Source organism: Pongo abelii, chromosome 5 (assembly GCF_028885655.2).
Source record: "Pongo abelii isolate AG06213 chromosome 5, NHGRI_mPonAbe1-v2.0_pri, whole genome shotgun sequence".
Classification (NCBI taxonomy): domain Eukaryota; kingdom Metazoa; phylum Chordata; class Mammalia; order Primates; family Hominidae; genus Pongo; species Pongo abelii.
In genome coordinates, this window is record NC_071990.2 from 122239254 (window position 1) to 122815969 (window position 576716).

A 576716-nucleotide genomic window follows, 5' to 3' on the forward strand; every position below is an offset into this window, starting at 1 on the left:
ATAAGTACTGAAATACACACACAAAAAGAGATTTAATAAGTAGAAACATTCACCATGTCATAAAGAATAAGCAACATTAGAAATATGTCAGTTCATTCCAAGATCGTCTATAAATTTAATTCAATTCCAATGACATTACCATCAGTTGGCTTTTTCCTGGAGCTAGAAAGGTAGATTATAAACTTCATATGGAATAACACATTGAGAATTATTGCCAAAATAACCCTGAAAACAAGAGTTAATGCTATCACAGACACACACACACACACACACACACACACACACACACACACAGAGAGAGAGAGAGAGATTGGCTTAAAAGAGTACATGGTGTATGATTCACTTACATTAAATTCAAGAACAGTCATAACTAATTCGGTGAGTCATAACTAATAAGTCAAAAGAGTGAAAAGAGTAGCTACCTTTAAAAGAGGGAAGGCAAACAGGAATCTATTAGAGTGATGAGAAATTTTTAAATCTTGTTTTGTATGGTGGTTATTCGGGTATAAGCGTATGTACAATTTTTAAGGTTTGTGCAAGGGTATATTTTATTTAATAGATTTCATTTTTGAACAAATACTACAGAGAGTTCTTGTACACCCCTTAACCCACACACAATTCCTCTTTTATTTTGCATTAGTGAGTATACTTGTTCAATGAATGAACTGTTATTAATATATGATTAACCAAAGTCTATAATTTACATTGTTTCACCTTAATATAATACCCCTATGTTGTACAACTTTATGGGTTTTGACAAATGCATAATGTCATATATACGCACCATTCCAGTATCATACAGAATATCATATCTATCTTCTGTATATCAGTATAATACAGTATCATACAGAATAATTTCACTGTTTCAAAAATCCCCTCTGCTTCACCTATTCACCCCTTTCCTCTACACCCTGGAATCCCTGGCAACCAATGATCTTTTTAGTGTCTCTATAAATTTTGCCTTTTCCAGAATGTCATATACTTGGACTTATATAGTATTTAGCCTTTCAGACTGGCCTCTTTCATTTAGCAATATGCATGTAAGTTACCTCCATTTTTTTTCATGGCTGGATAGCTCTTTTGTAAAATTACTGAATAGTATTCTATTATATAGATATACTATAGATTGTTTATGCATTCACCTACTAAAGGAGATCTTGGTTACTTTTAGTCTTTGATGATTATGAATAAAACTGCTAAAAACATTTTTGTGGACATAAGTTTTCAACTCAATTGAGTAAATACCTAAGAGCATGATCGCTGGATCATATGGTAAGACTATGTTTAGTTTTCTAAAACCTTTCCAAACCATTTTCCAAAATGGCTGTATTAGTTTGCATTCTTACCAGCAATAAATGAGAGTTACTGTTGTTCTTCATTCTCACCAGGATTTGGTATTGTCCGTTTTTGTTTTATCCATTCTCCTAGGTGTGTAGTGTCATGTCACACGTCATTGTTGTTTTAATTTGCAATTCCCTAATGACCTATAATGTAGAGCATCTTTTCATATGTTTATTTGACATCTGTATATCTTCTTTAGTAATGCGTGTATTCAGAGACTTTGCCCAGTTTTTAGTTGTTTTCTTATTTTTGAGTTTCAAGAGTTCTTTGTACATTTGGAATACAAGTCCATTATCAGATATGTTTTGCAAATATTTGCTCCCAGTCTGTGGCCCGAATTTTCATTGCCTTAACCATGTCTTTTTCAGGGCAGAAGTTTTTAATTTTAATAAAGTCCAAATTATCAATTTTTTTCTTTCATGGATCATGCTTTTGATACTGTATCTAAAAACTTATTACCAAACTGAAGGTCACTTAGATTTTTTTCCTTTGTTATTTTCTAGAAGTTTTATACTTTTACATTTTACATTTAGTTCTATGATCCATTTTTAGTTAACTTTTGTGAAAGGTACAAAGTCTCTGTCTACATTCATTTTTTGCATATGAATGCTCAATGGGTCTAGCACTGTCTGTTCAAAAACACATTTTTTTCTTAATTTAATTGCCTTGGCTCCTTCATGAAAAATCAGTTGGTTATATTTGCATAGGTCTATTTCTGGGCTCCCTGCTCTGTTTCACTGATATATTTCTCTATTATTTAGCCAATCTCACATTGTCTTGATTACTGTAGCTTTATAGAAAGCCTTGGAGTCAAGAATTGTCAGTCTCTCACCTTGATCTTCTTTAGTGTTGGCTATTCTGGGGATTTCTGCCTTTACACCTAAATTTTACAATAGGTTTGTCAATATCCACAAAATAACTTGCTGAGATTTGGATTAAGATGATATTGAACCTACAGACCAAGCTGGGAAGCTGAACATGGAGTATATCTCCATTTATACAGAGAATCTTTGATTTCTTTCATTAGAATTTTATCTGTATGAGTGTTCCTTCTATAGACCTTGTGCATATTTTGCTAAATTTATGACTAAATTTTCCTTTTTTTGGTGCTAATAGAAATGATACTGTGTTTTTATTTCAAATTCCAATTTTCATCACTGCTGTACAGGAAATTAATTGATTTTGCTATTATTAACCTTTTCTTTTCCAACTTTGCTATAATCACTCATTAGTTCCAAGAGTTTTTTGTTGCTGATTCTTCTGGATTTTCTACATATAAAGTCTTGTCATCTATGAATGAAGACGGTTTTACTTGTTTTTTCCCTGTTGTATCTTTTCTCTTACTTTCTTGCCTTATTGCTCTAGCTAGGACTTCTAATACAATTTTGAATAGGAATAATTAGAGGGAGCATCCTTGTGCTTTTCCCCATCTTTGGGGGACAGTATCTTGTTTCTCACCACTGATTATGTTAACTACAGAATTCTGTAGTTTGTTTTCTTTTTTATTTATCAAGTTGAGGAAGTTTCCCTCTATTCCTAGTTTGCTAAGTTTTTATTATGATTGTATGCCGGATTTTGTCAAATGCTTTTTCTGCATTTATTGATATGATCATATGATTTTTCTTCTTTAGCCTATTTATATAAATGATGACATTAATTGATTTTGGAATATTGAACCAATTTTGTATACCTGAAATAAATATTGTTTGGTCATGGTATTATGTCTTTTTATACAACATTGGATTAAAATTACTCATATTTTGTTGAAGATTTTTGCATTTACATCCATGAGAGATGTTGACTTCTGTAGTTTTTCTTTCTTGTAATACCTTTATCTGGTTTTGATATTAGTGTACTACTCACCTTAAATTGAGTTAGGAATTATTCCCTTTGCTTCTGTTTTTTGTAAGACATTGGAAAATTATCATTTCTTCCATAAATGTTTGGTAGAATTCACCAGTGAAACCATCTCTGATGCTTTCTTTTTTGGAAATGTAATTGTTATGTGTCAACTTGACTGGTCCACAGGAAGCCCAGGCTTTAGCCAAGTATTTTGAGTTTGCCAGTAGTGGTGTTTTGGATTTTATTAACATTTGAATTAGTAGAATGAGTAAAGATTGCCTTTCATAATGTGGATGGCTCTCATACAATAAATGGAAGCCTGGGTAGAACAAAATGGTGACCTTCCCAACAAAAAGAAAGAATTCCTTCTGCCTGACTGTGTTGAGAAGGGACATCTGTCTTTTCCTGACTTCAGATTGAATTAAAACATCAGCTCCTCTTGAGTCCCGAGCCTGCAGGATTCTGGACTGAAATTTACACCACTAGCTCTCCTGAGTTTTCAGCTTGCTGACTGCAGATGTTGGCACTTCTCAGCTTCTCTCTCTCTCTCTCTCTATATATATATAATATATATTATATATATATATCTTTATATGTAGAGAGTGTACACACACACACACACACACACGTGCGCGTATTAGTTCTGTTTCTCTGGAGAACCCTAATACAGAAGGTTATTAAATATTAAATCGATTGCTTTAATTGACATTAGCTTATTTTTATTATGTATTTCTCCTTCTATGAGATGGTAGTTTGTGTCTTTCAAGGAACTGGTCCATTTCCTCTAAGCTCTCAATGTGTGGACACACAGCTGTTCACAATATTCCTCAATTATCTTTTTAATGTCTATGAGATCAGCAGTGATGACTTCTTTCATTTCTGATATTAATTTGTGACTTTCTCTTTTTTCTTGATTAGCCTGACTAGAGGTTTATCAATTGCACTGATCTTTTTAAAGAACAACCTTTTTCATTTTGGACACATTAATTTTCCCTGAATATTTGTCAGTATATTTCACAATTTTGAAATTTTGTTTGCGCTATCCTTTGTCCTATTTTATTTCAAAGTGCTTAATGTGTACATCGTCAAAAATACAAACCTTTATGATTTCTGGGTTTCTTAAATGGCTCAGAAGAGGCTCTCTACCTTCCCTTCTCAAGGCTATTCAAATATTCTTAAAACTTTCTGCAGCTTTTTCGTTTACACTGAATATTTACATTTTAAATATAACTGAACTTTATTTTTATATGTTATCAGATGTATCTCAATTATCTTTCAGATAAAAAGATTGCACCACTTATTAAATTAACCACGGTGCTAGTTCAGGGATAAGCTAAGCTATACAAACAAAGATACAAACATTCAGTTTAATTCAGCTATGAGGGAGCAGGTCTGCTATCTTCATCAAATAGCTTCCATTTCTGATTCATCAGTTCCCAGAAAACAAGAAACAAAAAGGAAACATGAAAACACACACCCACTCACGATGAGGACAGAATTCAGAAATGATACATGCCAGCATCACCTCCATTTTCTTTCCTTTTCCCTTTTGGCCAGTACTACTTAGTTACATAGCCATACCTAAATACAAAGGAGTCTGCAAAATGTAATCTTTACCTGGTGGATCATGTATCCTGCTTAGGTAAATCTCTATTAATATGGAAAAGAGAAAAAGAGTGTTAAATTATTACTAGCTATTTATCACAATTGTCCTTTTCCTTCTAAATTAAAATGCCCATTAAGTCTTATGAGACTAAGAGTGTTTGTTTCCTAGACTTTATTCTCTTCCACTAATCTTCATTGTGTTGCTATGACAACACCATTCTCTGCTTACAGAGGTTTTATAGCAAACGTTAACCTTTGATGATGTTAGTTTCTCTGCCCCTTACATTAATTTTTCTTAATTCTTCCAGATATACTTTTAAGTTCTTCTAAATCTAAACCATCAATATTCAAATTAAAATTGAATTAGTCATATTTACTAATTTTAGTGTAGCTTCTTGCAATCGAGAAATCAATTTGTTCTCTAATTCTTCTAGTTTAAATGATTATAATAAGCTTCTTTAATGAAAGTACTTCTGAAATATTCTAAATGTAAATATAATGTGGAGACTGTTTATTTACAGTAATTATACATGACTTATATCTTCCTCATGTTTGTCCATTTTATATTGGTTAATATACCACTCTGCCTTATTTTCATGTCTTTCTCCTCAAAGTTACAAATATTAATATCATTCCTACTTTCCGTGGTTTACATTTGCCTTGTCTAGCCTTCCTTGACATTCAGAACTTTTACCAAGAAACATTTCAGTGTGTTGGGAGGCATTCTGTTTTTTTATCATTGCATTTTGACATTAATTCTTCATGAAAATAAACGAGCCTTTTTAATCTATGAACTTCAGATTTTTTCTTTTGACCAAGAAACTAGCTCCCATTACCATATAATTATAAATTTTGTGTCTGTTTCTGTTTCTATTTATGAAACTCTTACTTATAAATAACTGTCTTGGATCTGTTCTCCAAGTGCCTCATATTTTCACTGTTTCTAATTCTATGAAGCAAAATATTTCTCTTACTGTGTTTTTCTCACTACTAAATCAGTTCGGTTGTAAACACAATTTTTCAATTCACTTTTTGAATTTTTAAGTTCAAAAATCATATTACTTATTAAGTCCTTTTGGGTTCTATAGAAATAATTAGGACTGTTCATAAGTATCCCAGTGTTTTTCTCCTAAACACGTGGTAAGGATTACACCTTTCTCCCTTGTAGTGTACCAAGTGACTTTCTCTGGCAAACAGTATGTAAGTAGTAGTAATGTGTGTAACAACCATGCAGAACTTTAAGAGCTAGTGTGCAAGTTCCCATGCTCCTTTCCCCCAGCCTTAATGAGCATAGAACATCTTGCCCTTCCTGACTTCTGGTACTCAGGTAGAAATGAGGCTAGGAATGAGATGGAGCTAGGAATGTTCACTGGAGCTGCCACTTTCCAGACGTCCCCAACATTGGTATGCAGCTATGAGACTTGGAGATTCTACAGTCATCATTACCATCAAAAAAGGATGAAGGCAACACATAGAAGAAGATCTAAGAGATAAGTCCTTTTGATATCATTTAGGGGAGTAACAAGGTAGAAGGAACCTACTTCTGTGGTGCCTTCATGAAGCATTGTGCCACACAAGCCTAGGTAATTTCGTAGGAAAGAAAAAAAAGCTCTGTCTCCTCCAAAACACTCTTATATTAGGCCAATGGTACCTGCAACCAAATTTGTATTCAAGCTAATACATATCTGAAAATATAAGTATGAAATAATCAGTTAACTATGTTTAACATTGAAATGTTACCCATTTTTTAAACTAAACAGTAGACCCAAAAATCTTGTGAGAAAAATGTGAGTATATCTTATTAGTGTCATATATTGTTTTCATTTATTTTAGAATTATGAAACCACTTAGTATTGCATATTTAAAGACATAAGGCATGAGGTGGGTTTTGACAGAATACTCTAAATAGCTGTAGTGTTCTTACTGTTGCTTTAATGAATGTTGAAACTTCATGTGGAACATAATCAAATTTAATGACTCTTAATAACTTTATTCCTCTATAATTAGCAAAATAATGCTTTGTCCTACAAATATAGTATTAAAGTCACTAATTACACATAAAAGCTATTTTTCAGTAGAGGTTTTAAAACTGATTGGTAGCTTAATGAAATTCACTGAGCTTAGCAATATAAGGAAAAAGGTGTTGATGCAGTAAAAAATGTCATTTTCTTGATTTTTGCCTGACAGTAGAATAAACATAGGCCATGTGTTAGAAATTCAATACTTTGAATATGCTGAAAAATAAAATGAAGAGTCCCACTCAATTCATAATTGGTTCTGGCATATATACCAACAGAGGGGCCCAAGACTAAGGTCTGAACTTTGTTAACGGGGCTGTGTATGAAACTTCTCCTGAGTCTTCATTGCTCTGTGTTAGTAAAGAATAGGTTCTTCCTTCTTTCTCTTCCAAATTTTCCCATTCCACAGATTCACACTGTCATTTCTCTAGGAAGCCGCACCAGCTCCTACCACTGCATAGCAGGCCGTCTCACCTCAGAATTCACATACATACAGTCTGTACAACTTACCTCAGAAAAACACACGAAAACAGGAGCCAAGCTTCATATAATTTTGCAGAATTACTTTTTTATGCAATTATAGATTTTTCTAATTACATTTTAAGCATTTGGGCTGCAATGGACATAGTTCTTGAGTATAAAATATATTTTAAAATATGTCTTTAATGTTTTGATATCTTGTACATTTCTGAGCACACAGACACTCTGTAAATATTTTGTTGAACTTAGTCTATAGTCATTTCTATTCTCTTCACTGAATAATTAATGGATTACTGACTCACAGTATAAAACTGAACTACACATGAAAACGAGCAATTTGATTACCTAATCCATTTTAAAACTGTTCTCATTTCCTTTTGAAACAAGTAAATAGAAACAGGTTCTTTATAGTTTTTATGTATGTATATGTAAAAGGATATATACAAAAGCTAATCAACTTCCATAAAATTGTAAGGCAAGAGTTAAGATAGTAATTTGCTTTTGAGTAATGATTTTAAAGTAAAATGAAGTAAGAGTTTGAGGCACAAAGTTTCAGTGCAGAGTGAGCATATTCCACCCTGTCTCTTTTACTGAATGCAGCTATAAAACCTGGATGGAATGCATGGAGCAACTATCTGATGTCTCTGAAAAGGAAGTAGTAGCACATAGATCAGTAAAAGAGACCAGAATTTGAAGTATCACCAACTCAGTGGTAAGTCTTCCATTTTTCCACTCCCATATCCCTCACCCTCATCTCAATGTAGCCTGAAGCAGAAGTGGGCACTAAGTTGCAGAGAGAGCTCAGGAAAAAACACTCGAGTTCTAGCTCAAGAAGTGGAAAAGAGAATTTCTAAAGCACAGAGAATGTGGAAACACCTTTTGTCCTTTCTCTAGTTTCTCAAACCTCATCCCACTAGCAATCCTGTGATGAGGTAGCAGCAGCAGTAGGAAAAAGAAGCCCATTGAAACCCAGATTCTGAAGAGAGGAATCTTCTCTCCTCATTGGTGGAGCTGTGATCCCAAGAGGGCAGGGCACATTACCCACTGCTTTTATCCCTTGTTTCCCAGTCACTTGGCTTGAAACGCAGGTACAGTCATGGAAGCCCAACTTCCTAGGTCAGAAAAGTATCACCTTTCGGGTTGGAATACTGAAAAAGGAGCCCCAGGAAACTGGACGTACTGGAGAGATGGGGGCAGGGGGAAGAGAAGCTCAGGAAAAAGTCCCTGAAAGTTGCTTATAACTCCATGGGCTCACCCTCAAGTTTCATAGTTATATTTTATCTTAATCAGCCTTTTAAAGAATTTGAGAAGTGAAATAACTTACAGACTGCCACCTTAGACTTTTGCCTGGCCACTGTGGGGGACAGACATGTAGTATAAATGTTAATAGTACTGAACAGGCTTTAAAAATGGAACTGATTTTAGGACCAAAGCCCATAGAAGGTATATTGAAATATATATGTCCTGAACCTAACCAGGTTGATTGCTAAAACAAAAATATCAACATGCTTTATAGGATTTATAAGATGCAGAGTTTTATAATATCATGTTCAAAAAGTCCAGACAATAATCCAAAATTACTTGGTATATGAAGAACCAGGAAAACGTCAACTCACACAGCAAAAGACAATCAGCTGAGGCCAAGGCAAAGATGACAAGATGTTGGATTATTTGACAAAGATTTTAAAGTGTCTATTACAAAGATTCTTTAACAGGCAATTTTGAACATTCTTGAATGAGTGGGAAAATATAGATACGCAAAAAAAAAAAGGTGATAAGAATATATACAAATTTTGTAACTGAAAAATACATAACTGAAATTTTAAAAATTCACTGAATAGGATTAATATTAGAATGGAAATGGCAAAGGAAAGAATCAGTGAGCCTGAAAATAAAACGATAGAAAATATCAAATCTGAATGCAAGAAAGAAAGTAGATTTAAAAAATAAAGAAAAACATAGCCTCAGGGACATGTGAGATAATAAGAAAAGGTCTAACATTCGTGTCTTTAGAGAAGTGGAGAAGGTGGTGCTGAAAAATTTTTTGAAGAGATAATAGTTGAAAATGTCCCAAATTATGTGAAAGTCATAAGGCTACAGATTTAAGGATCTAATCAAATCCTAAGTAAGATAAATTCAAATCCACCCACAAACACATCATAATGAAATGTCTGAAAACCAAAAACAGAGGGAAAAATGTCTTTATAGCAGCCAGAGGAAAATGAGGCATTATCTACAGGGGAAGAACAATTCAAAAGATTGCAGATTTCTCGTCAGTAAACATGGAAACCAGAAGGAAGTAGAATGTTCTTAAAGTGCTTGAAGAAAAGAACTGTTAACTCATTATTCTATATTCAGTGAAAATGTCTGTCAGAAATGAAACTGAAAGAAACTCATTCTCAGATGAAAGAAAACTAAGAGAATTTATAATCAGCATATCTGCTCTGGAAGAATTGCTAAGTGAAATTCTTTCATTAGAGAGAAAAGTTACCAGAAGTAAACTTGGAAAATCAGAAATAAAGATAACAGAAATAATAAATATCTGAGTAAATATATTAGATTATTATTTTACTGTTGAGTTCTTTAAAATATGTTTGACAGTTGAAAGCAAAAATTCTAACACTGTCTGCTGAGAGTCTCAATGTATGTATATGTATGAGACGACTAAAACATAAAAGTAGGGGAGTTAACGAGACCTACACGGCAATGAAATTTGCATTTTACTTGATGTGGTTAATAACTGATTCTAAGTAGATTATCAAAGTGTACAAAGATATACAGTCTAAAGCAATGGAAAAATTCAAAACAACACTAAATAGTGTTCAAATAACCCACAGGAAGGCATGAAGAGGAACCAACCAACCAACCAAACAAATAAAAACACAAGAATAAAATCAAAGAAGATAATAAAATGGTGGGCCTAAAACCAAACATATCAATAATTACATTAAATAAAAATGCCCAGGCCGGGGCATGGTGCCTCACACCTGTAACCCCAGCACTTTGGGAGGCAGCGGCGCATCCCTGTAATCCAGCTACTTGGCAGGTTGAGGCAGGAGAATCACTTGAACCCAGACGAAGGAGGTTGCAGTGAGCCAAGATGGCGCCACCGTACTCCAGCCTGCGCGATGGAGTGAGACTCTTTCTTAAAAACAAAAAAATGCCCAAAGACCCCAATTTAAAAGACAGGTATTATCCACGTGTGTGTGTATTTGTGTTTGCATACCTGGATTCAATTTAATAATATTTACATATATTAAAATATATATATTATTTCTTTTTCTAGTATTTATATATACTTTTAAAATATATATTAAAAAACAAAAGTTGAGATGTTAAATCTCTTCAAATGAATCTATATATTTTATGCAATTTCAACCAAAATCTCATGGAACTTTTTTCTAGATACAAGCTGATCTTAAATATGTTTGGGGAAGAAAAGAAACGAGAATAACTAAAACCATTTTTAAGAAAACTAAAGTTGAAAAAAAAATACAATCTAATTTTAAAACTTTCTATAAGGTTATTGCAAGCAATACAGCACGGTACTGGCAAACAGATCATATTTCTAAATATAAAAGGTAAAATGTAAAATTTTTAGAAGAAAACAAAATCTTCATGACTTAGGGTTAGGCAATGAGTTCTTAGACATAATACTTTAAAAATACATTAATAAATTAGACTACATTGAAATTAAAAGATATTGTTAAAATGAAAAAGATAAGCTATGAACTGGAAAAAAATGTTAGCAAATCACATAACAGAGAACTTATATCTAAATAAAAGAACTCTCAAACCCAAAAGTAAGAAACCAATTTAAAAGTGGATAAAAGACTTGAACAGAGACTTTACCAAAGAGGATATAAGGATCGTAAACAAGCATATGAAAAGATTTTCATATCATTAGCCGTTAGGAAAATGAAAAAACCGCAATGAGGTACCACTACACACTATTAAAATGGATAAAAAATTTTTAAAAAGTCAATACCAACCACTGGCAAGGATACAGAGAAACTGGATTTATTTTACTTTGCTGGAGGGAATGCAAAGTGATATAACCATTCTGAAAAACAGTCTGACAGTTTCTTACAAAGACAAACATACACTTACCAGATAATGCAGCAATGCCACTAAAGGGTAGAGAAATGTTTGAAGCACCCATATTCATTATTGTCAAAACCTTTCATTGCAAAACAACCCAAAGTTTCTTGAACACTTGAATGGAGAAAATATGGTATATTCACACAGTGAAAAGCTACTTAGCAATAAAAAAGAGCGAACTATTGACACACACAACAACATGGATGGATCTCAAAGTCATTATGCCGAGTAAAACAAGCCAGTCTCAAAAGGTTACATACTTTACAATTTCATTTATATGACATTCTGGAAAAGACACAACTATAATGATAGAAAGCAGATCAGTGGTTATCAGAGGTTTGGGGTGGTAGAAGCTTTATTCTAAAAGGATACATGAGGGAGTTTTGTGGGGGTGATAACATTGTCCCCTATCCTGATAGTGGTGCTGGTGATTGCACAAATCTATACATGTGTTAAAATTCATAGAACCAAAACTAGTTAAATTTACTGTTTAATAAATTAAAAAATAAAATTAAAATGAATAATTGCAAAACAAATGACAATGTTAAAATGAAAGAAGTGAAAAAGAGAAAAGCATAATGATTACTATGCTTGCCACAACTATTATATATTTATAGTATCTACTTCTTTAATAGTGAAATAATAATACCATATATTCTGTTTCCCATGAATCCTGCATATAATATCTTTTTGTTCCCAGTGGATGTCCCAACACAGGATGCCTGACTGATAGCTATTGGTTCACATATTGTACACCACTTAAATATGCTGGGACGAGGAGAAATTTCTGTTTGGGGATTTTGGCCAGCTTCTATGGCTTTTGAATTGTGAGCTACAAACTACCTACATGTCTTTTTCTATAAATTTGGTAATAAATTTCTCTCCCACCTGAGTTGTACAGGGCAACAAGAACATAAATGAAATACATTCTGAGATGGAAGTGGGGCTGGGACTAGACTGGAGAATTCCTCATTTTCCATTTTCTGTCTTTATATGGGTAAGAGCATTAACTGTTGTCCTGGCTAAGTTCCCGCTCAGGTGGTTACCTTCTCCCAAAAAATTTTCACTGTAGTTTTAATTGAACGATGTATTTTTTACTTCCTGTCTTAAATCGTATGCCTATGCCTGTTTTCACCAGCTGCAGAAATACATCTCCTCTGACCTAAAATTCAAGAGGCTGTGGATGTAATCATTTTCAAAGAAGGAGCAGTACAGTTTTTATAAAAGAGCATTTTATTCTTTTTCTCAATGAAAAAGAGCTAAGTAGCTTTACAGTAAGAAGCTCTCCTCTTCAATGGAAAGATAAATGATTGAACAGTCTCTATATAAATATTTGATATCCTTGAGTCTTCCTGATACACAAAAAGCAGCAAGGCAGCAGACTTGTTAACATCTGATATTTAATGCAATACCTGAAAAAACATTAGATCTCCATTTTTCATTCCCAGTGTCAAGGAGATGTCCACACTAGCAGAAATACTGACCAGTACCCATTCATATGTTTTCAGAAATGTTTTATCAGAAACTTTCTGGGCATCAGAAGCTAATGGCAAAGCCTAAATGTCAAGCCTAAGTGCTTATAAGGTGTTTTAATAAAACATAAGGCATTATGTGTCAGTCTGTTTTGCATTGCTTTAAAGGAACACCTGAGGCCGGGTAATTTATAAAGAAAAGATGTTTATTTTGGCTTATGGTTCTGCAGACTGTACAAAAGCAGAGTGCAAGCATTTGCTTCTGGTAAGGGCCTCAGGAAGCTTCCAATTGTGGCAGAAGGCAAAGAGGGAGCGGGCATGTCACATGGTAAGTGTGGGAGCAAGAGAGAGAGAGAGAGAGATGCCATTCTCTAACAACCAGATCTTGTAACTAATAGAGTGAGACTCACTAATTACCACGAGGAGAGTATCAAGCCATTCACGAGGGATCCACCCACATGATCCTAACACCTTCCACCAGGTCCCACCTCCAACACTGGGGATTACATTTCAACATGAGATCTGGAGGAGACAAATATCCAAATCATATCACGTTATTATGATAATTAGATATGACAGGCCTATTTTGAAACTGGATTAGGCCAGCAGTTCCCAAACTTGCTTGATTAGAATTACTGGGGGCACTTGCTTAAAAAACAGATTAACAGACCTCTCTTGGAAATTAGAGGAGAAGAGAAATTGTTATGTAAGAAAATTTGACCTTATAAACCCTCCATCGTTCTTTCCAGTCCAAACTCCTCAGGCTAACTCCCCATCTGCCAGTGGCCTTCTGTGCTTGCTATCTCAAGCATAGCTACACATTGGAATTACCGGACAAGATTTCTAAATACTGATGCCAATCCCACCACAACACATTCTGATTTGATGGGTTTGAGAAGTGTAGCCATTGGCATTTTCAAAGTACTCAGCTAACTCTAATGTGCACCAAAAGTTGAGAACCACTGAATAAAAGTGGTCCTAAAATAATTTAGACTAAGGGTGATGATAATTCTACACTGGTTTTCTAAGAACACCAGAGTAGTACATTTGGCTCTGAAGAGATGTAATGACCAAGTGGAATGCACACGCTAACTGCAGAATGACAAAGATCTCAGTTGGAATCTCAAGTCTACCAGGTAAAATGAGATCTATTGCCACTTAGAAGACAATCTACCCTCAGTTTTCCAGTTATGTAATGGGAAATATAGTAGCTGTTAATCAAACAGGTAAACCAACTAGTCTACCAGATTGAACTTTCTCTTCTGGCTTATGCAACCCTTTTACTATACCCAAGAAGTGATTGTCTTACAAATGAGGTGACCCTGTCTCCCTGTTTGTCTAGAAGCATCCTGTTTATCCTTATTGTTTTGGCATAATTAGTAATCATGCCAGCTTTTCTTCTCAAAAGTGTCCCAGTTTAGAATATAAACTAAGTAGTTACCTTACCTGTATGCCACATAGTTCATTCATCACTTATAATTGACTGGACCAATGCGGGCAGCTGATCCATATATTGAACAGAGCCAATAGATTGTCTATGTAACTTTATCTAAAATATGGAGTACAGAGTTGTATAAGTTATCTAAGCTGCATAACAAATTACCTAAAAGCATAGTGGCTTAAAACAACAAGATTTATTATTTCACATTTCTGCAGGCCAGGAATCCAGGTATGATCCCTTCAGAGTCTGTCACTACAATAAGCTGTTCAGCAGTGGCTACAGTCACCCTAAGGCTCAACTGAAGAAGCATCAACATGCAGGTCACTTATGTGGTTGTTGGCAGGATTCAGTTCCTCACAGGCTGTTAGATTAAGTACCTCAGTTTCTTACTGGCTGCTGGCAGGAGGCTGCCCTTGGTTTCTTGCTACATGGGTCTCTTCCACAAAACAGATCCCAACACGGTAGCTTGCCCTCATCAAAGTGAACAAATGAGAAGAGCCAAAGAGAGAGTGAGAGAGAGCAAACAAGACAATATCCACAACCTTTTTAAAAACCCGATCTTGGATTTTATATCCCACCTCTTTTGCCATATTCTGTATGTTTGAAGTAAATCACTATGACCAGTCCACACTCAAAGGGAGGGGACTACACAGGGCATGAATACCAGGAGACAGGAATCATTGAGAACTATTTTAAAAGCTGCCTACCACACAAAGAGACTATAATCAAATAGTGGAGTTGAAAAGTCCAACAAAATTAGAGATAGATATGAAATGTAGCAAACCAATGTCATGAGTAAACTGAAGTTATGGAGTAGAAATAATTAAAAAGTAAAAAAATGAGAGTTGAAAAAAATAATGAAACAGATGCAAATAGTCATTCCAGACACTTAAAAATTTCTTATGCAAATTATTTACATTTGAAGGAGTCAGGTGGTAGACTACTGTATTAATCAGGGTTTTCCTAAGACACAGCACCAGTGGGTCACATATAGATATTTAAAAGATTATGGGAATTAGCACATGCAATTATGAAGACCAAGAAGTCCCATAATGTGCCATCTACATGCTGGAGAACCAGGAAAGCTGGTGGAATAAATCAGTTCAAGTCCAAAGCCATGAGAACTAGAAGCTCTAACATTCTAGGTGAGGAAAAAATAGCTGTCCCAGCTCAAGAAGAAAGAATAAAATTGTCCTTTCTCCTCTGTTTTCTTTTTGTTCTATTCAGGCCCTCACTGGATTGTATGATCCCCATCCAATTGAGGGTGGATATTCTTTATGCAATCTACTGATTCAAAAGGTAATCTTTTCTAGAAACACTCATAGACACACCCAGAAATAATGCTTTACCAGCTATCTGGGCATCATGTAGCCCAGTCAAGTCGACATGCAAAATTAAGGATCACAACTGCCTCAGGAAGTGAAAGCAAAACAGGATTCAAAGAGTGAAAAGGGGGATGAAAAAAACCGCAGACAGTATGGGAAAACAAAAATCTCACTTGTACATTTCTAGGGTAAACTGATTAGCTGCCAGCTGGCAAAGAGGTCAGTCAAGGCATTAGGTACTTGATCGGGCTGACTAGGTAGATCAAGGAAAGCAATTTCACTTCTCTAGAAAACCTTGAGAGTTTATCTTTAAAACAAATGTGATAGTTGCCAGTGTATCAATTCTGCCAGGTCCATTTAAGCCTCCTTAAACTATTTATACTTTTATTCTTTTGTCAGAGCTTTTCACCATGTAACTCCAAACTTACTGTCAGACCTCTGAGCCCAAGCTAAGCCATCATATCCCCTGTGACCTGCATGTACACATCCAAATGGCCAATTCCTGCCTTAACTGATGACATTCCACCACAAAAGAAGTGAAAATGGCCTGTTCCTGCCTTAACTGATGACATTGTCTTGTGAAATTCCTTCTGGCTCATCCTGGTTCAAAAGCTCCCCCACTGAGTACCTTGTGACCCTCACTCTGCCCACCAGAGAACAACTCCCCTTTGACTGTAATTTTCCTTTATTTACCCAAATCCTATAAAACGGCCCCACCCCATCTCCCTTTGTTGACTCTCTTTTCAGACTCAGCCCACCTGCACCCAGGTGAAATAAACAGCCATGTTGCTCACACAAAGCCTGTTTGGTGGTCTCTTCACACGGACACACATGAAATTTGGTGCCGTGACTCAGATCGGGGGACCTCCCTTGGGAGATCAATCCCCTGTCCTCCTGCTCTTTGCTCCATGAGAAAGATCCACCTACGACCTCAGGTCCTTAGACCAACCAGCCCAAGAAACATCTTACCAATTTCAAATCTGGTAAGCAGCTTCTTTTTACTCTCTTCCCCAACCTCCCTCACTATCCCTCAACCTCTTTCTCCTTTCAATCTTGGCACCACACTTCAATCTCTCCCTTCTCTTAATTTCAATTCCTTTTATTTTCTGGTAGAGACAAAGGACACACGTTTTATCCGTGGACCCAAAACTCCAGCACCAGTCACAGACTAGGGAAGGCAGCCTTCCCTTGGTGTTTAATCATTGCAGGGATGCCTGCCTTGGTCCTTCACCCTTAGCGGCAAGTCCCGCTTTTCTGGGGAAGGGGCAAGTACCCCAACCCCTTCTCTCCATGTCTCTACCCCTTCTTTGCCTTTCTGGAGGGCAAGAAACCCCCAACCCCTTCTCCTTCACCCTTAGTGGCAAGTCCCGCTTTTCTAGGGGAGGGGCAAGTACCCCAACCCCTTATATCTCTGTGCCCCAATCCCTTATTTCTGCACCCCAACCCCTTATATCTCTGCGCCCCGATCACTTACTTCCATGCCCCATCCCCTTATATCTCTGCACCCTGATCCCTTATTTCCGTGCCCCAACCCCTTATATCTCTGCACCCCGATCCCTTATTTCCACACCCCAACCTTGTATCTCTATGCCCCGACCCCTTTCCCACTTTCCTGGAGGGTAAGAACCCCTGAACCCCTTCCCTCCGTATCTCTACTCTCTCTTTTCTCTAGGCTTACCTCCTTCACTATAGGCAAACTTCCACCCTCCATTCCTCCTTCTTCTCCCTTAGCCTGTGTTCTTAAGAACTTAAAACCTCTTCAACTCTCACCTGACCTAAAATCTAAGTGCCTTATTTTCTTCTGCAACACTGCTTGGCCCCAGTACAAACTTGATAATGGCTCTAAATGGCCAGAAAACGGCACGTCGATTTCTCCATCCTACAAGACCTAAATAATTTTTGTCGAAAAATGGGCAAATAGTCTGAGGTACCTTACGTCCAGGCATTTTTCACACTTTGTTCCCTCCCTAGTCTCTGTTCCCAATGCGATTCCTCCCAGATCCTCCTTCTTTCCCTCCCACCTGTCCCCTCAGTCCCAACCCCAAGCATCACTGAGTCTTTCCAGTCTTTTTTTTCTACAGACCCATCTGACCTTTCCCCTCCTCCCCAGGCTGCTCGTCGCCAGGCCGAGCTGAGTCCCAATTCCTCCTCAGCCTCCGCTCCTCCACCCTATAATCCTTCTACTACCTCCCCTCCTCACACCTGGTCCGGCTTACAGTTTAGTTCCGTCACTAGTTCTTCCCCACCTGCCCAACAATTTCCTCTTAGGTGGCTGGAGCTGAAGGCATAGTCAGGGTACATGTACCTTTTTCTCTATCAGACCTCTCTCAGATCAGTCAGTGTTTAGGCTCTTTCTCATCAGACCCCACTAAATATATACAGGAATTCCAATATCTAACTCTGTCCTACAATTTAACCTGGAGTGACTTAAATATCATCCTGACTTCTACCCTCTCCCCAGATGAACAGGAAAGAGTTTTTTCTCTAGTCCAATCTTACATTGATAACCACCGGCTTCACGAGCCAGACCTCCAGCAAGGCATTAGAGCAGTTCCCCGAGAGGATCCCCAATGGAACTACCAGGCAAATTCCCCAGGCATAGCTAGGCAAGATTACATGATTTCCTGCCTAGTTGAAAGGCTTAAAAAGGCAGCTTACAAAGTTATTAATTATGACAAGCTTAAAGAAACTACCCAAGGTAAAGATGAAAACCCAGCTCAGTTCATGGCCCGCTTAGCAGCAACCCTTAGACGCTATACCGCCCTAGACCCGGAAGGGCCAAAAGGCCGCCTTATTCTTAATATACATTTTATTACCCAATCTGCTCCTGACATGAAATAAAACTCCAAAAATTAAATTCCGGCCCTCAAACCCCACAACAGGATTTAATTAACCTCACCTTCAACGTGTACAATAATAGAAAAAAGTTGCAATTCCTTGCCTCCACTGTGAGACAAACCCCAGCCACATCTCCAGCACACAAGAACTTCCAAACGCCTGAGCCACAGCGGCCAGGCGTTCCTCCAGAACCTCCTCCCCCAGGAGCTTGCTACAAGTGCCAGATATCTGACCACCAGGCCAAGGAATGCCTGCAGCCCAGGATTCCTCCTAAGCCATGTCCCATCTGTGCAGGACCCCACTGAAAATCAGACTGTTCAACTCACCTGGCAGCCACTCCCAGAGTCCCTGGAACTCTGGCCCAAGGCTCTCTGACTGACTCCTCAGCTTAGCGGCTGAAGACTGACGCTGCCCGATTGCCTTGGAAGCCCCACAGACCATCACGGACGCCGAGCTTCAGGTAACTCTCACAGTGGAAGGTAAGTCCATCCCCTTAGTCAATACGGAGGCTACCCACTCCACATTACCCTCTTTTCAAGGGCCTGTTTCCCTTGCCTCCATAGCTGTTGTGGGTATTGATGGCCAGGCTTCTAAACCCCTGAAAACTCCCCCACTCTGGTGCCAATTTGGGCAACACTCTTTTATGCACTCTATTTTAATTATCCCCACCTGCCCAGTTCCCTTATTAGGCCGAGATATTTTAACTAAATTAGCTGCTTCCCTGACTATTCCTAGGCTACAGCCCCACCTCCCTTGCCACCTTTTCCTCAGTTCAAAGCCTCCTTCGCATCCTCCTCTCATATCCCCCCACCTTAACCCACAAGTATAAGATACCTCTATTCCCTCCTTGGTGACTGATCATGCACCCCTTACAATCTCATTAAAACCTAATCACCCTTACCCCCCTCAATGCCAATATCCCATCCCACAGCACGTTTTAAAAAGATTAAAGCCTGTTATCACTCGCCTGCTACAGCATGGCCTTTTAAATCCTATAAATGCTCCTTACCATTCCTCCATTTTACCTGTGCTAAAACCAGACAAGGCTTACAGGTTTGTTCGGAATCTGCGCCTTATCAACCAAATGTTTTGCCTATCCACCCCATGGTGCCAAACCCGTATACTCTCCTATCCTCAATACCTCCCTCTACAACCCATTATTCTATTCTGGATCTCAAACATGCTTTCTTTACTATTCCTTTGCAGCCTCCATCCCAGCCTCTCTTTGCTTTCACTTAGACTGACCCTGACACCCATTAGGCTCAGCAAATTACCTGGGCTGTACTGCCGCAAGCCTTCGCAGACAGCCCCCATTACTTCAGTCAAGCCCAAATTTCATCCTCATCTGTTACCTATCTCAGCATAATTCTCATAAAAACACATGTGCTCTCCCTGCTGATCTCCCAAACCTCAATCCCTTACAAAACAACAACTCCTTTCCTTCCTAGGCATGGTTAGTGCGGTCAGAATTCTTACACAAGAGCCAGAACCGCACCCTGTAGCCTTTCTGTCCAAATAACTTAACCTTACTGTTTTAGCCTTGCCTTTATGTCTGCATGCAGTGGCTGCCACTGCTTTAATACTTTTAGAGGCCCTAAAAATCACAAACTATGCTCAACTCACTCTCTACATTTTTCATAACTTCCAAAATCTATTTTCTTCCTCATACCTGATGCATATACTTTCTGCTCCCCGGCTCCTTCAGCTGTACTCACTCTTTGTTAAGTCCCACAATTACCGTTGTTCCTGGCCCGGACTTCAATCCAGCCTCCCACATTATTCCTGATACCACACCTGACCCCCATGAGTGTATCTCTCTGATCCACCTGATATTCACCCCATTTCCTCATATTTCCTTCTTTCCTGTTCCTCACCCTGATCACACTTGATTTATTGATGGCAGTTCCACCCGGCTAATCACCACACACCAGCAAAGGCAGGCTATGCTATAGTACAAGCCACTAGCCCACCTCTTAGTACCTCTCAATTCCTTTCCATCATGGAAATCTATCCTCAAGGGAATAACTTCTCAGTGTTCCATCTGCTATTCTACTACTCCTCAGGGATTATTCAGGCCCCCTCCCTTCCCTACACATCAAGCTCGAGGATTTGCCCCCACCCAGGACTGGCAAATTATCTTTACTCAATATGCCCCGAGTCAGATAACTAAAATACCTCTTAGTCTAGGTAGACACTTTCACTGGATAGGTAGAGACCTTTCCTACAGGGTCTGAGAAGGCCACCGCAGTCATTTCTTCCCTTCTGTCAGACATAATTCCTCAGTTTAGGCCTGTCCACCTCTATACAGTCTGATAACAGACCAGCCTTTATTAGTCAAATCAGCCAAGCAGTTTTTCAGGCTCTTGTATTCAGTGAAACCTTTATATCCCTTACAGTCCTCAGTCTTCAGGGGTCTTTTAAAAACACACCTCACCAAGCTCAGCCACCAACTTAAAAAGGACTGGACAATACTTTTACCACTTTCGCTTCTCAGAATTCAGGCCTGTCCTCAGAATGCTACAAGGTACAGCCCATTTGAGCTCCTGTATAGACGCTCCTTTTTATTAGGCCCCAGTCTCATTCCAGACACCAGACCAACTTAGATTGTGCCCCCAAAAAAACTTGTCATCCCTACTATCTTCTGTCTAGTCATACTCCTATTCACCGTTCTCAACTATTCATACATGCCCTGCTCTTGTTTACACTGCCGGTTTACACTGTTTCTCCAAGCCATCACAGCTGATATCTCCTGGTTCTATCCCCAGACTGCCACTCCTAACTCTTGAAGTAAATAAATAATCTTTGCTGGCAGGACTATGCTGAATCTCCTTAGGCACTCTCTAATCAGATGTCCTGAGTCGTCCCTGTTCTTAGACCTTTTATACCTGTTTTTCTCCTTCTCTTATTCCATTTAGTTTTTCAATTCGTAGAAAACTGTATCCAGGCCATCACCAATAATTCTAAATGACAAATGTTCCTTCTAACAACCCCACAATATCACCCCTTACCACAAAATCTTCCTTCAGCTTAATCTCTCCCACTCTAGGTTCCCACGCCGCCCCTAATCCCACTCGAAGCAGCCCTGAGAAACATCACCCATTATCTCTCCATACCACCCCCAAAAATTTTCACCATCCCAACACTTTACCACTATTTCATTTTATTTTTCTTATTAATATAAGAAGACAGGAATGTCAGGCCTCTGAGCCCAAGCTAAGCCATCATATCCCCTGTGACCTGCATGTACACATCCAGATGGCCAATTCCTGCCTTAACTGATGACATTCCACCACAAAAGAAGTGAAAATGGCCTGTTCCTGCCTTAACTGATGACATTGTCTTGTGAAATTCCTTCTTCTGGCTCATCCTGGCTCAAAAGCTCCCCCACTGAGTACCTTGTGACCCCCACTCCTGCCTGCCAGAGAACAACTCCCCTTTGACTGTAATTTTCCTTTATCTACCCAAATCCTATAAAACGGCCCCACGCTTATCTCCCTTCGCTAACTCTCTTTTCGGACTCAGCCCACCTGCACCCAGGTGAAATAAACAGCCATGTTGCTCACACAAAGCCTGTTTGGTGGTCTCTTCACACGGACGCACATGAAACTTACCACATTCAGTCAGATGACTTACCACGTTTCCAAAGTTCCCACTGTATTTTAGAATCCATGCCATGATATCCCTCTGGGTTTATTGTGTTTAAGCTAATTCTGATGGATTTTTGTTCCTCCAACCAAAGAGTCTTCACTGAAGCAATTTGACTGAGTTATTGAAAAGATTAAATAACATAGTGTGGATAAATTATGTGGAACTTAATTGGAACCCATAAGTAGAAGTTGTTTTCAAGCCATGAGTACAATTATTGAAGAGACTAGACAAATGGAAACATGTGCATGAGAAAGTGAAGAAGTGATTAAACAATCTCAAAATCATATCTCATGAAGAATGACTGAAGGAGCCAGAGAGTTTAGCCAGGACAAGAGAATCTCAGATGGTGTATGGCTTTTTTTCTAAATGCTGACAGTCAATCATATAAATGATGATTTCATAGACAGACATAAAAGCATAAACCTATGAGGAAGCTGTGAGAGGGTAATTGAAGTGTTTTAGGGGGTAGGGCTTTCTTCAGCATGGAAAGAATTCAAGCATAAGCAGCTTGTTGGAAATGCTATATATTAAAACCAGATTGTGGGGAAAAGAAAGAGAGATCAGATTGTTACTGTGTCTGTGTAGAAAGAAGTAGACATAAAAGACTCCATTTTGTTCTGTACTAAAAAAATTCTTCTGCCTTGAGATGCTGTTAATCTGTAACCCTACCCCCAATCCTGTGCTCCCTGAATCATGTGCTGTGTCAACTCAGGGTTAAATGGATTAAGGGATGTGCAGATGTGCCTTGTTAAACAAATGCTTGAGGGCAGCATGCTTGTTAAGAGTCATCACCACTCCCTAATCTCAAACCAGTCCCTAATCTCAAGTACCCAGAGACACAAAACACTGTGGAAGGCCGCAGGGACCTCTGCCTAGGAAAGCCAGGTATTGTCCAAGGTTTCTCACCATGTGATAGTCTGAAATATGGCCTCGAGGGAAGGGAAAGACCTGACCGTCCCCCAGCCCGACACCCGTAAAGGGTCTGTACTGAGGAGGATTAGTAAAAGAGGAAGGAACGCCTCTTTGCAGTTGATAAAAGGAAGCCTTCTGTCTCCTGCTCATCCCTGGGCAATGGAATGCCTCGGTGTAAAGCCAATTGTAAATTCCATCTACTGAGATAGGGGAAAACTGCCTTAGGGCTGGAGGTGGGACATGCTAGCAGCAATAATTCTCTTTTTAAGGCATTGAGATGTTTATGTATATGCACATCAAAAGCACAGCACTTTTTTCTTTACCTTGTTTATGATGCAGAGACATTTGTTCACGTGTTTACCTGCTGACCTTCTCTCCACTATTATCCTATGATCCTGCCACATCCCCCTCTCCGAGAAACACCCAATAATGATTAATAAATACTAAGGGAACTCAGAGGCTGGTGTGGATCCTCTGTGTGCTGAACACCGGTCCCCTGGGCCCCCTTTTTCTTTCTCCATACTTTGTGTGTGTCTCTTTCTTTTCCAAGTCTCTCATTCCACCTAATGAGAAATACCCACAGGTGTGGATGGGGAGCCCACCCCTTCACCAGATGATATGTAAGGTCTTTCCAATCCTAAACTTATATGATTTTGTAAAATAAGGGGAGAATTCTTTTCTCTCTGTGTTTTGGTTTTCTATTCTGTAAAATAGCTAGGATAGTGACTGCCTTTTCCAGCTGCAGTTGTTGAAAGAATGCACTGAAGCTTTAACAGAATATACAATGTTCCACAAAATATAAATTGAAGAATAAACCTCTGAATTAAAATCTCCATAAATACGTGAAATGTTTATTTTTACTCTTTAAATGAAATATTTCTTGAGTCTGACTATGCGCCAAACACTCCTATAAGTACTTAAAATGCATTAGTAAATGAAGCAGATAAAATAGTGACAACTTATTTTTACATATAATGTCATAACAGGGAAGAATGGTGAAAACCAAACCAGTTTTTAATCATCTGGGAAGCTGTAACCATGATAAAGCTACAACATGAACCTAGGATTCAACCACAAAACTAAGGAAAAAGAAAAAAATTGTTGATCAGCACCAATTAGCAGGACCTGGAAGGCCATAGGCAAGACTCGCTTTAAAAAGAGAGAGACAGAGAGAGACTAATAGAGGCTTAATCTCAACCTTCCCAGTCTCCACCATTAATAAGACTAGCTTTACCATTTGGCCTTCTCAGTACCTCCCTGCTTGTATTCCCAAGGCTTGCGGTCTCTCAACACTATCTACAAAGAAAGTGTTTAGGCCCTATTTCTCTAATCATGGATAATATGATAACTGGGCCACTGATTCCCATTACTCCCACTACTGCTCTTTGAGAATTTCTGTTCATTTGAAAAATATATACTGAGAGGCTCTTTAAGAATCAGGCATATAGTATGATATGGTGTGTGTGTGTGTGTGTGTGTAATATAATATGTGTGTGTGTATTTGCATATTTGTGTGCAAGGAAATTAACAATTTCCTTCTTAGATCAAAACATTGGTCTTTATATCACAGGTAGGTATCAGAATTAACTACAGGCTCTCCCAAAGTACACCCACATATATTCTGATTCAGTAGATCTGAACAAGTGAAATTTGGAAAATTAATTCTGGTAGATATACTGGATTCCAAATCATTGTACTAAAAACACAACTAGATTAAAAAATAAAATAACAAATCTTTCTCTTCCACCATGCTATCCCATCTCTGGCAAAATCTTCAGTGTATTTGACTAAAGTAAATGGTGTGCATAATTTATATTTCATGCTCATTCATAACATAGGCCTTCATTTAAAGCACTGTGATATTTTACTTTTATTATTACAATTCTATAAATGAAAGAGACTTATTCAATAAATGGTGCTAGGAAAATTAGATAGCCATATGGAGAAGAATGAATCTCTCATTATATATAAAAGTCAACTCAAGATGGATTAAAGACTTAAATGTAAGACCTGAAACTATAAAGACTCTAGAAGAAAGCCTAGGAAAAACTCCTCTGGACATTGGCCTAGGCAAAGAATTTATGACTAGGTCTTCAGTGCAAATGCAACACAAACAAAAGTGGACAAATGGGACTTAATTAAACTAAAAATCTTCTTCATAGCAAAAGAAATAATCAACAGACAAGATACAGAATGGGAGAAAATATTTTCAAACTGTGCATATGACAAAGGGCTAATATCCAGAACATACAAGAAACTCAAACAACTCAACAAGAAAAAAAAAATCCCATTAAAAAGTGTGCAAACATGTTTCAATAGAAGACATCCAAGTGGCCAAAAACATATGAAAAAATGCTCAACATCATGAATCGTTAGAAAAATGCAAATTAAAACCACAACAAGACATCATCTTATATTAAAAGTCAAATAACAGATGTTGGCAAGGATGCAGAGAAAAGGGAATGCTTATATGCTGTTGGTGGAAATGTAAATTAGTAAAAACTCTATGGAAAACAGTATGGAAATTTCTTAAGGAATTATAAATAGAACTACCATTCAACCCAGCAATCCCATTACTGGGTATCTACCCAAAGGAAAAGAAATCATATTAAAAAGACACCTGCACTTGTATGTTTATCGAAGCACTATTCGCAACAGTCATTAAATCAACCTAAGTGTCTGTCTGCAGATGACTGAATAATGAAAATGTAGCATATATATACCATGGATACGCCTCAGCCATAGAAAATAATAAAATCATGTCTTTTGCAGCAACATGGATGAAACTGGAGACCATTCTCCTGAGTGAAATAATCCAAAACAAAGTCAAAATACCACATATTCTCACTTAAAAGCGGGAGCTAAACAATAGGTACATATGGACATGCAGAGTGGACAAATAGATGTTGGAGACTCCAAAAGGTGGGAGGAGAGTAAGGATTGAAAAATGATATATTGGGTACAATGTTCACTATTTAGGTGATGGGTACATTAAAAGCCCAACTTTACCACTATACAATATAGTCACATAATAAATCTGCCTGTGTACTCTCGAAACCTATTTTTAAAATTTTAAGAATTTTATTTTTTAAATCTCTAATTGTTTATAGCCTCATTTTTCCTAAGTCATTCTAATGTAAAAGTGTAGAATCAGAGAGCTATAACAATTGTAACTCAAATCAACTTGAATAACTATAATGGTAGGTGACAAAGTCATGCATAGCTTTGCTGAATAGAATGTTTTTAAGTAGGAAAGGGATGTAGCGCTTATAATACATTCCCTTTTCTATTCACAATTTCCATTCACATTGGTATGTGGCTCTGTTTATCTCTCCTGAACTGTCTAAGGCCTCTATGCACTGCTGCATTATTGTTACTGCTTCACTAAAAGAAGCTGACAGGTCTCTCAGTATACCCTTCCATTAACATGCACAGGTTATTTTCATTCTGATGAAAACTACATCACACTTGATCTGAGCTGTTCTCCCTATAGAATAACAAAGCCAAAATACAGACACCCTTCCCCCAACCCCTCAATCCCTACCGCTTCTACTGTTCTTTTGGGTTATACTGAATCACCATCAGGTTTATTAATTTATTTTAAGGCAAAAGTAAGTAAGCTATACAGCATATTACAGCAGACACAAACATCGTAATATATTTTCTATGGAAAATCCTGAATTTTAAAAGATATTTAGTGGGTTTCTAAGAAAGTGATAAAACAGCTGGTTTTTCTGAACACTAGGAACTAGGATTTTATAGTAGAGAAAAATGGGCTGTGGAGACAGAACAATCTGGGTTTGAATCCTGGATCTGTCACTTTCACTGCAGTCTGAGGCTAGAGTAACTTCATATTTGCCTCCGTTTCCTTAAATATAAAATAAGATTTAAATACCAGCCATTCAAGGTTGTTGAAACAATCAGTAATGACATAGAATAAGCTCCTAATATAGTCTGTATATAATAACTACAAATATGTCTACTAAATAAGTAAACGTCTGCATGAGAAAATATTTGTCCTCCAAAATATACATATTTCAGTGGGTAGATGGGTGAATTTTTTTTAAAAACTGCACATATTATGAAAGCCCACTATATAGAATATGTTGTAAAGCATTACAAAACCATTCAGAGGGACAATACAAAGTCTTTCAGTTACTCCTCTAGTACTTTGTCTATGTACTATCAAAACCTAGAATGAATGATGGAGTAATTAAATGTATAGGTTATCTTCTTCCTATCTTCATTGAGGTTACAGGTATGTAATGAGTCATACTTTCTGAGGATAACCTTCAGGCTACTCATTAATTTTTCTTTCCCTTTTTGTTTTTGCTGGTAATTTACCAGAACAATAGATCTTGAAGAAAAAAAGAAAGAGACAGAAAGGAGGAAAAAGATAAAGGAAGGAGAGAAAAAGGAGGATGAAGGAAGAGAGCACAAAAGAGGAAGAAGGAAAAAAAAGAAAAGAAAAAAAGAAGTCATGAATTTTTTTAAACTCTAGGATTTGGTTTAATCTGATTTAAGAACAAGCTGTGTTATAACTTTCCTTTATGAATTAGTTTTGTTGTTGTTGTTTTTATCTTAACCAAATCATTGGTGAATGACTTTAATAAATTTATAAAGAAATTCATAACCTTGACTTGCTTTCTTTTTGAATTCACTGTCTTTTCTTAATTATATGAGAAATACATGAATCCACCCTATTTGTAAAATATTCAAGTAATACACACACATGGCAAAACATGACATTATTCTGCTACCTCCATCTAATTCTTTCTCACTATTACCCGTACTCTCCCCATGCTCTAATATAAATATAAAAAATACATTCCCATTAATACATTTCTTTTACAAAAATGAGATCTGGTCATGTGTATTGTTCTGGAGCCTTGATTTTTACACTTTGCTAATCTTCCTAACATTTATGGGCAAGGGCTACAATACACAACACTACAATTCACTGACAATGTGTGTGATCTAAAAGTCCAAAAAGCTGGACTAATAAATACATAAGAGTTATCACAGCTTAAACTTCCAAATGTTCTCTCCTCACTCTGTTATGCCATTAATGTTCTCTGGCTTCCTTCACATTTTTATGTTGATCTTTTCTATTCTTCCATCATATTCTTATTCTCTGGTTTGATACAATCTATTTCTCTGAGACCTCAGGGACATTTGGGAAATTTCTCTCTATTGTTGCAAAGTAAACGGGTTTCCTAGAATTCCTATGCTAAATAAATCGCTACTATGTCCATGGCAAGACAGGTGCTGCAGTGGCACTTTGTGTGTATGTTACACGGACCTTGCCCCAGCAATGGGGTTGCATATCAGAATCTGGAGTAGTGCAGAAAAGGCCTGTAACGTTAGAAACCAATGGGTATCTTATTTCATTGCTAGGGTCTATATTTATATTATATTAATTTTATTCTAAAATGTCAAACAATGTTAAATGTAGTTGTTGGATTTCTGTGTTAATCAAAAAGTGGAAAAAGGATGAGTTCACGTCCTTTGTAGGGACATGGGTGAAGCTGAAAACCATCATTCTCAGCAAACTATCACAAGCACAAAAAACCAAACACTGCGTGTTCTCACTCACAGGCGGGAATTGAACAATGAGAACACCTGGACACAGGAAGGGGAACATCACACACCGGGGCCTGTTGTGGGGTCGGCGGAGGAGGGAGGGATAGCGTTAGGAGATATACCTAATGTAAATGACGAGTTAATGGGTGCAGCACACCAACATGGCACATGTATACACATGTAACAAACCTGCACATTGTGCACATGTACCCTAGAACTTAAAGTATAATAATAAAAAAAAAGAAGTGGAATTACCTAAATCACTGATAAAAACTATGTGAGAAAGATTACCAAACAGAGTATTTATAACAAATGCAGGTTTTTGAGGCTTTAGATGTTGTCAGGTGTATTCTGCCAATATTCCTTGGATTTACACATTTTCTATTAGCCATACTCTGAATTAGCTGAAAGGAAAAAAGTGGACTTTAATTGTGACTTTCGGTGTTCACTTGCTAAGAAAACTTTTAGTCTATTAGAGACCAATGGTGCTTCTGATCTTGATTTTGACATGCTTTCTAAATGGAGTTCATGTAGAGCCATGGCTTAGTGCATGCATAATTAGACACTGCAAGTCAAGAAGTCTTGGGTTTAAATCCTGGCCCTTCTTACTCCCAGCTGGGTAACCTTGTTTGTATTACCAAATATCTTTAAGCTCAGTTTCCTCATTTGTGAAAGGGAATAACAATGACACCTTCTTACAGGGTCGCTGAGTGAAATTTCACTAGATAAATAAAGTTCCATAGCATCATGTCTGGCAAAAAAAAAAATGAACATGTAATAAATAGAGATATTGTTATGTTCATTTTCTTCATATATTCTATTTTTAGTTTCCTTGTTATCTTACAATGAAGTAGTACAATTCATTAATATATGCTATTTTCAAAATTGTACTGTTACTGAGAATCTGAAAATGTCATTTATTTAATATGAATATTCTAGTTCCTTTAATGCTAGCATCAGAGTTTTGGAAAGTTTCCTCTTTCTTTGTGTATTTTGCCAACACAGACCACATCTCCTAGATACAAAGTGATGGTCACTTTGTTGTAGTTTTCAAGCATTTATATAGATGTATTACACTCTTCCCATAGAAAAAAAAGCAAGGGAGAAATTTCAGCAGTGACAAATTTTAATTTTTGGAAAAAATCAATAAACAGAAATAAATGTCAACAAAATGTGTTCAATGTATACATCAAAAAGAAGCATGGTAAATAGAAAGGAAGTATAATATGGCAGGGCGAGAAAAGTAACAGGAATATCTGTGACACTATAATATCCTTCTCTTGAGAAATAAACTGCATCAAGTCAGCCTTGAAGATTTATGCAACCTCTGATCTGGTGTACTATGGGGACAAGAAGAAGCTCATGACCAAAACTATGCCTTCAGTTGCCTGTCACATTGCCGGAAATGTCACTATTAGAATTTTTATATTTATGTTCTTTATTAAAAAGCAATGTCCAGGGAAGACAACACATCATAAGTTATTCTCAGTCTTTGCATAAGAGAAAATGATTAAAGCAAATTTAGAGTAACGCACTCTGGGTACAGCAAACAGGCTAGGTGTCTAAAAAAGAGGAACAAAGATTTCTGGCATGGCAAGTTAATGTGTGTATGTGTGAGAAGTGAAACTAAAAAGATAGATGAGGGAAATGATTATTTCTAAGACAAAAGTTAAAATAGCCAGAAAAGGCAGCATTTTTTTTTCTCTTTCACTTAAGAAAATGACCTACAAGCCATTGTTACACCTGAGCCCTCCAGAACAGAATTGTAACCGCATCTATCTTCACTGATAAGAGAAAATTTATCAGAAACTCAGGAGTTGGGTAACCTTGCAAGTACTGCTACAGCTATAGGCTCCCTGATTTATGGCAATGTGAGGAAACTGGGCCTTCTCCTTTCTGAAGTACTGCAACATGCTATAAAAGGGCATTCTGAATCACAAGGCATGGAACAGCATGTCAAGGGAGGGATATTCCAAGTCAGAAATAATGGCGATAAATCAGGAACAGTGAATGTGGCTATATGGTTTTATTTTGTTAAATAAAGTCTTTGCTACACTTTTTAGTATACTCTGTTACTCTGTTGGAAACTAAGCCCATGACAGTTACATACAACTGGAGGGATTGGCCTTTTTAATAAGTATTATCTCAAAAATGACACACTATGCTGCACTCCAATATTGGAGAAGCAAGTGAATATTTTGAAGGGATATGTATTTTCAAAGAAACATGTAGAGATATATGTGTATAGGTATATATATATATGTATATACATAGAAATATAGATATCCCTTGAAATGTAGATATATGTGTCTATACATATATATATACCTATACACATATATATACCTATACACATATATCTCTACACGTTTCTTTGATAATTTAACTGAAGTTTGCTCTTATTTTAAAAATAAACTATAGTTTACCTGTAAATATATAGATATAAATAATCCTGATTCAGTTGTTAATTCTCAGTGGGACTTGTGTGTGTGTGTATGTGCTCATGTTTTAATTTTTAAATTCTCAAAATGTAAAACACAAATTTAGTACAGGAAGTTCAAAGTATAATCAATCATTGAATCAATCAGACATGAATACTAATACTTTCTTAAAGAATATTCTTAATATCTTGATTAGAACTGAATCAATGTTAAAACTGTTTCCTTATTTATCAGACTTCAGAGCAGTTCAATACTTGAGTAGTTACTTGTAAATATTTGTAAAATTTTGAAACTCAAATAATCATGGGGTACAAATGGCCATATGTGTTGCCATTTATTTCATACTAGGGTAGACCTTTGGGTGTCAGAGCTTTAAAATTTATTATATTGAGTGCTTATAAGTGACCTGAAAGTCCATGATGTCAAATAATTTTCAGTTTGTGCATGTCATAAGTTGCCACGTCTCAGCTTTCAGTGTCCTAAACCAAATACTGCTGTGGCTTCATGTGCTCTTAGCTGTAACTCACATGTTTGATGTTTATATGTGGAAAAGAACCCTCTCCCACAAAGTAAATAATTCAACAAGCAGAAGCCAACTGCTAGCAGTTGTGAGGGTAATAAAGAGAATGAGGAAGAGGGCTAATTAATTCTTAGACTTAAATCAGAGGTTTGAGATAAATAAAAAACTGGAATTTTCAATGACACTGAATTTGTTATGTTTATTATTTTACTATATACTCTGCACAAACACACAAAAGTAAAAGTGGTTTGCAAAACTTGTCCAGTCTTCCAACTAGTGCACAACTGTCCATCAATTTATTTATTCTCAATTCAGACAGAAAACTGGAATCAAAATGGAAAAGATGAAATTTCATGCTGTAAAAATGTGCAGTTATCAGTGACTCTCAATGGAAGAGTAATACACCTGAAAAGCTTTTACAATTTCTTCATGTTTGTGATTTTGAGGTATCATGGAGGAATCTGATCGGTGTATCTTTCACAAACGTCAATGTGAAAATAGCCTTTTCCTTTCTTTTGAAGAGGGAAGGTCGCATAAGAAAAGTTTATGCCCTAAAGAATCAAATAAACCTAAATTCTAATCCAAGCATCACTTTTGTATTAGTCATGGACACTTCAATAGCTACTTAACCTCTTTAAGTTCTAGTTCCCCATCTGAGAATGTGACTAAAAATTGGTCTGAGTATTAAATGAGGTAGTGCATCCAAATTGCCCGAACATGAAAGCATTAAATACAGTTTTTTTTTGTTTTTTAAGGCAAGTGGCATCCTCTCTAAATCTAAGTTGTTTTTCTAGTGAAAAACAACTAGTGATTCTGTATTACTATCCATCAGTAGACAGTTGTGGCATATCCAAAATTGAAGGTACAGTTTATGGCCATGAGTCAAGCATAAAGTCTTATCTTCCAAGGTAACTAATTCATCAATTAATTATCGATAACACTTTTAAGTAATAACTAGCCAGGTCAACCAATATTCACATGAATTTTTAAAAAGCAGTTACAGTTAATTCATAAAATAAATTATTTCATTTATTATTCAAATTCCAAAGCCTGTTTATTTATTCACTGAAATGTAGTAAGCCACTTAATTAGAATGTTGCTCAAGATCTATAAAAATGAATTTTTGTGACTGTTTTACATATAAATAAAATTATAAATAAAATGAAGCTCCCATGAATGTTCTAATACATTCTAATAAAATAAAAATATTTTATCTATTAGTACATTTTAAAATAAATTACTGTAATTATTTATTTATGAACTACAACTTAGGGAATTAATTAGTAAGAGAAAAAGAGGAAATTCAATTAATCGATCAGTTTTTTGTTCTGCCATCACTTTTGATATTAGCTAGCATTTCATCTTCAATCATTACATAAAATATATACTGCTTTTACTGAACTATAGTTCAGCATAAGGGATATTTTAAATTATGATTTTACTCTACAGCTTTCTATAAATAAGAAATCTTAGCTTCATACCTTACTTTTTCAAGATGTTTTTAAAACTACCTGTTAAACAAAACTTTCTATTTTAATGTACTGATTAAAATAACTTTTTCCCCGTTCTTAGTAAATCACTTGCTTTTCTTTTTAGTCCATCTTCAAAACTTGACATTTATCATCTTTTTAAGAAGATAGATTTTTAAAAAAGATACAGATCACATTTGCTTGAACTCTCCATGATATGGTTTATCAACGTGAATCAATCAGGGAATCAATAGGAGGTGATAGAGAAGCTGAGAGAGACTGGCACTCTGTTAAGTACTAGAATAGGAAGCCATTAAAGGAATTAAATCCAGAGATAAGTTAAAACTATGTATTGCACATTCTAATCTATATTCAGAATAACCTTTTAGTACTAAATCAAAAGGAAGCTCTGAACAGAATATATATCAACTAAATAAGCTTTTGCTGTTTATACTATAACAGAATATTAAAAACACCTCTGCTGGTCAGGTCAAAAACAAAGGTTGCTAAAATAAGCAAGGTTTCAATGTCCTCCCTCCCTATGATTCAAGGTGACATAAATTATTGCACAAGCACGAAGGTATTTTTGAATACATTACTGCACACAGATTATTTTGAAACTATTATGAACAATTTACTGGTTTTCCAAAATATGCCTTATTACTTTGAAGTTGTATTTTAAACAAACCCCTATTTATAAAATTTGCTAATATGGCCTTACTCTTCAGTACGTGTTACTGATAATATTCAATTTTAACCTAATACCTTATGCCAGTAATATTAAGACAATAGTTTAATGAAATAGATTTATAAGCTAATCATTGGCTACCATTTAAAATTAATGAGTTTATTGATAACCTACCTCTTTCCTAAAAGCATTTGTGAAGGTCTAGGAACAATAACATGGAAACAACTAAAAGCAATAGAAAACTAAAAATTAAAACTCAAAGGAATGACTGGCTTAGGAAAACTGTAGAGATTGAGTTCAAAGCTAAATTCTGAAACTCTTATTAGGATGAGTGAAATGAGCAAATGCTGAGTTACTTTTCCGCAGCCATTGGGGGAAGAAAGTCTTAATTCCTGTATGGAAGCAATTAAATAGTTTGCATATGTTCAATGAATTTGTGAAAATAGAAAAGAAAGAAATGTTGTGTGTACCTAAGTTTTACTAAATAAGGCAATGCTATGAGGTAGGGCTGAAATCAGTAGGGAGAAAGAGGATCTAGAGATAAAGCATCTCAAGTCCTTAATTTAAGAACAATTAAAAGTTGACATATGGTTTAATCAAAAATTTGACAAGGGATAAATAGTAAACAAATCTGCACAAGGAACCAACCAAGAAACTCAAGAGAAGGTATTCTATGTTTTGTTTGAAAGAAAATTTGTTAGATGCCAAGTATGTGGGCACTCCTGGTTATGTTTTATGGTAAAAGATATGTTTTAATTATCTGAAGAGCCCACTTGAATTCTTGTCTAAGTGTATGGAGATAGCCTATAGGAATTTATATAAAAGCTATATTTTTTGCCTGCAAAGTAATTAGATAGTTCATATTATCAATTAAAATATCAAAGATCAATATTGTTAATATGAACAAAATAACCTTGAATAATCATTTTTAATGAAGGAAGTTATCAAATGTCAGCTTTACCTCTGAGAAAACAGAATTGAGTTCTGTAACATCTGGACACATATTATCTTTCTTCCTCTGACACAAAGGAGATAATAACCCTTCCTATAGCCAAGACCAAATTTTCACATGTGCCAATGGATCCCATCCTCTCCCGCATTCTCCAAGACTATACACTATCAATTATTTCTTTCTCTCATGCATCATCCTCTCTCATCCTCTCTCTCTCTTTTTTTTTTTTTTTTACTGATTCTAGTGGTTTTGAACAATAATATTCAATATCCTTTAGTTTCTCTATTATTGTTTTTAACTTTCTTTTGTTTTCCCGCATCTTACATCAGAGATCTCTCTCTTTTCTTTTTGTAGGCAGGTTTGAGTTTTGTGTTGGGAAAATATGAAGCAAATTGATCTTAAGACTCCTATTTTTATATCTGAGTTCAAGAAAAGATGGGTCAAGATTTTGAAAACAGTTGGTAAGTTTGGAACAATATAGAGACTGAAAATGAGCTTACTAGAGATGTATATTAAGGTTGTTGAGCTATCAAAGTGATTGTACCTGGCATCAGCCTTTTCATTCTAATGAGTATATCTGCTGAGAACTAAATGTGTCTGGTAAGGAATGAAACAAGTGAAAATATTCTATTTAATGAAAATGTAATTTTCCTTGTGAAAACTAATTTTAAACTTGTGGTTTCAATAAATAACTTTGTATTAATCTGCTCCGGCTCCCATAACAAAATACCATGGATTTTTGGCTTAAACAATAGACATTTATTTTCTCACAGTTCTGGAGGCCAGAAGTTCATGATCAAGCTGCTGGCAAATTCAGTTTCTGGTGCAGGCTCTCTTCCAGGCTTCTCGCTGTGGCTTCACCTCGCCTTTCCTCTGAGCTCATGTGGAGAGCTCTCTGGTATCTATTCTTCTTTTAAGGACACCAACCCTATGGCATTAGGGCTCAACCTTATGACCTTGTTTAATCCTAATTACCTCCCTACATGTCCCTTCTCTAAATTCAGTAATTTTGGGGGTTGGGGCTCCACTGTATACATTTTGGAGGAGCACAATTTTGTCTACAAAAATCTTGAATCTGTTTTAATTTATACTTCTACATTTGAACATATTTAAATATCAACCAAATAGTTATTACTGATAATCAATTGTTTTCTAAATTTTACATGACTGAGTTGAATATATGCTCCTTCACTATTTTACTTCCATATGAACATTTCAAATGTAAATTATAGGCAGTGTAATTACGCCATTTTAAAAAATGTGACTTTGTATTCAAAATGCAACAACACGTTTTCTGGATTGAGATATTGTATTAGGTTGTTCTTGCGTTTATATAAAGCAATACCTGTGACTGGGTAATTTATAAAGAAAAGAGGTTTGATTGGCTCATCGTTCTGCAGGCTGTACAGGAAGCATGGTGCCCACCTCTGCTCAGCTTCTGGGGAGGCCTCAAGGAGTCTGCAATCATTGCAGAAGGTAAAGGGGGAGCAGGTGCATCACATGGTGAAAGCAGGAACAAGACAGAAGGAGTGAGGGGCAGGTGCCACACCCTTTTAAATGACCAAATTTCTCAAGATCTCATTACCACAACGACAGCACCAAGTGATGAAGGATCTGCCGCATGATCAAAACACCTCCCACCAGGACCCACCTCCAGCACTGGGGATTACAATTCAGCCTAAGATTTGCATAGGGACAAATGTCCAAACTATATCAGATGTAATCTCACTCATACAGTGCTCACTAAGAGAAGGAAAACACAGCAGAGGTAGACTTAGGACGAAATACAGAGGTGCAAGAGGCAGGGCACAGTGGCTCATGCCTGTAATCCCAGCACTTGGGGAGGCAGAAGGATCACTTGAGGCCAGGACTTCAAGACCAGCCTGGCCAACATGATGAAACCCTATCTCTACTAAAAAAAATTACCAAAAAAATTAGCCAGGTGTCATGGTGCATTCCTGGAATCCCAGCTACTCGGGAGGCTGAGGTATGAGAATCAATTGAACATGGGAGGTGGAGGCTGCAGTGAGCCAAGATTGTACCACTGAATTCCAGTCTGAGTGACAAAGTGTGACTGTGTCACAAAAATAAGAATCTATATTTCTATATATAGGTATTTAAATATATATAAATATATAGATCTATATATAATATATTTAAATATATATTTATAGATATAGTTCGTATTTTTATATATTATATAAAGAGAGAGAGAGAAAGAGAGAGGGGCAAGAAAGACAAAGTTATTTGTGGGATACATACAAGTTCCAATTGCCAATTCCAATCTATTCCTAATATGAATCCCAGCCCTGGGAGCCCACAAAACCCTTCTACAAATCCTCCTTTACAATTAAGCTTACTAAAATTCTTGCTACTTATACTGCAGATTTCTAGCTAAATCATTTTTATGGACAAGATTTTCAAAAGAGTTGTTTCTACAAGCTGTCTCCACAAGCTGTCTCCACTTGCTCACCTTACAGCATTCAAAGAACTGCAGTTTCTCTTCCTCTTACATTACTTAAGCAACAAAAAGGTCAAATGGAGCATCATTTATTATACTCCATTAATAATTCAAAATCATGTCACATTTTAGTTTGCTTCATAAGTAGATCATTAACATTCTTTCACAGGCTTTTATTTTACTTGGAGTTTCTACTCACACTGACCTCTCTTCTGTTCCTAAAACATGCCAATCATGTTTCTTTCTGAGGCTCTGAGAAAGAATGCTCTCTTCATTTAAACCCATGAACCCCAACCACACACGCAAGCACACTGTCATCTTGCCATGGTTATTACCCATTCACCCTAAATTCTCAGTTTTAATATCACTTGAGACCTTCTACATTGAGACCTTCTCGGACTCTACCCACATGAAGCTCCCCTCTTTTACTCTCATGACAGGCTACATTTCTTCATGGAAATGTTCACAGTTCATAACTGCAATTTAATTTCTTAATGTTTGTCCAAACTTCTACCTACCCATCATCCATTAGAATGTTGTGTATCCCCTGAGGAAAGACGCTGTCTATTTTGTTAACATTATATATTCTATACATTTCTCCCAGCTCATGCCTAATAAATGGCAATAATTACTATCTAATTTAAGCATAGATCTATGTATATTCAGCCAAAATTTTTTAGTGCCCGTACTATTCTTTGGTTATAAGGGCAACATTTGGTAATGTTACTTTAATTCTTTCAAATATGTGATTCTCAGAGCCTGAAGGGAAACTAGGTGGGGTTTTTTTTTTCTTGTATGCCAATTGTTATCTACTTGTACTGGCTGTCTAGAATGCTGTCTGGAAGCAGAATCTGAGGCTGAGGCTAGGTTCAGCAAAAAAGAATAGTAAGACAGATAAATCCTCTCTGCTGAAGACAAAAAGAATTGGTAAAGTATAACTCTTGAATTTTATGTTTGACATCTTTAACTTGGTAAAATTATACCACTCAGGGTGCTAACTACATACCTAGTTGAGTAATTATTTTATTTGAATTATTATTGAGATTGGGTTCCAAGATCATCTTATTTTACTGAGTTGAAGGAAATACAGACATGAAATTTAATTTCCAGGTTAGTCCAATTGCTTCAAAGTCTGAATAAATTCATAAATGTCTCTGAGGAAATCAGTGTGTAGACAATAGTTTGAACATAATATTACTAAACCAAAGCTCTGGAGAACTGAATGGAATTTCTAACCCTGGCTAGTTCTCAAACATCCTAACTTCATCCATGTTTGTTTACCAATCTGAAAAATAAAGATTATACAACTTTAATCACTAACTATGAAATGAAACTACAAAATATTTTAGAAGTTTTACTTCATTACCTTTGTGTGAAAACAAATATTTATTTTCTTATTATTGTTATTAATCTTGATGTGACGGAATAGTAAGTAGCAAAACATCAAAACCTGATAATTTAGATACAATTTCTAAAAATAAATGACTGCTTCAATTTAAAGCAGTAACACATGACAGTAAAGAAAGGACCCAGCCTTAGATATAGTTACAGAATAGAATTTAATGGTCTCATTTGGAATTAATATTACTTAACTCTTGGGAAGTGGAATTCAGTAATTCAGGTTTCATTATATAAACATTTTTGGCATTTCATTTACTTTCTGAGTACAAACAGCTGGCAAAACAATAGAAGTACACGATTATTTGCAAATTAGTTTTTGGGTTAATTCTCCAAATGGCTCTAGGACAGAAACAAATGTTTAAATCTGTTGTGTATTATTTGGAATTTGTACTTACCTTCTTGGTTAAAAATATAATAACAACTTTTAAAGGTAAAACCTGTTTGGAGCTCAGTATTATAATTTGTGACACAAATAAACAATATTAAGAAAGTTAGCAAACACAAATAATACAGTCAGCCTTACTCCCAGGTTGTACTCTAGACATTGTCATTAACAATACCTGCATCCCTTCCTTAATCAGATTCACAAACTCCATTTCTGTCCATAGTTCTTATGTTTCCAGCCTTTATTAGTACTCCAACTATACAAACCCATAACTGTCATTTTCTCATTTCACTTATTTTCCAGATTAGATTCTATGTTTCTTCATTAATATCACTTGCATATATTCTAAAGCCTTTTATTGTGCCAAGCTAAAGCTCAATTCTGGTCAAATCAGTTTATCCCATGCATGCTTGTGCCATGTAGCTAAAGTATATCACATCACTCTGGCAATTTTCTTCTACTTTTCCCACAAACATAATTATTTCCTTTTAGCTACATTTTTAAATCCACAAACAGATGATACTTTCACCATCTGAAACCACACACACACAAACACAAAGAAATACTTATCCTACATCCTCATTTAATTACAGCCCTTAATATCTGCTCACTTTTATAGCAAAACTCCTTGAAATACTTATCAGTATTTGCCCCCTCCTCCTACTCCACCTTGAATTTGTCTCAATCAGGCTTTCACCTTCATAATGTTACCAAAGATCTCCATGTTGTTGAATTCAATGGTCAATTATTGGTCTTCTTATTAATTTATTAGCAATAAATCATTTAATATTATTTTATATATGTTATTTTAATAGTACATCCTATTCAATGTTACATCTGATATTTGATTCAGTTGATGTCAGTGGTCATGCTTTTGGTCTCCTTTCCTGGTCCGTCCTTACCTCTCTAACATCTAAACATTGGAGCAGCCATGATCTCTGACCTTTTGCTTTGTTCCTCTTTATACTGTCTAGGTAATCTCAGCTAACCTTGTATTTTTAAATTCTATCTATAAACTATTTCCAAATTTATAGCTCCATTAGATACCTCTACCTTGAACCCTAGACTTGTAATTCCAGTTATCTACTTGACATATCTACTTGCATATCTCATAGGCATCCCAAATTCTATAAATCTCCCAAACTGAACTTCCAATGTTTCCCCCAAAATCTACTTCTCCTAACATAATGTTACGAGAATGTCTATACCTCAGTGAGAGCCACTGGGACCATCTAATTGATCAGGACAAAAAACCAGAATCATATTTGATGCATATTTTTCTCTCATAGCCCAAGTCAATGTCAGCTAACTCTACTAGGTTTATATCTACAACATTCCCTTAATCTATACACTTCTCACTACCTCCATTTAGGCCATGGTCAAAGGCGTAACCATCTCTGGTCTAAACTAGCGCAAAGTCCTTCCATCTGGTTTCTCTGTCCTCTGCTACTATTGCCCTTGCTCACTCTACCCCAGCCACATTAGCTTATTTGATGACTTTGGAACAGGATGGACATGCTCATGCTCAGCACCTTTGCCCTTTCTGTTCCCTCTGCCCAGATTATTCCTCCCCCAGACATCCACATGCCTCATTGCATCTACTTCTTCAGATATTTCTTCAAATAATCCTTCTTAGTAAGTCTTTCCTTACTTAATATTACATTTAACCCTACTATATATATTTAGTAGACATCACAAACACACACACACACACACACACACATATATATGTGATATATGAATGACTATTCCACATGGCATGTCAGAAGCAAGCAATGTTTTTCCAAGCATGATACATTAATCACCCAAAGCAGCAGCCAATAATATGTTCAATCACATTGCTTTGGAATCTTTTAACTTTCTTACTGACCTGACCACCTAACCATAGAAACAAAATTTTCTATTTTGTAAATAACAATTAATGAATTAATAGAGATATTGCATTAGGTTTAGAAGAATAACATAATAGGCCTGAAATGATCATAAAATCTAAATTTTGTTAATTTCCTTAAGGTTTTAATCACAGTCTAATTCACACTGCTAATCTTAAAATGAATATAAACTTCAAGATAAAAACAATATCATATATGGTTTTCTTCTAAAATTTCTTATAGTAGTGCATGATTTGGAGAAAATTAAATGAAAATTGCACCAAATCCAGAACTTCAGTAGCAGCAGCACTACTTTTCAAAATGTTACCAATGATTTATAAAAAACAAACAAAATCATTAAATGTAAGAAAAAATGCAAGAATTGACATCATTAAAGGTGTTAAGTCCATATTAGCCAAGCAACTCAGTGGTCTAAATGAGTGCTCTCAAACTTTATCATTCATTACAATTACCTGGACAGCTGGCTAAAGTGCATATGGCTGGACCTCATCTCCACATTTCTGATTTAGTAAATCAGGGGTAAAGCTTGACAATTTGCATTCCAGGCGATGTTAGTTCAGAAACCACAATATGAAAAATATAAGTTTAGGCTGGGCGTGGTGGCTCATGCCTGTAATCCCAGCACTTTGAGAGGCCGAGGCGGACGGATCATGAGGTCTAGAGATTGAGACCATCCTGGCCAACGTGGTGAAACCCCACCTCTACCAAAAATTCAAAAATTAGCTGGGTGTGGTGGTGCACGCCTATAGTCCCAACTACTTGGGAGGCTGAGGCAGAAGAATCGCTTGAACCCGGGAGGCAGAAGTTGCAGTGAGCCGAGATCGTGCCGTTGCACTCCAGCCTAGCGACAAAGCGAGAATCCATCAAAAAAAAAAAAAATTACGGAATCACTGAGCATAGGATATGCTAGAAGAACATATATAGATTTACATGCATATATGTGTGTGTGTGTGTGTGTGTATGTGTGTGTGTGTGTGTATATAATTTAAACTATCATGCAGATTTAATGAAAGGTAACTTTTTTTTCCAGAAATAACTCCCCCTGGTTTCTCATACTTAAGAGAAAGAAGATGGCATTCTTTCTTTGTTGATTGGTTGATGTCAGAATTTCCTTTCGGCCTGTGTGGAATTCAGGCCACCCTTCACACCAACACCACCAAACAAAGCAATTTCACATGCCTTTAATAACATTGTAACTTTTTTGGATTATGCAGCTACAGGTATAATTTGCAGCCTTTTATATATGACTCCCTATTGTGTTACTTCTAAAAATGGAAATCTGGAATAAAAGAAACTGAAGCGTTACAGTATCATAGAGAATTATATAAAAATCAAAGCAAGAATACTTCAGAGAGTCTGATTCTGTGGAGTTATTCTTGCTTTACTAACTAGATGTGCAGCTGGATCTCTTAAAATCCAATCGCCAACATAAAACGAAAATCCTTCGTTTCTCCCTCATAGCCTGCACTTTCTATTGACTTTTTGGTATTAAAATATGTCTTCTGCCTTAATCTAGGCCATTTTACAACCACCATCTTTTCTCTTCATACTCTTTTCAAGATTAAAGGGACAATGGACAGAGATAGAAAAATGAGACGATGGTGTGTACTTCTGACTGGAAAGTAGTGTGATTCACTGTAAAGAATAGCTTGATTGAGAAAAATGAGACTCTGGCACATACAAGGTTTATCTCTTCCTTTTATTTACAAGTCTTGATAAGCAGGCAACTGAAAAGACAATTCCTAAAATGAGCACAGTACATCACAGATAGCTATCATGACTGAGTATACTCACAAAGTAACATTTGTTTCCCCTGTTGCCCTTAAAATCCTCTTTAATCTACCTCCTTCTCAGCGCTTTCATTCTCACTGTAAAGGATTCTTATTCAAAATACTGATATCACTCTCATCCATAAATTTCACACCCTAACGCTCCATACACAAACATACAATTATTAAGATTTTCCAAAGCATGTAGTGCCTTTTCATTGAAAATTTTGACCCCAAATAGGAGTGCTAAAGTGACTGCTCTCACAGCCCTTGAAATATAATGGCACACCGTTGTGAAGATGAAAGCCTCCTTCATCTGGGCTCACAAAATTGTAATGGATATCTGTCTCCTGTAGGGGTTTAATTTCTGAATTTAACTCTTCATCTATTATTTAATATTGATGTCTTACAGCATTGTTATATAAATTAGTGATTGAAGTAGAATTGGAGAAAATAAAAGATCAAAAACAGAATTTGTCTGTGTATAAATAAAGGATTGAATGAGTTTACAGATTATTCTGATCATACAGAATCACTGAGCGTAGGATACGCTAGAAGAACATCTATAGATTTAAAAAACTTAACCACCTCTATGACTTTTATTCATAGAAGAAAGGGTATCCTACATGACAAAAATTAGTTATTGATTTAACAACCCTGCCAATATAATGATCATTTTGGCACACTTTACATTTCTCTATGGCATGACATTGAAAATAAAATCTAAGGACCTAATTGGAGCATATTAATGTGTGGAAGTTAATGAAAACTTGATACTAAAATTGAGAATAAAATTTTTTCTTTGATTTATATGGAAAGAAAGAAGTGCTTAATCATTGTTTAGTATCTAATGGGCTTCTCCATTCCTCAAGAATAGTCAAAAATCAATCAATGAACCTTGCGATAAATATGAATGACAAAATACCAGATGGTTTAAAATAAGTGAAAGTAGACTAAGATTTTAATAACTCTTGAATATATCTTAAAATAGAATTCCAGAACATGAAAAACTCCCTTTTCAAAGAAAATAAAATGAAGGATAGTTTACTTCCACTGATTTTCCATTAATACTAGAAACTAAAATCTCTGCTGTGATTCCACAAAGAGCACTATTTGTACTTGTCAGATCCAAACTTGGCTGGTTATGTCCAAAGCAGTGGACAATAATTAGGAAAATGATTCCAGGGTACCAATTTATCCCTTTGTATTTATGTATCTATTTGATATTCTACCTAATTTTTAAGTGATTGAGGATGCTTATATAAACAATTACATTGTAACAATATAAAAAATGAACAAGGAAATAAGAGCAAGGAAAAACAAAAATTGTATGACGACATGCAGTAGGGTTAGATACATATGAAACGGGAGAGTTCCCTTATCCACCTCACAGGACAGGAGGTACAACAGGGCTGTGGCTCACTTGTTTGGTCGCCCCACTGCTCAAACCCCAAGGGGAAGCATGCAGACGAAAAGGTGCAGAGGCCAGGGCAAGTGCTTTGGGCTCTGGCCTCACGGTAATGTCTAGGGGTAGGTGCCTGCAACCCTAGTGTTACAAAACTCTTTCAGATCTTTCAACACTCACGGCATGAGTGTTAATCAGCTCAGTGGGACCCTCTGCCTTATCATAAGGGCAGAGGGCCAGTGTGACAGCTTTCTGTATCCCAAGCTCTTGCCCGGTGTATGTGAAGAATCGGATCATACATGGGCTCGAAGGATGAAGCAAGGTTTTACTGAGTGGTGGAGGTGGCTCTCAGCGAGATGGATGGGGAGTTGGAAGGAGGAAATGGAGTAGGAAGGTGATCTTCCCCTGGAGTCCGACTGTTCTCGGCAGACATTCAGAGGCCTCTTCCCTCCTTCTCTGCCATCTGTTCCTCTGCTCCTCCGGATGTAGAGTTGCTTGTATGTTTGCCCGCTAAAGTCTAGGGTTTATATGGGGGCAGTATGGGGCACGTGGTGTGTCAAAACGCACCTTTTTGGGCACGAAAACAGAAATGCCTGTCCTCAATTAGGGCAGCTGGTCTTCAGGCTTGAGTAGGGCCTTTGCCGGGGCAGTGCCCTCTTCTACCCAGTATTTCCTTGCCCCCTCCTCCCGTATCGCATAGATACAGATGATAATATAGATGATAATATAGATGATGGTAGATATATATAGTTACAGATATTGATTATAAATATCAAACTCTTGCAGTTGCTAAAGATGGCCTACAAATTTGCCTCTAGGCTTAAATTTCTTCACAAAGGAAAATTACATTTTCTGAAATCTTCAATTTTACAAAAACAATAATGATTAAACGTAAAAGTATTTGAACCATAATAATTTCTCATTTGTTTCTAGTATTTCTCAGATTTCTCTGTAGTTATCCCCTGAAAGTTCCTAGATTTTACATCTTTAGCTGAAAGATTGCAGTGGAAATTTAACTCCTCTTATCTGCCATCAACATTGATTTCCACGGTGAGTATTATTTATGTTTCACATATATGTCAACTTTAATACATTCTTTTCTGTATTTTTCTCATATGCTCATAATTCATCTTCATTTCAGGTCGTTATTTTTGCTTCTGAGAGGAAATCAAAAATTATACTAAATATATTTTTCATAGGAAAAAAACCTACCCATTTTGCATTATTAATAAGAATAGTAAGAGTAAGATTAAGCATTACTGCTAATGGGGTCAGGAGCCACTGACTAAGCAGAATAGCACTACTACTTTTCCAGCTTTTATCTAAAGTACATGCTGAATGCCTTTATCCACCCATTTAATCTCTTAAACTTTGAAATCTAATTCCTTCTTTTAAATCCTCTTTTCTTGTTTTGTTTGGTCTCCTAACCCTTGAAGTTCTCTTAGATAAGCCCTAAATTCAGTTGAAATAATTCCTATTGATTCCTGTGTTTCTCAGAAAGCTTGTGAGCAGGAAAACAAACTCAGATCAAAAGCTGAAATAAATGTCACTGAGCTAACAAAAACAATAAATGCATTTAATATTTAAGCTAACCGTAGATATTTGTAGCAGAAAGCATATCTTCAATAACAAATACTCTGTAGCACTTAATAAATGCTCAGCTAACCCTTACACACCCCTGCCTGGCACATGTTGTTATTATCCCTGTCTTATAGATGAGGGAATTGAATAGATGCAGATTAAATACTTGGTCCAAAGTCACACGGCTAATGAGGGATGGAGCTGCAATTTAAACTGTATCTAGCGGTCTGCTCTAGTCTATACTCCGAACCTCTAAACTGCCTCTTCTGAGAGGGAACCGATCATAGGCAGTCCTCCCTGTTCTATAAGCAGCTTCTCATATAATTCTGATTATCCACTCTCCCACAGCTCACACCTCTCTGTAGCAATTTAACATCACCAGACAAAGCATCGTGCAAATTAATTTATTCTACCAATGTGTAAAATATTTAAAATATATATTTCTATTCTTCATATGTGTAAAGAAAAACTAATAAAGGGAAATAGAACATGGGGTAGTTAACACAGCTATTTAGCTACCAAATAGACATTTGTAAATTCCCAGCTTAGTATTCTAATCACCAGGTTTGTATAATTTTTCCATGTCCCCAAATCTTAGCAACTATCTGATAATTGTGGACATTTTGAAAATCAAAATGTTGAATTTACCATAAGGTCTAATGAAATATTGACTAAGTATTCTAATACATCAAAATGTCAAATCACACACTGTAGTGTACTTGAGGAGAATACTATCTATTGTCTGGTGCCTGTATGATTAAGAGTCAAAAGATAAACAATTTGTATAACTAATACTTTAAAACTGTAACAATATAAAAAAATTCAAATAAATAACAAATATAAAGTTGTTTCTGTTCTTTTGATTTTGCCTCTGAAGAGGCAAAGATCTTGAGTTTGCATTTCTAGATTCAGTACAGTACAATAAACCTTTACTAGCCATCTAATATTTTCAAAACTTTGAGCCAGATCTTGAAGAGGGGTAGAGCTGTGTGAACAGAACCCAATGTGTACGCTCATAAAATTTAAGATGTACTAGAAGGAGTAAAATATACTGTATGTACAAAATAACTATAACACAATGCAAACTGCTAAGAAAATATAAGAAAATGAAATGTTATTAAACCTTATATAAAAGAAAAATTTGAGGTTTGATATTATTCAAGGCTGAGTCCTGATAAATAGATTTTTACAAAAATTATAGAAATGGAAAGAAAGGGACTACTAATGGGAAGAGTATCATGAGCAAGGACAAAACGTCAGGAAAGATCAGTGAAGGTTCTCTGGATGGCAACTGCTTAGTTTGGCTTCAGTGTGCAGTGGAAAAAGGAGTGTAGTAGGACTGACATAGACACTTGGATCAAATGATGAGGAGCCTTGAATGTCAAGAAAGAACACAAGTAAAAGTCATAGAAGATTACAGAAACAGTGTGTGATATAGGACATCTGATTTAAGAAATGTTCTCTCAGAGTAACGAGCAGAATTAACTGGGAAGGTTGAAGGCCAGAGGTGGGAAGACTAATTAGGAAGCTATTACAGTTGTCCAAACTATTGGAAATAGGAATCTAGACTGGGTCAGTGACAATGTTAAAAAAAAAAAAAAAAAAAAAGAGGAAATGAATGAGAGAGAAACTGCAGAAGAAATTGAACTTTCTAGGTAATTTCTTATACTTGGTTTCTGAGGAAGAGAAGGGAAAATTAAAAATTAATTCTAAAATTTTATGTCCAATTGATTGTAAGAAATAGGAAGCTATTAACCCAGCAAAAGATTATGGAGGGAAATGTTTGTGGGAAAAACAGGCTGGCTTGTGGACATGATTAATGTGAGGTGGTAGAGCAAAATCTGTGTAAAGGTACTCATCACACACTTATTGAGTATGAAACTCAAGGGAGAGATTAGGGGATTAATGTGTATTTGGGATTTCTCTGAATACAGATAGTGGAAATTGCAGCAATAAGTGACTCAGCAAAAAAAGAGAGAAAAAAATGCAGAAAAGGAAACCAGAGAAGAGATTCTTAGACATGTATTAAGAAATAAAAGTAGAGTTAGGAAGAAAATATCAAAAGCTTAACACAGAGCAATGACACAGAAGACAAAAGAATAAATTTTCATAAAGAAGATAATGAAGTAGAAAAAGGGTGAGAAATGGGAATCAGTTGGATTTTGTAACTAGGTGACTTTTATAGAGAAATGTCAGAAGAGTTATAAGGATAAAAGCTATGTTACCAGGCAGTCAACAGTGAGGAAAGGTAGATATGGAGTATAGATTTGTATGAGAAAAAGTAAAAAGTGAGTTACTGTGAGTTATTAAATGGCAAAATATACTGTTGTTAACATTTGTTATATGTTACTTTATTTTAATAATAAAAGTTTTAGCATTCCAGCATGTGAACCCTCTCCTATGTTTGTAATATACCCCACAGTAGAAATCTTGGTGGACAACATTAAAAGCTGGAAAGACAATGTTATCCCTCTGGCCCACCCGTGGGGCAAGAGCGCATGATTGGAGCTTCTCCATGTACATATTTTGCCCAAAATATTGATTGTGGAGTAAGTCACACAGACAAGTAGGGAGAATGAACAATTTCTTTCAATAGCAGCACCAGCAACGTCTTATTTCTAGAAGCAACAGGACCCAATGCCAGCAACAGCAACCATTGTACAGCGTTGGTGATAATGGCATTTCTTGGGCCATTTCTAAAACATCATTTTGGTTGTATTATTGGCTGTTCTGTCCACCTTGATTCTTTTCCACTTTTTGAGTCTGGTTTTCTAGCCTTCCAGAGAGTTTGGAGAGCTAGTCAATATCCTTTCAATACATGACTTACCTGAGTAAATCAACTAGAATTGATTTTTTGTTTGTTTGTTTCTTATGACTAAGAATAAGGCATACCCGTGTGATTGACCCCTGTGTGATTGCCACAAGGATATGACAAAAGATGAAGGTAACTAGGAATTTTAGGTTTCTGACTTGAGAATAATTGAAATGTCTTACTTTCTTACCCAGCTATGCAGGCTGGGCAAGAAAGCAAGTCAAATGAGTGAAGAATTAATTTTATGTAATAATTAAAGGCCAATAGGAATTTGAGAAATTAATGAGAATAAATAATAGATTCAGAAGAACAACGAGTAAGAGGGATTACAGGAAAATTTAATAGTTCAATATAACTGAACTCAAAAGATAAAAGGGTTCCCAAGCTTTCTAGGCAACTATTTGGAATCAAGATGACTTTATTTGATCTTGTCTCTAACTGTATACCCTTAAGGAGGGGTTTTTATGCTCACAGGAAATAGAGTCCACATTTGAGTGTTATTTGGTGCCTCCCATCAAATTCTTCAGAGTTCCCTCCGCCTCTTGATTCTAGTATTAATACATCTTATGCTTCTCCCTGGCTGACTATCACTTGATTTCTGTATATTCCTCTTAACTGTTTATACCCAAGTAATACTTACATATGGTTTAAAAATGAAAAATAAAAGCATACAATGAAAAACAATATTCAATTATCTCCAGTCTAGTCCTGTTCCCCAGAACCAAACCTCTCTATTTATGTTTTTCTTCTGAAATAGCAGGGTTAATTTAAAAAATTGAAAATCCCGACCATGCACATTCGGTACAAAATGAATCATCATTGTTAATATTCTGGGAGTGGAAATCTCCAAAAATATGTACAAGATAGAATCGCCATAGGGTTACATGACATTAGAAACTTCAAACTTTAAGTCACTCCTAAAGCAGGATTCTTGGCTTGGGTTTGTTTCATTTTGTGTGTGTGTGTGTGCGCGCGTGCGCACGTGTGTGTGTGTGTGCATGTCTTGTCTTCATTTGTTTTTGTTTGGTTTAGGAGTTTGTTGCCTAGACATGGAACTGAACCTCTGAGCTTAGAGAGTGGAGAGTGGAGAGGGCTGTGTCTGTGTACTCTTTTTCCGTAACCAAGGAGAAGCAAAAATAAAAGTCTACAGTTATTCATATTTTATTTTCCCAGATACCTATATGTTTTTAATTATAAATGACTAGTCAGTTTTTAAAAAGCAGTTATTCCTTCTCAACAAAAACCTTATGAAAATTGTTTTGTTGCAATTTATGCAAATTAAGAGTTCATCTAAATATTCACTCAGAATTTTAAAATCACAAACCCAGCTGACTTCAACTACCTTATAGATTATATAGAAATTTATTATCAAATATTTTTAAATGGAAAAATATATCTTAGGTTTAGGGTTAAAAATTTTATCTAGTTTATCCTCCCAACCAATGGAGAACAATGGAATATTTCTAATTCAGTGCATCTATCTGCAGTGCCTCTTTTTAATTATTAGAGCGTTCTACATTATTTTTAGTCAATTTACTTTCTATTAATGTTTTCTTTCTTGTCAAAGTTTTGCTGTCTGAAACAACATAGCTTAGGTATCCTTCACTCTGCAGAACCTTAAAATATTGAATAAAACAATTATTTCTCCTAGCTAAATATTCACAGAAGCTTTAATTGCTTTTCAGTTGGAGCCCAAACCTGTTTGCCAGTGTCTCTTAAAATGCGTGACCTGAATTGAACACAGCATTCCACGTAGAAGCATCATCAGTGCAAGCCTTTCACAAAATCAGAGTGTTCCATTTCTAATAACACAGAATAAGAATTAGCTTTCTTTGACAAATTGCTAACATATTGACCTTGTGGTCTTCCAGTCCTAGGTGTTTTTCAAACATACTGTTCTCAAACTAGGTCTCCCTTTGTCCATATCATTTCTTATGCATAAACTCTTTACATAAAATTTAATGGAGAAAATAGTGTGTGTACTACATAGTTTTATTTAACAATGTTTTTAGCCATCATTCATCAACTCATACACAGAAAAATCCAACAAATAATTTCGAAGACCACAGAGTAAGTTATCAGCTTGCTATAGGCCTGACATAATGAATCTGTCAACAATTTTTTACTCAAGTGAAATAAATAGTCCTAAATAATAATTATGTATTTATTTAGTGTTATTGTTCCTCAAGGCACTTTTCAATCATTGATTTACAGCTCATCATGTAATACAGGTAAAAAAAAAAAAAAGTTTTATTATGATACGGCTTACCACATGTGAAAATATATTAGACTCGATTAAAAAAAAATCTTGAAAATTCTTCTAGAAGAGATAGCTCCCCACTTGGCAGTAGGCATAGATAACTTTGCTTTTGTAACAGCTCCCCAATCTGAGCTTTATGTGCTTCCCATTTATGTCTTTTCATTCTAAATGCCTTACCAGTGACTTTCTGCCAGTATCATTCTTTGAATGGCCCTAATTTCTCTTCATGCTGTCATGATATTCTTTGAGGAAATATCTAAGGACAGTTACAGTGAATGCGAGTTGGGTATAGGGAAATGTGGGCTTCTTTGACTTATCTTCAAAAGAAGACAGGGGAAACAAACCATTATTAAACATCCTCCGTGGGGCAGGCAGTAGACTTAGATATTTCATAGATATTATTTCACTTCAGTCTTATAAAATCTTGTAAGGGACATATTACTTCTGCTTTATTAAAAAAAACTGGCAGAACTTAGAATCAAAAAGATTAAGTATTTGGCCCACTCCGAATGTGATTTAGCTGAGATTCAAACACGGGTTTTTCTGATTCTGTATCCATTCTCTTTCCTCTGAAAGAGCTAAGGTAAAAATCATTATGTTTGGTGCAGAAGCAGGAATTTCTTTAAGCATCAAAAAAGTGTGGCATATTCTTTTTGGGTCTCCAGCATAGTGGGGTTCTGCAGAGATTTAAGAACTCCAGTTTCCACATGCATTAGGTGTGAAGAATTTTAAATATGGATGTTGTTTTAAGGAGCTTTCAGACAAAAAAAAAACAGATTTAATTATTACATTAAATGTTCTTGGCTAAAGAGAAGTTGAAAAAACATTCACAAATTCAGTTACATGACCTACTAGTGAGAGTTTACAAATAATTAAAAGACTCCAGAGGACTTCAGAGAATCCAGGTACACTGGAATAGCTGAGGGTTACTTGCATCTGCTTCATAACCACAACTAGCTTGAAAATGTCATGATCTCACTCCACCTGTTCCCATCTACCTGTACTTGCTCCAGTTTCAAATGAACCTCCTACCCATGCAATGTGTCTTTTCATCTTTTAACTGTTTGATTTTCTTTGCAAAGATGAAGTAATAATGACATTTTGTGTCGTCTTTTGCTTTTCATGGGTTCAAAAATAGCTCAGGTTGTTCTAATTGTCCATATCTTAAAGAAATGTCTAGCATACTTTTGCTGTCGATGGATTCCCTTTTCACAGATGGCTGGCTTGCTTACAATATGTAGTTTGATAGTCATTACAGTTCATTTACTTAGGAAATGAAGGCCTCACTCTGCAGCATAAGCGTATTTTATACTTAGCTGACAAGTCCAATGCCCTTCTAATAGCGCAGGCATACTCAGACTGCCATGCCTGACCTTGCTCATACATCTCTGACTCAAAAGTGTAAGCAGTAGCCTCTGTGTAGGAACCCCTTCTCAACACACTATGATCAGCAGTCAAATTAACAGTTCTACTTATTCATAACTATAGTTGGAAACTTACCAGATGAGGAATGGAGATGACCAATTTAATCTTTGAAATGAAAATCAGAACATCAAATTCTGAGTCATTACCAAGAAAAGATGATCATTTAATACGTGTTATTGTATATTTAACAATCCCAAAATCATACAGTTTGCATTCAAGGAGCACAAGAATATCCAACAGTTAGTAAGTACATGGTGAGAGTCAACTCAGTTGTTCTTTTACACTGCTCAATTTATAGTCCAATGTATTTTGTTTCTGGCATTACGCAATATGTACAGTGTGTTGTGAGGACTGTTGATAGTAGATAAAGAAATTGCCTAAACTTTATATTTGGAGGAATACCAAGGAAACCTCATGGCTGAAAACAATGTTTCCACACACATGCTGCAACACCTTTAGAATGTCATTAATTTGTGTGTTTTTTTTCTTTGAAGTGTATTTATATTCCCTGGATGGACCATGTGGTTCAAATATTCATGTGATATTAATATATTTTCAGATTGCCTTTCTTATAACAGGAGCAACACAGAGTTAAGAATATTTTATAATATTAATACGAAAATAACTGCGTAAAATTATTAAGTAAAAGATAAATAGAAAATTTGTGTATATGTAAATGTGTGTATCTATATATATACATATGACACAACTATTCAGGACAAAAATATACAGAAAAAGATAGGAAGGAAATACAATACAGTGAAATCATTGTCACTAGGAGTGTGAATTCTTCTATTTATTTTTTGTTTTATGTATATTTTTAAACTAAAATTTACTAACAGGAGGCTCTTGAAAAAAAATCGTTAGCATGCATTTAACATTGTTCAAAAAGTTAAAGAGCTGGCTCCTACTGCACTCTGTTCTTTCCTCCTCTTATAAAGTGCCTGGCTGGCTCCCCTGCAGTTGTTAGCATTCAGGATGTCCTGCTACCTCATTGCAATTTTCTCAAGACATGTTCCTCTGACCTTGGTTAGTTCTCAGTCTCCACAGAGTTATGTGAAAACTGCTCTACAACTTTCCCATGTCTATAGTACTTAGTTTCTATATATCATTATCCTTTCCCTAAGGGAGAATCAATTTTTCGTTGCATTTCTCCAGCTTTTTTTTTTTAATAGTGCCCTTCCCAAGGAAATGCATTTAAAATATCTTTCCACAAACACTAATCCACTTCTCTGGAAGATACATTTTCAATGGGATTTTATATCCCTTATTTGGAAATTGTCCCTTAACACATTATGGCACTGCTCTTTTTCATAGGATGATGAGATATTAAAATTTCACATGAGCTTCTTTTCCACTTTGTTCCTTCAGCTTTTTATTTTTATTTTTCAAAAGGACATAGGTGTAGGTGCCTCTTATTAAAGGTATCACAGTGTAGACCAAATACAGTGTCATAGCGTCATACACTCGGTTGTTTCTCAAACCCAAACCAGTAAGCTACTTTGTTTCGTCTATCTGCCTATGAATTGGAAAAAATTGTAATAAATTAAAAACAGAAAGTGAGGTCATATGACAGGATAGTAAGGCAAATCTCTACAAACCTCAGTGAACAAATCAAAAAAGTCTGTTGAAGACTGAATGCCAGTAAATCTCAGGATACCATGCCTTTGTTAAAAAGTCATTGCTAGCCAGTGTATTCACATTAAATCAGGTGTTTCATTCAAGGAACTACTAGAGTTAGATTTAAAAGAAGAGTAAGAAAAATCAATGATTGGCTATGATTTAAAAGAAGTCATACTGGGCATGGTTTAAGACTTGTCACATCTCTCCTGAAGGCTCATAAAGCAACTGATGAGTAATGTATTTAGCAATTTTCAGAAACCTTGAGGGTGTAAAAAGCCAAATGTAACTAGAAATCTTATTTTCAGGGAAAATATATATTTCATTCAAGATTTCATTAAAACTAGGGGAGCAAGGGTGAATTGTATTAAAGGAAGACTATGTGAATTTGAAAGCAGGCATTGTCATTGGGAGTTTAGGGTCAGCATCTCAATTTCTCATCTGATTTGTATTAGTCTTCTCAGATGTAGAAAGATTGTGAGGTTAGCTGGGGTTATGTCACACAGCTGCTCTGTTTTATTGAGAAGGCTGGTCCAGGGAAGCTGAGAGCTGCTTCAGGTCCTCCAGGCAATGTTGATCCACTAGTTTCACAACACATTATTGCCTTTCAAAGGTGAATGATGAATTTGCAAGTGGATTTAAGAAAGTTAAGAAAAAATAGAACAATTTCTCATTATGCTTTATTCTTATGTCTTTATCTGTTCATTAACCTGTCTCTGTAAATATTAGGCATTATTCTTTTTTTCACTGACAGCTGGAACTATTTGCTGACTTTTAGAAATAAAACTACTTCCATTTCCATTTTAGTATAGTTTCTACATATAATTTCTTGTGATTAAAAATATTTCGATGAAATGACTTTAAACATTAACAATTTTTTTTTTTTTTTTTTTTGACAGAGTCTTACTTTGTCACCCAGGCTGCAGTGCAGTGGCATGGTCTCGGTTCACTGCAACCTCCACCTCACAGGTTCAAGTGATTCTTCTGCCTCAGCCTCCCAAGTAGCTGGGACTACAGGCATGCACCAGGCTTGGCTAATTTTTGTATTTTTAAAGTAGAGATGGGGTTTCATCATGTTGGCCAGGCTGGTCTCGAACTCCTGACCTCAAGTGATCCACCTGCCTCAGCCTCCCAAAGTGCTGGAGTTATAGGCGTGAGCCACCACACCTGGCCAGTATTTTTAATGAAAGATAAAAAGTAATCTATATAAATGAGAAGCCAAAATAATCATGTTGGACTATGAAACAGGCTCTTGTTTTAAATGTAGATTCTGTATTACTCCCTCTTGATACAGGAAGCCTAACAAATGGCTAACAGAAAACAAATATGTTTTCAGAGTAGCTGAAAAGTTTGATATTTGTTTTTTCTTTTCCATTTTAAAGGGGATATAGGCAGAATATTTATAAGGTTTTCCCTTTTGTCAGATACAACTTTTCTAACCAATTCCAGCCAAGCTAGCTGAAAAGTGAAAGATGCAACAAATCACTCACTCATTTGGTTTTTGTTTCACTTAACAATGACTTTGAGATTTTTTTGTTTGTTTGTTTGTTTTTTTTTTTTTTTTTTTTTTTTGAGACAGAGTCTTGCACTGTTGCCCACGCTGGAGTGCAATGCCGTGATCTCAGCTCACCACAACCTCCGCCTCCCAGGTTCAAGCGATTCTCCTGCATCAGCCTCCCTAGTAGCTGGGATTACAGGTGCCCACCACCATGCCTGGCTAATTTTTTTGTATTTTTAGTAGAGACAGGGTTTCACTATGTTGGCCAGGCTGGTCTTGAACTCCTGACCTCATGATCCGCCTGCCTTGGCCTCCCAAAGTGCTGGGATTACAGGTGTGAGCCACCTTCACAGTTATTCTCTAGTTTGATGAGTTAGGAATCATGTAAATACTGCCTGAATCGATATGGTGTCTAGCTCATTTTCCTTTCTGTACTTCCAAATAAAATTAATTTTAAAACAATGAGTACACATGGACACAGGGCAAGGAACATCACACACAGGGGCCTGTTTGGGGATGGGGGGCTGGGGGAGGGATAACATTAGGAGAAATACCTAATGTAAATGGTGAGTTGATGGGTGCAGCAAACCAACATGGCACACGTGTACCTATGCAACAAACCTGCATGTTGTGCCCATGTACCCTAGAACTTAAAGTATAATTAAAAATAAATAAATAAATAAATAATTTAAAATGGATCACAGACATTCATATGCTGACACAGTCATATGCTGCATAACATTTCAGTCAATGGACCACAAAAATGACCACAAAATTTTTGACCACAAAATTTTTGACCACAAAAATGACCACAAAAATTTTATGGTGGCCCCATAAAATTACAATGAAGCTGAAAAAATCCTATAGCCTAATGACATCATAACTGTCAAACACCACGTGTTCATGGTGATGCTGGTGTAAACACACCATGCTGCCAGTCATCTAAAAGTATACCACATACAATTATATTCACTACATAATACTTGATAATAAATTTTGTTACTAATATAAAAAAATTAATGTTAAAAAGCAGGTGGTGTCTATTTTATATACCCTCCCACTTCACTGAAATTGCCTCCTTGCAGAGGAGTAACATAAATTACTGAATAGTTCCTGGGTTACATAAGACCAAAAGGACCATTGGCCAGAAGGAACTTAAGAGATTTCATAGGCCTCATGGTCAAGACTGACCCAAAAAATGAGAAGCTTTCATGAACATTTTGTATGCTTCCAAATTACAGAAAAGAATCAAGTTTTCTCCCACCAGTTGCATCTTCCACCAATCATAAAATCACACCATAAACACCCATATCCATGGAAAGTAGGGAAAGATGAAGAGGGCACTGTAAGGTGGGAAGGAAATTATTGTAATCAAGCTTGCACTCTATTCTTTCCTTATATAGGGACTGGGGAGCAGACCCAGAAAGGAAAAAGAGAGGTGAATTGTCAAATTTCTTTCTGGACATGCTAATGACAGGCCACAAGGCCAATACACTAGTGATATTTCTTAGAAAGACTCTATGGATAGATATTTCCTGCAGGATGTACCTGTCTAGGGTTGCTTGAGGAAAAGTAGATAAATAACAATAACAAAAATACCCAGAATCTATAGATGAAGATAAATAATATGTAAGGTATAATAATGCACAAAAGAGAAATGTGTCATGACTGAAAGAGTCCACTTATAACTGTCAGACAGGTTCATCTTGACCACTGCCCAAAAAAGCCAATGCATTGAGAATTGCAGAATTTTGCAGCCAAGAAAGAGTTTAATAACGGCAGGGCAAGTCAGGAGGGAGGATCAAAGTTAATTCTCAAATCCCGTTGCCAAAAACCTCAGAGGTTAGGGTTTTTCACAGATAGTTTGGTCGGCAGGGGGCTAGGAAATGGGGAATGCTGATTGGTTGGGCTGGGGATGAAATCATAAGAGGCCAAAGCTATCTTCTTGCACTGAGTCAGTACTTGGATGGGGATCATAGAACCAGTTGAATTAGTTTCTTGGTATGAGTCACGGGTCTAGGTGGAGTCAGTCACTAGAACACAAAAATCTAAAAAATATCTCAAAGACCAACCTTAGGTTTCAACAATAGTTATGTTATCTATTGGAGCAACTGAGGAAGTTACAAAATCTTGTGACCTTTGGAGCAGTAAACAACTACAGAAAGGCAAGGTACAGAACAATGACTGGTTATTGTTTGCACCTACACCTTAGCAGAAGTCAGACCCTTCTCATAATCCTAATCTTGTGGCCTTTCATGAGTCTTACAAAGGTGGTTTCAATATCCCTGAGAGGGTCAGTTTTGGGAAAAGACTATGATCATCTTTGTTTTAAAGTTAACAGAGGTGGTTAGCTTGTGAGGTTAGAAGCAAGATGGAGTCAATTAGACTAGATTCTCTCACTGTCATAATTTTTACAAAAGTGGTTTCACTCTTTGTATGTGTGATATAGTCACACTTAGAGAGGTCATATGTTAAATCTTGGCCTGAGCATGCAGCAAAAAGGGACCTGAAAAGTGACATTGGCTGTGTCAAACCTCTCCATGCTTCACCTATTCCTCACATTACTTGTACTTTTGCAATTGTTACTACTACTGATACAAGGTAAGATCTCTGACTCTCATAGGTCTCATTTAACAATAAGATATTTTGTATTATCTCATCAAGAGAAATAGTTCATGGCTGCCCTCTTTTGTCCTGAGAGGTCTCTGATCCTATATTGTCCAGGTGAGTTGTTGACATTTTATGATCCTCAACATTTATCCTCAAACACTGAAAATTCTGAAGTTCAGTAGACATTTTGGCAATCTGTTTCAAAACTCAAAATTCCCAGGTTCTGTATTGTTATGTAATACAGCATGGAAAATCCTTGCATTTTGCCACTAAGCCTGCATTTGTTGAGGGTCCTGGTTAAGTCAAGGTCTTAAATTATGTTTTTCTTACACAGATATTCTAATTCAATTAGGTCACCGTAATGGTTAATTTTGAATGTCAACTTGATGGGGCTAATGGATATCAGATATCTGGTAAAATATCATTTCTGAGTGTGTTTGTGAGGGTGTTGCTGGAAGAGATTAGCATTTGATTTGGTAAACTGAGTAAGATATTCCTCACCAATGTAGGTGCACATCAACTAGTCCTTTGAGAACCTGAATAGAACAAAAAGGTGGAGGAAGGGCAAATGTGCTCTCTCGTATGGATTCAGACATCTATATTCTGCCCTCAGACATCAGTGCCTCTGGTTCTCAGGCCTTAAGGCTTGGACTAAAACTATACCACAAGCTTTCCTCATTCTCCAGTTTGCAGATGGCAGCTGGTGGTACTCACCTCTATAATCACATGAGCCAATCCTTCATAATAAATCTCTTTCCATATATCTATGTATATCCTGCTAGTTCTGTTTCTCTGGAACACCCTGATTAATACACCATTTAAAAAATGTCCTGCCCTTGACAGTATCCTCCCAATAGAAGGACAAAATGTTCTGCCTTTACTATTTCTAATTGTACTTTAATATTAAATTTCTGTGCAATAAATCACATTGTAACTGATAATTTTATATCAAATTAAAATTTATTAAGTCACTATTAGACATTTTGAAAGTTAATAGTATGTGGACACCTGAAAATTTAGATACTCAGTTATTCATAAAGCATTTATTGTATCCCTACTATTTCCCAGACAAGGTACTACTCTAAAAATTATGGAAAATATAAAGTACGATCTTGATTCTTTCCTGGAAGATTATTTAATATGTAGAGAGAGTAAATCAAGTAACCAAATGTTGGATTAAGTGTTAAGTGATACGAAAACACAGGGAAAGAATTTATGAACAGAAAGGAGTCCACTAAGAATTCCAGGAGGAGTCTAATAACATTCCCCTGAATGGATGACTGTTGGTCTGAACCTTGAAGATTGAATAGAAGGTCAGGTCATTATGCACAGAAAAATGGAAATGGCATTTTTCTGAGAAAAAAAAAAAACAAGCATGCAAGCAAAGCATGGAAGATGGTGATTGTTCAGAAACAGACATAAGAGTGACTAGAAGACACTCTTATGAAGTGACTGGAAGGCAAAGGATGTGCTAGAATAAAATTCAATGGTCTCTGGTATGATACCATCTTACAAGTTATTGCAGTAGCTCTGGCTTGACATGGGCCCAATTAAGGCGAAGGCAAAGAATTTTTTTTTAAGGAGGAGAAAAATTAGAAGGATTTAATAGGTGTACTAAGTATGGAATGAGTTAAAAAGTAATGAAAAGGGAGGATTTACACTGCAAGAAAAGAAAATTACAGGCCAATATCCCTGATGAACATATATGGAAAAATCCTCAACAAATTACTAGCAAGCCAAATTCAATAACACATTAAAATAATTCACCACAATTGGCCGGGTGCAGTGGCGCCACAATCAAGTGAGATTAATCCCTGGGATGCAAAGATAGTTCAACATATGTAAATCATTAAGTGTGACACATTACATCAATAGAATGAAAGCCGAAAACCATATGACTATCCCAATAAGAAAAGAAAAAAAAAGCATTTGACAAAATTCAAGTCTTTCATGATTAAGAAAAAAAAACTCTCAATAGATTAGCTGTAGAAGGAATGTACCTCGACATAGTAAAGCTTATATATGACAAGCCCACAGCGACATCATACTCACTAGTGAAAATTTGAAAGTTTTACCTCTAAGATCAAGAATGAGACAAGGATTCTCACTCTCCACACTTCTTTTCAACATAGTACTGGAAGTCCTAGTCAGAGAATTGAGCAAGATAAAAATAAATAAAGGGGATCCTAATAAGAAAGGAAGAAGTGAAGTTGCCATTGCTTGCTAACATAAACTTACATATATATAAAATCCTAAAGACTCTACCCCAAAACTGTTAGAAGTAATAAACAAACTCAGTAAAGTTACAGGATACAAAATCAACATACAAAAATCAGTTGCATATCTATACAATAACAATGAACTATCTGAGAAAGAAATCAAGAAAACAATTTCATTTACAACAGCAACAACAACAACAAAAAAAACTTAGGTGCAAATTTAACCAAGAAGGTAAAGAGCTGTGTACTAGAGACAATAAAACGTTTATGAAAGAAAGTGAAGAAAATACCAATAAGTGGGAAAATATCATGTGTTCATGAATTAAGGAATTAATATTATTAAAATGTCCATATTACCCGAAGCAATGAACAGATTCAATGCAATCCTTATTAAAATGTAATTATTTTCATGGAAATAGAAAAAAAATTATAATATCCATATAGAGCCACAAAAGACCCTGAATATCCAAAGCAGTCTTGAGCAAAAAACAAATCAAAACAAAGCTTGAGGCATCATATTTACCTGACATCAAAATATTATACAAAGTTGCAGTAATTAAAACAGCATGGTACTGGATAAAAATAGACACATCAACCAATGGAACAGGATAGACAGTACAAAAATAAACCCATGCATTTATGACAACTGATTTTTTTATAAAAGTTCCAAGAACACATAATAGGGAAAGGACAGACTCCAATAAATGAGAAAACCGGATCCAGTTGAGAAAACTGGGTATCTATATGCAAAAGAGTGAAATTAGGTTCATATTTCATACAATACATAAAAATCAACTGAAAATGGGTTTAATCCCAGGGATTAACCTCATTTGATTGTGGTGAATATATGTAAAACCTTGAACATATTTAAAAACTTAAATATAAGGCCTGAAACTGTAAAACTGCTAGAAGAAATCATAGGGGAAAATTTCTACAACATTGATCTGGGCAATTATATTTTGGATATGATGTTAAAAGCACAGGTAACAAAAGCAAAAATAGATTAATGGGAATATATGGAACTAAAAGTCTTCTGCACAGCAAAAGAAGCAATTTAAAAAGTGAACAATCAGAGAGTGAGAGAAGATATTTGCAAACCATATATATCTGATAAGGGGTTAATATCCAAAATATATAAGGAACTCAAACAATTGAATAGCAAATAAGGCAAATAATAAAATCTTTAAAAGGGCAAAGGACTTGAATAGACATTGCTCAAAAGAATATATACAAATGGCCAACAGGTCCATGAAAAAATGCTCCATGTTACTACTCATCAGGGAAATGCAAATTAAAACCACAATGAGATATCACCTCACACCTATTAGAATGCCTATTATCAAAATACAAATGATAGCAAGTGTTAGTGAGTATATGGAGAAAAGAGAACCCTGGTACTATTGGTGGGAATGTAAATTAGTACATTACAGAAAGCAATATGGAGGTTCATCGAAAAACTAAAAATAAATTACCATATGATCCAACAATCCCAGTTCTGGATATGTATCAAAAAATTAAAATTAATATGTCAAAGCGACATCTGTACCTCCATGTTCATTGGGATATTATTTGCAATAGCCAAGATCAACCTAAGTGTGTATCAATAGGTGAATGGATAAAGAAAATATGGCATATATTAACAGTATATACAAAATGAAATACTATTCAGCCTGAAAGGAAATCCTGCCATTTGCAACAACGTGGAAGAACCTAAAGAACATTATGCTAAGTGAAATAAACCAGGCACAGAAAGACAAACATCTAAAAATGTCAAACTCATAGAAGTAGGTAATAGAATGGTGGCTACCAGAGGGTTGGGGAGAGAGTAAATGGAAGACTGGGGAGATGGTGGTCAAAGGATACAAAGTTTCAGTTAGACAGGAGGAATAAGTCTTTCATATCTATTATACAGCATGGTGAGTATAGTTTATAATGTATTGTATATTTCAAAATTGCTAAGAGTAAATTTTAAATGTGCCACCACGTAAATAAATTAGGTAATGGATATGTGAATTCACTTGATTTAGTCATTCCACATTGTATATTTCTATGAAAATATCACATTGTACCCCATAAATATACTAATATTCATCAGTTAAAATAATTTTTAAAGGAGGATTTGTAGGAGTAGCAGGTCTCTAGACCTCTGGGGTTGAACAATTTGGCTGATGAGATTAGCTTGCATGAGAATTTCAGGAAGGAAAAAGCAGGTGTGTTGACCAGCAAGCACAGACTATGACTTTGGCCCACTAAATTCCTTCCAGTTCTTCCAACAAACTAAAAGTCTAATGACTTGGAGTCTTTGTCCATGCTATCCCCTCTGTCTGGGATGCACTACCACCTTTTACACCATTTTTGGTGACACACAGCCACAGGGTTTTCAGACAAAAACCAAATATAATCTTCTGAATATTTCACAGGAATAGAGGCACGTTAGTGTTTACATGGCTTCCTCTATTATATGCCTTCCTCACATGCCACTATCATTACTTTTTAGCTTTTCTTCCTCCATTGAAACTCTAAGATCTTCTAGAGTAGAAACCACGGTCATTCATTTAAATTCAGTACCTATCACAAAATAAGCACATGAGCATTAATATTCTGTTTTTAGTCTTTGTTATGCCTTTTCTAAATTAATTTTAATAGTGCCAAAACTGATTCGCTTCAAATCATGTTTTCTGTCAGTAGAAAAACGTGCATACATCTTAAGAATCAGCTATAGGCAGGTTATTGACCTTTGCCTATAAATCTTGCCACTTTTCTTGTGTGCATGTAAGCATACATTTTAGTAAGCATATATGTACATTGAATAGTCATGATGAGAAATCAAAATAATATCCTTTGATTTTTCTCCCAGCGCCCAATTCATCTGAATAGCCAATAGGTTGTTGCAGTTGTTGGCAAATGATGTCTGAATTTGTATGTTTCCAGTCAGCCCAGAGAAACAGGAATCGATGCATTTGTCACTTTCTATCTCTTCTAGCTTCGTTGTTTTCGTGATCCTTTATTCCACTGCAGTAAAGTGTTAATACAATTGACTGGTAGTGCCTACAAAATAAACTCACTCCTCTGTTTGATAGGCCATGCTTTGAAGAGCTAAATGGCAAATCTTTTTGATCTAAACAGTTTAATTATCTTGCTAAAAAAAAAAAAGAATGTGTATCCCTTGCGTTGATTACCTTCCTTAGTCATCTCTCTAGGAGCATGCGATTTTTTCCTTACTAGGCTCTCTGTTTCTTTAAACTATTCTCCAGATTTTCCAAAAAAGTATAAAAACCCCATAGTGTGTGAAAACTTTGCAATTTTCACTGGTTACAATTCCAACTAACTCAAATATAAGGATCAGTCCTAAGGGCTGCATGATATGTCTATGTTAGAACAAACTAATAAGTGAAACAAAAACATCAACAGCTCACAGCCTAGAGAACAGAAAGGAGCACTTTTCCTGAAATGCTTATAATCTGAATATGAGCTCTAATGACCATGTTTTGATTAATTTCCAACAGAGATGCCTATCCAGGCATGAGTATTTTTCCACTACAGCCTGCTCAAAAAAGACTTCTGTGTTCTGAAACAATACAACACTCATGACTGCTGCTATTTGTTGCTTTATTTTTCTAGAGAAGCACTTCTTAGCTTAACAGGTGTTCAGCCATTCTGTCAAAAGAATTTCTTCAGAAAAGTTAGGGGATACTGTGTAGGCCATGTCTTCCCATACTCTCATTGGAAAACTAACAGGGAGTCTTAGCAGGCTTTCATTCACTCTCAAGCACCATTACTGCTGAATACATTAAATGGTACTTCCCTTTTTAGTACATTTCAATGTGAAAAAGAAACCCTGGATTTTGATGTGTGATGTGAACTTGAACTGGATATGTTTTTTTAAAAAATCATTCAAAACTTCAGAATTATACATTGCTGCTACTGCGTTATCAATACTGTTCTGAAGCAACCAAGGATTATGGGGCATAAAATTCTGGAAATTTCTGTTCGGCCTGGTTTGGTGTCAAGTAGATTTCTCTTTAACCATGCTTGGAATACTTACATTAGCTCACAACAGGGCAAAATAATCTAACACAAAGCCTATTTAAAAAGAAAGTGTTGGATATCTCATGTAATTTATTGAATACTGTACTGAAAGTGAAAAACAAAATGGTTGTAAGGATAAAGTACGGTTTCCATGGAATGTTTATCACTTTTGTACCATTACAAAGTTGAAAATTTTAAGTCAAACTATTATAAGTTTGAGACCATCTTTATTAAACTTGGCATTTTATTTCTGAAATACCACCTTATCCCTATCCTAGTTCTGAATGGTTACCAATAACCTCCCTCATAAATGTAGAAATTCAGGAAGATATGCTCCTCCTCCTTCCAATGGAGATACAGATTTTTTGTTAATTTATGACATAATTGTTCCTGTCTGAGCCTTTCTTTCAGGAATTAATTTCCTAGGGAACATGAATGTTTTCTGCTGTTGTTAATAACATTATGGTCTTGTCAATAAACATGATGATCACAGAGTTCTAAGCATCTTTAATTCCTATCCAAAACTTGCTGTAAGTGTGCTCTATGTTGGTTTGTTTGTCTAAAATTGGTCACAACTGACACATTTCTGCTTTTGTAGTTGATATTATTTGCATAGAGAAAAAGTTGTTGCTAGTTAATGCTTAATAATTTCCTATAAAATAGTGATAGTATCTCACTTTGGGGAAGAGAAACCTGAGAGTCATGTGGAATACGTTTTGTTTTGGAATTCATTTCTCTTGGAAAACTAATTAGAGTTCATTTCATTCTGGTACATGGGACAGGGACACAAAAATGCTAAGGTTCCCAGTATTAATTAAGTTGTGTATGTTTAAGCAAAACAATCTGTTGATCCAAAAGTAATTAAGCCCACACTTCTTTAAGAAGTATTAAGAAAAAATAAGAAAATGAGAAGTAAGCCTTAGCTTCTGATGTGGCAGCCTTGGGGAGATGGACCAGTGGGAAGCTAATCTTGCCATAATGGACAGGAATGTGAGAATATTATAGAAGGACTGAGATATGAAGCAAAATTACTACTACTGGTTAATACCATCTATCTTGTTTGGGTGCTTCTACAGCTCAAACATCCTCCTCTGTAGTTAGTCTTTTTTTGCAGCTAGCCTAATCTACTTCTAGGGGACTAATTCCTGGAACATTTTAAATATCCTGCTCTGGGAAAATAGGATGGGCAAATGGTTACCACTTCCTTCTTTGTCCATTGTGCTAATAAATTTGCCTCTTTTCCACTTTTTAAAGCCCCAATGTACGGTGTGCTCCATCTATCCAAAACAGATAGGATAGGACTATATGAATCAGAGAGGACTAAGACAACCAGTCCTTAACATGTACCTCAATATTATTCAGAAGTCTCTGCAGCCATGAAGACAACGGTGATGGTGAAATCCAGGATGTTGCTGCTATCTAGACTGCAATCTCAATCTAGGATGTTGCTGTTGTACCACACAGACAGGTGGAAAATCCCACGATAATTTTCAAATGAAGGAATCTCCAGGAATTCCCATGACCTTTTCACCATCTTTCAAGCTTCCGAATGTGGTCTATTCATTTATTTTGATTAACCCAATAAATTAGCTTTGAATCTCTACCTTTCTATAAAAGAAATTTAGTTAGCTCTATTATTGTTTTATTTAAAAGAAAGTATAAAAACCTAAGATATATAGAAAAAGGTACCAAATAATAAATAAAGTAAGCTCTATTATTTTAAAGAAATAACTGGATTGCAAAGGAAAATTGCTGTTAATGGAATTGTAACATAGTCCCCAAACCTAAGATGTAGTAATCCAAACAAGTATATTGTAGACTAGAGATCAGGGCACAGTTTCTATAACATATAAAACTAAGTTTTATTCTCTACATCTGTGCTTAATATATTTTACCAAAATATAAAGTCAAATTATTCTAATATAAATTTATAGCATTGAAAAGTTATAAAGGGGAGTTGTTATGCATTTAGAAAGGATCTAAGTTGAGTAAAAATTTGATAAATTTTGCAACTTTAAATTACCTGAGTTTATTACTGAAACACTTGAAATCTTCTTTGTAATTCTCTCATTTCTCTAGAGCCCATAAGAGCTGTCAGGTGCATCCTTGGAAGTATCATTGCTTTTGTTTTCATCAGTTCACATATTCATGGCATTTCCCTGCTGCTTGTCAAAATAATTAATATCTGGAGTGGAAGAAATAGGTATACTGCATTTTAATAAAAAAAATTTTATACAAACATGGTTAGAGAAATAGTCTATTAAAAGTGTGAGCTTTCAGTCTTTGACCTTTTGTTACATTGCAAAAACATTTCTGATCTGCTTAAAGAATTATGGACACAGCTGTCATCTCTGTAGCATTAATGAAGGGTTTATTTTCAAAAGAATTATCTTGCTAAAGTTTTGAAAAAGTTTGGATATTCATCAATTTAGGATCTACCTCACAGTCAATAAGAATAAATAAGAAAAAAAGAATCCACTCTGTGGAACTATACTGAAAGCTTATGAGAACTTAAAGTTCCTATCACCTTGAATATACAATTTTTGCTCATTTACCAATAAATGTATTTAATCCCATCATAAATTCTTGCTAGCTACAAGTAGGTTATCAGCCACTTCCCTGGGTGACCTATGGAATCAAAATAACTGTGATATATCAGATCAAGTTCTTTTCACAATCCATTATAAAACACAATGATTCACTTTTCCAAGATATGACACCACCCAACATCTTGTATTCTTCCTACAGATGCTGGGAACATTTCGAATTATATCATCCTCCATATAACACACCTGGAGTTTTTAGGTCCCATTGCCTCTGCTTTTAGTCTATGGTTAGGAACCTTTTGTTCTTTTGTATGAAATCACTCTCTCTCAAGAGTTACTTAAATCAACACAGAATACACAGTCCCATAAAATGGGCAAGTGAAATATATTAGTCCAGCAAACAAGCATCAAAAGTACTAATACAATGACAAATTATTGGAAAAGAAGGGAATATGGTCTTCCTCCTGGTATATTACATTTAAAAAAACAAGTCTTTTAGGAAAAATTGAAAATAATTGAGTCTAAATAATAAAAAGGATTGCGAATATCATACAAATTCTTAGCACACTTCATAACACATACTTTTCTCTACAGATACCCAATGACATAGGAAAAAAAAAGGTGTCTGATGCTTTTAAAAGGCTCCTAATTTTATATAGTCCATAACTTTAGCTTCTGAATTTCAGATAACCAAAAACAATGTATTTTTTAAAATCTCGATTTCCTGAATCCTTAAAAATAATGCACATACTATTTTTAAAGAAAGAATTATTAAAGTAAAATAATAATAATATATGTAGAAGCATCTAGGAGATATCTGGCACAAAACAGACACAGGAAAATCAACATTCTCATTCTTTATCCTTTTCTTAACCAAAAGAATGTAGATACAATTTTGCAATATACAAGCATACTGACTTTACATAGATGCTAAAATCTCTTCAAGCAGCACACCATGGAATTATATTTTAATTTTACCTATTACTGATCTGTAAAATCCTGAATTGGCATAATAGATGACAATTAAGTCAAATCAGAAAATAATTTTATATGCTTTCATTAAAGTTTAAAGTAAATTGATGTAGAATTTGATCTAGTTTTTTTTTGAAGAAGACAGCCATCTGTATCTGTGTGGGTTCTAAATCCACAGATTCAATCAACTGCGGATTGAAAATATTCAGTTGAAGGCTAAGGCAGGAGGGTCACGTGAGGCCGGGAGTTCAAGACCACCCTGAGCAACATAATAAAATCCCATGTCTAAAAAAGAAAATAATTAGTCAAGTGTAGTGGCACATAGCTGTAGTCCCAACTGCTCAGGAGGCTGAGGTAGGATTCCTTGTGCTCAGGAGTTTGACACAGCAATGAGCTGTGGTAGCACCACTGCACTCCAGCCTAGGCAACAGAATAGTGTCTCGTCTCTTAAAAAAAAAATTCACAGAAAATACAATTAAAAAATACAGTATAAAGACTATTTGCCTAACATTTATATTGTATTAGCTATTATAAGTAATCTAGAAATGATTTAAAGCATATTGGAGGAGATGCATAGATAATATGCAAATATTATGCCATTTTATACCAGAGACAAGCATCTGTGGGTTTTGGTTCCCTAGGGGTCCTGCAACCAACCCACTGCAGATTCCAAGGGACAGTGGGATACAATTTCATTTAACTACATAGCCTCCCAAATAATAAACCTTCCTCCAGTTGCCTGTTGATGCTTAAAAATGCTTTGACAGAAGACAAATCTTACTCCATGATGATAGACTACACTTAAAATATGTAAATATAATGTTTTAAAACCAGCAATTTAACTGCAACTCACCACATAGTTATAGGGACTGATGTGTGAGTCCCTCTGGAAGTGAGTTTTGGTAGGAGTCAGACAAGAACACTGAACAGAGGTGAAGAAAGTAGGAAGGTGAGGAGAAGAAAGGTACATAAGTTAAGGGTAAACATTGCCTTCTATTTGCAAAGCCTCCTCTTCTGCCTTTCCATTTTCCTGTCTCCCTTTCCCTTTGTCTTAGCTCTAAACACTTCTTTCCTCATAAGGGTGACAGCTATGTGCACATTTTAAAGGTCAAGAGGTGCTAAGCTAGACATTTCCTCAAGCATTCTTTTATAGGTGTTCCAGATAAAAGAGTTGGTGTAAGGCCGGGATTTAAAAGACTGAGAGAAAGAAAACCATGATAATTTCCCTTATGGCTTTTTTTCTAGCCCTGGAATTATAAAAGTTATAAAAGTGTTTCCCTTACCCCCTGGTTTAAAAAGAAAAAAAAAAAAAACCTGACTACTATGGTAACATGTTTACATCTAGTCTTAATGTACAGAAGTCAAGAAAAGCTGAGTTCATGAATATTTTCCAGAGCTATGATATAAATTTTTCCAATTTAAAGCCAACTTCTTTTTATAATTCATTCACTTCCTGTCTCAGTTAAAATAAAAACAAAAAAATTAAATATATTCCTGGAATTTACAAGACATGGTCACTATTTTATTACACTCTGAATTATTTTGCCCTTCTATCCTTCTTGAAATTTGTGGAAGGTCAGGCTATGTGAATATTTGCTTCCAATGATTAGAATTGAATAACCAGCATGTGGTAAAGTTGAGTAAAGTTCAGAAGACTGCACAGCAGACAACAAGACAGAGATGCCAAGGAACAATGGATTTCCAGAACAGCATGGGCCTGTGTAATTTAGCATGACCTTTCTGGTTTTCTATGTACAAGTGTACTATTCATTGGCAATTAGGAGAATTTAGTATGAACTGTGTGAAGTTTATCAAGTCTCAAGTTTTATATTGAATTTCTGGGTCTGACTGCATAGCAGCTACAAAGCTTGCTATTGAGAGATACTTAGATTTTTGTTTGTCGAAAAGTGATCTAGATCCTAATCTCTCTTCTGCTCTTTTTCTTTTTTTCTGCTCTTTTCCCTACTTCAAACACTACCACCTCAGGAAGAGCTCACTTAAGAAATAATTTACTGAAGATCAAAACTACTTAAAGAGCATCTTAATATTTAACATGTATAATGAGAGCTCTTCCCTTTGGGTCCAAGAAAGATTGTAGCCAAAAATAACTAAATATCAAACGCTAAAAAAAAAAAAGAGAGAGAGAAAAAGATGTACACATTCAGATTGTTTTTCTCTTCTAGAAAGGTGAATTCATATACCTTGTTAACTTGTGCTTATGGTATAAAATTATTTATTATGGATCAATATGTACCTTATCAACTATAAGTAGAAGCTGATTTCTTTAATTGGAGTTCTCTTTGATTGCCTACATTGCATTTGTGTAATGGCATTGATCTTATTTTAGTTATTCTTTCCTGTATATATTCTCAAGCTCTTTGGTATAATTAACCCTTTGACTTATAAATTCATAGAGATTTAACCATTTGTGCCTTGCAGACGCCCCAGCTTTAATTACAGTGCATATTTTCTATATGTTTTAATTTTGAAAACAAATCAGAATATCTAGAATAATTATTCCTTCTCAAAAAGTACAAAAGTAGGTGGACAGCAGTAACTTAAGAAGAAAACTAAGTTTACCATAAATGTCTCTCTTTTCTATTACGCAGTTGGAAAAAGTATAAGGCAACAGTGCTGAGCCATTCAGAGAAATATTGTGTTTAATGTCTGAGAAGCTTTGAAAAGAGGGAAATTTTTTTTTCCTTTCATTGATGCTTTGGGAGTTTAGCCCAATAGCACTATAGTTGTGACTTGAATTGCGTTGGAAATTGGATTCTGTACACTAAATTAATCTTTAAAAGTGTTCAAATAGTATTATAATTTATTGACAGTGTGACGGTATAATATACTAAAGAACTAGACAATATTCTCCAGCAATACATTAAATAAAAACTTGATTATAGTTCAGATTATATTGGTGCTAATTGATCTTTATTTAGATAGTTGAAAATTTTCTATTTCTGTTTCTAATAAAGAAAAAGTAGCAGCATCTACCTTCTTAGAATTCCAGGTTGGTTTTTTTTTTTTTTTTTTTGTATTGTTTGTACTTAATCTTGCTATTTAAAAAATGAGAAACTAGCTAGAATTTTAGAGCCAGGAAAGGTATTTTTGATTTGGTCTACTTTAATGTTTCTGGGCTGATTTGATTGACCCTGTGGATCAAATAATTGGCCTTGTTTGTTAAAGAAGTAAACAGCACAGAGCTTCAGGCTAATACAGTCACAAATATTTTAAAATGGGAGTCTGATATGGAAAGGATAACTCTTCATTTGCCTTCCCAGACAGGCCTTCTTAAAATAGTTATACCCACTATCACAAAACACCTTATGCTTATAAACATTCTTCCCTTTGCTTGACATGTACTTGGAATAAATTTTGAAGTACTGGTGATATAAATAATTGAATTCAGTAAAAGAACACTGGGATTAGAATTGTGTGTGCAGTCTCACCACTAAATAGCTCAGCACTCTTAGATAAATGACAACATCTCTCAACCACGTTTTCTCTCTCAGCTCTAAAATGAGGCATTAGACTTAATCATCTATAGACTGGCAGCTCAAATTCCTGTAACCTGTTCCAATTATACTCTCTTGCCCAATTTATCTTCTGTCAGTGGCCCCATTTAAAAGATTGTTGGCCAGTCAATATTTGCAATGAAAATAAGAGAGAAATATATTCAATTTTTATAGAAAAAAATCAGTTCTTATTCTTATTTTATTAATTTATTATATAATCAAGGCTGAGACAGAGAGATAAACAGAAAGAGAAACAGAGAGAAAGAAGTAGAAGGAAAAGCACTGTAACAGTATTCCATAGTATTTCTTTTATAAAATTATCATCAAGGTTCTAGTATATGAGGAAGTTTAAGAGAAAAATCATATATAAAAAAATTTGCAACTGGGTAACATTTTATAAGGAAATTTATAAAAATATAGACTATTCAAATATAATTAATTTTTATTATCGATGATGGCTTACAGTGCAATTTAGTGTTTTATCTTAATTTTCCTAAAAAAAGGAAACTAAAATATTGACAATCATAACTTCTTTTATTAGGTGCAATGTGTTTTTCATGATGTATTCCTGCCAGAGAACCAGCTTTCTAGTAGTATTTGGTTATATGGTTTGGAAATTAAAAGAACTCCATTAACCTCCTGGGTCCATGAGCTGATGAGTAGCATTCTTATACCATCATTTCAAAATGACTTCTTATTACTAATACTAGTTGTTCCATTACAGTTAAAATTAAAGACTATGGAAGCTTATTTAAAAGAAGCTTAATGTGGACTTTTACACCCAAAGAGTGCTAACTCGCCACAGCAAATATATGACTACATAGAGCAGTTATTCATCATTTTGACTTTAGAGCAAAATGAGGATTTGTGGCCATGCTATTGAAAGACTTAAAGGGCATCGTTAGTATCTTTTTCATCTCCCAGACCTCTAGATACATTAAAATACTAAAGAGACACAGTCATGCAATCTCCTGTGATTTGAATGTGTCTCCCAAAGTTTATGTATTGGAAACTTAATCCCTAATGCAACAGGGTTAAAAGAGATGGTTAAGAGGTGATTAGGGCATGAAGACTCTGCCCTCACCAATGGATTAATGCTATTATCATGAGAGTAGGTTAGTTATTGCTATAGAAAGATGCAGCAAGAAGGCCCTTGCCAGATGTGGGCTTCTCCACCTTAGACTTCCCAGACTCTAAAACTGTAAGAAATAAGTCTCTGTTCTTTATAAATTATGCAATCCCAGGTATTCTGTTATAGCATCACAAAACAGGCTAAGACAAAATCTTAAGAGTATTTGGTTGTCTGTAGAAAACAATTTGGGGCTGAGTTATGAGGTATGAAAAACAATCTATTCATTAAGTTAATTATCAGTATGAAAGGAAATTAGGAGTTGGTTATCCATAAATAAATAAGCATATGAACTTTGAATCTTAATTGAAGATTACTAAACAATGAAACTATATAAACATTTAATTTCTCTATTTCCTGAAGTAGCAGGAATCTCTCTCCTCTTAAAAAGCTTAAAATAATCAATAGATAAAAGATTGAGGTGGGTAGATGGATTACTTGAGGTCAGGAAGTCAAGACCAGCCTGGCCAACACAGTGAAACCCCCTCCCTACTAAAAATACAAAAATCAGCCAGGCATGGTCGTGTGTGCCTGTAGTCCCAGCCTTTTGGGAGGCTGAGGCAGGGGAATCACTTGAACCCAGGAGGCAGAGGTTGCAGTGAGCTGAGATCACGCCACTGCACTCCAGCCTGGGCAACAGAGTGAGTCTCTGCCTCAAAAAAAAAAAAATAAATAAATAAATAATTCAAGAAAATATATTTTTGTTGTTATTTTTCAGAATATCGGTCTTTTAGAGAGTGAAGTCAAAAGACTAATCATCTCTTGGATGCCAGACATTTGTGTGGTTTTGGTTGATGTTAAAAAATAAACTAGGCTTAAAAACATAAAGCAACAGGCCTTTACTGACCATCTAGTGTGAGCCTGGTCCTATGCTAAATATTCCAAAATCATCCTATTTCATTTGATTTCATCAAGAGACTGAAGAAAGATTTTGCTCTTTAGATCCACAGGTCAGATCTCTTACACAGTCATGAGAAACTAAAATGGATTTGACTCGTTATACATACTAACAGCAGCAATAATTTAAATGTATTTAGGTTTTTTTAAAGATTTGATTTTTTAAATAATTTTTTATCAATCTACATAAAACATATGGCCAAGTTGACTACATTGTTAACAGTTGTATCTAACCTGCAGGCACAGAATCAATGTATAGGAAATATTAAAGAGTTAACTAGTAAAACTATTGCAGCAGGTAGTAGATGTGTATTAGTCTGTTCACACGGCTAATAAAGACATACCCAACCAGACGTGGTGGCTCACGCCTGTAACCCCAGCACTTTGGGAGGCCGAGGCAGGTGGATTACGAGGTCAGGAGTTCGAGACGAGCCTGGCCAAGATGGTGAAACCCCATCTCTACTAAAAATACAAAAATTAGTCAGGTGTGGTGGTACACGCCTGTAGTCCCAGGTGCTTGGAAGGCTGAGGCAGGAGAATCGTTTGAACCCAGGAGGTGGAGGTTGCGGTGAGCTGAGATCGTGCCATTGCACTCCAGCCTGGGTGACAAGAGCGAAACTCTGTCTGAAAAAAAAAAAAGCCATAACCAAGACTGGGTAATTTATCAAGAAAAAAGGTTTAATGGACTCACAGTTCCACATAGCTGGGGAGGCCTCACAATCATGGTGGAAGGCAAATGAGGAGCAAAGTCACATCTTACATGGCATCAGGCAAGATAACTTATATAGGGGAACTCCCCTTTGTAAAACCATCAGAACTTGTGAGACTTATTCACTATCACGAAAACAGCATGGGAAAGAACCTACCTCCATGATTCAATTACCTTCCGCCAGATCCCTCCTACAACATATGGGAATTATGGGAGCCACAATTCAAGATGAGATTTGGGTGGGGACACAGCCAAACCATATCGGGGTGTGTGACAAGAAGTGTGTAATCAAATATTCCATCCAACAAAGGAATAGCTCCCAATTACTTTGGTGTAGTGAAGATATATTCATTAACTATGTTTTCTTCTTTTCTGTATTCTCCATGCTTTGGCATCCGGGCCTTGAAGACTAGGGGAGACTGCCCCCCTGAGGGCTAGCCAATTCTTAGAGATACCAAATGACTTACCCAGGAGCATGCCTTTGATTTGCAAACCAACCAATCCAGACCCCATACCTCAATCATCTATTTTATCTAATTCTCACACACCAAGCCAATGTTCCCTGTTTCATAATCACCCCAAGGTCAGGTACTATACAACTAGGGGCCACTCATATAGCCCAGAGTCTACCGAAATTATTCAAACTATCCAATCCTAAACCTGTACAGCTGCTTACCCTGCCTCTCTCACTGCATCCCACAACAATCACAATAAAGGTTCTGATCCATGCATTCCCCCTGCTCCCTCTGTCTCCTGATCAACTTCGGTGCTTCTCCATGTGGCCTTGAATGGCTTGTTGTGCCCCTACTCTTGGAAGCTATAAGTAACAAACTACCTTTTCAATGGCAATTTTCTCCTGATCTGTTGGCCTCACCATATCTGAAAGAAAACAAAATTTCAGGTGCATTTTAAAACAGAGTAATTTTTAAGTAACAGTCAGTTCTGAAGATGTTCTCTTCTACCCAAAATGTCAAGCAGCATAGGTTTAGATATAAGTCAGGGTCCTCCAGAGAAACAGAATGAATAGGATATGGCTCTATCTATCTATCTATCTATCTATCTATCTATCTATCTATCTGATATATATTACATATTTATATATATACACACATATATTTATGGAGAGAGAGATATATTGATTATTAGGAATTAGCTCATGAAATTCTGGAAGGTGGAAAGTCCACCATCTGCTTCATGCCACCTGGAGACCCAAGAAAGCCAGTGGTGTGATTCAGTCCCAATCAGAAGGCCTGAGAACAACGGGAGCCAGTGATTAAGTAAATCTCATTCTGAAAGCAGGAAGAGATGAGATGAGCTATTCCAGCTCAAACAGTGAGGGAGGAAAAAGGTGAATTTCTCCTTACTCCACCTTTTATTCTATTCGGGCCCTCCACAGATTGGATGATGCCCACCTACATTGGGGAGGGCAGGCTACTTTATTAAATCCACCAATTCAAATGCCAGTCTCATCCAGAAACACCCTTACAGACACACACAAAAACAATGTTTATCCTGAGCACCCCATAACTCACTCAAGTTGACACATAAAATAACCCATCACAAGGGGTAAAAATATCTTCCCATTCCACCACTGCAGCTCTTTGCAACAGAGAACTACTGAAGAAAGGCTAAAAGGTCACAGCAAAGTTCAGAAAAGCCATTCCTGGAGTAAATGTGTAACCAGTTGTAAGGATCTTTTTCAAAGAATATTGGCAACTTCCCTACATTTTTTTGTAGTTGCAACCAGTGGTATCTAAAATTATATAAATATACTCAATAAAAACTATGTACTAAGGATTTAATGTGTGTAATTCGAGCATTTACAAAAGAAGACAGAATTTGCTGTAATTTGTACAAAAGCCTTGGTGCAGTTAGGCAATAGATAATGCAGAACTCAGAAGCATATCATTGGAGAATACTTAAGTAAAATCATGAAAGAAAAAGGGGCATTTTCTGAGAATTGAAGAAGGAAATGTCCCATGATTCTAATAGGAAGGGCTTGGAAGAAAACATCAGAACCATAATCAATATGAATTATATATAGTTCTCCTTCCACAGCATGGGTTTAGATGCTTCATTGCCTTTAGTTATAATCAGCTTTTCAGGTCTTTTAAAAAACAGCTGCAAAAGCAGTGGACCCAATTGACAACTATGGTCATGATACTATACTAGTACTCCGTCTAAACATACCAGGTAGGCATTTCATTCATCTATGCTGCCTTAAAAATATAATTCCATCTATGTACCAGTAATTTTGTTCAATTCCGTCATTTTTATCCATTAAATTGCCAGAGAATAAGGAAGAGGAAGAGAAGAAGGCTATCTGGGAATAGTCAGATTTATTGATTAGATACACTGTATTTACAATTAATTTGATTTACTGACTTGACTAGTTCATGTATTTATTTGTTTATTCACTAGCAAATATAGATGGAGCACCACTTTGTGCTAAGCACTCTGCCAACTTCTAGGTAGCAATAATAGACAAACTAAGCATGTTCTTTTTAATTTAGGGTCTATTCGGAGAAGCAGACGTTAAAAAAGCAAACTCACAGAAACAATCTAGAATCGTGGTAATTGCTATAAAGAAAAGGAAAAGTCCTATGAAAGAGAAGAGTCAGGAGGCTGTGTAGACATATTCTGCATCAGAAATTAATCAGTCACATAAATGAGCTGATGTTACAGAATATTTTTTAAATAATTAAATTTTTGTATTTCATAAGTCATGTTTTGCTTTTTGGAGATTTTGCTGGTAAAATCCACTCAATTTGACAGCTCCTTTTCTCTTTCTGTTTTTTCTTCCTACCAAATAGGGGTTTTCTGATTATTTTAAAATTTTTTGTCTCAGAACAGCTTGACTTAAGATTTCCCCAAGCATTTTATCGGGCAAGAGATGACATAAATTATTCATTTTATAAATGTCTTGCTAAGGTATTCTACCAATACCCATAGGAATATATGTTTTAGAGCTTATTTTCTAGTCCAATAAAAATTAATCTCTACATGGGCATTACAGGCTATGTCATTCAGAACTTGTTTATATGATATGTTAGTATTTCTGTGGTGTATTGAGCTTATATTTCTGTTTAGGTAACCAATAATTTAAAAAACAAAGATTTTTATTTTATTTTAGTTAATTAGACATGGGGTCTTGCTATATTGCCCAGGCTGAAACACAATGGCTAGTCACAGGCATGATCATAGCATATTACAACCTCAAACTCTGGCCTCAAGTGATCCTCCCACTTCAGCCTCCCAAGTAGCTGGGACCACAGTTGCATGCCACCACACCTGAACAAGAATCTTAATAACAATAATAATAATGATAAAGTGTCCCATAATTTAATACTTATTTAGAAGATCTATATAATTACAAGCTTTTAACCAGAAGAGAATACACAGTATAACATTTATTAAGCCTTTACACTATGGTATGCCCTGTGAATCTTCTGATCAAATACAGTTTGATTAGGCAAGCTTAAAAATATTTTCATATTACCAATATTTTACCTGTGCATGTGTGCATATCTTTAACAGGAGAATTATTTATAATCATATTTAGTATAATGACTAATATACTTAATTTCATTACTTCAATATTAATTCATATATGCTTATTAGCTATTTTCAGCATTTTTTCCCCCTCGTGGCAGCACTGAAATGTAGTATTATATCCACAGTCAAAAGAGAGTTGAGGTTCTGATTTTGATGGGAATGCTTCATGCATGTTTTCATCTTTGAGTGTGATTTGGTTTTATCATGTTAGGAAAACATCTTTCTAGTTTACAGAACCTTTATATCAGGACTTGATGTCAAATTTTATCAAATCTATTTGGCACTGTTAAAATAATTACATTTAATTTTTCTTTGATTTACTGATAAACTGAGCTGTGAGTTTCTAATATTGACCATTTGCCTATGCCTGAAATAAAAGCTTCTTGATCATAACATGGTGTTCTTTTAGCATGTGGTGAGTTTTCAATTGTATTATTTTATTTGTGCTTTTACATCTATAATCATGAGAGAAATTGGTTTGCTTTTCATGCTTTCTCAGGTTTGGGTAACAAAAAAGTAGCACTTGTGGCATCTTTATATAAATTCCCACTGTCTGGGGTAGACTGTGCAGGGCTCACAGCTGGTAAGCAGGATATAATAGACTATATTCAACACCTACTGCTGCTCACACCCTTGGCCAGGGTCTCCTGGGCAGTAAACTTTGATATGTTGTGACCCCAGTATCGAGGTTACATTCACTTCCTTAAGTTTGGCAACTTCTCTTCTTTTTGTGTTTATTCTTTGTCTTTCATGACATGAATAATCTTGAAGAATATGGCCAGCTACGTTACAGAATATCCCTCAGTGTGTGTTTTCTGATTTTTCTTTTTGATTTTATTTAGATTATGCATTTCAGCTGAAATAGTACAGTGATGCTATGTACATATGTCATTCAGAGGCACATGATATTCACTGCTTACTGAGGATGTTAATTTTGATCAGTTGTTGACTGTTTTCTGCACAGCATTAAGTTTTTTTAAATTTTTTATTAGTAAATAATTTGTGGAAAGATACAGTCATGCTTAGCTTAACAACAGGAATATGTTCTGAGTAATATGTTGTTAGGCAATTGTGTCATTGTGTGAATATCACAGAGTGTACTTACACAAACCTAGCCTCTATAGCCTGCTACACACCTAGGCTACATAGTATAGGCTATTGCTCCTGAACTACAAACCTGTATAGCACGTTACCATACTGAATACTGTAGGTGACTATAACACAATGGTATTTATGTATCTAAACATCTAAGAACAAAAAGATACAGTAAAAATACAGTATCATAATTTTATGGAATCACTGGTGCATGTGTGGTGGGTCCATTGTTGGTCCAATGGTCCAAAACATTGTTAAGCAGTGCATGACTGTATTTTGGGACTATGTAAATACATGTTCCTCATTAAATTTCCCCACTCTCAGAATCTATTAATTATTCTTTTTGTTGGAAACCTGAATTCATTTTTATCATTATGGTTGTAAAGTGGTGATGTTTTAATTCCCATCATTTCTTTTTTGGTTGTCATTCTGCTATTGTTATTCTCAAGACAAAAAAAAAAAAAAAAAAAAAGAACTTTCATTTGAGCAAGTTCTCAACCTGTCTGTACCTCAGCTTCCTTATCTCCAGGATGGTCAAGAACTATATCTCTTAGGGTTTCTGTGAAATTGAAAGAAGATAATGTATATAAGTAAATTAACATAATGGCTATTATAAAGTAGCATGCAATAAACGTTAGTTTCCCGATCTACTCTTTCCAACATAAGTTTTTAATTTATTTACTTTAAAAGTTCTTGCCTCTTTAATGTATAATAGATATTCTAATAAATAATAACATTCTAATAAAATGATTTCTAGATAAAAATACTTCAGCAAATCATGTGATTTCATCCTCCTTGATTTAAGCAAATTGTTAATATGACCATTTGTTGAAACAATTGCAGATTCATTTGACACTAATCTTTGGAGTTTCCTGATGAGTAAATGTGGGGTTTCCACAATTCTGTAATGCAGCTGTTATTGGAAAAGTCAGTACAAAGTTCAGCTGCAGTCTTGGAAATAGATTTCATTGTGTTTTATTTTTAGATGGTTCTTTAATTTCTGTTCCCTTTCTAAAGAAAGACTCAATTTCACTGTCCCTGGTATGTATTATTTCCATTCTCTTGGCTCAATATTTTCTATTATTTATTTTTCCAAGTATAAAATTTCATTTGTGGTAGCCCCTGGGGTCATGGTTATCAGAAACAAACAACTGAAATAGATATGTGGATGAGATTGGACTCACATACCATATTGGTTGGCAAACTACAGCAAGCCAATAAGGGGTTTTAGGACATATATTTTAAAGGTCCCAGAATCATTGTAGATATCAAGGATCTCTGAATCCCCTTTCAATTTGCCTTGGGTCCTTTGCTAACATGCCACACAAATCAGTCAACACAGTCTTTAAACTTTCACTACCCCTCTAGTTTTATGAATGTGAGCCTGGGGAAAATATGTTCCTGCCTCACCTGTCTCTTTTCCTAAAAGTCATACCCATGGGGTAATGAGTGAATACACTGGGTATTCTTTTTAATAAAGAAATATTTTGTGCCAAAGTGACCATTTCAGTTGTTCCTATGCTATCTCATTATTAAAAGAAATATATAAAAGGGGCTACTTCCCACTTAGACATTCTAAAATGTTACCTCAAAAGATAGCCCACTACCAATCATATTATCAATTTCCTGCCAATCCCACTATAATCAAACTTTTTTCTTTCAACTAATTTATCCCCCTGTTAAATTCCAATTCTTTCCCAACTTTACCACTAAATGCTCCCTCTATAAAATTAGCAGTCCCATTCATACCAAGTTGTAGTAACTGGAGTTGATGTGGCATAAAGAGAGCCTTAGTCTCCTTCCGTACCTGATTTAACTTGATCAATGAATCCCCCTTTGTCTTATTCATGTCGGGTTTACACTTGCTTGGGTCTTACTTCTACTCAGTCATCCTCACTTGAGCCAGGGTACTGATCGCTGACCTCCTAAGAGAACTATCGTTATCTAAAGAGTTCTTCCACACTGCCTCCTTCCCATATTCATTGGAACCTTGTGGTCTCCTTTCAAGCCCAGACCAAATGGTCATCTTCCATTCCCACTGTAAAATAGGAGTTGAAAGCTTTACTCCTCTCCCAGGAGCCAGCTCTAGACCTGATAGTCTAACTTTTACTCCGTCATTCCTGCTGGCCATAAAAAGGAAAGTGGGACCCACAGGGTATCATCAATTTATATTTCAAAATAATATAATTCTTCGCTATCCCACAACAAGACAAAGTTCAAGTCCTTTCCACAAGTGAAAATTAACGGAGAAACCAAAAACAAAAACATTTAACAGTTCAGCTAAATGTGTACACACACGAAATCTCTTCATTTTTTTTAGCTGTTGTTGGGAAACTCTTAAGCAGATACCAGCTAAGCATGTGGTACTTTGTATTTCAATCAATTTGATTAAAAGGATGGAGGGACACTCATCAACATACGCCAAGATACATGAGCCTACAATAATAGAGCACCCTGGTCCTTGAGGATTCTACAGTCAGCTTCCTTTATAGCTCCAGATTCCCATGGTACAAATGTAAGCGACCTGGCAGCATTCTGTTAAAAGTGTTTTATGCCCTTTGCCCTCAGAAGACAAACACATTCACTTTAGCCTTTGCACCAGAATATAGCAAGCTGGACACCAATGTCTCCCCAGGCATAAGGAATTATTACTCCGTCTCCATTCTCTGGAGGAATAATACAGTGCCCACAGAATCCATGGGAGTTAAATAAATATTTGCTAAAAATAACACTGGTATTTGGAATTCATTATTAGGGACTTGTTGTAATGTATTTTTCAGACTGTTGCTCGGATAAATCGTCTGACTACCCCCTGATGAGCAGAAGAAGTGCAGCAACTCTTAAATTGACATGATTAACCTAAATTGTAGGTTGTCACCATGTTCCATGCTATATATCTTTTTCGGCTTTGAGGCTAACAAGCCTTTCGTAGAAAAATACAAAAATGCCATGCATTTTATCACTTTAACACATGATTATTTATTGCATCACTTCACTTGAATCCCAGGAGTTAGATCTGCATACATAACTCTGGAATCATCGACATAAACTGTAAACCACTATACAAATATAAGCATCCTCATTGCCTTCATCACCACCATCATCCTCATCATCATTATTCATAAAATCTGTTCTTTTTCCCTCCAGTATCTCCCTATGAATCACCATTTCCTCTCCGGTACACAATCACTGTCCTTCTGGACCCTCATTGCCTCATGCCTGAATATCACAATGCATTTGTAACAACTTTTCTAACTCCGTGATCTCCCAGCCCCCAATTCATCTCATACAAGACTATCAGATGCAGCTCTCTAAAAATCTGCATTTACTATGTTTGAAATGCTCTAATTCATTCAATATTCACTTATTGAGAACATACCATGTAGAAACATTCAGTATGAGGGAAGCAAAGATGAACAAGACAAGAGAGCAAAATATGTATACACAAATTACTATAGTCCTAGGCAGAACTGAGAGCTGATAGAACAGAATTAAAACACAGTTCTATGCAAACTCAGAGAAGGTAGGATTTAATTCTCATTGAGTACATTTGGAAAGGTGTAATTGAGGTGGTGGGATCTGGAGGCAGCTTCAAAGAAAATAATAAATTTTTTGAACGGTAGAGATAGGAAAACCTATAGGAGGAGAAAAATGTGAGCTAAGATACAAAAGCAGATCATAGGTTATATATTTTATACATATATATAAAATATATATTATATATATATTTACAGCAATGCCATGATTACACTGAAAATGTAGTGTGTGTGTTTCCTACACCAATTTCTACTGTAGATTTATAGATCACATATCCTCCTCGACCCGCCCACCCTTCATCAGCCAGTACCCACATTATAAATAACAAGGGGAGAGCTGAAAAAATGGAAGAAAATTAAGATTTCCTTACCTTTTTATCACCTGTTAGTTTTTTGTTTTTTGTTTCTTTTTAATTTTGCCAGACCAAACATTTTAACTTACCTTAAGGTGGGACAAAGCTGTTTCCAACAGACCCTTAGTTCTTCCAGAAAAAAGCAAAAAGTAATTCTGCTGACTAGTTAGGAAAAAGCTGAGGACAGTTGTTTTCCTTATAAGTTGATTTTCTTGCTACTCTGCCAATTTAATCTAATAACCTACCTCTGCTTCTAAAAGTCACAAGCAGCCATAGCCACCTCCAAACAAGAAACAGGTCATGTTTTCTTTTTGATACTGTCATTTGCCTTGCAGTTTACTGCCCCAACTCTGACGCTAGTTGCTCCCACTGCCTAGTCTCTAGTTGCTATGTATTTGTGTTTATAAAAGTATAGTATAGGAAATACCCAATAATTTGTTTTATTTTGTTTGATGAGTCTTGTTTTATGTGTTTCCCTGATTATGAATCACTATGATTTTAGTGATTTGGGGGAATAATACCAAAACCTATGTTTTTATCAGGCATCCCAGAAGAATTCAAGCAAGAGCAATTCATTGTTTGAATTGAATTTCTGGCTGCTGAATGAAGACAAAACTTATGTAAAAAGGCTAAAGTTAAGTACAGAAAAGATAAGAAATCCTGCTCTTGGAGCTCCATATTAGCCAAATGACAGAAATCTGACTTCTGACTAAGTTTTAAAAAAAAATGTTTAAGTCCTTAACTGTGAATTCTTCAGTGTTATGCGAAACCCTGTCTCTACCAAAAATACAAAAAAATTAGCTGGACGTAATGGTGCACACCTGTGGTCCCGGCTACACAGGAGACTGAGGTGGGAGGATCACCTGAGCCTGGGAGGCGGAGGTTGTGGTGCACTGAGATCACACCACTGCACTCCAGCCTGGGCAACACAGTGAAGCACCATCTCAAAACCTCCCCCTGCCAAAAACAAAACAAAACAAACAAACAAAAAAGAAATCTAAAAAAACTAACCCCTTCTTTGCTCAGGAACTGAAAACCACCTTTGTAAAGCTAATGAAAGGCCACAAGAAAAAGGTTATGGGAGGCGTCTGAACTTTGTCACCTAGGCTGGAGTACAGAGGCATGATCTTGGCTCACTGTAGCCTCTGCCTCCTGGACTCAGGAGATCCTTTCACCTCAGCCTCCTGAGTAGTGGGAACTACAGGTGTGCACCACAACCACAACCCCTGCCCAGGTATTTTTTTGTGTTTTTGGTAGAGAGGGGGTTCTGCCATGTTGCTCAGGCTGGTCTTGAACTCCTGGCCTCAAATGATCCGCCCACTTCAGCCTGCAAAATGCTGGGACTATAGGTCTGAGCCAACATGCTGGCCCAGCGTTGTATATTAAACAAGATCAACAAAAAGTCCAATTCATTCTCACAAAAGTGGCTAAAAGAATATTCCTCTGTTACCATCTTGCTGACTCTTCTTCGGCTTTCTGATTTTTCTCTTTGTATCTCATGTTATTTTTATTCATCAGCATCTGCACCTCATACCCGCTACTGCTTCAGGGCTCTTCCTGGAGCTGCTTCTTGGCCTTTCCTCATATCAATGCTTTAAAAAACTGTATTTAATGCTGGGTGCGATGGCTCACGCCTGTAATCCCAGCATTGTAAAAGGGTAAAACCCTTTTATTGTAAAAGGGTAAAACCATTTACAATAGCTTCAAATAAAATAAAACACAAGAGGTAAACTTAGCCAAAAAAGTAAAATATCTCTACAATGAAATCTGTAAAACATTAATAAGAGAAATTGAAGAGGACACAAAAAATGGAAACATAGTCCCTATTTATGGATTGGAAGAATCAATATTGTTAAAAACATCAATACTATGCAAAGCAATCTACAGATTCATAGCAATCCCTATCAGAATACCAATGACGTTCTTCAGAGAAATAAAAACAGTAATATTAAAATTTATATGGAAACACACGCACACAAAATAATAGCTAAACCAATCCTGCGCAAACAGAACAAAGCTGGAGGCATTGCACTACCTGACTTTGAAATAAACTACAAAGACATAATAACAAAAACAGTATGGTACTGGCATAAAAACAAACAAATAGACCAAGAGAACAGGACAAAGAACCCAGAAATAAATCCATGCATTTACAGTCAACACACTTTTGATAAAGGGACCAAGATCATACATCGTAGAAAGAACAGTCTCCTCAATAAGTGGTGCTAGAAAAACTAGATATCCATATGCCGAAGAATAAAATTAGACCTCTATCTCTTGCCATATACAAAAATCAAATTAAAGTGGATTAAATAGTTAAATGTAAGACCTGAAACTGAAAATACTAGAAGAAAATATTGGAAGATGGCCAAATAGGAACAGCTCCGGTCTACAGCTCCCAGCGCGAGCGATGCGGAAGACAGGTGATTTCTGCATTTCCATCTGAGCTTTGAGGAGAGCAGTGGTTCTCCCAGCACACAACTGGAGATCTGAGAACTGGCTGACTGCCTCCTCAGGTGGGTCCCTGACCCGTGACCCCCGAGCAGCCTAACTGGGAGGCACCTCCCAGCAGGGGCAGACTGACACCTCACACGGCCGGCCAGGTACTCCAACAGACCTGCAGCTGAGGGTCCTGTCTGTTAGAAGGAAAACTAACAGAAAGGACATCCACACCAAAAACCCATCTGTACATCACCATCATCAAAGATCAAAAGTAGATAAAACCACAAAGATGGGGAAAAAACAGAGCAGAAAAACTGGAAACTCTAAAAAGCAGAGTACCTCTCCTCCTCCAAAGGAACGAAGTTCCTCACCAGCAACGGAACAAACCTGGACGGAGAATGACTTTGACGAGCTGAGAGAAGAAGTCTTCAGACGATCAAATTACTCTGAGCTACGGGAGGATATTCAAACCAAAGGCAAAGAAGTTGAAAACTTTGAAAAAAATTTAGAAGAATGTATAACTAGAATAACCAATACAGAGAAGTGCTTAAAGGAGCTGATGGAGCTGAAAACCAAGGCTCGAGAACTACGTGAAGAATGCAGAAGCCTCAGGAGCCGATGCGATCAAATGGAAGAAAGGGTATCAGCCCTGGAAGATGAAATGAATGAAAAGAAGCGAGAAGGGAAGTTTAGAGAAAAAAGAATAAAAAGAAACGAGCAAAGCCTCCAAGAAATGTGGGACTACGTGAAAAGACCAAATCTACGTCTGATTGGTGGACCTGAAAGTGACGGGGAGAATGGAAACAAGTTGGAAAACACTCTGCAGGATATTATCCAGGAGAACTTCCCCAATCTAGCAAGGCAGGCCAACATTCAGATTCAGGAAATACAGAGAACGCCACAAAGATACTCCTCCAGAAGAGCAACTCCAAGACACATAATTGTCAGATTCACCAAAGTTGAAATGAAGGAAAAAATGTTAAGGGCAGCCAGAGAGAAAGGTCGGGTTACCATCAAAGGGAAGCCCATCAGACTAACAGCGGATCTCTCGGCAGAAACTCTACAAGCCAGAAGAGAGTGGGGGCCAATATTCAACATTCTTAAAGAAAAGAATTTTCAACCCAGAATTTCATATCCTGCCAAACTAAGCTTCATAAGTGAAGGAGAAATAAAATACTTTACAGACAAGCAAATGCTGAGAGATTTTGTCACCACCAGGCCTGCCCTAAAAGAGCTCCTGAAGGAAGCGCTAAACATGGAAAGGCACAACCGGTACCAGCCACTGCAAAATCATACCGAAATGTAAAGACCATCGAGACTAGGAAGAGACTGCATCAACTAATGAGCAAAATAACCAGCTAACATCATAATGACAGGATCAGATTCACACATAACAATATTAACTTTAAATGTAAATGGACTAAATGCTCCAATTAAAAGACACAGACTGGCAAATTGGATAAAGACTCAAGACCCATCAGTGTGCTGTATTCAGGAAACCCATCTCACGTGCAGAGACACACATAGGCTCAAAATAAAAGGATGGAGGAAGATCTACCAAGCAAATGGAAAACAAAAAAAGGCAGGGGTTGCAATCCTAGTCTCTGATAAAACAGACTTTAAACCAACAAAGATCAAAAGAGACAAAGAAGACCATTACATAATGGTAAAGGGATTAATTCAACAAGAAGAGCTAACTATCCTAAATATATATGCACCCAATACAGGAGCACCCACATTCATAAAGCAAGTCCTGAGTGACCTACAAAGAGACTTAGACTCCCACACATTAATAATGGGAGACTTTAACACCCCACTGTCAACATTAGACAGATCAACGAAACAGAAAGTGAACAAGGATACCCAGGAATTGAACTCAGCTCTGCACCAAGCAGACCTAATAGACATCTACAGAACTCTCCACCCCAAATCAACAGAATATACATTTTTTTCAGCACCACACCACACCTATTCCAAAATTGACCATATACTTGGAAGTAAAGCTCTCCTCAATAAATGTAAAAGAACAGAAATTATAACAAACTATCTCTCAGATCACAGTGCAATCAAGCTAGAACTCAGGATTAAGAATCTCACTCAAAACCGCTCAACTACGTGGAAACTGAACAACCTGCTCCTGAATGACTACTGGGTACATAACGAAATGAAGGCAGAAATAAAGATGTTCTTTGAAACCAACGAGAACCAAGACACAACATACCAGAATCTCTGGGATGCATTCAAAGCAGTGTGTAGAGGGAAATTTATGGCACTAAATGCCCACAAGAGAAAGCAGGAAAGATCCAAAACTGACACCCTAACATCACAATTAAAAGAACTAGAAAAGCAAGAGCAAACACATTCAAAAGCTAGCAGAAGGCAAGAAATAACTAAAATCAGAGCAGAACTGAAGGAAATAGAGACACAAAAAACCCTTCAAAAAATAAATGAATCCAGGAGCTGGTTTTTTGAAAGGATCAACAAAATTGATAGACAACTAGCAAGATTAATAAAGAAAAAAAGAGAGAAGAATCAAATAGATGCAATAAAAAAATGGTAAAGGGGATATCACCACCGATCCCACAGAAATACAAACTACCATCAGAGAATATTACAAACACCTCTACGCAAATAAACTAGAAAATCTAGAAGAAATGGATAAGTTCCTCAACACATACACCCTCCCAAGACTAAACCAGGAAGAAGTTGAATCTCTGAATAGACCAATAACAGGAGCTGAAATTGTGGTAATAATCAATAGCTTACCAACCAAAAAAAGTCCAGGACCAGATGGGTTCACAGCCGAATTCTACCAGAAGTGCAAGGAGGAGCTGGTACCATTCCTTCTGAAACTATTCCAATCAATAGAAAAAGAGGGAATCCTCCCTAACTCATTTTATGAGGCCAGCATCATCCTGATACCAAAGCCTGGCAGAGACACAACAAAAAAAGAGAATTTTAGACCAATATCTTTGATGAACATTGATGCAAAAATCCTCAATAAAATACTGGCAAACAGAATCCAGCAGCACATCAAAAAGCTCATCCACCATGATCAAGTGGGCTTCATCCCTGGGATGCAAGGCTGGTTCAATATACGCAAATCAATAAACGTAATCCAGCATATAAACAGAACCAAAGTCAAAAACCACATGATTATCTCAATAGATGCAGAAAAGGCCTTTGACAAAATTCAACAACCCTTCATTCTAAAAACTCTCAATAAATTAGGTATTGATGGGACGTATCTCAAAATAATAAGAGCTATTTATGACAAACCCACAGCCAATATCATACTGAATGGGCAAAAACTGGAAGCATTCCCTTTGAAAACTGGCACAAGACAGGGATGCCCTCTCTCATCACTTCTATTCAACATAGTGTTGGAAGTTCTGGCCAGGGCAATTAGGCAAGAGAAGGAAATCAAGGATATTCAATTAGGAAAAGAGGAAGTCAAATTGTCCTTGTTTGCAGATGACATGATAGTGTATCTAGAAAACCCTATTGTCTCAGCCCAAAATTTCCTTAAGCTGATAAGCAACTTCAGCAAAGTCTCAGGATACAAAATCAATGTACGAAAATCACAAGCATTCTTATACATCAATAATAGAGAAACAGAGAGCCAAATCATGAGTGAACTCCCATTCACAATTGCTTCAAAGAGAATAAAATACCTAGGAATCCAACTTACAAGGGATGTGAAGGACCTCTTCAAGGAGAACTACAAACCACTGCTCAGGTAAATAAAAGAGGATACAAACAAATGGAAGAACATTCCATGCTCATGGGTAGGAAGAATCAATATCATGAAAATGGCCATCCTTCCCAAGGTAATTTACAGATTCAATGCCATCTCCATCAAGTTACCAATGACTTTCTTCACAGAATTGGAAAAAACTACTTTAAAGTTCATATGGAACCAAAAAAGAGCCCGCATCACCAAGTCAATCCTAAGCCAAAAGAACAAAGCTGGAGGCATCACGCTACCTGACTTCAAACTATACTACAAGGCTACAGTAACCAAAACAGCAGGGTACTGGTACCAAAACAGAGATATAGATCAATGGAACAGAACAGAGCCGTCAGAAATAATGCCACATATCTACAACTATCTGATCTTTGACAAACCTGAGAAAAACAAGAAATGGGGAAAGGATTCCCTATTTAATAAATGGTGCTGGGAAAACTGGCTAGCCATATGTGGAAAGCTGAAACTGGATCCCTTCCTTACACCTTATACAAAAATCAATTCAAGATGGATTAAAGACTTAAATGTTAGACCTAAAACCATAAAAACCCTAGAAGAAAACCTAGGCAATACCATTCAGGACATAGGCATGGGCAAGGACTTCATGTCTAAAACACCAAAAGCAATGGCAACAAAAGCCAAAATTGACAAATGGGATCTAATTAAACTAAAGAGCTTCTGCACAGCAAAGGAAACTACCATCAGAGTGAACAGGCAACCTACAAAATGGGAGAAAATTTTTGCAACCTACTCATCTCACAAAGGGCTAATATCCAGAATCTACAATGAACTCCAACAAATTTACAAGAAAAAAACAAACAACCCCATCAAAAAGTGGGCGAAGGACATGAACAGACACTTCTCAAAAGAAGACATTTATGCAGCCAAAAAACACATGAAAAAATGCTCACCATCACTGGCCATCAGAGAAATGCAAATCAAAACCACAATGAGATACCATCTCACACCAGTTAGAATGGCAATCATTAAAAAGTCAGGAAACAACAGGTGCTGGAGAGGATGTGGAGAAATAGGAACACTTTTACACTGTTGGTGGGACTGTAAACTAGTTCAACCCTTGTGGAAGTCAGTGTGGCGATTCCTCAGAGATCTAGAACTAGAAATTCCATTTGACCCAGCCATCCCATTACTGGGTATATACCCAAAGGACTATAAATCATGCTGCTATAAAGACACATGCACACGTATGTTTATTGCGGCACTATTCACAATAGCAAAGACTTGGAACCAACCCAAATGTCCAACAATGATAGACTGGATTAAGAAAATGTGGCACATATACACCATGGAATACTATGCAGCCATAAAAAATGATGAGTTCGCATCCTTTGTAGGGACATGGATGAAATTGGAAATCATCATTCTCAGTAAACTATCGCAAGAACAAAAAACCAAACACCGCATATTCTCACTCATAGGTGGGAATTGAACAATGAGAACACATGGACACAGGAAGGGGAACATCACACTTCGGGGACTGTTGTGGGGTGGGGGGAGGGGGGAGGGATAGCATTGGGAGATATACCTAATGCTAGATGACGAGTTGGTGGGTGCAGCGCACCAGCATGGCACATGTATACATATGTAACTTACCTGCACGTTGCACACATGTACCATAGAGCCTAAAGTATAATAATAATAATAATAATAATAATAAAAAGAAAAATAAATAAAATAAATAAATTTAATAAATAAATAAATAAGAAAATATTGGGGAAACAATCTAGGACATTGGTCTGAGCAAAGATTTCTTGTGTAAGAACTCAAAAGCATAGGCAATGAAAGCAAACATGGACAAATGGGACCACAGCAAGCTAAAAAGGTTCTCCACAGCAAAGGAAACAATCAACAAAGTGAAGATACCACCTACAAATGGGAGAAAATATTTGCAAACTACCTATCTGACAAGAGATTAATAATCAGAATATACAAGGAACTCAAATAACTCAATAGTAAAAAAAAACCAAATAATCCAATTTAAAAATGAGCCAAAAATATGAATATGCATTTCTCAAAAGAAGACATACAAATGGCCAAGAGCCATATCAAGAAAATGCTCAATATCACTGCTCATCAGAGAAAGGCAAAACTACAATGAGATACCATATCACCCCAGTGAAAATGGCTTTTATCAAAAAGATAGTCAATAATAGATACTGGTGAGAATGTGGAGAAAAGGGAATGCTTGTACATTGTTGGTGGGAATACAAATGAGTACAGTCACTATGGAAAACAGTATGGCAGTTTCTCAGAAAACTAAAAATAGAACCATCATATGATCCCATATGATCCAGCAATCCCATTGGTGGGTATATATCCAAAAGAAAAGAAATCAGTATATGGAAGAGATATCTGCACTCCCATGTTTATTGCAGCACTATTCACAATAGCCAATATATGGAATTAACCTACATGTCCATCAACGGACGAATAAACAAAATGTGGTGCATATTCACAAGACAATATTATTCTGCTATAGAAAAGAATAAAATTCTGTTATTTGCAGAAACTTAGATGAAACTGAAGGACATTATGTTAAACGAAATAAGCCAGGCACAGAAACAGAAATATCACATGTTCTCATTTATCTCTGGAAGCTGAAAATTTTGATCTCATAGAGATAGAGAGTAGAGTGATGGTTATCAGAGGCTGCAAAGGGTAGTGGGGAGGGGGGAACAAAGATGGCTTGGTTAATAGGTACAAAAATACAGTTAGATATAAGGAATATGATCTAGTGTTTGGTAGCACAATAGAGTGACTATAGTTAATGATTTATTGTGTATTTCAAAATAGCTAGGAGAATAGAATTGGAGTGTTGATAACACAAAGAAATGATAAATGTTTAAGGTGATGGATATTTTAATTACAATTTGATCATTATACATTGTATGCTTGTATCAAAATATCACATGTACCCCATAATTATGTGCAACTACCATGTATCCATAAAAATTTTAAAATTTTAAAAATTATGAGACACAAAATATCAGCAAGAAAAATAGATCCATTGTCAAAAAATTAAGCAGTCAACAGAACTAGATCCAGAGATGGTCCAGATAATGGTACAACCAGATAAAGACTTTAAAATGAATATGGGCTGGGCACAGTGGCTCACACCTATAATCCCAAAGCTTTAGGAGGCCAAGGCAAGAGGATCACTTGAGGCTAAGAGTTCCAGAGCAGCACTGGGCAACATAGCAAGACCCCATATCTTCAAAACATTTAAACTTTAGCCAGATGTAGTGGCGTATGCCTATAGTCCTAGCTACTTGGGAGGCAGAGGCAGGAGGATTGCTGGAACCCAGGAGTTCGAGGATACAGTGAGCTATGATCGCACCACTGCACTCTGGCCTGGGTGACAGAGAAAAACCCTGCCTCAAATAAATAAATTAATTTAATTTAATGAATATAATTAGTATGTTAAAAGCTAGATGAAATGGGCAAACTCTTGGAAAGAACTGATAATAGATAATCATAATAGCTCTATATCTACTAAAGAAATTAAAGACTCCTCCAAAGAAAACTCTAGACCAAAATGGCTTTACAGAATGAAATCAACCAAAAATTTAGGAAAGAATTAATATAAATTTTAGATCACCTCTTTAAGAAAGTCGACAAGGCTTAACACTTGACAACTCATTTTATTAGGCCAGGATAAACCTATCACCAATACCAGAAAAACACTGCAAAAAAACACACAAAGATATACTTTATAAATATAGATGTAAAAAAATATAAATAATCAAATCTAAACACAGTTTTTAAAATTACTAGCAGTCCAATCCAGCAACATACAAAAAGGATAACACAACACAATTCAGTTAGCTTATCCTAGGAAAGCAAAGTTGGTTCAACATTAAAACTTCAATTAATTTAGTTCATCATATTAACATACTAAGAAAGCAAAAGTAATATATGACTATCTTGATTGATGCAGAAAAAAACATTTGACAAAATTCAACATCCATTCACACAACAATTCCCAACTTGAAACATAAGGGAATTCTTCAGTCTTAAAAAGAACATGTGAGAAATACTACAGAACACATACAATGGTGAAAGACTGAATACTATGCAGCCATAAGAAATGATGAGTTCATGTCCTTTGTAGGGACATGGATGAAATTGGAAATCATCATTCTCAGTAAACTATCACAAGAACAAAAAACCAAACACCGCATATTCTCACTCATAGGTGGGAATTGAACAATGAGAACACATGGACACAGGAAGGGGAACATCACACTTCAGGGACTGTTGTGGGTTGGGGGGAGGGAGGAGGGATAACATTGGGAGATATACCTAATGCTAGATGACGAGTTGGTGGGTGCAGTGCACCAGCATGGCACATGTATACATATGTAACTTACTGCACATTGGGCACATGTACCATAAAACCTAAAGTATAATAATAATAATAATAATAATAATAATTACAATAAAAGAAAAAAAAAAAAAAAAAAAAAAGACTGAATATTTTCTCCCTAAGATCATAAAAAAGACAAGTTGATCCACCCTCACCACTCCTAATCAACACTGAATTGGAGTAAATTTGCACATTCATGCATGTGGGAACACACATACATACACACACACACACACGCACACCATACAGGTTGGAAAGAAGGAAGTATAACTCTCTCTCTCTTCACAGACTGCATGATTGTTTACATAGAGAATCCCAGGAAATCCACAGTAATGCTACTATAGCAAATTTGTTTATAATATCAAAAAGCTGGAAATAGTTAAATGTCCATTAATTGGTGAATGAATAAACAAATTGTGGTGCATAAACGCAAAAGAATATTCCTTATCAACATCAAGTAAAAATAATTGATACATGCAACATGGATAAACCTCAAAATCATTATGACCAGGAAAAGAAGTCAGACATGAAAAGCTGCATATTGTAAAATTCTTTTTATAAGACATTCTAAAATTTTTACAAAAAGCAAAACAAGTTTAGAAAATGGATCAATGCTTGCCAGCAGCTGTGGCTAGAAAGAAGAGATTGACTGCAAAGAAGCATGAGTGAACTTTTTGGGGTAATGGATATATGCTATATCTTGATTGTGGTGGTGGTTATGGTAACTGTGTAAATCTGTCAAAATTCATTGTTTACTCTAAGAGGTATATTTTAGGGTCTTTAAATTGTACCTTAATAAATATAGCTTTTAAATGAAAGATGACTAGGACAGTCTCTGTATCATGGAGTTTGCAATTTAGTGTTGGAGACAGATAAATGAACTAATGATAATATAATGTGTTAAAGGTAGCATTTCAACAAATATTTCATTCAACATGCATTTGTGGAGGTCATACTAAGTGCTAAGCACTGTTTTAGTCCTTAAGATACATCAGCAAAAAAAACCAAAATGTTTAAATGAAGTTTACATTGTATTGAGGGCACATGTATAATAAGTTTAAAAAAATAAATTATAATATATTAAGTAATAAGTGCTATCAAAAAAGGAAAATTACTACAGGGTAAGGGAGATAGGAATATGAAGGTGGAGGAGGTAAAGGTCTTGTTGCAATGTAAAATCAGGTGGTAAGCGTAAATTGCATTGAGAAAGTGATATTGGAGCAAAGAAATGTGAGCCATGTAAACCACGGGAAAGCATGTTCGAGGCAGAGGTAAAATCCCATGAACTGGCCAATGAATTTGGTGAGAGAATGTGTGATGTGTTCCAGGAATAGCGAGTAGGTCTGGAACAGAGTGAGCAAGGCAGAGAATAGTAGAAAATGAGGTTAGAAAGGTCATAGGAAGGTGAATTGTGTGGGACCTTTATAGACCGTTGTAAGTGATACAGTTTGGCTGTGCCCCACCCAAATCTCATCTTAAATTGTACTTTCCATGATCTCCACGTGTCATGGGAGGAACCAGGTGGAGATAATTTTGAATCATGGGAGCTGTTTCCACCATCCTGTTCTCATGTAGTGACTTAGTTCTCATGAGATCTGATGGTTTTATAAGGGGCTTCCTCCTTCACTCATTCTCCCTTTCCTGCTGCCCTGTGAAGAGGTGACTTCCTCAATGATTGTAAGTTTCCTGAGGCCTCACCAGCCTCAGGAACTGTGAGTCAGTTAAACCTATTTTTTTTTTTTGTATAAATTACCCGATCTCAGCTATGTCCTTATAGCAACCCGAGAATGGACTAATACAGTAAGGATTGGGGTTTCTATCCTGTCAAATGGGAGACATTGAAATCAACCTAAATGCCTATCAATGACAGATTAGATACAGTGTGGTACATACACACCATAGAATACTTTGCAGCCATAAAAAAGGATGAGATCACGTCTTTTGTGGGAACATGCATGGAGCTGGAGGCTATTATCCTTAGCAAATTAATGCAGGAACAGAAAACCAAATACCACATGTTCTCACTTGTAAGTGGGAGCTAAATGATGACAACTCATGGATACAAAGAAGGGAACAAGAGACACTGGGGCCTACTTGAGGGTGGAAGGTGGGAGGAGGGACAGGAGCAGAAAAAATAACTATTGGGTACTTGGTTTAGTACCTGCGTAATAAAATAATCTGTACAACAAACCCCCATGACACGAGTTTACCTATATAACAAACTTGCACTGTACCCCCAAATCTAAAATAAAAGTTAAAAAAAGAAAATTTGTTTTATTTTGTAAATTTCTATATTTAATAATTTTATAATTTTAACTTACAAAATAAAATATAATTCCAACTGTACAGCAACACAAACAATGCAAAATTACAAAACTGGTAACAAATAACTTCTGTCCATTGCAGGATCTTGAGAGGAATATATCATGATCTGACTTTCATTTTGAAAGGATCACTCTGGTCTTCATGTTGAGAACGGAAGGTTGGGACAAGGGTAGAAATCACTTAGGAAACTATTATAGTAATCCTAGGGAAAAGATAATGATGACTTAAAGATGGTGATAAAGGATATAGAGAGAAAGGTTCCAATTCTGAATGTATTTCAGATGTTGAGCCAACAAGATTTCTTGATGGATTGAATATAGATATAAAGCAGAGGCAAGAATGCATGATTTTGGACCTGATCAATGACAATTATGAAGTTGTAAATAACTAATGGAAAACCTTGTTACAGAAGTTGGGAGTAATGCAGGGGTTTGGTCCAAGATATTTGGGGGTAAAATATGTACCACACATTGAAGTGAAAGTGTAGAGTATATAGATATATGCCTCTGGGGTTTGGGAGAGAGGTATAGGGTGGAGATATACATTTAAGAGTTGATGGCTACATATTATTTAAAACTTTATGAATGGATAAAAATCACTAAGGGAATAAATATAAAAATAAAAGAGTATCAATCACTGAGCCTTGAGTTTCTGAAGTTAAGGAGACTGAGAAGATGAACCTGAGAGGAAAAGGGAAGGAAGAAAATCAGAAGAGTGTGGTGAAGGAAGTATATCAAGAATTATGTCAAATTCTGCTGATGGAATAGTAACTAAGGATAGTCCACTGGGTTCAGTAACATGGTAACATGAATGAGCTTTAAAAAGTATAAATTCAAAGGAGTGGAGGGGCAAACATCTAAATGGAGTAGGTTAAAAGAGAATTAAGGAACACAATTAAAGACAAGGAGTATAGATGACTCTTTCAAGGAATTCAATAACAAAAGTGAGCAAAGAAATAGTATGGTAGCTGGTAGGGAAAGTAAGCTCAATAGGTTTTCTTATTGTTTGTTTTACTTTTTATTATCAAGAATTTTATATATACACGTAAGTACAGAGAATAGTATAGTACTCATCACCAAGCTTTGATCATTATCAATATTTTTGCTAATCTAATTTCATCTATATCCCACCTCACTCTTAAAGCATATCTTATGTTTCATATTATTTCACCTAAAAATACTTTAGAATGTACTTTCAACTGATGAGAGCATTTTGGCATAACCACAATACCACTGTCACAGCAAACAAAATTTATGACAAGTCCTTAATATCGTCTAGGACCTAATAAGTTTTGTTTTGCTTTGTTTTTTTGAGATAGGGGAAACAATAGAATGTATTTATGATAATTACAATAATCTAGTAGAAAAAAAAATTGACTGATATAAAAGAGACAAAAAATATGGTTGGAACTGTGTCCTTGAGTAGGCAAGACAGGCATGTGATCTAGTGCACAAGCAAAGGAATAGCTTTAGATAAGGGTATGGATAGTTTATGATAATATATGAGAAAGCATAGTATTTGGTGTGGTTACAGGTGCTGGCTGGGCACTTTGGCAAATAGGGTAGTGGGATAATGTGTAATATCTCTTCCATCTGCTTTTATTTTTAGTGAATAAGATGAAAGGTCACTAGGTAAAATAGAGGATGGGCTTGGAGATGCTGGAAATTTGCAGAGAGAAAATAAGATGTTAAATAATAATCCAAGATTAATTTAGAGAGTAAATAGCTAGGGACATCCACTATGCTTTTATGAGCTTACTTGAAAGTTGTGGTCATATATTTAAGGTGAGAGTAATCAATGTGGTTGAGAATTTATCTCTAGCTAGAATCAGTTCCAGAATGGTGGAGCTACCCACAGAATATTATACATTTATGTGGGTCTGGCTAGCCCCAATGACCAGGGGAAATGTATTTTGAATGATGCAATAACCAATATGAGCCTAAAATAATAAATAAAGATGAATCAGAAAAAGAAATGTGGTGAATGGCAGGGTGAGAACACAAAAAGAGGCACTGAAAACACACAAGGCAAAGAAGTGAGGGAAAAATGTTTGAGTTTAAGAAAATACATCAGTTTGATTTTGCTGAAATTTAAAATGTAAAGAATGGAGTAGTAACACATCAAGCTAGAAAAGGATGTAGACCACGCAGAGCTTTATAACAGACCTGGGTTTTATCCAGCAGACAATGAAAGGTTAACAAATGGTTTTAAAAGGGAAGTGTAAAGATTCCGTTGTACAGTTTGAATAAAAATAAATAAAATAAGACATATGTGAGGATTTGGAAAAGACACACGCAAAGTCAGGAACCACCGTGAAGTGAGGCATTTGGAACAGGAATCTCCCAGTCAAGAAACAACAAGTTTCTGAACCAGAGCAGGGGAAAGGAAAAAGGCAGGAAATGAAAGAAGGAAATCAATTAAACAAATATTTAGATGTGGAATTAGCAGGATTTAATAACTATTTCAGGGTTCTCCAAAATGGAGTAGAATGACTATATAGTAGTTATAGGAAATAAATATTAGAACTTCTTTTATCTTGATAGAGTTTTCTTACATTTAATACATCAATTGATAATGCATGTAAATAATAACTAAATGAACTCATTTCGAAGTGCCTGATTAACAATTTTTACTATTAAGGTGCAAGATCACAATAGTTTGGAGACCACTGTTTAGATGTGGATAGAGTGTAGGAAGAAAAAGGAATAGAGAAGACTGGTTTCTACTCAAGTGACAGGTATATATTTTTGCCACCAAATAAGATAGAAAATAACAGATTAGAAGCCAGTTTTAGGGAAGAGTGACAATAGATTTAATTTTGGATGTATGTTTAGGTATCTGAGGACATCTTGGTAGAGCTTTCCAGCTGACAATTGAATAAATTGGTTTGAAACTCAGGAATTAAACATACAGGTTTGGAAACTAATAAGGTACAATGCTGATTAAAACTCTGGAAGTGGGTAAGTGGAAGAACACTAGGTGGCAGGTCCAGGCGGAGGTGAAAGGGATAATGATATTTGCTGGCAGGAATGGTAGTGTCAGTGTTGATAGGGTTGAGGTGTATGGAAAAGATAGTCATGAGAAATTCAAAAAGAAATAAAGATGAGCAGAACCAGGAAAGCTGAATACTGAAAACAACAGTGCAGAATATTTTAAGAAGTAGCATGTATCAATAGTGTCAATGTAGGAAAGGTACAATGAAAATAAAGAAGGGAAGAATAAATTTTGCCAGCTGGAACATTTGTATCCTTCATGTAAGCAATATTTTAGAAAAAGTAATTGGTAGCAGAAAGATAAGTGCATGGAGGAGTAAATAGACAAAGAAGGAGAGGCAGTGAATATAAACTACCTTTTGAGAACTCTGGATAAGTAGGAGGAAAAGATATTTATTTTGCTCATATCCACTTCAATTCTTCTTTGTCTCCATGTCTGTAAGTCTTCATCATCTTTAACAGTACTATTATAGTAATTACTGCTCTCTAGGGATGAAAGAGACAAAGAAAAAAAAAGAAGAGACAATATTAGCAGTTACAATAACAACAATTGCAATGATAATATTTAATATTTAAATACCACAGCAACCCACTTAGGTAGGCCCTTAATTTTTATTCAATTTTTGTAGGTGAACTAAGACTGAAAGTGACAAGTGATTAGATCAAAGTATCACAGCTTGTAATGTAGAAATGATTGCTATGCACCTTGGGATCAAACTTTGTATAATCCAGAATCAGTCTGGTTCATTCTGCCTTACAGGAATAAGACTGGCCTGAAGGCCCAGGAATTTTCCTCTTCTAGAACCACCTCTGGCTATCCTTTTCTATATACACTGAATTTTTAGTCTTTTTTCTGTGTTATGAAGTTGTTCCTTTCTGTCTGCTCTGTACTAGGACTTCAATCCCTCTTCTTTAGCTTTCACCAGAAAGAAATCCCATTCCATGTGTGTTGAAAGGCCACACTTCACAGAGAGTTTGGCTAGATGGAGAGCAGGAAGTAACATCAGAGCAAAGAAAACAACTTCATACTTGATATCTTTGTTTTTTTAAGTCTTTTAAACAATTCTGGCCATTCTGGTTCTGGGTTCTTCCCATGTTATTTGACTTCATCTCTCTATTTCCACTTTCACTGCTACTTTCAAGATTCAAAATGCTGGCTTATCATCCTTTATATATATAGAGAGAGAGACAGAGAGAGACAGAGAGTAATGTCACTCTAATATTTTTGTTAAATCTTCTTCAATTCCTGGTGTTTTTCTTTCCAACTCCAAGTGACCTAAAAGTTGCATATCTTTATCTTCCTAAGTAAGGACTGTTTCTTCCCTAAAAGGAATTTTATTTTCAGTGAATAAAAATATGCTTTTCTCATTCAGTCACACATGTAAAAGCTTTGGTCATGCATCTTTTGATCTATAATCACAATTGATTAAATCAGCTGTTTTTGCTGACCATAGTTGGAAAACTGCCAAAATTCATGGTTAACAATTTAATTATTTCTCTAATTGAATATATGTTTAATGACATTTGCAATTTATGATTTACTACAAACATGAACTTTGCAAGAACCCACAGATCTAGAATTTAAATAAAGGTACACTTAATATAACCCCCCCGCAGATCTAATTAAACTAAAGAGCTTCTGCACAGCAAAAGAAACTACCATCAGAGTGAACAGGCAACCTACAGAATGGGAGAAAAGTTTTGCAATCTAGCCATCTGACAAAGGGCTAATATCCAGAATCTACAAAGAAATTAAACAAATTTACAAGAAAAAAATCAAACAACCCCATCAAAAAGTGGGCAAAGGATATGAACAGACACTTCCCAAAAGACAACATTTATGCAGCCAAAAGACACATGAAAAAATGCTCATCATCACTGGTCATCAAAGAAATGCAAATCAAAACCACAATGAGATACCATCTCACACCAGTTAGAATGGCAATCATTAAAAAGTCAGGAAACAACAGGTGCTGGAGAGGATGTGGAGAAATAGGAACACTTTTATACTGTTGGTAGGACTGTAAACTAGTTCAACCATTGTGGAAGATGGTATGGCGATTCCTCAAGGATCTAGAACTAGAAATAACATTTGACCCAGCCATCCCATTACTGGGTATATACCCAAAGGATTATAAATCATGCTGCTACAAAGACACATGCACACGTATGTTTACTGCAGCATTATTCACAATAGCAAAGACTTGGAACCAACCCAAATGTCCAACAATGATAGACTGGATTAAGAAAATGTGGCACTTATACACCATGGAATACTATGCAGCCACAAAAAAGGATGAGTTCATGTCCTTCATAGGGACGTGGATGAAGCTGGAAACCATCATTCTCAGCAAACTATCGCAAGGACAGAAAACCAAACACTGCATGTTCTCACTCATAGGCAGGAATTGAACCATGAGAACACTTGGACACAGGAAGGGGAATATCACACACTGGGGCCTGTCATGGGGTGGGGGGAGAGGGGAGGCATAGCATTAGGATATATACCTAATGTAAATGACCAGTTAATGGGTGCAGCACACCAACATGGCACATGTGTACATATGTAACAAACCTTCACGTTGTGCATATGTACCCTAGAACTTAAAGTATAATAATAAAAAATATATATATAAGCCCCCTACAAGAAAACAACAATTAAAACAATACTAAAAGAAAAATGTACTCCTTAAGCAAATAATGCTATTCTTTGCACATAAAGAATAGGCATAAGAAAAATGACAATTTATTTTCAAGACCAAATTCAGTTGAAACCCACATGAATGCTCAGCTGATTTATTTGCTACTGAACCCCCAGTGCCCAGAAGAGTGCCTGGCTCATACTAGCCACTACATAAATATCTGTTGGATGGACAAGGTTCAGTTCTAACTTAAAAACTACATGTTTGAATGTGAGCTTATTTTGACCCAATTCACATACTTTTTCAATAATTTTAAGTTAGGTTCAGATAGCTAGGGAAATTAAGAAAACTATTTAACAGTTTTAATAAATGAGTCTAAAGTAACATCTACCAAGTCACTATATTTAATTTGGATAGTGTAACCATTGGAACATGTCAAAGGAGATAAAAGGAATTAAATATGAGATTGAACTCCAAAGAGAAAAAAACTCTGTTAATATTTACTGCATTATGCTGTATATTTATATTTCATCAATTATATTAATATAATCCTTGCAAGGTGAGTGGTTGTGATAAGCAAAATAAGGCAACCTCCCCACAACCACCAAAAGATATCCATATCCTGATCTCCTGAACTTGTGAATATATTGCCCTACATCGCAAAAATGTATTTTGAAGCTGTAATTAAGTTAAGAATCTCGAGATGAGGGGGTGGGTCTAATTTAATCACATGAATACTTAAAAGTAGATAAACTTTCCTGGCTGTAGTTTGTCAGGGAAAGATGCAGTGTTGCTGAATTTGGATAGGAAGGAATGCATCCAGCATCTAAGAATGCATGTAATCTTTATAAGCTGAAAAAGGCAAGGAAACAGATTTTCCCTAGTGCTTCCAGAAAGAAATGCAGCCCTGTTGACACATTGATTTTCACACAAGACCCATATCAAATTTATCAAATTTGATAATAAATTATCCTATAGTTCTGGATGTCAGAACTCTGAAATAGATTTCACTGGGCTAAAATCAAGATGTCAGTACTGGTCAGCAATTTCATCACTCCAATCTCTGCTTCCATCATCACATCTCTTTCTTTCTGGACTTGTTGGCCTCCCTCTGATAAAGTCTCACATAGGCCAGGCACAGTGGCTCATTCCAGTAATCTCAGCATTTTGGGAGGCCAAGGTGGAAGGATTGCTTGAGCCCAAGAGCTTGAGACTAGCCTGGGCAATACAGTGAGAGTCCATATCTGCAAAAAAAATTTTTTTTAATTAGTTAGGCCTAGTGGCATGCAGCTGTAGTCCCAGCTATCCAGGAGGCTGAGGTGGGAGGATCACTTGAGCCCAGGAGTCTGAGACTACAGAGAGCCATGTTTTCACAACTGCACTCCAGCTTGGACAGTGACAGGGAAAGACCGTGTCTCTGGGTTGGGGGGCAGGGAATCATGATTGCATTGGGTCTACCCAAATAATCAGAATAATCTTTCCATTTCAAAATCCTTAGCTTTATCACATTTTTAAAATCCCTTTTACCATGTAAAGTAACATATTCACAGGTTCTGGCAATAAGTTTGTGGACATATTTGGAGAGCCATTATTCTGTGCACCACACCTACAGAACTGTAAAATAATAAATTTGCATTGTAAATTCACTAAATTTGTAGTAATTTATTAGTAGTAATTATAAACTACTACAGTTGCATTATCCTTCATATGCTTTCAAAGAAACAAAGTTTCATAGAAATTAAGCATTTTACCCTAGTCACACAACTAAAGAAGGCTGAATTTTCTGAGAATCATCTTTGTCCTAAATACCATACTAACTTGGATATTAGTAGCAGTACGAAAATTAGAATATACTACTAAACATTTCATTCATGCATGGATTCAACAAACAATTATAGCGTGTCCACTATACACCTGCACCTGTTCTGGATAATGAGTTGTCTTGGTTATTAAGCATCTCTCTTCCTAACTTTCCTGTTAATAATCCCTAATCGATAAAGTCCAATTTCTGTATAAAATAAATCTATTTTAATATGATTTTCTTTACATACTACAATATACTCTGATATTTTATGAAACCTTTCAGAAGAAGTTTTACTGAAAATTATATTTAGAAGTTGGAAAGTAAATTGGCAAGTTTAAGATAAAGAAGGCCACTCCTGAACTACTCAAGTAGCTTCCTAAGAGCATGTGTACTCACCTTCTCCAATCCACTGTCTTAGTGTATTAGTCAGTTTTCACACTGCTATAAAGATACTATCTGAGACTGGGTAATTTAGAAAGGAAAGAGGTTTAATTGACTTGCAGTTCCACATGGCTGGGGAGGCCTCAGGAAACACAATCATGGCAGAAGGGGAAGGAGAAGCAAGCACCTTCTTCACAAGGCATCAGGAGAAAGAGAGAGCAGGGAAGCTGCCACGTTTATTTCTTTTAATTTTTATGTATTTTTGTTGTTGTTGTTGTTGTTGTTGAGACAGAGTCTTGCTTTGTCACCCAGGCTGGAGTGCAGTGGCGCAGTCTTGACTCACTGCAGCCTCAACCACCCAGCTTCAAGTAATCTTCCCACCTCAGTCTCCCAAGTAGCTGGGACCACAGGTACACACCACCATGCTCAGCTAACTTTTTGTATTTTTGGTAGAGGCAGAGTCTTGCCATGTTGCCCAGGATGGTCTCGAACTCCTGAGCTCCAGCAATCCACCTGTCTCGCCCTCCCAAAGTGGTGGGATTACAGGTGTTAGCCACCATGCCCAGCAGGAACTACCACCTTTAAACCAATCAGATCTTGTGAAACCTTCCTCACTATCACAAGAACAGCATGGGGAAACTGCCCCCATGATCAAATCACCTCCCACCGGACGCCTCCTTTGACACATGGCGATTAAAATTCAAGATGAGATTTGGGGGGGTACACAGAGCCAAACCATATTACTTAGTTTGAGTACTCAGAGAAGAGACTCTGTGACAGAAATTTACATGTAGTAGTTTTCTCAAAGGTTGCTCCTAGGAACAAGATTTGTAAGGAAGTGAAAGAAGCAGAATTAGGCGGAAATGGAAACTGAACTGTTACAGACAACAGGGGACTGAGAAAATCACACAGGAAGTCCAAGAGCTGAGATTACCCCTCATATGTGCCTGGAATTGAGGCAAAAGGGCTGAGTCCCTGAAACCCCATATTGACTAGTCATTGGATAGCAGGGTTGTTCCCAAAGAAAGGGCATGACCTTTTTAAGGCAGGTTCCTTTGGATAAAAACAATCGGTAGAGAGGTATTCAACTCTAAGCTAAGAGCAGCCAATACTCCTGGCAGCCAAAGTGACCATACAGCACATACAGCAGCCATACCTTCAATTTTAATATGACTCATACTGTGTCTCTTGGTAGACCCATCCCCACTCTGTGGAACAAGAATTCTAGTTGCTCAGAACCTAAAATTTGAGGACAGGAAGCACAAATTATCCCAGTAGACCACTGGGAATGATAAGCGAGGCCACTCCTGCCTCATACTCTGTCAGTTCACATGTACTGATGTTGGCTGAGGCTTAGTCTCAGGAAATGCAAAAAACCCCAGACTATTATGTCAATTCCATCCTGGACCTGCTCTGAGCCCTAGTGAAAACTAAAATCTTTCAGTCACTTGTAAATGGGTCTGAGCACTATTACTAAGTAATGAGAATTATAAGATGAAACAATTTGTACTATACATTTGAGGGGATGCCCCACCAGTTTGCAGACCATTCTATAGGTGATGAAATAGACCAATTACGTTTTGTAGGGTTTAAATCACACCACTAGGTATGTCGTGTTCTATTAAACATTTCCATAGCTTTCTGTGAGTCAGCACACACATACACAGAAACACACACACATACTCATGCACAAACATACACATACACATGCCTCTCTGACACTGCCACTCATTTATATTGCTTCAAATGGTTTAAATACTGTAAGCTGGCTTTGATTATTCCAAAATCCTAACATTTCCATTGCAATTAGGGACTCCAGTTATGTAACACCAATTCTATCATCAGCCATAACCCACAGAGGACGGCCACCACTGAGCTTCTCAGTGAAGCTGGTTCCTTTCACGAGAACATTACTTACTGCTGTGGAAAATGGAGTATCCTCTGTGCTTACCTAATACATCCCTTCAGCATGTTCTCCGAGTCCCTTGGTTTCTTCTTCCATTGTCTGCTATAGCAACTCTAGCATTTCTGCTTCATTAAATGTGTGCCATTGCTTTCTCCAAACTTCTAAGAACCAACTTAGTTGCATTTTAATAGTATTTCTTGGGGTCTTTGATGCAGTGTTTAATCCTATATCAGAAGAAAGCATTTCCATATCAATAAACTATCTTATCCAACTAAGTTCTGTTCTCCCTCAATTCAGTTATCTCCAGAATCCAGCCCCACACATATTCTCCAGGCTCTTCCTGAAACATGTTAACTAGGTCCTTTCTTTTCTATAGAAAGTTCAGCATTATCCCAGTTGGGTTATGTTAATACAAGAGGAGAGATGGAGATCAGCATGTGTTGTCTATATCATCTTCCAGAAGATGGTAAAACATTTGTCTTCAACAAGGAAAAGTCGGCCATATCTGCACGCTGAGATTTCAGAGGAATGTGAGGATTCAGGTTTTCAAGTGTTTTGACTCAAATGTCCCCATCCCAAATCTCAGGATTCTATACCTTCTCAATAAGAGTTTTGACCCTGACACAGTAGACTTACAAGGCAAGGAGTAAATATTCTCTGGATCTCTGCTGCCCTCATAAATAAATTTTAGGCCTAATTGTCAGCATGCTCCCTGCTGCATTTACAGAATATGAAACTATTCTAAATTTACCTTTACTCAACTTGACCAATAAACATGGAGATCACTACGGCACTCAACATCTACACATCTACACCCATGAAATTTTGAACTACTGATATTCCCTTCTCTGATTCAACTTCCTCCTCCTACAGCTGGATTTACTGATCCTGTTTTACAACCTCAACATAATTTACCATTAAATTATCCCTTCCTAGCCTCATTTCTTTCTCAGTCCAGTCTAAACCCTACTTCAACTCCTTTCTTACCAGCTTTCACAAATCTCCTGGCCATCCAAACTTTTACCATAACAAGTTCTCCTATCCTCAACTTTGAAGAACAAAAATACCTGTTTTTCTATTTCTTTCTGCTGGACTATTGCAAACTACTGGAGAAAAATCACATAACAGTAAAGATTACCTACAATAAAATTTATGATTTTCAACTTTAGTAGTCTTCAATGTTTTCCACCCATTATTTTACTTATCATTATTGCATAATTCTCTTTGTCAATGGAACAAAGTTGTTTCAAACCAAATCTAGTATGATTAAGTATTTGTTCCCAATTGATAATCTAACTCCCTTCTTTGCAAAAAAAAAAAACAAAACAAAAAACTTGACTCCATCTGATATTTTCTCCTTCATTTTACCTCCTACATGTAAACTATAACATCATCAGTACTATCTTCCTCAGTAAGAAAAGGTGATGCTTCTGTACTTTTGTGCACCAATACCTTCATCTATGATTTCTGTTTAGGAGCTTTCTAACAACAACAATAATAATAGCTGTTGTGTATCTAATGTTTACCACATGCCATTGGACTAAGCACTTTAAAGTACTGTAACACCTAATCTTCACAACAACCCTAAATTATCCCTCTTAAGTAAATGACAAAACTGAAGTTTGTCCAGGTCCACAGAACTAATAAAATATCTTTTTATAAATATCTATTATAAATTCAAGTTTCAAACTCTAGTGGTCTGGTACCAGATCACACATGATTAGCATTGACTGATAATGTCTCCTCTATTGCTTATCCCCAATCTATTCCTAACCTCTTATTCCTTCTGTTTCATCTCTAAACATGCTCAAGTATTTTATCTAAAAACTACCTGTCCTTGGTTTTAATTTCCCTTCAATTCACCACTCCAACTTTTTCCACTCCTTTATCATCAAGCTTCTAGAAAAATAAGATAATATACACTTTTTGCCTCCATATTCTTATCTCCAGTTCATTCATCAACACTCTATAGTCTGCTTTAATTTCTCATCTGTCTAGTAAAATTGTCAATGATCACTTTCTTAAAAACAAGTAGACTTTTGTCAATGCCATGCTTCTCAACCTCTCTGCAGTATTTGGTTCTCCTCTCATTCTAGATCTCTTTCTTTTGACTCATGATATCATTCTCTTTGGCTTTCCTCTTACTTCTTATATTCACTACCTCTCAGTCTTATATGTTGCTCTACATATTTTACTAAAATATTGGCCTCCTTGCCCTTCTCTCCCATTATGCCTCTCCCTGATGCACCCCAGTAAAACATTTAAAGAGCTGATTACTGCCCTGAAAAAGCTTATTAACCAGTTCACTGAATAGTATATGTAATACTCCAAACACATTTACAGAACCTGGGTGACCAGGCATAAATCACTATGCAAAGTATTATGGTACATTAAGTGTTTGAGGAAGCACAGGAGAAAAGATTCAATTGTTAGGATAATTCATAAAGGTATACTTACTTGTTGAAGAAACTATGAAAAATATATTCTCTCTCATCTACTTAACTTGGAAAAGATGGTAATTTATGTTCCCCCATTCTCAAAGAGAGCCAAAGAAAATCATTCAGCAAGATGCTTTAGTTATCAATCCTGTGTGTTTAATGACCCTTCAGTTATTTTAATTTAGTCGTCTATGAAATCATGAATGTCTCGTTAAGTTCAAATTCAGTCTTTACCATCACTTTGAACATATCCACATCACAACTAATTGAATTATACTTGCTCAGCTTTCATCAAACACTAAAATGGATAGATTTGAAGATAGCTAAATGTTCTTTCAATGAATGGCACATTAATGTGCTCAAAGCCATTCTACGGATGCCACATGCTTCTTTTTCTTCTCATGCCCCACCACATAGTGTCATAGTCATCCAGAGTTGATGTCACATTGAGTTAATTCAAATCCCTTTGTGGCTTCTTGTTAGCAATTCAACCTTTGGTTTATTACTTGAACTGAGTCTTCATTTCCTCATACATATGGTGGGAAAAATTATACACACACAGGAATCAGAACATTGCTGTGAGAATCAATGAGGCAATTTATGTGAAATCTTGACCCAAAGAGGTTGCTCACAAAATGTTGATTCTCTCCTTTCCTTCCATCTCCACTGCAAATTGAGACTATTTTTTTTTTGCCTATTCCTCCCATACCTTGTGTAGAAAATAGAGGGGATAGAGCAAAGAAAGCATTAGTTTTGAAAAAAGAAATTTTAAATTAGGTTGTTTCCAATTTGTTGGCATTATGAATGTGCGGCAATATGCCTTGCACCTCTCTCTAGCATATTGTGTTTGACATTCCCAAGGAAACTTAAATACGTATATCTTCTATTGAAGTCATTGTGTGTTATCACTGTAAGAGTTATGATAGAAATAATTACAAAGATATTGCCAATCTATCACTATGATGGCTCTGCACACTTTCCTGCTGCTTCTTATCTCTTTTCTATTCTATTTAAAGAAATATTACTTGGTTCTTTTTACCATAGAGAAGATAGTGATACTTAAAAATCTGAGTGGAAAAATACACAAGGAAAATTATGCATATGTCAATTCAGCAAACATTAAAATATGGAAGAAAATATAAGCATTATGGGAGTCCACATAAAATATGGAAAACACCTTTGCAGATAAAATAGTTAAGTTACCAATATATCCCGAAATCCAGTAACAATAAGATGGTGTTATGGAAAGGGGTTAAAATTAAGAGTCACCAAAAAGCTCTAAGATAGGCCAGGGTTAATATAATGGCAGAATATAGTGCTTCTTGGGGGGAAAATGAATGTATTTTCTTTTATTGTCCACTGAAAACAGCCATATAGGACATGCTGCAGAAACAGAGATGTCCGTTTTTCTAGAAGACAAAGAAATGGATTTGAAGGAGATCAATATTGCTCGAAGAGCAGAGAAAACATGTAACTTATAATACCTATTCCAATTGGGATTCATTCCAAAGCTGAAGGAAGTGGCAAATGTTAAGAAAAATCTCTATCAGCTATATGTCATGTTTTCCTATAAATTGGGGTGGGACCTACAAGCTACAGAAGAATGAATGTAGCTCTATATATAAAAGAACCATTAAAAACCATAATGAAGGTATTTTATTTTCAGAGAGCAGTAGTCTTTCAGAATGTGCTAGAATTTTTTTTCCTCTGACCCATTTTATCTCACAGGTTTCAGTTTTTGGCTCTAAACAGTATATCTCCTCAGCAATTTCTAAATTTTTAAAGCTAAGATTGCTTTGCATTAAGATTCTTTGGCAAAGCCCATAATGAGAATTTTAAATCTGAGCAAAATTTCTTGAAGTTCTAAATGATGCCATCAAAGAGAACATTCACCATATGGAACCAGTGATTGATCTAAAGACTGGAGTCTTGTTTTTAATCTCTTGTTTTCTAGCAAAGAGAAATTTTGTAGAATCTTCTCTATTCATAAAGACTTAAACTAAAATAGGTAGTTAAAATTGAAGGAATATACCTCATGTATATTTACAGAATGGAAAGTAGTACATTGTTAGCCATATCCCAATAAAGAGGCAAGGCTCTCTAAAGAGAATGTGAATTCCTCCTAATTGGAGTTCCTGTTCTGTTATGACTCCTATGTTCACTGCTGGATAGAGGGCAGTCCCAACAAATGCCATGTCCCTAAATGATGGCCTGTGTCTGAGCCTAAGATTGTTCATTAGTGTTTATGATTTCCTCTGATTCTTGGAGACACTGGTAAATGTATTTCACACCTCCGTTCCATCTCAGCAAAGCTTCTTCTTTACTCTCTCCCTTTCCCTATATACCAGCTGAGTAGAAAGGATGCTGAAAATAGAGAAGGCAGAGGCATAACTAAAAAGAGCCTACATGTCTGATTTATCTCAGGGACATTAGGCTTTTGTGTGAGCAATAAATTTGCATTGTGTTAAGCCACTACAATGTTGGGTTTCTTTATTATTGTAGTTAGCCTGACACTGTAACACCATGTCTCATTCAGGATCTTGTACATACAGAGTCAATTCAGCAAAGAGGAAATTGTGGAATGCAGACAGTAGTTATTTCAGATAACTTCATGAATAAAGTCTCTGTCTGATGTGGGTTTAAAGCTTTTAAATGTTCCTAGTGAAAGCACTGACCAACCCTGTCATTAGTGTCTGTGATGATTAAGTTTATGTGTCAACTTGGCTAGGTCATGATACCAAGATATATGGTCAAACACATTTAGATGTTGCTGTGAAAGCATTTTTCAGTTGAGACTAACATTCAAATCATAGACTTTGAGTAAAGTGGACTAACCTCCATAATGTAGATGGGCCTCATCTCATCAGTTAAAGGCCTTAAGCAAATGACTGACCTATCCCGAAGAAGAGAAAATTCTGACAGAAGACTGCTTTTGGATTTGAGCTGCAGCATCAACTCATCCTTGGGTTCCCAGGATGTCTAAAGACTAATAATTTTTTAAAAATCTCTGTGTGTGTGTGTGTGTGTGTGTGTGTGGGTGTGGGTGTGTGTGCGCGCGCGCGCGCACGCGCACATCTATTGCTTTTGTTCATCTGGAGAACCCTTACTTCTAAAGTGTCTATTTTAAAATAAAGAGGTAGACCATAAAAGAGATCCAGTATGTAAACAATAACCATTGTCAATTAGCCAATGTCAAGTAAAATGGCATCCTAGGTTGATTCTGGATTTAGTACACTTGACATGGAAATATGCTTAGGTATTCTTCATGAGTCCTGCTACTGCCTTTGTATCCTAAATATCTCTTATCTTTTCAATTATAACTATAAACAACAAGTGAAACAAAAAAGACTTTCCATAGAAGGTTCCACTGGAAAAACATATGCACATGAGCTAACAGTAATTAACCAATTTGAAAATTATTTATAGGACATATTCCCTTATTGGGCCTGTGTTAGACATGGAGGTAAGAAAACTGATGGAAACCTGGGTCCTTCCTATGACAAATCATATTTTCCAAAAATAGCAGCAATAATGCCACCAAACCAATATGCTCTTCTTACTATATGACTTTGATATTTCTCCAATCCAAGGTAGAGTCTATGCCTCCCAAACCTCTGTGGGGTTTTGCCTCAAGAAATACAGTATGTTAGAAGTGATGCAATCTCAAAACAAGGCCATAATAATGCCATGTTCTTCTGCCTTGCTGTCTTGAGACACTTGGTCTGGGGGGAGTCAGATGCCATATAAGCAGTCCAATAAGCCCAAACAGGTCAACCTGGAGGCAGCGCAGAGCGATCCTATAAATATGTGGAGAGAGAAAAAGTAGGGGGAGAGGGAATAACACAAGAGCAAGAACAAGGGAATCAGCTCCCAGCTTCTCTAACCCCCTATATTTCAGCTCCATCCACTATCTGACTAAACCACATAAGAGACTATTCAATTGTGTCCCTTCTCATTCTTATGTAGAAGCCCAAACCCCCAAAGCAACTATATTTGGAGATAGGGTCTTTAAGGGAGTAATTAGGATTAAATGAGGAAATAAGAGTGGGGCTCTAATCCAATAGATTTGGTGTCCATACAAGAAGAGAAAGAGATATCAGAGACCTTTCTCTCTCCACACATGTACAGAAGAAAGGCCAAAGAAGAAAGTAAGAAGTTAGTGTCTGCAAGCCAGAAAAAGAGGCCTCACAAGAAACCAATCCTGCTGGCACCTTAATGTTAGACTTCTTGTTATGGCAGCCCAAGAAGACTATTACAAAGACTTTAAGCAAGAACCATCCAGCCAAGCCCTCCCCTAATTCCTGACTCACAAAACTATGCAAAGTAATCAAATAGTGATTCTCATTTTAGGTCACTAAGTTTTTGTGTGATTTGTAACACAGCAATGGATCATTGGAACACTACCCTTGAGGTGCTTATTGTTTATCAGGGGAGATAAAACACATAACTAATTATATATCAAAGTGCTATGGCACTTATGTATCAAATTCTATGAGTGAGGAGATTAAAAAAAACAGAAGACAGAAGGTTTTTGACCTGGAAATTATTTAATATTAAATAATTGACCAGAGTGGTTAGACTAGAATGATGGAACCTTAGATGGGTTCAAAGTGGGAGAAGAGAAACATCACCGAAGAGTCACTTGGGTGATGCCATGGTCCAAACTGTTTTCCTAAAATTCATATGTTGAAGTCTTAACCCTTCATGTGATTGTATTGGAGATAGAGTCATGAAAGTGGTAAGTTACATGAGGTCATAAACGTAGAACCCTGAACAAATAGAACTGGCGTCCTTATAATTGAGGAAGAGACACCAGAAGTCGCTCTCCACCATGTGAAGACACAGCAAGAAGGCAGCCATCTACAAGCCAGAAAGAGATCCCTCACCAGACTCTACTCATGCTGCCACCTTGATGTTGGAATTCTAGCCTCCAGAACTGTGAAGAAATAAATTTCTGTTGCTTAAGCCACGCTATCTACGGAATTTTGTTACGACAGCCCAAGCTGACTAATATAGGTGACTTCACAATTTTTTCAGTGTTTAATTAGATTGGGTACCAAATCCTTAGTGGATGTGAAGAAAAATAAAAATATACGTATAATTTGTTTTATTCACACAACAGTTTATGAGAAACCCCAAGGCAAGAATTATGTTCACTAAAGTATCTCCAGCACCTAGATTATGGCCTGTATCTGAGCTATATTAATTGCTAAAGGAAGGGAGAAAGGGAGGAAAAGGAGGTAGAAAACTGAATCTTGCAGTGATACAGAACTTAACTACCACCTAGTAGAATCTCTAAGAAAGGAGTCATCTGGAAAAAAGTAGGCCGGGTGCAGTGGCTCATTGGAAGGCCGAGGCAGGTAGATCACCTGAGGTCAGGAGTTCAAGACCAGTCTGACCAACATGGAGAAACCCTGACTCTACTAAAAATACAAAATTAGCCGGGTGTGGTGACACATGCCTGTAATCCCAGCTACTCAGGAGGCTGAGGCAGGAGAATCACTTGAACCCAGGAGGTGGAGATTGCAGGGAGCTGAGATCATGCCATTGCACTCCAGCCTGGGCAACAAGAGTGAGACTCTGTCTCAAAAAAAAAAAAAAAAGAAAAGAAAAAAGAAAGAAAGAGGAAGTAGAACAGATCAAGTGATAGAATGGAACATGCCAAACTTATACACCATGGAATACTATGCAGCCATAAAAAAGGATGAGTTCATGTCCTTTGTAGGGACATGGATGAAGCTAGAAACCATCATTCTCAGCAAACTATCGCAAGGACAGAAAACCAAACACCACATGTTTTCACTCATAGGTGGGAATTGAACAATGAGAACACTTGGACACAGGATGGGGAGCATCACACACCAGGGACTGTTGTGGGGTGGGGGGATGGGGGAGGGATAGCATTAGGAGATATACCTAATGTAAATGACGAGTTAACGGGTGCAGCACACCAACATGGCACATGTATACATATGTAACAAACCTGCACGTTGTGCACATGTACCCTAGAACTTAAAGTATAATAATAAAAATATATATAAAAAGATATTGAATAAGAAAAAAATAAAAATTACATTCATAATGGCAAAAAAAAAAAAAAAAAAAGAATGGAACATGCCAAAATGGAGAAAGCCTCTACGAATCATTGGCTTAACCAGTGTAGGCATATGCAAAAGGTTGGTTTTATTTGTGCCTATGCTTTAGCGTACTCATTTTCAAAAATCTCTTCCTACTCATTATTCCCTAAAAATTATTCACTGCTGATAGAACTATTTGTTGTGACCAACCTGGGCTGCATGGCCTCCCACTAGTTCCTACCTCATTTTTCATCCTCCAACAGCTCTTTCTCTGTTGGCTTCAGTGTTTCTCCATAGGCTTCCCTGTACTTACTGTTCAGTTCTTAAATGTTAATCCACATCTAATTTTCGACACTTTTAAATGTAAAGAGTGTAAAGAAATGCACCACACTCAAGTGTTGTTAAAAGAGTTTAAAACTTGTTAAAGACTAACTACATGCAAAATAATCACTAAAAGAGAAAGGCCATTAATTAAGAACTTAAGAATTCAAAGGCTGGTGTAAAGCAGGAAATGAAAGATAAGCAGAAGGGTATAGAACCAAAGGAATATAAATCATGCTGCTATAAAGACACATGCACACATATGTTTATTGCGGCACTACTCACAATAGCAAAGACTTGGAACCAACCCAAATGTCCAACAATGATAGACTGGATTAAGAAAATGTGGCACATATACACCATGGAATACTATGCAGCCATAAAAAAGGATGAGTTCATGTCCTTTGTAGGGACATTGATGAAGCTGGAAACCATCATTCTCAGCAAACTATCGCAAGGACAAAAAAACCAAACACCACATATTCTCACTCATAGGTGGGAATTGAACAATGAGAATACATGGACACAGGAAGGGGAACATCACACACCGGGGACTGTTGTGGGCTGGGGGAAGAGGGGAGGGATAGCATTAGGAGATATACCTAATGTAAATGATGAGTTAATGGGTACAGCACACCAACATGGCACATGTATACATATGTAACAAACCTGTATGTTGTGCACATGTACCCTAGAACTTAAAGTATAATAAAAAAAAATTTTTTTAAAGAAAGAAAAGCAGAAATAGAAAATCAAGTCCAAGATCTCACAGTACAACATTTTTCTTTGTCTTTGTGATTGTAAGCACTTATTTATAAGAAATAGGTTCTTTAGTGAACTTACTCAAGGCCCAATTTTCACGTAGTCTTTTGATTATAATCTAGTGCAAAGATAGGAAGATAGACCAGGCCAACTCTTAATGACCCTGTTCTGGTCCTTTGATTCCACAACTCTAGGACAGATTTGGCCTGACTAGTTTGATTGCATATAGAATTTCATAGGAAGACAAATTGAACTGAAACTTCAGTTCCCTTTAGTCTGAATATTACTTTGTAGTGGTTTGCTATTTAATCTCATGTGTAACTTGAGCAGTCATACTCCACGGTTTCTCCAAAAGGGAGTTACTGTTTAATGAAATGGGACTAGGTTTCCAAATTTGCTTTTTACATAGACATGTATTTCCTTATGGGTCTTTTATTGGATCATAGCAGCAGTGGAGCCTACTGAAATGTGAATTATATATGAGGGATACATCCTTATTTCTGAATGCAATTCAATACTAAATGTGTGCTAAGAGGTGAGTCCTAGTAGGACGAGAAACATCAGCAAGATTATTGACTAGAGGTAACTGGTGCTCATTCTCCCACAAAAACAAAATAACAAGTAAACAACTAAAATTCAACTAGAGTCTCCGAAAGAGAGTACTGCTGTACAGCAATGAACTGGTGAAATCACTGTGGTGCACATAAACCCATGACAGCAGTAAGGAGAGGGAAACAAAGCATCCCATCTCTGCTCCCTCATATCCCCCATAAGGATTATTTAAGAGCCAGGAGAGACTTCCTCATGCAGGGAAGAAGTAAACAGAGGACCCCCAAAAGCCTCCACTGTGACTTCAGATACCTGCGCTCATTGCTTCAGAAGACTCCAGCGGTCATCACAGACACTGAGCATAATTTAGGGAGCTGCCTTGAAATCATGTAGCTGCTTTGCTCCAGAGTAGGGGTCCAAGTTGAGCACCTCCCTCACCCTCAGTGACTATAAGTGCCACTGCATGGTGCAATCTTGAAATCAGAGCCACTGCTAGACTCTGGCCTTTGGATTCTGGGCTCAGCAAAACAGCCATGACTATGTTGCCCAAATCCACAGAATGCCCTACCTGTAAGGAATAGGCAGTCCTGCACAGTGTGGAAACCAAACACAGGCCAGCTGAACACATGAAAGTATAAAAGTAAAAGTATAAAACTCACTAGTAAAGGTAATTTCATAATCAAACTCAGAATAAAACAATACTGTAATGGTGCTATGTAAATCCTTCAAACCTCTAGTATAAATATTAAGAGTCAAAATTCTCAAATATAACTAAGCTACAATTACTTGTTAAAGAACACACAATATATACAAAGGTATAAATTAAGGCAATAAAAATATAAATTGAGGGGGAGAGTAGAAGTCTAGAGTATTTTTAGATGACCAAAGTTTAAGTTGTCATCAGCTTAAAATAGTATATTATAACAAGATTCTTTATGTTAATCCTGTTGTAACCACAAAGACATTGGAGCAGACACATAAATGAGAAAGATAAAAGAGTCAAATAACTAACATCAATTATTCTCAAACTATTCCAGACAATTGAAGAAGAAAGTGCTCCTAAAATTATTCTACAAGGGCACTGTTACCCTGATGCCAAAACCAGAGAAGGACACACACACAAAAAGAAAGCTATAGGCCAATATTACTAATGAACGTAGACGCAAAAATCTTCAACAAGTTGCTAGCAAGCCAAGTTCAACAGCACATTTAAAGGATCATCCACCATGATAGGATGGAATTCATCCCAAGGATGCAAGGATAGTTTAGAACATGCAAATCAAAAAATGTGATACACCACATTTACAGAAAGGAGGACAAAAATCATATAATCATTTCAATAGATGCAGAAAAACGCATGTGATAAAATCCAACATCTCTTCATAATAGAAACTCAGCAAATTAGGTATAGAAGGCACATACCTCAACACCGTAAAGGCTATATACGAAAAATCCACAGCTAAATCACAGTAATCAGGGAAAAATCGAAAGCTTTTTCTCTAAGATCTGGAACAAGGCAAGTATGTCCACTTTCACCACTTCTATTCTACACGGTACTGGAAGTCTTAGAGCAATTAGACGAGAGAAAAAGAATAAAGAGGCATTTGAATGGGAAAGTAGGAAATCAAACTGTCTCTGTTTACAGATATGATTTAATAAATAGAAAACCTTAAAGACTCCACTAAAAGAACTGTTAGAACTAATACACAAATTCAGTAAAGTTGTAGGATATAAAATCAACATACAAAAATCAGTAGTATTTCTATACCTGAGTAATGAACTATCTGAAAAAGAAATCAAGAAAACAATTCCATTTACAAAAGATAAAAAAAAAAAAAAAACAAGATACCTAGGAACAAGTTCAACTATGGAGGGGAAAGATCTCTACAATGAAATCTATAAAACATTGATGAAAAAATTGAAGAGGACACAAATAAATGGAAATATATCCAGTGTTCATTGATTGGAAGAATTAATATTGTTAAAGCATCCATGCTACCCAAAACAATCTACAGAGTCAATGCAATTCCCACCAAAATACTAGTAACTTTTTACAGAATATACAAAACAATCCTAAAATTCACATGGTACCACAAAAGACTACTAATAGGCAAATCGAATCTTAAGAAAAAAAAAAAGCTGAAGCCATGAAACTACCTGACTTCACAATATACTACCAAGCTATCATAACCAAAACAATATGGTATTGGCATTTAAAAAGAAACACAGACCACCAGAACAGAATACAGAGTTATGAAATAAGTTCATACATGTACTGTCAATTGATTTTTGACAACCAATAACACATATTGGGGAAAGAACAGTCTTGTCAGTACATGGTGCTGGGAAAATCATATGTCCACGTGCAGAAAAATGAAAATGGACCTCTATATTTTATCATATGCCAAAAATCAACTCAAAATAAATTAAGAACTTAAATGTAAGACCAGGAACTATGAAACTACTAGAAGAAAACCATAAGAAAAAATGCTTCATGACACTGGACTAGTGAAATATCTTTTTTTGGATAAGGATTCAGAAGCACAGGCAACACAAGCAAACATAGACAAATGAGGCTACATCAAACTAAAGAAGCTTTTGCACTGCAATAAAAACATTTAACAGAGTAAAGGTACAACCTACAGAATTAGAGAAAATATCTGCAAACTATACATCTGACAAGGGGTTAATATCCAGAATATATAAGGAATCAAAACAACTCTACAGCAAATAGACCAATAATTCAATTTTAAATGGGCAAAAGATTTTAACAGACATTTCTCAAAAAAAATACAGCCAACAGGTATATTAAAAATTGCTCAACATCACAAATCATCAGGGAAATGCAAATCAAAACCACAGTGAGATATCATCTTATTCCAGTTGCAATGACTATTATCAAAAAGAAAAAAAGATAACAAGTGTTGGTGAGAATATGGAGAAAAGGGAACCCTTGTACATTGCTGATAGGAATGTAAATTAGTACAGCTATTATGGAAAATGGTAGCGAGATTTCTCAAAAATTTAAAAATAGAACTACCATATGATCCAGCAATGCCACTACTGGGTATATACATCCAAAGTAACTGAAATCAGTGTATGAAAGAGATATCTTCACTCCAAAGTTTAGTGTGGTACTATTTACAATAACCAAGATATGGAATCAAACAGTGTCTAATAGTGGATGAATGGATAAAGAAAATGTGGTGCATATATATAATATATAAATTTACATAAATATATATATTGCATATATAAATTGTATATATTATATAATCATTACATATAATATATAATAAAATACTACTAATATATACATAAAAATACCATTCTTTCATAAAAAATAATGAAATCCTGTCATCTGTAACATGAGTGAACATGGAGGACATTACGTTGAATGGAATAAACCTGATACAGAAAGACAAATACCACATGTTCTCACTCATATATAGAATCGAAAAAAAGTTGATCTCATAAATAGTGAATATAACAGTGGTTACAGAGACTTGAGAGGGTAAGGGGAAAGGGCAATGGGGAGAAGATAGTTGACGGGTATAGAGTTAGAAAGGAAGAATAAGTTCTGGTGTCCTATTGTACAGTAGATGTCTATATTCAACAACAAGGTATTGTCTATATCAAAACAGCTAGAAGAGAGGATTTTGTTCTCACCACTAAGAAACTATAAATGGTTGTATATGCTAATTACCCTGATTTGATCATTATATGATGTATACATGTATCAAAGCAACACATTGTACCCTAAAAATACATAAAATTTGTCAATTTTTAAAAATTGAACAAATGATTCAAATAGGCATCTCAAAAATAAAGTTATACAGATGGCAAATAAGCACATGAAAATATGCTTAACATCATATATCATTAGTGAATTGCAAATGAAAATGAGAAATCATTACACTCCTATTAGAATGGCTAAAATAAAAAAAAAAAAAAAACACTGAAAATACCGAATGCTGGAGAGCATGTACAGCAACAGAAACTCTCATTGATTGTTGTTGAGAAGTCATTTTGGGAGAGGTTGATGTTTCACATAAAGTTAAATGTAGTCTTAACTTATGATCTAGCAATCATGCTCCTAGGCATTTAACCCAAATAAATTGAAAATTAATGTTCACAGAAATTTTGCACAAAATGTTTATAGCACACTTTTTTTCATTAAAAATGCCAAATTGCCAAACTTGGACCCAAACAAAATACCTTTCCATAGATAAATTGCCAAATTGCCAAAACTGGATGCAAACAAAATATTTTTCCATAGATAAATGGATAAACAAACTTTGGCACATCCATTTAATGAAGTGTTTATTATCCAGAAATAAAAATAGCATTGAACATGAGTTTGTCCCAGTGAAACAGGCTAAATAAATTTTGGCACCGGCAAATTTGTTACTTTGTTTTTTTAATAGTAGGATGTACACATTTCAGTATAATAAATGTTTTCTGATTGTTTTGAAAAAAAAAAAAGAAATAAAAAGAAATGAGCTACACAGCTACAAAAGGACATGAAGTAAACTTAAATGCATATTTCTAAGTGAAAGAAGCCAATTTACAAAGATTATATGCTGTATGACTACAGGTATATGACATTCGGGAAAAGACAAAGATATGGAGACAGTAGAAATAATAATATAATAGCCAGTGTTCTCGCAGGAGGCAGGAAGAGGATGAATTGGTAGAACATAGGATTTTTAGGAAAATGAAACCTCTTTAGGATACTGTAATGGTGGGAACATGACATGTGTTTGTGAAAGCCCATTGAATAGTCAATACATACAGTGTATACTGATGTAAATGATGGACTTTTGTTAGTAATAATGTATCAATATTGGATTAATTATATTGTCAATATAATTAATCAATATAATCAATAACAACTGTAACATATGTACCTCACTAATGGAGGATATTAACAATAGCAGAAACTGTGTGGTGTGGGAGCAAAAGTGACTATTTGGGAATTATATTTTTTGCTGAATTTTTCTGTAAACCTAAAACTTAGCTGAAAAATAAAGTCTATTAATTTTTGTAAAAGTTATTTCTTAAAAAGGGTTGAATCCTGCATTGCAGAATAAACTAGTACATTGATGTGCCCCAGCTACAAGCCACATAAGAACTCTCTGGTCCACATAAACCCTGAGATAAAACAGGATTGAATTATGGATAAGCTATGAAGACATTACTTTCTAGATAGAAGACAAAACCCCTGTGTTTTTGGTTAAGATAAGTGACATCTTATCACATCCTCCATGACTGCTGCAGACATGGGAGAGCAGAACTATTCTGACTACAGCTCATCCTCAAAACCAACTTCAAATACAATTGGACAACATAGATTATAAATATTTACTGAAAATCTGAATGAGAATAAAAGGTGGCTCAAATTGGCTCAAAAGGTAAAGAATTTTTCTTACAAAATTGTACTAGACACAACTATAATTTTAATTTTTTCACAAATCCTAAAAAACAATTGGATTTTCTAATGCTTACAGAGTACAAAATAATCCATAATCTGATACATTGAATGCTAATCATTTCAAAGTTCAATCTCTGACAGAAATGTTTTAACATGCAACCTACTGGGTGCTGCTTCTAGTTTACGATTATTTTTGTTCTTGAGAAGATTTGAAACTGGAATTGCCATGAATTTGTGTTTATATCTCTAATGAAGTTAGATTTTAGCTTGTGGAAAAAATAATTTCTAGGCTCTGATGACTTCACATGGCTTTAGCCTATTTCTGTAGCACTCATATGCTAGTTTGATAGTAGTTCCATTGCAAGTCTGTGGCTCCAGATTTCATGTTTTCCCTGGCATCAATTGGACTTATTAAATAGCACTCAGCTTTTGTGCATTCCAGCATTTCTCTGCAACTTACATGGCAATGCTGCTCACTCACACCACATCTTTACTGCTCACATCCTATTCCCTGACAACCTGTGAATAACGAGTGAGTATTCACTGGGTGATTGCTTTGTGAAGAGAAATGAATAATTTACCTGATAATCATGGTCATCTATCAGACTATGCATTTTCCCCTAATAAGTGATTCTGCTATGCTTTGCTAAACTTACGCTGAATTTTTCATGAGCTGGATGAGTACATTCTGGCATCTGTTTATAATGTCAACTAACATTTTTTTATTAAATGAAACCTTGGGAGATGAGAACAGGAAAACTGGGTGTTTAAAAAGATATATTACCTTTCAGAATGGGGGCTCTCTGTGCCTGAATTATAAAAAGGTCTCCAGGGGGTTCAGAGCAATTCATTGTTTTCAAATCTTTTACTCAAATGATCACATGCTGCTCAGCATATTGTGCATCATTTGCACACTTTTTGGAAGATCAGTTTGTACTTAGTGCTTTGAAAGATGGGAGTCACAGGAGCTGAGTACTTATATTCAAGTATTCTCAATGAGTGACATCTGAAAAATTGAGCACTATAATCTCCTATTTAAAAACTGAGCTTCAAACCTTAGGAAGCAAGCTAACTTGCTAGTCTCTAAGAATATCAAAGGCATAAAAGATTATTTTATTCACTGAGTGATTACTACTGAGGAATGGAACATTAAATGGAAAAATAATCTAGAGCAGGGAATTTTAAATAATTATCTTATAAAATAATACTAGCTATTTACACATTTCTAAGAAAATTTTAACGCGTAAAAATATTTAAATAACATGATATTATTAAAATATCATTTAAATAATAATCATTTAAATAATTAATCATTTAAATAATAACTTGCAGTTTCAAAAGTACTGCTGTGATGATCAAGTTTAATATATTTTTTAATTATCTGAAATTCAAAGTTTTATTTTTTTAAAAAATTAACCTAGAATACCTTTGAACTTCCGGAAGCTTAGTAGAAGCAAACTGGAGGTAAATTAATTTTGTTTGAATATCAACTAAAGTTATTTTTTAGTTTTATTTTCAATGTATAATAATCATTTTGGCTTCTGCCATTTAAAAATTCTGGAATATAGTGCAACTGAAGTATTGTAATTGAGTTTTAGACTAAAATGTGAAGACATGAAAAGAAGAGATAATGTCTCATGTAAATCTGTGTCACCAGTACCTAGCACAATGTTTGGCATATAGTAGGCACTCAACTAACATTTGTGTGAATATTTGGCAACTGCAAATTAATAGAAATATACAATTTTCCACTATCAGTGAAAAGGGAAAAATGTTAGGAATTAGGTTATGACAAGGCTTAGTCCAAAAAAAGATTAGAGTAAAAGATGAGCCAAATTTAGTATAATACAAATAATAACAATGCTTGTCACAATGTGAAAATAAAATCTTGCTTTTTGCAAAAATTTTGAGGTTTAGCTTAGAAAATGATAATTATGAAATTTGTATAGTGTTTTATAATTTATTAAATAATTCCATATTATCATATTTGCTCTTCTTTCCTGGGATTTGAATATTAATATTTTTGTTTTATTTATTCTGTTTAATTAAAAGACAGCATGGAATACAGGAAAGTGCATAAAGCACTCTCATCTTAAGCAAAGAATGATATTTTTTACATATATATGTATATGCCTGAGTAAAAATCAAGACATAAAGGCTGGGTGCAGTGGCTCACACCTGTAATCCCAGCACTTTGGAAGGCCAAGGCAGGTGGATCACAAGGTCAAGAGATCGAGACCATCATAGCCAACATGGTGAAACCTCATCTCTACTAAAAATACAAAAATTAGCTGGGCGTGGTGGTATGCGCCTGTAATCCCAGCTACTAGGGAGGCTGAGGTAAGAGAATCGCTTGAACCTGGGAGGTGGAGGTTGCAGTGAGCCGAGCTCATGCCACTGCACACCAGCCTGGCAACAGATCAAGACTCCATCTCAAAAAAAAAAAAAATTCACAGAATAAATATGTCTTTGTGCCAGACTACTTTTCCTCAATATTACATAACATCTATGAGTTCTATCCATTTTGTTGCATATACCAGAGTTGGTCATTTTTTACTGTTGCACAGCACTCAAGAAACAAACATTTGTTTCTTTATTCACCTGTTGATAGACATCTGGTTGTTTTCAGTTTTGTGCTATTATCAGTAAAACTGCTATGAACATTTTGAACATACATTTTGTTGACATGTGCATTTATTTGCTTTATTGTATGTAACTAGGAGTGAAATTGCTTGGCCATATATTACATATATATTTAGCAAAAGATGTTATACAGTTTTCCAAAGTGGTTATACAATTTTAAATTCCTACCAGCAACATATGTTTAATTTGCTCCATTTACTTGTCAACACTTTATATTGTCAGTCTTTTTTATTTTAACCATCTAGTAGATATGTCACAGCATTTCATTTTAGATTATCCCCATTTTAAAAATAGGAAAACTAAATTCAGATCAATTACATGTCTTTCCCATAACTGCATATGTAGCAGAAGCTACAACCTCTATCTTGGTTTCTGATTCTATATTCATTTATTTGCTTTTCTTATTACTCACTGCTGTTTTTCTTTATTTCATTCCTTTCCTTCTGTCTTTACTTGTCTTTGTAATTTTCATAATGAAATATTTCAAACATACAGAAAAGTACAGAGAAGAGTATAAGAAATATCCATATATCCATAACTTAGATTCAACATGTTATCATATTTAATTTGTGTAGTTTGTTGGTTAAACATTTAAAATTAAAAGTAAATTATACAGATCATGACATTTCACACTAAATTTATTATAATATTTTATTATGTGAAGTGAAGGAAGTATCACAATTAAACAATAAACCATAAATTCTACTATTATCTAACACCCAGTCTCTAATCAAATTTTTTCAATCATTATAAGAATGTCTTTTATAGCTATTTTGTTCACAATAAGAATTAAAGACCATGAATTCATTTTACTACTACTCTGTGATACTTTTAAGAATTGAAATTTTATTATCATCAATGTTGCTATTTAGTAAAGTATTATATTAAGCATATATAAGGTTTTTCTCTTCTTAAATACTTTTTAGAGTTTAAGTATTAAAGAACATAGCACAGCTAAATATTTTGTTAAGTATTTACTTGACATTTAAACTCTCCAATGTGTTATACACTGGATAGAGTGCAAGACAGTAGATACTGCACCAAAATACTAAATATTTTTTAAAAACAAAAGAAACAAAAATAATCCAGAGATGCTTAGACAAAAGAATATGAAAATTTCAAGTGATATTGGGCAAAAGAATTAGTAAATTAAAAAACTAACTTTGGTCTTACTTCTCTAAAAGGATTACTATTAACTATCAGTCTTTTTTTCTCACATATAATTTCCATTCTCAGTAGGAATGGATTAACCTTTTATTGCTACTATTATTACTAGTGAGAGGAACACCAGATGAAAGGAGTCTGTATTCATTTTGAATAGAAAATCAAATGAACCATGAACACCTTTCTCAGTGCAAAATTGCATTAGATTTTTCTTGTTTCTCCAATTAAAATTAGAGTTTGGTAAAATGTTTATGACATATCTAGAGCAAATATATGCAATAAAAGTTTACCATATTCTTTTGTATCTATTTCCTATAAAAGCTTGGGCCACTGAGTATGCTGGGAAGAATGGCCCAGACGTTAATAAAATATCAGAGGGCTGACCAGCTAGGTTTGAGACTGTGATTTTTTTTTTTTTTTCTCAGACAGGGTCTTGCTCTGACATCCAGGCTAGAATGCCATGGCAGATCTCATCTCAGCTCTTAAGCCATCCTGCCACCTCATCCTCCCTCCTCAGCCTCTGGAATAGCTAGGACTACAGATGCCCACCATCACACTCGGCTAAACTTTTTTTTTTTTTGGCAGAGATGGGGTTCCACTATATTGCCCAGGCTGGTCTCCAACACCTAAGCTCAAGTGATCTGCCATCATTGGCCTCCCAAAGTGCTGGGATTACAGGCCTGCACCTGCGCCACTGGCCTGTCCAAGGCTGTGCTATTTTTTATTGACTACCACATATCACTGCTCAATTATTTTGGAGTTATTCAGATTTGCACAATCCTTACCTTGAAAAGAAAAAAAAAATCAAGGATTCCTACCTGCTGGAAAGGTTTCTTCTGAATATAAGACAAAAATGAAGATGGTTTCTTTTTAAGAAGGAATTACTTGTGGCCCTTTTGACATTTTAACAACACATGTGACAGCTATCTCTGTAAAGTATTGCCAATTAGTTTTCTCAACCGTTGCTCTTTTCCAGAGGATGTACCAGGAGCACAAGAGGGACCACCCTTTCTAAATAGAGGAAGTGAGAGATCTGTTGAGGGTTATTAGGCAAACAGGCGTTGACTCTCACAAGCTGATGCAGTCCTTGATATGAACACAAGAAAGGCCAGGAGACTATTCCAACAGCTGGAAATGGGTGCAGAAAGCAATTGTTTTATTTCTAAGAGTCATTGGTTCTCCCATGATGTTCAACATGTTGGTGAGAATATTTTTCAGGGGGTGCAGGGGATGTGTGTCAGGATATGAACTTTATTGAGCTTATCTACTAGAGTAAAAGTAAAGTCTTAAAGTCAGTAAAAACTAAATATGTATTGCTAAGACTTCCGCATAGCAATTAAACTCTTAACAGATTTTTTTAAAACAATCAATTCAATTAAAACCCACTACTGCAGAATCAATAGCTTGTTTGAAGCCACAGTAATACCTAACTATGTTTAAGACTCAAACATATAAATTTGTTGGCTGGAAAGCTCTCAAATTGCCGAAACGTAATTCAAAAAAAATAAAAGGGTAAAAAAATACAGTCCACTGACGTCAACATTGGACAGCTGTTAGAATAGTTAGTCTTGAATTGAATATTTATTTAGGTAACAAGGAATCCAGTCAACTGCTGACCGTCCTTTCTTCAGAATCAGTTTTGAGGATGTGAGGAATTACATGCCACTGGCAGTAGTTCACTCAGATGAGAGTCCAATTCTTCCTCTCCATGAACAGCAAGATGCCAGTGAGAATGGGTAACACTGACAAATGGTTTTCAGACGCCTTTTCCTCCACTCCCAGCTTCTCAGTGATGAGGGGTTCCAGTAGGCTTACGCCATTCCCAATAGCACCCACACTTCTGTGACTGGATGTACTGGATTTCCGGTGTCGGTGAGCATGGCCTTGCATGGACTGCACGTTGGCTCTGTCAGGGAAGCCACTGTCTGTCTTGGCTTTCACACTAGCAAGGCAGAGAAAGTGCACGTCAAACACGGCCAGAGACCCCATTGCTTCTTATGCCGCTCCACCAGTCACATGCCTGCCTCCTGCCTTCCTACTCATTTTCCACTAGAACTGAGTTTTGTTGGGAGAAACAGGAAGAGAACTCAAGGGACTATTGTGGGGTGGGGGGAGGGGGAAGGGATAGCATTAGGAGATATACCTAATGCTAAATGATGAGTTAATGGGTGCAGCACACCAACATGACACATGTATACATATGTAACAAACCTGCACGTTGTGCACATGTACCGTAAAACTTAAAGTATAATAATAAAAAAAAAAAAATTAGGAGTAGCCGAACCACAGGTTTGAGGCATTTATACATATATATATTTTCCTTTCCCCAAAGTGCTAATATTTTTACCTATGAATTTGCTATTATGCTGCCCTTAAATTATGGAATTTCTGCTAAACATAAGGATAATAAAATTCTTTAGTGCACAGTGTTTGCTTATTGAGAATGACTTTTGGAATTGAGAAGCTCTATTTACAGTGATGTGACAGTTCAGCAACAGCAATACGTAGGAAAGCAAGTTGGCACAGAATCTGTTAAGAAAAAAGGTTACTGTGTTAAAAGTGAAACTTTGGAGATGTTGAAGTTAAAGTTTAATAAAATATTATGGGACTTTTGTTAAAAATCTCTCAATTCAGTTCAAGGCAATAAGGAGAATAAGAAATATAAACAAAATACTATCTTTAAACTAGAGAGTATAACAATCCAGGACTAGGAACACCCACTTGGACAAATATTTAAGTGAGAAATAAAATTCTCTTAGGTTTGAGATATTATTTCAGTTTAGCATATGTATGTCTAATATTGTCATAAAGCTAATAGAGCCTGTATTTAAACGGTAAAACTGATTCTAAAGCTGATATGCTTTCTCCCATTCTTTCCTTTTGTAGCAACCTTTCTAATAATAATTTTTTAAAACACATGCTAAAGTTTCTTATAAAAGTAAACATTTACTGAATCTATGACTTAGTGAATCGACTCCTAGGTATTTTCCCAAAAGAAATAAATATACATTCACAAAGGTTTGTATAAGAATGTTCATAGCAGCTTTGTTCATAATAGCCCAAGACAAGAACCAACACAGGTGTCCATCAATAGGAGAATGGATAAACAAACTGTAGTATATACATGCAATGGAATACTACTCAGCAATAAAAACTAACAAACTCATACACTCCAAAACGCATCTCAAAAACATTATATTAGTATACTATATACTGAAAGAAGCCTTACACAAATCATTAAATATTGTATGACTAAATATCTATTAATTTAGATGAAATTCTAGAACAGGCAAAACTATTCTGTGGTACATAAAATCAGATTAATAGTTTCTTATGGGGATGGGGGTACAGAGACTAATTGGGAAGAGGAAAAAGGAACTTATCTGGATTGGTGATGATGTTCAATGTCGTCTCAGGGATTTAGGTTACACAGGTGTATGCATTTGTCAAAGGTCATGCAAAGGTACACTTACCGTTTGTGCATTTCTTTATTCATTAATTTTACATAAAATGTAAGCAAATATAGAACTTCAGTTCATGATATGCATGCTAAAGGGAAAAGTACTAATATATTAAATTTATTTTGAAACACAAGATGGATTCAGGATACAGAGAGGGATGTGGATTTGGAGAAATATATTGTGTCCAGAATTGGTTCCTTTTGGTGGGTTCTTGGTCTCGCTGACTTCAAGAATGAAGCCGCGGACCCTTGTGGTGAGTGTTACAGTTCTTAAAGATGGTGTGTCTGGAGTTTGTTCCTTCAGATGTGGCTGGAGTTTCTTCCTTCTGGTGGGTTCATGGTCTTCCTGACTTCAGGAGTGAAGCTGCAGACCTTCACAGTGAGTGTTACATCTCTTCAAGGTGGTGCATCCAGAGTTGTTCATTCCTCCTGGTGGGTTTGTGGTCTCAGGGACTTCAGGAGTGAAGCTGCATACCTGAGCGTTACAGCTCTTAAAGGTGGTGCATCCGGAGTTGCTCATTCCTCCCGGTAGGTTCGTGGTCTCACTGATTTCAGGAGTGAAGCTGCAGACCTTCACGGTGAGTGTTACAGCTCATAAAGGTAGTGCAGACCCAAAGAGTGAGCAGCATCAAGATTTCTTGCAAAGAGCAAAACAACACACCTTCCACAGCATGGAAGGGAAACCAAGCCAGGTTGCCGCTGCTGGCTGGGTTGGCCAGCTTTTATTCCCTTATTTGGCCCTGCCCACACCTCCTGATTGGCCCATTTTACAGAGCGTTGATTGGTCCATTCACCAGAGTGCTGATTGGTCCATTTACAGAGTGCTGATTGGTCCATTTTTACAGAGTGCTGATTGGTGCATTTACAAACCTTTAGCTAGACACAGAGTGCTGATTGGTGCATTTTTACAGAGTGCTGATTGGTGCATTTACAAACCTTTAGCTAGACAGAAAAGTTCTCGAAGTCCCCACTCGATCCAGGAAGTCCAGCTGGCTTCACCTCTCAATATGATAATGCAAATATAGTAAAATGTTAAAGGTAGAATGTTGGTGGTGGGTATTTGGGTGTTTACTGTAAAATTCTTTCAACTTTTCTGTACACTTGACAATTTTCTCAATAAAATGCTGGAGAAAAAACCGTGTGCTTACCATTTCATATCAATTATCAAATCAGCAAATAGTTGATTATTTTCAGACTTTTTAAACTACCTACTTTTATATTCATATATTCTAAAGGATCTTTTGTTTTCTTACATCTAGCCAAACGATGATATATTTCCACTTCTGTAAGATATTGCAATTAGATTGTGTGAAAATGACCCAGTAGGAAAAACTAACAAGACTTTGTTTTTTGAGTTTCATCCATTTACGCAGTTTCTTTGGCTGTTTTGTTAAATACTAAGCAGTCGTTATGAGTGTGATAATAATTAATTAAAAGACACCAGCTGACACCAGTTTATAATAACTCATCCATACAGGCAGCTTTACTTCACAAACAAGGATACATAGCAACATACTACTACTTAAAATTGCGGACTTCTCTAGACCCCAGATTCCTCCCTAGAAAGACTCAAAGCTTCCTGTGGCACAGTCTGATTGGGATGAGGATCTCAACAAGCTCTTCAAGAAGCTTAAATCTCCTGTTTAAAGGTAGTATTTATATTCTTTTGACCTCTCTTAATTATTCTAAGAACTCTGGGTAAGTATTTGTCTGTTGACTTGCACATTTCTGAATGTTTCCAGAGTCTACGTGAACGGATTGGCAATTTCCCAGGTACAGAATTTTCGAGCCAGGCATGATGTACTTCCCTGAATAGTCAGTGATATTTGAATACTTAGGATTGTTTATAAACATCTCATTCCAAAAAGGTCTTCAGATGACTTTTATTTTTTTTACTTCTACAGAAGTAAAAAAAGCAATCATTATATATAATTATACTTTTTAAAGTCCAATGCATTTGATCTTCAAGGTAACAGGCTGTCTTGATTGCGAACTTGCTTTTGTTTCTCCTTTAGATCTATTTCTAACCTAATAAACCTAGTAATCAGCTTATCAGTTTTGTGTGTTTTAAGGTATAGTTATTTATTTATTGCATTAGGAAAAAAAAAAAAAGCAGGCTTTAGTTCCTGCCAGAACAACGACAAAATGAGCGGAGGATGTGATTCCTTTCTTAAAGTCAACGAAAGAGAACCAGAGGAAAACAAAATATCCATAAATAACAAATAGGAACAAAAAAAATAAGTCCATGAAAAATCCTTAGAGAAAATTATTTTTCTTTCCTCACAGTTTGTATGTAATTATGCTTGTAAGCAATTTACAAATGTATTTTTCCTTTTCTTATACTTTTTCTTTTGACATAATGGTGAATCAGAACTGTGTTGAGATCTTCCATATAATGGCAGATTTATTCATTTATTCCTGTAATTTAATTTTTGCTTTACATATTTATGTTGAGAGTGTTTTATTTTATATTTCCCTATTTAGAATGGTTTTATATCTTCTTGATGAATTAAATATTTCAGTATTCATGCCTGTAATCCCAGCACTTTGGGAGGCCAAGGCAGGTGGATCACGAGGTCAGGAGATGGAGATCATCCTGGCTAACACAGTGAAACCCCATCTCTACTAAAAATACAAAAAATTAGCCAGATGTGGTGGTAGGCGCCTGTAGTCCCAGCAACTCAGGAGGCTGAGGCAGGAGAATGGCATGAACCTGGGAGGCAGTGCTTGCAGTGAGCCAGGATCGTGCCACTGCACTCCAGCCGGGGCAACAGAGCAAGACTCCAGCTCAAAAAATAAATCAATAAATAAAAACAAATAAATAAATTGTAGGGAGACTCCCTGAAACTATTGCTACAGAATAAAACATGAAATGCTCCTGGTTATTGTAAATACAAAATTGCATACAGGATTGTGTAAAGACAATGCCAGGTTGGACTGCCAGAAAGAGCCAACAGCATGTGATGTGCTTACCCCTGCAGACAGCCTATGAACAGAAGTGCAGTCAGGAAGGTTTCACATCACCAAAATTCCTATCGCAGAAAAGCAGATGTTCATAGCTCTGGGTATGAACTGTGACCCTTGTGGAGAGCCTATAAATGGATGAATGAGGGGCGCCTGTTCATATGGATAAAATAGGGCTATAAATGCCCTCATCTTGCCATGAGGCCTCTTTAGAGTTAAGGCATACTCCCTTCTGAGAATTTCTGGTCTAACTGGTTGTCTAGCTTCACATCCTGTTTCTATGGATTATTTGTAACCAGCTTTTGCTGCAACTGTTACTGCTGATTAATATCTTGCTAATCATAGGTTATGGAAAGACTGTGTTTCTGTCTCAAGGCTCTGTTAGAAATTACTGATGCACACACTATATTGTAAATTCTTATCTCTGTATACTGTACTTCTGCATACAGATGTTATGCTAAATAATTACTTCATCCCCATGTGACCATCTCACCTCATAATCAAATGACCCTAAATCCCTCAATAACCTACCCCCACCCTAACTAAACTTAATAATAAATGCTGGTATATACAGTGCATTGGTGGCATCATGGGACCCCCCTGGACCCAGCTTTCACTATCTTGTGTGTGTCTATTATTTCTTGACCTGCTGATCTGCCTGGGAACAAAGAAAGAGCCCTGTTGCATTGCAGGCTGCTGGCCAGATCCCACAATATCTGGTGCCTAACATGGCCTTCTTTGTTCCTCGGCTCAGTGCACTCTGAGTGGGGGTGCACTAGTCTTCAGTCTCAATGGTAAGGTCTCCGGGTATGCTTTTTCTGACTCTCCCCTCTTTTTGGTTTTGTCGACTGGTATTATTCCAGGGTTATTATGGGACGATCACAATCTAAACACCAGGCTTATCTGTATTTTATTAAACTTCTTCTTAAACAGGGTGGAATCAAGCCTGATTCCAATGACCTTATTCTCTTACTTCAGACTATTGAAAAATATTGCCCTTGGTTCCCTGACAAAGGTTCTGTGGACCTGTTAGACTGGGATAGAGTTGACACCACTCTCTGTCAACTCATGAGAGACGGTGTTTTACTTCGTATATCTGTTTGGACTGACTTGGCTCTTATTCATGTTGCTTTACTTCCTTTTCAGTCTGGTGATACTCTTCAACTGCCACAAGTTAACGTGGACGTTGAGCCACTCCCTTTACCTCAGGTAGCTGACTCCCTACTAGTCCTCCTTCTGATGATGAGGAGGAATTCGATCTCTCCTTGTTTTCTCCCCAAGGGGAGGAACCTGGTGATGATCCCCTCCCTCCGCCTCCTATCTTGGAACCTGTATATGTTAGCTCTTCTTCTACTAAGCCATTGCCCCCTCTGTCAGAGGAGGACTTATGGCATTCATCTGAATGGTCTGTTTCTTGTTCCTCTCATCCTTTTGGACCTCTCCCCTCTTCTAAGCCTACTGTTTCTTTCGACGCTCTGGGACCCCTTCTTTCAGAGGCTTGGAATCCTGCTTCCCCCTAGTCCACGTGCCAGCACCCTCACTCTCCTTCTCTCTTTTCCTCTGCCCCTGCACAATGGATGTGTGAATCACCTGTTTAGGTAGAGCAGTGGCCACTTTCCAAACACAAGTTGGAGGCTTTAATTGAAATTGTTAATGATTTACTACAAGCAAACACTATTGAGCCCTCCTTGTCTCCATGGAACTTGCCTGTGTTTATTGTACAAAAAAAGTCAGGAAAATGGAGAATGATAACAGACTTAAAAGCTGTTAACGCAATTATTAAACCTATGGGGGCGTTACAACCCAGTGTGCCCTCCTCCTCCATGATTCCTAAGGAATGGCCTTTAATTATCATTGACCTTAAAGACTGCTTTTCTCATATTCCTTTAGACAAGTCAGACTGTGAAAAATTTGCTTTCACTATACCTTCCATTAACAATTCAGCTTCTGCAGCTAGATATCAATGGAAAGTTTTACCTCAAGGAATGATTAACAGTCCTACTATTTGTCAGTTTGTCGGTACTGTGTTACAACCTATCAAACAGACTTTTAAAAATAATTACATTCTTCGTTATATGGATGATATACTGATTGCTGCTCCCACTAAAGATGAATTAACTCAATGTTTTACCTCTTTAAAATAAGCTGTTGCCAATGCAGGACTCTATATTGCTCCTGATAAAATTCAACAAGCCACTCCTTTTCTGTACTTAGGAATGCAGCTAGAAGCTTGCTCCACTAAGCCCCAAAAAGTCCAACTTCGTACTGACAATTTAAACACCTTCAATGATTTTCAAAAATTACTAGTTGACATCAATTATCTCAGACCAAACCTAGGCATCCCTACTTATGCATTATCTCATCTATTTGCTACTTTATCAGGAGATACAGATTTAAACAGTCCTCACTCTCTAACTGAACCAGCAAAACAAGAGTTGTCTTTTGTAGAATGAGTGAGAGAGGCACAAATCTCTTGTATTGACCCAAATTTGCCTTTACAACTTTTAGTTTTTCCTTCCATCCACTCTCCTACAGGACTTATAGTACTAAATGATTCTCTAGTTGAATGGGTATTTCTTCCTAATTCAGCCTCTAAAACTCTTTCAATATATCTTGATTAAATGGCCATGTCATTTGATTTAGTGATACGTCAACGTATCACTAAAATTTCCAGCTTTTATCCAAACATTATTGTGGTCCCTTTGTCAAAAAATGAAGTTAAAAATGCCTTTTCTACATCTTTATGCTGACAGACTAATCTGGCTGACTTCATTGGCACTATTGATAATCATTTGCCTAAGTCAAAATTCTTTCAATTTCTATGAAATACTTCCTGGACTCTAAAAAAACTTAACTCGTTCATCACCACTAGAGGCCATTACCATTTTTACTGATGGATCCAGTAATGCGAAGGCAAGGTATGTAGGACCAAAAGATAAAGTCATTTCTACTCCATACACTTCTGCTCAAAAAGCCGAGTTGTTTGCTGTTATCTCTGCGTTACAGGATTTTGATCAGCCTCTTAATATTGTCTCTGACTCAGCTTATGTAGTCCATGCCACTAAGGCAATAGAAACAGCTACCATCAAAAATACTACTGACTCTAATATATTTTCCTTGTTCTCTTTGTTACAGAAAACTGCCAGAAACTGAAATCACCGTTTTTTCATCACTCATATTCATTCTCTTACTAATTTACCTGGACCTTTATCCAGTAGTAATCATAAAGTTGATACTCTAGTTTCTCTAGCCATTACAGATGCAGAACAATTTCATGAACTCACTCATACTAACGCCTCAGGTCTTGAACATAAATATTCTCTCAGTTGGAAGCAAGCTAAACAAATTGTACAACACTGTTCTCAATGTCAGGTTCTTGTCTTACCCACACAATCGCTCGGAGTTAATCCCTGAGGCCTTCCTCCTAATGCTATTTGGCAAATGGATGTTACTCATGTTCCTTCTTTTGGAAAGTTAGCTTATGTGCATGTCACTGTTGACACCTTTTCCAATTTCATCTGGGCTACCTGTCAAACTGGAGAAGCCACTTCTCATGTTAAAAAACATATGTTTTCATGTTTTGCGGTTATGGAAATTCCTAGTGCGCTCAAAACAGACAATGGTCCAGCCTATTGCAGTAAAGCTTTTAAAAATTTTCTTGATCAGTGGCATATTAAACATATTACTGGTATTCCTCATAACCCACAAGACCAAGCTATTGTAGAAAAAAGTAACAGAACTTTAAAATTACAATTAGTTAAACAAAAAGAGGGGGATAAGGAGTTGTCTACCCCCCACATACAACTAAACTTGGCATTGCTCACATTAAATTTTCTTAATATTCCTAAATCTAGTTCTGTTACTGCTGCCAAAAAAACATTTCTCTGGTAACCGTCCCACAGTAAACCAAGGAAGGGAAGTATGGTAGAAAGATGTTCAATCTACTATATGTTCAAAAGGTTCTATTTTAACGTGGGGAAGAGGCTATGCTTGTGTTTCCCCAGGTGAACATCAATCTCCTGTTTGGATTCCTACTAGACACCTGAAATTGTGGCCTGAAGATGCATGCAAAAAGGAGACGGAGAAATTTGCTGAGAAAACGCCACAGCAGGAAACAACTAACACATCCAACCATCAAAAAGAAAAAAATAACCACGCTAACTCCTTTACAACAGACAATCCAGTCAGTCATCCTGAACAACTTGTCTCCAGCGATCCAGATCTGGCTCAACCTCTGCCTCCTCCTGATGACACTGATCCTTCTACCCTCTGTCACTCCACAGACTGTTAAAAACTATATATATTGGGCCTATATTCCTTTTCCTCCTCTTATTTGAGCTATGACATGGATGGACACTCCTATCGAGGTCTATGTTAATGATAGTATTTGGATGCCTGGTTCTGTAGACGATCGTTGTCCTGCCCAACCTTCAGAAGAAGGAACCCCTTTCAATATCACTTTAGGTTTTAGGTATCCACTTTTGCGCCTGGGACCCACTAATGGATGTCTCTCATTAGATGTTCAAACTTGGGCAGTCACACTACCATCTGGTCACTCTGTCCCTCCTTTGGGACACTTGCTATCAGGGCTCTCATTAAAACCTCTAAGGCAGATCAAAATAGGAATCACTAATTATATTCACACATCCCAATATAAGCCTTTAGGACCTGCGTGTCCTCTCAACTTGTCTTCAAATGCTGAAAAATTAATATGGAAGGATTGTGTTACTTCAGAAGGAACAGTGTTATTTAATTCTTCTCACTACAGCATTGTTGATTAGGCTCCCAAAGGTCATATTACTAATGATTTCTCTCAAGGTCACAGAGATTGTCAACATTTTCTCTATGATATTACTTATCAAAAAAGTAGTGACAACCCTCCCCTATTATATCATAGATTTAACTCCTTTTTTCCTTTTAAGTGGAAAGGGGCAGGGGCTGCCCCTCCAAAGCCAAGGCTGGTTGTTCCCCACTTAGGACCTGAACATTCAGAATTACGGAGATTAACCATAGCTATGACTGGTATGAGAGTTTGGGGTGGAGAAAGTGTTATAAGTAAATTCACCTTGTCACCTCAAAAACTAAGACAACAGATTAATTACACTACTATTTCCACACAGCCAAAAATATCACTATGGCAATCATCAAAAGGTCAATTCAAAGATGGGACAGTAAAGATTATGAGGCCTTATACCCCACCATTGCTAATGTCCCCCCACCACCTCTCATACAACCTATTCCCTCCACCCCACATTCATAAAAAAGAGTACCATCCTAAAATATATATACTATCTATATGGAATCCAACAAAACTATACCACTTAAAAGTTGTGTTAAACCACCATATATGTTATTAGTAGGAAAGATTCATGTTAGTTCAAAACCAACATAATTACATGTGTTAATTGTTACTTGTATGCTTGTATTGACTCATCCTTTAATCAATATCATAGTATTTTAATAGTCAGAGCCAGAGAAGGTATTTGGCTCCCTGTAGCCTTACATAGGCCTTGGGAATCTTCCCCTTCTCTCCATGTTATTAACAATATTCTACAAAAAATTCTTAGAAAGAGTAAATGATTTATTTTTACATTAATTGCAGTAATAATGGGCTTGATTGCTGTTACTGCGACTGCTGCTACTGCTGGAGTTGCATTACATCAATCTATTCAAACTGTTCATTTTGTGGATAAATGGCAAAAAAATTCTACTCAGATGTGGAATTCTCAGTCAGGTATTGATCAAAAATTGGCCTTAATGATCTAAGACAAACTGTTATATGAATGGGAGATAGAATTATGAGTTTAGAACATAGATTACAAATGCAATGTGATTGGAATACTTCTGATTTTTGTATAACTCCATTTCAATATAATGAGTCTGTTCACAATTGGGAATCAGTAAAATGCCATTTACAAGGAAGTGAAGATAATTTAAGTTTAGACATAAGCGAGCTAAAAGAACAGATTTTTGAGGCCTCTCAAGCACACTTAACTGCTTTACCTGGTGCTGAAGTTTTAGACAGTATCTCTGAGGGGTTATCTAATCTCAACCCCATTCAATGGGTAAAATCTTTGGAAGGATCCACTATCATTAATTTTGTTCTGAATATAATTTGTGCTATTGGTTTGTTGTTCATGTGTAAAATTGGAAAAAATTTTCTTCAATCCAATCATGATCAGTGCTAAGCTATGATTGCTATGGTTCATTTAAATCAGAGAAAAGGGAGAGATGTAGGGAGATCCCCTGAAACTATTGCTACAGAATAAAACATGAAATGCTCCTGGTTATTGTAAATACAAAATTGCATACAGGATTGTGTGAAGACAATGCCAGGTTGGGCTGCCAGAATGAGCCAACAGTGCATGATATGCTTCCCCCTGCAGAGAGCCTATGAACAGAAGTGCAGTCAGGAAGGTTTCACATCACCAAGATTCCTATCGCAGAAAAGCAGATGTTCATAGCTCTGGGAATGGAATGCGACCCTTGTGGAGAGCCTATAAACGGACGCATGAGGAGTGCCTGTTCATATGGATAAGATAGGGCTATAAATGCTTTCATCTTGCCACGGCTCTTCTAGGCCTCTTTAGGGTTAAGGCATACTCCCTTCTGAGAATTTCTGGTCTAACTGGTTGTCTAGCTTCACATCCTGTTTCTATGGATTATTTGTAACCAGCTTTTGCTGTAACTGTTACTGCTGATTAATATCTTGCTAATCATAGGTTATGGAAAGACTGTGTTTCCGTTTTAAGGCTCTGTTAGAAATTACTGATGCACACACTATATTGTAAATTCTTATCTCTGTATACTATACTTATGCATACGGATGTTATGTTAAAGAATTACTTCATCCCCATGTGACCATCTCACCTCATAATCAAATGACCCTAAATCCCTCACTAACCTACCCCCGCTCTCATGAAACTTAATAATAAATGCTGGTATATACAGTGCATTGGCAGCATCACGGGACCAGAAGGCGGTGACCCCCCTGGACCCAGCTTTCACTATCTTGTGTGTGTCTGTTATTTCTTGACCTGCTGATCTGCCTGGGAACAAAGAAAGAGCCCCATTGCATTGTGGGCTGCTGGCCAGATCCCACAATAATAAATAAATAATTCAGTATTATTTAGTGACTATAATGTTGTTTGGTTTAAAGTTGTGTAGTCTAATGTTAGTAAAGCAACACCATATGGTTGGTTTGTTCCTGATATATCCTTTCCCATTCTTTAATTTTCAGTCTTTGCATATTACATGTTTTAGATGTATCTTTAATAAAAAGCATGAAGCTAGATTTTTTCACAGTGTGAGAGCCTGTGCTTTTTAACTGTAATTCTAATCACTATTTATTGACAATGATTATATATTTGCACATTTTTATCTAACGCTTTTATTTTAATTTTTACCCCACTTTCTATGTTTGTTTCTTCTATTTCCTTACCTATATAAAAACTAATATCTATATATTTCTTTAGGCAAAACAAAAACTTTAACATTTTCTAAATATCTCTAGTTTTGCCTTTTCCTCTCTTAAATGTGCATGATTTTATATTAAGTAGGTATTTTCATCCTAGGCTATCATGAAAATATATATATTTTTCTTTTGTGGAAAAATGCCATATATTTTTAAATAACAATTTTACCAAGGTATCTTAAAACTCTTAATTTTTTTATGAAAAAATATGCAGCATTGTCAGTATATTTTTTAGAAGTTCCTTCAAAAGTTCTTTCAATGAAGGCTTTTATGTAGTATAACTTCAGAGGTTTAAGTAGCTGAATATATGATTGCTCGAACATTGAAATATCATCATGGAAGAATAAATGGTTCTAAATCCAAGTTATATATATGCCTTCAATATGTTAAAAATATGACTCCATTGTCCTTTTGTATACAATGTTGCTATGATGAAGACTGCTGTTCATCTTCGAAGATGTTTTGCTCCTTCAGGAGTCTTAACATTTTCCTACTAAGTACTGCACTTTATTATAACATGTCTGGATGTCAACTTTTTCTTGTCTCTCCTGTTTAACACTCTGTGCCTTGTTCATCTGAGGCCATTTATTTTTCTTTAATTCTGTCATGTTCATCTACATTATGTTTTCAATATTTGCTACTCTTTATTTAATAATTTCCCCACTACAATTTATATTAGCTGTATCATACTAGATCTACTTCTATAATATATGTGTCTTAACATTTTCCTTCTTTAAAAAAAAAAATTGTAATTGTTCTACACTTCATTCCAAGAGAGCTCCTTAGACTGTTATTTTAACTCCTTAATTTATCTTTCAGCCTCATCCATTCTATTATATGTATTGCATTATTTATTTCAACTATTATAGTTTTATATCTAATATTTTTGTTAATTCTTAAAATTACTTTTTTATATCAATAATATATTATTGATATATCTTCCCCTGGAGAGATAAACAGTGGATTAAACTACTAAGCATGACAGTAGTCTAAAGCAAATTTTGGCTTATGGTAGCAATTGTAAAATAGATAACAGATATGTCTTTTAAGGTTTTCTCTTGTTGCACTCTGCTATTAGCTTGAAATCATGCCTGTGTCCTCACTAGAGAAATTAAGGAGATTGATCCTATGTTGGTAAAGGTGACTATGAGAACAACACAAAGCCTGTGCAAAAATTCTACTTGGGTGAGGTACAGATTAAAACAACCATTGTAACTATCTGGGCAGTCATTCTTCGGCCCTTCCATCTGGAAACTCCTGGGGCTCTCAGGTAACAAACTAGAAGGACAACCTCCTTTGAGTGCTATTTCTTCCAGTGAAAAGCCCTCATCTAAGGAGATGCTTAGTGGAGAGATGAATGGCAAACATTACCCATTCTAATGTGGAACCCAGTGCCTTCTGCCTTAAGGGTTATCGCCTCCCTTTATCCTGGATCTCACTAGGGGTACATAATATTGTTAAGAGCAGAGTTTTTTTAAATCGAAATTACAGACAAGGTGATGATCAACAAAGTTGGTACTTTGAAAGAATAATATATTAGACAAATATCTGATAAAATCTCATGAAGTAAGAGAGAATAGAGGGAAGCCATGGATAAATTGCATTTTGAATGCCAAAAGGGACATAAGTACAGAAATATAAAATATTTTTTTAAATAAGAGAAAACTACTATTAATTTTATGCCAATATAGTTAAATACTTAATAGACACATTTCTAAAAACTAATGTTTATCAACTTACAGAAAAAATAATAGAAAGTCAAGTAGTTTTATAAATTTTTTATAAAGAAAACACCTGATAGTTTTATAGGCAAATTCCACCAAATTTTCATGAAAAGATCATTTTAATTCTATGACTACTTTTCAAAAAAAAATAGATAGAATAGAAGCTGTTACAGACAAGGGGAGCCTATGGAGAAACAACTAAGTGTAATATGGTATCCCAGATGGGATCCTGAAAACAATATAGAAAATCAGGTAAAAACTAAAGAAATACGAATAGAGTATAGATTTTGGCTAATGATAAAATATCAATATTGATTCATTAATTAGAACAAATGTACCATAGTAATGTAAGATGTTAAAGAAAACTAGGTGCAGGATATATGAGAATTCTTTGTACTATATTCTCAGTTTTTCTGTAAATCTAAAACTATTCTAAAAAATAAAGTGTATTTTTAAGGAACGGGTAAAAAAAAAAAAAAAAAAAAAAAGAATAAATATTTTCTTACTTATTTAATGAATCCAGGACAATCCTGATACAAAACTGAAAAAGCACATTATAAGAAAATGTTACAAGAAACTGTGATACAGAAAACTGTATCAACACTATTGAGATTAAAAACAAAAACAACACTATTGAGATTAAAAACAAAAAAAAATTGGAAGATTCAATGTTATAAAAATGTCAATTCTCCCAAAACTGATCTATGAATTCAGTACAACGCCAAACAAAGCCCTATTAAATTTTCATTTTGGGTGCTGGGGTATGAATTGATAAGCTGATCCTAAAATTTGTATGTGAATGAAAACCAACTAAAAATATCCATGAAACTCAAGAAAAACGAAGTGAGTTAAAATGACTTCCTATGTTCCATATCAAGCTTATAAAAGTATAACAATTAGGTCAGTGTGGTATTGATGCAAAAGAATGAGCAAATATAGGAAAGAAATCAAATAAGGAGCCCAAGAACAAATCTCCAACATACCTGACACTTGATAATTGAAAAAAAGTCACTTTAGAGTAAAATAATTTATATTAATTAATAAGAACATATGCAACCCAATTATAAACAAACAAAAGAAATGGCCAAGAGACTTTAACACACAATTTACAAACCAGGATAGCCAAACAGCCAGAAAGTATATTAAAGGGTTTCCCACCATAGTAGTAACCAGAGAATTAAATTAAATCAAATTAAAACCACAATGAACCATTCCAGTTTGGGTAAGATGAAGCATACTCTAGCCTGTCTCCCTCCATGAACACAGGTATAAAATTTTGTCAGAATGCATGAAGCAGCTGTTGGAAGGCACAGAAAATTAAATAGCAGTAGAAGAACTGGGGGAGAAGACCAGAATTCAAAGCGTCACTGAATTGGCAGTATTCAGCATCGTTTTCTTTCAATATACCCTGACCTGAACTCAAAGCTCCAGTGCCCCCAAAAATTAGCACTGGGATACAAATGGATAATATATCTAGCTCTAGTCTGAGGAGCTGGAAAAGGAACTTCTAATGCTCAGTAAGAGAGCAGCATTATGTTTTTTGTTTGTTTGTTTGTTTTTGGTTTTTGTTTTTTTCTCTCTCTCTCATCTCTTCATTGTCTGGCCCCATAGTTTCCAAGAAGTACCACGGTCATGGTGGTGGTGGTGATGTTGGCAATGACTGGTAGAAAGAGCCTCACAGGAACCAAAACTCTGAAAGTTTCTTTCTAGTTGGTGAAGTAGGGGTTTCCAGAAGGTGGGACCAACCCCATTGCTTTTTTTCTCTGTCCGTCCTCTCATTGCTTGACCCCAGATGTTAGCACAGTTGTGTAATTACAAAGCAGAAAGGCATAGTTAAACCCTCAACTTCTTGCCAGAAGACCAAAAAATAAAATAAAGTACTTGATGACCTATAGTAAAAGTAGTAGCAATGTAGTAAAATGTATGACAACACTGCAAAAATGATGTGAAGAATTGGGAATGTACTGTTGCATGTGAAGCAGGATGTGATATTATGATATAAGAAAGTATATTTGGTCTTTGTGCCAGTTCCTAACACAAGAACTTCTAAAACGCTTGGAAATGTGTGAGTGATAGGGGTGACAGGAATACCTTTTGTTATTCTTAATAAGCTTCCTTCAACCATACTGGATTTTATGCTAATGAAGTGACTTTTGGTGGACCCAAAGATAGCTTCATATGGAATCTGGCTGCTCAAAGACCAACCACGTAGTTAGAGGGTTGGAACTTTCAGCCCTATCTCCTGATCTCCCAGAAGTGGAGAGGATCTGGAGATTGAGTAATCACCAAAAGCCAATGATTTAATCATTTGTGCCTACATAAAGAAATCTCTGTTAAAAATCCCTAGCCAATAAAATTTGGATAGCTTCTAGTTTGGTGAACACACTGGGGTACTGAAAGAGTGACATGCCTAAAAAGGACATAAAAGCACCTCTTCCCATATACCCTGCCCTATGCATCTCTTCCATTCGACTGTTTCTGACTGATATCCTTTAATTTAAGAACTGTTAATAGTAAATTGTTAATACTAAAAGAACTGTTAATAGTAAATAAATAGTAAATGGTAAATAAATGATAAGAACTGTTAATAGGAAATAAAATAGTAAATAAAGCACTCTCCTCTGTTCTGTGAGCCATTCTAGCCAATTACAGAACCTGAAGAAGGGGTTGTACACCCCTGACTAATAGCTGGTCAGAAATATGGGTTGCCTGGACTTGTGACTGACATCTGAAGCGGGGACAGTCTTGTGGGATTGAACCCTTAACAATGTGGGATTGAACCCTTAACAATGTGGGATTTGTGCTAACTCCAGGTAGTGTCTAAATTGAATTGATTGATTTGCAGGACACTGAGTTGGGTCTAGGGAGTCGAAAAATTGCTTGGTGTGAGGAAAACCCTACACATTTCGTGTCAGAAGTATTGTGGGTACAAACAGTTTAGACAGTATATTATTTGAAAATAGATTGTGACTAATTAAAGACATAATTATATACATATATGCACTCACACTAACGAGACAGTAGTGAAGATAAAACAATCATGAAACATAAACAATCCAAAATTAGAAGAAAGTAATTAGAACAAAGAGGAGAAGGAAAAAAATCTAGCAAGATGGCATGATTTCATCGAATGATATCCATAATTACATTAAATATAAAAGACTTAAACACTAATTGAAACAAAGTTTGGATCTAAAGACCAATCAAAAGAAAGATTGGATAAAAAGTAAGACTCGCATACCTGCTACTTACAAGAAACTTATACTAAAGACAAAACAGATAGGTTAAAAGTATAGAACAAGATGCACCATGCAAACACTAATCAAAGGGGAGCAGGTGTATTTGTCTTAATAAAAGGCAAAGTAGACTTGAGAACAAAGGATATTGCCAGGGCATTAAGATAGATATTACATACTCATAACAAGGCCAATTCATTAATAATATCCTAAATGTGCATCCATCTAATAGCAGAGCTTAAAAATGAAGCAAAACTGATAAAATTTAAAGCAGAATAGATAATCTACAATTACAATTGTAGACTTTATCACTCTTATCTCAGTAATCGGTACAGCAAGTAGACAGAAAATCAGTTAGTATGCAGAAGACATGAATAAGACTATGCACCAACTTGACCTAGTTAATATTTATTGGATACTTCATCCAACAACATCAGAAAATGCAATCTTAAACTGTACATCAATTACCAAGATAGCCCATATACTAGGCCTTTAAAAAGGCCTCACAGATTTTTAAATGACTTACATCATACAAAATATGTTCTCTTATCATAATGGAATTAAACTAGAAATGAATAACAAAAAGATATATGAAAATTTTCCAAATATTGGGAAATTAAATACCATACTTCTAATTAACTCGAGTCAAAGAATCAAAAAGGAAATTAGAAAATATTAATTCTCTTTTTTTGACTGAGTTGTGATTACATGGAATTTCATGTCATGAAAATTTATCATATATACATTTTGTTTGTTGTACTTTTCTATATGTATATTATACTTCTCAACACAGTGAAATAAGAACTATAATGGACAAATGTCTAGAAAAATGTAATTTAGCGAAATAGAGTCAAGATGAAATAGAAAGAGAAGTTGGAGCAAGACTGGAGCTGCAGTAGGCAGCCTAGATGGGTAAATTCCACAAGCCCCCAACCAGTCAAAGAAAATGATATAGCAAAGAAAAAAATCCACGGACAACATTTCAACAAAACGAAATGACATGTTATCTCCATAGATTCCAAAATACAAGTGGGTGCCATCAAATTTCAACAGTAATAATAAAATGTGCGGCATCAGCAAAGTGTCCAACAATGAAAGCAAAGGAAAAGGAAAATGACTTTTGAGAATCCCATATATTGAATTGTTGGCAGGTAGTCATCTCTGCAGCAGAGTCCCTGCTCAATAAAGCTCAGCAGGCCAATCTGCGAAGAGCAGACAAATCTAGAAAGAGGTTAAGTGAGAGTGAGGGGAACACAAAATTCAGGTGGTGCTGGAGGGATATGGGTTTATGAACTTTTGAAACTAACCAACTGAAGTTCTCTCAAGCTAGAATGAGCAAAACAGGGACAACAGTGGCTAAGGGATGGTACGGATAAAAACTGGAGAAGGAGAGCAGAGGAGACACATCTCAGAAAGGTCATATTTTTAGCACTTCACAATAAGAACAGAAGAGGGAGCTCTAGAGCCATGAAACTGGGAGCGTCTCCTGACCCATACTTCCCTACTAATAATAGTTCAGGAAAATCCATCTTACTTAGTATTTGAGCAGCAGAAAATGGTGGCAGTTAAATCTCAAAGTATGTAACAAAGTTTTGTAAAAATCCACCTTTTAAAAAGGCAAAAGAAACCTTTATCAAACGAAGGCTTTTATTAAGTGTTAACAATGTATCGTTACAAGATTATGTAACACATAAGAGACTAAGATGATGTTTTATGTGGCACTTATTAGCATCTATTGTTCTTTAGTTTTGATTAAGAAATAATTTTATACCGATATAACTACCATAATATACATAAAACTCAGAGTCCTGGAATTTTTGCTTGATGGTTTCTTGTAGTTAAAATGCATCGCTGGGTCAAATAAAATATCTTAAAACACTTAAAGAAACTTTTGGTAATAGCAGAGAAGATAGAAGATGTTGCACAGTGATGGATGACAACATAAACCTAGATCTATTAAATTCAGGAGCTTGCATCATTAATGTCAGTAATTATTTCAAGCAGTGACTGCCCAGAGGAAAAGTGGTCTGTGCTGCTGCAGAAAACAGCAGAGCAATAGCTTTTGGCCATTGTACAGATTTACAACACTACAAAAACTCATTAGTTTGGGCTTTCCCATTCTTTCTTCAAACACCTATGGTGAGTATAATGAAATTGGACTAAATAGCCAAAAGAAAGAGGCACATGGTTTTACAAGTGGCAGTTATAGGTAGAGTTTAGGTTCTGAGTGAATATGAAGACTTTTGATGTTTCTAACTGGGCCCTAACTGAGTTCCCATTTTTGAAGATCCAGTTCTGAAACTTTCAGCCTACATTTCACTTTCCTTTTCAATTTCATTAGTTGGTGCCTCTTTATTAAAAAAAAAGTATTTGTTTTTGTTAACTGTACAAATATTTGTCTGTCCAGTATAATTGCAGGAATTTATGTAACTGCCAAAGTAAGTCCTTTCAAAACAGAAGTTTGAGATAATTATATAGACTCAGATATTAAAAATATGTACTTTTAGTAGTATCAGCAGTAATATTTTCAACTGAGAAGTGATTCCATTAAAACATAACAAAACATGATAAATCTATTAATAAAAACTCTGAAATAAGACTGTTACACAGTGTTTGATAATTTATTAAATTAACTCTTTTACTGTTTTACATACTTGAATCCAATTTTCCTCTTAGCTATTAAAAGAAAAATCATATTTCAAATAAAACAGAAGCAAAATCTTTTGGCTTGTACTATTACAGTAGTCTCTTCATCTAATCTCACCTCTGCTCCTTTTCTTACTCTGACCATCACCTGTTCTATTTCCAATATAAAATACCTTCCTGTCATATTTATCGTTCCTCTTTTCAAAATCCCATCAATATAACAGCAAGTGGGTTAAAAGATTTAATCCATAACAGCATTGAGGACTGAAGTTAGAAATATCAGAAGACCTAAGATCATGATGAATTTATGCAACAGGGGATAAAGGGACTGTGTTGACAGATAAGCCAGGGCTTGAGGTAGATCTTGAATAGATACAGAGAAAGATGGATCAAAGGCAAAAGCTGTTGCTGGTATGAAGGACAGGTGAGGGAACTGTGGCATAAATCAAGGTTGAGTACTTTCTGGAAACACAGAATATTATACTTAGGAAGAGCTAGTGCTCCCGGGTTGGGGCCTGGGGAGCATGGGTGAATGCATAGCTAATCTATCTGCTTGGTTTACATATACACAAAGTAAAATCTGCCATGGACAAGCTTAATATATATTTGTTGAACAAATTAATAAATGAATGCAGAGATATTATTTCTATTACACACCAGTCATGAGGAAAATCAATGGCCTAAGCTGTAATCTTGGAAGCACTGAGCTCCAGACCCACAGTTAGAAAAATTTTAACTCCTCCAACTCTTCCCAAGAGACTAGAAAGGTTAGAAGGGAAAAAATACCCAGTGGCAACTTTTCTAAGGGTTCACACTATCTCAATTCCCAATATCAACTCACTATTTCTCCCATACCTTAAATTTCCCAGCCTCAACCATTACTGCAGTTTATGACTCCTCTCCAGCTGCTCCTACTCAGCCAGGTAAGCGTTACCATCCCTGCTCCAGCTTATCCCCTAGGAGCCATAGCTCCTTCCACCCGACAGAGAAATTTCTCTCTGTGTGACAATGATTTCAATCCACCTTAGATAATTGGATTTCTAAGTGATAAAATTCTTTCATTCTACCCAAAGTAGCCATATTCTTTTAGGAGGTTAATTTGCATTTGTCAAGGAGCAGGCTAAAGAGTTCTTTGTGTGACATGCCCCTGCCTCCCATGTTTAGACTTACTCTAAAGCAATTACTTTGTCCCCTTGAGAATGTACTGAAACTTGAGCTGTGTTTTGCCTTCTTTCCCCTGCCATAGTAAGAGACTCTGCCCTGGTGTGGACCAACCATTATTACCCATGTCCCTTAATCCTGATATTTGCTCATACAATCATCAATTACAGGCTTTCCTTGACTCTTCCAAATTGCCTATGGAATCTTATGCATAAAGGAACCCAGTGGTCTGCTGAGATGACCAAGAATTCTTGAAATGAATGGTCCTGTAAGGTAAACTAAATTGTAATTATTATAATTGTATATTCAATACATTTAGAAGTTTTTCATTTGAAAAGCACACTAGCTATATTATTTTGCTAATCACTAGAATTATTTTAGCAACAATTATTTCTTACAATTTGAAAGCAATGGTGTATAATATTATGAAGTTATTAGACTGGCTTACTCACATGAAGATATCAGTTCTCTATCTTTTTGGTTATATCATGTTATTTTGACTTCACATTCCTCAGTTTCTTCATTTACTTTACATATCTAATTTTTTCACTGTGTTCATTGAGAATTCTCAAGTCAAGATGATCTTGTGATAGCTCTCAGTGGTTTGAGCATCCGTAAGTCAAAACGGGAGCTTTTACAGCTTTAAAAGTTGAAAGAATTTCTGTGATAAAGAAACTTGATCCCCCAAAATAATGAATTACAGTTGTAAATTTTGTATTTATTGACATTTTTATTCCACTGCTAAAGATTTTACTTTCTCTTTTTAATATTTTTTGTGTTTCCTTCCATGCAAATCAGAATCCCTAGTTTTATTTTTCATTTTTTCTTTTGTGTTCATGTAACAATTTACTGACACAGAAACATCTACAATGTATATGCATACAGGTTTTGTTTAACAAAAAATAGTCTTATACACATACTTTTGTGTTTTCTTGCTCTCTCTTCATGTGACATGCAGGCTGTCTTCTGCCTTCCACCATAATTGTAAGCTTCCTAAGGTCCTCACCAGAAGCACATGCTGGCAGTATGCTTCATGTATAGCCTAACTAACTATAAGACAAATAAACCTCTTTTCTTTATAATTTACCCAGCCTTAGATATTTCTTTATAACAACACGAATGGACTAACACACTTGGTTTGTGCATTCAACAATATGGGGATCCCGTGAAGTGGGATAAAACTCTTAGGTCATTTGCTTTAACGGATGTGCCATGATTTAGTCAGCTCTTTTCCCGTTGATGGGCATTCATTTTGCTTTCAATTTTTCCTGATTACAAACAATGTTGCCATAAATATTTGTTTCAAATTTTGAATTTTTCCTAATTACAAACAATGCTGCCATAAATATTCTGTACCAATACGTTCATTACAAGTGCTTTTATTTCTGTGGGAGTCAATTCCTAGGGGGAAGATTGCTGAATCTAAAGGTGTATATATTTTTTAATTTTAATACAGTTTGCCAGATTGCTTTCCAACACTTTGCTTCTCTGCCAACTATACATAAAAGTACTGCTCTAGGTTTCCCTTCTTTTAAAGTACAGATTTTTAAATTTCTATCTTAGCAAATTTCAAATGTTCAATATTTTAGAAGGATTAATTATTACTGATAATACTGCTTTCCATTAAGCACTGTTCAATATGAATTTTATGAAACCAAGCACTATAGTTTCTCTTCATATTCTACCTTTACCTGTATTGGTAATTTTGTCATCAAATAAAACAAAATAACCTAGACAGATGGCCTTTCCTACTATTTTCCTGAGAAGCTAATATCATTAAAACTCAATTTACTCCCAAAGTTACTGTAATGGTTTCAAATCTTGCCTTGCAGTGTTTGAGTAAAGAATTGCTCCCCTCCCTACCTCTATGCTAACAGTAATTTTACTGATGATTAATTTTATTTATACTGAAGCTAAAGAGAATGGGAGTAAGAAAGCAGATAATAACACTTCAGTCATAGTGGATTCTCAATATAAGGGATGCTAACGAGCAGCAGTTTTTTAATATTGTTGATATCCAAAGGCAAACTGCTTGAGGACAGTCTTAATTCCTGTGTGTCATTTTTGAAGTGTCAAATACTCATTAAGTACTGGTTAATTATGATTATAGACCAGATTCAAAAAGTTCTCTTTTATTTCACTAATATATCTGCAGAAAAAGAGGTAGCTCAGGACTATCACATTCTCACAAATTATCTTAAAATAACGTTTTCTTATTTAAATGGAATGTACACGTGTACTTATAAAATAGGTGACTTTCCCCTGATAACACAATAAAAATATTGTTCCATCAGTATTCCGCATTATCTACAACCCTCACCAAGATTTCTTTTAATGAGGAAGGCAAAGGCAGTTCATATTTTAGTACCTACTATGACCATAGCCCTTATTGTTTTATAATCTCATTTAATAAGTTTATTTTGAAAATGCCAGTGGAATCTGGGAAGATCATCTGAAACTTTTATCAGCCAACTGTGCCTCACTGTAAATTAAGCTTCAGTACCATAGCACAGAATATTAGAACCAATAGTTAGACAAGATGATCCCAATAAGTCATGTAGGTCAGTAACTCTTGTTTTACACCAGAAGAAACTGAGGCCTACAAACATTCAGGTGCTAAGATGAAAAGGTTAGTTGTTCACAGTAGCAAGACTAGAATACACATTTATTGACATTCTGTCCTAGTGTTCTTCTCTGCACTATCTAATATGATTAAACCTGAAAGGAGATTAAAGTTGAGTAAAGCTCTAGACTGCACAATGTAAGAACCGGGGTGTATAGGAAGGAGAACAGAAAGAAATCAATTGGTTCCCTAAGGAAAATTAGTGGCAAATAAAGACAAGGTAGGTGGGTGATGGAAAAGGAGTACTGATAAATTCCTTACAGAGCAGTTTTGCCAGGGCCATCACGGCAGCTACACAGCATTTTAAAACAGCATTAAACCTATTGTCAAGATCCTCTCACACAGTAAAAATAGTATGGATGGGGGCCTTTCAAGGTTATATCCTTTCATCTACTCTCTAAAGCTGTTTTATAATGGTCAAGAGGATTCTGTACAGTGCTTTATTTCAGCTTTGCTCTCATTAAGGACTCATAAACTTAATTACTAAATATTCCTTAAGAAACACAGCTTGAAATAATTACTTCATTAGAGAAATTTAGCAGTGTTCATTCTAATTGTCTTGAATAGATTCTTATTTCAGAGTTGCTGAATGTTTTACTTGTCCTTTTATTCTAAATGCAAACCTTTTCACTTTCTTTTTTTTCTTTTCTTTTTTTATTATTATTATTATTATTATTATTATTATTATTATTATACTTTAGGCTCTATGGTACATGTGCACAACGTGCAGGTAAGTTACATATGTATACATGTGCCATGCTGGTGCGCTGCACCCACCAACTCGTCATCTAGCATTAGGTATATCTCCCAATGCTATCCCTCCTCTCTCCCCCCACCCCACAACAGTCCCCAAAGTGTGATGTTCCCCTTCCTGTGTCCATGTGTTCTCATTGTTCAATTCCCACCTATGAGTGAGAATATGCGGTGTTTGGTTTTTTGTTCTTGCGATAGTTTACTGAGAATGATGATTTCCAATTTCATCCATGTCCCTACAAAGGACGTGAACTCATCATTTTTTATGGCTGCATAGTATTCCATGGTGTATATGTGCCACATTTTCTTAATCCAGTCTATCATTGTTGGACATTTGGGTTGGTTCCAAGTCTTTGCTATTGTGAATAGTGCCGCAATAAACATACGTGTGCATGTGTCTTTATAGCAGCATGATTTATAGTCCTTTGGGTATATACCCAGTAATGGGATGGCTGGGTCGAATGGAATTTCTAGTTCTAGATCCCTGAGGAATCGCCACACTGACTTCCACAAGGGTTGAACTAGTTTACAGTCCCACCAACAGTGTAAAAGTGTTCCTATTTCTCCACATCCTCTCCAGCACCTGTTGTTTCCTGACTTTTTAATGATTGCCATTCTAACTGGTGTGAGATGGTATCTCATTGTGGTTTTGATTTGCATTTCTCTGATGGCCAGTGATGGTGAGCATTTTTTCATGTGTTTTTTGGCTGCATAAATGTCTTCTTTTGAGAAGTGTCTGTTCATGTCCTTCGCCCACTTTTTGATGGGGTTGTTTTTTTCTTGTAAATTTGTTGGAGTTCATTGTAGATTCTGGATATTAGCCCTTTCTCAGACGAGTAGGTTGCGAAAATTTTCTCCCATTTTGTACGTTGCCTGTTCACTCTGATGGTAGTTTCCTTTGCTGTGCAGAAGCTCTTGAGTTTAATTAGATCCCATTTGTCAATTTTGGCTTTTGTTCCCATTGCTTTTGGTGTTTTAGACATGAAGTCCTTGCCCATGCCTATGTCCTGAATGGTATTGCCTAGCTTTTCTTCTAGGGTTTTTATGGTTTTAGGTCTAACATTTAAGTCTTTAATCCATCTTGAATTGATTTTTGTATAAGGTGTAAGGAAGGGATCCAGTTTCAGCTTTCTCCATATTGCTAGCCAGTTTTCCCAGCACCATTTATTAAATAGGGAATCCTTTCCCCGTTTCTTGTTTTTGTCAGGTTTGTCAAAGATCAGATAGTTGTAGATATGTGGCATTATTTCTGACGGCTCTGTTCTGTTCCATTGATCTATATCTCTGTTTTGGTACCAGTACCATGCTGTTTTGGTTATTGTACCCTTGTAGTATAGTTTGAAGTCAGGTAGTGTGATGCCTCCAGCTTTGTTCTTTTGGCTTAGGATTGACTTGGTGATGCGGGCTCTTTTTTGGTTCCATACGAACTTTAAAGTAGTTTTTTCCAATTCTGTGAAGAAAGTCATTGGTAACTTGATGGGGATGGCATTGAATCTGTAAATTACCTTGGGAAGGATGGCCATTTTCATGATATTGATTCTTCCTACCCATGAGCATGGAATGTTCTTCCATTTGTTTGTATCCTCTTTTATTTCCTTGAGCAGTGGTTTGTAGTTCTCCTTGAAGAGGTCCTTCACATCCCTTGTAAGTTGGATTCCTAGGTATTTTATTCTCTTTGAAGCAATTGTGAATGGGAGTTCACTCATGATTTGGCTCTCTGTTTGTCTGTTATTGATGTATAAGAATGCTTGTGATTTTTGTACATTGATTTTGTATCCTGAGACTTTGCTGAAGTTGCTTATCAGCTTAAGGAGATTTTGGGCTGAGACAATGGGGTTTTCTAGATATACTATCATGTCATCTGCAAACAGGGACAATTTGACTTCCTCTTTTCCTAATTGAATACCCTTGATTTCCTTCTCTTGCCTAATTGCCCTGGCCAGAACTTCCAACACTATGTTGAATAGAAGTGGTGAGAGAGGGCATCCCTGTCTTGTGCCAGTTTTCAAAGGGAATGCTTCCAGTTTTTGCCCATTCAGTATGATATTGGCTGTGAGTTTGTCATAAATAGCTCTTATTATTTTGAGATACATCCCATCAATACCTAATTTATTGAGAGTTTTTAGCATGAAGGGTTGTTGAATTTTGTCAAAGGCCTTTTCTGCATCTATTGAGATAATCATGTGGTTTTTGACTTTGGTTCTGTTTATATGCTGGATTACATTTATTGATTTGCATCTATTGAACCAGCCTTGCATTCCAGGGATGAAGCCCACTTGATCATGGTGGATAAGCTTTTTGATGTGCTGCTGGATTCTGTTTGCCAGTATTTTATTGAGGATTTTTGCATCAATGTTCATCAAGGATATTGGTCTAAAATTCTCTTTTTTTGTTGTGTCTCTGCCAGGCTTTGGTATCAGGATGATGCTGGCCTCATAAAATGAGTTAGGGAGGATTCCCTCTTTTTCTATTGAATGGAATAGTTTCAGAAGGAATGGTACCAGCTCCTCCTTGTACCTCTGGTAGAATTCGGCTGTGAACCCATCTGGTCCTGGACTTTTTTTGGTTGGTAAGCTATTGATTATTGCCACAATTTCAGCTCCTGTTATTGGTCTATTCAGAGATTCAACTTCTTCCTGGTTTAGTCTTGGGAGGGTGTATGTGTTGAGGAATTTATCCATTTCTTCTAGATTTTCTAGTTTATTTGCGTAGAGGTGTTTGTAATATTCTCTGATGGTAATTTGTATTTCTGTGGGATCGGTGGTGATATTCCCTTTATCATTTTTTATTGCATCTATTTGATTCTTCTCTCTTTTTTTCTTTATTAATCTTGCTAGCGGTCTATCAATTTTGTTGATCCTTTCAAAAAACCAGCTCCTGGATTCATTTATTTTTTGAAGGGTTTTTTGTGTCTCTATTTCCTTCAGTTCTGCTCTGATTTTAGTTATTTCTTGCCTTCTGCTAGCTTTTGAATGTGTTTGCTCTTGCTTTTCTAGTTCTTTTAATTGTGATGTTAGGGTGTCAATTTTGGATCTTTCCTGCTTTCTCTTGTGGGCATTTAGTGCTATAAATTTCCCTCTACACACTGCTTTGAATGCATCCCAGAGATTCTGGTATGTTGTGTCTTGGTTCTCGTTGGTTTCAAAGAACATCTTTATTTCTGCCTTCATTTCGTTATGCACCCAGTAGTCATTCAGGAGCAGGTTGTTCAGTTTCCACGTAGTTGAGCGGTTTTGAGTGAGATTCTTAATCCTGAGTTCTAGCTTGATTGCACTGTGATCTGAGAGATAGTTTGTTATAATTTCTGTTCTTTTACATTTATTGAGGAGAGCTTTACTTCCAAGTATATGGTCAATTTTGGAATAGGTGTGGTTTGGTGCTGAAAAAAATGTATATTCTGTTGATTTGGGGTGGAGAGTTCTGTAGATGTCTATTAGGTCCGCTTGGTGCAGAGCTGAGTTCAATTCCTGGGTATCCTTGTTGACTTTCTGTTTCATTGATCTGTCTAATGTTGACAGTGGGGTGTTAAAGTCTCCCATTATTAATGTGTGGGAGTCTAAGTCTCTTTGTAGGTCACTCAGGACTTGCTTTATGAATCTGGGTGCTCCTGTATTGGGTGCATATATATTTAGGATAGTTAGCTCTTCTTGTTGAATTAATCCCTTTACCATTATGTAATGGCCTTCTTTGTCTCTTTTGATCTTTGTTGGTTTAAAGTCTGTTTTATCAGAGACTAGGATTGCAACCCCTGCCTTTTTTTGTTTTCCATTGGCTTGGTAGATCTTCCTCCATCCTTTTATTTTGAGCCTATGTGTGTCTCTGCATGTGAGATGGGTTTCCTGAATACAGCACACTGATGGGTCTTGAGTCTTTATCCAATTTGCCAGTCTGTGTCTTTTAATTGGAGCATTTAGTCCATTTACATTTAAAGTTAATATTGTTATGTGTGAATCTGATCCTGTCATTATGATGTTAGCTGGTTATTTTGCTCATTAGTTGATGCAGTCTCTTCCTAGTCTCGATGGTCTTTACATTTCGGTATGATTTTGCAGTGGCTGGTACCGGTTGTGCCTTTCCATGTTTAGCGCTTCCTTCAGGAGCTCTTTTAGGGCAGGCCTGGTGGTGACAAAATCTCTCAGCATTTGCTTGTCTGTAAAGTATTTTATTTCTCCTTCACTTATGAAGCTTAGTTTGGATGGATATGAAATTCTGGGTTGAAAATTCTTTTCTTTAAGAATGTTGAATATTGGCCCCCACTCTCTTCTGGCTTGTAGGGTTTCTGCTGAGAGATCCGCTGTTAGTCTGATGGGCTTCCCTTTGATGGTAACCCGACCTTTCTCTCTGGCTGCCCTTAACATTTTTTCCTTCATTTCAACTTTGGTGAATCTGACAATTATGTGTCTTGGAGTTGCTCTTCTCGAGGAGTATCTTTGTGGCATTCTCTGTATTTCCTGAATCTGAATGTTGGCCTGCCTTGCTAGATCGGGGAAGTTCTCCTGGATAATATCCTGCAGAGTGTTTTCCAACTTGGTTCCATTCTCCCCGTCACTTTCAGGTACACCAATCAGACGTAGATTTGGTCTTTTCATATAGTCCCACATTTCTTGGAGGCTTTGCTCGTTTCTTTTTATTCTTTTTTCTCTAAACTTCCCTTCTCGCTTCTTTTCATTCATTTCATCTTCCAGGGCTGATACCCTTTCTTCCATTTGATCGCATCGGCTCCTGAGGCTTCTGCATTCTTCACGTAGTTCTTGAGCCTTGGTTTTCAGCTCCATCAGCTCCTTTAAGCACTTCTCTGTATTGGTTATTCTAGTTATACATTCTTCTAAATTTTTTTCAAAGTTTTCAACTTCTTTGCCTTTGGTTTGAATATCCTCCCGTAGCTCGGAGTAATTTGATTGTCTGAAGCCTTCTTCTCTCAGCTCGTCAAAGTCATTCTCCGTCCAGCTTTGTTCCGTTGCTGGTGAGGAACTGCGTTCCTTTGGAGGAGGAGAGGTACTCTGCTTTTTAGAGTTTCCAGTTTTTCTGCTCTGTTTTTTCCCCATCTTTGTGGTTTTATCTACTTTTGGTCTTTGATGATGGTGATGTACAGATGGGTTTTTGGTGTGGATGTCCTTTCTGTTAGTTTTCCTTCTAACAGACAGGACCCTCAGCTGCAGGTCTGTTGGAGTACCTGGCCGGCCGTGTGAGGTGTCAGTCTGCCCCTGCTGGGGGGTGCCTCCCAGTTAGGCTGCTCGGGGGTCAGGGGTCAGGGACCCACTTGAGGAGGCAATCAGCCCATTCTCAGATCTCCATTTGCGTGCTGGGAGAATCACTGCTCTCCTCAAAGTTGTCAGACAGGGACATTTAAGTCTGCAGAGGTTACTGCTGTCTTTTTGTTTGTCTGTGCCCTGTCCCCAGAGGTGGAGCCTACAGAGGCAGGCAGGCCTCCTTGAGCTGTGGTGGGCTCCACCCAGTTCAAGCTTCCAGGCTGCTTTGTTTACCTAAGCGAGCCTGGGCAATGGCGGGCGCCCCTCCCCTAGCCTTGCTGCTGACTTGCTGTTTGATCTCAGACTGCTGTGCTAGCAATCAGCGAGACTCCGTGGGCGTAGGACCCTCTGAGCCAGGTGCGGGCTATACTCTCCTGGGGCACCGTTTCCTAAGCCCGTCGGAAAAGCACAGTATTCGGGTGGGAGTGGCCCGATTTTCCAGGTGCCGTCTGTCACCCCTGGAAAGGGAACTCCCTGACCCCTTGCACTTCCCGAGTGAGGCAATGCCTCGCCCCTGCTTCAGCTGGCGCACGGTGCACTCACCCACTGACCTGTGCCCGCTGTCTGGCACTCCCTAGTGAGATGAACACGGTACCTCAGATGGAAATGCAGAAATCACCCATCTTCTGCGTCGCTCGTGCTGGGAGCTGTAGACCGGAGCTGTTCCTATTCGGCCATCTTGGCTCCTCCCCGCCTGCAGATCACCTTTTCACTTTCATGTCACTTATAGAACTGCATTTCAAATACCATGTAAGGAGAAATTTTTAAAATACTACATGATGTCATTTTGAAGGCTGTTCCAAATTAGCATGAACTGCAGCTTAAAAAGTTCTAGATATATGTATTATTGGTAAATATTATAAAATATATGGTAAAATAAGAAAAGGAAAAGTTGGTTTTAAAAGAAATTGTGTTTCACTGTGGAGATTCCTTAAAGAACTAAAAGTAGCAATCTCATTACTAGTTACCTACCCAGAGGAAAAGAAGTCATTATACAAAAAAGATACTTGCACATGCATGTTTATAGCAGCACAATTTGCAATAGCAAAAATGTGGAACCAACCCAAATGCCCATCTATGAATGAGTGGATAAGGAAAATGTAGTGTGTATATATATATACACACACACTATGGAATACTACTCAGCCATGAAAAGGAATGAAATAATGGCATTTGCAGCAACCTGTATGGGATTGGAGACTATCATTCTAAGAGAAGTAATTCAGGAATGGAAAGTCAAACATCATATGCTCTCACTCTTAAGTGGGAACTAAGCTCTAAGGAAGCAAAGGCATAAGAATGATACAATGGATTTGGGGACTCGTGGGAAAGGGTAGAAGGGGGATGAAGGACAAAAGACTACACATTGGGTACAGTGTACACTGCTTGGGTTATGGGTGCACCAAAATCTTAGAAATCACCAGTAAAGAACTTACTTATGTAACCAAACACCACCTGTTCCCCAAAGTAAAATATTTTCTTGAAATAAAAAAAAGAAAAAAAATGTTTTTGACTACGGCATTGTACTCATAATAAAAATAATTATTTAATAAGATTTGTCAAAAAAATAAAATGATTGTTAAACCTTAAATTCTCTAAAGAGAATTAAATAAATCAAGTTAGGTCTAAAATTAGCTACTGGAATATTAGAAGATAGTTGTTTTAAGTTTCAAGGTGAATTGCTACATGTTACTCCTTTGCTGAAAAATCTTCAGTATTTACTCAGCCTACAGGAGACAGTCTAAATTACTTGACCAATAAGCTTATCTTCTAGTATTTTTCCTTAAGCAAATCTCCACCCTAGTCACAGGACTTTACTCAAGCTCCTTTCATTGCTCCTCTACAGCCTCACTGTCTTCAAGCTATTCTCAATATTCCCTCTCCGCCTCCATCCTGTGTGCTCCTCACTGTTTCGCTTTATTCCTATCCATTCCAGATGAGCCAATTAAAATTCTGTTTCTCCCTTGATTACTCAGCTCAAAGTAATGTCTCCTACCTCTGAATATTCCTATCACCAAATGCCCTTGATATACAGCTCAGGATACACAAAGTATGAAATTGTACCCTTACCTTTTGTGCTGCACATGTTTTATCACTCTGAAGCATATTATAAACTTCTTGCAAGTAGAGATCATCTTATATTTGATGTCCTAACAGAGTAGACTTGGATACTGTTGATAGATTGAAATTAGAGTTTATTATCACTGGATCCTATAATATGAAAGGTATGTATGTAATTTTCATGTGGAATATGTTTTTGAGTTTAATCATTTTTGAGTTTAAATAATCACTGCATCTAATATCAAAATGAATTTAAAAATTTATCTGCATAGTGTGATCACAATTTTGTCTAAATGTAAAGATTAAATTTCAGTTCATGAGAAATATTTTTTTAAATCTGAATACAACATATCTGGGTGGTAGAGTTGTTGGAAAGACAAAATGTACATGCAGATATTTTGAAAACAATAAATCACTATACAAAGGTACAGAGTATACTGTCCTTTCAGTGTTGATGTATTAGGCACATACTGTCTACTCAGTACCTGTTACTTCTATTTCTTCCCTGTTTTTTGCATTTAGCAATCTGAAGAGAATTGGGCTTTATGAAATCCTGCTGAGCTCATGGCTGAGATATGGCTCCAGTATGGTTGAATCCTAATCAAGTTTTCTACCCCAGAGTAGGGATGGGGGCAGTTTCTCCCATATCGTTTGTGGTAGTGAATAATTCTCATGAAATCTGATGGTTTTATCTGGGATTTCTGCTTTTGCGTCTTCCTCATTTTCTCTTTGCCTGCCTGCCATCCATGTAAGATGTGACTTGCTCCTCCTTGCCTTCTGCTGTGATTGTGAGGCTTCCCCAGCCATGTGGAACTGTAAATCCAATTAAACTTCTTTTGTAAATTGCCTAGTCTTGGGTATGTCTTTATCAGCAGCATGAAACAGACTAACATGGTAAATTAGTACCAGTAGAGTGGGGCATTGCTGAAAAGATACCTGAAAATGTGGAAGTGATTTCCAAACTGGATAACAGGCAGAGGTTGGAACAGTTTGGAGAGCTCAGAAGAAAATTAAAAAAAAAAAAAAAAAAAGTGGGAAATGTTGGAACTTCCTAGAAACTTGTTCAATGGCTTTGGCCAAAATATTGATAGTGATAGGGACAATAAGTTCCAGGCTGAAGTGGTCTCAGATGGAGATGAGGAACTTGTTGGGAACTGGAGCAACTTGTTGGGAACCCAGTGGGAGATAACTGAATCATGGGGGCACTTTCTCCCATACTGTTCTCATGGTAGTGAATAAGTCTCATGAGATCTGATGGTTTTATCTGGGGTTTCTGCTTTTGCATCTTCTTCATTCTCTCTTTGCTGCCACACATGTAAGATAGGGCTTGCTCCTCCTTGCCTTCCCCCCATGATTGTGAGGCTTCCTCAGCCACGTGGAACTGTAAGTTATGTGACTCTTGTTACGTTTTAGCAAACAGACTGGTGGCATTTTGTCCCTGCCCTAGAGATTTGTGGAACTTTGCATTGACAGAGAGGATTTAGGGTATCTGGTGGAAGAAATTTCTAAGCAGCAAAACATTCAAGAGGTGACTTGGGTGCTGTTAAAAGCATTTCCATTTTAAAAGGGAAACAGAGCATAAAAGTTTAAAAAAATTGCAGCCTGACAATGAGATGGAAAAGAAAATCCCATTTTCTGAGGAGAGATTCAAGCCTGCTGCAGAAATTTCCATAAGTAATGAGGAGCCAAATGTTAATTCCCAAGACAATGGGGAACATGTCTCCAGGGCATGTCAGAAGTCTTCATGGCAGCCCCTCCCATCACAGGTGCAGAGGCCTAGGAGGAAAAAGTGGTTTTCTGGGCAGGGCCTAGGGTCCCTCAGCTGTGTGCAGCCTAGGGAATTGGTGCCCTGTGTCCCAGCTGCTCCACCTGTGGCTGAAAGGGGCCAACGTAGAACTCAGACCATGGCTTCAAACAGTGCAAGCCACAGCCTTGGCAGCTTCCATGTGGTGTTGAGCCTGCGGGTGCACAGAAATCAAGGATTGAGGTTTGGGAACATCTGCCTAGATTTCAGAAGATGTATGGAAACACCTGGATGCTGAGGCAGAGGTGTGCTTCAGGGGCAGGGCCCTCATGGAGAACCTCTGCTAGGGCAGTTCAGAAGGGAAATTTGGGGTCAGAGCCCCCACACAGAGTCCCTATTGGGGCACTACCTAGTGGAACTGTGAGAAGAGGATCACCATCCTCCAGACCCCAGAATAGTAGATCCACTGAGGGCTTGCACCCTGTGCCTGGAAAAACCACAGGCACTCAATGCCAGCCCGTGAAAGTGGCCAGGAGAGAGGCTGTACCCTGCAGAACCAAAGGAGTGGAGCTGCCCAAGACCATGGGAACCCACCTCTTGCATCAGTGTGGCCCAGATGTGAGACATGGAGTCAAAGGAGATCATTTTGACCTTTGAGATTTGAGTGCCCCGCTGGATTTTGGACATCCATGGGCCCTGTATTCCCTCTGTTTTGGCTAATGTGTCCCATTCAGAATGGTTGTATTTACCCAATGTCTATACGCCCATCGTATCTAGAAAATAACTAGCTTGCTTTTGATTTTACAGACTCATAGGCGGAAATAACTTTCCTTGTCTCAATGAGACTTTGGACTGTGGACTTTTTGAGTTAATGCTGAAATAAGACTTTGGGGGACTGTTGGGAAGACATGATTAATTTTGAAATATGAGGACATGAGATTTGAAAGGGGCCAGTGGCAGAATCATATGGTTTGGCTCTGTGTCCCCACCCAAATCTCATCTTGAATTGTACTCCCATAATTCCCACAGAGAATTATGTATTCCCATAATTCCCATAATTCTCCCATAATATACCCAGTGGGAGATAATTGAATAATGGGGGCAGTTTCTCCCATACTGTTCTTATGGCAGTGAATAAGTCTCACGAGATCTGATGGTTTTATCTGGGGTTTCTGCTTTTTCATCTTCTTCATTCTCTCTTTGCTGCCATACACGTAAGATGGGGCTTGCTCCTCCTTGTCTTCCACCATGTTTGTGAGGCTTCCTCAGCCACATGGAACTGTAAGTTAAATTAAACCTCTTTCTTTTGTAAATTGCCCAGTCTCAGGTATGTCTTTATCAACAGCGTGAAAACGGACTAATACAACTCTCTACACTAAATATGCTGCATCTGATCCTCAAACCTAAAACATTTCTATATCTGTGACTAAATAAATCAGGAACTTAATCTGACCTTATCTTACAGGTGTAGGTATGTGTAGTTTTCCTGGCAATCCTTAGCCCAACTGAAATATGTTTCTTCTATTTGCACACTAAAGTGCTTTCTAAAATTCCCATTAATTTTCCAGTAAGCAGTAAGTTAATATTCATTGTATGCAAAAGGCTTGGAAGATTTTTCAGTGTACAAATGAGCACCTAAGTTTCAAAATGAAAAAAAAAAGATGTAGAAAGAAATTCTAGGCTAAAGCTTATCATATAGAATATTCAAAATACATAACTGTCATCAAATCTGAGTTAATTGATGAGGCTGATACCCTAATGGCAATCTTTAAATGTCTCAGCCTTCACCTACAGAAACAAAGCTTCCTTGATACTGTATATAACTGCTAGTCAAATACTATCTACCATGTCCAAAACTGTTTGCTAATCGGCACAAATATCAATGAAACTTTTAAATTTAATTTGTGCTAGACAGCTTTGCCTCATTCTTGCACACTTGAACTCTCATAAGAAATCTAATAAGACACTGAATTAAGAACATGACTACTAGCTAGGCATATCAAAAACTATTCAGAAAAGGGGGCAAACGTGGGTAAACTCAAAATGGTGACAGAGTGTTAATGCTTAGATGAAATAATATGATTTCAAACATTTAATGTAAGCTTTATATTTCTTCTTCCGGTCATACTAGAGGCTTTTCTCTTCACGAATTCAGGGATTTAAGTTTCCAAAGGCACCAAGGAAAGAGAGAAGAGAGCTCATAGAGAAGCCAACCTGGTCTTTATTCTTTGGGCTGCTCACTTTACAGTGGTTAAGCTGATTAGAGGCCCTGCAATATTCTTTGCCTAGAAAAAGGAAACTGATTGTTGAAGATTAGTCAGTGTTTACCATACCCATCACTTATTTTAATCAAGAATTTTTTCAACTCAAAATTATTTCATGTCTGAGTGCAGAGGCTCATGCCTGTAATCCCAGCACTTTGGGAGGCTGAGGTGGAAGGATTCTTTGAGCCCAAGAGTTCAAGACCAGCCTGAGCAACAGAGCAAGATCCCATCTCTACAAATAATAGAAAAATAATTAGCCAGGTGTTATGGCAGGTGCCTGTGATCCCAACTACTCAGGAGGTTGAGGCAGGAGGATTGCTGGAGCCTGGGTAGTCGAGGCTGCAGTGAGCTGTGATCATGCCACTATACTCCAGCCTGGGCAACAGAGTGAGATCCCATAAAAAAAAAATCATGTTAGTAAGCACCTGGGTGACAGTGAGATCCCACAGCAAAAAAAAAAAAAAAAAAAAAAATACTCTGAGGAAAAATTAAAATAAAAATTTAGACAGTGATGAAGACAATTTGAACAAAAAAGCGTTTTCATTATCTGAGTATTTCCATTAAAACTGTAGTTGATTATGTTAGATGTTGTAAGAAAAAGGACTTAAAGATGCTTTTATAAAAAAAAGATGAACTTTGGCATTTTAGGACTGGGCTAAATATAAATGTATTATTAAATAAAGAACAGCTAACACATATTCTGATAGTACATCAATGCTTAAATCTTGCACTAGATGATCAAACTTAAATAGCCAGCATTTTAATGACTGTGTCCCCCAGTGTATCTCAAATGAACTCTATTAGCAAACATGACAGTCCAATTATTTCCACGGCACTTGGCATTTCATGGTGGACTACTGCCAGTAGTATATAGGGTGGGAAACATGCCAAAGAAGTTAACTGATTTTGAAGGCTAAAATACTGCTCGCATTGAAAATTCAGGGTTTATGTAAGGCTAATTCCCCTGACCCTGTTTAAACTCACCAGATAAGTAAATACATTGTCACCTACTTAAGTAATAACTTTTTCCTTTTATATTATGCAAAAAAGTAGGTAAGCCAATTTTGCTACAAAGAACATGTTAGTAAAATTTTATGTCATATAAAATCAAACATTTGTTTTACTTATCACTGGAGAATAGAAAATCACTCAAAAATACATTGCTAATCCATTATACATTGACTTGTTCTACATCAATAAATCTAGAGAAAAAATAGCCTTTCATTTCAATTGATGCTTGATATGATTTGGCTGTGTCCCCACCCAAATCTCATCATAAATTGTAGCTCCAACAAGCCCCAGTTATGGTGGGAGGGACCTTTTGGGAGGTAATTGAAGCATGGGGGTGGGTTTTTCCCATGCTGTTCTCATAATAGTGAATAGGTCTCATGAGATCTGATGGCTTTATAAAGGGGAGTTCTTCTGCACATACTGTCTTGCTTGCTGTCATATAAGACATGCCTTTGCTTCTCCTTCACCTTCTGCCATTATTATGATGTCTCCCCAGCCATGTGGAACTGTGAACCCATTAAACCTAATTTTCTTTATAATTTATGCAGTCTCTGGCATCACAGCAGTATGAAAACAGACTAATACAGTAAATTGGGACTGGGAGTGGGGCGCTGCTGAAAAGATACCCAAAAATGTGAAAGTGACTTTGGAAATGGGTAATCAGCAGAGGTTGGAATCATATGGAGGGCTCAGAAGAAGACAGGAAAACGTTTGGAACTTCCTTGAGACTTGGAGGGCTCAGAAGAAGACAAGAAGATGTGGGAAAGTTTGGAGCTTCCTAGAGACTTGTGGAATGGTTTTGGCCAAAAAGTCTAGGCTGAGGTGGTTTCAAATGGAGGTGAGGAACTTGGGAACTGGAGCAAAGGTGATTCTTGTTATGCTTTAGCAAAGAGATTGGCAGCATTTCGCTCCTGCTCTAGAGATCTGTGGAACTTTGAACTTGAGAGAGATGATTTAGGGTACCTGGCAGAAGAAATTTCTAAGCGGCAAAGCATTCAAGAGGAAGCAGAGTATAAAAGTGTCAAAAATTTGCAGGCTAATGATGCAGTAGAAAAGCAAAACCCATTTTCTGGGGAGAAATTCAAGCCAGCTGCAGAAATTTGCATAAGTAACAAGGAGCAGAATGTTATTCACCAAGAAAATGAGGAAAATGTCTCCAGGGCATGCCAGAGACCTTCACAGCAGCCCCTCCCCATCACAGGCCTGGAGGCCTAGGAGGGAAAAATGGTTTCCAGGGCTGGGCCCAGTACTCCCCTGCTGTGTGCAGCCTTGGGATTTGGTAACCAAAATCTCAGCCATTCCAACCATGGCTAAAAGGGGTCAAGATACATTTCAGGCCATGGCTTCAGAGGGCGCAAGCCCTAAGCCTTGGCAGCTTCCATGTGGTGTTGAGCCTATGGGTGTACAGAAGTCAAAAATTGAGGTTTGAGAATCTCTGCCTAGATTTCAGAGGCTGTATGAAAACAACTGGATGTCCAGGCAGAGGTGTGCTGCAGGGGCAAAGCCCTCATGGAAAACTTCTGCTAGGGCAGTGCAGAGGGAAATGTGGGGTGGGAGCCCCCACACAGGTTCTCCACTGGGACACTGCCTAGTGGAGCTGTGCAAAGAGGACCACTGCCCTCCAGATCCCAGAATAGTAGGATTCACTGACAGCTTGCACTGTGTACCTGGAAAAGTCATAGACAGACATTCAATGCCAGCCTGTTAAAGCAGCCAGGAGCGGGGTTGTACCCTGCAAAGCCAGAGAGGTGGAGCTGTCCAAGGCCATGAAACCCACCTCTTACATCAATGTGACCTGGATATGAGACATGGAATCAAAGATCATTTTGGAGCTTTAAGATTTGACTGCCCCAGCCGTGCGCGGCGGCTCACGCCTGTAATCCCAGCACTTTGCAAGGCCGAGGCAGGCAGATCATGAGGTCAGGAGATCGAGACCATCCTGGCTAACATGGTAAAACCCCGTCTCTACTACAAATACAAAAAGTTAGCTGGGTGTGGTGGCGGGCACCTGCAGACCCAGCTACTCAGGAGGCTGAGGCAGGAGAATGGCGTGAACCCAGGAGGCGGAGCTTGCAATGAGCCAAGATCACACCACTGCACTGCAGCCTGGGTGACAGAGTGAGACTCCATCTCTCAAAAAAAAAAAAAAAAAATTTTTGACTGCCCCACTGGATTTTGGACTTACATGGGGCCTGTTGCCCTTTCATTTTGGCCAATTTATCCAATTTGGAAAGGTGCATTTACCTAATACCTGTATCTCCATTGTATCTGGGAAGTAACTAATTTGCTTTTAATTTTACAGGCTCATAGGTGGTCGGGACTTGCCTTGTCTCGGACAAGACTTTGGACTTGGACTTTTGGGTTAATAAGACTCTGGGAATGAGTTAAGACTTTGGGAGACTGTTTGGAAGGCATGATTGTGTTTGGAAGGCATTATTGTGTTTTGAAATGTGAGTACATGAGATTTGGGAGGGGCTGGGGTAGAAAGATATGGTTTGGCTGTGTCCCCACCCATATCTCATTTTGAACTGTAGCTTCCATAATCTCACATATTGTGGGAGGCACTTGGTGGGAGGTAATTGAATCATGGGGTGGGTTTTTCCCATGCTGTTATCATAGCAGTGAATAAGTCTCATGAGATCTGATGGTTTTATAAATGGGAGTTCTCCTACACATGCTCTCTTGCCTGCTGCCATGTAAGATGTGCATTTGCTCCTCCTTCACCTTCTGGTGAAAACCTAAACACTTCATCAAAAAACTATTAGAACTTATAAACAAATTAAAGTTGCAGCATACAAAAATCAGTAGCACTTCTATATGCCAATAGAGAACAATCTGAAAATGAAATCAAGAGAGTAATCTCATTTACAATAGTTAAAAATAAAATAAAATACCTAACAGTACACTTAACAAAAGAAGTAAAAAAAATCTCTAGAATGAAAACTATAAAACCTTGATGAAAGAAGGTGAAGAAGACACAAAAATTGGTAAGATATTCCATGTGCATGGATTTGAAGAATCAAAATTGTTAAAGTGCCCATATTACCCAAGGCAATCTACAGATTAAATGCAACGTCTATCAAAATACCAATGACATTCTTCACAGAAATAGAGAAAACAATTGTAAAATTTACATGGACCCACAAAAGACCAAGAATAGCCAAAGCTATCCTGAGCAATACGAATGAAACTGGAGGAATCAAATTACCTGACGTCAAATTTTACTACAGAGCTATAGTAACCAAAACAGCACGGTACCAGCATAAAAACAGACACATATACCAATGGAACAGATAGAGAACCCATAAACAAATCCACACACCTACAGTGAACTCATTTTCAACAAAGGTGCCAAGAACATACATTGGGGAAAAGACGGTCTCTTCCATAAATGGTGCTGAGAAAACCAGATATCCATGTGCAGAAGGATGAAACTAGACCCCTATCTCTCACCATATACAAAAACCAAGTCAAAATAGATTAAAGACTTAAAGACCTCTAACTATGAAACTACTAAAATAAAACATTGGGTGAACTCTCTAGGACACTGGAGTGGGCTGCACAAGCAACCAATGGAAAAATGGACAAATCAGATCACATCAAATTAAAAAGCTTCTGCAAAGCAAAGGAAATAAATAACAAAGTGAAGAGACAATTTACATAATGGGAGAAAACATTTGCAAACTAACCATCTGACAAGGGATTAATAAACAGAATATGCAAGGAGCTCAAACAACTCAATAGGACAAAGTGTGACAATCCAATTTTAAAATGGGCAAAATATCTGAATAGACATTTCTCAAAAGAAGGCATACAAATGGCCAACAGGTATATGAAAAGGGGCTCCATCATTGATCATCAAAGAAATGCAAATCAAAACTAAATGAGATATCATCTCACCCCAGTTAAAATGGCTTTTATCCAAAAGACAGGCAATAAAAAGGCTGGTGAGGATGTGGAGAAAAGGCAACCCTTGTACTCTTGTGATGGCAGGAAAGTAAATTAGTACAACCACAATGTAGAACAGTTTGAAGGTTCCTCATAAAATCAAAACTAGATATAATTTACAATAGCTATAATAGTATATAATTATAATAGCTATAATTGATAGAGTACTTAAAGAAGTTGTCATAAACATAGGCATTCATCATAAGCCTATGAGGCAGGTATACTCTTATGCTCATTTTACCAACAAGTAAATAGAGGCACAGAGGAAATAACTTGCTGATGGCAGAGATAGGATACAAATCCAGATACCCTTGTCCCCCAAGGCTCTCTATCTACCTACTGCATATTTCCCCTCTGCATGACCTTGGGTCACCTCTTCCCCTGTACCTCTAAAAAGTTGATTCTTCCTAAAGTGGATTCAGATTTATATATATAATTAGGATTCTAAAGCAGATGTTGGCAAACTTCCTGTAAATGGCCAGATAATAAGTATTTTAGGCTTTACAAATCAAGCGGTCTCTCTCAAAACTCTGCCATTGTAGCATGAAAGCAGCCATGGAAAGCAAATTGGCATTACATTTCAAATAAAACCTTTATTTACAAAAACAGGCAGTGGGCTGGATTTGACTAGCAGGCTGTAGTTTGTCAACCCATGTGCAAACTATCATATGTAATAATGGAATGATTGGGCTAACTTTAGCAAGAACAAATATAGGAATATTCAACATCATTGTGGTAGAAGAGATCTTGACACATCAGACTTTCATGTTTTCTGCCTTCACAACTACATTATTGGGGACATATGATGTCTGACTGACTCTTGGTTTCTAGGAAGAAAGACTATATAGATTCAAACACCAAATTAATCCTTGTCAGTTTTTATAAGTTTAAGATAGGCGCACATTTGCACTCATTGCTGTATTTCAAAAAGCTACAGTCTGGTAACCAAATCATGATTAGGCTATCAAGATAGTTCACTCAACTCTATCAGATGCATGTTATGGTAAAAATAATACTCTTGTGCAATAATATAAACACACTCATACACACACATTTCCACAGAAAGAAAATCTTACACATACATATTTTAGTTACATTTGCTAAATAAAATGTAGTAAACTTTTATTATTTTTAATAAAAATATAATCTGCAGAAAACATATTTGTACCAAGAACATAGATAATTTCCTCCTTAAGGGAGCTGAGGGGAAAATCTTGTCTAATGTTTCAATCTCTGTTACAGCCGTGTCTATATGATAATTCAAAACAACTTAGACATTTCATTCAGTAAACAGTCTGATATTCTGCTTTATTTCTAGCAGAAGAACAGAATTTCTGGGGAATATGTATTAAATGATTTTGCCTCTTTCCTTAAGCTGCTTATACTTAATTTTGATATATAACATTCCCAAAGAAAAAATGTTTACTAATGGTACATATGTTGAATAATAATGCTGGGATTAAATCATAATAATAGCTAAAAAGCAATTAAAAATAAGAATACTATATATGACTATATTATATTTACCAGTTGAGGGTTAAGAAACCTTATATAACTAAAGAGGAAGAAGAGAATCCTATGGATTAGAGTACCAGCAATGATTTGGAATTTCATAGTTGTAAAGTTCCTTTACTAAACTTGAAGTGGTGTGATATTACTTGACTGTGATAACTAAAAAGAACAAAAATAGGAAAAATATAATATAAATGGAAAGAAAAATATAAATTTAAACTCCAACACATCAATAATTATGTGAAATGTAAATGGTCTAAACACTCCAATTAAAAGTCATGATATGCCAGATTGGGAAAGGATGGGATAGTTAGACCCAATTCTATGCTGCCTACAATAAAGCCACTTTAAATATAAAGATACATAGAGATTAAAAGAGTATTTTGTAAATCAATGAAAAAAGACCATGCAAATCCTAGTAACAACAAAAAAGACAAAAACAAACAACAACAATAAAAACCCCCAGCAAAAAAATCAAAAACTTGGAGTGGTTATACTAATATCAAATGAAGTAGACCTCAGAGCAAAGAATATCACTAGGAACAAAGGCAATCATTTCCTAAGGATAAAACAGTCAATTTATCAAGAAGCTGTCACAATCATAAAAGGTTATATGCCTGATTATTGAGCTTCAAATACAAGAAGAAAAAGCTGATAGAACGGAAAGGAGAAACAGACAAATCCATAAATTTAATTTCAATATTACTCTCATGATAATTGATAAAACAAGTAGCCAGAAATATCAGGAAAGATACAACTTAAACAATAGTATAAACCAATTTAATCTAATTGAGATTTATGAAACACCTAATGAAAAAATATACTATACAATCAGGTTAAGTGCACATGAAACTTTACCAAGATAGATAATATTCTGAAACATAAAACATAAAACAAGTTTAAACAAATTTAAAAGGATTAAAATAATATAAAAAATGTTCCAACCACAATGATATCATACTAGAAATAAATAACAGAAGATTACCTGGAAAATTCCAAATTATTTGGAAACTAAATCACAGAATTCTAAATAACCCATGGTTCAAAGAAAATAACAAAGGTAAATTAGAAAGTGTTTTTAACTAAATGAAAAAATACCATTAAAATTTGTAAATGTAACTAAAGCAGTAGTTACAGAGAAATTTTAGTACTAAACACCTATACTAGGAAAAAAGAAGGTTCTCAAATGAATAACCTTAAGAAACTAGAAAAAGAGTAAATGAAACTGAAAGTAGAATAAAGGAAATACTAAGGATCGGAATGAAAATCAATAAAACAGAGATCAAAATACAAGATAAAATTGATGCAACTAAAAGTAGGTTCTTTGAAAACATTAATATGTAATCCCAGCACTTTGGGAGGTGGATCACGAGGTCAGGAGATCAAGATCATCCTGGCTAACACGGTGAAACCCCGTCTGTACTAAAAATACAAAAAAAATTACCCGGGCATGGTGGTGGGAGCCTGAGGCAGGAGAATGGTGTGAATCCGGGAGGCCAAGCTTGCAGTGAGCCGAGATCGTGCCACTGCCCTCCAGCCTCGGTGACAGAGCAAGGCTCCATCTCAAAAAAAAAAAAAAAAAAAAAAAAAATTTAATAAAATTCATAAACTTCTAGCTAAACTGATCAAGAAAAAAAGAACATACAAATGACAAATATCAAGAATGTGAGCAGTGACATCAACACAAATTATAGATTTAAAAAGGGTAAGGAACCATCATGAATAACTTGATGTCAATAATTTGACAATTTAGAAGAAATGGAGAAATCCCTTAAATGAAACTACCAAAACTCTCTTAAGAAGAAATCATTTGAATAGATAGATAGCTATGAAATAAATTGAATTCTAAGTTTTGCTTATCATAAAGGTTTCATTGGGGAATTCCATCACACATTTAGAAAAACATACCATTTTATACACAAACTCTTCCACGAAATAGATGAAACAGCACTTCAAAACTCATTTTATAAAGCCAGCATTACCCTGCTACCAAAACCAAAAAAAGAAAACTACAGATAAATATCTTTCATGATGAGAACACATGGACACAGAGAGGAATAATACACACTGGGGCCTTTTGGAGGGTGGGAGTGTAGGAAGAGGGAGGGGATTAGCAAAAATAACTAATGGGTACCAGGCTTAATACCTGGATGATGAAATAATCTGTACAAGCTCCCATGACATAAGTTTACGTATGTAACAAACCTGCACTTGTATAGTTGTTTAAAAGATTTTTTAAACTTTTAAAAAAATCCTTCATGAACATAGATATAAAAATTCTTAGCAAAATTTTAACAAATCAAATCTGACAATACGTAAAAATGATAAAATCATGACCAGGTAGAGTTAATCTTAGGAAAGCAAGGTTGGTTGAGCATTCAAAAATCAGTATGTCAATATACTGATAGAAAAAAAGAAAAACAAATGATCATTTTTATATAAAGTATTTGATAAATCACTTCCAAATAAAAAATGTATTCTTGATTTAAAAAAAAAAACAAAACTCACACCAAAGTAGGAATAGAAGGGATCTTCCTCTACCTGGTTATGGCATCCCTGGGAAACCTACAGCTAAAATATTGCTATGTTAAACTCATTAGGATAAACTGTCAGTTTTTATTTGTAGTGTTTATCCTTTTTTGATAAAGCTTTATTGAGGTGGAATTTACATACAATAAAATACACCCATGTTAAGCATACATGTCAAAATGTTTTTAAAAATGTATCCAGTCATGTAGCTATCATTACAATTATGATATACAAGTCCTCTCTTCTATGAAGTCAATCTTCTTTCCTCACCTGCTGGCCCCTGGAAACCACAAATATTCTTTCTGCCTTTTCTAGAATTTTCAGATTTGCCTTTTCTAGAATTTCATATACATGACATCATATAGCATGTACTCTTTTGTGTCTGGCTTGTTTCACTCACCATAATGCTTTTCAGATTTATCCACGATTTTGTGTGTATCAGTAGCTAGCTGGCTATATTTATTGCTAAATTGTTGTCCATTTTATGGCTGAACCACAATTTGTTTATCCATTCGTCAGTTGAAAGAAACTTAGCTTGGTTTCCGGTTAGGGCTATTATGAATAAAGCTGTAATTAATCACATTTAAATCTGCATATGGAAATACATTTTCTTCTGGGTAAATCCCTAGAGGGGTTATTTCTGAGTCCTCTCTGAGTCATATACTGAGTTAAGCATTTAACTCTAAAAACAACAACAAAAAACAAAAACAAAAACAAAACAAAAACAAAAAACAAAAACGAAAAACTCAGCTTTCAAAATGGCTATTGTACTTCCTGTTCCTGTAAGAGACCATGTGTTCCAATTGCTCCACCTCTTGCCAGCCATTGAAATTAGGTTTTTGTTTTATGTATTTTAGTTTTAGACATTTTAGTGAGTGTGTAGTGGTTATCTCCTTGTGGGTTTAATTTGCATTTCTCTAAAACTAATGGTGATAAGTTTCTTTTTGTGTGCTTGTCAGTTGTGTATATTTTCTTTGGTGAAGTGTCTGTTCAGAAATTTTCTATTTTGTTGTTTGTTCATTCTCTTACTGTTGAGTGGTTAGAAATTTCATATATTCTGAATATAAGGTTCTTTACTAGCTATGTTCTGCAAATCTATTCTCTTACTGCTTTTTGCATTTATTTGAGAGTATATTTTGAGGGCTTTTTTATTTTAAAGAAGTACATAAAATGTAACAATTTTTCTTTAGTGGCTTATACTTCATGTGTAAGAAATGTCAGACTAATCAAAGGCCTCAAAGAAATTAGGTATGTTTTATTAACAAATTAGATACTACATTAAAATAATGACTATGTATTATTGCCTTTGGTTTCCATTTATTTTTGCATCTCAGATGTCCTCTTGTCATTTTTTTCTTTCTAGACCAATCCTTGAAGATTTTAGCTTTTGGCTCATTTTCAAGCTATTCAAAATAATTCCTTGTCACAATTTTGGTAACTCCAGTATCCAAAAAGACAATTCTTCCAAAACCAAAACCACAGCTCCTTGACTCCCTTTATTCACATAATCTCATCTCTCTTCTTTCCTCTATTTGTTCATCCTCATGGTCAACCCCTTCTAAAATCTCAATTTTAAGCATTTTACTTAACAATTGTTAGGTCTAATCATTTCACCTTCCTCTCTGGAGGATTTCAAATCAAATAATCTTTCAATACATAAGAACCTACAATCAATTGATCCTATCAACTTTTCACTGTACCATACATATCCATCCTCTTGTCTCCACTTCCCTTTTGATCCAGCTTAAACACCACAGTCACAATATTATAAAAATTAACTTGCATATAACATCAACTCCCTTGTGCCCTTCCTTGCTTACTGTATTCTCTTGGCTAAAGAAAAACCCTGGTTAAACCCAACTCACCACTTACTCTTTGCCAACCCATTCACAGTGTAAGGTAGCTGGAGAAAAACATAAAACTTTGCTAACTCATCTCATGACCAGTAAATCACAATAACACTTATTTTCCTATTCCATTCACTCTTTGACAATTATTTCACATACGCTTATCTCCTGAAAACTACCAAAGCTTTTACTGTTCTAATTTTTAGTAGATGTCCTTGTTTCCTACATTACTGAGAAAAAAAATCCACAAATGCCTACTCTATGTCTGTGCCCATTTATTCTGTTTCCCCTTCTGTTACTTTAAATGCAGTGTCCATGCTCCTAGCAAAGGCTAATTCCACCACTTAGTCACTAAATCCTATTCCCCTTACATCTATTCATGACATTTACTCCAGCTCTTCCTCTCTACCATCAATTTTTCCTTCTCTACTGCATCATTTCCATCCAAATATAAACATGTTTCCATTTTGCATTTCAAAAACAAAAAACACACTCACAAAAACAAACAAATTAAGCATCTTTTGGTCCCAGTCTGCATTAGCTGCCATTCCTATTCCACCCATTACAGCAATATTCCTAGAAAGAGCAGTTTCTAAAATCTTTCCTCTCAGCGTCATTTAAACCGAATCCAATCAAAACTTTTGCCCTCACTTACTTAATCAAAACTACTCTTATTAAGGTCAAGGTCATCACATCTGGAGGTCAATTCACATTTGTCATCTTTATCACCATTTTTCCATGATTTTAAAATTATTCACCTCCCCATGCTGACTGTGAACTCTCTGAGATGCTGTGTATCATTTATTGTGCTATCTTGAATATTTAAAAAATTTCATTATATCTGTAACCCTTAAAACATATCTGCTTAATGAATAAACAACAAAATTTAACATCTGAAAATTGGAAATTCCAATGAGAGCACATCATTATTTACTAATCACAAATTCATGTAGAACCTTGTGTGAAAGTTCAGATAAATTTCTGAGGCTTATTTTACCTCCAATGATACTTTAGGAGAGTATTATGAGGAGACAGAACTACAAATATGAAATTTTGAAAGCAGATATTCAAATATTTTTATATATGAATTTTTTCATAAACTTTTTTACATTATATCATAACATATTTTATTGTAATTGAATCCTATAAAATGTATGAGTTACCCCTCCACAAATTAGAAATAAAGTCTAAGGACTTACATTTTAAATAATTAAAAATAAAACCAAGGGGCATGACAGGATATGATTGTTCTAAAGGGTACTCTAAAAGTAAGTATAGAAATAACTCATAATGATAGCTACACTACCTACTATATTTTACATTTTCTTTCATCAAACAAATTGCTAGGTCATTGTTCATAAGACACTTATATGTCAAATGAAGATGAAAGCCTTCTAGCTCTAGCTGAAGTTATTTTTTTTCAAAAATGTAATTGTTAGAATCTAGATCTTACCTCAGTTTCCAATGAAAATCACCAATGGACATTATAAAATTAAATTACAGTTCATTCTTCTCCATTTGTATTTCCAACTACCGTGTATGCAATTATAAAAAGAAATAAAGCTGCACGATTCTTAGGACCCATAACAATAACTCAGGAAAAGAATGGGAAGAAATGGAACCATAAACATGTATTACAGCTTCCATGGAACAGCTTTTCAAAATTAAGTTTGAAAGTAGACAAAGCTTAGTATTTTGAGTCATCTATGACTCTCTTTTAACTCACATGGGCTGAAGTGAAAGTGCGCAATATGTCAAATTAACTTGCTCAAATTACTTTTCTCAACTTTACAATGCCCTTTATGAACACTATTACTGAGAAGCTATTGTTGGCATTTACAGCATAAAACTTGATTTTGGAAGGCTGATATTGCAATAGCCTAAATATTACTAAATTGAAAACTGTATAGTACCAGTTATTTGATCATGCTAAATGAAAAACTTAGTTTGTGAATGATCCACTTTCAGTTGAAAAGGAAAAAAAAAAGCAGGGTTAGAGTTAGAATGATTTTAATGGTTGATTTATATTTAGATACAAGGAAAGAATAAAAAACAGTATCTACAATTAGAAAAACTTATTGAAATAAACTCATGACTAAAAATGAATAATGTAATATATTCATGCATTATCTTTCATATATTCATTTTGAGTTAAGATATAAAAAATAGACATTCACATATTGTATTAATCTTACTGGTGCAGAGACGTCTATTTAAATAAAACAAATCATAGTGCTAGCCATTTAAAATAATTTAGAAAAGTATTCCCCTTTATATTTTCAAGTTCAGTACAAGTGAAATATATCACTAAGGAAAATGCATAACAAATAAGAGTAGAATGCTTATCAGTATGAAATAACCAATCTATCTCTTCAATGAACTATGTAAAGACTTCATTTCAAACAAAGAATTATAAATTGATATAGGTATCAAAAGCAACACCTAAAAAACAATTATGTCCAAGGACAACAGTTTTTCTACCACTTGCCATGGTAAATAATATTGTTCTTCCACATGTAAAAGAAGCAGTTGTGGTTTTATCCATTTTCCTTTATATGTACAGACATAAAGAATGGAAGAAATACTGTCTTTTCCTTGTCTTATGGGCTTTCTGCAGCTAGTCAAAATATTATTTACACTATTACTTCTTTCCAAACTCACTGGAAAAAATATTTTAATCATCTGAATAAAGGAGATGTAAGTTGGGACTAACTTTTTTTTTTTTTTTTTTTGAGACAGAGTCTCACCCTGTGGCCAGGCTGGAGTACAGTGGCACGATCTCAGCTCACTGCAACCTCCGCCTCCCGGGTTCAAGCAATTCTCCTGCCTCAGCCTCCCAAGTAGCAGGGACTACAGGCACACCACCGCACCCAGCTAATTTCAGTATTGTTAGCAGAGATGAGGTTTCACCATGTTGGCCAGGATGGTCTCGATCTCTTGACCTCATGATCCGCCCACCTCAGACTCCCAAAGTGCTGGGATTACAGGCATGAGCCACCGCGTCCGACCAGGACTAACTCTTAAACATGAATAAGAACGATAAGTAAGCTAGATCTGATTCTATAATAACCTTACAAAACAACAAATTTACAAAAATGAATTCACAAATTGAGCTCATACCTACTTAAATATATCGTTATACTTCTCAGTATTTACAATATGTATATTCACAAAGTAAATGTTACAGACACAGAAAACCATCAAGCCCCCCTGCTGCCTTTAAAAATAAATAAAACCTAAATTTAAACCGTGTGTCTCATGATCTGTGTGCTCTGCAGTCTAATGTTCCGCATGTCTTTCAGCAGCACTGTTCGGTAGTTTTGTTCCAAAATTTCCATGTATTCAAGATAATCACTCACTCGAAAACCATGCAGTGCTTCTTCCTGCCAAAAATCATAAAGGCAAAATTATTTACTTGGGTAAGACACACAATTCCAAGTTAATGAATTTTAAATAATTGATATACCATTTATTTTCAGCTATAGATGAGGGTGGGCTGTTTATGTTGCCAGCAAATGTGTCACTGCTTTTCATTTAGTGAGCTGTGCATATATATGACAAGAAGAAACTATATGTCCCCCTTAAATAAGGTTTTCTATTTTCAAAACCAAAAATGATTTACAGCTACCAAAAAAACAAAAGCAGATAAGGAAATCTTCCTAATTTTAAATATAGTATCATGTTATACAATGATTGTTCAAATTTGTAATTAGTAAAGACCCTAAAGCTTATCTACCAAAGGACACTATAATAGTGCAAGAAATATCTGTTGTATAAGCTACTCTCCATAAAACCTCCAAGAATCTGCAATTACTAATGTTGGTACTATGCACCTCTATACTAATTTGGAATTTAATGGTTAGTGTTCCAAACGAGACACTCAAGAATAAACAGTAAGAACACCTGTTTAACAGTTTAGAGTCTTTTAGGGAATTTTATGACCATTCCTTTTAGTACCTCCAAATACTATCTACGCAGTACCTACACTCAAGGCAAAACAAAATATGCAGAAGAAAAGTCATCTTTGATTCAGTGTAATTCATATTCATAATGTTAGGAGTTTCAGAGGTTACACAAACTTTGGAAAATTCATGCCTTTCAGGAGTTTATAGTTTAAAGGCAAGAATTACTATAAGAAAAAAAAAGCAACCCAAAAGAATAAAAGACAATGCGTATCATATACCAGATACTGTGTTAGAGGCAGTTTATAGAGAAGAAACCTCAATATAGAAATGCTAGGAAAACATTACACAATCTCGATGAGAACAGATGTTTTTAGAGGCTTCAGATATCACTTGTCACTTATGGTTAATAACCATTCACAGCTTGCATATAACTTGGGGTAACTTTATTCTTATTTTGCCTTCATTACCAAAAATCTACATAGTTTGAGGGAAAGGTTAGTCGGGACATTCCAAAAAATAAACGACTGATCTACAAGGCTGATATTACAGCTGAAGAAATGAAATGGTGTTGTTATATACTTAATACCATTAAGGCTAGAACAAATACCTTCCAACCTAAGTATTTGAGCTCTCATCTCAAGATAATTGTGAAATTATTTCAATCCTTCTTTCACTTCTTCACTCATTCATTCTCTTATTATACGTAAGGTTCTTGATTAGCACTGAAGACACGAAGATGAGTGAGAAGAGCCCTGCCCTAAAATGTTGACAACTGAGGTGTATATCATGTCTCTGATTTTATGTATAAGTAACTGAGTCAAAGGGAATATTTTTATCCTATGAATAGCAGAAATACTGGGTCTTTGTAAATTCCTGTCCTATCAAAAATATTTCACTTTTTTCTTTGGGGAAAAAAATAGGATCAGAGTAAGAACAATCCTCCTGTTCAAGAACTCATTTTAAACAGTTATTGTTATAGTCGTGGAACAATTATGAATTTATTCATTCATTTCATTCAAATTATGTGTGACGTGGCTTTAACTATCTCTTCACTAAGACCATACCTAAGATGGGGAGGAATTATAGTAATGTGTTATTCTAACCAGAGACTAAAGATCCAATGGCAGAAGAACTGTTTCAGGACATATTATTTTCAAAGGAATACTTATTGTTCATTAAATATGAATTATAATAGGAGATGACAGCACTTGAACGAAGCTCTAATAATTCATTTCTGGGCAAAAAATAAGCAATATCTATTTAATATCTTTTAATTATTGTTTCACTTTAATAAAAACCACCTAGGGACAGCCACAGTTATAACTCAATTTAAATATATTTTTTCCTCAGAATGTATTTTTTGAAATCATGGTTTCCATTTTAAACATTAATTGTAAATGCCCTGATAACTACACCAAAGAGATACCCATAAAAATGACACATAAGGCTATTAACGTTTTATTTCATAAGAGAAAAATTTTAAAACACATTTAAAAAGGAGTGTTTTCAAATGATATAGTTCATTATTGAAAATTTGTAGGCAATTTTAGCTCTGAATAAAATTCCAAAATATCTACATTTTACATTTTGTCTTCAAAGTAGAACATTTTTTCATCTTATCCTAAATGTTCTCTAATGGCCTTTTTAGTGGATAACTTTTACTTGTAATTATGACCATTTAGACTGCCAGCTTATCGTTCAAGTTGTAACAGACTAATTCCTCAGACTAGTGCTTCATCATCATTTCATTTATAGACCAAAGTATATCAAACTCTATATAAAATATGAATGCCTCAATTATTTAAGTAGCAGACACATTAATTACATAAGGTAACAACAACACTATTCTGCTTTATATTAACAGTATAGTATTTGCTCAAGAAATTTTTTTAATAGTGACTACTAGAATGATTTAAGTTTTAATTAGGAAGTTCATTTTGAGCTTATTGCATTTCGTTTGTTGTATCTAATGCTATTCAACTGGTATGTTTTTAATAATTTGCTGCCTTCATTAATTCTGAGTTTCAAATGTTGAATCATCCAAAAGTATTAAAAATTCCCATTCTAAACCACAATGTTGGATGTATTCAATATTATATAATACGGTATATATGTAGTTTCCCTCTCTCCTTTGTGTATAGAAGTCCAGTTTCAAATTTCAAATATGCATTCATCTGTTTTCTTTTAACTATTGAGAACATTTGATTTGGGACCACTGAATCTAGGACATTGATTAAAATATCAGACTAGTCAATGAAAAACAACTTGTTACAGTAAAAGGAACATGGGATTTGGATTCAGACCAAATGAAAGGGTTTGAATTCTCCTATGTTAGTTACTAGATGTATGAACTTGGGTAAGTTTATTGACTCTAAGCCTCAATTTTTCATGTGTTAAATGTGGACAATAATATCATATGATTGCTCTCTGGATTAAATATTCTGAAATCTGAACTTCTTACCATAGATTAGAGTATCTTATATGATTTGGTCCCTGTCTTATCTCTTACCTTTCTCATTCCTTCACCTTGTTCTGGTCACAGTGGTCTTCTTGACACTCTCTAAGTGAGCCAGCTCATTCCCACCTCTGAGATCTTGCACTTGCTTTTATTCCTATTTAAGCAGGCTTTTGCCTAGGTATTCTTCGTATGACTTTTTCTTTTGCTTCATTCAGGTAGCTGTTTACCCCATCAAGGGTGGTCTTGCCTGGCCTCTTTATCTAACTGGCACCTTAGACTCCTCCATCATGTTTGATTTCCTTATTAGAAATAGAATAAGATCTATAATACTTAAGATATTATGTATTTGTTCATTTATTTGCCTTCCAGGAGAATTTAATGTGGGCAGAGTAGTTGGCTCACAGTTGTTCCACAATAAATAGTTGAATAAGTCCATGAGTGAATGAGCAATACCTGTAAAGCTCTTTGCCCAGGGTGTGGTATACAATAAGCACTCAAGATATTCATAGTGGTCATAAATAATGAGAACACATTTTTATTAATGATGGTCTTTGAAATGGCTCGCCTACATTTTCTTGATCACACTACAGACATATGATGTTAGGCATGGGTGGGTCTATCATGGATTACTGACTCCAGTCTCTGCTCCTCAAACCCTTGCCAGGAATATAAGGGAGCCATTTATCTAAAATATTAGGCTGTTACTGGCTTTTCTTGCAACTTCAAAAATGTGCCTATTTTGGGAAGAAAGCTATACCAATACCTTGAAAAGTTATTTGTATTAGTTGATGTTTGCAAAAATACTGAAGATACTAATTTTTAGCAGAAATTTGTTTAGAACTACTGCAAGCCATGTGAGCTTAAAATCTGAATTGAAGATAAGGCCTTTTGCAGTAGTAAACAGATAAAAAGCACAAAAAGATCAAGTGTGCTAACATGGTATACCCTGGTTTATGAATTCAGGACCAAGTTTAGATATTCTCTGATATATTCTTTCCAAAATATTTAATTATTAGTGCCCTTGCAAAATGACAGTTTTTAAAATATAATAGCTCTTTATAAATTACGGAGAAAAAAGGGTAAGGTAAGTTACTTTGAGTGGGTTAAACTGGAAGAGTTGACTTTTATTAATAACATTATGAGACATATAGGATAAAAAATTACCACAAAAGGTATAGAACTTAACATATACTTAAAAGTTAAAGACTTGCATTAATGTCAAATCTCATATAGAAAGCTCTTGAGAGAAGGAGGATTTATGAATATAGTTCTGCTCTTTACCCTTACTAGAGATAATCTTTTTGTGTGTCGTGTCTTACATACATACACATATATATATATATTCGTCTTGATCAAAGTGATATAACAACCGGTCAGCCATGTTTCTTCCACTATGTTCCTTCTGGGGTGTTCAGTAAAATTAGAAACTCCTGGATGCAGTCCCTTAAATTTTTGAATCCTTGGCATTGGCATTGGCATTCTGGATTCTGATTTATTAACAAACTCCAAAGGTCACATTTTTATGTATTTTAAAGGTTTTCAAGCTACTTAAGATTTTCTACTACAATCTGACAACTCATGCTTCTGCCAAATAAATTCTGATTTAACAGGTCTGGGAAGGAATCTAAATACATTAATTTTCATAAGTACCCTAAGTGATTCTTAGGACCAGGGAGTTTATATAGTGTTTGTAATTCTGGATAGAATGTGAAGTTCTTACAGATTCAGGACATAGTATGTGGTTCTTGAAGATTTAAACTCAACTGAAGGGTACTTGGAAATATGTGATTGTACCAGAGACTTAACTTAGTCTTGGCCAGGTTAATGAGGGAACAGGTCCTGATCAGAAACAGTATAAGAGGATATTTCTGACCAAGGTGTGAAGGTAATGTCATTGACAGGTATTACTATTATATGATATCTTAAGAAGTCTCAGGAGCTGGAGAAAAATGGGAGCAAAAGTACACCAAAGTGTAGCTATGCACTCAGAAAATTCTGTTTCCTTTGCTTGTATTCTCTACGTATCTTCTTAACAAAGAAATAAGAAGAATCTAGTAGAGGGACGTAGCAACTTAATAACTGCTAAGTTTTTTTAAGTACTTACTATGTTCCAGATAATGGTCTAAAAGTATTTTACAAATATCACCTCATTTAATTCTTCAACAACCCTATGTGATAAAGAAATAAGCATAAAAGTCTAAGCAATGTACTTGAGCTCACACAGTGAGTGACAAAGTTAGAATCTGAAACCAGATAGAATCAAGTAATATAAGGACAATGCAGAAAACGTATCTGCAAAACACAGCTGACACTGTACTGAATACCTTTAAAATATTTGATCAGATGGTGAACTGTTTTAAATATTATGTATACTTTCATCTTATAAAAGCTTAGTATTCAATCAGATTTTTCTCAGTCCGATCTTCGTTTCTCACCCTGTCAACATTCTCTGGTAATAGCAGCTGCAATGGCACCAACAAAAAATCCCTCTTGACAATTTACTGATTGGGTTGAAATTAATCTGATTTTTTCATAATTATAAATTGATTTTGTCACAATATGCAAGATTTAGTTGAAGCATTTTAATTAAGTATTTTGAGCCTTCACAGCCTGATTTTCACAGAAAGGCAATCTTTTTCTAGGCTGGTATTTCAGTGAAGTTTGTCCCCAGGTTGAATTCACAAACTAAAGCCAAGATTGCTGACAGCCTATTAGCATGTTAGAGAAGAATACAACACAGCTCACTAAAACACTAGGACATCCACATATGAACTACTATTAAACTGTCACTAAACCTGTTCGTGTGTGTGTATGTGCGCTACAGATGAGTTGAAAGAATATCCCAGCTTGCTGGGATATTACAGAATATTTACTTTGTTGGATGTTTTTCCCCTTGGAAATATCTACAGACTTTCTGAACCACCATCTGTCACAGATAAAAATGTTCAGAATTCCGGGCCCAAAGACTGAGCTCTTTCTTCAGCATATCCTCAGAGGCTGCCTTCTAGCTTGGTACTAATTCATTAATCACCACAGCATGAAAACGATGCACTTAACTGCTCTAATATCCAGCCCACATTCTTGTTGTGTCTAAAAGGATACTGTGAAACAATCAGACAATGTTTTGTTGATATCAACTTATACCCAAGGCGTTCATCTATTCTTTCAGTGGTCTAATCTGAAGAGGAAAAATAAGTTTTTCTTTCCCCCATAAACTTGTTCTGCCTATTAGTGTTCACACCACCTTCTGATCCAAGAAATTCTAACTTATCTTTTTAATATATTGATTTGGAATCATGAAGAGCTCTTTAGTGAGCTATTAGAAATGTAGGCAATAAGTCTATACCCTCAATTACCTGATTTAAAATCTTGAGCCTAAACCAAAGTGACTACAAATGGATTGATATTTTCTTGATACTGAATATTGCGCACAGATTTTTATTTCTACAACAATGCTTTTATCATGTCATTTTATCTCAATACATGAAATTTAAATCAGGAAAAGAATTGCATATCTTCAGTTTCTCAATACAACTGATAATAACTGAAAGTATAACATATTTGTGGTTTTCAATATTTTGAAAATGAATTCAGTTAGGCCCAATTATTTGAACTCATTTATAACAGTCAGATGCTTGATCTATTTATTTTTATATACTTATTCAATTTCTTCTTAAAAATAGTTTTATGATAAAAGAAGTATGAGCTCATTCCTCAAATATAAAATAAAGCCCATATAAATATATACAATAAAAAGTAGAAGTATCTTGTTTTACTTTATCTTCATTCTTCTTGGAAGCAATCATTATTAAATATGTAGAGCGAGGGGATAATGTGATTAAATAATCTATACAAGAATATTATTATGGCTGTGGTATGCAGTTACATGGGGAATTTTTTTTCTTTTTTTTTTTTTTTGAGACAGGGTCTTGTTCTGTAGCCCAGGCTGGAGTGCAGTGGTACGATCATGGCTCACTGCAGCCTCGACCTCCTGGGCTCAATTGATCCTCCCACCTCAGCCTCCTCAGTAGCTGGGACTACAGGTGCGTGCCACCACACCTAGCTAATTTTTCTACTTTTTTTGGGGTAGAGATGGGGTTTTGCCATGTTGCCCAGGCTGGTCTCAAACCCCTGGGTTCAAGCTATCCACTTGCCTTGACCTCCCAACATATGGGGATTACAAGTGTGAGCCACTGCACCTGGCCTATATAAATAATTATTGGTAAGTCTTTTTTCCCTCTGTACAAATCTGAGATTTTGAATAAGAAAGTGTAAAACATAATTTCCAAGGTTCAATCTCTATAGCTTCAGTTGAATGAGGAATTCTTAAATCATGTGAGTATTTTTGACAGGGGATGTTTCTAGGGTAGGCAAAATAAAATCAGTTCATTAATCAATACTTCATTATTGGTTATTATATGAATAAGTGAAAAACGCTATACATATATACTTCACAGACAAGAGACTATTTCAGGGCCAAATGGAGTAGTTAAAGGGATATGTAAATATATATTTAAACAAACTATACCAGAGTTTATCTCACAAGAAAAATGAGTGCCCATTAAAAGAGAACAGTGAATTTTGACACATACCCACTGAAAATAAAACAACAAAAAAAGTGAAGTTATGGTATCAATCAAAAAAGCATTTTTCCTAATCTCTCAGACAAATGAAAACAACAAGGGTAAAAAGTAAGGTTAGTTCTAGGATACATGCTAAAATTAATTCCTTGCCTACATGTTCTTAGTTTGGATTTAAACCAACACTATTCAAATTTTAGTAATTTAACAGAGGCTTAGGTCATAATCTCCTCTCCCCATTTAAAATCCTTTAGTTTTAAACTGATAGCATTATGCTGAAAACGCAATGGAGAATGGTTTGAGACACATTTAAAGAGGTTAATATTTGCAAACTCTATTATAATTTTTCCCTCAAATAGTCAAAAGAGAGATGAAACTGTAAATCAACATTAATCAAATTTAAAGATGATGCTTTTGACAGGAAGAAAAGTAAGTGGTAAGCACTTAATGAATTTAGTAATGTTTGTTATTTGATGTGAATAAAACAAAGTTTATTCATCTTTCCCATTTATTTATTTACATTATTTACTTACACAATCAACAAATATGTATTGAATACCTATTATCTACCAGGTATTGTTTGATATATTGTTGAAAATACATCAGTAAATGAAACAGACCAAGTCACAGTCCTTATAGAGCTTACACATTTTACCAGGGAAGACAGACAAAAACACATATAAAATAATTTCAGATGGTGATAAAAACTGTGAGAAAAACTAAAGTGGGATAAGATGTTAGAGAATTACAGGTTGGGGGATACAGACAGATATGAGTACAGGAAAGTTTCAGACTCTGAAATTCCTATAACTGACCACTATAGATGATGAAAATGTTCCTTACTGAAAATGAACCTACATTTTGTATTCAACAGAATTTCAATTTGCCTAACACTTCCTGTATTCCAAATCACCTCTTAGAGAGCATTCTTTTATTTTTCTATCTTAGTTTTTCCTCTACATGTGCAATCATTTTTCTCAGCATACTTTTTCATTAAGACTGTTTCTAATCTAGTGATATACATTGAAAGTTTAAAACCTTTTGAATTCTGAATTGATGAAATCAAATGATAATTTGGCAATCTTAAATGATCAATGGCATTTATTTAAAGAAAAATATCGTTAAATGGAAAATAACCCTGGCAGGTATTTAATGGTAAATAATAAAATTAATTTACTTAGAAACTGTTGACCTAGAGAAAGCCTAGCAAATGATGAATGTTGTTTTTAGTGTATACGTGTATATGTGTTCCTGTGGGATGGCAAAGGTAGTAGGGATAAGGAAACATTTTAAGTTCAAAGATTCTTTTTTTTTTTTTGGAGACGGAGTCTCGCTCTGTCGCCCAGGCTGGGAGTGCAGTGGTGCGATCTCGGCTCACTGCAAGCTCCGCCTCCTGGGTTCACGCCATTCTCCTGCCTCAGCCTCCCGAGTAGCTGAGACTACAGGCGCCCGCCAGCACACCCGGCTAATTTTTTGTATTTTTAGTAGAGACGGGGTTTCACCGTGTTAGCCAGGATGGTCTCGATCTCCTGACCTTGTAATCCGCCCGTCTCGGCCTCCCAAAGTGCTGGGATTACAGGCGTGAGCCACCGCGCCCGGCCAAGTTCAAAGATTCTTAACTTTAAACAAATAGCTAGATTTCCACCAAAAAATGAACACTGGGATGTATTTATATCTCATGTACTTTCTAAAGTCCCCAACTTCCAAAATGACATTATTGTAATTGAGAAAGTAACTATATCTTTTTTAAAAATAGTACCATATTTGGTGATAACTTTTTAAAATGAGTGCTATGATAAAATAATCTTTCATGAAAATCTTTTATAAAAATGGAAGTTTAGAAAAATGTAAAAATACGAAAACATAGGAAATTATTAATATATTAAATATATTTAAAAAGTATCAAACCAATAAATTAAACTTTTATTGACCAAATAGCCCATGGGAATATTTTTAAAATATTTCTTTTTTGGCATAGCATGTGGGTTACAAACAAAGTGTTGGATCCAGACAGCTTATTTCATATTCCAGTTCCACTTTAGCTATACGGTTTGGGGCAACGTAACTCTGTGCCTCAGTTTACTCATCTCTAAAATGGGGATGATAATAGTATCTACCTCTCACCATTGGTTTTTAGGATTAAATGAGTGCCTAGAAAAAGTATCTAATATTAAGCAACCAAAGTTAGCTATTAACTCAACATTTTCCTCTCCACATAAACATACTTACTTTTAGGAAAACTTGCAGATCTTGAGTCTGAGTGTGCTGTAGAATGTCTTGCTGTAAATGTTTGAATATAGCTATACAGATATACACTTGATAATCAGGACCAAGGAAAACACAAGTAGCAATATAATGGCAGATTTCTATCCAATCTAAATAATTCCAAAAACACTGGGTTATCCATTGCAGGCAAATCTTTAAAATAAAAAAAAGTAGTAAGGTCATTAAAACACTTATAAAACCACATTTGACTTTTAAAAAACATTAACCAATAACTCATACAAAACCAATGAAAAGCTTAATGCTTAATCAAAACACAAAGACAGTCTTCATAGATGCCTAAAAAGGATGCTTCTCCTATTTGCTTCAGTTGTGAAAAAAACTTTCATGGCCTTGGAATTCAGGCCTTAAGGGTAACTGATAGTTACCCTTATATACCTATTACTCAATGCCTTCTTTATTCATATTGTGCTCCTCTTACCCAAAACACCAATCTGCTCTCTACAGATAACAAATGCCAAGAGACTATTTTAATTCAGATATGGGAGGTTTTTTTTTCCATACTACCTACAACCACAGATGTATAATTATGCAGATGACAGATTGCTAAATGTTACATTAATGCAAATGGACTCTTCCTGAATCAGAAAACAATTTAAACCTAACAGAATTACATAACATAAAATCTGGGAGCTAATGCACAGAATATTTAAAAAATGAGACTTTTACAAAAGGAATTTTTTTCCCTGTTTATTTTTTGAATAACATTTGTTCAGATTATAAAAGCAATGTGTGCCCACTGTGGAAAACAGGAAAGTTTAAGAAAAAACAATAGCAATGACACAGAGATTATAAATACTGGAAACATTCTGATACATCAATGTTATGGGTAAAGTTGAGCCCCACTCAAAAGATATGTCAAAGCCCTAACCCCCCGAACCTCATAATATGACTTTATTTGAAAATAGGGTCTTTACAGATGTAATCAGGTTAAAATGAGGTCATTATGGTAAGCCCTAATCCAATACGACTGGTGTCTTTATAAGAAGGGGAAATACACTCACAAAGACAGGAAGACAAAAGGAAGACAATGAAAAGACACAAATGGAGAACACCATGTGAAGAAGCAATATGTATCTGCAAGCTAAGATTCTAAAGGCTACTAGAAACCAGGAGAGAGGTAAGGAACAGCTCTTTCCTTAGCAACTATGGAGTGAACATAGCCTTGTTAATACTTTGATTATGGCCTTTTGGCCTCCAGAACTGTGAGAAAATAAATTTCTGTTGTTTTTAGCCACCAAGTTCATGGTACTTTGTTACTATAGTCATAAGAAACAAACACAATTACTTTCCAATATTTTCATTTTCATTTATGATTTACAAATTACTTTATCTTCGACAAAAGATTCCCCTTATTGAATATCTCTTCTCCTTTAATGTTTTTTTCTTTTTTTTGGAGATGTGGGAAGGAAAAGGGAAAAGATTTCATGGCTTATCTCAATTTGTCATAGGTATAGAGGATACAGATATACAAATTTTCCTTTTGTGTTCTATCATTTTGTTCTTCTAAAAATATATTCTTGAAAAGGTTCTAAAAGTTGTTTTTTATATCCTTGATTCAACTTTTTGGCATGCTGATCCTGCTTTTAATTGACTTGAACAAACTAACACGTATTAGTTTGCTAGAACCACAGGCAGGGGGGCTTAAACAATAAAAAATTATTTTCTCACTATTCTGGAGAAATCCAAGATCAAGCTATTGGCAGGGCTGGTTTCTTCTGAAGCCTCTCTGAGGCTTATAGATGGTTGTCTTTCCCTGTGTCTTCACATGGACTTCCCCTAGTACATGTTTGTGTCCCAATTTCCGCTTTAATAAAGACACTTGTGATATTGGATTACGGTCCAACTTAATGACCTCATTTTAACTTAATTACTTCTTTAAAGGCCCTATTCAAATATAGGTACATTCTGAAGTAGTGGGGTTAGGACTTCAACAGGTGAGTTTTGAAGAGACACAATTCAGCCTATACCAGAGGGTATTATTGAATTTTTGTTTTCCAGACATTATTACTCATATCAAATATTAACCTTTAAATAAGGCTATTAATTCTGTTCTCAGGTGTAAGAGTTTCCTTTACAACTATAATGTTCCCCTCCTGTTATGTTCCAAAATCCTTCCAAAGAGCCCATAAGTTTTAACTCAATATTAAATGAGAATACATCTATGAATACCCAATATTTGTCAACAGGCAGTATATATTAAATTCTCCTTGGTCCTACTTTACTGTTTACTTGGAATTAATAGGATGCATCTCCCAAATTGCAACATGGAGGGTAGGTTGGCATGCAGAGTACATTACTAAATCTTCATTGCCCCACCCCAACAAATCCCTGTAATATGGCTCTAGTGGACTGAGGAAGAAGTATCTCCTGCTCCCTCTTGACTAGGCAGACTGAAGCAGTCAGTAGTACTTTCACTAGAAGCAATAATTCCTTAATTGCCTGTTGCCCTGCTGCCAAGATTCTCTCTCTGTTCTTTGCTACAGCTATTAATGCCAATCAACTTAAGGCCATACTGTGTTAATGAAAATCTAGAGTCTGTGGATGGATAAAGAAGGAGAAACAATTCGAGAATGAAAATAAATACAAACGATCTCCACAGCTAGAGAAAACAGTTCCCACTCAATTGTTAGTTTCAGGAGTGAATGGGAAGTTGAATAAAGATGTGGGCTCTCAGCTTCTGTCCACCATATACATTGGTTAAACGAAAGTCACCCTAGAATCTGCAACAGTTCATTATTATACAGTTTCTAATGCAGTTGTAATTTTTTGGCATGTATATACATTCAAGCATTGTTTTCTGTACATTGTATTTTTCTTCATTAAATGGATATAATACCTATGTTTTTCCATCACATGGGAAATTTCGAGGAGGAAAACTGAGAGACTGTAACTGAAAGTACTTTGAAAAAGTGCTATATAAATGTTATGTTATAACAAAGGTATAGATGTTATTATTTAACAAATATTTTTTGACCACCTAATTTGTACAAGGTAATAGTATCATTTTTTATGTGAACAAAAGACATTTATCCCTGTTTCACAAAGTTTACAATTAAAGGGGAGACATCCTTTTTAAACATATGTCCCTCTTTGCTTGGTAGAAATTATATTGGCTTTACTATATTTGCAAGTACTTCAGACTTACATTGAAATAGCAGAATTCCAAAACACCGTATCCCTGGAAGAATGCTGAGCTATGAGTCATAAATTTTAATCTCTGAGCAAGTAACTTCTGTTATTTTTTTTTTTTTTTGAGACAGTCTCACTCCATCACCCAGGCTGGAGTGCAGTGGTGCAATCTCAGCTCACTGCAACCTCTGCCTCCTGAGTTCAAATGATTCTCATGCCTCAGCCTCTTGAGTAGGTGGGATTACAGGTGTGCGCCAAGACCCCAGCTAATTTTTGTACTTTTAGTAGAGACAGGGTTTCACCATGTTGGTCAGGCTGGTCTTGAACTCCTGACCTCAAGTGACCCACCTATCTCAGCCTCCCAAAGTGGTGGGATTACCTGCATGAGCCACCACACCTGGCCACTTCCGTATTTTTATAAAGTTCTGCAAATCAACTGACAACCTAGAATTCTAATAGGACAGAAGAAATAGTATGTGTCCAAACAGACATGATGTAGTTTTTTCTTTAACAATTATTATGGAATTTTTAAAAACATATATAAAGGAAGATAGAATAGTACATGAACTAGACAATTTCAAATTTTGATTGGTTGATATGTGTCTTAAGTTACTTTTCTCCTATAGGTTACCCTCCTTTCCTCCATCTCTTTCTCCTACTAAAGAGGTTTCCTCCAACTGCATAGTATTCCATTGTAGATAAACCACAATTTATTCAACCAAGCCCCATTCATGGACATTTGCAGTGTTTCTAGTCTTTAGATACTATAAAGAATACTATAATAACATATTTGTGGATACGTACTTTCAAATTTTTTCCCAGTGTATTCCTCGGTTAGAGCTCTACAAATGAGACTGTTGTGTTAAACAATAAATGGACATGTAATTCTGCCAGAAAATGACAAATTACAATTTATATGTCTCAAAAATATATTATTACATTTCCAAAAACAATCAGTTGAGTCTTTATATTCATTGGAAAAAATGCTATTATCAACAGTAATGAAATGGGCTTATAAAGAAAGTGAAACAGTGAATTTTGTTTTATGGTAAACCACCATTCCATACATAATATAGAACTAATTACACTTTAAGACATTTAAATAGCTTTTTAGGCTTGTAAGGAAGGAAAATCACTTGCACAATATGCATTAAAATCTGCCACAGCTTTCCTAGGCAATTTTGTTCTTGAACCATACTTAAGATTATGCCAAAGGACATTAAGATGCCACACTGAGGTGCATATTATTTTATCTGAGGTAAATTATTCGTCCTTGTAACTAGAATTAAAAAACAATCTTCAAAGGTTCTCATAAGAACATTAAGTCTTCCTCTTTTCCTATTTGAATACCCTTTATTTCTTTCTCTTGCCTGATTGCCCTGGCCAGAACTTCCAACACTATGTTGAATAGGAGTGGTGAGAGAGGGCATCTTGTCTTGTGTCGGTATTCAAAGGGAATGCTTCCAGTTTCTGTCCATTCAGTATGATATTGACTGTGAGTTTGTCATAAATAGCTCTTATTATTTTGAGATACGTTCCATCAATACCTAGTTTATTGAGAGTTTTTAGATGAAGGGGTGCTGAATTTTGTCGAAGGCTTTTTCTGCATTTATTGAGATAATAATGTGGTTTTTGTCATTAGTTCTGTTTATGTGATGGATTACATTTATTGATTTGCATATGTTGAACCAGTCTTACATCCCAGGGATGAAGCCGACTTGATCGTGGTGGATAAGCTTTTTGATGTGCTACTGGGTTTGGTTTGCCAGTATTTTATAGAGGATTTTTGCATCGATATTCATCAGGCATATTGGCCTGAAATTTTCTTTTTTGTGTGTGTCTCTGCCAGGTTTTGGTATCAGGATGATGCTGGCCTCATAAAATGAGTTAGGGAGGATTCCCTCTTCTTCTATTGTTTGGAATAGTTTCAGAAGGAATGGCACCAGCTCCTCTTTGTACCTCTGGTAGAATTCAGCTGTGACTTGGTCTAGTCCTGGACTTTTTTTGGTTGGTAGGGTATTAATTACTGCCATAATTTCGGAACTTATTATTGACCTATTCAGGGATTCGATTTCTTCCTGGTTTAGTCTTGGGAGGGTGTATGTGTCCAGGAATTTATCCATTTCTTCTAGATTTTCTAGTTTATTTGTGTGGAGGTGTTTATAATATTCTCTGATGGTAGTTTGTATTTCTGTGGGATCAGTGGTAATACTGTATATTTAGAAAACCCCATCATCTCAGACCAAAATCTCCTTAAGCTGATAAGCAACTTCAGCAAAGTCTCAGGATACAAAATCAACATGCAAAAATCACAAGCATTCCTACACACCAATAACAGACAAACAGAGAGCCAAATAATGAGGGAACTTCCATTCACAGTTGCTACAAAGAAAATAAAATACCTAGGAATACAATTTACAAGGGATGTGAAGGACCTCTGCAAGGAGAACTACAAACCACTGCTCAAGGAAATAAGAGAGGACAAAAATAAATGGAAAAACATTCCATGCTCATGGACAGGAAGAATCAATATCATGAAAATGGCCATACCGCCCAAAGTAATTTATAGATTCAATGCTATTCCCATCAAGCTACCAATGACTTTCTTCACAGAATTGGAAAAAACTACTTTAAAGTTCGTATACAACCAGAAAAGATCCTGCATTGCCAAGACAATCCTAAACCAAAAGAACAAAGCTGGAGGCATCATGCTACCTGACTTCAAACTATACTACAAGGCTACAGTAACCAAAACAGCAGGGTACTGGTAACAAAACAGATATACAGACCAATGGAACAGAACAGAGGACTCAGAAATAACACCACACATCTACAACCATCTGTTCTTTAACAAACCTGACAAAAACAAGCAATGGGGAAAGGATTCCCTATTTAATAAATGGTGCTGGGAAAACTGGCTAGCCATATGCAGAAAACTGAAACTGGATGCCTTCCTTACACTTTATACAAAAATTAACTCAAGATGGATTAAAGACTTAAACATAAGACCTCAAACTATAAAAACCCTAGAAGAAAACCTAGGCAATACCATTCAGGACATAGGCATGGGCAAGGACTTCATGAGTAAAACACCAAAAGCAATGGCAACAAAAGCCAAAATTGACAAATGGGATCTAATTAAACCAAAGACCTTCTGCACAGAAAAAGAAAATATCATCAGAGTGAACAGACAACCTACAGAATGGGAGAAAATTTTTGCACTCTATCCATCTGACAGAGGGTTACTATCCAGAATCTACAAAGAACTCAAAAAAATTTACAAGAAAAAAACAACCCCATCAAAAAGTGGGTAAAGGATATGAACAGACACTTCTCAAAAGAAGACATTCATGCAGCCAACAAACATGAAAAAAAAACTCATTATCAGTGGTCATTAGAGAAATGCAAATCAAAACCACAATGAGATACCATCTGACACCAGTTAGAATGGCAATCATTCAGGTCAGGAAACAACAGATGCTGGAGAGGATGTAGAGAAATAGGAACACTTTTACACTGTTGGTGGGAGTGTAAATTAGTTCAACCATTGTGGAAGACAGTGTGGCGATTCCTCAAGGATCCAGAACTAGAAATACCATTTGACCCAGCCATCCCATTACTGAGTATATACCCAAGGGATTATAAATCATTCTATTATAAAGATACATGCACACTTATGTTTATTGCAGCACTTTTCACAATGGCAAAGACTTGGAACCAATCCAAATGCCCATCAATGATAGACTGGATAAAGAAAATGTGGCACATATACACCAGGGAATACTATGCAGCCATAAAAAAGGATGAGTTTATGTCCTTTGCAGGGACATGGATGAAGCTGGAAACCATCATTCTCAGCAAACTAACACAAGAAAAGAAAACTAAACACCACATCTTCTCACTCATAAGTGGGAGTTGAACAATGAGAACACATGGACACAGGGGAGGGGAACATGACAGATTGGGGCCTATTGGGGGGTGGGGGCCTAGGGGAGGGAGAGCGTTAGGAGAAATACCTGATGTAGATGACGGGTTGATGGGTGCAGCAAACCACCATGGCACGTGTATACCTATGTAACAAACCTGTATGTTCTGCCCATGTATCCCAGAACTTAAAGTATAACAACAACAACAATAATAATAATAATAATAATAATAATAATAATAATAAAACATTAAGCCAAAAAAGTTTGGTTAAAAAAATTACCTACAGATACTTGTTTAAGCCAAAATAGGTATGATTTGTAAATGATAAAGTTTTCTGATTCAAAGACACTATTTTTAACAACTCCTCTGGCTTCATTTGCTTTCATCATAGAAAAAGTATCAGTAAAGTAAGGAAGAAAACTAACTTTGGAATAAAAGTGGTTTCAAGTCCTTACACTATCTGAATGACCTCTGCAAGTCAATTCACTTCATTGATCATGAATTTCTCCATCTGTCCCACAATAAAGGTTAAAATTTTAAATGAAAAAAGAACCACTCTTTATACTATGAAGCAACATGAAAAACATAAGACTATTTTTGTTGCACTTCTAGGCAAGACACTGTGTCAGAAAATCAAGGGACCTGAAGTTAGGCACATATATATCCATACATTTAAAGATCTTCAACTAAAAAGAGCAAGGCAAAGAATACAAATAATGTACATGTGTTTCTACTAAAAGAGGGGTACAGAAGCAGTGTACAAAGTGTGTACAAAGCAGTGTACAAACACAAAGCAAAATCATCCACTTGTATATGATCCAGGATATTTCCATTTGGACATACATTAAAGGATAAGTACTGACAAGCAAAAATAACTCACAGGAAGGGAGAAGGTATCATCTCAAGGCGCACCATCCAAAACATGAAGAGAGGGAAGACATACACATTTATAAAGACATATGCACTTATAAATCTGACTCTGAACAAGGGCCATGCCCAGCATTCATATCCTGCTTTGCATTTGTATAATTTTACATTTTCAAAAAGCAATGTGTCACAAAAAATAATGAAACAGTTTTCTATAATCCTGCTTTCATAATAGGGGGAAAAAACAGCAAATGAGAAAATCCATGCAGGTTTTTATACTTTATATCCAGGGGATTATCTGTGTTAGCCTAATTGTTGACATAGTACAATATAATAATCAATGATATGCAGGATAGTGACTCCAAGGAATTATAAAAGATGAATCATTAAAGATACATGGTACTTCTTAAGCCAGGAAAATGAACAAAATACAGTAAGACTTTTTTTTAACAGAAGATAAAATTGGTCATAAAGTTAATTGGAACATGTGATTTTCTGTTGCTCATTTAAAAATAATATATATTCAAATTTCTATTTTCTTTCCAAACTCAGTTACTACTAAAAGAAGCCATACAACAAATATGCACTTCTTGCTGCATTTAATTTTTTGTACTCTAGTTGAGCTTATTTTTACTTTAGAGATATGTGTATTTCATTTAGCAATCTGCCTACAAATCCTTCACTAATCAACCAATTCCTCAGTGCCTAAAAATACACAACTTCAAAAAGCACTGCTCCTAATTAGATCAAAATGAATAAGCTATGAAATTTGTATCCAAATAATTACTTAATCACATATACCTATTTAGTTACTTAAAAGCTGTTTTCATATTTTATAATTAGCAATAAAATGCTAAATAATATCAACAGAGCAATGATACGATTTCTTAAGACAGATTAACTCACATGGGGAGTCATTAAAAGGACATTTTTACATCACTTTAAGAGAAAGAATAGCATTACTGTTTCAAAATAATGAAGTGGTTGTTATTAAATGAATCTGCTATTTGAATGTAGTTTCAAATTAATAAAAATATACAAAACTGATAAAGATATATCCAATTACTAGATGTATAGTCTCTTTTTAATCACTAAATCGATATAGCAGGGCTTGAGGTATAGCAAGGATTTCCCATAGTCTTTGTTAGTCCAGTTTTAAATTAAAGAGTATATGGTATGTACCCAGTAGTCACTCAGGAGCAGGTTGTTTGGTTTCCATGTAGTTGAGCAGTTTTGAGTGAGTTTCTTAATCCTGAGTTCTAGTTTGATTGCACTGTGGTCTGAGAGACAGTTTGTTATAATTTCTGTTCTGTTACATTTGCTGAGGAGTTCTTTACTTCCAACTATTTGGTCAATTTTGGAATAAGTGTGATGTGGTGCTGAGAAGAATGTATATTCTGTTAATTTGGGGTGGGGAGTTCTGTAGATGTCTATGAGGTCCGATTGGTGCAGAGCTGAGTTCAATTCCTGGATATCCTTTTTAACTTTCTCTCTAATGTTGACAGTGGTGTGTAAAGTCTCCCATTATTACTGTGTGGGAGTCTAAGTCTCTTTGTAGGTCACTAAGGACTTGCTTTATGAATCTGGGTGCTCCTGTATTGGGTGCATATATATTTAGGATAGTTAGCTCTTCTTGTTGAATTGATCCCTTTCAGAAGTAAAGATGTTCTTTGAAACCAATGAGAACAAAGACACAACATACCAGAATCTCTGGGACACATTTAAAGCAGTGTGTAGAGGGAAATTTATAGCACTAAATGCCCACAAGAGAAAGCAGGAAACATCTAAAACTGACACCCTAACATCACAATTAAAAGAACTAGAGAAGCAAGAGCAAACACATTCAAAAGCTAGCAGAAGGCAAGAAATAACTAAGATCAGAGCAGAACTGAAGGAGATAGAGACACAAAAAACCCTTCAAAAAATCAATGAATGCAGGAGCTGTTTTTCTGAAAAGATCAATAAGATTGATAGACTGCTAGCCAGACTAATAAAGAAGGAAAGAGAGAAGCATCAAATAGACGCAATAAAAAGTGATAAAGGGGATATCACCACCGATCCCACAGAAATACAAACTACCATCAGAGAATACTATAAACACCTCTATGCAAATAAACTAGAAAATCTAGAAGAAATGGATAAATTCCTGGACACATACACCCTCCCAAGACTAAACCAGGAAGAAGTTGAATCTCTGAATAGACCAATAACAGGCTCTGAAATTGAGGCAATAATTAATACCCTACCAACCAAAAAAAGTCCAGGACCAGATAGATTCACAGCCGAATTCTGCCAGAGGTACAAGGAGGAGCTGGTATCATTCCTTCTGAAACTATTCCAATCAATACAAAAAGAGGGAATCCTCCCCAACTCATTTTATGAGGCCAGCATCATCCTGATATCAAAGCCGGGCAGAGACACGACAAAAAAAGAGAATTTTAGACCAATATCCCTGATGAACATCGATGCAAAAATCCTCAATAAAATACTAGCAAACCGAATCCAGCAGCACATCAAAAAGCTTATCTACCATGATCAAGTGGGCTTCATCCATGGGAGGCAAGGCTGGTTCAACATATGCAAATCAATAAATGTAATCCATCACATAAACAGAACCAAAGACAAAACCCACATGATTATCTCAATAGATGCAGAAAAGGCCTTTGACAAAATTCAACAACCCTTCATGCTAAAAACTCTCAATAAATTAGGTATTGATGGGACGCATCTCAAAATAATAAGAGCTATTTATGACAAACCCACAGCCAATATCACACTGAATGGGCAAAAACTGGAAGCATTCCCTTTGAAAACTGGCACAAGAAAGGGATGCCCTCTCTCACCACTCCTATTCAACATAGTGTTGGAAGTTCTGCCCAGGGCAATCAGGAAGGAGAAAGAAATAAAGGGTATTCAATTAGGAAAAGAGGAAGTCAAATTGTCCCTGTTTGCAGATGACATGAATTGTATATTTAGAAAACCCTATCGTCTCAGCCCAAAATCTCCTTAAGCTGATAAGCAACTTTAGCAAAGTCTCGGGATACAAAATCAATGTGCAAAAATCACAAGCATTCCTATACACCAATAACAGACAGAGAGCCAAATCATGAGTGAACTCCCATTCACAATTGCTTCAAAGAGAATAAAATACCTAGGAATCCAACTTACAAGGGATGTGAAGGACCTCTTCAACGAGAACTACAAACCAATGAAATAAAAGAGGACACAACAATGAAATAAAAGAGGACACAAACAAATGGAAGAACATTCCATGCTCATGGATAGGAAGAATCAATATCATGAAAATGGCCATACTGCCCAAGGCAATTTATAGATTCAATGTCATCCCCATCTAGCTACCAATGACTTTCTTCACAGAATTGAATAAAACTACTTTAAAGTTCATATGGAACCAGAAAAGATCCCACATTGCCAAGACAATCCTAAGACAAAAGAACAAAGCTGGAGGCATCATGCTACCTGACTTCAAACTATACTACAAGGCTACAGTAACCAAAACAGCAGGGTACTGGTAACAAAACAGAGATATAGCCCAATGGAACAGAACAGAGGCCTCAGAAATAATACCACACATCTACAACCATCTGATCTTTGACAAACCTGACAAAAACATGAAATGGGGAAAGGATTCCCTATTTAATAAATGGTGCTGGGAAAACTGGCTAGCCATATGTAGAAAGCTGAAACTGGATCCCTTCCTTACACCTTATACAAAAATTAATTCAAGATGCATTAAAGACTTACATGTTAGACCTAAAACCATAAAAACCCTGGAAGAAAACCTAGGCAATACCATTCAGGACACAGGCATGGGGAAGGACTTCATGACTAAGACACCAAAAGCAATGGCAACAAAAGCCAAAATTGACAAATGGGATCTAATTAAACTAAAGAGCTTCTGCACAGCAAAAGAAACTACCATCAGAGTGAAGAGGCAACCTACAGAATGAGAGAAAATTTTTGCAATCTACCCATCTGACAAAGGGTAATATCCAGAATCTACAAAGAACTCCAACAAACTTACAAGAAATGAAAACAAACAACCCCATCAAAAAGAAAGATATGAACAGACACTTCTCAAAATAAGACATTTATGCAGCCAACAGACACATGAAAAAATGCTCATCATCACTGGCCATCAGAGAAATGCAAATCAAAACCACAATGAGATACCATCTCATGCGAGTTAGAATGAAGATCATTAAGAAGTCAGGAAACAACAGGTGCTGGAGAGGATGTGGAGAAATAGGAACACTTTTACACTGTTGGTGGGACTGTAAACTAGTTCAACCCTTGTGGCGATTCCTCAGGGATCTAGAACTAGAAATACCATTTGACCCAGCCATCCCATTACTGGGTATATACTGAAAGGATTATAAATCATGCTGCTATAAAGACACATGGACATGTATGTTTATTGCAGCACTATTCACAATAGGAAAGACTTGGAACCAACCCAAATATCCATCAATGATAGACTGGATTAGGAAAATGTGGCACATATACACCACGGAATACTATGCAGCCATAAAAAGGATGAGTTCATGCCCTTTGTAGGGACATGGATGAAGCTGGAAACCATAATTCTCTGCAAACTATCGCAAGGACAAAAAACCAAACACTGCATGTTCTCACTCATAGGTGGGAATTGAACAATGAGAACACTTGGACACAGGAAGGGGAACATTACACACTGGGGCCTGTTGTAGGGTGGGGGTAGGGGGGAGGGGTAGCTTTAGGAGATATACCTAATGTAAATGAGCAGTTAATGGGTGCAGCACACCAACATGGCTCATGTATACATATGTAACAAACCTGCACGTTGTGCACATGTACCCTAGAACTTAAAGAATATATAAAAAAAGAGTATATGGTAGAGATTCATAAATTATTGGATGCTTTAGACAATACACATTACACTAACGTAGATTAGAAAAGCAAAAAGGAACTCTCAGGAACATACTGTTCCCAGTTGAGCTTTTTAGAAGAATAGAAAGAATTGATTATTGAGCTTATGGTAAATGTTTAAACAACTGCCTCTGACCAGACTTAAAAAATTTTGTGGTTTAAAGTTCTAAAAAGCATTTTAGGTATATATAGCAAGAGCAAAAATTGGCCAAGGCCAAGGAAGATTATTCCTTTACACTACATGCAATTCATTGCTATAAATTTCTTATTGACTTCAGAAAGTTTAAAATAGGAAGAATAACCTCATACAAATAAATTTAATAAATGACATAAAGTTTCTTCAAAATAAATATGAAAGCTCATATCACAGTATCAAGAAAAACTACTGTCTAATTAAGTGGAAAAGATTCCCTATAGGATAAATCTAAGGAATGCATGGATAGTTTACTATTGAGAAATCTATTACTGTATCACATAAAAATATCAAAGAAGTCCCAAGATCAACTTAACCTTAATCATAGAATATGATTAGTGAAATTCAACACTATAATTTAATTAAAAGAAATGAGATAAAATACTTTAGAATCCAAGACTGGAAGGATTCTTCTATAGCACTGATGTAGAATAATTCTCTCTAATAGATGCTACTTAATGGTAACATGCTGGATAATTTCTCAGTAATTCAAGTCTAAAACATATAAGCAATTATGTAGAATTATTTTGGAAGACCTAGATAATTTAATAAAAATAAAATGAAACAAAGTACATTAACATTACAAAGATGGAGAATAAGTAAATCGACACAAGTCTAGAAAAAATATAACAATGAATATAAAAAGATATATATTTAGTAATTATTAACCATAACCGAAGAGAAAATAAAATTGAAACAGATCTCAAACTACACTCACTGGCAATATCTGTAATGAGAAATGTACCATATCCATGTGGAAAAAAAATGGTTTTACTAGATATAATACAGAGCAAACAAATGGAAAAGCTTACTATCTTCCTAGACAGAGTATAATAACATAATTTTTCTCAAAGTAATTTATAATTTAACATAATAGCAATCTAAGTCTGATCCAAATTTAAATGGCCAGTTTAAATTGAGCAAACTCATCTCAAAGTATATGTAGTATACACAGAAATAGTTAATTAAATTTTAGAGGAAAGTAGAAAGTAAATGATAGGATTATTCTTACTCAACATTAAGACATAATACAAAGTTACAATAAGTAATATATAATTTAGGAATTGAAGCAATTTGGACAGTTGTTGCTACTTTAAAATATCTACAAATCAATAAGAAACACTCTAAGATAGGTGGGCAATTAATGAGATTCAATTAGTTAACAAAATTATGGACATATCATTAAACTTACTAATGTTCAAAGAAACACAAAATTTTTAAAAGGGTAACAATTTTCACCTATTAAATTAGTGATTAGTTTTGAAAAAACCAAATACCCAAACATGAAGAATAGGGACAGTCTTCATTTCTGTTAGGAGAATAAAATCAAATTCATTTGATAATATGAATCACAAGCCTTAAAACTATTAATAGTTACAACTTTAGATTAAGTATTTCTGCTCTCTCAGACCCTGACCTAAAGATTTAATTCTAAAGACAGATGAAGGTTTAAACCCTACAATATTAATTTTAGCCTAATTATAACATAGTGAAGCAACAATGCACACCTCCACCAACGAAGGACTGGCTATACACAGAAAGAAGGATCTGTAGCTGTATATGACCACCAAGGTTGTGCACTGTATAACTTGAGGCCCTAGAAAAAAACATTAAGCCTTCTTAGATCCCGACAGTAGAAACCAAGCTGAGGCACACAGGTTAATCAGCAGGGATTTTTTGTTAGATAAGACACAGTATATCATATATGAAACAATGTTGGTAAGAATTCTTGCCCTCTGTTACTTCAGTTAATCACTGGCATTACGAAGCAAGTATTACCATCTCCATTAAAAAGCCTACGTGTCATACAGACTTTCAGAAGGTCTACACCCTGAATAGCTGAAATTCTGTGAATGGTAGAAAGCATTATAAAGCAAACTTACATCATAACAGGCATGGGGAGAAAAGCTAGCTTGAGGATTTTAAATACACTTTTATTAATTTAAAGGTATTTCCTTATTCGATGAGAACACAGTTTTATTTGAAGACACTGAGATAAAGGAGTTGGAGAAATGCTACTCCCTTATGGATTACCTGTGATGGTGCAAAACCAGACATGTGAAAAGCTGAAAACACAAGAGGCAACTCAGCCTTCAGTAGCATTTCAATATAATGGGTGCTGCAAAAATATACTGGATGGATGCCAGATTCTACAGTGTCATTAGGTAAGTAACTCTGCATAAAAGAGAAAAATTAAAAATTTTATTAATTTTATTATTTAATAAATACACATCATTTAAAATAATCCAACATACCTATTCTCCTTTTGCTGTAAATTGCTGCTTCAAAATTAATATGGTGGCATAACAAATCACTGTAAATATAATTATGTAAAGTAAAAAGTCAGAATGTTAAACAGTGTTGAAAGAAGAAATTTTGATAAAGGCAGTGTTATATACCTTCCAAGACTCAGGAATAAAGTTAATAATTTATAATCTTGGCAACTTAAATCCTTGTGGAAAGATGAGGAGGGCTGTTACATGAAAGAATAAATACACATATAAGTGAGTACACAAGTAATACTTTACATTTTAATACTAAGTGTATTGAAATATGCTTAATATTCTTGGCTTTGGCCAATGATTCTATAATGTCAAAGGATTTTAGCTTTGTCAGCTCTTGAAGATATTTGCATTGTACCCTTTACTATGTTGATACTAGCCTAAATCTGACCCTGAATTAATAATTCAAATTGGGAATGATTTGAGAAACTCATCTCTAAAACTGGGAAAGAAGTGCACAAGGCATTCCCATCAAGGTTCTCAGGCCAACTATTTTGTATAAAATTTATGTTTATTTTTATATAATTTTATATTGATAGTTATATATATGTGAATATATACACACATCTATATTTACAAACATATTGTTTATTTTTTCAATTTAGTTCTTAGGTACAGTTTATCATTGCAAATGATCAATAATGTACTGTGTATTACTATAAATCCAACATATACCCACAATAATTGTTTTTTAACAAAGAGTAATAAACCTGAAGATATAATTTTATGTAAAGAAAAACTGTTTAACTAGCAATTATATCAATAAAAAAAGTTAATCAAATTAGATCTGAAGACTTTACATAATTAAAAGACTGCCAAAAAGGCATCTTATCTTCTTGCTTTTACTGGACAAATCTTATTTTCAAACTTTTTAAATAAAATAAAGTTAATACTTTTAAATTAAAACAAATTAAACTCATAGCAATTATATGAGTTGAAATACAGAATATTTATGTAAAGCCTTATTGCTAATGCTAGGATGCTTTTAAGAATTTAGGTTTGAGTTATACACTAAAGTTTCTGAAATCAGCAAGTTGATTTACAGTGGTTTTTCTGTTTTATCATTCGTCATAAATGATTTATTTCACATTGCAGAAATATATATTTGTAGAAACATAAATATTTATGTAAATGTATATTTATGAAGGTTTCTCCAGGAGACACCTCACAGTACTTGAAAAAAACATTGTTTTTGTGCATTAATGAATGAAGCATAGCACAGTAAATGGACATCTTGTAGCCAACTTTATATCGATATGTAGGATAAAAAGAAAACTTTTTACTGAGTTGTTAAAATATGGACTGAATGAGAAACAGTATCCATTGATTTATCTTCTTTCGTGAAATATTGCAATGTGTTTCACTAATGACTATTTGTAGGATGAGTAAATCTAATAAGCATATATGAAAACAAAAATCAACTCATAAGTGTATTTTAGTTTTTCCATGCAAACTTAGGTAATAATTTTCTGGATACATGTCTAATAGTAGCATAAGAGTTCTATGTATAGGAAATGATTCATATACAGTGCCTTTTCTAGGCTATGTTAGAAATACCTTTAGAGTAGGTCCATTAAGAGATAAAGACAATAGATTTATTAATTATATTTTCAAGGAAAATAAGTTATTGTTATGTAATGGACTCCCTGAATTGAGGTAAGAGTTCTTCTACTCTTTTAAATTAGACTCTGTTGGAAGAAAGTTTGCCATAGTTTGTGGTAACACAGCTCCTGATACCAAGCCTTGCATAGAATAGATGCTCAACATACTATTGACTGAATGCCAAAAAGAAAATACACTAATGATTGCACAGACTGCACAGTATGCAATCATTAGTGTCTTTTCTTATTAGTTGGTCTATTAATTACCATTTCATGCCTCTATTTTACAGTAAACATTGTTCATAAAACTAGATCAATAGTGAGAGCTCTAAGTCACATGAATATAATACGAGGTCTTCTGAATCATCAAATGATAAATTGTTTATTATACTCATAGAGTTTTGATGTAATTTGTTTACCTCTCTCTGAAAGGACAGTAACTCTCTGTCCTGTTTGCCACTCTCCAAAAAGACAGTCACCACTCTCTGAAAGGACAGTAACTCTTTATCATTCAGAATATCGGATTAATGGAACAGATGCAGGACAACAGCATTTAGCATCATCTAATTAATAGTCTAATATATAAACTATGCTAAGACAAAGTGCAAAAAAAAATGTCAGTAAAGACATTGGCTTTGAGATCCTAGAAAGTGACATAACATGAAGCACTTTACAACATAACACTCTTCAGAATACTGTATATTGCTTTAGTGATTAATAATAAAAGATTTATGCTTAAAAACATAACAGTCTTAGTTTTTTTCTTCCATAATAGATCTTTTGATGAGTCATTTTATTCCTGATATTAAGAAAAAAAACTAGTTCTACTTTGCTATGAAAATTAAAAAGAAAGACCCCATTAGAAAGATTTGAAACTCTCCAATTCAAACGGATTCAGTCTAGTCTGGTCCAGTCTAGTCCTCCATCTTTCAGACACTGTGGGCAAAGGACGCACCATGCTTTACAGCAGTGTTGTAGTTAACTTGTGCATCATGCATGGAGGTAAACAAAAAATTTTGCAGATTTTTTAAAACTTTGATTCTCTAATTCTAGAAAACATCGATCTTTCTTCTCTCAGAAAAAAAAAATGGGAAAACTGAATCTGCAAATATAATTAAGACTTATAGTCACATATAAGAAAGAGAAGGGGTTTTACACTAGACATCTTTCCTACAAGTGATTGGTCACATGGCTTACATTTGCTGATGTTCTACAAAGGGGTAACAAGTATGTCATGCCATTCTAATAACTGTAAAATTTAAATGTAAATTTATACTTGAATACAATTAGAATTTTTAAATCCATGAACTTCCTGAACTAGGCAATTGTTATTTTAAGAAGAGTAAGGGAAGGCTTCTGTAGTGATTACCCTATATTATAACTATTCCATGAATTTCCTGTTGAACTATATTACTTCATTTGAGTATTACTTTAGCCTGATTTATCATCAGTGGAGTTTTGTTTGTACATGCATGCAAAATACTCTGGTTTTTATTTCAGTTTAATTAGATTTCCTTTTTCATATGCTTTTACAGAGAGAGGAAATTTATGTTCATTAGTTTAATTTATTCTTTGAAATTAGATATTTCTACTATGAAAATAATTTCCTGATTTTTTAAAATATATCATTTTCTTAATGGCTTCAATGTTAACAACTGGCCAAACTCTGATTCTTGATAAAACTCCATAAAGAATAACTATTTCATCATTTACAAAGTTTTTTTCTAAGTAGCAAAGAATAATTGAAGATAATTTAATTAAATCAATACATTAAAGGGTTCTTCCGGTGTAAATGATTTCAAGGATAATTTTTCAAACTATTTTTATCTCATATGAGTAATATAGTCATAGTTTATAAAATTTTAAGAACTTCAAATTAATGTTTCATTACTTTCTATTTTGCTTATCCTTAGCACCTTATTTTTTTTAAACCTTTTTAAGGTCATTTGTTTACAACATTCTTATGAATGCAGGGGATCTAATATCTTTCAAATACATTTTCTAGAGTAATAGAAGCTTACAGATCCTTACATATTTCTATTAAAATATTAATTTACGTGGCTCACGCCTGTAATCCCAGCACTTTGGGAGGCCGAGGCAGGCAGATCACGAAGTCAGGAGATCGAGACCATCCTGGCTAACACGGTGAAACCTGGTCTCTACTAAAAATACAAAAAATTAGCCCGGCATGGTGGCAGGCACCTGTAGCCCCAGCTACTTGGGAGGCTGAGGCAGGAGAATGGCGTGAACACGGGAGGCGGAGCTTGCAGTGTGCCGAGATCATGCCACTGCAGTCCAGGCTGGGTGACAGAGTGAGACTCTGCCTCAAAAAAAAAAAAAATTATATATATATAAATTTACACACTCAACATACATTTATTGAGTGATTACTATGGGCCTATAGTTTGGGACACATCTATGAACAAAACAGAAAACTGTTTTCAAAGAACTTACATTAAGTGTATAGATAGATAAATAAACAAATATTAGGACTTGATATAGGCTATAAAAAAGGTAAAAAAAAATAGGACAGGGTAATGAGGTTGGGGTAAGTAGAATTGAGGAAATAGGCTGATTTCTTTTGAGGCTGATTACAATAATGTGAGGCTGAGCTAAAGAAGGTAGACAAGTTTGTACTATCAACAGCTATAGCCAAAGTGTCTGTCACCATGCTGCAGGTTTGTTCATATTATCAAATTGCATAGAAACCATCACCACAATGTTTGAGACAACGGAACAAATGAAATAGAAAAGGTATCACTTTTAAATAATATATTAAGACTTACTGAATGTACTATCAAGTCAAGTGACATAGGGGAAATAGCAATTCAAAAGACTGTTAGTCAAAAACATTTACACTGTCGTATAAATGTAAGATATTAGTAGCAGCACTTAGCTAACAGTTCTAGATAGAATTCCTGTAGAGGAATCTTAACAGCATGCCATCTGTTTTACAAAGAAGCATCAAAACCAACTACTGGTAATAAAACATTCAACTCGATTATTTGTAATTGAAAAGAAAAAATGATGCTATGGAAGGCTCTGCATTAAGTCTTCACTGACAGTGTAGCTGCTTCAGTAGAAAGGTGTCAAGGCTTTACATCAAGAGATCATTCCGAAAACCCCGAGCCAGTAATGTGTCACTCTCTTCCATTCATATATTCCATATTCAATGATGCTATCAAAATGGTAAGTAAAATAAAATTCAAGCTGCTAGAGTCCTGCTTGTTTTCAGTTTTATAGAAAGAAATGCTATCAGAACATAAGATTGTTGATGTTATGAAAAAAATGTACTATTTTATAGGCTCAAAGTATAAATGCAACTTTACAAAATCATGGTTCAATATGATTCACTGGTGATGTTTAGATGGTGTCATAATCTGAACACTAAAGGCAGAACTGTTAAGACTAGTGGAATGTAGACATTACTTTAAAATATTTGACAGAAGAATGAATGATTGGACACAAAATCCATACCCATTATCAAAAGATTTTCAACATTACATTTGAAAATGAAAAAGTGAAAAGGCTGTTAGATTTTTTTTAAATCTTCAAGTACAGTTTAAAGGAATAGAATTACTCAAATTCTGGTTAACAGCAGGAAAATAGTTCCATTGATTGGAGAAAAACTAGCGCATACTTTTTTTGCCATTAGTTTCCCTCTGTCCATGGGAGGACTCTGTTCATTCCCTCTGTTCATTCCCTCTGTTCATTATGGTGAAGAAAAAGAATTGGATGATCTTTTTAAGTAACTGTATATAGCTACTTGAAGCATAACATTATAAAATTTTAATATTTATTGTATTCCATGATGAATTGATTTTATTTTCCTTATCACAAATATATATTGTGAAAAACACCTAATGAATATTTTCATCTCCACATAGATACTTGCCAATCTTCTTAGTTTATCCTTGACTGTCATGTGATTTCACTGTCCAAATGCAACATGTCATGGAAAAGGTTTGAGAAACATTAGCATAGCTGATATTTTTGGCAGTTTCCCCTAGTTGGAAATCTTAACAACAGGCAATAAACAAATAAATAAAATAAACATAAACATTATAAATTGATTGAGGGATATACTTAACTCTAAAGTAATCTCTGAGATTGCATAAGACTAGTAAAATATTTTAAAATACATTACAATCCTTTAATAAACACTCAGTATAGATTTCCAAAATGTATATAATATGAGTGGTTCTCTTCTTCTATAGAAAATAGTTACAATATCTTCCTAATAAATGATTTTCTTATACTGTAATCAGCCAGAGATTCTTTTAAACCAAGCAACAATACAAAACACAAGTCAATAGTTCTCTTTTTAGGTGCAGAATTTAACTAATATAACTATCATTTTTATTTCATTATCATGTTTCTACTTCATGAAAATGCTTCTAATATAAATCATTCAGTTACTGTTAGGTAAGACACGAAGTATTTGAGAAAATGTCAAATCTATACAATCAAAGAGAATTAGTCAAAAAATATTCAAGTAGAAAAATGAGTATAATTTATTACAAAGTCCTTCACAAATAAAATTATGCCCCAGTGAATGTAAGTATAATGTTCCTTAAAATTTCAAACCCTCCCTTAAAAACAGATTGAAGTCTTACAGAAATATGTAGCCTTGGCAACCAAAGAAAAGCAGAAGTCAGAAGCCTGGAGAATTGACGAAGAAATTGGAATGTTTTTTCTTTGTCTCCCAACATTATCATGAACAGAGAAGATACAAACCAGTCATGGCCAGCATAATTCCCTTGCAGGCAGACTGAAAAACACAGTTAAGAAAACTTTACAATATTTCGTAAGATAAAATATTAAAATTCTGTAAATAAAATAAAATGGATATATTAAATAAAAAAGCAGACATTCTTATTCTGAATTTATGAAACCTAGTTTTTAAATATTCTTAGACAGGTCTGAAAATACATTCTAATGTCTTTATTCAGTTTAAGATTCAATGAATGAGACTAAATATAATGATTACAACTCAATTTAACAAAATTCATATTTAAAATACAGAATAAAATACTGTAAGAACATATCATAACAAATCACTAATATAGCTTAAAGTACTATCTTACTATAAATGTGTCAAGGTATACCATCAAAGAATCATGAAAAATATGTGAAAAAAATTAAGCTATTGTGAATATACTCAAAAAGGATATGAAGAGAAGATTTTATGGAAGTTTGCTGCTGTTTCAGGAACCTCTCACAATGCTTTAAAACCAAGGTAAGATCATTTTCTGCACCATCTTTTAAGAGATTGAGGAATTTGCCATACCTAAGTTAAAAGCCCACAAAACATAAAACATATCAGATCTTGCATTGAATGTTTTAAAATTACTTCTTTTAGCATAACTATGTTATACAGAGCACTTATGAAAGATTAGCTCTCAATATATGTTTCTGATGATTATGATATATTTGGATTAACAGTATTCATCTGGCAAATACTGATAACTTTAAAGGAAGATGAAAAGTAATGAGAGAACAACATGATGATATCCTGTAGATGAAACGTATAATATAAGCATTTTTTCCTGAACTTAATCTAAAACATGGAATGTTGACAGACTAGTTTTACAAAATGTTGAGTCTAGGAGTACCTTTAAAGTTCAAACAGTCTAATGGTCCTAAATGGAGGTGGTACTTCCCTCAGGGGCCACTCTGGAAATTTGTAGGACTATTTTTGATTGTCATAGTGACTAGAGGGCACTACTGGTACTTTATGAGCAAGGGCCAGGTGATTAGACATGGGACAGTCCTGAAGAGTAACTTGCAAATGTCCTATTTGTTACTGGTATGGATGCAAAAGTTGTTTGTAATTATCTGAAACTAATTCTGTCTTACAAAAACTTCTGTATTTTTTAGTATACGTACAATGCAACTATGTATAAATCAAGCAAAGGTAGTGCTTTTGTAATTTTTCTTTTGTACTTCTGTACTTTTGAAACCTTACTAATAATTGTTCACCATTTTTTAAAAAGTCTCTTTGGGCCAGGCATGGTGGCTCACGACCGTAATCCCAGCACTTTGGGAGGCCGAGGTGGGTAGATCATGAGGTCAGGAGTTTGAGACCAGCCTGACCAACATGGTGAAAACCCGTCTCTGCTAAAAATACAAAAATTAGCTGGGCATGGTGGCATGCACCTATAATCCCAGCTACTCAGCAGCCTGAGGCAGGAGAATTGCCTGAACCTGGGAGGCAGAGGCTGCAGTGAGCCGAGATCGTGCCACTGCACTCCAGCCTGGGTGACAGAGCGAGATTCCATCACACACACACACACACAAAGTCTCTTTGCTCATGGCCACACTGTAGCATCTGAGGCATGAAAAGAAAAATCCATCTGTATTTGTAGTTGCTGGAGTCACAATGATTTTACATTTGGATGCCAGCTATATCTTATACTGTAATATATTGAAACATTTCATAATAACTTTGCTTATTTCTTACAAATAAGATATTATATTGAGTTAAAAAATAGGTGACTAGCCTGCTTATATTATCTACGAAGTCTATTTCAGAATAGCAATAGGGCATTATAAAATATTTGTATAAAAAGCAGGCACAGCATCACAAAACACAATTAAGAGAATCATATGCCCTATGTGATACAGGCATGTAAGTTCAAATTATTAAAAAGTATCACTTTCATCATGCTGTGAATTTATAAAAATACTCAGCTTTTTAAACAAGTCTTACATGTATCTTTTTAAAATTTGATTCTGAAGATGACCCTATAAGTAAAATGGGAATGTTAAAATCCCCATTTAATAAGCAAGAAAGGGAAGTTTCAAGGTTTCAGTCCTTAACTCTCTGTTCACTGTTTAGCTTACCTGTTTCTTTTCAAAATTACAAGTTGAGTATTAAAAACTGAAACTGCAATAAATTTTTTAATTTTAACTTCTGCATCTGTCCTTCAGGTACTTTTGTACTCATCACCATGGAATTAATCATATTCTAGAAAATAGTACAACTGTGCTACCAACGTGCTGACTTTTACAATGTTATTTTTGTAAAAAACCTGATAGTCATGAGGGCTTAAACACACTGTAATTGGCCTCTGGAATAACAATGAACTGTAACTGATTTACCTGGAGAGGTAATTTAATCACGTGCCAATATCCTCAAAAACAAAGTCATTTTCCGAATGACAAACTCTGCATTTAAAGTATACAAAATAGTTGGTTGTTAAATTAAATACTACTGAGCACATATGAGGAAGATAAAACAAATTCTAGAAATGCACAAGGGAGATATTTCCCTATAATATACCTGACAGTCATTTTAATGCCAAGCTGCTGCACAGATGAAAGACTTTCATTCTTCACATTTGCATCAGTAGCTAAAGACAATAGAAAACTGAGTTATAAAAGTGTATAAAAGTTTGCATAATAATCACATTTTAATTGAAAATTGATGAAAGCAATATTTTTACATATTTTAATGTGAATTTTGAAAACACTGATGAATTTATTCTTTTAGGAACTGTCAGTTATATTTTCAAAGGAATTAACAGAAAACTTTTTACAAATAACTTTTTCCCATAAAAAGCATTGGAAAACATATTAAATACATAACAATAGTAGTTTTAAAACAATCTATTTTACTTGGCTCTCAGAACAAAAAGAGCCATTGACCCAAAAAGTGATCTAGAAATACTACTTTCATCATGCAATGCATACATAAAACTCTGAATTACAAATATATACAAGCATGGTTATTTCCTTCCTGATACTAATCTTTAAGTAATCAGTGTCCCACTTTTAATGCATGGTAATGTATGAGGGTAGAATGAATGAATTTCTTTCTGCGGACCAAGTTTTCTTTGCGAAGTAGTTGTTGTAATCATCTAACCAAAAGTGAAGAAGGGGTTAGTTATATCTTATATTGTAATATATCCAAACATTTCATAATGAATCACTTTTCATTTATTTCTTACAAATAAGATAGTGATTAGCTTGCTTATATTATCTACAAAGTCCATTTCAGAATAGAAACAGCACAGTACAGAGGACTGCAGGTGAGGCTGAAAGTCTGGATTAGTTCTTGAGAACAGTAGAGGACCAAACTAACAGTGAACCCTCAAAGGCACAACTAAATAGCATTCAGGGTCTAGCTGAAACTTTCCATTTCTGGCTGAGAAAACTGTAGCATGCATACATACACACAAACACATGAACACACAATGCATGCACACACAATTAAGAGACTCATCACATAGTTATCTAGTGGTAGAGAAGACCAAAACCTAGGTTTTCAGAATATCATGAAGTTTTTTTTTTTTTCCTTCATTACACATTGGTGTTTCTCATACTATCAATATAATCTATTTCACTTCCAGGCTCATTCATCCCCTTAGTAAATCATCTCTGATATAGAAAGCATGGAACACCATACAAGAAGCTATGAGGGATAAAAGATAAATCATACCTCATTCCCTAAAAAACTGTCCAAGTAGTGTCAGAGATCAAATGTGTATATAGATAACTCTGATAAAGGTATTTTAAAGCCCTATATGAAATAGGAATGATACAGATAAAGTGTTACATGAATTCAGAAGATGAAGAGATTATGTCTAGTTAGGAAGAAGTGGCATTTAAGTTGAACCTTAACATATATAGATCTGCATGCCTATAGTAATACTAATGTTTTTTCTCTTCTGGAAAGTATGATATAGATAGCTATCTTACTGGTAAAGGATGAGTGTGCAGTGGGTGGAGAAAGGTGTTAAGAATGGGCATTCCCATCATGATGTGTTCCACGGACCACAGTGGATTCTATCAGGAAACACTGACCTAACACATCACTGAAGAATGTAATAAAGTTATGGAGCAAGGTGAGAGGAGTTGTCCAAAGGAACTGGATGTGTTAAATAGTTCTTCCCTGTGAAAGAAAAGAGTTCTTACATAGTGGTCTAGTTGTGAGGCCTGAGATGAGTCCTTTCACCTTCCTAGAGTTGTACAAATAATTTCCAAAGTCTAGACCATCTCTAAAACTTTATGACACTGTATCTGCAGAGTAAAAAATTAACTCTGAACATTTCAACAGATAATGGTTCTCAACTATGGCGGTTCACCTTCTGAGGAACTTTTTAAAACTAAAGATAAATAGACTTGACTCCAGACTACTAAATAAGATTGCCAAGAGGGAATGTCCAGTCATTTGTATTTTTAAAGGCCTCTACAGTTTATTTCTTGTACAATAAAGTTGAGATTTACATTTGAAGGAATAAAAGTTAAATTTAGATATAGTTACAATTGGACAGTCATACAACACTATCCAAATTTCACTTTAATGTAGTGTAGCAAATTCTCAAAAAAGCTTTTAAATGAGAATATATGGAGGTGTTGGCATACCAAAACAAACATCAAATATCCATTTTAAAAAATCACTGATGTGAAAGAGATGTATATAACTTTGGTATGAACAAAACTATGCAGATAAAAATATGCAAGGAATAAAAACTTTGCCAAAGCAGGAATGAAGACATCAGAAAGTGGGTTAGGGGCATATATTTAAAAAGGGGCTTCAGGTCAGGCATGGTGGCACAAGCCTGTAATCCCAGCACTTTGGGAGGCTGAGAGGGATGGATTACCTGAGGTCAGGAGTTCAAGACCAGCCTCACCAACATGGTGAAACCTGGTCTCTACTAAAAATACAAAAATTAGCCAGGCGTGGTGGCACATGTCTGTAATCCCAGATACTTGGGAGGCTGAAGCAGAAGAATTGCCTGAACCTGGGAGACAGAGGTGGGAGTGGGCTGAAATCATGCCACTGAACTCCAGCCTGTGTGACAGAGCGAGAGTCCATCTCAAAAACACAAAAACAAAAAAAAGAGGTTTCCATTTTAAATTTGTATTATATTTGATATACAATATCAATATACAATAAATCACTGTATATCATTGATACACATGATAACTTAGAAAGCAAATTTTATATTCCAAATACATCTCAGACAACAAAAGTTAGGTGGAAGAAACTTTTATTATATAAAACTCCGGACAACATTAACTTATAAGGCAGGAACTGAAATCCCAAAAATAAAACAAAATCGATGGGGAAAAATGAATAAGTAAAATTAAATAATTTTAAAAATGGACGTCTTCAGAGGATTTTGATCCATATGCATGGCTGGTAAGGAGTAATTAATTGACCTAGGAAAAACAGTGTGTAGGATACATAATACACACTTAATAAACAATGAATGAATGAATGAGTAAATGAATGAACCAACATCCAATGAATAGCAACAAAAGAAATTGTACTTTAAATATAAAACTAGAAGCAAGATGGAGAAGAAAACAGACATAGACTTAAAAATATGTTCTGTATATTAAAATCAAGTAACACATAGAAGAGATAGCTCCCACTCCCTGAAGTCACTGGGAAAAGAATAATGAAATAAGTTGTTGAAGAGTCAACCAACCAATGACATGTATAGCATCATACTTACCCACTTACTAACAATGCTTAATTCAATCTAAGCTAGAGTTAGTCATTAAATTATTCAAAATAACCAATACTTTTAACTATAAATGCAATAGTTTCAAAATAAAATGAGTTGACAAAATTTATGTCACATGAAGTGATATCACTCAGTGTGGGTCATGCATTCTGTTCTGTTTTTGGTTTGCAAAGCTAGCACATACAGCAGCAGTAGAAGAAATTAAATCTATTCTGCCTGGCACCTAATAGTATGGAAAAAAATAAATTTTCAGAAGAGTAAAGAATTTCTCCACTGGAGGACAAATCCATGGTTGGAGAGGCAGCTACTGGTTGGCTGCTTACTGACTCTCCTAATGCCCTCCCTTATCTGTCCTAACTTAAGAAAATTCTTACTACCCAAAGGAATCAATGGACTACATTTCTTCCTCCCTGCTTCCTTTCCCAAAGTCAGTCTGTAAGTTCTGTTGCTTCTTTTCTAATATGTAATTGTATCCATGCATTTTATTCAGTTCTTACTACCACAGAATTCAGTACCTTGTGACCAGTCTACTGTACATGTCTCAGCCTCCTAATTGATATAGTCAGTGTTATTTGGGAAAAAAAGCATTTCCATGTCTTGATTATGCAATTGCTCCTGCCTGGAAGACTTTTCCCCTCTTCTCTTGTTTCTTTCCATTCTAATAACCCAGGAGGCAGCACAAGTACTACTCCGGCTCTCTATTAACGCTTCCTCCTCTTATTTTCCATGATGGCACCAATTTGACACTGATGTCATTTTCTACTGGACACCTGTGGCCCTTAAAATAAAACGCCTCACTGACAATTACCAAATTCAAATAGCATATTAAAAAGCACATTGCCTGAAACCAAGTAGCCAGCTGAAAAACTGTTTGTTTTATTTTCTACCTTACTATATGCTGCAATTTGTTTAATTCCTAATTTTAGGTATATGCCCTATTTTTCCTTCCTGAGGAAAGGTTCGTATTAAATATCTCTTTGAAATTATCACACACTGTGCTTTACTACAAACGTTTCATAAATGTAAGATAGAAGAGAGCATTTTTGCTTTTCAAAGAAAGTATAAAAGGTGTTTAAGTGTATTTAATTAAATTTACAACTATATTTTAATAATCAAAAGGTGAAACAAGTAAAATGTTGATTTTTTTTCTAATCTTTTGATTAACTAGCATCATGAAGAGAAAAGAAATAAAAATACACATCACCCTGAAAGGGCCATTTAATTTATCATTTCAAAGAAGCAATTACACTAGAAAAAAATTCCCAACTTGTTCCAGGGAACTGAACCAACAAAAAGGAAATGTCTGTTAAGATATGGAAAGATACCTATATGAATTTACAAACTGCAAATGTGCAGAAGTTTATCTGCTTGTTCTTTCCTCTTCCTTTAAAGGGATAAACAGTCAAACTAATTTGATTTTTCCAGATTTGCAAATTTTATAATGGATTGAAATCCTGAGGGAGCTAACAACAGATGGATGATTGTGTACTTCTAATTTCAACTACCTTAGGGTTTAGAAGGCTGTCATTTTTTAAAAGATAATCAATTTATCATTTCCAGAAACTTAAAAAAACATTGAATACATCTACCCAGTATTTGTTTTAAAACATTTTATATCAAAACAATTTTTAATTTAAAGCAAATAGAGTGAAATTTTATAATAAAAAAATCATTGTTCCACCAGCCAAAAAATACTTGATAAAGGATGAGAATACCTAAAGCCTTGGGAAGAAAACAATGTACTAGCAACAAGCTCAGTATATCACAATATGAATATTAAACAATCAATCAACAGACAGTCACTTCATTTTTTGGCTTTACTATAAGACTGGTGAATAGCTTCAGCTGGAACCTTTAAGGAATTTAAATCCGCATTCAGGATTTATCTGCCTAGCTAATACATTCAACAAAGCCGACATCTGAGATCTCACTCGGCATAATTTAGAAACATAACAGAGGGCAGTAATGCATGCACACTGAGCAATCAGTTTTGCTGAATATTTAGATAATATATACAATATAATTTTAATTTTAGATTTTCTACAGAAAATATGGTCCAATAAAACAATGTGCAAAAGAGAGCTATACAAATTGGAGATTATTATGCTTAAGTCTAAAGAAATGCCCATTTTGGTCATGCAAATTTCCATGACTATCACACTTCTTACTCATTTTCTATTACTCCCCAACTTAACCATTAATAGCTGTATGTTTTTCACATAAATTTTATGTTCATTCATAAGATTATAATTTTCTTCACAAATGCTTTCCTTTAAAATCTCTTCCCAATTAATGTTTTCTTTCCTCTATGCCTCAATTTCCTCATTTTAAATATGATGATTATGTCCAGTTCAGAGAACAGTTATAGGGTTGAATGACACAAGGTATATCAAGTGCCTTAACATAATACGTAATTTAAAAGAGGTGATCAATAGATATCAATTCCTTTCACCTACCTTAACTTTTGTTTAATAGTATCTTGTATTTTCTTCTCACTTCTTTGTTTTAATTCTCTTAGGTCTCTTTTACCACTTTCCCAGGTTTGCATTAGATATCATTATGTGCAAATAAGTAGAGGGTCATCTGTATATTCACATATATCTAATTATGTGAATTGTTAGATATTTAGAATTGTTACAGAACTATAATACATTTCTTTGAATATAGATGTGAATATAGTATGTGTGTGTATATATATAAAATTAAATCTCATATTGAAGATACAAAGGAGTTTGACACTTAATGTAACAATTTAGCCATATACAATATAATAAAACTATCAAAATGGTAGTTTAAAGTGAATGCAGTAGGAGCAGAGAAGAGAGAATCCTGCTTAGGAATAAGAGAGGTTACATTCTAGCTGAAACTTTACAAGTGAGTCGGGCATTATCATGTGGATGTCATGGAGAGGGAAGCATCCATCTAGAAGGAACAACAGGAGCAAAAATTTAGTGAGGCAAATGTGCAGAATGTGTTTGGGCAGTTAATGGTAATAAGGCTAGAAAGATATGTCTAACTTGAATAAATAACACATATTTGAATGATGGTTTCTTCAGCAAAAGAAGTCATATCACCCTTACAGGAAAGATGATCTGATATCAGTAGTACATGCTAACTCTACTTTCTTCACTGTCTCTTTATTCACTGCCCCTTAAGTATTGGATATTCATCCGTGGAAAACTTCATTTCTGTACTCCATTTTTTTCCTTTACACAGTTAGTATTACCAAATAATCTTTGTAAGGTACAGGTGAATCAGGTAAAGTTTCTGCTCAGAAATCTTAAATAGTTTACTCTATTGCCTATTAAGATACTAATTGACACACTTTATAAAGCCTTCCTCCAACATTCTTTTATCCATTCTTTCCTTTATTTGACAAACATTTATTGACATTATTGTTCTAGGTGCAGAGAATGAAATGATAGGTAAAACACAAAAACAACCCTAAAGAAATGTAAAGGAATGTGAAGAATTAGACACTAAGTCAGAATATGAGAAAGAAATTACAATGAGATGTATTGGCTTTATATACCAAGCTGATGGCTTAGTAATTTGTATTTGTAGCCCACACTTTTCCTCTAAACTCGATTCACATGTCCAGAATGTATAAAGCATATTTACTTGAATGTCCAACAAGTATCTAAAACAACAAAAAAGCCAGCACCTAATCTCCCCTTCCTTTCCTATTCTTCTTTATCTCAATGTACAATCATTCCATCCTCCTAGTAACTCAGAAAAATAGTTCATTGTCCTCCTTGACTCCTTTCTTTCTCTCATACCCCACATTCAATCTGTTACCCAATTCTGTTGGCCCTATTTTTAAAATATATCCAGAATCCAAAAACTTCTCACTGTCTCCATTACTGACATCCTCATCTTAGCCATTCCTGTTTTTCAATAGCCTCTTAACTCATTTCCCTGCTTCAGTCATTTCTCTTCCTTCAGTAGTTTCTCAACACCACAGCCACAATGCTCTTATAAAATGCAAATTAACATGTCATGCCTATGTTCAAAACCCTGCAATGACTTTCAAGATCCTGTATCATGCTCTCGTATCTGACTTTTAACACCATCAATTCCTCTCCTTGACTCCTTTCTAGCCATATTAGTCTCCTTTGTGGCCATTTGTTAGCACTCTCTTGCCCTGAAAATAACCATATATCTTGCCTGCACTTCCCCTGGTGAACTGTGGTAAAAAGAAAAAATGCATCATCAATAAAACTTTATATGAAAACTATTTAATACTGTAATCTTCACTCCTAACTAAACCTTCCCAGATCCTTTTTCTGTTGTGTATTTCCTCATTTATCATTACACCTTTTAACTTACTGAATATTCTACTTATTTTCTGTCTTCCCACTAGAAAGTAAACTCCATGAGGGGAAGACATTTTCTGTCACAGTGTCAGTACCTAATACAGGATAATTTGTTGCATAATGAACACATGTGTGTCTGGGACAGGGAGTAGTTGGGAGTGATGTGAAGAATTTAGTGTTCTGCGTGGAAAGAAAGTATGATGCTAGAGAAAAGGAAGGTGCAGGATAATGTAAGATCATGGGTACCATGATAATAAGCTGAGACTTTATGCTGTGGTCAATGGTGAGAAATGGCAGAGGAATGAGTGGGTTAGATTTACATGTCAAAGATCACTCTGAGAGCAGTGTAAAGAGCACCTTTGAAAAAGAACCAGACTCCAAGTAGAGATATCAGCTAAAAAGGTTATTATGACAACTTCTCTTGTAACAGATCTTAATGGAAAAGCTTTCTATTTTTCCTCACTCAGTATGATGTTAGCTGTGAGTTTATCACATATGGGCTTTACTGTGTTGAGGTATGTTCCTTCTATACCCAATTTGTTAACAGTTTTTTATTATACATGATGTTGAATTGTATCAAATGCATTTTCAGCATCTATTGAAATGATTCTATAGTTTTTTCCTGGATGATCTATCCTTGGCCAAAAGTAGAGTGAAGTCCTCTACAACTGTATTGCAGTTAATCTCTCACATAAAGTCTAGCAATATTTGTTTTATGAATCTGGGTGCTCCAGTGTTAGGTGCATGTATATTTATTACTGTTATATCCTCTCACTGAATTGATCCCTTTATCATTATATAATGACCTTTTTGGTCTCTTTTTATAGTCTTCGCCTTAAAGTCTATTTCATCTGATATTAGTATAGTTACTCCTATCCTTTTATGGCTGCCATTGGCATAAAATATCTTTTTCCATTATTTCATTTTCAGTCTATGTAAGTCTTGATAAGTGGAGTGAGTTTCTTGTAGAAAGTATATAGTTAGGTCCTGTTTTAATATTCAGCCATTTTGTATCTTTCAATAGAAAAATTCAGTCTGTTTACATTCAATGTTATTATTAATAATAACCATTTTATTACTTGTTTACTAGTTATTGTGTGACTCCTCTCTTCCTCTATCCTTTCTTACTACCTTCTTTTGCATTTATTTTTTTCTGCTAGTATTTTTTTGGGGTATCTATTATAGGTTTTTTGTGTGTGTGTGTTTACCATGAGGCTTACAAAGCCTTCCTATAGTTATTATGATGTTATTTAAAAAATATAATAACTTGATTGCAAAAACAAACAAAAAAAACTATACACATTAATTCCTTTCTACCACCATTTTGAATTTTTGACTTCACAATTTATATTACTTATATTGCCTATCCCTTAAAAAATTGTTGTAGTTATCATTTTTTGATGGTTTGTCTTTTAGTCTTCTTAGTAAAGATTAAGTGGTTAACACACCAAGACTAAATATTAGTGCAATAATCATGTTAGCATCCTTTTCTTTCCGTTTTAAAACTCCCTTTAGCACTTCTTGTATGTAGGTCTGAAAGTGATAAATTCCCTCAACATTTGTTTGCCTGGGAAAGTCTTATTCTCCTTCATTTCTCAAGGATAGCTTTCCTGGATATGGTATTCTTGGTTTACATGTTTTTTATTTTTTATTTTTTTTCCAACATTTTGAGTATATTGTCCTACTCATTCTTGTCCTGTAAAGTATCTGTTGTCAGGCATATTGGAGCTCCCTAATATATTATTTGCTTATTTTATCTCACTGTTTTCAGGATCTTCTCTTTGACTTTTGAGAGTTTGATTATAATATGTATTGGGGTATTCTTATTTGAGTGGAATCTAATTGTTGACCTTTGACCTTCCTGTATCTAGTCATCTGTACATTTTTCCAGGTTTGGAAATATTTCTGCTATTGTTTCCTGGAATAAACTTTCTAGCCCTTGTCTTTCTCAGTTCTCTCTTTAATTACAATAACTCAAATATTTGTTCTTTTGATGTTGTTATAGATCCTATAAGCTTTCTTTATTCCTTTTCATCCTTTTTTCTCCTCAGACTATGTATTTTCAAATTGTCTTCAAGCTCACTGATTTTTTTTTCTTCTGTGTGATCAGTTCTGCTGTTGATGCTCTTTATTACATTTTTTCATTTTCCTTTCAATCATTCTATTTTTCAGTTCCAGGATTTCTGCTTAATTTTTAAGAATGATTTCAATCTCTCTATTAAATTTCTCTGATAAGTTTCTGAATTGATCTTAGTGTTTTCTTGAAGTATGTTGAACTTCTTTAAAACAATTTAGAAATCTCTGTGAGATCACACATCTCTGTCATTTTATGGTTGTTCTTTGGCATCTCATTTTGTCCATTTGGTGAGGTCGTATTTCCATGAATGTTCTTAATACTTGTGGACACACAATGATATCTACATGCTGCAGAATTATGTATTTATTTTACTCTTTGCAGTCTAGCTTTATTTCTGCCTATCTTTCTAGAGGGCCTTCCAGGGATTCTAAGCAGACTAAGCAGACTGAGCCTGTGACTATGTACCCATCTAGAGAACACTCTAAGCCCAGGCTTGCTGCATGTTTTGCAAGGCCTGAGATTGACATAGCTTTCCAGCCCAGAAAGACATGGGGAAGATCCAAAGAGAGCACTGGAGCTATGCAGGAACTCTGGCCAGGAATCAGAGTCCAGATGACTGTAAACCCCAGATGGGTGTGCTTCCCAGCAGGTCTCTGTATAAGGAAGACTGGAGTTGAGACTAGGCCCCTCAGTATCTCCTATAGGAAGGAGATGGATAGGCCATCTCGTTGGCTCAGACAGGGATGTGTAATCCAGCAGGTCTCTGCACAAGTGGGGGTAGTTCCTCAGTTGCAACAGGAGGGGTCAGAGCTGATACTACGCTCCTCAAGATCTGCTGTGAGATGGAGCCTCATGTGCCTATCATGCTGGCTCAGATGTGCACACATCTCCTAGCAGGTCCCTGCACTGAAAAGACAGCTCCCCAACTGCTGTAGAAGAGACTAGAGCTGATACTAGTACCCTAGGGATCTGCTATGAGATAGAAGCTGGAGAAACATGTCTCAGCTCAGAGGGGTACATGTCAGCCAGTAATTCCTTGCACAGTTAAGACTGCAGCAGAAGAAGCCCCAGGGCTGAGACTGGGTCCTCTCAGTATCTGCTGTGGGACACAGGCTAGCATGCCTATCACACCGACCCAGACAAATGCATGTATCTTTTGTGAGACACACTGAGTTTGAGGGATTCTGTGGCATATCCAGGTGATGTTTACTTACTAGGCCACTGGAAATATAAGAATAAAGCCTATAGTAGATATTTGAGTGAATGATGTAAATTTTGAAATCATCAATATATGAGAGATAGGTAAAACAGTATAAGCAGAGGAGACCACTAGGGAATAATGGATAGAATCAGAAGAATAGAAGACATTGCTTAAGGCAAAACAACTTTTAGTGAATAGAGAGAGAAAAAGAAAGCTCAAGAAAGAATCACAGAGTTACAAGGAAACTTAGACATTTACAAAGAAAAGAGGCTTAATGATATCTGGAATGTATATGGCACCAAGTAAGAGATTGTTAGGATGAGAAAACTGCCTGTCTGTAATATCATTACACATCTCCATTAATTATCTAGTTACATAATGAGTCTTTTTCAAACTTCAAAATGTTTAAAATGTACCTGTATACTCCACTGAAGGGAAGTAACATTCAGATGGGCTTTCAGTGAGATGAAGCACAAATTTTTCAAGTAATTCTACTACGGCTGTAATAAACAAGAGAATAATTAGGATATTAAAGGTCAGAATAATATGTGACAATGCATCCTTAAATCACAGAACTAGCAGATAAAAGTCATCTGAACTTCACAGATACACTCTAAGGGAGTGCAATTCAAATGCGTACTGTTTTAATATTCATAACACTGTTTCTGATGCAAATTAAACTTTAATAACTTAGCTAAGAACCTATTCAATATAAAACTGAAAAAGGATCATCTGTTATCTCTGGATCCTCTAAGAATTATTTCAGAATTTGCTAAATGATTTCAAACCTGAAAGAAAAACAGCACTAATTATGCTATAATACCTTAACTTTGTTCTTTATGCATAACAGAAAAAAAGTATTAGTGGGTTCTAAGGCTAGGATCAATGCATAGCTCATTCAAAATCAGGACATATTATATGTTTTATATGCTTTGCAACTGATGGTATCTATTCAAGACAACCAATATCAAAGGAAGGCTTGACCTATCTAGCTTAGAAGTGATAAAATGGTTATTTTCTAGGCTGGTTTGATAATGCCACTAGGCTTGCATCTAATACCCCTGAAATGGATATAAACAGGTACCATATAATTAATATGCAACCCAGAGTTTGTTGTGGGTTTGAGTTTTTTGTTGTTGTTGTTGAAAATAAATAAATGTAGAGTCAATGTTATGCTTTAAATAACAAGTACACTTTACTCACTATGTAAAATTGTCCCTTAATTATATCTAGGATATTAACTCTAACCTATATTAACTAAATGAACCCTATTCCACAAACAAGTACATTTTAAGAATATAATTCTTGGAGAACAATTAGTGTTCAACAGGTGAAAAGTCCAAAATCAAAGAGGAATAACATGCTTTTCAGCAATTGTAGCTGACAAGTTCTATCTCATAATATTTTAATGGCTTAGGACAAAAATGAAATGATTTTATTCATTGAACTCTATTCATATGATGATTTCAAAGTTGAATAAGTATTAAAAATATAAGAATCCAATTGTCAAGGGTCAGAAAGGACATCAGTATTGTAAGCTATTTATGTTTATAGTTGCTTAGACTGGTTCTATCTTCATGTGTAGACACAAATTTTGCCATACTTATAAAAATCTTTTCTCAAGTCTTTCTTCTATGAATTAATAAATTAAATAGCCCTCAGGTGAGAGCATTTAAATTATATGTGTATAAACTTCTTTCTTTATAAATCACTTAATACTGTCTCTTGAGATTATAAATTTTGCAGAAAGAATAATGTCTTGATGAAGTTCAGATATAATCATTCTTAGTTTAATGATAACAATTTAAGATGCAAGATATACATTAGTAACAAAGATTATACAGAAAGACACTCTTATAACTCCAAACATAATGTAATTATTTTTACTTTAGCACAACCATGTTTGCCACACACTATGTATTTAAGTAAAGTGCTTGAGTTAATGGGAAAAGACACAGCATATTGCTAAGCAATTCTTTGAATCCTGTGCCTTAGATTAGGTCAGAAATACGGAAAATTCATTACATCTGTGAGGGAGCTACACACAAAATAATCTGATACTTAAGAGTCACATGAGCAACTTCATACGTAGCAAGCCACACTATTTTCTGGCAAGTACTGATATTCAAATATAACGTTATTGGATCAGTATATTAGAGGCTTACAGAGGAACTGATTCTATATTGCAGAGGTAAAAATGACATTACTAAAGTACTCCAAGAAGATTCTAGATTTCTACTGATGCCTATTTATTCATTTTGCCCAGCAACCCTTATGAACAGCAACATATATTTTCAGGTATTTTGAGGGATAGGCTGTACTCATGTAACAATGCTAAAAATTGATCTATATGTGGTCATTGAACCTATGACTCTTATCTCAGTACATCTTTCTAACCAATTGTAAGTGTAGCTGAACTACATAATTCCTAGAGTGGCTATTTATCTCAGTATGACCAACAGCCTCACTGTCAACCCACTGAAAATTCCATTAACACAAGGAAATTAATTCATGTCACAAAACAATCCTTAACTTTAAAACAAATTAAGTCTAGGATGTTACTGTCCAGAAAGTAAACTATAGAATATTGTTCCTCTAAAGTGAATTTTTACATTTTAAACAACAGATCTGGAATTTCTATAGAGGGTTTTAAATTATGGGCCTTCTCTCTTTAATCACATCTATTTCCTGGGGTAGGAATATGACATGAATAGTCTATAAAACCAAAATTTATAATATTTATATACTAAGAAGAACACATGGGTTTTCTGCTGAGAGAAAACTAAGGCAGACTATTCAAGGATACTTGGGTTTTGATTCTGCTTTCTCCTTGGGCTTTGCCATCTGCTATGGTCTGAAGGTTGGTATCCCTGAAAATTTCTTATGTTAAAATCCAATACATATCCAAAGAGATAGTACTCAGAAGTTTTGCCTTTGGGAAGTGAGTAAGTCATGAGGGCTCTGTCCTCATGAAAGGAATTAGTGCCCTTATAAAAGAGGCTGAAGGGAGTTGTCCTTCCCTGTATTTCACCATGTGAGGATGTAGTAAGAAGGCACCATCTTTGAAGTAGAGAACAATTTCTTACAAGACACTGAATCTGATGGTGCCTTGATCTTGGTGTTCCCTGCCTCCAGAACTGTAAGAAATAATTTTCTAATGATTATAAGTTACCCAACCTCAAGTATTTTGCTTTGGCAGCCTGAAGAAACTAAGATATCATCACAACAATAACTGATTCCAAAACTAGGACAGCTCTATGCTTTGAGTACCCACACAACCATTCTGTTTTTCCCTTTCAGTATAGTATTCAATAAATTACACTTTATTATAAAATAGTTTTGTGTTAGAGTTTGCCCAGCCATAGGATAACTTAAGTATTCTGAGCACATTTAAGCTAGGCTAGGTTAAGCTACGATATTCAGTAGGTAAGGTGTGTTAAATGCATTTTCAACTTATGATGCATTTATTAGGATGTAGCTTCATTGTAAGTTGTATAGCATCTGTATTGTATTGAGTGAAATGTCCAATAAAATAGTATGGTTTATATTGACTGATTTTGATTAAAAATAAAAAGTGATAATATATGAAGGATAAAATTACAGGTAAATTTTAACTCTTTATTTTGCTTATTTATAATTTCTGATTTTCCTAAAATAAACATGTTAGATAATTGTCCAGTTGCTAAATGATGAATACTTAAAGTAGTGGCAGAAGATATGAATGAGAAAGAACAAATTAGAGACAGACTTAGGAACAGCATCTGTAAGACTTGGTAACTAAGAGGACAGGTATCATTCAGGGGATAAAAGGAAGAAGTCAAGGAAAATTAAGTTTCTCCTTTCAATGATTGAGTAGATACTATTGGTAATAATCAGAAAAGAGAAAGCAACAGGAAGAACATACTTCATTTTATACTCTTGATGGTATCCCACACAGGAAAAACCTAAAAATTGGGAGCACTAAAATTTAAACAAAGGGGACAATAGGATTAAATTACCAGAGCAAAATAAAAAGAAACTTAAATATAACCAAAGGTCAGTTAGAAATCACAAAAACATATTCCTTTTTTAAAAAGAAGACTCTTATATAAGAAGACTTTTTATAATTATGAGTAATTATGTGGAATCACCTAATGCTCATTGCTAGAGACAAGATTTTGCCCCAACACTATAGTCCATAAAAAGGAACCAGAAACCTTTAGACTCTATTTTTAAGAGTATCAAAGTAATGAATAGGCAGGGCACGGTGGCTCATGCCTGTAATCTCAGCATTTTGGGAGACTGAGGCGGGTGGATCACCTGAGATCAGGAGTTTGAGACCAGCCTGGCCAACATGGTGAAACCCCGTCTCTACTAAAAATACAAAAATTAACTAGGTGTCGTGACATGCGCCTGTAATCCCAGCTACTCAGGAGGCTGAGGCAGGAGAATCGCCTGAACCCAGGAGGCGGAGGTTGCAGTGAGCCAAGATCGCAACATGGCACTCCAGCCTGGACGACAGAGCAAGACTCTGTCTCAAAAACAAAACAAAGTAATAAATAACTGACATCAAGACTTGTGGAAAGTGCCCTAAGATACCAAGATTCCACAGAGAACACAGTTTTAATGGTAATGTTCTACATGTTTGTCCTGTTTCAGAGGAATGAGTAAGAGTTAAACAGCTGATACTTCTCTTTTGTCTTACTATCCCTGTTAGAGATAAACTCAGAACTACATACGAATTTAGTTCTTGTATTTAAACTGAACATCATTCCAGTCTGCTGCTTTCTTAATTTGTTGTGCAAATTAAGTTTATATGAAACTGTGCAGCCCACAGTTTATATTAAATATCTCTATTATTCAATCAATGGTAAATATATACTTAGAATAGATATTTTATAAATATCTGGGGAGATAAAACATAATTTAACTGCTCACTTTATACTCAAACTTTGGAGAACAACGTTTGACTTCTTAGCCATAAATATGTAACATTATTCTCTGGAAATATTTCTCCAACAACTAACAATATAAAAACTTTTCTCCATTTCCCATTTTAAATTTTAGAACAAATGACACAAATATGAAAACTATAAAGCATTGCTGATAAAGTACACAATACCTTTTAAATTACAGTTTTCAGGAAATCTAGCTTATATTGACATTAGAACTTTTTTCTAAGCACTTCTTTTTACTTTATTCAAAATAAATAATGTTAATTTAAAAAATGATGATTTCAGAAAACAAATGCACAAGTAGATAACTGAATACAAATAAACTTGTTTGCTAATTTAGAAAACATAGCTGTTCCCTTAAAACAAAATTTCCTTAGGAGTCACTAAATTTACTTGCATGAATATAAAAGTGATTCAGAATAATAATGTTGATTAAAAAATCAATAAAATTTCTAAAAAATATAACAATATGTCATATTCAGGTAAAAACTGGTAAAACCAAGCAAATTGCTACCTAGAGGGAGTGTTCCAGTTTTGCTCACCAAGACTGTTTAGACAGTTCCAAAAAAAAAACAACAATGCTTAGTAGTGTCTCATATTTTAATTTGTGTTCTCTCAGGATCCCAATTTTCTCAGAAATCAGCGAACTTCTGGAATTAGCATTATGTTTTCTACATATGCCAATACTAATCTTTAAGAACCACAGATTCTATTAATATAATTTTCATACATAAGAAAACCCACAATGGAAACAATGTACTTACCCTCTCCACTGATTATATCAGGTTTGGCTTTCATCATTTTGCAAAATTGTCTTCGGCAGTTTTCTATCCATTCAGTTTGTTTATCAGATATTTTGAGGCATAATAAAAGCTTGTCAAGATCATTGTCTAATCAGAAAGATAACATATTATTATAATAAGACATGCTAGATATACTGAAAAATTATTAATGTTAACTATGTAAACAGCTGAAAATTCCATATGGAATACATATGGCTTTCAAAGGAAAACAGATATTCTTCTGTAATTACATCTTATACCATCAATTGTTTGTTACATGTATAAAAAGTTGACAACAATGAATTACTGAATTATTAAAAGCTCATAAAATGGATTGTGATCTGTAACCATAATTCTTTAATAGTCTTTTTCTTATATGAATATGGCTCACTACTGAGAATCTGTTTTAATAGACAGCGTGAACCTTAAAATTTCATTATGCAGACTGACAGGAACACTACACTCATTCCTCATGTACTTTCAGATACACTTTTTTATTCACTTCTTTAAAAGCAAAAAAAAAAGCATAAGTGTAAAAAATCTTCAGTCAAACATGTATTCATCTTGGAAAAAATATGTTGCTGAAGGGGTTAAAATATGCTATTCTGGCATATTGATTATTTAAATTAAAGACACTTGAAAAACAGCAAGTGCAAGATCACATTGACCTTCATGTTTTTTCTCTATAAAGAAAATGAAATTCTCATGTGATAGACACTCTCTATACTAGAAGAAAAGACAACATATTTACCTTCAAGGATGAGAAGTTGAGACCAGAGAATACTTTGCAAACCTTATTAAAATGACTTATCTTTTAAGCCTCCCACATAATTTAGTCACATTTTCATAGTTTATTATTCTTTGTTCAACTCAGTATACAGGTAACTGCTTCTTTGAGTCTTCATTTCCCTATGAGAACTCTCATGCCACGTAAAACTTGTATTATGCTTTTCTCCTGTTGATCTGTTATTTCAATTTAATTCTCAGATCCTGCTGGGACCCAAAGAGGATGGAGGTAGAGATTTTCTGCACATAAACTGAAGATAATGAATAGGGCTAAATAAAGTATTTATGGCTAAAATGTAACTTTTCTTCTAAGTGAACTCATGAATACATAGCAGATTCCATTTAATTACGTAGCTTTAAAGGTACTTTTTCCCATGAGATTTTATTTTTAAAAAATCAATGAATAATATAGTAAATGAACAGTTAAGTGTTGTTAAAAAAGATATATGCCTATGTATTCATATAGACATATACATATGTAAAAATTCAAAGGAGACAAAAGAGGCAAAGATGTTCTCTTATTTTCTAGAATAAAATGGGAGAATCAGTAGCCAAATTAATCCATACCTTTTTCTTTACCGCTTCTCTTGAAAGAGATTTTGAGGATAAAAAGAGAACAAGAAACTTTTGAAATTATAGGGTTAAAGGCTTAATTGTTTCTGCTCTAAATTATGGTATGGGAACATTAACACTACAAAATCATCTACCTAAGCTCTATTTTAGGTTAATTAATCCCACCAGGAAGATACCAGTGGTCAACGTGATACTTGAGAGGGTTTCAGCTAACAATGTCTTACCTTTTTCTTAAAGAAAATTATAATAACGAAAGCAAGTCTTTCTTCTTCCAGGTTTTAAAAATCAAAGAAGCTTTCCAGCATAATACAACTATTTAAATTTAAGTTTTCAGCCCAATTTTTATAAAATTCCATTTACTATATACAGAAGTCCTCCTACGTGGATATAATAATCAAGACAATATCACTGCCCTCATGAAATGCACGTCATATAAAGCATATGCATGTATATGTGTGTATATACATATAAACAGAAAATAATACTGTAATCAAGGTATGTCATTCCTGTGATCTAAAATTTCAGTGTTATTCAGCCCTAAGAAAACTGCTACGTATTGCTGCATGATCCTCATGATTATCATATATAAAATCAGATTTATGTAAATATTTCCCTCTTTGACATTTAGGTCAGAAAAAGCCTTTTTATACCAAAGCTACATACATACTCTCTCATACAAACACATGAATACACAGATACATACACCAAACACATGTGGACTCACATGAATACACACATAAAGCAAAAAGTTGTTTTGTTGAAAGCATATGTAATTCTGCTATCCAGTACTAATCTATTTTCTTTGAATACCAAGACTACAATGATACGTTTCACAAATAGCCTTTGTCAGAAGCAATAACTAGAGAAAAATTATCAAGCATTAAATCAAAAGAGAAAATGATTCTTTTTAATAAAAACACTTAAAACTATAAACTCATAAAATTTCAACACAGTTAATAATTTTACTGAAAATTATGTTATTGCTAACAAAAAAGTTTTAATGTTAAATGTATCTTGACAAGAATTAGGTAAAGATTTAATTCGACATTATTGAAATTGAATTTTTATCGTTTTCATTTAAAATATCCACATTACATATTGCCAAGAATAAAATATCTAGAGTCTAATAAGAAACACTAGTGACACATGATTGCAAAGATAATGCAGTTTTTTCATCTTTGTTTCCTCCTGTTTTCTTCTTCTACTCATGTGTAACTCCATCTTTTACCTCCTTCAAACAAAGGATGTTACTACCTCCTTCAGAGGACATCCATATAGCCCTTTCATAGGCTATCTGTTATTTATAAATCTGTTTTCTTTTTACTCCTCCCTCCTCTTGCTCTCCATTCTCTCTCCTTTGACACTTGCTATTCTGTTTTGCTTTCTCATCATCTCATTCTAAGGAAAAGAACACAAGGCATTATAATTGTAAACAGCACTGAGGCAGCAGATGTGGTATGTGACTGAATCTACCAGTTGGTAGACAGCCTGAAGGACCCAGTTTAGATAGCTGGAAATTGGATTTGAGGCAATAAAGAAATGCTGAGCTGAAAACAGGCTGACTAAAAGACTGTTAGAGAGACAGCTTTCTACCCTGCATTATACTTCTGGCTACTCTTCCCCCAGCCATCATTGAAAGTATATGCTTTACAATTTGCATTCCTCAAAGTTAAAAATATGAAATGATGTGATATGATATTAACTGAAAAACATGTATATCTGTGATATTACTGAGTTTGAGGGGAACAATAAATAATTCATTTATCTTCTCCAAATTTGGGACCAACTGAGAAGCCAATAGGTATAGATAAACAGAGTTCAAAGTTATCAGTGTTAGTATATAAACAGCTAAATTAAGCATCATTGCTTGCATCTACTGCCACATGGCCTTCTAGATGTCTTCCCTGAACTGAGTACCATAAATCTATTCAGCCACAGACAGACAGAGACAAAAACCCCCTGACTGTTCTTGCTAGAAAAAGTGCAAAAATAACCTAAAGACTGGCTAAATTAAAAGTGCAGCCTACAAGTAGGCTAGCCCATGACCTTCTATTCCTTCTTCCAGATTCACTTATCAGCCATTTCTCTTAACTTATGCAGAATGAGTAAGGAAGTCCAGGGAGAGGCCAATGGTATTACTCCAGCAAAGGCCCTTTGAGATGGAGACATGAGGTAAGGGAAAATGAAAGCTCCTCCATAATAGATATTTTATATGACAATTCTAAATTAGCGACTGTGAGTGTAATATGAAAAATACATAGAATTCCATATTTCCCAATATTTATACATGGAACATTTCTATATTTATAATCAGGAAAAAAAGAATATTAAAAAAAAGTTTTCCTTCTGGCCACGATGGAGGAACTAGGAATAGACTTGCCTTCTGCTGTAAACAACCAGACTGGATAAAATATATCAAATAACTGTTTTCAGACATTAGTCAATGGGCAGCGCAGGACTGTAATGTCTGAGAAAAGGGAAACCAATGAGGTAAGCTTTATGATTGTCCACTTTCTTCCTGGAGGTTTTGCTGAATTAAGGAGACAGGTGTCAGATTTCAAAGAGATTAAAGAGGCTAAAATTTGTGGATTAGAATACTGGAGAGAAAGAGCTCTAGCAAACTGGTTAACTATTTTTCAAGTTGGCTGCTGATTAATCAGCTGTGGAAACTAAGGGTGAAATTTCACAACGCTAAGCAAGCAACAGCTGGGGGTTATAAACTGAATAATTCCCAGAGCACACCTAGAGTTACAAGATGTCCAAGTTCCAAACAGAATGGAGAGTACTAGTTAATTACCTAGGTTTTCCACAGAGGTCCCAGAAAGGTCAAACCTTGGTAACAGGTAAAATTAGTCTTAAAGTAAGGCAATTATTCATCCACCCTAACAAAAAAATGGAAGCCCTGACAGTAAAGCTGATCCACAAGCAACTTAGCTGCCCACCAAAAAAATGTCCACTACTCCTTAAAGAAAGACAACAAAATTTAGCACTCTAATACAAAGTTAATAATGTCTAATGTCCCCCAAAACTCCCCTAACATGAATAAAAAGAAAGAATGTGACTCATAACTTGCAGATACATCAATTAACAGATTAACAGACACAGATTCACAAAAGATTGAAATTATCAAGGACATTAAAGCAATTATTTTTAGGGATTTAAAGAAAACACAAACCAAAAGTAGATGTTTAAACAAACTGTGGTTTTTCAATACTGCCATCTCAGTAAAAAGAGACAGGTGAATGGGACATGCAACAACTTGGGTCAATCTCAAAACCATGATGCTAAGAGAAAGGAAACAGGTACAAAGAATGTATCCTATGTAATTCTATTTGTATGAAATGCTGGAACAGGAAGAACTAATCTTATAGCAGTTGTTCTCAAGTGGACATGGTTTTGCTCCCCAGGGAACATTTGGCAATGTCTATAGACATTTCTGATTGTCACAACTGAGAAGAGAGAGGGAGAGTTTTATTGGCATCAAGTGGATTGGAGCCAGGGATGCTGCTAAAAATCCTACAATGCACAGGAAAATACGCCCCTGGCAAAGAAAAGCAAATTACCCAAAACATTAATAGTGCTAAGACTGAGAAGCCCTGACTTACAGTAACGAAAAAAATTAATGGTAGTATGCAAGTGGGTGGAGAGAAGCTGACTGCAAAAGACAAAGGGAATTCATGCGAGATCATGAGAAAATGTTCTATATTTGGTTATGGTGGTGGTGTTCTGTGTATAAATATTTCTAAAAATTCAAACTCCTTTCTTAAAACAGATGCATTCTGTTGTATATAGAAATTTTATTATATACACATGTGTATGTAAACAAGTATGTGTATAATTAAAGGTTACTTAAGTGATTGAAATTAAGCATACTAGTACATTACTAAAATATGAGCAGTTATAGTTCATAATTTGTTATAAAGTCTATATCAGAACTCACTAAGATTTAATTAAAAGTATATGCATGTGTAAAATGATTCACTTACAAGAACTCTAATGACTATATTATGGTAAAGTGTTTTAACGTATGCATTTTAAAAATCCTCATTAATATGTCCTGATAAGAGGTTCTGACTGCTTTCTGAATGAAATACAGGCTCCTGTAATGAAATGAACATTCACTTCTTGGGAGTAAATAAGAAAGTAATTTATATTTTCTAGGTGATTAAATATAATAATCCCTTTTAAACTCACAATACTTTATTTTTATAGCAACCATGTCTACATTCCTCTAAAAGTGCAGTATTATTTCTAGAGACAGAGGATAATAAATGATGTCTCAGTATATCCATTCTATATCCAGTTATGATGAAGTAACCATGGAAAACTACCAGTTTGTTTTCCCAAGAAAGGCTTGATGTATCTAATGAGTAAGGTGGAGAAAGAAATAGTCTTCTTCTCTATATTCTTTAAGACCACTAAGAAAAATTGGAAGAAGGAAAAAACAAAACAAAACAAAAAAAAACTACTTTAATCTCTGTCCTTACCACCACTGAGGAAAAGGAAAACAAAAAAGAAAACATCAAGTTTCATGTTTAAAAAATCTATTGATGATAGTTGAAAATATTTCAAAAACTCTAAAATTCTTTGTTATGGTAAGCATTATAATCTTTTTATATTTGGGGATATTATAAAATTATTTTCTCAGGTCATATAGGAACAAAGAGTATATTTAAAATGTAAGATTATTATAGATGATGTAGAAAGAGAGACTATAAAGAAAGAACTTCTGTATAGTTCTTTCATTTCAAGGGGAGGGAAACAGTAAGGTCGATATAAATATAAAGGAAAACATGCAATCTACACAGAAAAAGTTTAATAATTACTTTCTAGGATGTCAGTCAGTAATTCTGAGTGCCCATTTTTGAAATAATATTGTAACTGACATTTCAAAAGGGAGAAAAAGTAAAATAAAGACTTTATAAACTAGCAAGAGATTCCTAGGCTTAATTTAGATAGCCAACCTTGTATGATCCTGAAGTTTATTTTTGTGTTTCTACTTACTTTCTCTTCCTCCATTTAGATTAATGCAGTCAGCATTTCACTTTACTTTTACCATAATAAGCAAGGAAAAACCTTGGAGTGGTCCCTGAGAAGCAATTCTACAGGAAACTAATACAAGGAATTTATATATCATTCCATCTATAAATTTGGGAGTATCCAAATTCTGACAAGTCTCTATTTTGTGTGAACAACTGTGGATTAAGGTATGTCATCTATATCTTACATAGATTATTCTTTATTTTGGATTTATCATCCCATTTTTGCTTTTCATTAATATTTGATAATTAAGCATTTACTATAGGAGAAATTGGTGGAAATAAACAAATGAAGAATTAGTCTTCCCTTGTCATCTTACTGCACCTGCACTAGTAGAAGATCTATTTTCTCTGCTATAGATAGACAGTAAAAATACATGAAAACTAAGTTTTACTTATCAAAAGAAAATACTTATTCTGATTTTCTAGTCATCTCAATAGCTGCAGCTCAAGATTTACTACAGAGGGGAAAAACCATAATCTCAGTCATACTACCAGTTTCCTCAGTTCATAGGTTGATGTCAAATAAAAGTCAATTACCTTTATCTGCAGAAAATAAATCTTAATTCCAAGGTTAGAAACAATAGAAAAGAAAAAAGCATGAGAAAATGCCTGACTTGACATAAAGGCCTAGATAAATATTTGATAAAAGACTATATCAACAAAAAGCATTTATAGACTATATGTGTAAGACAGAATACAAAAGCCTTTTAAAATAAGCACACACAATATCTGTCATCATGTTATATTACACTTTATATAGTACCATATTATTTTTCTTTTTTTTTTTTTGAGACGGAGTCTCACTCTGTCGCCCAGGCTGGAGTGCAGTGGAACAATCTTGGCTCATTGCAAGCTCCGCCTCCTGGGTTCACGCCATTCTCCTGCCTCAGACTCTGGAGTAGCTGGGACTACAGGCACCCGCCACCACGCCTGGCTAATTTTTTTTGTATTTTTAGTACAGACAGGGTTTCACTGTGTTAGCCAGGATGGTCTTGATCTCCTGACTTGTGATGCGCCCGCCTCGGCCTCCCAAAGTGCTGGGATTACAGGCATGAGCCACCGCGCCCAGCCATACCATATTATTTTTCAAAGTATTTTTACTCATGCTTAGGGGATTCTATTTTTAATTGATTGGGGGAGAATTAGTAATCCTAAATTTTACATAATTCATCACACTTGCAAAGGCAATCCAGTCCAGTCATTCGTTAAATAGGCAATTTTCATTATTTTATCAAAATGCAATTGCAATTACAGTCCATCTCATTCTCCCCTTTTCTCCTTAAAAAGTTTATTTCCACATACTATGCAGGTAATATTCCAATTTTAAATCTTTACTATTAGAATTGGAGAATGGATTGTCATCAATTTGTAAATGAAATGGCAATAATTCATCAGAGACATGAACAGACAATTTCTGAAAAGGCAGAAAGTATCAGCAAGAATCAACACCAGTGAATAAGGATATATATCCAATAAGAACAAGAAAAATTGTTAAACAAAATCAGTATAGATTAATGAAAACTATCTTGTTAAATTAAAGATATTGTTCTAGTGAAAAAAATAGACATTTGTAGTTAAGAAGGCTAAATTTCAACATCTTTTAATGCAAAAAAAAAACTTAATATCAGCATAAGGTGATAAAATATGTAGGCATCCTAAGATTATAATTATAAAACCCAAGAACTTTTTTACTCACTCACTGAACACTGCATAGCTCCAGAGACACAGAATATGGTATTCTTGTTCTTTGGCCCCATCTCTGATTTAGAAATGTTATCTATCATTAGTTTTGTTATTAACCAAAATACATTGCAATAATTTTCTAACTGTTCTATAAATAGTACTTTGCAACTATAAAATATTCAAAATAAACTTTATATATAGTAATACCTACAAAAGGAAAACCTTTTCCATTCCCCAAAATATTAATGCATTAACATTGCCAGGGGTTTGTATTTTCACTTGTCTACTTTTATAAAGTGCCAAAACTATGCAAATAATATAGATGCAATATAGTGGCTTAGCATCATGGTCTTTACCTAAGAGCATAATATGGTTTTCAAGGACATTTGACTCATACATAGAACCCAATGATTCAAGACATATTTTATACTGAATTCATTCAGAGCTGAAAATTTACAAATGATGAAAAACAAGTTCTAACTAGAATTTGCTTCTGTTTTATATAATATACACCTCCCCCCACCCTGATTTCATTTAATTTGTAGTAAAAAAAAAATTACATCAGGTTGGGGCAAAAAAAAAGATACTATAGAGGGATATTTATATCTTACATATTATTAACTTTAAAATGATCTGTTTTCTCATAGAGGAAAAATATCTGAAACTACCTGGCTAAAAGTATTGGAACGATCTGACTGTAAAGATTTTAATATTATTTGGTATATTACATTAAAAGGAATGATTATAACTATATAACTTACTCTTTTATATAGTATTTGAAAAAGAATATTTTACCAGGCAGAAAAATCAATTTCCTATCAGATAAGCAGAAATGTGATGGAGAAGGTAGTCAAGTAAGATACTGAAGCTATAAAAGGCTAAATTTGAAGTAATCGCAGACTAAAAGGCTGTACATTTTTTAGTAATTTTTTTCAATTGTGAAAAAATAGGATGTAATGCTAACAATGCACACCTTTTATGTGCCATAAAAATGTAAAGTACCACTTGCTAAATGACGAAATAACTATAATAAAGGTGTCTACTTCATGAATAATATATATGGAAGTATAACTCAAGAAGCTTTCTAACTGCAAACTTTTGCATACTCTAGAACATGAGTCAAATCAGAGGTTATTCCAAATACGAGTAAAAATTCCTAAATTTACTTCAGATTAGCCTGAACAAAAGTTTTAATGTCCAGTGACAGAGTCAAAGAGAGAGCTTGATAATGGAAAAAATACAGGAGAAAGAAATCCAGCGTTGATTTACTATTTACTCTTTCATTCAATAAATATTTATGTACTGCCTACTTCTTAAGGCAAACAGCATCTTTGCTTCATAGAAATTACATTTTAGGGTAGCAGACAATACATAAATACATAAACTCACTGTAAGGTATAAATACTCTTAGAGAAATAAACAAAGGTCCAGAGAGAGAAATAAGCAAGAGAAGAAATATATTTTAGATAAGGTGGAGATAACCTCTCTGAAGAAGTGACATTTAGACTAAACTCAAAAGGTTTAAACAGGACTACCCATGGGAAGAGGAGGAATTAGTGTTCCAGGAAAGGGGAGTATCAAGAGCAAAGGATCAGAGGCACAAGCCTAATGTCTTTTAAGGAGTGAAGTTTGCAAAGCACTTATCTCATAAGAAACTTATGTCTAGAATACATAAAGTGCTCTTACAACTCAATTATTAAAAAACAAATAACTCAATTAAAAATGGGCAAAGTGATGGAACAGTCACTTCTCAAAGGAAGATACCAAATGGCCAAAAAGCACATGAAAAGTCATCAGCAAAATACAAATCAAAATCACAATGAGATACCACTTCATAGCCACTGGAATAGTTAGATCAAAAGGTCAGATGAAGAGATATAGAAAATAATTTATGTCAGCTGCTCAAATGATTAAACATAGATTATCATATAATCCAGCAACTCCAATCCTAGGTATACTGAAGAGAAATGAAATGTACGTTCACACAGAAACTTATGCATGAATGTGTAGGAGTTCGGTCAGGGTGGTGGGAAAAGTTGTAAAAAAAAAAAAAAAAAAAAAAGTTACAGGAAAGACGCAAACCTTTTTAAAAAGCCGGAAGGTTTTGCAAAAGCTTTAGGAAAAGGTTATGGCTAAAGGCAGCCTAATCCTCTTACCTTTAGCTAATAGCAAAAAGCAAATAACAAGGGAATGTAGAGGAGTTTATCTAGATAGCTTGTTTACTTATGTTGTCCTAAAACCGACTTTTGATCATTTGTGTGCAAGACTGCTCTCTACTCGAAGGGTCAACAATGTTTATTACCCACAAATTGTGTTTGCTCCAAACCTTTGTCATTAAATCTGTACTAAATAAATGTGAGCATCGCCAGCTTAGGGGGGCTGCAAACTCTTTTTGGCCCCTAGTGCCAGCAGTCCCCTAGCCCGCTCTTTCACTGGATACCTTTGTCTAAGTACTCCTTTCATCTGTCACTCAGCCAGTGTCTGCAGGGCAGACTCGGCATGAATGTTTATGCATAAGATCAGAGAAAGGCAATCTAATGCCAAGTGGCATGACTGCCAGTAACCTTGTGAGTCAGCGCCACACTTCGGATGTTCTATTGGTCTCATTAGTAGCACTAGAAACATATAAAAAATGACCAGAAAAATTACTCTCCTCTTTAAAGACAGCAGCCTCAACTGAGTAAATATACCTCCAAAAGGTTTCTTGATAAAGATAGAAATTCCACAGTAGTAAGATATATAGGATATAGATGTAATTTAGAATGCTGATTATTTTATAGGTCATCCTGAATAAACATTATAAAAGTATTTTTAAGTAATAAAATGGATATAGGAAGCTAGATGGGGAAATAAGAACAACAAACATCTCATCTTCTTGAGATGTGTCTCTTTGATGCTTTCAATGACTGGAGTATGCTATCCAACTCCTCAAGCTATTTTTAATTTTCTATATGGAAGTTCTGAATTTCCCATACTCCTCTGAGAAAGAAGTCCTCATTCTGAGCATGCTGTAATGCAACATAGTAGAGTGGACTGGCCAATGGAGTAATAACTCCTGGGAAATCTAATTTTAGCTCAGAAAAACAAAAACAAAAGAAATTAAATTACTATTTTACTACCTTCCTGTTCCATACAGAAGGGCATTATGAGGCAATCTCCAGTAGTTCACCTTAACAGCTCCTAACATGCTAACTGGTACTTGCTTTTGACCACAGTACGACTATTCTTTTCCACTCGATCTGCTTGCCTCTTCTCTGTCTTTTGCAGAGGCAGTAAGTTATAACACTAGTACATATAACTAGTGCTTATATTATAGTACTAGCTATAACATTAGTACCATAATATAAGTTATAACACTAGTACATATTATACTACCTATCTACACCCTCAGGTAACAGAGAAATGATATTCTAAGTAGAAATTATTTCTACCACACGGAAGGGAATGTTTTTGTGTGTGATGATGATCTATACATATACTCATATACATGTATTCAAGTGTACATATATACACATATGTATACATATATACACATATGTATACATATATACACATATGTATACATATATACACAGAGAATGTATAGATCAATAGCTTTTAAATGGCCACTTACATTTTAATATGGTGACCCTAAAAATGTTCATAAAGAGAAATAATTGAACCAGATGATGTCTCAAAATTCTTATTTATAGATGAAGAAGAATCATCTAATGGTTAACACTGATGCCAATGTGCTAACAAGAGGCAATTTAACAGATGAGATGCTAACTGTAGCAAACAGAATAAATCTAGAAGCTGGGAGGCAAATGAAGAGGACGCCACCATGTGCACACAACTGAAGTGATTTTTTCCCCACAACAATGAAATTATATCCCAAAATTGTGCAGTGCAAATGATGACTAAACTAACACCTTACAAAATCTGTGAATCATTACATGTGAATCACAAAACAAGAATGGAAAGTAGATGACTCTTGCTGTTAAAATAACTTTGGTGTCTTAAATATTGCTACCTTAAGCATAGTATTTTTTAAAGTGCACTATTAATGTTTAGCTTTATTTAACGATATTTAACCAGACACGTACCTGTTAGAAACACATTTAGCTCTATTTTTTTTTTCATTGAGTTCACACAGAAAGCATCACTATACTCTCCTAGGTATAAAATGAAGCTGGACATGCTTCTCACTTTCCCATTTTCTGCTAAGAGTATATGGTCAGTGACAAAGATATCAGCAATATCAGAATGAGATATTATGAATTGACTAAATCCCTGTAAAAATCTCCTCCTAGGCTATCTATTGCTGCCTAGATCATGCTCTCTTCCTTAACAAAACCACAATAATATCAGGATCACTCTTATTACGAGGAAGTATCAGGTACTAGTTTTAAATTGGGAATAATGTCTTATTCAAACACTTGTGCTTTAGAAACAAACAGAAAGAAAGTAAGAGTTCCTGTCCAGTATGGTGGGAAAATAAGCAATTAAATAAGGCTTAAGATAGTACTACACTCCCTAAAACAGAGCATATGCCAGTAAAGATGTCACAAATGTGTTAGGCCTTGTAAGCTACAGGGAAGTCACTGAAGGATTTTGATTAGAAGAGTAATATAATCTAACCCATGTTTCAGCAGCATCCCTCTGGCTGCTGTGTTGAGAATAGACTAAACACTTGGCAGGACATTGCAGCAGGTAAGAAATGAGAGTGGTAGTAGATGAGTGAGAGTGGTTTTATTTTAGATATGTAGAGTCAAGATTTGCTGACAGATTAGATGTGGGGTATAAAGACAGAGACGAGTGCATGAATGCCGTTAGGTTTATTGTCTGGAGAACTGGGAGCAAACAGTTGCCATTTCTGAAAGGGGAAAAAATGCCAAAGGAACAAATTTTGGGGGAGTATTAAAAATTTATCTGAGACATGTTAAGTTTGATATATATATTCAACTTACTAGGAGAAATGTCAAGTAGACAGTTTAATATATGAGATATGAGTTCAAGGCAAAGATAAGTATTAGAGATATAAATCTGAGAGCCATCAGCATATTGGATAGTATTTCAGTCATGAGATCCTCACAACAGTAATGTAGCTAGAAAAAAAGAAGACAACTGAGAACTCACTATGGGGCTTTCCAAAGTTTAAATGTTAGAGAGATGTGAAATACCCAACAAATGAGACAAAAGAAGAATTCATCAGAGATGCAGGAGGAAAACCAAACAAGAGTATTTTCTGGAAGTCAAATGAAGAAATTGTTTCAAAAAAAGAGGGCAGGTTTGAGTGATACTGCTAGGTGATGAGGACTGAGATCTGACCAGTGGGCTGAATGCCAGTGGAGTTTTAGGGTGAAAGCCTGATTAGCTTACAAGTGGGTCCAAGAGAGAATGGAAAGAGAGTAATGGGAATACTCAGCTAACTCCTTCAAGGAATTCTGAAGTAAAAGGCAGGCCAGAAGTGAGATTTTAGTGAGGGGAAAGTATGTCCAAGAGAAGATATTTTAAATATAAGAGAATAAACACCATGCTTGTTGGCATATCGAAAACATCAAGATGCTCCAAGCCAGAAAATAATAATAAAGAGGGAGATCAGCCCTTAAAAAGAGAGAAATCCTGTCATTTGTGATAACATGGATGAACCTTGAGGACATTGTGTTTGGTAAAATAACCCAGGCACAGAAAGACAAACACTCTATAATCTCGCTTATGTGCAAGCTGAAAAATTTAAACTCATAGAAATGGGGCATAGAATGGTTACCAGAAGCTGGAGGGCAGGGTATTGGGGGAGATAGTCAAATGATACAAAATTTCAGTTAAATAAAAGGAATATGTTTTAAGCTGTCTATTGTACAACATGGTGACTATGTTATTAACAATGTATTATATATTTGAAAATTGCCAAGAAAGTAATTTTAAATATTATCATCAGAAAAATAAGCATGTGAGATTATGCATATGTTAACTGGCTGAATTTAGCCATTCCACAATGTACACATATTTCAAAACATGTTATACATGATAAATATATAGATTGCTTGTCAATTAAAAAATAAATTAATTTTTAAAATTGCAGTGGTAAAAATCAGGTTCACTCAGGAGACTGGTGATAATATAGAAGTCCCTGGTCAAGGAGATCTACCTGAATAGGATTCAATAACAACCAGAAAAGGGTTAATGGGTTAATGGTCTGTATAAAGTTGGATGAAAAGTGATATTAAATGACTATATGATTTGCAGAGGCTAAAGAGTAGACATAGGGCAAGTAGAACAGACAGGTGTGGAGGCTCTAGCTGGAGAGAGAAAACAGTTTAAAGCCTTGAAAGTAAACAAAGCTGGGTAGGCAAGATCAAAAGTGAGGCAATGCTAGTTGAAGACTGATGTGAAGGATGGATGCCTTCCATCATGCTATGCTATAGATGCTAAAAATCAACTGTATTAGGGTTATCCAAGAAACAGAACCAATAGAATTTGTACATATATAGAAGGAGATTTATTATAAGTCACTGGCTCATGTGATTATAGAGGCTGGTGCGTCCAAAATCTACAGTGTTGGCCAGTAGTCTGGAGATCCAGAAAAAGGGAGAAAAGAAAAAGGGAGAACTGCTAGAAGCAAAATCTTTCAGAAGAAACCAGATGGAATGTAGTGCACAAATGGAGAAATTGGTTTTCACAAGTCACACTGGCAGTTCCTTCATGATAATAATAGAAAGCCTAAATTGGCACTGATGTAGTTAAGTGAGTTGATATGCCTCAGGAACACATGGAAGCTCTTTATTGGCTATGTCTACATCATTGATAAAATAGGAAACATGGCTATTAACTAAACGAAGCACGGGGAAGGAGAAGAAGGTTTGAGAAGAGAGAAATTTTGAAAACAGTCATCTAGGAGACTAGAAAAGTAACCTGGAGACGCACCATACTGGTTATACTGGCAGCAGTATATTCACGCCTAAGTCAGTCATCTGCAGTTATATTCTGGGTTACACAGAGGAAGTATTATTACTCCTTTTCCTGAATCATAGATAAGGGGAGAAAATAAAATTATACTTCTCTGAGCACTGATTCCTAGGAACTAATAATATATTTTTCTACTCAAAAGTGTTCATTTAACCTAATTTTCTTATTTGTATTTTTTGAATTTTAGATTCAGGGGAAATATGCACAGGGTTGCTATATGGGTATATTGAGCAACAGTGAGGTTTGGGATACAGATGGTCCTGTCACCAGGGTGATGAGCACAGCAGCCAACAGTAGCTTTTCATCCCATGCTCCCCCTTCCTCCCTCCATCACCCTATCTAGTAGTCCCTATTGTATATTGTTTCTAACTTTATGTGTATGTGTTTTCAATGTTTAGCTCCCACTTATGAGAATATGCAGTATTTGGTTTTCTGTTCTTGCATTAATGCACTTAGAATAATGGCATCCAGCTGCATCCATGTTGCTGCAAAGGACATGATTTCATTCCTTTTTACGGCTGCATAGTATTCCATGGTGAATATGTACCATATTTTCTTTATCCAATCCACAACTGTTGGGCACCTATGTTGATTCCATGTCTTTGCTATTGTGAATAGCTGCAATGAAAATGCGAGTGCATGTGTGTTTTTGATAGAATGAGTTATTTCCTTTGGGTATATAGTCAGTAGTGGGATTGCTAGGTTGAAGGGCAGTTCTGTTTTAAGTTCTTTGAGAAATCTCCAGAATGCTTTCCACAGTGGCTGAACTAATCTGCATTTACACCAAAAGTGTGTAAGTGTTCTCTTTTCTCTGAAGTCCTGCCAACATCTGTTATTTTCTGACTTTTAAATAATTGCCATTCTGACTGGTGTGAGATGGTATCTGTTGATTTGATTGCATTTATCTGATGATTAGTGATAGTGAGCATTTTTTATACTTTTTTTATTTTTTATTATTTTTTTTTTTGAGACGGAGTCTCACTCTGTCACCCAGGCTGGAGTGTAGTGGCGCGATCTTGGCTCACTGCAAACTCCGCCTCCCGGGTTCACGCCATTCTCCTGCCTCAGCCTCCTGAGTAGCTGGGACTACAGGTGCCTGCCACCACGCCTGGCTAATTTTTTTGTATTTTTAGTAGAGACAGGGTTTAACTGTGTTAGTCAGGATGGTCTTGATCTCCTGACCTCATGATCCGCCTGCCTCGGCCTCTCAAAGTGCTGGGATTACAGGCGTGAGCCACCGTGCCCAGCCTCATGTTATTTTTGTCACTTGTATGTCTTTTTTTTTTTTTTTTTTTTTGAGAAGTATCAGTCCATGTCCTTTGCCCATTTTTTAATTGGAATATTTGTTTGTTGGTTGGTTTTACTATACTTTAAGTTCTGGGATACCTGTGCAGAATATGCAGGTTTGTTACATAGGTATACATGTGCCACGGTGGTTTCCTGTACCTATCAACCTGTCATCTACATTAGGTATTTCTCCTAATGCTATCCCTCCCCTTGCCTCCCATCCCCCGAAAGGCCCCAGTGTGTGATGTTCCCCTCCCTGTGCCCATATGTTCTCATTGTTCGATTCCCACTTATGAGTGAGAACATGTGGTGTTTGATTTCCTGTTCCTGTGTTAGTTTGCTGAGAATAATGGTTTCCAGCTTCATTCCTGTCCCTGAAAAGGACATGAACTAATTGTTTTTTATGGCTGCATAGTATTCCATGGTGTACATATGCCACATTTTCTTTATCAAGTCTATCACTGATGGGCATTTGGGTTGGTTTCAAGTCTTTGCTATTGTGAACAGTGCTGCAATAAACATATGTGTGCATGTGTCTTTATAACAGAATGTCTTAAAATCCTCTGGGTATATACCCACTAATGGGATTGCTGGGTCAAATGCTATTTCCAGTTCTATATCCTTGAGGAATTGCCACACTGTCTTCCACAATGGTTGAAGTTTACACTGTGACCAACAGTGTAAAAGCGTCCCTATTTCTTTTTTTTTTAGATGGAGTCTCGCTCTGTCACCTGGGCTGGAGTACAGTGGCACTATCTCAGCTCACTACAGCCTCTGCCTACCAGGTTGCAGCAATTTTCCTGCCTCAGCCTCCCGGATAGCTGGGATTACAGGCATGTGCCACCATGCCCAGCTAATGTTTGGATTTTTAGTAAAGATGTGGTTTCACTATGTTGCCCAGGCTGGGCTCGAACTCCTGACCTCAGGTGATCTGCCTGCCTCAGCCTCCCAAAGTGAAAAGCAGTCCTATTTCACCACATCCTCTCCAGCATCCGTTGTTACCTGACTTTTTAATGATCACCATTCTAACAGGCATGAGATGGTATCTCACTGTGGTTTTGATTTGCATTTCTCTAAAGGCCAGTGATGATGAGCTTTTTTTTTTTTCATGTTTATTGGCTGCATAAATGTCTTCTTTTGAAAACTGTCTGTTCATACCCTTTGCTCATTTTTTGATGGGGTCTTTTTTTTCTTGTAAATTTGTTTAAGTTCTTTGTAGATTCTGGGTATTATTATCTTTAGTCAGATGGATAGATTGAAAATTTTTTCTCCCATTCTGTAGGTTGCCTGTTCACCCTGATGATAGTTTCTTTTGCTGTGCAAGAACTCTGTAGTTTAATTAGATCTCATTTGTCAATTTTGGCTTTTGCTGGAATTGCTTTTGGTGTTTTAGTCATAAAGTCTTTGCCCATGTCTATGTCCTGAATGGTATTGCCTAGGTTTTCTTCTGGGGTCTTTACAGTTTTAAGTCTTACATTTAAATCTTTAATCTATCTTGAGTTAATCTTTGTATAAGTTATAACAAAGGGGTCCAGTTTCATTTTTTGGCATATGGGGTCCAGTTTTCTCATCATCATTTATTAAATAGGGATCCTTTCCCCATTTCTTGTTTTTGTCAGATTTGTCAAAGATCAGATGATTGTAGATGTGTAGTGCTATTTCTGAGGCCTCTGTTCTGTTCCATTGGTCTATATACTTGTTTTGGTACCAGTATCATGCTGTTTCAGTTACTGTAGCCTTGCAGTATAGTTTGAAGTCAGGTAGCATGATGCTTCCAGCTTTGTTCTTATTGCTTAGAATTGTCTTTGCTATACGGGCTCTCTATTGGTTCCACATGAAATTTAAAGTACATTTTTTTCGTTCTGTGAAGAAAGTCAGTGGTAGCCTGATGGGAATAGCATTGAATCTATAAATAGCTTTGGGCAGTATGGCCATTTTCATGATATTGATTCTTCCTATGCATGAGCATGGAATGTTTTTCCATTTGTTTGTGTCCTCTCTTATTTCCTTAAGCAGTGGTTTATAGTTCTCTTTGAAGAGGTCCTTCACATCCCTTGTAAGTTGGATTCCTAGGTATTTTATACCCTCTCTTGCTAGACTGCCCTGGCCAAAACTTCCAACACTATCTTGAATAGGATTGGTGAGAGAGGACATCCTTATCTATGCCAGTTTTCAAAGGTAATGCTTCCAAATTTTGCCCATTCAGTATGACATTGGCTGTGGGTTTCTCATAAATAACTCATTATTTTGAGATACGTTCCATCAATTCCTAGTTTATTAAGAGTTTTTAGCATGAAGGTGTGTTGCATTTTATCAGACTTTCCTGCATCTATTGAGATAATCAAGGTTTTTGTCCTTGGTTCTGTTTATGTGATGGATTATATTTATTGATTTGCATATGTTGAACCAGCCTTGCATCCCAGGGATGAAGCCGACTTGATTGTAGTGGATAGGCTTTTAATATGCTGCTGGGTTCAGTTTGCCAGTATTTTATTGAGGATTTTTACATCGATGTTCATCAAGGATATTGGCCTGAAATTTTATTTTTGTTGTGTCTCTGCCAGGTTTTGGTATCAGGATGATGCTGGCCTCATAAAATGAGTTGGGGAGGAGTCCTTATTTTTCTGTTGATTGGAATAGTTTCAGAAGGAATGGGTACCAGCTCCTCTTTGTACCTCTTGTAGAATTTGGCTGTGAATCCATCTGGTCCAGGGCTTATTTTGGTTGGTAGGCTATTAATTATTGCCTCAATTTCAGAACTTGTTATTGGTCTATTCAAGGATTCAACTTCTTCCTGGTTTAGTCTTGGGAGGGTGTATGTGTCCAAGAATTTATCAATTTCTTCTAGATTTTCTAGTTTATTTGCATATAAGTGTTTATAATATTCTCTATTGGTAGTTTGTATTTCTGTGGGATCAGTGGTGATATCCCCTTTATCATTTTTTATTGTGTCTATTTGATTCTTCTCTTTTTTCTTCTTTAGTAGTCTGGCTAGTGGTCTATCTATTTTGTTAATCTTTTCAAAAAACCAACTCCTGGATTCATTGATTTTCTGAGGGTCTTTCGTGTCTCCATCTCCTTCAGGTCTGCTCTGATCTTAGTTGTTTCTTGTCTTCTGCTAGCTTTTGAATGTTTGCTCTTGCTTCTCTAGTTCTTTTAATTTTGATGTCAGGGTGTTGATTTTAGATCTTTCCCACTTTCTCTTGTGGGCATTTAGTGCTATAAATTTCCCTCTAACACTGTTTTAGCTGTGTCCCAGAGATACTGGTACATTGTGTCTATTCTCATTGGTTTCAAAGAATTTACTTGTTACTGCCTTAATTTTGTTATTTACCCAGTAGTCATGCAGGAGCAGGTTGTTCAGTTTCCATGTAGTTGTGTGGTTTTGAGTGAGTTTCTTAATCCTGAGTTCTAATTTGATTGCACTGTGGTCTGAGAGACTGTTTATTATGATTTCCATTCTTTTGGATTTGCTGAGGAGTGTTTTACTTCTAATTATGTGGTTGATTTTAGAATAAGTGCTATGTGGTGCTGAGAAGAATGTATATTCTGTTGATTTGGGGTGGAGAGTTCTGCAGATGTCTATTAGATCTACTTGTTCTACAGCTGAGTGCAAGTCCTGCATATTCTCATTAATTTTCTGTCTCGATCAACTGTCTAATATTGACGGTAGGGTGTTAAAGTCTCCCACTATTATTGTGTGGGAGTCTAAGTCTCTTTGTAGGTCTCTAAGAACTTGCTTTATGAATCTAGGTGCTCTTGTATTGGGTGCACATATATTTAGGATAGTTAGCTCTTCTTGTTGCATTGATCCCTTCACCATTATGTAATGCCCTTCGTTGTCTTTTTTGATCTTTGTTGGTTTAAAGTCTGTTTTATCAGCAACTAGGACTGCAACTCCTGCTTTTTTATGCTTTCCATTTGCTTGGTAAATCTTCGTCCATGCCTTTATTTTGAGCCTATGTGTGTCTTTGTATATGAGATGGGTCTCCTGAATACAGCACACTGATGGGTCTTGACTCTTTATCCAATTTGCCAGTCTGTGTCTTTTAATTGGGGCATTTAGCTTGTTTACAGTTAAGGTTAATATTGTTATGTGTGAATTTGTTCCTGTCATTATGATGCTAGCTGGTTATTTTGCCCATTTGTTGGCGTAGTTTCTTCATAGTGTCGATGGTCTTCACATTTTGGTTTGTTTTTGCAGTGGCTGGTACTGGTTTTTCCTTTCAATATTTAGTGCTTTCTTCAGGAGCTCTTGTAAGGCAGGCCTGGAGTGACAAAATCCCTCAGCATTTGTTTGTCTGCAAAGGATTTTACTTTTCCTTCACGTATGAAGCTTAGTTTGGCTGGGTATGAAATTCTGGTTGAAAATTCTTTTCTTTAAGAATGTTGAACATTGGCCTCCACTCTCCTCTGGCTTGTGAGGTTTCTGCAGAGAGATCTGCTGTTAGTCTAATGGGCTCCTCTTTGTGGGTAACCTGACCTTTCTCTCTGACTGCCTTAAAATTTTTTCCTTTATTTCAACCTTGGTGATTCTGTCGATTATGTGTCTTGGGGTTGCTCTTCTCAAGGAGCATCTTTGTGGTGTTCTCTGTATTTCCTGAATTTGAGTGTTGGCTTGTCTTGCTAGGTTGGGGAAGTTCTCCTGGGTAATACCCTGAAGAGTGTTTTCCAACTTAGTTCCATTCTCCCCATCACTTTCAGGTACACCAATCAAATGTAGGTTTGGTCTTTTCTCATAGTCTCATATTTTTTGGAGGCTTTGTTCATTCCTTTTCATTCTTTTTTCTCTAATCTTGTCTTCATGCTTTATTTCATGAAGCTCATCTTCAATCCCTGATACACTTTCTTCCGCTTGATTGATTTGGCTACTGATACTTGTGTATGCTTCACAATTTTCTCGTGCTGTGTTTTTCAGCTCCATCAGGTCATTTATGTTCTTCTCTTAACTGGTTAGTCTAGTAGCAATTCCTGTAACCTTTTATCAAGGTTCTTAGCTTACATGCATTGGATTAGAAAGTGCTCCTTTAGCTTGGAGGAGTTTGTTATTACCCACCTTCTAAAGCCTACTTCTGTCAATTTGTCAAACTCATTCTCTGTCCAAAGTTTTGTTCCCCGGCTGGCGAGGAGTTGTAATCCTTTGCCAGAGAAAAGATGTTCTGGTTTTTGGACTTGTCAGCTTTTTTTACTGGTTTTTCCTCACCTTTGTGGATTTATCTACCTTTGGTCTTTGCTGTTGGTGACCTTGGGATGGAGTATTTGCGTGGTCCTTCTTGTTGATGTTGACGCTATTGCTTTTTGTTTGTTAGTTTTCCTTCTAACAGACCCCTCTTCTGCACATCTGCTGGAGTTTGCTGGGGGTCCACTCCAGGCCATGTTTGCCTGGGTATCACCATTGGAGGTTGCAGAACAGCAAAGATTGCTGCCTGTTCCTTCTTGTGGAATCTTCGTCCCAGAGGGACACCCGCCAGAAGCCAGCTGAAGCTCTCCTGTATGAGGTGTCTGTTGAACCCTGCTGTGAGGTTTCTCCCATCTGGAGGTATGGGGTCAGGGACCCACTTGAGGAGGCAGTCTGTCCCTTACCAGAGGTCAAGCACTGTGCTTGGAGATCCACTCCTCTCTTCAGAGCCAGCAAGCAGGAACGTTTAAGTCTGCTGTAGCTGCGCCCACAACCACCCCTTCCCCCTGGGGCTCTGTCCCACGGAGATGGGAGTTTTATCTATAAGCCCCTGACTGGGGCTGCTGCCTTTCTTTCAGAGATGTCCTGCCCTGAGAGAAGGAATCTAGAAAGGCAGTGTGGCTACAGGGGCTTTGAGGCACTGAGGTGGGCTCCACCCAGTCCAAATATCCAGGTGGCTTGTTTTACATTGTGAGGGGAAAACCAACACTCAAGCCTTAATAAGGTGGATACCCCTCCCCTCACCAAGCTCACGTATACCAGGTTGACTTCAGACTGCTGTACTGTCAGCGAGAATTTCAAGCCAGTGGATCTTAGCTTGCTGGGCTCCATGGGGGTAGGATCCACTGGGCAAGACCACTTGGATCCCTGGCTTCAGCCCCCTTTCCAGGGAAGTGAATGGTTCTGTCTCGATGGTGTTCCAGGAGACACTAGGGTACCAACAAAAAAATAAAACAAAAAAAAAAACCTCCTGCAGCTAGCTCGGTGTCTGCCCAAATGGCTGCCGTTTTGTGCTTGAAACCTTGTGGTGTAGGCACCCAAGGGAATCTCCTAGTCTCTGGGTGGTGAATACGGTGGGAAAAGCGTAGTACCTGGGCTGGATAGCACCATCCCTCATGGCACAGTCTCTAATGGCTTCCCTTGGCTAAGGGAGGGAGTTCCCCAAACTCTTGAGCTTCCTGGGTGAGAACAGAGCTACCCTGCTTCTGTTCACCCTCGTGGACTTCACCCACTGTCTAACCAGTCCCAGTGAGATGAACCAGGTACCTCAGTTGGAAGTGCAGAAATCACCCGCCTTCTGCATTGGTCTCACTAGGATCTGAGGACTGGAGCTTTTCTTATTCCTCCATCTTGTCAGGGAATCGGATTATTTGTTTTTTACTTGTTGATTTGTTCAAGGCCCTGTTAGATTCTTGATATTATCTCCCTACCTTACCATATACAAAAATTAACTCAAGATGGATTAATGATTTACATTTAAGATCTCAAACTATAAAATTCCTAGAAGAAAATCTGGAAAACATCCTTCTCGACATAGGCTTTGGCAAAAAACTTATGGCTAAGTTCCCAAAAGCCATTGTAACAAAAACAAAAATTGATAAGTGCGACCTAATTAAAGAGTTTCTGCACAGCAGAAGTAATTATCAACAGAGTAAAGAGACAACCTGCAGAACAGGAGAAAATGTTCACAAACTATTCATCTGAAAATGGTCTAATAGTAAGTGTGTAGGCTTGTTTCTGGGTTCTGTATTCTGTTTTATTGGTCTATGTGTCTGTTTCTGCACCAGTACCATGTCATGTTGGTTACTTTCACCTTATAGTATAGTTTGAAGTCAGGTAATGTGATGCCTCCAACTTTGTTGTTTTTACTTAGTATTGCTTTGGTATTCCAGCTCTTTTTTGGTTCCATATGAATTTTACAATACATATTTCTAATTCTGTGAAAAATGATATTGGTATTTTAATAGGGATAGCACTGAATCTATAAATTGCTTTGGGAAGTATGGCCATTTTAACAATATTGATTCCTACAATCCATAAGCAGAAATATTTTTCCATTTATTCATGTCATCTCTGATTTCTTTCAGCAATGTTTGTAGTTCTCCTTGTAGAACTACTTCCCATCATTAGTTAGATGCATTCCTAGGCTTTAGTGTGTGTGTGTGTGTGTGTGTGTGTGTGTGTGTGTGTGTGTCTACAGCAAATGGGATTATGTTCTTGATTTGGCTTTCAATCTATACTGTTGTATAGAAAAGCTGACTTTTGTTCATTGATTTTGTATCTTGAAATTTTACTGAAATCATTTATCATTCCTAGGGTCCTTTCGTTAGAATCCTTAGGGTTTTCTATGCATAGAATTGTATCATCAGCAAGGGGAGATAGTTTAACTTCTTCTTTTCCTATTTGGATGCTTTTTCTTTATTTCTCTTGCCTAATTGTTCTAGCAAGCACTTTCAGTACTATGTTGAACAAGTGTAGTGAGAGTAGGCATAGTTGTCTTTTTTCAGTTCTCAAAGGGAATGATTCCACTTTTTACCCATTCAGTATAATGCTGTGATGTTAGCTGTGGATTTGTCATAGATGGCTCTTATTATTTTGAGATATGTTCCTTTATGCCTAGCCTATTGAGGGTTTTTATCGTGAAGAGATGTTGGATTTTACTGAGGGATTTTTCTGTGTCTATTGAAACGGTAATGGAGTTTTTGTTTTTTATTCTGTTTATGTGGTGAGTCACATTCATTGATTTGCATATGATGAACCAACCTTGCATCTCAGGAATAAAGTCTAACTTGTGGTGAATTAACTTTTGCTGCTGGATAAAAATATGCTGCTGGATTTCATTTGCCAGTATTTTGTTGAAATTATTTTTGCCCATGTTCATCAAGAATATTTGGCCTAAAGTTTCTTTTTCTGTGTCTCTGTCAGAGTTTGGTATCAGGATAATATTGGCTTTGTAAAATAAGTTATAAAGAAGCTCCTCCTCTTTGACTTTTTGGAATAGTTTCAGAAGGATTGCTATCAGTTCTTTATATATCTAGTAGAATTCTGTATGAATCCATCTGGTCCCAGGATTTTTTTTTTTTTTTTTTTTTGGTTGTTAGGCTTTGTATTACTGATTCAGTTTTGAAACTTGTTATTGGTATGTTCAGGATTTTACTTTCTTCCTGGTTCAATCTTAGGATATCATGTTTCCAGGAACTTATCAATATCCTATAGACTTTCTAATCTGTGTGCATTCAGGTGTTCATAATAGTCTCTTTGTATTTTGATCTTTTGTATTTCTGTGGGATCAGTTGTAATGTCATTTTTGTCATTTTTGACTGTGCTTATTTGGATCTTCTTTTTTTTTTCTTTGTTAATCTAGCTAGCAGTCTATCTATCTTGTTTTTCCTTTTGAAAAATCAATTATTGGTCTCATTTATCTTTTTTATGGATGTTTGTGTCACAATTTCATTCAGTTTTTCTTTGATTTTAATTATTTATTTTCTTCTGCTAACTCTGGAGTCACATGGGCTTTTTTTCTATTTCCTCTAGGTATGATGTTAGATCATTAATTTAAGGTCTTTCTAACCTCTTGATGAAAGCCATAGGACTATAAAGTTATCTCTTAGCACAAATTTAGCTGCATCCCAAAGATGTTAGTAAGTTGCATCTCTATTTTGATTAGTTTCAAAGAAAGTTTTTATTTCTGACTTAATTTCATTGTTCACTCAAGGGTTATAAAGAGCTAGTTGTTTAATTTCCATGTTTTTGTGTAGTTTTGAGAGATCTTCTTAGTATTAATTTCCATTTTTATGGCACTGTGGCCTGAGAGTGTGCTTGGCATCATTTTTAAAAATTCACTGAGATTTATTTTATGGCCAAGCATATGGTCAATCATAGAATATGTTGCATGTGTAGAAGACAAGAATGTATATTCTATCATTGTTAGGTGGAGTATTCTTTGGATACCTATTAGGTCTACTTCATCAAGTGTCAAGTTTAATTCCACAATATCCTTGTGGAATTTTCCGCCTCAGTGATCTGCCTAATGTTGTCAATAGGGTGCTGAAGTCCATTACTATAATTTAGGGGCTATATAAGTCTTTTCCTGTGTCAAGAAAAACTTGTTTTGTGAATCTGAGTGCTCTAATGTTGAGTGCATATATATGTAGGATAGCTAAGTCTTCTTGTTTACTTGAACACTTTATCATTATGTTATGGCCTTCTTTATTCTTCCTGATTGTTGTTGGTTAAAAGTCTACTTTATCTGATACAAGAACTGCAACACCTGCTCTTTTATGTTTTCCATTTGCGTGGTAGCTTTTCTCCATCCCTTTGAGCCTGTGAGTGCCATTACATGTGAGATGTGTCTCTTGAAAACAGCAGACAGTTGGGTCTTATCTTTCTATCCAGCTTGCCACTCTATGCCTTTTAAGTGGGGTGTTTAGGCCCCACTAATTCAAGGTATTAGTACTGATATGTGAGATTCTGATCCTGTCACTGGGTTGGCAGTTTGTTGTTTTACAGACTTGATGGTGTAATTCCTTTATACTGTCTGTGGGTTATGTGCTTTAGTGTGTCTTTGTGGTAGCAGGTTTTGATCTTCCATTTCCATGTTTAGCACTCTCTTAATGACCTCTTGTAAGGCTGGTCTGGTAGTAATGAGTTCCCTTAGTAGTTGCTTATCTGAGAAGGATTTTACATTTCCTTTACCCTGAAGCTGAGTTTGGTGGGATATTAAATTCTTGGTTGAAATTTCTTTACCTTAAAAATGCTGAAAATAGGCCTCCAATCTCTTCTGGCTTTAAGGTTTCTGCTGAAAAGTCTGTTGCTAGCATGATGAGGTTCCCTTTGTAGGTGACCCAACCTTTCTCTCTGGCTGACTTTAAGTTTTTTCTTTTGCAATGACTTTGGTAAATCTGATAATGATGTGCCTTGGGGATGGTTATCTTGTATAGTATCTTGCAAGTGATCTCTGTATTTCTTAAATTCTTATGTCTACATCTCTAGCAAACTTGGGAAAATTTTGATGGACTTCAAATGTTTTCCAAGTTACTTACACTCTCTCCTTCCCTCTCAAGAATGCCAATGAGTCATAGATTTGGTCTCTTTACATAATCCCATATTTCTTGGAAGTTTTGTCATTTTTAAAAATTATTTTTTCTTTGTGTCTGACTTAGTTGATTCAAGAACCAGTCTTCAAGCTTTGAGATTCTTTCCTTAGCTTGGTCTATTCTGCTATTAATACTTCTGACTATGCTTTATGACTAATCATGAAATTCTTAAAGTGAATTATTCAATTCCAAAGGTTCAGTTTAGTTCTTTCTTGAAATGGTTATTTTTTCTTTTAGCTCCTGGATCATTGCACTGGATTCCTTGGATTTCTAGGACTAGGTTTCAACTTTCTCCTGGATCTCAATGCTCTTCCTTACCAGCCAGATTCTGAATCCTAGGTCTGTCATTTCATTCCTTTCAATATGGTTAAGCACCACTGCTGGGAAACTAGTGCATTTGGTTGGAGGTAAGAGGACACTCCGGCTTTTTGAATTGCCATGTGGAGGGCTGGTGTTCCTTTAACTGTGAGGTAAGTTGAGTATACTCAGTTGGCTTTGTTTCTGGGTGCTTTCAGAGAGCTATAACTCTATACAGAATCTTTATTTGTGGCTGAATTTTTGCCTTAAGTGTCACAGGCACTGCATACTGGCAAAATGTTTTTGGTGTTGTAATTTGGGCTTCTATCCAGTAGGTAGCGTTTAAGAGTGGTGGCCTGCAGATAGGCCATGTAGCTTCATCTTTCATCTTAGAATTCTCTAGCCTAAAAATTCTGTTTGAATTTTAGTGGCTCATAAGATAATGTCTAAACACCTGAGTTTGATCTCCACTGGTCTTATGGCTGGGCTTACATGTTCAGTCTTACTTCCTGTCACTCTTGCTGTCACATTCCAAATCTCAGACATTATTCAACTACCACAGTTCTCTGACTATAACTTGCTTCTTCCAGCCCCTCTGCTTTTTCCTCTGCCAAAAAGAAAAAATGCTCTTCTCTTACTCAGAAAATAAATATTTAAACTACATGCCTCATTATATACATATTCTTCTTTGGAAGAGTATCCTGCTTATGTACTATCCTAGCAGGCTATACATTTTTCTATTTAGTTCCCATCACATTGTACTGCTATACAATTATCTAATTATTTGAATGCATTCTATAAGAGTTCATGACTCCACAAAGGTGGGAATTATAATCTTCACTAATTTCAGTTGTTGAGTATACAAGACCTGTGTATAGCACATAGCAGTTACTAAAAATTACTACTCTGTTGATACATACCTAGAATTAATTGAACAAATCAAAGACCATTACTTTTTTTTTAATCAAACAACTGTTGCTACTGGACAGATCAGCTACACCTTAGCAACAAGAAGTAAGAATTATTAGCCTCATACGAATAGTCATGCATTGCTTAACAATGAGAATATATTCTCAGAATTGCATCCTCAAGCGATTTTGTCACTTTGTGAACACTGTAGAGTCATCTTACACAAACATAGAGGGTATAGTCTACTCTACACCTAGGCTACATGGTGCAGCCTATTGCTCCTAGGCTACAAGTCTATACAGCATGTTACTGTACTGAATACTGTAGGCAATTGTAGCACAATGGTATTGTGCATCTAAACATATTTAAAGATTTTAAAAGGTATAGTAAAAATGTGGTATAATAATCTTATAAGACCACCTTTGTATACGTGGTCCATCATTAACCAAAATGTCATTATGCAGCGCATGACTGTACCAAGTTAGTAAGAAACATGAGGAAAAAAATACAAAGAAATAGGCATAAATGCACACATGTATACATGCTAAATGCAGTCAATATTCATCTTCCTTAATATTTTCTTTTTTTCAAATTATAACAAAAGCTTTAAAAATAATATGGCATTTGATGGTAAATATTTTACCTTGTTTTATACCAGCATTTCTTGTAATGTCTGACAGATAGCAGTTTGGCAATGGATATGATGAAAACATTGGCCAAGGATATGGATTATCACTCTAAAAAAGAAGCAAGACAGATGACTTTAGGAAGTGGTCTAAAATAATATTGAATTTTAAAGCTATCTGAAATATCATTAACTTAAACTGGCTTTTCTTGCTCATAAATTCTGCAGTTGTTGCCCAACTAACCAAAAGCTATTTGATACTATACTTCAATATTCCAATGAGTAATACTTAAAACAAGCTGTAACAGAAACAATATTAAATTAGTACTGAGGACAAATATATGGTAACTTGTAGCAAGCAGAATTGATAATGATAAATTTACTGTGTTTTTTTTCATAAAAGGAAAATTGTAATCTTCAAAAGAAACCTGTGGTTTTTTCCACAAAACTTTTTCTTGTGCTGCCAGTCATTTCTATCTTATCTTTCCGAGAGTGACAGTCAAAGCAAGAAGGTTCTTAACAACAACGAAAACAAATGAAAAACCTTCATGAGAAACCCATACTTGAATATTGATGGAAGGAGAGGTACTCAATGTTTCCAATAAAATAAAAAATAATATGTCATTTAATAATAAAAGTTAAGTATCATGAATGAGAAAGACATTGAAAGTAAAATATTCAAAGGCGCACAAGAAAAATGACAACTTTTTAATAAAACAATACCTACTCTACTACACATGCAAACAATACCTACCCTACGTTAGCATTCATGACCCTTAGACATCAAAAATATTATTTTAGTTTGAAAGTATTTATTTGCATCCTAAATATTCTCAAGTAATAAGTTCAACTCTGTGATGTAGATAGTTAAGAGGTAAAGTTTAGGGTGACTTTGAGTTGGCTATCTTGCTTCAAAATATGTCAGAAAAACACATCCCACTGCTCTTTGCCCCACACTCACCTTTTCGAGTATCCTCGGAGGCAAAATCCGTTCCAATGGCCCACCAACAAGATTTATTCTAACAAGAACATGATTTCTCTCCACTGATAAGCCATCAATTATAAAGTCCCTGAAAAAATAAATATATCACCTTTGTCATCCTTTTGATTGAATATGTGTTAATTTTTAACTCAAGTCTCTGGATTGTAAAGAAAAAAGGCAGAAATATTTATCAATCTATTTCTTTTTCTTTACTGCATTTAACATTTATATAGTTTTATTAAGTTCAGGGTGCCTGTGCAGGATGTGCAGGTTTGTTACATAGGCAAACGTGTGCCATGGTGGTTTGCTGCACAGATCATCCCATCACCCAGGTATTAAGCCCAGCATCCATGAGTTATTCTTCCTGATGCTCTCCCTCCTCTCCAGCTTCACCCTCTAACAGGCCCCAGTGTGTGTTGTTCCCCACCATGTGTCCATATGTTCTCATCATTCAGCTCCCACTTATAAGTGAGAACATGGAGTATTTGGTTTTCCATTCCTATATTAATTTGCTGAGGATAATGGCCTCCAGCTCCATTCATGTCCCTGCAAAGGACATGATCCTTTCTATAGCTGCAAAGTATTACATGCTGTATATGTATCACATTTTCTATTATTGATGGGCATTTGTGTTGATTCCGTGTCTTTGCTATTGTGAATAGTGCTGCAATGAACATAAGTGTGCCTGTATCTGTCTAACAGAAGGAGTTATATTCTTTTGGGTATATACCCAGTAATGGGATTGCTGGGTCTAATGCTATTTCTGTCTTCAGGTCTTTGAGGAGTTGCTACACTGTCTTCCACAATGGTTGAACTAATTTACACTCCCAACAGTGTAAAAGCATTCTTTTTTCTCCACAACCACACCAGCATCTGTTGTTTTTTGACTTTTTAATAATAGCCATTCTGACTGGTGCGAGATGATATCTCATTGTGGTTTTCATTTGCATTTCTCTAATGATCAGTGATGTTGAACTTTTTTTCATATGTTTGTTGGCCACATGTATGTCTTCTTTTGAGAAGCATCTGTTCATGTCCTTTGCCCACTTTTTAATGGGACTGTTTGCTTTTCTCTTGTAAATTTGTTTACGTTCCTTGTACATGCTGGATATTAGGTGTTGTTAGATCTTTGTCAGATGGCCAGATTGCAAAAAGTTTTCCCTATTCTATAGGTTGTCTGTTCACTCTGATGATAGTTTCTTTGCTGTGCAGAAGCTTTTTAGTTTAATTAGATCCCATTTGTCAGTTTTTGTGTTTGTTACCATTGCTTTTGGCATCTTCCTCATGAAATCTTTGCCCATGACTATGCCCTGAATGGTACTGCCTAGATTTTCTCCTAGGGTTTTCATAGTTTTGGGTTTTGGGTTTACATTGAAGTATTTAATCCATCTTGAGTTGATTTTTGTATATAGTGTAACTGAAGGAACATATCACAAAATAATAAGCACCATATATGACAAACCCACAGACAGTATCATACTAAATGAGCAAAAGCTGTGAGCATTAGCCTTGAAAACTGGCACAAGACAAGGATGCCTTCTCTCACCACTCCTATTAAACATATTATTGGAAATTCTAGCCAGGGTAATCATGCAAGAGAAAGAAATAAAGTGCATTCAAACAGAAAGAGAGGAAGTCAAACTGTATTTGTAGATGACATGATCCTATATCTAGAAAACCCCATCATCTCAGCCCAAAAGCTTCTTAAGCTGATAAGCAAAGTCTCAGGATATGAAATCAACATGCAAAAATCGCTTGCATTCCTATACACCACCAACAGGCAAGCCAAGAGCCAAATTATAAATGAACTCCTGTTCACAACTGCCACAAAAAGAATAAAATACCTAGAACTACAGCTAACAAGAAAAGTGAAGGACCTCTTCAAGGTGAACTACAAGCCACTGCTCAAAGAAATCAGAGATGACACAAACAAATGGAAAAACATTCCATGCTCATGAATAGGAAGAATCAGTATTGAGAAAATGACCATGCTGCCCAAAGCAACTTATAGATTCAATGCTATTCGTATTAAACTATATTGACATTCTTTACAGAATCAGACAAAAAATATTTTTAAATTCACGTGGAACCAAAAAAGAGCTCGAATAGCCAACACAATCTTAAGCAAAAAGAACAAAGCTGGAAGCATCACACTACCTGACTTCAAACTATAAGGCTACAGTAACTAAAATAGCATGGTACTGGTACAAGAACAGACACATAGACCAATGGAACAGAATAGAGAACCCAGAAATAAGGCCAAACTTCTACAACAATCTGATCTTTGACAAACCTGACAAAAACAAGCAATGAGGAAAGGATTCTCTACTTAATAAATAGTGCTGGGAGAACTGGCTATTTGCAGAAAATTGAAACTGGACCCCCTCCTTATACCATATACAAAAGTCAATGTATTTCTTAAAATACAAAAGCTAAATTCACTTTTCATTTTAAGTTCTCTTTGCTAGACAGCAAAAAATTGATGGCGATACAATGACATTAATTAAAGAATACTTTCCCTGATAAATATTACTGCATTTAAAGAAATGGAATTAGGACATGCATTATTTCTACAGTGACTTCAACAATCATATTTTCAGTCAAGGTTTTCTTAAGTTTTAAACCTGGTGCCTTAAATTCAAAATCTAAATGTTGCTTAGGAGTAGCTTCCATACTCAGCAGCTGTTAATCTTTTCCTTCTACAAAAAACCTAGAGTATCAAGTAATATACTCCATAATAATTTTCCAAGACCTGGCTAAGATGCAGACATACTCTTTTTTAAAATTAATTACAGACATAAAGGCAATGCCAGCTATTGAATGTGTATTTGACAACAGTCAGCCAAATTGAGGTAATGGCAAGTGTGATTTATTAATGAAAAAAATTATCAGGATATTACCATAACCTCATTTTGGAAATAATCAGAATTTATGACTTTGAACTAACATAATTAAGAGGATGGAATAAAGAATGCCTCTGCAAAGGACACAAAATCAAAAATTTTGTTCAATGGGTCATCTTACAATAGCAGCTGAATTAAAAGGTGATACGGTTTTATGGAACCATTAATAAAGTTAGGTCTTACCTAATATTTTATGTATTACATATATATACACACATACCACATACATACATACACACACACACACACACACACACACACACGACAAAAGCAACAGACTTGAAAGTAGTACTCTGCAAGCACTCTCCAAACACTTCTATCATAATCTTTCTGTGACATTTACACTTTAGTTGCTTTGTATTCTGTTATTTAAATTGATTGAATTTAGAAAGCAGAAAAACATTAAACAAACTATATCAAAAATTACTGTCTTAACAAAACATCTCTAAAGAAAACTGCTGTTACTCTGTTTTAATCACCCATTTTTACCTGTGGCTCTCAGAAGTCTCCAAGATATTTTCTTCTTGAGCATTTAGTAACATTTCAGATACCTGATACTGAGTCTCTAACAGGAGAAGAGTGTCCAGATCACAGCATATCACACTTAATAACCTATATAAAAAAGAAAAATAAACGTAGATTGTGTAAAATATGTCCCAAAAGCATAATTACATCCTTGATGTCTCAAAGTAATAACTGTACATCAAAATATAAATCTAACAGAAAGTATCATTTAGTTATTTCAGATATATTTTTAATCAATTAGAATAGTAATCTCCTCTTCAAAAGTTGTTCTTACTGAGTATTTTTAAGACCATGGGTAATTTCCAATCTAGATTTTTTAAAATGTATCTAAATCTACATAAATAGTAAATTTTCCTCTCAACTGCCACTTAATTTAAAAATTCGTCAGAGAATTTTAGCAAATCCAGAAAAACTCCAAATTGCCACAACTTTTTATTCAGCAGTTAATTACCAAAGTTATGACAGAATCATCATTTTGCTGCCAATCTAGAAAATGTTCATTAGATAAAATGTCAGTGGCTAATTTTATAATTGTCAGATCAAGCTAAGAACACCTAAGCCCACTTTTGGGTTAGCTAAGAACACCTAACCCAAAAGCATGGAGGAGGGAGAAAAACAGCATATCACAGAAATGTTTAACCACAAAATAAATTGAAGGGCAGCCAAAGGCAGTAAAAATAGGACAAATGGTGCTGAGGAAGGGAAAGAATGAGACAGGATATTGTGGCCATCCATGATATATATATATATTCTCTCCTGAATGCCACCACGTAAGATGTGCCTTTCATCTTCCACCATGATTATGAGGCCTCTCCAGCCACGTGGAACTGTGAGCCCATTAAACCTCTTTTTCTTTACAAACTACCCAGTCTCGGGTATGTCTTTATCGGCAGCATGAAAATAGACTAATACAGTAAATTTTGGGCTCCTCCTACCTTTAAGTCAACAGGCTAAGGAGTTACAATGTTGGCTGGGGTGACTGACCTGGACTATCAAGATGAAATCAGTGTACTACTCCACAGTGGAGGTAAGGAAGAGTATGCATGGAATACAGGAGATCCATTAGGGTGTCTCCTAGTATTACCATGCCCTGTGATTAAGGTCAATGGGAAACTACAACAGCCAAATCTAGGCAGGACTACAAATGGCTCAGACCCTTCAGGAATGAAGGTTTGGGTCACTCCACCAGGTAAAAAAAAACATGACCTGCTGAGGTGCTTGCTGAAGGCAAAGAGAATACAGAATGGGTAGTAGAAGACGGTAGTCATCAATACCAGCTACGACCATGTGATCAGCTGCAGAAATGAGAACTGTAATTGTCATGAGTATTTCCTCCTTATTTTGTTAAGAACATGCTTGTGCATGTATACACTTGTACTAAGAAAATATCTTCATTTTATTTCCTTTCTCCTTTATCATGTGACGTAGAGTTAGTGACTTCATATCAGCATTTAAGTGTTGTTAACTTTATATAACAGCATTTGGGTTGGGGATTGGTGTGTTTCCAGTTGTACAAAGGATAGTTATATTATGTTAGGTGTAATTATAATCCTTTTGTTGTCTTTATTTGGAGATTACTTACGATTTCAGATGTTTATGAGCTCACATTGACAAAGGGTGGACTTGTGATGGTTAATATTGACTGTCAACTTGATTGTATTGAAGGATGCAAAATATTGTTTCTGGGTGTGTCTGTGAGGGTGTTGCCAAATGAGATCAACATTTGAGTCAGTGGGCTAGGAAAGGCAGATTCACCCTCAATCTGGGTGGGCACAATCTAATCAGCTACCAGCACAGCCAGAATAAAAGCAGGTAGAAGAGCGTGGAAAGACTAGACTGGTTTACTCTTCCAACCTACATCTTTCTCCCATGCTGGATGCTTTTCGGCCTCCAACATTGAACTCCAAGTTCTTCAGCTTTGGGACTCAGACTGGCTTCCTTGCTCTTTGCAGGAGCAAGGTTTCCTTGCAGATGGCCTATTGTGGGATGTCACCTTGTGACTGTGTGAGTCAATACTCCTTAATGAACTCCCTTTTATATATACTTGTATCCTATTGGTTCTGTCCCTCTAGAGAACCCTGACTAATATAAACATAAAAGCAAAATAAATTTCCAAGAAGAAAAACAAAATAAAATTCTCAAAAATGAGGAGTATAACCCAAGAGGCAATGCCTAATCCTCTGTTTTCAACAGTGGAAATGGAATACACAAGACCCCCAATATGACACCAAGAAGCAGAAGGAGCACAGTGGAACCAGAAGTCACAAAAAACTCCATTAATAATTAATTACTAGTTAGATTATAGAGACAATTACTAACAAACAGAAAACTGTCTACCTCCATATCAAGATATATGGGGGGTACCAGGGGAGGGGAGAGGATGGCCTGAAAAAGGAACAAACACACACATACAAAATTTGGGCCTTTAGAAGAATTCCATCTAACCAGGAGCATGACCCTAGCTTCTCTAGCTTCTCTTAAGCATAAGCCTCCTACAAACAGCTGCTGTGAAAAAGCTCACATCTCTCCAAAAAGAAGTACCATACAAAGGTGCTATAAGAAAAAATTTAAAAAAAAAAGATAAATAGATGGAAGATACATACTAAAAAAAAAGTTGCCTTTAAATACTTAAACTGTGAACACACAATTTTCTATGAATTAAACAAGTTTGATAAAGCAGTGGTCTCCATTAAGCTCATTGCACAAAATAAAAATCTATGAACACAGGGAAGAAACAGCAACCAGAAAAAGTAAAACATGAGCTGGCAGAGCTAAGGAATGAAATAGAAGAATAAAACTGTCATAGAAATGAAAGTATAATTGCAAACAGTAAAAAAGAAAACAGATACTGTTAAGAAGATAATAACAAATGTAAGGAACAGAATGACAAAAATGTGAAAAATATAATGGAAATAAGGAGTTTAAATTATTGATTTCTTGAAGAGAAAATTGAAATAATCTAACATGATATATCTTTAAAGATATTAGTCAAGAAATTCTCCCCGGGAGAAAAAAAAGTCATCAATCTAAGTACATAAACTGTACAATATGTCCCAGAGTAAACTGAATCAAAAGAGTTAGCACAGAGACAGAACCTGGTAAAGTTAAGCTTAACAAGTAACAAAGAACCATTGGGGTATCCAGGCAAAACGACCAAGTTACTACAAGGTGGAGTGAGGGACATGGAAGGAGAGGAAATCAAATTGTTCCAGACATAGCTGCAGCAACATTCAATACCAGAACAGTAGGACAAAACTGGAAGGAGGTCTAACATGATTAGATATTAAAACATATTACAAACTGTAAGAATTTAAACAGCTTTAATGAAAAAGCAAAAGAAAGTCAAGACATAGACTCTAATACACACAGGAATTTTAAATTATGTTAAGAGTAAAGGGACCAGGCATAGTGAATCATGCCTGTAATCCCAGCATTTTGGGAGGCTGAAGCAGACAGATCACTTGATTCCAGGAATTCGAGGCCAGCCTGGGCAACATGGCAAAACCTGTCTCTATTAAAAATACAAAAAATTAGCTGCTCACGGTGGCACACACCCATAGGTCCCAGCTACCGGAGAGGCTGAGGTGGGAGAATCACCTGAGCCCAGGGGGTCGAGGCTGCAGTGAGCTGTAATTGCACCACTGTACTCTAGCCTGAGTGACAGACCCTGCCAAAAAAAAAAAAGTGATAAGATTTGCTGGTGAACTAATTATGATGTAGAGTAAAAGAAGAAAGAAATCAAGAATGACTCTTGGGTGTTTAGTTTGAACAATAGGGAGGATCATGTTATCATCAACCCAGATATATAAGGCTGTAGGTTAAGAAGGTTTAGGGAGACACTTTTCTTTCTTTAGGCTACTAAACCACTGAATAGATAATGAAAATGACTGTCAGTGGATTTTGAGTTAAGATTTGAAAAGAGAGGTCTACAGTATCTGGATGTACAATGAGGTGATCCAAGGTGAATTGGGGCAACTTTATGAGTAAATACATACCTGGACTGAATTCTGCTAATTAGGGAATGAGTAAATCTAAAATAACAAATGACGTAAGACTTTTAAAATCTTACAAGTACTAGAAATAATGTAAAGCTTAGCAAATTTAATCCAGCAGTTAATTAAAATAGTACCATATTGTGACCAAGCACATTTCATTCCAGGGATAAAAAGAGAGTTTAACATTAAAATATCTCCTGATGTAATTTATGACATCAATATGTAACAGAAGAGAGACATATAATCATTGGAACAGATGCTTAAAAGCTCTTTGATTTAAGATTCAACATCTACTTTCTATTCCTTGTCCTCCAAAAAATTCTGAGTAAATTAAAGAAAGGTTACCTCTTTAATATGATTTTTTAAAAGACAAATCTATCTCAATACAAGATCTAAAAGCAAAAACAGGAAAAGCATTCCCATTAAAGTCATCAGGAAGGCAAAACTGCCCATTATTTTTTAACATCGTTCTAGAAATCCAAGATAATGCAAAAAGACAAGAATAAAATAAAATGCAAAAGGCGATAGAATGTTCATTATTAGAAGACAATAAAACTATTTGTGAATCCATCTCCTAATGACATAAATTTCAATTTACTAAGAAAAATACTGGTTGAATATCTACTAAATGCCTACTACTGTTTTAAATGTTGGCAATTTGCCAATAAACACACACACATACATACAAATATCCCAGTCCTTATGGAACTCTAAATAGTAGAGGAAGGGAACAATGAACAAAATTAAAAATTAAACAACAAAGTAATGGATACAACTAAAACAAGAAAGTGAAAAATGAGTTTTAACAAGGAGTGAAAAAAATATATCACTGTGTGTAATTTTAAATATGGTGGTCAGGAAAGAGCTCACTAAGAAGGTGATAACCTTTAGGAAAGACCTAAAAGTAGTGAGGAAGCAAGCCATGTAGCTATTGGGGGAAAAGGTGTTCCAGGTACAGCAAATAGCTTCAGTCAAATACCTAAGGTGAGAGAATTTCTAACCTGTTTGAACAGGAAGGGGGCCAATATAGCTGAAGTGGAATAAGAAAGGGAGAAGTACACATTGAGCATCCCAAACTCCAAAATCCAAAATGCTTCAAAATTCAAAATGTTTTGAGCACCAACATGATGCCACAAGTGGACAATTCCACACCATGTTATGGATCACGGTCACAACACAGTCAAAATGCACAACACACAGTTTACCTGGCATCCCTACTGTTCAATGTACATTACCTGTTTTTCTCCCCCGACCCCTAAGATGGAGTTTCGCTCTTGTCACCCAGGCTGGAGTGCAGTGGCATGATCTTGGCTCACTGCAACCTCCACCTCCCAGGTTTATGCAATTCTCCTGCCTCAGCCTCTGGAATAGCTGGGATTACAGGCATGCGCCACCACGCCCAGCTAATTTTTGTATTTTCAGTAGAGATGGGGTTTCACCATGTTGGCCAGGCTGATCTCAAACTCCTGACCTCGTGATCTGCCCATCCGCCTCAGCCTCCCAAAGTGGTGGGATTACAGGTGTGAGCCACCACACCCGGCCCAAGGTACAGTAACCTTTTAATCAAAACACAGCATCATAGGTGGAGACTGAAAGCCTGCAGTTTTATGTTTAACAGCTAAGAAAGATGTTCTGGTGATGCTACTGTGCTGCCAGTTATCCTGAATATGTCATTTTTTTTTACTGTATAAATGGTATGTTACATTTTTTAGTGTTAAATACTATGTGTGAATAAGTGTAAGGAAATGATTGCTTATCAGTAGCTGATATGGTGTGGATATGTGTCCCTGCCCATATCTCATGTCAAATTGTGATCCACAATGTTGGAGATGGGGCTTGGTGGGAGGTGACTGGGTCATACGAGTGAATTTCTCAATAGTTTAGCACCATCCCCTTGGTGCTGTTCTCATGATAGTGAGCGAGTTCTCATGAGATCTGGTTGCTTAAAAGTCTGTAGCACCTTCCCTCTTGCTCCTGCTCCTGCCATGTAGGACGCTTGCTTCTCCTTTGCCTTCCACCATGATTGGACGCTTCCTGAGGCCTCCCCAGAAGCAGAAGCTGCTATGCTTCTTGTATAATCTGCAGAACCATGAGCCAATTAAACCTCTTTTCTTTATAAATTACCCAATCTCAGATATTTCTTTATAGCAATGTAAGAATGGACTAATATAGTAGCACACAAATTTAGAGTCAGGAAAGATGGTGACAGCAGGCAACCACAGATTGCCTACATTGGTGGCTGAGATAGTGACACCTTTGCTTTCTAATGGTTCAATGTACATGAACTTTGTTTCATGTATAAAATTATTTTAAAATATTGTATAAATTACATTCAGCCTTTGTGTATAAGGTTTACAGGAAACATAAATGTATTTCATGTTTAGACTTGGGCCCTACCCCCAAGATATCAAACTATGGATATGCAAGTATTTCAAAATCTGCAATTTGAAATACTTCTGATCCCAAGCATTTCAGATAAGGGATACTCAACTTGCATTAGGAGATGAGGTCAAAACAATACTAGGTAGGTATATTAGTCCTTTCTCACACTGCTGATAAAGACATACCCAAGACTGGGTAATTTATAAAAGAAAGACGTTTAATGGACTCATAGTTCCACATGCCTGGGGAAGCCTCACAATCATGGCAGAAAGTGGAAGTTACATCTTACATGGCAGCAGGCAAGGGAAGAAGTGCCAGCAGGGGAAATGCCAGACGCATACAAAACCATCACATCTCATGAGAACTCACTAACTTGAGAACAGTATGGGGGAAACTGCGCCCATGATTCAATTGTCTCTGCCTGGCCCTGCCCTTGACATGTGGGGATTATTACAATTCAACATGAGATTTGGGTGGGGACAGAGAGCCAAACCACATCAGTAGAGATCCTGATCACATAGTCATCCATTGTGATGACTCTGGATTTTTTTATGGTGACATGAGAAATCACTGGGGATGGTTTCATACTGATGATATGAAAAACTTTGTGAGTACAGGACTGAGATTACCTGATTTGTGTTTTAATGGGATCACTACAGCTGCTATGCATGTAATAGGCTAAAATTAGCTAGGAGCAGACAAAAAGAAACCAGTTAAAAGGCTATAGCAATAATTTAGATAAGATAGTAGCTTAAAACAGGGTATTCCTAGGGTTTCTGGACTGAAAGAATGGCTCTGCATTGTCCAGATTCTTAGGGTAGCCCCCAAGATCCCCACCTCCTGGTGCTCATGTTCTTGTGTGATCCCCTTTTCCTGAGTGTAGGCAGGTCCTATGATATGTCTCTAACTAATGGAGTATGGTATAGGTGATACAATGGATGTGATTACAAGGTTACATTCCATAAGACTGTAGTGCTCTTCTTGTTGGATGTCTCCTGTGCTAGGAGTTGAGGGCAACTTTCAATAGATAGCTGTAAGAAAGGACCTCCAGCCTTTAGCTGGCAAGAAAACAAAGCCTTCAGTCCTAAATCTGTAAAGAACTGAACTCAGCTAACAACCTGTGTGAGTTAGGAAGCAGATCTTTCTCGAGTTTCACATGAGACCACGGCCACAGCCAACATCTTGATTTCAGCCTTGTGAGACTGTGAACAGAGGAACCAGCTAAGGTGTGTCTAGACAAAAACTGAGATAGTAAATAGGTATTGCTTTAAGTCACAAAGTTTATGGAAATTTTTTAATAGAGCAATAAAAAATAATATAAACTCTAACTTTAACACCTCAGCAATTAAAAGTATGATAATGCTATTTGGTTGATAAGGAGAAAACAATTGGAAATGGCAGGGGGGATATATATACACACATACATACATATATATACACACACACTATATATATATATTTACTTTACATATAAATATATATATTTATTTTATATATGGAGACAAAAACATATATATAGTGTGTGTGTGTGCATGTGTGTGAAAATTACGTAGGTGGCCTGTAAAAAAAAAAGTACCAAAAATAAAACTCCAATAGATTTACTTATAACATACCAGCAATAACCAATGATTACCATGGAAGAAGAGACCCCATTAACAATAGCAAAAAATATAACAGATGATAATAAAACAAATGATAATAATAGATGATATAATATTACAGATGATAATACACAATATAAAAAGGACAGGATCTATATGAAGAAAGCTACAATGTATGACTGAAAAATGTGAAGAGTTCAATAAATAAAGTCAAAGCACCTACCAGGATGAGAATGTTAAATATTTTAATGATGTGCATTCTTGACTAACTTTATTTATAAATTTAAATAAACATTATGTAACAATTTAATCAAAACTATACAAAATATTTGTGCAGAATGTAACAAAATACCTGCACTAATAATCTAAAAGAATCTAATAGACACTTACCACTACTTATCAAGTGCTTAACATGTTCTAAATTTGGGAGAGTTGTAGTGTATTTAGTCTCATGAAAACTTGGTAAGAAACATACAGCTTTTGTCTCCATATATAAAACAAACAGAGGCTCAGAGAGGTTAAGGACCTTCCTTAACATCAGTCTTGCAATGTGGTTCCAATGTCCATGCTCTTAACTGCTCACTGATATTGTCACACACTATAATATACACTGGGGAACATGCTATCAAGCTAAAAAAATTAAATCCACGAAGGATATATGAGACTTCTACATAGAAAACTATAAAATTTTAATGAGAGTAATCAAAGAACACCTAATTAAACAGAGATATATGCATGTTTACAGATTAGAAAATGGTATTATGCAGATGTCAATTCATCTACCATTGATCTCTAGCCTCCATGCAATGATAATTAAAATCTCAGCGAGTTGGTTTAAGTGATAAGCTGATTCTGGAATTTATATGGAAAGAAAAGGACTAAATATAGCTGAGATATTTTTGAAAAGACCAAAGCAAGAATTGCTCTATCAGTTATTTTAACGTATTACAAAGCTATAGTAATTAAAATGAAGTTCAAAAAGTAACAAAATTAAAATATATTGTTTAGTCAGACACACAGACCAATGGAACAGAATGAAGAACCCAGAAATAAATCTACACACTTACAGCCAACTCCTTTTTGACAAAGTTTCCAAGAACATACAGTGGGGAAGAAACACTCTCTAATAAATGGTGCTGGGAAAACTGAATATTCATATGTAAGAGAATGAAACTAGATCTTTCACTATATGCAAAAGTAAAGGATTAAAGACCTAAATGTAAGACCTGAAACTATGAAACTACTAGGAGAAAATGCTGGGGAAACACTATAGGACACTGGTCCAGGGAAAGATTTTTTGGGTAAGCCCTCAAAAGCAAAGGTGACAATGCAAACATAGACAAATGAGATTACATCAAGCTAAAAAGCTTCTGTACAGTAAAGAAAACAATGGACAAACTGAAGAGACAACCTGCCAAACGTGAGAAGATATTTGTAAACTATCCATACAACAAAAATTTAATAAGCAGAATATATAAGGAATTCAAACAACTCAGTAACAAATGATGATAATAATAACCCAATTTAAAAATGGGCAAAAGATATAAACAGATATTTCTCAAAAGAAGACATACAAATGGCCAAGAGGTATATGAAAAAATGCTTAACATCACTAATCACCAGGGAAATGCACATCAAAACCCAACAAGATAACATTTCACTTCAGTTAGAATGGCTATTATCAAAAAGACAAAAAATAACAAGTGCTGGTGAGGATGCAGAGAAAGGGGAACATTCATATACTATTGGTGGGAATGCAAAGTAGAACAGCCATTAGGGAAAAGAATATGGAGGTTCCTCAAAAACTAAAAATATAACTACCATATTGATATGGTTTGAATCTGTGTCCCCACCCAAATCTCATGTCAAATTGTAATCCCCATTTTTGGAGGAGAGCCTGGTGGGAGGTGATTGGATCATGGGGACAGATTCCTCCCCCTCCTCTTCCCATAATAGTGAGTTCTCATGAGATCTAGTTGTTTAAAAGTGTGAGGCACCTCCCACTTCTCTCTCTCTTCCTCCTGCTCCAGCCATGTAAGATGTGCCTGCTTCCCCTTTGCCGTCTGCCATGATTGTAGATTTCCTAAGGCCTCTTCAACCATCCTTCCTGTACAGCCTGCAGAACCATAAGCCAATGAAGCCTCTTTTCTTTATGAATTACCCAGTCTCAGGTATTTCTTTATAGCAGTGTGAGAACAGACTAATAAACATATGATTCAGCAATCCCACTGCTGGGTATATTTCCAAAGAAGAGGAAATCAGTATATCAAAGAAGTATCTGCACTTCCATGTTTACTGCAGCACTATCCACAATGGCCAAGATATGGAATCAGCCTAAGTGTCCATCAACAAATAAATAAAGAAAACGTAATACATTTACTAAATGGAATATTATTCAGCCATCAAAAAGAATGCAATCCTCTCATTTGCAACAACATGGATGGAACTGGACATCATTATGTTAAGTGAAATAAACCAGGCACAAAAAAGGCAAATATTACATGTTCTTACTCACATGTGGGAGTTTAAAAAGCAGATTTCATGGAAGTAGGGAGTAAAATGGTGGTTCACAATTACCCTGATTTGATTACTACACATTGTATACATGGATCAAAATACACACATATCCCCAAAATGTGTACAACTATGACATATAAATGTAAAAATCCAAAAATATATACACTGTCTAGGAATATATGACTAGGTAGTAAAATATATATAAGTAAACCAAAGAAGTAAACATCATAAAAGTCAAAATAATTGTTACCATTAGAGGGAAGGGACAGAGTCATGACCAACAAATGCAAATAATACTTGCAAATTCTCTGTTTACTTGATTGAGATTTCATGAGTATTTATTTTATAACAATTTGTTAAGTTGTATGTTTATATTTTATCAAATATTTATATTTGTACTATTTCATTAAAAACTGAAGTGTTATGCTACGGTAGGTAATGAGAAAATATATATATTATATCGACAAGAAGTCTAAATGGGTATGCAACAAATGAACAAACTCAGAATACTAATAAAAGAATGCATACTTTCATGATTATGTATAAAGATTCCTGCAAAACTTGACATCGGCTAAATGCCATTTGGTACTCAATTATGTAATCATCTAATAAACAGACTTAATGGTTCATTAATTATACCAGCATATTTGTATAAGCTAGCAGTTAGACTAAACATAGAATGAAACAGCACTTGAGTAACAGAATTTATTATTTTGCCTAACCATAATATTAAGGCTAGGTTTACAAAGTGAATAGAAGTATACGGGTTATGTTATATCCACCAATCTACCAAAATGACCAGAAAAATAAGTCTGAAAACATTCCTATTATTAGAATTATAAGCAACAAATTGTCAGGTTTTATTTTTGTTGGCCCCAATCCAAACCTTCCAATTATGAAAAAAAAACCAGGTATATATTTCACATATAAAGCAGGCTGGAAAAAAAAGTCAACAATTATCCGTGTTAAATCCAAATTAACAGGTAAATGGATACAAGTTTTAATGGTGTATTTTTAGATTTTTTTAATGAAAAAGATAAAGTATTAAAAATCATTTAAAGTAAATTTATGTAAAGATATCAACAGTATATTAACAGGGAAATTTCAGAAAACAGAGAGAAAGAGACAGACTGTGTGTGTGTGTGTGTTTGTGAGTGTGTGTAAATACACCAGAGCATCTCTGTGTATGTGTCTCTTAGGACACAGTTATAAAAATAGACTAATTCTGTCTATCCCACACAAAAACCCTCTTACAGTAGGCATTATTAAGTTACTTTTATCAAGATTTGGAGAAGTTTCTGTATACCAAAGGAAAGACAGCAAAATTCCTAGCTGTTCCTTTATTCCTTATTTCATACAATGCTAAGCAGTGTGCAACTATTATTCCACTATTACAATTTTAAGGCTCTCAGAAGCTCCAAAAGTCTAGTACCCTTGAGGATATGGGATGCTCTTTGAAGATGACAGAGACATAACAGTTTGTTTGCTTGCAGCAAAGCTTTAGAGGCACAGCAGGTGGCTACAGGTGGGAAGTATCTAGAATCTTCTGGTAAGTCTAGGAAAGCATTTGTACACTTGAGGTGATATTCAGTCAAGTGTCTCGCCTCCCTTGAGTCAGGTTTATCAACTTTCTCACTTCACCTCAGGTATTGAAGGCCAAGTCCTTATTTCTATTAGGCATCTTGTGCTACACATAAGTATGATCTTACACAAATAATTTTCACAGAAACCTATCATCATTACATCTTCTCTTCCCTTTTTGTAATAAGTGAATTAAACCTTCTGTGAAGAAATACAGAAATCTCTAAAATATATTACATAAATAAAATGGTCAAAATTTATGAACTGTATGTATACCCATTGGAAAGAAAAAAACATAGTATGAGACGTCAATGGAGAGTTGCAGAATTTCTCCAACAGTCTTCTCACAGCAATAAAAAATTACCCATATGATTTTATGGCTGCTATCAAAACCCTCTGAAATACTAAACACAGACAATACACACTATGTGCTTCAGGGAACAAACTTCCCATATACACCAGAGAAGCTGGAAGTATTGCTCAATCTGCCCAATGATCTTAGGTTTCCTTAAGCTTTACAATAGTGTATCTGTTCATTACATGTAACAAAAGACATCATCAATAAAAAAATTTCTTCACAAGAGTGAATACACAGTCTCTATGACTGGGAAGATACTGTTGACTTGGCCAAATGTGAATGTCAGAAACAGGGTACTTTCACCTGGCACGGACAATATATCTTTATCATTTTATCAAAATTTGGTCTAGGGTGGCCTTGATTGTCCTACCAATCCAGAGGTCATGATGAAAAACTACTTCATTGATGATATAATATTAAATGGACTTAGGTGGGCAGGAAGTAGCTGGTACTCCATATGCTTTAGTAAAACAAGAATTCCAGAGGGTAAGTAATCCATAAAAATTGAGAGGCTTGCCGTTTCAGTAAAGTTTCTGAGTTCTAGTAGCCTAGAATCTAGTAGCCTAGAACCCATAAAATGCATGACAAATTGCTACATCTCACATTAACTACCACCAAGAAAATGACATAATGCATGATTTTAGCCTCTTCCAATTTTGGAAGCAACTTCTCTAATATTTGGGTGTACTGCTCAGAACTACTTATGATATCTCCTATAATTCTGTCAACTTTAGGACCTACAGCAAAAACAAATAAAAAAAAAAAAAAGAAAAAACAAAACTCATGCAGCCTCCAAGTTCAGATAGTCTATCATTTGGGCCTTTACTCCAGCAGGTTCAATGCTGGTCATGGTTTCAATGACACATTGGATAGTACAGGAACTTCTGACAAGGTGCAATACGAGATCACACACAGATTTCTAGGATTTCGGAGTGAATCTATGTTCCCTTTATTAAATAACTATTCTTATTTTGTGATCCTCAATTTGATAAACATAATTTTGAGCTCCCACCATTGTGGCCACTTTGCACATAATCCCATTCGAGCAAGCACTAGGGCAGCTGAGGAAAGAGGCCGACCTATCCATGAAAGGGATTAATTTGCCTCCTTTGCAGGAAGAGGAAGCCCTTAAAGAACATTCACAAGTCAAAATTATTCCCTCAATCTGTATGTATTCTCGGAGGACCATCTATATACTTTTTTCCACCAATCTTCTCATACTATTCTGTAAGTATTTTTTTTTATTCTGAGCCTCTGACCATCTAGCCCAACCATTAGCAATGGTCCATAAACCTATACAAATCAGTACCTGAAGTCTTATCTGTCTCCAAAGTAAATGAGTAGATATGCTACTTCAAAATTTTCCCTCTTTGAAAAGTAGTCCAATTCTAGCAGATACTAATATATGATACAACCTATAAATCAGATTTAGTAACCGTTTTTCTTCTCTGGTCACCTAGTTAGAGAAAATTTCCATGAGCCAGAGGTGTACGTTGTAAATGTGAGTCATATGCTCATACAATTCACTTGTATTATCAGGGCTAATTTAAACTTAACTTACAAATGCCACTTTCACTTGATGATGTAGTGCTATCATGCACATATAAACTGTATTTTAGAAAGTCATATAATTTGTATACAAATTTGCCAAATTTGTATAGGAAGTATCTGTGAGTTGAACAATATGGATTCCCTCATCAGAGATGATCTGACTACAGCTATTACTGAACATCCAGATTGCCATAGGCAGAGACCAACCCTGGACTCAGAAGATAGTAAATAATCCTGGGGAGACCAACAAGCTACCTAGTGGCAGGGTGATTACATTAAAAATGCCTTCTTACACCATACACAAAACTTCACATCCTTGGCTACTATGCTTTTCTATCAAACGTTATCTTACTACGGACTTTCTAGGGGTGATGGCATCCATAAAACACTGTTTCTGACCAAGAAACTAGTTTAACAATAAAAAAAAGTAAAGCACTGAGCAAATGTTCATTGGTCTTATGATGTACCCTAGCTCCCAGAAGCAGATGATCATAGATATTGGTGGAATGGCATGTTGAAAACTCAGTAGGATATCATGTAGGACACAACACCTTGGAAAACTGAGGTGCTGTCCCACAAAATGCTCTGAACTAGAAACCAATGTATAATGTTATTTCTCTTATACCTAAAATATATGAGTCTATGAACTAAAGAATAGAAGGGAAAATGATTTTCTTTGGTTTTCTAACCCTTTAACTTTGTGAAGGGTAGCAAGAAAGCTGATGGTTTGGAGATCTTATTCCAAACTAGAGTACTTCTACTAGAACTGAAAATTTAAACTTTGTTCTAATGTTTGAAGCTTCTCATATTCCTGAATCAATAGCAGAGTAAGTTAACTGCGTTGGCTAGAGGAATTGATCATGATTATCAATGAAAGGAAGACTGCTCCTATGCAATGGAGGCAGAGGTAAATAAAGCCTGGTGCCCCAGGGATCCTCTGGAGCACCTACTAGTACTGCCATATCTAGTGGTAAAAGTTGGTGGAAGACTAATGCAAACCAATACAGACAAGATGACAAAGGGCTCAAGAACCTCAATAACAAAGCTTTAGATATAAAAAAACAAAACTTAGATATGGATAATATATAGCATCCTAACCAGTGGAGTTGTTTGAATTACAAGAGAAAACAGAATGGGTAGAAGGGGAAAAGCTATAAATACCCACTAAAGCCACATGTCCACTTATAGAGACAAAGACTGTACTAACTAACCATATTTTAAGCTTTGCTCTGTTAAGTAAGCATTTATATATTAAAAAGGAACTTTATAATTTCCTTTTTCTCCATCTCTACCCTGCTTTAGGTAGGGTGTTGATTTTGTAATTTAGTCTGTAGGTTAAAGGATATGAAGATACGACTAGAACTAAAGTAACAAAGAAGAAAAATCACCAAATAAATACTGATGGGACTCTAGATTTCCCTGTTAGGGAAAAGGGTAAGGCTATTTTTGTTGTGGAAGGAAAATTACACTGTATTAGCTGAAAGAATGTTACTGCTATTGCTGTTGACTAAAACTTTAATGCTCTGAGGTTTAAATGACTCAAAATATTCAAAGAGCTTAGAATGGTCCTGCCAACAGTCAGCACTCTTGTAACTACTAGATATTAGTACTGAATTATTATATTTTGTAATAACAATCTTGGGATAAATTACCACTAGATATATAGAAAAACTAAGCAAATGAGAAATAGGAATAAATGATTCCTTACTAATTCTAGAAAAAAAAATTGGGGAAGGAAATAAAATATAATCATAATATATCTTTGAATTGGCAGTGAATAACATTTAACCATTTTCAGCACAGTATCCCTTCTCTCAGGGGCACATGGTATCTCTGATTCATTATTTTTCAGAAGGCAAAACCCTCCAATGTTCTGCTTAAGCAGGAGAAAAACAGTCACTCAGCTAAATGGTGTAGGAATGCAGGAAATCTGAAAGCATAACTGAGTCTTATAATTGGAACTAGTCTTATTATTGAAAGGGTTAGACTTTCACCTAATCCTCTACTTTCATCTGCATTCTCAGTAGTGCCCTTAATTCTAGTACTTCTGGAATGTTGTCATATGCAAATAAGTAGCTTCTGAGTTTTCCCTACTGCCAGCTTGGGTTTTAGCTTTCCTGGCCTAATAAATCAGTTACAACTTGTCCACTGGTTTTTCAGCTCCTGAAATTATATTGTAGAAGCCTCCATCCCATTCCCACCTTGAAAAACTTCCTCCATACATCTTTTGCTACTGAGAAAGTGGCTCCATGAAAACAAGGGAGTAAACCAAGATAGGTAATTGGATCTCAGGTAACAGGGGATCTAACCCACAAGAGAGAAAAGAAATTCCCAGGATGATAATGAAGGGAAATCCCATGAAGGCTGATGCTCAGGGCCAAAAAAAAAAAAAAAAAAAAAAAAGTCCTCCAGTACAAAGTGGAACAAAAGAATGTGATAAAGCAAAAAATACATTATCTGATGCTCTTTAGCTGGTTGAGAGTTTATGTTTTCACAAATATGAATAGGATGTTGTCCCTGCCCTCAAGAATGTGAAAGCCCTGTAGTTATAAAACATAATTGGAAAAAATGATTGTGGGGCACCTTGACATATATTCTGTGAAGCAGTACAATATATGGGTTAGACATTACATTCTTTGGAACCGGTCTACCTGGATTCAAATACCAACTATACCAACTACCAGTTTTGTCACTTTAATTGAATGGCTTTAACTTCTCTGTGTCCCAGTTGAATCATTTGTTTTAAAAAACAAAATAAAACAAAGGAGATATTAAGAGTACCTGCTTCATAAGTTTGTTCTGAAATTGAGTGACTTAAATACAAAACCAATACAAATACCTGAGACATAATGAGCACTATATTAGTATTATGCAGTAGCAGAGGTTAGCAGAATATTTTTAGGATAGTCTAGGGATATATTACTAGTATGTACATTGAAAATAAAGTAAATGTAAAATATTATGTAATTATTAACTCCAAGGAAAGTAAAGTTTTAGGAAAAAGGATACATAGTCATAACATACTACTTAAACTACCAATAAATAATATTTATACAGACATTATAATGGAAGCTTTTAATAGAGATTTAATCAAGAATATTACAAAACTACAGAACAGAGAGAGAAGGAAAGCCAATGAAATCTAAGTCCTAAGCTTCTAAATCCCCAAAGATAAGAGATGAAAGCTGAAAATTAAACAAATCAAGATAGTGTAAGTGTGTTATTTTTAAAACCTGGAGATGAATCCTCCCCCCAACAAAAACAAAACAAAATAAGGAATGAAAAGTGGCAGCCTCTGAGGAATGGAACTTGGGAGTACAGTAGAAAGAGTAGGGGATTACTCTCTATTCTTAAAAACCTTCCCATACTTTTTGACGTTTTAAACTATGTACACTTATTACTTCAATAAAAATAAAAAATAGTGGTTAGCAGATATCACACAGACCATCAAATATTATCTTCTCTAGCTGCTCTGCCAAAAAGATAAATATGGGCTCTGGGCTGGAAGTGGAAAGGAACTGAAGCCACACAGAATCTGGACCTTTATTTGGCCTTTACTCCAATAGATAAAACAAAAACAAACATATTTGTTTTCTAAGCTCTAAATTGTCTTTTTTTAAAAAATTATTTTCTGATAAAGGGGATATCACCACCGATCCCACAGAAATACAAACTACCATCAGAGAATACTACAAACACCTCTACGCAAATAAACTAGAAAATCTAAAAGAAATGGATAAATTCCTGGACACATACACCCTCCCAAGACTAAACCAGGAAGAAGCTCAATCTCTGAATAGACCAATAACAGGCTCTGAAATTGTGGCAATAATCAATAGCTTACCAACCAAAAACAGTCCAGGACCAGATGGATTCACAGCTGAATTCTACCAGAGGTACAAGGAGGAACTGGTACCATTCCTTCTGAAACTATTCCAATCAATAGAAAAAGAGGGAATCCTCCCTAACTCATTTTATGAGGCCAGCATCATCCTGATACCAAAGCCGGGCAGAGACACGACCAAAAAAGAGAATTTTAGACCAATATCCTTGATGAACATTGATGCAAAAATCCTCAATAAAATACTGGCAAACTGAATCCAGCAGCACATCAAAAAGCTTATCCACCATGATCAAGTGGGCTTCATCCCTGGGATGCAAGGCTGGTTCAATATACGCAAATCAATAAATGTAATCCAGCATATAAACAGAACCAAAGTCAAAAACCACATGATTATCTCAATAGATGCAGAAAAGGCCTTGGACAAAATTCAACAACCCTTCATGCTAAAAACTCTCAATAAATTAGGTATTGATGGGATGTATCTCAAAATAATAAGAGCTATCTATGACAAACCCACAGCTAATTTCATACTGAATGGGCAAAAACTGGAAGCATTCCATTTGAAAACTGGCATAAGACAGGGATGCCCTCTCTCACCACTCCTATTCAACATAGTGTTGGAAGTTCTGGCCAGGACAATCAGGCAGGAGAAAGAAATAAAGGGTATTCAATGAGGAAAAGAGGAAGTCAAATTGTCCCTCTTTGCAGAAGACATGATAGTATATCTAGAAAACCCCATTGTCTCAGCCCAAAATCTCCTTAAGCTGATAAGCAACTTCAGCAAAGTCTCAGGATACAAAATCAATGTACAAAAATCACAAGCATTCTTATACACCAATAACAGACAAACAGAGAGCCAAATCATGAGTGAACTCCCATTCACAATTGCTTCAAAGAGAATAAAATATCTAGGAATCCAACTTACAAGGGACGTGAAGGACCTCTTCAAGGAGAACTACAAACCACTGCTCAAGGAAATAAAAGAGGATACAAACAAATGGAAGAACATTCCATGCTCATGGGTAGGAAGAATCAATATCGTGAAAATGGCCATACTGCCCAAGGTAATTTATAGATTCAATGCCATCCCCATCAAGCTACCAATGACTTTCTTCACAGAATTGGAAAAAACTACTTCAAAGTTCATATGGAACCAAAAAAGAGCCCACATCGCCAATTCAATCCTAAGCCAAAAGAACAAAGCTGGAGGCATCACGCTACCTGACTTCAAACTATACTACAAAGCTACAGTAACCAAAACAGCATGGTACTGGTACCAAAACAGAGATATAGATAAATGGAACAGAACAGAGCCCTCAGAAATAACGCCACATATCTACAACTATCTGATCTTTGACAAACCTGAGAAAAACAAGCAATAGGGAAAGGATTCCCTATTTAATAAATGGTGCTGGGAAAACTGGCTAGCCATATGTAGAAAGCTGAAACTGGATCCCTTCCTTACGCCTTATACAAAAATCAATTCAAGATGGATTAAAGACTTAAACGTTAGACCGAAAACCATAAAAACCCTAGAAGAAAACCTAGGCATTACCATTCAGGACATAGGCATGGGCAAGGACTTCATGTCTAAAACACCAAAAGCAATGGCAACAAAAGCCAAAATTGACAAATGGGATCTAATTAAACTAAAGAGCTTCTGCACAGCAAAAGAAACTACCATCAGAGTGAACAGGCAACCTACAAAATGGGAGAAAATTTTCACAACCTACTCATCTGACAAAGGGCTTATATCCAGAATCTACAATCAACTCAAACAAATTTACAAGAAAAAAACAAACAACCCCATCAAAAAGTGGGCAAAGGACATGAACAGACACTTCTCAGAAGAAGACATTTATGCAGCCAAAAAACACATGAAAAAATGCTCACCATCACTGGCCATCAGAGAAATGCAAATCAAAACCACAATGAGATACCACCTCACACCAGTTAGAATGGCAATCATTAAAAAGTCAGGAAACAACAGGTGCTGGAGAGGATGTGGAGAAATAGGAACATTTTTACACTGTTGGTGGGACTGTAAACTAGTTCAACCATTGTGGAAGTCAGTGTGGTAATTCCTCAGGGATCTAGATCTAGAAGTACCATTTGACCCAGCCATCCCATTACTGGGTATATACCCAAAGGACTATAAATCATGCTGCTATAAAGACACATGCACACGTATGTTTATTGCGGCACTATTCACAATAGCAAAGACTTGGAACCAACCCAAATGTCCAACAATGATAGACTGGATTAAGAAAATGTGGCACATATACACCATGGAATACTATGCAGCCATCAAAAATGATGAGTTCATGTCCTTTGTGGGGACATGGATGAAATTGGAAATCATCATTCTCAGTAAACTATCGCAAGGACAAAAAACCAAACACCGCATGTTCTCACTCATAGGTGGGAATTGAACAATGAGAACACATGGACACAGGAAGGGGAACATCACACTCTGGGGACTGTTGTGGGGTGGGGGCAGGGGGGAGGGATAGCATTAGGAGATATACTTAATGCTAAATGGCGAGTTAATGGGTGCAGCACACCAGCATGGCACATGTATACATATGTAACTAACCTGCACATTGTGCACATGTACCCTAAAACTTAAAGTATAATAATAATAAAAAAAATTATTTTTACCTTATTAAATTTTATCTCTAATGTAACAAAACTAAATTAATATGATTTAATTGTTGTCATAAAGAAAAATATTTGAGGTAAATAAGTTATTTTTTTTAAAGAAACAAATGCCAATTTGACATCCCAAAGAAGTTTATCTTGTTTACATTAAAAACCTGAAATAAAATTCCTTCTGGGTAAAAGATTTCAGTTTAACCATAGGAAACTGGCATTTTTGACATCCCAAAATGGGAGTATACTCAGGAACAAATAACAGCATACTCAATCAGAACTTCAGGACAAAGAATTATAACTAGGGTGAGTCCAGAGCCCTGAGACTCACAGGATTTCCATGCTGAACATTAAGACTGACACAGTGAGTCTAACTGAGCATTTCCAACAGATAATATATTGTTACATAATATTAATATTGTATTTAATATAATTTTATATTTAAATATTAAATATTATGATAGTTAATATTAATGTTCATTATATTGACCCTATAAACATTTATATGTTATATCTATATATTATAAAATGTAAATACCCTAATTAAGGGCTTCTTATGCACTAGAAAAAAATGCTTGTAACATGTTTGATTCTAGAGCCCCAAGTAGTTTACAGACATCTAATTTATCATCATAACACTATACACAGCTGCATAGCATGTCAGCATTACCCAGGAGACATCAATATATATTTGAATATGCACCAAAAAGCACAACTAGCATAACCTAGTTATAATCAAAAAAGCAGTCTAAGGACAAGATATACATATACCAGCTCACACTAACCATACTGTGAGCCCTCCCTGGGGTTTTCCTATCAGTCCTGAAGAGACTGCTAGGCCCAGAACATATGCCCTAAGTAAGCCAGGACACTAAGAATTTTGCAGTTGATCCTCATGTCCAATTATGGAATTATGGACAAGATACATTGTTTTGCTTCAGATACTAAGGGGCATTCCCAACTAAATGCCTATTTTAGTGTGAAAATGGGCATTTAGCATCACTGCAAAAAGGTCGATTTTAAAATACCACACACTATATAATTTCTTTCTCCTAGCCCAATACAGACACACACACACACACACACACACACACGACCCTCTCCATCCCCCACCACCCTCCTTCCCTCTCCTTCCCAACTTCCCCGCAAGCCTCCCACTCTTTTTCTCACCTGACCTCCCTCCTTGCCTCCCCACCAGTTCCAACCTCCCTCCTTCCCCCTCCACCTCATCCTTTCCTCCTTCCCCCTCCACCTCATCCTTTCCTCCTTCCCCCTCCACCTCATCCTTTCCTCCTTCCCCCTCCACCTCATCCTTTCCTCCTTCCCCCTCCACCTCATCCTTTCCTCCTTCCCCCTCCACCTCATCCTTTCCTCATTCCCCCTCCACCTCATCCTTTCCTCCTTCCCCCTCCACCTCATCCTTTCCTCATTCCCCCTCCACCTCATCCTTTCCTCCTTCCCCCTCCACCTCATCCTTTCCTCCTTCCCCCTCCACCTCATCCTTTCCTCATTCCCCCTCCACCTCATCCTTTCCTCCTTCCCCCTCCACCTCATCCTTTCCTCCTTCCCCCTCCACCTCATCCTTTCCTCCTTCCCCCTCCACCTCATCCTTTCCTCCTTCCCCCTCCACCTCATCCTTTCCTCATTCCCCCTCCACCTCATCCTTTCCTCCTTCCCCCTCCACCTCATCCTTTCCTCATTCCCCCTCCACCTCATCCTTTCCTCCTTCCCCCTCCACCTCATCCTTTCCTCCTTCCCCCTCCACCTCATCCTTTCCTCATTCCCCCTCCACCTCATCCTTTCTTCCTACTCACCCATGCTCCCTCCTCCTCCTCTCCCTGCCCCCCACCGTTCTTCCCTCTGTCTTCCTTCCCACCTCTCCTCTGCACACACACACCCCTTCCCCCCACACACATCCACTCTCTCTACCCCCCTACACACCCACTCTCTCTACCTCCACCCCACATCTACCTACTCTCCCTTCCCTCCTCACTATCGTCCTCCCGCCTCTCATTTTATTTCTGGAAATGAAAATCAGTGTCTCCTTTATGTTAAATGTTTATTTGAACTATCTGGAGGAATAAAATAAACTAAGATGAGGGACTAGCCTTTTCATCTGTTTGGGACATATTTTGGATATGGTGAATCCTCTAGGAGTTTACTTAAAACCCAAACCAAATCTCACCAGAAACATGATAACTCTGTTCTTAATTACTATAAACTTTCTATGTTGCTGTTAAAATATTATCACATCATTAATGTGTGGAGGCAGGCACTTGTCTGGGGTAATGAATGATTCTATGAAGTTTAGTCTTAGCTTTCTATCATTTCCACTTGAAGGAATTCCAAACATTTTCTTGGTTTATCTCACAACTACAGTCATAAGCCCCTTCTCTTTATCCTGCCACTTTCTCCTAGTACTAATTTAATATATACAGGGAAGAAAAACATTTCTTTTCTATTAACAGTCTAAATAATTCCATCTATACATCACCATAAATTATACTTTTACAAACTGTAAGCAAATACAATGTGTGTATGCATATATATATGCACATATATGTATATGTGTTTGGTTAAGATATATATGCATGTGTGGATATGTAATATATATTTACATGTACATATATACATATATTTGGATATATACACATATCTGCATATATGGAAATTTTTGTTATATACATGCATGCACACCCATGTGCACACATATGTATCTTACTTAACCAAACACATTTCATTCCCCCAACATAAAAGTTTTCCTTCTGACTGGGACACACAAAAGTAGCAGAAATGTAAATCCCAATTCCTTTTCTGTCTGCTATCAAAACCAAGAGAAGAACATAAATTACATACAGTAACCACACCCTCAAATCTGAAGCTTTCAATTTTTATTTTTTATTTTTTATTATACTTTAAGTTTTAGGAAGCTTTCAATTTTCAATACACATACAACCATATCTGGAGAAGAGAAATAGGGAGCAGGGTCAGCTTGCCAATAAAATTGTGTAAGAATTTACACAATTCTGCAAAGAATGAGCAGAGACTACAGGAGGCCTGCTCACTTACTCTATGTACCAAATTCAGATCTGTGTTTTAGAAAATGTTCTGGAATACCTGCAGTTGGATATTAGTTGGAGCTTTTGTAAACACACAGAGTATGGTTTTCGGGCGTGTGGTGATTAATACTTAGTGTCAACTTGATTGGACTGAAGGATGCAAAGTACTGATCCTGGTGTGGCTGTGAGGGTGTTGCTGCTGGAGATAAACATTTGAGTCAGTGGGCTGGGAAAGGCAGACCCACCCTTAATCTGGTGGGCACCACCTAATCAGCTGCCAGTGAACATAAAGCAGGCAGAAAAACGTGAAAAGGCAAGACTGGCCTAGGCTCCCAGCCTACATCTTTCTCCTGTGCTGGATGCTTCCTGCCCTCAAACATTGGACTCCAAGTTCTTCAGTTTTCAGACTTGGACTGGCTCTCCTTGCTCTTCAAGCTCGCAGACAGCCTACTGTGGGACTTGTGATCATGTAAGTTAATACTTACTAAACTAGCCTTTATATATATATCTATCCTATTAGTTCTATGCCTCTGGGGAACCCTGACTAACACATATTTTGGTACCAGGAATGGTTCTAGAGGAATAGAATATTAAGGATGTTCTTTCATTGGTTTTGGGGTTTCTGGAGTTGGCTGCTTAATATGTTTAGATCCAAAAATGCTAAGGACTCTGCTTGTAATAGTATGGAGAATACCGATATTCCTTGGCATGAACTGTTTAGAGAGTTACATAAAATAAATAGATTTGACACTCCTGATTCACCTCTCATGAGAGGAAAGGAGTTTAGTGACTCTACATAATACCTTTGACCATATGTGGAGAATCAAGGAACATAAGGAAGTTGGTTGGTTGCTCCTAAGTTCAGCGGACAAAGTAACGAAAGAAAATGATGAACTCAGGGATTCTGTCTCCTGGCTTCAGCAGCTGAGGCTCAAATCTGCTAAGATTGCCCATAGTAAGTGGCTTATTTCCTGTAGAGAAAGAGCTGAAACTGTAGAAAAACACATGCAAGCTCTTATGCCAGTGGCTGACCTGCAACAAAAGGTGCATGCACAGCCTCACCAGATGTCTACTGTTAAAGTGAGGTCATTGACTGGAAAAGAATGGGACCCTGCAATTTGGAATGGAGATGTGTGGTAGGACCATGATGAAGCTGAGGACACTGAGTTTGTAAACTCAGATGAAACTTTTTTGCCAAAAGAAACAGCTTCCCCATCCCCAGTAGTGGCAACATCTCCTCCCTGACCCATGCTGCCATCAGCCTTTCCACCTTTGTCTGAGGAGACAAACCCTGTGCTGCCTGAGACAATAGTGATGGCCTCCCCTGAGACAGTTGCCCAGAAAATAATGTTGATTCTCCTCAGGAGCCACCTCCAACACCCCTGTTTACTTCTAGACATATAACTAAAGTCCTGGCAGGCCTCTAGAGGTGAGATTGAGATTGTGACCCAAGAGGTGGTGCGCTACACTAGAAAAGAACTGCTGAGTTCTCTAATCTATATACACAGAAATCTGGAGAACAAGCATGGGAATGGATATTAAGGGTATGGGAAAACAGTGGGAGGAACATAGAATTAGATCAGGCTGAATTTATTGACTTAGGTCCACTAAGTAGGGACTCTGCATTTAATGTTGCAGCTCAGGGAGTTAAAAAAGGTCTAACAGTCTATTTGCTTGGTTAGCTGAAATATGGATTAAACGGCCCACTGTGAGAAAGCTGGATATGACTGATCTCCTTTGGTTTAACGTAGAGGAGGGGATCCAACATCTTAGGGAGACTGAGATGGTGGAGTGGATTAGTAACTAGACCTACTCATCCCAGTTGGAAGGGTCCAGAAGATATCCCTGTGACCACTGCCTTGTGAAATAGATTTGTGAGGGTTGCACCTGAATCTTTGAAGAGCCCTGTAATTGCTCTTCTCTGTATGTCAGATCTAACAGTGGGAACTGAAGTCATTCAACTACAAAATTTAAATACAATAAGAATAACTGAATCCCGATGTGGCAAGGGCCAAGTGGTGGCACTCAACCATCAAAAGCAAGGTGGGCCTAGCTACCGTAATGGACAACAGAGACAAAGCAGCAAACAGAATAGTCTGACTCATGTAGAGCTCTGACATTAACTAATTAATCACAGTGTTTTTAGAAGTGAAATTGACGGGAAGCCTAATGCATTCTTGCTTAATTTATATTAGCAGAAAACTTTTAGGTCAAATGGACAAAAGATTAATTTGAATCATAAAAAGAGAATCACAGCGCCTCAATCAATTTCCAGACTGGAGCCAGTTTACAGACCCAGAATCCCTTGAGTGAAGGAGAGACTGGGTCCCCCTGAGGAAGCACCCCACTTCAGTACCAACAATCTAGGCTGTGAATATTTCTCCCATCCTTCCCTAAAGAGACCTTTGGCTTTGTACCTTCGGCAATGTACAGGGTAACTGTGCATTGGGGAAAGGAAAATGATCAGACATTTTGGGAACTACTGGACACTGGCTCTGAGCTGACATTGATTCCAGGGGAAAAAAACATCACTGTGGTACTCCAGTTAAAGTAGTGGCTTATGGAAGTCAGGTAATTAACGGAGTTTTAGCTCACGTTGATTTACAGTGTGTCCAGTTGGTCCCCAGAATCATCTGTGGTCATTTCCTCAGTGCCAGAATGCATAATCGGCATAGACATACTTAGAAGCTGGCAGAACCCCCACATTGACTCTCTGACTGGTAGGGTGAGGGCTACTATGGCAGGAAAGGCCAAATGGAAGCCATCACAGCTGCCTCTACCTAGAAAAATACTAAATCAAAAACAGTATCACATCCCTGCAGGGATTGCAGAGATTAGTGCCACCATGAAGGACTTGAAGGATGCACAGGTGGTGATTCCCACCACATCCCCATTCAACTCTCCCATTTGGCCTGTGCAGAAGACAGACAGATCTTGGAGAATGACACTGGATTATTGTAAGCTTAACAAAGTGGTGACTCCAACTGCAGCTGCTGTACTATATGTGGTTTCACTACTTGAGCAAATTAACACATCTCCTTGTACCTGGTATGCAGCCATTGACTTGGCAAATGCCTTTTTCTCCATTCCTGTCCATAAGGCCCACCAGAAGCAATTTTTCTTCAGCTGGCAAGGCCAGCAATATACCTTTACTGTTCTACCTCAGAGGTATATCTCTCCAGCTTTATATCATAATCTTATCCAGAGAGAACTTGATTGCTTTTTGTTTCCACAAGATATCATACTGGTCCATTACACTGATGACATTATGCTTATTGGATCCTGAGCAAGAAGTAGTAAACACACTGGACTTATTGCTGAGACATATGCCTGCAAGAGGATGGGAAATAAATCCAACTAAAATCCAGGGACCTTCCACCTCAGTAAAATGTCTAGGGGTCCAGTGGTGTGGGGCCTGTCGAGATATTACTTCTAAAGTGAAGAATAAGTTGCTGCATTTGGCCCCTCCTACAAACAAGAAAGAGGCACAACGCCTAGTGGGCCTATTTGGATTTTGGAGGCAACACATTCCTCACTTGGGTGTGTTACTCCGGCCCATTTATTAAGTGACCTGAAAGGCTGCCAGTTTCAAGTGGGGTCCAGAACAGGAGAAGGCTCTGCAACAGGTCCAGGCTGCTGTGCAAGCTGCTCTGCCACTTGGGCCATATGATCCAGCAGATCCAATGAGGCTTAAGATATCTGTTACAGATAGGGATCCTGTTTGGAGCTTTTGGCTGGCCCCCATAAGTGAATCACAGCAGAGGCCTCTAGGATTTTGGAAAGTCCCTATCATCTTCTGCAGATAACTAGTCTACTTTTGAGAGACAGCTCTTGCCATGTTACTGGGCTTTGGTGGAAACTGAATGTTTGACCGTGGGTCAAGTCACCATGTGACCTGAACTGCCTATCATGAAGTGGGCACTTTTTGACCCATTAGCCATAAAGTGGGTCATGCACAGCAGCATTCCATCATCAAGTGGATGTGGTATATATGTGATCGGGCTCTAGCAAGTCCTGAAGGCACAAGAAAGTTACATGAGGAAGTGACTCAAATGCCCTTAGTCTCCACTCCTGCCACCCTGCCTTATCTCCCCCGCTTGCACAGATGGCCTCATGGTGAGTTTCCTATGATCAGTTGACAGAGGAAGGGAAGACTAGGGCCTGGTTCACAGATGGTTCTGCACGATATGCAGGCACCACCTGAAAGTGGACAGCTGCAGCACTAGTAGCCCCTTTCTAGCACATCCCTGAAGGACAGTGGTGAGGGGAAATCTTCCCATTGGGCAGAACTTCGAGCAGTGCACCAGGTTGTGCACTTTGCATGGAAGGAGAAATGGCCAGATGTGTAATTATACACTGATTCATGGGCTGTAGCCAATGGTTTGGCTGGATGGTCAGGGACTTGGAAGACGCATGATTGGAAAACTGGTGAGAAATAAATTTGGGGAAGAGGTATGTGGATAGACCTCTTTGAGTGGTCAAAAACCATGAAGATATTTGTATCCCATATGAGTGCTCACCAACGGGTGACCTCAGCAGAGGAGGATTTTAATAATCAAGTGGATAGGATGACCCGTTCTGTGGACACCATTCAGCTTCTTTCACCAGCCACCCCTGTCATCACTCAACGGGCCCATGAACAAAGTGGCCATGGTGGCAGGGATGCCATGGTAGCAGGGATGGAGGTTACTCATGGGATCACCAATATGGACTTCCACTCACCAAGGCTGACCTGGCTACGGCCACTGCTGAGTGCCCAATTTGCCAGCAGCAGAGACTAACACTGAGCCCTTGATATGGCACTGTTCCTTGGAGTGATCAGCCAGCTACCTGGTGGCAAGCTGATTACAATGGACCTCTTCCATTATGGAAAGGGCAGAGGTTTGTCCTCACTGGAATAGACACTTACTCCAGATATGGGTTTGCCTATCCTGCACACAATGTTTCTGCTAAGACTACTATCCGTGGACTCATGGAATAACTTATCCACTATCATGGTATTACACACAGCATTGCCTCTGACCAAGGCACTCAATTCACGGCTAAAGAAGCAGGGCAGTGGCTTATGCTCATGAAATTCACTGGTCTTACAATGTTCTCCATCATCTTGAAGCAGATGGATTGAATGATAGAAGGGTGGAGTGGCCTTTTGAAGTCACAATTACAATGGCAACTAGGTAACAATACTTTGCAGGGTTGGGGCAAATTCTACAGAAGGCCATGTATGCTCTGAATCAGCATCCAATATATGATACTGTTTTTGCCATAGCCAGGATTCATGATTACAGGAATTAAGGAGTGGAAGTGGAGGTAGCACCACTCACCATCACCCCTAGTGATCCACTAGCAAAATGTTTGCCTCCTGTTCCCACAAGATTACATTCTCTTGGCCTAGAGGTCTTAGTTCCAGAGGGAGGAACATTGCCACCAGGAGACAAAACAACAATTCCATTAAACTGGAAGTTAAGGTTGCCACCTGGACACTTTGGGTTTCTCCTACATTTAAGTCAACAGAGTAAGAAGGGAGTTACAGTGTTTGCTGGGGTGACTGACCCGGACTATCAAGATGAAATCAGTCTACTACTCCATAATGGAGGTAAGGAAGAGTATGTATGGAATACAGGAGATCCATTAGGGTGTCTCTTAGTATTACCATGCCCTGTGATTAAGGTCAATGGGAAACTACAACAGCCCAATCCAGGCAGGACTACAAATGGTCAAGACCCCACAGGAATGAAGGTTTGGGTCACTTCACCAAGAAAAAAACCATGAACTCCTGAGGTACTGAAGGCAAAGGGAATACAGAATAGGTAGTAGGAGAAGGTAGACATCAATACCAGTTATGATCACATGACCAGCTGCAGAAAAAAGGACTGTAACTGTCATGATTATTTCCTCCTTCTTTTGTTAAAAACATGTTTGTGATTGTATACACTTGTACTAAGACATTATCTTCATTTTATTTCCTTTTCCTTTATCACGTGACATAAGATTTATTGACTTCATATCAGCATTTAAGTATTGTTAACTTTATGTAATAGTATTTGAGTTCGGGATTGAGGCATTTCCCAGTGTAAGAAGGATAGCTGTATTATGTTAGGCGTAATTATGACCTTATTATTGTCTTTATTTGAAGATTATGTATAATCTCAGGAGATGTGTATGGGTTCAAGCTGACAACGGGTGGACTTGTGATGGTTAATACTGCATGTCAACTTGATTGGACTGTAGGATACAAAGTACTGATCCCGGGTATGCCTGTGAGGGTGTTGCCAATGAAGATTAACATTTGACTATAATCCCAGCACTTTGGGAGGCCGAGGTGGACGGATCACAAGGTCAGGAGATCGAGACCAACCTGGCTAACACAGTGAAACCCCGTCTCTACTAAAAAATACAAAAAAATTAGCCGGGTGCGGTGGCGGGCGCCTGTAGTCCCAGCTACTCGGGAGGCTGAGGCAGGAGAATGGCGTGAACCCAGCAGGTGGAGTTTGCAGTGAGCCAAGATTGTGCCACTGCACTCCAGCCTGGGCAACAGAGCGAGACTCTGTCTCAAAAAAAAAAAAAAAAAACAAAATATTTGAGTCAGTGAGCTGAGGAAGGCAGACCCACCCTTAATCTGGTGGGCACCATCTAATCAGCTGCTAGCGAATATAAAGCAGGCAGAAAAACATGAAAAGGCAAGACTGGCCTAGCCTCCCAGCCTACATCTTTCCCTTGCGCTGGATGCTTCCTGCCCTCGAACATTGGACTCCAAGTTCTTCAGTTTTGAGAGGCAGACTGGCTCTCCTTGCTCCTCAAGTTTGCAGACAGCCTATTGTGAAACCTTGTGATCATGTAAGTTAATACTTAATAAACTCCCCTTTGTATATATATAATATGTATATATATCCCTTTGTGTATTATATATATTATATATATTATATATGTGTGTGTATAATATATATAAAATATAATATATATTATATAAAATATTGTATATATAATATTATACATATTATATATCTATATATACACACACACACATATATGTACCCTATAAGTTCGGTCCCTCTAAGGAACTCTGACTAATACAGGGCATATTGAGTTTGTGGAGCTTGTATGATACACAGATCCAAATGCCACATAAAACTTGCAAATATGCTCAGGACAGGCTTAGGGCTGGACATACAGATATAGGGGTAGTCAGTAAAGAAGTGATCGGCCTGGCACGGTGGCTCATGCCAGTAATTCCAGCACTTTGGGAGGCTGAGATGGACGGATCACGAGCTGAGGAGATCGAGACCATCCTGGCTAACACGGTGAAACCCGGTCTCTACTAAAAATACAAAAAATTAGCCAGGCGTGGTGGTGGACGCCTGTAGTCTCAGCTACTCGGGAGCTGAGGCAGGAGAATGGCATGAACCCGGGAGGCGGAGCTTGCAGTAAGCTGAGATCACGCCACTGCACTCTAGCCTGGGCGACAGAGCGAGACTCTTGTCTCAAAAAAAATAAATAAATAAAAGAAGTGATCATCAAAGCCACTGTAGATAAAATGGAGGGTGAACTAAAGACATAACTCTAGGAGACAATTCAAATTGAAAGTTTAATAAAGGAGGAAAATAAAGAATTTGCAAAAATGAATGACACAAAAGGAATCCCAAAATAAAAGAGAATAAAGTCACTGATGCTGCCAAAAAGACTATCTAAGAAAGCATGGCACTTAGCAAAGACTCAATAAATATTTTCTGAATGAATGAACAAAAATGAAAGGAATACATTTCGTTAAGTAGGCAGAATATAAAATGCTACAGAGAGGTCAAGAAAATTAAATCATAATAAGGATGTAGATAAAAATACATAAGGTTGGAAAATGTGCCTATCCTTTGACTTAGCAAGCGTATTTCTACGGATTTGTTGTGGAGCAACAATTATAAACATCAAGATATTTATCCATAGATATTTAAAAATAAAAAAAAACCTACATATGTAAAAACAGAAAATTGAGATTCAATCGTGTACTGGAATATTACTTAATCCTTTAAAATTATGATACAGATTAATATTTATAGGTGTGAATGGATAATTTTAAATACTGAAGTAAAAAAGGAAGGCTCAAAACAATAACACTCCTATTTTTCAAAAAAAAAATTCTGTAGCTAAAGGTCAAAATATGAGCATAATAGGGTTAACAGTGGTTACTACGAAGAGGTAGGGTAATGAGTGTTGCTCTCTCCTTTTGTTTTCAGCATTCTTGAATTTTTCTATGTAAACAAGAATTGTTTGATTAAATTAGAATTTTGAATTAGTTACTGTCTTCAATCAGTAATCAATCATTTTATTATTTTTATTATTAACTTGAAAAAATAAATTCTAGATGTGTGTGTATATGTATATATGTAGACATGTGTATATAAAATCCAAAATGTGGATGGTTTTGTCATCATGTTATGTTCTAATTTCTGATATTAAAAAAAGATTACAAGAGGTAATTGTGAGATTATTTCTTGTTACTAAGGTTAATCACATTTAAGTGTAGTTAGCAACTGGGTCACTGGAAATAAATAATTTGGCGATTTGCTGTGATGAAATACTAACATTTGGCTATGTTTGTTACTTGTTAACCAAACTGCTTTTAATTACACTAATTTTTAAAACAAATATGAATTTTTAACTTTTCATATTAAAGTCATCTCAGAGGTCAGACTTTTTTAACAAAGAAGCTAATGATGCATAAAACTGTTCATTGTACTATATATAAAACTTAGTGTTGGTGGGTAAATATAAAATAATAACAAACAGCAAATGACTAATTTTAAAGGCTGTTCCGTAAGTAGAGACTCCCGAGTTTTGTTTTTAAGAAAATTAACAATAAATGGGCCACATTATATTTTCAAATAAGCAAAGAAGAAACAGGTTTTAGAAGAGCAATATTAACATTTTTAAACCACATTAAATTTTAATATATATTTAACTAAGAGTTACTATATGAGATTTAAATTGTTAAAACTAAGTACATCTTTAGTATTGAAGACCATTCAAAGTAAAAAAAAAAAAAAAAAGCTGCAATTCTACAGCCTATAATAAAACTTAATGTGGTCAGTTTAATATAAAGAAAACTATTAATATTAAATGATGATATAATGTTTCCCTTCCCCATGATATTTACAGCTTTTGTTTTGAAATAAAATGTCCAAGAAGGAATATAACATTCCTCTAAACCTACTAAAAATGGTTAAGAAAAATTTAAGCTGCTAACCCTTGGGCAGTATCAAAAGTTTCCAGGCAACTGTTTTAATCAGTCAGCAGATTTAACAAATAAATGCTAACTAAATAACAAAACGATCTGGCAATGTGGTAGACACGAAAGTAGAAGAAAGTAATACTCCCTTAGGAAACTGAAGCTTTATTCAGAAAGAAGAAATAAACTAAATATTAAATCTGTGGGAAGGACCATAAAGGCAAGAGGCATGCAAAGAGAAGACAAGATCAGAATGGGCTATAAGTAATTCATAGAGCAAGCTTTGTGTTGAAGGATGGGTTGAATTTGTATAAGTAGACAAAAGCAAAGACAGTAGTCAAGACATAAAAAACAAGCATAGAAGCAGGAATAAATGCTGTTTTGTCCTTGAGGGAAATAAGGAGTCTAACCTCCTCGGAACATTAGTTCAGGCTAAGGAAGGGTAGGAACTATTGTACACAGGAAAGGTAGAGATATATTAGGGTAAGCCACACAATGGTGTCCAGAATTGCCAGTAACTTAAAATGATAAAAGATGGGTGAGGGCTTTATAAGAACATGTTTCTTTTCTGCCTTAATTACCTCACATTCTTTGATTAACTTATTATCTTACTCCTCACTAGATAACAAGGTTAAAGAGAATGAGCACCACATCTGATTCACTCATCATTGCATCCCCCATACTAGCACAGTCCGTAGCTCAGAATACATGTTCAATAAATACTAGTTGAGTAAATATAGAAGAGTAAATTTTAAAATTGTAAATCTTACTGTATAGTCATACATAAAAGGCAATTCATATATTAATTAGGTCATTACACTGAAAAATGCAGATTAGCTTATTGCTTAATCACACTCCTGGGGAGGGAGGAAGAAGATAGGGTCTCTGACTCATGACGGTAGGTTAGGAAATGGGCAAAAGAACTACTTTTTAACACAGGTGAGGACATGGGAAGTGGGCAGCTGACAAGAGCATGAATGACTTCATCTATCATAGTAGAGTTGATAAATACTGTCCAAAAGTGAAAAATCACACTCAAACCTCTTGAAATGTTTTACACAATGTTTTCTCTTTACCTTAGAGGAATCTCTTCGAAAATAATGACCCCTGGAGCAAAAAAACAGTTATTTGAAATTCAGCAATTCCTTCGGTCTCACGCTGGGGCTTCTTTTTTTTGTTTTCCTATAAAATTCAGTTCAAATTTAAAGTGGCAACTGTACTATAATTCTATTTTTATAAAAGAATTTATTTTTATATATCTGTATATCTTTCTGTTTGTATATGTACAGAAAGATGTCTAGAATGATTTTCCACAGTGTTAATAATGACCGTTTTAGAATTACAAGGAATTTCATTTCATTATATTTAACTCTCTGCATTGGTTAATTTATTTATAATAAAGATAAACTATTGTTTAAAAAACAGAAAAAAGTTATGATGACTTTCAAAATTAAGCAGTTAAAGAGATGGTTGGGTCACTTAACGAGATAGAAATGAAAGATTTATTTGGTTTGTTTTTGTAGAAGGAGGTTTGGGAGACCCAAGAGTTCAATTTTCAACATGTTTAAATGAGAAATATATAAATTGAGATGTCAGAAGGCAGGTGTATATATAGGTTTGGTAGCTGAAAAGAGAGGTTTGGGCTAGAGATATAAATGGGGGCATCTACTAGCATATAAATGATATTTAAAGGCAAATGTTTCAGTGTAATAAATTAGAAGTAGAGTGCACAAAAAGCTAGGATCCTTGGTCCTGGGCTCAGGACTAAATCCTGAATATTCCAACATTCAGAGGCTGCCTAGAGAATGAAAAAAAAAAAAAAAAGAAAGAAAAAGAAAATGCAGCAATAAGAGTGTGTGACAGCACAGAAATGAAGAGACTTTTTCACACAGGAAAAAAAAAAATGGTCCCCTATACCAAATGCTACTGACAGTTATAGTAAGATGAGAAAAGAGAACAATGCACTACATTCATTAGCATGGAAGTTACAAGTGATCTAGTGATGAGCAGGATGAATAGTTCTGACAAAATTATAAAGTCAATGTCAAATCAAAGTGAGTTGAGTAAATACAGGTGAGCAACTGAGGACAGTTTGTATAGACATATTTTGCTCTATAGATCAGTGGCTGCAAGGAGACACAAGGTCAAGGATATTTCTTTGGGTGGTTTGTTGTATTTCATTGTAAGACGGGACATTTGAAGGCATGTCTTTCACACTAATAGGAAAGATCTAGCATAAAAGGATAGGTTGGAAGAGGGAGAAAAGGGGTAGGGGTGAAGGAGGGAGGCTCATCAAAGGAGCACCCTTCTTGAGTATTAGTCATTTACAATGTAATATTTGTAAGATCTTGGCAAATTAAAATTCAGAACTTTAAACAGAATGTGATGCTGTTCATGCCACATTTCACTAAGCCTCATATTAGCTTCATCTGAGTGTTGTGATAAATAAGTTGTACCAAGCATTACACTTAATGCTACTGCTACAGTTTTGAGGCAGAAGAAAATATAAAGTAAATGGAACAAGCAATGATAAACATAGATTCAGACACATTCATGGATAATCCACTGAAGAGAAAGGTACAAGGAAGACTTAACTAGAAACAAACAAAAATACTACGGGAATAAGAGAGAAACATATGGGTAAAAATCCCAAACACATAGAAACACAAGATTTATGAATAACGCAAAGCTATGATCTAGATTTATCACTATTAGATATTAATGACCAATAACAGACAGAAATTAGTAGAAAAATGAAAGTAAATTATTAGCTTAAAATGTATGACTTACAAATATACCTGAATTAAAGATTATTATGAATAGGAATCTCAAAACCTACATTTGTGTAAGAAAAACTTGTTAAAAAGCAAATAAAGTTAAAATACAAACTTTTCCTCAGAAAGTAATTTTGTCATTTTCTCTTTTTGAATGCTGATACAAAACAAGCAAATTACTAGGTAGCATGTTTATGACTACTGAGATACCAAAAAAATGAAGACAAAAATTATTTCCTAGTAAAACACAAAAACAGCATAGATCAAGTAGATATAAAGAAAGATGAATAACTGCTATTAGAACTCTTACTACTACTGTTTTTACAGTGTTTTCTGTGTGCCAGGTACTATTTTAAGCCTTTTTAATTTTTCATATCAATTATGACAATAACTCTGTAAGGAAAATAATATAATTATCCTCCACTTTACAGACGAGTAACTGAGACCCCATCTCACACAACCAGTAAAGAGCAAGCAGTTTGATCACAAAGTCCATGTTGCTAACCACCATACTGCGCTATTCTTTTATCTACCAACAATGGGATAGTAAATTCTTTACAGTAGGATAGAATGATAACATTTGGATATTATGAGAAAGCACATACTATGAAAATTAATGTATGCTATTCCCAGGAGCATTTCACTTCTTGCATTGCTTTTTATATAACTTAATAAAGTCTTATTGTTAAATCTTCTTCCAAAGAACACTACAGAAAATATTATTCCATACAAGCAAGAAAATATACAGGAAAAAAAAATTTACTCAGTATATCAACAACAAGAGGCCAAAATCGATGTTCTATAACTGCAAAACTCAGAAACATACTTGTTATGCAAAAGGAAATTCTACTGAATGGAGTTTTTCCTGGTTTCCTCCATTAAAACTTGCTATCTGATGTATCTGAGACTACAGACTAAAAATTAAAATTTAATGTGAAAACACATTTTGAGATAAAGGGCACACCACCCAAAGAACTATAATAGCAGCACCTTTGTTATACCTTCTTTGTACTATAAAGTCCAAACACGAAGCTCATCTATTAATATACAGTTAAAAATTTAAAATATACTATCATCAGAGAATTCTAACTTTAGAAAAATAATTGCTTCCTTTCTTAGGTGGTGAATTATCATTGATCTCCCTCAAGTCTAAAAAAGTTACTTTGCTAATAGAAAAGAAAGAAAAATCATGAAACTATGAAAATGGAAAATTTCCTTAATTCAGCTGCTTTTAAAGGTAGTAATTTACAGGAAGGGAAGCAAATTATATGTTTACATATGACCAAAAGACTGCGAATTTCACGAGTCCCTGTAGCCCTACCAACTATGCCTTATTTCCCATTTGAACATGGAAAATAAAATGTCAAGGAATATGAACTCAACTAGAAAGATTTAAACTTCAGGCAAAGTAAAGTTGAAAAGTAATGATTAACACCAAAGAGCAAAACTTGGGCCTCAGGATAAATCATCCATTTCTAGGCCTCTTTTGAGGATATATTGTGACAAGAATCTAACCAAATACCAAACCAGGGAAGGTCAAGTTGACTCCAGAGTAAACTAAATGAAATAGTCCCTAAAATGCCTCTATTAAATTAGGGAATGGGAGACACTATAATAATACAGAATCCAAATTCAGACAAAGGCCATGGTACACATATCTAATTGCCATAATTTACTTTGTCTATAATGTTACAGGAAGACAAATTACCTTTAAGCATGCTTTTAAATATTAGCTAATTTTAAATACTTTTTTAAAGTATACAGGACAAATGCTTATTTTTTGTGGAACATAAAATATAATATCAAAAGTAAAATGTAGCACTTTACCTTAGACCAAAGATATGTGATTGTTCATAGTTGAATAAAGAACGAATCTTAGCTTCAGAATTCAAAATTATAAGTCTATCAATAATATCCTGAAAAAGAGAGACAAAGTGAGACTGTACTTAACTGAAATCATTTAAAGAAAATTAAGTCAACAACAATTTATTTAGATTTGTGGTTCTCAAATTTGGCTTTACAAGGAAATCACCTGGGGAGCTGTAAATAATAATAATAATAATAATAATAATAATAGTATGATGCCTGGGTCCTAACCCTCAAAGTTTCTGAATTAACTGGTCTGAGTGTGGCCTAGATTTACATTAGGACTGTAAAAGTTTCCGAAGTGAATCCAGTATTCAGCCAAAGTGGGAAACACTGATTTTGACCCTACTCTGGCACTAGTGAGCACCTTATACCATCAGTTAAATACTGATAAAATTGCCAAAAATGTAAACTACTTTGAAAAACAAATAAAAAATCCACAAATTAGAAGAATGAACAACGGATCAAAATGTTGCATCTAATAACTAGATTTTCTTAATAGAGATTATCTGGCTCATGTAAATCAGTGGTTTCCAACCCTGGTTGAACATTAGAATCACGTAGGGAACTTAAAAAAGATACACAGGTGCCCAGGCTCAACCCCGGGCCGATTAAATCACTATGTCTAGGGGTGGGAATCTGGCATTAATACTCTTTTAAAAGCTCCCTGTGATGTTCCAGTGTGTAGCCAAGGCTTCAAAACCACTGATGCAAATATACACAGAATCTGATGATCTAGGTGCCAGCAGTTGTCCTAGCACTGACAATTTTAGCCAACCACACAATTTTTAACATGTTTTAAAAGGCTTCCTTGGCCAGGTGTGGTGGCTCATGCCTGTAATCCCAGCACTTTGGGAGGCTGAGGTGGGCGGACCAAGAGGTCAGGAGTTCGAGACCAGCCTGGCCAACATGGTGAAACACCGTCTCTAGTAAAAATACAAAAATTAGCCAGGTGTGGTGATGGGTGCCTGTAATCCCAGCTACTCGGGAGGCTGAGGCAGGAGAATTGCTTGAATCCAGGAGGTGGAGGTTGCAGTGAGCCAAGATTGCGCCACTGCACTCCAGCCTGGGTGACAAAGCAAGACTCTGTCTCGGAAAAGAAAAAAAAAAGGAAGGCTTTCTTTCTACAATGCCCTGCTTTTACATACATCTTTGGGTTTAGGCCTAAGAAATTTATTCATAGACAAATATCTATCTCTCTCATTGCTCATTTTCCTGACCAAGAAACTTGCTACTCTCCAGTGAGTTTAAATTCAGGATATTTCTGTTACCAATAGGGCAAAATAAGAAAGGTTTTGCTAGGGAGTAAAGTCACATAATATTTATTGAGGAATTTGTGGCTTATGATACAAAGACTATTTCATCAAATTAAAAAAAGAGGCAAAGGAATGAGTTTGTAAAAAGAAAATAATAGATATTTCAAAATCACACTTGAAAAATACTAATCAAATACTGATCAATACTAATACAACAATTGGACTGTGGGTAAAGCTACCTAGTAAAAATTTGTACCCAACATATAAGAATACATTTACCATTCTATAGATTATTTTGTAGAAGTGTGTAAATAATACTAGCATGAGAGTTTAAATTGGTAAATATTAATAAATATTAATAAGTAATATCATTACTACCTAGTAATGATGAATAAAAAGACTATTATTTTTAAATGATCTGTTGCTGTTATCTACTACTTTGCTGGGCACTACTTGCTTCAAACATTACAATAGAATGTGAGCTAAACAACTCATATTCATATTCCCAGCTGCACAGTCACTCTCATTAATTGCATCACAACTCTTTCTATCTCCTTTAACCTCTCTGCTTTTTCCTGAATTAGCTACATGACAGAGCACAGAGATTGCTATGACTTGCTCAAGCATCTAAATACTATTAAATAAATAGTCTTTGCCCTGGACATAGTGATGAAACTTGTTTACTATCTACCTATTCTACAAATAGGTAAATGTTTTATTACTTAATAATTACTGTAATTTTAGAGAAACAACCTATTATCACTATTTTTAACCACTGTTAATCTTCACAGAACAATCTAGAATTGATTAGGAATCATTAACCTTCTTGTATCTGAGGCGAGAGAGGTTGCCAATTAGTTCTATGCATAGTAGTTTCTAAAAGTATTATAATAAATATTTCTTCAATAGTAGGGAATTCGTACAGGTGACTGAAATTTGCACGGCTATTTGAATATAATGCAGAGCTCAAACTATTTGATAGCCAGTGACATCTTGTAACTGAGATTCTAGTTCTGAATCTAAGTACTAGGTACTGTTATAATAAAAATGATAGACTGTATTACCAACAAGCTAATGGAAGCGTAGATTACAGTAATCTATCAATGAGAATGCATTTTCAAAGAACAAATGTTATGGCAAATAATTTTTTCAAAGAAGATTACACTGATGTATCACCACTTAAGGAAGAAAACAAAACTCCTGGGAAGCCTTATGGAGAGCTTCAGTTTCTAAACACCATAACATGTATCAATAAGGCAATCAGCTTCCTAAATCAAGAAGCAGCTTCCCAGCAACAAACTAGTGCAAGAAGACCTGAGACTTACAAAAAGTAGACAGAAATTCTGTATCTTTTTAAAAGATACTGTCCAGCTTGAGAATATTTTCAATAACCTACTAGGTCAGACTGAGGCTATATTGGAAAAACAAAAAGGAATATCAATTCTATATAAAGACATGTTTGAGTGCCTACTGTTTACAACTGCCCCAATAGCCAGGTTTGGGCTATGTGACTGACTCGTTTTATTGAAGAAATAGGCAAGTGAAGGGTGAGGACAGGTAAAATGTAATGTCCCAATAGTTCTGCACTTCCACTTCTAGAAGTGGTTTATGATTGGTTAGCCTATGAATAAAACTAAGCTAATCAAACTCCTTCCTTGGGATTTTTCAACATGGAAAAGTAGAGGAAAAGGCTACTCTCCTGTTTGGGGTTATAGAGAGTTAAATGGTGACCCCTCACACACACACCAGAAAAAAAAAAAAAAAAAGATATGTCCAGGGTCTAAGCTCCAGAACCTGTAAATGTCACCCTATTCAGAAAAAGAGTCATTGCAGAGGTTAAGAGTCTTGAGGTATGTATTAGTCCATTCTCACGCTGTTAATAAAGACATACCTGAGACTGGGTAATTTATTTTTAAAAAAAAAAAGGAGGTTTAATTAACTCACAGTTCAACATGGCTGGGGAGGCCTCAGGAAACTTACAATCATGGTGGAGGGGAAAGCAAATACATCCTTCTTCACATGGCAGGAGGAAGGAGAAGTGTGAAGCAAAGTGGGGAAAAGCTCCTTACAAAATCTCGTGAGAAGTCAGTCGCTATCATGAGAACAGCATGGTGGAAATCACCCCATAATTCAGTTACCTCCTGTCAAGCCCCTCCCATGACACATGAGGATTATGGAAACTATAATTCAAGACAAGATCTGGGTAGGGACACAGCCAAACCATATCATCCTGGATTACCAAAGTAGACCTTTAATCTAAGACAAGTGTCCTTATAAGAGAAAAACAGAGGGAGATTTAAGACAGAGAAGAGGAAATAGACATGTAAAGATAGAGGCACAAACTGGATTTATGTACCAACAAGACATGAAACACCTGGAAAAAAAAAAAAAAAACAAATTAAACCAAAGGATTCTTCCCTGGAGCCTTGGGAGGAAGCATGGCCCTGCTGGCACCTTGTTTTCAAACTTCTGGCCTTCAGAATTGGGAAAGAATAAATTTTTGTGATTTAAAGCCACCCGGTTTGTGGTAATGTGTTACGACAGCCCTAGAAAATTAATAAAAGGGGAGAGGGTGAAGATATCCCTATAGAATAACAGGTAGCCCCTCCTATGGGGAATGGAGGACTATGGAATCCTCTCCTATGGAGAATACCATCTAGAGAAGAAGAAAATAATTATAGCAAACATTTATATGTCACCTATTATCTGCCAGGTAGTGATATAAATGCATTTAGTCTTCACAACAACCCTGAGATGAAAATATTACAGCTCTTCTTAAAAAAAAAAAAAAACTCACTTCATTGAGGTATAATTGACATAAATAAGCTATACTAATAACGTATAAATCTGATGAGTTTGGAGATATGTATACACCTGTGAAACCATAACCACGATCTATGCCATAAGCCCATCTATCACCTCCCAAAGTTTCCTCCTCCCTTATTGATTAGTGTGTGTGAGAGAGAAAAACATTTAGCATGAGATCTGCCCCCTTAGCAAGTTTTTAAGTATATAATAGAGTATTGCTAACTATAGGCACTATGTTGTACAGTAGTTCTTTAGGATTTAATCATCTTGTATAACCAAAACTTCATACACTTTGACCAATACTTGCCTGCTTTCCCCCTTTCCCATCCTTAGTCACCACCATTCCACTCTCTACTTCCACGAGTTTAACTATTTTAGATTCATCATACAAGTGGTATTATGTGGTATTTGTCCTTCCTGTGTCTGGCTTATTTCATTTAGCATAAGGCATTCTTGTAACAAGAAAAAACTGAGGTCTAACTTGTTCAGGGTCACACAACTAATAAGAGGCAGAACCTGGAAACTAATGCAGGCAGTCTGGCTTCAGAATTCAAACTCTTAACCATTACCCTGTGCTTGCCTTTCAACAAAGCCAACATGAAATGCAATAATAAGCAAAGGTGGAGGGCACAGGCGGACAGACACAGAGAGACAGATGTAGACCTGACAGCACTTGCAGTCCTGTTTCCAGTTGTCCCTGCTTTTTCTGAAAGTTAGTTATATAAATCAAAAAATGTCCTATTTTGCCTAAATTAATTCAATTTGCATCTTTCTACCTAATACAATACCATGTTTACACATCATTATCATAGAGCTGGATGGTAAGTCATAGAAACTGAAAGCAATTAAAAAATTGTGTATATTAAAGGAAAAGGGTATTTTGTATCATTCACCTTCAATTTAATAAAGTACAGCTTGAGAGTTGTTCACAGGCGTTAGTATTTTGGTAGATACCTGACATGAAGCCATGAAAAGTTAAGTCCTAAGATCCCTAAAAGCTAAAGAATCTCTTAAAATTTAGAAGAAAAAGAACTACACAAATAGAAAAACAGGCAAAAACAAATGAAAAGACTATTAAGGGATAAGTAAATGTCAATGGCCATTAAGCATAGAAAAGGATGTTCTGTTCAGAATGAAAAAATATATAAATTAACATTTTTCACTTGTCAGACAAATATCTAAATTTTTGACCACAAAATCTTCTTAATCAGCCTACCAGGAAACAGGCAATATAATATCTTACTGACGGGAATGCGAAAAGATTATTCTCTGTGAATGGAAATCTAGCAATAAGAACCATATATTGGAACACATTACATGTGAATTTACCTTTCAACCCAGTAATCATGCTTCTAGAAATCTAGCCTGAAGATACTGTGGTAGGCAGTATTCGAAAATGGCCCTCAAGATTCTCAGGCCTCAAACACAAATGCAAACACTGCTGTGAAGGAATTTTTGCAGATGTAACTAAAATCCTTAATCAGTTGACTTTAAGATAGGAGATTATGGGGGTGGGCTTGACCTAATCAAACAAGCAATTTAAAAGTGGAATTTTCTCTAACTGGTCACAAAAGGTCAGAGAGATTCAAAGAATGAGAGAAACACGGTATAAGGGAACTTCTCCAATTCTGAAATGCAAAAGGACACAGGGCAAAGACCCGAGAGTAGCCTCTAGAAACTACAAACAAGTCCCTAGCTAATAGCCACAGAAAATTCAGGCACACCATACTGGACTTCTGACCTACAAAACTGTGAGTTAATAAACAGGTGTTGTTTTAATCCACTGGATTTGTAAGAATTTGTTATACGACAATAAAAAAAATATATAGATACACTGGCAAGTACAATATAAGCCAAGGCTATTAATTTTGGAATCATTTATAATAATAAAAGACTTGAAAGAACCCAAGTGTCCACCAGTAAAAGACTGGATAAACTCTAGCACATTCGCATAATGGACTATTATGCAACTGTGGGTGGGGCAGGTGGGGTGGGGAAAGGATAAGAAAGAGCTCTGTATACTGCTATAGGGTCATCTCCAAGATAAGTAATAGAAAAATGCAAAGGGCAGGTGAGTATAGCAGGCTATATTTCACTTACATCTAGAGGGAAAGAAAATATGTATTTTTTTAAATTTCTAAACAGTTGTGTTTATTCCAACAAAAATAAATGTCACTTTCATTTACCAGGGATAACTTAACTAATAGAGTTAGAACAATTTTTCTTAAATGATTGTTATTTAATTCTAAGAACACTTTTATTATCACTATAGTATTCTGTTATATTTTGATTTCACAGTACTAGTGATGGATAAACTGGTTTGTACAATCTTTTTTTAATTCATTTTTTATTTCAATAGGCTTTGGGGGAAACAGATGGTGTTTGGTTATATGAATAAATTATTTAGTGGTGACTTCTGAGATTCTAGTGAACCCATCACCCAAGCAGTGTACACTGTACACAATGTGTAGTCTTTTATCCCTCACCCCTCTCCTATCCTTTCCCCTCAAGTCGCCAAAGTCCACTGTATCATTCTTATGCCTTTGCGTCCTCATAACTATGATCCCATATCTGGGTAAGAACATATGATGTTTGGTTTTCCATTCCAGTGTTACTTAACTTTGAGTAATCGTCTCCAATTCCATCCAGGTTGCTGTGAATGCCATTATTTCATTCCTTTATTATGGCTGAGTAGTATTACATGGTACATATATACCACATTTTCTTTATCCACTCGGTGATTACCCAGCCGCATACAAGTAAAATGCTGTGGAAGACCCACTGGAGAGATGACACCCCTCACTGGTTTGGGGAACACCACTGTCCCAGTGGAAAGTTGACCACACCCTGGAGCCCTACTCTTCCTCTCTGGACCGGAGCCGAACTGCGAGTGTCACAGAGCAAGGATAGTATGTGCTCCACTCAACACTGCACACACAGTTCCTCGACCACAGTGCCGAGCAAATGGCTGGCACTCCCTGTGTATCTGCTGAATAAATAAATGAATGAACAAACCCAACACACACACGCGCGCGCACACACACACACACACACACACACGACAAAAGGGATGTAATTACTGAGCTAACAGAAATACAAATAACAATCAAAGACTACTATGAACACCTCTATGCAAACAACCTAGAAGAAATGGATAAATTCCTGGACACATATGCCCCCCCAAGACTGAACCAGGAACAAAGTGATTCCCAGAAAAGGCCAACAACAAGCTCCAAAATTGAATCAGCAATAAATAGCCTACCAACCAAAAAAAGCCCAGGACCAGGTGGATTCACAGCTGAATTCTACCAGATGTACAAATAAGAGCTGGTACCATTCCTAATAAAATTATTCCAAAAAACTGCAGAGAAGGACTCCTACCTAACTTACCTAACTCATTCTATGAGGCCAGCATCATTCTGATAACAAAACCCGGCAGAGACACAACAAAAAAAACTTCAGGTCAGTATCTCTTTTTTTTTTTTTGAGATGGAGTTTCCCTCTTGTTGCCCAGGCTGGAGTGTAGTGGCACAATCTCAGCTCACTGCAATCTCTGCCTCCCGGGTTCAAGCAATTCTCCTGCCTCAGCCTCCTGGGTAGCTGGGATTACAGGCATGTGCCACCACACCTGGCTAGTTTTGTATTTTTAGTAGAGACGGGGTTTCACCACATTGGGCAGGCTGGTCTCGAACTCCTGACCTCAGACCTCAGGTGATCCACCTGCCTCGGGCCCCCAAAATACTAGGATTACAGGCATGAGCCACCGCACCCAGCCCAGGCCAATAACTCTGATGAACTTGATGCAAAAATCCTCAACAAAATACTTGCAAACAAAATACAGCAGCACATCAAAAAACAAATCCACCACCATCAAGTAGGCTTTACCCTTTGGATGCAAGGTTAGTTCAACATATGCAAATCAATAAACATAATCCATCACATAAACAGGACTAAAGACAAAAACCAAATGATTATCTCAATAGATGCAGAAAAGGCTTTCAATAAACTTCAACATCCTTCACGTTAAAAACTCTCAATAAACTAGATATTGAAGGAACATATCTCAAAATAATAAGAACCTTCTATGACAAACCCACAGCCAACATCATACCATTCAGGCAAAAGCAGGAAACATTTTCCTTGAAAACTGGCACAAGACAAGGATGTCCTCTCGCACTATCCCTATTTAATATAGTATTGGAAGTCTTGGCCAGAGCAATCAGGTAAGAGAAACAAATAAAGGTCATCCAAATAGGAAGACAGGAAGCCAAACTATCCCTGTTTGTAGACAGCATGATTCTATATCTAGAGAACCCCACAGTCTTGGTCTAAAAGCTCCTTCAGCTGATAAACAACTTCAGAAAAGATTCAGGATACAACTACCATCAGAGTGAACAGGCAACCTACAAAATGGGAGAAAATTTTCGCAACCTACTCATCTGACAAAGGACTAATATCCAGAATCTACAATGAACTCAAACAAATTTACAAGAAAAAAACAAACAACCCCATCAAAAAGTGGGCAAAGGACATGAACAGACACTTCTCAAAAGAAGACATTTATGCAGCCAAAACACACATGAAAAAATGCTCACCATCACTGGCCATCAAAGAAATGCAAATCAAAACCACAATGAGATACCACCTCACACCAGTTAGAATGGCGATCATTAAAAAGTCAGGAAACAACAGGTGCTGGAGAGGATGTGGAGAAATAGGAACACTTTTACACTGTTGGTGGGACTGTAAACTAGTTCAACCCTTGTGGAAGTCAGTGTGGCGATTCCTCAGGGATCTAGAACTAGAAATACCATTTGACCCAGCCATCCCATTACTGGGTATATACCCAAAGAATTATAAATCATGCTGCTATAAAGACACATGCACACATATGTTTATTGCGGCACTATTCACAATAGCAAAGACTGGGAACCAACCCAAATGTCCAACAATGATAGACTGGATTAAGAAAATGTGGCACATATACACCACGGAATACTATGCAGCCATAAAAAATGATGAGTTCATGTCCCTTGTAGGGACATGGATGAAATCGGAAACCATCATTTTCAGTAAACTATCACAAGAACAAAAAACCAAACACCGCATATTCTCACTCATAGGTGGAAACTGAACAATGAGAACACATGGACACAGGAAGGAGAACATCATACTCTGGGGATTGTTGTGGGGTGGGGGGAGGGGGGAGGGATAGCTTTAGGAGATATACCTAATGCTAAATGACAAGTTAATGGGTGCAGCCCACCAGCATGGCACATGTATACATATGTAACTAACCTGCACATTGTGCACATGTACCCTAAAACTTAAAGTATAATAATAATAAAAGAAAAAAAAGATTCAAGATACAAAATCAATGCACAAAAATCACTAGCATTCCTATACTTCAACAATAGCCAAGTCAAGAGCCAAATCAGGAATTCAATCCTATTCACAATTGCCACAAAAATAATAAAATAAAATAAAATAAAATACCTAGGAATACAGCAAACCAGGAAGATGAAAGAACTCTACAATGAGAATTACAAAACACGGCTTAAAGAACTCAGAGATGATACAAACAAATGGAAAAACATTCAATGCTTATAGATAGAATCAATATCATTACAATGGGCATACTGCCCAAAGCAATTTATAGATTCAATGATATTCCTATCAAACTAACAATGACATCCTTCATAGAACTAGAAAAAAACTATTTGAAAATTCATATGAAACCAAAAAGAGCCTGAATAGCCAAGGCAATCCTAAGCAAAAAGAACAAAGCTGGAGGCATCATGTTACCTGACTTGGAAGGACTATAGTAATCAAAATAGTATAATATTGGTACAAAAATAGACACACAGACCAATGGAACAGAACAGAAAGCCCAGCAATAAGACTGCACACTTACAACTATCTGATAATCTACAAAGTTGACAAAAACAAGCAATGAGGAAAGAACTCCCTGTTTGATAAATGTGCTGAGATAACTGGCTAGCCATAAGCAGAAAATTGAAACTGGACCCCTTTTCCTTCTATCATATACAAAAATTAGCTCAAGATGGATTAAAGACTTAAATATAAAACCCAAAACTATAAAAACCCTGAAAGATAATATAGGCAATACCATTCCAACATACAAACAGGCAAAGATTTTGCCTTTGGATGCTTGGAGTGTTGATTCATCAGCTGGAAACCTGTGTGGCCTGTGGCACCTTTGCCTCAATTTTGCTCAGGCCCACTGGGCTCATTCCACCCATTCGGCCTGGCAAGCTATGCTCAGCTCATGCTACCAACCCAGATCCCATGCCTGCCCAGGATCAGCCAGACATGAAGTGATGAGGGTTACCTGTGTGAGCAAATGAGCACGGGGTCCAGCCACTGCTCAAAACCAGGCATGCCAGCTGCAGCAGGGTGGGCAGCTCCAGGCACTAGCATGGGTGCCAGCTCCCTGTGAGGCTGCAGCTGGACCAGGCATAAAGCAAGCAGCTTCTACTACAGGCACCAGGGAACACAGCAGGGCCCAAAATCCTGGAGGTGTCAGGAACCACAGAGCCCCAAAGAGGGTGTCACAGCCATGGACCTAGGATCTCCTAGATCTGGGCTACCTGAAGGGCTAAAGCTCTTCTCTCTTTCTCTCTTCTCTCCTTCTCATTGCCCACAACAGGGTAAGCACGAGCAGGAGGCGTGTTTTGGTCCTGTTTGTGTTACTGCTCTTTCAGTCCTCCCATTTGGTGGGTCCCAAGTTCTTGTCCCACATCCAGGAAGAATGAGGTATGTAGACAACTGGAGGGTGAGCAAAGCAAAGAGGTGCTTTATTGAGCAACAATACAGCTCTCAAGAGACCAGAAGTGAGTAAAGACTTTCTGCAGGCACCAGCCTGCATGTCTGCTCAGCACTCAGCTGAGAGGAGACCCACAATGTATATCTCCTCTCCGTAGGCGGGTCGTCCTGATGTCTGCTCAGCTCTCAGCAGAGAGGAGAAGCACAGTGCGTAGCTCCTCTCCACAGGCAGGGCATCCCAACAACTGTCCAAGTCTGGCTGAGTCTGGGGCTTTTATGGGCTTCAGAGGGAACAAAGTGCATGCTGATTGGTCCATGGGCAACCACAGTCAGGCTTGGAAAAAGTACCGTAAGTCCTCACTCCGGTCTGCAGAATTGGCAGCCCAGCCCTCATACTTCAGGCCAACCCTGGCTTGAAGGTGGGACTTCACAAGGGATCCACCACTATCTACCCACAGGCAGCTGAGTGCCTGCAGCTGTGCCTGGGAGGCTGGGACTCTCACCAGCATCATAGGGCATGCAGGCCCAGCCTTACCTTCCACAATGAAGCTGGCATCATGGCAGCCACTGCTTCAGATGGGCCACCACTGCCATCAATTTCATGACAAAGATGCCAAAACCAATTGCGACAAGAGCAAACATTCACAAATGGGATCTAATTAACTTTAAATGCTTCCTCACAGCATAAGTATCAACACATTAAACAGACAACCTATAGTATGAGAGAAAATATTTACAAACTATGCATCTGACAAGTATCTAATATCCAGCATCTATAAGAAACTTAAAGAAATTTGCAAAAAAAAAATCCCATTAAAAGGTGGCCAAAGGACATGAACAGGCACTTTTCAAATGAAGACATATATGTGGCCAAGAAGCATACGAAAAAAGCACAATATTACTGATCATTAGAGACATGCAAATCAAAACCAAAATAAGATGCCATCTCACACCAGTCAGAATGGCTATTATCAAAAAAGTAAAAGAGTAACAGATGATGGTGAAATTGTGAAGAAAAGAGAACACTTATACACTGTTGCTGAGAGTATAAATTAGTTCAACCAATGTGGAAAGCATTGTGGCAATTGTCCCCAAAGAGCAATAAATAGAACTACCATTCAACCCAGCAATCCCATTACTGGGTGTGATGGTTAATACTGAGTGTCAACTTGTTGAATTGAAGGATGCAAAGTATTGATCCTGGGTGTGTCTGTGAGGGTGCTGCCAAAGGAAATTAACATTTGAGTTAGTGGGCTGGGGAAGGCAGATCCACCTTTAATCTGATGGGAACCATCAAATCAGCTGCCAGCAAATATAAAGCAGACAGAAAAACATGAAAAGACAAGACTGGCATAGCCTCCCAGCCTACATCTTTCTCCTGTGATGAATGCTTCCTTCCCTCAGACATCAGACTCCAAGTTCTTTAGTTTTGAGACTCAGACTGGCTCTCCTTGCTCCTCAAGCTTTCAGGCAGCCTATTGTGGGACCTTCTGATTGTGTAAGTTAATACTTAATATACTCCCCGTTATATGTATACTTATATCTATCCTATTAGTTCTGCTCTCTAGGAAACCCTGACTAATAAAGATTTTGGTACCAGGAGTAGTTCTAGAGGAAGACAATATTAAGGTTGGAATTCTTTCATTGGTTTTGGGGTTTCTGGAGGACTCTACTTCTAAAAGTATGGAGAACACTGATAGTCATTGGCGTGAACTGTTTAGAGAGTTATGCAAAATAAATGCATTTGACACTCCTGATTCACCGCTCATGAGAGGCAAGGAATTTAGTGACTCTATATGTAATACATTTGACCATATGTGGAAAACCAAGGAACATAATGAAGCTGCTTGGTTGCTTCTAAGTTCAGTGAACAAAGTGATGAAAGAAAATGATGAACTCAGAGATTCTGTCTCCTGGCTTCAGAAGAAGATACTGAGCCTCAAATCTGCTAAAATTGCCCTGATTGAGAGTTTTATCTCCTGCAGAGAAAGAGCTGAAATTGTGGAAAACAGACATAAGTTCTTATCATGTGAGTGGCTGACCTGCAACAAAAGCTGCATGCACAGCCTCGCCAGGTGTATACTGTTAAAGTGAGGGCATTGATTGGAAAAGAATGGGACCCTACAACTTTGAATGGGGACATGTGGGAGGACCCTGTAGAACTGGGGACACTAAGTTTGTACACTATGATGAACCTTTTTTTGCCAGAAGAAACAGCTTCCCCATCCCCCGTAGCGGCAACATCCCCTCCCCAACCCATGGTGCCATCAGCCTTTTCACTTTTGTCTGAGGAGACAAACCCTGCATTGCCTGAAACAAAAGTGATGGCCTCCCCTGAGGCAGTTGTCAGGCAAAGGAATGTTGATTCTCCTCAGGAGCTACCCCAACATTCTGTTTCCTTCTAGACCTATAACTGCACTAAAGTCCTGCAGGCCCCTAAAGATGAGGTTGAGAGCATGATCTATGAGGAAACGCACTACACTCAAAAGAACTGCTTGAGTTCTCCAATTTACATAAACAGAAATCTGGAGAACAGGCATGGGAATGGATATTAAGGGTATGGGATAATGGTGGGAGGAACACAGAGTTGAATCAGGTTGAGTTTATTGATTTGGCCCAACTAAGTAGGGACTCTGCATTTAATGTTGAGCTCAAGGAGCTGAAAAAGGTTCTAATCGTTTAGCTGCTCAGTTAGCTGAAATATGGATTAAAAGATGGCCCAATGTGAGCAAGTTGGAAATGCCTGATGTCCCTTGGTTTAATATAGAGGAAAGGATCTCAAGTCTTAGGGAGATTGAGATGGTGAAGTGGATTAGTCACTTTAGATCTACTCATCCCAGCTGGGAGGTTCCAGAAGATATACCCTTGACCAATGCCTTGCAAAATAGATTTGTGAGGGCCTCACCTACATCTTTGAAGAGGCCTGTAATCACTCTTCTCTGTATGTCAGAACTAAATGTGGGATCCAAATTCATTCAACTACAAAATTTAAATAAAATAAGAAAAATTGAAGCCCGAGGTGGCAGGGGCCAAGGGGTGGCACTCAACCGTCAAAGGCCAGGTGGGTGTAGCTACTGTAATGGACACTAGAGACAAGGCAGCAATCAGAATACTCCGACTCCTGTTGAGCTCTGGTACTGGCTAATCATGGTGTTCCTAGAAGTGAAATTGATAGGAAGCCTACTGCATTTCTACTTCATTAATATAAGCAGAAAACTTCTAGGTCGAACGGACAAAAGACTAATTTGAATTATTAAAACAGAGAATCGCGGCCCCTCAATCAATTTCCAGACAAGCCAGTTTACAGACTCAGAACCCCTTGAATGAAAGGGAGGCCGGGTCCCCTTGAGGAAGGACCCCACTACATTACTGACAATTTATGCTGTGAATTTTTCTCCCATTCTTCCCCAAGGAGACCTCCAGCCTTTTACCAAGGGCAACGGTGCATTGGGGAAAGGGAAATGATCAGACATTTTGGGGACTACTGGACACTGGCTCCAAGCTGATGTTGATTCCAGGGGACCCAAAATGTCATTGTGGTCCTCCAGTTAAAGTAGTGGCTTATGGCCATCAGGTAATTAATTGAGTTTTACCTCAGGTCCAACTTACAGCTTGTACAGTGGATCTCTGGACTCACCCTGTAGTCTTTTCCCCAGTGCCAGAATGCATAATTGTCACAGACATACTTAGCAGGTGGCAGAACCCCCACATAAGCTCTCTGACTGGTAAGGTGAGGGCTATTATGTTGGGAAAGACAAAACAGAAGCCATTACAGCTGCCTCTACCTAGAAAAATACTAAATCAAAAACAGTATTGCAATCCCTGGAGAAACTGCAAAGATTAGTGCCACCATCAAGGACTTGAAAGACGCAGGGATGGGGATTCCTAACACAGCCCCATTCAACTCTCCCATTTGGCCTGTGCAGAAGACAGATGGATCTTGAAGAATGCTACTGGATTATCCTAAGCTTAACCAAGTGGTGACTCCAACTGCAGCTGCTGTACCAGATGTGGTTTCATTGCTTAAGTAAATTAACACATCTCCTGGTATGCAGCCACTGACTTGGCAAATGCTTTTATCTCCATTCCTGTCCATAAGGCCCACCAGAAGCAATTTGCCTTCAGCTGGCAAGGCCAGCAATATACCTTTACTGTCCTACCTCAGAAGTATATCAACTCTCCGGCTTTGTGTCATAATCTTATCCAGAGAGAACTTGGATAAGGTGAGACATGGAATCAACCTAAATACCCATCAATGACAAATTGAATAAAGAAAATGTGGACATATACACCATAGAATACTACGCAGCATTTAAAAAGAACAAGATCATGTCTTTCATGGGAACATGGATGGAGCTGGAGACAATCTAATGCACGAACAGAAAATCAAATACCAAATGTTCTCAGGTATAAGTGGGAGCTAAATGATGAGAACTCATGGACACAAAGAGGGGAACAACAGACACTGGGGCCTATTAGAGGGTAGGGGGTGGAGAAGGGAGAGGAACAGAAAAGATAACTATTAGATACAAGGCTTAGTATCTGGGTGATGAAATAATCTGTACAACAAATCTCTGTAACTTGAGTTTACCTATATAACAATCCTACACATGTACCACTGAAGCTAAAATAAGAGTTTTTAAAAAAAGATTACAAAAAGAAAACAAGATCAAGGTGTTAGGGAGGCAAATTCTATCAGGTGGTAATTTGTTGCCTATAGAAAGGGAAGAATCAATAATGATTTCCAGGTTTCTGGTTCATTAAATTGTGTGGCTAATAGTACCATACACTGAGAAAAACAGGAAACAGAATTGATTTGGGAAAAAGAAAACATTACATTCAGTTGTAGACACAGTAAGACTAAGATGCCTGTGACTGTTCCAGATGCCTATTGTCTGGCAGGTTCTAAATATAAAACTGGCAGTCAAGTCATATAGGTCAAAGAGTTGTCAGTGTGTAACCGAAGCCATTTGAATTGGATGAGATCACGCTGGAGGCCATAGGACAAAAAAAGCAAAAGAAGTCTACAAAGACAACTATGCAGGAGAGACCAGAAAAGAAGGAAGAGAACAAGAAGTAAGTAATGCCACAGCCACAGAAACAGAGAATTACACTAAGGAGTGGACAAACCATGTCAAATATTCCAAAGTGGTAAATTAAGCTAAAGGGGGTGGGGATGTGACATGATTTGGTTGTGTCCCCACCCAAATCTCATCTTGAATTGTAGTTCCCATAATCCCCACATGTGACGGTCAACACTCAGTGTCAACTTGATTGGATTGAAGGATGCAAAGTTTTGATCTTGGGTGTGTCTGTGAGGGTGTTGCCAAAGGAGATTAACATTTGAGTCAGTGGGCTGGGAAAGGCAGACCTGCCCTTAATCTGGGTAGGAACCCTCTAATCAGCTGTCTGTGTGCCTAGAATATAAAGCAGGCAGAAAAATGTGAAAATACTAGACTGGCCTAGCCTCTCAGCCTATATCTTTCTCCCCTTGATATATAGATATATATATATAGATACATAGAGAGATATATCCTATTAGTTCTGCCCCTCTAAAGAACCCTGACTAATACACTGTATGTCGTGGAAGAGACATGGTGGTAATTGAATCATGGGGGCAGTTACCCCCATGCTGTTTTCATGATAGTGAGTTATCATGAGATATGATGGTTTTATAAGGGACTTTTCCCCCTTTGCTCAGCACTTCTCTTGCCTGCTGCCATGTGATGAAGGATGTGTTTTCTTTCCCTTCCATCATGATTGTAAGTTTCCTGAGGTCTCCCCAGCCATGCTGAACTGCAAGTCAACTAAACCTCTTTCCTTTATAAATAACCCAGTCTCAAGTATGTCTTTATTAGCAGCATGACAAACTAATACAGGGAGGTTCCATTAGATTAGGGAATTACATATTTATTGGGTTTTGGCAGAACAATTTAAGTTAGGTAGTTGGGCAAAGATGCCTGATTATGGTGGCTTCCATGGTTGACAGAAGAGAAACAAACAGAGAGACTTAAAGCACAGGCAAATTTTTCAGGAAGCTTAGGGTGGAGGGGAAGAAAGCAAACTACAGTGTGGTAAATAAAAGAAGGCACAGATCAAAAGAGTTGTTTGTTTTAAAAGGAACTCATATACATGTTTAAATCATGACAGAAAGCAGTAATCTTTCTACAGGGTTAAAATATAATGCCTTTGGGAGAAACAGAATAATATAACTGCAGTTAACTGTCTTAAGACCAAACAGAAAACAAATTTTTCCATAAGTGGAAAGATATATTTGAATACGTCCCACAGAGATACATGAAAACTTAAGAGAACAAACATTGAAACCATCATTTTGGACTATATCATAGAAGTAATTTGTACTTGTTTCCCATAATCAATCTCAATAAAACCAATCATATTAGAATAATTATTTTCACTGGATCCGTATAATGTGCGAGATTTACATACATCTAAGACAGACTACTTTCTCTAAGGTACTCCCATTGTAGTGGGAAATATAGGCACATAAATGACTAACGATAAAACTACAGGCATACCTTGTTTTATTGCATGTCACTTATTATACTTTGCAGATAATATGCTTTTTTGAATATTTAAGACGTGTAGCAACGCTATGTCAAACAAGTCTACTGGGGTCATTTTTCTAACAGCATGTGTTCATTTTGTGTCTCTGCATCACATTTTGGTAATTGTCAAAATATTACAAGCTTTTCATAATTATTCTGTTATGAGGACCTGTGATTGGTAATCTTTGATGTTACTATTGTAATTATTTTAGGGCACCACGAACTGTATCCAGATAAGACAACAAACTTAGCGGATAAATGTTGTTCTGATTGTTCCACCAACTGGTCATCCACCTATATTTCTCTTTCTCCTGGGGCCTCCTTATTACCTGAGACACAACAATATTAAGATTAGGGCAATCAGTAACCTTACAAAACCTCTAAGGGTTCAAATAAAAGGAAAAGTTGAGTGTCTCTCACTACACATCAAAACCTAAAAGTGACTAAGCTTGTGAGGAAAGCATGTCAAAAACTGAGACAGGCCAAAAGCTGGGCCTCTTGTGCCAATTAGCCAAGTTGCGCATGCAAAGAAAAAGTTCTTTAAGGAAATTAAAAGTGTTACTCCAGGAAACACATGAATAATAACAAAATGAAACAACCTTATTGCTGATATGAAGAAAGTTTGAGTGATTTGAAGAGAAAATCAAACCAACCACAGCATTCCCTTAAGCCAAACCCTAATCCAGAGAAGGCTCTAACTCTCTAATTTTACGAAGGCTGGGAGAAATGAGGAAGCTACAGAAGAAAAGTTTGAAATTAACAGGTTGGTTCATGGGATTCAAGGAAAGCAGCTGTCTGAATAACATGAAAGTACAAAGTGAAGTAGCAAGTGCTGATGTAGAAGTTGCAAGTTATCCAGAAGATCTAGCTAAGATAATTGATGAAGTTAGCTACATTAAAGAGATTTTTCTTTTTCTTTTTCCTCTTTTTTTTTTTTTTTTTTGAGATTGAGTCTCATTCTATCACCTAGGTTGGAGTGCAGTGGCATGATCCTGGCTCACTGCAACCTCCACCTCCCAGGTTCGAGTGATTCTCCTGCCTCATCCTCCCATGTAGCTGGGATTACAGACAAGCGCCACCACGTCCAGGTAATTTTTGTATTTTTAGTAGACACGGGGTTTCACCATGTTGGCCAGGCTGCTCTCGAACTCCGGACCTCAGGTGATCTCCCCACCTTGGCTTCCCAAAGTGCTGGGATTACAGGTATGAACCACGACGCCCGGCCAAGAGATTTTCAATGCAAACAAAACAGCCTTATATTGGAAGAAAATACCGTCTAGGACTTTCATAGCTAGAAAGGAGAAGTCAATGCCTGGATCCAAAGCATCAAAAGATAGGCTAACTCTCTTCTTAAGAGCTAATGCAGATGGTGACTTTACGCAGAAGCCAATGCTCATTTACCATTCCAAAAATCCTGGAGCACTGGAAAATTATGCTAAATCTACTCTGCCTATGCTATATAAATGGAAAAATAAAGTAAATGACAGTACATATGTGACTGCATAGGTTTACTGCATATTTTAAGCCTACCATTGAAAACTACTGCTCAGTAAAAAGATTCCTTTCAAAACACTACTGCTCACTGACAACACAACAGGTCACCTAAGAGCTCTGATGGAGATGTTTAAGGAGATTAATATTGTTTTTGTGCCTGCTAACATAACATCCATTCTGTAGCCCATAAATCAAGGAGTAATTTTGACTCTCAAATATTTAAGAAATATATTTTGTAAGGCTATAGCTGCCATAAATAGGGATTCCTCTGACAGGTCTGGGCAATGTAAATTGAAAACCTTCTGGAAAGGATTCACCATTAAGATGCCACATCTGTGATTCATGAGAAGAGGCCAAAATATCAACATTAACAGGAGTTTGGAAGAAGATGATTCCAACCCTAATGGATGACTTAAAGAAGTTCAGCACTTCAGTAGAACAAGTAACTACAGACTTGGTGGAAATAGCAAGAAACTAGAATTAAAAGTGGAGCCTGAAGATGTGACTGAATTGCTGCAATCTTAAGATCAAAATCAAACAGATGAGGAGTTGAGTTGTTTCTTATGGATGAGCAAAGATGGAATCCACTCCTGGTGAAGATGCTGTGAACACTGTTGAAATAACAACAAAGGACTTAAAATATTACATAAACTTAGTTGATAAAGCAGTGAGTGGGTTGAGAGGATTGACCTCAATTCTGAAAGAAGTTCTACTGTGGGTAAAATGCTATGAAAAAGTATCAAATACTTCAGAGAAATATTTCATGAAAGTTGTCAATTGATGCAGTGAACTTCACTGTTCTCTTATTTTCAGAAATTGCCAGAGCCACCTCAGCCCACAACAACCAACACACTGATCAGTCAGCTGCCATCGACAACAAGGTAAGACTCTCCACCAGCAAAACAGAATACAACTCACTGAAGGCTCAGATGTTCATTAGCATTTTTTGGCAATAAAGTATTTTTAATGAAGCAATAAACTTTTTATAGACATAATTCTATTGCACACTTTAAAGTATAGTGTAAACATAACTTTTACATGGGAAAACAAAAAATTTGTGTGACTTCCTTTATTGCAATATTCATGTTATTGTGGTGGTATAGAACTGAACCCGCAATAATTCTGAAGTATACCTGTACTTAAGAATTGCCAACATACAAGTAAGCACAAAATACAATTGAAAAACTTCAAGGAAAAGAAGATAAGAGAATCTAAGTTAATGTTAAATGATAGAAGTACCTATTTTTGTATTTCACATCATATAAGCTATTAAAAGTTTCCCAAAGTAGACAAAATTTTTAAAAATCCAAGTATTTAGGGTTAACAGGTTTAAAGGTATTCAAAAGAGCAAAACTATGTTTATGAAAACAATATCACATAGGACGAAGAGACCAGAAAATGAAAAAGAATGATCAATACTAAAATTTCAATATCAGGTCTTTACTAATCCTTATATGCATATACACTTATGTTTCTATGTGTTTAATTCATAAATGTACCCAAAGATAAGGAACAAAATATCCCTTAATGATTAAAACAAGTTATTTATCTGTGAATATTAGTACAACATAGGTCTCAAATTAAATAAATTTGTATATACTGCCCTCATGGGGCCATAATATGTAGTTCATTAAAATATAAGCAGAAAATGTAGTGGACTCCATGGATACAATTTATTCCTAATTATCCTAGCCAATGAAGGAGCATCACTGGTTTGACTAATAATGTAATGAGTCATCTAAAAATCACTCACAGGTATACTTCTATTTATGCCAAGTATCTTTCCTGGTTGGAGTTAGCCTCATATTCTGATAGGTGTTGGGAATGTTAGGTGACCTGGATCAAAGATTCCATGCATAGAAAATTCAAAAGTTGATATAATTCATTCATGATTAATCAAATCAGTCCTTAAATGCCATTACATAATGCTTCTTTTTTCTCTTTTTGGTCAAATTGCATTTTTACTACCAATCTCAAATAGCAGCATTTATAACACAGAAAGATTTAAAGAAAATGACTTACAATAACACATGTTGGGACTTCACGAAGAGAATATTCTGTTTTATTAGAAAGATCTTGATTTCTTACAAGCTCATAAATAGCAGGATAGGATAACAAGTTCACCAGTGCTAAAAAAGACTAGAGGGAAAGAAAACAATCATTTAAATGATTCATTTTTGTCAACCACATCCATGGAGAGTCATTAATGTAGTTTCCTATCTGTATGAATTTGAGGGCTCACTTTTAAATATACCTAATTCCCATAAGTTTGAAATATGTACATACATAAGTACAAAACAGTTAACATGCATAGCAATAATCTATAAGCTGACAATGCATGATGTAACAAGCATTACATACATATATGAAATTTGGAATATGCTTTAAAATATCATATATCTCTTAAAAGTTTGGTTCTGACATAAATTCAATAATCCATCTTTCTCATTCTTTGCACTGTCATATCCAATATGTAAGAAAATGCAAGGGAATAATACTTAGGGACTCTGGGGCAAGATAATAAATTCTATATATTTTTGCCCTCAGACCATGAGGCTATCTTTTAACTACATTCACTGAAAATCCAACTAACCTAAATATGATATCTAATTTTTAAAAGCCATGGCTTTTCCTATCAAAGCTAACTCATTTTCTGGTGCAATTTTACCAATCTCTCCATGAAATATTTAAGCTCTTCACTCTCATTGCATCTTATTAAACACAACTAGAATATTTTTCTCAGGCACATTTATCCTTGGGCTCCCCAGCTCAAAAGCATGCTGTGGTTGCCCATCACTAAGCATCAAATCTAAACTCCTTAGCATGGCTTTCAAGGCACTTCTCTAATTGACACGATTCTACTCTTCACAGTCTCAAAAGCCTCATTTCCTAGTATTCCTCAGCATGAAGTCGCCACTTCAGTCAATCAAATCTGCCTGTGGTCTCCTTCAACTAACTGCCACCTATACATACTTTTTTATCCTAGTAACACATTTCTCCTTCCCTCCACTTACTCATTATCTCACTTGATATGCTTTCAAAATATGTCACATCTTTTCTGAAGAGTTTCCAATTAACTCTATGCACATCTAGAAGTCCTATGTTCTGTCAATACTTATATCTTTTGCTTGCATTATATTAATTGTACTTACTTGTAACTGTAAAGTTTTCTGCTTTACATTTTCTAAAAATTTTCACTAGAGTCAGAAACTCTGAGAACCAGACATATTGAGATATTTCACTAGAACCAGAAATTTGAAAATTCAGAAAATTAAAAAGAACATTTAATTCAATCTCATTTAATCGATGAAAAAAATTGAGCTCAAGTGAAGTGGCTTGGCCAAAGACACACACTCAGAAAGTTGGTAGCAAAAATAATCTGTATTTTCTTATTTCCAGACTCAAGTTACTCATTAGAAATTATAATATAATCTTCAGACCCTATTTGACACCGACACCCTTGTTCTACATCCTTCTTTGATGACCTAGGAAGTCAAGTCCATGTTATATCTCCTCCCTTAGTGTGCCAAAATGCAATGTTATTTAGCAAATAACAGTGGCTACATAATGAATATATTTAACACACAGTGGTTTTTAATAAAGGCTATTTCTATCTAAAAAATGAATTCACATTAAACTTATTGAAATCATCCTTATTTTTCCCTATAATACAATATTCCCCAAAATGAAGAAGGAATTTCTAACCAATTCAAGAAGAAAATAATCCATGATTAAAAGCTAACAACTATTTGGATAGTAATGAAGTTATAAAAAATAACTAATACAATAAATTAGTTGCCATTTAATGAATGCCTCTGTAAAGAGAACACTACATGAGAAGTATGCACTATAGAAAAGGAAGAAAAAAATTGCCAAGGAAAGAATGTTTAAGAAATATGTCTATTAATTATACATAAAATGAACTGCAGAAAAACTGGAGGGTTCATAGTCACCTAGGAAACTACTGTATAAATTTCTCTAATCACCAGCTATTAACTAGAAAGATGATTAATAAAACAGATTTCATTATAGCTTTATTTTTAATCCAATTTAGTTTATCCTGAGAACACAGATGAACCAAAAAATACAAGCTAATAATGCTTTATAATTTAAATCTGCAAAGATGTTTTAATGTCCTTAATATTAATCCAGCAATATTTGGATACTATCATGAATAAATCCTTTATTTTATGTTTAAAGAATCTTTTCCACCACAATCATAAAAGATTACCAAAAAAGCCTTTAAAAACGTCTATTTTGGTAGAAAAAGAAATATAATCTTTATAAATCACATATATCAATAGTATATTGAGCATTTTTGTATTATTTATACATGAAGAATTCAATTGATGATTATGGAACCTCTCTTCACGTAAGAAATAAAATGATGTGGACCACATACAATCAAGGTAAGGTGTGATATGCTACTCTAAGCAAATCAAGTAAAACTTCAGGTAAAAATAATTCAACAACTGTATTCAAACTAAAACAACCTGAACAGAATTTTAAAGAAGGTTGAGAAGATTTCAGCAGCTTGTTTCTAGAAGAAATACATTCATTTCTCACACACTGGGCATTTTAAAAGATGTTAGCTTAGTGCAAAATTGTGATGTATGACGCATTTCTGGAATAAAAATATATACAATGTAATTATTGGTTCCCACAAACACACATTATAAGATGTTGCTAATATCAGATATTAATGATCTTAAAATTTAAAGTAGCACAAAACATAAATCTATGTCATCAATGTTTTGAATAGAAGAATGAGATTTTATGCAATAATGATAAGGAAACTAATGAAAAGTCAATGTTTGATATATTTTTAAGACTAAAGCATAAAATTAATTCCCCAAGTCAAGAAGTTTTCTTATAAATTAAAATCTTTCAGGTTGATAATGATCTTCTGTTCACTTATTCACTAAAAATATTTTAGTGCCAGCTGCTTATCAGTAATTGTGCCAAATGCTAACAATAAAAATATGAATAAAGGCATGGTCCCTGCCCTCAAGAACTCATCGTATAGTGCAGGACAAAATACACTATTAAATCACTTAAAATAGCACCTAAATGTTCTGATGTTACTGCAATATGGAGAGCAATGGGGGGATATAAGGATGACACTCTTCAGCAATGTAGGGAGAGGTGAAAGGTAAGTCTGTATAAGTAGCAGGCAGGCAGTCAGGCAGAGATGTGCTACGTTAATGAGCTCTATCTTTATCCTCTAGGGAAAGAAAAGGGCAAAGTGTTTTCAGAAAAGTAGTGGGAATTAAATTTTACATTTTAAATAGAATGCTCTAAAGAAAAATGGTTTTGGAGGGTAGACAATATAAGGGAGTAAAGAACAAATTAGAATTTGGAAGCTGTAAGACTGTCAGAGATACATTACACCTATTAGAACACAAATGTATTAAAAACATGTCCAATAGACAGAATAATCAAATAGTTACTCATAAGGTTAGTGTTCGGGGAATACATGTCTTAGGAGTAAAGGAAAGGTCTGTGAAGACTATGTGTATAAAGTATTCTATTCTTTAAAGTAGTATGGACAAGAAGGGGAGAAGGAAGACTGAATAGTGATAATAATTTAACTGCTATCATTATATGAGCACTTACTTTTGGCCAAATGCTATAGTATCAATATTTATATACATTATCTATTTTAATCCTTAATATGTACAACCGTAAGACCATTGTAAGGAACACCTGGCTTCTTCATGAAGCCAAGTCTCACTGACTCTAAAGCAGGGGTGTCCAATATTTTGGCTTCCCTGGGCCACATTGGAAGAAGAAGAATTGTCTTGGGCCACATGTAAAATACAGTAACAATAGCTGATGAGCTAAGAAAATAAAAATAAAAACTGCAAAAAAAAAAATCATAATGTTTTAAGAAAGGCTATGAACTTGTGCTGCGTCACATTCAAAGCTGTCCTGGGCCGAATGCAGCCCATGGGCCGCAGGTTCAACAAGCTTGCTCTAAAGTCTCTGCTATGATGTAAACCACTAGAAGACACTAAGAATGCATTTAGATTCAGGGAGAGGATCTTTTGTTTGGGCTGGTGGAGTGAGAGGGATGTTATTTGTTTTTGGATGAGAGAATCAAGCCATCTTCAAATAGTTTTACATCTTTTTTTCCAATCTGTATGCCTTCTATTTTTTCTTGCCTTATTATACTTACATAATATAATGTAAATAAAAGTGGTAAGAGTCGACCAAATTTAGAGTCAATATTTTACCATTAAATATGATGCAAACTGTATGTTTTCCAAACACAGCATTTATCAGATTATGGATTAAATCATTTGAATTTTTATCATAAATGTGTATGAAATTTAGTAAAATGTTTCTACATATGTTGAAATAATATTAAGAGTTTTCTTTTTATTCTTTAATATGGTAAGTTGTATTTTCGTACTGAAACGTTTAACCAACTTTATGTTCCTGGAATAAATCCCACTTGATCATAATAAATGGTCCTTTTATATACTGCTGAATTCCAACTGATAATATAGTATTTTTTTAAAAGTCTGTCTATATTCATCAGGCTATAGATCTATAATTTTCTTCTTTTTTGGTGATGTTTTTATGTCAGTGTTATGCTGGCCTCTACCTGTTTTCTCAAAAATGGTTTCCTCTACCTGTTTTCTCAAAAAGCTTGTGTGAGATCAGTGTTCTTTCTTTCTCCTACAAATGTTTCATAGAATCCACTGGTGAAACCATCTGTTTTTCTCTGTGTAAGAAGGTTCTTAATGACAAATTCAATTTCTTTAACAAATGCATACATATTTTTTTTTATTGAGTCAGTTTTGGTAACCCTACTTTTAAAGAAAATTTGCCAATTAGATCTTAGTTGTTGAGTTAATGACCTAAAACAAATCATAATATTCACTTATTATCCTTTAATATCTGTGGAATCATCAGTCTTACCCCTCTTTCATTCTTGATATTGGTAATTTTGGATCTCTCTTATTTTTGTCATCAATCTAGTGAGGGGTTTATCACCTTTAATAATCATTTCCAAAAATCACATTTGGATTTGTTATTTCTCTTTAGTTTGTTCTGTTTCATTGATTTCTGCTCTAATGTTTATTATTTCCCTTGTCGTATTGGTTTTGGGTGTAAATTGCTCTTCTTTTTCTACTCCCTTTGAGTGGAAACTTGAGTCAGTAATTTTATTTTCTAATTTTCTAATACAAATATTTTCTAATTTTTTTATTATTTTCTTATTTTCTAATACAAATATTTTCTTATTTTCTAATACAAATATTAAAGTTAAAAATATCCCTCTTAGCACTGCTTCAACTATAACCACAAATTCTGATGTATTTTTATTTGCATCCAGTTTGAAATATTTCCTAATTTCCCTTGTGACTTCTTTGAGCTACAAGTTATTTGTAAGTATGTGGCTTAATTTCCAAGTATCTTTTTTTCTAGTTTCTAGTTCTTGATTTTTAATTAATTTCATAGTGGTTATAGAATGTACTTCATATTATTCCAATTATCTTAAATTTATTTAGACTTGCATTTAGCCCAACATGGTCTATCTTTGAGGACATGCCATGTGTTCTTGAAAAGAATGCGTATTCTGCAGTCACCGAGTATAATATTCTATAAATATTAAATGGTTAATAGTGGTATTCACATCACGTAATTCCTAACAGAGAGCTCTTGATCCGTTCTATCAGTTGCTAAGAGAAATGTTAAAATCTTCAACTCTGATTGCAGATTTGCCTATTTCTTCCTTAAATTCTATTTTAATACTTCATATATTTTAAGTATTTTATTAGGATCATATGGATTTATGATTATGTCTTTCTGGTGTATTGCCCATACTCATATTATCATTATAAAATGTGTCTCTTAATCTGATAGTTTTTCCTTTACTTTATCTCTGACACAAAATGTGGCCATGTCAGTTTTCTAATGTATATTGCTTCTTTGTATGTATTTTTTCCATCCAACTTACCTTTATCTTTAAAGTGAACTTCTTCTAGAACTCTGCCACCTGCCCCAGAGAGCCTTCTCTGTGCCTACAATTACCTCGCCTGCCCTCCCTCCATAACACCCAGTATCCTGACCTTTACAATAATCACTTTCAAAGGTTTTCTTGTGGTTTTATTTCTCAGGTGTACATATCTAGACACTATAATTTTGTCTTTCCCATTTTCAAGACTTGATATGTCATTTAAAGTTTCTTTTAATCTACAGGCATTCATCTTCTCCCTCTCCTTTCTTTTCATTTCGTCTGTTGACAAGCTCAGGCCATTTAACCTGTAAAGTTCCCACCAGTCTGGATTTTAGGAAGTGCACAGTCAGGGAGCAGTTCAGCCTGTTCTTCCATCCTTTGGATATATGCAGTTTCCATATTCTGCAAACTGGCAGCTGAATCTAAAGGCTTGATCAAATTAGGTACCCTGGTAAGACTAGAGGTGGTGGTTTATTCTTTCATTAGAGGGCACATCAATAATGTTTAGCCATTTCTGTTTTAGTGATGTTAAGGTGACTCAATTAATTCTTGCAGACTGCAAATGACGACGTTCTACTTCCGTCATTTAAAAAAAAATATTAGTTGGGATAATTCATGAAAAAGAGCACTACCTTCACCTATTATTATTTGGTTACCCAGTGGTAGAGCTCTGATATGGTTTAGCTCTTTGTCCCTACCCAAATCTCATCTCAAATTGTAATCCCTACATGCCAAAGGAAAGACCTGGTGGGAGCTGATTGGATCATGGGTGCAGTTCCCCCATGCTGTTCCCATGATAGTGAGTTCTCCTGAGATCTAATGGTTTAAATGTATTTGGCAGTTCCCCTTCACTCTCTCTCTCTCCAGCAGCCATGTAAGATGTGTGCCTCGCTTCCCCTCCGCCTTCCTTCCTGAATGTAAGTTTCCTGAGGCCTCCCCAGACATGTGGAACTATGAGTCAACTAAACCTTTTTCTTTATAAATTACCCAGTCTCGGGTAGTTCTTCACAGTAGTGTGAAAATGGACTAAAACAAGTTCATACAGGAGAGGCACAATAAATGCTGTTATTTTATTAAACAAGTTTCAAGATAATGAATTGATTCTCGTTCATCCTCTGAGCATAACCAATTTTTAAAAATATTATTTAATAGTTTTGCTTTCATATCCACACTATGCATCATGACTAATTAAACATACTGATGCTGATAATACTTTCTACCATTTATTGAGTGCCTACTGTATGCCAAGCATTCTGCCATATACTTTTATAAATTATCACAGTTCGACATGCTAAAGGTTATTGGTAAATATATTATCATCTTTAACACTGGTTAACTACATTTGCCTACCACCTAAAATGTAATTTCATTTAGTTTCTAATTATAGTTCAGTACAGATAGTTATCAAAAACCTGCAACTTAGGTGATGTTAAGCCACCTGGAATTAAAGTGAATCAGAACATATTTATTTTACTATCTAAGTGTCCACAGAAAAAATAAAGTTAATTTCTTTTTTACTGGTAAATGTTATTGAAATCTGATATGTATATATCTGATATATACATATATATATACACACACACACACACACGGATATATACACACACATTTTGTATATATATTTGCTACTTGTGTGTTTTTAGTTATTTAATTTATTTTTATTTCAATAGGTTTTTGGGGAACTGATTGTATGGTGTTTCTAGTTATTTATTTTTATTTCAATAGGTTTTCGGGGAACTGATAGTGTCTGGTTACATGAACAAGTTCTCTTAGTAGTGATTGCTGAGACTTTGGTGCACCCATCACCTGAGTAGCGTACCCTGTACCCAGTGTGTAGTCTCTTATCCCTCACCATCCCCAACCCTTTTCCCTGAGTCCCCAAAGACTGATGTATCATTCTTATGCCTTGGTGTCCTCATAGCTTAGCTCACACATATGAGTGAGAATATACAATGTTTGGTTTTCCATTCCTAAATATTTCACTTAGAATAATAGTCTCCAATTCCATCCAGGTTCCTGGATGTTGCTGGAGTTGATTTTTGCATAAGGTGAAAGAGGAAGATCCAGTTTCATTCTTCTACATGTGGCTTGCTAATTATCCCAGCACCATTTTTTGAATAGGGTGTGCTTCCGCCACCTTATGTTTTTGTTTGCTTTGTCAAAGATCAGCTGGCTGATCTTTTTATGGCTGAGTAGTATTCCATGGTATACATATACCATATTTTCTTTATCTACTCATTGATTGATGTGCATGGGGGCAATTCCATATTTTTGCAATTGCAAATTGTGCTGCTATGAACATGCACTTGCAAGTATATTTTTTGTATAATGACTTCTTTTCCTCTGGGTAGATACCTAGTAGTGGGATTGCAGGATCAAATGGTAGATCTACTTTTAGTTCTTTAAGGAATCTCCACGCTGTTTCCCATAGTGGTTATACTAGTTTACATTCCCACTGACAGTGTAAAAGTGTTCCCTTTTCACTGCATCCACGCTAACATCTATTTTTTATTTTTATTTTTTTATGATGGCCATTCTTCCAGGAATAAGGTAGTATCACATTGTGGTTTTGATTTGGATTTCCCTATTAGTGATATTGCACATTTTTCCATGTGCTTGTTGGCCATTTGTATATCTTCTTTTGAGAATTGTCTATTCACGTCCTCAGCCCACTTTTTGATAGGGTTGTTTGTGTTTTTCTTGCTGATTTGTTTGAGTTCTTTGTAGATGCTGGATATTAGTCTTTTGTCAGATGTATAGATTGTGAAGATTTTCTCCCACTCTGTGGGTTGCCTGTTTACTCTGCTGATTATTTCTTTTGCTGGGCAGAAGCTTTTTAATTTAATTAAGTCCCATCTATTTATCTTTGTTTTTGTTGCATTTGCTTTTGAATTCCTAGTCATAAAGTCTTTACCTAAGCTAATGTCTAGAAGGGTTTGGTTTTTCTGATGTTATCTTCTGGAATCTTTATGGTTTCAGATCTTAGATTTAAGTCTTTGATTGATCTAGAGTTGATTTTTCTATAAGGTGAGAGATGAGGATCCAGTTTCATTCTTCTACATGTGGCTTGCTAATTACCCCAGCACTATTTTTTGAATAGGGTATACTTTCCCCACTTTATGTTTTTGTTTGCTTTGTCGAAGATCAGTTGGCTGTATTTGGCTTTATTTCTGAGTTCTCTATTTTTGTTACATTTGGTCTGTGTGCCTATTTTTATACCAGTACCATGCCGTTCTGTTAACTGTAGCCTTGTAAAATAATGTGAAGTTGGGTAATGTGATGCCTCCAGATTTGTTCTTTTTGCTTAGTCTTGCTTTGGCTATGCGGGCTCTTTGTTGGCTCCATATACATTTTAGGATTGTTTGTTCTAGTTCTGTGAAGAATTATAGTGGTGTTTTGATGGGAACTGCATTGAATCTGTAAATTGCTTTGGGAAGTATAGCCATTTTCACAATATTGATTCTACCCATTCATGAACATGAAATGTCTTTCCATTTGTTTGTGTTGTCTGATTTCTTTTGGCAGTCTTTTGTAGTTTTCCCTGTAGAGGTCTTTCATGTCTTTGGTTAGGTATATTCCTAAGTATTTTATTTATTTATTTATTTTTGCAACTATCATAAACCAGGTTGAGTTTTTTATTTGATTCTCAGCTTGGTGTTCATTATTTCTTTTTCCCTGCTGGGTTTGATTTTGGATTATTCTTGTTTCTCTAGTTCCATGAGTTGTGACATTCGATTGTATATTTGGGCTCTTTCAGGCATTTTGATGTAGGCATTTAATGCTATAAACTTTCCTCTTAGCCCCGCTTTTGCTGTAACCAGAGGTTTTGATAGGTTGTGTCACTATTATCATTTGTTCAAAAATGTTTTTAATTTCCATCTTGATATCATTGTTGGTCCAATGATCACTCAGGAGCAGGTTATTTAATTTCCACGTATTTGCATGGTTTTGAGGGTTCCTTTTGAAGTTAATATCCAATTTTATTCCACTGTGGTCTGAGAGAGTACCTGATATAATTTTGATTTTCTTAAATTTACTGAGAGTTGTTTTTGTGGCCTCTCATATGTTCTATGTGTTGATGAAAGAATGTATATTCTGTAATTGTTCGGTAAAATGTTCTGTAAATATCTGTTAAGTCCATTTGTTCTAGGGTATAGTTTAACTTCATTGCTTCTTTGTTGACTTTCTATCTTGATGACCTTTCTAGTGTTGTCAATGGAGTATTAAAGTTCCACACTATTATTGTGTTGCCATCTATCTCATTTCTTAGGTCTACTAGTAATTGCTTTATAAATTAGGGAGCTCCAGTGCTAAGTGCATATATATTTAGGATTTTGATATTTTCCTGTGGGACTAGTCTTTTTATCATATGCAGCTTTAAGCCTGCCGGGGCTTCTCCCGCCTTTTTTTCCTGCGGCGGGAGAAGTGGACTGAAGTCAATTGATTAGGGTGTTTAGCTGTTAACTAAATGTTTGTGGGTTTAAGTCCCATCGGTCTAGTGAGGGCTTAGCTTAATTAAAGTGGCTGATTTGCGTTCAGTTGATGCAAAGCGGGGCTTTGCAGTCCTTAGTGTCACAGAAATTAAGTGCTGTAACTTACTGAGGGCTTTGAAGGCTAATATAATATCCTTCTTTGTCTTTTTAACTGCTGTTGCTTTAAAGTTTGTTTTGTCTGATATAAGAATAGCTACTCCTGCTCACTTTTAGTGTCCACTGCATGGAATATCTTCTTCCACCCCTTTATCTTAAGTTTATGTGAGTCCTTATGTGTTAGGTGAGTCTCCTGAAGATAGCAGTACCTTGGTTAGTAAATTCTTATACGTTCTGCCATTCTGTATCTTTTAAGTGGGGCATTTAGGCCATTTACATTCAACGATAGTATTGAGACATGAGGTACTGTTCTATCCATCAAGCTATTTGTTGCTTGAATACCTTGGTTTTTTTGTCATTGTGTTTTTGTTAGATAGGTCCTGTGAGATTTATTCTTTAAGGATGTTCTATTTTGGTGTATTTCAAGAATTTGTTTCAAGATTTAGAGCTCCTTTTAGCAGTTCTTATAGTGCTGGCTTGGTAGTGGTGAATTCTCTCAGCAGTTGTTTGTCTGAAAAAGACTGTATCTTTCTTTCATTGATGAACCCTAGTTTTACTGGATAAAAAATTCTGGCTGATATTGTTTTGTTTAGGGAGGCTAAAAATAGGACCCCAATCCCTTCTAGCTTGTAGGGTTTCTGGTGAGAAATCTGTTGTTAATCTGATAGGTTTTCCTTTATAAGTTACCTAACGCTTTTGCTTCACAGCTCTTAAGATTTTTTCCTTCATCTTGATTTTAGATAATCTGATGACCATATGCCTAGGCGATGATCTTTTTGCAATGAATTTCCCAGGTGTTCTTTCAGTTTCTTGTATTTGGATGTCTAGATCCTTAGCAAGGCTGGGGTTAGTTTTCCTTTATTATTCCCTCAAATATGTTTTCCAAACTTTCAAATTTCTCTTCTTCCTAGGGAACACCAATTATTCTTAGGCTCAGACATTTAGCATAGTCCCAAACCTCTTGGAGGCTTTGTTCATTTTTTAAAATTTTTTTCTTTATCGTTGATGGGTTGAGTTAATGTGAAAGCCTTGTCTTTGAGCTCTGAAGTTCTTTCTTCTGCTTGTTCGATTCTATTACTGAGACTTTCCAGTGCATTTTGCATTTCTCTAAGTGTATCCTTGATTTCCAGAAGTTGTGATTGTTCTTAATTTATGCTCTCTATTTCACTGAAGAATTTTTCTTTCGTATCCTGTATCATGTTTTTTATTTCTTTAAGTTGGACTTCATCTTTCCCTGATAACTCCTTGATTAGCTGAGTAATCAACCTTCTGAATTCTTTTTCTGGCAATTCAGAGATTTTGTCTTGGTTTGGATCTATTGCTGATGAGCGGGTATCATCATTTGGGGGTGGTAAAGAAACTTGTTTTGTCATATTACCAGAATCGTTTTCTGGTTCCTTCTCATTTGAGTAGACTATGTCAGAGGGAAGATGTGGGATTCAAGGGCTGCTGTTCAGATTCTTTTATCCCAACACTACTTGATGTAGTGTTCTCCCCTTTCCCTAGGAATGAGGCTTCCTGAGAGCTGAACTATAGTAATTGTTTTTGCTCTTCCGGGTCTAGCCATCCAGCAGAGCTACCCAGCTCTGGGCTGGTAGTGGGGAGTGTCTGCAAAGGGTCTTGTGATGTGATCCATCTTCAGGTCTTGCAGCTATGGATATCAGTACCTGCTCTGGTGGAGGTGGCAGGGGAGTCACTCTGTGAAGCTCCTTGGTTGTGTTTTTGTTTAGTGCTCTGGTTTTGTGTTGCTTGGCCTCCAGCCAGGAGGTGGCACTTTCAAGAGGGCATCAGCTGTGATCCTGTAGGGAGGATGCAAACTTGCCCTAAGGACACTTGGTTAAGTATTCAGGATTCTCAGGCAGTGGGCAGGGCCATAGAGTTCCCAAGAGATTATGACCTTTGTCTTCGGCTACCAGGGAGGGTAAAAAAAGACCACCAGGAGGGGCAGGCAGAGGCGTGTCTGAGCTCAGCCTCTCCTTGGGCAAGGTTTGCTGTGGCTGCTGTGGGGGATGGGTGAGTGGTTCCTAGTCCAATAGAGTTATATTTCCAGGGGGATTATGGCTGCCTCTCCTGAGTCATACAAATTGCCAGGCAAGTGAGGAAAGCTGGCAGTCACCAGTCTCACCATGCTCTCATGCAGCTGACAGTCCTAAATGCCGGTCTCACTCCTATCTTGCCCCTCAACAGCACCAAGTCTATTTCCAGGCAGCTGGTGATCAGGGCTGAGAACTTGACCCAGACCACAAGCCTCTTTGTTGAGAAAGCAAGCAAACTCAGTTTTTCCACATCTCAGTGAGCCTGCAGCAGTGATCTAGTTCCTAAAAAAGGGTCTGTGGATTCTGTCATCTTTCCCAGTATGTTCCTGTGGTAGTTCTTGAAGCAACAGTTCATGATGTAAGTCTCCACACAATGTTCTGTCTGTCTGAGCAGGAGCTGCAAGCTAGTCCTACCTCCTATCCACCATCTTAATCCTAAAGTTAATTTCTTAAAGATGGCACATAGTTGTATCTTCCTTTTTTATACACGCTGAAAATCTGTATTTTAATTAGAATATTTAGTTCATTTGCATTTAGTGTAATTATTGATATGGATGGATTTAGAGCTACTATTTTCCTATTTGTTTTCTTTTTTTTCCATCCGTTTCCTGTTCTTTTATTCTTTCCTCCCCACCTTATTCTGGGTTTGGTTTGTGTTTTTATGTTTGTTTTTTTTTTTTAATTGTAAAATTTATGTATGAGCTATACCTCTTTGCACTAATTTTTAGTGCTTTCCTAAGGAAGTACTGTGCAATAGAACTTTCCGTAATTACAGAAATATTACATAACCTGAATTTTACATTATGGTAACCACTAGCTACATGTGCTATTGAGCACTTAAGATATGACTAATATAATTAAGGAACTGAATTTTTAATTTTAATTAATACAAGTTTATATAGCTGCATAGGGCAATTGTCTACCATGTTTAACAGCACAGCCACAGAGGAAGCCAGAGAGGGAAGATGAAGGATGGGGACTAGAATGGACATAAGTTTCTGAAGGTATCTAGTTATATATTGAAACTACATAACTGTTTTCTACAATTTAAAACACCAAATTAGATTACAAATGAAAAAAGAATCCCTTAGGGAATAAGACTTAGAGACTAGAAGCTCGACTGTAGGGCTGTTTACTACAATGAGTTGTCATTTCTAGGTCTTTCTGTATATAGATTAGCAGAATACAAAATATTTTTAAAAAATAATCCTTAGTTTATACTGACATTTCTATTGCAAAGTCAAACAAATTGAATAAAATCCCTGTAACCTTCTATTTGAATTATAAATATTTCCAAGGGATTAGGAATATTGTGCCATTTTATATAAAATGTGAGGAAGTTGAACCATACAGATTGATTTACCATTATACAATTCCCCTGTCCTTTATGCTACAGTTATCCTATGTAAGATTTTATTTCTAAGTACAAAATAAACCCCACTATGTATCATAATTTTGTTTTAAAAAACCAATCATATGTATTTAAAACAAGTTAAAAGGAAAAATAATAGGCTTCTATACTCACTTACCTATTTGCAATTCCCTTTTTCCATCCTGAAAATCCAGCTATCCATCTGATAGCACTGTCTTTCAACATGAAGAATTTTCTTCATCATTATTTGAAAGGCAGGTCTGCTGACAAATATTTTCTTAGCCTTTGTTTATTTTAAAATTTCTTTCACTTTCATTACTGGAGTATATTTTAACTATACGTAGAATTCTAAATTGACTGCTTCCGTTTACTTTTCCATTTAGCACATTTAAGATGCTCTACTGCCTCCTGGCTTCCACTGTTGTAATGAGATATGAAAAATTTTTCTGCTAATCTCTTATATGTAATGTGTGATTTTCCTAAGCTTCTTTCAAAATTTTCTCTTTATCTTTGGTTTTTAGCAGTTTGTCTATGATGAGCCTTAGTGTAGTTTCCTTTTTATTTTCATTCTCTACATAAATTCTCTTTGAAATTTACTAAGTTTGTTATTTATAAATTTCTATTTGTCAATAAATTTGAAGATTTTCCACTATTATTTAGTCAAATGTATTTCTGATATTCCAATTACATCCATGTTAAACATTTTGACATGGTCTCACAAATCACTGAAGTTTTTCTTTTATTTCATTCTCTGCTCTTCAGACTGTATAATTTCTATTGATCTGATTCAAGTTCACTACTTCTTCTATCATGTTTAAATCTGTGAAGACCATGTAAAATTTTTATTTCATGTAAGTTTTTTTTAATTCTAGAATGGCTATCTGGTTCTTTTGCATAGTTTTATTTCTCTACTGTGATTTCTAATTTGTTTATTCATTATAAGGATATTTTCCTTTATATTCTATTTATAATAACTGCTTTAAAATCCTAAATTCTTCATTTCACAATCAATCTGTATTCGTTGCCTTCTTCTCAAGAATGAATCATATTTCTGTTTTCCTTCATATGTCTACTGATTTTGGATTGTATCCCATACATTGTGAGATATGCCATAGAGATCCTGGATTCTATTATACTCCCTGACAAAGAGTACATTAAAAAAAAAATTTAGCAGTTACATTGGCCAGATTCAAACTGAACTCTCTAACACCTATGATAGGTAGCATCTGATATTTCTTTATAGTTCACAGGCATAGTTGAGTGATTAGTCACATTTCTGGGCAAAGTATATACACAGAGTTTGGAGTGTCCCCTCTGTGGGTCTATTTTCCAGGGACCCCCTTTAATTTTCCACCTGCTGTGTAGTCCTAAGCTTTCTATTCTGGTTCTTCAAGCATTTCAGATTGTGGATTTCTATCAGTGGAGCACAAATTTTTGACCTTAAGCAAAAATCTGTTAAATCCAGAATCTCAAGAAATACCACTCTATTCATCCATACATTAACTTCCCTCTATTTTCTGCCTATTTTTGGTCATTCCAATGCTTTTAGCTACTTGATTTTTAACTTATTTTTTCCAGAATTTTTGTTTTCTATGGAAGTGAATTAGTCCAGAGAGAGAAACTTCTGAAACACTGGAGTGTTTTGCTTTTTAAGCAATCTTATGACACCTTTTGAATAAAAATTGTCTACGCTACCATACAATCAAAGTTAGGAACCATCACTTCATTTTAGTGAACTTTGGAGAATGTGTTAAATGTAAAAAGCCATTGAATTATGATAGAACACTGGGTGACTAATTTCAAAAATTTTGTGACCTTACTCTAAATGATAGCATCTTCTCTCTGTCTGTACTTCCTTCAAATATTCCTGACAATTTTCTATTAGATTCAAGCTATAGGGCAAAACATTTCTTGGATTTTTATATTCATTGGTTGGTTGGTTTTTCTTTATTCCAGTGATTTGGGTTTTTTTTTTTGTAACATGTCTGGTACATTATTACTCTTCATTAAGGGAGAAAAACTTTAATAAACATAAAGTAAAAGAAAATAATTCTTGCGGCCGGGCATGGTGGTTCATGCCTGTAATCCCAGCACTTTGGGAGGCCGAGGCAGGCGGATCACGAGGTCAGGAGTTCAAGACCAGCCTAACCAACATGGTGAAACCCCGTCTCTACTAAAAATACAAAAATTAGCCAGGCGTGGTGGTGTGCGCCTGTAATCTCAGCTACTTGGGAGGCTGAGGCAGGAGCATTGCTTGAACCCGGGAGGCAGAGGTTGTGGTGAGCTGAGATCACGCCATTGCACTCCAGCCTGGGCAATAAGAGCGAAACTCCATCTCAAAAATAACAATAATAATAATAATAATTCTTGCAAAATATTATTTCCACAAAACACTGGGATTTCTATTATTTGCTAAACTTATTTTGAAAATAAAAAATAATAGTTTGAAAATTAAAAAGAGGAGAAATAAATATATTAAAAAGTCTGCTGGTTGTAACCAAATATGGATAAAGTATGAATGAATTCATTTCTGTGAAATACTTTTCAAATCTGTGTATTATTAGTCAAATAACTTCTTACCTTCTGACAGCTTCGGTCAATAGGATCCACTGGAGTAGTTCTGGGATGGGTTACCCTAACATCATCTCTTCCATATTCCAGATTGGACCATAATTCAGTTATAAGTTCATTAATAAACCCTAAAAAGAATTATTACTTCAAGTCATTTATAGCATAATATTTCTTTGGATTATGAAGGAAAGATATGATGATCCCTCTGATGAATCTGGTCTACTCTGACAAAAGACACATACTTGCATCTTACATAAGAAATAATCTCTTCTTGGTAGAAATTATATCTGCTATTGTTAATATACTTTTATGATACTTCACTATCATAAAACTCTGTAATAACTAAATTCTGAGACACAATTTCCCTGGAAGACTGCTGAATTTTGAGTCCCAGCTTCTTCACTTTGGCCAATAACTTCTCTGAGCATGTTTTCTGAAACATAATAAGGTTTATACTTTGCTTTGCAAATCAGCCAGCAAAGTAAGGCAGTCTGAAATCAGGCTGTGTTTTTCAGAGGTGAGGGGAGGAGAGAAAGAGGTAACAGGAGGCCAGGTAGGCATCCAAAGAGTGTATGCACCCTTATTCCAATATAACTAATTTTTTTTTTGTAATTCCATACACTAAGAACAATTCTGCATTTCATACAACTTTTGCTTCAACCCAGTCTTTAAATTCTTATGAGTCATATTATACAACTAAATGAAAATGAATATAAAACCCGATTCTCAAATTAGTCTATTAAAAAATCAGGTAGAAAAATCATGTGGAAAAGTGTCAAACACAACATTGAATCATAAAATAAGTAAGTTCATAACAACAATATTCAATCAGAAAGGGTCTTCTGGTATGAGAGGAAAAAAACATGGGCTCTAAAATCAAGAATATTAGAGTTTAAATTCCAAATATGCCAGTTTATTAGCTGTTCATCCTTGCAAAAATCCTGTGACTTCTTGGAGCCTTAGTTCCCCCATTTGAAAATTGAAATAATCATGCCATAATCCAAGGTTGCCATGAAGTATCAACAGGACAATACATGTGAAGTTCCTAAAATAGTACCTAAAACATCGGAGAAGCTCAAGAAACCGTAGTCTTCCTCCTTCTGTCCTTTGAAAACTACACTTACCCCTCTCATGAAAAGTTTGAGACTCTGATGCTCAGAAGCTTAATGATTTTACCAAGGGTGAGATCTGAGATTAAATCTAGTCTCCAAATACTTCAGTTAATGTGCTCTGAATACTGTACTACATGAATTTTATTCTAAGTAGAAGAAAAAAAATTAGTGGTTCAGTTTAGGACAATTTTTTTTTTTTTTTTTTTTTTTTTTTACCAAGAAACATGTTTCATACAAGTAGTCCAAATTAGTTCAGCCAAAAAATAAATTTAAAATATACTATAGGAAAAATATTTGTATTTAAAGAGAGAATCAGTAGTGATCACTCATGTTATAATTCAACTCTAAGCCTTGAAAAAAATATTGTCATAGCATCTCTATCAGGGATTATATATTGTTCAGAGCTCAGATAACCTTAATATAAGACATATTGGCCAGGTGCGATGGTTCACACTTGTAATCCTAGCATTCTGGGAGGCCAAGGTGGGCGATCACCTGAGGTCAGAGTTCAAGATCAGCCTGGCCAACACGGTGAAACCCCATCTCTACCAAAAATACAAAAATTAGCCAGGCGTGGTGGTGGGTGCCTGTAATCTCACCTACTCGGGAGGCTGAGGCAGGAGAATTGCTTGAACCCGGGAGGCAGAGGTTGCAGTGAGCTGAGACTATGCCATTGCACTCCAGCCTGGGCGAAAAAAGTGAAACTCTGTCTCACGAAAAAAAAAAAAAAAAAAAAAATGACATACTAAATTTCCAATGTTTTAACTTCTTACAAATCGAATGGACAGGGAAGAATACATACTTACTGCCAACTTCAAAGATAATGTGAAAGCTAAGTGGTAAGACAAATGCTTTCAAGAAGAAAAGAGGGAGAAAGGGAATTAGGAAATGTTATGTAAATAAGTGTAAATTTTGAAGTATATGTAAGCCACTGACAATGAGCATTAGATAATCCTATCAGATGGGACTGTACTGAGAGAAGATGATATTCTTCTGATTTATAAGATGAAGGAAGATTCTTAAAGCATTAAGTACATTTCTCCTGAGTTCATTATTTGCCATTGGTCCGAGGCAAGAGAACAAGGTTGTATATATATCACAGAAACACAAAACCCTATTGGAATTTCATGGAAAAAGAAAGACAAAAAGAAAATCCTGTAACTTTCTTTTACATAAGGTCTAACTTAGTAAAAAGAATTTTAGAGTAAATATCCGGATACTTGATTGTGCCAGTTAAATTTTCAGTTGGCTTGCTCATTTTATGTTTAAAATAATTATAATTCTAATGAAAAGAAAACATTTACCTGACTTTTTTAGTGCAATGCCACCTGCTGCTGTTGATGCCACTCGTGTAACCAAAACTCCATAGCCAAATTTTTTATGCCTGCTGACCTAACAACATAAATAAGGAACAGCAATGAAAAGCAAGAAAACATGGCATGATAACTAGACATTCCTTCAAGATGGTAAGAACTGCAAAAACAAACTCTGAAAAATATTTTTAAATCATACCTAAGATCTTAAAAAGCCCAAAAGTCTAGGGATATTTAGTATGACAGAAAAAAAGCTGATTACAACTCAGTGAACTTTGACCTTTGACTGTTTGAGTAAAGACTAAATTATACTGTAAATTTATTTAATAGTAGAATAATAGAATGCCTCTACAAATATTTTTGTTTCCTTTAAAATGTGAGGCCTAAACCTTCACTGACATATACATTTAGACTCAATAGGTTTATTTCCTTAGGAAATTCGCCCAGTTTCACTACATCCAGATGTTTGATATCATAATTATAAAACATACGATAATTAACTGCATTCTTCAATTCCATCTGGTTGTTTGCAATTCTGTAAATACAACCACAGACACTAATATGAACTCTCTAATGTTTTCCTTAAAAAAAATCAAGTTGACTATTACAATGCTATATGGTCTTTTAATAGAGGCTTAATAACTTCTTCATACACAGAAAACAGAATGATGTTCTTAATGGCTTTTAAAACCACAAAAATTCCCTTTACCTGTGGCAGATGGTAATTCATACCTGTAATTTTTTTGCATATCGGTTGAATATAAATGTCACACATTCATTGATAGCACCTGTTCTTTGAAGAAGTAGTAATCCTTTGGGGGTGGCAGCAAAATGTAGTAAATCATCTAACAAATTATCTTCCCAAGCCATACTGAAATAGGTAAAAGAAAGGTAGAGCTTTCTTTAAGATACTAAAAACTGAAAACAAAGAGTATGTCTTAGCTGAGCTTAACCCTGTTTACAATTAAAGTTACACAGTACATATTGGTTGCAAATTAATCAATCAAGGTTTAAAATTAAATAAAAACATGGTTTCTTTGGTAGTGAATTCTTTTATTCTTACATTTTCTATACCTATAATTTCTCTTCACTGAATGAAAAAAATGTTAACTGCATATGTCAGCATTTTTATTATACCTAGGTTCTCTCATCCACACACTAATTTCATTCTATTTTCCTATTAAAATTCTGCTGTGCATGAATTCTCCAAACCTCAACACCCCATTATTTCTGTACTTTCTTTTCATTATAAAGTATTTGTCTTCTGCTTTCAAATGCATGTGATAGATATTATCTCTTTTCGATTTTCATAGGTGTTCATTTATTTTACTTTTGGGGAAAGATATTTTTTCTCAGAACACTTCTATAAGAAAGATCAACATATATTTATAAAACCAAAATTCTAGATAAGACTGGGAATTATGGATGTTTAGAGAATCAATGCTTAGTCCAAGTGTGCTAAAACCCATGTTGCATTTGAAAACATGACACAAATACCTAATTACTTTTTACTTTCTTTGAATATATAAATATATACATTAACGTCTTAGGAATAACCACTTTTTAAAAAACGGAAATACAACCTATAAATTCAAAACCAGCAGAGAAGGAAAAAATAGGAATAATGAAAATTTTATCCATCTAACACAAAGCAATAGAGGAGAGAAGCAAAGAAATATAATTACAAAACAAAAAATAAGAAAATAACCCCAAACATATGAATATCTCAAAAACGTAAAAAAACTAAACTCACCTAATAAAAAATATAGAGACATTTGGAGGCTGGGTAAAAATACAAAATTTGCTACTCAGAACAGTAGAAAGTAAAAGGGTTGGGGGAAGGGAAACTATGTGTAACTGATAATATTGACTGGCTGACCCAATCCCCATCTACAGCCACTTTTTCACCAACCACCATCTGGCCAGAGGTGGCCATATGAAAAGTCCAATAGGATGTTCGCAAAAAATCTGATGAGAAGAGATTCCTTTCCTAAATAAAAGACAAGGTATCATGACTTTTGGATCATGACAAATCTACCCTACAGTGAGAGATTATATATGAAAATATTAGTAGAGATATTAAAAGTTTTAGTAACAAAACACACACACACAAACACACACAAACAATATCAGCATCCAATGAAGAATATATTGTCTTTTCACGCAGACAGATTTTTTTTTCAACTGACCCTGTAATGGGTCACAAAGTAAATTCAACCAACCTAAAAACATACATATCATGAAATCCATGTTCTCTAAAAGAATATATATATAAGTCAACAAAATAAACTATGTTTGAAAACCAAAAAACAAACACACACGCACTTCCAATATTTAATGAATTAAGGAGTAAAATGAAAATAGAAATTACAAAAATATTTAGAACAGCTTAATAATGGAAGTATCACATATCAAAATATATTCATGGCTGCGGTTAATATAGATTGCTTCTCTCAACATCCATCCTCAATCCCCTTCCACTTACTTTCCTCTACTATAAAGGCAGACGAGGGAGTGAAAGAGGGAGAAAAGCGAGCATTAACAAGACCAAAACCTAGTCTGCATAAACTAATGCAATAAATTGGTCAAGAAGCGGAGAAAAGGCCAAAAAATACTAAGAATCCAAAAAGGGGAAATAATTACAGCAGGAGAACAATTACTTTTAAATCACACACAAATATTTTTTTAAAATTTATATAATAAATAAATATACAAGTAAAAAAGTATTGTTATTTTTTAGAAAATGTAATCAAAAGTCCTTCAAGTAGAAATAGAAAATCAGAATGAGACATTACTCATTAAAGAAAATGAATCAATAAAAGAAGTCTACGTGACTCCTCCCAAAGAAAACAGAAGCAAAAAACTTTCAAGTTGTATCATTATATGACGTGAAAGAGTACACATATGTCCTTTGTGTTAAGCTACCAGGGCAGGTGGAGAAATACCACTAAGTGGGGGCAGGATCTGAGCTCAGACTCCTTAGGCAGGACCTGCTGTGGGGGTGGTTTTCAGGCCACTGAGGTAAAGTTCCAGAGGGGAGTATAACTGCCTCTGCTGTGCTGTGTTTTTAGTTTGAAATCCTCTACTAAGATTTGTCACTTTTTCATTTTTATTCATGCACTTATTTTCTACTCACTTATTAAATTACTTATTGGGCCAAGTGCTCTGCTGAGTTCTGAAGATACATATGAGCATATTATGTAATGTAGAATACAAATAAGTAAATATGGTATGGCAATACAGTATGCTAAATTTATATGATACGGGTAATGCAGGGTCCATTGGGAGCCAACTTGTGGGAGAGGTCTTTCTAGAAGTTATTGTCCAATACATTGTAAAGAATATATAGCTTAATACAAAGGACATAAACTTTTCAGAGCTTTATGGCCTTGCCCATCACCTAAGAAATCAGAACACTTGTCCTGGCCAACTTAGAGCAAGCTTAAAACTCACTGCTACTATCACAGCTGGTACTCTTCTTGCAAGTGCCACTTCCTGGCTGGAGGCCAACCAACTCAGGCCATTACAGCACCTCACTGCAGAGTAACACTGTGCCTAGGAAGGAGAAAATGGCTGTGGGACCTCAGCTAACACCACTGCCTGCAACACCCTGGCTAGCCAGAAGTCCTGAGTCTGTCCACATGACAAATCACTACAATTATAACCCACCTTCAAGAAAGCCAGCACATTAAGCCTATCTACAACCAAGGAATCAGAGAGTCTACATCTACCACAGCAGGTGCTGGTATCCACTGCTGGGAGACTTGAAGACAGGTCACATCACTGAATCCTTTGCAGATATTCCCAGCACCAGCCTGGAGCCTGGCAGCCCTAGTGGGTGGCTAGACCCAGAAGAGCAATAACAATCACTGCAGTCCAGCTCTCAGGAAGTCCCATTCTTAGAGTAAGGAGGAGAGCACCACATCAAGGGAACACCCTATGGGATAAAAGAATCTGAATGGCAGGCCTTGAATTCCAGATCTTTCTGCTGGTGGGAAATTTCTTACATCACAAACATAATTGCCGTGCTAGGCACAGTAAGGAAAGTCTACCTCTCTATCCAACAGGCAGACAGCCTCTGTGATAATGGTCTTGGAGAAGGGGTCCTTGGTCCCCCCTGGTACATTACTGCAGACACAGCTGAGCCTTCTTTCATGGAAACAGAGCATGGATGCACCTACAGACAGCCTTCCTAGAACAATTGAGGGTGACTTCGGCCTCACGGGAGGAGCAAACTCCCCTCCCCCCATCCCCAGATTCAGGCCTGCACAAGAGGGAGAGTGACAATTACTCCCTACTTGAAACATCAACATTCCCACAGATGAAAAGAGGTGTCTGTCTGGTCTGAATAGCTGAACACTGGAACAGTGGTGAGGCTGTAAGGTGGATAGCTTTCCTGCTGGCCTGGGAGGGAAGCTGAGGTAGCTCCTGCCCTTTGCCCTAATAAAACCTCAGTACATCTAATTGAGAGCTCCCCCAGCCACCGCCATCACAGCTGGGACCTCTGACCACTATTGGGTATTACGTCTACTCACTTGCCTTAGCTACAACTGGTGCATACCCAGGGGTGCCTCTCCTATTGACCTGAAGCCCAAATCCTCAGTAAATAAAATACTGGAGAAAAATTAAATAAATAAATAAAGTGTACAACACAGGAGAATGAGATAAGCCTCAGAAGATCCCTGCCATTCCAATCCTGCCGGAGACAGTGAACTTGCCCACATACCAAGTATATAACTACTACAACCAGCATCTGGGAAAGACAATGCACAAAGATTCTCTATAACTAAGGAAATCACACCGACTCTTCAACCTAAAAGCACAAAGAATTGAATTAGGCTAAAATGAACAATAAACATTAAAGTCAGATCCTTAAGAGAAAAAAAAATTTTTTTAATCCAATCAAAAATAAATTCAAAAACAAGTTGAAGAAATAGTCTACCCAAATGAAAAAAGTAATTCTGGTAATTTGACATAAAAGGGTTCTGTAACACCCCCAAAAGGTCACACTAGGCCACAGCAATGGATCCAAACCAAGAAGAAATCTCTGAAATGCCAGGTAAATAATTCGGAAGGTTGACTATTAAGCTACTCAAGGAGGTAACAGAGAAAGGCAAAAAACAAGTTAAAGAAATTTAAAAAACAATCCAGTATATTAAAGAAAACTTTTCCAGAGAAATAGATATAATAAAGAAAAAAAATCACAATTTCTGGAAATGAAAGACACACAGGGACATACAAAATACAGTGGAAAGTTTCAACAACAGACTAGAACAAGTAGAAGAAAGAATATGAGAGCTCAAAGAAAAGGTTTTCAAATTAACGCAGTCAGACAAAGAAAAACTCTCCAAGAAATATGGGATTATGTAAAATGGCCAAATCTATGAATAACTGGTGTTCCTGGGGCAGAAGACAAGTCCAAAAGTTTGGAAAACTCATTTTAGGGAATAATTGAGGAAAAGAAGCTCAAAGAACACCTGGGAAATTCATAGGGAAAAGTTCACCACCAAGGCACATAGTCATAAGGTTATCTAAAGTCAAGATGAAGGACAGAATCTTAAGAGCTCTGAGACAAAAGCATCAGGTAACCTATAAAAGAAAACCTATCAGACTAACAGTAGATTTCTCAGTAGAAACCTTACAAGCCAGAAGGAATTGGGGTCTTATTTGTAGCCCCCTTAAGCAAAATAATTGTCAGCCAATAATTTTGTATCCAGCAAAACTAAGCTTCATAAATGAAAGACAGATAAAATCTTTTTCAGACAAACAAATGCTAATCAAATTTGCTACCACCAAACAAGCACTAAAAGAAATGCTAAAAGGAGTTCTAAATCTTGAAATAAATCTTGATATACACCAAAATAGAACCTCCAAAGGCATAAATCTCACAGGGCTTATAAAACATAACACAATGAAAAAAAAAGTATCAAGGCAAAAACTAACCTGATGAATAAAAAAGTACCTCACATCTCAATATTAATGTTGAAAGTAAATGGACTAAATGCTCCACTTCAAAGAAACAGAGTAGGAGAATGGATAAACAACCACCAGTAAAATATCTGCTGTCTTCAAGAGACTCACTTAACACATGACTCACATAAACTTGAGGTAAAGGGGTGGAAAAAGACATTCCACACAAATAGAAACCAACAGCAAGTAGGAGTAGCTATTCTTATATCAGATAAAACAGGCTTTAAAGCAAAAAAAAAAAAAAAAGACAAAGAAGGACATTATACAATAATGGATTAGTACAACAGGAAGATATTAAAATCCTAAATTTATATGCACCTAACACTGGAGCTCCCACATTTATAAAACCATTACTACTAGACCTAAGAAATGAGACTGACGACAACACAGTAATATTGGGAGACTTTAATACTCCACTGACAGCACTAGACAGGTCATCAAGACAGAAAGTCAACGAAGAAAAAATGGACTTAAACTATACCCTACAACAAATGAACTTACCAGATATTTACAAAACATTCTACCCAACAACTGCAGAATATACATTCTGTTCATCAGCACATGGAACATTCTCCAAGACAGACCATATGATAAGCCACAAAACAAGTCTCAGCAAATTTAAGAAAATCAAAATTATACCAAGTACTCTCTCAGACTGCAGTGGAATAAAATTGGAAATCAACTCCAAAAGGAACCCTCAAAACTATACAAATATATGGAAATTAAACAATCTTTTCTCGAATGATTTATGGTTTAACAAAATCAACATAGATATTAAAAAATCATTTGAAATGAATGATAATAGTGACACAACTTGTCAAAACACCTGGGATACAACAAAAGCAGTGTTAAAAGGAAAGTTCATAGAATTAAATGCCTACACCAAAAAGTCTGAAAGAGCACAAGTAGACAACCTAACATCACACCTCAAGGAATTAGAGAGACAAGAACAAACTAAACCCAAACCCAGCAGAAGAAAAGATATAACCAAGATCAGAACAGAATTAAATGAAATTGAAAGAAAAAAATACAAAAGATAAATGAAGGAAAAAGCTAGTTTTCTGAAAAGATAAAATTGATAATCATTAGCAAGATTAACCAAGAAAAGAGCAGATCCAAATAAGCTCAATTAGAAATAAAACTGGAGTTATTACAGCCAATATCACAGAAATATAAAATATCATTCAAGGCTACTATGAACACCTTTATGTGCACAAACTAGAAAATCTAGAGGAGATAAATAAATTTGTGGAAATAAACAACCACCCTAGATTAAATTAAGAAGAAACAGAAACCCTGAACAGACCAATAACAAGCAACAAGATTTAATCAGTAATAAAAAAAAATTGCCAACAGAAAAAAGTCCAGGACTAGATAAATTCATAGCTGAATTCTATCAGACATTCAAAGAGAAATAGTACTAATCCTACTGAAACTATTCCAAAAGATAAAGAGAGAATCCTTCCTAAATCTATGAAGCCAGTATCACCCTAATACCAAAACACAAAACGACATAACATAAAAAGAAAACTAGACCAATATCTCTGATAAACACAGATGCAAAAAAAATCCTCAAAATAATACTTGCTACTCAAATCTAACAACATATCAAATAGGTAATATATCATGATCAAGATAGGTAATATATCATGATCATGATGTAGGGATGGTTTAACATACACACAAGTCAGTAAATATGATATATCACATAAACGGAATTAAAAACAAAACCCATATTATTATCTCAATAAAAACAAAAAACGCATGTGATAAAATCTAGCACTCCTTTAGAATAAAACCCTTAACAAAATAGGCATAGACGGGACTTACTTCAAAGTAATAAAAGCCATACAGAACAAACCCACAGCCAACATCATGGAGAATCGGAAAAAATTGAAAGCATTCCCCCTGAGAGCTGAAAAAAGACAAGGATACCCACTTTCACCACTTCTATTTGACATAGCACTAGAAGTTCTAGCCAGAGCAATCACACAAGAAAAAGAAATAAAGGGCATCCAAACTAGAAAAGAGGAAGTCAAACTGTCACTTTCTGCTGATTATATGATCATATACCTCAAAAACTCTAAAGACTCATCCAAAAAGCTCCTAGATCTGATAAATAAATTCACTCAAGATTCAGGATACAAAATCAATGTACACAAATCAGTAGCACTGCTATACATCAGCAACAACCAAGCTGGGAATCAAATTAAAAACTCAATCCCTTTTACAACAGCTAAAAAACAAAAACAAAACAAAACAAACTTCAGGAATACACTTAACCAAGGAAGTAAAGAGCTCTACAAAAAAAACACTACAAAACACTGCTGAAACATATCACAGATGACACAAACAAATGAAAACACATCCCATGCTCATAGATTGGTAGAATCAATATTATGAAAATGATCATACTGCCAAAAGCAATCTACAGATTCAATGCAATTCCCATCAAAATACCACCATCATTCTTCACAAAACTAGAAAAAACAATCTCAAAATTCATATGGAGCCAATAAAGAGCCCACATAGCCAAAGCAAAACTAAGCAAAAAGAATAAATCTGAAGGCATCTCATTACCCACGTTCAAATTATTATACAAGGCTATAGTTACCAAAACTGCATGGTACTGGTATACAAATAGGCAAGTACGAATACTAGCAGAGATATAAAGAGAAGCTGGTACCATTCCTTCTGCAATATTCCAAACAATAGAAATAGAGGGACTACTCCCTAACTCATTTTATGAGGCCAGCATCATCCTGATACCAAAACCTGGCAGAAACACAATAAAAAATGAAAATTTCAGGCCAATATCCCTGATGAACATGGATGTGAAAATCCTCAATAAAATACTGACAAACGAAATCCAGCAGCATATCAAAAAGCTTATCCACCATGATCAAGTCGGCTTCATCCCTGGGATGCAAGGATGGTTCAACATATGCAAATAAATAAAAGTAATCCATCAAATAAACAGAACCAATGACAAAAATCACATGATTATCTCAATAGATGCAGAAAAAGCCTTCGATAAAATTCAACACCGCTTTATGCTAAAAACTCTCAATGAACTAGGTATTGATGGAACATATCTCAAAATAATAAGAGCTATTTATGACAAACTTACAGCCAATATCACACTAAATGGGCAAAAACTGGAAGCGTTCCTTTTGAAAACTGGCAAAAGACAAGGGTGGTCTCTCTCACCATTCCTACTGAACATAGTATTGGAAGTTCTGGCCAAAGCATTCAGGCAAGAGAAAGAAATAAAAGGTATTCAAATAGAAAGAGAGGAAGTCAAATTGTCTCTGCAGATGACATGATTATATATTTAGAAAACCTCATCACCTCAGCCCAAAAACTCTTTAAGCTGATAAGCAACTTCAGCAAAGTCTCAGGATACAAAATCAATGTGCAAAAATCACAGGCATTCCTATATACCAATAAGAGAGAGTCAAATCATGAGTGAACTCCCATTCACAACTGCTACGAGGAAAATAAAATATCTAGGAATACAACTTACAAGGGACATGAAGGACCTCTTCAGGGAGAACTACAAACTACTACTCAAGGAAATAAGAGAGGAGACAAACAAATGGAAAAACATTCCATGCTCATGAATAGGAAGAATCAATACTGTGAAAATGGCCATACTGCCCAAAGTTATTTGATTCAATGCTATTCCCATCAAGCTACCATGGACTTTCCTCATAGAGTTAGAAAAAACTACTTTAAATTTCATATGGAACCAAAAAAGAGCCCACTTAGCCAAGACAATCCCAAGCAAAAAGAACAAAGCTGGAGGCATCATGCTACCTGACTTCAAGCTATACTACAAGGCTACAGTAACCAAAAGAGATATATAGATCAATGGAACAGAACAGAGGCCTCAGAAATAACACCACATATCCATAACCATGTGATCTTCGACAAACCTGACAAAAACAAGCAATGGGGAAAGGATTCCCTACTTAATAAATGGTGCTGGGAAAACTGGTAGCAATATGCAGAAAACTGAAACTGAACCCCTCCCTTACACCTTATACAAAAATTAACTCAAGATGGATTAAAGACTTAAACATAAAACCTAAAACCATAAAAACCATAGAAGAAAACCTAGGCAATACCGTTCAGGACATAGGCATGGGCAAAAACTTCATGACTAAAACACCAAAAGCAATTGCAACAAAAGCCAAAATTGACAAATGGGATCTAATTAAACTACAGAATTACTGCAAAGCAAAAGAAACTATCATCAGAGTGAACAGCAACCTACAGAATGGGAGAAAATTTTTGCAATCTATCCATCTGACAAAGGTCTAATATCCAGAATCTATAAGCAACCTAAGGAAATTTACAAGAAAAAACAACCCCATCAAAAAGTGGGCAAAGGATATGAACAGACACTTCTCAAAAGAAGACAGCCAACAAACATATGAAACATATTTATGCGGCCAAGAAACGTATGAAAAAAAGTTCATCATCACTGGTCATTAGAGAAATGCAAATCAGAACCACAATGAGATACCATCTCAAGCTAGTTAGAATGACAATCATTAAAAAGTCAGGAAAAAACAGGTGCTAGAGAGGATGTGGAGAAATAGGGATGATTTTACACTGTTGGCGGAAGTGTAAATTAGTTCAACCATTGTAGAAGACAGTGTGACGATTCCTCAAGAATCTAGAACCAGAAATACCATTTGACCTCTCAATCCCATTACTGGGTATATACCCAAAGGATTATGAATCATTCTACTATAAAGACACATGCACACATATGTTTATTGCAGCACTGTTCACAATAGCTAAGACTTGGAACCAATGCAAATGCCCATCAATGATAGACTGGATAAAGAAAATGTGGCACATACACACCATGGAATACAGCCATAAAACGAATGAGTTCATGTCCTTTGCAGGGAGATGGATGAAGCTGGAAACCATCATTCTCAGCAAACTAACACAGGAACAGAAAACCGAACACTGCATGTTCTCACTCATAAGTAGGAGTCAAACGATGAGAACACATGGACACAGGGAGGAGAATATCACACACCAGGGCCTCTCACGGGGTGGAGAGCCAGGGGAGGGAGAGCATTAGGACAAATACCCAATGTATGCAGGAATTACAACCTAGATGACGGGTTGATGGGTGCAGCAAACCACCATGGCACATGTATACGTATGTAACAAACCTGCATACTCTGCACATGTATCCCAGAACTTAACGTATAATAAATAAAAAAATAAAAATAGACATGTAGACCAATGGGACAGAATAGAGAACCCAGAAATAAAGCCAAATACTTACAGCCAACTGATCTTCAACAAAGCATAAAAAAAAAAAAATCATTAATTGGGGAAAGGACATTATTTAATAAATGGTGCTAGGAAAACTGGCAAGCCACATGTAGAAGAAAGAACCAGATCCTCATCTCTCACCTTATATAAAAATCAACTCATGATGGATCAAAGACTTAATCCATCTTTGGATTATGATTTCATAAAATCATAAAAATTATAGAAGATAACATTGGAAAAACTCTTCTGGGCATTAGCTTAGGCAAAGAATTCATGACTAAGACCCCAAAAGCAATTGCAACAAAAACCAAAATAAATAAATGGGACATAATTAAACTAAAAAGCTTCTGCACAGCAAAAGAAATAAGCAGAGTAACCACAACCCAAAGTGGGAGAAAATATTCACAAACTATGCAATGTCTAACAAAGGACTAATTTCCAGAATCTACAAAGAAGTCAAAGAAATCAGCAAGAAAACAAAAAATAATCTCATTAAAAAGTGGGCAAAGGACATGAAGAAAGAATTCTCAAAACATACAAACAGCCAACAAGCATTTGAAAAAAAATGTTCAACATCACTAATCATCAGGGAAATGCAAATTAAAACCACTTATTCCAGCAAGAAAAAAAGGCCATGATTAAAAAGTCAAGGCTGGCGCGGTGGCTCACGTCTGTAATCCCAGCACTTTGGGAGGTCGAGGCGGGTGGATCACGAGGTCAGGAGATCAAGACCATCCTGGCTAACATGGTGAAACCCCGTCTCTACTAAAAATACAAAAAGATTAGCCGGGCGTGGTGGCAGGCGCCTGTAGTCCCAGCTACTCAGGAGGCTGAGGCAGGAGAATGGCATGAATCTGGGAGGTGGAGCTTTCAGTGAGCTGCGATCACGCCACTGCACTCCAGCATGGGCGACAGAGCAAGATTCCCTCTCAAAAAAAAAAAAAAAAAAAAGTCAAAAAATCAATAGATGTTGGTATGGATGTGGTGGGACACTTTTACACTGCTGGTGGGAATGTAAACTAGTACAACCACTATTGAAAACAGTATGGAGATTCCTTAAAGAACTAAAAGCAGAACTACAATTTGATCCAGCAATCCCACTACTGGGTATCTCAGCCAAAGGAAAAGAAGACATTATATGAAAAAGACATAGGCACAAGCATGTTTATAGGAGCACAATTCACAATTGCAAAGATACGAAACCAATCTAAGTGCCCATCAACCAATAAGTGAATAAAGAAAATGTGGTACATACACGCCACGGAATACTACTCAGTCATTAAAAAAAAAAAAAAAAAGGAAATAATGTCTTTTGCACCAAGTTGGATGGAGCTGGAGGCCGATTTTTCTAAGTTAAGTAACTCAGAAATAAAAATCCAAATGTCATATGTTCTCACTTATAAGTGGGAGCTAAGCTCTGAGGATGCAAAGGCATAAGCATGATATAATGGACTCTGTGGGTACAGGAGGAAAATTTGGAAGGGGGGTAAGGGATAAAAAATTACATATTGGGTACAGTGTACGCTGCTTGAGTGATGGATGCACAGAAAGCTCAGAAATCACCGCTGAAGAATGCATCCATGTAAACAAAAGCACCTGTACCCTGAAAACTATTGAAATAAAAATTGAAATAACACTGAAATTAAAAAGGAAAATTAATTATTAAAAAATGAGATCTAAAAATTAGCTCAAAAATAAACTATAGAAATGTATTTTTCTCACACTTTAATGCAAAAAACAAAGCAGCTAATTGTGTGACAACTACATTAGAAAATAAATTATAGCAAATGTTTAGGGAATTAACTATTTGTGAACCATTACACTGTTAAGGAAATGCAGAAGGCTTTTTGTTTGATTGTTTTGTAAGTTAAACTACACCTACCTTAAAAAAATTCAAATTCCACTTCAACATCTCTTTAACAAAGAATAGCCCTTCAAGTTCTCCCTAATTATTATCATTTTAGACTATGCCAATACTCGATTATATAATAAGAACAGAACCCAGAAAAACATGTTGCCCGAGTTTAGTTCAAAAAATCTATTTTCCCCATTAATCTGACTCTATATCCTACCGATATCTGTAAAGAAACATGGAGACATCTAAATTAAAATTTGATATAAATATTGATTTAAATAATTTTCCAAAGCCAAAACCTAATTGAAATGTACTCCCACCACATTTAGAAAAATCATATTTTAAATATAAATAGACTTCATTGGCATTTGAGAACATATTATTTCTACTAAACTCTCCAGTTAACTTTCCAACTTTAGTATTTGGTAATTCTCCAAATTTTCTGGAAACACGATAATATGTCACATTTCCTAATCTAAGATGTAAAAACAGAATGAAACAAGTATAATAAATATTGTTAGATTTTAAAAAGGTTATGAGTATTACATGATCTCTAAAGTTTTTCCAAACTAATTTTCCTTGAACCTGTATATATACATTTACCATCCTGTAAAACATTTTTGCCATAGTATTCTATTACATTTTAATAATTTTAAATTTATTTCAGCAAATATAATAAATGGATGATGACTTTCATCAATTGTACTTACATATTTTGGGATTCCTGGCTTACTGAAGAAACAGAATCAGAAACCTCTACTGGAGTAGGAATTCTTTCCGATAGCAAACTTGTCTAAAAAATAGTAGAATAATTTATATTTCTTACTGATAGCACTACTCAATATTTATATTTTTATAATTATATTTATAATTATATTTTATAATTATATTTCTTACTGATAGCACTACCCATAAGATTTCTTATGTTGCATTTTTGTTTTATCCTTAATGTTATTAAAATCAAAATTATCTTCAAATTTTAAATTATTTGGTTGTTAATGAAATATCATATAACATATTTGACAAATAAACCATATCAAATGGGGCGAAAAGACTTAGTTGTCCAATGATACACACATATGTGGCTATTGCTACATTACAATCTCTAGAATCCACAACAAAAACCCAGCTGTCTCTAAAAATTACTTTAAAATAACTCCCAAAGAGTCTTAGTCTATGTAAGGAAAATCAACCTAAAGCCTCATCTATGAGAAGAAAAGAATCTGTAGTACCCATTTAAGTCTTAGAACTTTGTCCCACTGGGAAAGGAGATACTGCAGTCATCCTGTGCCACATTAAGATGCATTATGTCCCCTAGAGTACTGTGATGCTAAAGAAGTCATATTGGCCCCAGTTAAATATTTCACCCAAAGTACAACACTATAATGGTGCTTATATTTGAAATAAAGATTTGCAGGGAGGAAAAATGAAGGTTGAAAATGCTTACCTTTTTCCACGCCTTTGCTATAGATTCATGCAAATTGTAAGTGATTAACACCTGCAAGCCTTCACATGTACTATATATGTGACGACACACAGAAATAAAAGCTCCTTTAACCACAGGCAACATTTCTGATCCAGAAAATACAGAAATATCTTCATCAAGAAGTTTTTTTGAAAACTGGGCAATTATATGAGCACCTGTAGGACTAAAAGATGATACCTGAAAGTGATTCCAAGGTTATATTAATCTTGACTTCATAAAGCTCTACCAAAAAGGCTAGTCTTGTCACAAAAACTCTTCATTTGCTTGACTCCCTTTTAGTCCTCCTCTAACTTTTCTCAGACATGTCAATATTCATGTTCCCACCCATGCGCAGATGTCTAGTAATGAGAACAGTTTCGGTGGGATGGAAGGAAAAAATATAGAGACAGGGAAAAAGCAGGAAAACTTTACAATTAAAAGATTATAGACGCATTGAGACCACGGCCATGTAGATAAGTATTGTCAATTCTACAGTGAAAACATAATCCTAAATGCTCCATTCCTAGCACTTATTGACACATTCCCCATCCCATTAACAGGACTTAGTTCCCCTATATCAAAGGCTGAGAAACTTTTTTTTTTCTTTTTTTTTTTTTTTTTTAGATGGAGTGTCCTCTGTCAACCGGACTGGAGTGCAATGGCACGGTCTTGGCTCACTCTGCCTGCCGGGTTCAAGCGATTCTCCTGCCTCAGCCTCCTGAGTAGCTGGGATTACAGGCGCATGCTACCATGCCTGGCTAATTTTTGTACTTTTTTAGTAGAGACGGGGTTTCACCATATTGGCCAGACTGGTCTCGAACTCCTGACCTCAGGTGATACACCCGCGTCAGCCTCCCAAAGTGCTGGGATTACAGGTGTGAGCCACCATGCCCGGCTGGCTGAGACACTTTTAAAAGTAATAATAGATACGTACTTAATAAATGTTCAGAATTTACACAAGTTCAATGGTGCGCATTAGATTGTTGTAGTTACAGGTCCTAATATTTTTCCCTATGCCACTGATTTGTTGGAAAAACAGTCATGTTTATTTCGATAACTACTTTACCATGGTGTCATTTAACTTTTTTCTCTTGTTCTCCATACATCCTATAAAGTGATCATTAGATCTAGAGAATTATTTAAAGTTTAATTTCTGTTGTTTCCTTTCCTTTTTTTTCCTTGGTAAAATAACTTCATAGTTGGTTGCCGCTGTCTGCCTCCTATTGCATGAAGCACTATCTGGATGTCTCAATTTTTGTGGTGTTAAAGATCATTGGTCAGATGGTATCACACTGACCTCTCTAGTATGTAGTCCTCCCCACCAACCTTTCACCTAATGATTTTAGCATCCATTAATGATCATTTCCTACATCCACTATTTCACTAAGGATTACCAAATTATGATTTTTCTGATATTATCATTTATTTTGCATTTATTAGCTAGAATTCTTCTGTGAAGAACTTTTCCTCAGTAACGTTTTAGTTACACTAAAATACAGTTTGTACAGAAAAGGCTGGAAAAAAATGCTTAAATTTTCTTTTTATCAATTTGCATACTAATAACTTGGCGTCCTAGTGACTTCAGCAGGTAACTGATAAAGTGTATTTTTTGTTTGTTTTCTATTTTAGTGCCTTTTCAAACCCATGTTTTTTTTATATACTTTATGTATGTCAATCCATTGCAGTCATTATTTTTCTGATTCTCAAATCGTCCATCTTAAGCCAGCAGGAGGCCCCTTCTGGTTGGCTCTGGGATACTTTTGACACTATCCCATTGGTCTTAGATAGCTTCTAAAATGGTAAGATATCCCAGGATCATCCTCCATACTTCCTGGCCCAGACCCAGAATCAGCCACTCCTGTCTCTTCTTAGAACAAAAAGATATTTAGACAATACAGATAACAGCTCACAGCAAAGCAGTTGCTACTATTCCAGTGATAGTGCTGGGAAAAATATAACTTAAGAGAAAAATAAGTTCATAATTTTATTTCTATTATGAATTGAAGATTTAGGTTTCTTATTTAGCTTCTTTATACTTTTATCTTTCTCTCTTATATTGAAAATCTTAGTTCCTTATGACATTACCATAATTACTTATTTGCTCTATGTTATAATTATGTATAACAATTTCAAAACAGCAACAGCAATATTACTTCTAAACATATACTAAATGCAGTTTAAGATTACTTTGAGGAATTTTTTTTAACCTTAGAATATATCCCACTGGAAATTTTCAATCAAAATTAGATTATTTGAAGTAATTCTTTTCTCTCATGAAGTAATTCTTTTCTCATGAGTATGTCACTAACTTGATTGATATTTAAACTTACTAATCCCTTTGTTTGCAGCTTTTAAATACTGTGGCTTCATTTTTTCTTTTTTTTTTTTGTTTTTGTTTTACATTTAGTATGTAAACAGCAAAATGAGTCCAAAGTCAAATCTAAGTATAATCAAGGTATAATCCTAGATATCTTGTTTCCATATCTGTTTCTCCACATTTTTCTCTCCCCTCTCCTAAAATCAACCATTTTCATTAGTTTTCACTTCGTCCATTCTTCATTCTCTTTTAAAAATATAAACAAATATGATCATTCATATTTCTTTGTACCATACAAAAGGTAGCATTCTATTAACATTCTTCTGTTTTCCTTTATTCACTTAACAACATATCCTGAAAATAACTCCACAGAAGTACACAAAAATATTCCCTTTTATAGACAGCTCAGTGCTCCATTGTGTAAACATAATTCAATCAACTAGCCTCTTCTTATTGAACATTTGAGATGATTCCAGTCTTCCATTAATATAAATAATCAGAATCTATACTTTTAATTGGACCATGAAGATTCAGAATAAAATCTAATATTTTATGCCTTATCTGTTTAACTTCAATGTGAGGGAGACTTTCTTTAATATCAAAAAAAAAAAAAAAGAAGAAAGAAAGAAAAGAAGAAAGAAAAAAGAGCCAGGTGCAGTGGTTCATGACTGTAATCCCAGCACTTTCAGAGGCAAAGTCGGGTGGATCACTTGAGGTCAGGAGTTCGAGACCAGCCTGGACAACATGGCGAAACTCCATCTCTACTAAAAATACAAAAATTAGCCCAGCACGGTGATGCACACCTATAGTCTCAGCTACTCTGGAGGCTGAGGCAGGAGAATCGCTTGAACCCGGGAGGTGGAGGTTGCAGTGAGCAGAGATCGTGCAACTGCCTCCAACCTGGGCAGCAGACTGAGACTCCACCTCAAAAAAATAAAAAAAAGAAAAAGAAAAAAATGAAAAAAAATAAAAAAATAAAAAGAACCCAGATCTCATAAAGATAATGATTGGGAAAAATTTGACTACATGTAAATTAATAATATCTATACAGAAAAAAAATACTTAAATAGGGTTAAGTGGTAGACAATAAAAAGAAGTCTTGGAACTCATGACAAAGAATTAGTCTTCCTAATTTTAAAAACAGTTGTTATTGATAAAGACCTCTAGTTAAATATGGCAGACTGAACATATACATTCACTGTTCCCTTCATAAATACTAAAATTCAAAGTAAAAGGATTTTCCAGTAGGCAATAAAACCCCCAAAGACAAGGAGAATGGAAAGGATGTGGTAGTAAAATTTTAGAACCTGGAAATCAAAATAACAAGCAGTAATTCAGGACATAGAGAAACCTCAATTATCAGCCACAATGTGAAAAACAGAATAAACCTGATTCATTTTATAGAACCTCTCAAAAAACTCAAGAATTGGTGGTAACAAATATCTCTAAATTGGGGGGTAAAAGTGAAATTGAAAACAGAAGAGCTGCATGAAAGCCAGTTTAAGGAGTCTGACCTCCAGATTCCCTTCCACATTTCATGCAGCTAACCCAGTGTGCTTCTTGAAAGGTAGGCAGAGCTCAAGAAATAGAAGACAACAGAGGATATCACAGGATTCAATCGAAGTTTATATACTAACGCTTGAGACCCATCACCATTTCCACCCAGCCTTCTTCTCCCACTAGGCTTATATTCCTCAGGCAGCTAACAGTAAGAGGTTTCTCTATGGAATCCCATAAGAACAAAGGAAAAATCAAATATACTGACATTAGGGGCTCCCAAACAAAATGCCCCAGAAAGGGCCCACTAAAGTAAAGACCACAAATTACAAGTCCCATTTTCTTGCATCGTTTCCAAGCATCTTCTTACTGACTTTAAAATATTTGAATAAACCTCCAATTTAAAAAAGACCATGATGAGAAATACAGAAAGCAATTTAGAAGGAAAAAAGAAAATATGACAGATTAAAGCTTTATTATCTTTATGTAGGTAAAAAGAACTTATACTCAAAAAAAATGGGGGCAGGAGGCAAATGGCCAACTAGAAGCAGCGGCCATCAGAGGCTCCCACTGAAAAGAACCAAAACAGCATTTGAATCCTGCACTGGCAACTGAGGTATCCAGGTTTTATCATCGGAACTGACTAGACAGCTGGCGTGACCCATGGAGAGGAAGGAAAAGCAGGGTGGTACGGCAGCCCACCTTAGATCTACACAGGGCAGGGAGCCGCCTCCCCTCAGCCAAGTGGGGCGGTGAGTGAGCACACTACCCAGCCTGGGAAGCTGTGCTTTTCCATGGAACTGTGCTGCCCATGGTTCAGAAGATCCCACTGATGAGCCCACGCCACTAAGGCCTTCGGTCCAAACCACAGAGCCATGCAGATTCTCAACAGCCACTCGGCTGGAATCATCCTAGGCCTGCCAAGTTCCTGGAGGGAGGGGTGGCCAATCACCACTGCTGCTGCTGATTGCTGTCTAAGCCATCTGAGCTCACTGAGGGACAGGCAGAGCCAACACTGCTGCAGCTAGCTACCTAAGACACTAAGCTCCCATGGGCAAACGGCTGCAGCTATCACCATAGCTCCAGGCCGTGCTTTTCCCTGCTAGAGCCAGGGAAATTCAGGAGGCTGAATGGCTTGGTCCCAAGAGGTATTCCCCGACAGTGCAGCACACCAGCTGTGGCAGATCTTGGCCAGACTGCCTCTTCAGAACGGATGCTGACTCAACCCTCCTCACTGGGTGGAGCCTCCCTACAGGAACTCCAACAACTCCAGCCAGTGGCTCAGGGACAGAACTCTGATCTCCCTGGCCTGAGCCCCTAGAAGAAGGGGTGACCATAGTCTCCATGGAACAGCAAACTTAGTCATTCCTCCTGCTAGCTCTGAGGAATCTGGGCAGTCCAGAAGAGTTGGTTTCCCCCCAGTGCAGCATACCCCCTCTGCCAAGGAGCAGTCAAAGTGGGTCCTGGTTCCCATGCCCCCCAGCTGGGTGAGACACCCCAAAAGGGGTCACCAGACACCATATACAGGAGCGTTCCTACTGGCATCAGGTTGGTGCCCCTCAAGGTCAGAGATCCCAGAGGAAAGAGCCAGGCACCCATCTTTGCTGTTCTCCAGCCTCCTCAGGTGACATCTCTAGGTGTGGAAGTGAACCAGATGAATAGGGCCTGAAGTGAACCCCCAGCAAACCACAGCAGCCCTACAGAAGAGGGACCTGACTATTGAAAGAAAAACAAACAGAAAGCTACAACAACAGCATCAACTAAAAAAATCCTCAAAAAAACCTCATCCAAGCGTCAGCAGCCTCAAAGATCCAAAGTAAACAAACTCATGAAGATGAGAAAGAATCAATGAAAAAAATGCTGAAAACCCAAAAGGCCAGATTGTCTCTTTTCCTCCAAATGATCACAACACCTCTCCAGCAAGGGCACAGAACTGGACGGAGGATGAGATGGATGAATTGACAGAAGTGGGCTTCAGAAGGTAGGTAATAACAAACTTCAATGAGGTAAAGGAGCATGTTCTAACCCAATGCAAAGATGCTTAGAACCATGATACTAGGTTACAGGAGCTGCTAACTAGAATAACCAGCTTAGAGAGGAACATAAATGACCTGATGGAGTTGAAAAACACAACACGAAAACTCTGTGAATCATACACAAGAATCAATAGCCAAATCAATCAACTGGAAGAAAGAATATCAATGTTTGAAGACTATCTTGCTGAAATAAGGCAGGCTTAGAGAAAAAAGAGTAAGAAGTAATGTACAAAACCTACAAGAATTATGGGACTATGTAAAAAGACTGAACCTATGACTGATTGGAGTACCTAAAAGAAATGGGAAGAATGGAACCAAGCTAGAAAACACACTTCAGGATATCATCCAGGAGAACCTCCCCAACCCAGCAGGACAGGCCAACATTCAAATTCAGGAAATACAGAGAACCTCACTAAGATACTCCATGAGAAGATCAACCACAAAACACATAATCATCAGATTCTCCAAGGTTGAAATGAAAGAAAAAATGTTAAGGGCAGCCAGAAAGGCCAGGTCACCTACAAAGGGAAGCCCATCAGACTAATAGCGGATATCTCGCAAAAAATCTACAGGCCAGAAGAGAATAGAGGCCAATATTAAATACTTTTTTCTTTTTTTTTTTGAGACAGCGTCTTGCTCTGTCACCCAGGCTGGAGTGCAGTGGCATGATCTCCACCCACTGCAACCTCCTCCTCCCAGGTTCAAGGAATTCTCCTGCCTCAGCCTCCTGAGTAGCTGGGACTATAGGCATGTGCCACCATACCTGACTAATTTTTCTATTTTTAGTAGAGACAGAGTTTCGCCATGTTGGCCAGGCTGGTCTCGAACTCCTGACCTCAGGTGATCTGCCTGCCTCAACCTCCCAAAGTGCTAGGATTACAGGCATGAGCTATGGCACCCAGCCATTCAACACTCTTCAAGAAAAAAATTTTCAACCCAGAATTTCATATCTGGCCAAACTAAGCTTCATAAATAAATAAAATCCTTTACAGACAATCAAATGCTAAGGGAGTTCATCACCACCAGGACTGCCTTGCAAGAGCTCCTGAAGGAAGAACTAAATAGGGAGAGGAAAAATCAGTACCAGCCACTGAAAAAAAGCACACTAAACTACAAAAACCAATGACATTATGAAGAAACTGGATTAACTAGTGTGCAAAATAACCGGCTGGCATCATGATGACAGGATCAAATTCACACATAACAATATTAACCTACAATGTAAATGGGCTAACTGCCTCAATTAAAAGATATAGACTGGAAAATTGGATAAAGAGTCAAGACGAATCAGTGTGCTGTATTCAAGAGACTCATCTCATATGCAAATATACACACAGGCTCAAAAAACACAAAAAAAGACAGAGGTAAATCTACCTAGCAAATGGAAAGCAGAAAAAAGCAGGGGTTTCAACACCACTTTCTGACAAAACAGACTTTAAACCAACAAAGATCAAAAAAGACAAAGAAGGCCATTACATAATGGTAAAGGGATCAATTAAACAAGAAGAGCTAACTATCCAAAATATATATGCACCCAATATAGGAGCATCCAGTTTCATAAAACAAGTTTTTAGAGACCTAAAAGCGACTTAGACTACCACACAATAATAGCGGGAAACTTTAATGCCCCACTGACAATATTAGACAGTGGGGTATTAACAAGACAGAAAAATAACAAGGATACTCAGGACTTGAACTCAGCTCTGGATCAAGAGGACCTAATAGATATCTACAGAACTCTCCACCCCAAAACAACAGAATATACGTTCTTCTCAGTGCCACATGGCACTTACTTTAAAATCAACCACATAATTGGAATTAAAACACTCCTCAGCAAATGCAAAAGAAATGAAATCATGATAAACAGTCTCTCAAACCACAGTGCAAAACTCAAGATTAAGGAACTCACCCAAAACCACACAAATACATCAAAATTGAACAACCTGCTCCTGAATGACTCCTAGGTAAATAATGAAAGTAAGGCAGAAATCAAGAATTTCTTTGAAGCCAATGAAAACAAAGAGACAACATACCAAAATCACTGGGACGCAGCTAAAGCAGTATTAGGAGGGAAACTGATAGCACTAAATGCCCACATCAGGAAGCTAGAAAGATCTCAAATCAACACCGTAACATCAAAACTAAAAGAACTAGAAAAGCAAGAACAAACAAACACAAAAGCTAGAAGAAGACAAGAAATAACTAAGAACAGAGCAGAAATGAAGGAGAGACAGACATAAAAACCCTTCAAAAAAAATCAATGAATCCAGGAGCCGTTTTCTTGAAAAAATAAAATAGACCACTAGTTAGATTAATAAAGAAGAAAAGAGAGAAGAATCAAATAGACGCAATAAAAAATGAAAAAAGAGATATCACCACCGACCCCACAGAGTCAAACTACCATCAGAGAATACTACAAACATCTCTGCATAAATAAACTAGAAAATCTAGAAGAAATGGTTAAATTCCTGGACACATACACCCTCCCAAGAAGAAGTCAAATCCTTGAATAGACCAATAACAAGCTCTGAAATTGAGGCAGTAATAAATAGCCTAGCAACTAAAAAAAGCCCAGGACCAAACGGATTCACAGCCAAATTCTACCACAGGTACCAAAAGGAGCTGGTACCATTCCTGCTGAAACTATTCCTAACAATTAAAAGGAAGAGATTCCTTCCTAACTCATTTTATGAGGCCAGCATCATCCTGATACCAAAGCCTGGCAGAGACACAACAAAAAAAGAAAACTTCAGGCCAATATCCCTAATGAACATCAGTGTGAAAATCCTCAACAAAATACTCACAAACCAAATCCAGCAGCACATCAAAAAGCTTATCCACCATGATCAAGTTGGCTTCATCCCTGGGATGCAAGGCTGGTTCAACATACACAAATCAATAAACATAATTCATCACGTAAACAGAACGAATGACAAAAACCACGATTACCTCAATAGATGCAGAAAAGGCCTTCGATAAAATTCAACACCGCTTCATGCTAAAAACTCTCAATAAACTAGATATTGATGGAACATATCTCAAAATAATAAGAGCCATTTATGACAAACTTACAGACAATATTATACTGAATGGGCAAAAGCTAGAAGCACTCCCTTTCAAAATCAGCAAAAGACAAGGATGCCCTCTCTCACCACTCCTATTAAACATAGTATTGGAAGTTCTGGCCAGGGCAATCAGGCAATAGAAACAAATAATGGGTATTCAAATAGGAAGAGAGGAAGTCAAATTGTCTCTATTTGCAGATGACATGATCCTATATTTAGAAAACCCCATCGTGTCAGCCCAAAAGCTCCCTAAGCTGACAAGCAACTTCAGCAAAGTCTCAGTATACAAAATCAATGTGCAAAAATCAGAACCATTACTATACATCAACAACAGACAGAGAGCCAAATCATGAATGAATTCCCATTCACAATTGCTACAAAAAGAATAAAATACCTAGGAATACAGCTAACAAGGGACATGAAGGAACTCTTCAAAGTGAACTATAAGCCACTGCTCAAGGAAATAAGAGAGGACATAAACAATGGAAAAACATTCTATCCTCATGGATAGGAAGAATCAACATTGTGAAAATGGCCATACTGCCCAAAGTAAATCATAGATTCAATGCTATTCCCATCAAACTACCATTGACATTCTTCACAGAATTAGAAAAAAACTACTTAAAAAAATTCATATGGAACCAAAAAAGAAAAAAAAAAGAGCCCATATAGCCAAGTCAATCCTAAACAAAAAGAACAAATCTGGAGGCATCATGCTACCTGACTTCAAACTATACTAAAAGACTACAGTAACCAAAACTGCATAGTACTGGTACAAAAACAGACATACAGGCCAATGGAAAAGAATAGAGGCCTCAGAAATAAGACCACATCTACAACCATCTGATCTTCAACAAACCTGACAAAAACAAGCAATGGGGAAAGGAATCCCTACCTAATAAATGGTGGTGAGAAAACTGGCTAACCATATGCAGAAAACTGAAAAATGGAAGCCTTCCTTACACCTTATACAAAAATTAACTCAAAATGGATTAAAGACTTAAATGCAAAACCCAAAACCATAAAACCATAGAAGAAAATCTAGACAATACCATTCAGGACATAGGCATGAGCAAAGATTTTATGATGAAATTGCAAAAAGCAATTGCAACGAAAGCTAAAACTGATAAATAAGATCTAATTAAACTAAAGAGCTTCTGCAAAGCAAAAGAAACTATTATCAGCATGAACAGGCAACCTGCAGAATGGGAGAAAATTTTTGCAATGTACCATCTGACAAACGTATAATACCCAGAATTTACAAGGAAGTTAAACAGATTTACAAGAAAAAAATAAGCAACCCCATCAAAAAGTGGACATGAATGGACACTTCTCAAAAGAATACATTTATGCAGCCAACAAATCTATGAAAAAAAGCTCAATATTACTGATCATTAGAGAAACGCAAATCAAAACCACAGTGAGATACCATCTCATGCCAGTTAGAACAGCAATTATTAAAAAGTCAAGGCACAATAGATGCTAGAGAGGATGTGGAGAAATAGAACACTTTTACACTGTTGGTGGGAATGTAAATTAGTTCAACCACTTCTGACAGTGTGATGATTCCTCAAGGATCTAGAAGCAGAAATATCATTTGAGTCAGCAATCCCACTACTGGGTATATACCCAAAGGAATATAAATCATTCTGTTATAAAGATACACGCACACGTATGTTTACTGCAGCACTATTCACAATAGCAAAGATGTGGAACCAACCCAAATGCCTATTAATTATAGACTGGATAAGAAAATGTGGCACACATACACCATGCAATACTATGCAGCCATAAAAATGAATGAGTTCATGTCCTTTGCAGGGAGATGGATGAAGCTGGAAACCACCATCCTCAGCAAACTAACACGGAAACAGAAAACCAAATACCGCATGTTCTCACTCATAAGTGGGAGATGAAAAATGAGAACACATGGACACAGAGAGGAGAACAACACACACCAGGGCCTGTCGGTGGGGAAGGGGCAAGGGGAGGGAGAGTGTCAGGACAAATAGCTAATGCATGCAGGGCTTAATACCTAAGTGAGGTTGATATGTGCAGCAAACCATCATGGCACACATTTACCTATGTAACAAACATTCATGTTCTGCACATGTATCCTGGAACTTAAAAGTAAAATTAAAAAAAAAAAAAAAAAAAGAATAGGACACTAAAATAACAATGTGCTCTTCTAAAAAAAAAAAAAGGAAGGGGGAGGTTCCAAGATGGCTGAATATGAACAGCTCCAGTCTACAACTCCCAGCGTGAGCGACGCAGAAGACGGGTGATTTCTGCATTTCCAACTGAGGTACCAGATTCATCTCACTGGGGCTTGTCAGACACTGGGTGCAGCCAACGGAGTGTGAACCAAAGCAGGGCGGGGCATCGCCTTGAAAGCAAAGCCCAAGGAGCCGGAGAATTCCCTTTCCTAGCCAAGGGAAGCCGTAACAGATAGTACCTGGAAAACTGGGACACTCCCACCCTAATACTGCACTTTTCCAATGGTCTTAGCAAACAGAACACCAGGATATTATATCCTGCGCCTGGCTTGGAAGGTCCCAAGCCCACGGAGTCTCCCTCACAGCTAGCACAGCAGTCTGAGATCGAACTGCAAGGTGGCAGCGAGGCTGGGGGAGGGGCGTCCGCCATTGCTGAGGCTTGAGTAGGTAAACAAAGTGGCTGGGAAGCTTGAACTGGAGCCCACCATAGCTCAAGGAGGCCTGCCTGCCTCTGTAGACTCCACCTCTGGGGGCAGGGCATAGCTGAACAAAAGGCAGCAGAAACTTCTGCAGACTTAAATGTCCCTCTCTGACAGCTTTGAAGAGAGTAGTGGTTCTCCCAGCACGGAGTTTGAGATCTGAGAACAGACAGACTGCCTCCTCAAGTGGGTCCATGACCCCCAAGTAGCCTAACTGGCAGACAACTCTCACTAGGGGCCCACGGACACCTCATATAACCGGGTGCCCTTCTGAGACGAAGCTTCCAGTGGAACAATCAGGCAGCAATATTTGCTGTTCTGCAGCCTCCGCTGGTGATGCCCACGCAAACAGCATCTGGAGTGGACCTCCAGCAAACTCCAACAGACCTGCACCGGAGGGTCCTACTGTTAGAAGGAAAACTAACAGAAAGAATATCCACACCAAAACCCCATCTGTAGGTCACCATCATCAAAGACCAAAGGTAGATAAAACCACAAAGATGGGGAGAAACCAGAACAGAAAAGCTGAAAATTCTAAAAATCAGAGCGCCTCTTCTCCTCCAAAGGAACGCAGCTCCTCGCCAGCAACGGAACAAAGCTGAATGGAGAATGACTTTGATGAGTTGAGAGAAGAAGGCTTCAGACGATCGGTAATAACAAACTTCTCCAAGCTAAAGGAGGATGTTCAAACCCACCGCAAAAAAGCTAAAAATCTTGAAAAAAGATTAGACGAACGGCTAACTAGAATAAACAGCATAGAGAAGATCTTAAATGACCTGATGGAGCTGAAAACCATGGCATGAGAACTAAGTGACGCATGCAAAAGCTTCAGTAGCCGATTCGATCAAGTGGAAGAAAGGGTAACAGTGATTGAAGATGAAATGAATGAAATGAAGCAAGAAGAGAAGTTTAGAGAAAAGGACTAAAAAGAAACGAACAAAGCCACCAAGAAATGTGGGACTATGTGAAAAGACCAAATCTACGTCTGATTGATGTACTTGAAAGTGACGGGGAGAATGGAACCAAGTTGGAAAACACTCTGCAGGATATTATCCAAGAGAACTTCCCCAATCTAGCAAGGCAGGCCAACATTCAAATTCAGGAAGTACAAAGAATGCCACAAAGATACTCCTCAAGAAGAGCAACTGCAAGACACATAATTGTCAGATTCACCAAAGTTGAAATGAAGGAAAAAATGTTAAGGGCAGCCAGAGAGAAAGGCCAGGTTATTCACAAAGGGAAGCCCATCAGACTAACAGTGGATCTCTCAGTAGAAACTCTACAAGCCAGAAGAGAGTAGGGGCCAATATTCAACCTTCTTGAAGAAAATAATTTTCAACCCAGAATTTCATGTCCAGCCAAACTAAGCTTCAAAAGTGAAGCAGAAATAAAATCCTTTGCAGACAAACAAATGCTGAGAGATTTTGTCACCACCAGGCCTGCCCTAAAAGAGCTCCTGAAGGAAGCATAAACATGGAACGAAACAACTGGTACCAGCCACTGCAAAAACATGCCAAATTGTAAAGACCATCGAGGCTAGGAAGAAACTGCATCAACTAACGAGCAAAATAACCAGCTAACATCATAATGACAGGATAAAATTCACATATAACAATGTTAACCTTAAATGAAAATGGGCTAAATGCTCCAATTAAAAGACACAGACTGGCAAATTGGATAAAGACTCAAGACCCATCAGTGTGCTATATTCAGGAGACCCATATCATGTGCAGAGACACACGTAGGCTCAAAATAAAGGGATGGAGGAAGATCTACCAAGCAAATGGAAAACAAAAAAAAGCAGGGGTTGCAATCCTAGTCTCTGATAAAACAGACTTTAAACCAATAAAGATCAGAAGAGATAAAGAAGACCGTTACATAATGGTAAAGGGATCAATTCAACAAGAAGAGCTAACTATCCTAAATATATATGGACCCAATACAGGAGCACCCAGATTCATAAAGCAAGTCCTTAGAGACCTACAAAGAGACTTACACTCCCACACAATAATAACGGGAGACTTTAACACCCCACTGTCAACATTAGACAGATCAAAGAGATAGAAAGTTAACAAGGATATCCAGGAATTGAACTCAGTGCTGCACCAAGTGCACCTAATAGACATCTACAGAACTCTCCACCCCAAATCAACAGAATATACATTCTTCTCAGCACCACCTTGCACTTATTCCAAAATTGACCACATAGTTGGAAGTAAAGCACTCCTCAGAAAATGTAAAAGAACAGAAATTATAACAAACTCTCTCTCAGACCACAGCGCAATCAAACTAGAACTCAGGATTAAGAAACTCACTCAAAACTGCTCATCTACATGAAAACTGAACAACCTGCACCTGAATGACTACTGGGTACATAATGAAATGAAGGCAGAAATAAAGATGTTCTTTGAAACCAATGAGAACAAACACACAACATACCAGAATCTCTTGGACATATTTAAAGCAGTATGCAGAGGGAAATTTATAGCACTAAATGCCCACAAGAGAAAGCAAGAAAGATCTAAAATTGACACCCTAAAATTGCAATAAAAAGAACTAGAGAAGTCAGAGCAAACACATTCAAAAGTTAGCAGAAGGCAAGAAATAACTAAGATCAGAGCAGAACTGAAGGAGATAGAGACACAAAAAACCCTTCAAAAAAATCAATGAATCCAGGAGCTGGTTTTTTTAAAAGATCACAAAATTGATAAACTGATAGCCAGACTAATAAGAAAAGAAAGAAGAATCAAATAGATGCAATAAAAAATAATAAAGGGTATATCACCACCAATCCCACAGAAATAAAAACTACCATCAGAGAATACTATAAACACCTCTATGCAAATAAACTAGAAAATCTAGAAGAAATGGATAAATTCCTCGACACATACACCATCCCAAGACTAAACCAAGAAGAAGCTGGATCCCTGAATAGACCAATATCAAGCTCTGAAATTGAGGCAATAATTAATAGCCTACCAACCAAAAAAAGTCCAAGACCAGACGGATTCACAGCCGAATTCTACCAGAAGTACAAAGAGGAGCTGGTACCATTACTTCTGAAACTATTACAATCAACAGAAAAAGAGGGAATCCTCCCTAACTCATTTTATGAGGCCAGCATCATCCTGATACCAAAGCCTGGCAGAGACACAACAAAAAAAGAGAATTTTAGACCAACATTCCTGATGAACATCGATGCAAAAATCCTCAATAAAATACTGGCAAACCAAATCCAGCAGCACATCAAAAGGCTTATCCACCATGATCAAGTTGGCTTCATCCCTGGGATGCAAGGCTGGTTCAACATACGCAAATCAATAAACGTAATCCCTCTAATAAACAGAACCAAAGACAAAAACCACATGATTATCTCAATAGATGCAGAAAAGGCCTTCAATAAAAATTCAAAAGCCCTTCGTGCTAAAAACTCTCAATAAATTAGGTATTGATGGGATGTATCTCAAAATAGTAAGAGCTATTTATGACAAACCCATAGCCAATATCCTACTGAATGGGCAAAAACTGGAAGTATTCAGTTTGAAAACTGGCACAAGACAGGGTGCCCTCTCTCACCACTCCTATTCAACAGAGTGCTGGAAGTTCTGGCCAGGGTAATCAGGCAGGAGAAAGAAATAAAGGGTATTCAATTAGGAAAAGAGGAAGTCAAATTGTCCCTGTTTGCAGATGACATGATTGTATATTTAGAAAACCCAATCGTCTTGTCCCAAAATCTCCTTAAGCTGATAAGCAACTTCAGCAAAGTCTCAGGATACAAAATCAATGTGCAAAAATCACAAGCATTCCTATACACCAATAACAGACAAACAGAGAGCCAAATCATGAGTGAACTCCCATTCACAATTGCTTCAAAGAGAATAAAATACCTAGGAATCCAACTTACAAGGGATGTGAAGGATCTCTTCAAGGAGAACTACAAACCACTGCTCAACGAAATAAAAGAGGACACAAATAAATGGAAGAACATTCCATGCTCACGGATAGGAAGAATCAATACCATGAAAATGGCCATACTGCCCAAGGTAATTTATAGATTCAATGCCATCCCCATCAAGCTACCAATGACTTTCTTCAGAGAATTGGATAAAACTACTTTAAAGTTCATATGGAACCAAAAAAGAGCCTGCATTGCCAAGACAATCGTAAGACAAAAGAGCAAAGCTGGAGGCACATGCCACCTGACTTCAAACTATACTACAAGGCTACAGTAACCAAAACAGCATGGTACTGGTACCAAAACAGAGATATAGACCAATGGAACAGAACAGAGCCCTCAGAAATAATACCACACATCTACAACCATCTGATCTTTGACAAACCTGAGAAAAACAAGCAATGGGGAAAGGATTCCCTGTTCAATAAATGGTGCTGGGAAAACTGGCTAGCCATATGGAGAAAGCTGAAACTGGATCCCTTCCTCACACCTTATACAAAAATTAATTCAAGATGGATTAAAGACTTCAATGTTAGACCTAAAACCATAAAAACCCTAGAAGAAAACCTAGGCAATACCACTCAGGACATAGGCATGGGCAAGGACTTCATGACTAAAACACCAAAAGCAATGGCAACAAAAGCCAAAATGGACAAATGGGATCTAATTAAACTAAAGAGCTTCTGCACAGCAAAAGAAACTACCATCACAGTGAGCAGGCAACCTACAGAAAGGGAGAAACTTTATACAATCTACCCATCTGACAAAGGGCTAATATCCAGAATCTACAGTGAACTCAAACAAATTTACAAGATAAAAAACAAACAACCCCATCAAAAAGAGGGCAAAGGATATGAATAGACACTTCTCAAAAGAAGACATTTATGCAGCCAACAGACACATGAAAAAATGCTCATCATCACTGGCCATCACAGAAATGCAAATCAAAACCACAATGAGATACCATCTCACACCAGTTAGAATGGCGATCATTAAAAAGTCAGGAAACAACAGGTGCTGGAGAGGTGTGGAGAAATAGGAACACTTTTACACTGTTGGTGGGACTGTAAACTAGTTCAACCATTGTGGAAGACAGTGTGGCAATTCCTCAAGGATCTAGAACTAGAAATACCATTTGACCCAGCCATCCCATTACTGGGTATATACCCAAAGGATTATAAATCATGCTGCTGTAAAGACACATGCACACATATGTCTACTGCAGCACTATTCACAACAGCAAAGACTTGGAACCAACCCAAATGTCCATCAATGATAGACTGGATTAATAAAATGTGGCACATATACACCATGGAATACTACACAGCCATAAAAACGGATGAGTTCATGTCCTTTCTAGGAACATGGATGAAACTGGAAACCATCATTCTGAGCAAACTATCACAAGGACAAAAAACCAAACACTGCATGTTCTCACTCATAAGTGGGAATTGAACAATGAGAACTCTTGGACACAGGGTGGGGAACATCACACACCAGGGCTTGTTGTGGGGTGGGGTGCTAGGGGAGGGATAGCTTTAGGAGATATACCTAATGTAAATGATGAGTTAATGGGTGCAGCACACCAACATGATACATGTATACATATGTAACACACTTGCACGTTCTGCACATGTACCCTAGAACTTAAAGTACAATTTTAAAAAAAAAGAAAATGTGGCACATGTACACCATGGAATATTATGCAGCCATAAAAAAGTATGAGGTCATGTCCTTTGTAGGGACATGGATGAAGCTGGAAACCATCAATCTCAGCAAACTATCACAGGGACAGAAAACCAAACACCGCATGTTCTCACTCATATGTGAGAATGGAACAATGACAACACTTGGACACCGGGTGGGACATCACACACCGGGGCCTGTCGTGGGGTTGGGGGCAGGGAGGGATAGCATTAAGAGATATACCTAATGTAAATGACTAGTTAATGGGTGCAGCACACCAACATGACACACGTATACATATGTAACCAACCTGCACATTGTGCACATGTACCCTAGAACTTAAAGTATAATAAAAAATAAAAAATAAAAAAAAGCTGTTGAATCAAGTTTGGCCTAAAACTGCCTCCTTACACATTTTAAGTTCAGCCTAAATGTTTCTCTGTACATAGTGAACTATAACCTTGATGGAAGTATAAACAGACTGTAACCTACTCTTGTGCCAATCACCACTGGCCAATTAAAGGGGGCCAACTGTTCAAACTGTGTTCAAATAATGCAAACGGCAAGCTGTAACCAAAACGACTGTTTCTGTACCTCACTTCCACTTTCTGTGCATCACTTTCCTGTTTCTGTTCATAAATCTTCTTCCACCACGCGGCTGTGCTGGAGTTTCTCTGAGCCTACTCTGGCTGAGGAGGCTGCATGATTCACAAAGTGTTCTTTGCTCAATTAAACTCTGTTAAATTAAAGCAAAACAAAACAAAAAAGCCAGGCACCCTGGCTCATGCCTGTAATCCCAGCACTTTAGTAGGCCTAGGCGGGCAGATCATGAGGTTGGGAGGTCGAGACCAGCCTGGCCAATGTAGTGAAACCCCATCTCTACTAAAAATACAAAAATGAGCCAGGAGTGGTCGCACACACCTATAGTCCCAGCTACTCGGGAGGCTGAGGCAAAAGAATTGCTCGAACCCGGGAGACGGAGGTTGCAGTGAGCCAAGATCGTGCCACTGCACTCCAGCCTGGGCGACAGAGTCGTGAGACTCTGTCTCAAAAACAAACAAACAAACAACAACAACAACAAAAAAACATACAACTTAAATGAAAAATTCAATTTCAACAGAAAGGCTAGAAAATGAAAGCAGAAAAAATTCCCAGAAAAAAAGATTTTAAAAGGAATAAAAAATAGAACAGATAAGAATGTCCAAGTTCAAATAATAGAATTTCAGAAAGAAAAAAAGAAGATAAGAAATCCAACTATTTTCCCTAAAAGGCATGAATCTTCAAATTTACAATGTCCATCAATACATGTACAATTATTATGTGTCAATTTAAAAAGACATTCATCAAGTACATAAAAGTAGAACTTCATCAAGAAACATCATAACATTTCGGATAATTAAACACCAAAAAAAGACAAAAAAGACTTCTAGAAAAAGGAAAATGAAAAATAAGGCTACTCCGTAATGATGACAAAATACTTTTCAGGGTAAAAGTTGTGCACAAAACTGAGGCAGAAACCCATTCTGAATAAAGTAGGTGGGAAGGCTGAAAAACAGATGTCTTTAATTAAACTCCTGGACTTTGGTATTTTAACATGCAGAGAGAGGATTTAGTCAATTAGAAAAAAACATGTAGATGGCTTAGCACTGCAGTGAAAGCTAAGCACATTGAAAATTGTAGCAACAAACAAAAAAAAGAGATTAACTCCAGAGAAGGCAAAAATTGTGAAAGAATAGAAAAGTAACAACAGAATACCACATGGCTCAGCTGTGAAAAGTGTTCACAATAATGTGAATACAGTAAAACATTAAATAAGTCGATTGCACAACAGTATTGCACCAATGGAGAATGAAGGAACTAGGTACCTATATGTATTTGTATGTTTGGTGGGGAAAGCAGGGAAGAGAGATAAATTGTTGTAATGTAAGTCAATGAACAATTGACAATTTAGCCTTAAGCTAAAAGAAATTATATGCACATTATTTGATAATATAAACACTAAAGAAAACATCAAAAATAGCTGAAAGTAGTTGTCTCTAGAGAGCAAGAAAGGAACTGCTACTTTTTATAATAAACCTTTATGTTTCCTGTATGCATACATAACTCAATGAACAATAAATCAAGTTTTAAATGGACAAATGATATGGAAAGGAACATTACTATCAAGGAAATGGAAATAGCCAATAACCCTATTGCCACAGGAGCAATGAGATGCTCAAACTCAGTGAGATGACACATGAAATATGAATCAAATAAGTAAACATAAATCAAATAAGTAAATATAAATCAAAACAAGATCTTTCATTCATTAGGTTGCCAAAACATTTACAAACTGATTATGCAGTCCTGACAAGAATATAAAAAGGAGGGGATACCTCATACTTCCCACAGACTGCTGGCAAGAAGGCAAAATTCAACTATTTTGAAAAGCAATCTGGCAGGATCTACAAGATATAAAATGTACAGGCCCTCTGTCCCAGCAATATCACTTTCAGGACTACCTTACTAAAATTAAAAAGACTAGTAATATAAAGCATTTGATAACCCATAAAATCTTAATTTTTCTTATTAATTAATCTAATGAGATGTCAGTGAGGTGTCTGACACCTGTAATCCCAGCACTTGGGGAAGCCAAGGCAGGCAGATCGCTTGAGCTCAGGAGTTCAAGACCAGTCTGGGAAACATGGTGAAACCGTGTCTCTGCTAAAAAAGTTAGCCGGGCATGGTGATGCACACCTATAGTCCCAGCTACTTGGGAGACTGAAGCACAAGAATCACTTGAGCCTGGGAGGCAGACATTGCAGTGAGCCAAGTTCACGCCACAGCACTCCAGCCTGGGCAACAGAGTGAGACCTTGTCTCAAAAAAAAAAACAAACGACAATAACAAAAAAAAAAATCTATTGGACAAGTTTATTCAAAGTAATTATTGCAAAAAAGTATTTGGTGATTATAGTTTATGAAAAAGTAAATGAGTGACAGAAACCATATCAGGGACAGAAGGGAGGAAATGACTTCTTATAAGGTCATTGCGCTAGATGTTAAGTGATATAGTGTTATTTGAAAGAGGACTAAATACAACTAAAACAATATAATTAGCAATTACAACTAATTCTGTTGTAAATGTATATTACAAACTTAATAGCAACCATTAAAAAGAGCGACAAAAAAGTATAATTGATATACTAAGAGAGGAGATAAAATGAAATCACATAGAATGCTCAATCAAAGTCAGATAAGGCAAAAAGAGTAGAAGACCAAAAAAAAAAAAAAAAGGGCAAAAAAATACAATAAATATTAACCTAATTATATCAATAATTAATTGTTAATGTCATAAATACATCAATAAAAGACTATCAAAGTAGATTAAAAGTCAAGACCCAACTACTTGTTGTCTATAAAAGTCCCACTTTACACTTTAAACATAAAGACAAAGACAAATTAAAAAGAAAAGGATGGAGAAAAGACATACCATGCTAACAATAATCAAAAGAAAGCTGGAGTAGCTGTATTAGTTTCAGACAAAGCAGACTGCAAAGCAAGGAAAATTATCAAGGGTAAAAAGGAACATTAAATAACAATAAAGGGGTCAATTTTCCAAGAAGATTTAACAATCCTTAATGTGTATGCACCTAACAACAAAGCATCAAAATACTTAAATCAAAAACTGATAGAACTGCAGGGAGAAATAGATGAATTCACTAATATAGCTGGAGCTTTCAACCTACCTCTATCAGTAATTGACAGATTCAGCAGGATGTCAGTAAGGAAAAAGTTGAACCAAACAGTACCATCAATCAGCTGAATATAATTGACATCCAACAATAGTAGAATATATATTATATAAGCTCACACAGATAATTCACTCAGATGTCACTTTCTGGGCCATAAAACATAAAATAAACTTTAAAAACTAGAAATTATATAAAGTGTTCTGTCAGTTCTGTAAAAACACAAGGGTTGGGAGCAGTGGCTCATGCCTATAATCCCAGTACTTTGGGGGCCAAGGCAGGTGAATCACTTGAGGACAGGAGTTCCAGACCAGCCTGGCCAGTATGGTGAAAGCCCATCTCTAATAAAAATACAAAAATTAGCCAGGCATGGTGGCATGCACCTGTAGTCCCAGCTACTTGGGAGGTTGAGGCACTAGAATTGCTTGAACCCAGAAGGTGGAGTTTGCAGTGAGCCAAGATTGTGCTATTGTACTCCAGCCTGGGCGACAGAGCAAGACTCCGTCTCAAAAAAAAAAAAAACCACAAAGGTCAAAGAAATCTCAAGAGAAAGTAAAAATATTTTGAACTAAATGAAAAATGAAGATACAACTTACCAGAACTATGAGATGTAGGAAAGATGGTTTAGAGGGAAATTTATAGCATTAAGTACAAATATAAAAGTACAAATATTATAAAAAAAGAAAAGAGCAAAAACTAATCATCTAAGCTTCCACCATAGAAAACTAGGAAGAGAAAATTAAATCCAAAGTAAGAAGAAAAGAAATAAAAATTAGAAAAGAAATCAATAAAATTAAAAACATGAAATCAATAGAGAAAAATCAACAAAACCAGAAGTTAGGTTTTGAAAAGAACAGTAAAATTTATAAGCCTCTAGTCAGGTTAACTGAGAAAAAAAAAAGAGAAGACACAAATTACTAACATCAGAAGTGAAAGAGGAGCCATCACTACTCATTTCAATGATATTAACAGGATAAGGAAACATTATGAACAATTCTGTGCCCACAAATTTGATAATTTGGATAAATTCACCAATTCCTTGAAAGACATATTTTGCCAACATTCACATAACAGCAAATAGACAATCTGAATAGGACTCTATTTATTAAAGGAATTGAATGAATAACTAATAACCTTCCAAAATAGAAAACACCAGGCTAAAATTGGTTCACTGGTGAATTTTATAAAATATTTTATGAAGAAATTAAACCAATTCTGTGTCATATCCTCCAGAAGACAGAAAGAATAACTTCTCATTTATTATAAGGTCACCATTCCAATAATACCAAAACCAGCCAAAGATTACAAATTCTACAGACTGATATATCTCATGAACATAGAGGCAAAAATCCTCAATAAATATTAGCAAATGAAAGCCAACAAAGTGTAAGAATGATTTATACATCATGAACAAGTGGGATTTATTTCAGGTATGTAAAACTGGCTCAAAATCTGAACATCAATTAATGTAATATCAACAAGCTAAATAAGAAAAAGAGCATTTATTGCAGTGTTATTTATGGAGAGAAAATTCCTAGACACAATCTGAATTCACTAAGAGGGAAATGTTTGAATAAATTGTGGTACAGCTATACACAAAAGTATAATGCAGACATTAAAAATCATGTTTCAGCTGGCAGCCAAGACGGCCGAATAGGAACAGCTCCGGTCTATAGCTCCCAGCGTGAGCCACGCAGAAGAGGGGTGATTTCTGCATGTCCATCTGAGGTACCGGGTTCATCTCACTAGGGAGTGCCAGACAGTGGGTGCAGGACAGTGGGTGCAGCACACTGTGCGCGAGCAGAAGCAGGGCGAGGCATTGCCTCACTCGGGAAGCGCAAGGGGTCAGGGAGTTCCCTTTCCTAGTCAAAGAAATGGGTGACAGACGGCACCTGGAAAATCGGGTCACTCCCACCCTAATACTGTGCTTTTCCGACGGGCTTAAAAAACGGTGCACCAGGAGATTATACCCCACACCTGGCTCGGAGGGTCCTATGCCCATGGAGTCTTGCTGATTGCTAGCACAGCAGTCTGAGATCAAACTGCAAGGCGGCAGCGAGGCTGGGGGAGGGGCACCCGCCATTGCCCAGGCTCGCTTAGGTAAACAAAGCAGCCCGGAAGCTCGAACTGGGTGGAGCCCACCACAGCTGAAGGAGGCCTGCCTGCCTCTGTAGGCTCCACCTCTGGGGGCAGGGCACAGACAAACAAAAAGACACCAGTAAACTCTGCAGACTTAAGTGTCCCTGTCTGACAGTTTTGAAGAGAGCAGTGGTTCTCCCAGCATGCAGCTGGACATCTGAGAACGGACAGACTGCCTCCTCAAGTGGGTCCCTGACCCCTGACCCCCGAGCAGCCTAACGGGGAGGCACCCCCCAGCAGGGGCAGACTGACAACTCACACGGCCGGGTACTCCTCTGAGACAAAACTTCCAGAGGAACGATCAGACAGCAGCATTTGCGGTTAACGAAAATCCACTGTTCTGCAGCCACTGCTGCTGATACCCAGGCAAACAGGTTGCGGAGTGGACCTCTAGCAAACTCCAACAGACCTGCAGCTGAGGGTCCTGTCTGTTAGAAGGAAAACTAACAAACAGAAAGGATATCCACACCAAAAACCCATCTGTACATCACCATCATCAAAGACCAAAAGTAGGTAAAACCACAAAGATGGGGAAAAAACAGAGCAGAAAAACTGGAAACGCTAAAAAGCAGAGCGTCTCTGCTCCTCCAAAGGAATGCAGTTCCTCACCAGCAACGGAACAAAGCTGGATGGACAATGACTTTGACGAGTTGAGAGAAGAAGGCTTCAGACGATCAAACTACTCTGAGCTACAGGAGGAAATTCAAACCAAGGGCAAAGAAGTTAAAAACTTTGAAAAAAATTTAGACAAATGCATAACTAGAATAACCAATACAGAGAAGTGCTTAAAGGAGCTGATGGAGCTGAAAACCAAGGCTCGAGAACTACGTGAAGAATGCAGAAGCCTCAGGAGCCGATGTGATCAACTGGAAGAAAGGGTATCAGTGATGGAAGATGAAATGAATGAAATGAAGCGAAAAGGGAAGTTTAGAGAAAAAAGAATAAAAAGAAACGAACAAAGCCTCCAAGAAATATGGGACTATGTGAAAAGACCAAATCTACGTCTGATTGGTGTACCTGAAAGTGACGGGGAGAATGGAACCAAGTTGGAAAACACTCTGCAGGATGTTATCAAGGAGAACTTCCCCAGTTAGCAAGGCAGGCCAACATTCAGATTCAGGAAATACAGAGAACACCACAAAGATACTCCTGGAGAAGAGAAACTCCAAGACACATAAGTGTCAGATTCACCAAAGTTGAAATGAAGGAAAAAATGTTAAGGGCAGCCAGAGAGAAAGGTCAGGTTACCCACAAAGGGAAACCCATCAGACTAACAGCGGATGTCTCGGCAGAAACTCTACAAGCCAGAAGAGAGTGGGGGCCACTATTCAACATTCTTAAAGAAAATAATTTTCAACCCAGAATTTCATATCCAGCCAAACTAAGCTTCATAAGTGAAGGAGAAATAAAATACTTTACAGACAAGCAAATGCTGAGAGATTTTGTCACCACCAGGCCTGCCCTAAAAGAGCTCCTGAAGGAAGCACTAAACATGGAAAGGAACAACCGGTACCAGCCACTGCAAAATCATGCCAAATTGTAAAGACCATCGAGGCTAGGAAGAAACTGCATCAACTAACGAGCAAAATAACCAGCTAACATCATAATGACAGGATCAAATTCACACATAACAATATTAACTTTAAATATAAATGGACTAAATGCTCCAATTAAAAGACACAGACTGGCAAATTGGATAAAGAGTGAAGACCCATCAGTGTGCTGTATTCAGGAAACCCATCTCATGTGCAGAGACACACATAGGCTCAAAATAAAAGGATGGAGGAAGATCTACCAAGCAAACGGAAAACAAAAAAAGGGAGGGGTTACAATCCTAGTCTCTGATAAAACACACTTTAAACCAACAAAGATCAAAAGAGACAAACAAGGCCATTACATAATGGTAAAGGGATCAATTCAACAAGAAGAGCTAACTATCCTAAATATATATGCACCCAATACAGGAGCACCCAGATTCATAAAGCAAGTCCGGAGTGACCTACAAAGAGACTTACACTCCCACACAATAACAATGGGAGATTTTAACATTCCACTGTCAACAGTAGACAGATCAACGAGACAGAAAGTTAACAAGGATACCCAGGAATTGAACTCAGCTCTGCACCAAGAGGACCTAATAGACATCTACAGAACTCTCCACCCCAAATCAACAGAATATACATTTTTTTCAACACCACATCACACCTATTCCAAAATTGACCACATAGTTGGAAGTAAAGCTCTCCTCAGCAAATGTAAAAGAACAGAAATTATAACAAACTGTCTCTCAGACCACAGGGCAATCAAACTAGAACTCAGGATTAAGAAACTCAATCAAAACCGCTCAACTACATGGAAACTGAACAACCTGCTCCTGAATGACTACTGGGTACATAACGAACTGAAGGCAGAAACGAAGATGTTCTTTGAAACCAATGAGAACAAAGACACAACATACCAGAATCTCTGGGACACATTCAAAGCAGTGTGTAGAGGGAAATTTATAGCACTAAATGCCCACAAGAGAAAGCAGGAAAGATCTAAAATTGACACCCTAACATCACAATTAAAAGAACTAGAAAAGTAAGAGCAAACACATTCAAAAGCTAGCAGAAGGCAAGAAATAACCAAAATCAGAGCAGAACTGAAGGAGATAGAGACACAAAAAACCCTTCAAAAAATTAATGAATCCAGGAGCTGGTTTTTTGAAAGGATCAACAAAATTGATAGACCACTAGAAAGACTAATAAAGAAGAAAAGAGAGAAGAATCAAATAGATGCAATAAAAAATGATAAAGGGGATATCACCACCAATCCCACAGAAACAAAAACTACCATCAGAGAATACTACAAACACCTCTATGCAAATAAACTAGAAAATCTAGAAGAAATGGATAAATTCCTCAACACATACACCCTTCCAAGACTAAACCAGGAAGAAGCTGAATCTCTGAATAGACCAATAATAGGCTCTGAAATTGTGGCAATAGTCAATAGCTTACCAACCAAAAAGAGTCCAGGACCAGATGGATTCACAGCCGAATTCTACCAGAGGTACAAGGAGGAGCTGGTACCATTCCTTCTGAAACTATTCCAATCAATAGAAAAAGGGAGAATCCTCCCTAACTCATTTTATGAGGCCAGCATCATCCTGATACCAAAGCCGGGCAGAGACACAACTGAAAAAGAGAATTTTAGACCAATATCCCTAATGAACATTGATGCAAAAACCCTCAATAAAACACTGGCAAACCGAATCCAGCAGCACATCAAAAACCTTATCCACTATGATCAAGTGGGCTTCATCTCTGGGATGCAAGGCTGGTTCAACAGATGCAAATCAATAAATGTAATCCAGCATATAAACAGAACCGAAGACAAAAACCACATGATTATCTCAATAGATGCAGAAAAGGCCTTAGATAAAAATTCAACAACCCTTCATGCTAAAAACTCTCAATAAATTAGGTATTGATGGGATGCATCTCAAAATAATAAGAGCTATCTATGACAAACCCACAGCCAATATCATACTGAATGGGCAAAAACTGGAAGCATTCCCTTTGAAAACTGGCACAAGACAGGGATGCCCTCTCTCACCAGTCCTATTCAACACAGTGTTGGAAGTTCTGGCCAGGGCAATAAGGCAGGAGAAGGAAATAAAGGGTATTCAATGAGGAAAAGAGGAAGTCAAATTGTCCCTCTTTGCAGATGACATGATTGTATATCTAGAAAACCCCATTGTCTCAGCCCAAAATCTCCTTAAGCTGATAGGCAACTTCAGCAAAGTCTCAGGATACAAAATAAACATACAAAAATCACAAGCATTCTTATACACCAATAACAGACTGAGAGCCAAATCATGAGTGAACTCCCATTCACAATTGCTTCAAAGAGAATAAAATACCTAGGAATCCAACTTACAAGTGACATGAAGGACCTCTTCAAGGAGAACTACAAACCACTGCTCAATGAAATAAAAGAGGATACAAACAAATGGAAGAACTTTCCATGCTCATGGGTAGGAAGAACCAATATCGTGAAAATGGCCATACTGCCCAAGGTAATTTATAGATTCAATGCCATCCCCATCAAGCTACCAATGACTTTCTTCACACAATTGGAAAAAACTACTTTAAAGTTCATATGGAACCAAAAAAGAGCCCGCATCACCAAGTCAATCCTAAGCCAAAAGAACAAAGCTGGAGGCATCACACTACCTGACTTCAAACTATACTACAAGGCTACAGTAACCAAAACACCATGGTACTGGTACCAAAACAGAGATATAGATCAATGGGACAGAACAGAGCCCTCAGAAATAACGCTGCATATCTACAACTATCTGATCTTTGACAAACCTGACAAAAACAAGCAATGGGGAAAGGATTCCCTATTTCATAAATGGTGCTGGGAAAACTGGCTAGCTATATGGAGAAAGCTGAAACTGGATCCCTTCCTTACACCTTATACAAAAATTAATTCAAGATGGATTAAAGACTTAAACGTTAGACCGAAAACCATAAAAACCCTAGAAGAAAACCTAGGCAATACCATTCAGGACATAGGCATGGGCAAGGACTTCATGTCTAAAACACCAAAAGCAATGGCAACAAAAGCCAAAATTGACAAATGGGATCTAATTAAACTAAAGAGCTTCTGCACAGCAAAAGAAACTAACATCACAGTGAACAGGCAACCTACAGAATGGGAGAAAATTTTTGCAATCTACTCATCTGACAAACGGCTAATATCCAGAATCTACAATGAACTCAAACAAATTTACAAAATAAAAACAAACAACCCCATCACAAAGTGGGCGAAGGACATGAATAGACACTTCTCAAAAGAAGACATTTATGCAACCAAAAGACACATGAAAAAATGCTCATCATCACTGGCCATCAGAGAAATGCAAATCAAAACCACAATGAGATACCATCTCACACCAGTTAGAATGGCGATCATTAAAAAGTCAGGAAACAACAGGTGCTGGAGAGGATGTGGAGAAATAGGAACACTTTTACACTGTTGGTGGGACTGTAAACTAGTTCAACCATTGGGGAAGTCAGTGTGGCGATTCCTCAGGGATCTTGAACTAGAAATACCATTTGACCCAGCCATCCCATTACTGGGTATGTACCCAAAGGATTATAAATGATGCTGCTATAAAGACACATGCACATGCATGTTTATTGCAGCACTATTCACAATAGCAAAGACTTGGAACCAATCCAAATGTCCAACAATGATAGACTGGATTAAGAAAATGTGGCACATATACACCATGGAATACTATGCAGCCATAAAAAATGATGAGTTCATGTCCTTTGTAGGGACATGGATGAAACTGGAAATCATCATTCTCAGTAAACTATCGCAAGGACAAAAAAACCAAACACCGCATGTTCTCACTCATAGGTGGGAATTGAACAATGAGAACACATGGACACAGGAAGGGGAACATCACACTCTGGGGACTGTTGTGGGGTGGGGTGATAGGGGAGGGATAGCATTAGGAGATATACCTAATGCTAAATGATGCGTTAATGGGTGCAGCACACCAGCATGGCACATGTATACATATGTAACTAACCTGCACATTGTGCACATGTACCCTAAAACTTAAAGTATAATAATAATAAAATTAAAAAATAAATAAAAATAAATTAAAAATAAAAATAAAAAATAAAAATCATGTTTCATTCTGTATTCACCTAAGAAAATTCCCATAGTTATAAAATAAATCAAGCTGCATGGTAATGTATAAAATATAATACCATTTTTGTAAAGAGAAGATAAAAATATGACTATTTATATGTAGGTTTGTCTGATGCATTGGATAATTATAAGCACAGAGAAAGTCTAGAAGCATAAACACAAAAATATTACCATTGGTTAAGTGAGAAAATAGGAACTGGAGGAGGAAGAAAAAAATAGCTAGCTCTTTGCACGCCTTTGGTTTGACTTAATCATGTGTGACAAAAGTCTCTAAGTGAAAATACAAGGGAGCAGATAATGGGGGGTAAGGACACCTATCGAGAGTGAACTCTCCTATATTACAGACATCAAGTTCTACTCTGCCTGCATAGTCCATAATCCTGGTTACTCCAACTTTTTTTAGATCATTTAATATCTTATTAGCAGCTTGTTAGAAAACCAAACTATAACTGGAATAATTACCCAGATTTAAAATAGCACATACCTTTCTTCAGAAGAGTTCATATTTGCTCCATAAAGGAGTAAAATAAGCCCTTCTTCTACAGACGCAATTCTTGCCAAAATACCAGCTATATGAATTAAAGCTGTCTCAGAGCAATTTGGAGATGCCTGTACATTAAAAAGAAAACAAGACAAATCACATAATTTTATGACATGCTAACATATCACAGACTAAAATTCGAGGATTGTATGTAGTCTTATAAAGTTATATTACCACAACAAAAAACAAGCTTAATGATTTGTTTGGCTGTGAAATAATATGTCTGAAAAAAATGGGTTATTATATTATATTCTTTTACCAGCCCAACTGATGAAGCAAATAAATACAGATTTTTTTTCACCCAAACTATTGAGAATTGCTGCTCTTGTTACAGTTTTATATATAATTCTGGTTGGCAAATGTAGTAGCTCTTGTATTTCCACTTGGCCCTTTATTTCCCACCCACTGGGCTCCTGAGAATACAACATAATTACATTATATATGGTATCTAACACACTGCCATCCCTTCTAAGGGTGTCATCCTCATACACATTTGCGTCATGAATGTACATCCAACTAGGGGTAGCCAATTCATGGGCTGGTCAATAGGCAATAATGTCACTTAATAAGAAAACAAAGACTGAACCAACCATATTTGCTCACTTTTGCTTTCAAATGGAAGTACTAAAATACCTTTGCCAATATATTACAAAGCAGCACAAAGCACATACTGAAAACCAGAGAGCCACGTTAATGCTAGAGTGTATCTACAGTATTATAATTCCTGCTGTTTGTGGGGTCTGCTTATTTACCTGTACCTGCATGGATGCCAACACACATATTATCTATAATATCTACAATACATTTGAAAACGTAAATGTTGCAATCAATACATTCTAATAAATTTAGTGGGCTAGCCTAACTAATGATTAGTCAGGTATATTCACCTAAAGAAGTCCTAATTATTACTAATCATACTGTTTAGCACAAATAGCACTATTCATACTACTTAGCACAAAAAGTATATCACTTTTCATATTAAATATCTTTCTTAAAACAACTTCTCTCCTTAGAATACATTCCTTCTCTCACATATGAGACTATATATATTCTCTCATGTCCATATACATATAAACACAGTATTTTAAAACTTTCTATTCCTCATTTTAAATATTTTTTGTTTAAAGGTCTGCCTTGCCTATTAGAGTAGGCTTCTTAAAGGCAATAAACATGTATTATTCACTTCTATATTTGCAGTACCCAGCAGAGAGCTAATGATATAGTAGAGGTTCAATGGTTGATGCTGGATGTCTTAAATTAGATACTGAGTGTCCACTATGTGCCAGAGGGCTACTGTCAAGAATAAATAATTCAAGCATAATGTAAGTACAACTGCAGAATTACATAACACGGGAACACACCACCTAACTTTGCAAAGGAGAACTGGGAGGAAATTTCAAAGATAAACTCTAGTCTAAAGGGGAATTTTTCATATGGACCAAGTGTAAAATTTTCTAGGGTGAAGAAAAACCGTACAAACACAAGGAGATATAATAACCTTATTTAGAAAGTGCAAATTGTCCATTATAACTGGAATATATAAGAAAGAAAATAATTAGGGGACAGAAAACTTGGCATTTGCCAAGTTAACCTAGCAAGCAACAAGCAGAAAAGTATGTGACAGCCCACTGATGGGTGAACATAAGAGGAAGATGAAAACAGTAAAAACACCTCAAAACAGATATGAAAAAGCAAAAGCTTTTAACCTATTGATAAGCCTTAAAAATCACTTCCCAGAAGCTTAAGTCATACAAGTAGAGGGAGGTACTGAACAGACACCCAAACTAGTAACAGTAGCAACTCTGCCACTTGTTAAATGTCTGACCTAGAGCAAGTCACTTATTTCAGCCTCAGTTGTGATTATTAAATTATATAATGTAAGGGAATATATTGTGCAAACTGTAAAGAGACATACATCTGTTCAAATTGGAATTCTATATAAGTGTTCTCTCTAAAGCAGTTCTTCTTAATATAAAACAGAGTTGGTTACTAAGGAAAATAATCACATTTCCAAAAGCTATAACAATGCCATAAAACAAATAACAAAACATTTATGAGATTCATTAGATTTGCAAAACAACTTCTTAATAGAATAACTTTTCTAAGTTATTTGCATCAGCAGATCTAGTCCGATTAAAAAAAAAACAGATATTCTATGTTCTTTCCCTCTGCATATCATAATAAATCAATCAACTACGTAAGCTATAATTTAATAATAAATAAAAATATATATCAACACAAAATATATTTATTTCAAATTTAGAAATAAAGTCCCACTGAATATCCACTAATACCCAGGTAAGAGACTCTTTTTCTCCTTAGTGAATAATACCAACCTCATTTCCTTTCATTAAATTGTGAATAGGCTGAAGAAGTGTCTCTATTACAATGTTGTTATATAAGCATTCCACTGCACATTCTTTTTGATCACAGAGTATCCACAGAACTTCAGTCACCATACTTACAGGAGAGTAATTCTCTAATAAACAATAAATATTTTTTAATACCAAAAAATTAAATACTTAGAACTGTTTTATGTTAGCTGTCATTGTTCCAAAAAGTTCAACATCAAAGTTAATTCAGTACTTCAAAAGTCATACAACTCAATGTCGAAAGGAAGATGTATTACCAAATTATAAGCTGACTTAGGGGAATCTCAATTGGCTTAACATAAAAAGTAAGCAAATGACAACAAACATGAATGCCAAAAGACGAGAATACAAAATTATTTACTGTCTGACATTAAATTACTGCTTAATATTAAAGATTTGGTCTGAAGCAAATGTACAGCTTTTTTCCTCCTAGAAAACATGTTCTCTCCCTAGAATACACTTTTACCATACTCATATTTATTTTTTCTTAAATAACATACTCAAGTATTGAGCCTACAAGAAAATTATATTCAAACAAGAAAATGGGAAAAAGGAGGCAGAAGAGAATGGAAATTTCATAAACTTTTATAGACACTAGTATACTTCTTGTACTACCATAAAGCCAGTGAAAACAAAGATCATTTTTTAGATTTTCTTTCAAAATATAGTATATACAGGAAAACACAATACACAAAAGTGTAACATGGTTGGAATCATCACTGAATTAAATGATTTTCAGTTTCATAAATTGACAAATTTTCAGATATATAATCTAATATCCTCAAAACAATAGTTTTTAATGTAAGATTGTCCTAGTAAGATATAACACTTTAGTATTTAGACACTGTATGTCTATGCATTATTGGTGTGTTTTATTATTAAGTGTTTTACTTTGGAAGCTATTCTAAGATGAAAGTTCTTAACTTATGTTACAATATTCCACAGTCAATAAACATGCTGACTTCAGGTCAATGCTGACTTCAGGTCAATATCTGACAAAAAGAAAATGGAAAAGGAAAGTTCAGTGATTTTTCAACCAGCTCCAAGTGAGAAACCCTGTTTACAAGGACAGATATTATTGATGAGCATATGGTCATTCTTTCACTCATCCAATCATCTTCTATTTATTAAGTGCCTAATACATACCAGACACTGTACTAGGAACTAACTATGAACAGAAAAGTGAATAAGACAAAAACAGTCCACATCATGGTAAACCAATATATAAACAAGTATTTAGAACAAAGAAAGATGATTTTAATCATAAAAGATGTCTATGCTGTAGGAGTATACAGTCACAAGACCTAAGCTAGTTCTTTATACATGTAAATGCTGTAAAGACAGAAAAAAGTCTGAGAACCACTGTGAAGATCAATAGGCTAATATAATTGCTTGGATAAAACCTATTAGTTTCATATTTTTTTAAATAGATTCAGAAGGTACATGTGTCAGCTTGTTACATGGATATACTGAATAGTGGTGAGATTTGGGCTTCTGGTGTACCCATCACCTGAACAGTGAACACTGTACTGAATAATAACCTACCAGTTGATAGATATGTTATAGCACTAATATACAGCCCAAACCATTTTTTTCTTTGATTCACTTGAGTTCGCCTTAGAATTTGTGTCAGCAATTCTAGGGTTATTTCCTAGTTTTAGAACACTGTATGTCTATGCACTACTGGTGTGTTTTATTATTAAGTGTTTTACTTTGGAAACTATTCTTGATACTCAAAGGAAAAATATAAGTTATTTTTTAAATGTTAATATTTTAGAACATTTTTAAAAGCTAGTCAACAGCCATAAAACTAAAAGGCATTTTTCTGAAAACCATGAATGGTTTTTTCTTTATTCTTCAATAAAAGAAGACCCTGAAAAGATTGAAGTTTTGGATGTAAGCCAAAACAAGTGAGTTGATCAAAACATTTTAGAAAGTATAAAGAATGGAAAATAACAGGAAAAAAAATCACATTATGACCTATCATCAAATATCCTTCAGTATCATGTCTTGAGAACATTTTGATCTTAATAAAGAACATCACTAAAATTCTCAGTGATACTGATTCTAAATAAAAAAAGTAGTAGAGTAGAAACATCTTAAAACATCAGTGAACAAAATTAAATTTCATGGCTAACTTCAGGACCAATGTAATTTCTCTTAATACTGTATCTTAACGAAACCTACTTACCAAAGTAGGTCAGGCACTCAAAACATCTAGACAATAGAATACATAAATATTTTTAGATGTTTTATATTTCTCTATTTAAAACAGAAACAGACTTACCTGAATGGGCAGCTGATGTCATCTTTGGACAACTTGGTGAGTAATAGATAAGTTGGGTAAAAAGAACAAGCAGATCTATGAGGGATACCAAACCTTTAAAAAGAAAATAAAGAGAAAATTAATTTCTAGCATATTCTTTCAACTTAGAGAAATTTAACTGAGCTTTCATCCATCTATATAGTTGAGTTTTTGTACAGACTATGAGGCAACCAGGAAGAAGGGAGCTATAATCTCACATAGAAGACTCCAGAACAAATTACATACAAATTAAAACACGGCAAGGCAAGCAATGCTGTAGGTGCTATGTAAAGGTACAGTTTTATCACTTATTTTGAACCAATCACTTAAGATAAACCTATGCGAGGAAGATGTATGAATCTGATCAAGGCTATTTGAGTTTATTCAATTAGGAGTAGTAAAATTCAGCTTACCAAGTTGGTCCAGCTGACTTATCTACACAAAACTGTAGAACAGGGCTTAGCAAACTTTCTCTTTAAAGGACTACAGAGTAAATATTTTAGATTTTGTGGCCAAATGGTCTCTGTCACAAATACTCAAGTCTGCCATGGTAGCACTAAGTGTATGTAGATGATATGCAAATGAATGAGTATGGCTATTTTCCAATAAAACTTTGTGTGCACTAAAATTTAATGTATATTTCTCACATATCACAAAACACCCTTTTTTGAACAATTTAAAAAGATAAAAACCACTCTTAGCTCACAAGTGTACAAACAAGATAGTGGACCAAATGTGGCCCATAGACAAAATTTATCAACTCTTGCTATAGAGGCTTACATTAAAAGAGTCTGGTGAAATCACATGTGAAACTTAAAGGTGAATGTTGACCTATGCTAATATAGTAGAATAAACCTCTAGAAACTCAATTTTCAGGTGGTCTATAATATCTGGTAGGCCAAGATGTAGATGTTAAAAGTCAATATAAAATGATAAATAAATTATAGATGATAGACATATAAATGTAAGCTGAATACTACACCAACATCACAAGTATATATTAGTATATTTCTGTAAAGTTCAACAGTATCCTATAAAATAATAGCTCTTTTATTAAAAGTCAATTATCTACTGAGGGCTCATTATGCATAGAATTATGTGGCACTACCATGGGAACTTCAAGAGATGTATATAAGGCAATGTCTTTTCTCAAGGAGCTCACAATCAATGAGAAGAAAAGATTTAGAGAAATAAAAAACCTACAAAACAGTATAAAAGAGTATTCCAAATAAATATACTGTGCAATGGGGTCAGCAAACTATAGCCATTGTGGGCTGATTTTATAAGGCTCACAAGATAAGAATGGATTTCACATTTTTTAAACATGTCAGAGGTCCACAAAACCATGCCCAGATTCAATGATTCACTAAGAAGACTCAGAGGATTCAACATATAATTGTATTCACAGCTATGATTTATTATAACAAAAGGATACAAAGCAAAATCAAAGGGCAAAAGTACATGGGTTGAAGTCCAGAGCTAACCAGTATAAACTTCTAAGTGTCCTCTCCTGGTTGAGTCATACAGAATACACTTAATTATTTCAGCAGCAAGTTATGACAACACATGTGAAATGTCATCTACCAGGAAAACTCATTAGAGACCCAGTCCCTTAGGTTTCTGGGGGAGCTAAGCATGTAAGCACATTCTACGCAGCACACGCCAAAATTTTAAACTCCCAAAAGAAAACCAGGTACAAGGGGTGGAGCCAAGATGGCCAAATAGGAACAGCTCCAGTCTATAGCTCCCGGCATGAGCAATGCAGAAGACGGGTGATTTCTGCATTTCCAACTGAGCCTTGAAGAGACTAGTGGTTCTCCCAGCACGCAGCTGGACATCTGAGAATGGACAGACTGCCTCCTCAAGTGGGTCCCTGACCCCTGAGGAGCCTAACTGGGAGGCATCCCCCAGTAGGGGCAGACTGACACCTCACACGGCCAGGTACTCCTCTGAGACAAAACTTCCAGAGGAACAATCAGGCAGCAACATCTGCTGTTCACCAGTATCTGCTGTTCCACAGCCACTGCTGCTGATACCCAGGCAAACAGGGTCTGGAGTGGACCTCCAGCAAACTCCAACAGACCTGCAGCTAAGGGTCCTGACTGTTAAAAGGAAAACTAACAAACAGAAAGGACATCCACACCAAAACCCCATCTGTACATCACCATCATCAAAGACCAAAGGTAGATAAAACCACAAAGATGGGGAAAAAACAGAGCAGAAAAACTGGAAACTCTAAAAATCAGAGCACCTCTCCTTCTCCAAAGGAATGCAGCTCCTAACCAGCAATGGAACAAAGCTGGATGGAGAATGACTTTGACGAGTTGAGAGAAGAAGGCTTCAGAAGATCAAACTACTCCAAGCTAAAGGAGGAAGTTCGAACCCATGGCAAAGAAGTTAAAAACCTTGAAAAAAAATTAGATGAACGGGTAACTAGAATAACCAATGCAGAGAAGTCCTTAAAGGACCTGATGGAACTGAAAACCAATGCACAAGAACTACGTGACGAATGCACAAGCCTCAGTACCCGATTTGATCAATTGGAAGAAAGGGTATCAGTGATGGAAGATGAAATGAATGAAATGAAACATGAAGAGAAGTTTAGAGAAAAAAGAATAAAAAGAAACAAACAAAGCCTCCAAGAAATATGGGACTATATGAAAAGACCAAATCTACGTCTGATTGGTGTACCTGAAAGTGACGGGGAGAATGGAACCAAGTTGGAAAACATTCTGCAGGATATTATCCAGGAGAACTTCCCCAATCTAGCAAGGGAGGCCAACATTCAAATTCAGGAAATACAGAGAACGCCACAAAGATACTCCTCGAGAAGAGCAACTCCAAGACACATAATTGTCAGATTCACCAAAGTTCAAATGAAGGAAAAAATGTTAAGGGCAGCCAGAGAGAAAGGTCGGGTTACCCACAAAGGGAAGCCCATCAGACTAACAGTTGATCTCTCAGCAGAAACTCTACAAGCCAGAAGACAGTAGGGGCCAATATTCAACATTCTTAAAGAAAAGCATTTTCAACCCAGAATTTCATATCCAGCCAAACTAAGATTCATAAGTGAAGGAGAAATAAAATTCTTTACAGACAAGCAAATGCTGAGAGATTTTGTCACCACCAGGCCTGCCCTAAAAGAGCTCCTGAAGGAAGCACTAAACATGGAAAGGAACAACAGGTACTAGCCACTGCAAAAACATGCCAAATTGTCAAGACCATCAAGGCTAGGAAAAAACTGCATCAACTAACGAGCAAAATAACCAGCTAACATCATAATGACAGGATCAAATTCACACATAAAAATATTAACCTTAAATGTAAATGGGCTAAATGCTCCAATTAAAAGACACAGACTAGCAAATTGGATCAAGAGTCAAGGCCCATGAGTGTGCTGTATTCAGGAAACTCATCTCACGTACAGAGAAACACATAGGCTCAAAATAAAGGGATGGAGGAAGATCTACCAAGCAAATGGAAAACAAAAAAAGGCAGGGGTTGCAATCCTAGTCTCTGATAAAACACACTTTAAACCAACAAAGATCAAAAGAGACAAAGAAGGCCATTACATAATGGTAAACGGATCAATTCAACAGGAAGAGCTAACTATCCTAAACATATATGCACCCAATACAGGAGCACCCAGATTCATAAAGCAAGTCCTTAGAGACCTACAAAGAGACTTACACTCCCACACAATAATAATGGGAGACTTTAACACCCCACTGTCAACATTAGATGGATCAACGAGACAGAAAGGTAACAGGGATATCCAGGAATTGAACTCAGCTCTGCACCAAGTGCACCTAATAGACATCTACAGAACCCTCCACCCCAAATCAACAGAATATACATTCTTCCCAACACCACACTTATTCCAAAATCGACCACATAGTTGGAAGCAAAGCTCTCCTCAGCAAATGTAAAAGAACAGAAATTATAACAAACTCTCTCTCAGACCACAGGGCAATCAAACTAGAACTCAGGATTAGGAAACTCACTCAAAACCGCTCATCTACATGGAAACTGAACAACCTGCTCCTGAATGACTACTGGGTACATAACGAAATGAAGGCAGAAATAAAGACGTTCTTTGAAACCAGTGAGAACAAAGACACAACATACCAGAATCTCTGGGACACATTCAAAACAGTGTGTAGAGGGAAATTTATAGCACTAAATGCCCACAAGAGAAATCAGGAAAGATCTAAAATTGACACTCTAACATCACAATTAAAAGAACTAGAGAAGCAAGAGCAAACACATTCAAAAGCTAGCAGAAGGCAAGAAATAACTAAGATCAGAGCAGAACTAAAGGTAATAGAGACACAAAAAACTCTTCAAAAAATCAATGAATCCAGGAGCTGGTTTTTTGAAAAGATCAACAAAATTGATAGACTGCTACCAAGAATAATAAAGAAGAAAAGAAAGAAGAATCAAATAGATGCAATAAAAAATGATAAAGGGGATATCAACACCAATCCCACAGAAATACAAACTGCCATCAGAGAATACTATAAACACCTCTACACAAATAAACTAGAAAATCTAGAAGAAATGGATAAATTCTTCAACACATACACCTTCCCAAGACTAAATCAGGAAGAAGCTGAATCTCTGAATAGACCAATAACAGGCTCTGAAATTCAGGCAATAATTAATAGCTTACCAACCAAAAGAAGTCAAGGACCAGGTGGATTCACAGCCGAATTCTACCAGAGGTACAAGGAGGACCTGGTACCATTCCTTCTGAACCTATTCCAATCAATAGAAAAAGGGGGAATCCTCCCTAACTCATTTTATGAGGCCAGCATCATCCTGACACCAAAGCCGGGCAGAGACACAACAAAAAAAGAGAATTTTAGACCAATATCCCTGATGAACATCAATGCAAAAACCCTCAATAAAATACGGGCAAACCGAATCCAGCAGCACATCAAAATGCTTATCCACCATGATCAAGTGGGCTTTATCCCTGGGAGGCAAGGCTGGTTCAACAGATGCAAATCAATAAATGTGATCCAGCATATAAATAGAGCCAACGACAAAAATCATATGATTATCTCAATAGATGCAGAAAAGGCTTTTGACAAAATTCAACAACGCTTCATGCTAAAAACTCTCAATAAATTAGGTATTGATGGGACATATCTCAAAATAATAAGAGCTATCTATGACAAACCCGCAGCCAATATCATACTGAATCGGCAAAAACTGGAAGCATTCCCTTTGAAAACTGGCACAAGACAGGGATGCCCTCTCTCACCACTCCTATTCAACATAGTGTTGGAAGTTCTGGCCAGGGCAATAAGGCAGGAGAAGGAAATAAAGGGTACTCAATTATGAAAGGAGGAAGTCAAATTGTCCCTGTTTGCAGATGACATGATTGTATATCTAGAAAACCCCATCATCTCAGCCCAAAATCTCCTTCAGCTGATAGACAACTTCAGCAAAGTCTCAGGATACAAAATCAACGTGCAAAAATCACAGACATTCCTATACACCAATAACAGACAGAGAGCCAAATCATGAGTGAACTCCCATTCACAACTGCTTCAAACAGAATAAAATAACTAGGAATCCAACTTACAAGGGACATGAAGGACCTCTTCAAGGAGAACTACAAACCACTGCTCAATGAAATCAAAGAGGATACAAACAAATGGAAGAACTTTCCATGCTCATGGGTAGGAAGAATCAATATCGTGAAAATGGCCATACCGCCCAAGGCAATTTATAGATTCAATCCCATCCCCATCAAGCTACCAATGACTTTCCTCACAGAATTGGAAAAAACTACTTTAAAGTTCATATGGAACCAAAAAAGAGCCCGCATCGCCAAGTCAATCCTAAGCCAAAAGAACAAAGCTGGAAGCATCATGCTACCTGACTTCAAACTATACTACAAGGCTACAGTAACCAAAACAGCATGGTACTGGTACCAAAACAGAGATATAGACCCATGGAACAGAACAGAGCCCTCAGAAATAATGCTGCATATCTACAACTATCTGATCTTTGACAAATCTGAGAAAAACAAGCAATGGGGAAAGGATTCCCTATTTCATAAATGGTGCTGGGAAAACTGGCTAGCCATATGGAGAAAGCTGAAACTGGACTCCTTCCTCACACCTTATACAAAAATTAATTCAAGGTGGATTAAAGACTTAAATGTTAGACCTAAAACCATAAAAACCCTAGAAGAAAACCTAGGCAATACCATTCAGGACATAGGCATGGGCAAGGACCTCATGTCTAAAACACCAAAAGCAATGGCAACAAAAGCCAAAATTGACAAATGGGATCTAATTAAACTAAAGAGCTTCTGCACAGCAAAAGAAACTAACATCACAGTGAACAGGCAACCTACAGAATGGGAGAAAATATTTGCAATCTATTCATCTGACAAACGGCTAATATCCAGAATCTACAATGAACTCAAATTTACAAGATAAAAACAAACAACCCCATTAAAAAGTGGGAGAAGGACATGAATAGACACTTCTCAAAAGAAGACATTTATGCAACCAAAAGACACATGAAAAAATGCTCATCATCACTGGCCATCAGAGAAATGCAAATCAAAACCACAATGAGATACCATCTCACATCAGTTAGAATGGCGATCATTAAAAAGTCAGGAAACAACAGGTGCTGGAGAGGTGTGGAGAAATAGGAACACTTTTACACTGTTGGTGGGACTGTAAACTAGTTCAACCATTGGGGAAGTCAGTGTGGCGATTCCTCAGGGATCTTGAACTAGAAATACCATTTGACCCAGCCATCCCATTACTGGGTATATACTGAAAGGATTATAAATCATGCTGCTATAAAGACACATGCACATGCATGTTTATTGCGGCACTATTCACAATAACAAAGACTTGGAACCAACCCAAATATCCAACAATGATAGACTGGATTAAGAAAATGTGGCACATATACACCATAGAATACTACACAGCCATAAAAAATGATGAGTTCATGTCCTTTGTAGGGACATGGATGAAGCTGGAAACCATCATTCTCTGCAAACTATCACAAGGACAAAAAACCGAACACCGCATGTTCTCACTCATAGGTGGGAATTGAACAATGAGAACACATGGACACAGGAAGGGGAACATCACACACTGGGGCCTGTTGTGGGGTGGGGGGAGGGGGGAGGGATAGCATTAGGAGATATACCTAATGTTAAATGACGAGTTAATGGGTGCAGTACACCAACATGGCACATGTATACATATGTAACTAACCTGCACGTTGTGCACATGTACCCTAATACTTAAAGTATAATAAAAAAAAGAAAAGAAAGAAAACCAGGTACTCCACCTAAATCACACTGTACAGTTTAGGCGGTGATCAGTGCACGGTTGAGGCACTCAACAGTTCTAGGAATAATAGGAAATCTAAGTTCCTAGGTCCCAGCCAAGGTCCAACCTTGCAAGCAGGCCTTTCTAAGGATAGTTGTTTCAGGCCTGCTACATTAATTCTTTTTTGTACACACACAGAGAGAATATACAAAAGCAGTATGTGGCCAAAACAGCCCAAAATATTTACTATGTGGTGCTTTACAAAAAAAAACCTAAAAAACAGTTTGCTGGTCTCTGCTATATACTATATTCTTAGTTATCATTTTTATTTCCCTTAAGAGTTTAAGTATATACTAACAGCATGTGCTGAAGTTTGATGGGGAAAAAGTAAATGAGACTTAGGGTAAAAATTATATGGTAATATACAAAATGACACAGGGCTTTGCAGTTTATAAAACAGTATTTGCAAACCTCATTTCTCCGTGATCACCAAAAATTCTGTAAGTTAAATATTACCGATTTCACTATTCAATTTTTACAGATAAAGAAATGGAAACAACAAAGGTTAAGTGATTTTCCCAAAAGATCACTGCTAGTTTATAAACTGCTTGTTTATAAACAAGGTCTTCTAGCTCTAAATCTATATCTGGATCCCTAAAGGCTGAAGGAATAATTTAAGAAAAAAAATAACATGTAGAAAGAATTACACACTGAAAACTAAAAGAAAACAAATACTTCGAAGTGTATAAGCTATCAATAGACTAAAAGGTATGTAGCTAAGTACCGTAGAAAGGAACATGCCAAACTTCCAAGTTTGAATACTCCATCATATATAAATCTTAGCATATCTCAACAAATTTATTTCTCCTAATTGTACTTACCTTTTTTATTCTTCAGCTTAATAGGAAATAGTTTTCTGCCTTGTTTATAGATCAGTAATCTTCCTACAAGGCACAGTGAGTGAATGAAACAAATATATTGTAATTCTTGTCCTAAGTAGTAGAAAGTTTTCTGTTTGTTTCCTTAAAAGAGAAGCAAACAAGAACACTTATTTAGTATCATTATATTTTACAGTACCTGTCTTCATTCCCTTCTAGACATTAAACAAGGCTACAGGCTAGAATGGAGACATTATTGGTCAAAAATTTTTTAATTATTTGTTTTCCTTATTGTTTCCTAAGATCCTTTACAATAAATCCCCAAAGAAAAGCAATCATCTTAAAAAGCAGCCTCAGAAAAGAATAGTATACATATAGTATCCATTCTAAAATAAATACCATAAGACTGCCAGAGTTATCTGCCACTGAAGAGGAACTTCAAAAGTAAGTTAAGGGCAGAAGAAAGTTAATAGAAAATGTTAGTTACTGTTTAATTCCACCAACTAAAAGCCAATATTACAAAAGATCATATTAACAAGCACATGTCTAAGTGAAATTAGAATCTCTACAATATAGACATCTCCCAATATGTATTTGTCATTCAAACATATACACACAGAAGATAACAGAATTAAGACACCAATCTAAAACAAAACATCTCTTCTTTGCAGGCTAAGAAAAGGAAATATTGATTAGGGCACATAAATATGTATTTGCATACAAAGAAGCAAGACATTTAGAGAATTCATATCTGGAAAGTTCCATTTTTCTTAATGAAAGAGTAAGTAAGGGCTCCTCCTCCTGAGAGAGAATTGGGCAGGAGCAAAGCAGAAGGTTCGATGAGACTGACAAGGACTTGTAACAGCTGTTATGGAACGCCGAAGAAAGAACATCTAGGAGGATTCCAAAGCAACAGAGAGAGAGTAGCTAAAGTTAGAAAATATATATTTACTCTCAAGCCATGTCATATACTCTCTGCTCAATTTCTTGAGTACCAGAAGAGATAGAGAATTGAATTGACCTAAAGTTGGGCAACTGCAGGCAGAAAACTCTGAAAGAGAAATGAGCAAGAATTTTTTTAAAAACATGGCAAAAAAAAAAAAAAAATGCAACGAAGCACCCTGAGGTCTTTAGTAGATAGAGAAGAGAGCAAAACCATGACGGGCTAAGAAAGTAATGAGGGGAAAGGAGCTAAATATTACATTTTAATATCAAGAAATTAGAAAAATCTGTAAGTCTGTAAATGAGATAACATATGAACTTATATGTCCTTTTCCTTCTCTTGAAGAATAAATTATAACTTCTACACTTTCTCCTCCCCTACAAAACACTAGCTTTTGAAACCCATTAATTATTGGTCTATCATCATCTCCCTTGCTTTGAGTTAGATAAAGAAATTCACCTGAGAATGAAGAAAAGTATAAGGTATCATCATACTCTCAAAGGAGCTTACTATATGCTTAAGGAAACAACATAAAAACAACAGAACAATAAAAGCTATCAGGTTCACATGGCCAATTGTGTGATATAAGCAAGAGCAAGAAAAATTCAGAATAAGCAGGGAGGCCTTGAAATTTAAAATACAGTTTCTGCCGGGCGTGGTGGCTCATGCCTGTAATCCCAGTGCTTTGGGAGGCTGAGGTAGGTGGATCACGAGGTCAGGAGTTCAAGAGCAGCCTGGCCAGCACAGTGAAACCCCATCTCTACTAAAAATACAAAACTTAGCCAGATGTGGTGGCAGGCACCTGTACTCCCAGCTACTTGGGAGGCTGAGGCAGGAGAGTCGCTTGAACCCAGGAGACAGAGGTTGCAGTGAGCCCAGATCATGCCACTGCATTCCAGCCTGGGTGATACAGTGAGACTCTGTCTAAAAAAATAAATAAATAAAATACAGTTTCTTCTTTCATGATAACTAAGATATCTATTAGTGTAGGGAATTACGGATGGGGCAGTAGGAGTAAAAATAATGTTGTATAGGCATTGGTATACAAAAAAAAGACTAAGAGAAGATTCATTTTAGTCAATAACTAGAGAAGAGATTATATCAAGAAATTGGGGCCAGATTACGAAGCATCCAGGACATTTTAGCTCAAACAGAGAATAAGCAAAGAAGGATCACGGGGTGACACGGGGTGTTCAAAAATAAAAACAACACTTTATGGAAGTTTTTTTCCCATTGAAGTGCATACATGCCTGATTAGATGACTGATACATTACTGAAGGGGAAAGGATGGACTGTATATTGTTGCAATGTAACAGATTAGGATATATGCCCTAGTATGAATTGAAGAACTGCATCTAATAAGAATCAGTATGGTTGTACATTAATTTCAAATGTAGATCTTTTATAAAAAATAATGATTACAGTGTATCTTATAAATGTGTAAAATATATTTTACAGCATCATTAGTAAAAGTGACCTAATTTACCATACTAACAATCATTAAAAAATAAAAGCTCCTACTAAACTGTATTTCCTAATAAAATTTACCATTTTTAAAAGTATGTAACAGAGGAAATAATACTTACTGCAATGCTTTGAATGTCCCAAAGTTTCATCAGCTTTCCTAGTCTTACACAGTTCAAAGTACTGAACACACTGTTGAATGGCTGTAGTTACCTGATGAAATAATAACTTATTAATTCCAGAACTTTGCAGCCCTCAAGTCCAAGAATTAAAAGAAATTAGTCAAAGCTGTAAAAATACTTTGGAGAAATATTTGGGAAAAATATTTAGTACAGTACCTTTCTAGCCCTTAAAGCTCAGCCTCCTCAATTACATTTTACCTATGGCATCACTCTGGTGAACACTGTGAAAATATTTGTGGACCAACAAATATGATAATGTTATAATGTTGGTGTCATTGGACAGAAATAAATATGTACTTTATATTTTATAATGAAAAATGCAAAAACTCTGTGGCCATGGCCATAACCTTAGAAACTATCTTGTCCAGTTCCTTTGCCTTAGAATCTTTTCCTCCTACCCAGCTAGCAAAATATCAAGTGGATCATCTTTATTTCCATCTCAAATATCAGATATGCTAAAAACTGATAAAGAAAAATCTCATAATTCAAAGAAAAGAGTCACAATAAAAAATGACCTCCAACCCCTACTGTACCCAGTGATTCTCCTATTAGTCTCCATTCTAACTCCTCCTCTCATTCTCCACAAGCAGAGACTTCAAACCTTCTCCCCTTTCCTCAGCACCTGCCTACCCATCAATGGCCTCTTATCCTGATTCCCAAAAAAAAAATAAAAGCCACCAGTGATATACAGTGTGATAATTGTTAAATCTGGTAACAAGGCAGTTGTTGGTAACCTTGAAAAGATCACTTTCAGAGGAGTTTGGTGAATAAAGCCAGACTATACCAAATAAAGGAATAGGAAGTGAAAAAGTAAAGGTAGTTAGCATAATTTTTATTTTCAGGAAAGACAGCTGAGGAAAATTTAAAAAATAGACCAATAACTGTATCTTAGAGTCAAGATTAAACTCTTTTTCAGCTAAGAAGGATATGGGTACGATTAAATGTTACTGGGGGAAGCCAACAGAGGGGAAGAGTTTGACTATATAGGAGAGAAAGGGGATAGTTGATAGAAAAAAAAATACACAAGAGGAAGAAGCAGATGGAATCCAAGTGAAAGGAATGATTAATTAAGCTTTAGATAGGAAAAAAATAAAGGTTTGAAAAGAAGCAAGTTCATAATTGTAGCATCAAGGAATCAATGGATTTTCCCAACTCATTCTTTCTTATGGCCTCAGTTGTATGCAGAAAAGAGGTAACATGGCAGGACTTCTATCTTTAGAAAGGCCTCCTTACAAGGTGGGATTTTGATAGCATCTAGAACTTGGATTTCAGGAGGGCTCTCATCATTCTGAGAACTGAGAATGGCTGACAAAGTTTGCACAAATAATGTAGTTTATGAGGAATACCTGCTTTCCTTCTAGGAGTCTTGGACCCTGGTATGTACCAGGCAGAGGGTTTCTATGTGATCAGCACCCCCTCCTCAAAAACAAAAACCAGGCACTGAGTTTCTAATGAGCTTCCCTGGTATATAACATTTCACATAAGTTGCCACTATTCAATGCTGAAAGAGTTAAGCATGTCTTATGTGATTCTAGTGGGAAACAGACTCTTGGAAGCTTATACTTTCATATCTTCCATACTTCATTCAATGAACTTTTTCCTCTTTGCTGATTTTTCTTTGTATCCTTTCATTGTTATAAATGATAGCTGAGAGCATAACTATATGCTGAATCCTATGAACCCTTCTAGCAAATCATCAAACCTGGGGGTTGTCTTGGGGACTCCCTCCCCCTCCCATATCTACGTGTCTTTTCTAAATCAAACATCAGGGATCCAGACCCATGCCTCCTAGAAATCGGCATTTCAAATATGATTAAATCTACCAAATCTAAAAATCATTATCTTTTCCAGCAAATGGTTGCCTCCTACTGTGTTACTTATCTCAATGAATGACATTAATCAATTGTCTGAGGCCTCAATCACAACCCCCTCATTCAAAAGTCCTCTAAATCCTACATTCTAAATAAAGTATTTGGAGTCCATCCATTTATCCCAATTCTGTCTTATCCTTCTTCCACGGTTCCATCATCTTTTGCTTGCATTATTATACAATGTCTTAAACATCTTTTTGCTTCAATACTTCTCCTTTGACCAATTTTCTAACAAAAAACAAAACAAAACAGAAGTGGATTAAAATAACAACTGACACTTCAGGAAACTTTTGACACGAAAAATTTATAAAATAATACACTTAAGAGAAGCTCTTAAGAATTAGAAGACAAAAGAACTAACAATAGTCCACTTCTTTAACTGAAAACTCAAAACACTGTCTCCAAAATAATCTCTCTCAAAGACTCTTTCGTTCAAACCTTTAGAAATCCACCCTCCTTGCATCCATTACTACCCAGCTTTATCTTCACCATCCACTTACTTACACTCCCTTCTTTTCCTTCTACTCTTTCCCTTATATTTTCTTAAACATGCTATCTTTATTTGAGAAAAGGTAGCAATCACAGGAAAGAAAAGGAATAATCTCAGGACATGAACAATCACATTACATGACATCCCTTTAAACCACAGTAGCAGAAAGCAGATCTATAGTAGGTGAATTTAAAGAGTCAAGTTGAGAGTATAATGTATCAATTTTCTAACCCCTGTGAAAACAGACAGAAATTTGCTATAAAACTCAGGATTGTATTTGATACTTATTGCCCTATACTATCAAATATATACCAGCCAGTTCATTTAATTGTTAACCCCTAAGACAGAAATTTTAAAAAAGGTTAAATACAATAAGACAGGAAAAACTAAGGGAGAATTTAAATAACCAAGCCGTCAAGTCATTTTTTAAAATGACTTTCAGAGAGCAGTAAAAATGGCACTACATAAAACCATTTCAGAAACCATTCCTTTAGGGGTTGACTGAATCAAGATTCAAACTGTTAAAAATTAAAGGTTAAATATTTACGCTGACAGCCAAAACTTTTAACCAGTTCATGTCTTTCAGATTCTATGGGAACAAAGACTATCTTAACTTTTTCAGGGATATCTATAAAAAACCAACAGCATATAGAAAAATTGATAGCTTAATGCTACCTACTAAAAATGTCATAAACATAATATAGAATAGAACCACACAAATACAGTAGCCACCAACCACATGCCTATTTAAATTTAAATTAATAAAAACTAAATAAAATTAAAAATACAGTTTCTCATTTACTCTAGTCTCATTTCAAGTTTTCAGGAGTCATATGTGGCTTGTGGTTACCGTATTGTACAACACAGATATTTCATCATTGCAGAAAATGACATCAGAGAGCACTGATGAGGAGCTAGAGGAAATACATCAGCAGGTCATTGTGCTAAACAGGCTGCTATGAGTAAAGTTCTTATACAAGAATCTCTTATAGAACAGAAACACAAATTGATGGAGTGGTCTGCAATTTCCATCACAGATGCAAAAAATTTGACCCTTGATTCTGAAAATACAATGGGAATAAACAGATCTTGCATCATTTTCCCCAATGTTTCTTTTCAAAAGTGGGGCCAAGTTTACTTTAAGAAAATAAATATAATATGAATAATATTTTGATATTTTTTAAATGTAGGAAAGCTTTTTAGTGCAAATGAGGTTTAAGTTGAAATGTCAAGCAAGTTTGACATACTATATACATAAAATAAAATATTTGACTAAGTTGATAAAATATTAAGATGATTTATAATGACATAATTCCATTTGCAGGTTAAAAGTCAAGGTATAGTTAACTTTTCAAATAAGAAACCAATTTTAAGAATTAATCTATAAAAAACCTTATTTGAAATACTTTCACTGGGGCCTCTGTGATAGCAACAGTGAGTCATTATCTCTACATAAACCATGGAGAAAATCATCCTGTTCTTTATTTTTCCTTTCTCTATTCTAGCAAGAACAGTCTATGCTCATAAAGCAACAACAAATTTTTATTTAAAATGGGAATGAGAGAAAAATCAAATGTGGAAAAACTATTTAAATTCAATTTATTTAAAAATTTTGAAGTATATTTTACCTTTACAAATAAATTCTTATCCTATTATTCAATATCCCTCTCTTCTTCTGCTGCTCAATTCTCTTGATTCAAACACAAAACAACTATTGTTCTCCTTCCTTCATTTTATGCTCTACTGCACTCAACCAAAAATCACAATTCCGGAATCTTTTCTTCAGCTAACTTCCAAACTCAAGGTTCTGCCTAACTACATAAAAGATGTTTATTGACCCAAAGCTATATCAGTATAACATTTGAATGTCTTAATAAATTTTGTTTTTCATTTTGTCAATTATTTATTAGACTTACTGATTTCTTTTTAATTATTTTCAGTACCCTTACACATTGTTCTACTAATAGTAACAAATGTAGATGATTTTCCTAACATATTTTAGAGCACTAAGTCTACATTTGGTATAACTCAAACCAATTATTGAAAATGCAAAAGTATTTATCATTTTGAGTTTTGCCATGTAATTTTCACTGAAAAACACGGGTCTATATTATAGAAGTAATGGCTTTATGAATACTTGATCTGAATCGAACTACATGCTACTGCTTAAAAATATGGCTTCTCTCAAACCAGCTTGTTATGTATAGAAGCCAATTTACTATATATATAAAACATATTTTCTAATTGTTATCCTGACTGCATTCATTTTAAGTCTCTATTTTTATCCCTTTATGTGTCACAGGATGGTAGTTTAAGATCACATAAAAGGCGAATTGCTTCATTATCCAATATTAATTATCACCACACAACTTTACCTAGTCAAGTTATTACATCATATATATTTTGGTGATATTATTTCTCAACATAAAAACAGAATTACAGACTTACCAGAGACTTATATTTCTTTTCAAGAAGTCTTAATACTGTAGTTCTGCTATAACGTGCATGCTAAAATTAAAAGGAAATGATATTTAATACTCAAGCTGTGCCACTCAAAATCTATTTTTCCTGCATGATTTCTAATGACAACATCATAAATCACACAATAGCTTAGGTTTAAACCATTATAGTCAATGACAGACAGGTGTTTATGTGTGCATTGTATTAGGAGCATAGCAATCACAAGAATGCAAATAACTTGCAGATCATTTAGTGACTGACCAGTAGAAGAACATTCTATCCAACAATTGTGTCCAATTTCCATGCTAAACTATTTTAAAACCACCACCAAAAAAGTATACCTATGACAGAATCCAAAAAAAGATACACAGTGGGGAAAAAAAGTTAAAAAGCACAACTCTTATACTGAAGAGGATACTGTACGGTCTACATGTGCAGAAATCTGCCAACACTGAAATGCTCCAAAGTGACAGTACCCTAATCATTTTCTGCCAACCATATTTAAAAATGATTCAAAGTGTCAAAAGAGCTTTAAATCTCTCCTTGGAGCAAAATATAGATGTAATTAAAACATGTAAATGCATAGCATTGTACAAAGCTAGGGAAAACTATAAATATTGTTTAGCTGGATTATATAAGATATCATTAGTGTTCAAAATATAGTTTCTTCATTTCACTTAGGAATACAAATATTGGCCAGGCACGGTGGCTCACACCTGTAATCCCAGCACTTTGAGAGGATGAGGCAGGCAAATCACGAGGTCAGGAGTTCGAGTATGGTCTCGAACTGGCCAATATGGTGAAACCCCTCTCTACTAAAAATATAAAAATTAGCCAGGAGTGGTGGCGTGCACCTGTAGTCCCAGCTACTCAGGAGGCTGAAGCAGAAGAATCGCTTGAACTCAGGAGGCAGATGTTGCAGTGAACCGAGATTGTGCCACTGCATTCCAGCCTGGGTGACAGAGTGAGACTCCGTCTCAAAAAAAAGAATAAATCTTTGACAAACCTAACAAAAACAAGCAACGAGGAAAGGATTTCCTATTTAATAAATGGTGTTGGGAAAACTTAACTCAAGATGGATTAAAGACTTAAACATAAGCTCTAAAACCATAAAAACCCTAGAAGAAAACCTAGGCAATACCATTCGGGATATAGGCTTGGGCAAAGACTTCATGACTAAAACACCAAAAGCAATGGCAACAAAAGCCAAAATTGACAAATGGGACCTGATTAAACTAAAGAGCTTCTGCACAGCAAAACAAACTATCATCAGAGTAAACAGGCAGCCTATGGAATGGGAGAAAATTTTTGCAATCTATTCATCTGACAAAGGGCTAATATCCAGAATCTACAAAGAACTTAAACAGATTTAGAAGAAAAAAACAAACAACCCCATCAAAAAGGGGGCAAAGGAGATGAACAGACACTTCTCAAAAGAAGACATTTATGCAGCCAACAGACACATGAAAAAATGCTCATCATCACTGTCACTGGAGAAATGCAAATCAAAACCACAATGAGATACCATCTCACATCAGTTAGAATGGCGATCATCAAAAGGTCAGGAAACAACAGGTGCTGGAGAGGATGTGGAGAAATGGGAACACTTTTACACTTTCGGTGGGAGTGTAAATTAGTTCAACCATTGTGGAAGACAGTGTGGCAATTCCTCAAGGATCTAGAACTAGAAATACCATTTGACCCAGCAATCCCATTACTGGGTATATATCCAAAGGATTATAAATCATTCTACTATAAAGACACAGGCACACATATGTTTATTGCAGCAGTGTTCACAATAGCGTAATAGACTTGGAACCAACCCAAATGCCCAGTGATAGACTGGATAAAGAAAATATGGCACATATACACCATGGAATATTATGCAGCCATAAAAAAGGATGAGTTCATGTCCTTTGCAGGGACATGGATGATGCTGGAAACCATCATTCTCAGCAAACTTTCAGAAGAACAGAAAACCAAACACAGCATGTTCTCACTCATAAGTGGGAGTTGAGCAATGAGAACACATGGACACAGGGAGGGGAACACCACATACCAGGGCCTCTTTGGCGGTGGGGTGCTAGGGGAGGGATAGCATTAGGAAAAATACCTAATGTAGATGACGGGTTGATGGGTACAGCAAACCACCATGGCACTTGTATACCTACCAACAAACCTGCATGTTCTGCACATGTACCCTAGAACTTAAAGCATAATAAAAAAATTTTTTTAAAAAATAAAAATATTAAACAGAATAATATAAGTCAAAACTTTTTCAGAATTCTAGGGAATAGAGGATTTTTGTATTGTTTTTCTTTTTTTTCCTTTTTTTGCTTTTTAAATAGAGATGAGGTTTTGCTATGTTGGCCAAGCTGGTCTCAAACTCCCAACCTCAAGTGATCTGCCCACCTTGGCCTCCCAAAGTGCTGGGATTACAGGCGTGACGCACCGTGCCTGGCCGGGAATAGAATTTTTAATTAAACATTGATTAAATTGTGTTTTGGTTAACCGAAGGTTAATCAAAACCTTGAGTGTTAAACCTTGTAGCTTAAAATGTTTTCAAAAACTATTAATCCTTTTTCCAACTTAATAAGAGAAATAAGTTGATATAGTATTAAACTATTTTTAATATTGACCATGTTCTGAAAAGAAATCCTCATAGTATATCTTAGACCAGGGTCAGCAAACTACAGCCCTCAGATCAAATTCTGCCTAGACCCAATTTTGCAAAAAAAATTCACTGGAACAGTCAAGTCCATTCATTTACCTATTATGTATAAATGCTCTGGAGCTACAACAATTGGGTTGAACAGCTACAATAGGGACTGTAGGCCCACAACGCCAAAAATATTTATGGTCTGGCTCTTTACATAAAAAGTTTGACAACTCCTGCCTTAGATGCAAAAATTATAGGAGGATGTAATGAATTTTCATGTATACTAGAACACACTTCAGAATGTGATTTTTAAATAAATTTGTACCCCGTTCTCTTAAGAATCAACTCCCAGCAATAAGAATGTCAAATGACAAAAAGTTAATTACAAAGTTAGTAAAATATGACTGATTTTGTTAAAAAAAGATGACCTAAATAGATAAATATAAAAGTATATATAACATATCTACATGAAACAAAATCTTAACAGTTGTTATCCCTGTATTGTATAATTAGAAAAATTTAATTTTATTTAAGCTTTTACATATTTTGCATATTTTCTCAAATAATGATATAATTTGATAATCAAGAAAAAAATTTAACTGTTAGATGTGAGGAACAAAGGGTTCATTTTAAATTAATTTAATTTAATTGAGTAAACATTAATCACATACTAGACAGGCCAGGTAAGGGCTAACCACTAGAGACAGAATTGTGTTCTGGTTAATTGGGCATTTATCATACAACTTAGCAAAAGGCACAAAGCACCATCGCCAGATAACATCCAAACTGTGCTGAAGAGTAAATGAATGCCCCAGCCCCTCTCTTCTCAAGTGCAAGAAATATAGTACCTAGGTGCCCAGTACAGATTGAGAGAGAAAACAATGTGAGCATAAAAGCCAGTCCTGTTGCTGCTATTGACAAACACAGACCGCTCTTAGTCAACAGAGGTTGAGGGAAGTAACAGTATAAAGATCTCTCTACTCTTACTATTAGTTTCAGTTCCAGCTTCATAAGAAATTGCCAGGTTCAGGTATTAAACACATTCCCCAAACTTCAGGTTCAGGAGGAAGGCAAATGAAAGAATACTTTCAGAAATATCTCCTAAGCCCGAAAAAAAATACATATTGAATCCTTATGTTCTACCACATTTGCTTAAAATTTTTGAAGCTTTCACACTAAAGAGAAAATAGGTTTTTGAATAGGTCATTCAGCTTAGATTCAAATGAAATACCACTTAAAATCCTATTCTGGCTCTGCCACTTAATAGGTAAAAAATCTTGGGCAAGTTAACTTCTCCATATCTCAGTTACTGCATCTGAAAAATGGAGGTATTAATACCACCAACCTCGTAAAGTTTTATAAGAAATCAATGAGTTAACACATGTAGAAGTGATTAGAACTCTTAGCACACAGTAAATATTCAAACATTATTTATTAAAATGATATAGCAATGCACTAAAAGGTATAAAAATATTCTATTTTTCCTTACCATCCACTTTTTGAACCACACAGCCTTGGTATCAACTAATGCAAAAAAGTAGATCGGATCCAAAATCTTTTGTGAGACAACATGGCTTTGATCATGTTTAACTGTTAATAAGGACAAAGTACTCTCCACAATTTCTTCCATATGCCTTAAAGTTTGGGAAAAAAGAAATGCAATTACATATATAGTTCTGGTGCTATACTTTATATTCATGGAATGATAAAGTAGCATATAATCTTCAGAAACATTTTTTCTATTTCAGTAAATGACAGGTAGGATTCATACTCAATGTTTCTGCTTTAACAACAGGTTCTTTCTACTTCAACACTGGATCTGTGAATTTAACTTTCCTTTTTAGACTCACAGATTATCTTACAACTTAGTATAAATTTTAGAGCTGAAAGGAAAAAGTTTAAAGAATATTTAAGGAACTTGTCCAAAATGCAATAGTAAAGACCAATAAGAACCTAATGCAGACCTTCAAATCACTGATACGTTAAAAAAAAAAAACTAGTGCTACATTTTCTTTTTACCTTGTGATAAATGATGTAACGTGGTACCTGTATACAGTAATTCACATAGCTAAGTATAAAACATGACAAGCTTAAGAAAAAGAAAAAGAAAAATTTTATTAATCCCTTCCCAATCATATAAGTCCATTAAGACTGTCTTTACTCTTTCTGTCTGAAATGTATATGGGGCGGTAACACTGCTAGGTTTTATGCTGGCATACATTGGGAGGGGACTTACTTCTCTGGATGACGAATCCAGAAAGATGGAGCTTCTTTCTGATATTCATTTAGAAGACGAACCTACAAAGCAGTGCACAATAGTTCTCAAAAAATTAGCATCCTCAAATATAAAACTAAATAAATAAAAATGAAAGCATATTCTAGTAAATGGATACCTTTTTAAGTAAGCGAGTCATATTAGGATTAGTTATATCTACACCAGCTGAAAGAGTAGGAATATGATTTTCCCTAGAAAGAAAGTATGACTCCAAATACTTAGCTGAAAAAAAGGGAAAATATAAAATTACATCATTCATTTACAGTGCTTTCTGAAAAAAGTTATTTCCTATCCATTCTTAAGTACATGCAAATGACAAAAAACATTTTTAAATGTTTTCATAAACATACCTAAGCTTGTATAAATTTCCTTGGTCATATGTAATGGAGAAAGTGAAAATGTCTGTGCACAGAATTTTAAAATCCGGTCCTACGGAAATGAGACAGAAAATTTGCATCTAAGATCTTACAAGAATAGAATAGAGATGAAATATTTTTCACACAGTAAAAACTCAGAAAATAAAATAAATACAAATAAACCATTCAGAAACCAGAGTCAGAATGTACTTATATAAAAAGGGCACACTCTGTGTCAGCAAAAATTAAAACTGACCAAAACTAATATGTGAATCTAATAACAGAAAGATATTACTGCACAATCCGGTCATAGTATATACTGACATGGTGAGGAGGGGGTAAGGTGAGGTTTCATAGAGGAGACAATGTAAAGGCGTCAAACAAAGGAACAGAGTAGGCAGTACTAAATTTTTTTAACACCCCGTATTTCCAAAACCAAAATTCATCATTTTTAATTGCTTACATGGGTAGCTTCAGTAATTAGAGATTTAGAATTATTTCTAATAATTTTGCCTATTCCCAAAATTACTCTATGTTTAAATTTTTACATTATTAAAACTCTAAAATAGAAACCATTAGAAGGTAAATAAGTTAAAAGTGGCAACAGACGTAGTTAGCATAATGCCTGGCACTAAGAGTTACTTTAAAATGGTAGCTATTATTATCCCTTTAATTATACCTACTTTATTAATAGCATGATGAGATTAATCCTAATAGTGAAATTCAACTTTCCATTAAATAAAAACATAAAATTGCCTTAAATAGTCTAATCTGGGGGGGGAAATTAATAACACTGTTGATACCAGTTTAGATAATCCACTTACAAGAAATAGTTCCCCAAGTTACTAAAAGTATCTTCTAATAGCCCCAAGAAATTCCTGCTGAACAAAGGATATTAAATACTTTGGGAAGTCTATTTTTATAGTTGCAGCAAGTGATAGGTATCTGTCATACTTTTCAACCCTATAGGCTTCACTCAGTTGCATTTAAGAGTCCTTTAGAGGAGGAGATGAAGAAATAGAATTGAACTCAAAAAGAATTTGGATCAAGCACAAATTTAAAATGAAAAAAAACTCCATGTCTTGTTTCCTACTTCAAAATGACTAATTTTATTACCATCTCTCCTATATAATAATTGCTTCCAATTTTATTAGCATAAGTAATAAAACTGAACCTTGCTGCATAATAATTTAAAATGGCTAGAATTTGCTATTTTATAAAGTTATTTCATAATTTATAAAATAAAGGAAACTTATTCGGCTACTATTCTGTATTTATTAAGTAAAAGAAAAAATACACAGAAATTTATAATTGCATCTGTCAGAGAGCATGAAATGTTAAAGATAACTCTGAGACATATTTTTTCACCTTGAAGTTCTTGGATCATTGAGCTGTTGCAGAAGTCTACAATACCCTCTGGTGTTAACAAGGTTGAACTGCATCCAAGTATTAGGTAAACACCTTCTTCCCTTTATAAGAATTACAAACAGTGATTCCCAAACCACTTCTGTTTACCAGTATAATCATATCTTCATCAATGGTAGACGGTAGACTGATTTTAAATAGACAAACATATTGCGATACCTTATATTTTTCTATAACTATTTATTTATTTTCTGTGTTATCTACTGAAATCTAAGTTCTCTGAGGGCGAAGATTTTGTGTTCTGTCCATGGTGTGTTCCCAGTGTCTAAACGAGAATGATGCACACTGTAGATACTCAATATATATTTGCTGAACAAAGAGCAAAATGTAACTCTTCTGCTAATGCCTTAAATTCTATGCCAAACATCATATCAATTTTCAAGCCAAAACTATCTTCACCGATATATCAATTAGGAAGAAAAGATCCTCTATAAGGAAATCCAATTTGTGTTTAAAATGCAATTCTTGGATAATCAGGGGTTTTCTTTTCATTCCCATCATTGATACTACCTGTAGAATTACTGCACTTGTTAATGTAAAGCTTACTTTTCATCATATAATAACTGTTCCTAAAAAGTCATATGCAAACCAATTTTTAAATAAAATCATATCTACTGACTTCATAATTTTACAATTTTAGAAACTTTCTATATTTGCTTTATGATTCACCTCAAATTATTTTCTAAAATCTCAGCATTAGTTTTCTAGCTTCTTTCTTTAAGCAGTTAAGCAATCTCTAAGTAAACACTTAAATACATGAGGAAAATGTTTATAAGCCCTTTTGAATAAACCATAATTCATCATTTTTTGTTCAAATTTTCATATATCATGAATCCTTTTTAAAAAAATTTTTTTTTAATTTGAGAGTATCATAAAACAGCATCATTCAAAAGCAATGACACAGCCAGGCGTGGTGGCTCAAGCCTGTAATCCCAGCACTTTGGGAGGCTGAGGCTGGAGGATCGCTTGAGCCCAGGAGTTCAAGACCAGCCTGGGCAATGTGGTGAGGCCCCATCTCTACAAAAAATACAAAAATCAGCCAGGCATGGTAGTGCATGCCTATAATACCCAGCTACTTGGGAGACTGAGGTGGGAAGGTCACTTGAGTTTGGGAGGTTGAGGCTGAAGTGAGCCGTGATCATGCCACTACACTCTAGCCTGAGTGACAGAGCAAGACCCTGTCTCAAAAAACAAAACAAAACAAAAATAAAATACTAGGATATTCCTTTACAAGATAAAATGCACAAGGTAGCAGTGTATTATTTGGCAATGAAATATGACCATATTTTGAATCTAATCACAAAATTTTGTTAAGAAAAATTTTGACAATTAGAAAGCTGAAACTGAAGTTCCATAAACGTGTGAGCTACTGTTAAAGAAAACTATCGGCCAGACACAGTGGCTCATGCCTGTAATCTCAGGACTTTGGAAGGCCAAGGTGGGCGGATCACCTGAGGTCAGGAGTTCAAGACCAGCCCGGCCAACATGGTCAAACCCCATCTCTGCTAAAAATACAAAAATTAGCCAGGCTTGGTGGTGGCATGCCTATAATCCCAGCTACTCAGGAGGCTGAGGCAGGAGAATCACTTGAACCTGGGAGGCAGAGGTTAAAGTGAGCCGAGGTAGCACCAGTGCACTCCAGCCTGGGCAAAAAGAGTGAAACTCGGTCTCAAAAAAACAAAAAAAAAAAAAAAGAAAAGAAAAGAAAACTATCATAACTATCATATTCTATGTATTTCCAGAATGGTGGGAAAACAAATTATTTTTAATATTTCTATAACCATTTTCTTACACTAAACACAGGATCAGGATCTGAAAGAGACACTGTCAGTTTTTCGCAGAGAGTAGTCCAATTTTCACAGTTCAGGACATCAGATGGAGGAGCTGAACATAATGTTTGCAAGGCTTCATATCTCACCTACAATTTTTTTAAAAGACTTTTATTAACATTCAGTCACTAAAATAATGCCACTTTTCCAAAACAATATTTAACAAACTACTAAAAGGCAAAGTCTGGATAATTTATAAAGAGTCATTTATCAGATGCCTTTATATTAAAAAACTCTTGAGAAATCATTTTTTAAACTAAGTGCTAAGCAGAGGAAAAAAAACAGTTGCTGTTTGTGTAAAGCAAAAATTAAAATACTAAATGTGGTAGCAGATTTTAGGTATCATGTCTAAGAGGAACAGGAGGAAGAATGGTAGTTGAATCAGAATCACCAATGCAACATTTTCCAGTGGCCTTGTCCTACAGGCTTTCCCTATTCTAGGCCGTTCCTACAGTTTGAGGGCTTTAATTTCAAAACGTTGCCCAGATATGCCACTGGAAAAGCATTTCCATTCTAGGATATATGAACAATTCTCACAAAACAATCAGTTTCAACTTGTTTTTTCTGCTATACCATATTTTCTGGCCTTCTGACTACTTAGGTAGAAAAAAAAGTAACTCTTTCAGCAGTAGGATGCAAAATTGTATTTCTGTATTTTCATAGAAAGCTTATTCTTAATCAGTCTTCTCAAAATGCAATCAGAATTCACTCAAAACAGTATGACCCAAGGGAAAGTAGTAGAGAATAGTTTCACTCCAATGAAGAATGGAACAAAGCTTTTCTCCCACTCAATATCCAAGTCGTGAATAATAACACACTAATTCCAGCCTCATCCTCAAAATCTGGTCATTTCCCAACTGAAACAACTAAAGCCTAGTCATTAAAAAGGTGAGGCTTAAGAGACAGGAGCCAAAACCTCAGCAAATCAGACACTCTGAACCAGGGCCCAACTTTTAGACAAAATAGACAAAGAATATACATATATTTGAAACTGTTTATATATTCATATGAAAGAACTCCTCAATATAACTTTATTTGTGATAGGCAGTAAGGGAAATATTGAGAGATTTAAGATTAGGAATTCATTTACAATGTTAAGTAATTTTTCCATTTCAGGAAATTTTTAGGAAAAAATCCCATTAAGAATTTACTACTTGCAGAAGCAAAATGTAGGTTTCTAAACAAGTATAGTTTCCAAATCATCCATTTAAATTGAAGGCAACAGGATTTTTATCATATAAAATTTAAAACTCATTTCCGATATTTTTTGAAAGATGTTATTATTTACTATGAACCCAGAAAATAAATCATAATGCAAAATGCTGAGAAGAAAAAAATTATTCTTCTCTATGAGTTTTTAAAAAATTTCAGTAGGAGTAAATCACAACTATTCACTTAGTTTAAATTTAATAGTTTGAGAAAAATAATTTTAAAAATCGAGACCAAATGGCAAGATAGGCATACCAATACATAAAAAGGCTTAGGTTAAAAAAAAAAAAAAAAAAAAAAAAATCCTCACAAATCCTATCATATTTTCTATTTCATGCTGAGTTTCAAATGAAATAATCTTCATAAACAGTGATTTGTACAATCTCTTAAAATATAAACAGACACAATTCAATATAATTGCTTCTCTTAAAAATCCTTTTTCTGGCCAGGCACAGTGGCTCACACTTATAATCCCAGCACTTTGGGAGGCCAAGGGAGGTGGATCACTTGAGCACAGTATTTTGAGATCTTCCTAAGTGACTTGACAAAACCCCATCTGTACAAAAAATACAAAATTTCACCAGGTGCAGTGGCATGCGTCTGTAGTCACAGCTACTTAGAAGGCTGAGGTGGGAAAATCACCTGAGCCTGGAGAGGTAGAGGCTGCAGTGATTCATGATTGCGCCACTGTGCTTCAGCCTCGGTGACAGAGTAAGACCCTCCCTATAAATATAATTTTTCTAAAAAATAAACAAATGGGTCAAAATTGCTCAGATAGTTAGGGAAGGCATGGGTAACTGCTGGTCAAAGGATACAAAATTTCAGTTAGGAGAAGTAAATTCAAGGATCTACTGTATAACATGATGACATGATGACTATGTTAATAACAATGTTTGATTCTTGAAAACTGCTAAGAGAGTAGATTTTAAATGTTCTCACCACAAAAATGATAAGTATGTGAGGCAATGCATGTTAGAACAGCTCAACTTAGCCATTCCTCAGTGTATACATATTTCAAAACATGTTGTACAAGACGAATATACACGATTTTTATTTGACCATTAAAAATAATTATTTTTAAAAGCTGTTCACATTTTCTGAAAGTAAAAAAAGAATTAAAAATCTTTTTTCTTAAGAAATGACTAACTACAATGTTACATATAAAACAACAGTGAAAGAACAGTTTGGGGGACAACTGCCTATAACTTTATCCCTTTGAAATTGATGCTGAAGATAAATTTTCCTCTTCCAAACCATGACAATTCTCTAAGGAAAGCCTCCTTTACTCTGTGACTTTTCATTTGGACTTGAAAGTTTACCAGGGATATCAGTCCAGGATTGCCCATAATAATAAAGGCTTAGCCTCAAGGGAAACAACCTGGTTGCTGCTGATTGTAATCTCATATATTGTAAACATATGTTATCTGCATGAACTTGACAGCTGTCCTTGAAACTTACCTCTTTAGGTTGCCCAGGATCCAACTGGTCTAAAATCAATTGTAATTTTCCTTGACAAAATTTGTAACTCTGTAACACAATTGACAGGACATTCATTTATTTAGAAGGCTTTTAGAAATATTGCTATAAGTCATTTTTTCAATATAATTCCAAGCACAAAACACAATCCAGACAAGAGAAGGAGATGATCTATTTTGATTTGGCAGCAACTTAGAATTTTTCTTCCCAAGGCTTTTAAATGGGAACTGAATGTCCCAGTAGAACAGTGTACCTTCATGTATATGAAAACTATTATTTGCCAAGCAATTAAAATATATATAACATTATAAGACTCAAAAGACACAAAGCCAAAATGCTGCATACTCAGAAATGTGAGATGAATAAAACAGACAGATAAATAAAACAAATAAGTAAAAAAAAAAAAAGCTACCAATAGTACCCTAGGCACAGCTACAGTGCTGTTTGGACTGTTTTGTTCTCTTTCTTTCCTATACTTTTCTTTAGCCTTTCTCCATAGTTCTCTGGTGAAAAAACTCCTGAAGTAAAAACTTCCATCTATAAAAAAGTTCATAGTAGATTATAAGACATTTTGGAGAAAGAAAGGGTCTTTTTCCTACCAAAGGCAATTTAAACATGCATAATATCTAAAACATCATCTGAAAATAAAAATTATAATAGTAGGCCGGGCGCGGTGGCTCACACCTGTAATCCCAGTACTTTGGGAGTCCAAGGCGGGCAGATCACGAGGTCAAGAGATCTAGACCACCCTGGCCAACATGGTGAAACCCTGTCTCTACTAAAAATACAAAATTTACCTGGCATGGTGGCATGTGCCTGTAGTCCCAGCTACTCGGGAGGCTGAGGCAGGAGAATCACTTGAACCAGGAGATGGAGGTTTCAGTGAGCCAAAATCGCGCCACTGCACTCCAGCCTGGCAACTGAGTGAGACTCCACCTCAAAAAAAAAAAAAAAAAAAAAAGTAAGGAAACAACAGATTCTGGCAAGGCTGTGGAGAAATAGGAATGCTTTTACAGTGTTGGTGGGAGTGTAATTAGTTCAACCATTGTGGAAGACAGCGTGGCTATTCCTCAAGGATCTAGAACCAGAAATACCATTTGACCCAGCAATCCCATGCACACGTATGTTTATTGTGGCACTGTTCACAACAGCAAAGACTTGGAACCAACCTAAATGCCTATCAATGATAGGCTGGATAAAGAAAATGCAGCACACATACACCATGGAATACTATGCAGCCATAAAAAAGGATGAGTTAATGTCCTTTGCAGGGACATGGATGAAGCTGGAAACCATCATCTGTCTTGGAACAGAAAACCAAACACCACATGTTCTCACTCATAAGTGGGAGTTGAACAATGAGAACACATGGACACAGAGAGGGGAACATTACACACTGGGGCCTGTCAGCGAGTGAGGGGCAAGGGGAGGGAGAGCATTAGGACAAATACCAAATGCATGCAGGGCTTAAAACCTAGATGATGGGTTGATAGGTACAACAAATCACCATGGCACATGTATACCTATGTAACTAACCTGCATGTTCTGCACATGTATCCCAGAACTTAATTTTTTTTAAGTGCTACATTAAGAATAAAAAAAGTCTATTAGTTCTTTTTTTAAGATGGTGTCTTGCTGCAGCCCAGGCTGGACAGCAGTAGTATAATCATAGTTCAACATGGCCTCGAACTCCTGGGCTCATGCAATTAGGGAAGCAGGAGCCTAGGAGAGCCACAGTGACCTGATTTTAAAGTCAACTCCAACTTGAGACTAACAAGGCACATTCCTCGCCAGTCACAATCCATGGTCCTAAGATGTTTACAGCTAAGGAACCAGCTTGGCAATTCCTGAAAGGCAAATTCCTACAACAGAAAGTCCAGATGTCTCAGTACACATAGCAATATATGCTATCAAGATAATTATAGTTATACTTTGATGTACTTACATGCTAAAATGTCAAGGATAGTTTTCTTTAAATCAAGAGAATAATAAATTGTGCCATGCTGTCAGCCCACTTGCATGTAGACACAGCTTAGTTTAGTCTTTACATAGACGATATAAGAAAAGCTTATAAGAAAGATAGTGCGTTTCTCCACTGCTTTCTGAGGACTCCCTACTCTGTAACTGAGTAGCTTTCAATAAACTATCTCCTCTCACTGCACTCTGCAACTTGCCTTGAATTCCTTCCTGCACAAAATCCAAGAACTCCCTCTTGAGTTCTGGGTCGAGATCACTTTTCCCGTAACAAAGCAATCCTCCTGCCTCGGCTCCTCATCACTGGGAATACAGGCACACCATGCCATGCCAAGCTAAGGTGGTGTGTGTGTGTGTGTGTATGTGTGTGTGTGTGTGTAGAGACCTTGTCTCTATGTTGCCCAGACTGGTCTCAAGCAATCCTCCTGCCTTGCTCTCCCAAAGTGCTGGGATTACAGGGATGAACTACCATGCCTGGCCTTAAATTTTTTTTTTTTTTTTCAGACGGTGTCTCACTCTGTTGCCCAGGTTGGAGTGCAGTGGCGCAATCTTGGCTCACTGCAACCTCCACCACCCGAGTTCAAGTGATTCTTCTGCCTCAGCCTCCCGAGTAGCTGAAACTACAGGCACGCGCCACTACACGTGGCTGATTTTTGTATTTTTACCAAACAAACAAGCCAGCAAGCAAAAATAAGTTCACATCTGCCCCTACACATTCCTCTTCCAAACAATCCACCTGCCCCAGGCCTAACTCTAGGCAGCTGCAGAATCAATGCTACTATGTTCATCTTTTAAAAATCCTAGCTATCTTTCCCTTTCACTTCTACAGAAGTGAAATTCTGCAGAGATTTTTAAGATTTTATGACTCCATCTTTTTGTGCTTACAAAACAAATAATAATTAAAATCTTATCAAGTGAGGGTAGCCAGACATGGAGGAACTTCTGAAGTACAGGTTGGGATGTAAGTAATCCTACTGCTCTGAGTGATGTTGCCAAAAAAAGAGATAAGTGTCTTGCCATTTCTCAGCAGTAGTATAAAATCCTTAAAAGCAGAATTCTTCACCAAAAAGAGCATTGTAGAGCTCTGAAGATTTTAGTAGAGGCCAGAAAACAGTTGTTGAACTCAAGATATTCTGATTAAGATTTGAAGACTAATAGCATAAAATAAATAAGGATAATTGAAAGGACATACTCTGAATGAGAGGAGAAAGGCCATGTACCCAATAAGGAAAAAAACCTACTCAAGAAAATTCTTACTGGAAGAATCCAAAGCCTAGCAACAAAATAGAACTCAGGTTGTTCCCAGGAAAGACAGAATCTGTTTCTTTGCCTTTTCCAGCTTCTAGAGGCTGCCCTCATTGCTTGGCTCAAGGCCTACTTCCATTTTCAAAAACAGCAATCACATTACTACACCCTCTATGTCAGCCTTCACAGCACCTTCTCTGACTCTGACCCTCCTGGGTTTCTCCTACACAGACCCTTGTGATGAGATGGGTCCTGCCTGGATAACTAGAGGTCATCCTGCAATCTGAAGGTCCTTAACTTAATCACATCAGCAAAGTCTCTTTTGTCGTGTCATATGACATGTTCACAAGTTCTAGGGATTAGGACATGGACATCTTTGAGAGGACCATTATTCTGTGTACCACAGGTACCAAAGGATGGGTTTCAAGGAGAAGTTGCTTGGAAAACAAAGGAACAGTGACTGCTTTAAACATGTTTGTGTCAGGCAAGAGTAATAGGTGACTATTATCCTAAACTCACCTTCTGCATAAGGTATACACCCTGGGGTGAAGTTCCCTTGGAAGGTTATAAAATAGCTTGCACGCTATAAAACAGCACAATGCCCGTGCTGTACTATACTAATTACTGCGGAGGAAGAGAAAGACAGAAAAACTGCAAGAGGAAAGGATACAAATTCTGAAAGCTTAATGTACATCAGAGGTAATCCTCTAATTTCCCAAGCAGTTAAAAATGGCCCAGAGATGTTCAGTTTGAAATCATATAGGACCACAGCTGAGAAATTTTCTATTTGAGTGTGTCTCTGAATGGTGTCCATTTCAGCATTCCCTTTAAGAGGTATCAACAATAAAAGCTAACCTGTATAAAGCAGTGTCTGTGTGCCAGGCACTGTTCTAAGCACAAGACATACATTAACTCAGTTAATCTTCTCAACATCCCTATACGGTAAGTAGTATTTTCATCCCCATTTACAAATGGGAAACACTACAGCACAAAGAAGTTAAGAAATTTGTCCAAGGCCACATGGCTAGTAAGCGGTGGAACCATAACTTACACCCAAGCACTCTCCAGGTAGCTGGGAAAAGAATAAAAATAACTCACTTTGCAGGGAGAGAGGCTAGTTTTAAACTCAAAGTCCCCCCCTCACTAGCTATTCAAGTTTGGGTAAATTATTTAACTGTTATTATAAGCCTCACTTTTTTCTGTAGAATGGATTAATAATACCTATAGTGAATATAAAGCTAAGTACAGGGACCAGTATATGGCAGGTATTATTATTATAGCTGGTATTATTATTTCTATCTATCTGGCATTATTTTGCAGAGACTTGTTCCAGGTTTAATCATAATACCAAATATTTTCATAGCAATGCTCGCAACTATGGTAATAACTACTAGTATCTCCCCTTTGTTCTTCAATATCCTCACACTTACACTAACAGTCTCCTGTTTTTCAATAATGGGTCAAAAGTCCAAATATACTCAGGCTGCAATTTTTTAAGTAATAACAATGAATTAAAGCCCATTCTATTCACAAAACACAAGTATTTCACTAATACCAAAACGGTAACATCAGCATTGTTTACAATGTTATTCATAGGAAAATTCAGACCTTTTTTTTTCACCCCACAGCAAGAAACAACAATTTTGAAGGCATGAATAAGATTGTCAATATTTATTGGAATGAATGACTAATATATTTTTAAAGATCTTTTCAATTCTGAACATATTCAGCCTCTCTTTGGTCAGCTATATGAAAGAGGGTCTCTTTTCACTATAAGCAAAAGTATGCACAGTATCTCCTAGAACTTGGACATACTGAAAGAGCTTTCAGGACAGTTCTGGCACTCATATGTTTCTTCCCAAAAGTCCAGGGATACCATGCCTTCTTGATGGGCAGAGCTCACTTTCAACCCAATTAGTGCCTTCTAAAACAAAGTCATATTTATAGGGTAGACACTTGAAAATGTATATATACCCTGTGGACATCCCAAAGAAATCCAGGGAAACTTAAAGCATGATTCCTCCTCAAGAACTGAAACAAAACAAGATAAAAAACAAGAATATCTTCTAAAATTATGACCCCATTTCTACCAAAGCTTTGCATTTCTCAAAAATCTATCATTTTAATGACTGGAAATAATTCAGCATTTGGAATTCAGCAAGGTCTTAACTGCCAGCTATAAAATCAGTTCTGTTTAGATCTGAATACCTGTACTTCTTAGAACAAATGCTCCATTTTTTTTTCTTATGTTTCAATTTCAATGTATTCAGGTGGTTCAGCAAATAAGTAAGAGCATATAATCTTGTGAGCCCCCAGAGTCATAAAATTGGGTTTTCTGTGCCTTTTAAGTCCAGAAACTCCTTGATTTGAAGAAGCAACTCAATAAACTTACTAAACAAGCCATCTGACTGTATTAAACTAAAATCTCTATACCCCACCTTTTTCCACACAGTTCCTCAACAAGAAATGATTAAGGGTTACAGCATGAAGAAAATTCACAATCTTTGTCATGTCCTCCATCACATCAGGTAATCAATTTGACTTGTAAAGTTCACTACTCAGCATACTCTCTCCTGTTAAATGATGCAATGGTGGCAATGCACAGCGACCTTTAAGTTATGCTTCCAATATTTCCAAAACCATTTTTCCTTCAATCATGCAGTGCCAACTTGACCAATGTATATATTTGTTCATGTTTTCACCCAAACTCCTCAAATCCCTTCTTGGTATATGGTTAGGATCTATTTTATAGTTATGTCCCTGTGGTATAGCTAATTAGGTGAAAAATGTTTGACTAAAAATACCAGGTGAGATCGACACTAGGGTCAGACAGGCTTCTTTTGGCCTGATAGCCTCTGTGTACAAGTTCATGGCACATGCATAGGCTCTAGTCTAGCTAGTTTTCCTTGTCTTCTATTAGGGCCAATCCAGCCACTGGCCCATCTTTCTCTTAATTTTGCTGCAGCCAAATGACAAGGGTTCCTATAAACTGGTAGTAGAAAATGTAATACCTCAAATCTCTTGACATAAAAAAAAGCTTAATGTTTTAAAACTAACAATTCACAACTTTCACCTCCAGAGAATGTATAAGGGAAATGTTTTATCGTCACACCTAATCTCTATTTTAGTTAAATTTTAATGTAGATTAACTGGGAATAAGATGTTTTAATTAGAGCTTAAGCAGACTTGGTTCAACACGTTATTTTTTTTAATTCCAACATACATTAATTTCCTCATATCATCAAGAATTGTCTCAGATATAATGCAGCTACTCACCGAACATAATTCTATAAGATGTTATTTCATGGACTAAATATTTAATATTAGGTTATTTGATTTTATTGTTTATTTTTCTCTTGAATCTTAAGAAGGCAGGAAAAATATGGCTAAGAAATAATTTATTGAAGCTAATTATTATTAAACAGCATTTCAAGACATAAATGCAAAACTAAACAACACACCTGATTGAATGATGAATCACTATCAGAGCAATTGTCTGTGCAGTAACTACGGCTTTTCTCCTTTTGGATTTTTTTCTGCCTTTCTTGATTTCGTGCCTCATCTTCTTCAAACTTGTTAATCATAGACTCAACCACAGCTATCATAATGTTCTTCAGGTAATGCATCATTTCTTTGTACCTTTAAATTCAAGGTAGTCTTAATAAGAGAAAGACGATCAGAAATTAAAACAGTCAACTAGTTAAATTATCTAATTTTTTTTCTATAAAAAGGGAAGTCCCTTTAAGAACACAATGCTAAAGAGAAAAATCGAACTCAATTTTTCTTAAAGAAGAAGTGGTAGAACAGAATTCACAAAACAGCAATAAAAATTAATAGGGAATTCAAAAAGTATGTTATTTCCTGGGTTTTTTCATGCTTACATACATGGATCAAGGTAGTAAAATTAAAAGAACCTAAGGCAAGAGATTTCAATGGCATGGATTCCAATTGCTAGCAACAAAGTCAACTATCAATATTATACTACCAAAACCCAGGCTATTTTACACATCACCTTCATCCTCTTATCTTATACCTATCTCTTTCTCCACCCCTCCCATACTTTATTTTCTTTCCTTCTCTTCTCCCTTGCCCATACTTTATAGACACCCATAGCCACAACTGAGAGCTCTTGTATACTCCCAAGATCTATGTAAGAGTTAAGCTATCAATGTGTCCTTTCAAACAGAGGCTTGGAAACCCACTCTCAGGATGTTAGGAAAAAGATTCCTGAAATCATTGAGAGTGTGAATTGGATAATATTTAAAATCTCTTTTGGAAGGTCTAAAAATCTCAAAAAGAACTGGTATCAAATTTCTCTACTTTGTAAGTTCAAACTCTCAAGCATCCATATGAATATGAGACTGAAATCCTCAAAAGCACTAAGAATAGAATTTTAGAGCTAGAAAGAACCATAAATATAGTCTAGCTCTTTATTTTACAAATGAGGCATATGGACCTGAACCACTGAAATTTCTATATTTAAAACAAAAAAGGCATAAAGATGTAAGTAAAAATAGTGAATAAATTATAAAATTTGAAATTAGAAAACTTGAATGGGGATCCTGACTATTTTACCGGCCAGCTCTGTCATCATAAAAAAGTTTCAATTTCCTCAACTATAAAATGAGATTAAAAATACAATCTAGCTAACCTATTTCATATGACTATAGCAAGAAATAAATATATGTGTATGTGTATATATATACACATATATATCCGAAATGATAATACATGTATAGTGTGTGTGTGTGTGTGTGTATACATACATATATACATGTATTTATTATCATTAAAATAACGAAAATACACTAGGAAAATATGCACAGAAATGTCCTTTTCTGTATAATTCTGGATAATGGGTCATTGCAACTCTATAAACCAACAGAAGAAAAGGCAGTTTATCTCTCATAAGAGAAATCAAACCTGCTGGGGAATCTGAATAGAAATCATAGACTGAGATTTTATATAAAAGGTATAAAATATATTTTAAAATTTTGTTAGATATAATTTCTACATAATTTAAAATATATTAATATATTTAAATGTAATATTTAATATGTATATCATATAGAACTATAAGTTTTAAAATACATGTATTTAACATATTTCTTTAAGTACCAGAAATTACGAGAAAACACAAAAATACTGAAAGCAGATAGAAATAAATTAGGAACCACTAGGGGGAGAAACATACAGAAGATAACGCAATAGAGGTAACAAAGTCCGAGGAATATCCCAGTTTGATGTAAAGGGACATAAAGAGCAAAAAGAAGTCCTGAGACACACACACTAATTTGCAAAGTAGACATAAGGATAACTGAGCCCGGAGGCCCAGCTTCTGCCTCTGTAGATTCTGGGCAGCAAAAAACAGGGAAACAAAACAGTGCCCTGACAGCAATCAATACACATCCACCAAAAGCTGTTCTCTCCTTCCACGGTGACTGAATTCTAGCTGGTCACAGGACTAAACTACACTCCCCAGCCTCCTTTGCAGCTAGGAAAGGCCGTGTGAACAACATAAAGTCCCTATCCCCTTAAAACTTATAATCTGGTGATTTAACAAAGAAGTATGAAAGTAAATCTTAATGATATACAGGGTAGGGATAATGGTACTTAAAATCCATAGAAAATATCTAAGCTTTGCTTTGAACATGAATGTCTCCAACAGACCTTTTAAAAAAGACCAGCATAAATTGTGCTGTAAGAAATACTAACAAAATGGCCACAGGTAGTAGCTAATAATTCTAAAAAGTAAATTAAAAAATAATGTCACATCATCAATATCAAGAGTTAAATGAACTAAAACTCAATACTAAAACTCAATAGCAGCCATTGCAGTTTTGAAAAGACTAAGAAAAAACAGATATAAAATAGAATATAAACACCATTGAGTAGATTCCTTCATGCTTTGCAAGTTTTAAAGACTACAGAAAGAAAAAGTTCTAAGAAATAGTGAATAAAAACCACATCAATTAACAATGAAATTCTACAAAGTACTTCCACTCATTATATGAGGAATAGTTTATATTATATAGATCCTACAAATGAATTCTTCTGTGTGCAAACATCTGTTTAAAAAATAAATATAAAAATGTTTAATTACAAAAATACTTTATAACAATTGAAATGCTGTTTACAGATGTAGTGTTGCTACATTAGCCCTAAGTGATTTCTAAAGAATCATCAAAAAAAAACTGGAAAAAAAAAAGCTGTACAATGTAAAATCTTTCATCCATGGTTCATAAAGTGGAAAATAAACATTTACTGAGTCATTTAAAATCTTTGTGAGGTAATTATTACCATATTAATTTTAACACATGGATGAACTGAAACACAGGAAAATCAAATAGCTTAAGTAGAGATAAAAAGTAATTTCCTAGCAGTACCATATAAAATTCTGCTCTTACCATGAAAATACTTTCATTAACTGTCTAATAAAGTATTTTAGTATTCCTTCTAGAATTAAGTTTAATGATACTGCTAGAAACAGACTTACTAGGAATTACATTATCCAAAGATAAAGGTGATTCTATTTTTGGTTTTCTCCAAATCAAGAAATAAGAAATCTTAGCCTCTGTAACTTATGCTTGATATAAATTAGTGCATCGAACTTGCTGAATTTACTAAAATAGCTGTATGATGTCACTTTGTCAATTACTAACATATTAATTTAAATAATACAATCAGTTGTCCCAAAAACGAAGAGCTCTTGTCCAAAATAATTTTTAAAGTTTAACTAATTAAAAGTAAATTAGATTTAATACTTTAAAATACAGTCAGTAATATAAGCTCAGGTATATATTCAAACATCTCCGATACTGGAAATATGAACCACAGCAAGTTTTCAAATGACATCATGTAATTCAACATCTTTTCATTATAACATTGACGAGAAAAAAAAATTGATGATGGCATCCTGCCTAGGGCTGGTTCCCACCCTGTACCCTGAGATGCCAGGCAGGATAGGCTACCAGCAACTCTGAAGTGGAATAATTATTCCAGTTAAATAATTATCTTGCCCTTATTAATCTTTCTTAAATGTATATATAGCTCACACTTATTTCAATGTTTAATATTAGAAGTGTTTTTATCTTTATTTAGAAGTTTGGTGATGTTTCTTTGACCAGAAATATGCTGTAAGAACTTAACTGTTTATATCAATTAACCTAGACCCCAAAAAAAGTGAAGGAGCAAGTTACACAAATATTTAGGAAAAGGGCATTCTAGGTAGCAGGAGCAACATGAGTGCAAATCCCTCCAGGAGGGACTTACTTGGTTTTTTGCGAAAAAGCAGGCAAGACCACAGTGGCTAGAGCAGTACAAGGGAGAAAATGGTAAGAAATGGGATAGGAGAGGGAGCAAAAGGCCCATGGTAGGCCTCGTTGGCTAGAAAAAGAATTCTGGGTTTTACTCAAAAGGAGATGGGAAGCCTTTGGAGAGTCTGGGTGAAAGGGTGTCATGATCTGACTTATTGTTTTAAAGAATCATTCTGGCTGCTATGAGGGAAATAGACTGTGAGCGACAGAGATCAGGGTGCTGTCAAGAAGTCTTGTTGAAGGAGGTTATTTGAAGCTATTATTATGGCCATACTCACTCTTTAGATTCCTGAGTTCTTTTAGTGACCTGCTGTACAACTGTATCATAGCCACATTCTTCACCCTGATTCCGATCAGATGTGCATTTTTCCATTTCTTCTTCAATCATAGAACCCAAAGTGTTGCCTATATGCTGTCTGAGGTATTTCACAAATTCGTAGCTGAAACAAATATTTAGAAAATAAATGTGGTAAATATCATAAGCATATTCAGAAAAAAAAAATCAACACAGAAAGGTAACATATTAAGATTTCTTACCTTAAACTAGGATTAAATTAGTCATTCATCACAAATCATCAAGCTAATCTACAAATTTTTGGCTTTTTTTTTCTGAGACACTTGGCAAAAATCATCATTTAAAGATTACCACAGTAGGGAAAAGTAAATTTCAGAAGCAGCCCAAACTTCAGCAGGTTAGAAGTCTCTTCACATTTCTTTTTATGCTCCTATCTTTAACATGTGACAGTGAAGAGTATGAAAAGCAGTTGTTAAGGATTTTCAGTTATTCAAGCTGATGAGGAAAATCATCTAGAATATAGTAATCATGAAATAAGAAATTGGAAAAAGTTAACTTCCATCATCAGAAGACTTTTGTGTACATTTTGAAAGTAGTAACTGATGCAACTTCCACCTAAACAGTTCTTATGTTACTAAGATTATCGCTATTATTAAATTCAAGACACACTTTGCCATTGGTATTTAAAGCCCTCATAGATTCCAATTTATCCTACCAGATCTATGTCCCATTACTACCTTACACCTGCCCAACTCTCCATGTGATGTTTATTCCCAATACCTTTGAAAACATTATTTCACCCACTTAGTGTTTTACCATCACTCCTATAGATTGTCTTCTACAGCCTAAAATGCTACCTTCTGATAAAAGCTTTCCTTGTTTCTCAACAAATGATATCCTTTCTCACCTAAGACCCAAAAGTACTCTGTCCTTCTCTATTAGCATGCAAAACATTTTCTTGGATGCAGTTATATGACCTGCTTTATCCCCTGCTTCATTCCTGACCACCTCTACACCCAGATTTCTACATTGTTGATAGACTTAGAACAAATCCACTTATCTATCATCTGCAACATCTTGTACATAGTAGACACTTAACAAATACTTGTTAGGTTGAAATATAGCATTGGGGAAAGGTTTATCTCTTCATTTTCTACATCAGTGGCTGTGAATTTGAATTTGCTTATCTTTTCTAAATGTTTGTTTTAGTTGTTAATTCCTTGTTAATGTAACGTCTACTAACAAATTTCTCATGACATTATGCTATAATTACACCCCCCATACACAGCCTCTTATCCTTCCTATAATTCGCCTATAAGAAAAAGAGAAGAGGAATGAAAAAGAAGAAAAAAAAAGAAAGTGTACAGCAAAAAGCACTCTCCTCTTTCCAACTACCCACCACACTTTTGGCACTAACAGCATTATTTTTCAATACTCCCAAACTTGACAACATAGAATGCTCTTTAATGTCTGCATCTTCTACACTCCTTGCCCATCCACTCCATCATATCCATGCAGTCACCAACATGTGTTAACGTTCCTGTACATCCCTGGCTTTCATCACTGCCTCCCTTTTTTCTCTATCAATCAGTACAAAGCCATATCACTTCAAACAGAGATTACTGCAGCAGCCTTCTTGTTTAACTTCTCACTTCCCTCTCTCCTCTCATATTTTCTTCCCTGTCATATTCATCCCAAACACTGTAGTCACATTAGCCTTCTGAAAGAACTTATTTTATTATTTCAGTCAGAGCTAGAGCCATTTTACTCATACCAATACCTCATACCATGTCATGCATGCACATAATGCCTCAATAAATATTTGCTGAATTTAAAACAATTGGCTGCCTATCATCTTTCATGGTCAAATACTGCTTCCTTGGCCTGGACTTTAAATACCTAATCAATCAAATCTCTTTATAAGAGTATCTCTACTTAAACGAGGCTACATTTAAAATTCCCAACAAACCTCCAACCATGTTGATCTTCATATGAGAAAGTGATAAACTGACCAGGTGCGGTGACTCACGCCTGTGATCCCAGCACTTTGGGAGGCCAAGGTGGGCAGATCACGAGGTCAGGAGATCGAGACCATCCTGGCCAGTATGGTGAAATCCCATTTCTACTAAAAATACAAAAATTAGCCGGGCATGGTGCCATGTGCCTGTAGTCCCAGTTACTCGGGAGGCTGAGGCAGGAGAATTACTGGAACCCGAGAGGCGGAGGTTGCAATGAGCCAAGATTGCGCCACTGCACTCCAGCTTGGTGACAGACCAAGACTCCACCTCAAAAAAAAGAGGTGATAAACTAACTTGTAAGTAACTACCATGCTAAACTCTGTGCTAAGCACTTTATTGATATTATTTTATTTACCATATGATAGGTAAAATAGATGAGGACACAGATTCAAAACGTGAAAAAACCTTGTTAAATTCATAAGCTACTAATTCATTCACTTTACTCCAAAGCCCATGTTAATCCCATAATCCCAGAGTCCCAAAGATGTAAAAATATCAGAAGTGTTATAAGATATTTTGTAGTTGTAAATTGAGTGAAAAGGGAAATAAATAAATGTAATACTCATATCTTTACCAATTTGTAATTATTTCAATTTCTTTCATTTTGCAACAAAAATTACATTTTATTCCCCCAAAATTATAACTAGCATATTAAATTTAAAAGTATAATTTACTTAAATATTTATTGATTGAATTTCCTTTAAAATGTTCGATATTTATATTCAATGTTTAGATAGTAAATTCTATGCTTTAAGGGAATAAGTATTAAGAATAGCAGAAAAGGAAGACTAAGCTATTTTGTAAATCTAATGTCTTATAACATTAGATTAAAATAGCAAACATTAATTTTCAGAAATACAGTCCAAGAAAAATAAAACCCAAAGTTTACTGAATCAAATATCATAGAAAACAGCCTCTAATCATCATGTAAATAGTCTGTGCTTCTTTTGGTAATTCATCATTGCCTTATATTATTTGAAGATCTTCCCATATACATGGAAACTTCCTATCTATACTAAATATTTATTCACTATTTCATTTGTGTATGTCTAATTATAAACCAAATCTTTTCACATTCCATACAAAACAGTGAAATCACACTGGTAAGAAAAAAATTCAAAAATTAAGGTTTCAAGAGAACCCTTTAAATATGTCCTCAATTTTGTAATATCTGACAACGCCCATACTGCTTCTACACACAGTTGGCTCTGAGACAGATTTGGCAGATGTGCATGATGAGGTAAGTCAAAAAAGCTCTTTGGGCTGGGCGCAGTGGCTCACGCCTGTAATCCCAATACTTTGGGAGGCCAAACCAGGTGGATCACCTGAGGTCAGGAGTTCAAGACCAGCCTGGGCAACACAGTGAAACCCCATCTCTACTAAAAATACAAAAAAATTAGCTGGGCATGGTGGCACATGCTTATAATCCCAGCTACTTGGGAGGCTGAGGCAGGAGAATCGCTTGAGCCCAGGAGGTGGAAGTCGCAGTGAGCCAAGATTGTGCCATTACACTCCAGCCTGGGTGACAGCGCAAGACTCCAACTCAAAAAAAAAAAAAAGCTCTTTGTTCTCCACCACAACCATGCGTCACAACCAGGAACCCAATGAATCAAGGATCAGAACATCTGATATTTCAATTCCATAAAAGTATCACTGCTTTCCAAAAAGAACAAAGCTGGAGGCATCACACTACCTGACCTCAAACTATACTACAAGGCTAACCAAAACAGCATGGTACTGGTACCAAAACAGATATATAGACCAATGGAACAGAACAGAGGCCTCAGAAATAATGCCACACATGTAAAACCATCTGATCTTTGTCAAACCTGACAAAAACAAGCAATGGGGAAAGGATTCCCTATTTAATAAATGGCGTTGGGAAAACTGGCTAGAAACTGGATCCCTTCCTTACACCTTATACAAAAATTAACTCAAGATGAATTAAAGACTTAAATGTAAGACCTAAACCATAAAAACCCTGGAAGAAAACTTGGGCAATACCATTCAGGACATGGGCATGGGCAAAGCCTTCATGACTAAAACACCAAAAGCAATGGCAACAAAAGTCAAAATTGACAAATGGGATCTAATTAAACTAAAGAGCTTCTGCACAGCAAAAGAAACTATCACCAGAGTGAACAGGCAACCTACAGAATGGGAGAAAATTTTTGCAATCTAGTCATCTGACTAAGGGCTAATATCCAGAATCTACAAAGAACTTTAACAAATTTACAAGAAAAAAAAACTCCATCAAAAAGTAAGTGAAGCATATGAACAGACACTTCTCAAAAGAAGACATTTACGCAGCCAACAAACATATGAAAAAATGCTCATTATCACTGGTCATTAGAGAAATGCAAATCAAAACCACAATGAGAAGTATAACTCTTGGGTATGCTTTGTTATAAAGCCCAATCTGTAAGCAACACAAAGGATATATCTGTAATTGAGGCCGTGAGGAAATTTAACACAAGCACATTAACAAAATGTAGTCAATAAAGCTAAAAAAAAACCACAGTTCTAAAATAAAAGACACATCAAAAAAATCCCTAAGAGAAGGAAGGGATACAGCCAGACAGGAGGAGCAAGTTCTAGTGTTCTATTCTAGGGTAGGATAACCATAGTAACAATAATACATTATACAGTTTCAAATACCTAGAAGGAAGATACTGAATTGAAAGAAATGATAAATGTCTGAGATGATGAATACGCTAATTACCTTGATCTGACCACTATACATGGATGGAAACATCACTATGTACTCCATAAATATGTTCAATTATTATTTGTCATTTTAAAAATAAAATTCATTTTTAAAAAAATCTCCACCATTTAGCAACAACTGTAAATAGCAACAGCTGTAAATCTACTCTGTGGAAATTTGAATAACCTCATGCTTTTTTCTAGTGACTTAATTTTTACCTATGACCACAGTAATAGCTCCAGAAGACTCATTCAAAATGCTTCCAGGTTTTAGTCCAAGTTCTAAATTAAATGAACCCAAGGACCCCAAGATTAAATCTTGTCTTAAGAGGTTACTGCTCTTTTCAAAAAATCTAGGAAAAAAAAAAAAAAATTCTCCAGGAGTGGCAAGGTCCTTTACAATGAAAGGACTGCCAGGCTGCCCATAGCTAAGGGTATTATACTGACTCAGGGACCACTGAGAAACTTTGAGAGCCTCCAATCCCAAATTAATGAACAGAGTCATTTCTTCAAGTGGGCCTTCTACTCTTTAGGTAAGAGTACCTCAAGACTTTAAATTCTCATCCAACAATTAATTTTATGTTGTTTCTTTTACCATCGGAATTCATGGCAGTACCCCATAAAATACTAAATGAAGCTGCTATTCTATAATGGTGCCCCAGGATAGAAAATACTGTTGCAACGATGGGAACAACAGACACCAGGACTCCAAAAGATGGGAGACAGGGAGGGAGCAAGAGTTAAAAAAACTACCTATCAAAATACTATGTTCACTATTTAGGTGACACGATCAACAGAAGCCCAAACCTCAGCATCACACAATATACCCATGTAACAAACCTAGGCATGAATGCCCTGAATCTAAAAAAAGAAAATTATTATTGCAATGAAGCAGGGAAAAATACAGTTCTACAAAATTAAGTACTGTGTTTCCCACATTGTAACCCTGACAGTATTGGTGCTATGTACTAGCTCTTATGAAATCTATATCTAATCCCAAAGATTGATAGTACTACTGATTTTTTAATCAAATGTTCCCATTGCATCATTTTTAGAAAATAATCTGGAGATATAATATATTCTAGTTATTTTGTATAAAAGTCCTGGATGCCTCAAGAAGACTTTCAAAAGGCCCTTATACTTATCCCAGGGAGTGCAAACTCAGATGCTACAGAGGGTAGTCTGGTAAAGGAAAGCAAGCCATGCATGAGAGAGAATGGATAGAGGTTGTGGTGAAATGAAGACATGCCCCAACTAAAGGCAAAGCTTCTACATAGTTCCAGCACTTGTCTTTAAGAAATATGAGCCTGGTGTTAACCTTTTAACATTTTAAGAAAAGCTAGAAAACTGATTTTTATACATTATCTCTCAATTTTTAAATGGTGCTTCTTTTTTTTAATGTAGTCAAAGTAAACATGGCCTGCACAATGCTAGTCTGGCCTTTCAACAGCCTCTCTCCCCAAGAACTACAAAATTCCAACCACTAAAGATACTACGAATGTCCTATCTGTTTAAAATTTCTATTCAAGAAATACAAGAGCTCTCTGAAAAATCTATATCATGCTTAATAACTTATTTTAAAATATCCTTACTAGGTTTAATTTAAATCAATTCTGCTACAATTTAGGTCCTACCCTTTCAGATCTTTAAGCAGGCTGTTAACATTTTCAGATTTCACATATTCCAATTGTGCTTAAAATATCAAGACTATAATAGGAATAATATAGCTTTGACATGGGTTACAATAAATACAACTTCCACTTATTTCTATTTTAATTAAAGTCTATTAGTATTCACTATTCATTTTAAATTTTTCTAATAACTGGTTTTTCTAGTTTTTTTTTTTTTTTTTTTTTTTTGAGACGGAGTCTCGCTCTGTCGCCCAGGCTGGAGTGCAGTGACACGATCTCGGCTCACTGCAAGCTCCGCCTCCCAGGTTCACGCCATTCTCCTGCCTCAGCCTACCGAGTAGCGAGGACTACAGGTGCCCGCCACCACGCCTGGCTAATTTTTTTTTTTTTTTTTTTTTTTTTAGTAGAGATGGGGTTTCACTGTGTTAGCCACAATGGTCTCGATCTCCTGACCTCGTGATCCACTCGCCTCAGCCTCCCAAAGTGGTGGGATTACAGGCGTGAGCCACCATGCCCGGCCTCTAGTTTTTTAAAAGATATAGTCTGTACAATGAATAAACAAGTTTATAATTGTTATACTTCTTTTAATAATCTATGAAGCAGGTTTACTTCAGGTTTAAATTCTGAAGTTTACACTGACCAATCTTGCAATCTTAGGCAAAACACCTGACCTTACTAAGTTTCAATTGCCCACTACTTAATGGTGATGATAATCTTAATATTAAAATGTTTTTTATATAATAGTGTTTTCATATACTTTGACATTTTTCTCACCAAATATACTATGCATACATTTGACTAACCTTGTTACTTTAGAAGTAATTTAATGAGAAAAAATAAAAATTTGGTAGCAATGACACTATTACCAAATGAATGCAAAATATCTTTTACAAAATATTCTTCAAAGAGGGACATTAAAACCTAAGAAGACAGCTGTTTGTTAATAAAGAAAGACATGTGGAGTGGAGCTCACCACATTTCAGAAGCAGCTCAATTAAAATGTATAGCAATGTGTCTGATTATTCATCAGAAGTAACTGATTATTTGAAATTCTTCACATTTACATTGAAAAACTACCAAATTGAGTAAAAGAACATTCACTTTTTCCATTCTCTTTTTGCCAGATTTCTTACCTATATTTCCCAAGAAAATGCAATAATTTTTTTTCTATGATAAACTTCTGACATGTTCATAATGTTTACATAAAAATATGGAGAGGTTACTCTTAGAACATAAGTACATTAAAAAATCTCATTGGTACAAGTTTGTTTCAAAAAAGTCATCCTTTTAACTATTTAAAAAGGCAAGAGGTCGGGAGCAGTGACTCACACCTGTAATCCCAGCACTTTGGGAGGCCAAGGTGGGCAGATCACCTGAGGTCAGGAGTTCAAGACCAGCCTGACCAACATGGTGAAACCCCGTCTCTACTAAAAATACAAAAATTAGCCGGGCGTGGTGGCAAACCCCTGTAATCCCAGCTACTTGGGAGGCTGAGGCAAGAGAATCACTTGAACCTGGGAGGCGGAGGTTGCAGTGAGCTGAGATCATGCCATTGCACTCCAGCCTGGGGGACAAGAGCGAGACATCGTCTCAAAAAATAAATAAATAAAATAAAAAAATAAAAAGGCACGAAATATTCAATCATATATGGAAAAAATTATCACTAATTTTTTAAAAACTATTAGTGGTTATGAATTGTAAAGTTGACATGAGGAATTCTTAAAATAGGCTATATTTTAGAATCATTGAATTTATTATATGACGAACTTAATCTTATATATCACATTAGTATATATAAGGCCATATAATACAAAGAACGAGTATTTTACATCTCCTACAACTTTTTAGGTCAAAAAATAAGCTTTTGGCTCATAATAAACAGTTACTAGGAATGCATTAATTATAGAAGCACACATAATTCTTGGTAATTTTCTCCATGCAGGTAAATCAACTTACAGAATGAATACTTTCTTATTTTATTTTATTTTATTTTATTTATTTTGTTTTATTTTGTGACAGGGTCTCGCTCTGTCACCTAGGCTCACTGCAGCCTTGACAGTCTGGGCACAAGAGATCCTCCCACCTCAGCCTTCTGAGTAGCTGGGACTACAGGCACACGCCACTGCACCCAACTAATTTTTATATTTTTTGTAGAGACAGGGTTTTGCCATGTTGTCCAAGCTGGTCTTGAACTCCTGGTGTTAAGTGATCTGCCCACCTCGACTTCTCAAAGTGCTGGGTTTACAGGAGTAAGCCACTGAGCCCAGCCCAGAGGGAATATTTTCTTGAAGTTACCACTTAAACATACTAGAGTTCCCTAATTAAAAAGTCACTGGTGAATTCTTCTGTAAAACAAAGAATAATACCCAATTCAATAAATATTACTGTGGTCCCTCTGTATCAAAAACATATCAAGTGAGGTTATAAAGGTGACCCTCTGCATTAGAGACTGTTAAAATCATTAGAATTGGTAGGTACTTTTTAAAAACAACAAAACACTCTATTTCTCACTGAAATGCCAGTAACTATGCTCTAATGCTGAGGTCTCAACTCTAACTGCACATTAGACTTACATAGAAAGCTTTGTTTTAAAACCTCCAGGGCCCAGCCTCTACCACTTCCCTCTGCCAAAACCCCCAGGAAATTTTGATTCATCTGTGGTGGGGACTAAGCATCAGTATTTTTCTAAATAGCCCCCAGATGGTTCCAGTGCAGCAAAGGTTGAAAAGCAATGCTGCTTTATAGGGAGCCAGTCTGCGTGTAAAAATGTACACAACACATACACACATAATGAAAGCAACGTACTCTTCTCTCTCTCCCCTCCCACCAGGCCTCAAATCCTTGCTGCCATTCTTAGAGAAAAGCGGGAGAGCTTGGATCTTTTAGAGAGTGTATACAGTTTACTGTAGAAAAAGAGAAGTGCCTATGAAAAGCAGAGATAGTATGTTAGCTGTCCCATAAAACAAATGCCTAGATATGGCTGTACTGCCTACGCTGTAGTTTCTCCCCAAATGACACTTTCCCTCACTTTATTATACCACCTGAAATTACATTAACTGTCTTAAAAACTATCTTCTTACAAAAATGTGAACAGCCCAGCAACAATTTCCCCATAAGTCTTTTTGTTTTTTGTTGTTTTTTTTTTGAGACGGAGTCTCTCTCCCTCTGTCGCCCAGGCTGGAGTGCAGTGGCATGATCTCGGCTCACTGCAACCTCCACCTCCCGGGGTCAAGCAATTCTCCTGCCTCAGCCTCCTGAGTAGCTGGGATTACCAGCACCCACTACCATGCCCGGCTAACTTTTTTTTTTTTTTTTTTTTTGTATTTTCAGTAGAGACAGGGTTTCACCATGTTGGCTAGGCTGGTCTTGAACTCCTGAACTCAAGTGATTCACCTGCCTTGGCCTCTCAAAGTGCTGGGATTTACAGGCATGAGCCACCATGCCCAGCCTCCCCTATAAGTCTTTTAATTAGGTTATTTTTCTTGCTAATTACAGGCCAACATCACTTGGATTTAAGGAATCAATGTTCTAATAGTGGAGGTGGAAAAATGAGTAATTCTGAAATAAACACTTTGGAAAGGAAGACACACCTAAGTGACTCTAGAATAAGTGTTGAAGGAGAGTCATGTCACTAAAAGAAAGAGAAATGGAAATATGAGCATTGAAATAACTGAAATAACTGACCTTTAAGATCCCTTCCAACTCTGAGATTGTAAAATTCTATGGAGAGACCAAAGTTAAGCAGCTCCTCTTTTCCTTTCTCACACAAAAGAGTTCCCTCCTCTTAAGACATAGATCTCAGGCTACTGCAGCTAAGACATTATAAATTTTACCCTATTATTAAGACTAAAAATGACTTTTAGGATTCTACATCAAGTCTTACCTTTAAGACTATAAACTAGCTATAATTTGAGTCTCTTTGGATTGTTTTTTAGGAGGCCACAAGTAAATCTCTTTAGTAAATAGTAACAATTAACTGTGCATGTCATTCAACAAGCATTTATTTAATCTACCTAATGAGCTGCTGAAGGGTAATACAGTATTACAAGAGTCACTGGACTTCGGAGAGGAACTACAATGACCCAATTTTAACTTGAAAAAATGTTTTAAATTGATACAGATAAAGCAATAATTACAGGCAAACGTGTAGCTTTAAATGCTTCTATTAAAAAAGAAAAAAGAGCTGCAAATTAATGAGCTAGTATTCAGTACAATAAGGTTAAAGGTTTCCCACATAGAAAAAATAAAGAGCAGAAATTGATAAAACAAAAAATAATATATGTGTCTATATAACGAGGAGAAAAAGCCAAAAGTTGGTTCTTTGAAAAGGCTAATAAACTTCTAGCATAACAGATGAAGAGCAAAAGTGGGAAGATACAAATAAAAACAAAAGGGAACATGACTACAGATACTGGAAATACTAAAAAGATAACAGGATATTCACGAAAACCTTTTTATAAATAAGTTTGAAAATCTAGATGAAATGGCCAAATTCCCAGAATATGATCCTAGCAAAAACTTACTCAGTAATTTACAGATGATTTACAGATGATTTTACAACTCCATGTAAAATAAAAACCAGAAATGAAATCCCAAACATAATGCTTTATGTGGATGTGTGTAAGGTAAATTATTACATGAGCTTACAAAACATTAATCACCCAACCTATATTTGAAAAAGTTATAATTTTTCTGTACTCCACTGTTTAATAAATCTGTAGCTAACCAGTAAAAGCTAGTCTCTGGTAGCTCCAAAATAAATAACGTTATCATCTAATAACAGGTATTAGCAGTGAATTTAATGAGAAATAAGAAAATCATGGAAATACAAAAGAAAAAGAAACCGTATGTATAATCGTAAATACTAAAGAAATTAGAAACTCCATATTAATGAAGATTCCTTTCACACTTTTTAAAACTCAATTGAGAAGGTAGTGAAAACTGTAAATACTCCCCCTATAAAACTGCAAGTAAACACAAACTTGTACATAGAATTTCAAAGAACTCAAAAATACCCTGATGCACATATGTGATATTGATAGGAGTTCCAGATAAGTAGAACTTCAGGGTACCCCAGGGTATCCAAGAGTCAGTAAAGGTAGTATAACTAGAAAAATTTCCAATGTCATCTCTGTCAGATGAAAATGAAATGCAAACACTGGGTTAAAACACTAGTAATAATAATGAATGGAGGCACCTGGAGGTAGACTTGTAAATTCAGAGGCTTAACTGAAATTATATGAACCAAAAGAAAAACGTAAGTCTCTAAAGATCTTCAAGATCTACCTCAAATGGCAACTCTCTCATTAAACTTCTTTCCCCTACTGCTCCCACACGCAGAGCACGCTGACCCCCCTTCTCTGTCTCTTATATTTCTGACATGTATCACAGACATTTAGTTACGTGGCTTACTCCTCTAGACAAACTTAACTATTCCAGAGGAAACTAATGATCTCACTTCGGTATTCCCTTTGCAGTGCTCAGAGTGAGTAATTTGTGCGGCCGCTGAAAATATCAGCAAAGGAACAAAGGTCGTTGGAACGCATTGCTTTTAAGTACTGTATAGTGACAGGAATCCCTTGAAATCGTGGAAGTATTCTTTCAAAGAGCATGAATAATTTATAATTAATATTACTGCGCTGCCCGGGTGAGGCGCGGGGGAATGGATTATTAGGATATGCTGGTTGTGGCAGTAAAAATATAGAGGCGGCAGCCGGGCGCGGTGGCCTACGCCTGTAATCCCAGCACTTTGGGAGGCCGAGACGGGCGGATCACTTGAGGTCGGGAGTTCGAGACCAGCCTGGCCCACATGGTGAAACACCGTCTATACAAAAATTAGCCGGCCGCGGTGGCGGGCACCTGCAATCCCAGCTACTTGGGAGGCTGAGGCTGGAGAATCGCTTGAACCTGGGAGGCGGAGGTTGTAGTGAGCGGAGATCGAGCCATTGCACTGCGGCCTGGGCGACAGAGCGAGACTCCCCCTCAAAAATATATAGAGAAAGAGGCGACAGAAGCTTTAGGAAATAAGAATAAATGTTAAATAAATTCGACGTTTTGGCAAATAAGAGAAAAAGTAAACCTCCAAATTGGGCACTATTTTAAAAACAATAAATAAATTAACACTGTTGACCCTTCTCTGGACCTTCTCTGGATCAATGGTTTGTAGGCTTAAGACATCAAAAGCAATTTTACTTGTGAAAATTTTCATCAGTTTCCTCCAGATGTAAAAGAATCTCTTCGGCACACTCCAGAGAAGGGGCACCCGTGATTTTCTCCTTCACGCTCTGGAACAACTGCCTCAGCATCGCCTGCAGCATCGCCTGGTCCTCGCTGGAGAAATTGGCCATCCTGTTGGAATCAAACGCCCACTCTCATTACTCCAGGTCCGAGAAAAGCCGCGCACTGCGCACGCGCAGCCCCACCCAGCCCCGGCTACGGGCGGCGTCGTTCCCAGGGAGACCGCGGCGAGCGCCTGTGCTGGGGCCCTCAGCTGCCAGCGCGTCATTTCGGAAAACGAGTCACCTTACTTTGGGGAAGCAGGGGTCCGCGAGGTCTCGCCTGTGGTACTCGTAGTTGCTAGCCTTCAGTACCAGCAGACCTCAGGCTCTCCCGACTAACAACAAAAGAGACATCAGGAATGGTCTGATGGGAGGACCCGACGACGGAACGTCACGATGCGCGTGACGTCAGCTCGCTGATGTGGCTTCCTTGGTGGGAGGGAGTGCAACCAGGTGACCTGGGGGCGCCCAGAAAAATGTTCGAGTTGAGCCACTCTCCCTCGCCGCCGCGTTGTAGGTGGGAGGGAAGAGGGTACGAAGAGAAAGTGATCAATAAAAGAAAGATAGTAGAAGTGAAACTGAAAGTAGCCTGACAAGCCTCAATTGAAGAGTGAATGGTATTGAAAAGTTGTAGTGTTGTTTTCCTCTAACGGCTAACACCTGTTGAGCTCGTACGCCTTACCAAACACTTTCCTTACCAAGCACCTTGCTAGGAGCTATGAAGACTCCCTCATTGAGTAACAGAGAGAAAAATAAGTTAACGATTACAATACAGTGCAATTAAATGTCATGCTAGAAAAAAAAATGTGCCAAGTCGGTGGTGCTGTGGAAACCCAGAATTAGTTTCAACCCAGTAGAGGAGTTGAGGAAAGAAGCAAAGAGAGCAAACTGGACATGCAAAGAACAGGGGCCTCAGAGTGTAGGATATACTGGCATTTGAGGTAATCGGGTTAGAAAGAGGAGGTGAGGAAGCTAAAGAAGTAAATTGGTCACATCTGGAAGGGTCTAATCTTTTGGCACGTTAAGGGATTCGAGATTTTTCTGCAAGTAATAGGATGCAATGGGATTCCAGAGAGACACCATGTGATGGTATCATATATAAAGATCGTTCTGCAGGAAGCTGCAGTGGATATTCATGGTCCCTCATCCAGTTTCCAGTCTAGATCAATTCCCCAGACCATGGTTATGTCCAGGCTATAAGGAACCGTCCCACTGATGAGTGGTTCAATGTCAATGAATTCTCCTTTATCCAGCCTTATATTTTACTCACCTAGTATCAGGTACACATCACATATTAGCCAGGATTAACGTCCTCTTTGATGTTTACGCTATTATTTTCTGAAGCAAAAGTATGATACACCTTTGCCAGCTCTAGCGGCATGTAACTCCATGAAATGTCTGCTAATTGTCTTGTCTAACTACTGCATTAAGGGAAAAAAATATTAGCAGAGTAGGCATATTTGCAACTTTATTTGTGGGTGAGGCTTAAAACCCAATATGTATATGTACAAGTATGTGTGTGCACATACATAGAGTTATCAGCAATGTGACAGCTGCATATTCAAATTAACAGATGGTTATATTAACTCAGACACGAAGACTGAGATAGCCATTAGTGATGTGATTTTCTGAAATATTGCTATTATTGGTAAAATTCAGAACAAAATTCTTGGTTTACATGGCTTTTGCATTCCTGAAAAATTCAGTGTGTTAAAACTGTGCCAAATATTCCATTTATGTTTATATAATATTCATATTTATAATATTTATATTTCTAATTCCATGTTTATAAGTATTATATCTATATACATGGATTAGATTCTATTTATAAGTATTATATCTATTTATATACATGGAATTAGATCCTAGACTCATATACTTATCAAGAGTGTTTTTTCTGCATGAAATACCCAGAAAGACCATTGAAACCACTGAGAGTCATGTAAGAACCAAAACAATCCTTTTGTGTACGTGACTGTCCTGGGTGTATTTTAAGGTGTTTGAGTATCCCTGTCTCACACTACAGATGCTAGTAAGTGCCCTGAAGCCACTGTGATGACAAAATGTCCCCACATATTTCAAAAAGCCTTCTACGGGAGAATAGAACTGGACAGATTAAGAACTACTGTTCTAAATATTATACCTTAGGAAGAAGGAAAATAAACTTAGAATACCTAAGATACAAGAAGGAAAGAGGGCAAAAAACAGAGGAGGGATGCTTTAAGGTAAAATTCAATAAATATTGTCTTCATAAAATAATGATTATAAAATATTCTAATTTGTGAAGATTAAAAATACGTAGTACTAAAATACTAGAAACAATAATTAGAAAGTAGGAAATAGAATAAGTTGAAATGTTCTGCAATCTTTGTATTTTTGTGGTTTTTTTCTTTTTTTTAGAGATGGGGTTTCACTATGTTGCTCATCCTGGACTCAAATTCCTGGGCTCAAATGATCCCCCAACTTCAGACTCCCAAGTAGCTAGGACTGCAGATATGTACCACTGCACCCAGCATCTTGTGTTTTTCTAAAGGGAGTTTAAGATATTAAACTTGACTGAGTCAGCATGGTAAAATTTCAAATGTAACCACTTGAAAATTAGAAATAGAGAAATTTTAATTTAAAAATAGAAAAATTAAATAAGGAGAGAAAACAATGAATACATTTTTTAAAAAAGCATTAGAAAAGTAGGAAAAATAAAAATGTACAAAGAAACATTATAGAAAAAGCCCCAAACACTGATAAATTTAAATGAACTCAACACTCCACTTAAAAGCCAGAACAGCCAGATTGGATTTTAAAATGACCAACTGTATGCTATTTATTAGAATCCTAAAAACCTAGAAAACTAAGAATTTAAAAGACAGGAAAATATAAAATAGGTGAATATTATCCAAAATAAAGCTGTTGAAGCTATACTCATATCAGCAAAAATAAACTTAAAGATGTTAGGGATACAGAGTGTCACACCATAATTTTTAAAAGTAGTTTAATTCAACAGGAAGATACAAAAATGTTGAACTTTTAATATTTTGAGAATTTTTAATAAGTAAACAAAGTTCTTAATCTCTCCAAAAGTTTTTAATATTTTCCAGAGAATATTTCTGCACATGTTCTTATATATCCTTAAATAAGATACACTCAATCTAGGAAGCTGAATTCCTAAGACATCCGTGGGACTGCTCTGAAGCACCATCTCAGCTTCAGAGCTCCTCATATGATTGGCTGGAGACTTTTTTGCAAGAGCATTACAGCTGAACTTCTCCTTATACCTAATTCTTCCTCCCAGACTCTTCCCAGACATTGTTCCCAAGAGTACACCCCAGTAAGTCTACTGCATATGAATCTCTGAGTTTGAGTCTATTTCCAGGGGAATGCTATTGGCTATGGAATCTGATTCAGTCAATCAGATATTATCCCATTATCCAACGCATGGTGTTCTTACAATAATAACATAAGTTTCTGATCATGTCATAGGCTGCCAGGTCTTCCTTATGTCTGTTCTGTACACAGTGGACTCTTGTCAAAGAACTAATTTTTGTCCCAAAGAGATATGGCCACAGTAGTAGTGTCAATGATCTAAATTTTTTTATGTATTTTCTTTACTTTTTTGAAAAGGCTGTGAGCATAGTAAGTATTTCATACTTATGGATTTGCAGTGAGATAACACATGTAAAATACTAGCAAAGGCCTTGAATTTTGTAAAAGTGTTCAATAACTATTGAATATTATTATCATCGTTGCCCATTTCTACAACTTTGAATTGGTTATTTTCATAGAACTTAGCCAGCCAGATGCAACTTTTATAAACTAATAAGAGAGTAAAGTATTTCAAATCTTCCAAGTTTTGAAATTGGCTTTTTCTTCTCTAGGTAACAAATCAGAATGAAATTAGAGAGCTATAAACCTCTAACATCTCTACTTAAAGACTTTTTATTTTTGGGATCTCCCATTTTAAAAAGACTTTTGTTTTTTCCCAGGGAGATATTTGATTGGAAAACCAAACACTTACAGATGAAAAATTTCTTCAAAAGTCTGACATAGAGTTTGGCCATTACCCAAAATATAGTTCTTGGCTTTGAAAGTTTGCTTGCATGTCTGGAGAAATAATTTGAATTGGTATAAATAACTATGTTTCCTTATTTACAGGAAACATAACATTCCTTGTTTACAGGGATCACTTACTGATCCCTCCTAAATTATTGGCCTAAGCAATTTTCCAAATAAGCCTCTTGAGCTAATGTGCTAGCCTAATCCTGCTTTTAGTATGATGCCAGCAAGACAAGAATCTCACTGCTCTGAAAGCAAGGCTAAAATATATTCACTCTCATGTTTCCAGCATTGAATCCAACTTTGAAGATATTTGTTATGTGGTCTACAAAGTTCTGTACATCAGGTGTAACTGAACCTTGCTTCTTAAGACTTGATTTTAATACACTTTCCCCCTCCTTTGGTTTTATTAATTTGAGACCATATTCAGTCAAATTCAATCTACTCTCATGTCTAAACAAGTCTCTAAACTACATATGCATTGTGTGTGCATGTGAATTTCTTCTTTCACTTTAAGAAAAAATATAATATAAAAAATATATTTGTTCCTTAAAAGAGTTATAAGATGAATTAATTTATCACAAACAATTTTAGTAATAGAATTTTCAATAAAAATAGGATTTGTCTTGAATTCATTACTAAATAAAAACTTGAATAATTAGCCACTTACACGTATATAGTTACATCTTTAGGAAAGAACATTAAAATGTCTTATGTGCTGGGAAATTTTCCATATTGCTCTAAGAAAAGAAAAGAACACAAAGTTGGAGAAAATTATTTTCATGCCAACATTCCTATGCATAAATCATAGAATTCAAATGTTTTCATTAACTGTTTAGTAATTTGTTGCAAAAAAAAGTAATAATTCGGTGTTGAAAACAGAATTTACTACAAAGAAAATAACTGTTTAAAGAATACATATTAACAATTATATATATATATAAATACACACACATACATTTTCCTTCTTTCCATTACAAAACATTTTAAAAACTTTACGAAAGTATAGAGAATAAGACGATGAACCTCTCAGATTCAAAAATGTTCAATATCTTGCCAATCTTATGTCAACTATTACCCCCCGCCCCATTTGTTCTAAATACATTAAACCTCAAACATCTCATCATTTGATCTATAAACACCTTGGCCTGCATCTTTCATAGATCAGGTCTATTCCCCACATAACCACTATATATATGATTTTCCTTCACTATTAACTAAATTCATAAGACTCCCTTTATAGCATCAAATATAAGTTAACATCCAAATTTCCCTAATTGTCCAGAAATGTGTTTTCACAGTTGGTTTATTTCAATCAGGAGCCAAACAAGTTCGCGTTTCATTTCATTGAGTCTGTTTCAGCCTTTTCTTCCTCCTGGCTTGCTGGAGCAGTCAGGTCATTGACTCTGCATCGCCCCATGCCCTGGATTTGCAGACTGTGTCCTTGTGGTGTCATTTAACATGCTCCTCTAACCTTGAATTCCCTGTGGATTGCAGTTAAGACTAGAGAACTGCTGGCTTCACGGAGGTACAATCTGCGCAGTCATGGGGGGCCCTGCACTCAGAAAGGCTCTGTGCTAGGCTTAATGCTTGGCCAGGTCTGCCTTGAATCTTAATACTATTTACCTTTGAACTTGTGTTTTGGAAGGACTGCACAGCAGGAGCACAAAGCAGAGGAGAGGAGTTGATGATGCTGTGAGCGCAATATTCCAGTGCCCCTAGGATGCGCAGGTTAGCGGAACTCCAGGCCAGTAACAGGTCATCGTGTATGTCTATAACTGAGTCTGCAGGGAGGCCACACTTACCATGTGAGGTCTTGCTTCAAACGCAGAAAGAAGGCAATGACCTTGTGAATAACACCACAGACTAATGACCCCAATCATACCTTTTCCTACTTATTTTATTTCCTATATTAATCAGGCACTTATGCCAAAAATAATGGCATGGAAAGATAGGAAAAGACAGGAAAAGCCATAGTTCCTTTCTTTCAGTTCTTCCTTACTCACCAATAAGCTGAAGGCAGCGTCAAGAAGGCAGTATCATTGCCACTATCAGGAAGTGAAATAAAAATCCTTGACTTAGTTTTGCACAGCATTTCTACTGTTCTGATAAGAACAAAATGTATATGCATGTATGAGCTGCAAAATATGAATTGTGTAATTTCAGTGTTTCTGCATAGGAATATAATACTCATATTTGTATTTAAAATTAACATTGCACAATATGAAGATGAACAGTAAAATTCAGCTAAAAATTTAGAATTAAAATTTTCTTTACTCAGAATGACCTTAAATAGCAAATAACAATGGCAAATTATTAGAACAAAGGGAAAGAAACGGTTTTGTGTTTAAGTACCATTTAGAGTAGTTTTTCCTGTTTTGTGAACAAGGGACTCCATGTTTTCATTTTTCAATACCTCCCCCCGACCCTTCACAAATGAAGTTGCCGGCCCTAGCTCCAAAATTTGTGAGTGTGGGGTAAATCTCTGCATGCACCTGCACAGAGCCCAGGCTCCCCTCCTCACTCACACTTGTGGTCATTGTCCGTTTCTTTGTCTCTGGGTCCCAGCAGACCAGGAACACAGACCAGTCAGCCTGCTCAGTTCTCCGCTGTGCTTCCTGTGCTCAACACAGTCTGTGCATGGAGAAGACTTCTAAGTGCCTAGGAATAAGTGAGTGAATGGAGACAGGGGCCTCACAGGCATCCTGGAGAGGGAGGATGAGATGTGGACTAGGATAGTAATGGGTGGTGGTGATAAAGAAGGGAGGATGAAGGCAAGATTCTCTTTTTTTTTTTTTTTTTGTGATGGAGTCTCACTCTGTCACCCAGGCTGGAGTGCAATGGCACGATCTCGGCTCGCTGCAACCTCTGACACCTGGGTTCAAGCAATTCTCCAGCCTCTGCCACCTGAGTAACTAGGACTACAGGCACCTGCCACCGCGCCCAGCTAATTTTTGTAGTTTTAGTAGAGACGGGGCTTCACCATCTTGGCCAGGCTGGTCTCAAACTCCTGACCTCATGATCCACTCACCTCAGCCTCCCAAAGTGCTGGGATTACAGGCCTGAGCCACCAGGCCCAGCCTAAGGCAGGGTTCTGATCTACAAGGCACTGAAGGCCTGCATAAGGCTAAGATGGATGTGTATGTGAAGGAGAGGCAGGGAAACTGGGTTCTGGCTTTCTGGTTTGGGCAACTGGGTAGATGGAGTGTCTTTACCTGAGATATTGCCCGAAAAGGGGGTCCGGTTTTTGAGAGGAGACTTTGTCTTACAAAATTTGTAAATTTTGTTTACCTGACTGTTACTTGAGGGCATGTTATCAGCCTACAGAAAGAAGTCTTTTTGTATAAGAATTATGGATGAGCTATTTCAAGTCTTTTTGTGCTTTATTTTGTTTTTTGTTTTGTTTTGAGACAGAGTCTTGCTCTGTCACCCAGGCTGGAGTGAAGTGGAGCCATCTTGGCTTACTGCAACCGCCACCTCCCAGGTTCAAGCAATTCTTCTTCCTTAGCCTCCTGAGTAGCTGGGATTACAGGCATGTGCCACCACACCTGGCTAATTTTTGTATTTTTCGTAGAGATGGGGTTTTACCATGTTGGACAGGCTGGTCTCGAACTCCTGACCTCAAGTGATCTGCCCGCCTTAGCCTCCCAAAGTGCTGGGATTACAGGTGTGAGCCACCGCACCCGGCTTGGCTATTCCAAGTCTTATTCCTATAAATATATTATATATGCTACCTCATTAAACTAATTAATAGTTGTTAATAGAGTAACATACGTTTTCAGACTTGGGCTCAAATTTCATAGCTCACTTAGATCTTAGAAAAAACAGGCAGAGAGTGGGGGGCAACCAAAAATATAGTAGCTTCAGAAAGGTAGCCGTTTATTTACGTCTCGTGTGTGGATCCAGATCTAGTCAGTCCCAATCTGGTAGAGTGGCTTTGCCATCATCAACAAGGATTTTTCATCTTTGGATCCAGGAGGGCTTCTCCAATTCTCACCACTACATCTGCTTCTTAGCAAGTGGAAAAGATAAGCAGGCAAAGGCACAACCAAAAAGTGACATACACTACTTCTGTTTAATCTCATTGGCCAGGACATACTTACATGAACACATGTAGCTGCAGAGGCTAAAAAGTGGAGTCTGTGCTTGAATAATAAAACTAGGATCTTCAGTGACTCAGAGAAGAAAGGCAGAATGGATATTGGTAGATAGCCGGCAGTCTCTGCCATATATACCTATGGTAATATTCTGGCTTTCCCCAAATTGTACACATTATTATTTACTGGCTAGATCAGATATTATTCAGTTCAGGAAGCAGAAACCAGTCTAGATATTTTAAGAAGTACACGGGCCGGGCATGGTGGCTCATGCCTGTAATCCCAGCACTTTGAGAGACCGAGGCAAGCAGACCACAAGGTCAGGAGATCGAGACCATCCTGGCTAACATGGTGAAACCCTGTCTCTACTAAAAATACAAAAAAAAAAAAAATTAGCCAGGTGTGGTGGTGGGCGCCTGTAGTCCCAGCTACTCGGGAGGCTGAGGCAGGAGAATGGTGTGAACCTGGGAGGTAGAGCTTGCAGTGAGCCGAGATCCCGCCACTGTACTCCAGCCTGGGAGACAGAGCGAGACTCCATCTCAGAAAAAAAAAAAAAAAAAGGGGAAGAAGTACAGGGATTTAAAAGTTTATAAAATTGCCAGAAAGACCAAAGAAGCAGGCTCTAAACTGAGCCTCAAGAAATTATTCCCAGAGCACTACAGAACTGAGCCTCTAGTAGCAATACTACTTCTGTGCTACTGTAGAACTACGAAATTTATGAATAAATAGCAATAGTCAAATTCAGGGATAGGAGATTTGGGTCTGGAAGCCTCTGTGATCAGCACAAATCCCCATCAAATCCCATAGAGCTGCTTATTGGGTACTGAAATATGGCCACCATCTCCACTGAAATTGCTTCCCAACACATAGGAAGCTGGAGATAAGTGTATGGAAGGATGCTACAGAAAATGTCACATTTCCATGACCATGTTTGCCAGCATATACAGAACCAAGAAAAGGCATAAAACTTCTGCCTTCTCAATTGTGTAAGTGTGCTTAATTTGCAGAACCAAATTCACACGGAACACTAGCTGCAAAGAAGTCTGAAAACGTCATTGATAGTGCCACAGCCTTTACAGGACAAGAAATCACAGTAGATGAAGGGTGGATTTGAAGATGAGATGGCCAATCTACCATTCCCATGGTAGATAGCAACATATATTCTAGAAAATAGATTGATTGTCCTTGGACACAGCTAAGTCAAAACTCAATTAAAACTCTCACAGATGGATGACTGGCTGAATTTTATTTTACTCATTCAACTAGCCAGATTCTGCTTATGAGTCCTAAGTTTTCATCTTTGACATTGATCTCTTATCATCTTACATACCTGTAATTACCCACTTAAAATATATATATTTTATATCCACATGCCAAACTCACCATTGCCAGCTACTGGTGATCATTTCTAAGATCAATGTTATCTCCACTATTCCTAAACCTCTTCCCACCATCCACACTTTATCTACCAGTTCCCAAAGTAAAAGCAGCTCTGAAGTCATTTTTCATTGTTTCTTCTACTTCAACTCCCAAATCCAACCTATCACCAAGTGCTATTGATTCTGCTTCCTAATCTCTCTCCAATCTGTATCTGTCTTCTAATCCTACTGCCACTGTTTATATTATATATATATATATAATACTATATTACATACATATTAGGATATACTAAACAAATAGTAAGTTATATCATTTGTGGATTCTTCATAATATTTCATTGTTTTTATTTCATTCTGGTGGCCAGTATATAATTTCACATTGATAGGCATGTTAATTTTTTAATAGCTTTTGTGGTACAAGTGGTTTTTGGTTACATAGATGAATTGTATAGTGGTGAAGTCATATCGATAGACTTGTGTATAACCAAGAAATGTTAAACTCATGAAACAAAAATAAGGCCAGCCAGTTCTTCTGTAAAAATACAATTCTTTCAATACAAACATTTCTTTCAAGAAACATATAATCCTATGAGAAAAAATAATAAAATTCAAAACCAAAAAATGCATACATAAATTAGTATACAGCACTATTTATAGTTTTATATTGCCAGTAATAATGAAGAGCTATTACATATTTCTTCACTTTTTTTGCATCTTTAAAGTGTTTCATTTGATAAGTTTTGACATATGTATATACATGTGAAACTAACGCTCAATGAAGATAATGAATATACCCATCACCCCAAAAGTTTCCTGGAACCGTATTGTAATCTGTACTTCCCATTCCTCCCCACTCTTCCTTCGCTGTCCCTTGTCAGCCACTCATCTGCTTTGTGTCACTATAGATCAGTTTGCATTTTCTAGTATTATATGTAAGTGGAACATATAATATGTACTATTTGTCTTTCTTCTTTCATTCAGCATAATTATTTTGAGATTCATCCATGTTGTGTGTATATCAATAGTTCTTTCTTATGTATGGTTTAGTAGTATTCCACTGTATTGATATGCCACAAACTGTTCATCCATTGACTTTTAATGAACATTTGGGTCATTTACACACTTGGCTATTAAAACTATTACATTTTTCTGAGACAATTTTTCATGTACTAAATACTACTGAATTAACTTAAACAACATTTAATTAGTGTGTTTATAGAGTATAACTGAAAGTTCAAACCATAATAGTTATAAAGCAGTATCAGTTCATGCCCAACTTGACACTAGTAATAAATTTCAAGATTCGTACCTTACCTGACTAGCACAAGTATTAGTGTTCAGATGAGAAATAGGTTTAAGGAAGCTTTGTGTAGTTAATACTCAAAAACAAATGGTTATCTAGATTACTGGAGGCCAAGATTGTACATTATATCAGAAGAATAAGACTTTATCCTGCAGATAATAGCACCATTGAAAATTTTTTAGCAAAGACAATGTGGTTGATAATCTTTTCTACTGTTCAGGGTTCTACCCCATCACAAGTTTTGGGAGAATATCCAATTACGCCTTTCATTTCTGAAGCCACATTAGGAAGATTCCCCTTCTGCCAATCCCAGGCCAGCAGATACAGGCAAGTAATATAGCCTGAGTCAATCAGCTCCTACCACATGGAACTTTGTTAATAATCCAAGGGTTTATTATCTCGCTACAGTAATGGGAAAAGCTTGCTATCTTCCCTTCTTACTGCTCCCGATCATATGTTACTACAGGCGTTTTTCTTAACCACAAAAAGCACACATATCACCCCAATCAAATGGCAAAAAGTAAATGGAATAGACAATGGGAAAGAAAGTATAAGATTAACACAATGATTATCAATCATTTAACACATAAGTATGGTAAACATTGCCACTGCCCTTCTAATTTATAAAAGCCATCTCACCTTAAGATTATACAAATTTTGGCCAGGCTTGGTGGCTCACACCTGTAATCCCAGTACTTTGAGAGGCCACGGTGGTAGATCATGAGGTCAGGAGTTCAAAACCAGCCTGGCCAACATGGTGAAACCCCGTCTCTACTAAAAATACAAAAATTATCCCGGTGTGGTGGCACGCACCTGTAGTACCAGCTACTTGGGAGGCTGAGGCAGGAGAATTGCCTGAACCCAGGAGGTGGAGGTTGCAGTGAGCTGAGATTGCACTACCGCACTCCATCCTGGGCGACAGAGCAAGACTCCGTCTCAGAAAAAAAAAAAAAGAAGAAGATTATACAAATTTCAGTACCCACAATTTTTTATTTTCCTAAGCTAGTTTTATAGCACTATTTCTGGGGAGAATTCTTATTGATATATGAAAGTTTTTATTAAAATTCGATTGCCCACATAATATATTAAAAGGCAAAATAAATACAAGTAGCCATGCAACTAATTTTTAATTCACTGTGAATTTCTAATAAGATTGCTAACCCTTAAAATTACTTTTCTTTAGGATATTTTTAAATGTAAAGAATTGCCAATAATGATAAAATAGAGAAATAAATTAACTCATAAAACTTCTCTGAAATATTAAAAATTCAAATTAGTCATAGAACCAAATATTAAACTGAAAAAAATTTAAATGTTGTATAATAACAAATAATGGACATATGAAGAAATCTTCAGCGATACTGGTAATCAAAAATCTCAAGCTAGATCTATAAAATTAGAAGTTTTAGAGCATATATGTATTTAGGGTTAAATGATATGGAATAAAATTATTACTGTTTTACAGTGCTGTTAGAAATGCAAATAAGCAAAATCTTCCTGGAAAGGAAACTGGCAATATGTATCGAGAATTTTTGATTCAGTAATTCTATTTCTAGGAATCTACTTCAAGGATCAGATATGCAGTTGATGATTAATTATAAAGATGTTTACAGACAGGTTATTTGTAACACTAAAAAATTGGAAACCTACATATTTCATAATAGGTTGAAGGTTAAATAAATTTGGTTCAGCCATATGCTGTTAATGTCAGCCACTAAAAAAAAAAGTTTCCTATGAATATTTAACAACAGGGAAAATATTCACAACATCGTAAGTAAAAAAGCTTGAACCTAAAATTACATACCTTCATTGAATATATATTTATTGAATGTCATACTGTGCAATTTTATACATTATACAATTATGTGTAATGCATTGCATACCAAACAATACACACATGTGTGTATATATATGTGATGTGTGTGTATATCATAATTATAAGTGGAAATTTCTTTGCCCACAATTGTGGTATTATTATAGATAATGCTGGATCCAACAAAATCTTAGTATGGGGATCATGTAAGTGCATTAAATCCTCATGCATTATGAAGAAAGCCAACAGATTATATCTAAAGTAGACAGGTTGGTAAATAATGGCATAGTTGCATTATAATGAATTAATAAGAAAACTACCAAGACAATTAAAAATGAAACATTTGAGTATGGTTGCCTATGAGAAGTTGAAACTCCCAGGCAACCACAGCAAGAGAAGCAGTGAAGCAGAGGCACTTCCTTTTGCTATAAGCCCAACACACTATTTTATTTTATTAATGTATATTTGTACTTTCATTTTATAAAGAGAATGAACTTTTAGAAGTTGGTAAAAGAAGCCCATAAAATAATTCCTCTTTCCCACTCAAGGTCAAAAACCGAGAGATAGATACAGGAATCAGATAACTGGAGATAAAGTATCAACTTTATTAAAAGTTTAATTGAAGGAAGTGACTTAGGTATGTGGCATGACAATCTTGCTAATATTTCACCACTACTTAGCCTTTACCCACCTAGTCACTTGTATAGCTATAAAATAGTAGGCCACCCCTATAAAGGGAGGCAGAGAGCAGAACAGAATCCATGCTTTCTGTATGTAGGCTAGATTTAAAAATCAAAAGGAAAACAAAGTTGAAACAAACATATTGTTTCTTCTTCCAGGGTCACTGATCGTCTCTATAAAATCACTAACCATCTATTACTCAAACACATGCAGTAAAAGACATCTGCTGTGTATTAGGTACTTTGCTATGTGCTATGGTAAGCCCAATGAACAATAAAATAGGTAAGACTGCTGTCCCTACGAACTCACAGTCTGGTAAGGGAGACATGTTAACATATAAGGGAGACATGTATACAAACAATTCAACAACATTCTGCATATAATTTTAAGTTCTAAGAATCTTTGTTTTGGGAGATCTTTCAGTTCATCAATTATCTTTTCATATAAAGATAGGAGTTTTGTTGATTTCCATTAACCTTGGTATATAATACGTAACATCATCTCAGTGAAGTTGTAATAGTCTAATTTAAATTATTCAGCTGTGCTATATTTAGCCCTTTGCCACTTGCAACATGTTTTTCAGGCCAGTTTTTCCATACATGGATTTAAAATAGCCTTTGTGTTTTGTAATATTTAATATTTTAGTGGCAGTTTTCAAATTTATTCATATATTTTTCTAAACAATAAAATTGATTATATTCTTTGATTTCCCAGGTACTTTTCCTGTAGATACTAACCGTGAATATTAGAATAACCCATTTTAAAGACAGCAGAGCACTAAAAAAATTTGAATTGGAAGAAGTAATCTATGTAATAGAATTTGGCGACTTGAGTTTTCTATCTGTAAAAGCTAAGTAATCTTTTTTCCAATACAGGTACAAAAACAATGCTACTATAACCCAATAATGCTCACAACATTCTGGTAGATTACAAAATTATAGTAAAATGTCAAAAGTATTGTTAGACTACCATCAATAAGCACTGAGTAGTTTTTAAAACCTTCTTTTATCATTTGAAGAAGGTTATTTGCTATTAAGTAAGGTCAGCCATATAATATACATTTGTTATAACCAGAAACACCCTATAAAAACATTTTACTGGATTCTTATGATATAAAAATGATTTGGCCTGTCAAATGTGACAGCTTGAACAAATGCATTTATTTCTGTTCCATTCAAAAACACCACTAAAATGATAAATACAAAAGACATAAACTCACAAGGACAAACAGAATGTTAGAAATCACAGAGAATTTGGTTTGTTCAAGTGTGGAGACTGCAGGTTAGGGTTTACCTACTCAGACATAAGCTGATGAATCTGGAAAGAATTTTTCAAAGTTGTGACAAGGATTTAGCTTGACATCTCACCTCATCCTATTCAAGGAAGCATATTTTAGAAAGAATACTTACAGTACGTGTATGTAAGGATTTGCCTTAAGTCAAGCCATAACATACAAGAAGACAGAGTTGGGTGGAGGTCTTATGTGTATTCTGAGTGTAGGCAGGCTTCTTTTTTACATGAAGAAACAACCAAAGGAGATTATGCATCCTCCGAGTATGGGTAAAAATATATCCTAAAGTCAGGCCTTATCAGACATAGGCGGATATACTCAGAGGAAAAGTATTTGGTAAGGAATATAGGCATAGGTTTAATGAAATGTCAAGGCAAACTAACCTGAAAGAGAAATGTTATTTGTTTGGGAAGAGAGAAATAAATTGGAAGACATAGCTCACCAAACGTAGGCAGCTTGTACCCTACAGGAACTTAGTGATCCATGACTTTAAAATACCAGGCCTGCCATAATGACTCCCATGCTTTTATCTCCAGCCCCTAACGTTGCACCTGCACTGTACACTCCTATATGCAACTGTCAACTGGATATTTCCATTTGCATAGATAATAGGACTTTTATCATTTAACATTTCTAAATTGAGCTTTGGAATATGTGCTATCTCTTCTTCCTTCTGGAGTCTTCCCCATCTTAGTAAATGCCCTACCTCCATTTCCAGTTACTCAGGCTAAAACACTGAAATCATTCTTGACTCCTCTCTTTCAGTCATGCATCATATCCAAGCTATCAGGAAATCCTGCCAGTTCCACTGTCAAGCATATCCAGAATCTGTCCATTTGTTATCACATCCAATGATCCACATTCCAGTCAAGCTACCATCTCACTTTCTGATTTCATCTCCATCTAATCTTCCTCCTGCCTCCTCCAAGCCCTTCTGATCCGCAGAGACTTCCCTGCTATTCCTAAACACATTAAGCATTTTCTTACCTCAAAGCCTTTGATGTTTTGATTTCCTCTGACTGGAATGCTCTTCTCTTTAGGTATTCATATGGCTTATTCACTCACTTCCTTTAGATTTCTGCCCAAATATCAGTAACATAAAGAGAGATCTTTACTGATCACCTAATATTAAAAAATAAATAGCAAAACATCTTTTCCTGATCCTTTATCACAAAGTTCTCTATAATCTGATTATTTTCTGAACAGTTAAAGAATCAAGCAAGAACTTTTCAACTCTCTGGTGAAAATTTCAATACTGATTTTTTACCTCACTTTGGTACTTACATGCCTTATTGGAAACTTAAAGTTTAACATCTTACCACATTTTTTAAAGTTATGCTTTTCTCATTAGATATTAGCTCCATCAAAGTAGCTAATCAGTTTTCATCAGTTTATTGCCAGCATCCATAATATTGCCTGGTACATACCTTTCTAGGGTATTTGTTGAATGAAAGAAAACAGAAGAGAGGTGAAGGAATTACCTGGATGACAGTAAAAGGAAAGATCTGAATAGCAGACCTAGAAAGCAGTCATAATGGAATAGAGGGTAAAATAGTTCTGGAATTTTTTCTACAAAATAAAAATGGAAATGATTGATCAACTGAAACATTTGGCCATATTGTGATGACTTGCTTGCAATTATCTTGGAGAGTTTGGAGAGAAGTAGTGATAGGATTATAGAAAAACAAAGCCAATAACAACAATACAACAAGGCAAATGTTGCTGCTAGGAAAACAAAACATTGTACAGAAAAGTAACTATAATTGTAGCATACTATGTCGCTCACCATTGAGCAGTATTTCCATATCACAAAAATAAAAGCAATGAATATGACTTATTAAAAATCATGATGTAACTATATAAGCAGAATGAAGAGGGAACATATGTGTTATAGTACTACATCTTTATCTTCTATATTAGAAAGTCAATATATGCTTGAAATTGAAAAAAATCAAGAAATACCAGTATATATGTAGTATTTAAAAATACATAGGTGGCCAGGCATGGTGGCTCATGCCTATAATCCCAACACTTTGGGAGGCTGAGGTGGGAGGATAGCTTGAGTCCAGGAGTCAGCCTGGGCAACATAATGAGACTCAAGTCTCTAACAATATATATTTTTAAATTTTATATATACATATATATATTTTTAAAATAAAATAAAAATACAGAGGCAAATGAAAGAAGAAAAAAATTAAGTATTGTAATTGCCTACCTCTAATTAAAATTACATTCCATGGGTGGGGAGAGGTAAGGCTGAGGATTAGGTCTTGTTGATTAGAAACCTCGCACTGTTTGCTTTTTTAAACTATATGCATATATTACTTTTAAAAATAAAAATTATACTTAAATACATTTTTTTGTATTATGAAGTGACAACAAGTAACGATATGAAAGGATAACGTAAAATTCAAATTCTCTGTAGGACCAAAATCTACACAATGTTTATCAAAGAGGAAACCCTCAAAGCACTTTCAATGAAATTCAATGCCAAGTAGAGTTCAGAATTTCTTTTGTCAAAGCTGTATTTAGTGTCTTTTCTTTTATAATAATCTTTCTTTTACTTTTCTTCATCTTTGTACCTTCAAAAATTGTATTCCTAACCAACAAATTGTTTAGTGTTGCCTGTTTTTGACTTTGTATAAATGAATCCCTATTTATACAAATGAGGGTCTTCCATGACTTGCTCCATTTGCTCATATATATTGATACATTTGTGCGATTCATCCAAGACAATATGTAGCAGCCTTTACTTCTGTTTTGCCACTGTACACTATTCAAATATTTGCCTATACCAAAATTTTTGTTCAATTCACTTTTGGTTGACATGAGTTGTTTACATATTTTTGCCATTACAAACAAAACTACTAGATCACATAGGATTGGAATTGCTTCTTGTATATTCATTTTAAATCCAGTAACATTATTTTTTCTTAATTCTACTTATAAACTTTTTACTATTCTATGTCTATTCATATCTTCTGCAAATAATGACAATTTTTTTCCCCCAGTCCTTTATTTTCCTGTCTTACTGTGCTGGACCTCTACTATACATTGAGCCTGAGGGTTGGATTGTAATTCATATTCTCAGCTATGTTAGCTATGTGTTTTCACCCTTCCCAGGACAGCAATTATGCCCAAGAATGTTGAGTATCCTTGTTTCCTTGGGGAGTAAAGGGAGGAGGGAAGGTTTGATTTTGGCTCACCCTTACATAGCCATTCCTTACATAGCCATTTGACATCCCACTTTTATGGGGGAGGAATGTCCTCCTATTAGACTCCTTATCTTAGATACATGCCTTGAATTTGTTTCTTGTTCCAATACCCTGTGAGGCCATCAAGAAATGCGGTTAGGAAGGAAGCCAGTTCCATTTCTCCACTTACCTTTCTGAGTTCCTGACTTCGCTTAGATAACAGACCTAAGATTTTCTTAGTTTACTGTCAGTTCATTGATACATTTAAGAAAATATTATTAAATATATTTTACCAGAAATGTTCTCTTGTTTTTATCAGAGAATTAATGTAGGCACCTAGCCTGCCATGTGGTCAGAAATGGGCAAATGAATTTTAGAACTAAAAAAGAAAACAAAAAAACAGACTAAGTTTCTGATTCTTCAGACAAGGTGCAATAACTAGTTTACATGTGCTCTTTGAAGTAAGGCCAGTTTTCTAAGCGATTTTGAAATCCTTTTTCAATGACAATGCTAAGGTTCTTTTGTTTATTTTTGTTTTGGTTGTTGTTGTTTTGTTTTGTTGTTTGCCTCTTCCAACAAAAGCCATGTACTATGTATTCCACAACAGAAGGGAGGAAAAGAAACAGTGCATTGATTGCACCCTGAGGTCATTTTTTTTTTCTAATGAAAACACATTATTCCAGAAAAAATATCTCCATGCCAACACATGTTAAACCAGTGAGTTGCACATCAAGTTTTGAAAAAAAAACCCTACACAAAGTTCTTCACAATTGGTTGACATTTCTTAAAAATAACAGTAATGTTTCAGCATTCCTCAGAGATCACATTATTCTTTTATAGTCCATTCGAGTTACTTCTCCTGCGTGCCACATCAAAAACCAATAATGTCTTCAGAATTATTGCAGATAAACAGAGTTAACATTACTCAAACAAATAATGTTAATCTTAAAAATTTTTGCTGTTTTTTTTAGAACAAAAAAGGGCATTCATAAAATTTTATGTCTGATTTAATTTGTTTACTCTGTGGGTGTGGCCCTTCGTTATTTCTTTGTGTTGCTATTCAGTTTAACATTTGCAGAACAAAATGACAGGAATTTTGAGTCCCATTTTATTGCATGGATTGCTACTAAAATTATGAGACTTGACTCATATTCAAAGGAGAAAATCAGTCACTAAAATAAGTAGTATTAATGAGATTTTTAACTGTAAAATAAATTGCTAAAAGATAATTTATTGTTTGAAATTCAACAATATCTGTCAGCTTTCAGAAGCAAGACTCCTTTTTTTATCCATAATACCTAGAACTAACTGTGGCATATGGGAGAAGCTAAATACTCACGAAATGAGTAATAATATTAAGGGATATTAAATTAGTAGGTTTTCACACTGCTAAAGAACTGTCTGAGACTGGGTAATTTAAAAAGGAAAGAGGTTGAATTGACTCACAGTTCCACATGGCTAGGGAGGCCTCAGAAAACTTACAATCATGGTGGAAGGTGAAGGGGAAGCAAGCTTGGACCTTTTCACACGGCAGCAGGGAGAGAAGAGCAAGCAGGGGAAATGCCAGATGCCTATAAAACTATCAGATCTCGTGAGAATTCACTCACTATCACAAGAACAGCATGGGGGAAACCACCCCCAACCCTGCCCCATAGAATCGTCTCCCACTGGGTCCCTCCCTTGATGTGTGAGGATTATAGGGATTACAATCCAAGATGAGATTTGGGTGGAGACACAGTCAAACCATATCAGATATGAAATAGAATTCTTCATTTGTATCAGAAAGGGAATTACAGAGAGAAGAGAAGCTTTGGGGTCCCACATATCTGGGGTTGCATTTCAGCAATATTGCTTATTAACTCCTTGGCACTAACAAGTGAGCATCAGATTCCTAATCTGCAAAAGGAGAGTCAAATGCCTAACTCACAGGGTTGTTGTGGGTATTAAATGAGATGGCGCATAAGTAGTTAGCATAGTGTCTGGCAAAGAATGGTTATTCAGTAACAGCTATTTTGCTCCACTCCCCACCCACTTTTTCAAACATGATTTTAAAATGATCTCTTTTACTACTGACATTGAATATGTTGCCTATATCTGATTTCCATTATGGTACCTTTTCTTCTTATGACAGCACTCCTTTCATAGTCCATCAAATCTTCTTTAGTTTCTAGCCAAGTGGTAAAATATTTTTATTAAAAGTGCTCACTTCAGCAGCGTATATACTAAAATTGGAATGATATGGAGAAGAGTAGCATGGCTCTTGCACAAGGAAGTCATGCAAGTTTGTGAAGTATTCCATTTTAAAAAATAGAAAAGTAATAAAAATAAATAAAAAGAAGGAGAAAGGTGTACAGGACTCCCATTTTATTCACTAATTTCATCACCGATCATGGCATCTTCAGTGAACATGCATTTGAACATAAATGGAATTCATACTGATCCTGGTCATAATTACATTCTTTATCACTTTAATGGTCATTGGTAATGACAGTATTGAGGTGTGGGGCTTTTTTTTTTGAGACAGGGTCTCAACGCTGTTGCCCAGGCTACAGTGCAATGGTATGATTACAGCTCACTACAGCCTTGACTCCCAGGCTCAAGCGATCCTCCCACCTTAGTCTCCCAAATAGCTAGGACCACGGGCATTCACCACCGACTCAGCTAATTTTTTATTTTTTGAAGAAATGGGATCTCACTATGCTACCCAGGCTGGCCTTGAACTCCTGAGCTCAAGTGATCCTCCTGCCGGCTTCCCCAAGTGCTAGGATTATAGGCATGAGCCACTGCACCTGGCCAGTCGGGGGCGTTTAATTCACCAAAATTTCATTTGAAATTTTGTGATTTAAAGGTTTATCTTCGCTAATTCAGAACAATATAAAAATATACAGACCAATAACATGGAAAGTAATTTGAAATTTAACAAACTGAGAATGTAGGACATTCATTAATAGCCATTAATAACATCATAAGATAGCAATTCATGAATGAAATAAAGGAAAAAATATATTCATATTCATTCTTTATAATTTGATCTATATAAAATGCCAAAAGCCCTAATAATACATGGATATAAAATATTCTTTTTGCCCTGTGTTGAGAGAATACTGCTATATTCAGCTGTGTTGCTTGTCTTTTCTCATGAAAATATGGATATATTTTTAAGAAAACCAAAAAGCCTTGTTATATTTGCTTGTTATCTATTGCTGCATAAAACATTATTCCAAAGCCTAGCATTTAAAACAAAATTTATTATCTCATAGTTTTTGTGGGTCAAGATCCAGACATGACTAAGCTAGGTATCTCTCCCCGAAGGTCACTCATAAAGCTACCAACAATGTGTTGGCTGGGGCTGAAAAATAAAGGACATTCAGAGAACAAGAAAGTATTCTTAGAAATTAGAAACACAGTTGTCAAATTAAAAAAATATGCTAAGTAGAACTTCTAAATGTTAATGTTGAGACTATTTCTTATTAATTATAACAAAATTATGAAAAATTTCACCACTGAAGAAAACAAATAAAGTTAAATGACCAAAACCAAGAGATCTCTGTTTAACCAACAGAATTTTCAGAAACAAACAAAAAAAGAAAATGCATGAGATACAATTATTAAAGGTACAATTTAAGTAAAAATATCAGAATGAGAAAATATACATTTCCACATGAAAAAGGCTGCCAAATGCCCAGAACAATGACTGAAAAAAAAAATCATACGAAGTGTGCTGGAAGCAAGACCCTGACTCACCAAAAAAAAAAAAAAAAAAAAAAAGGAAAAAAATGACATTTTTATATACACAAGTCCATAAACCTTTTCTTAGAAAACAACTAGAAGATGAGTTTTGCTAAAATGAGGTAGTCAACCACAAACTGAAGGACACAAAACCCAGAAAATATAAACTTCAACATAGCAAATGGGTAAGGGATTTCTTAAATGACCGTGAGTGAATGGCCCAGAATGACAGCTCTGAGGCAGGCACTGAAATTAACCACTCTAGACTGAAGCAGGAAGATGAAGGATGCCTAGTGTGATTTCTCAAAGATCGAAAGGAAACTACTGAATTTCCTGATTTTTAAAACATGATTAAGAGTTTATTTCAGCTTTTTTAGAAGATTTTTGTTGCAGAGTTTGTGGATAAATTAATCACAGTTATAAAAAAAACTAAACTTCCCAAAATGAGGCAGTCATTAATTCCAAAAGGAAATATAACAATGGTACAATTTATGTCACAGCAATGAACAATATAGAGTAAAAGCACATAGCCATAATCATAATAATGCAAAACTAAATGTTGACTTCACCAAAACTTATGATGTAATTCTACTGGAAGAATGGATGGAGAACAATCGGTAAAAGATGGCTTTCACAGTAGGAAATAAGTTACAATGATCAAACTGATATAATAAGAAATAGGAATTTAAGCAGAAGTTTTCAAATAACAGGTAAATTATAAATTTAAAAAATAAAACAACTTAAGAGTTGAAAATGGTTGGTTCAGGAGAGAAGTTATCTGGGAGTAAGCCATAGGTGAAGCAGTGTATGACCTGCTACTTTTCATTATCAACCCTGACTTTTAAACTATGTACATGTATTACTTTACTATATACAATTAAAAATGTTTAAAGCCTGAAACACTAAATGTCACACCCTAGTGTTAGGCTGTGGTAAATTCCTCAAGATAGCTTTTAGTCTATGAGATCTCTTAATTTTAGCTAACCTTCCTTGATCTAATAATTATGGGTTTGCATATTCAAACAAAATATCACTAGTAAAAAGTCTACTGTACTATTCTTGTACAAAGAAAACTATATAAATATTGAATATTTTAATTAACAGTAAAATATGAAACGTTGTCACCAACTTTTGCTTTCTCAATCAAATTTTTTTTTCCAGTGGTTTGTGAGGAGACACAAATGGAGAAGTCCAAAAAGTTTGAGAAGTAACAGTGAGGAGGGAAGGGCATGGGAGAGGTATGAGTAAAAGTACTCACTAATTATCAGAAACCTAGCAATTTTGGATTTTACAGATTACAAAGATAGTGATGGAATTCAAAATTTTCTCTCTCTAATATGTGTCATAGATGTCACACTGGCTTCCTGTGTAGTTTTCTCTGAAGCATGTCTGGGCTTTACTTCGAATGTGAAGACATACAACAACAATGATGATTGATACTCATTACAACTTTGATTGTCTACAGTAGACATAAGCAAAGAGTGACAGTATGGCAGTGTAAGCACTTGCATTAAAGTAGCTACACAACATGTAGACAGAAAAAAGTGCTTTTAAGACACAAAAATACAAGATTACTCACTTCCTCACTAATGAAGACCCCCAGAAAAGCAATTTTAAAAAAATAGTTCATAATTTCATGTGATAATTAGTATACAATGTATATGTATATCAAATCATATTGTATATCTTGGGTATATACAATTTTAATTTGTCAATTAAAAATACTTTAAAATTTCAAAAAGAAAAAGAAATAGCAGGGCTTGCCAGATTCAAAATTTTGAGACAAGAAAAAGCACAAAACACAAGGAAATTTGTTCCCTCAAATTTAATCTTACACTATTCTACCTAATCTCAAATAATTTCTTCTACCAATACTTCATTTTTTTAGCTTGATAGGTTGGGGAAGGACATTAATAATTCATAGTATCTTTGATAATGTCTTTAAAACTCTCTACCTTGTCCAATAGCCAGTGATATAGAAATATATTACTTTCCAACTTAGTAAACCAATGAAATAAGCATATTATATACATTCTTCTGTCACTTGCTAGGTAGCTTATGTCTACCAGATGTCTGCTCCTACTTTTTTATATCAAGATGGAGCTTTCCTAGGGCAAACTTTCAAGACTAGTAATTTATTTTTCAACAGCACTAGATAGACCTAAAGTAAGGATCAGAATCCTATTGGAGAAAATACGCTGCTATCAGCTACTTCACTATACATTTCATAACAGAGCAGGCAATTTCAGAGACCTGTGGGTAAACAGTGAATGACAAACAGGATTCTGCCCCCTATTAAGTCAGTATCTTGCTGCTTGATTTTCTGCATACCCAAAGCACATTATTAATCTTGGCAGTTGAGAGCTTACTATTGTCCTCTCTCTACTTTGTGTTGAACTTTTTGCTTTCTTTTGCTTTAAATATCATAAGACAATAATTTCACATGAGTAAAAAAAGAATCCAATAGAAGAGAAGCTAAACATGATTGCATTAACTTGTATTCTGTGTACTCTTGTAATGACTATAATTTATGACACAACTTTACATTTTGCACATATCTTCAGAACTTATTAAATGTTACTAACAGGAATTAAGGATGACTCTATGGAATAAGCCTTAACATTATCTGACAACTAGTCTATGGGTAAAAGAGTAAGAGGACTTTCTCTAAATCACTGACATTATATAATGGTGCTTAAAAGAGAGCTTATCCTCCTGATAAACCAATAAAACAACAGTACTTTTTTTCTAGACAAACTTCTCTCGTAGTTAAACATAAGGCACTACCTATAGTGACTATGAAATATTGTTAATATACAGTTGTGATGAAAGCAATAAGTCACACAGGAAAGACATGAATAATTCATTTTTTCCTAAAGCTTTAATCATTAGGTCTACTTCAAAACATTTTCTAAGGCAAAAAATCAAGACAAATAATTCTTTTGATACCTAGCTGTTAAGGCTTTGCATACCAGAAAAATATATCTGCTTCACAAAGTCAGATAAATATCCTGAGGTACAAAAACTATGGCTATTGATTGTGTATATTTTTATTCAAAGGATCCCTGTATTTCAGAAAAAAATGCTTCTCTGTGGTAAAGAATAAAAATATAGCTCATAATTTTCTTCTAAAGATCTAAATAAATGCTCATGAGCCAAAAAAAAGTGTCAGTTTCGTCCCTAGAATACTTTTTATTTTTTACACTAAGAATATTTTCAGCTATTGATTTATCTTCACTTTAACTCCAAACATTTATCACATGATTATACCATCGGTAACCTATTTCAGAAATTATTCCTAACCTGAAAACTCATTTGGGGGTGTGGCTAGGCAATAGTATAAAGCAATCAACATTTTATCACTTGGTAACAGCTAAATGTCATATCAAATTATCTACATCTGATTCTACTATCTCATTATGAAAGGACGCATTAACAATAAACTAGGTACTATGCAGTATTGCTGGTCTCACTCTCCTCTTCTATGTTCCAACAGAATGTTTTAATTTCACAGGAATTACTTACTAAATTTTGAAAATCACTTGACTGTAAATTCCCCCATTCTCTCATTTTTCAAAAAAAAAACAAAATAAGTAATAAAATGAGCAGTGATTCCAAACAAGGATCCAGATTCTAAAAGGACAGTTCAAGTAAATATTCTGATAAAGCAGGATTTTAATACTACACTTCACAATGTTTAGAAACACGGACACTATCCAAAACACATGCTTAATTATGCTACTATTGGTATGTAAATACTTCAAGATGTAACAAATTAGTACTTTTTGACCAGAATCAGTTGATCATCAAGTTCTTTCTAAAATTAGACTTCTCATATGTCTAAAGAAAGACACCACAATTTGTCATTATAGCTGTTTTTCCATATATGTTTTGTCAGTTAACTAGTAAGCATAAGTGTGGACCGAAAAATAAGTACTAGGTATGTATACAAGTATGTGTCTTTATTAATCATACAGTCTGTTTTTCTATGTTATAACTCCAATTGTTGTAGAAAAATATTACATTTTATTTATTAAAAAAATATTTATGTATTTATTGAGTCAGGGTTTGCTCTGTTGCCCACGCTGGAGTGTAGTGGTACAATCACAGTTCACTGCAGCCTCAATCTCCTGGGCTCAAGCATTTCTCTCACCTCAGCCTCCCAAGTAGCTGCAACTACAGGTACGTGACACCATGCCCAGCTATATTTTTTATTTTTTGTAGAGATAGGGTCTCACTATGTTGTCTAGGCTGATCTCGAACTCCTAGACTCAAGTGATCCTCCTGCCTCGGCATCCCAAAGTGCTGGGTTTACAAGTGTAAGTAAGCAAACATATAAACCTTCATATCCTCTTTCTTGGCCTGACCACTATGAATAATTTTCTTGAGTCTTAAATGCCTAGGTTTTGTTGTGCAGATCAGAGTACCAAATAAAGAAATAACTGAAAGGGGTTTGAGCTAGATTGCTTTATATTGGAAATGACAAAGAGTTGCTTGCAGAAGAAAAATATGGATCCTAAAGGAAAGGAGGGCAAGAAAGGTAAGGACTAATCCAGGCTGTCTTTAGGGCACATTTTAAGAAATTCTGAGCCGGGTGTGGCAGCTCACGCCTGTAATCCCAGCACTTTGGGAAGCCAAGGCGGGTGGATCACCTGAGGTCGGGGATTCAAGACCAGCCTGACCAACATGGAGAAATCTCGTCTCTACTAAAAACACAAAATTAGCCGGGCGTGGTGGCGCATGCCTGTAATCCCAGCTACTCAGGAGGCTGAGGCAGGAGAATTGCTTGAACCCGAGAGGTGGAAGTTGCAGTGAGCCGAGATCGTGCCATTGCACTTGCACTCCAGCCTGAGCAACAAGAGTGAAACTCCATCTCAAAAAAAAAAAGAAAAATTCTTAGGATGAATACACAGTGAGCCGCTCTACCATGTGGTACAGGACTTTAAGAAGATAGATGAAAAAGGATTTAAATATATTCCTTTGTGTATTATGACCAAAAATCCTTTTTGGTGTTTTTTGAGAGATATTAGGACACGAAATTGCTTTCTGAATTTTTAGGCATGTTATGTTTTTGTTTGTATGTTTGTTCTCTAGTTACATATTATGCTCAGGTTGACTTCAGAGTGAGAGCAGGAGGTCCAGCTTTATATGGATTACAATATAGATTATTGATTATTACTCCAATAGGTGGTAGATATTTAAACTGTAATTTCAAAGAAAAGTAGTCCAATTTTTCAATTTCTTCAAAGTTTTGCTGTGGGCTATAACATAATAAACCAGACTATTAGGAATTTGATATATTCTGCAACTTCTATGTGGTTACAAACACCAAATAGTTTATGAATAACTATTTAAAACCAAAGCATATTACCAAATTAAAATAGACTGGTATGATAGGTGCATAATAATAAGTAACTTACATTTATTAAATATTTACTCTGTATCAATATTTTTTTCTAAATAGCTGACATATATTGTTTTGCTATGCCACCATAACTGTAATGTAGAACTAGTTTTTGCCCATTTTTTAAAAGTGGAAACTGAAGTACCAAAGAGACAAATAACATGCTTAAGCTCACATAATACCAATGGGTAAGTAGTGCAGTCAGATTGAAAACCAGGCAGTCTGATTCCAGAGCCTACCTTCTTAACCTCTATATTATCCTGTTTCTTTAAAACAGTATGTTTAAGCCATATAGAAAAAGAATTAGAATCTAAAGATATTTCATTATTAATAACAAAAGGAATCAATTTTCACAATATAAATTTTAAAATAATCCTATCCTCAATAATAGAAATAATATGCTCTGAATGGGATTTTGTTTATGTGCTACCCCAATTCATATGCTCACCTTGCTTTCTGGCTAGAGTTGCCATTGTTATCAATGGTGTAACAACTTCCTAAGTAAGGAAAAAAATAAGTAGTATGTCAGGGCGTTTCAGACTTATAAAGTAAAATTTGACCAAGAGCTTCTAGAAACAGCTGGCTTCTGGCCATGTACAGTACAGATGGACATAAGCTGTCTGCAGAGAGTGGAGAAAGAGAAAGAGAGAGAGAAAAAAATTATGTATTACATACTATAATTTTTTATTATACATTTTATTTAAAAAAATTATTTTCATAGAATACATTTTTACATTAGAGATTCCCATTGTGCGAAAATAACAATTTACTACTTACAGTTTTATATTTGTGGACAGATTGTTTTAGAACAAGTAGAATACATTTGAGAATTAAATCTCAGTTTACAATTGGTAGTATTTTGATACATCTACGGGGAAACTTGCCCTTAAATGGAACTTCTGTATATTCAGAAGCACTCCAAGCGTTTCTTCCTAGGATTTAGAAATTTATAATATGAGATATCATCATTTCCTAATTTTAAAATTTCCCTAGTATATGCAACCATCAGTAGGTGGTATCTACTGACTAGAGAGGGAAGTTTTCAAAAATTAAACACTAATTTTCTGCAAAGTTTTTATTCATGAATTAAGAGTATTTCCCTTTGTCCATTATTCCCAAGGCAAATATGGAAGTTTGATCATATACTAATCGTAATAAAGCTGGATTCTCTTTAAGAGATTAATAAATTAAAAGGCAAAAGCTGATATATCATGTTTAGTTATACTGTGAGTCTTATAAGAAGCTGGGAGGCAACCCCATTAACTCACCAGAATACAGAACTCAGTCTCACAACTTAGATATAATTCCTCTCAAACCTTTTCCTCAAAGATTAAATTCTGAAAATAATCTTGTGATTAAGAGAAGAAGGCTGTCCACCAATGGACTTATCTGTTATTTCTTCCTTATTGCGAGCTTAATGGCATGACAAAGCAGAGGCAAAGAGGCATACATCAATTCTTCAAAGTATGAAGTCAAAAAGGTCAGAGCTTCCACAGCATGGCAACAGCTTTGCAGATGCCCACATCGTGATAGTCGAAATAGCACATGCCCAGCAAAGGTTAAAGCTGAAAGTGCCAAAAGCCCTGCCTTGGCAGCTTTCTGCGAGGCATCCCCATGAACATAGTCAGTAACAACTTGTCCAAGGCCCCAGTGACCATGAAGAGTGAGGGTTGCAGCCAGGGAATAGTCCATCGCAGAGCAAGGATTCAAATAAGCAGCCGGAAGCAGACCCAGGAGCAAAACACTGACAACCCTCTCGCTAGTCCAGTGGAGAGATGCAGCCTTGGAGCCAGAATGGTGGCTTGGTGACAAGTGTATGTGCTGCACTCCACACCATTCTAGGATAGGTCGGTCCTGAAGAAATGCTGAGATATGAGCAGGTCTGACCACTAGGGTTTGCAGCAACAGAGCTCGGCCTCCTTGGGCACCCCAAACGGCACCCAGCCTCCAGAGAACCGCCATCTCGTTCCTGAGGGCTCAAAGTCATCCACCAACCCCTACATATTGTAATTTAATATATATTGTATATATTTGGAAAAACTAATAGATACAAATCATACCGTTGAGCCTGGGTTGTTTCGTGAGAAAGTTGTATTGGATTTCTTTACTATTGCTCCTGGGACATAATAGGGTCAATGAGTATGAATTCTAGGGACACAGTATCAGTTAACTGCATGGGGAGTAATGCAGTTAACAGAAATGTGGAAATGATCCCAGTAGAGCACTAAAAGGACAAGTCTGTAAACAAATATAGCCAATAATCATCATGGCAAGAAATCCTGATGAAATAGCTATGGAGTAACCTTTCCTTTATCTCAAAAGAGAATTACACTGCGGGTGATCTGTACTGAGGTTTTACCAGAATCATCTCTGTAGTTGTTGAAATTAAGTTGCCACTTCCATAGGGAATTGCCTAGAAAATGACTTTATCATGGAACAGTAACCTAAGAGCGTACTTTAAAATACAGTCCTTAAGGATTGTTTTAAGAATGATAAGAGCATTGGTAACATCCTAAAAGGGTGTTCTCAGAATCACCTAAATGAGGCTGATTTTTAAATCATTCTATTGTGTAGTTCAATGAGACTCCCTAGATGTGAAATTTAATACCCAAGAACTTTTCAATATGTGGATGCGTTCATCCACAAAACCATTTATTTGACTCCAAACATATTTGTGTTTGGTTTTCGTGCAGTTTTTTCAGTGTAGAGAGATGAATGTCTTCTAGTAGACCTGAGAAAAATCTCATTTGGGGAACTTGAAATGCCTGCCACCACCACGTGTAAGCCAGCAGTGTGTAAATCCTCAGCTCAAAATGCCCATGTTGTTTTTCTAGACATCAGCCTTGTTTTTTGTGTGTCTATGAAGGATAAGAAGAAATTTGCCCTCAGTGATCCAAATGAGATCATAGGATTAGGAGTGAGTCTCACCATGAGCCCACAATTTCTTGCCTGAAAAAAGTAATAAAAAGAAATGGAACATTTTTACCCCTTCTGACATTAACCCAGTCCTGCTGGTAGAGGCTGTGCTGTAGGTGTTGAGCAAACCCTCTGTCATTCACCTGAACCTCTGGAATGCCAGACCATCTGGAAAATTAAAGAATCTCATGTTCAAGCAGAGGGCAGGAAAGTGCAGGTAATATCTGGATATTGCCCGTCCCTGTGTTTGAAGTAGAATAAAGAGACAATAAAACATTTTGGCTGGTTTCTACAACTTGAGGACTTATTTTTCTCTTTGTGATGTGACAGTTTAAATGAGCAAACTAACTTAAAAGGGGAAAATACCTCTAATTTTTACAAGACCTACAACAATACAGAACCCACCCAACATTTGACTAAAATTTTCCAAATATTTACCCCATGTAAATGCACATCTAAATTAATATAATGATTTTTCCAAAAAATTAACAAATTATAAAACAAATGTTTAGAGTAGGGGAAAAGTATGCTGACTTAAGTAACTTTGGAAGTATGTGGTGTCTATAGGACTAAAAGCAAAAGAAAGTGTAAATAAGCACGGTACTCTGGTTGATAAAACATTTTCCCCACAGTAGTACAGTTTAATAGTTCTAATATTAATATCCATGTATGCTATAATTAAAAAATTAAGTAAAAGGATGGCAGATGGTAGAAGCCAGATGTCTCACTGTTAGAGTGGGAGTTTACAAATAAGCCAGTAGGAGAGGCTAGAATGATCCACGTGGTAACACAATAGAGTTGCAGACATCTGTATGAACTCATGTTTAGTTTAATATGGATAAAGATGATTAATTAGAAATATTTATATATAGGTATATATACATGGGTTAGTATACACAAGTATATCCTTGTTCTACCAGTTGAGATGGCTTAGAAGCAACAACACCCTGAAAGCAAAGAACAGCCGGGCACAGTAGCTCACGCATGTAATCCCAGCACTTTGGGAGACTGAGGTGGGCAGATCACGAAGTCAAGAGATCAAGACCATCCTGGCCAACATGGTGAAAACCCATCTACTAAAAATACAAAAATTAGCCAGGCGTGGTGGCGCACGCCTGTAGTCCCAGCTACTCGGGAGGCTGAGGCAGGAGAATCACTTGAACCCAGAAGGCAGAGGTTGCAGTGAGCCGAGATCACACCACTGCACTCCAGCCTAGTGACAGAGTGAAAGACTCCATCTCAAAAAAAAGCAAAAAAAAAAAAAAAAGCAAAGAACGTGCCAGCACTCAGATCTGATTTCTAAGATCATTCTCTAATAAAAGGAACAATGGGTCCTTGGAGCTGATTATAGTACTATAATCACTATAAATGGCTGATTCTAGTACTAGTGAAGGTAATATAGAATATGAATTGGATCATCTTGTAGTGTTAGAAAAGTAAGTGCTCAAAATAAAACAAAAACCCACCATGATGGAGATATGTCAAAGGGACAGAGAAGCCAAGCGAAAGTCCTCCCATTGGCTCAAACTTTCACAATTTTAGCAACAAAATAAAGTAGTATTAGGTTATTACCCAGTATAAAATAAATATCCAAGAGTCCATATTAAAATAAATAAATGGTTGAATAAATAAATAGGGGAGAAGATACAAATTTCTCATACAGAATAATTTCAAATAATGTATGTATATACTCTGTTCCCAGGGAAGTGGAACATAACTCCTATACCTTAAATGTGGGCTTTGCATAGTGACTTTATTCAAAAAATTATAATACAAAAAAAGAGAAAGAAAGAAGTAACCTTATAGTAAAAAAAACTTGATGAATGCTACCTAGCCAGGTGATCAAGGTCAACATGAATTGTTTACATTATGTTGATAGTACCCTTGATACAACATGATAAAAATATCATTTTTACCTCTGTGATCCTTCTCCCCAAACCCAGAATGCCAGTCTAATCATGAGAAAAATATCAGAAAAATCATAATTGATGAAGCAATTCTACAAAATACCTACCTAATATTCTTCAAAACTGGCAGTCATCAAAAGCAAGTCTGAGAAACTGTCAGCCAAGAACATAAGGAGATGTGACAACTAAATGTAATGTAGAGGAGGCAGAGCAACAATGGAAGCCTCCACTGATTGTTCTTTTGTAGGAACACCAAATTTAACAGCTATACACACACACACACACACACACACACACACACACACACACACACCCCTTCATAAAAACAAAAAATCAGGTGAGTCATAGCAGTACCTGGTTTTAATTTCGTATCACTGAAAGAGGCACTGAAGTGGGTAGGAAAGATAGTCTTGGATTGCTGCCACCATCCCTCCCCCATCCCCAAGCAGTGACTGCATGCCATGGAGGGAGAATCCGCACTTACAGTGGAGAGAGCACAGCAATTGTGGGTCTCTGCACTGGAACTCAGTGCTGCTGTGTCACAGCAGAAAGCAACACTGGGCAGAACTCAGCCTGTGCCCATAGAGGGTGCATTTAGACCAGCTTTAGCCATAGAGGAATTGCTCATTTTAGCAGTCAGAATCTGAGTTCCAGTAAGTCCTGTCATTTCAGGCTAAAGGGCTCTGGGGTTCTAAATAAACTCTCAAGGCCGACTAAGCCACAAGGACTGCAATTCACAGGCAAATACTGATGTTACATTGTGCTCAGAGCCAGTGGACTTGGGGAGCATGCGACCTAGTGAGACACCAGCCAGGGTGACCATGGGAGTGCTTGTGCCACCCCTCTCTGAAACCCAGGCAGCACTGCTCACAGCTCCAGGAGAGACAACTTTTCTCCACCTGAGGAGAGAAGAGAGAAGAGTAAAGAGGACTTTGTCTTGCAACTTAGATACCAGCTCATCTACTGTAGGATAGGGAACCAGGCAGAGTCCTAAGGACACCATTCCAGGCCCTTGCCCCTGAATGATATTTCTAGACACACTCTGGTTCAAAAAAAAGCCTTCTGTCTTAGGCAAGGAACCAGTCCTGGCAGGATTCATCATCTGCTGATGAAATACCCCTTAGACTCCTGAGCAATCAGCAGTCTTAGCCAGGTAGTACTTTCCGTAGGCCTTGGGTGAAGACTCAGAGATATGCTGGCTTCAGATGTGACCCAGCACATTTCCAGCTATGCTGGCTATGGGGAGACACCCCTTCTTCTTGAGAAAAGATGGGAAGAGCACATGGATATATAAAGCAAATATTACTAAAACTAAAGAGGGAGATAGACCACAATAATAGCTAGAAACTTCAACACCCCACTTGAAGCATTGGACAGATCATTCAAGACAGAAAATCAACAAAGGAAACTTGGACTTAATCTGCACTAAGACCAAATCGAACTAATATTTACAGAACATTTTATCCAACAACCTCAGAATACATATTCTCCTCAGCACATGGATCATTCTCAAGGATGAACCATATGTTAGGCCACAAAACAAGTCTTAAAGCATTTAAAAAATTGAAATAATATCAAGTATCTTCTCTGACCACAATAGAATGAAACTAGAAATCAATAACGAGGAATTTTGGAAGCTGTACAAACACATGGAAATTAAACGATACACTCCAGAATGATGAGTGGATCAATGAAAAAATTAAGAAGGAAATTGAAAAATTTCTTGAAACAAATGATTATGGAAACACAACATACCAAAACCTATGCAATACAGAGAAAGCAGTATTAAAAGGGAAATTTATAGCTATAAGTGCATATATCATTAAAGAAGAAAAACATCAAATAAACAATCTAACAATGCATCTTAAAGAGTGAGAAAAGCAAGAGCAAACCAAACCCAAAATTAGGAGAAAAAAAGAAATAATAAAGATCAGAGAAGGGCCGGGCATGGTGGCTCACATTGTAATCCCAGAACTTTGGGAGGCTGAGGTGGGCAGATTGCTTGAGCTCAGGAGTTTGAGACCAGCCTGAGCAACATGGCGAAATGTCGTCTCTGCAAAAAACTTTTGCTGGGTATGGTGGCATATTACTGTGGTCCCAGCTACTTGGCGGGCTGAGGTGGGAGGATTACTTGACCCCAGGTGGTCAAGGCTGCAGTGAGCCATGATCACGTCACTGCACTCCAGTCTGGGTGACAGAGTGAGACCCTGTCTCTAAAGGAAAAAAAAAAAAAAAAAGATCAGAGAAGAAATAAATGAAATTGAAACGAAGAAAACAATATAAAAAATCAACGAGGCAGGTAAAGTGGCTCATGCCTGTAGTCCCATCACATTTGGAGGCCAAGGAGGGTGAATCCCTTGAGCCCAGGAGTTTGAGAGGAGCCTGGGCACCATGGTAAAAGCCTGCCTCTATAAAAAATATGAAAATAAAAAATTTAACCAGATGTAGTGACATGTGCCTGTAGTCACAGCTACTCAGGAGGCTGAGGTGGGAGGATCGCTTGAGCCCAAGAGGTCAAAGCTGCATTGAGTCAAGATGTCACCCATGCACTCCAGCCTGGGAGACAAAAATGAGACCCTGTGTCAGAAAAAAATAAAGTACAATAAAAAATATGTAATAAAATAAACAAAATGAATAGTTTTAAAAAAAAAAGTAAGCAAACTGACAAACCTTAACCAGACTAAGAAAAAAGAGAGATGACTCAAATAAAATTAGAGATGAAAAAGGTCACATTACAACTGATACTGCAGAAATTCAAAGGATCATTAGAAACCTAGAATAAATGGAAAATGAATAAATTTCCAGACACATATACCTATCTGTAATTGACTCATGAAAAAAATCCAAAACCTAAACAGATCAATAATAGGTAATAAGATTAAAGCTGTAATAAAAAGTCTCCCGGCAAGGAAAAGCCCAGGACTGGATGGCTTGACTGCTGAATTTCACCAAAGATTGAAAGAAGTAAAACCAATCCTACTGAAAGTATTCAGAAAAATAGAAGAAGAAGGAATATTTTCCACTCATTCTATGATGCCAGTATTACGCTAATACCAAAACCAGACAAAGACACACACACACACACACACACAGACTACAGGCCAACATCTCTGATGAAAATTGATGCAAAAATCCTCAACAAAATACCAGCAAACCTAATTCAACAATACATTAAAAAGATCATTCATCACAACAAAGTGGGATCTATCCCTGAGATGCAAGCATGGTTCAACATACACAATAAATGTGATACATCATTGATTGTATACAACAGAATAAAGGACAAAAATCATATGATCATTTCAACTGATGCTGAAAAAGCATTTGATAAAATTCAACATCCTTTTGTAATAAAAACCCTCCAAATACTGGGTATAAAAGGAACATATCTCAACACAATAAAAGCCATATATGACAGACCTACAGCTAGTATCATACCAAATGGGGAAAACTGAAAGCCTTTCCTCTATCTGGAACACAACAAAGATGTTCACTTTCCCCACTGTTATTCAGCACAGTATTGGAGGTCCTACTTAGGGCAATAAAACAAGAGAAAGAAATACAGGGCATAAATATTAGAAAGAAAGAAGTCAAATTATCCTTGTTTGCATATGATACGATCATATATTTGGAAAAACCTAAAGATTTCATTAAAAAACTGTTAGAACTCTTGAACAAATTTGTTAAAGTTGCAGGATACAAAATCAATATATAAAAATTAGTAACATTTCCATATGCCAACAGAGAACAATATGAAAAAGAAATTTAAAAAGTAATCCCATTTACAATAATTAAAAATAAAATTAAATATCTAGAAATTAACCAGGGAAGTGAAAGTTCTCTACAATGAAAACTAAAAAACATTGATGTAAGAAATTGAATAAGAAGAGACTTAAATGTTCCTGCCTGCTGGCTCTGGAGAGAACAGTGCATCTTCCAGCAGTGCTCAAGCTTTGCTAAGGGATAGATTGCCTCCGCAAGAGGGTCCCTGACCCCCGTGCCTCCTGACTGGGAGACACCTCTCAGCAGGGGTCTACAGACACCTCATGCGGGAGAGCTCTGGCTGACATCTGGCGGGGGTGCCCCACTGGGATGAAGCTTCCAAAAGAAGGATCAGGCAGCATTATTTGCTGTTCTGCCGCCTCCACTGGTGATACCCAGGAAAACAGGGTCTGGAGTGGATCTCCAGCAAACTCCAGCAGACCTGCAGCAGAGGGGCCTGACTGTTAGAAGGAAAACTAACAAATGGAAAGGAATAGCGTCAACATCAACAAAAAGGACATCCACAAAGAAACCCCATCTGATGGTCACCAACATCAAAGACCAAAGGTAGATAAATCCATGAAGATGAGGAAAAACCAGCACAAAAAGCTGAAAATTCCAATAACCAGAATGCCTCTTCTCCTCCAAAGGATCACAACTCCTCTCTAGCAAGGGAACAAAACTGGATGGAGAATGAGTGAAAAATTAACAAAAGTAGGCTTCAGAAGGTAGGTAATAACAAACTCCATTGAGGTAAAGGAGCATGTTCAAACTCAATGCAAAGATGCTTAGAATCATGATACTACGTTACAGGAGCTGCAAACTAGAATAAGCAGTTTAGAGAAGAACACAAATGACCTAATAGAGCTAAAAATCATAGCACAAGAACTTCGTGAAGCATACACAAGTATCAATAGCCGAATCAATCAAGCAAAAGAAGGGATATCAGAGATTGAAAATCAACTTAAGAAACAAAGTGTGAAGACAAGATTAGAGAAAAAATAATGAAAAGAAACAAACAAAGCCTCCAAGAAATATAGGACGATATGAAAAGACCAAACCTATGTTTGATTGGTGTGCCTGAAAGTGATGAGGAGAATGGAACCAAGTTGGAAAACACTCTTCAAAATATTATCCAGGAGAACTTCCCCAACCTAGCAAGATGGGCCAACATTCAAATTCAGGAAATACAGAGAACACCAAAAGATATTCCTCAAGAAGAGCAACCCCAAGACACATAATTGTCAGATTCACCAAGATTGAAATAAGGAAAAAATGTTAAGGGCAGCCAGAGAGAAAGGTCAGGTCACACACAAAAGGAAACCCACCAGACTAATAGCAGATCTCTCTTCAGAAACACTACAAACCAGAAAAGAGTGGAGGCCAATATTCAACATTCTTGAAGAAAAGAATTTTCAACCAAGAATTTCACATCCAGCCAAACTAAACTTCATAAGTGAAGAAGAAATAAAATCCTTTACAGACAAGCAAATGCTGAGAGACTTTGTCACCACCAGGCCTGCCTTAAAAGAGCTCCTAAAGGAAGCACTAAATATGGAAAGGCACGACCAGTACCAGCCACTGCAAAAAAATACCAAATTGTAAAGACCACTCTATGAAGAAACTTCATCAACTAACAGGCAAAATAACCAGCTAGCATCATAATGACAGGATCAAATTCACACATAACAATATTGACCTTAAATGTAAATGGGCTAAATGCCCCAATTATAAGACATTTGATAGAATCCAATGTCAAATTGGATAGAGTCAAGACTCATTGGTGTGCTGTATGCAGGAGACCCATCTCATGTGCAAAGACACACACATAGGCTCAAAATAAAAGGATGGAGAAAAGTAAATGGAAAGCAAAAAAAAAAAAAAAAAAAAACAGGTGTTGCAATCCTAGTCTCTAATATCTCTAATAAAACAGACTTTAAACCAACAAAGATCAAAAGAGACAAAGAACACCATTACATAATGGTAAAGGGATCAATGCAACAAGAAGAGCTAACTATCCTAAATATATATATACCCAATACAGGAGCACCCAGATTCATAAAGCTAGTTCTTAGAGACTTAGGAAGAGACTTAGACTCCCACACAATAATAGAGGGAGACTTTAATACCACACTGTCATTATTAGACAGATCAACAAGAAAGAAAATTAACAAGGATATTCAGGACTTGAACTCAGCTCTGGACCAAGCCAACCTAATAGACATCTACAGAATTCTTCATCTCAAACAGAATATGCATTCTTCTCAGCACCACATTGCACTTATTCTAAAATTGACCATGTAATTGGAGGTAAAACACTCCTCAGCAAATGCAAAAGAACAGAAATCACAACCAACAGTCTCTCAGACCACAATGCAATCAAATTAGAACCCAGAATTAAGAAATTCACTCAAAACTGCACAACTATGTGGAAACTGAACAACCTGCTCCTGAATGACTACTGGGTAAATAACAAAATTAAGGTAGATTAAAGAGGTTTTTTGAAACCAAGGAGAACAAAGATACAACATACCAGAATCTCTGGGACACATTTAAAGCAGTGTTTAGAGGGAAATTTTTAGCACTAAATGCCTACAGGAGAAACAGGAAAGATCTAAAATCAACACCCTAACATCACAATTGAAAGAACTAGAGAAGCAAGAGCAAACAAATTCAAAAGTTAGCAGAAGACAAAAAATAACTAAGATCAGAACAGAACTGAAAAAGAAAGAGACATGAGAAACCTTTCAAAAAATAAATGAATCAAGGAGGTGGGTTTTTGAAAAGATTAACAAAAGAGATAGACCACTAGCTAGACTAATAAAGAAGAAAAGAGAGAAGAATCAAATAGATACACACAAAAAAATAATAAAGAGGAGATCACCACTGATCCCACAGAAATACAAACTACTATCAGAGAATACTATAAACACCTCTACACGAATAAACTAGGAAATCCATAAGAAATGGATAAATTCCTGGACAAATACACCCTCCCAAGACTAAACAAGGAAGAAGTCGAATCCCTGAATAGACCCATAACAAGTTCTAAAATTGAGGCAGTAATTAATAGCCTACCAACCAAAAAAAAGCCCAGGACCAGACAGATTCACAGCCAAGTACTACCAGAGGTACAAAGGGGAGCTGGTAACATTCCTTCTGAAACTATTGCAAACAATAGAAAAAGAGGGACTCCTGCATAACTCATTTTATGAGGCCAGCATCATCCTGATAGCAAAACCTGGCAGAGACACAACAAAAAAAGAAAATTTCAGGCCAATATCCCTGATGAACATCAATGCAAAAATCCTCAATAAAATACTGGCAAACTGAATCCAGCAGCACATCAAAAAGCTTATCCACCATGATCAAGTCAGCTTCATCTCTGGAATGCAAGGCTGGTTCAACATATGCAAACCATTAAACGTAATCCATCACATAAACAGACCCAGTGACAATAATCACATGATTATCTCAATAGATGCAGAAAAGGCCTTTGATAAAATTCAACATCCCTTCACGCTAAAAACTCTCAATAAACTAGGTATTGATGGAATATATCTGAAAATAATAAGAGCTATCTATGACAAACCCACAGCCAATATCATACTGAATGGGCAAAAGCTGGAAGCATTCCCTTTGAAAACCCGTACAAGACAAGGATGCTGTCTCTCACCACTCCTATTCAATATAGTATTGGAAGTTCTAGCCAGGACAATCAGGCAACAGAAAGAAATAAAGGGGATTCAGTTAGGAAAAGAGGAAGTCAAATTGTCTCTGTTTGCAGATAACATGATTGTATATTTAGAAAACCCCATGGTCTTGGCCCAAAATCTTCTTAAGCTGATAAGCAACTTCAGCAAAGTCTCAGTATACAAAATCAATGTGCAAAAATCACTCTCATTCCTATACACCAATAATAGACAAACAGAGAGCCAAATCATAAATGAACTCCCATTCACAGTTGCTACAAAGAGAATAAAATACCTAGGAACACAAATTACAAGGTATGTGAAGGACTTCTTCAAGGAGAACTACAAAGCACTACTCAAGGAAATAAGAGAGGACACAAATGAATGGAAAAATATTCCATGCTTATAGATAGGAAGAATCAGTATCATGAAAATGGCCATACTGCCCAAAGTAATTGATAGATTCAGTGCCATCCCCATCAAGCTACCATTCACTTTCTTCACAGAATTAGAAAAAAAACTACTTTAAATTTCGTATGAAACCAAAAAAAGAGCCTGTAAAGTCAAGACAATCCTAAGCAAAAAGAGCAAAGCTGGAGGCATCATGCTACCTGACTTCAAACTATACTACAAGGCTACAGTAACCGAAACAGCATGGTACTGGTACCAAAACAGATACATATACTAATGGAACAGAACAGAGGCCTCAGGAATAACACCACACATCTATAACCATCTGATCTTTGACAAACCTGACAAAAGCAATGGGGAAAGGATTCCCTATTTAATAAATGGTGTTGGGAAAACTGGGTAGCCACATGCAGAAAACTGAAACTGAACCTCTTCCTTACACCTTATGCAAAAGTTAACTCAAGATGGATTAAAGACTTAAACACAAGGCCTAAAACCATAAAAACCCTAGAAGAAAACCTAAGCAATACCATTCAGGACATAGGCATGGGCAAAGACTTCATGACTAAAACACTAAAAGCAATGGCAACAAAAGACAAAATTGACAAATGGGATCCAATAAAACTAAACAGCTTCTGCACAGCAAAATAAACTAACATCAGAGTGAACAGGCAACCTACAGAATGGGAGAAAATTTTTGCAATCCACCCATCTGACAAAGGGCTACTATCCAGAATCTACAAAGAACTTAAACAAATTTACAAGAAAAAAACAAACAACCCCATCGAAAAGTGGGTAAAGGATATGAACAGACACTTCTCAAAAGAAGACATTTATGCACCCAACAAACATTTGAAAAAAAGCTCATCATCACTGATCATTAGAGAAATGCTAATGAAAACCACAAGATACCATCTCACACCAGTTAGAATGGTGATCATTAAAAAGTCAGGAAACAGTCGGGCTTGCTGGCTCATACCTGTAATTCCAGCACTTTGGGAGGCCAAGGCAGGTGGATCACGAGGTCAAGAGTTCAAGACCAGCCTGGCCAAGATGGTGAAACCCTGTTTCTTCTAAAAATACGAAAAGTAACTGGGTGTGGTGGCGGGTACCTGTAATCCCAGCTACTTGGGAGGCTGAGGCAGAGAATTGCTTGAATTGGGAGGCGGAGTTTGCCGTGAACCGAGATTGTACCACTTCACTCCAGCCTGGGTGACAGAGAGAGAATTCATCTCAAAAAAAAAAAAAAAAAAAAAAAAAAAAAAGGAAACAACAGATGCTGGAGAGGATGTGGAGAAATAGGAACACTTTTACACTGTTGGTGGGAGTGTAAATTAGTTCAACCATTGTGGAAGACAATGTGGTGATTCCTCAAGGATCTAGAACCACTAGAACCAGAAATACCATTTGACTCAGCAATCCCATTATTTGTTATCTACCCAAAGGATTATAAATCATTCTACTATAAAGACACATGCACACATATGTTTATTGCAGCACTTTTCACAATAGCAAAGACTTGGAACCAACCCAAATGCCCATCATGATAGACTGGATAAAGAAAATGTGGCACATATACACCATGGAATACTATGCAGCCATAAAAAAGGATGAGTTCATGTCCTTTGCAGGGACATGGATGAAGCTGGAAACCATCATTCTCATCAAACTAACACAAGATCAGAAAACCAAACACCACATGTTCTCACTCATAAGTGGGAGGTGAACAACGAGAACACATGGACACAGGGAGGGGAACATCACACACTGGGGCCTGTCAGGCGATGGGGAGCCTCGTGAAGGGAAAACATTAGGAAAAATGTCTAATGTAGATGACGGGTTGATGGGTGCAGCAAACCACCATGGCACGTGTATACCTATGTAACAAACCTGCACATTCTGCACATGTATCCCAGAACTGAAAGTATAATAAAAAATAAATAAATAATAATGATGATGGAAAAAATAATATGCTGGCCGTAAATACTTGCCAAAATGCTTTAATCCCAATGCCTTTTGCTCTCCAAAAGCAACCTCAGGACATATATTTTGGTTTTTCACCCCTCAAAATGGATAAGCTCTATTTTAAGGTGTTATTAGCTTTACTTATTATTAGCTCTTTCTCTCATGTATTTTCAAAATTATTAGCTTTATATTTATGTTTAAAAGAACTTTCTTTAATAATTATCATTTCAAAAATAAATTTAAAAAGAAATTGAATAAGACATCAAAAAATGGAAAGATATTACATGTTCATGGATTGCAAGAATCAATATTGTTAAAATGCTCATACAAGCCAAAGCAATCTATAAATTCAATGCAATTCCTATCAAAATACCAGTGACATTCTTCAGAGAAATTTAAAAAAATTCAACAAATTATATAGATCCACAAAGGGCCCAGAATAGCCAAAGAGCTATCCTTAGCAAAAAGAACAAAACTGGAGGAATCACATTATCTGAATTCAATTATACTACAGAGCTATAGTAACTGAAACAGCATGGTATTGGCATAACAACAGACAGATAGACTAGTGAAACAGTATAGAGAATGCAGAAACAAGTTTATACATCTGCAGTTAACTCATTTTCAATGAAGGTGTGAAAAATATGCATTTGGGAAAAAAACAGTCTCTTCAATAAACGGTGCTGGAAGAAGTGGATATCCATATGCAGAAGAATGAAACTAGACACCTATCTCTTGTAACATACAAAAATCAAATCAAAATGGATTAAAATCTTAACTCTAAAACCTCAATCTATGAAACTACTACAAGAAAACATTGAGGAAACTCCCTATGACATTGGATTGGGCAAAGATTTCCTGAGTAATACCCCACAAGCACAAACAACTGATGCAAAAATGGACAAATGGAATCACTTCAAGTTAAAAAGCTTCTGCACAGCAGAAGAAACAGTTAACACAGTGAAGAGTGAATCCACAGAATCAGAGAAAATTATTTGCAAACTATCCATCTGACAAGAGATTAATAACCAAAATATGTAAAGAACTTAAACAACTATTTAGGAAAAAATTTAATAATCTGATTTTAAAATGGCCAAAAGATCTGAATAGACATTTTTCAGAAAAAGACATACAGGCCATTCGCAGTGGCTCACACCTGTAATCCCAGCACTTTGGGAGGCCGAGGCAGGTAGCTTGCTTGAGCTCAGGAGTTCCAGACCAGCCTGGGCAACATGGTGAAACCTTGTCTCCACCAAAAATACAAAAAAATAGCTGGGAATGATTGTGCGTACCTGGAGTCCCAGCTGCTCGAGAGGCTCAGGTGAGAGATCGCTTGAGCCCAGGAGGTGGAGGCTGCGGTGAGCCAAGATTGTGCCACTGCACTCCAGCCTGGGTGACAGAGTGAGACCACATCTCAAAAAAACAAACAAACAAACAAACAAACAAAAAAGACATACAAATGGCAAACAGGCATATGAAAAGGTGCTCAACATCATTGATTATCAAAGAAATACAAATCAAAGCTACAATGAGATATCCTCTCAGCCCAGTTAAAATGGCTTTATATCCAAAGTGTGAACCCAAAAGTATCCGAGATAGGTCTCAATCAATTTAAAAATGTATTTTGCCAAGGTTAAGGATGTACCTGTGACACAGCCTCAGGAGGTCCTGATGACTTGGGCCCAAGGTGGTTAGGGTACAGCTTGATTGTATACATTTCAGGGATGTGTGAGACATCAACCAATATGTGTAAGAGGTATATTGGTTCAGTCCAGAAAGGTGGGACAACTTGAAAGGAGTGAGCGTTGGGGGGGTGGGGGGGTTCACATTTCTTACATGTGAGAGAAGGATAGAGGATTAGTCACATGCCTCAGTCTGGGTCAGTGAATCTGCATTTTTACATAAACAATAGGACAGAGGAAGCAATCAAACACGCATTTGTTGCAGGTGAGGATGACTTTGAGTTCTGTCCTTTTTCCTGAACCTGTGAAGATAACCTATCAATTTATATTGCCAAGGTGGAATTCAGCAGAACTGTTTTAGGGTAAAGATCTTGAGGCCCACAGGAATTTCCTTGTGGGCAAATTTTAAGGGAGGTATGTAGCTTTTTAAAAAAATCTTTGTAGCTATCTTATTTAGGAATAAAATGGTAGGCAGATTTGCCTGATGCAGTTCCCAGCTTGACTTTTCCAACTGGCTCAGTGATTTGGAGGGTCCTGAAGTTTATTTTCCTTTCACGAAAGACAGGCAATAACATATGTTGGAGAGAATGTGGAGAAAAGGGAACCCTCATATCCTCATACTGGCGGGAATGTAAATTAGCACAACCACGATGAAGAACAGTTTGGAGATTCCTCAAAAAGCTAAAAATAGAGCCATTGCATCCAGTATATTTAGACCTTTGATCAATCTTGGATGTAGTTTTATGTATGGGGTAAGATAGAGGTCCTGTTGTTCTGGGCTGGGCATTTTTTTCCCAGATGAATAACCCATCATGTTAACATAATTTATTAAATAATATTTTACATAATTAATATAAAATAATTATATTAATTTTCTGTATATCCTTATGTCTATTTCCAATTTGGTTACACTGGATTTTATCACAAGTTTTCATGTCTAGTAAAGCAATTTCCTTATCATTGAATTTTTAAATTTATATTGTGTGCTACTGGCTATTTTTCCATTTGACTTTTAAATAAAACTATTCTTTTTATGTGGAGAATTCCAGGAGAGGGAGGAATGCTTTCTGCATGCCTTTTAGGAGGCCATGGTGGATCTCAGCCCCATCGGTCACAACAGCAACAGCAATCACCTTATCAGCCTTATTTCTATCATCTCTTCCTCTTTTCTTGTCTTGTTTTGCACACTATTGCACCCCTACTTTCTGCCAGATAAACTCTCTGCTGCCAAGACTTGTCTCAGGCCCTTATTTTGGAGGGCTTAAAAACTAGGATATTTTATTTTTTTAATAAAAACATTTCACAGCTTTGATTTATCCTATGGGAGCAGCTTTAGCTGCTATGAGGTGTACTCTCTTTCAATAATTTCTACATAATTAGTAATTGGTAATTTTAACTCCTCTTTTCATCAGATGAATATTTTGGAGAGTTTGTATTTATTTAAAAGTAGCTAAGCATTCTGGAATTATAATGAAAGAATGTGGTCTATAAAAATCTCTATTTTAAAAAAGTGTTATATTTGTTATTATTAATATTATTTTTGATTGACCAATCATAATTGCATATGTTTATGGGGTACTATGTGATGTTTTGATATATGTGTACAATGTGAAATGATTAAATCAGGCTCATTAATATATCCATCACCTCACTTACCTAATATATATATATATATATGTTTTTTTTTTGAGACAGGGTCTCACTCGTTGCCCAAGCTTGAGTTCAATGGTGTGATCTTGGCTTACTGCAGTCTCAACCTCCCAGGCTCAAGCAATCCTCTTGCCTCAGCCTCCTGAGTAGCTGGGACCACAGGCACCTGCCATCATGCCTGGCTAAACCTATCATTTTCAATGATGAGACGTTTTAAATGTACTGTTTTATTTTGAAATATACTATACATTACATTATTCTCTATAAAGTACATTATACATAATAGACTTCAAACCTATTTCTCCTATCTGAAACTTTGTACTCTTGGATCAACAACTCCCTATTCCTTCCTTTCCTACTGCCCCTCCTTTCCCAGTCTCTGGTAGCCATCATTCTACTCTCTGCTTCTATGAGTTCAACTTTATTAGATTCTACATGTAAGTGAGATCATGTGGTATTTGTTTTCTGCATTTTCTTTGGTATTTGGATTATTTTACTTAGAATAATATCCTCCAGATTTATCTATGTTGTCATAAATGACAGAATTTCACCCTTGTTTTAGACTTAATAGTATCTCGTTGTGTATATATCTTACATTTTCTATGCATTCATCCATTGATGGACACTTAAGTTGATTCTACAGCTTAGCTCTTGTGAATAATCATGCAATGAACATGGGAATGCAGGTATTCCTTTGACATATTCTTTTTTATTTAAGGCTAGTTTTGTGAAGCAGTGGGAGTGGAGAAGGAACAAAGAAATCTGTAACTAGTTTTGATCAATTAGTTGTGAACACCACTGCATTCAGATCAGCCTCCTTCAACACATTCATTTCAATTTCTTTGACTATATACCCAAAAGTGTAATTACTGTACCATATGGTAGTTCAATTTTTGGTTTTTTGAGGAACCTCCATACCATTTTCCATAATGGCTGTACTAATTTACATTCCCACCAGCAATATATAAGAGTTTTGTATTCTCCACATCTTCTCCAACACTTATCTTTCATTATTTTGATAAAAGCCATTCTAATGAGTGTGAGATGATATCTCATTGTGATTTTATTATAATTCATGTTTCTCTGATGATTACTGATACTGAGCATTTTTTTTTTCATGTACCTATTGGCCATTTGTATATCTTCTTTTGAAAAACGTGTATTCAGGTCCTTTGTCTATTTTTAATTAGGTTATTTGTTTCCTGTCTATTGAGCTGTTTTTTTTACTTCTTTATATATTTTGGATATTAACTCCTTATTAGATGTATAGTTGAAAATATTTTCTTCCATTCTGTGGGTTGTCTCTTCACTGTGTTAATTGTTTCCTTTGCTGGGCAGAAGTTTTTTAGTTTGATACCATTCCATTTGTTTATTTTATTTTATTTTTAGAGACAGGGTCTCACTCTGTCATCTAGGCTAAAGTGCAGTGGCATAATCATAGCTCACTGTAGCCACAGACTCCTGAGCTCAAGTGATCCTCCCACTTCAGCCTTTCAAGAAGCTGGGACTTTAGATGTGTGCCACCATGCCTAGCTAATGTTTTAATTTTTTTGTAGGGACAGGGCCTCACTATGTTGCCCAGGCTGGTCTCAAACTCCTGGCCTTAAACGATCCTCCTGCTTTGGCCTCCAAAGAACTGGGATTACAGGTGTGAGCCACCTCACCTGGCCCTGTCTATTTTTGCTTTTGTTGCCTACGTTTTTAGGGTCATATCAAAAAAGTTATTGCCCAAACTGTGACCTGCAGGCCAAATCTGGCCTGCCTCCAGTTTTTATGTGACTCTCACACTAAGAATGGTTTTTACCTTTTATATGGTTGGAGATAAAAAGCAAAAGAAGAAAATTATTTTGTGAAACATAAAAATTACAGAAAATTCAAATTTCAGTGTCCATCAATAAAGCCTTAGTGGAACACACACACACACACACGTTATTGAAAACACATACACACACACGTCATTGTCCAGAAAAATGTCATGGAAATTTTCCACTATGTTTTCTTCTAGTGGCTTAACAGTTTCAGGTCTTATATGTGTTTAAGTCTTTAATTCATTTTGAGTTGATTTTTTTGTATGGTGTAAGACAAGAGTCTAACTTCATTATTCTGCATATGGATATCCAGTTTTCTCAAAACCATTTGTTGAAGAGACTGACCTTTCCCCACTGTGAGTTATTGGCATGTTTGTCAAAAATCAACTGACCATAAATGCATAGGTTTATTTCTGAATTTTCTATACTGCTTCATTGGTTGATATGTCTGCTTTTTTTTTGCCAGTACTATCCTCCTCTTTTAGTCACTTTATAATATGTTTTGAAATCAGAAAATATATGGCTGGGCGCGGTGGCTCACGCCTGTAATCCCAGCACTTTGGGAGGCCGAGGTGGGTGGATCACTTCAGGTCAGGGGTTTGAGACCAGCCTGGCTAACATGGTGAAACCCTATCTCTACTAAAAATACAAAAAATTAGCTGGGCATGGTGGCGAGTGCCTGTAATCCTAGCTACTCTGGAGGCTGAGGTGGGAGAATCGCTGGAACCCAGGAGGCGGAGGTTGCAGTGAGCTGAGATCGCCCTACTGCACTCTAGCCTGGGAAACAGAGTGAGACTCTGTCTCAAAAAAAAAAAAAAAGAAATCAGAAAATATGATTCTTCCACCTTTGTTCTGACTGGGAAGAGTAACAAAATTATTTCTGGAATTCTAATTTTTATTATGTTCTGACTCTTGAAATGTTCTCCAAGTCTCTTCTCTTTACCTCATGATTTCTATCTTTTTGTGTTTTGTTTTGTTTTGCTGTTTTATTAATGTAATCTCCCAAACTATCAATTTAATTTTCAGCAACGACCATTCTCTTTTTTTATTTAGTCTAATGATATTTATTTTTGAAAATCGTGTTTCATAATTCCAGGAAGTCTTTTCATGTATGTGTATATACTGTAAGTTTGTCACAAGAAGCCCTCATTGGTTCTTTGTAAAGGTTTATTCTGGATAACGCTGTGTACTCTCTCCTCCTGTTCTCTTTCTGCCATCTTTCTGCACTGCCGCAACGGTGTGCATAAATGTCCTGGCTGATGATCTCAAGAGCATCAACAATGCCGAAAAGAGAGGCAAATGCTAGGTTCTTATTAGGCCATGCTCCAAAGTTATTGTCTGGTTCCTAACTGTGATGATGAAGCATGGTTACATTGACAAATTTAAAGTCACTGATGATCACAGAGCAGGGATAATTGTTGTGAACCTCACAGAAAGTCTAAACCAGTGTGGAGTGATCGGCCCTAGATTTGATATGCAACTCAAAGATCTAGAAAAATGGCAGAATAATTTGCTTCCATCCTGCTAGTTTAGGTTTGTTTTACTGACAACCTCAGCTGGCATCATGGACCACAAAGAATCAGGATGAAAACACACAGGAGGGAAGATCCTGGGAATTTTTTCTAGAGGTGTAATCCATATTTACAAAGAAAATTCCTCTTGAGAAGAAAAGATTTATTCTGCCTCTCCCGAAAATTTTAGTTCAACGACATCCATCAGGTTTTAGCTGTTCTTCATCTTTTTGGTTACCAAACCTGTTTAAGTCTTTAGCACTTTTCCTTTGCTTGCTCACATCTGATCTCCCTCAGCTATTTGGTCAGTCTGTTAGGCTCTTTCAGAGACAAACCAGCAAGTGATAGAAAGTACAAAAGTTGGCTGGGTGTGGTGGCTCACGCCTGTAATCCCAGCACTTTGGGAGGCCGGGATGGGCGGATCATGAGGTCAGAAGTTCGAAACCAGCCTGGCCAACATAGTAAAACTCTGTCTCTACTAAAAATACAAAAAAATTAGCCAGGCATGGTGGTGGGCACCTGTAATCCCAGCTATTAAGGAAGCTGAGGCAGGAGAATCGCTTGAACCTGGGAGGTGGAGGTTGCGGTGAACCAAGATCATGCCATTGAACTCCAGCCCGGGCAACAGTGCAAGACTCCATCTCAAAAAAAAAAAAAAAAAAAAGAAGTACAAAAGTTGATTTGTTTGTTCATTTTTACAATGTGCCAGTCTTTTCTTATATTACATCTCTGCTGTGTCTTTTCTCTCTGGTCACACCAGATGCAAACAATAGCCGTTTTCCAACGATAGAGACCACACACAAATCAGCCTAGTGGTTTATTTCCAATATTGCTGGGTTAGGTGTGTCTCCTTCTAAGTCCATAGGTCATTGAAAAATACGGCCCTCCTTATGGGAATTCAAAGACATGGTTGAGCTGCCTCATGGAAAACTGGGCTTCGTGCCAAAGCTTGTGAGGACACAGGCTGCCTCGTCTCTTGCTCCTCCCTCAGATACTGCCTGGCGCTAGGGAGAATGAATTATTTTACCTGAACTCTAATGCACTGGACAAATTTGCTCCTCCAACAGTATTGGTGTGACTGAAGAAAGGACAACAGGGCAGCCAGTGGTCCTGTTAAGAACTGTATCAAATCCACCAACAGTCACAGCCTCACTAATGTAATTTACCTCTGAGATTATTTGGACTAATCTAATCTCATGCCCTACAGCCCTGATTCATCTGCCTGGAAGTCTTTTCCCCCCTCTTACTTTTCTCACTTTCTTCAGGTCTCTGATTAAAAGTGACCTTCCAGAGAGACCTTCCTATTCATTCTATATAAAATAGCAGAACCACATCCTTCTGTCCTCTTAACCTGCTTTATTTTTCTTTACAGCCAACACCTTATTTTTCTCGTTGTCTGCATCCTTTTATTAGAATATAAAGAACAGGGGATTTCATGTTTGCTACTGATGTATCTCCATCACCTAAAACAGTGCCAGAAATGTTATTGATGCTCAAAATATAACTGTTGAGTGAAGAAATAAATGAGATTCTTGTGCAAATTGTGGACTCATATGCATCGTCTTTATTTGGAAATCTGGCTGTTTTATTATTCCATATGTAGACAGAATAAGGAATAAGAGAAAAGCCAGGATATGTGCTCAAGCTACGTTATGTCTGAATGTTCCCGTAATGGGCCATGTGAACATTTTTTAAAAATCCAATCTTTTTTTATTTCCTAGGGGATAAAATAAGTTCGTGTGCACTCCCAGCCAAAGATGGCATATTGAACACATGTACCTGTTTTTATTTGCTCTTTAAACCATTCTAAAGTGACAATAGAAGTTTTTGAGGGTATAAATTCACAAAAGGAAGCAGAATAGATACAGAGATTATAGTTATAACATTTCATAATCTAGCAATCAAATACATAAGAAGAAATGACTCAGCAAAACTGAGAAAAACTAATTTTAAAGTAGCAGAGGAAGAAGCCAATAGCTAAAGTGGTTTAAGTCACAGAATTGCCCAAATGCTCAGAAACTAGCTATCCCAGATACTTGTAGAAATAGGGATAATCCCAGCTATATCTTTAAAAAAAAACTGAGGATATAGTCTTTGAAGAAATAACCAGAGAACTTTAGACTTGAGAACTAGAGTTGGGGCAGGAAAAGTGCACTCAAAACAAAGATATTATACAAGTATATATGTAATCACAGCTGAGGCCGCCCCTCTATCTTCCTCTCTTTCCTTGGTAGCCAGCCACAGTTCCCCAGGTCTTTACTCTCTGTGCAGCAAACACATAGAGTCTTCTCTGAGAACTTGACTGGTCCAAAAAGAAAAATTAAGCATCCCAAACAGATCATCCTACAATAACATTCACAGTCCATATGCTATATTGTTCTACTGCTGACTTGGGTAGGTTGGGAGTTACATGTTTCTTTCTGTTTTTGGTTCTGAGTGAGAACTAGTCATGAGAAAAAAAAACTTACATGAAATTTAGGGATGGAGATTAAGCAATGGTCATTACTCTCTTAAGAATTCCACAGTTAAATGTAATGCTGGAAAAGTGCAGAGTTGCCTTGCAGATTCCAGCTTATCTTTCCATATCCTCAACTCCATGTCATGTTCTTCTTCCCATCTATAGGCCCTGGTAACAAACAGCATTCCCAGGCTCATCACCAGATACCTGGTGGCAAACCTACAGTGATAGTACAGAGGTAAGAGTTTCCCACAGTCTTCCCCTTGACCTTTTGTTTGAAGTCCCGCTCCGGTGACTGGACATGCTAGGCTTCTTAGATTTCCCTAGAGACCCTGATTTTTCCACCCACTTCCGTGCTGAAGAAGACTTGCTGATGAAGTTTTATCTGATCTGCTAGTCCTTCACTTCCCTAGCTCACCCCACAAATATTTAGGTCTAATTCCTATGACAAATCCCTTAATATTTATAGAGGTTCTGCTTCCCTATTGGACACTGACTAATAGTATCCACAAGCCATATTCAGGTGCTTAGTTTTCAGTCACCTTTTAAAATGCCCTCATGCTTTTTAATTGCCTTGACAAAGCTACTATCATGAATCTCCTTTGAGAGAAAAGAGGCAATATTACAGACACACACAAAAAGACTGGATTTTATTATAAATAAATATTTAGCCAACAGAGAAAGCTCTTAGGAATTAAAAATCTCAGAGTAAAAATGAAATACTTATCAGAAGAACTGGAATATAATATTGAATCTATCTCCAGAAAATAGAAAAACAAATAAATAAAGAGATGAAGAAGACAAAAAATATTTTAGAAATAGAATACTAGTCCAGAGAACCCAATTATTTGAAAACACAGAGTTTGACAAAGAGAAGAAAGAGGAAAGAGAAAGGAAGACATCAACAATGAAATAACTCAATCTAAGTTGTCAGAACTGAAGAGTTTCTAGATTAAAATGACTCATATACTGTCAAAAAAATTGATGAAAATAAACCCACATCAAGATACATCATTTGAAATTCCACAACACAGGAGAAAGATGATCCTAGCACCTTCTGGAGAATAAACACTGGTTACATGCAAAGAATTAGAAGTAAAAATGGGTTTAGGCTTCTACATTTCAATACCAGAGCAATGTCTTTAAATTTTGAAGGAAAAATCTTTCCCATATACAAATTCTATACCTTTTTACAAAGGAAGGTAGACCTTCACATCTGGTCAAGTAAGAACTTTACTCCCATTCATCCTTTTAGGGAGCTACTAGAGAAAACGGTCAACCTAAGAGAGAAATTAAACCAAGAGGGAGAATTCATGGCACAGAACAAAAAGGAGAGGTGATAAGAATCTAGGTGATGCTAAAGGGAGAACATGTACTATGCAAGGAGAGTACCCAGCAGATTGAAAAGTATAAAAACAGCACAAACACATACATATATATATATACACATTCATATATATAGACACACACATACATATATATACACTCACACATGTATACATATATGTACATACACATACATATATATGTACATACACATACACATAGATATATATGTACATACACATACATATACATATATATGCACTCAAAACAAAGATATTACACAAGTATATACATAATCACAGCTGAGGCCACCCCTCTATCTTCCTCTCTTTCCTTGGTAGCCAGCCACAGTTCCCCAGGTCTTTACTCTCTGTGCAACAAACAGATAGAGTCTTCTCTGAGAACTTGACTGGTCCAAAAAGAAAAATTAAGCATCCCAAACAGATCACCCTACAATTATATTCACAGTCCATATGCTATATTGTTCTACTGCTGACTTGGGTAGGTTGGGAGTTACATTTTTCTTTCTCTTTTTGGTTCTGAGTGAGAACTAGTCATGTACATACACATACATATATGTGTGTGTGTCTATATATACGTGTGTGTGTGTGTGTCTATATATATGAAGGGCATAGATACTCTTCTTTCCACAATGCACAGATAATATTTTGAAAATAATACAACCATTGCTTTTGTTGAAGAGATCCACAATATTGATGATGTATAGCAGAGATTGAATGATGTGTCAATGAACACATCATTGACATGAATTGTTATATCAAGCCTAGTGCCTCTCTTTTAACCTGTGTCTTAGCCAAAGACTTCTGATTCCTGCAGAGTATAATGCATAAAATACACACACACACACCACACCACACAAAAATTTGTGCAAATGACAGGATTTAGGTTGATATAATAATTGATACATAGATATGGATATATATAGAATATCCTCAAAAGTTAGATATTACAAAAAGCTGGTAACAGTTCTCGCAATCCTGAGAGTAGGAAACAAGTTGATTGAGGGGGAGGGAATGTGAGGAAGACCGACTTTTCTCTTCTCAGTTACCACTTTTTTGCTTCTAAATTTTTTGTTGTGTATATATTACCTATATATAATTAATAAAACATTCTCCTCCCCCCACAAAGAATAACTTATTTATTTATTTATTTATATTTATTTATTTATTTATTTATTTATTTATTTTTTTTTGAGGCAGAGTTTTGCTCTTGTTGCCCTGGCTGGAATGCAATGGCAAGGTCTCGGCTCACTGCAATCACTACCTCCCAGATTCAAGCGATTCTCCTGCCTCAGCCTCCCAAGTAGCTGGGATTACAGGTGCCTGCTATCACACCCAGCCAACTTTTTATATTTTTAGTTGAGACAGGGTTTTACCCCATTGGGCAGGCTGGTCTCGAACTCCTGACCTCAGGTGATCTGCCCGCCTTGGCCTACCAAAGTGCTGGGATTACAGACATGAGCCACCGCGCCCAGCAGAATTACTTTAGACTTCTCAATGGCCAGTGGAAGATAGAAGGCCATGGAATAATGACTTTAAAATTCTAAAGAAGAATTATTACAATCTAGAATTCCATATATAGTTACACAATTAGGTATTAGACAGAATAAAGGTAATTAGATATTTTTAAGCAAAATAGCCTCAAAATATACTTCCTGGTACAATTTCTCAGAAAATTAGTAGAAAATATGTTTTAACGATTGAATAAATAAACCTAGAAAAACAAAGATATAGTATATGGAAAATGGAAAATATAACCCATGAGAAGGACAAAGGGAATCCTCAGATGAAGGGCAATCCCCAGATAAACACTGTAAGCCAAGTCTAGCAGATATTCAACCTAGATTACAACAGCTCAGAAATCTCAGAGAGATTGCTTCCAAAAGTTGAAATTAGTAGGGCACCTGGTGGACCTGAAATCCAGAGACATCTTAGGATGTGTCATTCCTGGTCCTGCTTGCTCTCAGATCTATTTCCTGCCAATTCTCTGCTCTGCTCTGTGTTTCAGGGAGGGATGTTCCCTGCAGGTTGGCTTTCTTGGGCTTCTACGTTAGTACATTTCTGACTGAGACCACTGGTAACAGTTTGGAAAAGAGGAAAGGAAGGAAAACTAGGTTATTTTCTAAATCTCTTTCTTGGGCAACTCCCTTAGTATTATAAGTTTCCTTTTTTTTTTTTTTTTTTTCTTGAGGCAAACTGTCACTCTGCTGCCCAGGCTGGAGTGCAGTGGCTTGATCATGGCTCACTGCAGCCTCAACCTCCCAGGCTCAGGTAATCCTTCCACCTCAGCCTCCCGAGTACCTGGGACTACAGGTGCACACCACCACACCCGGCTAACTTTTTAATTGTTTGTAGAGATGGGGTTTCCCTATGTTGCCCAGGCTGGTCTCAAACTTCCGGGCTCAAGCAATCCTCCTGCCCCATCCAAAGTGCTGGGATTATAGGTATGAGCCACCAGACCCAGCCTAAGTTACCATTTTGACTCCATCTATCGCTGGATATTAATGCTATGGCTTCAGACACCTCTTTTCTCCTTTTTCTCTCAAACCTAGAGAGAAAAGCTACTGATAGCATTCTGCTGTTACCAAAGTGTTTAGTTACTTCACTGCCCCACTTTAACTTCTCGCCTCCTCCCTGCATTGCAGTTCCTTAAATTCAATTCCTTTGTTGTAAATTCTTTTTTTTTTCCAGTTTGAGAAATTAATGTGTATCAGTGATATAAGTTTCAGATACATTTCCAACATTTCATGTGGCTTTTTCTTAGTTGTCCTTGATTTACAATGTGCAGGGATGTATTTATTTCTGCAGTTGCATTTATCAATCTCTTCTATGGATTCCGATTTCCCCCACTGAGTTTATTAAAACAAATCCCCCTGCTTTTCCTTCTGGGTCCCTTCTCTGGACTTAACCTCCATGCTGAATACCCCCTCTCCTTCCAGCCCTGAAGGTCTGTTCTCCCTTTTCCCTGGATGTGCACAGGCCTTGGTCATCTTTGCACTCTCTGTTACTCCTTCTTGGAAAACCCCTCTACCCCTTATCATCTAGCCTCCCAGGATCATCCTTCACATCTTACTTCAGATGTGAAGTAGCTGTGCCTCCAGGAAGCCCTCCTGGACCACACCATGTACTGCTTCATTTACATTTACTGATTTACATCGTCATCCCCAGGCCTTGTGCAGCCTGAGTCACCTCCATCATGTGTCATGTGGCCTTGTGAGCACCTGTTCCTAAATCCCCACTCCTCACCAGACTCTGAATTGCCTGGAATGAGCCCCTGTCAGAGGCATGGTGATAAGTCAGTAAACTAGTGTCAGGTGAGGATATGGATAGAGAAAAAGAACGTTCAGGGTCAACCTGGATGCTAAGTGTCAGTAACAGCATTGAAGAGGGTGTGGAATATGGGTCTAATCTGGCATCTTATCTGGGTGTCCTGTGAAGCCTGAGACCTCTGTACTTTCTGAGGCCTCAAGTAAGCTGAACAAGGCCCATCAGTGCAGAGACCAAACTATATCACCCTTCACAGAGAAACTGGGGCCTGAGCCAGGCTCTGGGCTGCTGCTCACTCCTCTCTTTGGATCCATCTCATAGTCTCTCTTTCTCTCAGTCTATGTCTGTGTGTTTGAATCTGTCCCTCTATTTGCTCTTCTTTGGCATTCTCCTTCCTTCTCAATGTCTTTGTCACTCTGACCCTCTGTCTCTTTCCTTCCAGAATCCATAACCCTGAAAAATGATTTATCACTTCACTTCAGGTCCTGGAAGGACAGTCTCTGCACCTGGTCTGTGTTGTCAATAGCAATACTCCAGCCAGGCTGAGCTGGGCCGAGGAGAGCCTGACCCTGAGCCCCTCCCAGTCCAACACTGGGGTGCTAGAGCTGCAAGCGCACCTCAGAGATGAAGGAGAATTTACCTGCCAAGCTCAGAACCCTCTGGGAATAGCAGAGCTCCTTGACGCTCTCCCTGCAGAGTGTCAAGGGGCTACATGCCAGACTGCAGCCTCCCACAACCTGCAGCTCCCAAGTGGCTAAGCAAGTGGGCCCCTGGGGTCACCCAGGGAAATAGCAGTGTGCTCAGCCCAGATTCAAAGTCAGCTTTAAGGCCTGGACTCACACTGAGGCCAGAGCCCTCTGTTTACTGCTGGTCAGTCTTGAGAGGGGTTGAGGTGAGGCCTGGACTGACATGTTCTTACATCCAGGGATTCAGGAAGGATCTGGAGAATAAATGTCCAAGTCTTTTAGGAACAGGAAAAACAAGGTATTGTGGTTTAGCAAGTGAATCTGCCTTGTCCCATTTTTCCCAGTAAAACCAGGGCCCATGGTGGAGGTGTTTATTTTGGCCATCGGGGAGGCAGCTGTGAAGATCTCGTTTCTCTGTCTCTGCCTCATCTTCCTCAGGCGAGTGCTGCCCCAGGACCAAAGCAGGAGGTGTGGGGCAGGAAGGGACATGATGCTGAATTTGAGTCCTAGTGCTGGAGGGACCTGAACCAGTCAAGAGGGCCCAAGGCCAGCAGTTGAGTTGTGATGAGAATTCCGCATGGGCCAGTTGTTGTCTGTCCCCAACTCTGGGTGAGAGTCCAACTCTCATCATGGAGGTCTTGGAGGTTAGGCCTGCTCTCTCCGCCTCAGTCCCTTCCAGCCCCTTAGCAGGGCACAGGGAAGTGAGTTTGCTGCTCTCTACACCCCAATCTGGCCACACTGACAGGCCCTGGGCCCTTCACTTATTGTCAGGTCCTGCAGTAGGAAGGCAGCAAGGGCAGCAGCAGGTGTGGAGGCTGCAAACACTGTCACGGGCTAATCTCTCAGATAAGTGTCATGGAGGTCTCACCCTCCAACATCCCACTAGACACCTCTCCCTAGATGGCTCCTAGGATTGCTCCACTCAACGTGGCCAAAGTTGAACCCACCATCTACCCACCCCCAACCAACTTTCTCTGCTGGGATCCACATCTCACTGATGACACAGTGACCCCCTCTTTAAAGTCATAACAAGGGTGTGGTTCTCCACCTTGAGCTTCCTCCCTCCCTTCTCCATGTCCCGTAGATCACTAATTCTTGTCCCTCCTTCTCCTAAGCAGGGCTCATCTTGGAGCCCTTTTCTCCATCCTAATCCTGGTCATTCCTGGAGCCTCACCTCTTCTCTGGTCACTGAACCCTCCTGACTTCCTGCCTCTATCTCTCCCCAACACAGGCCTCCACATAGAGCTTCCAGATGCCTCCGTGTCCAGTTCCTCCACAGTTTGAATGGCCATGTTTCTTTTCCATTGCTGTAGAATGAGGTGCAAACACTACAGCACAGTCTGTTGCCTGCGAGACTCTGCTTCCAAATGGTACACAAATGGCCAAAGAGCACATGAGAAGATGCTCAACATCATTAGTCATTTGACAAATGCAGATCAAAACTGTAAAGGAGATGCTACTTCACACTAATTAAGAGAGCTGTACTATTTTCCCATTGCTTCTGTAACAAATTACCCCATCATTAGTGGTTTGAAACACCACCACTTACTTCCTTACAGTTCTGCAGGTCAGAAGGATGAAACAGGACTCACTGGACTATAAAATCAAGGATGGTTCCTTCTGGATGCTTTTTGAAGCAAGGGTTTTATTGTTGGGTCTGCAGGCTATACAAGAAGCATAGTGGCTTCTGCTTTTGCTCGGCTTCTGGGAAGGCCTCAGGAAACTTAAAATCATGGCAAAAAGTGAAGGGGGAGCCAGCACTTCACATGGCTAGAGAAGGAGGAAAAGCTTTGTTGTAAATTCTTAAAATGGTTTCATTTTTCCTGGTGAGATGTATGGTTGAATTACAAAGAAATACCTAGAAATCTAAGAAAAACAATAAAGCAAAATAATTAATAGCAAGGAACAAAATTTGTGTAAGAAAGAGAAGGTTCTTGGCCAGGTGCAGTGGCTCACACCTGTAATCCCAGGACTTGGGGAGGCTGAGGTGGGTGGATCATGAGGTCAGGAGTTCACAACCAGCCTGGCCAACATGGTGAAACCCTGTCTCTACTAAAAATACAAAAAATTAGCCAGGCACGGTTGTGAATGCCTGTAATTCCAGCTACTTGGGAGGCTGAGGCAGGAGAATCACTTGAACCCAGGAGGCGGAGGTTGCAGTGAGCTAAGATCACGCCATTGCGCTCCAGCGTGAGTGACAGAGCAAGACTCCACCTTGAAAAAAAGAAGAAGAAAGAGAAGGCTCTCATTTTTTACTATACGGTTTAGCACTTACTTTTATTTAAATGATCAAAGTAATATATAATTAATATTTGCTCTAACAAAGATTAGACTCACTTTTCATAACCCAAACCCTACAACATGATAGACCAGATCATAGAATTTCTCCCATAGAGCAAAAAGATACTCCTATTTATAATAATAAGATAAGTCTTGCAGCTCTGTTGAGAAAAGGAGAATATGATGTACAGGAAATTAAAGAAAAGCTCTTCCTTTCTAGTGAGAGGGGTAGAGGAAGGAAGGTAGAGAGAAAAAAGAAAAGGGAGAAAGGAAGTATGGGACATATAACACGTGGATCCTGATATACTTTTCTCCAGTCTTCTTTCCAAAGAACACAGATATATTGGGTAAACTCCAAATGAGGAGATCTGGCCCCTTCTCTATCTTTGGGACTTTGGAAAGAGACTGCCTCTCAAAACTGGAGAGAGAAGCATACCACGTAAATTTGATAGCAACTCCGAGTTCTATCTGAGAGCTTGTCAGAAGTAGCTGCTGTAATTAGGATGAGAGTTCTTGGAGCTGGGGTTTGAAGGGCAGAACACTCTTGGAGTTCAGACAGTACTAAAGGGGTGCCAAGGTGGAACCAAATCAATGGAAAGAGAACACAAAGTCCTCACTGAGTTGAGGACAAAGAGAACACAAGCTCATGGCCATAATTGTCAGCAATAAATAGCATCAATGGAGACAGCTCATAAATGAATTAAACCAGCCAGTGCACCCCCCACCCACAAGGACCAGCCTGGGGTCAAGGAGACTAGTTTCCCTTAATTCTGTCAATAACCCCAACTAATAATTTCAACACACTGCAAAAGATGCTACTAGTGGTCCAGTAACCCCACTATTCTTCCAAAAGATGCTACTTGGGGAGGAACCCAGAAGGGAAGCAGAATCCTAAAAGAACCTGAGTAATATAAGATAAACGAAGTTACCTAAAGAGAAAAATTATGTTTGGATACTACTGCTTCATGCTAACTTGGGCTATAATTGGTTTATATATATTTTCTGACTACCTAGAGATAAAAAGAAGCACATATGAGTTGTTGTAGTCCATTGGCAACCTCACAATACAGAAATTTAGCTACAATGTGACAATTGTATTCATGAGAATACTGAAGCACAGAGGGCTTAAATGTCTTTGCCAAGGTTAAAGCTGAAAATAGAATGATGATTTCAACTACAGTCGACCTTAGTAAAAAGCGGATCCTCTTTACCAAATAAGAGTACCTTGATCCCTCAGCAAAGGCTCTTTTTCCTGCACTTTCACTGTCCAGCCACTACCTTTCTTTTCCTACCCCAACTTCTAGTTAATGATACAGCTCTTCATTCTGCTCATGACCATGTGTCTGATGTTTACTACAGATACAATTAGCTTAAAGTTTGCTTAAAGTTACAGATAAAAAAAACTAACAAGTTACTTTACATCAGGCCATCTATAAAAACAAATGAAAGAGGAACTCACAGTCACTTGTAGACTCTGAACAGATGTCTTTGGCAAGAATAGAATGTAGAAAGGAGAAAATTCCAAACCACGAATTTTCAAAACTGCCACTTGGACAGTTCTGAGAAAACTGATACAGCTTCCCCATTTTTAAATTTATAATTACAGTAAAAGTCTGGTGAAAATACAAGTCAAGAATATATCAGCTGACAAGATAATATTTTCAACAAGAATGACCACTCAGACTTTTGATGTTAGAATCTATGATGGTTGAAATAGAAAGGTAGCTAATTCAAGATGTGCAGGGATGCTGAACAGGAGGCATTCTACAGCACCCATCACTTGACCTCCTTTCAGAATTTGTGGTGCTCCTGGGTATCAAAGATCTAATTATTTTAATCATTATTCTTTCTGTGGGTTTTAAAATAATTAATTTGTTTCCTATTCAGTCTAAGCTCTCAAGAAAACTGTGGAGTCTTGTCATAATACTTTGTAATTTATAACTTTCCTTTAGTTATATTGTTTCCTGATATTCTCACAATACTTCATGTGATAGATGATAGAGATGAGAAACTGTGGTTCCAAGAATTCAAGCAATTTCTGCAAGGCCCCATTACTGGAACATGAGGAGCTGGGATTCCAAACCCAGTCTTCCAACTGCAAATCCCTTTCCACTCTAATTCCTTCCTGAATTTATCTGATTTACAGCAGGGCAATGACTCCCAAACCTTAACTCTGCCCTAGGAAATTACTCATACTTTCTCTTTATCATCAAAAGGGAGTCTGTCAAGAATCAGTGTCAAAAATTCTTAATCTGGTGAACTGTATTGCTCTTCTAAATTTAACTCTACACCAAATTATGCATAGAAAGAGATTCTTTGGACTGCAGACCTGAGATTCTGAAATTTTCTATAGTGCCTAACAGAACTTTTTGATCCATCACATTTAGTCACATCAATCATATCAACTCAAAGAACACACTGTAGAGAAAATAATATAACTTGATTGATGTGAACAGATGTGACATGGGACAATTAAGTTTCAGTTTAAGGACCCAAGGAGAAAAAACACCTGATGCTCTATAAGGTTCACTAAACAAAGACCCCATTGCTAACAGTATAAATAGGATTTATAGGCTTTGTTTTCCCAAGTGGAAGACGGAAGAAATACAATATATGTTAATAGCATAATATGTGTTTATCTACCGTGCATGGGCAGAAAATTCCCCACCTGTCTGAAATCTAATATTTCCTGTGGCATTCTAGAGCCAAGTCTAACCTAGCAATGCTAATCCACAGGGAAAATAATACTGTATGTTAGGAAATAAATTATCATTATTTTACATATGGATGAAAACATTTCAAAATAATTCCATATATTACTTCAAGAAAAATAAGGAATGTTAATAGACTTGAAATGTAAATAATACTTTATTGGGAATATTTTTGAAGCATTTTAGATGGTGAATATTTAAAGGCATTTATATTGATACAAAAGATTATAACCATTCTTTTCAAAGTCTTCTGTTTCTTGAGTTCCACTTCATAATTTAAGTCTAAGTAAAACAAAGATCAAAATATACTGGGAGTTGAGTCCATTCTCCACCTCCCACTGCAAGACCGAGTTGCAGTGGTTCCCATACCTAGCACCATGGCGTGTGTATTGTTTTGTTTTGTTTTGAGACGGAGTCTCGCTCTGTCGCCCAGGCTGGAGTGCAGTGGCGCTATCTCGGCTCACTGCAAGCTCCGCCTCCCGGGTTCACGCCGTTCTCCTGCCTCAGCCTTCCGAGTAGCTGGGACTACAGGCGCCCGCCACCACCCCGGCTAATTTTTTGTATTTTTTTAATAGAGACGGGGTTTCACCGTGTTAGCCAGGATGGTCTCGATCTCCTGACCTCATGATTCGCCCACCTCGGCTTCCCAAAGTGCTGGGATTAATAGGCGTGAGCCACTGCACCCAGCCATAAGTGTGTATTTTTTAATGGAAGAAACAGGAAAACATTTGGTAGTTTTAAGTATATATATATATACATATACACCCACACATACACACATACTATATATATATAGATCTATATCTATATCTATATATACACCCACACATACACACATACTTATATACCTAATATATCTAATATAGGTATATATATCTATATACGAAAACAACAAAAAGAAGACATATAGGTATATGTGTATATATATGTGTGTATATATACACTTGTGTGTATGTATCTACTTGAACATATATATATATATATAATATGCATATACATACTTAAAACTACCGAAGTTTTCCTGTTTTTTTCCCATTAAATATTGAGAAAAGTAACACTTGTATCTTATATATCTTATTAGAGAGAATAATAATTTATAATCAATCTAATGTTTTTAAAGCATATCTTTATTTTCTCTTTTTAACATTTCTCTGTTTCTTATCTCTAATACTCTTTCCCTTTTTTTCAGTCATCCTTCTCAGGTTAAATAATCCTCTTTTTATTTGGCTTTCCTCCCTCTTTTATTTCCTCAATGATTTACGAAAGGAGCACCCAGGATTTCAGTGCCCAGTTCTTAGATACTGTGTTTCTGGCCCCTGGCGTGCACAGTTAGTGCTTCCTAGGAAGCTGCTGCACAGACGCAAAGTCTGGAGACAGAATGTGCCACCTCATAGCAGCTGTGTGGCCTTGGCCATAGACTGGATTCCTGTGCTTAAGGTTTCTTTATCTTTATACTTGAGATAATCACAGTTACACTCCCCATTGAGTAATTAGTGAGAATTAAATGAGTTGATTCTAAAGTGCTTTATATATTTAGTAGTGGTAGTAGATGCTCAGTATGTTAGTTTATTTTCTCCTTAGTTGAGGGATTGAGTTTCATCTTTTTATAGAAGCTACAGTTTTTCTACCAATTTTGTTTCTTCTTCTCTCCATTAATGCCCAAGAAAGGAGATGACGATGAAAATTGCAGGTTTCTTCTCTTTCCCCTCTCTAATTTGTTCATATTACAAAGCATTTCAGCATGGTAGGGTATGGCATCATGCTGAATGCTTTGTAAGATGAACAGAAATTAGTTTACGAGAATGAAAGAAGAATAAAGCAATTTATAAGGAAGTGAAAATCAGGGGGAAGGGGCAGAGAGGCATTATAATTACGAGACAAAAAAAATTGTATATGGGCCAGGAATGGTGGTTCACACATGTAATCCTAGCACTTTGGGAGGCTGAGGAAGGAGTTCGCTTGAGCCCAGGAGTTCAAGACTAGCCTGGGCAACATAGCAAGATTTCACTCTTTATAAAAATCAAAAAAATTAGCCAGGCTTGGTGACACATGTCTGTAGTTCCAGCTACTCGGGAGGCTGAGGTTAGAGGATTTCTTGAGCCCGGGAGGTCAAGGCTGCAGTGAGCTGTGATCATGCCACTGTACTCCAGCCTGGGCAACAGAGTGAGACCGCATCTCAAAAAAACAAAACAAAACAAAAAACAAAGTTGTGTATGGCATCCCAGGCCCTTCACAGTAATCCTATCCAAATGCTCATGCTTCTGGCCTGTATTCCTGAGAAGCACTTGCTTTAGCCACATGAGGAGACTTTTTATGCCCCAACTTTTCCTTTCCCCCTTTTCTACCTGTCAGAATTCTATTCACCCTTCAAGAACCATCTGAAATGTTACCACCCCTGGGAACCTTACCCCATTCTGGCAGATGAGATTAATAACTGCTTCTCTCTGGCTCCACAGCTTGGTTACCATACTAGCGCAGCCCCAGTGTTTACTTGCCCATCTCCCCTGCTAACCTCTTTGAAGAAGGGATCTTTTTTTTTTTCTTTTTTTCTTTTTTTTTGAGACAGAGTCTCACTGTGTCACCCAGCCTGCAGTGCAGTGGCACGATCCTGGCTCACTGCAACCTCCACCTTCTGGGGTTCAAGCAATTCTTCTGCCTCAGCCTCCTGAGTAGCTGAGATTACAGGCATGTGCCACCATGCCCGGCTAATTTCTGTATTTTTAGTAAAGACGGGTTTTCACCATGTTGACCAGGCTGGTCTCGAAACGGACCTTAGGTGATCTACTCGCCTTGGCCTCCCAAAGTGCTGGAATTACAGGCATGAGTCACCACGCCCAGCCAAGAAGAGATCTTGTCTTATTAACTTAACCCCAGCGAGAAAACCCAGTACATTTTTTTCAACTTTTATTTTAGACTTAGAGGGTACACATTCAGATTTGTTACCTGGGTATATTGTGTGATGCTGAGGTTTGGGGTATGAATGATCCTGTCACCCAGGTACTGAGCATAGTACTCGGTAGTTAGTTTAGTACATTTATATAGAGTCGATTTTGTAAAATATAGAGATCTCGATAATAATTCTCTTTAACAATCACATTGTTCTTAAAATGTATGTAAAATGATATTTCATGGATGTTGAGAGCTTAAGGCATTTTTTTTTTAACTTGTCTGCATAGCACTCAATTTGTAAGATTCCCTCATGTAACCACAGCCTTGTTCAAATGTTTCATTGGAGGGGTGTTTTCAGGAGAAGAGGAGTGAAGGAAAAGGAATAAAGGAGGACAAAATAAAGCTTAGAAAGAATGTGGTGTCAGCTGAACAGCAGCTTTAGTTTGTTTCACTGGAGAAGATCTGGGACATGAATTACAACACAGATTTGAGTTACCTTGAGACAAGGAGGAGGACTTTTGGATTCCCACATCAGTCAGCCATTGGTCAAGGTTAAGATAGTGTAGCTTTCAAGGTAGAGGAGGCAGTTTCTGGGTGCCATTTGACCTAGGGAAATTCTCTGTAAAGAGAAAGGGAAAACTTTGAGTTGTTACTAGCTAACACTCAAGAGTCTTTGCAGAATGGGTGCTTCAGTTAATAAAAAGAATTTCAGCAGAAGACCATGCCATCCTCTAATTAAAATTTCCTTGAATCCTAGAGCAAATGCTCAGAAAAAGTAGAAGTGTTTCCATGTTTGAGGACAAATGTTAATATTAGACTATTCTAAGCTCTGAGTGTAGCCATGCATTTACTCATTTAATTATCCATGCACTCAGTTAATTAACATTTATTGAGTCCTGCTTACTATGACCCACTCCAATAAACAATGAAACATTGTTCAAGCCAGATGCCCTTGAATGTGACAGTCTAATGGTTTTTAGTGATTTAGTATTAGAAGCCATACTTTAACAAAAGAGCTGATCATTGGGTGGTGTATTAGGATTCTTTAGAGGGACAGAACTAATAGAATAGATGTATATATAAAGGGGAGTTGATTAAGGAGTATTGACTCACATGATCACAAGGTGAGGTCCCACAAAGGGCTATCTGCAAGCCAAGAGGCAAGGAAGCTAGGCCAAGCCCCAAAGCTGAAGAACTTGGAGTCTGATGTTGGAAGGCAGGAAACATCCAACATAGGAGAAAGATGTAGGCCAGGAGACTAAACCAGTCTAGTCTTTCCATGTTCTTCTGCCTGCTTTTATTCTGGCTGTGCTGGCAGCTGATTAGACTGTGCCCACCCAGATTGAGGGTGGGTTTGCCTTTCTCAGTCCACTGAGAAACACCCTCACAGACATGCCTAGGAACAATACTTTTCATCCTTTAATCCAAACAAGTTGAAACTCAGGTGAGATGGATCCGTATACTATCCTTTCTGCAAACTGCCTCTGGAGATGTGAATGAATAACTTAGACTGAGTCCCAGCTGTACTAAAGGGTGGATCTGAGCCTATCAGGAGCACTAACCAGTGACCTACCTGTTGGTGTTAAGACCCTGGACCCATGACTATTACCTTTGCCAAATACAGAGTTCCTGGCAGTATAAGAGACTCTGCATACCATTACAGAATATGTGGGTCTTTGAATTCATGTGCTTTACAAGTTGTATATTATTAGTTTGGTTTTTTTCCTGTTATCTAGTATTAGTCTGAGTCTTCCCTCTTGATTAAACTTATTTTAGGTTGTGGTAGTCAGCATGCTTGCAAGGAAAGAAGTTGTTGCCAGCCTGCTAGCACATGCAATGAAAAGTGTTCCTTACAACACTCAAAGTAAACTAGGTTCCATTATGAGCATGGATGTTTCTATTAGACAAGAAAATTCACATTTAAATCCCTTCCTTTAGGCTGGGCATGGTGGCTCACGCCTCTAATCCCAGCACTTTGGGAGGCTGAGGCAAGTGGATCACCTGAGGTCAGGAGTTTGCGACTAGCCTGGCCAACATGATGAAACCTGGTCTCTACTAAAAATACAAAAATTAGCCCGGCATGGTGGTGCTTGCCTGTACTCTGCTACTCGGGAGGCTGAGGCAGGAGAATCGCTTGAACCCAGGAGGCGGAGGTTGCGGTGAGCTGAGATCGTGCCATTGCACTCCAGAGCCTGGGCCACAAGAGCGAAATTCCATCAAAAAAAAAAAAAAGCCTTCCTTCCCGAAGAGAGTCACTGCAAAAAAAATGACTCCAAGGTTTCTAAGATCAGTGGCTAAGAGACAACAAAACTAGTAAGTGAGACAGAAAATACTGGAAGATGAAAGTTGAGAGAGAAGTGTTTGAATCGGCTAAAATAATTTCACAGCTTCTTCCCATCCATACAGATAGAAGAGTTCTTCCCTTGTGGGGGGCTTTGCGTCTTGAGCCCGATCACCCCATTTTGTCAGAGATCATCTCTACTTCCTCCCTTTTGATCCAGTTTCCATTCTTTTCTCCCTACTCGTAAAGTTTCAAGCTGCTTCTTACTTCTTTCATCACTCTGCCTGGTGTTAAGATACTGGTTGCCCTTTGTCCATACTTCGTTTATGGACTGTGCCTAATTCCATTCATTGCATGCATACCTTTGAACTGTGGAATCCCAGAACAAGAAGAGCCCTAGATTTCCTAGTCACCAGGAAGAGAATATCTTTACTTATCTTCTAAGGCCTCAGGTCTTCAGGAGATCTCAGATCTCTAGGATAGTGTTTTTCAATCAGTGTTAATTTTGCTCCCCTGGGGACATTTAGCAATGCCTGGAGATGTTTTTGATCGTCACAGCTGGGGCAGTTAAGGAGGGTGCTACTGATGTCTAGTTGGGAAAGGCCAGTGATATTACTAAACACCTTACAACGCACAGTACAGCCCCCAAGAAAAAGGGATTATTTGGTCTAAAAAGCCAATAGTGCTGAAGTTGAGAAACCTGGCTCAGCCAGGCACTGCAGTTCATACCTGTAATCTCAGAACTTTGGGAAGCCAAGGTGTAAGTATTGCTTAAGCCTAGGAGTTCAAGACCAGCATGGGCAACATAGGGAAACTCTGTCTAAAAAAAATGGTAAAGTAGCTGGGTGAGGTGGCACAGGCCTGTGGTCCTAGCTACTCAGGAGGCTGAGGTGGGAGGATCATTTGATCCCAGGATGTTGAGGCTGCAGTAAGCTGTCATCATGCCACTATACTTCAGCTTGGGCAACAGAGTGAGATCCTGCCTCAGAAAACAAAAACAGAAAAAGAGAAACTTGGCTGTAGAATACTAAGCAAGTTAGGTTTTTTCACTTCAAGTCCCTACAAACTGGCACTTCCTCTCACTGGGATTGCAAACTCCTCTCTTCCAGATAATAAGAAGACATCTGCTTTCATTAACAAAGGGTTCACGAGGTTCATGCTCAATCTACTTTCAGCTGCCAAAGATCATGAAGTAACCAAGAAGTTCCTTAGCCTGGTCTTGCTGCTCCTCTCCACAGTCTGATCCCTCCCTCTATTGGTAAGCATTGCAAATGCAGCTTAAAGGACAGAATTCCCCAATCCCTACTATAAATATGTGGAGGGTGGCATGGGAATTGGAGTACTGTATTCAACAGGCTATCTTCTATCTTCTCAGCTTCCAAGAAAAAAAATCTGTTGGAGACACAATAGAACTTTTTTTTTTTTTTTTTGAGACGGAATCTCAATATTGTTGCCCAGGCTGGAGTGCAGTGGCACGATCTCGGCTCACTGCAACCTCTGCCTCCCGGGTTCAAGCGATTCTCCTGCCTCAGCCTTCTGAGTAGCTGGGATTACAGGTGTGTGCCAACACGCCCGGCTAATTTTTGTATTTTTAGTAGAGACAGGGATTCGCCTTGTTGTTCAGGCTTGTCTTGAACTCCTGACCTCAGGTGATCCACCCACCTTGGCCTCCCAAAGTGCTAGGATTACAGGCGTGAGCCACTGTGCCTGGCCTACACAATAAAACTTTTAAGAAAATACATGAGTTCAGCTTGAAGGAAATTTTATTTCTTCAGGTACAGTATAAAATCATGCATTTTTCATAAAGACAGAATGAAAATCTACTATTATCAAGTATAACTTGTCTGCGTACCTTTAGAATTTTAGAAGCCATATTGGGGGCTCAAAGCATAAATTCAAGTACATTTATTAGCTGTGGAATCTTGGGCAAGTAATTCTGGAAGCATTAGTTCCTTCATTTGTTATATATATATTCATCTGTATAACAGTAACTACCATATATGGTTTAGTGAGACGCTAAGTAAACTATTGTGCATGAATCATTAAGAACAGTGTTTGGAATTCAATAAATGGCAGATATAATGAGTATTAAGTTATCAGGACACACTAAGCTCTGGTCCTATAGATAGGTAACATCTGTCACCCTCTTGCTTTGCATTAGGTAGGGAAAAGAAGCAGCCGCATTGCCTCTCCTCTGATCTGCTCAAAAACTACCCTAAGCCACTGAAGCACAAAACTGGCTGTGTCTCTACTAAAAAAAAAAAAAAAGTCTTTAGTGGTTACTATTGACAACCCCATCAGAGGTCAGATTAGTGGCCTACACCACTTTATAGTTCTGACTGCTAACCAGGAGATTGAATGGATTGACTAGCTCCTGGTTTCAAGTCTGGGAAGAACCCATTACATACATCAATGACCTGGCAGGAATCATTGATGGTAGGAGTCATTCCTGGTAGGATCCCCCACCAACTCTGGATGGGCTTGACTTCATGACCATATTCAACACAATCTACCTGTCATGGGATGAGGCCCAGGCACTTGTCTAATTCAGAACCCACTGTGACACAGAAAGAGAAAGGTGGGGAACAGAGAGAAATCTTTGTTTTTAGATGCAAATGTACTTGATAAAACTATAGAAAAAAGCAAAGAAATAATTATCATAAAAATAGACTGTAGTTATTATAAGGGGAAAAGAGAGTACATTATGGGGCCAGGAGTGGTGGTGGCTCATGCTTCTAATCTCAGCACTTTGGGAGGCTGAGGTGGGCGGATCACTTGACGTCAGGAGTTCGAGACCAGCCTGCACAACATAGTGAAACCCTGTCTCTACTAAAAATTAAAAATGAGCTAGGCATGGTGGTGCATGCCCGTAATCCAAGCTACTCGGGATGTGAGGCAGGAGAATTGCTTGAACCTGGGAGGCAGAGGTTGCAGTGAGCCAAGATCGCACCACTACACTCCAGCCTGGGCAACAGAGCGGGACTCCATCTCAAAAAAAAAAAAGAAAAAAAGCACATCATAGGCTCTGGGGTGCTCATTATATTCTCTTGATATAGGGGTTTATATTTAACTATTTGTTCAACTCTACTGATATGTTACATATTCTTTTTTGTGTGTATATTTCACAATTGAGTTGAAAATATACCACATCACTAATACTCTTCATTACACAAAGGATTATATTATTCTAAGGAAGAGCTGGGGTATCAATAACTCAGTCTCTCAAAAGAATTAGACTTCAAATATGAGAAAGTTTCAAGTAATATTTTAACCTATGTATTCTGCTTATATTTTTCTTTTTGTACATGCCCAGGACTGATATATAATAAAAATTAGTATTTAAATCCATAAAAATTATTTCATTTATTTACTTATTTTTTTCTTTTTGGTGACAGAGACTTGTTCCATTGCCCAGATTGGAGTGCATTGGCATGATCATAGGTCACTGCAGCCTCAAATTCCTAGGCTCAAGTGATCCTCCAGCCTCAGCATCCTGAGTAGCTGAGATTACAGGAGTGTGCCACCATGTCCAGTTAATTTTTTTTTTTTTTTTTTGATCATGCTGTTTTGCCCTCGGCCTCCCAAGTGGTGGGGTTACAGAGAGGCATGAGCTACTGTGTTTGGCCAAATTTCAGTAAATATATATTAAAAATTCTAGGTCATAATAAAAAGGAAAGAAAGTTTCTTATGTATGTTGGTGTTGGCTCCCTTAACCATCACCCTAATACTGATCCAGTTAGCCTTATATAGCCAAGATCACTGCCTCCAGTTGGCCTTAAGGGTCATTCTACATTCTCTCCTAATAGAATCTTGACTAGAAAACCTCTGCTATCCTTCTTTTTTTGTGGGAATTGGCCACAGTAGTCTCTGAGGCTTGGAGGCACTACTTCCTCTAATGAAGCTGAAGTTTCAGGGAGTAGCAGCTACAAATACCCTTTGACCAGAAATTCCACCTCAACCAGCAGATGGAATAAAAATTATTCATAAGTGAATGTGTAGAAAATCAATTAATTCTGAATATATTTAGTATATAAGTATTATATTTGACATTCATAATATATTTAAAAATTAATTGTAGAATACATTTCTGAAATCTTGCAGAAAAACCACTCTTGTAAATGATTTTTGTGATTGCAATAGAATGCTATCATGAGCATAACCTCTTCACACACAGTGACGTTGACAGAATTGCTGGCATTCATTTAGCTCTTCATTTACTTAAAGAATAATTAACATATTCTAATCACTGCAAAAACCTGTTCACTGACCCAAGATAATTTAAAAGCTTTCTTACCTTCCTAATTTTAGCAAATTCCTTTAGGGGTTATTTTTTAATCCCTCCAACAATTCGTAGGTAGTTGGATGAATGAACAAATGAATCACTCTGTCAATCAACAGGTTTTATTTATGGCTCCTATAGAAGAACAATACCCTCATGGAGCAAATCAAACTGACAACTGACTACGTAAGAGACATTAAATGAGACAGTGTACCCGAAAGCACCTTAAAATGATGTTTGCAATGTCATAATAATTTAAGCAAAGTTATTAGAATTTCTATTTAAATGCAGGGTGCCTCTCAGTTTCTTATTGTAACATATGTAAAAGTATGGAAATTATAAAGAAATAATATTCAGAATAAAAATTCTTGCCATTAAATAACACTCCAAAAAAAACCTGTTTTATGAATAAGTAAAGTCCAAAAGTTCTTAGAACTAATTATTATTTTAACAGATTTTTCTAGGTTTGTTTTCTGCACATTTTTTCACATAGTTGAGCTCTTACTGTATATATGACATTCTGCCTTTCTGACTTTATATCATAAAGTATACTTTCCTCATAAGCACTAAAAGGTATTTAAAATATAATTTTATGGCTCCCTAATACATTTTGTACTTCTTAATTTACAATTTGCCTATTGTCAAATAATAGTATTATTCAAGGTTTTAGGGTTTTGTTTTTTTTTAAAGTGTTGTAACTGTACAAGGACAAGCTGCAGACAAAACCCCTCAGACACCGAGTTAAAGAAGGAAGAGCTTTATTTGGCCAGAAGCTTCGGCAAGACCCATGTCTCTAACAACTGAGCTCCCCGAGTGAGCAATTCCTGTCCCTTTTAAGGGCTCACAACTCTAAGGGGGTCCGCGTGAGAGGGTCGTGATCGATTGAGCAAGCAGGAGGTACGCCGTGACTGAGGGCTGCATGCACCCGTAATTAGAACGGAACAGAACAGGACAGGGATTTTCACAGTGCTTTTCTATACAATGTCTGTAATCTATAGATAACATAACTGATTAGGTCAGGGATCGATCTTTAACTACCAGGCCCAGGGTGTGGCACCGGGCTGTCTGCTTGTGGATTTCATTTCTGCCTTTTAGTTTTTACTTCTACTTTCTTTGGAGGCAGAAATTGGACATAAGACAATATGAGGCGTGGTCTCCTCCCTTATAACCAAAGCTATATTAAACATTTGGATGTTAATCTTTGCATTTATTATTTCTTAACATTGATTTACAGGAGTGTTATTAAAGGATAAAATTGTGCAGTGAATATCTGTTGATTTCTCCTGACTCGCTTCCATTTCCCCTTCTTTTGGTGGTAACATCTTACTTTGGAGAATCACACTGTATCCCAAGGAGCTTGGATAAAGCTGACTCTGTCTCTGGCTTCAAGGCTTGTGCAGGACCCCAGCATGGGCAGTCAGGGCATTCTACCCACCCTGGCTGAGTGGCCGGTTCGGGACTGAATATGAGACCTAACTCAGGCAACGAGGCTCACTCTTGGGCCTTTCCAGGAAAAGCCATTCCCTTTCGTTAGGGTTGGCTATTTGCTATCAGCCTGTGAAAGGACAATAAATCTTAGGACCCCGAAATCACTAAGCCAAGGGAAAAGTCAAGCTGGGAACTACAATCAGGCAAACCTGCTTCCCATTTTAATTCCTAAATAAGGTAACTACAAAGGTAAAAGAGCTACATACCTCCCTCACAATTTGCCTACAAGGAAATTTCTTGTGGCCTCAAAATCTTTACCCTGAATCAGTTGCGTTGAATTTCACTCCCCACCCTAACTCCCCCATCCCCCACCACATATCTTCACAGATGCAGGACAGAAAGTCCTCCCTCTGCTCACCTGAGACAAATGCGTATCTGATTGCCTCCTCTGCTCTATTGTTTATGTAAAAATACAGACTTACTGAGCCAGAATAAATTATAGTCAGTAAAAGGTTCATCAAGGACTCAGAAGAATGCAACCTTTTGTCTCTTATCTACCTATGACCTGGAAGTCTCCCCCACCACCACCTTGGGAACATAACCTCCTTAACCTTGGCAAAATAAACTTTCTACATTGACTGAGACCTGTCTCAGATACTTTGGGTTCACCAGCCCAGCTTTCCAGCAATCACTGAGAGAGCTTGCCTTGGTATGAAGCTAACACAGAGGAGAGATGGAAGCTAGAGAAGAAAAGGGGCAGATTCCTAACAATATAATTTCAGTAACAGAATCTACCCTGATATAATCCACAAGAAATAATTCCCTGTTTAGCCTAAGCTAGTATGGAGTGGAGGTTTCTATCATGTGCATCCTTCAGAGACTAGATTGATAAAAAGAGTGTATGAGGGTTTAAGACTAATGCTTGGCTGGGCACAGTAATCCTAGCACTTTAGGAGACCGAGGCAGGAGGATTGTTGGAGCCTAGGAGTTCAAGACCAGCCTGAGCAACACAGCAAGACCCTGTCTCAAAAACATACACACATACGTAAGACTGATGCTTTATTACTAACACTTTCAAAAAATTGTCATTTATAAACATAGCTGCATTGAATAAGGGTATCATCACACCCTTATCAGTGTTATATATTGCTATTTTGAAATCTCTACTTATCTCTGTGAACCTATGGATTATAAAAAAGAAAAAAAATTATACTAATTTTATAGAAAAATGTGATTTCACTTTAATCTGTATTTCTTAAATAACTAGTGGTAATAATGTTTTTAATGGGCTAGCCATTTTGATTTTGTTAATATATTTTGTTCATTATCTGTTATTGTTAATAATGTTGTTTCAAGAAATCTGAATTAGTTTTCTACTAGGTATTTTTTAGATTTTATTTTCCATATGTGTTACAAATATTTTTCAAATTTGTTATTTGACTTCTCTGTAGGTAAGATCTATTTTTTCTCCCCTAGGGAAATTTCTTCAATTCACACTTGAGGAGAGATCTGATAAGAAAAGGAAGTATGTTCAATCTATATTCTTATTCAACTTAGTAGAAAACATAAGTTTTAGTTTATAGAACGATAAGCATGACATCTTTCAATATTCTTAGTGCTATTTTTAACAAAAGAAACATTGATATTGTACACGTTCATGGTAATCTAACCATTTCCCATTCCTCATATGCTTTCTAGAAGGAATTTATCAGAAGCAATAACGGAATTCTCAAAGGAAGACTGTTTAAATGATGAAAAGTCTATTAACACTATTTTTATTAAGTCTTTAACATTATAGCAACAAGGATCATAAACCTTTATAAAAGTCAAAGACAGTGAGTGCCATCAGAATGAGAACTTAATTGAACGCTCTTAGCTCATTTTATCTAAGCTACTCATACAGCAATGAGTTCTCCAAAAATACAATATTGTCTAATATATGTATGCCACACTACTCAAGAAGAGAGATGAACTATTTAATAGAAGCTATTATCATCTTTGTGGAAGTGGGTGAAATGGCTTTTCAGCAAACACTTATGGCTTTCTTTAGAAAAAGTAGCAGCTTCAATATTTGGCTATATATATTATATCTTTTGACAAGGAGGATATAATCTTTTTTTTTCTTTCTTTCTTTCTTTTTTTTTTTTTTTTGAGGCAGAGTCTCACTCTGTCACCCAGGCTGGAGTGCAATAGTGCAATCTTGGCTCACTGCAACCTCCGCCTCCCGGGTAAGCAATTCTCTGGCCTCAGCCTCCCAAGTAGCTGGGATTACATGCGCCCGCCACCATGCCCAGCTAATTTTTGTATTTTTCGTAGAGACTGAGTTTCACCATGTTAGCCAGGCTGGTCTTGAACTCCTGACATCAGGTATCTGCCCGCCTCAGACTCCCAATGTGCTGGGATTACAGGCACTAGCCACCACACCAGCCACTGGGTTATCAGTCTTTTAAGGTCAGAGACCCCGTAGTATCCAATCCTGTGTCCTGAGTTTAGTGCAGTACCTGGACCCTGGTGGGTAGCAACAATTACTTATCTAAATGAATGAATGAGGCCAGCTCTTTATTGGTTGTGTAGGGAAATACAGTATGTCTATTATACTGAATTATAGTTCCGTATCATTTTGGCATCAATATTAATAATGATTATAAAAATAATAAAATCTAACAAGTTAACTTTTGAGTTATTATGTGACAAGCAATTTCCTTACAGCAAACCCAAGGTAAATAATGTTATGTCCTCCTTTTTACAGTTGAGAAAACTAAAGAAATTGAACAACTATGAAGAAAAACAAGGACCTTCCATAGGAGACTCCTTCCTCCTTTTTGGCTACTTATCCAAGTGACTTGTTCAAGGCCACATTGCAATTTAACAAGACAGCCAGGATTAGAACCCAATTTTCCAGATTGTCATGTGAAAAGTTTCACTGTATAAACCCTCCGGAGCCCAAGCAGTGTGAAGAAGAAGAGACAAGAACGACACCCTGACCGACCAAAGCCTGCGCGCCGCTGCGTCCTGCGCCCAGCGCCTACGTCCCGCCGCCGTCGACGCCGCCACCATGCCCAAGAGAAAGGCTGAAGGGGATGCTAAAGGAGATAAAGCCAAGATAAAGGACGAAGCACAGAGAAGATCCGCAAGGTTGTCTGCTAAACCCTCTCCTCCAAAGCCAAAGCCAAAGCCTAAAAAAGGCCCCTGCAAAGAAGGAAGAAGAGGTACCGACAGAGAAAAGGGGGAAAAGCTGATTCTGGCAAGGAGGGGAATAACCTTGCAGAAAATGGAGACGCCAAAACAGACGAGGCACAGAAAGCGTAAGGTGCTGGAGAGGCCAAATGAAGTGTGTGCATTTTTGATAACTGTGTACTTCTGATGATTGTACGGTTTGAAATACTATTTTTTATCAAGTTTTATAAAAATGCAGAATTTTGTTTTACTTTTTTTTTGTAAGCTATGTTGTTAGCACACAGAACACTTCATTGTTTTTGGAGGAAGGGGCACATGTCACTAATAGAATGTCTCCAGAGCTGGATTGATGGGGGAGAACACCTTTCCCTTCTAGTTTTAAGAGACTTCTTCTTGGCCCCCGGGAGGAGGGAGTCCCTGACTTTGACACACATGGCCACCTTGGCACGAAAGCCTTGTGGTATGGAAAAACAAACTCATTTTTATGTCATCTTCCCCCTTTCCATCTCTCAGCATAGACTTAACTCCCTTAAGCCCAGATATCCACTGGGACCTGACCCTTAGTCATTGGTTACCAGCGTGTCAGGCAATCTGGACTTTCTTTTTTTTTTTTTGAGACGGAGTCTCGCTCTGTTGCCCAGGCTGGAGTGCAGTGGCGCCATCTCAGCTCACTGCAAGCTCCGCCTCCTGGGTTCACGCCATTCTCCTGCTTCAGCCTCCCCAGTAGCTGGGACTACAGGCGCCCGCCACCGCGCCCGGCTAATTTTTTTTGTATTTTTAGTAGAGACAGGGTTTCACCATGGTCTCGATCTCCTGAACTTGTGATCCACCCGCCTCGGCCTCCCAAAGTGCTGGGATTACAGGCGTGAGCCACTGTACTCAGCCAATCTGGACTTACCAGTGATGCCACTGAGATGGCACCTGTCAAAAGAACAGTGGTCTTCAGAAAAATTCTATTTTCATTTCGCTTCCTAAAAGTCAGGGTCAGCTTGTGAAAAGTTGCTAAACAATATGCTAAATGTGAACTGTCAACCCTCACCCTGTTCAGAGCATCAGATGAAGACTTCATTGGGTTTTTTAGTGGCTTTCTAATTTTTGGTAGTCCATTGTAGATGGGAATTTGAAAGTTGTTGTATACTGTTAACGATCGTCTGCCCATGTCCTGCCTGAAATACCATGATTGTTTATGGAAAGTATCTTTAATAAAGCTGGATACAGTTTGGCTTGGAAAAAAATAAAATAAAAAATAAAAATAAAAAAGTTTCTCAATACCAGAGAAACTTTGGTGTGCTTCAAAATCACCTGCAGAGCTTTTAAAAAATACAGATCCTTGACTACTCCCATCCCACAACTCACATTCAGTGTCTCTCTGGTGGATTCCAGTCATCTGCATTTAAAATAAATTCACCAATTAAATATCATATTCTGCCAACTTTTGGACCACTATTCCAGAGTAAATGGCCTATTAAAAAGTGAGAGGGGCCGGGCGCGGTGGCTCACACCTGTAATCTCAGCACTTTGGGAGGCCTAGGTGGGTGGATCACGAGGTCAGGAGATCGAGACCATCTTGGCTAACATGGTGAAACTCCGTCTCAACTAAAAATACAAAAAATTAGCCAGGCGTGGTGGCGGGTTTCTGTAGTCCCAGCTACTCGGGAGGCTGAGGCAGGAGAATGGTGTGAACCCAGGAGGCAGAGCTTGCAGTGAGCCGAGGTTGCACCACTGCACTCCAGCCTGGGCGATAAAGCGAGACTCCGTCTCAAAAAAAAAAAAGTGAGAGGGATTCCAGTGACCCAGTGCAAGTAAAAGGCTTTGTAAAAAAAAATGTTTAGACCAAGATTTTAATAGTAACGATGTTTTTCATTGTGCAGCAGAGGCTGCTGTCCCATCATCACAGTTTGTGCCAACCCACAGAAGGCTTGGCATGTATACACAAGTAAAATTGTAGGCCTGAAGTCTTTAGTTTTTATCCCATTTGGTTTTTAGAGGAAATCAAGTTTGAGAATAAGACCTCACACCTTGGAAACATAGAGAGTAAATTTATGGCCAGGCGCAGTGGCTTATGCCTGTAATCCCAGCACTTTGGTAGGCCGAGGTGGGGCAGATGACAAGGTCAGGAGTCCGAGATCAGCCTGGCCAACATGGTGAAATCCCGTCTCTACTAAAAATTAGCCAGGCATGGTGGCGCACACCTGTGGTCCCAGCTACTCGGGAGTCTAAGGCAGAAGAATCACTTGAACCCAGGGGGCAGAAGTTGCAGTGAGCCGAGATTGCGCCACTGTACTCCAGCCTGGGCGACAGAGCAAGACTCCGTCTCAAAAAAAAGAAAAAAAAAAAAGAGTAAATTTATGTACATGTTACATTAGAATGACACTTACTGTGGACATATTTTTCTTCTTAAATATATGACTGCTAACTTTCTGAAATGTTTATTATCAATCTTAAAGCTTTGGAAATTAGCACAGTAAAACCAGCAACCACCTTTAAGAAGGTCAATTACACTCTTGAAAATTTCAGTAAATAGGAAGGTTAGATAACTTGAGAAAAAGCAGGCATAGAGTGAAAAAACTGTTTTCTCTTCACTGGCATTGATTTTCAAAATGATGGCCTATCAAATTGTGTGTTATCTGAGTAAAAATGTAACCTTTTAAAACAGGTTGCATTGTGATATGATTTTGTGTTTGTAAACCTGAAAGAAAAACTTTTCTAGATCATGAACCTAATTTACCACGTGGGAAATGATTTTAAAATAGGAAAAGAAATCCACTAAGACGCCCTCTCTTTCTGTCAATATGAGCCAAAAAAAAAAAAGACAATGATGACTTAATTCAAAGTACTAAGGTGAGAAATAAGAGACCTAGGTTCTAGTCCTGGACATATAATTAATTGATGTGATTCAGGAGGCCTCTCTGAATCTAAAGTATCCTATTAATAAAATAGGAAAATGGAAGGTGGGCAAGAGAAAAAATTAGAGAGCCTTAAGTTTCCTATAAGGGTAGGAGTCAGCAAACCTTCTCTGAAAGGGTCAGAGAGTGAATGCTGTAGGCTTGAAGACTATACAGTATTGGCTGCGACTACTCAACTCTGCCGCTGTCGCACAAAAGTAGCCATAGAAAATACATAAAAAGGCCGGGCACGATGGCTCACGCCTGTAATCCCAGCACTTTGGGAGGCCGAGGCGGGCGGATCACGAGGTCAGGAGATTGAGACCATCCTGGCTAACATGGTGAAACCCCGTCTCTACTGAAAATACAAAAAAATTAGCCGGGCGTGGTGGCGGGCGCCTGTAGTCCCAGCTACTCGGGAGGCTGAGGCAGGAGAATGGCGTAAACCCGGAAGGCAGAGCTTGCAGTGAGCCAAGATGGCGCCACTGCACTCCAGCCTGGGCGAGAGAGGGAGACTCTGTCTCAAAAAAATAAATAAATAAAATAGAAAATACATAAAAAATGACCATGGCTGCATTCCAATCATAGAATAGAATAGAATAGAACAGAACAGAACAGAACAGAATAGAATAGAATTTACAACAATAAGTATCGGGTGGAATCTGGCCTGCAAATTGTATTTTGCCAACTGTTGCTTTTCAGGCCTGAAACTATGACACTATGAACTACACTATTTGGGCTTCTAGAGGTACTAACTATAGGACATAATTATTTTAAATATTGTAAAGAAAATTAAATAACTTTGGTGTAAAATAAATGTTTATATTTCTCATACAAAACACATTCATTTCTTGATAAATTTAATACCAGTGTATACAACTTTTATAGAGTTAAGATCAGGCAGTACCTTTTTCTTTAATAATGTTTTTTTTCCTGTGTTGGGAGTAACACTTACTAAAAATATCCTAAAAGCATATTTACACACACATACACAGACCCATATCCACATATATACTTATAAATATCAACTAACTCGTAGTAATTAACCATGTAGTACATGTAATTAAGAGCCCAGCTTAGGAATCAAACAGGCCAGGGGTTATCTTTTAGGATGTGTCTCCCTCCCTGTAACGTCTGTTTGCTCATCTACTAAATGGATAGGTACTACTTATCTCATTGGATTATTATGAGAATTAAAGAAGACAGTACATTAACATTGTGAAAAAGAAACAAAGATTAAATATTCATGTAGCATGTATAGCAATCTTTCTTTCTAGTTGTCATTGGCAACTGCTTGTCATCATCTAATAATGTCAGGACTGTAGTGTGTCAAGTACTTCATAATACCACTTAGGTACAATGAGTGACAACTGATCAATGCTTTTTTTGGTAAAAATAATTTTTCTGACCAATTCTTGTCTTGAAAAAAATAACATGATCATTTTTAGGATGAAACAGGGTTCTCCTTTAAATGCTGTGTTTCTAAGACACTCTGTTAGCTCATGGTTGGCAATAGATTTTCTCTGCTGAAAACTAAACTAAAATTTAGCTTTTTTTTTTCATTTTAAAACAACTTTCATGGAAAAGGGCAATATTTTTAAAATCTCATCAGAAGTCCCACTTCATTAGTGATGAAGTAAAATCAAACCAGACTGAATTCTCCATAGAAAATAACCATAAACTCTGAACCAAAAACAAACAACAGCTAACCAAATCACTGGAGAGTAAGCAGAAAAGAGACTCTATGGGAGTGTACTAGTTTGGAAGAGGGGAGTTCTACAAAGTGAGTTCTCATTTTTTGAAACTTTCAGCCTGAGACCAAGTGCAGATGATGCCAGAAGCAACGGGGCTTAGAAAAGTGTGGTGGAAAATGGCCTGGGGAACCAGAAAACTGAAGTTCAGGAAATGGTTGCCATTGAAGAGAGTAAGTAAATGTTGGAAGGAAAGAGTCAGAAAGGGAGTGTCTAAATTCTACCTGCCTGTATCTTTCACTGGCCCCTTAACCACACATGTGTGGAGCAGATACAAAGCATCTCTACCAGTAGTAATAGATCTGAAAATGAGGCTGGCGATGGTGGCTCACACCTGTAATCCCAGAACTTTGGGAGGCCGAGCTGGGTGGGTCACTTAGCCCAGGAGTTCAAGACAAGCCTGGGCAACTTAGTGAAACCCCATCTTTACAAAAAGTACAAAAATTAGTTGGGCATGATGACGTGTGCCTGTGGTCCCCACCACTTGGGAGGTGGGAGGATTGCTTGAACCCCAGAGGTTGAGGCTGCAGTGAGCTGAGATCATGCCACTGCACCTTAGCCTGGGTGACAGAGCAAGATCTGGTCTAAAAAAAAAAATTGATTTGAAAGGGGACTGAAGCTGAAGCTGCCACCCATCAACCAGATTTCACAGTTCAATTTTGCAAGGATTACAACTGATTAGATCACTGAAAGAACTTGAAAAGCTCCAAAGAGCACATTCATGTAAGAGTTTTATTAAAGGTAAAGAATTTGGTATAGCAGGAGAAAGTACCAGTAATCATTGAGAGTCTGGGAGACTTCCAGGCACCGCTCCTTGGGTCTGACATACTCTCAATGAATAAGCACTTTATCTCAGGATTGAGTTGCAAGAGCTGTATAATAAATCTTGGTTTCAGGAAAGTTGCCTAAAAGTTTCCAGCCAGTTTTTTCTAGTGCCCTCTTGAATATAAAAGCCAACACAAAAAGTGTAACTGGTCACGCCAGGTGTCATTCATTCATAAACAAACCAGCTTTAGGTACCTTCAGGGGAGGTTTGAACTAAAAACAGTACATTTACAAATCATTAGTTAGTCCACTGTTCTTTTCTAGGCCAAGATATAGTGCCAGACTTTCAGACGTCCTAGAGGTAAACTCAGAATTGTCTCAGTCCAGCTGTAAAATAGTTTTGTCCTACACAAATTCTAATAAAACAATTGTCTGCTAATAAAATAACAGAGAAAAATAACAAAACCTACAATCTTAACAACTTAACATATCTAGAACACTTAAAAATTGCCTGACATGAAAAGCCATATAAATGGAGCATACAACCACTAGAAAAGAAAATCAACTAAGAGAAATACTGAGATGAGCCGAGTGTTAAAACAAGAGTTTTGAAGTGCTTATTTTAACTAATCTCAATAAATTAAAACAAAATATGTCCACAACTGAAGTAGAGAAATAGGAAATCTCATCAGAGAAATAAAAATAAGTAAACAAAGAAAACAAATGGAAGTTCTGGAGCTGATAAAGAAAATATGTGAAAAAAATCAATAGATGGATTTAACAGCAGAATGAAGATAACAGAAGAATAAAGGAAATGAATTTGAAGATAGATTAAAAGAAAATATCCAATATGACACAAAGAAAAAAAAATAAACAGAACCTCAGGGTTCTGCTAGATGATAGCAAGTGATTCTATATATAAAATGGTTCCAGATAAACATGAAAAAGAGAATGTAGCAGAAAAAAAAATTTTAATTGAAGATATAATAGTGAAAATGTCCCAAACTTTATGAAATAGAAATATACAGTTCAATAGTTATACTGTTGAAAACCAAAGATAAAGGGCAAGTCTTGAGAGCAGCAACAGAAAAATAACACAGAAAAATGACATAGAAGGTAATAATAATTTGATTAACAGCTCACCACTCAGAAATTTTGAGGCCAGAAAAGAGTGAAACATTATGTGTGAAATTAAGAAAAATCTGTCAACCCGAAATTATATATCCAGTGAAAGTATTCTTCAAGAATGAAGGCAAAATAAAGATATTTTTCAGATACAAGAAAACAAGAGATTGCATCCTATAGTTTGCTTATTGGTCCCTGCCCAAATCTCTTGTTAAATTGTAATCCCCAGTGCTAGAGGTGGGGCCTGGTGGGAGGTGTTGGATCCTGGGGGTGGATCCCTCATGAATGGCTTGAGCCATCCCTTGGTGATAAGTGAACTCTCATGAGATCTGGTGGTTTAAAAGTATGTGGTACCACCTCCTGTCTTGTTCCTGCTACTGCCATGTGACCTGCAAGTTCCCCACTTCACCTTCTGCCATAATTGTGAGCTCCCTGAGGCCTCCCAGAAGCTAAACAGATGCCAGCACCATGCTTCCTGAAAGCCTGCAGAATGATATGCCAAGAAAATGTCTTCTTGATAAATTTTACCCAGTCTCAAGCTTTTTTTGTTTGTTTTTGTTTTTTGATACAGGGTCTTGCTCTGTTGCCCAGGGTTGTGTACAGTAGCATGATTACAGCTCACTGCAGAGATCACAGCTCACTGTAGCCTCAACCTCCCAGGCTCAAGCAATCCTCCCACCTCAGCCTCCCAAGTAGCTGGGACTACAGGCATGTGTCAGCACACTCAGCTAATTTTTGTATTTTTTGTAGAGATGGGGTTTCACCATGTTGCCCAGGCTGGTCTCAAACTCTTGGGCCCAAGCAATCCTCCCACCTTAGTCTCCCAGAGTGCTGGGATTACAGGTATGAGCCACCATGCCCAGTCTACAGGTATTTCTTTAAAGCAATGCAAGAATGGCCTAATATACATCCACAGCAAAACTGCACTACAACAAATGCTGAAGGAAGATCTTCAGGCCAAAGAAAAATGTTGTCAGATGAAAAATGAGATCCTCAGAATTAGGAACATCAAAAATAGTAAATATCTATGTAAATATAAAAAAGTATTTCATTGATTTATTTTGCTTTTTCTCTTTTAATTATACTATAATTTAAATAATAGTTGTAAACCACAATTAAGATATTGTCTTATGACATATAATGCATTTTGAGTCTTGCTTTTTTATAGCAAAAAAGACAGAGGGGAATATGAAACTGTATGCTTGGAAAGATTTTTTATTCTACATGAAGTGGTATAATATTAAGCATAAGTGGACCATGAAACATTTGAGACATAATTCCTACAGCAATCACTAAAAATGTATAATAAGGAAGTATATCTAAAATGTCAATGGGAAAATTAAAATGTAACTTTTAAAAATATTCAAACAAGGAAAAAGAAAAGGAAGAGCAGAGCATGAGAAAACAGAGAGACAAGTAACAATCAAAAAAACAAAGTGGTATACCTAAACCTACTCAAATAAATGATTATAATAAATGCTAATGAACTAAAGATGACAATTAAGGCTGGGCTCAGTGGCTCATGCCAATAATCTCAGCACTTTGGGAGGCCGACGTGGGTGGATCACGATGCCAGGAGTTCAAGACCAGCCTGACCAACATGGTGAAACCCCATCTCTACTAAAAATATGAAAATTAGCCAGGTGTGATAGTGGGCACCTGTAATCTCAGCTACTCAGGAGGCTGAGGCAGGAGAATTGCTTGAACCCAGGAGGCGGAGGTTGCAGTGAGCCTAGAGCATGCCATTGCACTCCAGCCTGGAAGATGGAGTAAAACTCTGTCTCAAAAAAAAAAAGATGACAATTAAAATGTTTCTCAGAGTAATGCATACAGCAAAACTTAATTGTAATCTGTCTACAAGAGATATACTTTAAACACAAAGGTATAGACAGATAGGCTAAGAATAAGTAAATAGATGGAAAATGGCATACTATGTAAATAGTACACAAAAGAAGATTGGAGCAGCTATATTAATATCAAATAAAATAGATCTCAACACAAGAAATATTATCAGACATTAAGAAGGATATTTCATAATGACCAAAAGGCCAATGTAAGCTGAGCACATTGGCACGCACCTGTAGTCCCAACTACTAGGGAGGCTGAGGCAGAAGGATCACTTGAGCCCAGGAGTTTGTGTCCAGCCTGAGGCACTTAGAGGGATTTCATTTCTAGATAAATAAAAAGGTTAATTTATTAGGAATACTTACTAACCAAAAATGTGCTTACCTCTAATAATAGAGCTTCAAATATATGAAGCAAAAATTGAAAAAATTAAAGTGAGAAATAGACAATTCCACAATCATACATGAGGGTTTAACATTTATCTCAACAATTGATTCCATCAAACCACTACACGAAATTCATCAAAGACATAGGTGATTTGAAAAACACTATTAATCACCTGGATAATGCTATTTATAGAACTCTATATCCAAGAGTAGTATAACATTTCTTTTAATTTCACATGGTACGCTTACTAGGTAAACTATATTCTGGGCCATAAAAAAAACCTCAGTAAATTTAAAAAGATTGCAATAATACAGATTACACCTAACCAAAATAGAACTGAATTAGAAATCAATAGCAATAGATACCTAGGGAAACCCAAAATATTTGAATATTTAAAATTACACTTCTAAATAATCAGTGGGCTTAAAAATAACAAGGTAATTAAAATTTTTCCACTAAATTATAATAAAAATATAGCATATTAAAAATTGTGGGCCAGGCGTGGTGGCCCGCACCTGTAATCCCAGCACTTTGGGAGACAGAGGCAGGTGGGTCACCTGATGTCAGGAGTTCAAGACCAGCTTAGCCAACATCATGAAACCTCATCTCTACTGAAAATACAAAAATTAGCTGGGCGTGGTGGCACATGCCTGTAATTCCAGCTACTCGGGAGGTGGAGACAGGAGAGTTGCTTGAGCCCAGGAGGCGGAGGTTGCAGTGAGCCAAGACCACGCCTCTGCACTCCAGCCTGGGTGACACAGCGAGACTCCATCTCAAAAAAAAAAAAAAAAAATTGTGGGATGCAACTAAAACAGTGCCTAGAAAAAATATAGCATTGAATGCTTATATTAGAAATGAAGAGGCCAGGAGTTGTGACTCACACTTGTAATACCAATACTTCAGGAGGCTGAGACAGGAAGATCACTTGAGGCCAGGATTTTCAACTCCAGGAGTTCCAGACTCCTGGGTAACAAAGGCAGACTCCATCTCTACCAAAAAAAAAAAAAAAAATACTTAAAAAAGAAAAAGAAAAAAAGAAAGAAATGAAGAAAGGAATGAAATCAACTATCACAGTTTCTACTTGAAGAAATTAGAAAAAGAGTAAATTAGACTGGGTATGGTGGCTCATGCCTGTAATCCCAACACTTTGGGAGGCCTAGGCAGGCGATTGCTTGAGTTCAAGAATTCAAGACCAGCCTAGGCAACATGGCAAAACCCCATCTCTAGTAAAAATACAAAAAATTAGCCGGGTGTGGTGGCACACACCTTTGGTCCCAGCTACTTGGGAGACTGAGATGGGAGGATTGCTTGAACCCAAGAGGTAGAGGTTGCAGAGCCAAGATCACACCACTGTACTCCAGCCCAGGTGACAGGGCAAGACTGTGTTTCAAAAAAAAAAAAAAACATAAACTCAAACTAGGAAAAAAGAATGGAAATAATATAAAGATTAGAAATAAGTGAAACAGGAAATAAACAAATGGGAAAATATCAATGAAACCGAAAGTTGTTTCTTTGAAAGGATCAATTAAACTGATGAAAATGATCCTTAGATTTCTTAAGAAAAGAAGAGACAATGTAAATGCACATTATCAATATCAGTAATAATAGAGGAAGCATCAGTACAAATCATGCAGATATTAAATGACAAAGATCATAAACAATTTTTGACAAAAATCTGAAAAACTAGATAGTTGGACAAAGTACTTGAAAGATGAAAATTAACATAAATGATCAAGAAAAAGAAGAAAACTTGCATAGCCATATATCTATTATAGAAATTGAATTCGTAATTAAAATCCTTCCCACAAAAAAATCTTCAGGTTCTAATGGCTTCACTGGTGAATTCTATTAAGAATTTAAGGGGCCAAGCGTGGTGGCTCATGCCTGTAAGCCTAGCACTTTGGGAGGCCAAGGTGGGTGGATCATGAGGTCAGGAGTTCGAGACCAGCCTGGCCAAAATGGTGAACCCCATCTCTACTAAAAATACAAAAATTAGCCAGGCATGGTGGCACACACCTGTAATCTCAGCTCTTCAGGAAGCTGAGGCAGGAGAATCACTTGTACCCAGGAGGTGGAGGTTGCAGTGAGCCAAGATCGCACCACCGTACTCCAGCCTGGGTGGCAGGGTGAGACTCCGTCTCAAAAAAAAAAAAAAAAAGAATTTAAGGAAGAATATGGACATAGTGGCTTTGAGGGGTCAAGGTGGAGGAATAGCTTGAGGTCAGGAGTTTGAGACCAGCCTGGGAAACACAATGAGACCCCCATCTCTATCAAAAAGAAACAGAATTCGCCAGGTATGGTGTTGCCTGCCTTTGGTCCTAGCTACCCTGGAGGCTGAGGTGGGAGGATCACTTGAGCCAAGGAGTTTTAGGCTGTAGTAGGCTATGATTGTGACATTGCATTCCAGCTTCAGCAACAGAGACCCTGTCTCAAGGAAAAAAAAAAAGTCCAATAATCCTATTGAAACGGATTCAGAAGATTATTTTCTGGTACGAAAAAAAGGCAAAGATAACACAAGCAAAGACAACTACAAGCAAAGACAACTATAGGCCCATATCCCTTTTGAACATAGATGCCAAAATTCTTTTTTTTTTTTTTAGATGAAGTCTCGCTCTGTCGCCCAGGCTGGAGTGCGGCGGTGTGATCTCGGCTCACTGCAAGCTCTGCCTCCTGGCTTCACACCATTCTCCTGCCTCAGCCTCCTGAGTAGCTGGGACTACAGGCGCCTGCCACCATGCCTGGCTAATTTTTTTGTATTTTTAGTAGAGACGGGTTTCACCCTGTTAGCCAGGAAGGTCTCGATCTCTGATCTGCCTGCCTCGGCCTCCTAAAGTGCTGGGATTACAGGCTTGAGCCACCACGCCCAGCCATAGACGCCAAAATTCTTAACAAAATTTTAGTGACTCAAACTCAATTATAAAGAAGAAAAAGATTAATGCATCACAACTAAACAGGATTCATTCTGGAAATGCAAGGCTGATTCAACCCATTAAAAGTATTCAATTTCAGCATATCAACAAACTGATGAAAAAACTACAAGTCATTTAAATAGATGTAAGCCGAGTCTGGCAACTCACACTTGTAATCCCAGCACTTTAGCAGGCCGAGGTGGGCAGATAGCTTAAGCCCAGGAGTTCGAGACTAGCCTGGACAACATGGCAAAACCCTCTACAAAAAAATACAAAAATTAGCTGGGCATGGTGGTGGGTGCCTATCGTCCCAGCTACTTGGAAGACTGAGAGGTGGGAGGATTGCTTGAGTCCAGGAGTTCAAGGCTGCAGTAAGCCATGATGGTACCACCGTACTCCAGCCTGGGTGACAGAGTGAGATCCTGTCTCAAAATAAATAAATAAATAATAAATAGATACAAAAAAAATCATTTTGCCGGGTGCGGTGGCTCACGCCTGTAATCCTAGCACTTTGGGAGGCTGAGGCCGGTGGATCATGAGGTCAGGAGATCGAGACCATCCTGGCTAATATGGAGAATCCCTGTCTCTACTAAAAATACAGAAAAATTAGCCGGGCATGGTGGCGGGCACCTGTAGTCCCAGCTACTCGGGAGGCTGAGGTGGAAGAATGGCATGAACCTGGGAGGCGGAGGTTGCAGTGAGCCAAGATTGTGCCATTGCACTCCAGCCTGGGCGACAGAGCAAGACTCCGTCTCAAAAAAAAAAAAAAAAAAAAAATCATTTTACAAAATGCATAATCTATTCTGATAAAAGCCAGCAAATTAGAAGTAAAAAAAAAATTTCTTTGATCTGATAAAGAACATCAACAAAAGATCTATAGCTAACATCATACTCAATGATGAAAGAATGCCTTTTACCTAAAATCAGGAAGAAGAGAAGAATGTCTGCTTTCATCACTTACATTAAATATTGTATTGGGCATTCTTTTTTTTTTTTTTTTGAGACGGAGTCTCAGTCTGTCACCCGGGCTGGAGTACAGTGGTGTGATCTCAGCTTACTGCAACCTCCGTCTCCTAGGTTCAAGTGATTCTCCTGCCTCAGCCTCCCAAGTAGCTGGGACTACAGGCTTCCCCCCAACATGCCTGGCTAATTTTTGTATTTTTAGTATAGACGGGGTTTCACCATATTGGCCAGGCTGGTCTCGAACTCCTAACCTTGTGATCCGCCCACCTCAGCCTCCCAAAGTGCTGGGATTACAGGCGTGAGCCATCACACCCGGCTTGTATTGGTCATTCTAATCAGTACAACAAGGCAAGTAAAAGAAATAAAAGGCATAGAATTGGAAAAAAATAAGTAAAACTTCTCTCTTTTTTTTTTTTTTTAACATTTTTCACTTTCAATACCGTAAACCTTGAAAAACTGTTTGCCAAAAATATGATCACATATCTAGAAAAATCCTGAAGAATCTATATAATAGTTACTAATAATGAATTTTATGAGATCATAGAAGACCAAGATAAAATAATGAACTCTATATTTAAATACTAGTAATGAATAACATAAAACTTTAAAAACTATTTTTTATATGATATCAAAAGAAAAGCAATAATATTTAGATTTAACAAAAGATCTGTAGATGGAAAACTACAAAATATTAAAGAAAACCTAAATAAATTAACAAATACATCATATTCATGAATTGAAAGACCAGTAAAGATGTAGACTCTCCCTAAATCTATGTCATCCTATTCAAAACCCTAACAGATATTTAATAATCGTGTGTGTGTGAAAACTGAGAAATTGATTTTTAAAACATATAAAATATGTGGCCACACAAAATTAGTACAATTTAGAAGAACAACAACAACAAAACTGGAAGACTTATGCTACTATATTTCAAGACTTCTTATATGGTCAAAAGGGATATGAGGGAAAAAAGACTTATTATGAAGGTATAGTAATTAGAAAAGCATGTTACTGGCAATAGCAGATGAACTGACCAATGGAACAGAGTAGATGGTTCAGAAATAGACCCACATACACTGTCACCTAATTTTTGACAAAGATGACACTGCAGTACAATGGGAACAGAAAGGTCTTTTTAATAAATTATGCTGGATGAACTGAATTTTCATACTGAGAAGCAGGTAACTTGACCTCTACTTTATACCATACACAAAATCAATTTTATAAGTAAAATTGCAAATCTAAATCTAAGAGAGAAAACAAAAACTTTTAGAGGAAAACACAGGAAAAAGTCTTGATTTTTGATTAGGCAAATATTTATTTAAAAGATCATAAAAAAAGAGCTATAAAGAAAAAAACGCTGATAATCTAGATTATATTAAACGTACATACTTCCATTTATCACAAGAAACAAGAGAGTAGAAAAGCAAGCCAGAGGAAGAAAAGTTATTTCCTACACACATAACTGACAAAGGACTCATAGCCAGAATTAAAAAGAACTCTTGACTGGGCACAGTGACTCACAATTGTAATCCCAGCACTTTGGGAGGCTGAGATGGGTGGATCGCCTAAGGTCAAGAGTTCGAGACCAGCCTGGCTAACATGATGAAACCCCATCTCTACTAAAAATACAAAAATTAGCTGGGTGTGGTAGCAGGTGCCTGTTATCCCAGCTACTCAGGAGGCTGAGGCAGGAGAATCACTTGAACCCGGGAGGCGGAGGTTGCAGTGAGCTTAGATCGTGCCATTACACTCCAGCCTGGGCAACAGAGTGAGACTCCGTCTCAAAAAAAAAAAAAAAAAAAAAAAAAGAACTCTTACAAATTAATTTTTTTAAAAAAGATAGACAACTAAAAAGACCTGTTCTAGAATGTTCAGAGGATTATTATTCATAATACCCCCAAACTAGAAATTACCCAAAAGCCTATTACCAGAAGAAAAGATAAATAAGTCATAGTCTATTCACATAATAAATCATCTAGGACTGTCTGCAACAATACAGATGAAAATGAAAGAAGTCGGGCCGGGCAAGGTGGCTCATGCCTGTAATCCCAGCACTTTGGGAGGCCAAGGCAGGTGAATCACGAGATCAGGAGTTCAAGACCAGCCTGGCCAACATGGTGAAACCCCGTCCCTACTAAAAATACAAAAAATTAGCCAGGTGTGGTGGTGGGCGCCTGTAACCCCAGCTACTCAGGAGGCTGAGGCAGGAGAATCGCTTGAACCTGGGAGGTGGAGGTTGCAGTGAGTCGAGATCGCACCACTGCACTCCAGCCCAGGCGACAGTGTGAGACTTTGTGTCAAAACAAAAAAAAGAAAAAAGAAAAAGAAGTCAGACACACACAAAAAAGTATATTTTTTAAGACTTAATTTAATTAAAAAGGGGAAAACTCCAGGAAAACTAGAATAGTAATACAGTTATCCTTATGGGGGAAGTAATGGAAAGGAGAGGGCTCATAGAGGACTACAGGGATGTTCATGTCATGTTCTATTTCTTGATATGTGAGCTGGTTAAATAGGTGTATTCAATTTGCAAAAACCCTTCATACTACACACTTATATGTTCCTTCTTCTGTAGGTACGTTACACTTCAGAAAATTAGAATAAAAGAAAAGAGGGAGAGGGAATTTTTCAAAGCAAAAGTGAGTAGCAAGTCAGTGGCCAAAGAAGAACTCCAGCTTCTTGCTTAGAGTCTGGCTTTTTCCCTCCCAGAGACCAGGGGACAGACTGAGGCAGGAGGGAAAGGCCATTTGGACTGGCCACCTGTTCAGGAAATGTCTCAAATGTTAAATTTTCATATCATTTCCAAATAAAATTATACATATAGTTAGGAGATAAACTGACAATTTGAAAAGAAGAATATGTTCCTCAAAAAACTTTAAAATAAGGCACCTGACAATGAACCATTAGGTAATTTTTAATTTTTACAATACATCCTATTTTCATATAAGTAGTAAAATAATATAGCTGAATGGGTGTATTAGTCTGTTTTCATACTGCTATAACGAGCTGCCCAAGACTAGGTAATTTACAAAGGAAACAGGTTTAATTGATTCACAGTTCAACACGGCTGGGGAAGCCTCAGGAAACTTACAATCATGGCGGAAAGTGAAGGGGAAGCAAGGCACCTTCATCATAAGGCAGCATGAAGGAGAAGCGCCAAGCGAAGGAGAAGCGCCAAGCGAAGGAGGAAGAGCCCCATACAAAACCATCAGATCTTGTGAGAACTCACTCACTATTATGAGAATAGCATGGGGGAAACCACCCCCATCATTCAATTACCTCCACCTGGTCTCTCCTTGATACGTGGGGATTACAGGGATTATGGGGATTGCAATTCAAGATGGGTGGGGACAAAAAGCCTAACTGTATCAGTGGTTTTTTAAAATTAAAATTGTTTGCTAGTTAATTTAAGTATTAAAGTACTCCATACATTTTTAAATCTGGTTTTGGCATATCTTCATTTTTAAGTATATGGAATACCTCCTGCCCACCGGCCCCACTCCCCTGGCTCAATAGAACTGACTCTGACTTAACCTCTGAGAGACCAAGTTTATCAGGATTGCCTGTGCACAAAATCACTGAAATACTAAAATAAATAATAGGCTTTCCATAACCATTTCTTACATCTGAATCCAAAATTGCAGTTTTCATTGCCTAATTAAGGTCTAAAATGAAGATTGATTTTATGTCCTGTCTGGTTTAGTGGTCAATTAATTAAAATGTCTGTTAAAACTGGCTACATTTTAGAATTAGTCTAAAACACAATATGCTGCCTTTCTATGGATGGGTGTAATCAAAAGGTCTGCTTCGCAACTCTACAGACTTTTCCCCACTGGGTAAACTGTTTCATAAAAGGCTAAGTTACTGAAAGCCAAGAATCACATCTCAGAGCTGCTCTCATGACCTCTATTAGAAATTTCTAAAATATTCTATCATCTATGGTAATCATAACTTGCTTTCTTTCACTTTCTTTAATATTTTAAATTTGAATATTTAAAATCCACTAGTACTTCAAGAATGAACATAAAAGAACTACTAAAATTACTGCAGTTACAGGAATGAATCCCACTGAATATCACACAAATCCATAAGAGATTAAAAAGTCACCTGAACTTTCCAAACATATCAAGCCTACTATTTTGATTGGGAATTTTATAAAATGGGAAATATTGAATACCAACTGTCTCTGCTATTTGCAAAGTGTGTTAGAAGTTTAGTGAGAACAGGACTAGCGTGGTGGCCCACTCCTGTAATCCCAGCACTTTGGGAGGCCAAGGCGGGTGGATCACAAGGTTAGGAGTGCAAGACCATGCTGGCTAACACGGTGAAACCCCATCTCTACTAAAAACACAAAAAAATTAGCTGGGCATGATGGCATGTGCCTGTAGTCTCAGCTACTCAGGAGGCTGAGGCAGGAGAATTGCTTGAACCTGGGAGGCGGAGGTTGCAGTGAGCCAAGATTGCACCACTGCACTCCAGCTTGGGTGACAGCGTGAGACTCTGTCTCATTAAAAAAAAAAAAAAAAAAAAAAAAGTTTAGTGAGAACAACCTGCCTACAAGTATCTCACCATTCAGGGCCAGGAAAATGGCAGGGTTTGGGGAGGGGAGGGGTGTCAAGTGTGAAACATAAAGGAAAACATTTTGAATATGAATAAATCTGAACACTATACTATGTTGGATTCAAGTTATTTCTGAAGCATTAAGACTGAATACATATTAACTTTAAAAGCATTTAAACATCCTTTTTTTAAAAAATATTTAATAGTAGAAGTGGGGCCTCACTATGTTGCCCAGGCTGGTCTCTAACTTCTGGCCTCAAATGATCCTCCCACCACAGCGTCCCAAAGTGCTGGGATTACAGGCATGAGCCACCACACCCAGTTCAAAAAATATTCATTCTTTTTAGGAATACATACATAACTTCTTGAGATTAGGGTCATCCAAGTGTAAAATTGTTAAGTTATTCCTACATATTATTCAATGTTTCCAATTCTGGTATCTCATTTCAGCTCACAGCTTTTACTTTAACCACTTATCATCAAGAACCAAAAAGCTAAGAATCCACTTTCTAGTGTACTGAATTGCACTTGTATAAACAGTGTACAGTTTCTGTGCGTTATCCCTGTAATTTACTTTAAAATACTTCCACAAAGATATAGTACTATAAATGTGTGTGTTGGTTACTTTAAACTACATGTAGGGTAGCTGAATACTTTAATCAATAATTCATGGCCTAGGAGTGAATAGCAAATATTTATCAGAAAGGTCACCTCAGAAAAGGTTACAAGTGCTTCTGTATCCATGTTTCTGAAACACCTCAGACATCTTATTAACTGAATGTCAAATATAGATTTTCACTGGTGAACTTATTGTTGTGTTAATAACCATAATGAAGTTTTTAAAAAGAAAGCTCTCCTTGGTAAAATAGTGGTATTCAACATCTGTAAAATGGCTATAGTGACTTTTGCATGAACGGTATTTAAGAAACTAGCGACTTAGACTCTAAACTGGTCCTACACTCAGCCATTGGTTCAGAGGATATCTGGTAGCTGAGGCTGTTGGTTATGAGTGTTGTTACTGAAATAATGTTACTTATGCTTCCGAAGAACTTTTCATACTGCTACTCAAAGTGATTTACCAATTCAATGTAATCCCTATCAAAAAACCCATGACATTCTTCACAAAAATAGAAAAAGCAATCCTAAAATTTATACGGTACTGCAAAAGACCCCAAACAGCTAAGAAAATCCTGAGCAAAAAGAACAAAGCTGAAGACAGCACACTACATTATTTCAAATTTACTATAATGCTATAGTAATAAAAACACTATGGTCCTAGCATAAAAACAGGCACATAGACTAATGGAACAGAAGAGAGATTGCAGAAATAAATCCACATACAGCCAACTCATTTTCAACAAAGTTGCCAAGAACAATACATTAGGGAAGGACAGCCTTCTTAATAAATGGTGCTGGGAAAACTGGGGATCTCAATGAAGAAGACAGAAACTACATCTCCTTCACCATATACAAAAATCAACTCAAAATTGATTAAATAGTTAAAAGTAAAACCTGAGACTGTGAAACTACTAGAAGAAAAAATTGGGGAGTGCTATAGGACATAGGTCTATGCAAAGATTTTTGTATGTGTAAGACCTAAAAAACACAGGCAACAAATGCAAAAATAGACAAATGGGATTGCATCAAGCTAAAAAGCTTCTGCACAGGAAAGGAAACAACAAATACAGTAAAGAGACAACCTGCATAAGAGGACAAAATATTTGCAAACCATCCTTCTAACAAGCTATTCATAACCAAAATATATAAGGAACTCAATTCAACAAACCAAATAATTCAATTTAAAAATGGGCAAAGTCCGGACGCAGTAAGTCACACCTGTAATCATAGCACTTTGGGAGGCCGAGGAGGGCAGATCATTTGAGGTCAGGAGTTTGAGACCAGCCTGACCAACATAGTGAAACCGTGTCTCTACTAAAAATATAAAAAAAAATTAGCTGGGCGTGGTGGCACACACCTGTAATCCCAGCTACTAGGGAGGCTGAGGCAGGAGAGCCGCTTGAACCCAGGAGACAGAGGTTGTAGTGAGCCGAGATCACGTCACTGCACACCAGCCTGAGCAACAGAGTGACTCCGTCTCAAAAACAAAAACAAGCAAAAAAAAAGACCAAAAGCCCGAATAGACATTTCTCAAAATAAGATATACAAATGGCCAACAGGTATATGAAAAAATGTTCAGCATCACTAATCATCAAGGAAATGTAAATCAAAACCACAATGAGACAACATCATTCCAGTTGGAATGACTGTTATCCAAAAAGACAAAAAAGAAAGAAAGAAAAAAAATGCTGGCAAGGATGTGGAGAAAGGTGAATGCTTATACAGTTAGTGGGAATGTAGACTAGTACAGCCACTATGGAAAACAGTATGGAGATTCCTCAAAACACTAAAAGGAAAAATACCATATGATCCAGCAATCTCACTGCTGGGTATATATCCAAAAGAAAGGAAGGCCAGGCAAGGTGGCTCACGCTGTATTCCCAGCACTTTGGGACACCGAGGCAGGAGGATTGCTTGAGGCCAGGAGTTTGAGACCAGCCTGAGCAACATAAGGAGACCCCATCTCTACCAAAAAAAAAAAAAAAAAAAAAAAAAAGATAAAGAAGGAAACCAGTATATTAAAGAAATTTCTGCACTTCCATGATATTGGAATCAACCTAAGTGTTCATCAACAGATGAATGGATAAAGAAAATGTGGTGTATATATACACAATGGAATGTGATTCACCCACAAAAAATAATGAAATCGGCCGGACGCGGTGGCTCACGCCTGTAATCCCAGGATTTTGGGAGGCCGAGGCGGGTGGATCACAAGGTCAGGAGTTTGAGACCATCCTGGCTAACACGGTGAAACCCCGTCTCTACTAAAAATACAAAAAAATTAGCCGGGCGTGGTGGCAGGTGCCTGTAATCCCAGCTACTTGGGAGGCTGAGGCAGGAGAATGGCGTGAGCCCGGGAGACAGAGCTTGCAGTGAGCCGAGGCTTGGAAGTTCTGTGGAGAAAAATAAATAAATAAAAATAAAAATACAGTTAGAACAAATAAGTTATTTGGTAGTACAGTAGGGAAATCACGGTTAATAGAAATTTATGGTATATTTCAAAACAGTGAGAATTGTAATGTTCCCAACACACAAAAAAAAGATAAATATTTGAGGTGATGGATATCCCAGTTACCCTGATTTAATCATTACACATTGTATACATATAACAAAATATCAAATGTACCTCCAAAATATGTACAACTAAGTTATATGAATTTTTTTTTAAATAACTCCTTTGGGAAAAAAAAGAACTTTTTATGTAAGATGGTAGTCTCCTCATCTAAAATGAACACAGTCAGGATTTCATAGGGAATTCAAAATAAGTTGTATAAAATGGTTAAACACCTGCTTGCTAATAATTGCTTATTAAATAAGCAACTGGGCCGGGCACAGTGGTTCATGCCTATAATACCAGCACTTTGGGAGGCCAAAGCAGGCAGATCACAAGGTCAGGAGTTCGACACCAGCCCGGCCAATATGGTGAAACTCCATCTCTACTAAAAATACAAAAATTAGCAGGGTGTAGCGGTGGGTGCCTGTAGTCCCAGCTACTTGGGAGGCTGAGGCAGGAGAATCTCTTGAACCCAGGAGACGGAGGTTGCAGTGAGCTGAGATCAAGCCACTGGACTCCAGCCTGGGACACAGAGTAAAACTTCGTCTCAATAAATAAATAAATAAATAAGCAACTGTGTTGATTTATTTCATGTGTCAACTTGACTGACTGCAGGGTGCCCAAATTAAACATTATTTCTGGGTGTATCTGAGAAGGTGTTTCTGGATGAGATTAGCACTAGAATCTTCCAAACACATCAAGCCTACTACATTTGGACTTCGCTTTTAAATCAGTAACCATCTGATACTAAAGTACTACTCATTTCCAGTTATTAATAACAAACAAACAAACAAAAGGCTCTTTTAGAGATCTAACAGGTTCTTAAATGTCGCCATTCTTAGAGATATGAGGGCTGAAATATTTCTAATACACATAGAACTTATAATTGCCATGATGCATGATTTCTTAGAGATAATTGTGTTGTTTACACTATCCTAAATGAAAACAGTATTAAATTTGTTAGTGTCTATAAAGGACATGTACTATATAAAGCTGTCCATAGGTACCTCATCCTGTGCACCAAAGTAGACTTAGACATACAACAGAAAGGCGTTTTAACGACTTTGGTAAGTGGTGCTATAACCAAGCATTGTAAATATTTCATTTGGGAATTTTTATCTCAGCTGACTTTTGAAGCAATGCTAAGTTTTTTTCTTTTTCTTTGGCATCAGTTCAAGAAGTATGTAAATAATTAGTTCGTGCATTTGTTATTTTTAGCTACACATTTGTTCATATTCTGGATAAAGCCTGCATAAAAAATGTGCACATAAGGAATCACCTCCACTTGCAAAATGTTCTCTATATTTTTCAAGTTTCCACTTTGTGTAGTATAATGCTAAACATAAAATGATGGCAAGCGGTCATCTTGAGGAGGTTAGTACTTGGCTAAGTGATTTTTAGATAATAAATAATATTCATTTTATCTGCCCTAGAATAAACATATTGAAATATTTCCTTATTTGTTACATGATCTTCAAAAGATTTAAATTCTTAGCATAAGGCCGGGTACGGTGGTTCACGCCTGTAATCCTTAGCACTTTGGGAGGGTGAGGCGGGCGAATCACATGAGGTCAGAAGTTGGAGACTAGCGTGGTCAACACAGTGAAACCCTGGGCTCCACTAAAAATACAAAAATTAGCTGGATGTGGTGGGACACGCCTGTAATCCTAGCTACTGGGGAGGCTGAGGCAGGAGAATCGCTTAAACCCAGGAGGCGGAGCTTGCAGTGAGCCGAGATCATGCCATTGCACTCCAGCCTGGGCAACAAAAGCGAAACTCCGTCTCAAAAAAAAAAAAAATTATTAGCATAAAGCGCCAAAATTTATTTTTAAACTGTCAATCAGTACAAATGACCTGTTATTTCTCTTCCTATAAACAAAACTAATATACATGCAAAATCAAGAGCTGCAGATTCCAAACCTCTAGCCTTGCTTCTGATCATTTTTTAAAGTGAATATACTATTGATAGGATTCTTTTTTTTTTTGAGAGGGAGTCTCTCTCTGTCGCCCAGGCTGGAGTGCAGTGGCGCGATCTTCGCTCACTGTAACCTCCGCCTCCCGGGTTCAAGCAATTCTCCTGCCTCAGCCTCCCGAGTAGCTGGGACTACAGGCGCACGCCACTACGTCCAGCTAATTTTTGTATTTTTAGTAGAGACAGGGTTTCACCATGTTGGCCAGGATGGTCTCCATCTCTCGACCGTGTGATGCGCCCTCCTCGGCCTTCCAAAGTGCTGGGATTACAGGCGTGAGCCACCGCGCCTGGCCTGCATGTTTCTTTTTTAAAGAATCGAACTAGTGTTTCTCTGTTTTCCTACTGTTGTTTGCTTGCTTTTTCAAAATTCCCTTAAAGAAAACTCAAAGGCTAAAGTTGCATGAAGTTCAACTCTGATATTGGCTTTGTATTAACTGCATAACTAAAAAATACTAATGTCTACCATAGTCCCTGAGACATAATATTTACTGAATGAATGAATTCACAAGTGATCATAAAAAATTAACCAAGCTTCATTGAAAAGGTAAAATTAAACAAATAAACATGAAACAGTGAATGATTTACCAGTTTCTCCTTGCAATGTTCATTTTCACTCTGCACAGAAGGTGGAGCCAAAGACATATTTATCCACTGGCTGGAATTCTTTCCCATTCAACAAACAAAGCAAAACAAATTCTTCCCTTTACAAATACCTTTTTGTGTAGTTTGGTTTACAGTAAGATTCGTTTGGAGGTAAATGTGGGCTACAAAAATGAGTTGAAATTTTACACAGGTCAAATCAATCTTTGATCCTTAAACATTTTTCAAGGATGATAGAATGCTAAGTAAATGGGAAAGATGTTTTCAGTTAAGTTGAATACTTCAGGGTTATGAAGCGAATTGACGGACCCCAGAAACTTATCTTTTGAAAAAGGGATACCAGCACAAGTGGTAATACGATGAGAAATCTTCACTGCTCCGAAAGAAATGTAATTGACCAACAGTCACATAAAGAACACATTTTCTGGCTAGTTTTACCGATTTGGGTAGAGCATTTCTAAACTTGCAAACTTATGACTTCCAAATTAACTTTTATTTCTTTCTTGCTGTCTGGTAAACATTAGTTAAAATAGAAATTTGGTGCATAGAAAGGATTATTCTGATGCTAAGGAAAGGAAATCTGTAAGATAATGCCATCTTATCTCATTACAAAATCAACCTAGACCTGCCTAGTCTCAGGTAGTCTTTCTATTCTTCTACAAATGCCTTGAATTGCCCCAGAGGGATTGCAAATTTTCGGATTCTTCTTCACTTACTTTCATCTCAGCCAGCTGATAACCTTACCTACTTTGAGAAAATACCTTCAAACCCTAGTTTCATGTGGCCCACACTGTAGCTATTTTAAATACCCTTCCCTTTCCCAGATGTTGTTACCTTGCCTCTTTTTTCATTCTTTTTGTCTGCATTAAATGAGGAAATCCACCAAGGCTGTGTGCGTGCTTTTTAGTACACTGCCTATGTCCCATCTTTTAGTAATTTCATCTATACCTGTGGCTTCTAATTACAAATCTTTTTTTTTTTTCTTTTTTTTCAGATCCTCCCACCTCAGCCTCCTGAGTAGTTGGGACTACAGAGGCCTGCCACCACGCCTAAATGACCTTTTTATTTGTTGTAGATACAGGGTCTCTCTATGTTGCCCAGGGTGGTCTTGAACTCTTGGGTTCAAGTTGTCATCCCGCCTCAGCCTCCCAAGTGCTGGGATTACAGAGTTGAACCACTGTGCCTGCCCAATCACAAATCTTATAACAATTTTTTTTTTTTTTTTTTGAGACTCACTCTATTGCCCAGTTGTAGTGCATTGGTGTTATCTTGGCTCATTACAACCTACACTTTTCAGGTTCAAGCAATTCTTGTGCCTCAGCCTCCTGGGAGGCTGGGACTACAGGTGTGTGCCACCACGCCCAGCTAATTTTTGTATTTTTAGTAGAGACGGGGTTTCACCATGTTGCCCAAGCTGGTCTCGAATGCCTGACCTCAGGTGATCTGCCCGCCTTAGCCACCCAAAGTGCTGGGATTACAAGCATGACCCACTGTGCCCCGCCATTACAATTTTAAAGTGAACTCCACAGCTCCTGTTTTAAATTGTCAGTCATCTGTCTTTACCTAGATATTTCAGTTCTTCATACCAAAATATTTCAAACAAATCTGTGTATCTCTTTCAGCAGGTCAGTCCCTCCCCGAGCTTCCTTTTTTTGTATTAGTAATATTTTCCCAATCAAAACTCCAAAAATCTGTTTCCACAGCCTCCTCTTCCTTGTCTTCCCATTCATCCGTCATCAAGTTCTGGTAATTCTACCTTCCTTTCCTTTCTTTCTGCTAGTATTGCCTTTCAAGTTCCTATAGCTTACTGCTCTCCCATTACAATACTCTTCTTACAAGTCTAATCTGGAGGCACCAATTATTTTTGAATGTTTATGCTACTCAATGAGGTGAAAGTAATCCATCAGAGTTTATGTGGGATAGGCATTTAAAGTCCTTAAAAATCACTCCATTCATTTCTTAAAATTTCAGAAATTCCTATTTTGAAACAAAGGTAAAAATCCAAAAAAGGAGTTGGTTCTCATATTAAGAAATATTTCTCACAATTCTGAAAAATAGCTTACCCTCCATTGTGCCAACAATGTGCATTTTGCAAAATATATAGCTACATGGATAAAACAGAATCCAAGGCCTGGCAGGTCATTTGGCCTAAAGAAGCCCTGCAGAAGACAGAAACTGTGAATAACTGTTTCTAGTTCTCCAAAGAGCAGTGTTAATCAGGCTGCATCCATTTCTTCTACATAGACAAGTTCTGGCAATCAGAGAAGACACAGTTCTAGGAAGTCAGTGTTTATATTAAAGAAACGGCATTGACATTTCTGAGAATATGAGAAAAACACATTTAAAAAAAAAACTATTCCACAATTTTTGCAAAACATTCCAATGGAGACAAGCTTCTAAGGTCAGATAAGTGAGATACTTTTGAACAATTTTATTACTGATAAAAATATAACTCACCAACACTGCTAGAGTATGAGTTATAATAGAAGTTGCTACCTGTCATTTAGAGACCCCACTAGTTGTCCATGAGAGAAAACTGTGGGGCCTTTTGCAAAACCTATTTTCCCTTGCACATGATTACTCATAGCATTGCATTTCAGTGCCATTATCCCAAAAGAAGAGAAGGTTCCTCAGAATGTCTTATCAATGATATTTTCATGAAATCATGTTGAGATCTTGTATCTATGATCGTGGAAAAATGACTTTAGAAAGAAAAGACATAGTACGTTCATGTATTAAGAGAAGTAATTAATTACTGGATCATGCTATGAGTAATCCCTTTGGCTCAGAAAATAGTTCAAGTGATTTCCATGAATAATTTAACTTGTTATAAGGAAGTTCTTTAGCTCTATTTCCAACTGGTCACATAGGTAGTAGATTAAAAAGAAAAGAATACTTTACAAGAATATTTAAACATCAATATTCATCTGTAGACCTAACAAAACATAACAGAAATAAACAGAATTTGTTTTTGCTTTAAAAACCCTATTATAAAACAGTCAATGACAACTTTTCTTTCATGTAACTTATTCTGAATTAGAATCATGGTAATGTTTTGTATAATTGTACTTGATAAATAATTTTACAAAAATAAATTGTTATGTAAATTAAATGAAGCATACTTTTTTATAAAGAAGAAATGTATTTTCTTACCATAAAAAGAATAAATCATTTTCGTGAATGTGTTCTAAGTCCAATGAAATAATTTTTAGTTAAGACAAAACAATAGATTTATTTAAAGAACAATATAAATACAAGACCAAAACAACATTTATAGGTTGCTGAACCTGAAGACTCGAAAGTCAGGTTACAATTTCTACTTCCAGAAGATTGTTTTTCCCCTTTCCTAAAGAGAAATGTACTCTTGGTAATAGGATAGCCAACAAGTAAAAGCAAAATTGTTCCTTGAAATTGCAACATTTGGGCCCGGCGCGGTGGCTCACGCCTGTAATCCCAGCACTTTGGGAGGCAGAAGCCTGTAATCCCAGCTACAGGGGAGGCTGAGGCAGGAGAATCGCTTGAAGCCGGAAGGCGGAGGTTGCGGTGAGCAGAGATTGCGCCATTGCACTCTAGTTTGGGCAACAAGAGCGAAACTCCGTCTCAGAAAAAAAAAAAAAAAACCTGCAACATTTCGAAAGATGTTGTATTAGTCATTTCAGTGAAAGTTTAATTAGAGGACGGTGTCTACGAGAATATATTTGACATCCTTCTTTTTTCTGGTATTTGCATGAGTGAGAAAAGTGTTAGGAATAGGAAGGCCAGATGAGTTTGCTTTCCCTCCAGAGAATACTGGCCAAGAAATTTCCTGTCCAACCTCAGGAGCATCACTGAAGCCTCTTTATGAGGAATCGTCCTACCACAACACTGTGCTATGGCATTTCGGAAGCCCTCAAAGAAGCTGCCTGCTCTAAGATTGAGGCCATATGACTCGGGCCATTATAAACCCTAATGCAGAGCCCTGAAGAGGAAGAGCATTTGGAAGGGGATAGGGAAGCACATAAAGATGATATGCTCAGCTTTACTGTCATTGGGCAGAAAACTCTCTAGTGGGCTTGAGAGGGGGAACTGATTTTAAGGAGGGCTGATTAGTTTGGGAACCTACTTAATGCAACCATAGTCTGTATTTTTAAAATCCTCACATTTCACTACAGATTTGGGTTTTAGTGTCTTGGCATAAATAGGGCTGAAATATAACTTCTTAGTTTTCTGGAGATACGGTAGAGGTCAGATATCAAGATTTCATAGGCAAACAAAACATGCTATATATGTAAAAAATACATATACACACACAGCCTTTTGCTAAACTGAAAGAAAGTAAAAATTCAAAGCAGTCAAGGGGTTGAAAGATGGATTGGGTATGGACTTTTCTTCATATATGTCAATTTTTGAAATGTCTGTCTCCCATCTCCACCATTCCCTTTGTTAATTGTCCTTACTTACATTTAAAGGAAGGGAATTAGCTCATCAAACAGGTCACTCACACCTACCTCTAACTTCACACACCTTGGTCAATGTGAAACAAGCTTGAACTGGTTATATGCTTCCCCACCATTTTTATTTATTGTAAGCTACTTTAAAAATTTTAGACAATGTTATAATAAAAATATACACTTTTTACCCCTATTATCCCTGGTCTGGTGAAGCAAGCACTATAATCAATGATTCTTATGTGTGAGGAGCAACTCCAAGTAGAGGCATTCATGTCCCTAATGCTATTTTATTTTTCCTCATCAGCAAGTTTAAACTACAACTTTATCCTGATTCCGCTCCTGCTCTTTGCCTCTTCTCCCCCCGGCCCTTCTACATTCACCAGCCTCCTCCCCCACTCCTCCCAGCCTTTCCCTTTGCCCTCCCCTTTCTTCTAGCCCCTCCTCCCAGTTGAGTCAGTGGCTTGAAACTTTTAAAAGCTCTGTGCTCCAAGTTACAAAAAAGCTTTTACGAGGTATCAGCACTTTTCTTTCATTAGGGGGAAGGCGTGAGGAAAGTACCAAACAGCAGCGGAGTTTTAAACTTTAAATAGACAGGTCTGAGTGCCTGAACTTGCCTTTTCATTTTACTTCATCCTCCAAGGAGTTCAATCACTTGGCGTGACTTCACTTCTTTTAAGCAAAAGAGTAAGTTTTTAAAAAATGAGAACACGTTACCTATTAGTTTCTTTTTCTACAAGTAAAACTTTTCTAAAGTTTTAAAATGTGTTAAATGTAATTTTGAATTATAATACCGTAAATGGATTGATGGATTTGAAAGTGTTTCTATAGTTTTAAAGTTAAAATTTATTGTACCAAATATATATTTTGACTGTTAAAAAAGTATTAACATTGCAACAGGTAAAAAGGTTCAAACCTTTCTGATTAGAATAAAGGATTAGTTTACTGGATGTTTGGTTTTTCATTTTAGAGTATCGTTTTATTTTGTTTGTTTGTTTTTTTTTTTTTTGTAATCAGTAATAGTCTAGGTGCTATCATTTGTTGGGTGGGGGGGCGGGCGGTTAGGCGCCTGGGTTGGGGGATTTGACTGACTACTTCGGAAAAATCAAAGTGCAAATTTGCTTAGCGTGCTTCCTATAGTATTCTACACTTCATAGAATAAAGTGCTTTTTTCATATGGAAATCTTGATTGATGTTCTATAGCTTTGCAAAGCCAACTTCTTTTGTGACAAAGTGCTTTGTTAAAACATCGTGGTTACTTGACTTCCACGTGGTTCCTTCCTAGAATTTTCCCCATTAAACAAAAAGGTATAAAATTCAAGAGTATTAATATTATGCTTTAAAAATCAACAGTAAATTGTTACTTTGTGTTAGCAACCGCTATGGAAAGATTTGAGACCCTCAGGAGAGACAGCTTTTACTCGACCACGTTGTCAGTTTAGGAGATGAAATCTCTTGAATGGGTGGTGATTAGTTACAGAGCATTAGAGATCAGACGTTTAAAAAAGAGTGTATGCCAGGATGCTTTTCCAAGACCGTCTCCTAAAACGGGAGCTCCTAGAAAGAGCAGGAAAAAAGACTTTCTTAAACAGCGCTTTGGGAGCTCCCCGCGCCAACACCCGCCGCCCCGCACCTTCCCACTGCTCGAACCTGTAACAGAATTCAGAACTCTGGGGCAGTTCTTTGGAGTTGGAACTCCTAGGGCAAAGATAACGCTAATGCGTTGTTTAAAAGGGTTCAATTTTTAAAATACTTTTATTGGTAACACCCATTCTGTTCATCAGAAATGCAGCCATGCATTTTTGTGCGCGGTAAAGATTTTCTGTTCTGTATAAATCTACAGACTAAAATAATTAGTTTAGATTCTTGACGTGACCCTGCAGTGGAAGTATTTGCACCGGTGAATGCTGAAAAGCAAATAAAAATGAAAGCTTTGCGGAGGCCGTGGGCCGGACGGGCGCGGGGCGCCTCCTGCCATCTTAGCGTCTGCCGGGCTCCTTCCCGCGCCTTCGCTGCCCGAACCAGCGCGGTTTTGGGACGTTTCCCCCAAATCCTCACAAGTCAAATCGAGCTCAGGTCCGAGTTCGTCACTGCAAAGGAACCCGGGGTGCGGGGTGGGAGGGATAGGAGGAGAGATGGGCTGGGTGCCAAATGGTAGAAGAACAAATGGTTGATTTAATTAAAGTTGTCAATCTAATTTCCCATCCCTCTCATACCAGCCCACCTTTTTTTTTTTTTCCTCTTAAACTTGCTGAATCCCACTGTCTCCGCGTTGGTAAGAAAACCTGAATACCTTGGGAATTGTGCTTAAATTTCACTTGCAACTGCCCTGGAAGTTCCTGAAACTTCCCGAGAATGAGGCGGGGCGGCTCAAGGGGAAAGGGCAGGGAGGAGAGACCCTCGGGAAGCTGACGACGCGTCCGGGGCAGGTCAGCCAGTTTCCGAGACGCGCGCCTCACGGTCGGAGCAGCGCTGCGCCCACCCTGCCCCTTTAGTGGCCCAGCCAGCCTTTGCTGGGGGTTTCTGATAACGCTCATCGATAAGCTCTCCTTGCTCCCAAAAGGCGTGCTTCTCTTTCTCTCCAGGTACAAAGTAGGGGTGGGAAGGGGAGAGCTACGCAATGTTGTAAAAAGAAGCGTGGCTTTATTTGGAAGTCGGTTGAATTTCTTTTGCTTCCCCGACCCAGTTAGTAACGACAAGAAAGATAGTGAATATCGCCCTCCGAAAATCGGGCGCATTTGAACTCGGTGAAAAGTGTCCCTGTGAGGAAGCCTAATGTTTACTTTTGTGCAAGGATAACTGGAAATTAAAGCGTCTAGTAATGCAGAGATTTCATTAAGCGAGCGCGCCTCCCCCCGCCCCCCGCGCCCGCCAGGAATGAAATAAGCCAGTTAGACAGAAAACACTTTTGGGAGAAGACTAATTACTTCTGGGTAGGCCGAATTGACTGGAAATTATACCAAGCAGAGGCAGTACATTCCATTCCGTCCTGGCGATGTTGATTCTATATTATTAGAACATTATTCCCCCAGTGTGGGGGTGCTTTGTACTACCCAAAGTCAGGGTAGACTGGTTACCTGTCCTCTGCTGGGAAAATGCAGTGGTAGTGCTTTGCTCCTACTTTCTTCACTGTTTAAACATGTTCCACATTTTTCTAATGCCTTCTGAGGGTTCTCAGCCCAGCCACTGAGTTCCTCACCCTTGGCGACTGTGATACCAACAAAGCTTTCACCCTCCTTGGGAAACATGGTTCCAAAGATGCTCCTCAGGAGGCAGATAAAAGGCTGTGCTTTCAGATAATGAAGATTGCTTTGTTACTTAGATGTTTCCAATTCCTGCATAGAGAAGGAGGGAAAACACGGGGTGCATTCTTTCTTTTCTTTTCTCTACATCCAGGGGTGTAGCTTGGTTTGAGCCTTTATATATGATACCCGCAGGGAAGGGAATGATAGGACAGTCACCAGTGATTAATACCTTCCACTCCGCCTTTCCTGTTGTTCTGACTTATCTTCAGGATTCTCAGTTATTTGAAGAGATGTGTGGGAGCTTATCCGCACACACCAGTTCAGCTCTGGAGACAAAAAGTAATTATCTAGTGTTTATTATTAATGTAATATTCCGTATGGATAATTCAAGTTTTAAAAAATCCCCAGAGCATCTCTTCCATGGGAGATTAATGTATATATTTTTTAAATTCTTAGCATAATTGCCTAAATTCTCCATTTAAAATCACCTTTTAACTATGTATGTACAGATTGTCTTTTACCTATTTTCAAACTGCGGTTAGCTCTTTTTTTTTAAATACATCAGTGGCTTATACAATTTCATAAATTTCACATTCCAATTTCCCTATGCTTTTAAAATAATATTTTAAGAAAAATATATGTTTATCGTCAGCTGGGCATGATAGCTCATGCCTGTAATCCTAGCCCTTTGAGAGGCTGAGGTGGGAGGATCGCTTGGGGCCAGGAGTTTAAAACCAGCCTGAGCAACATAGCAAGACCCCACCTCTATAAAAAAAATTTTTTAAAAAGAAAATGTATGTTTGTCAATCACTTCTTAGTTGCTGTTTTGCTAAAGAAAAGATGAAAAATTTAAAACCAAATGAGCTATATCTAAAGGTCGTCTAAAGAGTAAGAACCAAACTTTACTGAGCTGTTACTAAGAGCATCACATTCTCATTGAAAAAAATAGACTGTCTTAATCAATACACTTGTGAGGGCCCTAAGGGTGTCTTTATATGATTATAAAATACCAAGGCTATTCACTAAAAATAGTCAATCTGGAGGTGGAAGTAAGAGTAGGGGCAGAGGAAAAGCCAAGGACTGATAGAAATATATTAAGTTACATCACAATTGAAGAACATGGCTTTTAGCCTCACCTTCTGACTTGGGGTTTTCTCTCTGGTAGCCCTAAATTGATATTGAGAAACTTGTTTTGGGGGAGAATTGAGTAGTAGCTGTTGAACTAGGGGAGAGGATTGTCTTTTATGGGATGCACCATCCTCTCTTTGGATGGAGTTCCTCACACCTCAATCCCCATCTCATCTCATTAAGTGGATGCCAATGTAAGTTCAGTGATGAGGAGGGGTAAGAGCTGGGGAAGGAAGGCTTGTTGGTGTTTTTTTGTTGTCCTCCCCTCTGCCCCCAAAATAAGCAGTTCACCATATCAAATACCTACACAAATGTGCAATTCTTTATAGATAGATTTTTACATACAGTAAGTTTGATACACTACAGTTAGGCCATCTAGGTATAAATAAGGAAGTAAAGGTTGGGAATTATCTGATGAACTGGGAATCTTTTCCATGGTACTTGATTCTAATCACTTTACTGCCTGCATAGACTCAGACTGTAAAGATATTACATTAACCAGGGTTAATATCAACTGCTGCTCTTCCCCTTCAGAGCCCTAGCCTTCCCCGATATTTATCATTCTTGAAATAAACACGATTTTAAACAGGCTATTTCTTCTTATAATAGTGTCCTTGGCTACAATAAAATTGTGTGGTGCAATCGGAGTTAGAACAACGTAGAACTAGGGGACAACCACACAATTGTGTTTTTTCTTTTGTTTTATTTTGTGTTTTAAATCTTAACCTGCAACAACCTAGTGAACTGAATGTACAAGCATGATACCTGATGCAGTTCTACAAGAATCCTAACCCTCATTAGGACCTCATTTAACAAATTCAGGAAGCTCTTTGTTAAAAAGCCTTTTTTCTTTTTTCTTTTATTTTTTTAAGCCTGTCAAATTTAGCAGTGGGGGTTGTAAAGAGCCTTTTTTCTTAATTTAGCTCTTTTGCCTGCTCAGGAATCATTTGAAGCATGTTGTTTCAACAAACAGTTCTCTGTTTCAGCAATTGTCACTTGAAAATTTAACAGTATGAGAATGAGATGATGACAATACTTTTTTACTGTGAAGTTTCCTTTTTAATCAATTTGAAATTTTAGAAATTTGAGATATAACTACAATTAAGAGAATCCCAAAGAGACAGAAAAAAAAAAAAACAAAAACTGGTGGTTTTTTTTTTTTGCACAGTATCTTTCTATTTTTTGTGGAAGCCCCATTTAATTCATTTAACATGTAGCTATACCCCAATTAATTAATTCTTTTCTTTTTTTTTTGAGACGGAGTTTCACTCTGTCACCCAGGCTGAAGTGCAGTGGTGCTATCTCTGCTCACTGCAGCCTCTGCCTCCCAGGTTCAAGCAATTCTCCTGCCTCAGCCTCCAGAGTAGCTGGGATTACAGGCACCCGCCACCACGCCTGGCTACTTCTTTGTTGTTTTTTTGGTCGTTTTTTTCTTTGAGACGGAGTCTCGCTCTGTTGCCCAGGCTGGAGTGCAGTAGTGCGATCTCGGCTCACTGCAAGCTCCGCCTCCTGGGTTCACGCCATTCTCCTGCCTCAGCCTCCCGAGTAGCTGGGACTACAGGAGCCCGCCACCACGCCCGGCTAATTTTTTTGTATTTTTTTGTATTTTTAGTAGAGACGGGGTTTCACCGTCTTAGCCAGGATGGTCTTGATCTCCTAACCTCGTGATCCGCCTGCCTCGGCCTCCCAAAGTGCTGGGACTACAGGCTTGAGCCACCGCACCCGATCTACTTTTTTGTATTTTTAATAGAGATGGGATTTCACTATGGTGGCCAGGCTGATCTCAAACTCTTGACCTCAGATGATCCTCCCACCTCGGCCTCCCAAAGTGCTGGGATTACAAGTGTGAGCCACATCTCTTACTCTTTTAAGCACTGGGGATACAGCAGTGAACAAAACAAACTCCCTCGTATTGTTCACATTCCAGTTGAGGAAGGCAAATAATAAATCCTTCTCATGGAAGGAGGTACATAATAATCAGGAAAATATTTACTATATCAAATACAGAGAAAGTCTGTTAAAGTAATAATTTTTTAAAAACCAGGGCAAAGGGAATAGGAAATGACAGGACTGGGGAAAGGATGTTGCTATTCCATACTTGGTGGTCAGGAAATTTGGCTGATGAGGTGAGACCTGCAACAAGTGGGGATGTGAGCTGCGTGGATGGAGCAGAGCTCATCAAACCAAGCTTATTGTTGATTTGTTTTCTCAAATTGACTGATTACTCGGAGTATAGGTTGGCGAGTAGGGTGGCCAGGCTAATGACATGAAACCTAGCAAACTGATGATGGCTGAGATCAAGCTAAGGGTGGCTGTTTTAAGTGTGGAGGAATAGACAACTGAGTTCACTCAATGACATTTACTGGAGGGGCAGAGGTTATTATAAAAGTGAAAGAAAACATTAGAAGGGTTTGCATTTGAGTTTTTGGGCATGAATATTTTTGGGTGTTAGCAACATTAGACACACACATGATTTCCCTTTCCTCCCAAAAAATCCATTAAATGATTTTATCGGGAACTTCTATAGACATTTCCTTACGTAGGTTTAGACTCTGATTTTATTCTTTCAGATATTAAAGACCTTCACCTTCTCTTTTCTTTCAATCATAAAAAGATGCTGGATATCAAATTTCACTTTAGTTTTCAATAATCCTATTTACCTTTATTTATTTAAGTCTCCATTCTCAGCTCATTACTTTTGTCTCTTCTTGAGAAAAATATTTAAAGTTGATAGTAAAATACTTAATTCTAATAACTATTAGTATATAATGGCATGGAAAGACTTGACTGCAACTTCGGCACAGGCTCTAGCAAAAGGCATAGTCAAATGTAATTTTAAATCAAAGCTTTATTTGTAAGAGATTTCATTTGAATTAAAGCGTTTAAGTTCTTCTGCTCTCAGGGAGCTGCAGATGGAGATGTAAGGAGTGTCAAGGGGCTGTGGAGCCAAGGCTGACCTCAATGCCGGGTGCCCAGAGAGCTGCTGCTCCTTGTACTCAGCCCCTTGGATTTTTTAGACTGTTCCTTCTGCTTTCCTGACATTTCTCCCACTCCTAAATATTTTGAACAAGAAAGGGCCAGAAATGTCAAGAATAGTAACAAAAACCAAAAAAACCTTACTTCCTAGGCCCCACCTCCAGAAATTCAGATTCATTCAGACTGGTGAAGACCAGGAATGTATGTTTTTAACAAATGCTGCCAAGTGACTGTGATGCAGTTCAGGAAAGGGGCCAGAGGGGCCTCAGGCTGACCACACTTAGTGCCTGTAGCTTTGGGCATCCATCCAGTCTAGGGGGCCATGAAGAGCAATGGAAATGTAATCTAACATGGTGCATAGACGGCAAAAAGTGTGGTCCAGCTGCTAAGACTCTGCTCTTAACAAGAACTTTGCACAACTCCTCTTAGACAGACCTTGGTCTACATATAAAGCACCAACTCAGTATCCTAGAGGTGAAGGCATCAATATATGTGATATGTCCAGCTGCGTTGGTCTTCTCATGTATCAAATAAGAAATATACCTGTCTCCCCCGGTGAATAAAAGTGCAGTTTATAGTCTGTAGATCAATGCCAGGGATTCTGTAAACATAAAATTATGCCCTTTTATTATAAGAGGATATTAACTTACCATACAAGACTTGGAAAAATGAAGATATTAAACCAATTTGGGAAGGTGCAGCAGGGAGGAACAACCAGTTGCCAAAATTTGATTCATGGCAAAGTGAGCAACTACCAAAAAAAAGGGAACAATTTTTGTTACTTCTTTTTGGGCAGCTGTCACATTAAACATTATTTGATGGTATCTATGATAGTGGTGATCGACAGGTAGCTACATGTTACAGGATACTCGGTGTCCAATTCGATAATTCATATCTTGTTAAGATGAAAGAGTATAACTCATTAATGCAAATGACAACTGCATGGGTGCTTAAAGAAAAGACAACTTTGCAGTTAAGTTACTAGAGTATTAAGAGCTACTAAAGAGCTGCCTGATGACTTAGTTCACATACTATGGAACTGTGGAGTATTTTTGTAGAATCTCAAAATTATATGAAAGTCATGTATCATATGAATTTTTTTATAGAATGTAAATAAACTTAGTGATGAATTACTATAAGCATCTACACAATCATATTTTACTTTGAGTAATGATGAAATCCTAGCTAAAATAACTTCTGTTGTGCCTGGTCATATTTCTAGATATGATAGGTTTGTCTTCAGCTCTATCGTTGCATGAATGTGATGAGATGTATGCAAACAGTTTATCTTTTTATACTTGATTGTTTTTGTTATTTTTCCCCTAGCAATTGAAATATCTGAGCAAAAGCAGATGACACTGGCAAAATATTGTAATTTTTTATAAACAGAATTAGGGCCAATTTTACACATCATCACATAGAAACTGTCTATTGATATAGCTCCAAAAATTCTGTTTGTCTGACCCTCATGGACTGTACTTCTTCATTTCCAGTCTAGTATTTTCTGCTAAATTGTAGGATTTTTTTTTCTTTCACATTCTCTTACCATCAAACTCTCCATCATGGCTAAATTACTCCCTCACTTCAAGCCTTTCCTTGGCTATTCAACTGTCTTTGTCAGCCTTTCAAGCCTTTGTTCTTATTTGACTGCTGTTTTAAATTGATGCTGTTTTCATACATCGATTTCACTTTCTAACTTGTCACTTCAGAATCTAAAATGACCCTTCCTAAGTAAAAAGGAAGCTCCCTTTTTTATGACCACTGGGGGAGCGTTATTTCTGTGGCCTTCACACCCATCTCCCACTCTTACTCAGCATTCTTTGGTACCAGTCCCTGGGCTGTCATCAGAGGTACCCATGATACCATGGTACCATCTAGCTGGTGCATAGTTTAGCTTTATGGCTCAGCCATCTCTTCTTTGTTCGGTCCAGGAAATCCCAGGTCAGGTGCCCGTTTCATTTTTTCTTGTTCTCTATGGCCGGGAGATGCAGTCATTAGACAGAAATGTAATGTTGCTTGCTGGGGAAGAAGATTCCCCTAGATTTCATTTACTTCCTACAAGGAGATACAGCTCAATAGTTCAACACCAGATGAGAAACTCCTTTATATTCAGATAGTGAACATATTTCTAAGAAGCCTAAATAATCCTACCTTTAGATACTCTATTTAGAATTCATTACTAAGCTCCTGCAAAGTCTTAGCTTTGCTTGTTTTTAATTATTAAACAATCTTTGACTAATTTGTCCTTTTCTAAACCCTCCAATTACTACTATCTGCTGAAAATTAGCCTATATTCCCTATGCCTGCCACATCATGTTACTCACTTCTTCCCAGCTTTCAGCCCTGGCTAAGGTTGTATATATCAAAGCATGGAAACATTTCTAGCTTTAGCGCAGCCTTACTGTACTTTTAAAACCAGTGTGAGGCATTGAAAAGACTTGCGTGGGGATTGTGAGTCTTCTTCTGGCTCTGTCTATAGCTAAATATTTCCTATACCCTGAGAACCTCTGAGAACCTCAATTTTTATCAGCTAAATGGATAATCGGCAATTAGAAGCATAAATTGAACTAGACAACTTTGGGGATTCTTGTTGGTTTCTACCGACTTACATCTTTTTATTGAGACCGAGTCTCTCTTTGTCACCCAGGCTGGAGTGCAGTGGCGTGATCTCTGCAAGCTCCGCCTCCCGGGTTCAAGCGATTCTCTTGCCCAGCCTGTAGCTGGGACTACAGGCTCCCACCACCACGCCTGGCTAATTTCTTTTATTTTTTGTAGAGACGGGGTTTCACCATGTTAGCCAGGATGGTCTGAATCTCCTGACCTCATGATCCACCCGCCTCCCAAAGTGCTTATAGGCGTGAGTGGATTATAGGCGTGAGCCACCATGCCCGGCCAGATCTTTTTCTTATCCTCAGTAATGGAGAAGGCATAGACTTTAGATAGCTAGATATTGATAAGAAGTTAAATGAGACATATAGCCTGAGGGTCCAAAGCCCAGTAAGGGAACTTTAAAGTATATAACAATGAAAAGATGAGAACCAATCTTTTCTGGCTGGAGAAAACACCCTGAAGTAGGTTTTGTTTGTTTGTTTTTTAATAAGGCTGTAAGTAGTATTGAGACAAAATGAACTTTTTACTTGAAGTGTGATGTGTATTTAGTCTTTGTTTTTGAAAGTAGGTTACTACATATAATGACACATTGTAGCAAAAGAGTATATTTCCATACAGCCTACTTTTTCTCTAGACAGAAGGCTGACTTCTGAGCTACATAAGTCACTGCTTAAGAAAAAAATAGTCACCATTGCTTGGGAGGCTAAGGCAGGAGGATTGCTTGAGCCCAGGAGCCTGGGCAACATAGTGAAATCCAGTCTCTAAAAAAAGAAACAGAAAAGTGTAAATGACAATAATATAGGGTATGCACAAATTACACTTGATATACCATTGAAAAATCTTCCAGAGGCCGGGCGTGGTGGTTCACACCTGTAATCCCAGCACTTTGGGAGGCTGAGGTAGGTGGATCACCTGAGGTCAGGAGTTCGAGACCAGCCTGACCAACATGGAGAAACCGCATCTCTACTAAAAATACAAAATCAGCCAGGCATGATGGCACATGCCTGTAATCCCAGCTACTCAGGAGGCTGAGGCAGGAGAATCGCTGGAACCTGAGAGGCGGAAGTTGTGGTGAGCTGAGATCGTGCCATTGCACTCCAGCCTGGGCAACGAGAGCAAAACTGCATCTTAAAAAAAAAAAAATCTTTCAGAGTGAAATTAGTAATAAAATGATATATAACAGCATTAAAGTTTTGGAAAGAAGGTTATGGATGTGTGTTCATAGGTATTCTTACCTGGATTCTTGATACCTATGCTTTGAATAACACACATCAGGATTTTGCTTAGCAAACACAGACCTACCAGGCAAAAACTGTCCTCATTTATCAGACAAATAAAAGGAGCAGAGGCTTAGCACAGGTGGCTTCTCAAGTCACACGGCAAGGCAGTGATTGAGCAAGCAATACACCTTCCCAGGTTAAAGATTGCAACTCATCATCTGTTGCTTCTAAGACTTACTTTATCTCAACAAATAAAACAAAACACTTGTTAGATCTTTTCTTTGGCAAAAATGGGACAGGAAGAGTTTGCACTTGGTTTTTTGTGAAAGAATGTTAGAAATATATGAAACCGTTGGTAGTATTTTGACTATCAGCTGAAAGGTACTAAATGTTAAACTAGTAATTTGCAATCTGTGATCCTTGAATTGTCTCTTTGTTTCTTTCAGGTAGTGCCCAGGCAACATGGGTGACTGGAGCGCCTTAGGCAAACTCCTTGACAAGGTTCAAGCCTACTCAACTGCTGGAGGGAAGGTGTGGCTGTCAGTACTTTTCATTTTCCGAATCCTGCTGCTGGGGACAGCGGTTGAGTCAGCCTGGGGAGATGAGCAGTCTGCCTTTCGTTGTAACACTCAGCAACCTGGTTGTGAAAACGTCTGCTATGACAAGTCTTTCCCAATCTCTCATGTGCGCTTCTGGGTCCTGCAGATCATATTTGTGTCTGTACCCACACTCTTGTACCTGGCTCATGTGTTCTATGTGATGCGAAAGGAAGAGAAACTGAACAAGAAAGAGGAGGAACTCAAGGTTGCCCAAACTGATGGTGCCAATGTGGACATGCACTTGAAGCAGATTGAGATAAAGAAGTTCAAGTATGGTATTGAAGAGCATGGTAAGGTGAAAATGCGAGGGGGGTTGCTGCGAACCTACATCATCAGTATCCTCTTCAAGTCTATCTTTGAGGTGGCCTTCTTGCTGATCCAGTGGTACATCTATGGATTCAGCTTGAGTGCTGTTTACACTTGCAAAAGAGATCCCTGCCCACATCAGGTAGACTGTTTCCTCTCTCGCCCCACGGAGAAAACCATCTTCATCATCTTCATGCTGGTGGTGTCCTTGGTGTCCCTGGCCTTGAATATCATTGAACTCTTCTATGTTTTCTTCAAGGGCGTTAAGGATCGGGTTAAGGGAAAGAGTGACCCTTACCATGCGACCAGTGGCGCGCTGAGCCCCGCCAAAGACTGTGGGTCTCAAAAATATGCTTATTTCAATGGCTGCTCCTCACCAACCGCTCCCCTCTCGCCTATGTCTCCTCCTGGGTACAAGCTGGTTACTGGCGACAGAAACAATTCTTCTTGCCGCAATTACAACAAGCAAGCAAGTGAGCAAAACTGGGCTAATTACAGTGCAGAACAAAATCGAATGGGGCAGGCGGGAAGCACCATCTCTAACTCCCATGCACAGCCTTTTGATTTCCCCGATGATAACCAGAATTCTAAAAAACTAGCTGCTGGACATGAATTACAGCCACTAGCCATTGTGGACCAGCGACCTTCAAGCAGAGCCAGCAGTCGTGCCAGCAGCAGACCTCGGCCTGATGACCTGGAGATCTAGATACAGGCTTGAAAGCATCAAGATTCCACTCAATTGTGGAGAAGAAAAAAGGTGCTGTAGAAAGTGCACCAGGTGTTAATTTTGATCCGGTGGAGGTGGTACTCAACAGCCTTATTCATGAGGCTTAGAAAACACAAAGACATTAGAATACCTAGGTTCACTGGGGGTGTATGGGGTAGATGGGTGGAGAGGGAGGGGATAAGAGAGGTGCATGTTGGTATTTAAAGTAGTGGATTCAAAGAACTTAGATTATACATAAGAGTTCCATTAGGTGATAACATAGATAAGGGCTTTTTCTCCCCGCAAACACCCCTAAGAATGGTTCTGTGTATGTGAATGAGTGGGTGGTAATTGTGGCTAAATATTTTTGTTTTACCAAGAAACTGAAATAATTCTGGCCAGGAATAAATACTTCCTGAACATCTTAGGTCTTTTCAACAAGAAAAAGACAGAGGATTGTCCTTAAGTCCCTGCTAAAACATTCCATTGTTAAAATTTGCACTTTGAAGGTAAGCTTTCTAGGCCTGACCCTCCAGGTGTCAATGGACTTGTGCTACTATATTTTTTTATTCTTGGTATCAGTTTAAAATTCAGACAAGGCCCACAGAATAAGATTTTCCATGCATTTGCAAATACGTATATTCTTTTTCCATCCACTTGCACAATATCATTACCATCACTTTTTCATCATTCCTCAGCTACTACTCACATTCATTTAATGGTTTCTGTAAACATTTTTAAGACAGTTGGGATGTCACTTAACATTTTTTTTTTTTTTTTTGAGCTAAAGTCAGGGAATCAAGCCATGCTTAATATTTAACAATCACTTGTATGTGTGTGGAAGAGTTTGTTTTGTTTGTCATGTATTGGTACAAGCAGATACAGTATAAACTCACAAACACAGATTTGAAAATAATGCACATACGGTGTTCAAATTTGAACCTTTCTCATGGATTTTTGTGGTGTGGGCCAATATGGTGTTTACATTATATAATTCCTGCTGTGGCAAGTAAAGCACACTTTTTTTCTCCTAAAATGTTTTTCCCCGTGTATCCTATTATGGATACCGGTTTTGTTAATTATGATTCTTTATTTTCTCTCCTTTTTTTAGGATATAGCAGTAATGCTATTACTGAAATGAATTTCCTTTTTCTGAAATGTAATCATTGATGCTTGAATGATAGAATTTTAGTACTGTAAACAGGCTTTAGTCATTAATGTGAGAGACTTAGAAAAAATGCTTAGAGTGGACTATTAAATGTGCCTAAATGAATTTTGCAGTAACTGGTATTCTTGGGTTTGCCTACTTAATACACAGTAATTCAGAACTTGTATTCTATTATGAGTTTAACAGTCTTTTGGAGTGACCAGCAACTTTGATGTTTGCACTAAGATTTTATTTGGAATGCAAGAGAGGTTGAAAGAGGATTCAGTAGTACACATATAACTAATTTATTTGAACTATATGCTGAAGACATTTACCAGTTTCTCCAAATGCCTTTTTTAAAACTCATCACGGAAGATTGGTGAAAATGCTGAGTATGACACTTTTCTTCTTGCATGTCAGCTACATAAACAGTTTTGTACAATGAAAATTACTAATTTGTTTGACATTCCATGTTAAACTACGGTCATGTTCAGCTTCATTGCATGTAATGTAGACCTAGTCCATCAGATCATGTGTTCTGGAGAGTGTTCTTTATTCAATAAAGTTTTAATTTAGTATAAACATAGCGTTTATATTCCGTGTGATTTGTTTCCCCTGCCAAGATGGAGTCTTGCTCTGTCACCCAGGCTGGAGTGTAGTGGCGCGATCTCATCTCACTGCAACCCTTGCCTCCCGGGTTCAAGCAATTCTCCTGCCTCACCCTCCCGAATAGCTGGGATTACAGGCACCGCCACTGCACCTGGCTAATTTTTATATTTCTAGTAGAGATGGGGTTTCACCATGTTGGCCTGGCTGGTCTGGAACTCCTGACCTTGTGATCCGCCCACCTCAGCCTCCCAAAGTGTTGGGATTACAGGGGTGAGCCACCGTGCCTGGCCTATGGCATCTATTTGAGATTATTTAAACACATTTCTATTGGTTATCAGAACTTGAGCAAATAACAGTCATGTTTTCACGGACAATATTTATCATTAGCTCCGTTCAGTGCAACATTAATTGTAAACATTTTTGGATATTTATTGAACCAAAAGGAAAATAAAGTGTTGAATTTGAAATATATCTTTAATGGGATGTGTGATAGAGTTTAAAATAAGGAAATATTGAGCCTGTAATCCCAGCACTTTGGGAGGCCAAGGTGGGTGGATCACCTGATGTTGCGAGTTCCATACCAGCCTGACCAAATGGAGAAACCTTGTCTCTACTAAAAATACAAAATTAGCTGGGCATAGTGGCATATGCCTGTAATCCCAGCTGCTCGGGAGGCGGAGGTTGCAGTGAGCTGAGATCACCCCATTGCACTCCAGCATGGGCAACAAGAGTGAAACTCCATCTAAAGAAAAAAAAAAGGAAATATTGAGTAATTTAGTAGATCGGACATGACACGAGTAAGCACAAAATCTTAATGATGATGAAATTTTAAAGCTGGAAAGCCTCCTGGAGAAACAAGAATAATAATGGCGTCAGTTTGAGTATAGTTACATGAAGCAGCAGAATAAAATTCATCTTAATTTCAGTACACAATATTGTAAAAATACAGAAAACAAGATTTAAAAAATTCAAGATACCCAAGAAAAACAACCATTCAAAGGGAGTAGAACAATTCTGGGCAATTGATAATATTGTTGTAGTTTTAAATATAAAAATATTGACACTTTAAGTCACACTTCAAGGACGTTTTCTATTATAACTTACTAAAATTATTTACATTAACATCTATTATCCACCACAAAGCAAACTGGTGAGTTACTGGAGCAGAAAATATCAGTAATTTAGAAGTAATCTACGCCGGGCGCAGTGGCTCAGGCCTGTAATCCCAGCACTTTGGGAGGCTGAGGTGGGTGGATCACGGGGTCAGGAGACGAGACCATCCTGGCTAACACCGTGAAACCCTGTTTCTACTAAAAATACAAAAAAAATTAGCCAGGCGTGGAGGCGCATGCCTATTGTCCCAGCTACTCAGGAGGCTGAGGCAGGAGAATGGTGTGAAACCAGGAGGCGGAGCTTGCAGTGAGCCGAGATCGCGCCACTGCACTCCAGCCTGGGCGACAGAGCGAGACTCCGTCTCAAAAAAAAAAAAAAAAAAAAAAAGTTCAGTTCAGTTGCTCTTTTATTATTTATTTGTTTTTGGATGAGAAAAGGCTGTGTCATTTGTTTAAAGTCAGAGGATTATCTAAAAGCCAGTTTCCCGGTCAATTTGATATAATTGGTAGTGTGAATACTTTTTCAAGTACTATTACTTGAGTGGTTAAGAATTATATGGAAGAGGCAAATGCTCTGCACTCACCTCCCACTATGTGTCTGTGCATGTTTGCATTTAATATGGGGAATAGACATGATTTGAGTGTATGTGTGTATTTATACAGGGTAAGATGTGGATGGACAAATGATCAGACAATTAAGTGGTAGGGCAGAAGTATAAAATAAATTTCTGATGCATGTGTATGGAGGAGGGAAAGCAAGTTCATCTTTCAGAAATAGTCATATAGGTCATCCTAAACATTTCCCAACTTTAAGACTTTACCATTTTAAAATATTTTATGTACATCATATATATCTATATTATACATATCATATATGTACACAGCTTAAGGAACTACAATCTAAAATGGAGAGTTAGGTCTCTCACCTCTTTCTATACCTCAACATACACACCAGAAAAGTCCTAATTCTCAGCAGAAATCACTGTTAAAAATTTTAGACATCAACTAGGTATCGGGCACTTTGTTAAGCAGTGGGGATTCATAGAATGACCACAGCTTTCGCTCCCATGAAGCTTATAACGTGAATTCTTCCAGTTTTATTTTTTATTTTTTTGAGACGGAGTTTCACTCTTGTTGCTAAGGCTGGAGTGCAATGGCGCGATCTTGTCTCACCGCAACCTCCACCTCCCGAGTTCAAGTGATTCTCCTGCCTCAGCTTCCTGAGTAGCTGGGATTACAGGTGCCCACCACCACGCCTGGCTAATTTTGTATTTTTAGTAGAGACAGAGTTTCTCCATGTTGGTCAGACTGGTGGAACTCCCCACCGCAGGTGACCTGCCCGCCTCGGCCTCCCAAAATGCTAGGATTATAGGTGTGAGTCACCGCGCCCAACAAATTCTTCCAGTTTTAAAAAAAATTTCCTTTTTTCATCTTATCTTAATTGGCTGCCTGCCTGGTTTTACCTACTAAAAAGTAAATTGAACTGTGTTTAAAAAGTATTAGAAAGGTATGCAGTTTTATTCTGCAAATATTTATTTGACACTCAGTTTTTGCATAAAATTTTAAGTTTAAAAAATTTGAGCCAGGTGTGTTGACTCATGCCTGTAATCCCACAACTTTGGGAGGCTGAGGCAGGTGGATAACTTGAGGTCCGGAGTTCGAGACCATCCTGGCCAACATAGTAAAACCCCATCACTACTAAAAATACAAAAATTAGCCTGGCGTGGTGGCACACACCTGTGATCCCAGCTACTCGGGAGGCCGAGACACGAGAATCACTTAAACCCTGGAGGCAGATGTTGCAGTGAGCTGAGAACGCACCACTGCACTCCAGCCTGGGTGACAGAGTGAGACTCAGTCTCAAAAAAAAAAAAAAAAAAAGAAGAAAGAAAAAAGAAACTTCCAGGCCAAGAGCTGGTTTTTTACCTTATTTTATGAAAATGGCTGAACCTCTCAATTTGCCTAGGGTGCTAGTTCCCTCCCCACACATGGCCTCTTCTAAAAATTCCAAACTTCAGATTCCAACATGCCAAAACATCTGTGCTTTGTACTTGGAGGGAGAGCAAAATAATGAAGTTTGGGGACTTATTAAAGTCTTAAAGTGAGTTCTTTTTATAAACAGCACACCAACAGTGTAGAAAAATGTTTATAATCTTTACTGGCTCCAAGATTCTGTTTTTACCTTTTCTTGGTTGGGCAAATATAGCTTAGCCCTTGGCATGTCAGAATTGGCAGCTGGCAATTTTCAGAACTGAAAAAGACGTGGAAGAAACACCACAGAAACACTGCTTCAAGAAGACCAGAAAAAAGAAGACTATTGTGTAGAGAAGAAAGCTAATTTCTTTTAACATTAAGGAGAGGAAATTATGCATTAGTTTCCCAGTCTCCAAAAGTGTTGAAATTTTAATTCGGATTATTTCTTCTGGTCTCTGGATGTTTCCTTGCAATGACTAAATGCTTATTTGGGTTATGACGTGTAGTGTAATTTCAATGCCCACACACTTTCCTGTTGAATATAAAAACAGTCTCATGAGGCACCCACTTTAGAAGGTAAACCCTATGCCCAAGTCTTATTGAATGCAATGTGTCATCTGTCCCTACGCATATGGAACAAAATGGAGCCTGATCTGGCTTTCATGCTGGAGTCTTTTGTCAGTCAGTTACTCTTTACAAAACCGTTCATCAGAATTAGTAAAGACAGTAAAATAGTTTCTAGTGGCTACATTAGCAGAAACCCTAAGTGTTATTTTATTTTATTTTTTATTTAGAGACTGAGTCTCACACTGTCACTCAGGCTGGAGTGCAATCACAGCTGAGGTGCAATCACAGCTCACTGTAGCCTCGAACTCCTGGACTCAAGGGATCGTCCCGCATCAGCCTCCTGAGTAGGTGGGATTACTGAGTAGGTGGCACCAATGCACTCCAGTGGTAATTTTTAATTTTCTTTTTTGTAGAGGCTGAGTCTTCCTTGGTTGCCCAGGCTGGTCTCCAACTCTGGCCTCCAGCGATCTCCCACCTTGACATTCCAATGTGCTGGGATTACAGGTGTGAGTGACCCTATCAGGCCAATTTTATTTTTATTTTTTATTTATTTTTTTGTTCAGCCTCTGCAGAGACTGTCAAAAATTGTCAATGCCAACTATATTTCTGATCATCATGGTGGAGTATTGGGAAAAATTTTCAATTAGCAGTAATCGCACCCTGGATAAACCTCACTGACTACGATCGTGCCACTGTGCAAAGCTTGGGTATTTTATTTTAAAAGCAAATAAAGAGAAGTGTAAGATTGCTTTCTGCTTTGAAAAACTCAGAGTTATACATTTCAGATTTTCAGGAATATTTACTAATCCTAAACACAGTTAACTAATTTAGAAACCCTTCCCTACAAGAATTTAACCTTCAGGTCAAATTGTCAGAAAATGGCTGCAACTGAGGCTAACTCAAAGAACTCTAGTGGGTAAGCATAAAATACTGAGATTTGTTAACACAGAACTTAAACTTTAACTCTCACCAGAGTCTCAGAATATAAATTGGCCATTGCCTTGGAAGACTTTGATGTAGTTGTGGCTCAATTTCAAGCTTCCCTCAATTTAGAGCAACTAGAATTAAATAGACTTAATGATTTTCTAGCATATTAAATGCTAATCATCCAAGCTACTCACTATAGGACCTATTCAAAGATAGACACCACCAGACACCTGATTAAAGACAGTGGTTCTTCTGGGACAATTTTCTATATTTTTCAAAAGCTTGTCAATGACTCCCTTTTGGGGGGCATGTAATTTAAAAATCTTTGAGGGGAACCACCTTGCATTCATGAGTTTCAAATTTCAGTGAGACTGAAGCAATCTGGAAATTAAATGTAACTACATCCAGCATCCTGTCCTCTATAGTTAAATGTAAGTTAAAACTACAACAGATGTTTGCCTGTTACATTATGTTCTGTATATTTGAAATACCTTATAATTTATAATTTTATAATTCATAATTTTAAAAATGACTGCAGATATAAGAAATTATACAATGATTGAGGTTATTTATTTCAGTTTAGAGCTTTTAATTGTATATTTCTTCTCCATTTTCATACCCTTAGTTTCTTTTTTTTTTTTTTTTTTTGAGACGGAGTCTCTCTTTGTCACCCAGGCTAGAGTGCAGAGGCCCAAGATCTCGGCTCACAACAAGCTCCGCCTCCCGAGTTCACGCCATTCTCCTGCCTCAGCCTCCCGAGTAGCTGGGACTACAGGCGCCCGCCACCACACCCGGCTAATTTTTTGTATTTTTAGTAGAGACGGGGTTTCACCATGTTAGCCAGAATGGTCTCGATCTCCTGACCCCGTGATCCGCCATCCTCGGCCTCCCAAAGTGCTGGGATTACAGGCTTGAGCCACCGCGCCTGGCCCATACCCTTAGTCTCTTCAGTCTAGCCTCTCACTAGAATTTTTTGATTCATGACGTCTTAAAAAATATACTTTCCTCTCACGTTTTGTTCAAAACTAAAGTTTCGACTGTCGTTTTTTTTTCACCCTTAATCTACAGTTGAAGTCAAAACAGATTAAATGGTATAAAGCTTCTATCAAATTCCTTCCACCCTTGCTCTGACATTTAGAACAGCTTGTCAGATTGTGTTTGCTCATGTGTGGTATCAAACACTTTTCTTTGTCATTTATACCTTGACATCTTATACCTTGCTCTCCTTTTAACAAACAAGTGCCAAGTTAAATACTTCAATAGTAACTTTCGAATAATGTAGCAGACGTTTAACCTTTGTAATTAAAGAGTGTCATTGGCCGAGCACCGTGGCTCATGCCTGTGATCCCAGCACTTCCGGAGGCCGAGGCGGGTGGGTCACGAGGTCAGGAGATGGAGACCATCCTGGCTAACACGGTGAAACCCCGTCTCTACTAAAAACACACACACACACACACACACACACAAAATTAGCTGGGCGTGGTGGCACAGGCCTGTAGTCCCACCTACTCGGGAGGCTGAGGCAGGAGAATCACTTGAACCTGGGAAGCAGAGATTGCAGTGAGTCGAGCTTGTGCCACCGCACTCCGACCTAGGTGACAGAGTGAGACTCTGTCTCAAAAAAAAAAAAAAAGTGTCATTGAAAACCATTAAAATTTGTGTTTGATTTTCATCTTTATTCTGGTCCTCACTTGTCTGAAGGACTTGCAGTATTTTATAATTAAAGGGTATAAGAACTGTAGGTGATGGTTATCTAAAACTCCAAACATGGCAAATGTGGGCATGAGGGTGCCAGTTGGCATCTGACCAGTGATTTTTAGTCAGCAATATAAAAAGCTCTGCCTTTAAACTGATGATTCTACATGATAATTAGCTATTATGAGTGAGACAAAAGGAGCTAAAGAATGTATTACAAGTTATACCTAATTAAAGAAAAATTTTACTGTAGGAATCTTTACATAAAAGTATTGTCAACTTGTAAGAAGGAAAAAGCAGTTCTAATAAAAAAGAAAAATCAACAAATCAGAGAAATTTACAGTTTTTTCTTTGTTTGCCAACTGCATGTTTGCTTTGGAAATGAATTATTAAAAGAAAAAAATCACTCCTTCAATTTATTATGAATCAGCCTAACACAGTGCTAAGCACATAGTTTGTGGTGACAAAGATCACCTGATGATCACTTCAGGTTTTAGTCTGCATTTTGTTTTTCATTTAAAATATATTTTGGCCAGGCGCGGTAGCTCACGCCTGTAATCCCAGCACTTTGGGAGGCCAAGGCAGGCAGATCACAAGGTCAGGAGATTGAGACCATCCTGGCTAACACGGTGAAATCCCGTCTCTACTAAAAATAGAAAAATTCACCGGGCGTGGTGGCGGGTGCCTGTAGTCCCAGCTACTCGGGAGGCTGAGGCAGGAGAATGGTGTGAACCCAGGAGGTGAGCTTGTTGTGAGCTGAGATCTTGTACCTCTGCACTCCAGCCTGGGCGACAGAGCGATACTCCGTCTCAAAAAAAAAAAAAAAAAAAAATATAGATATATATATATAACAACAACCCTCCCAATTTGTGACTAAATACAAGATGATCTGTAAAAGACAGGATCTATTTTTAAAAGCCACAGTACATTAACGCTACGAATATTTTCAAGAATTAGAAACATATATGTCTTAAGATTTTCCAAAAATCTCAGGATTTCTGGGGAATTTCCAACATTTGTAGGACATAAACTCTGTTGCCTCACAAAACTTGGATAATCAATAAAAATATGCTCTATAGTGAAAAGATATTTCAAGCAAAAATGATGTAAATAGGATTAGGTGAGAAATTTGCAAGGAATGTGTATCTGAAAAAATTCTTGCCATGTTCAATAAGGTTTGGCTTTATGTTCATCCTGATACACTAAACATTTTAAAAGATGGTACTTTAAACAAGTCTTGTGTCCTTTCTTGTTTATTTTCGTATCCCCCCAAAAACCATAAACACAACCATATGTCAGGGCAAAGCTGTATTGAGGGTTTGGACATAGTGCTCTTACTTTTATTTTTACCATTCATTTCTATGTATAGCAAGTAATATGTATTTTTCATCAATGATCAAATTTTGTATATTTTTAGTTGCTTGTGGGCTAGAGGCTTAAGGAATAGAATACTTTTCCTTTTGTGTTTTTCAATGACCACAATGTCAAACATGAATTTAATGAAAGTCTATCCAGTGATATATATAGTTTTAATTTGAAATTTATGGTTCTAGGAATTTTTGAGGCTGGTAGAAGCACAGGTAAGCAGAAACTGATTACTCGAGGAAATGTTTCTCATTTATTAACTATATGATCTTGAACAAGATGCATAACCTTTGATGCTCAGTCTCCAAACTATAAACAAAAATAAAAATTCATTCCTGCAAAGTTGTGATGATTTAATGAGGTATGTGTAAAGCGCATAGGACATGTGGTAAGTCCTTGATAAATGAGAGGCATTAGCTAATGGTTACAATTTATTTCAAGGGAAATGAACAAAGGGAAAAGTAGTGCTTCCAGGAAGAAAAAAAATCCAGTACACAGTCAAATTCTGAAAGTCAAAACATTACGTCGGTGTTTTCTACTTCTACAGAGTTTTAATAAGTAAAACAAGTATATGTCAATTTGTGTAATCACAAGGCCACTGGAAAACAAGTCTTAGTGTCTTACACTATGTTAAATGTAGTATGTGAGGACTAGAAAATAACAGTGTAAATATAAAAACTAAACAAGCTCAGAAGAGCTTCACTTTTTTTTTCAGAGACGGAGTCTCATTCTGTCACCTAGGCTGGCATGCAGTGGCTTGAGACACAATCACAGTTCAAACTCCTGGGCTTAAGCCATCCTCCTGCCTCTTGAGTAGCTAAGACTACAGGTGCACACATCTGGCTAATTTTTGTTTGTTTGTTTGTTTGTTTTTTTAGACACAGAATCTCGCTATGTTTCCCAGGTTGGTCTCAAACTCCTGGCCTCAAGAGATTCTCTTGCCTAGGCCTCCCAAAGTTCTGGGATTGCAGGCGTCGGCTACCATGCCCAGCCAAGAATTTTAAATAAATTTAGTTCCTACAACAGACAGGCGTGTATAGTAAGTCACCTTCAGAATTCTGAGAATTTGATGAGTAAAAAATCAACCTACAAAAAAGGTTAGAATGTGTCCCCACCATAAAGTAGCTGGAAGTATTATTATTACTGTTATTAGAGACAGGGTCTTGCTATGCTGGAGTGTAGCAGTGGCTATTCACGGATGTAATCATAGTGCATTACAGCCTTGAACTCTTGGGGCTCAAGCTATCCTCCTGCCTTAGCCTCCTGAGTAGCTGAGTCTACAGGTGTGTGCCACTGCATCTGGCTAGAAGAAATATTATTAACAGATCAAGGAAAAGAATAGAGAAGAGAAATAAAATTAATTTTCATTAGAAATTTATAATGGCTTCCTTTGTCTTTATTTTATTTTTTATATATATATATATATATATTTTTTTTTTTTTGAGATGGAGTCTCACTCTGGAGTACAGTGGCGTGATCTCGGCTCGCTGCAAGCTCTGCCTCCAGGGTTCATGCCATTCTCCTGCCTCAGCCTCCTGAGTAGCTGGGACTACAGCCACCCGCCACCATGCCCAGCCATTTTTTTGTATTTTTAGTAGAGACGGGGTTTCACCATGTTAGCCAGGATGGTCTCAATCTCCTGACCTCGTGATCCACCCATCTCGGCCTCCCAAAATGCTGGGATTACAGGCGTGAGCCACCGCACCCGGCCCCTTTGTCTTTATTGAAATAATGACTGCAATCCTTCAGTAGGCCTCAAAGATATTACATTCTCTGGATCCTGGCCCTTTTGCAGTCTCATCCATCATCATTCACAGTTTTCTGAGCTGTAGCTGTTGTAGAGGTTTTCCAGTACCTCCAAAGCTCTGAGTTTCTTCCTACCTGTGGTCTTTGCCCTCTGCCGAAATCACATTCCTCCCCATTCACCTAGGTAACTCCTGTTCTTCAATTCCCAGCTAAATCTTGCTTCCTCCTAGATCCTTTCTCTGATTCCCTGGGCTGCCCATTTTACGCTCCCATGGCATCTTGCTCTCTTCTTATCCTTATGTGTACTGAATTGTTCAGTGTATTTTATTTACCTAGTATATCGTACTCACAATGAAAACGGAAGCCATTTCTGTCTTACTCTCTGTTGTGTCTCCAGAGTCTAACAGTTTGTGCAGTGTAGTATTAACAACAATACCTACCAATTGTCGCCTGCTAATTAATAAATGCAGTTGAAGCAGGTACAACTCTTTGTTTTTTTGTCAGATATATCTCTGTTAAGGAAATAGATAAATAGGTTGAAATTAGTCATTCACATCATCAAAATTCTTTTCTCTTTTTCTGTGCTTCCCAAACTACCTCATTAGTATGTTAGTATTTGCTTTTCTACACAACCACCCTGAGACATAAATACTGGTATCTTCACTTGATAAGTAAACTGAGGGTAAGTAACTTACCCAAAGTGGTCCAGTCAAGGTCTGCATACTCTTAACTACTCCACTCTCAGCTAATAATGACCTTATTGTAGTAGGGACTAGGACAATTAAAGAATGTGAGGCTCTGGTTCAGTACTGACATCTATTTCTAATTGTAAATGTATGCAGTGGTTTCCTAGTTTTCATATCTTACTCATATTTGGAGACAACATAAGACATGCCTTCCAGAAATAGGCCTTTTCTTGGCAAACTGACATTTCACCTGCAAAATTTGGACCCATACCCTGGCCTGCAGTGATTTTACTAAGATAGTGCCGGGGTGTAACATCCTGTTTGGATAGTCAAGGTGAGCTCTAAGGAATTACCCTACATTTAAATGGTGACAGTGGCTGCAAATTCTCTTTCCTTTTTTTCTTCCTCCCTTCCTTTTCTTTTTTTTTACTTTGAGACAGAGGCTTGCTGTTGCCAGGCTGGAGTGCAGTGGTGCTCTCGACTCCCTGCAATCTCCACCTCCCGGGTTCAACCAATTCTCCTGCCTCAGCCTCCCGAGTAGCTGGGCACACACCACAACACCCAGCTAATTTTTAGTATTTTTAGTTTCACCTTGTTGGCCAGGATGGTCTTGATCGCCCGACCTCGTGATCCGCCTGCCTTAGCCTCCCAAAGTGCTGGAATTACAGGCGTGGGCCACAATGCCTGGCCCTCCCTTCTTTTTTATTCTTCCTTCCCTTCTTGCCCTCCCTCCCACTCTTCCTTTCTTTTCTTTTTCTTTTCCTCCCTTAGTTGTAAAAGCAAATCCTCTTATCACAAAAATGCAAACAAAAGTAGAGGTATATAAAAAGCAAAGGCCCCTTTCAATTCTCTCCCTAAAGGTAGCCAGATTATACATAGATATACCTATAGCTTGTAAGTCATTTTATTTATATTTATAATAATCTTTCATGTTAAAATATATGGACTTTACTGACCGGGTGCGGTGGCTCCGCCTATAATCCCAGCACTTTGGGAGGCCGAGGCGGGCGGATCACCTAGGGTCAGAGTTCGAGACCAGCCTGGCCAACATGGTGAAACCCTGTCTCTACTAAAAATACAAAATTAGCTGGGCATGGTGGTGCATGCCTGTAATCCCAGCTACTTGGGAGGCTGAGGCAGGAGAATTGCTTGAACCTGGGAGGCGGAGGTTGCAGTGAGCCGAGATCACACCATTGCACCCCAACCTGGGCAACAAAAGCAAAAACTTTGTCTCAAACAAACAAACAAAAATATATATATATACATATATGGACCTTACAAATGGGATTCCATTTGTAATCCCAGCACTTTGGGAAGCTGAGGTGAGAGGATTGCTTGAGCTCAGGAGTTCGAGGCCAGCCTGGGCAACACAGTGAGATACTGTTTCTATAAATTTAAAAAATAAATTAATAAAAAAATTTTAAAAAACAAAAAATATACGGACCTACCTCATTTTTAATGGCTGCATAATATGCCACAGGGTGATTATTCTGTAGTAAACTTATTTATTTATTATTGGGCTTTTCACGTTTTTCCTCCATTTGACATTATTATAAATAGTACTGACAATACTTGCACATATCTCAGATATGTCACTGCACTCCATAAACAGCATGTGGCTATTTAATATATTGTTATTATGTTTGGCTCATGATAGAAAAAGTCATGAATATGATGGCAGTTATGTGTTCAGAATAATATGAAATTTTGTCTTTCATGATTTCTAAGAATTTTGTTAAGGGAAAATTAAGAGCTCAGTCAGAGACCTCTAATTCATCTGCCCTCTGCAATTCCTATTCACTTTCTGCCTAGCTACCTTCTTGATACAAAGAGCTGTATTTTTTTCTTTTTTTTTTTTTTACTTGGAGTTTCACTCTTGTTGCTTAGGCTGGAGTGCAGTGGCGTTATCTCGGCTCACCGCAACCTCTGCCTCCCAGGTGCAAGCAATTCTCCTGCCTCAGCCTCCTGAGTAGCTGGGATTACAGGTATAGGCCACCATGCCTGGCTAATTTTGTATTTTTGGTAGAGACGGGATTTCTCCATGTTGGTCAGACTCGTCTCGACCTCCAGACCTCAGGTGATCCACCCACCTCGGCCTCCCAAAGTACTGGAATTACAGGCGTGAGGCACCATGCCCAGCCCAAAGGGCTGTAACTTAAGGACAAGATACATTTTAATATGACAAATTGTATTAGCATGAATATCAAGAAGTAGCTTAGATAGCCTAACTTCTATTTTATTCTATATTATTCTTTTGTAAAAAATATGAATCATTCAATTTGTGAATGTAGCATATATATATGTCAAATATAGCATATATATCAAATATAGCATATATATGTATATTTTTTTCTGTTTTTATTATTATTATTATTATTATTATTATTATACTTTAGGTTTTATGGTACATGTGCGTAATGTGCGGGTAAGTTACATATGTATACATGTGCCATGCTGGTGCGCTGCACTCACTAACTCGTCATCTAGCATTAGGTATATCTCCCAATGCTATCCCTCCCCCCTCCCCCCACCCCACAACAGTCCCCGAAGTGTGATGTTCCCCTTCCTGTGTCCATATGTTCTCATTGTTCAATTCCCACCTATGAGTGAGAATATGCGGTGTTTGGTTTTTTGTTCTTGCGATAGTTTACTGAGAATGATGATTTCCAGTTTCATCCATGTCCCTACAAAGGACATGAACTCATCATTTTTGATGGCTGCATAGTATTCCATGGTGTATATGTGCCACATTTTCTTAATCCAGTCTATCATTGTTGGACATTTGGGTTGGTTCCAAGTCTTTGCTATTGTGAATAATGCCGCAATAAACATACGTGTGCATGTGTCCTTATAGCAGCATGATTTATAGTCCTTTGGGTATATACCCAGTAATGGGATGGCTGGGTCGAATGGAATTTCTAGTTCTAGATCCCTGAGGAATCGCCACACTGACTTCCACAAGGGTTGAACTAGTTTACAGTCCCACCAACAGTGTAAAAGTGTTCCTATTTCTCCACATCCTCTCCAGCACCTGTTGTTTCCTGACTTTTTAATGATTACCATTCTAACTGGTGTGAGGTGGTATCTCATTGTGGTTTTGATTTGCATTTCTCTGATGGCCAGTGATGGTGAGCATTTTTTCATGTGTTTTTTGGCTGCATAAATGTCTTCTTTTGAGAAGTGTCTGTTCATCTCCTTCGCCCACTTTTTGATGGGGTTGTTTGTTTTTTTCTTGTAAATTTGTTGGAGTTCATTGTAGATTCTGGATATTAGCCCTTTGTTAGATGAGTAGGTTGCGAAAATTTTCTCCCATTTTTTAGGTTGCCTGTTCACTCTGATGGTAGTTTCCTTTGCTATGCAGAAGCTCTTTAGTTTAATTAGATCCCATTTGTCAATTTTGGCTTTTGTTGCCATTGCTTTTGGTGTTTTAGACATGAAGTCCTTGCCCATGCCTATGTCCTGAATGGTAATGCCTAGGTTTTCTTCTAGGGTTTTTATGGTTTTAGGTCTAACATTTAAGTCTTTAATCCATCTTGAATTGATTTTTGTATAAGGTGTAAGGAAGGGATCCAGTTTCAGCTTTCTACATATGGCTAGCCAGTTTTCCCAGCACCATTTATTAAATAGGGAATCCTTTCCCCATTTCTTGTTTTTGTCAGGTTTGTCAAAGATCAGATAGTTGTAGATATGTGGCATTATTTCTGACAGCTCTGTTCTGTTCCATTGATCTATATCTCTGTTTTGGTACCAGTACCATGCTGTTTTGGTTACTGTGGCCTTGTAGTGTAGTTTGAAGTCAGGTAGCGTGATGCCTCCAGCTTTGTTCTTTTGGCTTAGGATTGACTTGGCGATGCGGGCTCTTTTTTGGTTCCATATGAACTTTAAAGTAGTTTTTTCCAATTCTGTGAAGAAAGTCATTGGTAGCTTGATGGGGATGGCATTGAATCTGTAAATTACCTTGGGAAGGATGGCCATTTTCACGATATTGATTCTTCCTACCCATGAGCATGAAATGTTCTTCCATTTGTTTGTATCCTCTTTTATTTCCTTGAGCAGTGGTCTGTAGTTCTCCTTGAAGAGGTCCTTCACATCCCTTGTAAGTTGGATTCCTAGGTATTTTATTCTCTTTGAAGCAATTGTGAATGGGAGTTCACTCATGATTTGGCTCTCTGTTTGTCTGTTATTGATGTATAAGAATGCTTGTGATTTTTGTACATTGATTTTGTATCCTGAGACTTTGCTGAAGTTGCTCATCAGCTTAAGGAGATTTTGGGCTGAGACAATGGGGTTTTCTAGATATACTATCATGTCATCTGCAAACAGGGACAATTTGACTTCCTCTTTTCCTACTTGAATACCCTTGATTTCCTTCTCCTGCCTAATTGCCCTGGCCAGAACTTCCAACACTATGTTGAATAGAAGTGGTGAGAGAGGGCATCCCTGTCTTGTGCCAGTTTTCAAAGGGAATGCTTCCAGTTTTTGCCCATTCAGTATGATATTGGCTGTGGGTTTGTCATAGATAGCTCTTATTATTTTGAGATACATCCCATCAATACCTAATTTATTGAGAGTTTTTAGCATGAAGGTTGTTGAATTTTGTCAAAGGCCTTTTCTGCATCTATTGAGATAATCATGTGGTTTTTGTCTTTGGTTCTGTTTATATGCTGGATTACATTTATTGATTTGCATCTATTGAACCAGCCTTGCATCCCAGGGATGAAGCCCACTTGATCATGGTGGATAAGCTTTTTGATGTGCTGCTGGATTCTGTTTGCCAGTATTTTATTGAGGATTTTTGCATCAATGTTCATCAAGAATATTGGTCTAAAATTCTCTTTTTTTGTTGTGTCTCTGCCAGGGTTTGGTATCAGGATGATGCTGGCCTCATAAAATGAGTTAGGGAGGATTCCCTCTTTTTCTATTGATTGGAATAGTTTCAGAAGGAATGGTACCAGCTCCTCCTTGTACCTCTGGTAGAATTCGGCTGTGAACCCATCTGGTCCTGGAGTTTTTTTGGTTGGTAAGCTATTGATTATTGCCACAATTTCAGCTCCTGTTATTGGTCTATTCAGAGATTCAACTTCTTCCTGGTTTAGTCTTGGGAGGGTGTATGTGTTGAGGAATTTATCCATTTCTTCTAGATTTTCTAGTTTATTTGCGTAGAGGTGTTTGTAATATTCTCTGATGGTAGTTTGTATTTCTGTGGGATCGGTGGTGATATCCCCTTTATCATTTTTTATTGCATCTATTTGATTCTTCTCTCTTTTTTTCTTTATTAATCTTGCTAGCGGTCTATCAATTTTGTTGATCCTTTCAAAAAACCAGCTCCTGGATTCATTAATTTTTTGAAGGGTTTTTTTGTGTCTCTATTTCCTTCAGTTCTGCTCTGATTTTAGTTATTTCTTGCCTTCTGCTAGCTTTTGAATGTGTTTGCTCTTCTTTTCTAGTTCTTTTAATTGTGATGTTAGGGTGTCAATTTTGGATCTTTCCTGCTTTCTTTTGTGGGCATTTAGTGCTATAAATTTCCCTCTACACACTGCTTTGAATGCATCCCAGAGATTCTGGTATGTTGTGTCTTGGTTCTCGTTGGTTTCAAAGAACATCTTTATTTCTGCCTTCATTTCGTTATGTACTCAGTAGTCATTCAGCAGCAGGTTGCTCAGTTTCCACATAGTTGAGTGGTTTTGAGTGAGATTCTTAATCCTGAGTTCTAGCTTGCTTGCACTGTGATCTGAGAGACAGTTTGTTATAATTTCTCTTCTTTTACATTTATTGAGGAGAGCTTTACTTCCAAGTATATGGTCAATTTTGGAACAGGTGTGGTGTGGTGCTGAAAAAAATGTATATTCTGTTGATTTGGGGTGGAGAGTTCTGTAGATGTCTATTAGGTCTGCTTGGTGCAGAGCTGAGTTCAATTCCTGGGTATCCTTGTTGACTTTCTGTCTCGTTGATCTGTGTAATGTTGACAGTGGGGTGTTAAAGTCTCCCATTATTAATGTGTGGGAGTCTAAGTCCCTTTGTAGGTCACTCAGGACTTGCTTTATGAATCTGGGTGCTCCTGTATTGGGTGCATATATATTTAGGATAGTTAGCTCTTCTTGTTGAATTGATCCCTTTACCATTATGTAATGGCCTTCTTTGTCTCTTTTGATCTTTGTTGGTTTAAAGTCTGTTTTATCAGAGACTAGGATTGCAATCCCTGCCTTTTTTTGTTTTCCATTTGCTTGGTAGATCTTCCTCCATCCTTTTATTTTGAGCCTATGTGTGTCTCTGCACGTGAGATGGGTTTCCTGAATACAGCACACTGATGGGTCTTGAGTCTTTATCCAATTTGCCAGTCTGTGTCTTTTAATTGGAGCATTTAGTCCATTTACATTTAAAGTTAATATTGTTATGTGTGAATTTGATCCTGTCATTATGACGTTAGCTGGTTATTTTGCTCATTAGTTGATGCAGTCTCTTCCTAGTCTCAATGGTCTTTACATTTTGGTATGATTTTGAAGTGGCTGGTACCGGTTGTGCCTTTCCATGTTTAGCGCTTCCTTCAGGAGCTCTTTTAGGGCAGGCCTGGTGGTGACAAAATCTCTCAGCATTTGCTTGTCTGTAAAGTATTTTATTTCTCCTTCACTTATGAAGCTTAGTTTGGCTGGATATGAAATTCTGGGTTGAAAATTCTTTTCTTTAAGAATGTTGAATATTGGCCCCCACTCTCTTCTGGCTTGTAGGGTTTCTGCTGAGAGATCCGCTGTTAGTCTGATGGGCTTCCCTTTGATGGTAACCCGACCTTTCTCTCTGGCTGCCCTTAACATTTTTTCCTTCATTTCAACTTTGGTGAATCTGACAATTATGTGTCTTCGAGTTGCTCTTCTCGAGGAGTATCTTTGTGGCGTTCTCTGTATTTCCTGAATCTGAATGTTGGCCTGCCTTGCTAGATTGGGGAAGTTCTCCTGGATAATATCCTGCAGAGTGTTTTCCAACTTGGTTCCATTCTCCCCGTCACTTTCAGGTACACCAATCAGACGTAGATTTGGTCTTTTCACATAGTCCCATATTTCTTGGAGGCTTTGCTCATTTCTTTTTATTCTTTTTTCTCTAAACTTCCCTTCTCGCTTCATTTCATTCATTTCATCTTCCAGGGCTGATACCCTTTCTTCCATTTGATCGCATCGGCTCCTGAGGCTTCTGCATTCTTCACGTAGTTCTCGAGCCTTGGTTTTCAGCTCCATCAGCTCCTTTAAGCACTTCTCTGTATTGGTTATTCTAGTTATACATTCTTCTAAATTTTTTTCAAAGTTTTCAACTTCTTTGCCTTTGGTTTGAATATCCTCCCGTAGCTCGGAGTAATTTGATCGTCTGAAGCCTTTTTCTCTCAGCTCGTCAAAGTCATTCTCCGTCCAGCTTTGTTCCGTTGCTGGTGAGGAACTTCGTTCCTTTGGAGGAGGAGAGGTACTCTGCTTTTTAGAGTTTCCAGTTTTTCTGCTCTGTTTTTCCCCATCTTTGTGGTTTTATCTACTTTTGGTCTTTGATGATGGTGATGTACAGATGGGTTTTTGGTGTGGATGTCCTTTCTGTTAGTTTTCCTTCTAACAGACAGGACCCTCAGCTGCAGGTCTGTTGGAGTACCTGGCCGGCTGTGTGAGGTGTCAGTCTGCCCCCGCTCGGGGGTGCCTCCCAGTTAGGCTGCTCGGGGGTCAGGGGTCAGGGACCCACTTGAGGAGGCAGTCTGCCTGTTCTCAGATCTCCAGCTGCGTGCTGGGAGAACCACTGCTCTCCTCAAAGCTGTCAGACAGGGACATTTAAGTCTGCAGAGGTTACTGCTGTCTTTTTGTTTGTCTGTGCCCTGCCCCCAGAGGTGGAGCCTACAGAGGCAGGCAGGCCTCCCTGAGCTGTGGTGGGCTCCACCCAGTTCAAGCTTCCAGGCTGCTTTGTTTACCTAAGCGAGCCTGGGCAATGGCGGGCGCCCCTCCCCCAGCCTCACTGCCGACTTGCTGTTTGATCTCAGACTGCTGTGCTAGCAATCAGCGAGACTCCGTGGGCGTAGGACCCTCTGAGCCAGGTGCGGGCTATACTCTCCTGCGGCACCGTTTCCTAAGCCCGTCGGAAAAGCACAGTATTCGGGTGGGAGTGGCCTGATTTTCCAGGTGCCGTCTGTCACCCCTGGAAAGGGAACTCCCTGACCCCTTGTGCTTCCCGAGTGAGGCAATGCCTCGCCCCTGCTTCGGCTGGCGCATGGTATGCTCACCCACTGACCTGCGCCCACTGTCTGGCACTCCCTAGTGAGATGAACAGGGTACCTCAGATGGAAATGCAGAAATCACCCATCTTCTGTGTCGCTCACGCTGGGAGCTGTAGACCGGAGCTATTCCTATTCGGCCATCTTGGCTCCCCCCCACATTTTTTTTAAGACAAGGGTTTCACTCTATTGCCCAAGCAGAAGTGCAGTGGTGTGATCTCGGTTCACTGCAGCCTCAACCTCCTGGGCTCAAGCAATCCTCCCACTTTAGCCCCCTGAGTAGCTGGGACTACAGGTGTGCACCACTACACCCAGCCAATTTTTAAAGTTCTTTTAGAAACAGAGTCTCACTTTATTACCCAGGCTGGTTTCAAACTCCTTTGCTCAAGTGATCCTCCCACCTCAGCCTCCCATAGTGATGGGATTACAGGTGTGAGCTATAATATAATGCTCAGCCAGTATATACCTTTTCTTTTTTAAAAATTTTCTTTTCTGGTGATGGGTGGGAACAGAGAAGGGCAGGAGGGAGGAATTGCATGAGCATATAACTTTTCTAAATAAATTTAACTAAATGATAGAAGTAATAAATATCTATTATAGAAAACTTCAAAGAAACTTAAATGTTAACAAAAGACAAGAAGAAAAAAGTCTCCTTTAATCTGAACATCCAAAGGAGAGAATGACTATACAGTTTTTGTTTCAATATTCTTGAATCTATGTATTGTTTTGCCTTTAACTTCAAAATATTAGTGATAGTTTTAATATGAAAATCGACATCCTTCTTTTTTAGACAACCTTTACCATAAGCATTTTTGCATTAACATGAGCTTTATTTATTTATTTATTTATTTATTTATTTATTTATTTATTTTTGAGACAGAGTTTTGCTCTATTTCCCAGGCTGGAGTGCAGTGGCACAGTCTCGGCTCACTGCCAACTTTGCCTCCCAGGTTCAAGCAATTCTCCTGCCTCAGCCTCCCGAAGAGCTGGGATTATAGGTGTGTACCACCACGCCCAGCAAATTTTTGTATTTTAGTAGAGATGGGGTTTTCCATGTTGGCCAAGCTGCTCTCGAACTCCTGACCTCAAGCGATCTGCCCACCTCCGCCTCTCAAAGTGCTGGGATTACAGGCAAGAGCCACCATGCCCGGCCAACATAGCATTTTTTTTTTTTTTTTCTGAGACAGAGCCTCACTCTGTCACCCAGGCCGGAGTGCAGTGGCGCGATTTTGGCTTACTGCAACCTCCATGTCCTGGGTTCAAGGGATTCTCCTGCCTCAGCCTCCTGAGTAGCTGGGATTACAGGCATGCGCCACCCACACCTGGCTAATTTTTGTATTTTTAGTAGAGACGGGGTTTCACCATGTTGTCCAGGCTGGTTTTGAACTCCTGGTCTCAAGTGATCTGCCCTCCTCGGCCTCCCAAAGTGCTGGGATTACAGGGGTGAGCCACCACGGCCAGCCTTTTTTTTTTTTTTTTTTTTAGATGGAGTTTCGCTCTTGTTGCCCAGGCTGGAGTGCAATGGTGCGATCTCGGCTCACTGCAACCTCCGCCTTCTCGGTTCAAGCGATTTTCCTGTCTCAGCCTCCCGAGTCGCTGGGATTACAGGCATGCACCACCAAGCCTGGCTAATTTTATATTTTTATTAGAGACGAGGTTTCTCCATGTTGGTCAGGCTGGTCTCAAACTCCCAGACTCAGGCAATCTGCTTGCCTTGGCCTCCCAAAGTGCTGGGATTACAGGTGTGAGCCACTGCACCCAGCCAACATAAGCATTTTTTAAATGTCGTTTGGAACAACAAAGCAAGACCCTAACTCTACAGAAAATTAAAAAAAAAAAAAAATTTAGGTGCAGTGGCATGCCTCTATTACCAGCTACTCAGGAGGCTGAGACAGGAGGATCCCTTGGGCCCAGGTGTTCGAGGTTGCAATGACCTTTGAACATGCTATTGCACTCCAGCCAGGGTGACAGAGCAAGACCCCATCTCAAGAAAATAAATAAATAAATAAAAATGTCATTGGGCGTTTGTGCCATTATTTATCCAATCATTCTATTGTTAAATATTTAGTTTGTTTTGAATTTTTTGCTATTATAGGTGACACTTGATGAACAACTTTGTTCATTTTTTAATTTAATTTTTTTAGGTTAAATTCTAAGAATTAGAATCAAAGTTTTGAACAGTCTAAAGACTCTTTGAACCTAACAAGAATTATATTAGCACTTTAAAAAAAAATTCCTGTTTTGCATGTGAAAACTCTCATATTTAAATTTACATTTATTTAATTAATAGTTATATTAATAATATGTATGTAAACATATATGTGCTATTTTTCTCACTTAAAATGCCTATGACCATTGCCTCTTATTCTTTTGTGGTGTTGATGATTTTACGAGCTCTTTTTTATGATAAAAACGTTAACTATGTTTTTTTTTTGCTATGACTCTTTTCTGGCTTATTATGTGATTTTAAGTTTTAAAACATTTGCATTTTTGATATGAAATTTCTGTAGCCAAAATTCTTGATCTTTACTTTCAAAATTCCAAGGTTTCATCTTTCTTTCACCCAGGGATTTGACATTTAACCACAATATTTTAGCTGTTCATTATATGCTTTTGTTTTTATTTCACATTTGACTTTTTGTTACCTTTGTGTCTTCAGAGTACAGTGTACGTTAAGACATATATCGATTTTTTTTTTCAGTAGTTGACCAATTGCCTCAATACTCTTTTCTTTCCAACAACAGTTCTTTATTAAGATGGAAACTACCCTGGGTAGTCCTATGGTGAAATATTCCGCATACAAAGGATACTAATGGAATGATGAGTAACATATTTACCAAGTTGTCAGGCCCCAAGAGCAAGGGAAGGGTGAAGTCAGTGCGGTGTACATGAGGCAGATCCCTACCTGGGAAGGTGAAGAGGGGATTGTGCAGGGAGGTGAGTACAGCAGGCGCTCACAAAGCGGTCAGCTGTGGGATGGGAATAGTCAACTCTGAAGCTACAGGACTTGGAGAGAGCCTCAGCTGTTGGATGAAAGAGCGAAACCAGATGCAGCAGTTTTCAAACCAAGTTCCATGGAGGCATTTTAGGGGCTTTCCTGGGAAAGCATGAAAAGCTGGAAGAGGTTTATAGCCCTCTCCTCTCTTTCCACCAGAAATATAAATGCTTTTTCTTTCTGTTTCAACATGAGATTTTACTTGAAAAAATGATCTCAGTGTTTTTGTAATAACTTATTTATTGCAGACATTTTTAAGTACATGAAAGTAGCAAGAATAATATAATAAATTCTCATTCTTCACCAATGATAATTTGCCTCTCTTATTTCATCTCTTTCCTTCTATTTTTCTTTTTTATTTTATTTTATTTTATTTTATTATGATAGGTGGGCAAGTACAGCAGAGAAGGGGCTGTCTGCCTGTTTTTTCTTTTTAACCTGGAACATCTAGTCATTTCACTTGTAAATAATCTAGTATGTTTCTTTGCCTGAGAAAGACATCTTGTTTTTAAAAATATAATTTTCATGCCCTTATCTCACCTAACAAAATTTACAATAATTATTATTAACAATAATTCCTAGCCCAGGCATATTGACTCATGCCTGTAATCCCAGCACTTTGGGAGGCCAAGATGACAGAGTAGCTTAAACCCAGGAATTCAAGATCAGCCTGGGCAACATAGCAAGACTCTTTCTCTGCGAAAAGTTAAAAAATTAGCTGGGCATGGTGACGAGTACGTATGGTCCCAGCTACTCAGGAGGCTGAGGTGGGGGATTGCTTGAGCCTGGGACGTTGAGGCTGCAGTAAGCTGTGATTGTGCTGCTGCACTCCAGCCTAGGCAATGAAGTTTGTTTGTTTTTGTCTTTAAAAATGTTTTGTTTTGTTTTTAAATAAAAACAAAAATAAACAATAATTCTTTACTATCACCTAAGTCCATATACAGATTTTTCTGATAGCTCAAGAGTATCTTTTTATAATGGATTTGTCTCTGAGACCAAACAAAGTCCATATGTTACATTTTGTTGTGTCTTTTAGTCCCTTCCAACCCTTTCTATGACTGATTTTTTTAGCCAACGTGGTTTTTTGAATTGTCCATCTGTTTCTCATTGACTTGTGATGCTTCCTATGGTATAATTTACATATAATAGAGTCAGTTCTGGTCCATCAGATCTGTTTCATTGAACTGTGTCTAGTATTATGTTATAATGGCCTCACAAAAGTTATTTTATTTTTAGTGGAGATGGAGGCGACAGAGCGAGACTCCATCTCAAAAAAAAAAGTTATTTTAATTTCAGAATAAGTTTCATTATCTAGAAGGGAAGAGGAGGTTTCAATATTTATTTATTATCTAGATAGGTTTATTATCTAGAAGGGTATCAATCTACCATTTTAACATCAGTTTTTAGAGATGTTCTTATTTGTTCTTCTAGATGCTACCTTAGGTTCTTTTCACTTTGTTTTGTTTTTTTTTTTTTTTGAGATGGAGTCTTACTCTGTTGCCTAGGCTAGAGTGCAGTGGCGCGATCTCGGCTCACTGCAACCTCCGACCTCCGAGTTCAAGCAGTTCTCCTGCCTCAGCCTCCCGAGTAGCTGGGATTACAGGTGTCTGCCACTGTGCCCAGCTAATTTTTTGTGTTTTTAGTAGAGATGGGGTTTCACCATCTTGGCCAGGCTGGTCTTGAACTCCTGACCTCATGATCCACTCGCCTCAGCCTCCCAAAGTGCTGGGATTACAGGCGTGAGCCACCATGCCCAGCCTCAGGTTCTTTTAACTTTCCAAGAATAAAAATAATGTTTCTAAATCCAAATTTTGGGGTTACAGGCTCACATCAAACATAAAAGATTTAGGCAAACCAGTTATTTCTGGAGTAATGTACTATTTCCCTGCCTTCTCCACATCAAAATTTCTAAAAACAAATCTAGAAACCAAATCTACTCAATACTTTCACTTATGTCAAAAGTTAATTCAAGGAAAGAAATTACTTTATAGTAAACCACTGGGACGTAATGCAAAATAAAATAAATACTGTGAAGGAGAATTGCACTTCTGTGATTTAAGCAACAGATGAGAACACTTTCCTCTGCTGGCTTTTGAATCGAATCCAGGGGAAAAGTGAGAAGATGTGAAGCTAGAGATAAAAATGCTTAGGAAATCAAGGTAAGAGTTCAAAAACATGTTATTGATTTAGAAATCTTGATCAAGAAGGAACAGAATAGGAAGGAAAGGTGAGGAGTTAAGCTTATGCACATTCATTCATGCCATAAAAAATTATTTCCTTTGAGATTAAGCCCTATTGCAGAAAGAACTTGATATGACCAATTATTTTAGTTTCATGCTCTACCTTGACATGTTAAGTTCATGATTTATTGAAATTTGTACATACCGTGTGGATGAAATTTCTAGCTTTTGCAATTTGCTTAACTTGTTTATAGTAAGAGGTATAAGAGGTTTTGACATCTCAGGTTGTTTAGGGGTAACTGGTTGATTTCTCAACTCAGGGTAGGACACTGTGTATCAAGGTGAAAAGGAAATTAAAGACAAATTAGCTGGATTTTCTGGGGATACTGAAATGTGGGAGTCCAAGCTATAGGCCTCAAAAAACACAACTGACAATCTTCTACTGGCAAACATCTTGCATGTTAGGTCAACTGAATAACGAAGACTAACATAGGACATCAGATCATTAGATACATTCAGGAGTTATTTTTTAATTTGTTTTTTTTTAAATTTTTATTATTATTTTAAAATAATTTTTTGTAGAGAGGGGCTGTCACTATGTTGTCCAGGCTGGTCTGGGCCATCCTCCTTGGCCTCCCAAAGTGCTGAGATTGCAGGTGTGCTCCACCATGCCTGGTTGGAGTTGTCTATGCAGCAAAGAG

The 576716-nt window shown here is 36.7% G+C and overlaps 2 protein-coding genes, 2 long non-coding RNA genes, 2 other non-coding genes and 2 pseudogenes across 13 annotated transcripts; 4 read left to right on the top strand and 4 right to left on the bottom strand.

Moving 5' to 3' along the window:
• Positions 1 to 66044: 66044 nt before the first annotated feature.
• Positions 66045 to 106142, bottom strand: LOC134761551 (uncharacterized). The gene is made up of 3 exons (XR_010140334.1): positions 105024 to 106142; positions 98602 to 98731; positions 66045 to 66228 (listed from the first exon to the last, which is right to left on the bottom strand). It is a non-coding gene; the product is annotated as an uncharacterized LOC134761551 (long non-coding RNA).
• Positions 106143 to 174565: 68423 nt separating this feature from the next.
• TBC1D32 (TBC1 domain family member 32) lies at positions 174566 to 436365 on the bottom strand. 8 transcript variants are annotated; one of them, XM_024248559.3, is made up of 34 exons: positions 435825 to 436365; positions 435490 to 435645; positions 422926 to 423087; positions 418793 to 418970; positions 412095 to 412163; positions 409391 to 409516; positions 406168 to 406246; positions 405936 to 406039; positions 405779 to 405840; positions 405032 to 405176; positions 400872 to 400931; positions 396003 to 396093; positions 393477 to 393617; positions 385262 to 385354; positions 382939 to 383081; positions 380546 to 380670; positions 351204 to 351405; positions 350467 to 350549; positions 337360 to 337498; positions 336619 to 336706; positions 334212 to 334330; positions 317691 to 317807; positions 296717 to 296805; positions 259320 to 259442; positions 255907 to 256015; positions 254964 to 255057; positions 226503 to 226628; positions 221221 to 221304; positions 210015 to 210084; positions 207904 to 208019; positions 207346 to 207500; positions 200881 to 201021; positions 185745 to 185933; positions 174566 to 175955 (listed from the first exon to the last, which is right to left on the bottom strand). In XM_024248559.3, exons 2-34 carry the CDS (start codon positions 435642 to 435644, stop codon positions 175815 to 175817), a joined length of 3918 nt encoding a protein of 1305 aa, XP_024104327.3. In that variant the 5' UTR covers position 435645; positions 435825 to 436365; the 3' UTR covers positions 174566 to 175814. The 8 variants fall into 8 exon arrangements, with proteins under 8 accessions (XP_024104327.3, XP_054414062.2, XP_054414064.2 ...); XM_054558087.2 differs by having other exon boundaries at positions 435820 to 436365; XM_054558089.2 differs by lacking the exon at positions 409391 to 409516.
• A 19216-nt stretch (positions 436366 to 455581) lies between these two features.
• Positions 455582 to 455688, top strand: LOC112133990 (U6 spliceosomal RNA). The gene has a single exon (XR_002915585.2). It is a non-coding gene; the product is annotated as a U6 spliceosomal RNA (small nuclear RNA).
• Positions 455689 to 463584: 7896 nt separating this feature from the next.
• On the bottom strand, positions 463585 to 464491 carry LOC100435871 (succinate dehydrogenase [ubiquinone] cytochrome b small subunit, mitochondrial-like; annotated as a pseudogene).
• A 19043-nt stretch (positions 464492 to 483534) lies between these two features.
• LOC112133824 (small ribosomal subunit protein uS8-like) lies at positions 483535 to 483972 on the top strand (annotated as a pseudogene).
• An 18201-nt stretch (positions 483973 to 502173) lies between these two features.
• On the top strand, positions 502174 to 511867 carry LOC134761552 (uncharacterized). The gene is made up of 4 exons (XR_010140335.1): positions 502174 to 502498; positions 502848 to 502996; positions 508922 to 508970; positions 510195 to 511867. It is a non-coding gene; the product is annotated as an uncharacterized LOC134761552 (long non-coding RNA).
• A 26446-nt stretch (positions 511868 to 538313) lies between these two features.
• On the top strand, positions 538314 to 552508 carry GJA1 (gap junction protein alpha 1). The gene is made up of 2 exons (XM_002817305.6): positions 538314 to 538676; positions 549615 to 552508. The coding sequence occupies exon 2, from the start codon at positions 549631 to 549633 to the stop codon at positions 550777 to 550779; it is 1149 nt and encodes a 382-aa protein (XP_002817351.3). The 5' UTR covers positions 538314 to 538676; positions 549615 to 549630; the 3' UTR covers positions 550780 to 552508.
• A 4243-nt stretch (positions 552509 to 556751) lies between these two features.
• On the bottom strand, positions 556752 to 556892 carry LOC112133942 (U4 spliceosomal RNA). Its single transcript, XR_002915542.1, has one exon. It is a non-coding gene; the product is annotated as a U4 spliceosomal RNA (small nuclear RNA).
• Positions 556893 to 576716: the final 19824 nt, after the last annotated feature.

Coding starts and splice junctions, on each gene's coding strand:
- TBC1D32 (XM_024248559.3), bottom strand. CDS start 435,644: ATGGCCAATTTCTCCAGCGAGGACCAGGCGATGCTGCAGGCGATGCTG. Junction 396,094..400,871: donor AAAAGAAATATAAGTCTCTG/GTAAGTCTGTAA, acceptor TTATTTCATCAG/GTAACTACAGCCATTCAACA. Junction 201,022..207,345: donor TGCCAAGGCTACATATTTCT/GTAAGACTTCAA, acceptor TCTTTTATGCAG/AGTTACTTACCTAATGACAC.
- GJA1 (XM_002817305.6), top strand. CDS start 549,631: ATGGGTGACTGGAGCGCCTTAGGCAAACTCCTTGACAAGGTTCAAGCC.